General features: G+C 44.0%; 9 protein-coding genes, 4 long non-coding RNA genes and 1 other non-coding gene across 35 annotated transcripts; 5 read left to right on the plus strand and 9 right to left on the minus strand.

Annotated features, from left to right (window-relative positions):
* Positions 1-12,494: 12,494 nt before the first annotated feature.
* LOC138747924 (uncharacterized protein C1orf94-like) lies at positions 12,495-14,589 on the minus strand. Its single transcript, XM_069907573.1, has one exon. It carries the CDS (start codon positions 14,473-14,475, stop codon positions 12,739-12,741), a length of 1,737 nt encoding a protein of 578 aa, XP_069763674.1. The 5' UTR covers positions 14,476-14,589; the 3' UTR covers positions 12,495-12,738.
* Positions 14,590-41,428: 26,839 nt separating this feature from the next.
* On the plus strand, positions 41,429-83,878 carry ruvbl2 (RuvB-like AAA ATPase 2). 2 transcript variants are annotated; one of them, XM_069909147.1, is made up of 15 exons: positions 41,429-41,489; positions 54,260-54,314; positions 54,796-54,851; positions 57,154-57,295; positions 58,775-58,904; positions 61,850-61,916; positions 66,089-66,195; positions 66,655-66,748; positions 68,468-68,591; positions 70,850-70,944; positions 71,050-71,168; positions 72,096-72,215; positions 80,386-80,515; positions 81,326-81,440; positions 83,724-83,878. In XM_069909147.1, exons 1-15 carry the CDS (start codon positions 41,481-41,483, stop codon positions 83,744-83,746), a joined length of 1,386 nt encoding a protein of 461 aa, XP_069765248.1. In that variant the 5' UTR covers positions 41,429-41,480; the 3' UTR covers positions 83,747-83,878. The 2 variants fall into 2 exon arrangements, with proteins under 2 accessions (XP_069765248.1, XP_069765247.1); XM_069909146.1 differs by having other exon boundaries at positions 41,430-41,489; positions 83,721-83,878.
* Positions 83,879-85,296: 1,418 nt separating this feature from the next.
* LOC138748627 (stabilizer of axonemal microtubules 3-like) lies at positions 85,297-110,848 on the minus strand. 3 transcript variants are annotated; one of them, XM_069909143.1, is made up of 7 exons: positions 110,532-110,848; positions 109,023-109,223; positions 107,726-107,887; positions 105,012-105,139; positions 102,203-102,598; positions 87,062-87,227; positions 85,379-85,705 (listed from the first exon to the last, which is right to left on the minus strand). In XM_069909143.1, exons 1-7 carry the CDS (start codon positions 110,823-110,825, stop codon positions 85,478-85,480), a joined length of 1,575 nt encoding a protein of 524 aa, XP_069765244.1. In that variant the 5' UTR covers positions 110,826-110,848; the 3' UTR covers positions 85,379-85,477. The 3 variants fall into 3 exon arrangements, with proteins under 3 accessions (XP_069765245.1, XP_069765244.1, XP_069765246.1); XM_069909144.1 differs by lacking the exon at positions 87,062-87,227 and having other exon boundaries at positions 85,297-85,705; positions 110,532-110,842; XM_069909145.1 differs by lacking the exons at positions 85,379-85,705; positions 87,062-87,227 and having other exon boundaries at positions 101,713-102,598; positions 110,532-110,840.
* A 709-nt stretch (positions 110,849-111,557) lies between these two features.
* On the plus strand, positions 111,558-153,421 carry LOC138747960 (uncharacterized). 5 transcript variants are annotated; one of them, XR_011347753.1, is made up of 5 exons: positions 111,558-111,665; positions 122,913-123,025; positions 130,548-130,711; positions 133,357-133,454; positions 152,936-153,421. It is a non-coding gene; the product is annotated as an uncharacterized lncRNA (long non-coding RNA). The 5 variants fall into 5 exon arrangements; XR_011347751.1 differs by having other exon boundaries at positions 130,548-130,641; positions 152,936-153,420; XR_011347752.1 differs by lacking the exons at positions 133,357-133,454; positions 152,936-153,421 and adding an exon at positions 131,789-131,948.
* snrnp70 (small nuclear ribonucleoprotein 70 (U1)) lies at positions 115,858-139,244 on the minus strand. Of its 2 annotated transcripts, XM_069907616.1 has the most exons (11): positions 138,938-139,244; positions 134,514-134,576; positions 132,900-132,954; positions 131,861-131,925; positions 130,321-130,383; positions 129,111-129,192; positions 125,990-126,062; positions 119,592-119,686; positions 119,190-119,291; positions 118,223-118,310; positions 115,858-117,118 (listed from the first exon to the last, which is right to left on the minus strand). In XM_069907616.1, exons 1-11 carry the CDS (start codon positions 139,082-139,084, stop codon positions 116,398-116,400), a joined length of 1,554 nt encoding a protein of 517 aa, XP_069763717.1. In that variant the 5' UTR covers positions 139,085-139,244; the 3' UTR covers positions 115,858-116,397. The 2 variants fall into 2 exon arrangements, with proteins under 2 accessions (XP_069763717.1, XP_069763718.1); XM_069907617.1 differs by lacking the exons at positions 119,592-119,686; positions 125,990-126,062.
* LOC138747956 (protein phosphatase 1 regulatory subunit 12C-like) lies at positions 142,484-212,433 on the minus strand. 2 transcript variants are annotated; one of them, XM_069907614.1, is made up of 23 exons: positions 212,095-212,433; positions 202,356-202,486; positions 200,103-200,221; positions 197,654-197,813; positions 196,063-196,207; positions 194,527-194,601; positions 191,569-191,654; positions 188,205-188,374; positions 187,800-187,897; positions 184,022-184,153; positions 183,083-183,262; positions 176,242-176,339; positions 175,000-175,107; positions 170,268-170,358; positions 169,566-169,682; positions 166,936-167,050; positions 164,917-165,050; positions 162,901-162,947; positions 153,212-153,323; positions 151,943-152,047; positions 149,633-149,683; positions 148,467-148,517; positions 142,484-148,232 (listed from the first exon to the last, which is right to left on the minus strand). In XM_069907614.1, the coding sequence occupies exons 1-23, from the start codon at positions 212,407-212,409 to the stop codon at positions 148,146-148,148; spliced, it is 2,727 nt and encodes a 908-aa protein (XP_069763715.1). In that variant the 5' UTR covers positions 212,410-212,433; the 3' UTR covers positions 142,484-148,145. The 2 variants fall into 2 exon arrangements, with proteins under 2 accessions (XP_069763715.1, XP_069763716.1); XM_069907615.1 differs by lacking the exon at positions 184,022-184,153.
* LOC138749070 (U1 spliceosomal RNA) lies at positions 199,907-200,065 on the minus strand. The gene has a single exon (XR_011348392.1). It is a non-coding gene; the product is annotated as a U1 spliceosomal RNA (small nuclear RNA).
* A 6,042-nt stretch (positions 212,434-218,475) lies between the features above and the next one.
* On the minus strand, positions 218,476-241,411 carry tnnt1 (troponin T type 1 (skeletal, slow)). Its single transcript, XM_069909010.1, has 9 exons — positions 241,345-241,411; positions 239,396-239,456; positions 236,797-236,913; positions 232,771-232,848; positions 232,563-232,676; positions 231,976-232,085; positions 228,583-228,673; positions 224,336-224,376; positions 218,476-218,709 (listed from the first exon to the last, which is right to left on the minus strand). Exons 3-9 carry the CDS (start codon positions 236,893-236,895, stop codon positions 218,664-218,666), a joined length of 579 nt encoding a protein of 192 aa, XP_069765111.1. The 5' UTR covers positions 236,896-236,913; positions 239,396-239,456; positions 241,345-241,411; the 3' UTR covers positions 218,476-218,663.
* A 7,754-nt stretch (positions 241,412-249,165) lies between these two features.
* Positions 249,166-266,304, minus strand: LOC138747959 (uncharacterized). The gene is made up of 4 exons (XR_011347749.1): positions 266,290-266,304; positions 255,460-255,477; positions 252,170-252,193; positions 249,166-249,200 (listed from the first exon to the last, which is right to left on the minus strand). It is a non-coding gene; the product is annotated as an uncharacterized lncRNA (long non-coding RNA).
* Positions 266,305-268,857: 2,553 nt separating this feature from the next.
* Positions 268,858-303,270, minus strand: LOC138747958 (dynein axonemal assembly factor 3-like). Of its 4 annotated transcripts, none has more exons than XM_069907621.1 (13): positions 303,148-303,270; positions 301,619-301,718; positions 299,109-299,176; positions 297,965-298,058; positions 297,693-297,850; positions 296,363-296,539; positions 294,524-294,646; positions 292,997-293,119; positions 289,063-289,345; positions 288,271-288,385; positions 287,944-288,018; positions 286,396-286,735; positions 268,858-268,910 (listed from the first exon to the last, which is right to left on the minus strand). In XM_069907621.1, exons 2-12 carry the CDS (start codon positions 301,698-301,700, stop codon positions 286,588-286,590), a joined length of 1,446 nt encoding a protein of 481 aa, XP_069763722.1. In that variant the 5' UTR covers positions 301,701-301,718; positions 303,148-303,270; the 3' UTR covers positions 268,858-268,910; positions 286,396-286,587. The 4 variants fall into 4 exon arrangements, with proteins under 4 accessions (XP_069763722.1, XP_069763719.1, XP_069763721.1 ...); XM_069907618.1 differs by having other exon boundaries at positions 299,034-299,176; XM_069907620.1 differs by having other exon boundaries at positions 299,034-299,176; positions 303,088-303,270.
* Positions 271,371-282,606, plus strand: LOC138747961 (uncharacterized). Of its 2 annotated transcripts, none has more exons than XR_011347755.1 (3): positions 271,371-271,605; positions 276,368-276,546; positions 280,767-282,606. It is a non-coding gene; the product is annotated as an uncharacterized lncRNA (long non-coding RNA). The 2 variants fall into 2 exon arrangements; XR_011347756.1 differs by having other exon boundaries at positions 276,368-276,501.
* A 9,959-nt stretch (positions 303,271-313,229) lies between the features above and the next one.
* On the minus strand, positions 313,230-477,755 carry LOC138748889 (synaptotagmin-1-like). Of its 9 annotated transcripts, none has more exons than XM_069909762.1 (15): positions 477,512-477,755; positions 447,000-447,228; positions 444,740-444,834; positions 429,921-430,016; positions 427,838-428,311; positions 426,842-427,200; positions 375,849-375,882; positions 356,498-356,726; positions 350,479-350,660; positions 345,768-345,881; positions 343,730-343,897; positions 332,769-332,936; positions 330,813-330,930; positions 323,387-323,520; positions 313,230-313,965 (listed from the first exon to the last, which is right to left on the minus strand). In XM_069909762.1, exons 8-15 carry the CDS (start codon positions 356,646-356,648, stop codon positions 313,756-313,758), a joined length of 1,245 nt encoding a protein of 414 aa, XP_069765863.1. In that variant the 5' UTR covers positions 356,649-356,726; positions 375,849-375,882; positions 426,842-427,200; positions 427,838-428,311; positions 429,921-430,016; positions 444,740-444,834; positions 447,000-447,228; positions 477,512-477,755; the 3' UTR covers positions 313,230-313,755. The 9 variants fall into 9 exon arrangements, with proteins under 9 accessions (XP_069765863.1, XP_069765861.1, XP_069765864.1 ...); XM_069909760.1 differs by having other exon boundaries at positions 375,784-375,882; positions 477,512-477,754; XM_069909763.1 differs by lacking the exon at positions 477,512-477,755 and adding an exon at positions 448,866-448,980 and having other exon boundaries at positions 375,784-375,882.
* Positions 477,756-480,243: 2,488 nt separating this feature from the next.
* On the plus strand, positions 480,244-484,102 carry LOC138747858 (uncharacterized). Its single transcript, XR_011347692.1, has 3 exons — positions 480,244-480,491; positions 481,688-482,025; positions 483,510-484,102. It is a non-coding gene; the product is annotated as an uncharacterized lncRNA (long non-coding RNA).
* Positions 484,103-487,842: 3,740 nt separating this feature from the next.
* LOC138748948 (potassium voltage-gated channel subfamily A member 2-like) lies at positions 487,843-490,525 on the plus strand. Its single transcript, XM_069909902.1, has one exon. The coding sequence runs from the start codon at positions 488,662-488,664 to the stop codon at positions 490,096-490,098; it is 1,437 nt and encodes a 478-aa protein (XP_069766003.1). The 5' UTR covers positions 487,843-488,661; the 3' UTR covers positions 490,099-490,525.
* Positions 490,526-576,716: the final 86,191 nt, after the last annotated feature.

A 576,716-nucleotide genomic window follows, 5' to 3' on the forward strand; every position in this document is an offset into this window, starting at 1 on the left:
AAACAACTTCCTGACCTCTATCTTGTCTATGCCTTTCATAATTTTATATGTTTCTAAAAGATCGCAACTCATTCTTCTAAATTTCAGTGAGTACAGTCCCAGTCTCTTCTCATTAGGCTAACCCCCTCATTTCTTGAATCAACCTGGTGAACCTCCTCTGCGCTGCCTTCAAAGCCAGTCCATCCTCCCTCAAGTAAGGAGGCCAGAACTGCACTCAGTGCTCCAGATGCGGCCTCACCAAGACCTTGTACAGTTGTAGCACAACCTCCCTGCTAGCAATGAAGGCCAATGTTCCTTCATTGGATCAAGGGAAGTCTATACATGATGAATGAATGGGAAGTCTTTCATCCATAGGGATTATTTCCGGGAGAAGGGAGCAAGAAATGATTTCATGCATTGGGATTCTATAAAGGCTTTCATCTAGGAAAAGAACTGGGGGATTCAATCCATGGGTCTTCCACAAAAGGGGAGAATGGGAAGGGCTTTAGTCTATTTGATACACAGAGGTCGACAAGGTTCAAGAGAATCATTTGTGATAAAATTTGAAAATTAACAGTGTTGCTTTGAAGACTGACCACAAAACAAACGTCGTCTGTACTCGTAACTCTCTGACGTGCTCTTCAAACTGAAGCTTTAAAGCAACTAAAGACAGGAGTCTTCTCGCTGCATAGGCTTTCCTCAAGGCTGGTGAGAGAGTGTAGGGTGGAGGGAGAGACAGGGCGACAGCCAAGGACTCTGGAATGCTACTTATAAAAAAAAGATTTAGGAGGGCATTGATAAATAAATAATTCAATCAGTCTGTGCTGGGAGAAGATAATTTAATGTCATTTTCACATGCTACAAGCCCCGAAGTCGACGCATGCCATAAATTTTGATGAGCTTCCCTTTGTTCTTTGCTGATTGAGGATGAAGGTTGAGGCAAACTGGTGTTCCCAAGAGGCCCATCGAGACTGTGATTACATCCACAATTGATGTGGAGAAATGACCCACATTCACATGATTTATTGACTGAATCCCAAGCACAGCCCTTGCTACAATCCTGATGAAACACTACCAGCCCTAACTGCCGTCCTTGGGATTCCCGTTACAGATAGTGACCCTGGGCTCTTGGGGAGAGGGGTCACTGAGGGATGGTGCGAGGGAGGGGGATTAATGTCAGTGGGGGTCCAGTCAGTGACCCTGGGCTCTGGGGGAGAGGGGTCTCTGAGGGGAGGGGATTAATGTTAGTGGGGGTACAATCAGTGACGCCAGGCACTGGGGGAGAGGGGGCTCTAAGAGATGGTGTGATGGAAGGGATTAACGCCAGTGGGGATACAGTCAGTGACCACAGGTGCTGGGGGGAGAGGGGTCTCTGAGAGATGGTGTGAGGGGTGGGGGAGTAATGTCAGTGATACTCAGGGGGGAGGCTGGGGAAGAGGGGAATAAACTGATAGACAGAAAGATGAATGAGATTATACAGACCAGCAAAGAAAAGGCAGCAATGGTTAAAGGTAGGTTAATGATATAAATAAACAGAGAAAGGAAGGAAACTAGGTCACCGACCTAGAAAGGGAACAGATATTTGGTAGTCCGTCCCCAAACCATCTCCAGATTTCAGTCAGGTTGTCCAATTAAAATTCCCTAAACACGATTGGCTTGCCCTGATATGACATAACGATCTTGTTTCGATGAAAGTATAAGCTAGACAGGGTTTGTAAATGAGGTATTTGCATCAGATGCCAGTGTGATGGGAACAATGTTGCCCCAGAGTCGGATGAACTTAGGATCTCATCGGATGGCGTGTTGTTTTTAAAAAAAAAAAGCTGCGAACTCAGTCTTCTAATCCTCTGCCTCGGAGCTGAGGGGATACCGCTCAAACTCCAAACGTTGCTGAGACACGTCAAAATTATGGAGAAGGCTGAATTTGTGTCGACACAGCTTTCACCGTGAAAAGGAAGTCGTCAGATTTCTAACCGTTACACCCTGGAGTTTCATTTAACTCAAAGATTCAGTAGGATAAAAATAAACGGCAGGTGTGTAAGAACAGATTTTATTTTGCACATTCTTTAATTTTTAAATGGTCTAATAATTTTTATAATGGGGGTTCTCAGCTGCCCCAAAGTAGAATTCCTGCTCTACTTCCTGGAAATCAGCCAATAAGGATTGGACCTTTCTTGTACAAGTCAACAAATTCCCTGATGATCTGCAAGATCAACTCATTGATGATTCTGGATGCAGAGAAGTGTTTGAAAGTGCACTGTCCGGCTGTGGGACGGGGACGCCAATGCCCCTGAGCAGAAAGCCCTGCCAAAGGTAGTGGACCTTGCAGGCAAAGCCCTCCCCACTATCGAGAGCATCTGCGGGGAGCACTGCCATCTGTGAGCAATCTTCAAGGATCCACACCACCCAGCACTCGCTGCTGCCGTCAGGAAAGAGGTATCGGTGCCACAAGACTCACGCCACCAGGTTCAGGAACAGCTGCTCCCCCTCCACCATCAGACTCCTCAACAACAAACTCAATCAGGACTCTTTTGCACTTTATTGATTTTTTTTTGTTCTCTCTGTTTTGCACAGTCAGTTTGTTTACATTCCTTATCTATTTACAGTTCTTTATGAGTTTACATGTTTTTATGGTGTAAACAGTTTTTTTTTGCACTACCAATAAGTGGTAATTCTGTCGTCCCTGCAAGAAAAGGAATCTCAGGGTTGTACGTGATGTCATGTATGTACTCTGACAATAAATCTGAACTCTGAGACTTTGTCTACCTCCTGAGTTTTGGCTAAAAATGATGCATAAGCTGCTTTCAGGTGGAATCTCTGGGAGAATGCAGCTCCGGAGCCAGCTGTGGGTGTCTGCGAAGGGATGTTCAGGTGACAGCACTGAAGGCGGTGTTCTGCCACCTGAAAGGTCCGAAGCGTGGAGAGGTGCCACACAGCAAACACCGGCTCCTGAGTCAGGGCAGGGACAGCCAGCTGACAGCCCCCCTCCCCGCTGCCTGACATTTCCCCTCCTCGCTGCCGACAGCCCCCTCCTCGCTGCCTGACAGCCCCCCGGCACGGGACTACTGGGCTGGAGTGGTGCAGCCCTGATGCCCCAGCCCTGTAGTCCCATGCCAGGACAGCGGCGAGTTGGATGGCCAGCTGACTGTTACCAGCCCGCCCCCTGCTAGGCACCTTTGCTTTGCTGCTTTCAGGTGCCTAGAGGGAGCGCGCAGAAACAGAGATTATACCTCTCTTTCAGGTGGCCTCCCAACAGCCGCATTTGGGTATTTTAGGCAGCTTTACATTCGGATATTCTGGCCACCTGAAAGCGGCTGTAGTTACCCTAGCATTGTGAAGAAGTGGCTCCAGAAGATCCTTCCTTTACGACCACTTATCTTTGTGAATCAGGCTATTTGATGTTGCTGCAGTTGTAGGCCAAGGCGAGGCACTGCATTGAAGTGGAGGCAGATCTCGGGGTTGCATTATTCACAGAAAAACCAAGGATGTGGAAACTAGTTAAGAAACATCAGGAAGAGGTCTCATGAAAGTGCCTAGTGTCTTGATTGGGAGTTTTTAATGTTCAGTTTATGCTTGCAGCGCTTTTTGTTCTTTAAAATGTTAAGTAAAATACTTTAAATTAGATAAAGATGTGTTTCTTACCGAGCTGCCCTTTGACTATATTGCTCAGTCATTGCTACTAGTGGGCCATGTTAGGGTGGAGGCAAGGTGGACCTTAGACTGTAAAAGGTCAAGAACCAGTGGTAGAAGATAAAAAGTTTTTCAACGTAGCACCAGCTTTTTCCAACGATGCACGACTTGGCCATTTTTTTGTACACTATTGATAGAATGAGAGTTGATGGGAGCGCGACACGGCTGCAATGCCTTCCCCAGACCGTGATGCTACCGAAACAGTCTAAGCGGAGAGCCGTGCTCAATTTTTAAAGGATGAGGATCAGATGGTCGTGCTGAGGAGACGGGAAGCTGAGAAGAACCGCAAAGTAAGGTGGATGGAAAAAGGGGTGCAGCCCGGTCTGCTGCAGTCGGTCTTCTGCTGTGGCGGCGAGGCTTCTAGACGTCGGGTGCCTCCAGTGGCCGAGGAAGGGATGCCGTGATGGGTCGGTGGAGCTGCGTCGGGGTGTCCGGAACGGCCGCTGTGAGCCTGGCTGGCGGTTCTGCGGAGGAGGGGTCCGGGAGCCTGGAGTGGCGATGTCATGTGCCTGGCCTGGAGGTTCGGGTGTCTGTGCCATATTGGAGTGCAGATGGTGGGGTCAGAGAGGAGGCCATGGGGGTCTCTCTACCGCAGTGTTTCTCAACCATTTTCTTTCCACTCACGTACCACCTTAAGTATTCCCTAGGCCATTGGTGCTCTGTGATTAGTAAGGGATTGCTTAAGAGAGAATTTGCGAGTGGGAAGGGAAGGTTGAGAATCACTGCTCTAGACCCAATTGTTACTGAAATTTTTTGCATGGGATAAATTGTCATTGGCCCATTTCCTTTGGAGTTATGAAACCGTGCACATAACGAGTCAATGAGGGTTGATTAAAACTGTGGTTCTCAACCTTTTTTTTTCTACTCATCTCACCTTAAGCAATCCCTTACTAATCACAGAGCACCGATGGCAGAGGGATTACTTAAAGTGGGATGTGAATGGAAAGATAAAGGTTGAGAACCACTGGGCTACCATTACTGCTGAAGCTGACGGGCCTGTATGGATTTCTGAACTATGTGGTGGTTCTTCTTTTCAAGCCACTGGACTTGTTAAAACATAAGTCTCTGAAATGTGATTGCTTTCACTGAGCCTACCTATTGTCTTATTTTTTTCATCTTTTACTATATCGTTAGTACTTTGTTTTGCTCATTATATAGTTTAGTGTTAGGTGTGTTTTAGTCTTGTGTAGTTTTTATCTTTTGTCTGGAGCAGAAATGGCGTCTTGAGTTGTCTGATGTGTAATCGAGGTTATGTAGGTAGCTTTGTGGCTTCTGGAGGATGTAATTTTGTTTTTAACTGTGTACCGGTTTTAAATGACAATAAAGGCTACAACTACTCTTTCTCCAAGAACAGCATAGCCTCTGGATATTATGGGGTGAACCTTCTTCGTAGCTGAAGTCCCTCGCTCTGCAGCCACTGCACCTTCCACAAGATCTCAATATTGTAGCATCACATTAGACTGAGAGTTGTGATTAATAGGCTTTAATTACCATAAGACATCAGCACATCTCACCTGTGGCTGGGCCAGTTCCAAGGAGGCAGGTACTGAAGGAGGGGCTTGGGCACAACAGTCTGTATAGGGATTCTGAGACACAGGAGCAGGGGCGGGCCAGCCCATACAGTACATTCATACAGACAGTGATAATAGCTGTACAGTGGTTCCACCACAAATATCATTGCAAAAGTGCCCAAATATTTCTTGCAGTTTTCCAGATAATCTATGATATTGTTTGTTGGGAGACAGACACTTTAGTAGCAGTCAAATCCAGACCTTTATGATGTAAATCACAGCAATTCATTCATGGCCCCGACATAAAATAACATTTAAAAATGTAAGGCCTCCAGCACGGTATCTCAGCCCACAAGCCTGTGCCACCCAATTTATCTACAATCCCCCATACACTTAACTGTGGGAGGAAACCGGAGCTCTTGGAGGAAACTCGCACAGACATGGGGAGAATATACAAACTCCTTACAGGAAACGCCGTATTCGATCCCCGGTCCCGGTCTCCAACCCATCTCCAGGGATTGATCTGTTTGATCACACTAATCTGGGAAAAATAGCTCCCACTTTCTTTACAATTGCACTAAAAATAGCTGAGATTAGCAGCGTCATTTCATCAAAAGTTTAAGGATTGTTCCCTTCTGGTAGTAGGACAATGAGATGAGGGGAAACTCCCACGGAGACGAGCTGGGTTGGGACCTCCCGCAGTGCTCCATGTTCTGGGGAGAGGATGAAGGGGTGCTGGCCATTTCCAGGGGCATGCTGGGATTGTCGGCCTGCTTAGCAACCAGGTTCTAAAATGGCCTCCCTAACTCAAGTTAAAACTTGATCAAGTTCAAACCAAGTTGATACCTTGATGAAGGGCTCAAGTTTAAAACGTTGCTCATGTACCCGTATCTTTGCTACCTAACACTGTTTGACCTGCTGAGTTTCTCCAGCAAGTTAAAACTAATTGTTTGGAGGAAATGGTGTTCATTTAGAAACAGGAAAAAGCAGTCTTTGCTTTGCTAAAATAATTGATTTTAATTATTTTGTTGAACTCGAACATAAAACAGTCAGTCATTTAGAGTTCTGCTTGATATATATTCTGCAAGAAGTTTCCCTTCTGTTTCAACCAGGCTCGTGGTTCATTAGTTGTCAAGAATCGAGGGAGAACAGCTGAGTCCTGATGTTGACACCAGAAGTCAGTGTTATCCTCCCTGATATGCCAGGCCAGACTGACACCAGCTCGGTTCGTGCCCTTGTTAGAAGAGAGAGGAGGATCTGCAGGTCGTGCAGAGACCATCTGTCTGATGTCAGCAGGAAACGGAGCCTGGCTCTCTGACGCCGCCCTTCTCCTGCAGGCATTGTGAATCATCCTGCAGAACCACGTCAAGGTGACTTGGAGCAAAACACGAGAGTCTGCAGACACTGGGGTTGAAGTAAAAACACTGCGCTGGAGAAACTCAGCTGGTCACAAAGAATGTAGCAAAGGTAAAGCTACATAACCAACGATTTAGGGTATGGAAAAACATCGGAGAGACTGGAGGCAGACTGAGTTAGAGGGTGATGAGGTAGGAAGGGTTTAGAACCTTTTATTGGTTGAAATATAGGTCGGCACAACATTGAGGGCTGAAGGGCCTGCACTGTGCTGTGATCTATGTTTATTTGTATCGGTTTGTTGAGCACCTCAGCTCTGTCCGCTGCAATAGTGTGAATCTCCCAGTGGCCACCCATTTCAATTCTCTGTCCCATTCCCATGTGTAGTGCCAGACTGAGACAGCCATAAATTGGAGGAACAACACCTCATCTTCCAACTAGCCATCCAATCGGATTGCATTAACATAGACTTCTCTGACTTTTGTTTAAAACCCCCGCCCCCCCCAACCCCTACTTCCCCCTTTGTCTCTCCATTCCCTTTCACACAGACATGATGAATAAGTCCCTCATCACATCCAATTACCTTTTGTGGGTCTGGAATCCTCCCCCATTGTTGGACTTGCTGACATTTCCTGCTTCTACCTTTTCTGACCCTTCCTTGAAGGGCTCAGGCCCGAAATGTTGGCGATATATCTTTGTCTCTGAATTAACCAGCTGAGTTCCTCCAACATTTCTGTATGTTTATATGTTTATTATGGAATGACGTTGAAAGGTACTGGGGGTGGGGGGGGGGGGGTTAGGGGAGGAGCACAGTCCCAAAGGCAGGAGGTAATAGATGGATAAGGGAGGGAGGGCAGAGCACCAGCAAACAGGGCGAGGAGGAATGTCTATGTGAGTGGAGAGGGAAGGGGGTGGAGAGCTGGAGGAAAGAAGAGGGAAAGGGAAGGGAGAGAGAGAGAGAGAAAACGGGCTAACAGAAACCAGAGAAGTCAAGGTTAATGCCATCCGGCAGGAGAGTGCCCAGATGGAAAATCAAGTGTGTTTCCTCCAATTTTAAGGTAGTCTTGGTGGGATAGTACATGTGGCCGTGGACAGGCATGAGAGTATGGGAGGTCCCTGTCACTGGGAGGTTCCCATCACTGATGCGGGTAGAATGAAGGTGCTGAGCGAAGCGATCTCCCAGTCTGCGCCCGGTCTCGCCCATGTAGAGAAGGCCACCACTGGAGTACCGTTTACAGTCGATGGCCCGCCGTGGATTCACAAGTGTTGCTTCACTGGAAAGGTCTGTTTAGGGCCCCAACTTGTGATGAGGGAGGAGGTGTGGGTGTGAAAGTGTGGCATCTCCTGTGGACACAGGGGGTAGGGGGGAATGAGTGGACAAGGAGAAAGTGGTCTTACGGAAGGCAAAGAGGGGACCTTGGCCAGAGCTGAGCGAAAGTCGGGTTGTTACAGGTCAAAACAGAGGATGCTGGATCATTCAGCAGGCCAGCCAGCTTCCAGGGAATGGGAAGCACTCGTGGCTTCAGGTTAACGAGGTAGCAGCTCAGGGGAAGAGGCACACTGTTTGACCTGCTGAGTTTCTCCAGCGTTGTGTTTTTACTGCAACCTCCCACAGCTCGTCCCCATTACAGCTACCCACACTGCTCACTGATTTTCCTCTTGCTGCTCTCGACCAGCACCTCAAACTTCTTCGGGGCTGCCTCCAACTGCCCAATTAGTGCCGAAGTATGCACAGATGGGAAATAAATGATTCGATAATAAGCTGCGAATATTGTAGGTAACAGATTGAGCAGATCTCCTCAGGCAGTGCCCTGTGTTACCGTGACTGTAGATTTATCAAAAGAAAATATGTCAGGGATTCCATAAAGACTGTTAATTGAGTTACGAAAGCAGTGCAAGTCTCTTCCATGCACACAGACAGAACATTAATTACAAATCAACTGCCAAGGATGCGGTTCTTCACTCTCACCCTCTGCAGAGCTCAGGAAGCAGGCTCCCAATGGGATCAGGGGACAGGCCATTGGGGTTTCTGGACAATGGGGTGGCAGGTTCTTGGAGTTTTCTGGTGAAGTTTGGAACCATGGTTGAGTGTGGAGTGACTTTTCCCTTGCCAATCTATCAGTGAGACTTAATCATCACAGGTGGGTGGAAGGCCCCCCAACCTGAAAAGTATGAGAGGTGCGTGTGCTCTCCAAAATGGGCTTTGGGGAGGGAATCCAGAATTGGATCCAACTGCTCGACACAGACATTTGTACTGCAGTCCAAATCAGTGGGTGGGAGACCGATGGCTTCCCCAATATGTTTAGAATTAGGCAAGGCTGCCCTCTGTCTCCAGTCTTATTTGTGTGTTGTATAGAGCCCTTTGACGAAGCCATCTGGAAGAACAAGGGAATAAGAGGAGTAACGTTGCCAGGCAGCAGAGGTGCCCAGGTCAAGGCCTCCCTGTGCATGGACAATGTCATGGTCTTCTGTTCGGACACATGATCAGTCTGGAGACTGACCAGCATATGTGGCTAATTTGAGTCCGCATCGGGCACCAGGGTCAACCAAAAGAAGAGCCAGGCAAGTCTCTTCGGTAATTGGCCCGACTGGTCCACCATTCCCTTCACAGTCACAATGGACAACCTGAAGATACTGAGGATCTGGTTCAGAGGGGCTGAGGGGTGCATTAAGGATTGGGTGGAGCAAATCGCTAAGATCCACCAAAAACGGGGACTGTGGGCTCAGTGCTCCCTCTCAATTACAGGTAAAAAAAACTTGGTGTGAGGTGCTCTCGGCACTGCTGAACATGGTGCAGATTTGGCCTATCCCCTGCATCTACGCCCGGACAGTCACCAAGGCAGTGTTCAGATTCATTTGGGGCTCCAAAATGGACAAGGTGAGAAGGAGCACCATGTACAAGTCACCGGAAAATGGGGGCAAGGGTTTAACCATCGTGGTGCTCATCCTAATGACCACCTTTGTGTGTGGCTGCATCAAGCTGTGCATGAAACCAAAGTACGAGGGCACCAAGTGCCGCTACGTGCTGAGGTTCTACCTGTCCCAGGGGTTGTGAAGGACAGGCCTGGCCACCGTCCTCTGTTAGATGGACTGTGCTGCACCACCTATCCTTCATGGAAAAGTTCTTCCAGGATAACACCTTTGACCACAGGGCCATTAGGCAGTGGTCAGCACGGGATGCCCTGCAGGAACTGAGAGAGGACTCAGCGCATCCGGTGGGATGGTTCCCGGAGCAGACTGTCTGGGACATCTAGCAGAATGCCTCATCACCAGGCCTCACTAACAAGCACCAGAACTTGGCCTGGCTGGCAGTGAGAGGGGCCCTCCCAGTCAAATCATTTCTACACATCCAGAACATCACCACCCCCCCCGGACGGCTGCGGTGGAGTTGAGATCGTGGCCCACCTCTTTGCCGAATGTGGATTTGTGAACAGAGTGTGGTGAAGGATACAAGGGTCTTTGTCATGGTTCATCCCCAGGGCCAGCATGACAGCAGACTCACTGATTTACAGACTGTTCCCGGGAATGAACTCAAACATCCGGAACTGCTGGAAGACCATCAACTTGGTGAAAGACACCCTTCGGTCGGCCTGAAACCTGGTGGTCTTTCAGCACACTGAGGTGTCGGCCCGGGAATGCTGCCAACTGGCAACGTGAGGAAGTCTAGAGTCCATTACCAGGCTCAGACTGAGGGGGAAGTCCCTCAACCAACAGAGTAGGGACAGTCGACAGAGGCCCTCAGTGGCAGTAACAGGGTATTGAGAGAATGAATATAACAATGTACAATGGAGATATGGCTGACATTATGGGCATAAAAAGACACAGTGCTCTGTTTTGTAAATAATTTATTGTGAATAAAGTATAAACAAAAGTATGAGAGATTCCCCCCACCCCCCAACCCCCCAGTGTCCCAGCCGAGCTTTCTTAACCAAGGCATGGAGGAACAAACAGATGGCCAGGCTTTGCACAGATTCCCTGCTACACTTGACGACTGTAATTCATAAAGACAAAGGGGGGAAGTAAATACCTCAATCTTTTTGGCACATTTGTTTGTCAGCACCGTTGGCCTGCAATGTGGGTGATAGAAAAGTATTTGTGCATAGTTCCAAAACTCAGGCCTGTTCTCTGTGAAGGTGTCGTGAGGTCGGGCGCCTTTCAGCTTTGAATCGCTTGACCAGAAAGCTTTCAGCCACAGTGCGCAGGCCTCATCCTCATTGAATAGACCCACGCCTGTGATCCACAATCTATAACTCAGGAGCAAATTAAAGTACTAACCAGCTAGTGGCAAACCCCACCACCCAGAAACCATCTGACTGGCAGAAATCACCTAGAGGCTCGATCTCTAGTTGGGTAAGGATCAAAGAGGTTGTGGAAGATATCGGATGGTGCGCACTTTGTGTCCGTGATTAAAATCGAGACACCTTAGATTGAGGGTGAGGGGGGGGGGAATCTGCTTTCGCCAGCTCAAGGGATGTATGTACCCCATATGGGGATCCATGTATGCTATCAATAGGCTAGAGACATCAATAGAATTACATTAGTTAAACCATGAAAGAAACATCTACATCCCAGAGGTGCTGCCAACACATTTCTGAAACTCCTTTAAAACCAGGGGGAAAAGAGAGACTTTAACAACATAGAACAGAAAATTAGTGTAGGGCAGGGGTTCTCAACCTTTCTTTTCCCCACTCGCACACCACCCAAAACACTGGCGTCATTAGGTGTGGGGGGGGAGGGGTGTAGACTGCAGCGGGTGACACCATCAAAGGGGGTGACAGCAAAATGACTGTCTATAATTTTTGTGCAGTGTTTCAGCAGAAATGTATTATTTTTTTATAAAAATACCTGTCATTAGTTATAACAACAGAAACATTTTTTCATAAGACCAGCTTACACATATCAATATCCGTACGAGGCTAAAACTCGATGCTCATTTACCTTTTGAAACTTCTAACGCGCCATCGTTACAATGACAACGACGCTTCGAAACACATGGTTTCGTCAGCACGCGCTGTTGTTTTTGTTGCTGCTAGTGTTTTTATAGTCACTGCTTTTGTCGAATTTTCTGGTGTTTTAGCTACAATCTTGTGGTCATTAGTATTTATGATTTATTAGTAACATTAGTATAAAACATTACTAAGGTTTCTGTATGATCTGGTACGGGAGGAGGTCCTTGGGGGTGGGGTGGGTGACACCAATCCTAGTGACGCCACTGACCCTAAGTAATCCCTTATGAACCACAGAACACCGATGGCGTGCTGATAGAGTTGTTCCTCCCACAAAATAGCCCCTAGAAATTATGGGACGACCCTTCCTCACTGGAACCCTTCTTCGTAACTGAAGTCCCTCACCCTGCAGCCACTCTGCATCGTTCTCAAGATCTTAATATTCATTGCGAAAGTGCCCATCTATGGCACTCTCTGTCGGGGGAACAGGCACTTTATTAGTAGCCCAATCCAGACCTTTATGATTTAAATCCCAGAAATACATTCATGGCCCTATGTGGTGACGCCCACATCTCCAGGGACTGAACTGTATGGTCACTGTTTTGGGAGAAACAGCTCCCATTTTCTTTACAATGGCATTAAAAATAGCTGCAAATTGACTGTAAGGTCAGTGGTTTTCAAACTGCCCCCCTATATTCACATTCCACCTGAAGGTGTCCCTATACCATGGGGGCTCTGTGATTGGTAAGGGATTACTTAAGATGGGATGTGGGTGGGAGGGGAAGGTTGAGAATCACTGCTCCAGACCCAATTGTTACAGAAATATTTGGCTTGAGAAAAATTGTCATTGGCCCCATTTCCTTTGGAGTTGTGAAACCGCGCACATAATGAGACCAAGATGGACGTTGAAACAGTGGTTTTCAACCTTTTATTCCCTCCCCCCCCCCCCCCCACACTTTAAGTAATCCCTTACTAATCACAGAATATAAGGATTTCTTCAGATGGGATGTGAGTTGGGGGGTGGGGGGGGTGGGGGGGGTGGGGGGGGTGGGCAGTTTGAAAACCACCGGCATAGGTGTTCTATGCTCAGTAAGGGATTCCTTCAGGTGGGATACGAGTGGAAACAATAAGGTTGGGAACCACTGGGGCAGGGAATGCAGTGAACCAGGATACTTTCTGAAAAAGGTCATTGTTTTTTTTGTATAAATGAATGGCTCTGTCGGGGAAGACGGCGGTGCACTCCCCACTCTGCCTCTGTTCTACCAATAGCTGAAACCGCTTCCATCGGCCTGGAAGTACATTTGGAAACTGCCGTTGTTGTACAAGGGTCCGGAGCGACCACAGGTGAACCTTGTCGCCGGCACGCTCGAGTCCAAGTAGCCGTAAGCCGGCTGGAAGAGGCACTGAGGTCCGTCGCCGGCCATGGGCGGGGAGGCTGTGCTGCCGCCGCCCACCGTGCCCAGGGGCTTGGGGATGCTCCGTGCGGTGTAGGGGTACTCCGGCACCAAGGACCAGTAGCCCACCATGGGGGCATAGGCGGCCCTGACGTACGGCTGGCGCGGCCCGTAGTCTTGCACCAGCTGGCTCGAGTTATATGGGTTGGCGGAGCGCACGAAGCAGCCAGCCGGGGGCGGGTCCAGGGGCTGCTGGGGAGGCAGGCGCACAGTGCGCGCCTGGTAGAACGGGGGCGGCTGCTGGGCGTAGCCAGGGTTGGAGGAGGCGGAGGGAGGGCCGGGGGCCACCGGGACGTAGTTGATGAGGCGTGGCCGGGTGGGCAGGGTGAGGGTGCCGAGGCGGGCCGGGTGCGCGCCGTTGGAAGTCTTGGCGCTGCAGTCGGACACGGCGCCCGGCTCGGCCTCGGGGGAGAAGAGACAGCCTCTGCGCCTGCCCTTGCCTTCCTTCCCGCCGCCGACCTTCTCCGCCCCGACCGGGGGCACCGCCCCACCGCGGCCAGCCCCGCGCTCTCCGCCCGGCGGCTCCAGCGGCGCGCCCCCTCTCTCGGACGGGGCCACCTCCTCGCCGAGTGCCGACTCCTCCCCGGCGGGCGGTGGGAGATCCTCCTGGCGCTTGGCAGCCGCTCGGCGCACGGACCCTTTCAGCGAGGGTCGGGTAGTACTGTAGCTGTGCTCGGATTTCCCGGGCGCCCCGCCCGGGCTCTTCTCCTTGGCCCGGGGGGAGCCCTCGAGTCCACACGGGTGGGACCCCTTGGGCACCCGGGCCGACTCCGGTACCCTGGCTTCCAGGGCAGAAGCCAAGCTCGGGGACCCCTGGAAGCTACCCGCCGCAGGGCCGAGGAGGGGCTTGGAGGCCGGGTCCTCGCACAACTTGGCAAAGACGGGCAGTTGCCCCCGAGTCTCCTCGTCCTGCCATTCCCGCGGGCGCGGAGAGCGCGCCCCCGCTTTCTTGTCGCTGAACATGCTGGTCTGCAGAAAGTCCTTGATGATGCGAGCTTTCTCCAGCACCACCGTGTTGTCGGGGGCTTCCGACTCGTTGATGCGTTTCAGGGGGAACTGGGCGAGCAGCAGGCAGATCTCCTTGTTGGAAGCCACGGGGGCGACGTCCGAGCTGGGCTCCGGCGCCCCCTCCTCTTTGCCCAGCTCCGCCCCTTGTCCACCGTTTAGAAGCTCGTCCTTCCCAGGAGCGTCAGGCCCGCGGCCGGGCCACTCCTCCCCGGCCTGGCTGGGCTGCTGACGGTCGTCGCCGCCGCGGTCGCCCACGATGCTCAGGTACTCCAACTGCACCAGCAGCGAGACGTCGTCCCTGCCGCAGCTCTCGGCCGGGCGACCCGGCTTCGCCCCCTCCGTCTCAGCCTGCTTCGGCTCGCCGTCCAGCTGAGCCGAGAGCTGCTGGACGCGTCTCCAGATCTCGTAGCAGGCTTTGTCCAGGCCGTCCTCCGGAGTGTCCTCGTGGATCCAGGCGTTTCGTGGGTACGGCCCCAGGGGGAAGGAGCACTTGGCATCTTTCTGCGGGTGGACGAGTTCCACCTTTGCCAGCATGGTGCCCGGGCAAAGGGAGGAGGGGGACGCAGAGTATCCGGGCTAATTCTCCCTTTGATTAGCAAGTTGGGCAACAGTTGGGAAAACTGTTAAAAGAATTAGTTGCGACCTCACAATATTAATGTTCCACTCGGGAGAGTTGGCCCTTTGTGACGTGCGGTCATCTTGTCACAACCAAGTTTAAATGGATACAGTCGCCCGAGGTCACAGTGCGGGGCAAGAGAGAGAGAGAATGTTGTCCCCTTTAAGAACGTGGTCGTGACTATGGGAAGATATTGAAAGGGCAGCTTCATGGAGAGGGTTAAAGGTTATGGGCCGAACACCGGCAAATAGGGATGAGTGGGCTGGAGGGCATGGCTGCTCAGAAGCCACTGTTTGTTAATGGATGGATGCTTCATACACGCTTCACGATGGAAGACACGATAAATGGAAGCAGCTCCTTGGTAGATTGTCTCCCTGCTCTGATGCATTGAATAATCACACACAAACACACACAGACAGACACACATACAAACACACAGAGACACACATGCATGTAAACACTCGGTGAACACATATTCACACACTTTTATTTACAATGCAAGAGAACCCTATTCTGGCCATTTAAACCTGTGCCACCCAATTACAGCCAAATTAACCTACCATGAATGGAGGGTGCAAGGGTAAAGGTAAAGGTTCCATTGTTGTCACCTAATACTACATTTAGAATGTAACATACTTGAAATTCTTTAAATTTTATTCACTGAAAGGCAGACAGAGAGTCGCCACTTTGTCCAACGCCCCTCACAGGAACCCACAGCCCCTGGTTAATATCTCCATCACCATGTTCGACGGTCTCAGGTACGAAGAGACAAGTCTTGGCCGGATCTGCCTGGCTCCAGCGTCAGCGTGCGGCTTAATGAGGTTGCTGGCCTGCGTTTCCGCGCTCCCCTCCCCTCCTCCTCCACTCTGAGTGAGTCCAATGCAGCAGCCGGGAGCCGTGTTCACATTTCACTGCTCATCCCTCACCTGCCATGTTCCCATTGGTAAGCGGCGAAGCCATCTGTCAGCACCCTGCCGGCTACCTCCCTCCCCCGCGGCTTCTGCTCTGTGAAGGGCTGAAGCATCCAAGCAGAAGGAACTGAGTTGGCGCCTTCATCCCAGTAATTCCATCAGTCGTAAAACACAAAAGTCTACAGAAACCATGGTTGAAGTAAAAGCACAAGGCTGGTGAAACTGGGTAGTTTCAGGCCTGAAACATAGGTCGTGTACCTTTTCCTATACACAGCATCCTGGTTAACCAGCTGAGTTTCTCCAGCTTTCTGTTTTATGTGTAATTCCATCAGTCTCATTGCTTCTCTTCCTAGTTCCCTGTTCCCCGTCACCTTTCCTTTGGTTCTTTTTGTCATTACCCTACATGGCATTCCATTAACACAGCAGATTAAAAGGCCATTCAACCCATCCAATACATCCAAGCTCTTCCTCTACCTCCCATCATCATCAACTGATGGAAAGACTGCCTCAGAACCAGTATCAACCTCTGGTGCACCTGTGACCAGCGTCATACAGCGTGGAAACAGGCCGTTCAGCCCAAAGTTGCCATGCTAACCAAAAAACCCAACCCAGACTGGTCCCTCCTTCCTGCGTCTAGCCCATATCCCTCCAAACCCTATCCACGGCTACCAGGTGGCACGGTTAGCGCCACACCTTTACAGCGCCAGCAATTGGGACCTGGGTTCGAATCCCGCGCGGTCTGATAGGAGTTGGTTCGCTCTCCCGTGTCTGCGTGGGTTTTCCTAGGGACTCTGGTTTCCTCCCACCGTTCAAAACATACCAGGGGTGTAGGTTAACGGGGTATAAATTGGGCGGCATGGACTTGTGGGCTGAAATGACCCGTTACCGTGTTGTATGTACCAGGATAACCCGCAGCTGTTCACTTTCTACAAGGCTGCGGTCAGTACCTCCGACTAACTAGATGGGAGCCGTTTCAACGACATTCGAGAACTCCCTCGTGTTCTGCCTGGGGAAACTCGTGCGGTCACAGGGAGAACGTGCAAGCTCCACGCAGAGAGCGCCCGAGGTTGGGACTGAACCGGGTTAGGGCCCCTGGGGCTGCGAGGCAGTGGCACTACCTGCTGCAACACTGGGCCGCTCCTGCTTTAGAGTGGGACAGTTAAGCTCCGGAAGAAAACGGATGTTGCCTGGCATTTAGTTGCCTGAATGCGATAGATACAGCACGGACCAGACCAAATGTCGCCTGGATCCTGCCGGCAGAGACCGTCTCGACCTCCGGGGAACTGCAAATGAACACTTGTCCATTGTCGTCATTGATCTCCCGATGGAAGGTCATTGATAAGAGCAGATGAGATGGTTGGGACAGGACCCAAGACGCAGAGAACCCCTGGGGCTGTCCTAACCAGGTCCATCTGCATGAGGTGTTGATTGCAGAGAACGCTCAGCCAGTGAGAGCCTGAAGTGTTTGGGACATCAAGGACGGTATTCCACAGCCTGGATTCCTTGCATTTGGTCCTCAACCTTTTTCTTTCCATTCACACCCCATTTTAAGTAATCCCTGTGCTGTCGGTGCTCTGTCAGGGATCGCTTAAGGTGGGAAGGGAAGGTTGAGAATCGCTGCTCCAGACCCAATTGTTACTGAAATGTTTGGCTTGAGAAAAATTGTCATCGGCCCGTTCCCTTTGGAGTTCTGAAACGAGCCAATGAGGGACGATTAAAACAGGGGTTTTCAAACCTCACTCATATACCACCTTAACCAATCCCTTACTAAGCACAGAACACCGACGTCTCTTTACCTTCGCTACATAAAGGACCCTGTTTGACCTGCTGAACTTCTCCAGCGTTTTGAGCTTTTACTGCATTATTGTCATTAGTTCACCTTGTGCAAAGGGGTTTCGTTAAACTCAATAAGACTATTTTTAAAAATAGGAGTCGGCCATTCGGCCCGTCGAGCCTACTCCGCCATTCAATGAGATCATGGCTGATCTGATGACAAGCTCATCTCCACCGACCGGCCTTTTCCTCATATCCTTTAATTCCCTGACTCTATAGAAATCGATCCAACCTTGTTATAAATATATCCACTGAGGTCGCCTCCACTGCTTCAATAGGCAGCAAATTCCACCCTCATCTCCGTCTTAAATCTACTACCCTGAATCTTGAGGCTGCGTCCCCTCGCTCTGGTCTCCCCCACCAATTGGAACAACTTACCTGCCTCCTAGGCCTTTCATAATTTTATACGTTTAATATAAAATTCATGAGTGTCTGATGTGCCTTTCAATGTCAGGGATATTTATTTTCCCGGCTCTGGCGTTCGTTATGCAGAAAGTAAAACTCAGGGTTTGCTGAATGAAAAGATCAATGATTTGGCAATTCACAGAGGAATCCTGACTGATACTGCATCAACAATTAATCGTTCACCTTCACCTTGACCTCAAATCCACGACCTGCACCTTCAGCTGTATTGATCATCGAGTATAATCTGAACTGCTGTCTTTCAACACACAAATTTAAACAAGAGGGAAGGGTAAGACTGTCAAGATCAATCCAAATGCTGCTGTGCTCTTCCTTCCAAACAGGTAATGACAGATTTCACAGATAAAGACCAAGTTCCCCTCATTTTTCCTACAATCGCAAGCCATGTTCCTTGCCTTCCCCGCGGCTTTGCCATTAGGAGTCCCCGTTGAATCTGCTGCTCCGTCCAGCCCACCACAGGGCGGTCCCAAACGTCTTCCATCTGCCCTTGGACTTGGTCCTGGGCCAAGAGCACGGAGAACTAAACCAGGAGAGGGTAGAGAGTGGCGCGTCGGCAACACACGCAAAGACATGCCAACTGCTGGATATCACTTCAGATCAATCGGGAACTCAATTATTCATCATGTTCCTGACCAAACGCCCTGATTCATGTTCTTTCACAACCCCTTTCCTTCCCTGGTTTTGGCTCGAAGTTGTTTTCCTTTCAAAGGGAGACAAGTGGCAGCATCTTGTGGCCAATTAGACTCAGCCCCTCTCCACTATTTGCCTGGCCCCCATTTCTCTTTGCTGTCCCATCCTCGTCCCTCCCTGAATGACTTTGCCCCTAAATGTGCAATTTGGATTCCCCCCCTCCCAGCCCTCCTCATTACAGGATATCATCTCGTCTCTTCTCCCTCTCCCCGTCCCATTCATTTTCATCATCCTCTCTTCCCACGGGCAGTGAGAACGCTGAGCGACCGAAGGAACTGCTCATACTGACCACCCGAGACTCTCAGTTATACAAAGGAATATTTATTTTTATAGATATATTACTTGTCCTGCATGTATATTGTTTATCTGCGCGTCTTTGCACCGAGGAGCGGAGGACGTTGTTTCATCGGGTTGATCAGACAACAGTAAACTTGACTTAAAAGATTAAATCACGACAATCTGCGGGCACCGTAGTTGAAGTAATAGCACAAAACGCTGGAGAAACTCAGCAGGTACCAAGCAGTGTCTTTTATGGACCAAAGGACCACCGTTTCGGGCTTGAGCCCTTCATCAAGGGTCGGCAGGCGTCCGAACCAAAGGGAAGGAGAAGGAAGGCTTGGCAAAAGGGGCAGGTCCAAAACGTCGGTCCTTTGCTCCATAAAAGACACTGCTTGGCGAGGAGTCACGTGATGGAGTAGTGGCCGGTCGGGGAACTCCAGCCCTCTCAGGAAAAGTTTTTTAAAACTACACAAAACACAAAGGCACAAGAATAAAAATTAAAACAAAGTAAAAGTAACGGTGGGAAGAAAATGGCAGCGAAGAAAGAAAAGTCGAAAGCAACGGGAAGAAGAGAAGAAGAAAGAACGTCGGAAGAAGAAGGTGAAGGCCTTACCTGTCCGAGGAGGCCCGCCGCGGAGAGAGAAGCCCGCTCCCTCGGGTCAGTTGAAGTCCTGAGCTCGGAACTACAAAAATGGCTTGCGGAGCCAAGTAAAAGTGTGCAACCACACATGCGCAACTCCTCGCGCATGCGCGATGCGCATGAAAAAAAACACTGACGGGAGGGGGGACCAGCTGAGGAGTCGATCTCCACAGCTGAGAATGACAGCTACAACACAACAACAGGAAGAGAACATAGAAAACAACGAGAACAAGAAAGAAGAGAGTAAAAAGAAAACAAGGAAACAACAGATGACCAACCCAGAGGAAGAAGAACACAGAAAAATGGAAGAAGAAGGGAAAGGCAAGACAATGGATATATTTTTTTTTAAAGAATATATGGAATCTTTTCTGTACGTGAATTACTTACTTTCTTCATATGTTAAAATTAATAAATAAAGTTTCGAGAAAATAAAAAGAATATATGGAATCAGTAAAAGAATGGCAATCACAAGAATTTAGTGAAATAAAAAGAAGAATTAAAAGTACAGAAGAAAAAATGAATAGATTAGAGATGGTCATGTCAGATATAGGAAAAAGAGTGGACAAGGTGGAAGAACGAGAAACAGCCGTAGAAATGGAAGTAGAGGACTTAAAAAAGAAATTAGAAGAATCTAATAAAAAAGTTAAAGAGACACAAGAGCTGTTAGCTCAGAAGATAGATATAATGGAAAATTATAATAGAAGAAACAATATAAAGATAGTGGGCCTTAAGGAAGATGAAGAAGGCAAGAATTTGAGAGAATTTATAAAAGATTGGATCCCCAGGGTCCTAGGAAGACCAGAATTACAGGAAGAAATGGAAATAGAGAGGCCACATAGAACTTTAGCCCCGAAACCACAGCCACAACAAAAACCAAGATCCATTTTAGTAAAATTCCTAAGATATACAACAAGAGAAAATATATTGGAGAAAGCAATGAAGAAAATAAGAGAAGACAAAAAGCCACTGGAATACAAAGGTCAAAAAATTTTTTTCTATCCAGATATAAGTTTTGAACTCCTGAAGAAGAGAAAGGAGTTTAATACAACAAAAGCGATCCTATGGAAAGAAGGATATAAATTTATGCTAAAGTACCCAGCGGTACTTAAAATAATTATTCCAGGGCAGCAAAACAGACTATTCTCGGATCCGGAGGAAGCACGAAAATTTGCAGAACAACTATAAAACAGACAGAGAAATGAAGACATGTAATGAGAGTAAAAATGACCACGAACTATATGTATGTGTGTATATGGGTATATATATATATATATATATGTGTGTGTGTTTGTATGTATATATGTGTGTACATGTGTGTATGTGTATTTAAAAGAAAATATATAGAGTATAGATAAGAATTAATAAGGGAAAGAAAGGGAAGAGAAGAAGTAAGGAGGGAATTAAGAGAGTGACCTTTGTTATATATGAAAATTAAAATCTTTTCTGCGGGAGGGCTGGGTGGGGAGGAGGTACGGTCACTGCGAAATCAGTTGACGCTTGCGAGTGAATTCGCAAATCCAAATGGAGAGGGGAGATGTGGTTGCCCAACAAGGGATAAAGGGCAACTCAGGAAGGGGAGGGGATAGTGGGGTTAAAGAATTTTAGATAGGAGAATAAGGGAAATGTTTGATGTTTTAGAAATGTTGTCTTATAAAATGTTCAAAACAAGAAAGCAGAAATGGATAAGAAGGAAAGGTGATGATGAGGAAACGGAAAGGAAAGATAAACAAAGTATGAAATGGCTACGTTGAGCTATATGACTTTAAATATTAACGGAATACATAACCAAATCAAAAGGAAGAAACTGCTAAATTTACTGAAAAAAGAAAAAATTGACATAGCATTCGTGCAAGAAACACATTTAACTGAAATGGAGCATAAGAAATTAAAGAGAGATTGGGTAGGACACGTAACAGCAGCGTCATATAATTCAAAAGGTAGAGCAGCAGCTATATTAATCAGTAAAAATGTACCAATTAAAATAGAAGAGGAAATAATAGATCCAGCAGGGAGATATGTAATGATAAAATGTCAGATATATTCGGAGTTTTGGAATTTACTCAATGTATATTCACCTAACGAAGAAGATCAAAAGTTTATGCAAGATATTTTTTTGAAGATAGCAGACACGCAAGGGAACATACTAATAGGAGGGGATTTCAACCTTAATTTGGATTCAAACATGGATAAAACTGGGAAAAAAATTAACAGAAAGAACAAAGTAACCAAATTTATAATTAAATTAATGCAAGAAATGCAACTTTTGGATATATGGAGGAAACAACACTCAAAGGAAAAGGAATATTCATATTATTCAGGTAGACATAAAACATACTCAAGAATAGACCTATTCCTGTTATCAGCTCGCATGCAAGACAGAGTAAGAAAAACAGAATATAAAGCTGGAATATTATCGGACCACTCACCCCTGATATTGACAATAGAGTTAGAGGTCATCCCTCCAAGAATGTATAGATGGAGATTAAACTCCATGCTTCTTAAAAGGCAGGATTTTAGAGAATTCATTGAAAGACAAATTAAAAAGTACTTTGAAATAAATACAGAATCAGTGAAAGATAAGTTTATACTATGGGACGCAATGAAAGCGTTCATCAGAGGGCAAATAATAAGTTATGTAACCAAGATGAAGAAGGACTACAATCAGGAAACAGAGCAGTTGGAAAGGGAAATAGTAAATATAGAAAAAGAATTAGCAATGAAGGAAGATACAACTAAAAGAAGAGAATTGGCAGATAAAAAAATAAAATATGAAACACTACAAACATATAAGGTGGAGAAGAACATAATGAAGACAAAACAGAAATATTATGAACTAGGAGGAAAAACACACAAAATTCTAGCATGGCAGCTTAAGACAGAACAAACTAAGAGAATGGTATTGGCATCAAGGAAAAAAGACAAACAAATCACATATAATCCAACGGAGATTAATAAAAACTTCAGAGAATTCTACGAACAATTATACCAAACTGAAAACGAAGGGAAAGAAGACAAAATAGATGAATTTTTAACTAAAATTGAACTACCAAAATTACAAATAGAGGAACAAAATAAATTAACAGAACCATTTGAAATAGTAGAAATACAAGAGATAATAAAAAAAACTACTGAATAATAAAACACCAGGAGAGGATGGATTCCCAAGAGAATTCTATAAAACATTTAAAGATTTATTAATTCCTCCCCTCCTGGAAATAATCAACCAGATTGATAAAACACAAAGCTTACCAGATTCATGCAAAACAGCAATAATTACAGTAATACCAAAGACAGGGAAAGATCCACTCGCACCAGCGTCATATAGACCAATATCTTTACTTAACACAGATTATAAGATAATAGCTAAACTATTAGCAAACAGATTAGCCGACTAGGTACCAAAAATAGTAAATCTAGACCAAACTGGATTTATTAAAAAAAGACGAACAACAGACAATATTTGTAAATTTATTAACTTAATTCATGCAGTAGAAGGAAATAAACCTCCAACAGTAGCTGTTGCTTTAGATGCAGAGAAGGCCTTTGACAGAGTAGAATGGAATTATTTATTCAAAGTACTACAAAAATTCAGTTTACCAGAGAAATATATTAATTGGATTAAAGCATTATATAAGGGGCCATTGGCGAAAGTGACAGTAAATGGATATATTTCAAAGCAATTTAACTTTAGCGGATCAACAAGGCAGGGATGCCCACTATCGCCCTTATTGTTCGTGTTAGCTTTAGAACCACTAGCAGAATTGATAAGAACAGAAAATAAAATTAAAGGGATCAAAATAAAAGACAAGGAATATAAAATCAGTTTATTTGCAGATGACGTTATAGTATACTTAACAGAACCAGAAATATCAATAAAAGAATTACATAAGAAATTGAAGGAATATGGAGAAGTGTCGGGATACAAGATTAATGCAAATAAAAGTGAAGCAATGTCAATGAATAATGCGGATTTCTCAAAATTTAAGAAAGAATCACCATTCAGATGGCAAATGCAAGCAATGCGATACCTAGGTATACAAATAAATAAAAACCTCGGCCATCTATATAAACTGATTTATTATCCACTAATGAAAAAATTACAGGACAACTTAGAGCATTGGAAAGACTTACCACTAACACTAATAGGAAGGATAAACTGTATTAAAATGAACATTTTCCCAAGGATACAATACCTATTTAAGGCATTGCCAATACACTTGACAGAGAAATTCAAGGAGTTAAAGAAAATAATAAGGAAATTTTTATGGAAAGGGGGGAAACCGAGGATAGCACTAGATAAATTAACAGAATGGTATAAACAAGGAGGCTTACAACTGCCAAATTTTAAAAATTATTATAGAGCCACACAATTAAGATACCTATCAGATTTTTATCAAACAAGGGAAAAGCCAGATTGGATTAGATTAGAACTAGATAAAATAGGGGTGAAGATACCTGAACATATATTATATAAATGGGATGAAAAATTGGTACAACGTAGGAATTCTCCAGTATTACATCATCTGCTCAATATTTGGAACAAGATTCATGTAGAAAGGAATAAAACAAATTACCAATTACCAAAACTAATACTAACGCAAAATCAGCTAATCCCTTTTACAATAGATAACCTTTCCTTTAGAGAATGGGAGAAAAAAGGGATCAAAAGAATAGAAAATTGCTTTTCAGGAAATAAATTATTATCCTTTGAATAAATGAAGGATAAATATAATATAACTCACGATACAGTGTTGGCATACTACCAACTGAAATCCTACTTGAAGGACAAATTGGGAAGCAGTCTGAGGTTACCAGAGGGAAGTAACTTTGAATATGTGATTACAGACACAATGATAATCAAAAAATTTATAACAAACATGTATATTAAACTACAAGAAAAGGAGAATGAGGAAACAAATGGTAAAACTAAACAAAAATGGGAACAAGATTTAAACATAAAGATAAAGAAGGAAACATGGGAGAAGTTATGCTCTGGAACTATGAGAAATACAATAAATACGAGGTTGCGTATGATACAATATAACTGTATACACAGGCTATACATTACATCTCAAAAGTTAAATAAATGGGACCCAACAGTATCTGACAGATGTTTTTGCTGTAAAAATGAAATGGGAACAACAATTCATGCAATCTGGACATGTGAGAAAGTGAAAAATTTTTGGGAAGATCTAAACCAGATATTAAATAAAATCACAGAAAGCAATGTACCAAAAAACCCAGAGATCTTCCTCCTAAGTAACATAAAAAACAAAGAATTTGGACTTGATTTGGATGGTGCACAAAAAAGATTTGTTAGGATAGCCCTAGCTGTAGCAAAAAAATGTATTATGTCAGCCTGGAAATTAGAAGATAACTTGAGAATATAACAATGGTATATAGAAATGAATAAATGTATTCCATTAGAAAAAATAACATATAATTTAAGAAATAATATTACAATATTTGAACAAATATGGGAGCCATACATGAAACACAATAGAGAAAACCTACCGAGGACATCTACCACCTAAAATGACAGAAGAAGGAAATGAAAAGAATTGACTCAGTGGAATTTCTTGTTTATTTTTATTGAGTGACAACATTGTTTGATGGGTTTAATGTATCTTAGATTCTGTACTTTAAATGAATGGGAGGGGAGGTAGGGAGGGTGGGATGGGAAAAGGGAGGGGGAGAAAACGACACTGTATATATTTGAAAAGAAAAATGTATGCATCTTGATCAATGTGGTTTATAGTGTGAAAAATAAAAAATTTTAAAAAAAGACACTGCTTGACCTGCTGAGTTTCTCCAGCGCTGCTGTGGAAGAACTTGCTTGGACCCAGACCCCACTACTAATTAACAGCCGGTGTTTGCCAATTAGGCAGCAAACAGCAGACAACACCTGCCAACCAGGAGCACTGCTGAGGGCAGAGGCAGGCTGAGGCCAGCTGTTTCCTTTTCAATAGCAGAGTTGGGGGGTGGGGGGGGTGGGGGGGGGGTGTTTGCACCACCTGGTGTCAGCGCTGAGTCACTGCAGGTCAAGGAAGGTTGACCTTCACAACATCCCAGAACCCTAGGTCGTACCTCAGTGTGAGATACTGGGTGGAAATTATGTGCACAGAGCCTCATCCTCTCCTTGCAGCTCTTTGAACCAGCCGGCCACCATCACGTCAACCTTCTACAGGAGCTCTATCGGGAGCGTCCTGGCCGGCTGCATTGCAGTGCGGGATGGTGGCTGCAGAGAAATGGATCGGAGGCCAGTCCAGAGGAGACCATCAGAGTGGTGGAGAGGATCCCTCTACCTCCCCCCCCCCCCCCCCCCCCATCAACGTGATCTACCCAGGATCATTGCCTGAAGAGGGCGCGCACAGCATCTTCCAGGCAGGGAAGAGATACAGGAGGATCAGAGCCAGCCCCACCAGGTGGAGGAACAGCTTCTTCCCACGGGCAGTGAGGACGCTGAACGACCCAAGGACCTGCTCACACTCAGTATTTATTTATTTGTATACATGAATACTTGTCCTGCATGTGTATTGTTTGTCTGTATGTATGTGTGTTATGTCTGGTTATGGGTCTGTGTGTTTTGCACTGAGGACCAGAGAATGCCATTATGTCAGGTTGTACTTGTGCAATAAACTTGGCTTGACTTTGATCTTTTGTCCATAATTCTGTCCCTGGTCTCTGAAGCATCTGTGAATAGTTAGATTTTTCTTAGCTAATCCATTTTTTAATAATTCTTACCACCTCCCTCAAAGCTGCCTCCAGACCTTCCTTGCTCCAAGAACAACTTTCAGTCCAACTGTGCAGCTGATACATGTTCAAGTAAGTCACCTCAAGCCTGCACCTTCCAAACGTAAGGCCACTAGCATCTTCAGAGCCACAACCACCGTGTACCCACCACTTGGCGCACTACCTGGCAGGGAGCACATCTCCTCTGACCCTGCAGCAGTCCCTCAGCACCGCCCTGGGATATTTCCGTGCTCTCCGACTTGACCCCACAAGCTATGGGATGCTGGGCTTAATTAATAGGGGAAATTAGTTCAAGAGTAGAGAGGTGATATTGACAAACTACAAATCTTCGGTGAGACCGCACTTAAGAGTATTGTGTTCAATTCTGGTCACCTCATTACAGGAAGGATGTGGAGAGGGTGCAGAGGAAATTTGCCAGGATGATGCCTGGATTGAATAACAAGTCTTATGAGGCAAGGCTAGCAGAGCTGGGACCTCTCTTTGGAGTGTAGAAGGATAAGAGGAGACTTAATAGAGAGGTCTACAAGATTATGAGAAGCATAGATAAGGTGGATGCCCAGCGTCTGTTTCCCAGGGCGGGTACAAAGTGAAGTGAGGGGGCCTGGAATGAATGCCTTGCCTGGGATGGTGGTGGAGGCTGAAACATTAGGGGCATTTAAGAGAAACAGACACATGGATGAAGGAAAAATATAGGGTAGGGAGGGTTTAGTATTTTTTTTTAAGGAATATATGGGTTGGCACAACATCAAAGGGTCTGTACTGTGCTGTCGTGCTCTAAGCTGCCACCCCCAGGCTGGAGAACAGAGGGAGAGAAACTGGAGGTCATTCAACCCCTCAAGCCAGCTCCACCTACCAATGGGATCCTGACCGACCTGACATTCCTGAGGTCCTTCCCTGCCTTTTGCTGGTTACCCTGCCTTCCTGACCACAAAAAAAAAATCGATCCAAGCCACAAATACCCCCGAGGTTCCACCTCCTCTGTTCCCCGGGAAACCCAACCATCTGGGAAAATCCTTCCTCACCTCAGCTTGAACTGGCTGCATCCCAGAGCGGACATCTTGCCCTCTGGTTTTATCCACTCCTGTCAGGAGAAAGATTCTCTTGACCCTAACTCTGTGTCAGCCCTAAAGAATGTTATATATTTTAATGAAACCACCTCTCAAGAGCAGGAAGGAAAGTGTGATATGATGTTCTTCCAAAATGACACTCCAGGAACCTTTAGTGTCATATTTATTTGCATATTATTTTGAAATGGATTCAGAGGAAGACCTTAACTGAGCTTTCAGATAAGGGTTTGAGCTGAATCTCACCGCCGGCTTGTGGTCTGGAATCTGGCTCTCCAGTTTCCCCTGAAACCTGGTTCAAGGCCCACTGCGATGTCGGATGGTCACCCCGAGCTTCGCTGGTAAACGCAGGGCCCAAACTGCCGTAGAATTGATCCACAGGCTCCAATGTGATGTCGAGGCTGAGGACTGGGAGAAAAGCACAGAGGTGAATGAAGGGTGGAGAGACCAGACGAAAGAGCCCATCCTCCCGGGCAAGCGCTGTTCCTGAGATACCACGAGACATAGGTCAAGTCACCACCATCCTCGAGGGAGGGGTGGTGGAAGCTGAGATTAAATGGGGGGTATTGACGGTCAGCTTTCCCACGCTCTGTAACACCCACCCCTGCCCCCTGATCTTCAGCCATAAATTTTATTTTTTTATAAATTGGACCTACAGGATGGTAACAGGCCTTTCCGGCACATGAGCCAAAATACACCAACTCCCCCACGATGTCAGAGGGTGGGAGGAAACCCGCGTAGACACAGAGAGAGTGTACAAACCCCTTACAAACCCAGGTCGCATGTGCTGTAATGGGATCACGCTAACCGCTGCACCAGCTGTGCTGCCCGGCCCCCTGCACCCCAAGGTGCAACAAGGACAGGATTCCCCTTGTGCTCACTGACCACCTCACCAGCCTCAGCATCCAACGTATCATCCTCCGCAATTCCCGCCACCTACAACGTGCCTGATCAATAACTCAAATAACTATAGGCTTTTAGTTACAGTGAACTTGAAGGCCATCCTGTGCTGTGACCCAGGCTTTCTGGGGTGGAGTTATAGTGTTGGAACCTTTATACAGAGTCAAGAATGTGTTCACCACAATGCCTATCCTTGTCTCCTTCCCTCCAACTCCCCACACCCATTCACTCTCCAGTCAGATTGATAACCCATCCCCCAATCATTTCCAGCCTTATTCTTCTTTGACCCTCACCAATGTCCTTTAACCCATTAGCCTGTACTCCTCAGGCCCCATTCTGCCTCCTGCCCTCTTCTCTCCCCCCCTACCTTTTAATTCAGGCGCCTGCCAGCTTTTGACCCATCAACCCTCAGGAGGTAAGCCTTGACCAATAGAATCCAACCTTAGGAATCAATCTGTGACCTGCTCCCTGTCCTGGATCATTATCTGACCCGCTGTAATCTCAGGGGTCTGGTTTCACCCTATGGCCCTTGATTCGACGCCCCCCTTGTTCGCCGCCCATTATCCCCACCCCTACAATGGTAACCATGGGAAATGGTTCCAACCTCCCGTGAGGCGAATAATGGCATCAGCTGCTGAACCAAGCCTGAGGGCCGTGGGTGCAGTTTGGAGAAGGATCGAAGGGCTCAGCTCCATTTTCCCAATCCCCCCACCAATCCATTGTCTGCTGCTCCTGGGTTGGGGATCATAGTTCCAGCAAAAAAAAACAAGGGATTCCCCTCCTTTCCACTGCTGGTCACCTGGTAACGTCGACAATTTTACATTCAGGAGTAAAACGCAAAAGTCTGCATTCACCGTGATTGAAGTGAAATACAAATGCTGGAGAACCTCAGCAGGTCAAACACAAAACTTCATACAGCAAAGATGAAGACTGTGTTCAGTTCTAGTCACCTCATTTATAGGAAGGATGTGGAAGCTATGGAGAGGGTGCAAAGGAGATTTACCAGGATGTTGCCTTGATTGGGAAACAAGTCTTAATGAGGCAAGGTTAGTAGAGCTGGGAATTTTCTTTTTGGAGCGAAGAAGGATGAGAGGAGACAATCTACAAGAATCAATAGAGATCTACAAGATTCTGGGTGGCATGGATGAATTGGACGTCCAGCACCTTTTTCCCAGGACAAGAATAGCAAACACCAGAGGACATCTGTACAAAGCAAGGGGTGGAAAGTTTAGGGGTAAGTATTTTTTCCACAGAGAGTTGTGGGTGCCTGCAATGCCTTGCCAGGGATGGAGGTGGAGGCTGAAACATTAGGGGCATTTAAGAAACTTTTAGACAGGCACAAGGATGGAAGGAAAACAGAGAGTAATGAGGTACAAAGGGTTTCATATTTTTATGGTAGGAATATAGGTCGGCGCAACATCGAGGGCCGAATAGCTTATTTTAATGGTATGAATCCCCCACTGCAATGTTCTATGTTCTAGACATAATCAACGTTTTGGGCTCGAGCCCTTCATCAATGTATGAGCAAGGTGTAGGCAGGTGCTTGAACCAGGTTTGGGTGCCAGCCGACATTTTCTTCATATCCTGATGAAGGGCTCAAGCCCGAAATGTTGGTTTTTGTATCTTTATCTTTGCTACATAATGGACACTGTTTGACCTGCTGAGTTTTTCCAGCATTGGGCTTTTACCTTTACATTCAGAGTGTTTTAGTTGGCAGGGGCCATTGAGGGGTGGGTTGGATGGGAAAGAGGGGGGGTTATGAGGTGAGGAAGAGAGTTTCTCCTTCTCTGAGCCAGATATAAGAAGAGCCCCTTCTTTTCACCACTGTGATTACAAGATCACGATGTCGGAGCAGAAGTCGGCCCATTGGCCCATCGAGTCCGTCCTGCCATTCCAATCATGAGCTGATGCATCCTCCCACTCAGCCCCAGTCCCCGGCCCTTTCCCCGTAACCCTTGATGCCCTAACAGTTCAATCCCTGTCAATCTCTGCCTTAGATAGCCCCCAACGACCTCACTTCCACAGCCGCCTGTGGCAACAATTTCCACAGACTCACGACCCTCTGGCTAAATAAATGTTTCTACATTTCTGGTTTAAATTGATGCCTTTTTATCCTGAAGTTATGCCCTCTTGTCCAAAAATCCTCAACCGTGGGAAACACCCTTGCCACATCTACTCTGTTCAGGCATTCAAAATGCCTCCATGATTTTCCCCCCAATCCTTCTGGAGTACAGAAGGATGCTTCCCAAGACAGCAGAAATCTAGGACAAGAGGGCACAATTTTAAACAGATATGTAGAAAAATATCTTTAGTCAGAGGGTTGTGATTCTGTGGAACTTGCTGCCGTGGAAGCAAAGTAATTGGATGCATATTTAAAGCAGAGTTGATTAGTCAGGACATCAGAGGTTACAGGGAGTGGAGTTGAGAGGGAGGATGGATCAGCTCAGGATTGGAATGGTGGAGCAGACTCGATAGGCCCACTTCTGCTCCGATATCTTGTGACTCCGACTCCCAACACTGACATCCCACAAGGTACACAGTGAAGGTGAGCTGGAGACGTGACCAGGAAAGGAGAATTTTTTTTTCTTCCCCCCAAATGCTGTTTCTCAGATAGCTTGAACACAAATGTCCAAACCCCTTCTGTATGATAATTTCCACAATCTTTTGGAAAGACGATGGTGTTTTGTTATCCTCAGGCCATGGGTCATCACTCAAATGATCTCTTTGATCCACATGACAAAGTAAAATCTACAAAGAAACTCCTCCAGTTCTGAATTTTCCTAAACTCCTGTCGGTCTATTCTTTTTATCTTTGGGCGTTTTCTCTCCGGCATTCCCCAGACACTATCATTAATTCCTGTCCACTGAAGCCAAACCACAGTAGACAATCTGTGGGATATCATGCCTCGCACCTGGGTCGCTGCTGTAGAGCCTTTGGTGTGAGAAGGGATCAACCTTGTGAGACCTGTTGTAGATGAGGTAGGCCATTCCAAGCACCAGGATCAGGACCACCACCATGCCAATGAAGACCCCCAGGGCTTTCCCTCGCGATGACCTCCTCTCAGAGTCGAAATGTCTCTGACCTGAAAGAACCACAAAACGGGGTGAGTAACCTGCATCAGTCTCCCCCACTCTCATGCTCATCCACTCCAGAGAAGTTCTCCAGGTTGAAGTCAACACTGAAGCAGCTGCTTAACAAGGAAAAGTCAAGCAGGTTGAAGATCTGGACCAGGTGTAAAATGGCAGATGAAATTTAAAGCAGACAAGAATGAGGTGTTGAATTTAGGAAGGACAAACCAAGAAAGGACGTACACGGTAAATGGTCGGGCACTGAGGAGTGTAGTAGAATAGAGGGATCTGGGAATACAGATACATAATTCCCTGAAAGTGGCATCACAGGTAGATAGGGTTGTTAAGAGAGCTTTTGGCATCTTGGCCTTCATAAATCATAGTATTGAGTACAGGAGTTGGGATGTCATGGTAAAGTTGAATAAGATATTGGTGAAGGCAAATTTGGAGAATTGTGTCCAGTTTTGGTCACCCAACTACAAGAAAGATATCAATAAGATTGAAAGAGTACAGAAAAGATTGACTAGGAGGTTGACCGGACTTCAGGAACTGAGTTACAGGGAAAGGTTAGACAGGTTCGGACTTTATTCCTTGTAGAAGAATGAGGGGGGATTTTATAGAGGTATTTCAAATGATGAGGGGGACAAACAGTGTAAATGTAGAAAGGTGTTTTTCCACTGAGGGTGGGCGAGTTACAAACCAGAGGACATGGGTTAAGGGTGAAAAGGAAAAGTTTAGGGGAAACATTAGGGGAACTTCTTCACATAGAGAGTGGTGGGGGTGTGGAATGAAGTTGAAATGGTGAATGTGGACTCAATATTTGCACAAGAAGCATTTGGACAGGTACGTGGATGGGAGGGGTATGGAACTAGGTGCAGGTCAGTGGGACTAGGCAGAAAAATGGTTCAGCGCAGACTAGAAGGGCCGAAAGGCCTGTTTCTGTGTTTTAATGCTCTATGATTCTAAGTCTAGACAGGGAAAGGTCGAGAAGTTTGAAGTCTAGATAGGGAAAGGTCAAGCAGATTGGTCTAGACAGGGAAAGGTTGAGTGGGTTGAAGTCGAGACAGGGAATGGATGGCCACACTGAAGTCTAGACAAGTGAAAGTTATCTGATCAGAAGGTGCACAATTCCAAGAGAGCTCAACAGGGTAGATTAGAACAGGCTGCCTGCTCCACCCTGATGGGACCTAGGTGTGTGTGGGCTTTAGAGTGGTGGAGATGGGTTCCAGGAAGGTATTAGTTTTGTGCCTGAGTAGATTCCTCCAGGGGCCACAGAGAGGACTTGTCTCCCTGGTGGGAGGATCTGGGGCTGGGGCCTGGAGAGATCTCTTCTCTCACTGGGCGTTAAGATCTCTGTCCCTGACCTCAATGGTAGGATCGCCCAGGCGGTTGTGACAGGGTAGTAACAAGAAGATTTCTCCCTGAATCGTGGTGAGATCCACCTCTCTTGCTCGCCAATACAGCATCTTTTCCCTGAGCTTCTGGCCTCCCGCCTCAGACAAACCAGTGAAACACATCTGTCCGTTCGAGCAATTACACTTGCAAAGGCATGCATTGTGAAGTCACAGAGCTGTCTCTATGTTACCTCACCTCAGCAGACCACTGCTCCAAACTCAAACCTTCACACGCACCACATTCCCAACGCATCAGCACCCCCATCTCGCCCATTCCCTCTTCCTCAGCACCCTCCAATTCCCCCATTCCCTCCTCCTCAGTACCTTCCCAATCACCCCCATACCCACCTCCTCAGCAACCCAATCCCCCCATTTCCACCTCTTCAGCACCCTCAATAACCCCATTCCCACCTCATAACCCCATCCAATTACCTTCATTCTCATCTCCTCAGTACACACCCCCCAATCTCCCCATACCCAGCTCCTTAGGAATGGACAGTAAATGAAGTTCCTGTCGGTGTGGGGGGGGGGGGCAATGGGGCAGTGGGATCAGTGTAGGGACTGGTGGAGAGCTGTCGGGGGGGAGCGGGGTGGTGTGGGGACTGGTGGTGTGATCAGCCCCCTCCAATCCCCCATTCCCACCTCTTCAGTACCCCCAATCCTACCTCCTCAGCCCCCTCCAATATGCCCGCTACCAGTCCCCACACTGATCCCACCACCCCACTCCCCCCTCGAAAGCCCACCATCAATCCCCACACTGATCCTACTGCCCCGCTCCCCCCCTGAAAGCCCACTACCAGTCCCCACACCTGAGGGAGGTAAAAGTTGACCACAACAGTGGGTCTGGGGTCAAAGGCCTGACCAGACCAGGTCAGGAAGGCAGGTTTCCTCCTCCGTAGGACATTTAGTGAACCAGCGAGAGATTTCCAGCAGCAGAGGAGCACAAGAACTAGGAGCAGGAGTCAGCCATTTGGCCCATCGAGCCTGCCCCGCTATTCAGTGAGATCACGGCTGATCTGATGATCAGCCCATCTCCACCGACCAGCCTTTTCCCCATATCCTCAAGCACAATCACCATTAGCTTTCCATTACTTAAATTCCAACTCCCATTTGCCTCAGTGGGATTTGAAGACGTACACAAAATCACAACAGGACCATAACAAGAACAAGGCCCTTTTGTCCCACAACGTTGTGCCGACCCATATGCCTGCCAAAAAAAAGCCAAAACCCTCCCTACTTCGTAACCCTCTATAATCCATTTCCCAGTCTAAGAGTCTCTTAAATGCCCCTAATGTTCCAGCCTCCACCACCACCCCTGGCAATGCATTCCGGGCACCCACAACTCTGTGTAAAAAATCTTCTCTAAACTTCCCTCCCTTCACTTTGCACAGATCGGGTGAATTACTCAGTCTTTTAACCAGAGTAGGGGAAACTGTAACCAGAGAAGATAGACCTAAGGCAATGGTTCCCAACCATTTTTTGCCCCACTTACATACCCTTATTAACCATAGAGCACTTATGCTAACCTTAGCATCAGTTCTCACCTATTGTTAATGCAAATGTAAAAAATAATGGGATCTGTTTCACCCAGATGCCATGGGTGCTCTGTGATTAGTAAGGGGTTGCTTAAGGTGGGATGATGAGTGGAAAGAAAAAGTTTGAAAACCACTGTTTTATCGTCCCTAATTGACTCATTATGTGCACGGTTTCAGAACTCCAAAGGAAATGGACCAATGACAATTTTTCTCAAGCAAAATATTTCAGTAACAATTGGGTCTAGAGCAGTGATTCTTAACCTTCCCTTCCCACCTACATCCCTTACTAATCACAGAGCACCGATGGCACAGGGATTGTTTAAAGTGGGATGTGAGTGGAAAGAAAAACCACTGCTCTAAACCAATGGATCTCAACCCTTTTTTTTGCTGACATAGGGATTACTTAAGGTGATGTGTGAGTGGGAAAGATAAAGTTTGGAAACCATTGGTTTAGAGGGATACGGACCAAATGGAAGCAGGTGGGATTGATGTGGGTGGGACATTTTGGTCAGGGTGGACAGGTTGGGGTGAATGGCCTGCTTCCGTGCATGATCTTCCATCTTCACAGTGACATCCTCTGGATACTGGACGAATAACTTATCCTCTGAGATACCCTGGTGTGAAAGTCAGCCTGCACTGAAATAAAACCAACAGCAGAACCAACTAAGCATACAACAGCTTCTTTATGCCTTGTTAATGCTAGCGGGAGTGAGGGGCACAAAGAAAGGGTTCAGTAACTCGTTCTCTGCACTGAGACCCACTCAAAGCATACAGAGTGTTCATCGCACTTTCAGACACCTTTGGGCATGAGATCCTACAAGTTTCAGACGAGTTTCACACAACTGGCGATTCTTGTTCTTATAACAATATGTTCCCCTGTGGTGTCTGAAGATAAGTGGGCAAAAATAGCAAAGGGAAGACCATGTTAGAAGGCAGTCACATTCTCATTTATGTCACAAGGCAACTGTATTCTTTTCCAATTCATTAACCTTTTGTTAAGCATGTTCGTTAAATCTATTCTTTCACACTGGGTGATCGTGGACATGAAAGGTCTATTCCTTAAACCCAAAATGGTTTATCTTTACCTAGACTAGTGGGGAGGTCTCCAGAACTGTTCCATGTTGCAGTGGCTGTATCCATCAGTGGAGTCATCGAGACAAGGGGTTCCTCCGACACAGAGGTCATGATGGAGGGGGGGGCAGTGGAAGACTGTGAATCGTTGGGCCCACGTTGATCGAGGCCAGGCTGAGTGTCCACGGTCAGATCCTCTGCCTCCAAAGAATTGGTCAATCCCGCTTCCACCATCCCTGCTCCTTTCACTGGGCGATAAGGTTGCCCTTCGCCCCCAGCTGTGCTTGGATCGGTGGCAGAACTGTTGAGAGAGATGGTCGTGTCAGAGAAGGCATCCAGTTCAGAACCGCCTTCCAGACTGCGGCCTAATGTAGCACCTTTGTCCTCCAGGCTTCCTGAGGCAGAATGGTTGGTGCCACAGGTGGTGTAGGATGTAGTGAGGACAGGTTGATCAGTGGGCAGGGTGCTCGATGGACAGGAAAGGCCACACAATACAAAGGCAGGAAGGCAGACCAGTGGAATCATTGGATTCCCACCACTCTGAGACCTCTTCTTCCTGGGTGCCTTGGGATTAAAAGGAAGCAGAGAGTTATTAGTCCATCTCCAGTCAATGCTGAATTCTACTGAGGATATGACTTCCTACCCAGAGGCAGCACAGGTAGAGCCCACTGGTTCAATCCTGACCTCCGGCACTGTCCGTGTGGAGTTTGCACATCCTCCCTGTGGCCGCCTGAATTTCCTCCCACTCTTCCTGACCCATTTAGCTAATGAGGGTCTACCCTGCAGCCTCCATGTCGATGCAGTCACAAAGAAGGCTTGCCAGGCAGCTGTACTTGGTGAGGTGTTTGAGGAGGTTCATGAGGTTGACCAGAAAAAAGCTATTTGGCCTTTCAACATCACGGGCACCAGTCTTCACTCAATGAGGGCATCTACAGGAGTCTTAAAAAGGCAGCCTCTATCCTCAAGGACCCACCACCACCCAGGCCATGCTCCCTTCACTCTGCTACCATTGGGAGAAAGGTACAGGAGCCTGAAGACAGCGGTACAAGGACGGCTTCTTCCCCTCCGCCATCAGATTCCTGAATGAACATGAACCACGGACACTAGTTTGTCTTTTTCTTGCACTATTTTTATTTATTTTGTACCGTGGTTTATTTAATGTTTGCCCTGTGACACAAAACAACAAATTTTGTTACATACTCATGACAATAAATTCTGATTCTAAATTGCCCCAAGAGTGTGAATCTGGAGGGGGGGAGTTTAGCTGTGTATTAGTTGCACAGGGATACAGTAAAAAGCTCTGTTTTGCGTGCTATCCAGGCAGGTCACAAAAAAAGTTGCTGGGAATGTGGGAAAAATAAGTTCAGCTCAGTAAAAATTTGGTGCTTGATGGTTAGTACAGATGCAGTGGCTGAAGGAAGTCCTCGTGCAGGATACCCCAAAGCAGGGGATGGCCAAGCGAGTCACACGCGGCTCTTTGACATATAATGTGCGGCTCGCAGAGATCCTGGTGCCTCCACTGTGGGACTCTCGCCTAGGCCCAGACAAGCCGCCCATCTAAGCTTCCGACACCCCAGCCACCCACCTGTCTGAGCTCTTGGCACCCCAAAAGCGGTCTTCTCACCGCTTGCCCGCCCATCCGAGCTCCTAATGGTCCAAGCAACGCAGGCACTTACCATGGTCAAAAGTAGTATGCGTGTAATAGTCGACCCCTTAAATTTTACCCCAAAAAATTGGTCCATAAAACCCAACTATATACTGTATGTGTCCTTTTTGATTTTCGAAACTAATATAAGTTAGCATTTAAAAACTTCATACATGAATAAATATTATTACGTACCTGAACGTCTCAATATTTACATAAAATGTTTGTAACAATAAGAGTGAAAATGTGTTGTAATATTTTTTTCATGTCTTGTGGCTCTTATACGTCTGAAGTTCTTCGTATGAGGCTCTTACGTTAAGAAAGTTTGGCCGCCCCCTGCCCTAAAGGTTGACCTCCAGGTTAGTGAAGAAGGCAAATGCAGTGTTGGCGATCGTTTCGAGAGGGATAGCATACAAGAGCAGGAATGTGATGTTGAGACTCTGTAATACCCTGGTGAGAGGAGTCCTGTGTACAGTTTTCGGCACCTTATTTGAGAACCCTGGAGAGGGTTCAGAGAAGATTTATGAGAATTATACCAGGAATGAAAGGGTTAGTAAATGAGGAACATTTGTTGGCTCTTGGACTGTATGTTGGGGTACAGAAGGATGAAGGGGGGGAATCTTTTAGAGGCATTTTGAACAAAGTAGATGTGGCAAGGATGTTTCCCATGGGAGGGGAGTTGAGGACAAGAGGGCACAACTTCAGGATAAAAGGGCATCAATTTAAAACAGATGCAGATTTATTTAGCCAGAGGGTCGTGAGCCTGTGGAACTTGTTGCCACAGGCAGCCATGGAAGTGAAGTCATTGGGTGGATTTAAGGCAGAGATTGACAGGTATTTGATAAGTCAGGGTATCGAGGGTTATGGGGAGTGGGGCTGAGTGGGGAGGATGCATCAGCTCATGATTAGAATGGCAGAGCAGACTTGTTGGGCCAATGGGTCGACTTCTGCTCCTATATCTTGTGATCTTGCAAAGGGCTTAACCACACTGGCCATCTCCAGCACTGATCTGCAAAGGGAGATCTGCATTTGCATAGCACCTTTGTTAGAAACCTCATCTCTCACACCTTCATCACCCCAGGAAATCCCCACTCATGGCACTGCCTTTTGTATTTGTTCATCGCCAGTGACCTGGGTGACGCCGACAAGGCCAGCATTACCTATCTGCTCCAACTTGTCCTTGAGGAGATGTAGGTGGACCTGTGAATGGACCCTTCAGTTCCCAGAATGGCCCTTTGGCCCATTGGCTATTTGAAACTGCTTCATTTGGTCCCACGATCCTGTTCCTCCCTCAGTGGGCAGCGAGTGGTCATCCTGTTGATAATTGCTGCTGCTTCTTTTGGACATTTTAATCCATTTACAATTAGTCACTGAGTAAAAACATTCTTCTTGTCCACAGTTCTTGTGCACTTACGATAAATTTCGGCCAATGGTAACAGTGCCTCATCAAGAAATGTCAGGTAGCCAGCCTTGAACAAAAGACTACAACTTGAACTGTTTATACTCTCTCTCTCTCTCTCTCTCTCGCTCTACCCCTTTCCCTCTCCCGCTCCTTCCTCTCCTTTCTCTTACCATCTCCCTTTTTCTATCACTTTCCTTTTCCCTCTTTTTCTCAACTTCCTCTGTCACTTTCTCTCTCCCTCCCGTCTCTCTCTCTCTCAGTCTTTTTCTCTCATTTTCTCTATTTCCCATCTTTCTCTCTCTCTCCATTTCTCTCTCCGTGTCTCTTTCTCTCACACCATCTCTCTTTCTCTCTCAGCCCTCTCTCTTGCTTTCTCCTCTCTCTTTCTCTCTCTCTCTCTCTGTTCCTGTGATTTCACTCTCTCTCTCTCTCCTCCCTCTTTGTGTTTTCATTCTCCCCCCTCTCTCTCTCTCCCTCCCTCCTCCTCCTCTCTCTCTCTCTCTCTCTCTCTCTCTCTCTCTCTCTCTCCCTCTCCCCCTCCCTCCCTCCCTCTCTCTGCCCACAGAGGCTTACAGGACTTCTAAAGATTTGGTATCATTTTTTGCCTGGATCAGCGGTTTGAAATGATTTCCTCAGCCACACAACTGTCTGTACTTACAGGGCAGGGTCGCGGGACTGCTGCAGTTGTCGTGTTGCGGGTCATACCTGGTAAACAGAGATGTTCTTCCTCAGGTACCTCAAGCCCCTCCCTGCATCCTGGGACCATATGAGATCATGAGATCGTACAAAACCTGGCATTTGCCTAATGATCTCAAATGACACGTGTCAGGAGAGGAGAGATATCAGGAAACATACACCAGCAGTACTCACTGAACAGGGGCAACTCGTGTGTGTGTGTGTGTGTGTGTGTGTGTGTGTGTGTGTGTGTGTGTGTGTGTGTGTGTGTGTGTGTGTGTGTGTGTGTGTGTGTGAGTGTGTGTGTATGTGTGCTTACATGTGTGTGTATGGGTGTGTGTGTGTCTGTGTGGGGGTGTGATTGTGTGCGTGCATATGAATATGCGAGTGTGTCTGTGCATGTGAGTGCGCACATGCACTTGCACTTGTGTACGTGTGTGCGTAATTGGGTGTTTATGAATGAGCGTGTGTGCGTATGACTGTGTGCATGTGTGTATGTGTGTGCGTGTGTGTGGGTGTGCACGTATGGCTCCATTCTAAAGATCCCTCAAAGTAATTGACATTTGAACAAGCCTAACATTTTGCTGTTTAACACTTATCCACTTTGGGGTGGTCCCTCAATCTTTGGACAGATCCATTGCACTGGACAACAAAGATTTTGCACTTTTTGGGTGTATTTTATGGCTGCTGATCGTGAAAATCAGCTTAAAATTTTCCTATCACGTTCTGTTTTTTTTTAGATTTAACTTATTTTGTGATTTCCTGCCACATTTTAAGTCGACTTGTATATTGGCCAAAAAGCAAGCTGTTTTGGTCAGTCCAAGCATGCACTCAGTGCTGGTGCTACACAAATGTTGTCTGAGGCTTGGGCATGCTTAGTCAGGATAGATACAGACAGGCTATAAAAGCAGCTCACATCTACAGATGCTGTGCATTAACATTGATATAGATTGAACACGTTGATGCCCATGTTCTTCAGGCACAGTGAGTGTACTTATCAATAGCATTTATTGTCTTCAGGAAGATTCAACACACCAGAAACATCACACCAATGTGGCCACAGCTGTGATACATTCTGTTACATTTGTGGTGAGTATACGCTTAAGGCTCAAAGATGCAGCCTGACTGCACTTATTAAGAAAGCATATGAGCTCTATTTCAGTTGTAAAACAGGTGACCAAGACAAACCCTGGGCTCCTCACATTCGTTGTGCAACACGTGCAGTCAAGCTGCGAGCTCGGCTCAGAGGTATGTTATGTGATTAAACATGCTAAATTCAATGTAATGTTAATTTAATATTTCCCCAACTTCCTATGTGAAACAACAAATCTGGAATGATCTTTGTGTTCAGCTTGAAGTTGTCTAGATAAATCCTCAATTTTATTTCAGAAGCAAACCTTTTGAAAAAAAACCTGTTATCCAGTGTTTGACACAGGAGGAAGGGGAAACACAAGCCCATGTGTCAACTCATGGGACCCAGCGCCTGTGGGGGAAGGAGGATATCTCCTCACAAAATACCCATCCATTTGTCCCATCCTGCTCACTGATGAATACAACTGGCTCACCGATATTATTCGAGTGCCTTCACCAGGTCTGCTATGTTGAAAAAGGTGGCTCTCCACCACCGAGTGAAGGGCAATAACAGATGAGCAAGAAATAATTGTCTAGTCAGTAGGCACTTTCAAGTTGCCTTGTAAAATGGGGTTAACTGGCCAATTGGTCCAGTTAGCACCTCTCTCACAAGGCAGCTTGAAAGGGTCCGACCGGGTCAGCAGACTCCAAAATCAACTGGGTCCCTGCCCTACCTCGGAGGTTCTCAGGGAACCTACCCAGGACGCTTGAAAACAAAAATGGCCGACCCGGTTACCCCGCCTGAAGTGTCTGCTGTGATCAGGGGGAATAAGAGAGGGGTCGCTGCCATGGGGATGGGGGGGGGGGCGGGGGTCACAACTGGGGGGAGTGAGGTGGCTGGCACGAGGGGAGAGATCACTGACGTGGGGGAGGTTGGCGGGGGCAGAGGGGTTGGCTGACTTGGGGTGGGGGGGTAGCGTGGTTGATGCTGGGGCGGGTGACTGAGAATGGGTGGGAGGGGACGAGGAGACCGACCACCGATAGTTTGCATGACACGTCATCGCGGGGGGGGGGGGTGGAGTCCCCCTTAAATCACCATGTTGGCAATTTACTGGGTCAGTTCCCCCCCCCCCCCCCCCTCCCGCTGGTAGAACCTTTTGCCCACTAATCGCACCTGGGTCCCTGGACGGCTACCCCAGAGATGCAGCATAAAAATGCCTAATGGCATGGTACTTGCTGCAAACCAACAAGGGGGAGGGAAGGTTGAACAATCTCAGGGTGGGCAAACTGTCCTTGGGAATGTAATGAACCCATCACATTGCACACAGCAAGTTCCCATCATCTGCAAAACGCCGTAGATTGGTGAAGGTTGGTCCCTGGGTAGAGGGAAGAGACCCTGGTGTTTTCCAGCAACTGAACGACCCGCTCTGGTGGGGGGTGGGGGAGGGGGCCTCTTCACCCCAAGGAGGAACCTGGGTGCGGGCCGGCGGATCCGGTCGGAACGGTTTGTTCGGACGGACCGGAAGTGAGTCTGGAGCCGACCTGCCGTTGGAAACCAGCGACAGCAGCATGGCAACGGTGAGAGGGAGCGGGGAGAAGGAGGTGGAAAGGGAGAGGGAGGTAAAGAGAGAGGGAGGGAGGGAAAGAGAGAGGGAAAGGAGAGGAAGGGGGAAAAGAGAGAGAGAGAGGGGGAGAGGGAGAGAGGGGGGAAAGGGAGAGGGGGAAGGGAGAGGGGGAGGGGGAAGGGAGAGGGGGAGGGGGAAGGGGGGGAGGGGGAAGGGAGAGGGGAAGGGGGAGAGGGAGAGTGGGAAGGGGAGAGGGAGAGAGAGGGAGAGGGAGGTAGAGTGAGAGGGAGGGAGGTAAAGAGGGGGAAGGGAGAGTGGGAGGGGGGAAGGGAGAGTGGGAGGGGGGAAGGGAGAGTGGGAGGGGAGAGAGGGAAGGAAAATGGAAAGAGAGAGAGGGAGGGAGAAAATGGAAGGAGGGAGGGGATAAAGGGAGAGAGGTGTCACATTTGTGGCCCGAAATGTGAAGTTAATAAAACATTAAACACAAGTTTTATCAGGTAAACTTCTCAGTGGCTTAATTCTCCCGTTTCCTTTGTTCTCATGCTTATGTTCTTATCTCTCTTTCATACCACGTGATTTCCGGTACATCTCATACATATTCATTATCATGACATCCCTCCTTTAATCAGAAATAAACTTTACCTTCACTTACCAATATCCCTCGGAAACATACAAACATCGTAACTAATGGTAATACTATAACTCAACTACATAAAATTTACTTCCTACAGCACTCATACATGCACTTTATGATATAAGATTAAAATACTGTCCCAAAGTTCTTACTAAAACTATGGCACAAAGTCTTCGTATCGTTTGGGCACTTTCCGGTTTCGTTTCGGCCTGCCTGCGATATTGTCGTCGCTTCTCGGTTGTTCACTCTCGGCGTCGGCAATACTGCTCGCCACGGCTTCCGGTGTTTCTGGCGCTCTAGTCACTTCATCAGGAGTGCTGGTAACTGCCTCTGGAACATCATCAGGTCTCTCAGTTTCAACATCTCGTATTGGCCTTTCAACCTCTTCGCTCGATGTATCTCTGGACTGGTACCTTTTTACACCTGAGACATTTCTCTTATACAGGACTCCAGTCGGAGACTTGACTGTCACCATACTGCCACTTCTGGATACAACAGTATAGGGTTGATGGTAATAAGGTGTGTCTAGCTTACCACCAGTTTCATGCCTCACTAGAACATTATCTCCTGGCATGATGTCTGAGTACTTGGCTCCACGTTTCGAATCTGTGTACAGCTTTGCTGCACCTTTCTTTTCAGCATCGTGGTCCCTCATCTCCTGGTCGTCTCGGATTTCCTTTATTTCTGGCATTTTTGTGCGGATTTTTCTCCCAAAAAATGCTTCTGCAGGACTTTTTCCAGTGGTTGCATGAGGCGTTGCTCGATAGACAGCCACATAAGATAGCAATGCTTCTCGCCAATTTTGTCCCTCTGCGTGTGCAATCCTCAATCGTTTTTCAATGGACTGATTTTGTCTCTCTACTTCTCCGTTGGCTTGCGGCCATTTCGGAGTTACTTTATGATGGTGGATACCTGTGGTCCTCATGTATTCCGCAAATGTCTCTGAAATGAATTGTGGACCATTGTCAGAGTATTCTTCTTTGGCTTGGCTTCGCGGACGAAGATTTATGGAGGGGGTAAAAAGTCCACGTCAGCTGCAGGCTCGTTTGTGGCTGACAAGTAATCCATATCTTGCGAATATCTCTGCTAATGCTTGTATTGTTTTTTCAGTGGTTGTGGACTTCAACACCACGTACTCATAGTATCTGCTGTAGTAATCTATCACTACCATAATTGATTCACCCGTCGGTAAAGGTCCAAGAAAATCAACAGCTACGTCGATCCATGGTCCTGTCGGGAGTTGCGTACTCCAGATCGGTTCTGGCGGATTACTCCTACTTGTGATTTGACATCCATGACAAGTTTTAACAAATCTCTCTGCGTCTTTATCACAACCTGGCCACCATACCTTGGTCCTGAGGTTTTGCTTGGTACCAGCAATACCTAGGTGTCCTTCATGTGCTAAGGATACGATCTTCGGTCTCAATCTTTGCGGAATCACCAATCTGCAACCTCTGAATACACACTGTCCGATGCAACAAAGTTCATCTCTAATGGGAATGTAAGCCTTGTGAGTACACTTGTCCCATTGTCCACTCTGTATGCATTCTCTTACTTCCTTGAGTTCTGGATCACGTTCGGATTCTCTCTCGACTTCCTTCGTAGTCACAGCTTTCAGTGTCGACTGAATAGCTACGAAGCGTACAAAGCTCTCTGTTTCTGTTCCCAATTCTGACTTGGATTGTGGACCACCATCCTTCACCGATCTGGACAGTGGATCTGCAATGTTTGTTTTCCCTGCAATGTGGATTACTTTATATTTGTAGGGTTGTAGTCTGAGTACCCATCTCTCTATTCTGGCACATGGTTTGGATCTAGGTGCATAGATCACCTCTAATGGCTTATAATCTGTGAATGAGTTCAAATTCAATGCCGTATAAATATGCATGGAACCTCTCACAGGCCCATACAAGTCCGAGTGCTTCTTTCTCTGTCTGAGAGTATCTTCTTTCCACATCTGATAACGATCTGCTGGCATAGGCAATGATTCTTGGTCCTCCATCATGCATCTGGACCAACACGGTTCCTAAACCAACCGGGCTGGCATCCGCTATGACTTTGGTTGATGCCGCCGGATCGTAATATCCAAGAGTTTTTGCATCTGTCAGGCTTTGCTTCAGCGCTGTGAATGCTTTCTTCTGCTCAGATCCAAAATGAAAAGGTACACCTTTCCTGGTTAGTTTCCTTAGTGGTTCTGCCACTGTAGCGAAATTAGGAATGAACTTTGCACAAAAATTGACCAATCCCAGGAAACTCCTCACCTCTGTTGCGTTCTGAGGTGCACGTGCCTCTGCAATAGCTTTCACCTTGGCCTCTGCAGGGTTTAGTCCTTCCCGTGTAAGTCTGTGTCCCATGAAGTCCATTTCTGACACACCGAACTGGCACTTGTTTCCATTCACGGTAAGGCCTGCCTCCTGTAGTCTAGATAGTACACGACTCAACCGTTTGTCATGCTCTTCCTTCGTTGGTGCATGGACTATGATGTCGTCAGAAATGTTGGCAACTCCAGGAATGCCTTGAATCACTCAATGGATTTCATACTGGTAGATCTCAGAAGCTGCATTAATTCCAAATGATAGTCTCTTGTAACGATACAATCCACAGTGAGTCACAAATGTTGTTACATCTCGGGAACCTGGATCCAGCTCTAATTGATGATAGCCCCATTTCAGATCAATTTTTGAGAATACCTTGCTGGTAGTTAGTTCTTGAAGTATTTCATCCACTGTTGGTATAGGGTGTCGTTCTCTAATTATAGCTTCATTGGCCATTCTCATGTCAACACATAGTCTTATGTCACCCTTTGGTTTGGGCACAATCACTACTGGGCTGACCCATTGCGTCGAATGTTCCACAGGTTCAATAATGTCTTGTTCGATCAATTCTTTAATTTTGGCTTCGACTTTCCCACGAAGTCCAAACGGAGTTCGGCGCATTGGTTGTGCCTTGGGTTTGACTGTTTCATCTACCGCTAGCTTCAATTGTCGACCTTTCAGCTTTCCTACTCCTTGGAAGACTGCGGGGAATTCTTGCTTCATATCCTCGTATGACTGAATTGAATTGACACAAGCTCCAATATGAAGTATTGCCAGGTCTTGCGCTGTGCTTCTACTCAGCAATGGTTCTCCCCTCTCTTCTATGACCATAAACTCTGCTTCGATGTACTTATCTCCAGCTTCAACAGTTGCAGTAAAACATCCAATGGTCTGCAATGGCTTGGTTGCTGTGTATGGATACAGTTTCTTGGAACACTTCTTTGAGGTACAGATGATCTTTTTCCTTTTCAGCTTCTCCCATAAATGTCGATCAATCACATTACTGTCACTGCCTGAGTCTACAATGACCTGCACTGTCACTCCACCAATGATCACTGGGACCTTCTCATGATGTACTTCATTCAACGTAAATTGGTAACAACTCTGTTCCTCCTGGGTATCATCATCGTCACCGTCTATCTGGCAAATGGTATCTTTCTTTCCAGGATACTTTCCTTTCCCCCAGGCTTTGCCTTTGGAAGTTGTACTCTTCCTCTTCTGGTCTGCATTGGACTTGCTTTTGCACTTGTTTGCAAAATGGTCCTTACCTCCACACTTTCTGCAAACGGGCAATATGGGTCTTTTCCAAAGTGACCTCGGTTTCCACATCGATAACACTCCACGTCCTGTGTCAACGTACATCTTGGCTGGTTTTTTTTTTTTTTTTTTAAATTTTTTATTTTTCACACCATAAATCACAATAGCCATGATATACACTTTTTCTTTTTCACACATTTACAGTGATTTTTTCTCCCCCCCCCCCCCCCCCCCCTCCCTCCCAAGCCACCCCCCCACCCCCCCCTCATCCATTTTAGGTATACAATCTAGGTTGCATTAATTCAGTCAGACAATGTTGTCATTCAACAAAAATACACCAGAAATTCTACTGAGTCCATTCTTTTCTTTTCTTCTCCTGCCATCAACTTAGGTAATGTTTGTTCCCGGTAGGTTTTCGCTATTGTATTTAATGTAAGGCTCCCATACTTGTTCGAATATTTCAATATTATTTCTTAAACTATATGTTATTTTTTCTAATGGAATACATTTATTCATTTCTATATACCATTGTTGTATTTTCAAATTATCTTCCAATTTCCAGGTTGACATAATACATTTTTTTGCTACGGCTAGGGCTATCTTGACAAATCTTTTTTGTGCATCTTCCAAGTCAATTCCAAATTCTTTATTTTTTATGTTACTTAGGAGAAAGATCTCTGGATTCTTTGGTATATTGTTTTCTGTTATTTTATTTAATATCTGATTGAGATCATCCCAAAATTTTTCTACTCTCTCACATGTCCAGATTGCATGAATTGTTGTTCCCCTTTCTTTTTTACATCGAAAACATCTATCAGATACTGTTGGGTCCCATTTATTTAACTTTTGCGGTGTAATGTATAGTCTGTGTAACCAATTATATTGTATCATACGCAGCCTCGTATTTATTGTATTTCTCATCGTTCCAGAACATAATTTCTCCCATGTTTCCTTTTTTATCTTTATATTTAAATCTTGTTCCCATTTTTGTTTAGTTTTACCATTTGTTTCCTCATTCTTCTTTTCTTGCAGTTTGATATACATATTTGTTATAAATCTTTTGATTAACATTGTATCTGTAATCACATATTCAAGGTTACTTCCCTCTGGTAAACTCAAATTGCTTCCTAATTTATCTTTCAAGTAGGATCTCAGTTGGTAATATGCCAGCGCTGTATCTCCAGTTATATTGTACTTATCTCTCATTTGTTCAAAGGATAAGAATCTACTTCCTGAAAAACAATTTTCTATTCTTTTAATCCCTTTTTTTTCCCATTTTCTAAAGGAAAGGTTGTCTATTGTAAAAGGGAGTAGCTTATTTTGCGTCAATATTAGTTTTGGTATTTGATAATTTATTTTATTTCTTTCTACATGAATCTTCTTCCATATATTGAGGAGATGGTGTAATACTGGAGAAGTTCTATGTTGTACCAATTTTTCGTCCCATTTATATAATATGTGTTCAGGTATCTTTTCCCCTATTTTATCTAATTCTAGTCTCGTCCAGTCTGGTTTTTCCCTTGTTTGATAAAAATCTGATAGGTACCTTAATTGTGCGGCTCTATAATAATTTTTGAAGTTTGGCAATTGTAAGCCTCCTTGTTTATACCATTCTGTTAATTTATCTAGTGCTATCCTCGGTTTCCCCCCTCTTCATAAAAATCTCCTTATTATTTTCTTTAACTCTTTGAAGAATTTTTCTGTCAGTTGTATTGGCAATGCCTGAAATAAGTATAGTATCCTTGGAAAAATGTTCATTTTAATACAGTTTATCCTTCCTATCAGTGTTAGTGGTAGCTCTTTCCAATGCTCTAAATCGTCCTGTAATTTTTTCATTAGTGGATTGTAATTGAGTTTATATAATTGGCCTAGATTTTTGTTTATTTGCACACCTAGGTATCTTATTGCCTGCATTTGCCATCTGAATGGGGATTCCTCCTTAAATTTTGAGAAATCCGCGTTATTCATAGGCATTGCTTCACTTTTATTTACGTTTATCTTGTATCCCGACACTTCTCCATATTCCTTCAATTTCTTATATAGTTCTTTTATTGATAGTTCTGGTTCTGTTAAGTACACTATCACATCATCCGCAAATAGACTGATTTTATATTCCCTGTCTTTTATTTTTATTCCTTTTATATTATTATCTATTCCTATCGATTCTGCTAGTGGTTCTATAGCTAGCGCAAACAATAATGGTGATAGTGGGCATCCCTGCCGCGTTGACCTGCTTAAGTTAAATTGCTTTGATACATGTCCATTTACTGTCACTTTCGCTAACGGTCCCTCATATAATGCTTTAATCCAATTAATATACTTCTCCGGTAAACTGAATTTTTGCAATACTTTGAACAAGTAATTCCATTCTACTCTGTCGAAGGCCTTCTCTGCGTCTAAAGCAACTGCTACTGCCGGTGCTTTATTTCCTTCTACTGCATGAATTAAGTTAATAAATTTACAAATATTGTCTGTTGTGCGTCTTTTTTTGATAAATCCAGTTTGGTCTAAATTTACCATTTTCGGTACCTGTTCTGCTAATCTGTTTGCTAATAGTTTAGCTATTATCTTATAATCTGTGTTTAGCAGAGATATTGGTCTATATGACGCTGGTGAGAGTGGATCTTTCCCTTGTTTTAGTATCACTGTAATTATTGCTGTTTTACATGAATCTGGTAAGTTTTGTGTCTCATCAATCTGGTTGATTACATCCAGGAGGGGCGGTATTATTAGATCTTTAAATGTTTTGTAGAATTCTATTGGGAGTCCATCCTCTCCTGGTGTCTTATTATTTGGTAAATTTTTTATTATCTCTTGTATTTCTACTGTTCCAAATGGTTCTGTTAATTTATTTTGTTCCTCTATTTGTAGTTTTGGTAGTTCAATTTTAGTCAAAAATTCATCTATTTTCCCTTCTTTCCCTTCGTTTTCAGTTCGGTATAATTGTTCATAGAATTCTCTGAAGTTTTCCTTAATTTCTTTTGGATTATATGTAATTTGTTTGTCTTTTTTCCTTGTTGCCAATACCATTTTCTTAGTTTGCTCTGTCTTAAGCTGCCATGCTAAGATTTTGTGTGTTTTTTCACCTAGTTCATAATATTTCTGTTTTGTCTTCATTATATTCTTCTCCACCTTATATGTTTGTAATGTTTCATATTTTATTTTTTTATCCGCCAATTCTCTTCTTTTGGTTGTATCTTCCTTTATTGCTAATTTTTTCTCTATGTTTATTATTTCCCTTTCCAACTGCTCTGTTTCCTGATTATAGTCCTTCTTCATCTTGGTTGCATAACTTATTATTTGTCCTCTAATGAATGCTTTCATTGCGTCCCATAGTATAAACTTATCTTCCACTGATTCCGTATTTACTTCAAAGTACATTTTTAATTGTTTTTCAATAAATTCTCTAAAATCCTGTCTTTTAAGTAGCATGGGGTTTAATCTCCATCTATACATTCTTGGAGGGATGTCCTCTAACTCTATTGTCAATATCAGGGGTGAGTGGTCCGATAATAGTCTAGCTTTATATTCCGTTTTCCTAACTCTCCCTTGAATGTGGGCTGATAACAGGAATAGGTCTATCCTTGAGTATGTTTTATGTCTAGTCGAGTAGTATGAGTATTCCTTTTCTTTTGGGTTTTGTTTCCTCCATATGTCCACAAGTTTCATTTCTTGCATTGATTTAATTATAAATTTGGTTACTTTGTTCTTCCTGTTAATTTTTTTCCCCGTTTTATCCATATTTGGATTCAAATTCAGATTGAAATCCCCTCCTATTAGTATGTTCCCTTGCGTATTAGCTACCTTCAAAAAGATATCTTGCATAAACTTTTGATCTTCTTCGTTAGGTGAATATATATTAAGTAGATTCCAAAGCTCCGAATATATCTGACATTTTATCATAACATATCTCCCTGCTGGATCTATTATTTCCTCTTCTATTTTAAATGGCACATTTTTGCTAATTAATATAGCCACTCCTCTTGCTTTTGAATTATACGATGCTGCTGTTACATGTCCTACCCAATCTCTCTTTAATTTCTTGTGCTCCAATTCAGTTAAGTGTGTTTCTTGGACAAATGCTATATCTATTTTTTCCTTTTTCAGTAAATTTAGTAGTTTCTTCCTTTTAATTTGGTTATGTATTCCATTAATATTTAAAGTCATATAGTTCAGCGTAGCCATTTTATATTTTGTTTATCTTCTCTTTCCGTTTTTTCATCATTACCTTTCCTCCTTTTCCATTTCTGTTTTCTTATTTTCAACTCTTTACCAGACAACATTCCTACAACATCCCACATTTTCCTTATTCTCCTATTTCTATCTTCTTTATCCCCAATCTCCCCTTCCCCTCCTGAGTTGTCCTTTATCCCTTGTCGGACAACCACATCTCCCCTCTCCATTTGGATTTGCGAATCCACTCGCAAGCGTCAACTGATTTTGCAGTGACCGCTCTTTTCCCCCACCCAGCCCCCCCCAGAAAAGATTTCACTTTTTATATGTCACAAAGGTCACTCTTTTAATTCCCTCCTTATTCTCTCTATTCCATTACCTTCCCTTATTACTTCTTGTCTATACTATCTATGTTTTCCTCTAATTACAGATACTTTCACGTATGCCCATTGTCTCTATTCACTCTTATACCTCTTTACCCGCATACATATCAATCGTAGTCGTTTTTACCCTCATTACCCTTCTTCATCCCTCAGTCTATTTTTGTCTTTACCCACATACATATCAATCGTGATCATTTTTGCTCTCATTACCCGTCTTCATCCCTCAGTCTATTTTTGTAATTGTTCTGCAAATTTTCGTGCTTCTTCTGGATCCGAGAACAGTCTGTTTTGTTGTCCTGGAATAAATATTTTCAATACCGCAGGATGCTTCAGTGTAAATTTATATCCTTTCTTCCATAAAATCGCTTTTGCTGTATTGAACTCTTTTCTCTTCTTTAGGAGTTCAAAGCTTATATCTGGATAAATGAAGATTTTTTGCCCTTTATACTCCAGTGGTTTGTTGCCCTCTCTTACTTTTTCCATTGTCTTCTCCAGTACCTTTTCTCTTGTAGTATATCTTAGGAATTTTACTACAATAGATCTTGGTTTTTGTTGTGGTTGTGGTTTAGGGGCCAATGCTCTATGTGCCCTTTCTATTTCCATTTCTTGCTGTAGTTCTGGACATCCTAGGGCCTTAGGGATCCATTCTTTTATAAACTCCCTCATATTCTTGCCTTCTTCATCTTCCTTAAGGCCCACTATCTTTATGTTATTTCTTCTGTTATAATTTTCCATTATATCTATTTTTTGGGCTAGTAATTCTTGTGTCTCTTTAGTTTTTTTATTAGATTCCTCCAATTTCTTTTTTAAGTCTTCTACCTCCATTTCTGCTGCTATTGCCCGTTCTTCCATCTTGTCCATTTTTTTCCCCATTTCTGTTAAGGTCATCTCCATTTTATTTATTTTCTTTTCTGTGTTGTTTATTCTTCTTCTTAAATCATTGAATTCCTGTGTTTGCCATTCTTTAAATGACTCCATGTATCCTCTAACAAGAGCAAGTATATCCTTTACCTTGCCTTTCCCTTTATCTATTTCACTGTATTCTTCCTCTTCTTCTTCCTCTGGGTTGGCCATCTGTTGTTTCTTTGATGCCCTTTCCTCCTCTTCTTTCTTGTTTCCATTGTCTTCTGTGGTCTCTTCTTGCTGCAGGTGTTCTGCAGCTGTCGTTGCCGGCTGTGGAGATCGACTCCCCAGCTGGTCCCCCCTCCCGTCGGTGTGTTTTTATTTTCATGCGCATCGCGCATGCGCGGTTGCGCACTTTTACTCGGCTCTGTGAGCCATTGTTGTAGTTCTTTTTCTACCGACCTGAGGTAGTGGGGTCCTCTCTCCACAGCGGGCCTCTTCGGACAGGTAAGGCCTTCACCTTTTTCCTCCGTTGTCTTCTCTTCCTCTCTTCTTTCCGTTGATTTTGATTTTTCTCCTTTTGTCTCCATCTTCTTTCCACCTTTATACTCACTTTTCTTTAACTTGTATTTCTGTGCCTTTGTATTTTCTCTTGTTTTTCCTGACTTTTCTGGAGAGGGCTGGAGTTCACCGTCCGGCCACTACTCCATCACGTGACTCCTCCCTATCTTGGCTGGTTATGGCGATGTGAGAGCCTCTTAATTTGCTGGCTTGAGTTGTCTTTCAGGGTCATGGTATGAAATTGCCCTTCAACAGCCTCTAATGCAGCAGCAATAGCTAAAGCATCGGTGAGTTCCAACTCACTCCCTCTTTCCAGTAGACGTCTTCTGAGTTTATCTGATCTGCAGTGCTGTACGACTTGATCCAATAATTGGTTGTCCAAATCAGCTGGCATTTAATTGCATCCAACAGCTAGCTGGCGTAGTCTCGTCACGTACTGAGCAATTGTCTGGTCATCTTCTTGTCTCGTTCTACGAAACAAATGGCGTTGAAATGTAGCATTCGGTGTCACTACTTAGTGTGCATTTAATGCATCTACCGCTTTCCGGTACTCATCCTTTCTTCCAGTATTCAAAAGTGTCTTAAATGTTTCCCGAACTGAGGGTCCCGCAGTGAAAAGAAGTAACGCCCTTCTCTGCGCTTTTTGTTCAACTGTACCGGTATCTAGAAATAGGCCACGACTGTCGGCGTAGGATTCAAATTCTTCCAGCCATGCCTTCCACTTCACACTTACAGTACTTGCATCACCCGTTGGGTCAAAATGAGCAATTCCACTATGTGTTAGAAAGTCACCGTCTGCACCAGCCATGAGGAAATATTCCAGCCCCAAAAGTACTGAGACACAGAGAAAATTCTTATCACCTTGAAGTTGTCTGTAATCCTCTGTAATCTTGTTTAGTCTTTAATTTTCTTCAAGCTTATCCCATCCTCGTCGCCAATGTCACATTTGTGGCCCGAAATGTGAAGTTAACATAACATAATAACATAACATAACAATTACAGCACGGAAACAGGCCATTAGGCCCTTCTAGTCCGCACCGAACCAAACACCCCTTTCTAATCCCACCTCCCTGCACAATGCCCATAACCCTCCATCTTCCTCTCATCCATATACCTGTCCAACCTTTTCTTAAATAATACAATTGACTCCGCCGCTACTATTTCTCCCGGAAGATCATTCCACACAGCTACCACTCTCTGAGTAAAGAAGTTCCCCCTCATGTTACCTCTAAACCTCTGCCCCTTAATTCTTAACTTATGTCCTCTTGTTTTAAACTTTCCTCCCCTTAACGGAAATAGTCTATCCACATCCATTCTGTCTATCCCTTTCATAATCTTAAATACTTCTATCAAATCCCCTCTCAACCTTCTACGCTCCAAAGAATAAAGACCCAATCTGTCCAATCTCTCCCCATACTCCAGATGCTTAAACCCAGGCAACATTCTGGTAAACCTTCTCTGCACTCTCTCCACTCTGTTTATATCCTTCCTATAATTAGGCGACCAGAACTGCACACAGAACTCCAAATTAGGCCGCACCATCGTCTTATACAATCTCAACATCACCTCCCAACTCCTATATTCCATGCAATGATTGATAAAGGCCAGCATACTAAAAGCCTTCTTCACCACCCTGTTCACGTGAGTTTCTACCTTCAGGGAAAGATGTACCGTCACTCCTAAATCTTTCTGCTCTTCTGTATTCCTCAATGCTCTCCCATTTACCACATATGTCCTATTCTGATTCTTCTTACCAAAATGAAGCACCTCACACTTATCAGCATTAAATTCCATCTGCCATTTTTCAGCCCACTTTTCTAAGCAGCCCAAATCCCTCTGCACTCCTTGAAAACCTTCTTCATTATCCACTATTCCACCTATCTTAGTATCGTCTGCATATTTACTAATCCAATTCACCACCCCATCATCTAGATCATTAATGTATATAACAAACAACAATGGGCCCAATACAGATCCTTGAGGCACACCACCGGTCACCGGCCTCCAACCTGACAGACAATTATCCACTACCACTCTCTGGCCTCTCCCTTTCAGCCAATGTTCAATCCATTTGACTATCTCAAAATTTATACCTAAAGACTGCACCTTCCTAACTAACCTTCCATGTGGTACCTTATCGAAGGTAAAACATTAAACACAAGTTTTATCAGGTAAACTTCTCAGTGGTTTTATTCTCCCGTTTCCTTTGTTCTCCTGCTTATGTTCTTATCTCTCTCTCATACCACGTGATTTCCGGTACATCTCATACATATTCATTATCATGACAAGAGGGGGAAAAGGGAGAGAGCTGGGGAGGGGGAACATGGAGAGGGAGGGGGAGGAAAAGGGGGAAAGGAGGGAAAGATGAGGGAGGGGAGAGAGGGGAGGGGAAGATGAGGGAGGAGGGGAGGGGAAGATGAGGGAGATGGGGAGGGAGGAGGGTGGGGAGAGGAGGGGAGGGAGGAGGGTGGGGAGAAAAGGGGAAGAGGGGAGGGGAGGAGGGTGGGAAGAGAAGGGGAAGAGGGGACGGGAGGGGAGCGGGGTGCATAATTTACCTGTAGCAGCGGAACAGTTGCTTTGAAAAATATTACATGCTTTTTTGTGTTTCCATTTTCAGACCACGACCACAAAGGTTCCTGAAGTGAGGGATGTCACCAGGATAGAGAGAATTGGTACGTTTAAAGGGTTAGGGTTATGTTTATTCTTTATTTCTTATTTCAAGTTCAAGCCACTTGTCCCTCTACCATATTCCGACTGTCATGGTTTGCGATCCAGCCTATGGAGCTGGTGTGATCGTGAATTATGGATGTAGTTGGAGCAGTGTTATCGCCACGTGCTCAGATGCAATAAGAAGGTTTGTTTTGCGAGCAGTCCAGCTAGGCAACCCATGCCCAGTACAGTTACTGAAATGTGGTGCAAGGTTATATAGAGAGAGATGAATTGGTACAGACCAAAAACAACTTTATTTTGAACACGATATCATTTAGCTGTCTGAGTAAGTCAGGAAAGAAACTGTCCTTGAATTTATTGATTCATGTTCTTACACTCTTGTGAATTGTGAAGCTAAAGAAATTGTGGACGTGGTTTAAAATGAACTCTGGGACATAGTTAAACCCAAGGAGCAGAACTAACTGGAATGTCTACTGCCCACAGGTGCCCACTCACATATCCGTGGTTTGGGACTTGATGATGCTTTGGAACCCCGACAGGTACAGATTTGGGCAGCGCTGATGCAATAGAGCGTTTGGGACTGTTGAGGGCTCTCTGCCAGTAGGAACTTTGACCAATTGATTTGCTTTTCACTTGTTTCTTCACATCCAAGCATGTACACTGTCAACCTGCATGTTTACCCATTGAGTGGGCAGGCGTTATCCTTTAAAGTCCCAAGAATGTGGGATTATCACAGTTCGGAGTTAGAAGGGATCCTTTAACATTGAATCTTGATGGTTCTGGACAAGCAGATTTCCCCAACAATTGGATGTTATGTCTATTAATACTCAACCCATATAAGTTGCTTATTTGTCACACACCAGTGTCACAAACATTTCAGTCAAGTATATTGTCATCTAATTGTACAAGTACAACCCGATGAAACAATGTTCTCTGGTCCTCAGAGCAAAAACACGCAGACACACCACCAGACATAATGCACATACAGACAAACAATACCAATGCAGGACAAGTATTTCATCTATCAAAATAAAAAAATATTATTTCATGAATATGAGAGTCTCGGATGGTTAGAGGGAGCAGATCCTTTGATCGTTCAGCAGTCTCTCTGTCTGTGGGTAGAATCTGTTCCTCCGCCTGGTGGTGCTGGCTCTGATACTCCCTGTTGGGAGCAACTAAAAGATGCTGTGTGGAGGTAGACAGGGTCCTCAATGATTCTGTGCGCCCCCTTCAAACAACAAACTAGGTGAGGTTATAGAGAATGCGGGAATCAAAAACCGGTGAGTTTAATGGAAGTGCAGGAACGGGACTTGTGAGTTTAAAGAGAACGAGGAAAACATCACCTAGAGAGTTCCAGCTTCTGGAACTCCCAACAATCCGACAGTGGTTCCCTAACCAAGAAAGCCCAGCAGCGCCCCCACTTCCTGCGCAGGCTGATGAAAGTTCACCTCCCACTCCCACCCTCCCCCATCCTCACTACCTTCTACCAAGGGTGTATCAAGAGCATCCTGCGCAACTGCATCACCATCTGGTTTGGTAGTTGCACCTTATCGGACTGCAAGACCCTGCAGAGGATAGTGAGGTCAGCAGAAAAGATCATTGGGGGCTCTCTTCCTTCCAAGAAGGATGTCTACAACACACGATGGAGGCGAAAGGCAATAAACATTGTGAGGGTCTCCATACAGCCCACACGTGAACTGTTCTCCCTTCTGCCATCTGGTAGGAGGTACCGTAGCCCTTGGGCCCTTACAACCAGATTGGGCAACAGTTTTTTTTTCCCCAAGCCTGAATTCCCAGAACATATGTGGATCGTAAACCTTGGACATATTGTATATATATTAATATTAATAATTTATTGTGTTTGACATCTATTCTAACTTATATTTATATAAATGCACTCCATGGTCCTGGAGTAACACTACCTCGTCTTTACCGTGCAAGCATGGTATGAATGATAAATAAAGGTGACGACTTGGATTGTCAGAGTTTTTAATTTATTCATACAGCACGGAAACAAGTCATTTTGGCCCACGAGTCCGTGCCACCCAATTTACACCCCATTAACCTACACCCTACCCCCCCCCCCCCCCCCGGTACCTTTTTTTAATTGGTGGGAGGAAACCAAGAAAACCCACACAGACACAGGGAGAAAGTTACAAATTCCTTACAGACAGCGCGGGTTTTGAACCCTGGTCCAATCCTGTATCACTGGCGATGTAAAGGCGTTGCCGCCATAGGACACTCTCTGTAGACCACTACTCCTCCCCTTAATGAGTTGGGATTCTGATGTGCACGTACGGCTCAAGAGACAGAGTTAGTGCTCAGTAGTTCTATATTTCTGAAACACCGATCTTGCCATTTTGTTTCTGTGCTTCTGACGTCTCCTGCTACAAAAAGGTAATGGGCACAGCCCAGGACATCACAAGCAAAACCTTCCCCACCTTCGAGAATGTCTACAGGGAACTCTGCCGTCAGCAAGCATCAACAATCATCCAAGACCCTAACCCAGCACCCGCTCTGTTCTCACTGCTGCCATCAGGAAAGAGGTACAGGGGCCGCAAGACTCGCACCACCAGGTTCAGGAACAGCTGCTCCTCCTCCACCATCAGACTCCTCGACCAAAATCTCAATCAGGGACTTGTTTAAGGATTCTCACTTTTTTCTCTCTCTCAGTGTATTTACATTTCTTTATTTGTTTACATGTGCACGTTGAGTACAGTATTTCTTTGCACTACCAATAAATGCCTTGCCCGCAAGAAAAAGAATCTTTGGGTTCTAGTGATGTCAAGTATGTACTCTGATAATGAATCTAAAATCTGAGCAATGGCCATTGTGCTGCAGGTGTCCCAGGGCATGGTGGGGCAGCTCAGTGCACGGCGGGCTGCTGGAGTCATCCTTGAGATGATCAAGGAGGGGAAGATCGCTGGGAGAGCCATCCTGATCGCTGGCCAGCCGGGAACAGGGAAAACTGCCATTGCCATGGGTATGAAATGCTTTTCCAATTTCACTGATGGACAGCGATGATGTAGGAATTTAAAGAATATTGACAATGCATGAGAAGCATTTTTTAAATCTTTTACGTCTATAATAATTTTCAAAGCCATGAACATGCAATAAATTTAATTGAAATGAAATATTCATTGGAAATATAAATAGTAAAGGGGATTTAATATTTACAGATAGAAATGGAAATTGTTCTATCTGATTGGCTGTTTTCCATAAATTGACCTACAAACCCCGGTATTTTTTTTGAATGATGGGAGAAAACTAGAACACCCGGAGGAAACACACAGGCACGGGGAGAACATACAAACTCCTTACAGATTCAAACCCCAGCCGCTAGCACTGTAAAAGCATCGTCGCTAACCGTGTTGCCCCAACCCTTGAAGGCAGAAGTCGACACAAGGCTAGCACGTAATCTGGGACTTTCTCATTTTCAGTTCAAGTGATCTCCTTACCCACCAGGACACTGGGGAGAGATGCTTCATCCATCCTGATTTAGGAATTAAGGTCAACAGGACTCACCTAATGATTGCCCTTGAATTTAGCAACTATTTTAGCTTTTCAGAAGGCATTTAAAAACTGCATCAGCCAGACCGGCAGAGGAGAGTGGCAGACTCGATCCCCCTGGAGGACATTTGCAAACCATATCGTTATTAGAGGCAATGATTTACCAGCAGATACAAACCCATTATCTAATTAAAGTAAAAACATAAAGCTGGAGAAACTCAGCAGGTCAAACTGCATTCTTTATATAGCGAGGGTAAAGATACATAACCAATGTTTCGGGCTTGAGCCCTTAATGAGGTATGATAAAATGTCGGCAGGTGCCTGAACAAAATGGTGGGAGGGAGCTTGAGAGCTACAGGTGAGGAGCAGTGAGAGAGAATGCTGCAGAACTCCCTTTGGAGAGCAAAGGAGAACTTATTCAGGGTGGGCAGAGCTTTGCAATAGGCAGGAGTAAAACATGAAAGTCTGCTAACACCGTGTTTGAAGTAAAAACGCAGCTGGTCAACCCGAACCTGAAATGTCGGTTCTGTATCTTATCTTTGCTATATAAAGGACACCGTCTGGCCTGCTGAGTTTCTCCAGCGTTGTGCTTTTACTTCAACCATGGCGTCTGCAGACTTTCACGTTTTAGGTCCACTATCCAATTAACTGAATTCAAATTTCACAGTTGACATGTTACAGTTTGAACTTTACTCTCAAGAGACTCAGGGTCTCCAGCCTACTGGCCCAACGCTTAACTACCCCACTACCATTTCTCAAATAAAATTCGTATTTGTGATGGCCCTGAAGTGAAATCATTCCCAGCCTGTGCAAATGAATACCTTGGCCGTTCTGTGCCTCAGAATCAGTCTTCCCAGGTCTGTGTTCCATGTAGCTTTGATCTCCAACCTGACCCGTGACAGGGCTTCCAATCCTTGCTGTTTTTAATCGAAATGCATTTGTGCTTCTACAGGGATGGCTCAGGCCCTAGGCCAGGACACTCCATTCACAGCCATTGCTGGCAGTGAGATCTTCTCTCTGGAAATGAGCAAAACAGAAGCGCTGACCCAGGCTTTCCGTCGCTCCATTGGGGTCCGCATCAAGTAAGCGTTTAGCTGGTGGTGGTTGCAAGCTAAGACATAGCAGATTTAATCTTTTCACCCCAGAGGCTGCTCTGCTGTTCAAATCGTGGCTGATGTATTTTTTCTTCAACCCAATTCACCTGCCTCCTCCCTATAATCTTTGACACTTTTACTGTACTTATTTCGTACTGAGGTGCAGCAGCCAACCAGCCCCGTCTCTCTTGCAACCGGTCTCACCAAACTGGCCGAGAGCCATGACTTGTGCAGGTCGAGTCCAGCAGGGGGCATTGCTGGAGCAGCGGTCCCACCAGAAATGGACTGCAAGCAGCTGGCCGGCCTCTTGTGGGGGGATACTGACCACAGCTCCTCAGCAACCTATTGACCTCAATAGACACCTTTGATAACACTGGACAAGAAAAAGTGTGCTTTTGGTGTATTTTATAGATTTGGAGCTGCTGATCATGAAGATCACCTTAAACTTTTCCTATCGTGAACTGTTTTTTTTAGCTATAACCTATTTTTGTGATTTTTCTGTCATGTTTTAACACGCTTCAAACATACATGAGGTGCAACATGTCATTGAAAGTTCATTTTCTGCATCCTCACTGGACATCTTCCCTGCTGATCCTGGTGCAGTCGGTGACAAACACGGTAAAAGGTTTCACCAGGACACTGCGACCATGGAAAAGCGCAGTCAGGGCAACTGGAATCCATCAGTGCTGGCCGACTATTGTTGGACACTGACATGAGAGGCATCAGATGCTGAGTACAAATGAAAATCAGCAGCAAAACGTTATTAGGTCAGTTGAATGAAGGCCATGTGATTAAGCAGGCTAAATTCAATAAAAGTTAATTTAATGTTTCTCCAACTTCCTACGTGAGACACCAAATCTGAAATGATCTTTGCGTTCATCATAAAGTTGTCTATCAAAATCCCCAATTTGCTTTCAAGAAGCAAACCTTTTGGAAAAAATTTATTGCCTGTGTGAAAACCTGTTCAAAACAATTTAAATAAAATTTTTTAAGAAGTTGAAAAATAAATTACCTTAAAAGCTAGTAGAAATTAATTATCAACACTAAAATTAAGTAAAAGAAAAAAAATTAAATCTCTTCTGGGGCCCACCAGCCATTTCTGTCTTTACTGTTTCAATTGAGATTAGTGATGGTGTAGTGGGACTCTGTTCTGGCTTAGTGAAGCAGCCAGATGCTAGATGCATCCAGATCCTCGGCAGCAGGGGGGTGGTCAGATGCACTGGCATGAGACCGCAGGCCATCCCCATCTTTACCGTTGCAATTCGCAGACACGGAAGAGTACACCTCGGTGGAACTGCTGGCTGGTTGTCACCCAGGATGATTGTTCTCTGGCCTTTTATCCAGCTTGTTCCCAGACTGCACTTGCCTTGAAGGCGAATGCAATATTGGTGTTCATTTCAAGAGGAATAGCATACAAGTGCAGCGATGTAATGTTGAGACTCGATAAGGCACTGGTGTGACCTAACTTAGAGTACATTGTACAGTTTTGGGTGCATTATTTGAGAAAAAAGTGCTAGCATTTTAAAGGGTTCAGAGAAGAATGACTAGAATGATGCCAGGAATGAAAGGGTTAGCAGATGAGAATTGTACTCATTGGAGTACAGAAAAATGGGGGGTGGAGCTCATAGAGATATTTTAAATACACGTATTTCCCCCTTCCCCCCCCGTTATCCAAAAGTAGAGCGTTCCTATGAAACGTTTTGTAAGCTGAAATGATGTAAAGTGAAGAAGCAATTACCATTATAAGGGAAAAGTTTTTGAGTGTTCTCAGACCCACTGCCCCACGCTCTCTCAACACCCCGGTCTCAGACTCCACACCGATCCCACTGCCCCGCATTCTCCTGACAGCCTGCTCTCAGTCCCCACTGCCCCGTTCTCTCCCGACAGCCTGCTGTCAGTCCCCACTGCCCTATGCTCTCCCGACAGCCTGCTACAAATTCCCACACTGATCCCACTACCCCTTGCTCTCCCGACAGCCAGCTGCAAGTCCCCACAGCCCCACGTTCTTCTGACAGCCTGCTCTCAGACCCCACACTGATCCCACCACCCATGCTCTCTCAACAGCCCGCTACAAGTTCCCCACACTGTTCCCACAGCCCCACGTTCTTTTGACAGCCTGCTGAATGCTATTTTTGCTAATGTAGATCTTTCGTAAAAGCAAAGTGGCGTAAAGTGAACTTTCGAAAAGTGGGGGCTACCTGTACCTGAAAGGTCTGGGCAGAATAAATCTGGCAAGGATATTTCCCTTGATCGGGGAGTCTAGGACAAGAGAGCACAAAGGGCTTCAATTTAAAACAAAGATGCGGAAAAATGTATTTAGTCAGAGGGTGGTGAGTGGTGGTGAGTCTGTGGAACTTGTTGCCACGGGCGAGTGTGGAAGCGAGGATGTTGGGTGTATTTAAGACAGAGATTGACAGGGATTTGATTAGTCGGGACATCAAGAGTTATGGGGAGAAAGCCGGGGAGTGGGGCTGTGAGTGGATGGATCAGCTCACGATAGAATGGCGGGGCAGACTCAAAGGGCCGATGGGCCGACATCTGCCCCTACACCTTGTGAGAACCCCTGCTCCCTTTTCCCATATTGTGTCGCTGAGACCTCAAGACTACGGCATTCCTTGTTACCTGCTCCCCTTTTAACCTTACTGATTCTGGTAAGCTGCTCTGCAATCTTTGCTTTTCTTTCTCGAGAGCAAGTATTTAATAATTCAGTAATACAAGAACGTAACGCACACTGCAGCAGTTTCAAGCTGACTGCAGAATATCATGTGGTGATGTTTGGGCATCTGAAAGCAATCACTTCCACTCAAAAATGCACTCGTGAGGCACTTGGTCAGCCTTGGAAATCTGAAGCTTGTGGAAGTTGTTGTGCGACAGGATACTTTATCTTGGTCCTTTCTGTTGAGCTAAGATTTTTCTTTTCCCTCCCCAAACAGAGAGGAAACTGAGATTATAGAAGGTGAAGTGGTGGAAATTCAGATTGATCGGCCAGCTACTGGCACGGTGAGTTCAAAGTCTGAATCGGAGAAATGGCTTGGTGCCGATTGATGCGGTGCACGTAAACCAAAGTTGATTCAACCATTCTTGTGTTTTTGCCTTCTCTGTTTCTCGCCAATCTTCCTGGTTGGATAGATTACTTTTGTGCCTCTGTGTGAGAAAATAAGATGGGATCTTGACCCCCCCCCCCTCAAGCCTGTCCTGCTGTTCATTATGATCTACTCTGGCCTCAAATCTTCAGGCCAATTCCTCTCATAGTCCTCAATAGAGTAAAAAAAAATCCTGGTATTCGGCATCTAAGTGGATGCCGGATAAGCGAGGTTTTTTGATGCTTGAGACTCGCTATTACAATGCCTAACTAATACAGTTGCATTAGGAATAAACAGAATAAATAACAGGGATAGGGAGGCACTTTAAGAGAGTCACCCCAACGACGAGCGACATCAACCAGCTCTTCATCCTGGGCAACACCATTGCTGTTTCACACAACTTTATTCAAACAGCTGCTATGAACAAAGTCCGACTAAGGCCCTCCGCTGGCTGAATATTGGCTCCCATCGTCTCTGAGGAGTTAGTTCAAAGAACGTTTACTTTTACAATTAAATTCTATCTATTTATTTATTTATTAATAATTTTTTTGCCGGTTGCTTGAATTCTGGTTAACAGGATTTCACTGAAAAATTTATCTACTCCACCATGAATTCTTCTAATGGCCTGGCCTCAAATGCCCTCAAGTCCTGAGTGTGCAAGCTAATTGCTGCCCACCTCTATTTTAAAAGGTGGGCCCTTTACCTTTGTCACCCAAAGGGAGGAGGAAGTCGTTTGTTGGCTATTGCCTACCAGTGGTGCTTATTAGAAGTACCCGTGCCCAAGGTTCCTAACACGGTTGAAAAGCTGACAGTCTCCCACTGTTGTAGTTGTGTGTAGGTGAGTAAAGACCCCATTATTCAAAAAAGAAAGAGGAAGTAAATAGGTAGATAGGAATAAATAGAAGTTTAATACTGTAAAAGTAAACGTTCTCCGAAGCAACACACAGCCCCTTGGTGAAGATGGGAGCAAGCACTCAGCCAGCGGAGCGCCGCCCACAGCAGCCGTTTGAATGAAGTGGCAGTGCCCAGAATGAAGAGCTGGCCGATGTCGCTCGCCACTGGGGCAACTCTCTCAAAGGCTCCTAGTCAGACTCTTTATCTTAGTATATTAGTGTGGCTTTCTCTGTAAACCTGAGGGAGCGGGGGTTAATGGTTATTGTAATGGTCAGTGCAACGGTGTTATAGCACCAGCAACTGGGGGTTTGAATTAAGACGACCCTGATTTTTGAGGCGACATTTTTAAGCTTTGAGGATTGTCCTACAGGACAGGATGTACAGTGGACCTTTTACCCTTAACATATCTACACTGCTGTGTGTAACCCTTACAGATGCTTGTGGCTCCCTTTGTTATTAAAGATAGAAAGTTTCAATTTATGAAATTATGGGGCCCATTCTTAGAATTTTTTTTATAATTTGAAGAATTAATAATTTACTGTAGGATTCTTTGCCTGTTCTCTGGTGGTCGCCAGTTATTCCACATGATTGATATATTTTTAATTACTCAGCATGTATGGTAATCTTGATTAGAGGGAGGGGTTAGATTAGTTTATCTTAGGTTTTTAGTTGTTTTTTTCCCCTTTATTTTATCAGATTTGTCACGATTGCTTGCATTATTTCTATTAATAGTTCGATTTATTTTTTCATTTTCTTTCTCTGTGTTTCTTGTGTACAAATGTCCATTTTTTAATGTATATGTTAAACTCAATGAAAATATTTTTTTAAAGTTTGCAAATTTTGACAGTGACATTGAAGTTCAAATCAAGCAATTTGATTAAATAGAAAATGGTGCAATGGGATTATTTCTGGGAACCCATTCAAAATGTATGTAAGCAAACCTCTAGTATGTCTCTCTTGTCAAGGAGGCAGATCAACCTACTCCCTGTAGAGCAGTCCGTCAGACTCTTCCTCTTCCCTGTACCCCTGCTACTTATTCTCTTGAGTCGATCAATTTCCCTTTGATTCTTTTACTACTTTTTTGCGTTTAAAAAGCAGCCAACAAATGTACTGGGTCTGGTCTTCATGTTTCAGTCAGCTGAAGTGTGACAGAGGACTCTCTGCTTTATGGGCTGCTCCCGGGGACGCACACAGTCAGACATCCGGAACCGCTGGGGGACCATCAACTCGATGAAAGGGATGAAAAATTGGTGCAACATAGAAGTTCTCCAGTATTACATCATCTACTCAATATTTGGAAGAAGATTCATGTAGAAAGAAATAAAACAAATTATCAATTACCAAAACTAATATTGACGCAAAATAAGTTACTCCCTTTTACAATAGATAACCTTTCCTTTAGAGAATGGGAGAAAAAAGGGATCAAAAGAATAGAAAATTGTTTTTCAGGAAATAGATTATTATCCTTTGAACAAATGAAAGAAAAATACAATATAACTCAAGATACAGTGCTGGCATATTACCAATTGAGATCCTACTTGAAGGACAAATTAGGAAGCAGTCTGAGGTTACCAGAGGGAAGTAACTTTGAATATGTGATTACAGATACAATGATAATCAAAAGATTTATAACAAATATGTATATTAAACTGCAAGAAAAGGAGAATGAGGAAACAAATGGTAAAACTAAACAAAAATGGGAACAAGATTTAAATATAAAGATAAAAAAGGAAACATGGGAGAAGTTATGTTCTGGAACGATGAGAAATACAATAAATACGAGGTTACGTATGATACAATATAACTGGATATACAGGCTATACATTACACCTCAAAAGTTAAATAAATGGGACCCAACAGTATCTGATAGATGTTTTCGATGTAAAAAAGAAATGGGAACAACAATTCATGCAATCTGGACATGTGAGAAAGTAGAAAAATTTTGGGAAGATCTAAACCAAATATTAAATAAAATTACAGAAAACAATATACCAAAGAATCCAGAGATCTTCCTCCTAAGTAACATAAAAAACAAAGAATTTGGAATTGATTTGGATGATGCACAGAAAAGATTTGTTAAGATAGCTCTAGCCGTAGCAAAAAAATGTATTATATCAACCTGGAAATCGGAAGATAATTTGAAAATACAACAATGGTATATAGAAATGAATAAATGTATTCCATTAGAAAAAATAACATATAGTTTAAGAAATAATATTGAAATATTTGAACAAATATGGGAGCCTTACATGAAACATAATAGCGAAAACCTACCGGGGACATTCACTACCTAAATTAACGAAAGGAGAAGGAAATAAAAAGAATTGACTCAGTGGAATTTCTTGTTTATTTTTATTGAATGACAACATTGTTTGACTGGTTTAATGTATCCTAGATTTTGTACTTTAAATGGACGGGAGGGGGGAGGTAGGGAGGGTGGGATGGGAGGAGGGAGAGGGGGGGGAGAAAATGGCACTGTATATATTTGAAAAGGAAAAAGTATGTATCATGGTTAATGTGGTTTATGGTGTGAAAAATAAAAAATTTTTTTTTAAAAACTCGATGAAAGGCGCACTTTGGTCTGCCCAAAACCTGGTCTTTCAGCACACGGTGATGGATTGCTGCCGACTGGCACATTCCAGGCTGGAGGTGTACTAAAGGACCCGCTGAGGCTTGGTGCAACCAACGCAATGTGGGGAAGGACCACAGTCGAGAGTCCTCCCATTACTGGGCATTGGGGGGCTGAGACCGAGGGGTGTCCCTCAAACAACAGGGGGTGGGAGAAGTGACAAGGTGCCACAGGGGTGGTAGTGGAGTATTGAGAGAACTAATGTAACAATGTACGTTGATGGGAGGGTACAGATATGATTGACACTATGGGAGTGAAAAGACTTTGAATGTTTTTCTTTTTGGCAAATAATTTATTGTGAATAAAGTCTATTTTGGGGGGAAAAAAATGACTGCAGCTGGAGTCCAAGTGGATATGAATCTATTATAGATTGCACACCTATTTGGAGGGATCAGTAGAAAAGGAAGGTCAGGGAACTACAACAAGGATTGTTTTTGAAGTCTGGGGTGAAGACAAAGTCTGACATTGCTCCCTGCCTGCATACACTGGAGCAGTTCCCAGCTTGGGCGCTCGCCAGCTAAACACGCACTAATAATAAAATGTGCACGTATGTTTCCCTTCTTTAGGGTGCAAAGGTTGGAAAGCTGACCCTGAAAACAACTGAGATGGAGACCATTTACGACTTGGGATCAAAAATGATTGAGTGCTTAACAAAAGAGAAAGTTCAGGCTGGGTGAGTACACCCCCCTCCCATCCATCTTCAACATGTTTCCTCCAGTTCTTGATATTTTATCCTGGAAAAACCTGTCTCTCATTACTTTATAAACTTCTAAAGGGTCTCCTCCCCACCTTCTGAAGCACCGCAGTAAACACCATGTTTATCCAGCCTCTCCTGGTATGTCACATCTTCTAACCCAGGCAGCATCTGCCAATTCTCCAGCCAGTCTCCCATGTGATCTACATCTTGCCTCAGCTAGCCTTTGTTAACCCTCCACCCCAATTTTCACGTCGTCCACAATCTTGCACACCAGAAGAATCAGAATCATTCTCATGGAAATCGTCACAGGTGCAAAATTCAAACTGCCAGATAGCGTTTAGGGTAGGGAAGGGAGGCCATGCACTTCATTGAGAGAAATCTGTCAAATGGAAGAAGAATGCAAGAGAGTGAAGTCCTGTGTGTGCTTTTTTGCAGAGATGTCATTACCATTGATAAAGCAACAGGAAAAATTAGCAAACTGGGACGATCTTTCACACGAGCTCGTGATTACGATGCTATGGGGGCCCAGGTATGTTGGATTTTTAAGTGTTGATGTTTAATCTAGATTAAGTACCAGCCCTTACACCAGCAAATTGAGGTCTGAGAGGGATCCTGAAGGCTTTAGGTGATTACTGCTGTGGGAGAGAGAGAGAGAGAGAGAAAGTGCCAGTCATTATATACCACATGTCGTCAGGTCTGGAAACAAGGGTGAATTTCATGGTGGTCAACATTGGAAGGCAGGTCTTGTCCCCTCTGTGTCTGTCCTCCCATGAAGGGCATTGTCATGTTAAATGAAACATCACGCTCAGCTGCAATTCTGCCTATGTTTCTCTCATTCATGTTGGGAATGGAGATCAGAGCTATACATCTGGGTGGGCACACAGCTTTGCTCTCTGTACCCCCTAGTCAAGTTTATGGTCATATGATTGCACAAGTCCTTGATGCAAAACATGCAGACACACAACTAGACGTGACACACACATAGAGATAAACAATACAAATCCAGGACAAGTATTGGGCATAGCGGTTAGCGCAACATCTTTACTGAGCTAGCGATCGGGGCAGGGTTTCTGCATGGAGTTGGTACGTTCTCCCTGCGTTTTCCCCGGGGACTCTGGTTTCCTCCCACCATTTGAAACATACCAGGAGTTAAATTAATGGGGTATAAATTGGACAGCACGAACTGAAATGACCTGTTACTGTGCTGTATGTCTGAATTTAAAATTTAAATTTATTCATATGTACAACTACATAAATAAATATTGTTTTGTGAATCTGAAAGTCTCGGAGGGTCAGTGTGAGCAGTTTCTCTGGTCGTTCAGCAGTATTACTGCCCGTTAAAAGAAGCTGGTCCTCAACCTGGTGGTGTTGCCTCTAATACCTGATGGGAGCAGCTGAAGGATGCTGGGTGGAAGGGGTCTTCTCCACATATTTGATGAGGATGAGCTTACCACATTTGATGCACTTGGATGATTCGCCTTTGATCACTAGAGTTTTGTGAACGGTAAATTCCTTGTGAAAAGGACAGGGAGGCTGGACCTGGTCTAGGAGCCTGGATCTCTCAAGGCAGAGAGTCTCAGGATAAGGCTTGCTCATTCAACCAGGATATGGATTTGGTTTAGAATCCTGTCCTCCAAAGAGCAACGTCAGTGGATATCAAGGGCATGAGAATTGGGGAGGAACGTGGATTTGAACAGTAGGGTCAGCAGTGACATCGAACTCAAACTTGAGAGTCTGTGTGGGTTACTTCTACCTCAGGTGGCATGATTCACGTAACGGTTAACATAACGCTGTTACAGTGCCAGCGCTCGGGACTAGGGTTCAAATCCCACACTGTCAGTAAGGAGATTGTACGTTCTCCCTGTGTCTGTGTGGGCATCCTCCAGGTGCTCCGGTTTCCTCCCACCATTCAAAGCGCACTGGAGTTGTTGGTCAATTGGATGGCACGGACTCATGGGCTGAAAGGCCTCGATACCGTTCTGTATGCCTGTTTCATGCTTTCCTGTGTTTGGAGTTCTGTGATGACAGAAAGTGCTTACTTACTGAAAGACTGAAAAACCACTGTAGGAAATAGAGAAAAAGGGAATATTTGAGGGATAAATATATTAAGCTAGTTCTTGCCCAATGTGCTCCATCTTGAGGATTTCCCACTCCAATGCCTGCCTTGGACACACCAATAACTTGTGTTCCTTTTCCTCAAAGACATCATTTTATTTTTGTTTGAAATAGAGTCATTTTCTTCTTGCAGACAAAATTTGTGCAGTGCCCAGATGGCGAACTTCAGAAACGGAAGGAGGTGGTTCACACAGTGACGTTGCACGAGATTGATGTGATCAATAGCAGGACACAGGGATTCCTCGCCTTGTTCTCAGGTAAGACCAAGTCACTTCCAGTAAACGGTGACTGGGAAAGGTTAAGTTTGAATATCTGCCATTTCCCACCTCTCCCCACGAAGCGCTGAGGGTTCCTGCCTCCTGGTATTACATTCCAATATTGGAACCTTTACCTTTAACCTTTACAGCAGGCCAGGCCCGGAGAACACATGTTCCCTCTTTTCTTTCCACTCACATACCACCTTAAGTAATTCCTATATCATAGGTGCTCTGTGATTAGTAAGGAATTACTTAAGGTGATGTGTGAGTGGGGGTGGGTAGGGGGAGAAAAGATTGAGAACCACTGCTCTTGAGCCAAGTGAATCACGAAAATCTGTGGTTGAAGTAAAAACACAAAAAGCTGGAGAAACTCAGCAGGTCATACTCCTCTACTGGTCACAGATTGAGAGATTGCTTCGCTCAGCACTTCTACTCCGTCCGCCACAGCAGAGACCTCCCAGTAGCCAAACATTTCAATTCTGAGTCACACTCCCACACTCACATGTCTGGCCGTGGCCTTGTGTACTGACTCACACACAGATTGGAGGAGCAACGCCTTATTTTCCGTCTGGGCACTCTCCAACCTGCTCACCTTTTCTTTCCCAGTTCTACCCTCCCTACCCAGCCATCCCTCTGCCCCCCTGATCGCTGCTGTCCCCTCCCTCCCTTCTCCACCTATCATCTGCCTTTGCCACCCCTCCCCTCCATTTTTTGTTCGGACGCCTGCCGACATTCTCTCATACCGTGATGAAGGGCTCAAGGCTGAAACGGTGATTCTGTATTCTTACTTTTCCTGCATAAAGGACACTGCTTGACCTGCTGAGTTTTTCCAGCATTTTGTGTTTTTACTGCTCTAGACCCAATTGTTCCTGAAATATTTGGCTTGAGAAAAATTGTCATTGGCCCATTTCCTTTGGAGTCCTGAAACTGTGCACATAACGAGTCCATGAGGGACGATTAAACCACCTTAAGCAATCCTTTACTAGTCACAGAGCACCTATGACATAGGGAATACTTAAGGTGGTATGTGAGTGGGAAGAAAAAGGTCGAGAACCACTGGTTTAGAGTAAAGTGTCTCCTTAATGTTCTGCCTTGAGAGCTCACACAAGGAGTAAAACTCGCGCGTGACGAAATGATTCCATTTTCCAAATGTGAGCTTTTTATCTAAGAGCAGTAAAGAGCTCATAGTAACAGGGACCGCAATATTTCTTGGGCGCCGCTAGAAGAGTCTTAAATGCTTCTGCTTGATCAAAGTTACACAACACTGGCGCCAGAGTTAGGGAAAAAGGGAGATGGCCAGGGACCAGCCTGATCACTGGCTGAGATTAAAGTCAGAGCACAGATTAGAACAGTGGTTGTCAACCTTTTCCACTCACATCCCACTTTAAGTCATCCCTCTGCCATCGGGGCTCTGTGATGAGTAAGGGATGGCTTATGGTGGGACGTGAGTGGGAAGGGAAGGTTGAGAATCACTGCTCTGGACCCAATTGTTTCTGAAATAGTTGGCTTGGGGGGGAAAATGGTCATTGGCCCATTTCCTTTGGGGTTCTGAAACTGTGCACATCACGTCAATGAAGGACGATTAAAACAATGGTTTTCAAAATTTTTCTTCCCACCCACATCCCAACTTAAGCGATCCCTTACTAATCACAGAGCACCAACAGCAAAGGGATGACTTAAAGTGGGATGTGAATGGAAAGAAAAAGGTTGAGAACCATTGGGATAGAAGCAGAAGATTTTGAGCAGTTAGCAGGCTCGCTTACTGCAGAATCAGCTGAACAGTGACATTGCACCCTGTAATAACCAAGTTCTCAAGTTTTGCAAAACAAATAAAGTGTGGCTTTTAACATGGATCTGGGCCTGAAATCTGTTGGGAAGGAAACTTTTTAACAGCATCCAGTCAATCTGATGGGAGCACCTGTATGGCCCAAGACCTCCCGCCTGTTTAGTCTCTGGATGGAAAGGCGCCCTCAGCTTCACAGAACATTACAGCACTGTACAGCAATTTCGGCCCACGATGTTGTGCTGACTTACGTAAACCTACTCAACACTCTCTATCTCACTCCCATAATCCTCTTTTTTTCTTGCATCCATGTGTTTAAGAGTCTTAAATGTCCCTATTGTACCAGCCTCCAACACCACCCTTGGCAATGCATTCCAGGCACCCATTGTTTTTTTTAAATCCCTGACATCTCTCCAAAACTTTCCTCCCCTCACCTTGTACAGATTGTACAGCTTTCTTGTGGTCAACTTTGCAGGTGACACTGGGGAAATCAAGTCTGAAGTGCGTGAGCAGATCAACGCCAAGGTAGCAGAGTGGAGGGAAGAGGGGAAGGCAGAGATCATCCCGGGGGTAAGTGAGCAAACTCGCCCACTCTGTGCTCGCTCTCAGTGGAGATAATTGCGTATGAGAGCATGCTAAAAGGTGACCCTCTTCCCTTGTGTTGGCCTTCTCCAGGTGCTGTTCATCGACGAGGTTCACATGCTGGACATTGAGTGCTTCTCCTTCCTAAACCGTGGCTTAGAGAGTGACATGGCTCCAGTTCTGATCATGGCAACAAACCGAGGGATAACCAGGTACAGAGACCCCTCTGTAGACTCTCTCCACGTTTCATTCACGATGCCTGTTGTGCATCCAAATATTCATGTTTTGATTTGGCCTTTGTACTGCGGTATACAACAATGGGTTGAATAAGTAGTCTGTGGTTGAATTCTCACTTGACTTGCCTACTTGAGCTCATGACTGTAACATTGCAGAGTTAGAGCATTTGGGTGGGATGAGATCATGGGAAATAGGAGCTGGAGTCAGCCATCCGGCCCATCGAGTCTGCTCCGCCATTCAATGAGATCATGGCTGATCTGATCATCTCCACCTACCTGCCCTTTCCCTATATCCCTTACTATGTAAAAATCTATCCAACTTGGTCTTAAATATATTACTGAGGTCACCTCCACTGCTTCAACTGGCAGTGAATTCCACAGATTCACCTCCCTCTGGGAAAAGCAGTTCCCCCTCATCTCAGTCATAAATTAACTACCCTGAATCTTCAGGCTACATCCCCTAGTTCTGGTCTCCCCCCACCAATGGGAACATATTACCTACCTCTATCTTATCTATCCCATTCATCATTTTATACATTTCTGTAAGATCCACACTCATTTTTCCAAATTCCAGTGAGTACAGTCCCAATCTCCCCTCATTGGCCAACCCCCTCATTGCTGGAATCAACCTGGTGAACCTCCTCTGCTCTGCCTCCAAAGCCAGTCTACCCTTCCTCGAGTCAGGAGACCAGAACTACACGCAGTGCTCCGGATGTGGCCTCACCAGGACCTCGTACAGTTGCAGCACAACCTCCCTGCTCCTAAACTCAATCCCTCTAGTAATGATGGGTAGGTTGCGGTTCACTAAAAAAAGAAAAAAAACGCCCATCAGTACCCAAATTGCTTGATCTTGTGAAATTTAAGGAGGGGAGAAAAAGCATCCACTAACTATTTCTTCCTCAGGATCCGTGGTACAAGCTACAAAAGCCCTCATGGGATTCCGATTGACTTGCTGGATCGACTGGTTATTATCTCAACATCTCCTTACAATGAGAAGGAAACAAAACAGATTCTGAAGATCAGGTGAGTCGCTGGCAATGAAATTTTTGTGTGGGATTATTGTTAGCATTTGGTAACCATTGAACATTACAGCACCAAACTATTCTTCTGCCTAGTCCTACAGACAAGCACCCAGTCCATCCCCCTCCCGTGTACCTGTCCAAGTTCTTCTTAAATGCTAAAATTGAGCCTGTGTTCACCACTTTAACTGCCAACTCATTCTATGCTCCCACCACTCTCTGTCTGAAATTCCTCTAAACATTTCCCCTTTAACCATTGTCCTCTGGTTTGTAACTCACCTTCCCTTGGTGGGAAAAGCTGACCTACATTTCCTCTGTCTATACACTTCATAATTTTGAATACCGCTATCAAATCTCCCCTCATTCTTCTACAAGGAATAACCTGTTTAACCTTTCTCTGTAACTCAGTTCCTAAAGTCTGAGCAACATCTTAGTAAATATTCTCTGCACTCTTTCAAGCTTATTGACATCTTTCCTGGCCAAAACCCTACCTAAAAGGGCAAGGACAGACCTCTGTCTCGTGTGTTAAAAGGCAGGCCATGTGCAGGGGCGTAGTGTCGGAAATGAACCCCATTCCAAGATTGGACAAGAACTATTCCACATCACGAGGCACTTTTTTAAAAAAAATTTTTTATTTTTCACACTATAAACCACATTGATCAAGATACATACATTTTCCCTCTTGAACATATACAGTGTTGTTTTCTCCCCCCTCTCCCTCCTCCCTTCCCTCCCTCCGATTCATCCAAAGTTCAGAAAATAGGATACACTAATCCCGTCAAACAATGTTGTCACTCAATAAAAACAAACAAGAAATTCCACTAAGTCAGTTCTTTTCATTCTCTTCTCCTCTGTCATTTTAGGTGGTAGATGTCCCCGGTAGGTTTTCTCTATTATGTTTCATGTATGGCTCCCATATTTGTTCAAATATTGTAATATTATTTCTTAAATTATATGTTATTTTTTCTAATGGAATACATTTATTCATTTCTATATACCATTGTTGTATTCTCAAGTTATCTTCTAATTTCCAGGCTGACATAATACATTTTTTTGCTACAGCTAGGGCTATCCTAACAAATCTTTTTTGTGCTCCATCCAAATCAAGTCCAAATTCTTTGTTTTTTATGTTACTTAGGAGGAAGATCTCTGGGCTTTTTGGTATATTGCTTTTTGTGATTTTATTTAATATCTGGTTTAGATCTTCCCAAAATTTTTTCACTTTCTCACATGTCCATGTTGCATGAATTGTTGTTCCCATTTCCTTTTTACAGCAAAAACATCTGTCAGATACTGTTGGATCCCATTTATTTAACTTTTGAGGTGTAATATATAGCCTGTGTATCCAGTTATATTGTATCATATGTAACCTCGTATTTATTGTATTTCTCATAGTTCCTGAGCATAACTTCTCCCATGTTTCCTTCTTTATCTTTATGTTTAAATCTTGTTCCCATTTTTGTTTAGTTTTACCATTTGTTTCCTCATTCTCTTTTTCTTGTAGTTTAATATACATATTTGTTATAAATTTTTTGATTATCATTGTATCTGTAATCACATATTCAAAATTACTTCTCTCTGGTAACCTCAGACTGTTTCCCAATTTGTCCTTCAAGTAGGATTTCAGTTGGTAGTATGCCAACACTGTATCGTGAGTTATATTATATTTATCCTTCATTTGTTCAAAGGATAATAATTTATTTCCCAAGAAGCAATTTTCTATTCTTTTGATCCCTTTTTTCTCCCATTCTCTAAAGGAAAAGTTATCTATTGTAAAAGGGATTAGCTGATTTTGCGTCAGTATTAGTTTTGGTAGTTGGTCATTTGTTTTATTCCTTTCTACATGAATCTTCTTCCAAATATTGAGCAAATGATGTAATACTGGAGAATTCCTACGTTGTACCAATTTTTCATCCCATTTATATAATATATGTTCAGGTATCTTCTCCCCTATTTTATCTAGTTCTAATCTAGTCCAATCTGGCTTTTCCCTTGTTTGATAAAAATCTGATAGGTATCTTAATTTTGCGGCTCTATAATAATTTTTAAAGTTTGGCAGTTGTAAGCCTTCTTGTTTATACCATTCTGTTAATTTATCTAGTGCTATCCTCGGTTTCCCCCTTTTCCATAAAAATTTCCTTATTATTTTCTTTAACTCCTTGAAGAATTTCTCTGTCAAGTGTATTGGCAATGCCTGAAATAGGTATTGTATTGGGAAAATGTACATTTTAATACAGTTTACCCTTCCTATTAGTGTTAGTGGTAAGTCTTTCCAATGCTCTAAGTCGTCCTGTAATTTTTTCATTAGTGGATAATAATTGAGTTTATATAGATGGCCGAGGTTTTTATTTATTTGTATATCTAGGTATCGTATTGCTTGCATTTGCCATCTGAATGGTGATTCTTTCTTAAATTTTGAGAAATCCGCATTATTCATTGGCATTGCTTCACTTTTATTTGCGTTAATCTTGTATCCCGACACTTCTCCATATTCCTTCAATTTCTTATGTAATTCTTTTATTGATATTTCTGGTTCTGTTAAGTATACTATAATGTCATCTGCAAATAAACTGATTTTATATTCCTTGTCTTTTATTCTTATCCCTTTTATTTTGTTTTCTGTTCTTATCAGTTCTGCTAGTGGTTCTATGGCTAACGCGAACAATAAGGGCGATTGTGGGCATCCCTGCCTTGTTGATCTGCTTAAGTTAAATTGTTTTGATATATATCCATTTACTGTCACTTTCGCCGATGGCCCCTTATATAATGCTTTAATCCAATTAATATATTTCTCTGGTAAACTGAATTTTTGTAGCACTTTGAATAAATAATTCCATTCTACTCTGTCAAAGGCCTTCTCTGCGTCTAAAGCAACCGCTACTGTTGGAGCTTTATTTCCTTCTACTGCATGAATTAGGTTAATAAATTTACAAATATTGTCTGTTGTTCGTCTTTTTTTAATAAATCCAGTTTGGTCTAGATTTACTATTTTTGGTAAATAGTCGGCTAATCTGTTTGCTAATAGTTTAGCTATTATCTTATAATCTGTGTTAAGTAAAGATATTGGTCTATATGACGCTGGTGCGAGTGGATCTTTCCCTGTCTTTGGTATTACTGTAATTATTGCTGTTTTGCATGAATCTGGTAAGCTTTGTGTTTTATCAATCTGGTTGATTACTTCCAGGAGGGGAGGAATTAATAAATCTTTAAATGTTTTATAGAATTCTATTGGGAATCCATCCTCTCCTGGAGTTTTATTATTCGGTAGTTTTTATATTATCTCTTGTATTTCTACTATTCTAAATGGTTCTGTTAATTTATTTTATTCCTCTATTTGTAGTTTTGGTAGTTCAATTTTAGTCAGAAATTCATCTATTTTCCCTTCTTTCCCTTCGTTTTCAGTTCGGTATAATTGTTCATAGAATTCTCTAAAGTTTTCCTTAATTTCTTTTGGATTATATGTAATTTGTTTGTCTTTTTTCCTTGATGCCAATACCATTTTCTTAGCTTGTTCTGTCTTAAGCTGCCATGCTAGGATTTTGTGCGTTTTTTCACCCAGTTCATAATATTTCTGTTTTGTCTTCGTTATGTTCTTCTCCACCTTATATGTTTGTAGTGTTTCATATTTTATTTTTTTATTTGCCAATTCTCTTCTTTTAGTTGTGTCTTCCTTCATTGCTAATTCTTTTTCTATATTTGCTATATCCCTTTCCAACTGCTCTGTTTCCTGATTGTAGTCCTTCTTCATCTTGGTTACATAACTTATTATTTGCCCTCTGATGAACGCTTTCATTGCGTCCCATAGTATAAACTTATCTTTCACTGATTCCGTATTTATTTCAAATAACATTTTAATTTGTCGTTCAATGAATTCTCTAAAATCCTGCCTTTTAAGTAGTATGGAGTTTAATCTCCATCTATACATTCTTGGAGGGATGTCCTCTAACTCTATTGTCAATATCAGAGGTGAGTGGTCCGATAATATTCCAGCTTTATATTCTGTTTTCCTAACTTTGTCTTGCATGCAAGCTGATAACAGGAATAGGTCTATTCTTGAATATGTTTTATGTCTACCCGAATAATATGAATATTCCTTTTCCTTTGGGTGTTGTTTCCTCCATATATCCAAAAGTTGCATTTCTTGCATTGATTTAATTATAAATTTGGTTACTTTGTTCTTTCTGTTAATTTTTTTCCCAGTTTTATCCATGTTTGAATCCAAATTAAGGTTGAAATCCCCTCCTATTAGTATGTTCCCTTGCGTGTCTGCTATCTTCAAAAAAATATCTTGCATAAATTTTTGATCTTCTTCGTTAGGTGAATATACATTGAGTAAATTCCAAAACTCCGAATATATCTGACATTTTATCATTACATATCTCCCTGCTGGATCTATTATTTCCTCTTCTATTTTAATTGGTGTATTTTTACTGATTAATATAGCTACTCCTCTAGCTTTTGAATTATATGACGCTGCTGTTACATGTCCTATCCAATCTCTCTTTAATTTCTTGTGCTCCACTTCAGTTAAGTGTGTTTCTTGCATGAATGCTATATCAATTTTTTCTTTTTTCTTTTTTCAGTAAATTTAGCAGTTTCTTCCTTTTGATTTGGTTATGTATTCCATTAATATAGTTCAACATAGCCATTTCATACTTTGTTTATCTTTCCTTTCCGTTTCCGCATCATCACCTTTCCTTCTTATCCATTTCAGCTTTCTTTTTTTGAACACTTTATCAGACAACAATTCTAAAACATAAAACATTTCCCTTATTCTCCTATCTAAAATTTCTTTAACCCCACTATCCCGTCCCCTTCCTGAGTTGCCCTTTATCCCTTGTCGGGCAACCACATCTCCCCTCTCCATTTGGATTTGCGAATTCACTCGCAAGCGTCAACTGATTTTGCAGTGACCGTAACTCCTCCCCATCCAGCCCCCCCAGATTTTAATTTTCATATATAACAAAGGCCACTCTCTTAATTCCCTTCTTACTTCCTCTCTTCCCTTTCTTTCCCTTATTAATTCTTATCTATATTTTATATATTTTCCTTTAAATACAGATGCACTCATGTACACACATATATACATACACACACATATATAAATATATATCTATATATATATACACACATACATATTGTTCGTGGTCATTTTTGCTCTCGTTACATATCTTCCTCTCTCTGTCTGTTTTGTAGTTGTTCTGCAAATTTTCGTGCTTCCTCCGGATCCAAGAATAGTCTGTTTTGGTGCCCTGGAATAACTATTTTAAGTACCGCTGGATACTTTAGCATAAATTTATATCCTTTTTTCCCTAGGATCGTTTTTGCTGCATTAAACTCCTTCCTCTTCTTCAGGAGTTCAAAACTTATATCTGGATAGAAAAATTTTCTTTGACCTTTGTATTCCAGTGGTTTTTTGACTTCTCTTATTTTCCTCATTGCTTTCTCCAATATATTTTCTCTTGTTTTATATCTTAAGAATTTTACTAGAATGGATCTTGGTTTTTGTTGTGGTTGTGGTTTAATGTTCTGTGTGCCCTTTCTATTTCCATTTCTTCCTGTAATTCTGGTCTTCCTAGGACCCTGGGGATCCATTCTTTTATAAATTCTCTCATATTCTTGCCTTCTTCATCTTCCTTAAGGCCCACTATCTTTATATTGTTTCTTCTATTATAATTTTCCATTATATCTATCTTCTGAGCTAACAGCTCTTGTGTCTCTTTAACTTTTTTATTAGATTCTTCTAATTGCTTTTTTAAGTCCTCTACTTCCATTTCTACAGCTGTTTCTCGTTCTTCCACCTTGTCCACTCTTTTTCCTATATCTGACATGATCATCTCTAATCTATTCATTTTTTCTTCTGTACTTTTTACTCTTCTTTTTATTTCACTGAATTCTTGTGATTGCCATTCTTTTACTGATTCCATGTATTCTTTAAAAAAAATATCCATTGTCTTGCCCTTCCCTTCATCTTCCATTTCTCTGTGTTCTTCCTCCTCTTCATCTGAGTCCACTCCAGGATCTGTGTCCTTTACCTCTGTCTCTTCTGGTTTTCTTGTTGGGTTGTTTGTTTTATCTTGTTGGGTATTTTTGGTCTTCTTATTTTTATTAGAAGTGTCTTGCTGCTGGTCTTCTTCCTCTGGGTTGGTCATCTGTTGTTTCTTTGATTTCTTTTTACTCTCTTCTTTCTTGGTCTCGTTATTTTCTGTGTCTTCCTCTTGCTGCTTTGTTGTGGCTGTCATTCTCAGCTGTGGAGATCGACTCCTCAGTTGGTCCCCCCTCCCATCAGTGTTATTTTTGTCTTGCGCGGTTGCACACTTTTGCTTGGCTCCGTGTGCCATTTTTGTAGTCCCGAGTTCGGGGCTTCAACTGACCTTAGGGAGCGGGCTTTTCTCTCCGCGGCGGGCCTCCTCGGACAGGTAAGGCCTTCACCTTCTTCTTCTGACGTCCTTTCTTCTTCTCTTCTTCCCGTTGCTTTTGACTTTTCTTTTTTCGCTGCCATTTTCTCCACACCTTTATTTTCATTTTATTTTGGTTTTTGTGTTTTTTCAGTGTCTTTATTTTACTTTTCTGGAGAGGGCTGGAGTTCCCTGACCAGCCACTACTCCATCACGTGACTCCTCCCATCACGAGGCACTTAAAGTGAGCTGAATTGTCAGAGAAAACTGCGTTGCCTGTGGAGCAATCCAAGATTAATGTTTTCTCTCGAGCTCTGAAATCGATGAGTGCAGAACATTTCCTTCTCCACTTCAACTTGATTCAGCCACTTGAGCTTATCCCAAAGTTCACCAAATCCTCGACGCTACTTCCCCAACCTGGCTGCCTACCCGTGATCCCAGATTTCAAACGAGCTCTGCCTCCAAAAGATGCTGATTTTTCACAAAGTTGGGTAAAGCACCAAAGTCTGTAGACACCGTAAAATGAAAAGTTGGGGGAACTCAGCAGATTAGTGCAAAAGAAGTCCAAAACTGGACTGCTCGGGGATTGGATGAGTGCAGATTCTCTGCTCGTACTTTTGAAATTCAGAGTTGAGGAGGAGTGAAGCTTCACTGCCTGCGGATGGAAGACTTGCAGCTTCGACTGCATCTGCTGCATTGCTTAACGTCTCTTTTGCTTTCTTTAATTACTTTTGTACATTACCTTGTTTACGACTTTGTAATTTCCTTGTGATAAGATTATTCTGCACCATGTCAACTTGAAGTCTGAAGCTATGGTTCTGTTCCACAGATGTAATGTCTGTTTCCATGGACTTTAGTCTTTTTTAAATTGCGAATTGTAGACTTTCCAATGTCATATGTTCGCGTTTCTTAATTAGTTCATTTGTCACTAAATTTCAACAAGTTCTTCTTTCTCTTCACACCAAAATTTATCTACTTCAGGATCCATTTTAGGGGTGTGTGAAAATAAAATGTGTGCTATGTACGGTTGCCGCTGGGCATCTGTGGTGCTTACTCATGCATACACGCACACAAATGACCGCTAAATTTAAAAAGTTGAGAGTTTTTGAAAAATCCAGATTCTCGGGTGGTGCAGATTTAGGGCATCTGGACTTTTTGACTTTTTCTGCAAAGGTAACGATACATAACCAACATTTCAGGCTTGATAAAGGGCTCAAACCCAAAACTTTGGGTATTTTTAATTTAAATTTAGACACAGCATGGTAACAGGGTCAGGCTGCCCAATTAACCTACAACCCCCGCTTAATGTCATCCACTTCCACCTCTATCCCCTGGTACAATTCTGAAGTGTGGGAGGAAACTGGAACTCCCCGGAGGAAACCCACGCCGACAGCGTACAAACTCCTTACAGACAGTCATGCTGGATTCGAACCCCGGTCCCGGTCACTGGTGCCCTTGTTATATATCTTTGCTATATGAAGTATGATGTGGACCTGACGAGTTTCCCCAGCTTCGTGTCTTTTTTTTTAATCTTCAATCAGTTATCTGGACAGGTTAGCTGCAAAAACAATAAGCTTTCATTGCAGACTGTAATCTCCCAAGGGCTCACCAGTGCTGCTCATGTATAGATCCTGTTTGTAATGCAGTAAACTGATTATCTGTTTGAGGGAGTGTTTTCGATATAAACAGCCACTTTCGTTTCGTAAAGTGAAATTTGTGGACTTGAGAGTTTTCAATGGTAAAGCAGTCTTTCCATTCTCACCCTCCCGTGTCCAGGTGTGAAGAGGAAGATGTGGAGATGAGTGAGGATGCGTACACAGTCCTCACCAGGATCGGTTTGGAAACTTCACTGCGCTACTCTATCCAGCTGATCACTGCTGCGAACCTTGTCTGTAAGAAACGCAAGGTAGACTGAACATTTCCTACAAGTCTGCTTCCCCACTTTTTGTTCTTCATCCTCTTGCGTGTTCCTTCCTGAGACAAAAAAACCTCAGTGCGTCCTCTTCCTTATCGGGATAGAGCCGTGTAACGTCACCTCCAGATGCAGCATGAAGCTCCTGTGCTTTCCCTCCAGTTGTACCTCTCCATGGAAGTAAAGTTCTCTCCATTCAAAGTTTGCATTGTCATCCCTTAATGGGGAATATTTGATAGAGGTATTTAAAATTATGAAGGGGTGGGGGTTGGGGTGGGGGAATAGGTAGAGTAAATGTAGGTCGGCTTTTTCCATTGAGGGCAAGTGAGATACAAACCAGAGGACATGGGTTAAAGGTGAAAGGGGAAAAGTTTAGGGGGAACTTCTTCACACAGAGAGGAATGGGGGTGTGGAACAAGCTGACAACTGAACTGGTAAATGCATGCTCAATTTGAACATTTAAGAAGAATTTGGACAGGTACATGGATGGGAGGGCTGGGTACGGGTCAGTGGGACTAGGCAACAAAAAAAATGGTTTGGCACAGACTAGAAGGGCTGTAATGTTCTCCGGTTCTAATGCAGAATGATGGGTGATTGGTGCTGATCTTACAAAGCTCAGGAAGGCCAACTAGCCTGCAGAGGTTAGAACTTCGCCTCATGCATGTGGAAAAGTTTGACATCAGAATGAAACACCTTCATCGCTAATCCTGCATGATCTGATTGGTTTCCCCCCACCCCCCCATTCCTTCCAGTTTGCTCTCTTACTTCAACCCTAACCACAGTTTTATCCTGTGTTTATACCAGGGGACAGAGGTGCAAGTGGATGACATTAAGCGAGTTTACTCCCTCTTCCTGGACGAGTCACGATCAACACAGTACATGAAAGAGTACCAGGATGCCTTCATGTTCAATGAAATAAGTGAGTCTGTCCTTGCAGCAGCTGAGGTTATTTAAGAGTGAGAGCATAGTCAATGTATTCAATGTATTATCATGTAATAAAGACAGTGTAATATTACACAGAATTTGTTTTCGTCTGCCAGAAGACAAACAGATTCGCCATCAGCAGAAATTGCCTGAAGTGCCTTTTACAGTCAGAGAAAGAGAAGCAAAAGAGAGTCCCAAGCGTCCATGGATTTGAATCCAGGGCTCCCACAGCCCCTGCGGCTGCAGTCCAGTCCAAACCGTCAGCAACTCAAGCTTCACATCCGTGAATTTGAATCCAGCGCTCCCTCAGCCCCTGCGGCTGCAGAGACCAGTCCAAACCGTCAGCCAACTCAAGCTCCACATCCGAACCTCCGAGCACCCTCGGCCCCCTCTCACATCCCAGTTCCGATTCCTGGTTCCCCTTCAGCCAATGTCGAGCCAGTCTCCAGCAGCCTGCCACCCAGGGTGAATCCTTCGACCACAGTTGCCAGCAGCATGCGTGGGTTCCCTGCCTCTAATCGTCAACAGCCCGCCCTCCGCCTGTCTGTTTCTTCAGCCTCAGGGCCCCTCACTGGTCCGCCGCCATGGTCACCGTCCTGTTGGTCATCTCCTCTGCTTCTCCTTCTCAGACGGGGGAGGGGGAGGTGGTCCTCCCTGTTTTGTACAGTTGCCAAGATTGTGGATGTCACGGTAATTGTTGGCATAATCGAAAATGAGAAAGGTTACAACGGGATTGTGATCGACTGAGAAAGGAGGGGCCAGTGTTGTGTTTTGATAGGTGAAGCCAGGGCAGGGAGTGAAATATGATGTGATTGTAGTAAAAGCCTAAGATTTCAGTAGATGCCCTCCATAGGAATGGGGGGGTGCTGAAGGGTTTTTTGATATTTGTGCTGCAGCAGTAATGGTACAAGAGACACATTTGATTCTGTCCTCCCTGGACCGTAACTGGGTTTGGGAGCTTTGACCAAATTGTCCTGGAAATACTTTCGGCCAGTGACCGCAAACATCTCACTGCCTCCGGAGGTTGAGGTTTGCAAATATTCCAGTTGGCATAGAGTGGTACATTTAATTTAATTTGGTGTTAACTGTGGTTGGTGTGTCGAGCATGCCCATATGGCTGCAGCAAGTAAGAATTTCAGTGCATCTGTACAGTGAAAAAAAACCCGATATCCGGCATATACAGGGATTGGTAGGTACTGGATATGTGCATTTTCTGGTTGCTTGAGACTCAGTTGTAGAATGCCTAACTAATACACCTGCATTTAGAATAAACAGTTTAAAAAGACAAAAAATTTACACTGTACAAACTTCATTTGCAAGAATATATAAACATTAAATATTTTTACTTTATTTTCAGTCACATTCTTTGAAAACATTTAACATTGAAACGTATTTCTTGTCGCTGCATCTCCACAGAGCCACCTGACAGATGAACAATTATATTATAGATAATTAACCCCCCCCACCTCGAGTTTACAGATAAAGCTTTACTAATAAACTTAATAATATACTAATGAAGATGAACTTTTTAAGCAAGGACAGGGAGACATTTAGAGAGTCACCCCAACGGCAAGCAGCATCAACCTGGGCAACGCCGTTTTATTCAAACACAACTTTATTCAAACTTTGTTGAAACTGCCACAACCAAGGCCCTCCCTCCGCTGGCTGAATATTTGCTCCCATCTTCACTAAAGGTTCATGTGTGACTTCTGAGAACATTTACTTTCACAGTATTCAACGTTTTTAAATTTTTATTTATTCTTGTTAATTTCCTCTTTTTTTGTTGTTGGTGCTTGAATTCTGGATACCTGGGGTTTTACTGTATTCATAAAACATGCTTAACTGTAATTTGTGTGTATGACAGCAAACTCCTCGTTAGTCATAACTTGGGTGAAGACAGGAGCTCTGTTTGCCTCCGCACTATGTGGGGATTGATGGAGTCCTCTTTCCAACAGGATTGAGACTAAATTACACTTAAATTTAAATTTAGACATACAACATGGTAACGGGCCCTTCGGCCCCCGAGCCCGTGCTGTCCAATTACATCCAATTCACCTACAACTCACAGTATGTTTTGAAGGGTGGGAGAAAACTGGAGCCCCCAGGGAAACCCACACGGAGACGGGGAGAACGTCCAAGCTCCCTACAGTCGGCGCAGGATTCGAACCCGGGCCCTGATTGCAGGTGCTGTAACAGAGTTACACTAACCACCATGGCACCCCGTTCGTTTACTTTGATCTGCCAGCCTTCATTTACTTTCTCCTCTGTTTTGCAGAAGGTGAGGCAATGGACACCAACTAATCTCCCAGGGTGCTGCAAATGTTTCCCACCAATTGTTACAATTGACATCTCATCGTTTACTGACTTGAACAAAATCTTTCCTGTTGTTTTTATGGTTTGTGTTTTTTTTAATAAATTGTGAAAGTCTTGGCATCTGCTGTGAGTTTTTCTCTCTCGAGTTGCTGAGTTTGAGTGTGCCTGATGTTAGTAGTGGCTAGGCTTTAGTGCACTCATCTGTCTTCTGCCTCGTTCGCGGGGTTTCTTCCCTCCCATCCTTGATGGGTGTGGAATTGTACAAAGTCAGGATGGCCAAGGGTAGCAGGTCTCCTTCCCTGGGGAGCGGGAGGCAGCAGGAGGTGTGATCTCTGGCTCACGGTAATGATTTTTGATGCAGTTTGGAAAGACAACCAAATGTAGGACATGCACAGTAAAGGGTTGGCCACTGAGGAGTGCGGTAGAACAGAGGGATCTGGGAATACAGAGACATAATTCCCTGAAAGTGGTGTCACGGTAATGAGAGCCTTCGTAAGTTGAAGTATTAAGTATAGGAGTTGGGATGTTGTGGTAAAGTTGTATAAGGCCGTGTTCAGTTTTGGTCACCTAACTAGAGGAAAGATGAAAATAAGATTGAAAGAGTGCAGAGAAGATTAACTAGGATGTTGCCTGGACTTCAGGAACTGAGTTAGAGGGAAAAGTTAGGGCTTTATTCCCTGGAGCGTAGAAAAATGAGAGGAGATTTGACGGTGTGGAGGAACCAAGGGACCTTGGCATCTCTCAAGGTTGTCGGGCAGGTTGATAGGATAGCAAAAGAGGCCTATGTGATGCTGGGCTTCATTAGTTGAATTGAGTTCAAGAGATCATGTTGCAACTCTACAAATCTCTGGTGAGACTACATTTAGAATATTGTGTTCAGTTCTGGTCACCTCATTACAGGAAGGATGTGGAGAGGGTGCAGAGGAGATTTACCAGGATGTTGCCTGGATTGGAAAATGAGTCTTGTGCAGCAAGGTTAGCAGAGCTGGGTCTTTTTTCTTTGGAGCGAAGAGGACGAGAAGAGACTTAGTAGTGGTCTAAAAGATTGAGAGGCATAGATCAGGTGGACGGCCAGAGCCTTTTGCCAAGGGAAGGAGTAGCAAACGCCAGGGGACATCTGTGCAAAGTGAAGGGAGAAAGGTTAGGGGCAAGTCTTTTACACAGAGAGATGTGGGTGCCTGGAATCCCTTGTCAAGGGTGGTGGTAGAGGCTGAAGCATTAAGGGCATTTAAGAGAAAGAAAAATAGAGGGTTAAGGGGCAGGAGGGCTTTTTTTTTGGTAGGAATATATAGGTCAGCACGGCATCGAGGGCCAAAGGGCTTGTGCCGTGCTGTAGTGTCCTATGTTCTAATCTTTTAAACTGGAGTGATTTGCCGTTCCCTCCCTTCGCTCATCTTCCATTCTGAAAGCAAATCGAAGTTATTAACCCCTTCAGTGACTGTCAGAACCAGTCCCTACCCCTTGCCTGTAACATCAGTGGCCAGTCAGATCTACAAAACAATTACTTTATTAAAACTACTTGAGTAGAACATTTTTTTTGTTTACACAGGCAGAGATTCAAATTTTAAATAGATGTGTTAAACACGGCCGAAGCTCGTTGTCGGCAACAGAGAGAACCCTGCCCTGACATCACTGGTTTCTAGTCATAAACAAGTAGAGTGGAGGAGACCTGACAGTGGCACAAAGGAAGCTGGCGGACACTGGTGAAGAGGGGCAGAGTCACAGCAGCACTCTCCTGGTGCAGAAGTCGGGCTTGATGCTCTGCCGCGTGCAGTCAGTGTAACCCATTTTGCAAAGGTTGCATTGGCAGCTGACTGCCACAGGATAGGTGTAGGTGGAGTCTGTGCCCGCAGCGCAGCCTGGTAACCTGATGGTCTGGTATCGGATCTCCTTGTACGTGCACACATGCTGGTAAACCGGCAGGAGAGGGCTCTTGTACACTGATTCCTGCAATCAAAGTACATGTTCTGGTCAATTGTGTGCACTTAAGACATTTCAACTTCATATAATTATTGTTGAAAACATTTTGTTTCAGGGTATTGTAAACTCCTAACTACAGATATCAGTCAGTTTATGTTTCTTGGGGACCAGTTAACCATTAACATGCCAAACAAAACTTCAGTACGCACGACATTGGAGCATGACAAGTGGTACAGCAGAAAGCACGATTGGAGGCACAGCAAGAGTCCACAGAGTAAAGAGTTAATGGACGGATAATTCGATGAGTATCGAGTGGGATAGAAGGCAAATGATGGGTGTAGGGGATCTCTTAGAAGAATGGCACATGCCAAAAGGGGATCAGGTGTATCGAGGATTGTTACAAGCGAACGCAGCTTGCGTCTTTCAAGCAGTTGAACAAATACGATTTGTCTAGTAGTACATTGTTCTGCTATCTGCAAATAAGATCTTTCTTAAGGGAAGAATTGGGACCATCCCTCGATGTAGTAACATAGAGATTCTACTTCAACAGGGCAATATGTATAAATTTATCTCTAAGATGCATTACGTATTCCAAAGTGAGGGCCCCGAAGCCGGGTTTACACTGATGGAGGGAGAGATGGGAGTTGGACCGCCCACAAATTGGAGGAATTTCCGACTGGGCACCCTCCATCAACATGGACTTCTATGGTTTCTGTTAAACACCCCACTCCACCTTCGTCCCTGTCATCTTTCCTCTAGTTCTTTCTCTCTCTCTCTCTCTCTCCTCCATTTTCCCTGTCTCCTTTCAAAATCAATTCCCACCTTTCCTCACCATATCCAATTATTGCCTTTTATTTGTTGGTCTGGACCCCTCCCATTCTCCCACTTTCTCTCTTCAGACCTTTTTCCCCATTCACATACCGCCATAAGTAATCCCTTACTAATCACAGAGCACCTATAGCACAGGGCTTATTTATGGCAGTATGTGAGGGGAAAGATAAAGTTGGAGAACCACTGGCTTAAATAGAAAAGCAAGAAGGAGTAGGTACAGAGATGGAAACAGTGGGGCGAGAGAGACAGTCACCTAACACGAGAAAAAATCGATGTTCATGCTGTTGGGTTTAAGGCTGTCTGGGTGGAATGTGATGTGCTGTACCTCAGGATTGAGTGCAGCCTCGCCCTGGACAGACATGTCAGAGGGAAGGGGAACTGCAAGGTCGGCGACTGGGGTTTCACTATTAGACCTTGCACCCCACCCCCCCACACCTTGTTCTGATGAAAGGCTCGGGACCTGAAAAGGGCAACCTTCTCTACACCTCCCTGACCTACTGTGCCCAAGATGGAGCCGGAACTCCGAGAGCCGCACTGAAGGTGCCCTGTTACCTGTGTTGGACAGTAGCCGCTGCAGGCAGTGGTGATTAGAGTCATGCAGAAGGGGCAGTTTTCCTTCTCTGCAGAGATGGTGCTGTTGGTTGGGTGACAGATGTGGAGGCTCTGGGTCCAGGAGCCACAGAGAACGAGGAGGAGGAGGAGCTGTGTCAAGTCCATCCTGGAAAAGAGAAGAGTTGCCTCCCTCAGCTTCAATATCATGGTTTGGTTAATTAAAAGTGAATTCAGAGATTCAGTGGGTAGTGCGGCTCTGCAGGGACACGGGTTCGGTCCTGACCTCCAGTCCTGGATCAGTGCAGGGTTAGTGTAGGAATCAGTGAGGGTTAGTGTAGGGGGATCAGTGCAGGGTTAGTGTAGGGGGATCAATGCAAGGTTAGTGTAGGGGATCAGTGCAGGGTTAGTGTAGGGGATCAGTGCAGGGTTAGTGTGAGGGGATCAGTGCAGGGTTACTGCGGGGGGGGGGATCAGTGCTGGGTTAGTGTAGAGAGATCAGTGGAGGGTTAGTGTAGGGGGATCAGTGCTAGGTTAGTGTAGGGGGATCAGTGCAGGGTTAATGTAGGGGGATCAGTGCAGGGTTAGCATGGGGGCATCTGAGCTGGGTTTAACATATGGGATCAATGTAGGGTTTGTGTAGATGGTTGGCAATGTTCTGCCCTCCCCAGCTTTGAAACACCTTGAGTAGGTTTTGACGGAGAAACAGGTGACCCCTGAGAATAGGAAAAAAGAACCCTAGGTTATAATCTATTTACAGACTCCTCTGTAAGAAACATTGCTGTGTGATATGATCCAGCCACACTTGATTCAAATAACAAGACTGTCACTTGGTGTGTTTAATCTGGCTAACATCACAGGACCACGCAGCAGCTGCCCCTGTTCAACTGGCCTCCAGTCCCTGCAATGTGGAAGAATATTGGCAACAGAACCAAAAATTGGCCACACAGCCAAGTCTTCAGCCATTCAGCAGGGAACCGCTGATCAATTCTTTGTCTCCGATTCACTCTCCGGCCTGTTTCCATCCCCTTGACTGTTTCAGAAGGACCTCAAGCCACGAATATATTCAATGAGTTACCCTCTCCCAATCTTAGCAATACAGAATACAAACTGCTCCGCTCTCGAAAGAGGAATCGGTCTTCACTGTTCCGGCACTTATTCTGAAGCAAGTTCTTGATATCTTTCTTCATTCAACAGTACAGCACAGCAAACAGGCCATTAGGCCCTTCTAGTCTACACCAAAAACATCATACTGTGAGTCCCACTGACCTGCATCCATTCCATAACCCTCCAGACCTCCCCCATCCATGAAGGCCAAGATGCCAAAAGCTTTCTTCACAACCCTGTCTACCTGCGACGCCACTTTCAGGGAATTAAGCATCAGAATTCCCAGATCCCTTTGTTCTTCAGCCCTGGATCACCTCGAACGCAGCAATTCATATAATTCAGCAGCTCTTCCTCGACCACAGCTCAGCATGGTTTTTTAAATTGTTTTTTACTTTTCACACTGTGAACCATATCAATCAAAATACATACAAACATTTCCCTCTTAAATATACACAGTGGCATTTTCTCCCCCCTACCTTCCCTCCCTCCTCCAAAACTACACTTTGGCTTGGCTTCGCGGACGAAGATTTATGGAGGGGGTAAAAAGTCCACGTCAGCTGCAGGCTCGTTTGTGGCTGACCAGTCCAATGCGGGACAGGCAGACACGATTGCAGCGGTTGCAGGGGAAAATTGGTTGGTTGGGGATGGGTGTTGGGTTTTTCCTCCTTTGCCTTTTGTCAGTGAGGTAGGCTCTGCGGTCTTCTTCAAAGGAGGTTGCTGCCCGCCAAACTGTGAGGCGCCAAGATGCACGGTTTGAGGCGATATCAGCCCACTGGCGGTGGTCAATGTGGCAGGCACCAAGAGATTTCTTTAGGCAGTCCTTGTACCTTTTCTTTGGTGCACCTCTGTCACGGTGGCCAGTGGAGAGCTCACCATATAATACGATCTTGGGAAGGCGATGGTCCTCCATTCTGGAGACAACTCGATGCTGTCGACCTCTGCCATCTCGAGTACCTCGACGTTAGGGGTGTGAGCGCTCCAATGGATGTTGAGGATGGAGCGGAGACAACGCTGGTGGAAGCGTTCTAGGAGCCGTAGGTGGTGCCGGTAGAGGACCCATGATTCGGAGCCGAACAGGAGTGTGGGTATGACAACGGCTCTGTATACGCTTATCTTTGTGAGGTTTTTCAGTTGGTTGTTTTTCCAGACTCTTTTGTGTAGTCTTCCAAAGGCGCTATTTGCCTTGGCGAGTCTGTTGTCTATCTCGTTGTCGATCCTTGCATCTGATGAAATGGTGCAGCCGAGATAGGTAAACTGGTTGACCGTTTTGAGTTTTGTGTGCCCGATGGAGATGTGGGGGGGCTGGTAGTCATGGTGGGGAGCTGGCTGATGGAGGACCTCAGTTTTCTTCAGGCTGACTTCCAGGCCAAACATTTTGGCAGTTTCCGCAAAGCAGGACGTCAAGCGCTGAAGAGCTGGCTCTGAATGGGCAACTAAAGCGGCATCATCTGCAAAGAGTAGTTCACGGACAAGTTTCTCTTGTGTCTGAGTGGTGGACTAGCCTCGCCAAACGAACACAGCTCAGCGCGGACATTGGCGACTTCAGGGGTTTCTACGAGGCTCTAAAGGCTGTGTACGGCCCCTCACCCCAAGTCCAAAGCCCGCTGCGCAGCTCAGACGGCAAAGTCCTCCTCAGCGACAAGATCTCCATCCTCAACCGATGGTCAGAACACTTCCAATCTCTTTTCAGTACCAACCGCTCAGTCCAAGATTCCGCCCTGCTCCAGCTCCCTCAACAGCCCCTAAGGCTAGAGCTGGATGAGGTTCCCACCCTGGATGAGACATATAAGGCAATCGAACAACTGAAAAGTGGCAAAGCAGCAGGTATGGATGGAATCCCCCCAGAAGTCTGGAAGGCTGGCGGCAAAACTCTGCATGCCAAACTGCATGAGTTTTTCAAGCTTTGTTGGGACCAAGGTAAACTGCCTCAGGATCTTCGTGATGCCACCATCATCACCCTGTACAAAAACAAAGGCGAGAAATCAGACTGCTCAAACTACAGGGGAATCACGTTGCTCTCCATTGCAGGCAAAATCTTCGCTAGGATTCTACTAAATAGAATAATACCAAAACTAATAAACATTCAACATATATAATACATTAAACCCATTAAACAATGAAAAATAAACAAGAAAATTGTGTCCTCTACTTTTACACACTGGGTCAGTTCATTTCATCTTCTTCTCATTCTATCTTTTTAGGGGGTGGAGGTCCGCGGTAATCCTCTCTGTTGTGTTCCATGTACGGTTCCCAAATTTTTTCATATAATGTGACTTTATTTTTTAAATTATATGTTATTTTTTCCAATGGAATACATTTATTTATTTCTATGTACCATTGCTGTACTCTCAGGCTCTCTTCTGATTTCTAAGTTGACATTATACATTTTTTTGCTACAGCTAAGGCTATCATAATAAATCTTTTTTGTGCTTCATCCAGTTTGAGGTCTAATTCCTTACTTCTTATATTACTTAGAAGAACGATCTCTGGATTTTTTGGTATGTTGCTTTTTGTGATTTTATTTGATTTAGATCTTCCCAAAACTTTTTCACTTTCTCACATGTCCAAATTGCATGTACTGTTGTTCCCGTTTCCTTCTTACAGCGAAAACATCTGTCTGACAATGTTGGATCCCATTTTTTTTTAACTTTTGGGGCGTGATATAGCCTGTGTAACCAATTATATTGCATCATACATAACCTTGTGTTTATTATATTCTTCATAGTTCCAGAACATAACTTTTCCCATGTTTCATTTTTTATATTTATGTTTAGATCTTGTTCCCACTTTTGTTTGGGTTTATAGCTTATTTCATCATTTTCCTTCTCTTGCAGCTTGATGTACATGTTTGTTATAAATCTTTTAATTATCATTGTGTCTGTAATCACATATTCAAAGCTGCTTCCTTCAGGTATTCTCAGTCTGTTTCCCAATTTATCCTTTAAGTAGGTTTTCAGTTGATGGTATGCAAACATTGTACCATGAGATATTCCATATTTGTACTTCAACTGTTCAAATGTTTTTGAAAACAATTTTCTATTTTTCTATTTTTTTAATTCCTTTTCTCTCCCATTCTCTAAAAGAAAGGTTATCTATTGTAAAAGGGATTTGCTGATTTTGCATCAATAATAATTTTGGTAGTTGGTCATTTGTTTTTTTCCTTTCTAAGTGAATTGTCTTCCATATATTGATTAAATGATGCAATACTGGTGAGCTTTTATATCGTATCAGCTTTTCATCCCACTTATAAAGTATATGTTCCGGTACCTTCTCCCCTATTTTATCTAGCTCTATCTTAGTCCAATCTGGTTTTTCCCTTGTCTGAATAAAATCTGATAAATACCTTAATTGTGCAGCTCTATAATAATTTTTAAAGTTTGGTAACTGCAAACCACTTTGGTTGTATCTCTCTGTTAATTTATCTAACACTATCCTCGTTTTCCCCCCTTTCCATAAAAATTTCCTTATTATTCTCTTTAGTTCATTAAAGAATTTCTCTGTTAAGGGAATTGGTAACAATTGAAATAAGTATTGTATCTTTGGGAAGACATTCATTTTAATGCAATTTACCCTCCCTATCAATGTTAGTGGTAATTCTTTCCAATGTTCTAAGTCTTCCTGCAATTTCTTTATTAGTGGCTGATAATTTAATTTGTACAGGTGGCTTAAATTATTATCTAACCTAATACCTAGGTATCGGATTGCTTGTGTTTGCCATTTAAATGGTGATTCTTTTTTAAATTCTGTATAATCCGCATTACTCATTGGCATCGCTTCACTTTTATTTGCGTTGATCTTATACCCCGACATTTCTCCACATTCCTTCAATTTCTTATGTAGTTCTTTTATTGATATTTCTGGTTCTGTTAAGTATACTATGATGTCATCTGCAAAAAAACTGATTTTATACTCCTCCTTTATTTTTATCCCTTAACTGTTCTTATCAGTTCTGCCTATGGTTTTATTGCTAAAGTGAACAGTGAGGGAGATAGTGGACATCCCTGCCCAGTTGACCTGCTTAATTTAAATTGGTTCGATACATATCCATTTACTGTTACCTTCACCAGTGGTCCATTATATAATGCTTTAATCCAATTAATATATTTTTCTGATAGATTGAACCTCTGTAATACTTTGAATAAATAATTCCATTCTACCCTGTCAAAGGCTTTTTCTGCGTCTAAAGCAACAGCCACTGTTGGCTTCTTATTTCCTTGAACTGCATGAATTAGATTAATAAATTTACAGACATTATCCGCCGTTCGTCTTTTCTTAATAAATCCAGTTTGATCTTGTTTTACTACTTTTGGTACACAGTCGGCCAATCTGTTTGCTAATAATTTTGCTATTATCTTATAATATATTGAGTTAAGTAGAGATATTGGTCTATACGAAGCTGGTGTTAGTGGATCCTTTCCTGTCTTTGGTATTACTGTAATTATAGCTGTCTTACATGAATCTGGCAAGTTTTGTGTTTCTTCTATCTGGTTCATTACTTCCAGGAGAGGAGGAATTAATAACTCTTTAAATGTTTTATAGTATTCTATTGGGAATCCATTCTCTCCAGGCGTTTTATTGTTCGGCAGCTTTTTTAATATATCCTGTACTTCCTCTATTTCAAATGGTTTTATCAGTTTGTTTTGCTCCTCTTCCTGCAATTTCGACAGTTCAATTTTAGCTAAAAACTCTTCTATTTTATCATCTTTCCCCTTGTTCTTAGTTTGGTATAATTGTTCATAAAATTCCTTAAAGTTCTCATTAATCTCCATTGGATTATATGTAATTTGTTTGTCCTTTTTCATTGATGCCAATACAGTTCTTTTAGCTTGTTCTGTTTTAAGTTGCCAGGCTAATATTTTGTGTATTTTTTTTCTCCTAGCTCGTAATACTTTTGCTTCATTTTCATTATGTCCTTCTCCACCTTATACGTTTGTAATGTTTCGTATTTTATTTTTTTGTCTCCCAATTCTCTTTTTGTTATATCATCCCTTGTTACTAGTTCTTTTTCTGTACTTACTATTTCCCTTTCCAGCTGTTCTATTTCCTGATTGTAGTCCTTTTTCATCTTAGTTACATAACTTATTATCTGTCCGCTGATTCTGTATTTATTTCAAATTACATTTTAATTTGGCATTCAATAAATTCTCTAAATTCCTGTCTTTTAAGTAGCATGGAGTTTAATCTCCATCTATATGTTCTTGGTGGGATGTCCTCCAGTTCCATTGCTAATAACAGGGGTGAGTGATCAGATAGCAATCTAGCTTTATATTCGGTTTTCCTAACTCTCCCTTGGATATGGGCCGACAACAAAAACATATCAATCCTTGAGTATGTTTTATGCCTACTCGAATAATATGAGTATTCCTTCTCCCTTGGGTGCTGCCTTCTCCATATATCTATAAGTTTAATTTCCTGCATTGATTTAACCATACATTTGGCCACTTTATTCTTTTTGCTAGTCTTTTGCCCAGTTTTATCTAACATTGGATCCAAATTCAGGTTAAAATCCCCTCCTATCAATATATTCCCCTGCGTATCTACAATCTTCAAAAAAAATCTTGCATAAACTTTTGATCCTTTTCATTAGGGGCATATATATTGATCAAATTCCAAAATTCTGAATTTATCTGACACTTTATCGTTACATATCTCCCTGCTGGATCTATTATTTCCTTCTCTATTTTGATTGGTACATTTTTATTTATTAATATAGCTACACCTCTGGCTTTTGAATTATATGATGCTGCCGCTACTACCCAGTTTCTCCTTAATTTATTATGTCCCACTTCAGTTAGATGAGTTTCCTGCACAAATGCTATATCTATTTTTTCTTTTTTCAGGAAATTTAATAGCCTCTTCCATTTAATTTGGTTATGTATTCCATTAATATTTATAGTCATATAATTCAACATGGCCATCTCATACCCTGTTTACACCTCATTTTCGCTTCCTCACCACCACCATCCCCCTTTTCCCCATTTTCATCTCTCAGTTTTCCCTTTTTGAACTCAATGTATGACAACACCTTTAAAACATAAAATACTTCAACAACTCCCACATCTAATATTCCCTTAACCTCAAATGTCCCCCCCACCCCCTCCGAGTTGCCCCTTATCCCTTGCTGGGCAACCACAACTCCCCTCTCCATTTGGATTGCGAACCCGCTCGCAAGCGTCAACTGATTTCACAGTGACGGTTATTCTCTCCCACCCAACCCCCTCCAGAAAAGACTTTTATCTTCTCATATAACAAAGCTCACCCTCTTCCCCCCCCTTACTTCCTTTCTTCCCTTTTCTTTCCCTTCTTTATTCCTTACTTATACATTATTTTTACATCTTTATATGTAGTTTGTCGTCGTTCTTCGTTCTTGTTACATCTCTTCATCTCTCCTTCTGTCCTGCAGGCATTCTGCAAATTCTCGTGCTTTCTCTGGATCCGAGAACAGTCTGTTTTGCTCTCGCGGGATAAATATTTTAAGCACAGCTGGATGTCTAAACATAAATTTATAGCCTTTTTTCCATAGGATTGATTTTGCTGTGTTAAACTCCTTCCTCTTTAAGAGTTCAAAACTTATGTTGGGTAAAAAAATATTTTTTGACCCTTGTATTCCAATGGTTTTTTGTCTTCTCTCATTTTATTCCTTGCCCTCTCCACTATATTTTCTCTTGTCGTGTATCTCAGAAATTTTACTAAAACGGATCTTGGTTTTTGTTGTGACCGTGGTTTTGGGGCTAGTGTTCTGTGTGCCCTTTCTATTTCCATTCCTTCCTGTATTTCTTTCATTCCCAGGACCTTTGGGATCCATCCTTTTATAAATTCTTTCATATTTGTGCCTTCTTCATCTTCCTTTAGGCCCACTATCTTTATGTTGTTTCGCCTACTATAATTTTCCATCATATCAATTTTCTGAGCTAACAACTCCTGTGACTTTAACTTTTTTGTCACTTTCTTCCAATTTTCTTCTTAAGTCATTCACTTCCATTTCTACAGCCGTTTCTCGTTCTTCCACATTTTCTAATCTTTTCCGTTTCTGTTATGTCCAGCACTATTCCACTCACTTTTTCTTCTGTACTTTTCATTTCACTAAATTCTAATGTCAACCATTCTTTTAACGCTCTCATTTGATCTTGAAATTTTAAAAAATCTATATACTGTCCATCTATTTTACCTTCTATTTCTCTGTGCAGAGCTTGGTCTTCTTCTTCCTCTTCTTCTGTGTCTGCACCTGTGTTTGTGTCTTCTATTTCTCTTCTTTGTATCTGTGTCTCTTCTGACTTTCTTGTTGAGCTCCTTGCCTCACTTCGCTGGGCTTCTTCTTGCATGGCTTCTTGCTGTTGGTCCTCTTCTTCTGGGCTAGTTATCTGTTGGGCCTCCTTTTGCTGTTCTTCTTTCCTATCACTCCCTTTCCTGTTACTTTCCTCTTCCAGCTGAGAGCCCCGGTGTCGGTCATCCCTCAGCTGGTCACGCAGTGTTTGCTCGCTCCTCAGCTGGGCCCCCCTCCCTTTTTTTCCTTAGTGAGCGCACTGTGCGCTTCTGTTTGGCTCAGAGAGCCATTTTTGCAGTGCAGCGGTCGGGAGGTTGCGACTCTGCGAGGTTATCACCAACCTTGGGGAGCGGGCTCTCTTCTCCACGATGGCTCCCTGTTTCTTCATGCAGGTAAGGCCTTCTCCTTTCTCCTCCAGCGTCTTTTCTTCTTTTTTTCCCGTTGTTTTTACTTTTTCCTTCTTGGGTGCCATTTTCTTTCTTTTCTCCACAACTTTATCTTTTATTGTTATGTTTTGTGTTTCTTGAACTTTGTATTTTCTTCACTTTATTTCTTCTTTCCTGGAGATGGCTGGTATTCTCCTACCGGCCACTACTCCATCATGTGACTCCCCCTGACCACAGCTCAGCCTTGAGTACCATTATTCCCTCAGTGCTGGTTAAGAAGCTACAAACCCTCGGCCTCTATACCCCCCTCTGCAACTGGATCCTTGACTTTCTCATTAGAAGATCACAGTCCGTACAAATTGGAATCAATGTCTCTTCCTCACTGATGATCAACACAGGTGCACCCCGAGGATGCATGCTTAGCCCACTGCTCTACTCATTATACACCCATGACTGTGGCCAGGCACAATTCTAATTCCATCTACAAGTTTGCCGGTGACACCACAACTGTCGGCTGAATAACAAACAGCAATGAGGAAGTGAACAGGAGAGAGATCGATCAGCTTGTTGAACAGTATAACGACAACAACCTTGCGCTCAACGTCAGCAAAACCATGGAGATGATTGTGGACTTCAGGAGGAAGTCAGGGGAACACGACCCAGTCCTCATCGAGGGCTCAATAGTGGAGAGGGTCAAGGACTTCAAATTCCTGGGTGTCAACACCTCCGAGGATCTGTCCTGGAGCCTTTAGTTGATGCAGTCACGAAGTATAGCCAGCGGCTATACTTGATGAGGTGTCTGAGGAGATTCAGTACGTTACCAAAGACTCTCATAAACTTCTACAGGTGTACCTTGGAGAGCATTCTGGCTGACCTGGCGCCAACTCTCAGGACAAGAATAAACTCCAGAGGGTTGTTAACTCGGCCTGTGTGACTTCACAAGCATCAGGCTTCACTCCATTGAGGACATCTACAAGAGGAGGTGTCTTAAAAAATCAGCCTCTCTCCTCAAGGATCCCCCCCACCACCCAAGCCATGCCCTCTTCACTCTGCTACCATCAGGAAAAATGTACAGGAGCCTAAATACGAGCACTCAGCGGCACAAGGACAGCTTCTTCCCGGCTGCCATCAGGTTCCTGAATGATCAATAAACCAAAGACACTGCCTGACTTTGTGTGCATTTTTTTATATAGTAATGTCATAAGATGGTTATAATATGAATGTTTGCTCTACGACGCTGCCGCAAAACACCGAATTTCATGACTTGTTCATGACAATAAATTGATTCCTCCACACTCCTCAGGGCCCCACCAATAACTGAGTTCATCCTTCCAAAATGCAACTCCTCAGAATCTTAAGGTTTCAGAAAGATCACTCCTAAACTCTGACAAGTACCAGCCCAGCCACTCAGTTGAGGTGAAAAGGATTGCACTGTCTCAATGGGCTGAATAGCCTCATGCAGAGCCATGAAGAAAGGCAAAAGGCAGCGTGTCCAACCCACAAGCATCCTTCCAGAGTGATGTGATCTCTCGCTCTCCCCTCTGGAACTACCCCAGTCCCCACCCTCCATGTCCCCACACTCTGTTTCCAGCTCAACTCTTAGTTTCAGCTATTTGCTTTTATTTTCCACCAAAGAACTATATTTGTCAAACCGTAAGACCAACCGTTTCCCTGCTATCTCAGCAACGAGGAAGTATTTCTGTACATCACTTTTACCTGGTTTTAGCTCTCCTGCCCCTGACGACCGGTCGACCTTGTCCCGTGAACAGCCGGAGAAAAAATCTTGCTCCCCTCCTTTTATATGCGCACGCTGAAGCAGATATCTGTGGATCTCAGTTGTGATGACCATCTTCCCGGGATTAGCCACAAGGTTGTCAGATTGCCTTCATCTAATGGCTATAATGAGATCAGATACCTATGACCATTCATTCTTGAATATGCATTAAAAGGTTTGAATTTGCAAATCCCGACAGGAACCTGAAGACGACCTCAAGAAATAATTAGAAATAAAAGTGAGGTTTGTGCAGGAGATTAAAAAGGTCGATCCAAGATAGGAGCTTTAAGGAACAACAAAAGGGCTGGAAAAACTCATGCAGAGTCCGTAGGAAGCAAAGGGATAGGACCAAGGTTATGGGTCTGAACCCTTCATCAGGTTTTTCCGGAACTTTTGTCAATATCGACCTAGACCCTCCATGTTGATGGAATCACGAAGAAGGCTCGCCAACGGCTACACTTTGTGAGGAGTTTGAGGAGATTCGGCCCTTCACTGAAGACTCTTGGAATCTTCTCCAGGTGGAGAACATTCTGTCTGGTCGCTTCACCATCTGGAACGGAGGTGCCAATGCCAAGGGCAGGAGAGGGTTGTTAACTCGGCATCATGGATCCACCCTACCCATCACGCGCTCTGTTCTCGCTGCTACCATCAGGAAAGGGGTATCGGTGCCACAAGACTCGCGCCACCAGGTTCAGGAACAGCTGCTCCCCCTCCACCATCAGACTCCTCAACAACAAACTCAATCGGGGACTCATTTAAGGGCTCTCACTTTTGCACTTTCTTGCTTCTTTTCCTCTCTGCGTTGCACAGTCAGTTTGTTTACTTTTCTTGATTTCAAGATTGCCACCATGTCGTAGTGGAGAAGCTGGTGTGGTCCTGTAATCCCAAGAGTGATGCCAACAGGAGTGATGCTCCTGGTAGGGTTACCTCGGCGTTACCGCCGAGGTGAAGACTCTCAAAAATTTCCCCAGTGGACCGTGGAGAGCATTCTGTCTGGTCGCTTCACCATCTGGAATGGAGGTACCAATGCCAAGGACAGGAGAGGGTTGTTAACTTGGCCTGTGACGACATGGCCCCCAGTCTCCACTCCACCGAGGACTGCTACGAGAGGTGGAGTCTTAAGTAGCCTCTATCCTCAAGGACCCCCCACCACCCAGGCCACGCCCTCTTCGCTCTGCTACCACTGGGAAGGAGAAATTCAACCAAGACCTCAGTGGTGGAACAGGCAGACAGAGTTTCTCAGGGCTGTGAAGGCTGCGACAAATCCATCAGCGCCAATCGCCGTGGTTTCCGTGCCATTGGAACTAGCTGGTTGATTTGTGAAGTATCGTGCACTTCTTGGAGTCCAACATCAAGTCCACGTCAAATACACACACGGGCGTCTTCGCTCCGTGGATTTCAAGGGATAGCCAGGACGAAGACGACCACGACATTTCTTTATTCGTTTACATGTGCGCATTGAGTACAATTTTTTTTTCCACTGCCAATAAATAGGAATTGTGCCTCACCCACAGGGAAATTATGTATGTATGTTAACAGTTCGAAAATGTCTAACTGTTGCTAAACATTGAGTTGTAATCAATGATGTAGGTGTTCTTGTAATCCAGGTGATCTAATGCAGTGTCGAGGGCCAGCGACATGGCAATGGCTCAAGACCTGTTGTGGGGAGGGGGTGGGGTGGGGGGTTGGTGTGTGTAGCTGGGTGTGTGGGTGTGGGGGGATGTGATGTGGGGGAGTGTGTATTTCCACGTGCATAGATGCAGGAATTTGTAAGTGTGTGCATTTGTGTTTGTATGTGTTAATCTGTGTGTCAAATGCATGAATTTGTGTATGTGGGCATTTAATCGTGAGCATTTGTATCCATACCTGAGTATGCACATGAACGTGTATGTGGACACGGTATGCATGCATTTGTGTGCATGTCTGTGTGCACGTGCCTGTGCATTTGTCGCTGTGTGTGTGTGTGTGTGTGTGTGTGTGTGTGTGCGCGCGCATGTTTGCGAGACCTACACCCTTTGCCGTGTGACCACCTCTGCCCTGACGGATCAGGGAGATGAAACCCACGGCTCCAGGCCGCTGCAAGTTTCAGGGTCTTTAACTTTAATCCTGGACTATTTCTGCAATTAAACTGCCTGGTTTTAGCAATCTATCAAATGCCACGTTTCCGGCGAATTTATACAAATAAAACATTGCTCTCAGAAAGAAATTAATGAAAATCTACTGGGATCAGTAGCATTTCCGAAACTATTGGTTTCTTCGGTAACAACCTTGGATTGTTTATTCATGTCTGTGATCTCAGCTGCATAGCAAAAGGATGCTGAAGATTAGCGGTTGGCCAGAGGATTGGGGATATTTTCAAAACCAACGGAGGATGAGGATTTTACAAAAAGGGAGGGGGGAGATAATGCGTTAAAGAACAAAACAGATAAAGCGGACAGGGCCACCTTCTACGCGTGTTCAAGAAAGAATGTTCAGATGTACATGATTTTTAAAGTTCCGATGGTAAGCAGCCTCATGGCCTGGGATTGTCCGATCTCGGAAGCTAAGCAGGCACAGGACTGGAGGGGAGACCGCCTCGGACCACCAGGCACCGTGGGTTGCTGTGAGGGGCTCTGGACAAAGTGGCGAATCTCTGCCTGCCTTCCGGTGGAGAGAATTTTACACACGTTACCTTCTAAACATAGTATTACGGGGCAATAATGGAACCTTTATCTTTAAAAGCGATGCGTAGAATCCGTACTTCGAATTTTGAATTTCGATCCCGCGCACGTGATATGCGGTACGATACTCCCTCGCGATACTGTGTGGGAAAGCGGGGGGGGGGGGGGTTGGTGTTTTTTTGCATCCCACCATGTCTACTAAACGCCCACGTGTGTCTCCTGTTTCTGGTGTGTAGAAACAGCGAAAAGAACCAAGAACCTATATTCCTTTCTAGACTTACATTGCCACTTACGATGGGTTTGGCGGAACGCGGGTAGAGGAGTGCCCGTAATTGAGATTGTCACCTGACAGCAGCCATTCTCAACCTGCCTTTTGGCTATGGACCCCGCCCCCCGCCCCCCCCCTTAGGATTCTGCTCAAAGTTTATGGGCCCCTTTCCCTGTAAAGTAGTCACGTTCAGTTTTCTGCTGCCAACGACATTTAAAAAAAATACATTATGATTTCAGACCATTTCCCTTCCCCCTCCCTTAAATGTGCCTTACAGGTACATCCCCCCCCCCCACCCCCGAGAATGGCTGCCTTAGAGGATGAGATTGGGGAGTTAACAATGGGATAAGCAGAGCCTTTCAATGGATACTTTGTATCTTTCTTATGGAAGATACGAAAAACAACTCAAATGTCAAAATATTGGGACCCCTGAGCGTAAAGGGAGTGGGCACACCCCAGGACCTTACAGGCAGTACCCTCCCCACCGTCAAGAACATCTACAGGGAACGCTGCCGTCTAAGAGCAGCCTGCATACTGACTTCAGGTGTGGGCACCACTCCCCATGCGGGTCTAACTCAGTTAAACTTTCACAATTCAAAACCATAATAAACCCCTTCTCATTCAAGATTGTTTTATTGTAGTGAAAGAAGAGAAAAGATGTGACATGACACAAAATTTCCTTTAGTCTCCAAAGATTTGCTGTCAGCAGGAATTGCCTGGCACCCCTTACAGTCGGAGAACAAGCAGCAACCGAGAGCTCCCATCTCCCCCCCCCCCCCCCCCCCCAAACTAGAGTCATTGACGTCCAGCTCCTGCAGCCTCCGCAGTCACACCGCCTTCGGTCCAAACCATCTAGGTGCACACCTCCAGCATGTTCAGGTAACCTCCAGCACCCTCATGCACCCTGGTACTGCTTTCAGCCAGTCTCCAGCAGTCCGCCCCTCGGGTCGAGACCCTCGACTGCAGTCGCTGGCAGCCCACCGCCTGGGTGCTCCTCAGCCTATTCCTGGCTCCTATCACAGGCCGTTTAAAGCCTATTCGGAGCCGAGGGCAGTCGAACCCCAAGGGAGCACTGTGTTTCCACTCCCCGCACACCCCGGGTCTACGCCATCAATTCCCCATCAACTCCAGCAGCACGGCTTCCCATCCCAACATTCAAAAAGAGGTTTAAAAACTCAGAGAAACAGTTAAAAAATTAAAGGGTTGATGTAATGACAAAGATTTGTGCTATTTATTTCTTAATTTTCATTTGGTGAAACCTTGTGTCTTTTGTTGGAATAAAGATTGTCTGTGGCGGCTATTTACAGTATTTGGGATGAATCTAGGCAGCAATTCTCCCTTTGAACTTTGGGCCACGAAGGTTCAGGGAGATTTGGTAGAGATGTTCAAAATAATGGTGAGGGTGGGGGGCTCATTGATCGATCGACTGTGCCCATTGGTGGGAGGATCAGAATATCAAGGAGAACCTTAAGATAGCTAGCGGAATCCATAATTCTTGAAAGGGAATGAAAACAGATTCAATCGTTGGGTTAATATTTGAAAAGGAAAAGTGTGGAGGTGTTCAAGGGATTGGATTAAATGGAAACAGGGATAACATCGATGGGGTGAATGACCTCTGTGTCCTGTAGGCTCCGATACATGACTTGTTAACCCAGGTTGGCAATCTTCTTCCCTGAACCTCTTACATGATCACAGGCTGCTTGCTCCCGTACATCATGTTCCCCGTCTTGTACATTTGGGGGACGGACAAGATCTCTGCGATGGGAGCCTCCTTGGTCCCCTCCCAGGGCACCCTCAGAGGGCAGAAGACATCTTGCGTCCACTTGACATTGCTGGGGGGCTGGTAGGACTCTTGGAACAGGGTCTTCAGCCCCCGGTTCGGGACAGGCGGGAGACGTTTAGGCAGGCGAGGGATTCTTGTTGAGACGGAGAACACGGTGGGGTCAGTCATTGGCCTGGAGTCACGGAAGATCTGCTGGCCTCCCTTGGGTAGAAGATTTTCCTTCAGTCCATGGCCCTGTGCCTTCAGGTTGTCTTCTGTCTGCCAATAGGTGGCAAAGTCCTTCTTTGGAAACTCTTCCCTGAAACAGAGAAGACAGGATGAGTTCCTCCTACCCTTTTTGGAGGGAGGGGGGTGCAGGGAGGGCCCAGCACCAGAACCCCACCGTGCATCTAGTACTGATGAGATGACACAGTTCGAATCCCGCACTGTCTGCGTGAGTTTCCTCTGGGTGCTCTGGTTTACGTCCACCCATCAAAAACATACAGAGGTGGTAGAGCAATTGGGCAGCACAAGTTTGTGGGCCAAAGGGTGTGTTACCGTGCTGTATGTCTGAATTTAATTTAAAAATCACTGTAATAATGACACATTCAACCTCATTGCTGTGCCAACCTACCCCTAAAAAAATGAAACCCTCCCTCCCTCATAACTAAGTGCCTCTTAAATGCCCTGATTGTTTCGGCCTCCACCACCACCCCCGGCAATGCATTCCAGGCCCCCAAAACTCTCCACGTAAAATAACACTCCTAAACTTACCTCCCAGATCTCAAAGATGTGCGGGGTGGGTGGGTGGTTGGGGAGGTGATTGGCCCCAGTGTGTGGGTGAGGGGGAGTTCGTTGGAGTGTGGGGAGAATCAGAGTTGGTGGGTGATTGATGTTGGTGGTGGGCTGTGTTTCTAGAGGTCTGGAGTAGTCAGGTTATCAAAGGTTACAGGGAGAAGGCAGGGGAGTGGGAGAACGGATCAGCTGGTGATGGAATGGCGGGACAGACTTGCCGTGCTGAATGGCCTACCTCTGCTTCTATATCTATGGTCTTCTGGTCTATTGAAAGCCCCCTGAGGGGCAGAGCAACGCAGTTAGAACCCAGATTTAGGGGCTTATTGGTCCTTGCATTTGAAGGCACTCTGGAAACTGAATTTAATCCCATAAAAATCCAACCATCTTCAGGGCAGGGAGACGGCCTCCTTCAACTGGCTAATCTCCAAGTGATCCCATCCTCCGGAGTGGGCAGCTGACCCCGCAATAACACTAGACAAAAAATTACTTTTCAAAAGGTCTCCTTCCCAAAAACCCATTGGGGATTACGATGGAGAACTGCAATCTGAGCACGAAGATCATTTCAGATTTGCTGTATCACATAGGAGGATGGAGAAACATTAAATTAACTTTTATTGAATTTAGCCTGTTGAATGCTGAGCCGAGCTCTCAGGTTGCCTGCGCCACAAAGTTGAGGAGCCCAGGGTTCACCACTTTTACAACCAAGGCAGAGCTTTCGTAATAAGTGCAGTCAGGCTGCGTCTTTGAGCCTTAAGCCTAAACCCGCCACAAATGTAACACGATGTATCGCAACTGATGGGACATTGACCAGACATTTCTGCTGTATTGAATCTTCCTGAAGACAATAAATGCTACTGATAAGAACTTGTGGATCAGCATGTATTCAATCTATAATCAACGTAATGCACAGCGTCTGTAGATGTGAGCTGCTTTTATAGCCTGTCTGCGTCTATCCTGACTAAGCATGCCCAAGGCAAAGACAGCATTTGCATAGCACCTCCACTGATTGCCTGCCCCAGCCATGCCTGGACTGACCAAAACAGCTTGATTTTGTAGGCAATATATGGAGTAAACTTAAAAAATGACAGGAAATCAAAATCAAAATCCAGACACCCACCCCTCTTCTGCTCTACATCTACCAGATATCCCTCTGTATATCTGGAACCTCTACAACTCCCAGGGAGCCTTTTTCAATATTTTTATTATATGTTACAGAAAGAATACATGTAAAAGTCATTAATGAAAAGGTAATACGTAAAAAGGAATATACAGAAAAAAATGTTATATGTCCTAACAGTCAAACCGAAAAAAGTAGCAAACACTTAAACAATTGCAACATGTGGCTAATTGAAAAAGGTTTAAAAAATAACTTAGACGATACTACATATTCTACCCCCTTCCCTTCTGAAGTTATCTGCTAAGTACGTAAAATTTTACTACCATTAAAAGAACACACAAATTCACAAAACAAGATCCAATGTGATCTTATAAATTGTGAAAATAATTGATAAAAGGACCCCATAAACTTAGAAAATTTAAATCCATTACAGTAGAACATCTGATCTTTTCCAAAGCTAGGCACGCCTTCATACTGATAGGCATTGAGTATAAGTAGGGGGGACAGCAAACTGCCAGATATCCCTCCATGGGATCCCTCCCTCGATCCAGAACTCCCAAGAGATCTTGGTGCTCTTGTAATTCTGGCCCCTCGCCAAGGCCCCTGGCACGAGATCCGAACACACATCAGACAAGGAGATCCTCGACACACAGACCTTTCCGAAACATCTGAACCTTTAATTGCTGACAACACCCAGCCAACGATACTCCACAACGGTTTTATGGACTGTTCCCCCACATTGACAGAGCTCGGTCATCATCAGCTGAACCCTGACTAAAACATGTTAGAGGAGGTAAAAGTACAATGAAAGTGGACCTACTTTTTAAAGGATCGGAAATCTTTGCTGGTGGTTGATAAGTAGATGTCATTGAGGGGTAGAGTATCCTTATCTCGAAGGTAATACTCCCTCCCAGCCAGGGCCGTGTACTCTGTGCTGGCAACAATATTCTGGAGAGATGATTGAAAGACATTCATTCAGTTTTACGAGCAGCTCGGTTTGATGCCACTTAAATTAATCTCATTTTCCGATCTAATGTGCTGTGGGCTACAGAAGAACATTAAAAAAAAAGCTATGGTTTCCTCCCACCATTCAGGTTAATTGGGGATAAATTGGGCGGCACAGACTCATGGGCTGAAATGGCCTGTTACCGTGCTGCATGTCTAAATAAATAGGGGCAAGAGTGGTCCATTCGGCCTGTCCAGCCTGTTCCTCCACTCAATGAGATTATGGCTGATCTGATGATGGGCTCCTCTCCACCCACCTGCCTTTTCCCCATATCCCTTAATTCCCCGATTATGTAAAATTCTATTCAACATTTACTGAGGTGCATAGATTCACCCCCCCCTGGGAAAAACAGTTCTACTCCCCTGTTTCTCCCTGAGTTCTGGTCTCCCACCTCCCCCCCCCCCCGACCAATGGGAACAACTTACCCACCTCCATCTTATCTCTGCCTTTCGTAATTTTACATGTTTCTCTAAGGTCCCCTCTCATTCTTCTAAATTCCAGCGAGTACAGTCCCAGACGACTCGGTCTCTCCTCATCAGCCGACCCCCTCACCCCTGGAATAAACCTGGTGAATCTGGATGCAGCGCAGTAACAGGCCACTTTGGCCCACGAGCCCGTGCCACCCAATTTACACCCAACTAACCTACACCCCCGGTATCTTTCCAGATGTGGCCTCACCAGTCCCTTGTACTGTTGCAACAGAACCTCCCTGCTCCTAAACTCAATCCCTCTGGCGATGAAGGCCAACGTTCCTGCTGCACCTGCAAACCGGTCTTTTGTGATTCATGCACAAAGCCCTCCCAAGTCCTTCTGCCCGGCAGCACGCTGCAATCGCTTGCCATTTAAATAATTATCTCCACAAATTCTCCTCCCTTTCAGACCGTGAGTTCCAGACTCCCACCACTTTGTGCGATCTTCTTTCTGTCACTCCCTTTTCAATTCGGTTCAACAAAGCCCATGGCCTTCTCTCCTCCCCACTCCATCCAGTCCTTTGTCATTTTCATTAAATCTCATTCTCTGGTAGCAAAGAAAGTCATCCCGTTGTTCTAATGCTACGTGCTGAGACAGGCCACTCGAGTCCCAAACTCATCTGGACCGGTTCCCCCCAGCCCCAATCATTCAAACATTTATCTAGCATTCATTAAACACCTTCGGTGACCCAGGCTGCACAACCCTTGGAGACAGAGGGTTCCAGAGGCTCATTAGGCCTCTGTGAGAAGCTCTGGCGGCAGTCTTGTACATCATCTCTGTACCGATCTCAAGTCCTTCCATGGATGTGAGGACCAGGACTGTACACAGTGTGTGTATATACACACAGGTCAGCTAGCTTCCGACAGCATTCCCTCCCTGATCTCTTAGCGCAACCTGTCAGAGTGCCAGCAATCAGGACCAGGGTTCACTGTCAGCAAGGAGTTCTGCCCTTGTCTGCATAGGTTTTCCCTGGGGAAGGGTGGGGGGAGGGGGGGGGCTCAGGTTTCCTCCCACCATTCAAAACGTACTTGGGGTTGTAGGTCAATCAGGCGACATGGGCTCGCGGACCGAAAGGCCCTATTACCGTTCAGTATTTCTAAATTTAAAAAAATACCTTAGCCACTTAACCCAAGTTCTCTGCAATTTGCTTGAAGAATATCATCCAGGAGGCAAGCCAAACTTCTACTAAAAAGACTGGAGAGTGCACTTGGGGGCTGTTGACAGTGTGCCCATGTCTAGGATTCTACGTCAGCAGGTAAACAAGAAGTCTGCAGATGCTGGGGAACTAATACGATGCAAGGGTGCTGGAGGAACTCAGCAGGCCATGCGGTGTCCTTGTTCCCACCCCTTCACCAGCATCTGGAAATGTTGGTTATGAAATAAAGTTCTGTTCACCGGTTGGCTCTGCTGATTTTCTCCAGCCTTGCATTTTCACTTGTCTGGATGGTTCCACATTAGCATATGGAATTATCACATTGTATATATAAACGTATTTGCTTATTTCTACACATACATGTTCTTGGCAAGAGGAATCCTTAAATTTGGAGATCTTAATATGCTCCCCATTATGGTCATCTGTGTGTCCCTACATACACACACACACACACTTATGGTATGTGTCTCTAGGCATGTGTGTATCTGTATGTCTGTGTGCAGTGTCTCTGGGTGTGCATGTGCCTGTGTGTAGTATGTGTGACTGTGCGTACATATGTTCGTGTGTGTGTCTGAGTCTGTATGTTGTGTCTATGTATGTGCATGTGTCTGTGTGGTGGGTCTTTGTGTGTTGTGTCTGTATGTCTGTGTGTACTGAGTCTATGTATGTGTTCATCTGTGTCTGTGTATAAATGTGCACCCACATCATACATGTGCATGCATCTGTTTTACATGCATGAGGATGCATTGTTCATGGAGCCACGTCGACGTGTGAGCCTGCGTTGTGTGCACACTGCCCATACTCTTGTTTGCTTGCAACGTGTAAGTGGGCGAGTGTTCTACTTCGACCACTCTGGATCAGCCACTGGGCTCCTGTCGCTGTTGATGTTCTTTCCCAGCCTTACTTTGGAGGGGCCATTGTTGAGATGATTGGCCAGAGGAAATGGCTGTGGCCCGGCCTTAAACGCAGTGTCCATGGAGGGTGGAAGTCTCCCGGTGTACTTATCCTTCATCTCGCTCGTCTGGTTGGCCATATTCAGAGGAGTCTTCCAGTCTCGCCGACTCAGCTGTAAAATAGACAACAGAAGCACGGACTCAAAGAGAAATTAGTCACAACTGATGGGAGGACATTTGATCTCCTTGTTTCCAAGGGTGTGTCACCATGGGAGTTCTTGATGGGACAGTGAAGAGTGATTTACTCCACACCTAGACCTTAGAATATAGAACCCTACGCACAGATCAGGCCTTTCAGCCCTTGATGTGGTGATGACCTATATACCTACCAAAAAAAAATACTATCTCGTAACCCTCTATTTTTCTTCCATCCATTTGGCTGTCTAAGAGTCTCTTAAAAGCCCCTAATGTTTCAGCCTCCACCACCATCCCCTGGCAAGGCATTCCAGGTCCCCACAACTCTCACTTACTCCTTAAACTTTCCTCCCCTCACTCCGAACAGATGTCCCTGGTGCTTGTGTGAGCACTGCTGTGCGAATAATTCTGAGGCTGTCCACAGGCTGTACGACAGGCTTTAATTAGCTTAAACTGGCGCACACCAGGTCTCTGTCTCTTTGCTGGCTCCACGTACCTAACTGTCCTCGAAGGGGCCGGCTCAAGTCTTTCTACGAGCCAGTGATTGACAGCCGGCCAGGTGGGGGCAGCCTCCCAGGTTGCCTACCTGCAGGTACAGTGGTTGCCCCCTGCAGTCAGCTGGTAGGAGTGCGGCCAATGTTGTGGTTGTATCGCCACAGCTTGCTACTCCTGCCCTGGGAAGAAGGCACTAGCATCCACCTTGTTCATGCCTCTCAGAATCTTGTAGACCTCTATCAAGTCTCCTCTCATCCTTCTTCACTCCGAAGAGAAAAGTCCCAGCTCTGCTCACCTTCCCTCTTATTTTCCAGTCCCAGCAACATTCTGGTAAATTTCCTCCGCACCCGCTCCAGGGCTGTTGTATGTGCCCTGAGAATTTAATCAGACATTACAGACAGGGCTCTACACTCCATCAAACCTGTCCTAAGAGTGTTTATTGAGACAGGACAGAGAAATGTTGGATCTAACCTGCATTCTAGTTGTTCTGGGAACTTTCTGTGTTGAAACAGGATATGCGCCATATCCCATTCTTTTTGACATCATTCCCTAACGCATTATTGCTGCTCTGGGAATATTTGATCGGACAGAGCAACAGACGGAATGTGTGGTTCTCACCTTTTCCATCACATCTTTCATGTAATGGACATTTCTGAGGCTTGGAACCTTTACGTGGCGAGGGTGGCTAAGGATACCACCAATGGTCTTGAGGTTGTGTGCGGATCCTGATGTGGTCTCATAGCAGTTAAACACCTCATCGTATGGATGGTTGGCAGACAGTTCTCGCAGCTTCGGGGGAAGAGGGTCCTTCAAAAGTGACTGAAATGATCAACATAACGTTAGAAATAGAAACAGGAGTTGGCCATCCAGCCTGTCGAGCCTGCTCCACCATTGAATGGCTGATTTGATGAGGCCCATCTCCATTCACCTGCCTTTTCCCCATATCCCTTAATTCCCCCACTATGTAAAAATCTATCCAACGTTGTCTTAAATATATTTACTGAGGTCTCCTCCACTGCTTCAACGGGCAGTGAATTCCACAGATTCACCTCCCTCAGGGAAAAGCAGTTCCTCCTCATCTCCATTCTGGATCTTGAGGCTACGTCCCCGAGTTCTGCTCTCCCCCACCAATGGAATTAACTTGCCTACCTCTACCTTATTGATGCCTTTCATACTTTTATGTTCTATAAGATCCCCTCTCATTCTTTCTAAATTTCAGCGACTAGTGCCCCAGTCGACCCAATTCCTCCCCATAGACTAACCTCTCATTTCTGGAATCAACCTGTGATTCCTCTTTAATACAAAAACTTCCTCTGACAGGACTCGGTTGTACCAGCACTGTATTTATGAGAACCTCAGGTTGTCTAAAGTGTAAACCAACAGGTCACTTGTTACACCCTGTGTTAACACAGCAAGCACTCAAGACATTAATGCAACAGTGAGCAGGGGGATTCAGCACCTAACAGTCTGAATACCCCTGGGATTGTCTGATCTCAGGAATTAAGCAGGCACAGGAATGGTCAGTCCATGGAGGGGAGACCGTCTAAGAACACCAGGTTTCTGTGAGGGGCGCTGGATAAAGTGGCAATTCTTACGGGAGACAAAAGTTAAAGAATTTCATGTAAGTTACATTCTAAATGTAGTATTACATTCCAATATTGGAACCTTTACAGCAGGTCAGGCCCGGAGAACACATGTTCCCTCTAAACTAGTGGTTTTCAAACCTTTTTCTTTCCACTCACACGCCACCTTAAGTAATCCCTATGCCGTAAGTGCTCCATGATTAGTCAGGGATTACTTAAAGTGGGATGTGGGTGGAAAGTTTTAATCGTCCCTCATTGACTCGTTATGTGCACGGTTTCAGATCTCCAAAGGAAATGGGCCAATGACAATTTTTATCAAGCAAAATATTTCAGGAACAATCGGGTCTGGAGCACCGATTCTGAACCTTCCCTTCCCACCTGAAGCAATCCCTGACTAATCACAGAGCGCCCTTGGCAGGGGGATTATTTCGAGTGGGATGTGAGTGCGAGCTGCTGGAGAGGCTCCAGAATGCCGGCAAGTCCCTGATCCTGGTCTCCCATCGCGCAGTGGACAATGTCGGGGCAGAGGTAGGCACCGACTTACTGCGAAGCGGGCCGGTGGGAAGTATCGGCGCGGGGTGTAATGCAACCCGACGCCCGAGCTTGTGAGATGCAGGTCGTGCCTTCTGCCCTGGGGCGCCATGGCGTTTCCGGGTCCAATGCATCGCTGCCTTGTTTGTGTCGTTTCCATGGGAGCGACGCGGCGCTGACGTCGGGCGCGTTGGATACATTGGGCGTAGGCCACGTGACGAGGGCGGCGTGGAGCAGAAGCAGTTCCCCGGGGCCGCAGTCCTTCGTCCCTCCGCACCCTCTCCCAGCTGGCCCCCGCTGACACCATAGTGCCGGCTCCCCGCTTGGTATTGATGATCTACATCATCAACCATAGAGCAGAGGTGGCCAAACTTGCTCAACTTAAGAGCCACATTCAGATTCATTGTCAGAGAACATACAACCCTGAGATGCTGTTCCTGCGGGAGAGGCAGAATTGGTAGTGCAAAAACTGTACTCAAAGTCCACGTGTAAACAGATGAAGAAATGGGAACAAATTGTGCAGTGCAGAGAGAGAGGAAAAAAAATCAAAGTGCAAGAGTCCTTAAATGAGTCCCTGATTGAGTTTGTCGTTGAGGAGTCTGATGGTGGAGGGGGAGCAGCTGTTCCTGAACCTGGTGGGTGCCAGTCTTGTGGCACCGATACCTCTTTCCTGATGGCAGCGGCGAGAACAGAGCGTGCGCTGGGTGGCAGCGTTCCCTGCAGATGTTCTCAGTCCTGTGGGCTACCTTTTGCAGGAGCTCGGGGGCATGGGTGTCCCCATACCCAGACCGTGATGTAGAGATCTGCCAGGGTTTCTGATGTCGTACCAAACCTCCGCAAACTCCTGAGGAAGTCGAGGCACTGACATGTTTCAGATGTTTAAGAGCTGCAAGACATGGAAAAATATAACATACACACTTTTACTCTTCCTTATACTTTTTGTCACAAAAATTGTATATAAATATTAATACATGTATGTAATAAATATTTATTCATGATGACGTTTTTAAACTGCTAATTTGCATTTGTTTCAATAATCAAAAAGTACACGTACCATATTTGTGTGTGTAATAGTTGAATTTTGTGGATTAATATTTAGAGTGAAATTTAAGGGTCAACTATTACACACGTACTACTTTTGACCGTGGTAAGTATCTGCATCATTCCAGGTATTGTGAGTTCTGATGGACAGGCGTACAACTGGGAGGTAAGTCTGAGTTTAGGGCACTAGAAGCTTGGATGGGCAAGCATCGTGCATACCAGATATTTCAATTGCAGGCCATGCCCAGTAAAACTACCACCGTGAGCACCTCCGCAAGCCACACACTTTATGTCAGAATCACATGTCACCCCTGTCATAGAGCGTGGAGGGGGGGGGGGTGGCGGAAGAGGAGAAGAGAGGGATAATGTTCTCCCAACTTCTGGTGCAGTTCACTGCTTCCCTGAACTCTGTGACCCTTCATGGTACATTGCCCAGCACAGGTGCAACAATCTTGGGCACAGACCCTGGTTAATGAAGGATTTTTTTAAAAAGCACCATTGGGTCTTTAACAGGCTGTTTAAAGCCTCTATGGAATCACTGACATCACAAATGGATGCTAGGACCTTGCGGAGCAGTGCTGTGTCTCCCCTCCCCTGGGCCCACACCAGCATTTCCTGCAATGCTGCAATTTGTTTTTGTTCCACCTCAAAATTTTACTCTCACATTTCTCTATTACATTCCATCAGCAATTCCTCTGCCCAAATGATCTTTGGGCTGGAATCTTTGGTAATGGTCTTCACTCTCTGCAATACTGGACACTTTAGAGGATTCTACAAACTTGCTAATCATGACGTATGTTTTCATCCAAATCAATGGCATAGATGACAAACAGCAATTGGTCCAGCACCAAACCTTGTGGCACCCCATCGACCACAGGCCTGCAATACAACCTTGCAGCATCACCCTCTGCTTCCACGTGGCTCGGTACACCACCATCATTTACAAATTTTCTGACGATACCACAGTAGTGGGTTGTATAAAAAAGATGATGAGTCAGCCTACAGGAGGGAGACTGAAAATGTGGCCGGATGGTGCACCAACAACCATCTCGCACTCAATGTCACCAAAACCAAGGAGCTGACCGTTGACGTCAGGAAGAGGTATATGATCCAGTAATCGTTGGTGGATCAGATTAAGTTCTTGAGAGTCACTTCCTTGGTGGATCTTTCTTGGACCCTAATGGCATCAAGAAGAAAACACATCAGTGCCTCTACTTCACCTGGAGATTTGGTGTGACATCAGAAACCCTGGCAAATTCCTGCAGATGTGTGGAGGAAAGTGTGTTAACTCAGCTGCATCACCATCTGTTATGGGGTCATCAATAGCCCTGAGTGTAAACTGCCCTGGACATCACAGGCAAAACCCTCCCCACCACCAAGAACATCTAGTGTCACAGGAACCATCAAAGATCCACACCACCCAGCACACACTGTTCTCGCTGCTACCATTAGGAAAGACTCACACCTCCAGGTTCAGGAACAGCTGCTACCTGCCACCATCAGACTCCTCAACAACAAACTCAACATGGGACCCATTTAAGGACTCTGACTTTTCCACTTTTTCTTTTTATCCTCTCCGTACTGCAGTCAGGTTGGGGTTTTTTTGCACAGTAAGTGGCAATTCTGCCTCGCCCACAGGAAAGATTAGTGTGTGTTAATTTTAAATTTAGGATATACAGCATGGTAAAGGGCTATTTCAGCCCTCAAGACTGCTACCCAATCAACCTACAACAGGACCATGGCCCTCAGCTTCCTTCCTAAAACCAACAATAGACTACTTGGTCTTGGTGGCATCGAGAACAGGATTGTTATTCTGCCATCACCAGGTTGGCAAATTTGGATAGTTTAAATACATTTTGAACCATTGATAAAGACCCCAATGAATGCAGCGTTATACCTTAAGTTTAAGAGTGTAAACATCTGCAAGGATAGGTCCTGGAACCTCTATTTGAATGCAATCAGGAAGAAGGCTCGCCAGCAGCTATACTCTGTGTGGAGTTTGAGGAGATTCAGTATGTAACCAAACTCAAAAATTTCTATGGGTGTACGATGGAGAGCATTCTGGCTGGTTGCCAAAGCCTGCGACATCATAGGCACTGGTCTTCACTCGATTAAGGACATCTACAATAGGCAGCGTCTTAACAAAGCAGCCTCTATCCTCAGATCCACACCACCCAGGCCCTGCCCCCTTCACTCCACTACCATCAGGGAAAAAGATACAGGAGCCTGAAGATGAGCACTCAGCAGACAGCTGCCACCCAATTCCTAAATGAACAATGAACCAGACACCACCTTTGACATTTTCTTGCCTTTTTAAAAAAATTATGCAAGGTGGTTTATGGACACATTCTGGTCCTGCTGCCAAAACAGCCATGTTCATGACAAATTCTGATGAGCATCTAGATCAGAAAGGTGGACCATTGAGTGGTGAATAGGATTCAACTCTTGATAAGAGTAAAATATTGCACCTTATTACATCAGAGCAGGTAAATCTTGCACAAAGCTGATCTGTGGATCAGAAAGACATACTTTTTAGTTGCAACTCAGGTGGATAAGGCAGTGAAGACAACACCTGGGATCACTGAGGTAATGAGCAAAGGTTGTGGACTCTTCATTCAGCTGTACAGTGTAAAGAATTGATGAGACCACACTGTGAACAGTTGTGGTTGCCCAGCTGTAAGGGCATTCACCAGGACCAGAGGGGTTGAGTTAAGGAATTCAGATAGCCTGGCCCTTTGTTTTGACACATATACAGATAGGGGCCAAGAGGGACAATTAGGACTAGGTCAGAATGCCAAATTGGTCAGCAAGGAGGACTGATGGGGTTGTTCCAAGCTCTAGGACAGCCTGGCATACATATATCTGACATACAGGAGGTACAAAGTAGATAACCTGGAATTTATTTGCAGGGCATGCTAATGGAAAACTAAGAAAAACATAGCCAGTGTTTCTAAAGGTCCATTAACAAAAGGAATCACCCCAAGGGACTTCATTGATCAGTATCAAAAAAAATATTAGACCGAGATGTTCTAGGAGAGCTTCACAAGTTTAAAGTTATGGGGAAATTACGGACAAGATTAGAGAGGTGATGCAAAAATGAAATTCTGCGTGCAAAAGGCCAGAATGCATGGATGGTAGCAATGGAATGTTAAGGGGGAAAAATGCAATGGAATTCAGCGTTGGCTTGTGGGCATGGATAATATGAATGGAATTATGGCAGGTCGATGAAGTAGCCATTTCAATGAACAGAGAAGTTGGACCATGTTAACGGAAGCTTTTTTCCACATCAAGTATATAAAATCATGGGAGGTGTAGATGAGAGGCCAATCACCTGCCTCAAATAGGGATGTCTAAAACTCGACAGCGTAGAGGATTTAAAGCAGATCTGTGGGGTAATTCACTCCACACAACTGGCATCTGACAGAGGAACAAAAGGGCCCATTTCTTTGCACAACTATGCGTTCTCCAGTTTCTGGCCGCCCACTCCCTGTTCTCCCTTCCCTCTCCATTCAGAGCCATGTCTCCTCGTTTGCTGGTGTGCCCTCCCTCCCACTATTTTGTTCATACTTCTACCTGTTTTGCCCATCCCTGAAGGGCTCAAGCCCAAAACATTAGTTCTGCATCTTTATCTTTGCTATACAAGACAGTTTGACCAGCTGTTTCTCCAGCGTTGTCTTTTTACTTCAACCAGTGTCTGCAGATTTTCACGTTTTACTTGACAATAAATTTGCTACGTTTCTTTTGGATAACAGACAAGGATCAAAAATTCTGAATACAAGTCACCTGCTACAGGTTATTTAACCTGTGACACATTGAAGCTATACTTAGCCATGTCATTAACAAGGATTTGAGTGAAAAATGGTAGGTGTGATTGTAGGAAATGCACCGAAATGCAGTTCAGCCAGAATCTAGAGGAGACAGATACATTGCCAACATTACAGCCCTCCTTCTCACCTGGAAATTTTGTTGAATGTTGGTGCCTTGGTTATCACCTGCAACATGTCAAGTAATGTTTGTTAAGCATAGTACAGGATTGCTGCAGAGAGCGCCAAGCTTGGTTATCTGATGAGCTGTGAATACAAGACTCGAGGAGGACTGGTTCCCACATGCCACACTTGGCAAAAGAGCACACTGTCAAGTTCAGTCAGTGGAATATTCCACTTTTTTTAACGTTTGGACTAAGGCTTGAAGTCCCAGAGTCCTTTCCTGATGGAAGTTCTTCAAGTCAATAAAATGTCAAAGTGCAAGTTGCAGAGTCGTTGGCAGAAATGCAAAACCAAAGAAACAGCAAACACCAGTGATACGCAAAAGTTTATTGACAAATTTTAATCAGACTATTTAAGGGGTAATGTAGAGGTCTCAATAACTGCCCATTTTCTCCTCTAACCAATTTACCTTTAAGTCTGCAATGCAGAATTATTACAGCAGCAGGAGCCCCTTCACTGTGAAGGTCTTATACTCACTAGAAGCAACTCAATACCTGATGTATTCATAGGTCCACAATACGGCAAATGTTCACCCAAGCCAAGACCTCACTGGTGGACACCTGTCCATAAAAGTGCACAAATGAATCGCGCAGCTTTAGAATTGGGTTTATTGTGCATTACACCGTAAAAAGGAATTTAACATTCACCAACCAAGTTTCACAAAGCTTGAGAAGTATTCCAAACCATTTGCTAAGATCGTCACTAAAACTTACCCATCTTAAAAAAACGAGAACTTCGTGCTGAAAACTTCCTTCACTACAGCATAAAACAAAAAAAAAACTGAGGATTTCTGTTAAATGGGAAACTGAAAATGTTGGTCCACTTTGAAAAGTTCACTTTGAAGAGGCCTTTTCAATAACCCTCTGCAGGTGGCTCCATTTGATAGCCATTTTCAGGTAACATGTATCCTTCTGCAGGCTGTGACCCCAGGTCAATATACAAGTCCATGCTGCTTTCCTCAAATTGCTCTGGAGCCCCATTATTATCTTGCAACTTGTCAGATTCCTTGTTCCTCTCTCTGTCCCTGTCCCGCTTGTGATCCCTATCCCGGTCCCGGTCCCGCTCTCTCCTCCTGTCCCGGTCCCTCTCCTTGTCCCGGTCCCTGTGACTTCGCCTACGGTCCCGATCTCGGTCTCTGTCCCTGTCCTTATCTCTATCCCGGTCTCGATCCCTGTCTCCCCTTTCCCTATTCTTCTCTTCTGATTCTGATTTCGGTTCAACTGGTTCACCAGGTGCATCAACCTGTGGTGCGTCATGGTGAGGCCCGTCGCTTGTCTCAGGCTGTTCTACATCTGTACGCTCTTCTTTCTTATCCTTATCCCTGTCCCGTTCTCGCTCTCTCTTACGGTCACGACTACGGCTGCGCCTCTTGCGGTCTCTATCTTTATCCTTATCTTTCTCTCTGCTTCGCTCACGGCTACTACGGGCTTTCCTCTCTTCCTTATCTCGACTGCGTGATCGAGGGCGCCTCCGTTCTCTGGAACGGCTTCTACGCCGCTCCCGCTCCTTATCCCTTTCACGGCTACGCTCATTGATCTCACGACGATCCCGTTCTCGTTCTCGCTCACGGTCTCTGTAGGAAGAAAATGAAGTTAATTCAAACTATTCAAAGATCCCCAGGGCATTGCTTCAGACCAATCCTCCTGTCGAGCACTCGTTTGGAATGGGACAGACCAGTGAGGTGACACCAGTTGCAAAAATTCAAATGGTTCAAAAACCAGACCATGTTTTATTGATTTTTATTATTTTCACTAAGTGCTCAAATTGTCTGCCGTGTTTCAAAAATTGGAATCATTCTTTTGGACAGTGCAGAAATGCACAACTTTATTTGGCATTGTTACCCTGTGTTTAACATAGTACAATAATTGGAACACGGCTCTACAGCAGTGATCTGCATAGGGCAGTAAAGCCAAACTCTGGCAATCTAGCATCTTAGAAAGCACGGACAAATTAGGTCAAAGGGCTTGCCAGAAATTCTAACAATCTGGCATCAGGCTCACTCCTTCATCCAGAAACCAGATTCTGTATGTCGCCTTGTGTGCTTTTATATTTCCCATCTTTAAACTCACCAGATTTACAGAAAAAAACTTGTTATACCTGCTATATATGGAATAGTGGCATTATTACATTAACAGAAGTAAGATTTAACAGCCTGGTCCAGTACTACCAAAGTCCTTTGGGCTCTGTACTTGTAAGAGTTTTACTACATAAACATTCTCACAATGAACCCAGCTGCCACAAGCAGCGGGCTGCAAAGGGATCAACAATGACATGTTATACTTCACAGCATTAGGAAGTAATTATCCAAATTAGTTTCCATTATAGTTTTTAGTTCCCTGCAGCCCCTCCACTCCAAACTGCAATCGCACACCAGGAAAATCCAAGCCTCTCTTCCACAGTGCAATCACTTGTAGCAAGCTACAAAAATAAACAAGTTTCAACTACATGAGCAATGGTCAGACTTTCTGGAGATGGGTCTTAAAGCAGCAAAATAGACCCAGTTAAGCTTGTTTGTTCACTGGCTCTGGTAGACAAGAGGTTACTTGCCTTTTCAACCAAGTTAGCATTCCAACAATGTTGCTAAACCAGGAGTGGACTGTAGCCTAGTGCAAAGTCTTCCAATGAATGTTTAACAAGATCTGACAAAAGGCTGCTCACTTTCTACATCACATCTTACCTCTCGTCATATCGTGGTGCATCATCACGACCTGAATGCTTGATATTAACATCTGCACCACCTCTGCGAGTTCCCCCAAGCCCACCACCTGCAGAAAGAAACCAATAATCAACCATAGGAAATTTAGAGTGCGGTTGCCCTTTCACCTCGATGGGAACAATCAAACATCAGCATTTGGCTCAGGGCTCCACACTACATTCCTTAAAATTACAAAGCAATTATTTTATTCATTTTAATAAACAAAAGATTATAGAGCAGTGGTGGGAGCAAAGGAAGCATACTATTACAAATGCTTTAACTTAAAAACAGAAGAGAGCAAATTAAAAGTCACTTTGAAGTACAGTAAAGATTTTACCCATGGACTAGTACAGGAGTATCTGGTCACCTTTCCAACTCAATGCTCTGAAGAGCTATGCATGATGCTAACAATTAAAACAACCCAAATGAACAGGAGTGACCTTAACAAAAGGGGTCTGATATACTGAATCAAAGCGCAAGAACTCAGAACACTTTCAGCTTCAAGTGCTCTGTTCAATGTAGATAATTCAAGGGTGTGTGGACCAGTCCGAAGTTCCAAGCAAACCGATTAGATAGCGTAGATTCAAGCTTTTGAGAATTTAAATGCTTGCATTCTTTTCCTTAAAACAGCAATAATCACAACTAGCTACAGAAAGCAGAGAAGCACATTCTGACTAGATTACCAATGGTTTCCAATTTCTGCAGGAGTTGCTACATATCCAGCCACTTTTACAAGTTATGCAGTTCTAAGCACTCACCAGGTAAATGCTGCCATGAAATGATCACAGCTCGCCTGCAGCGACACAAATCTACAGATTTGCAGCAAAGGGCTCCATGTGGCCCTGAACCTCTAATGGCCAGTTTCAAAAGTCAATTTCTTGAGATTGGACAGGAGTGTGGACACCACACCAATCTATCAGGCAACTGTAACAATGGCTTTTAAACTTACCAAGCCTCCTCGGGCGCCATCCTTTGACAGTACGGCCTCTCTCCACATCAACCAGAACTCTCCTCCCATCAATCTTCTTGCCATCTGCGTGTTTGTATGCAGCTGTAATAGATCGTGCCCAGCACAGCAACTAAAAGTCAGTGGGATTCAACACGTCAACCCCCCACCCAAACCCTCCCCTTATCAAAAAGGAATATTAACTATCCATGCAGAAACAAAACCTTTTAGGGAAGAGTTCTGTTTCGTAAACCACCCCCCCCACCCCCCTCCCCCCATTCCTTCTTCAACACTTGGAACCGGGCTGTTAAATTAAAAGCAAGATCCAGGGCTGGCTCCTCTCTTTCTCAATACAACACTGGATGCAAATAAACTGGTTTGTCTTATGACAATTAGGTTTGATACCTTTAGGATACTTAACTTGCGTTGTAAGAGTCAGTTTCATTGAGAAAATAGAAGAGCCAACCCTAGTGTATAACAATGAACCATGAAATCTAATCCTGGAAGGGAAAAAAAATTAGAACCATTAATTGAATCCATCACTCAAACACACTTATTCACTCAAACAATACTGTCTCGATTCTCAGGGAATTTAAACCCCACAACTAAAAACCAGGTAAAAAAAACACTGGTTGTTTTGCAACAGAAAATGGAAACAAACCAATTCTGTAAAAGCAACAAAACAGGAAAGATTTTGAATGGTTGAAAGCTCTTGTACAGTTATCAACTGTCACTTTATTCAACCACAAGTAGCAGTACAGCCCACTCAAAATTATTAAGAGAGTACTTTAATTCAGGAATGACCCAAGAGTGTCTTGGATCCCAAATTGACTATTTTCAGCCAGACCTAAATAAAGAGGGAATGGGAGTTTTGTTACACAAATATAGCAAGGTGCACCTATGGTCTTAAAACTGGAAATAACCAGAGTGGCAAAGCAAATCAGCAAGATGGGAAGGAAGGAGTCAAATTTGAAAATTCTTTCTACTCCACCCCCCCCCAAGAGTTGGAAAATTCTTTTTGGATGGTGGTGGGGAGTCTTCAGGTATTCTTAATATACTACCAAAGTAGAATATTATTTCCCCAACTCCAGTCCTTCCTCAGAGCCATTATAATTGACATTACCTTGACACACTTGACAAGGAAAAAAAATTCACAATGCAACATCTTTGATTTTTTTTTCTGGCTGACCACAGCTCTGCCACTTGAGCTTGGAAAGCTTTAATCTCTAACCAGTCCCTTACCCTTCAGGGCTACGTTACCATTTCATTGCTGAATTCATTTTGAAGCCCAAGATTTTTCTGAAAGAGGAGAAACCGCTCCTCCTTCAAAATTAGCATAAATTCAGGAAAAAAAAACTGCAACATGTATTTTTGCAACCTAGTTCATTATTTTCATTCACTGCTTTAGTCACACCTAAAGAAACTATAGAATTATGCTGTCAATCATACTAAAACTGGGCCATTGACCCGGGTTGCAAGATCCTGTGTTAATTTGGGTTCCATCTGCTATATACCACCAGGGAGAAAGAAAAATGGATAAAAACAGGAACTAGAGGGATAAAGAGAAAAAATAAAATTGATATAAGCACTACACAGCACCACTAACAAAAGAAAAGAGATTTTACCTGTACGTTTACTTACAAAAACTGCACTTTAGCCCCCTGCACTCATGAAAACCGGGGTGCGCTATCTCGCCAACAGATGGTACAATGTTCAGTGTATCGACTTCCACTGTTTGTAACTTTCTGCTGCTGAGGATTTATCCTTTACTTACTGCATCTTACCTGCTTTCAGCAGCGATTAGGTTTTTAAAGAATTTTCTACATCGGGCGTTTGATTACTTTAACAAGCATAATCAAAGGATAATATATTTACTTATTTTTTTTAAAAAAAACGGCATCAGCGAAAAATGTCTGACTTGTGATTTTTTTTCTCCTTCCAAATTTACTTCGATGTCAATGCAATTCGAATGTCCAAAGAACACCATCTACAAAACTTGATCCACAGAACACATTTGTTTTTCTTACCATTGATTGCTTTGTGTACTAATAAACTAAAACTCTGATCCTAGCTTTTACTTCAATGTCCCAATGACATTGTTCTCATTTGACACAAAACCATTGCACTTGGATGTGGGAAAAAAACTTGGCTCAAGATTTGAGGTGGCATATTTCAAACTGGCTTAGAGCAAACAAAATCATTTGCGCAGCAATATTTAACTCCATTCTCAAAATGTAACCAGGCCTCAGTCAAGAGACTTCAATTGTAAAGATGCCAAATACCACCTTACCATGATTTGTTGGATTTTCACAATTTTTGATCAACACTGTATTTATGAGACAAGAACAGGATAAACTCTCCCCCAAAATAGTAATTTTGCATATTTGAAGTACGTGCTGCATAATTTTCAACTTGCAACAGGTCAAAGGACATAAAACATAACATTCCCACTAGTTAAAAGTCAAGGATTTATTTCCCTCTTTCACCAGGACACAAAATTACACTATTTCCTATAGCTAGCCAATCTTATTAAAAGGTACCAAGTCATGGTAACAGCAAAATGAAAAACTGAGGATACTTAACCTCTGGGATATTATTCCGAGACTGCTCCAAGAAACAATTCTACTCATTCTAAAAGTTTCAATCAAAACTGCTCCTTTGTGTATCCATGTTTAAAGCTGGAAGGAACCATGGAGTACAAGAAGTCTGCACAATGACTGGAGCTGCCTAATTTCATGCGCGAGACCCATAAATATCCAGAGTGCAATGCAGTCACAAGACTGGCAATTGTTTATCCAAAACACATTGCATGTGCCAGTAGCAGATCAAATAAGGTAGTTCTTCCAGTGGTTAAAAGCTTCAACAAAATGTGAGCAATTAGACAAATACACTGAATTTTCTGGGGATTTGCTCAGATCAAAAAGAGAGTGGGTAGGGGAAAACACAAGATACATATGAACCATTAACACAAAACTTTTTGCCAAAATAAAAATATCTTTAAAAAGTATGAAGGGGTTAAAAAAATGAAAAAGCTATGGTGGGGGGGGGGGGGGGGGGGAAGAAATGATCAGAACCTACTCAACAGCCTAAGTGCAGCAGGGAGATTTATTTGCTCACTTGTTTTCTTATCTACATGTCAAGGTAATTAGATTCATTAACAGAAATAGATAACCTCAATTAATGGAAATTAGATCCAGACAATTTCAAGGATCTAGATTAACATATGGCAGCCTAAACCAGGTGATACAAAATTTATGTAGCATTTCCACAATACATCTCAGCTTACCATTGACCAAAGAATGTAGATGCAAATTACACTTGCAGGTCCCAGTTATTACACAAAAAAATACATTTTTCAAATGCAGTTTCTTGCCAAACCAAGGAGAAGAGATAGCAAATCTCCCTGTTTAATACCAGGTATTCTTTGAACATTCGATCTATAATGAAAAACTCACACAAGCCAGACAATCTATTCTGTATTAAAAAAAACGTTTACCGTGTTTTACCAATGTAGTTAAAATACCGTTTTACCAATCCAGCATTGCTTCTGTGTTCTCGCAAGCTTCCATTTGCTTGGAGTATCAAAGGCCTCCGCGATGTAGACAGGGAATCCCTTCACACATCTTACCTGAGCACTTGGCTCAAATTTACTTGACGTGCATTTTTTTTTTGAACAATGTTTTTAAAATGGCTCTTTATGTTAAAAAATATTTGTTAATGTTTTAGGTACACATGAATGGGAACTGAGGTGCAGAATCCCCTTTTGTAGGCCTACAATCTTGTGTTTGGAGATTTATAGAATTTAAATGGAAGATATCAGGGCAAAATGGAGAAAACAGGTAAAAAATATGGATTCTATTAAAAATGTTTTCACTTGCATTACATTGTCAATAGGCATATTATTCCCAGTGCACAATGTTTATTTAATGTTTCCCAAAATTATGGTCATCAAGCATTTTCTTTCATAGTGGAGCAAATGTCCGGAAAGAGAGAGGAGAAAAACAAAGCACACAAAAGAAAGCATTTTATACCCAGACAGAAATCAAGGTATCACTCAGGGAGCAAGTTTCCATCTCAAACCAACCTGGGAGCATTATTCGAGAGAACGTTAAAGGATGGCATTTTTTTTTTAAAAAAAAAAGAAAGACCAGCCCAGCTAAGGAAGATGTTGCAGCTCCAAAATCTATGAAATTGTTGTCATATTATGAATGCTGCGCTTATTTTACAAGGCCATTTTAACTGTTAGATTAAATTTCAAATATTTTTCAGAACTTCACCTGAGAAATGGATAGTTTTCTTGAAGACCAATTGGATAAGATCACGTTTAAAAATTCTGATAATCAAGATTTCAAGAAATATTGCATACGATTTACTTTCAAATAATTTTAAAGATCAACCTATGTGATTTTTTAAAAATAAATCTAACCATTTTTTAAATGCATGCATGTGATTTTAATCCTAATTAAATAAAACTGGAAGCATCATTACTGTTAACAATCTAACCTCGATTTACTGCACCCAAAATACCCACTTTCCTAAATTACTATTTACAAAGCTATGCAGGTGTTACATACACCCCTTTTGCTGTGTTATCAACAAATTTAACCACAAAGAAATCTTTCCTCCTTTAAGAACTGTAGTTGACAAAAGCCCCTTTAAATTCCTAAGGAAAGTGTAGAGTTCACTTGAGCTGAAAACTCTAACTATTTTTGCCTAATTAAAATAAATGGGACCCTAAGTGTTCTGGGACAGCTGGTGCTTAAAGTCAAATTCTAATCCAGCCTCATTCTGCACAGTACCACAGAGTGTCAAGAAAACTCTCAGTATCAGAAAGGGAAAGAATATTCAATCAAATGGTAACTCTGCCAAGGTATCACCTATATTTTAAACTGGGACTGCCTCTACCCTAATACTGGGAAAAGGACATTACACATTTTAGTTCTGTATCTAATTGGGGACAACATTAGGGGAAATTAAACCAACAATGCAGATACCAAACATGAAGTTCAAACCTGAACTATTGTCTCGCCATACAAATCAACTCATGCAATTACATTCTAAGTAGAATCAAAGAATGATGAATTACAGACAGCTGCAATCGGCACACCAAGTCTGCTTTAGTATTGGGTCGCAAAAGCCAGCTAAAACTAGACAAAAGGTATACTGAAATTCACATGAAGAATTAAGGAAATAGCTACTTCATTTACAGTGGCAAGGAAGCCAAAATCATCTCTAGATGCACTTATGTTACAATTGACAATCTCCCATAAAAACACGGCAACAAGCCCAACACACAGATGATAGTGACACCTGATGCCAGATTAGGAATTAGTGCCAAAATCAGAAATTAAGATAGTTAACTTTAAAGAGAGTAAGAACTGTAAGGTTTGGTCATACTTCACGTCTGCAATTCAAACTGACAGATTGCAATGCTATAGCTAGGTTGACAACCTACATACATTGCAAACTCTCTAGACTTTCAGCTCAGGAAGTTAGAGGGGCCAATTCCTATAAACCAGCATTAAAAAAGAAAATCAAATGGATATCTGCACAACTACTTTTGCAACATTGAGTCCTACTCAGTCTTCAGTGGTCAAAATGTGCTACAATGCTGTCAAACTCAGCAATGTCTAAATTTCTCAGTGGGAAAATTTTAAATGATCTGTGTATGTATGCATACGAGTTTGTGTTGAATGGTTAGGTCCACAAGATAGGAATGAAAAATTTAAAAATATTGATGAAATAATTAAACTGAGTTTCAAATCTATTTTCCTAAATCTAGATCAAGTACAACCCATACTCAAAAGTATCACCCACCAACCACAGAAAATGCATTAAACAAAGCTACTCTAGCAGTGTGCAGAAGCACAGTGACCCAATCATGGCTGCCTCTAGGGTCTGCAAAATTTATTACAAGAACTAAACTCACTCTCCTGTGGTAAAACTTTCTTGGCAACTTATAACTTAAGCCTGGGATAAAGCTAATAAGCCATCTCCAAAGCCTTGCATGAGGAACTAAGTAACAATATTGGAATTTTTTTTTCAAATCTCCCACTTTCAAAAGTAAACACAGGATTATCAAATCTAGTATTGGGTAAATGGTTCACAATTTTCTGGATTGGCATGCAGTCTAAAATGCTAATACACAATGGGATAGAGATATACACACACAGGTATATGGAATATGTGGAAAAAGTTCTTTGTGTAGAGAAAGATTCTCCTTGCAAATTGAGAAAAATTCTAACCTACACTAAGCATTTTTTCGTGTCAGTATAGATTTCTCCAAATAATGCTCCATGGCTTGCCAACAAGTAGCAAAATGTCTTAATTGGTCAAAATCTTCACATCTCCTATTCCCTGCCAAAAGTCTACTAATAGCAGCACTTGGCTAAAATAATCCAACTTGACTAGCACATAGCTCACTAAAAAACCTGCAGCAATCCCGGCCACTTTGAAACAGAATCTAAATTTTCTCACTCCCCTGTGCTATTCTTTTCAACAGTATCACAAAGCAACTGCTCAGAAGTTTTTAAAAAGGTGCAGATCCTAAAGACAGAAGAGACAAGGCACCGAGTTCCTTTCCCCCAAACAGACCAAGTCCTAACAAGCAGCAAAAGAGCCAATATCCCCCTCTCCAAGAGTTGTGCTTAGTTTTCTGAACCGCCTCGTGTAATATGTGTATCCTCACCCAAACTGCCCAGTGAAAGTTAGATCTATTTATTGGTTTTTTTTAAATCTCTCTTTCCTCTCACTGTGGTGATGTATTGCGAGTTCTTACCCATCATACAAACCCATATACCAACCATACAATGAGATGTAAGGGGAGCATTAGCATCAGCTGCAAGCCAGCAGTGGCATTTGCCATCAGAATGGTGGCTGCAGTGACAATAGAAATAACACAGAATTAATATACCCCTGCTTGCAAACAATACACAATTCACAAACAAACTTTTATTAAAGAAAAATATAAGCATCAAGACCCCTTTCACAAGATAGTTTTTGTTCTTGGTAAAAGCTGAAAAGAATTTAAGTAAAATTTATGATGCAAATTTTCACCAAATCAAAACTTGTGCTATGCAGACAGTTATGAACGAAGTTAAGGCAGAATTTTGGGGTTTGAAGATGATGCATGCAGGCAAAGCAATAGAAATACTGCATGGTCAGAACAGACTTTAAAATCCATTTCAAAATGTAGCACGAACAGCTACTGGTAATTAATATAAACAGCAACCTGGTGACCATATTGAACTGTTGCCTGCTTAACCCAAGTCCTACTGAATTGAGCCCAAATTAAAATTTTCATCAGTCCAGCTTGACACATGAAAGGTCAGTTTTTCAAAACCTTTAAAAGTGAAAGGGGCCTAATGATGCAAACTAGGAGGAAAAAAAACCCTCCCCACCCCACACACACACAGTGAATAACTCAAAATATCAAATGGCAACATGCCTTCATTAGTTTTTTTTGTTCTTCACACAAATAATTTCCAATGGTGTGAATACTTGGGACAGATTCTCGAGGACATGTACATCTTCAATTCAATGAAGGGGAAAATGTCCTTAAATCCTGCGGTTTGAACCATTAGGATCGCAACTCACTTGAGGCCTTCCCATGGAAGGAGGGAAGCAGCAACGATGCACAAAGGATTAAAAAAAATCCCCCAAATGTTAATACAACTTTAAATTCTATATTTTAGGGTAGCCAGGTAGCATCATCATTTCAGTTTGAAGTTGTGCCCTGGCACAGATCAGGAATCAGTTCAACAACTGGAAATCATTGGGACAGAAATCCAAGTGCACTCAGCAGCACCTGGTACCAATCATTTTCCCCTATTAATAAGAGGACATGTTTCCATCTGCACAATATAAAGAAATTAAACAGGAGCTCCAAAGCAAGTTCTCAGTACAAGGTAATAATCAAATATAAATTAATATGGATGGCACTACTATACAACTTCCAATACACTGGAAGAAAAAGCATACTTACCACACCCTTTTATCATAAAGTATCCTTACTGAACAGCCTCTACAGACTATCAGCAAATTATGCTGGAACAAATACAGTCAAGTCTTGATAAACATACCAGGCCCAAGTACTGGTGACAGGAATAATTTACTTTTAATGCACATTATTAAATTAGGGACAATTGTATGGTTTCGTTCTCGTCTTTATTGGCATGTGTGCATCTCTCAAGACTCAGCTGTACTTATCCAATTTTGAAATCTGTTCCTAACATTTGAGGTTGACCTTTCCATCTTTATTCTATGGGGAGGCTTTGCACTGTGTATATATAGCTTGTGAAATGCTGTCAGAAAATGCAGCTGCAGACTTGATTTATAACCTTTTAAGCGGTTATAAATTTCCTATACCTCAGCAAAAGAAAAACAAGTGCTGAACAGATACCCCAGTGAGCATGTGCTCCAATTCATTTACAGTGGGCGGTACAATTAGCATAGCTGTTAGAGCCTCACTACTGGTGCTGGCAACTCTCCACTACAAGGAGTTTTGTAGGTTTTCCCCTTGGGATACCTCCAGGTGCTTTAGTTCCCTCTCACATTCCAAAGATGTACAGAGTTTGTAGGTTAATTGGTGACTTGGGCTTATGGGCCTGAAATGCCCGTTTACTATTTCATGGAATTTATATTTAGCGTTTTGAAATCAAATGCTTTTTTTCCTCTAATAGGCTACTTTTTAAGAAAGGCTCAATCGACACAAAATAATGATACCCCACATTGGATAAAAAGGGAGGTTTTTTTTTAAACATTCCTGTGCTAAGAATATAATGCTTTTCAAATAGCTCCACTAAACACTGGACAACACCCACAAAGCCACTCCCACATGCATAATTATCAATATACTAACTGGCTAACAAGGGCTGAATTGATAGTCAAGAAGATGAGCTTGGACACTAAATCTACATTAATTGATGAAATTAGAATCCTTCAATTAATGCAGTCAAAGCATTAGAGATATTACATCCTTGTTAGGTAAAAGTATGAACTCCCCTAGAACAATGCCAAGACACCAGTGAACCTCATTGCTCAAACTCACTTGCTAAAAAAAATCAGCCTCGCATCTTGGCCCCAACAACATACAGTAATCTAATTTTGAGGGAAGTGAGGCTCACTCACTTAAACCCGCTTAGACCACAGGCGAAGGAGCAGAATTAGGCCATTCAGTCCATCAATTTGAATCATGGCTGATGCAATTTTCCTCTCCACCCCATTCTCTTGCCTTCCTCCCATGACTTGCAATACACAATAATCAAGAACCAATCAACCTCCACTTTGTGTGTGTGTGTGTGTATATATATATATATATCTCTCCAATGAGGTGGCCTCCACAGCTGACACCACCTGGCTGAAGAAATTTCTCATTTCCGTTCCAACCTAATGAGCAAGCAATTCTGCCTCACGCTATTGATGACCAGGATTCAGTTGTACTTGTAGACGTTTTAAAATCTGGCTTGAATTCTAGGGTCAACCAGAGGACTGAATTTATACACCAAGAAACCCAGCACCATTTTTAAAATGGGAAATTACATATCCAAACATACTTAAATGGTGTAAACTTTCTGCACACCAAACGTTTTCATCTACTTGATTCTAGGCACACCTTGCAAGATCCACAGTGCATTTTGATGTGCAAAAATAAAATCAACTTTCAAGAAGCTGTTGAACACTACAACGAAATGTTTCCAACGTAATTTTTCTCTTAATTCCAACCTGGAACAGATCCCAGCAAATGCATCATTTGACCAAATCAGGGAAAATAGTTAAGATACCAAAGAAACCAGAGGCTCAAGTCTGCACTCAGCAAGCAGCCTAATGTTGTACAACCAGAGTGAGTACCACATATGGCTGCAGCTGAACTGAAACTGAGCTATCCAACTCCCTCCCCACCCCAGAAACACACAAAATACTTACAATGCATATCTCGCTCGTGTTCATATTCAATAAAAGCGTAACCTCGGGGCTTGCCAGTCCGTTTATTATATACCATGTAGATCTTAAAAATAAAGGAACCAAAACAGTATGTCAAGAACTGAATGAGATGCAATATTAAATTACAGTAAAACCCCTAGCATCCGGCACCTCCAGGGATTGGTAGATTCCCGATAAGCATATTTTCCAGTTGCTTGAGACTGTTGTGTGAAAGGAGAAATAATGGCAAGGCGTGCCAATTTTAAATGCATATTTTTACCCATTTATTTTCCACAATTTTTTTTGCCAGTTGCTTGAATTACAGAAAGCAGGGTTTATACTGTACTTAGAAAAGCAAAATTCCCTCATCTGATTATCCCAGTGCCAATTTAAATGCTTTCACAGCCTACTTTACTCCTTGATAATTAGGACATTTAATTACGTAATATTGGTTAGGATTTAGATTTCTAAAGGATATTGCACAGCAAAAGTTAAAAATTTACTTTAATAACAAGATTCACACGTTAGCATTTGGTGATTTGTGTATTTTAATTATTGGTCCTATTTTTCTGGGTTTGCTGAAAGCTACATGATATCACAAATGTCATGGTACATCAAATTCACACCATCCTTCATCCTCGCGCTACACATCAATTTCACATCCTTAAAACAGCCTTTTCGATACTGAGGCATCTTGGAGTCGGCAGCACATTACACAATGCTGAAGTTTTTAAATTCAACTGTTAAAATTGCCTCAAAATGATGGGTGTCCCTTAAATAAGGATGGGAGAGGTGGAGAAGAAAATTAAATGGTGAAGGTGAAAACTGAAATTAAGCAACACAATAGATAAATCAGCAATCTCAAAAGATCACATTTCTGACCACAGGCCTTTTAACTAAATTTCCAGAGTTGGTGAATAGCTCAGGCTTGCATTCCAGTCTAAAACAGAATCTCGTTTAAAAACTAATTGCTGCCTATTAACTACGTCAAGCAATGACGACTTATTTAATATATACCACTGTCACAAGCAAGTATGCAGTTTGTTGTAGCAAAAATAATTTGTTTACTTATTCGTCATGGTCCTATCCTGTTCAGGGGTCTTGTCGCACTCTCATGGCTCTCAGCCACATGCAGATTTAGAAACCACAGTTAGAATATTTTTATTCAGTTTAGTGCCATGGTTTAAAGCATTCTTATATAACAAGTACATACTCTTTTAATGGGACCATAGACTTCAAATTCACGTCTTAGCTTTGACTCTGTTGTATCGTAGTTCTAAAATAAAGAGAAAATGTGAAGAGCCACATATCGTTATGATACATCTTCAGACTCAGCAGTACTTTTCTCAATGTTCATATTAGCTAAATAAGACATTGATCACTCCGGAGTAATTACACTTTTACTCTAATACCTTCAATATGGCATTTTTTTCTTCACAGAACAATCCATGCTTGTGTTACTTAAAATGAGGAGTTTCCAAACATTAGTGCTAAGAATTCGATTACTACTCCATCTAACAAGACAGGAATAAAGGCAAGGCTTTTGAAAAAAAATTGACAAAGTAAATTTGAGACTGCATTTTTGCTCATCAATGACCATGGAGGTATTTAGCATCATGTTCCTTTTGAACTTGTCCAATTTGAAGGACAGTTAAGTCACTGATGAGGGAATAGTCACCTGCACACCATTATTGTGTATTTCCTTTTCAGGTGACACTTGGAACCAGATCTTTCATAATGTTGCAGCTTCATGATATTAGCAACTTAATTGATACTGCTGACTTGTGATATAAACTATAAAATCCAAATCTATGTAATTACATTAATTTAAATGTATCAGCTCCCTCAAGGGGAATAAAACTTGTGCCCCAATCAACAGTCTAGTTATTATTCATGCCATAACATCACCTCTAATATTACAACACCTTGTCCCTAAAGTTATCCACTAAATTCTTACATGATATGCTATTTACACCTGGTCTCCTAATACTTGCTGTAATTAAGTATAAAACAAGATTATTTTGTACACATGAAAAAGTTCCTGGAAGAAACCACCTTCTTGACATTTTAAACAAAATAAATTTAAAGTGCACAACACATCACACTGCAGAATTGGAACTTGTGATGGAGTCATTAGCCTGTAATCACCTGTGAAAGTAAAATGACAGCATTCTACCAATAACAAAGGACATCGAAGATTTCGCTTCCTGAACACTCGTGGGTGTATTTTACAGATTTGGAGCTGCTGATCACGAAAATCACTGTAACATTTTCCTATCATAAGCCATTTTTTTAGATATAACCAATTTTTGTGATTTCCTGTCATATTTTTAAATATGCTTCTAGCATAAAGGGCAACATATTCATTTTCTGCATTTGCACTTGGACTTCTTCCTTGCTGATCTTGGTGAAGTCAGTGATGAACGTGGTTAAAGATTTCACCAGGACATTGTACCATGGAAAAGTGGTATCAGGGCAACAGGAGCCCATCAATGCTGGCCGACTACTCTTGGAAACCAAAACCAGAGCCATTAGGTGCCGTATCATTATGCGATTAAACATGCTAAATTCAATAAAAATTGATTTAATGTTTCTCCAACTTCCTATGTGATACGGCAAATGTTAAATTATCTTTGTGTTCAACTTGAAGTTGTCTATCAAAATCCTCTTTTTTTTCCCAGGAAGCAAACCTCTTGAAAAAATTTGTTGTCCAGTGATACCTTCTCCCTAACCCCCACAAGTTGAAAACTTACCACTCTGGCAACAAACAGAGTCTTGAAAGCATCACCCTGTGCATTTGGATCATTGTGAGGATCCCCTGTCAATAAAAATGTGAGCTTAGTTGATGCCATCTTGTCATATTTCATATGCTCTTAACTGCACCTCCTCCCCCAAATTTCCTCATTTGAAATCCAGTTTATAATCTACATCTTCAAATGGATATTTGGTCATCTGGTCAAACATTTGTGACTTGGTCCAATAAATTCCTGCAAAGTACCTTGGGACATTTTACCACATTAAAAGCTTTATATAAAAACCACCTAAAAGCAATCAAGTTTAAATGGCCCCATATTAAATTTATCTTTAGAACAATGAAGTTACAGGTGCAGAATACACATCATAAACCAGAGGTAGTTTTGATTTTTTTCCACCGGTAAAGTATATGCAAATACAGCATAATTTTGATGCAGCATGTAAAATGAATGCAGCCCTGCAACATGTAAACCTATTTCACAAAATAAAGGGACAGAAATAGGCCATCGACCCATCGAGTCGACTCCGCAAATCCTCCGAGCTAAACTTTTTTTTTCATCTAGTTCCAAGTTCTGGCTTTCTCCCCCATATCCCTTGATACCTTGACTAATTAGATACTTATCAATCTCCCTCTTTAGCTCCTCCAACGATCTGGCCTCCACCGCTGTATGTGGCAATGAATTCCACAAATCAATGACCCCCTGGCCAAAGAAATTTCTCCTCATCTCGGTTTTAAATGGGTACCTTTTAATTCCAAAAATGTGCCCTCTTGTCCTGGATCACCCAGCAATGGAAAATATTATTCACATATACTCTCCAATCCTTTCAGCATTTGAAATGTTTCTGAGATCACCTCTCATTCTTCTATACTCCAATGAATAGAGTCCACTAAGCACTCCTCATATGTTAACCCTTATATTCCTGGAATCATCCTGGTATTTCTGAATGACCCCTTAAAGTGTTGAGGACAAAATCAGTTTAGACAAAAAAGCACAGTGAATGATTAGCAGAAAGGAAAATGACATTCAGAATACTTACACATCTTAAGTTCATTTTCAACTTCCTGTTGTCTTCTCTCAATCTTCTCACGTCTCTGCAGAAGGAAGATCCTAACATTCAGTATTAAGAAATTACTGGGCAACACCCAGGAATGGAAAATGCCATAAAGAAACAAGGTATCATTCCTGGAAATGAGTAGGAACTCTGAATTAAAATACATCAACAGCTCCTCTACCTTGTAGCAATTCTAAATTCAAGAGTTTGTCCTATCTGTATATAATCTGAAATTACTTAATCATAGCTTGTTCAGTTATGTTGGACCGCAGCTACACTAAGTGGTAATTCTGCCTTGTCTGCAGGATAAATCTCAGAATTGCATATGATGTCAGTCATGTACTCTACAATAAATATGAAATTCTATGTCTCTGGCTGATAAGCAATGATTGGCAGAAGGACTTTGTACCAACAACTGGAACCACTGTCCATGTATTTGCAGAAATCAAGAATTCGATCTGGCTCAGTTATGATGTCTGAATAAAATGGAATGTCTTAAAAGGCCCTCACAAAAATGCTGCTTGAACAAAGTGTCTTCAGGTTTGCTTCTTAAATATGAGGAAATAGTAAACACACTGAAATGCTGTATGAACTCAGCCTGCCTCGCAGAGTCCATAGAAAGTAAAGACATATTACTGATGTTTGGGACTGAGCCCTACAAGGTACAAGCAAAAAGACAGGTGTCTGAATTAAAGAGGAAGAATGGGAGAGGGAGGAGTCCAGACTGAGCAGCATTAATTGGATAAGAGAGAAGGTAAGAGTTGATTGTAGTTGATTCACAGGAAAGGAGCGTGCATGAGGGAAGGAGGGGCTGGGGGAAGAGAGAACTGGAGAAGCCTATGTAAATGCCATCCGCTTGGAGGGTGCCCAGATGGAAGATGAGGTATTGTTCCTCCAATTTGTGGATGGTCTCAGTATGGCAGTGCATGAGACCATGGACACAATGGAACAGGAAAGTGAAATGGGTGGTTACGAGGTGTTCCAGCTATTGAGGAGACAGACCTGAGGTACTCAACAAAGCAATCTCCAAGTCTGCACCCAGTATCTCTGATGTAGAAGAGACCACAACAGGAGTGGAAAACCCCTGCAGATTCACAAGTAAAATGCTTCAATTGGAAGGACTGTTTGTGGCCCCAAATAGTGGTATTGGAGGAGATATGGGTGCAAGTGGAGCATCTCTTCCACCCACAGGGGAAGGTGCCGAGGACGATTAGTGGAGCAAGAGTGAACAAGGAAGGCAGGGGGAGCAATGCCTGCAGAAGGCAGAGAGGGGAATAGGTGTCTGGTGATGAGATCATACAGTAGGTGATGGAAATGCTGGAAGAGGATATGTTGGACATGGAAGCTGGTAGAAGAGGACAAGGGCAATCCTGACCTTGTCTGTGGGGGTGGATGGGGCCAGCACAGATGCGTGGGAAATGGATGATATTTGTGCGAGGGCAGAGTTGATGGTGGTAGACAGAAAGCTACATTGTTTGAAATAGGACATCTGATGATCTGGCATAGAAATGTGGAAAATAGGAAGACACAGCTCCGATTAAATAAAAGAATTATAGCAGAAATATTTTCATTCCCGAATGAAGAACACAAACTTCTCACCTTTCTTTCCATGCGTTCCTCACGCGTCTCAGCTCTCGTTGGAGGTGGGGCATCTCTGGGGTCCTAAAAGTAAATGAGCGGTTAAGACTGCAAACTAAAAGAAATTGACCACTTGATCCATCAGTCTGCACTGCTTTTGACTGCGACTTTAACTCCACCTTCAATAACCTATCACCCACTTAGTTTGTTCTGAATCTTCCTCCACTTTAAAATTATTAATTCACCAAATAACAGGCCTGTTGCCCCAACACATTCATGTTGAGCATTCTGGGCTAATCTCACTTGTCTGCATTTAGTCCATACCCAATATAAATTTGTCCTAATGTCTTTTCAAAGTTGTTAGTGTGATAAAAGACCGAGCATTGCCCCCATCTTTATAAACATAAAAGCATCCCTCAGCTTATCCAATCTCCCCCTATAACACAACCCCCTCCAATCTTGGCAACATCCTTGTGTATCTCCTCTGCATCTCCACCAACTTATTAATGTCCTTCCTATAGCTGTGTACACAAAGTGTTAAACATAACCTTACACACCAGAATCATGAGACTGCAACCTTTCTACGACGTACACTGTCCAAAAAAGTCCAGCAGACAGATCACCATTTTCATCTAGTCCAGTGATACTACTTTCAAGGGACTATGCACTTTTATCTGAGACTCTGATTTACAATAGTCCCCAAAACCCTACCATTAACCTTACAAATCCTGCCCTGTTCTCCTCATACTTGAAAGACTCACAACACACCCTACAAGGTAGTCCACTCCTCAAAACAGCAATAAACCAACCCCCTCTCCCCGCATCCTGCTTCCACCATCCAAACACAAGTTGTCCCACTCTGCCTTCCCCTTATCTGCCAGCTCCTCTGCCCCCAAAAGACTTGGCCCAGATCCATATCAAATTCGCGAACAAAACAAGCAATGCTGGAGTATGCCTGGCTTTGCCCCACCCCAGGTCAATCCCCAGGCCCACCCGAAACCCCCAGATGAAACCAGAGTACGGTTGGCTGTGCTTATCCCAACTCCCCAAGCCAACTCCCCAAGCCAACCCCCCCAGCCTTTGGCTCACCTCGAACTCCTGAACAAAGCCAGCAATGCTGGAGCGTGACTAGCTGTGCCCCCACACCACCAACACCAGCCCCAGCCCCGGGCCCACCCCCCGGCCCCAGCCCCGGACGCCCATCCCCCGGCCCCAGCCCCGGACGCCCATCCCCCGGCCCCAGCCCCGGACGCCCATCCCCCGGCCCCAGCCCCGGATGCCCATCCCCCGGCCCCACCCCCCAGCCCCAGCCCCAGCCCCGGCCCCACTCCCAGCCCCAGCCCCGGGCCCACCCCCACCCCCACCCCCGGGCCCAGCCCCAGCCCCGGGCCCAGCCCCAGCCCCGGGCCCCAGCCCCACTCCCGGGCCCACTCCCAGCCCCAGCCCCGGGCCCAGCCCCAGCCCCAGCCCCGGGCCCAGCCCCAGCCCCGGGCCCAGCCCCAGCCCCGGGCCCAGCCCCAGCCCCGGGCCCAGCCCCAGCCCCGGGCCCAGCCCCAGCCCCGGGCCCAGCCCCAGCCCCGGGCCCAGCCCCAGCCCCAGCCCCAGCCCCAGCCCCAGCCCCAGCCCCGGGCCCACTCCCAGCCCCAGCCCCAGCCCCGGGCCCACTCCCAGCCCCAGCCCCGGGCCCACTCCCAGCCCCGGGCCCACTCCCAGCCCCAGCCCCGGGCCCACTCCCAGCCCCAGCCCCGGGCCCACTCCCAGCCCCAGCCCCGGGCCCACTCCCAGCCCCAGCCCCGGGCCCAGCCCCAGCCCCGGGCCCACTCCCAGCCCCAGCCCCGGGCCCAGCCCCAGCCCCGGGCCCACTCCCAGCCCCAGCCCCGGGCCCAGCCCCAGCCCCGGGCCCACTCCCAGCCCCAGCCCCGGGCCCACTCCCGGCCCCAGCCCCGGGCCCACTCCCGGCCCCACTCCCGGCCCCAGCCCCGGGCCCACTCCCGGCCCCAGCCCCGGGCCCAGCCCCAGCCCCGGGCCCACTCCCAGCCCCAGCCCCGGGCCCACTCCCAGCCCCAGCCCCGGGCCCAGCCCCAGCCCCGGGCCCACTCCCAGCCCCAGCCCCGGGCCCAGCCCCAGCCCCGGGCCCACTCCCAGCCCCAGCCCCGGGCCCACTCCCGGCCCCAGCCCCGGGCCCACTCCCGGCCCCAGCCCCGGGCCCACTCCCGGCCCCAGCCCCGGGCCCACTCCCGGCCCCAGCCCCGGGCCCACTCCCGGCCCCAGCCCCGGGCCCACTCCCGGCCCCAGCCCCGGGCCCACTCCCGGCCCCAGCCCCGGGCCCACTCCCGGCCCCAGCCCCGGGCCCACTCCCGGCCCCAGCCCCGGGCCCACTCCCGGCCCCAGCCCCGGGCCCAGCCCCGGCCCCGGCCCCAGCCCCGGGCCCAGCCCCGGGCCCAGCCCCAGCCCCGGGCCCAGCCCCGGGCCCAGCCCCAGCCCCAGGCCCACCCCCGGGCCCAACCCCAGCCCCGGGCCCACTCCCAGCCCCACCCCCGGGCCCAACCCCAGCCCCAGCCCCGGGCCCAACCCCAACCCCGGCCCCAGCCCCAGCCCCGGGCCCAGCCCCAGCCCCAGCCCCGGGCCCAGCCCCAGCCCCAACCCCAGCCCCGGCCCCAGCCCCGGGCCCAGCCCCAGCCCCGGGCCCACTCCCAGCCCCACCCCCGGGCCCACTCCCAGCCCCACCCCCGGGCCCAACCCCAGCCCCAGCCCCAGCCCCAGCCCCGGGCCCACTCCCAGCCCCACCCCCGGGCCCACTCCCAGCCCCACCCCCGGGCCCAACCCCAGCCCCAGCCCCAGCCCCAGCCCCGGGCCCACTCCCAGCCCCAGCCCCGGGCCCACTCCCAGCCCCAGCCCCGGGCCCACTCCCAGCCCCAGCCCCGGGCCCACTCCCAGCCCCAGCCCCGGGCCCACTCCCAGCCCCAGCCCCGGGCCCAGCCCCAGCCCCAACCCCAGCCCCAGCCCCGGGCCCAACCCCAGCCCCAGCCCCGGGCCCAACCCCAGCCCCAGCCCCGGGCCCAACCCCAGCCCCAGCCCCGGGCCCAACCCCAGCCCCGGGCCCAACCCCAGCCCCAGCCCCGGGCCCAACCCCAGCCCCAGCCCCGGGCCCAGCCCCAGCCCCGGGCCCACTCCCAGCCCCAGCCCCGGGCCCACTCCCAGCCCCAGCCCCGGGCCCACTCCCAGCCCCAGCCCCGGGCCCACTCCCAGCCCCAGCCCCGGGCCCACTCCCAGCCCCAGCCCCGGGCCCACTCCCAGCCCCAGCCCCGGGCCCAGCCCCAGCCCCGGGCCCAACCCCAGCCCCAGCCCCGGGCCCGGGCCCACTCCCAGCCCCAGCCCCGGGCCCAACCCCAGCCCCGGGCCCACTCCCAGCCCCAGCCCCAGCCCCAGCCCCGGGCCCACTCCCAGCCCCAGCCCCGGGCCCACTCCCAGCCCCAGCCCCGGGCCCAGCCCCAGCCCCGGGCCCAACCCCAGCCCCAGCCCCGGGCCCGGGCCCACTCCCAGCCCCAGCCCCGGGCCCAACCCCAGCCCCGGGCCCACTCCCAGCCCCAGCCCCAGCCCCAGCCCCAGCCCCGGGCCCACTCCCAGCCTCACCCCCGGGCCCAACCCCAGCCCCAGCCCCGGGCCCAGCCCCAGCCCCGAGCCCAACCCCAGCCCCAGCCCCGGGCCCAACCCCAGCCCCAGCCCCAGCCCCGGGCCCACTCCCAGCCTCACCCCCGGGCCCACTCCCAGCCCCAGCCCCGGGCCCACTCCCAGCCCCAGCCCCGGGCCCACTCCCAGCCCCAGCCCCGGGCCCACTCCCAGCCCCAGCCCCGGGCCCACTCCCAGCCCCAGCCCCGGGCCCACTCCCAGCCCCAGCCCCGGGCCCACTCCCAGCCCCAGCCCCGGGCCCAGCCCCAGCCCCGGGCCCAACCCCAGCCCCAGCCCCGGGCCCGGGCCCACTCCCAGCCCCAGCCCCGGGCCCAACCCCAGCCCCAGCCCCGGGCCCACTCCCAGCCCCAGCCCCAGCCCCAGCCCCGGGCCCACTCCCAGCCCCACCCCCGGGCCCAACCCCAGCCCCACCCCCGGGCCCAACCCCAGCCCCAGCCCCAGCCCCGGGCCCACTCCCAGCCTCACCCCCGGGCCCAACCCCAGCCCCAGCCCCGGGCCCAGCCCCAGCCCCGAGCCCAACCCCAGCCCCAGCCCCAACCCCGGGCCCCAGCCCCAGCCCCGGGCCCACTCCCAGCCCCAGCCCCGGGCCCAACCCCAGCCCCAACCCCGGGCCCCAGCCCCAGCCCCAGCCCCGGGCCCACTCCCAGCCCCACCCCCGGGCCCACTCCCAGCCCCACCCCCGGGCCCAGCCCCAGCCCCACCCCCGGGCCCAGCCCCAGCCCCAGCCCCGGGCCCAGCCCCAGCCCCGGGCCCACCTCGAACTCGCGGACGAAGCCGGCGATGCCCGAGTACGGCTGGCTGTGCTGCTTCTCGTGCGGCAGCTTCTCGAGCGGCGGCAGGTAGGGCACGGGGTCGCGCGGCGCGAACAGCGCCAGCAAGTTGGGCGGCAGGAACTGGGTCATGGCGCCGCTTCCTCACCACGGCCGGCGGCCTGAAGAGGGGGTGGGGGAACGCCGGGGCGGCAGCGGCCTACCACCGCTGGCTAGTACAACGAGGAGAATCTGGCCGAGCCGCCGCTAACCCGCGCTACCTTGCGCCTGACCTCAACGAAACAAAATGGAGGCGCTCCCCTTCACTCCCGCTGCCGCCGCGTATCAATCCGCGGCCCGGGAGAGGCAGTAGATCGATCACACGACAATGACATCCTCCATTTATTAACTTTATTTAATGCATTGTCAATAGTTTCGCTCTCACTTGATTCAGTTCCTCACTTTCCTGTCCCTTAATTCATGAGGAACTACATTCTCCGTCCTGGCTTGCGGAAGGATATCGGCTCGCTTGATTTCAAAATAACTCGCTTGCACGGCGACGGGCGCGCGCGTGATCCGACCGGAAGCCTCGCCTTCCCCGTGCCGAGAGGCCCGCCCTCCTCATTTGGCCATTGGACAAAGCGCAGGCCAGTCTGGTGTGATCGGTTCCTTTATCCGTCCTTCACCTTCAAATCTCCGCAGCCTGGGATTGGTCTGTAGAGTTGATTGACAGGCTGTCACACACACACCCTTTGTCCCATTTACAGTAGATGACAGCAAAAGTGGTTTGGGATTTTTGGAGTCATTATTTTGCAGACAATGTTAGTAAATGTAAAAAAATAGAAGAGCAGATTATTATTTAAATGGTGAAAACCTGCAGCATGCAGGACTTGGGAGTGCTTGTGCATGAATCATCAAAAGTTGGGTTGCAGGTAAATGAAATATTGGCCTTCATTGCCAGAGGAATTAAATTCAAGAGCAGGGAGGTCATGCTGCAACTGTACAAGGTACTGGTGAGGCCACATCTGGAGCACTGGGTGCAGTTCTATTCTCCTTACTTGAGGATGGACTGGCCTTGGAGGCAGCACAGAGGAGGTTCACCAGGTTGGTGAGGGGGAGACTACATCGCCTGGGATTATACTCACTCAAATTCAGAAGAATGAGAGGAGATCGTATAGAAACATATAAAATTATGAAAGGGAGAGACAGGAAAATTGTTTTCACTGGGAGGTGAGACCAGAACTAGGGGACACAGCTTCAAGATTCAGGGGAGTCAATTTAAGACTGAGATGAGGAAAAACCGTTTTTCCCCCAGAGAGTCGTGAATTTGAGTAATTCTCTGCCCAGGGAAGCATTTGAGATATTAAACATATTTAAGGTTCAGTTAGATAGATTTTTACATAAAAAAGGAATTAAGGGATATGGGAAAAAGGCAAGTAGGTGGAGTTCAGTCAATGATCAGATCAGCCATGATCTTATTTGAATGGCGGATCAGGCTTGACGGGTCGGATGGCTGACTCCTGCTCCTGATTCTTATGTTCTTTTTAAGAAAATTACCTCATTTAAATCAGTCCAAAGTGCTCAATAGACAATGAGGTTCGATGTGTCGTCATTGCTGTAACATGGGAGAAATTAGCCAGATTCCTCATTTCTATGTCAAAGACTAGGAATCTGAGGCAAAAAATTTGAAGCAGAAGGGAGGCAGTATCTATGGAGAGAAATGGTCAGTCAATGTTTGGGGCTGGGACCTTCAATCAAGACTAAGGTGGGAAGAGGACCAAGAGGTACCTCAAGGATGAGTGCTTAGCCCAATGCTCAACTCACTCTATACCCACGACTATGTGGCCAGGCACAATTCCAATGTCATCTACAAATTTGCCAAATGGCACCATGGTTGTCAGCAGAATCACAGACGGTACAAAAAACCATACAGGAGGTAGATTAGTAGGTTGAGTGGTGTCACAACAACGCACCCAACATTAGCAAAACCAAAAATGATTGTGGAGGAAATCAGAACATGACCCTGTCCTCACTGAGGGGTCAGCAGTGGAGAGGGTCAAGAACTTCAAATTCCTGGGTGTCCACATCTCTGGGGATCTGTCCTGGAGCCGCCACGTCAATGCAATCACAAAGAAGGCTCGCCAGCGACTCCTCTTCGTGAGAAGATTTGGTATGTCACCAAAAACTCTTAACTTTCTACAGGTGTACCATGGAGACCATTCTTTCTAGATGCATCACCGTCTGGTACAGAGGTGCCAACACTCGGGACAAGAAAAAACTCCAGAGGGTTGTTAATTTGGCCCATTTTAAAAAATTTTTACATTTAAATTTTTTAATTAGACATACAGCAATGGTGACAGGCTGTTTCGGCCCATGAGCCCATGCCACCCAATTAACCTACAACCTCTGGTATGTTTTGACAGTGGACAGAAACCAGAGCACTAGGAGGAAACCTACGCAGATACAGTAAGAAGGTACAAACTCCTTAGACATTGCAGGATTTGAACCCTGGTCCCGATGGCTGGCATTGTAACAGCACTGTGGTAACCATTTCGTACTAACCATAGTTTTCCAATGGGAAAATCAAGGATCCAGTTGGAGAGAGGGGTGCAGATGCCCTTGTTGACCAGCACCGAGGATATGAGTGTTGAAAGCTGAGCTGTAGTCGATGAAGAGTGGCCTGATATATACGTGGCTGTAATCTTGCTGATCCAGAGCTGGGGCAGAGACAGGGAGGAGACCACTGGCGGTGGGCTGTGTAAAATCAAATACTTTAACAGGAGCAGGCAATTAGCAGATTGAAACACTGGAACTGGATCGTGGTGGGAGATGGTGCCCTTGTTGCTGGGTTGTGGGCCGCTCAGACAGGATGTAATTTGCTATTCCTCAAAGGTCAGGGTTGCACCCAGGCAGTGGATGAGGTTTTTATGGGAATGGATATAAAAGGGCAAATCCTTAAAGTGGTTTGTCACTTTATATGATTCAGTAAGAACCTTATTTTTGCATTCCAACCCATTCATAGAAACAATCAAAATGAAGTTTGCCGCCTTAACTCCCTTTTGGACTTGTGCGCCAACTTCCAGTGAATGAATCATGAAAATAAAAGATTTTTTTTGGAAACTGCTCATCTGGAGTAAACTCTTGATTCTGACAACAATTCATATTTTGACTTTCTTAGTGAGAGGTGTGAACTCCTGCTTCTCAACGTTAAATTTCCTTGATTTTGAGTCCATTGTTCTCTACCCTGTTGTAGAATCACAATACTCTCTTTTTCAGTTTTTTTTTTTAAAATTGGTTTTTATAACACCTAGAGCACTGCTCACAACCTTGATCTCGTTACCTGAAAGGAACGACGTGGTAGAATTGGAGTCAAACACCAGACGTTCCTGGGTGAAAGGATTTCCTAGGAGAAAGTCTGGATGTATTCCTTGGTGTTCAGAAGGTAGTAAAGGGGGCTTGAATGTTTCTACTAGTCGCCCAGATATTATCCTCGTCACCCAGAATTAAAGAGGTAAATTGTGTGTACACAGAAAAAGGATCACATACCCAAAGTTAAAATGCAATTATAGTTTAATAAACATTTGAATGCTGCCTTTTAATTACACATTAAGTTATACAAGGCATCAACAGCATTTTTGTGCTTACAATACAGCTTAGCCTGCTGTAACAAATAACGTACTTTGTGTACGAGTCCTGTGTATTGCACATTTGCAAGAATGCATATTTTGATTTAAAAAAGATTCGATATACATATATTTGGATCACCATTCATGGCACAGTATTCAAACACCACAGCTTCGTGTGGCTGTTTTGAGAGTCTTGGGGGAAAAAAAACAGTTTCATATCCTGGTTGGAGTGGTGAGAAATGAAAGATTTTTTTAAACTGACAAACCTGGCGATCAACATAATTAATACCAAGTGGCATTCATGCCAAACATACTTCACATTTTAGATTGATACAAAAATATTTAACACGACTACTTCAATATTAGCCAAGGCACTCCTTCAAATGTGATGAAACCATCCTTTTGGGTTAAAGCAAAAAAGTTGCAGATGCTGGGGTCGAGTGCAATCCTTTTCTGGGATGCTCAATGCCAGCCCTCTCCACTCCATCGATACAAGTCTTTGTCAATGGCTCAATTGGCAATGGAACTGAAATCAGGATGACGTCCTCTCAATCACCTCCCAACATTCTCCACTAAAGCAGCATCACTGAATGCGTTTGAGAGGTGCAGTGGAAAACTGAGCTGATCACCTGGGATAAGGAGTTTCGGGGCGGACTTAAGTGCTGCGATTCTGTGACTGGACTTAACAAGAACACATTTGCAGGAGAGCATGCCCAATAACGTTCGAAGAGTACTGCAGGTGATTCTTCATGCTCAAAGTGGAACTTTATTTTAATGCACCTGAGGTGCAAAGATAATATAAATCCCTTTGGGAGTTTAGAGTTCCAGAACTTTACTGCCATAATTCAGGAGTAATTGCTAAGACAGCACATCAACAATTTGTGTCACTGAGAAGTTACATATTACAGCAAAGAATTTCAAATTCTCAGGCTTTTCAAAACTGTCTTGCATCAATAATTTTGGCATTGCCCCAGGCCAGGCAAGGTTTCACTAGTCATATTCGGAGACCAGCAACTCTGCCAACAGAAAATACTATACTATTCATACAGGTACTTATAGTAGGTGCAGTTTATGGCAATTAATCTCTGATGACACACCTAAGCCACTGGAAATGTCACACTGTGTAATCTCACCTGGTTAGTATCTCCAGTTCATTTTGAGCAGTTATATTTTAATAGTGCATACCGTACAAACATTAATCATGGTGTGATTACAAGAACTTTTGGAAATTTTGTGAAGGTTCTTGCTATATTTGGGGATCATTACCTGTGTAATAGAACAGAGGAGAGGAGATTCTGATTCTCTGTCCAACATAGCATGCTCAGACATTAGCACTGAAGGCAAATGCTCAACCTTTGCCTGTTTTAACCTTCAATGTAAAAAAAGTTTGAGAATGCAGGGGAAATGAAGAAAAGGCAAGCAAATGGGATCATTTAGTGGAACACCAGGGATATCAAAAGCTGCTCCAGAAATTTTAAAAGCTAGCTTGAGAAGTTTGCTGTGCGAAACAGTAAGATGGAGAGAGCTTGCACCAGGTTTTTCACATGCTGGGTCCAGCCCCTGATTCCTCACGGTGTGCCCCCACACTGCACCCTGTGCAGAGCTCCAGAATGGGACATTACAAACTATTCTCACCCAAAAACCTGGCAACAAACAGGGCAACTCATACATCAACCACAACGTTGCTCTGAAAATTCCAGTTTCAAGGGGGTGCTGTATTTAAAAACATGAAATGAATTGTTGAGTGAAAAAGTTCACAGAGGGCCGCAGAGTAAGGGAAGTTAGCATGGAATGAAAATTGTGTACTTGGTTGGACCCCGAATGCAAAATGCTGATCGGATACTGATCAGAAGCTGGTGACTAAATCATCTTGGTTGTTAAAAGTTCAGACAACTCAATCAGTTGGAAGCAGAAGGCAACAGTGCCAGCAGGATGGAAGAAATTTAAAAAGAGATCACGGTACATGCAAGACTAAATAAATCTGTCCATGAACAGTGCTTCTCCACTAGATGGCGCAATAAGGCCACTGGCATTTAACACAACATTCAGGATACAATTACTCTCCTGCTACCAACAATGTGGCTCCAACCAGAACCATTCATTACTTGCCAGTCTCATAGCCCATTGAAGTTAGCAAGGAAGGTGGAAATGAAATGTGGAGAGGGCAGGATCAGAGTTTTAGCATCTGATGCTGAAATGTTCACTTTCTGTCATCAACACCCAGCTCCATGAATAGAGAAAACCTCAAGTGCTCAAAATAAGGGGAAAAGGCGCATGAAAAGTGAATACAGACTTCAAAGGAAGGTGCGCTCACTGATAACTTTGCCATGATCCTTGATTGAACATTTAATTTCTTTAAATTTTAGATCTACGGCACAGTAACAAACCCTTTTGGCCCTCAAGCGCTTGCCACCAAATTGATTTACAGTCAATGTTTTGAACGGTGGGGGGAGGAAACTGGAGCCCCTGGGGAAAACCCATGCAGACACAGGGAGAATGAAAACTCCTTACAGACAGCGCGGGATTCGAACCCCCATGCTGATCGCTGTAACAGTGTTGCACTAACTGCTACACCAACTGTGCATGAAACCCAATTAGAAAAAAATATGACCTTGATGCCCCTCGCTGTTTGCAGCCCCCACCCCATTTATACTGATGAAGCTTCATAAGAAAATATTACATTCACATTTGTAAACAATGGTTCAAGTAAGAAGAATCCATAACATTGGCAAAATTTGATTTGAAAAAGCCATTACATTGTAGCCTTCGCAACGGACTTGTGGTATACAGTGACCAAGCCAAAACATCTGAACCAGGTTAACTCATTATGCCGTGAAACAAGAAAGTCTGCAGACACTGTGACTGCAGTAAAAACATAGAAATGCTGGAGGGAATGAGCCCTTCTTCAACACCCTTAACATCAATAATACATCATTACCTCCTGGGGATGCTGCAAGACCTAACTAGTTCCTTCAGCATTTCTGTGCTTTAACTTATTATGCTAGCCAGTGGTTCTCAACAACCACCCCACCCCCCACCTCTCACATACCACCTTAAGTAATCCCTTACTAACCACAGAGCACCTATGGCACAGGAGCTCTGTAGCTAGTAATGGATTATTTAAGGTGGTAAGCAAGTGGAAAAAAAATGTTGAGAACCACTGTGCTCGATAGTACAATGATCCTTTGGACCTCTTGCAAGGTGTGGCATGGGATGGTATCAGATCTGTCTGTCATCGGTAGAACGGACCATCCATTTTGTGCTTGCTCTCATCCCATTTTTGCCACACTGGTAAACCTGGGCTGAACACTTGGGCACCTTTTCTGAGTATAAGCGTCCCACGTGGGATAGAGTTTCAGAAGTGTGAAAAACTAAAGTGAACCACTAGTACGAAACAGAACACTACTTCCAGAAACTGGCACCAATTCCATGGTACAGACCATGCAACAAGCTAATGGAGGGAAAATAAGTTGTTTCATCTGCAGTAATGAATTCAAAGATCAGGCAGGAACATCGAGGAAGTCGCAGCCAAAATTAAAACAATGGAGATGAAATTTGTAGTGAAGTCGTCCTTGAATTCATTGAGCCAAATAAAACAGAAGTATTTTCATATAAAATGGAAACCCCCCCCCCACCGAGTATCCAACACCTCTGGGGATTGGTAGATGGCAGTTAAGTGAATTTTCTGGTTGCTTGAGATTGTGTGATTGGAAAACTAACTTCTCAGGTGTCCAATTTTAAACTTTCCATCAGCACCAAAACAGGCCCTAGTCTCACTGACCCGCACCCAGTCCATAGCCCTCCATACCCCTCCCATCCATGTACATGTCCAAATTCCTTTTAAATTAAAAAAATTGTACTTTTTACCTATTTATTGTTTTGCCGGTTGCTTGAATTCAGATAACAGGAATTTGACTGTAATCTCACCCAGTCGATGGTCCTGGATTCATGATGCAGACAGAAATTGAATCTAAAAATCAGAAGATTTTAAAAAATGACAAAGGTGGTAATCACTTTTGGGTTGGACTGTGGGATCAAGGCCGGAGGTTGGAGCCTCACCACAGACCATCCCATTATTTTCTGATTTTGTGCTCAGTTCCAGCAGTGTCATTTCTCTGGGTTTGGAGACCTGTGCCCATGATTCATTTTTAATTGTTTGCTTCTTTACTCGCCTTCCCGGTTTGTTTGGGGCCCGGAACAGAAGGGCTGGAGCCTTCCTTCTGCGAGCGGGTTGTGACTAGGGGGTCTGAGATCTTTGTCGCCAACTGTTTGTTCGTTACAACGCCTACCCAGCAAAACATCATCACCAAAGTTTCATTCGGATTCTCAAACCGCCGTACACCACTTTGCAATGAGGTCTTGTAGCTCTTATATGTTACAATCAACAGTAAAAATATCTCTAACGTTGTGACAATGGAACAGTCAGCATCCTGCCAATTGGTTTGGCACCTGAGGCTTGCTGAAATGATTCCTGCATGGTTATGGTGTGCCCATAGAGAAATAGAGAAAGATTAAAAAAAAAAATCAAAACATTGAGCTAATTGCTTTTACTTGCAAGCACTTACAATCCTCAAAACCGAGGCATGCTGGTCTGGATTCCCACTCGATCAGCACGTTCACATCAGAAATAAAACGTTCCTGGGCATAGCATTATCTCTGCTGCAGAGGCTGATGTCTTACCAGACCTGCAAGCAGCAGAGCTGCAGCCCTGCCACAATGAAGTGTGCGCACTGTTTCCACAGAAGTACAAATTGTTTTAAGTTCATCAATTCAGAAGGAGAGTGATGCACTAATACAACGATTTTGAATTTAAAAAGTAAGGAACTGAATGATCCTTCAAAAAAAAAGATGGAGAGCAAACGGATTGGAACAAAATCAATCAACATTTCCTCCCCCTGATGTCACATGGAAAGACATTCTCCTGAACAAGGATCATATCATTGAAGTTTGACATTAAAATGTAAAAATATATCCTCAGTTCAAATTGAAATTAACATTCACATCTCAGTTTTAATACTGCATTAACATCTTTGAAAAGGTTTTGCACACAGGCAATCGAAATCTTTTACATTCTGTACAGCGATTGTTAGAAATGCAACGTAGGAATGTTCACGGAAGGAGGAACGATAGTTTAAGATGGTGAGAATGTTTGAGGTGCAGGAAGGGGGCAGTGGTAATCTTCCAAAGGCCACAGTACTGTTAGTGAAAGGGGAAAGAAACATCGATATTCAGGTGACCAGTACACAGTCCACACGAAACAGTAAAGGAAGTACAATTGACCTTTGCCAGAACATAAATATATGTAGGCCCGATAATGGCATGATAGTTAAGTAACAGGGGTGGAGGAGAGGTGGTGTGGCACTTTCATTCTGTGTAACAGTAGTTCGTCACTTCGTCCGCCTGAGCCATCTGGCTTTTGGCTTGGTTCAACTTTTCTCCTTGGCTGTTCACCATTCCCTTTCTCTCTACCCCCCCCCACCCCCCAACCCCAAACAACCGTTATGTGCATTTTCTGTGGAAAAAAATACTTGGCATTGAAGATCTTCCCCTTGGAGCGAGACAGCAAGTGCTGGACGATGCCATCTTCACTATTTTGACAGTCTGCTGATGACACGGATCAGCGCTGAGTTCTCATCCTTAAGTCTCTGATTGTCTGCTTTTAAATCTGTTAAAATCTGTGGGTACAGGGAAAGACAAGCATTTAGAGAATTTAGTTTTAGTCAGTGGACACTGGCTCAGAATTGACCAAAGATTAGACCAGCCTGGATCAGCAGATCCGATGACGGCTTCTGGCCTCTTCAATTACTTAAACATTCATTAAAGTCTCTGACAAGGCTAGAATATAACCCTCATTCTTCAGACACTCAGAATATCTAGGCTGTGAGAATGCAGTCTTCATCTCCAATTACCTTTAGCCTCTCCTCCAGTTCAGCTGTCTTTCTCTCAGACGCCATTCGCTCCTGTTTTATGAAGACAAACACGAGAGGAAATCAGAATCAAAATTCATTGTTTTGACGCAGCATCACAGTACAAACCACCTGATAAAATAGAAATGCTACAAGAAAAAGTAAGGCAGTGCCTAGGGTTCATTGTTCATTCAGGAATATGATGGCAGAGGGGAAGAAGCTGTCCTTGTGCCACTGAGTGCTCGTCTTCAGGCTCCTGAACCTTTTTCCTGATGGTAGCAGAGTGAAGAGGGCATGGCCTGGGTGCCGGGGGTCCTTGAGGATAAAGGCTGCTTTTTTAAGACAATCTTAATTCTTAAGATAGAAAAGGAATCAGTGACAATAACAAATAATGCAAACCAAACCTGATGGTTGTGATCCACTCTCTTCCCATTGAAAATCAAATCAAATGAAACTGGACCATTTGAGCCACTCTGTGAATGACAGCTCCTTCACGTTGCATCTTCAAATTTCCTTCTGCAACGTTTTATACCTCACTCAATTTTACTTAAAATCCACTGGAAACACAACTAAATCCAATATAGCATGGAAACAGATCCTTCAACTCCCTTGTCCATGCTGACTATGGACCAACCTAGCATTACGCAGCTCAATAATTGCAACCTACAAAGGCAAAAATATTCACGGAAGCTTTGCAATAACGGGGAAAAATTAACCTCTGTTCCTTCATAATGTTTGACTGTTACCATCCAACTGTGCTGATTAAAGAATGAGTATATATTCCATCTTTAGACAGATTAAAAACATGTACAGTAAAACCCCCAGTATCCGGCACCTATGGGGGTTGGATAAGTACTGGATAAGTGAATCTGCTGATTGCTTGAGATTGCATGATTTGCGAATTAACCACCAGGGCGTACCAATATTAAACATGTATTTTTAACCTATTTATTTTCCACTTTTTTTTTGCTGGTTGTTTGAGGCTGCCAGTTGCTTGAGTTCCAGATAACGGGGGTTTTACTGTATGCTTTTATCATTATCGTTTCTAGATTTGTAGGCTTATAAACTGTTTCCCTACGTTTTCAAGGCCAGTTTTGTTGTAATTTTGTGATGAGATTAGATAGATTGCCTCACCAAAGTTTACAGAGAAGTGGAATATGTGAACTTACAAATCTCTCCAGTTCCAGCTGTGCAGGCTGCTCTCCATGCTGCCCTTGTCTCTATAAAAAAAATGGACAGTGTTCACACCAATTTGAAATAACAAGCCAAATTGCTGTACATAACATCAAAATGACTCTAGAACTAGAGGAAAAAGGAGCGAGGGGAGAGATTCAAGAGGCTGCAGAGGACCACATGTAGAGTGGTTGATATCTAGAATGAGCTGCCAAAGGAACCTATAGAATGGACATAATTTCAACATTCAGAAGACACTTGGACAGATACACAAATGGAAAGGTCTTGGAAGGATATGGACCAAATACAGGAAAATGGGACTGTATGGACGAGTTTGGTCAAAGGCCTGCTCGTGCTGTAAAACTGATTCTCGTTGCCTCTTTTCATCCAAATGCTTTGATGTACAACATACTGTGTCACTATTAGAATGGAACGCGCCAAAACCTCTTTGCACAAGGTTCTTTAAGCATCAACAAGAGTTAGTTGAGGGAAGTTGGGGGTATCAGAGAAACACTCTGTTAGAATATAAGAAATAGAAGCAGGAATCGGCCATGTGGCTCATTGAGCCTGCCCCGCCATTCAATAAGATCATGGCTGATCTGATCAAAGACCTACTGGCCTTTTCACTATATTCCTTAATTCCCCAACTATGTAAAAATCTATCCAACCTGGTCTTAAATACATTACTGAGGTAGTCTCCACTGCTTCTGTGGGCAGCAAATTCCATAGATTCAGATTGTTATTCTTGCACCATAACACAAAATTTTCCTTCTCTGTTGTGCGACTCACCATTGTCGTCCCATCTGCAAACTCGATGACACCGTTGGAGCTGGATCTGGCTTTGCAGTCATGGCTCAGTAGCATGAACAGGAGTGGGCTGAGCACATGGCCCTGAGGTGCGCCAGTCCTTCTGCTACTAACCCAGACAGACTTGGTCATGGGCCATGGCACATTTCAAGGGAGCCATGGACTGAAATCACGAATTATTTTTTGGTTTTTTTTTGTTAATGAAGTCGGTAGGCGAGAAGTGCAAGAGAAACCAACAAAACTGGACTGCTTCACAGGGAAGGAGCCCCATAAAATTTGACCAGAGTCATAAAGGGGCCATGTAGAGAATAGCTGATGTAAAGATCATTTTTAAATCTGCAAGAGTAAAAGAATATGGGAGGAGTGGCTGTAAAATCAGTGAAAATAGCAAGGCGGGTTGAGAAAGCGGTTAATGGGACATCAACAATAAATTTATGTAGCATAAAAAGGATCCTGCTCAACCCTTAGGAAAACAGTGGCCTGGCCTGGGTTGGAGTCCTGGTTGTCTATTATAGGAAGGATGTGAAATAATTTACACCAATGGTTCCTAGGATGAGCTCCAAGGATTGATTAAAGAGGCTGTAAATGGTTTCTTTAGAGACTGAAGGGACACCCAATTAAAATATATAAAATGTCAAAGCGTTTGACAGAGTAGATGGTGGGAAGACGTTCATATTGGTGGAGGGGTTGCAAACTAGAGGCACAGGTATTATTAATTAAAAAAGGGGAGAGAATTGAGAATCCATGTGTTGTGGCATGGCCTGTAGAAGTAGCTTCCATTGTGGCCATCTGCAGGAAAGATTTGTGAGGATATGGAGAATTAGAATCAGAATCTATTGAAAATGCCACAAAATTTGTTGTTTTTGTGACAGCATCAGTGTTAAAACATTTTGATAAACTACATTTCAGAATAAAAAAGCGCAAGAAAAAGAAAGTGAGGCAGTGTTTGTGGTTCATTGTTCATTAAGAAATCTGACGGCAGAGGGGAAGAAGCTGTCCTTGTGCCACTGAGTGCTCGTCTTCAGGCTCCTGTATCTTCTTCCTGATGGTAGCAGAGTGGTGGTGGGGGGGGGGGTCTTTGAGTATAGAGGCTGTTATCTTAAGATACCGCCTCTTCTCCTCGATGAAGTGAAGACTGGTGCCAGTGATGTCGCAGGACGAGTTTGTTCCTGCCCTGAACATTAGTACCTCCACACCAGACAGTGATGTAACCAGCCAGAATGTTTTCAAGAGACTTTGGAGAAGGGACAAGGGGTGGAACATAGTGGATTGTTTTGCTCGAAAGCAGACACAATGGGCTGTGTGCCATCCTCCCCCAATCTATGAAAACCTGAGGCAGTGGTCACCTGAGCGATATGCTCTACTTTGTTGGCCTTTGTGGAAAGCTATCTTTTTTTTAAGGCTTGTTCGTTGTCAAAAGTGGCAAATTAACTGCAAGAAATGCAGCAATAAACCAAATGGCCTATTTCAACCTAACATCAGCAAACTTTGCTTCTTACCTTCATTACCCTCTCCAACTCGTGATTCGCTTGAGAAAGGTAACACTGTGCATCTTGTAACTGTTCCTTAAGTCTCGCATTTTCTGACAAGACCATCTCGTACATCTGAAGGGAGCAATGGAATAGAACATTTCACGTGGGGTGCAGCTTAGTTACGGCTGTTTAGCTGGCAAAGTAATCATGAAAAGGCCTTGCAATGATACAGAACGTTATCTGAACAGTGCCTTAATGGAATATCTCAAAGCTCTTGATAAAATCTACCAACCTTTAATAACTCTTACTGATTTTGGCTGTGTTGCACTTAGCAAGTTTTCTGGACTACTGAATATTACGCAATCTTTTTCTTTAAGATTACACACTGGCTCTAGTACACTCAGAGGGAGTGTGGGAATCAAATGCTAAACTGCCAGGACTTCTGAACAACGAGATCGCAGATTATAGGAGAACTACTGAATTCTTGAAATGAAGAGGAATTGTGGCTTGAGAAAAAAGTTACAAAACTGGTGAACTTCAGAAATCTGCCCTGAATGAAATGATGTTTACTTCACTCTAGCACTGACTGAGCTCCTAACTGTAGCCACTATCAGAATCAGGTTTATTGTCACAAAATTTGTTGTTTTGCAGCATTATGGGTGTAAAATTACTATGAATTATAGTTCTGTAAGTACAAGATTTAAAAAAAATAAATACAGAATATACTCTTGTAATAGTAGAGTTTTGGGGACTAATTTTTCGTCAAATTTGGGAGATTGACTTTAACCCAGTTAAAAGTAGTAAGGACCTGCGTTGTTTAAGGCGCTGGAGGCTCGGATGGCCAGGTGTTAAGTCTGCGATCGGGGTGTTGGGAGCACCGGTAGATAGGCAGCCGGGGTCATTGGGTGCTTGGATGGGCGGATGGCCGAGGGTTCGCGGTTGGGGGCATCGGATGAATCAAAATTTACCAACGGTGGGAGCCTGAAGAGTAAGTTATTTTTCAATTTGTTCAATTTGCAGTTCTAAAAGTCCGCATGACACAGGCCATCGAGGAACCTCAACCTGGTTGTCTGATCAGTTTTCTACGTGAACATCATACTGGCTGGCAAGGAGCAGCAACTCTGGACACAGCTTTATTTCTTTCCCCCCAACTTTCATTTTAAAAAATGAGGTCTTCACTAGTTCATGTTCCACTCTTCAGTTTGTGATGGATTAACAGTGTGATTTGTGAGAAACCCAAATCAGGTTTGTCAATGGGATAATGATTGAATGACTTGATTTAACCCAGATCATTACCTTCCTGAAATCACCATTATTGCCCGCCATTACCCCTGTGCTGTTGTGGGGGTGAATTCCAATGCTGTTTTGAATCCAATCACTCATCTGATCATTTGGACTCGAGCTACACCTGCCAATAATCCGAAAGAAGATCATTTTAGTTTTTACTGCCAGCATCATTGCAAATGAGGGATTACAGGTAATCAAGACCAAGTCCTTCAGTCAAATACAAATAGATACAAAACTGGCATCGTAGCATTTTTGTTCTGGGCTAGAACTTTAGCAATGATTGAAAGTTTAGAAAGTTGATTTAAATGTAAAACAGTTTTCAATGCAATTCTGGGCATGTCAGTCAGTTAATGTGTAATGTTAACTCTACAGAACAGCTGCTGAAGTTAGCATTGAACAGTCACCAGTCACTCAGCGACGACCATCCTAGTGTGCATGTCCCTGCTGCTCAATGCATATACCCTACGAGTCCTTGTCAGCTCATTACCTGCATAATCATAGGAAAAACCAGGCTATTCGGCCCCTCAAACCTACTGCTCATTCAAGTACACCCTATCTCTCAATACACATAACCAATAGAAATCAGAGTTTGGGGAGTTCCAGTTGTCCAAGTATTTAAAGCATTTTGAAGATTTCTTCATCATAATTTAGACAAACTATGTTAGAACTACAATGCACAATGCCTGTCAGATAAAATCTGGTTAATTTTAGAGTCTTGCACCAACTGCTGTGGACTTGTCAGGTGAAACTGCAGAGACATTGATTAAAAAAAACTTGTTCAACAGAAACTGTAATAGAAAAGAGTGGAGACTATGGAATGATCAGGAGGTCAATTCGCTGCTTGTTCGGAATCACACCTCTATCCCTTCATAGTTACCCTCAAATATTCTCCTCTCCTTGTTTATCCAATTCTCTTCCTTTTTAAAGATCTCTCAGCCAATTACTTCAATTTAACAAAAAACATTTGTGCAGATTGGCCTCAGTTCAAGCTCCGTAGGATTATCATCAAAGATCCACCCCACCCAGCACACGCTCTGATCTCGCTGCTGCCACCAGGAAAGAGGTATCGGGGCCACAAGACTCGCACCCACCAGGTACAGGAACAGTTGCCTCCTCCTCCACCATCAGACTCCTCAACGACAAACTCAATCAGGGACTCATTTAAAGACTCTTACATTTTCACTTCCTTGATTTTTTTTCCCCCCTCTCTGTATTGCAGTTTATTTACATTTCTTTACATGTATTTGCATCTTCTCAAGCACAGCTTTGCACTATTAACAAGTGGTGATTCTGCTTTGTCCACAGGGAAAATGCATCTCAGGATTGTATGTTATAAATCTGAACTTTGTAGATCCTTACACTAGTAAGATGACTACTTTTGCATTGTATCCACTTGTTGTAGTATGCATGAGACTTCTATGGTCTGTGGGCAAAACAACTTTGATTGCTGCAGTTCAGTACATGTGTCACGTTGCTGTCACATGCAATTCTCAGTAATTGGCCCCTAAAACGTAACTACTCAGCAATTCTCTCCTGCACCCTCTTCGATGCTGCAACATTAGTGGTAAAGGACAGAACTAGAAATGCCCACATCTGGATCCATACTAGTGGCTTATGAAAGATTAAAGCAAATTTTTTGATCTAAATTCTGATGAACTAGTCGGATTAACTCGTGAGTACAAATAATTCAGCTATAGTACTTCACCATTTCATACAAACCTCCAGCATTATAATTTAAGTCTTGCTAATTAATTCAAGTACAACACTGGAGTGTGTAAGCAAATTATAAAGCTGGGTTAAACTAAATTCCCACCATTGCAATGAAATCTGACAGAACTGCAATCTAGTCACATCAGAAATGAAGCCATAACTTCGACCCATCAAGTCTGCTCCGCCACTCTATCATGAGCTGATCCATTCTCCCAATCAACTCAACTCCCCAGCTTCCCCGTAACCCTTGATACCCTGACTAATCAAGTACCTGCCAATCTCTGCCTTAAATGCATCCAACGACCTTGCTGCCACAGCCGCCTGCGGCTACAAGTTCCACAGACTCAAGATCCTTTGACTATTGAAATGTTTAAAATTTGTGTCCTTTTATTCAGAAGTTGTGCCCTCTAGTCCTAGATTCCCCTATCATGGGGAACATCCTTGCCACATCTATCTACCCTGTCTGGGCCTTTCAGCATTTAAAATGCCTCTATGAGGTCCCCTGTCATCCAACAAGTACAGTCCAAGAGTTGACGAACATTCCTCATATGCTAACCCTTTCATTCCTGTTAAAATTCCTTTCATTTACTCTGTTTCTGGTGTCCGGTCACCATGTCTGCAATTCAAAGCTGATCCCCAATGGTGCTCTTTCACTTAAAGTGGATTCGTGAGCTCATCAAAGCTGCAGAACCCTGCATCGACCTTCTTTGTCCTCTTTGCCCTTTCATTTCTGGTAACATTCTACTAAATCTTCTTTGAAACCTCTCTAAACCTGATTCTCTAATAAAGCACCAAAAATTGTACACAGTTTTCAAAGTGAGGCTCACCAGTGCCCTATAGAGTCTCAACATTACACCTCTGCTTCTACTATATATGCTATTCTCATTTGCCTTCTTCACAACTGACCCAACCTGGAGGTTAACCTTAAGGGTATCCTGCACTAAGGACTCCCAAATCCCTTTGCGCCTCCAAATTTTGAATTTTCTTGTCATCTAGTCAAAGGATCTGGAGTCTGTGGAACTTGTTGCCGCAGGCGGCTGTGGCAGCAAGGTCATTGGATGCATTTAAGGCAGGGATTGGCAAGTACTTAAAAATTTTTATTTTTTATTTTTCACACTATAAACCACATTGATCAAGATACATACATTTTCCTTTTCAAATATATACAGTGTCGTTTTCTATCCCCCCCCCCCCTTCCCCTCCCACCCTCCCTACCTACCTCCATTTAAAGTTCAGAATCTAAGATACATTAAACTCGTCAAACAATGTTGTCACTCAATAAAAATAAACAAGAAATTCCACTGAGTCAGTTCTTTTCATTCTCTTCTCCTTCTGTCATTTTACGTGGTAGATGTCCCCGGTAGGTTTTCTCTATTATGTTTCATGTATGGCTCCCATATTTGTTCAAATATTGTAATATTATTTCTTAAATTATATGTTATTTTTTCTAATGGAATACATTTATTCATTTCTATATACCATTGTTGTATTCTCATCTTCTAATTTCCAGGCTGACATAATACACTTTTTTGCTACAGCTAGGGCTATCCTAACAAATCTTTTTTGTGCACCATCCAAATTAAGTCCAAATTCTTCATTTTTTATGTTACTTAGGAGGAAGATCTCTGGGTTTTTTGGTATATTGCTTTTTGTGATTTTATTTAATATATGGCTTAGATCTTCCCAAAATTTTTTCACTTTCTCACATGTCCAGATTGCATGAATTGTTGTTCCCATTTCCTTTTTACAGCAAAAACATCTGTCAGATACTGTTGGGTCCCATTTATTTAACTTTTGAGGTGTAATATATAGCCTGAGTATCCAGTTATATTGTATCATACGTAACCTCGTATTTATTGTATTTCTCATGGTTCCTGAGCATAACTTCTCCCATGTTTCCTTCTTTATCTTTATGTTTAGATCTTGTTCCCATTTTTGTTTAGTTTTATCATTTGTTTCCTCATTCTCCTTTTCTTGTAGTTTAATATACATGTTTGTTATAAATTTTTTGATTATCATTGTGTCTGTAATCACATATTCAAAATTACTTCTCTCTGGTAACCTCAGACTGCTTCCCAATTTGTCCTTCAAGTAGGATTTCAGTTGGTAGTATGCCAACACTGTATCGTGAGTTATATTATATTTATCCTTCATTTGTTCAAAGGATAATAATTTATTTCCTGAAAAGCAATTTTCTATTCTTTTGATCCCTTTTTTCTCCCATTCTCTAAAGGAAAGGTTATCTATTGTAAAAGGGATTAGCTGATTTTGCGTCAGTATTAGTTTTGGTAGTTGGTAATTTGTTTAATTCCTTTCTACATGAATCTTGTTCCAAATATTGAGCAGATGATGTAATACTGGAGAATTCCTACGTTGTACCAATTTTTCATCCCATTTATATAATATATGTTCAGGTATCTTCTCCCCTATTTTATCTAGTTCTAATCTAGTCCAATCTGGCTTTTCCCTTGTTTGATAAAAATCTGATAGGTATCATAATTGTGCGGCTCTATAATAATTTTTAAAGTTTGGCAGTTGTAAGCCTCCTTGTTTATACCATTCTGTTAATTTATCTAGTGCTATCCTCGGTTTCCCCCCCTTTCCATAAAAATTTCCTTATTATTTTCTTTAACTCCTTGAAGAATTTTCCGTCAAGTGTATTGGCAATGCCTGAAATAGGTATTGTATCCTTGGGAAAATGTTCATTTTAATACAGTTTATCCTTCCTATTAGTGTTAGTGGTAAGTCTTTCCAATGCTCTTAATAATTGAGTTTATATAGATGGCAGAGGTTTTTATTTATTTGTATACCTAGGTATCGTATTGCTTGCATTTGCCATCTGAATGGTGATTCTTTCTTAAATTTTGAAAAATCCGCATTATTCATTGGCATTGCCTCACTTTTATTTGCGTTAATCTTGTATCCCGACACTTCTCCATATTCCTTCAATTTCTTATGTAATTCTTTTATTGATATTTCTGGTTCTGTTAAGTATACTATAACGTCATCTACAAATAAACTGATTTTATATTCCTTGTCTTTTATTTTTATCCCTTTTATTTTATTTTCTGTTCTTATCAATTCTGCTAGTGGTTCTATAGCTAACGCGAACAATAAGGGCTATAGTGGGCATCCCTGCCTTGTTGATCTGCTTAATTTAAATTGTTTTGATATATATCCATTTAGTGTCACTTTCGCCGATGGCCCCTTATATAATGCTTTAATCCAATTAATATATTTCTCTGGTAAGATGAATTTTTGTAGCACTTTGAATAAATAATTCCATTCTACTCTGTCAAAGGCCTTCTCTGCATCTAAAGCAACAGCTACTGTTGGAGGTTTATTTCCTTCTACTGCATGAATTAAGTTAATAAATTTACAAATATTGTCTGTTGTTCGTCTTTTTTTAATAAATCCAGTTTGGTCTAGATTTACTATTTTTGGTACATAGTCGGCTAATCTGTTTGCTAATAGTTTAGCTATTATCTTATAATCTGTGTTAAGTAAAGATATTGGTCTATATGACGCTGGTGCGAGTGGATCTTTCCCTGTCTTTGGTATTACTGTAATTATTGCTGTTTTGCATGAATCTGGTAAGCTTTGTGTTTTATCAATCTGGTTGATTACTTCCAGGAGGGGAGGAATTAATAAATCTTTAAATGTTTTATAGAATTCTATTGGGAATCCATCCTCTCCTGGTGTTTTATTATTCGGTAATTTTTTTTATTATCTCTTGTATTTCTACTATTTCAAATGGTTCTGTTAATTTATTTTGTTCCTCTATTTGTAATTTCGGAAGTTCAATTTTAGTTAAAAATTCATCTATTTTGTCTTCATTTTCAGTTTGGTATAATTGTTCGTAGAATTCTCTGAAGTTTTCATTAATCTCCGTTGGATTATATGTGATTTGTTTGTCTTTTTTCCTTGATGCCAATACCATTCTCTTAGTTTGTTCTGTCTTAAGCTGCCATGCTAGAATTTTGTGCGTTTTTTTCTCCTAGTTCATAATATCTCTGCTTTGTCTTCATTATGTTCTTCTCCACCTTATATGTTTGTAGTGTTTCATATTTTATTTTTTTATCTGCCAATTCTCTTCTTTTAGTTGTGTCTTCCTTCATTGCTAATTCTTTTTCTATATTTGCTGTTTCCCTTTCCAACTGCTCTGTTTCCTGATTGTAGTCCTTCTTCATCTTGGTTACATAACTTATTATTTGCCCTCTGATGAACGCTTTCATTGCATCCCATAGTATAAACTTATCTTTCACTGATTCCATATTTATTTCAAAGTACATTTTAATTTGTCTTTCAATTAATTCTCTAAAATCCTGCCTTTTAAGTAGCATGGAGTTTAATCTCCATCTATACATTCTTGGAGGGATGTCCTCTAACTCTATTGTCAATATCAGGGGTGAGTGGTCCGATAAGATTCTAGCTTTATATTCTGTTTTTCTAACTCTGTCTTGCATGCGAGCTGATAACAGGAATAGGTCTATTCTTGAGTATGTTTTATGTCTACCCAAATAATATGAATATTCCTTTTCCTTTGGGTGTTGTTTCCTCCATATATCCAAAAGTTGCATTTCTTGCATCGATTTAATTATAAATTTGGTTACTTTGTTCTTTCTGTTAATTTTTTTTTCCAGTTTTATCCATGTTTTAATCCAAATTAAGGTTGAAATCCCCTCCTATTAGTATGTTCCCTTGCGTGTCTGCTATCTTCAAAAAAATATCTTGCATAAATTTTTGATCTTCTTCGTTAGGTGAATATACATTGAGTAAATTCCAAAACTTTGAATATATCTGACATTTTATCATTACATATCTCCCTGCTGGATCTATTATTTCCTCTTCTATTTTAATTGGTACATTTTTACTGATTAATATAGCTACTCCTCTAGCTTTTGAATTATATGACGCTGCTGTTACATGTCCTATCCAATCTCTCTTTAATTTCTTGTGCTCCATTTCAGTTAAGTGTGTTTCTTGCACAAATGCTATATCAATTTTTTCTTTTTTCAGTAAATTTAGCAGTTTCTTCCTTTTGATTTGGTTATGTATTCTGTTAATATTTAAAGTCATATAGTTCAACATAGCCATTTCATACTTTGTTTATCTTTCCTTTCTGTTTCCTCATCATCACCTTTCCTTCTTATCCATTTCTGCTTTCTTGTTTTGAACACTTTATAAGACAACATTTCTAAAACATCAAACATTTCCCTTATTCTCCGATCTAAAATTTCTTTAACCCCACTATCCCCTCCCCTTCCTGAGTTGCCCTTTATCCCTTGTCGGGCAACCACATCTCCCCTCTCCATATGGATTTGCGAATTCACTCACAAGCGTCAACTGATTTCGCAGTGACCGTAACTCCTCCCCATCCAGCCCCCCCAGAAAAGATTTTAATTTTCATATATAACAAAGGCCACTCTCTTAATTCCCTCCTTACTTCCTCTCTTCCCTTTTCTTTCCCTTATGAATTCTTATCTATATTTTATATATTTTCCTTTGAATAGATACACTCACGTACACACACACACACACATATACATACACACACACACATATACATACACACACACACATATACATACACACACACACACACACACACACACACACACACACACACACACACACACACACACACACACATAGTTCGTGGTCATTTTTGCTCTCGTTACATGTCTTCATCTCTCTGTCTGTTTTGTAGTTGTTCTGCAAATTTTCGTGCTTCCTCCGGATCCAAGAATAGTCTGTTTTGCTGCCCTAGAATAACTATTTTAAATACCGCTGGGTACTTTAGCATAAATTTATATCCTTTTTTCCATAGGATCGCTTTTGCTGTATTAAACTCCTTTCTCTTCTTCAGGAGTTCAAAACTTATGTCTGGATAGAAAAAAATTTTTTGACCTTTGTATTCCAGTGGCTTTTTGTCTTCTCTTCTTTTCTTCATTGCTTTCTCCAATATATTTTCTCTTGTTGTATATCTAAGGAATTTTACTAAAATGGATCTTGGTTTTTGTTGTGGCTGTGGTTTCGGGGCTAATGTTCTATGTGCCCTTTCTATTTCCATTTCTTCCTGTAATTCTGGTCTTCCTAGGACCATGGGGATCCAATCTTTTATAAATTCTCTCATATTCTTGCCTTCTTCATCTTCCTTAAGGCCCACTATCTTTATATTATTTCTTCTATTATAATTTTCCATTGTATCTATCTTCTGAGCTAACAGCTCTTGTGTCTCTTTAACTTTTTTATTAGATTCTTCTAATTTCTTTTTTAAGTCCTCTATTCTTTTTTAAGTCCTCTACTTCCATTTCTACAGCTGTTTCTCGTTCTTCCACCTTGTCCACTCTTTTTCCTATATCTGACATGACCATCTCTAATCTATTCATTTTTTCTTCTGTACTTTTAATTCTTCTTTTTATTTCACTAAATTCTTGTGATTGCCATTCTTTTACTGATTCCATATATTCTTTAAAAAAAAGTATATCCATTGTCTTGCCCTTCCCTTCTTCTTCCATTTTTCTGTGTTCTTCTTCCTCTGGGTTGGTCATCTGTTGTTTCCTTGATTTCTTTTTACTCTCTTCTTTCTTGTTCTCATTATTTTCTATGTTCTCCTCTTGTTGTTGTGTTGTAGCTGTCATTCTCAGCTGTGGAGATCGACTCCTCAGCTGGTCCCCCCCTCCCATCAGTGTTTTTTTTGTCATGCGCGGTTGCGCACTTTTGCTTGGCTCCGCGAGCCATTTTTGTAGTCCCGAGCTCGGGACTTCAACTGACCTGAGGGAGCGGGCTTCTCTCTCCACAGTGGGCCTCCTCGGACAGGTAAGGCTTTCACCTTCTTCTTCCGATGTCTTTTCTTCTTCTCTTCTTCCCGTTGCTTTCGACTTTTCTTTCTCTTCGCTGCCATTTTCTTCCCACCTTTACTTTCACTTTATTTTAATTTTTGTGCTTCTGCCTTTGTGTTTTCTGTGTTTTTTTTAAACTTTTCCGGAGAGGGCTGGAGTTCCCCGACCGGCCACTACTCCATCACGTGACTCCTGATTGGCAGGTACTTGATTGGTCAGGGCATCAAGGGTTACGGGGAAGCTGGGGAGTTGAGTTGACTGGGAGGATGGATCAGCTCACGATAGAGTGGTGGAGCAGACTCGATGGGCCGAAGTTATGGCTTCATTTCTGATGTGACTAGATTGCAGTTCTGTCTGTTTCTTCTGCCAAAGTGCATGATTGCACACTTTCCAACATTGTATTTCAACTGCCACCTTTGCCCATTCTCCTATCTATCCAAGTCTCTCTGCAGCCTTTCCATATCCTCAGCACCACCAGCTCTACCACCTCTTTTGGTACAATTTTAGTACAATGCCATCTATTCAAATAATTTATATACGTACAACATAATAAGAAGTGGATCCAACAGCGACTCCTGTGGTACATCACTGGTAAACAGTAGCCAACCAGAATAGGATCCTTTTATTCCCACTTTCTGTTTACTGCCAACCAGCCAATGCTCTACCCATGCTAGTACCCTTCAGTAATTCCATGGGCTCTCATCTTGTTCAGCAGCCTTGTGTGTGGCATCTCATTGAAGGCTTTTGAAAGTCCAAATACACAACATCCATTGAATCTCCCCTGTCTGTCCTACTTGTGATCTTCAAAAAAATTGCAGTACCATCTACCCCTGCAACATCTCAGAGTGCTTTTTAACATCTTGGGAAAATGAGTGTGGGAGGGCGAGTGGGCCAACTACCGAACGGCGCATATCAAGAGTTCAAGGGCAAGGACACAATAAGAAACAGGCTGGTGCTGGAGAACCAGAGGGTAAATGCACGAACACAGCAAGTTTGCATCAGATTGAAGAGCTTATTTGGGTCAGGTGAACTACTTTGGAATGTCCAGCACAAATGTACTGCTCACATGGAACCTTACATTTTATTAAGGTGTGAGAATCATTTAAATATGCTATGCAATGAAGATTTATTAAATCCTCTTGCCTGTGGGTTGGAGCGTCCACACTGTTCATCTGTTCTGTGCCGTCTTCCTGAAACGAAGCAACACCAAAGACATTAAAGAGACAAATCCAGCTCTGTTGCAGAGTGAATGCTATCAAGCATTGGCAAAGCCTTCTTCACACGTTTCAACATGTTCATTTACATGGGGGAGGCCAGGCAAGGGCCACTTTAACAAGTGTCAAATAGATATAAAATAACCATCCCCGCATCCTTGAGAAGTGGTGATGCAGTTAGAAATCCAGCAATCAAGATAAAAACATCAATACACATCACATCAAAACCAAAATGTAGGGAAACTGAAGGCTGAAGGAATGAGCAGTCTTATAGTAAAGATACAAATGTTCCCATACTAAACATTACATGAAATCTACATAGAACGAAGTGGCAACTTAAACAATTGTGGTGTAACTAAGTACATCCTGGTAGAAAATAATCTGAAGCAGACATCTGTTAAACTTTGAAATTTAATCCAGTGCTTTCTTTAATTTGCATAATACCGTATATACTGGTGTAATAATAGTTATTGGACCAATTTTTCGGGTCACATGGGGGGGGGGGTCGACTTTTACACAGGTCGTACTTTTGACCGCAGCACATACCTGTATCATTCAAGGCAACAGGACTTGGACGGCAAGTTGGCGTTCGGGGCATCACGAGTTTGGATGGGTGGAAGGCTGGGCCAAGGGTCCACGGTCAGGGTATTGGGAGCTCAGCAGGTGGGCGGGTGGCCGGGGAGAGGGTCCGCAGTCCAGGCGTAGAGAGCTCAGCTGGACAGGCAGCCAGGGCAAGGGTCCGCAGTTGGAGCGTGGGGAGCTTCGGTGGGTGAGCGGCCGGGACCTGGTAGAGTCTATGACTCGAGAGTTAAGAGCCTCAGTGGGCAGGCGGCTGGGGCAAGAATCCGTGTTCAGGGCATCAGGAGCTCTGTTGGGCAGGCTGCCAGGGCTTAGGAGAGCCTGTGGCTGGGGGTCAAGAGCCCTAGTGGGAGGATGGCTGGGGTTAAAAATTGGGGGGGGGGGGGGGGGGGGATTTTTTTTTTTTTTTTTTTTTTTTTTTACATGGGTCATATTGTAAACATGATTTTTTTGGGCGACAATTAAAAAAAGGGGGGGTTGGTGTCGACTATTACACTGTACCGACTATTCTCCTCTGTACCCTCTCCCTAGCTTCCACATTCTTCCTGTAATGACGTGACCAGAACTGAACACAATACAGTCATCTCACTGGAGATTTGTTGAGTTGCAACATGACCTCTCGACTCGTGAACTCAATATCCTGACTAATGAAGCCCAGCATTCATAGGCCTTCTTAATTAACTTATCAATCTGTGTGGCAACATTGAGAGCTGTATGGATTTGAACCCAGAGGCCCCTCTATCCCTCCACATCTAATTATTAACCCTGTATTATGCCTTCTGGTTTGACCTTCCAAAATGCACCACCTCACACTTATCAGGAATGAATGCCATCTGCTATTTTTCCACACAACTCTGCATCCTGTCTATATTCTTTCGTAACCTACAACAGCCTTCAGCTCTATCCACATCTCAGCATTATCCACAACATGGAATTTTAAAACATACTTTGACTTTTGAGATCAATGCCATTGGCATTCTGTGGTTTTCTCCATGCAAGGGCGTTAATCCAACTGGGAACTTTTATCTTTGAAGGATGGAATGGTGGAGTTACGATTTAAGATTGGAGAAAGATCCACTTCAAAGGATGGACCTGTTGGGTCAAATGATTATAAAACCTTGGCCAGAAAAACTTTTAAAAACAACTCACATGTGAATCTACTTCCACGGTTTCTCCCTCTAAACAGAGGAATGCAATTTGAATACCATAGACCATTCAGGACCAAGAATTACAGATAAGTAGGAGACAAAGGTTTTGAAAGTAGCTTCTAATTGTTGTACATAAGCAAACCCTAGCCCCTAAGCTAGTTCTGCCCAGACAGAAATTTAGCCTTTTCTCAGATTAGCTGTTTACACTCATTACACACCTCTTCTGTGGAATCTGGTTTGCCAGTGAACCTGCGCTCTTTTCTGGCTTTCCGGCGATCTCGCACAGACAGCCGATTCCGATTGCTATAGTCTGAATCCCCTTCTTCTCTTTTAATACTTTCCAGTTCTGTGCCTGGAATTTAAAAGAAAATAATTTTTATTGCACACAGGAAATACATGGTCCAACCCATCTTCAAAACAAAACCAGAAAAACTGATGATTCATAAACCTTTTATATTGTTGTTCTTTTAAATGCAATGGTGTACAAGGAGCAAAAAGGTAAATATTAAAATCAAAGTGTTAAACCGCGCTGTCTGTTTGTACGTTCTTCCCGTGTCTGCATGGGGTTCCCTCGGGGGAATCCAGTTTCCACTAATCTTTAAAAACATACCGGGAATTGAAGGTTAATTGGGTGCAATTGGGTGGCATGGGGTCGTGGGCCAGAAGGGCCTGTTGCCATGCTGTATGACTAAATTAAAAATAAAATATAGAAACGGCCATTCAACCCACTGGCTCCAAATGGGCTACCATGCATACCAAGCACATTTCTATTCTGGGTGATTCAAGTGCTCATCTAGACATTTAAATGCTATCAGTGACACCCCCCCCACCCCCCCAAAACCCTCCAGATCTCTAATGAATCTCTTCCCTCTTACCCTACACCTATCTCCTCAGTTTACCCAACTCTGACAAAGGGAAAGTTTCCTGCAGTCTATCTTGTCTATGACCCTCAATTTTATATCCTTCAGAATGAAGGCTCTCTCTGATATCTGTTAACATATCTATAGTTAAGAACACATATTATTACAGCGCAGTGCAAGCCCTTCAACCCATGATGTTGTACCTATCTACTCCAGCAGCAATCTATCCCTTCCTAACACTGCAGCCCTTAACCCTCCATTTTTCTTACATCCATGTACCTACCTAAATGCCCCCATTGTACCAGACTCCACCATTAAAGCATCAAGGTGCAAAATGCAGCAACACCTCCCATGTGGAAAATTTTTATATCAGGTATTAGCATCATAATTTAAAGATTCAGCTTTAAAAATTTGATGCAACAAAGATGATTGATTACTACAGTCAAACCCTGGTATCCAGCACCCATGGGGATTGGTAGATGTCGGAAAAATGTACTTTCTGGTTGCATGAGACTTGCTCTTACAATGCCTAACTAACACACCTGCATTAAGAATAAACAGTTTAAAAATACAAAACATTTTTCTTTACTTACACTGAACAAATTTCATTTGCATGAATATATAAAGCTTAAAGCATTTTACTTTATTTTCAGTCAGATTCTTTGAAAACATTTAACCGTTGCTACATCTGCAAGTTCCTCTCCCTACAAGGAGCCACCCGAAAGACAAACAATATTATAAATAATTAGCCCCTCCCTCCCCCAAGTTTACAGATAAAGCCCCTGACCAGAGTGACTCTTACTCAGCAGGGATGAGGAGACACTTTAAGAGAGTCGCCCCAACAGCGACCGGCATCAACCTGGGAAACGCCATTGTTGTTTCACTCAACTTTATTCAAACAGCTGCTACAAGCAAAGCCCAACCAAGGCTCCTGCCGGCTGAATGTTTGCTCCCATCTTCACCAAATGTTCATGTGTTACTTGACAGAACATGTCCTTCTACAATTTTAAACTGGTGTATTTTTTTACCCATTATTTTATTCTTTAATTTTTTTATAATGTATTTGATATTTTTGCTGATGGCTTGAATTCTGGACACGAGTTTTTCTGTACTTTGGCAATATGCACTCAATTTTCCCCAATGTCTACCTTTTTCTACAACATATGCTCTGTCACACCCTGGAAACTATTAGTAATTCATCACAAACTAATTTCACCCCCACCCCCCAGTGATATCTATGCAACCCAATTATAATTAGATGCTCGCATTGAAACACTGGGAAAACCACAGAGCTTGTGGTCTATACCTGGGCTTATTTCATAGGAGGTGGAATTAGAACATTTCTTTAGACGCTCTACCAACCTAATTCCAGTTTACCTTTAGAGTGTTCGATTGAAAGTGCAGGAACAGAATATCTGGAGTGTGCAGGAGCAAGACACAAGCCTGAGTCAGAAACTTCCACGGCCACAGGTCTCAGTCGACTACCCACATCCTGCAAAGGGAGCAGAAACTGTTGGGTTTTGTTTGAGATTACAGCGAGGAAAAAAAGTAATCCTCCGTGTTTCTGATAACATGAAGGAATTGGAATTGTCAGAGCACAAATAATCAGCAGATGAAAAACCCAACAATAAAAAATAAATCTTAAGAATATTTTAATGTATTTATCGGAAATTATGGCAATTTTTTAAAAATCAGAAATTAACCGTCAAACATGCAAATACAGGAGCAGGTTCAAACCTGAACTTGTTCTACCAGTTGATGGCCGATTCCTAAATTAACCTCAAACATCTGCTTTATATATTTTGTCACCAGCATAAGAATCTGTCAATCTCGATCTGCAAATGTTCAATTAACTACCATCTCATCACGTTTCAGTGTGACTGTGTGACCATTTCCCATTACTACTGGTTATAACAAATGCTTCCAGCAAGCACCCTTTAATTTTAGACTTGTGCCGCTTATTTTGGTCCTCCTGCAGAGGCAATGGTTTGATCTTTCCTGCAGATTCTTTTAATTATCTGAACTACTCCAATCTTGGCATTTCAAACTTAGTGAATTATCCCAAAGCAAACTAAAATGAACTAAAGGAGCACAAAAGGTGTCTCGCAAATCTGATGGTAAAGCAGGAGAGTAACACACCGTGTATGGCCGTAGCAGATAAATAGCAGATGAATTAAAAAATAAAGAGATTAGGAAGGGTGTAAAGCTAGGTTTATTCAACAGATCAAATCTCAGCTCATGCGTGCAATTATTTTGAACTGGCAAAGGAATTGCTGATGCAATTTACTTCTGACAAATGTGAAGCAATGTAATTAGGCAAGTTAAAGTAGGGCAGAATTTAAACAGTAAATGGCAGGTCCTGAAAGGTGATGCAGATATTCAAGTACATAGTCCCCTGAAAGTAGTGATACAGGTGGACAGTGAGAGAAGAGTTTGGCATGGTTGCTTGCATCGGTCAGGACATCGAGAAAAGGGAGCTGGGAAGCCATGTTCTAACTGTAGAAGACGGTGGTGGGACCACACGGAGTATTGTGCGACAGCCTATTAGGAAGGATGTCATTTTGCTAGAAAAGGTCCAGAAAAGATTCACAAGGTTATTACTGGGACTGGAGAACTTGAGTAACGAAGAGAGACTGGATTTGCTAAGGCTTTTCCCCTCAAGGGTAGTAAATTGAGAGGAGACCTTATAATCATGCCAAACATAGATAATGTCACTTGCCAAGGGTACGGGAATCTAAAATGAAATGGTATAGGTTTAAGAGAGGGAAGATTTAAAAGGGACACGAGAACTAACCTGTTCCACAGAAGTTGGTGGGTGTTTGGAACGAGTTGCCAAAGAGGTATACTACAAAACAAAGGGAAGGTGCCAAAGTCTCTCGGGCAACAGAGACAATTTGTAAAATATCTATGATCGGATTGATAATTCACAATGGAATCCTTCATGTGGGCTCCCAAGGAGCTTTGGGTGCTGAAGGCTTCTTGTTCACGTCAGAGGTTTGGATCTGAGCCTCAAGTTACTAATGGTTTGGACTGAACTCTGTGTGGCTGCCGGGGCTATGAATCGCTGGAGGTGAATCCACAGACACTCAGTGACTCTGAATGGACTCTCGTTTTGCTTCTCTTTCTCGGATTGTAAGAGGCGGCGGGCAATTTCTGCTGATGGCAAATCATTGACTAAATGCAATTCTGTGTAACATTATATCTGCTTTATTACATGACAATATAAAATAATCTTGCCAATCACCTTATCAGCGTTCAGCTAATCTCTGTAGGACCAAAAAGCTTACTTAGGTGCAGGCAGCTTGGTTAGCGCAAATCTGGTGCTGTCTGTAAGGAGTTTGTACGTTCTTCCCATGCCTGCGTGGGTTTCCTCCCACCCTTCAAAACGTACGGGTTGTAGGTCATTTGGGTGCTATAGGGTGGAATGGGCTCAAAGGCCAAAAGGGTTTGTAACTGTGCTGTATGTCTAAATAAAAATAAGGAAGGTTTGAAATATGATCGGAAATATGCAAATATCTGTCTACAGAGGTAAGGAAAGAAACAAAATTTCATCCTTAATTTTCCAATTTTTAACAATGTGGATAATCTCGTGCCTGACAGACGGCCAGAACTTCAATGTAGGTGGATGAATATCAGACAAAAGGAGCAGCTCCATGTGAAGAACAAGGATTGCTGAACTGGGGAAATAAGATTAATGGAACTTTACTTGACAGAATACATCTGGGAATTCCAGAGTTAGCATTAAAAAAAGGTTTAAAGGAAACCCAGTTGCTTAGGATGCAATATCCTACTGTGACTGTTTTGTTAAAGCATCAATAACTTCCTCAATTCTGGCACTGGCCTTCAATGCCTGCGTAAAAACACAGAAATCCTGGTCGAAATCTACGGGTCTTGCAGCGTCCATAGGAGGTTAAGATGTATTACTGACGATTTGGGCCTGAGCTCTTTCTTCAAGGCATGGAAAGAGCAGGACTGCATACCTTGCCCTCGCTGACTGAACTCCTTACTTTTTTGTCATTATTCTCGCTCGCTTCTTCCCTCCTTTCCAGGTGGTCTTGGGTTTTCTTCTCAGTAGAAATACCGAGGGTCTTCTCTGCCTCCTTTAGGTCTGTGAGAGTAACACCCTATGAAGGGAATAGAGGGATGAAGAATAAATGCTTCTTTCCAGAAGTTCACACACTAACACCTTTGCCTTGCACTTGATCTACAACAAATATAATTCCAAATCCCTCTGAAGAGTAGGGATGAGGCCAGCAGGTTGTATTTTATTGGAGAATTTGTTTTTTTTTGCACCCTTTAGTTCTGGACAACTTGCCACTCCCCACAGCATTTGGCTGATCAAATGCTATTCATGAAGCATTTCTATCAGATTATCAGCCTTTCCTTTCAAAAGTCTACAAGCTAAGATTGATTTCACTGGAATTTAGTGTAAGGGCAGGTTTCATTTTAGGGTTTTTGAGAATTGAAAGAGTTTCTGCTGTTCAGGGAGTCTTGGGCTAGGTGCAAAACCCTCAGGCCATTTATGATACTAATAAAAGACTACTAATTAATTCTCCATTCAAATACGATCAGATCAAGAATGAAGACAGTGACTCAGGAGAGGAAAGCGACTAGTGGCAGATTTCACTATAGCATTATGCTGTGCTCATCAATCATATTTCGATTCAAATAAAAATGGTCACACCTCTTTAAAACATGTTATCACTGACCTGTGTGGACCGCCTGGACTGTCGAGCATGTCGCGATCGTGCCTTTCTTTGGGACTCGGACTCATCATCACGAACTGGGGTAAGGTACAATCTGCAAAAAAGAGATGGAGATTTAAACCAAATAAATAGACACATCTTGAGTAAATCGTAAGATACTCCTTGACAGTTTCATAACTCAGGGGCACAAGGGAATGAAGGCAGGCCTAAGAGGGGCACTGGCCCATTCTGCGTCAACAAGACGGGCAATGATTTATAAAACCTCCTTCATGGAGATAACTTCATTAGAGGGGGCTAGTAACTCCAGGACAATTTCTTAGCCTAAATGCACACTTTAAAAATCATTTCATTATTAAAATGCTGCAGCTGTATTTGATTTAACTACTACAACCCTTAGACACGTTTTATAAACCACTTTATCGTCAAATGTGCTGCAAAATTGGATTCTGTCTAACCAGCAGCAAGGATGTTGCAACGGATTGCATGTGATGTGCAAATTCTATTCCCCAGCTAATACCATTCTCTGTTTGGTTGCTCTGCTGAACCAGTGTCACCCCAGCAACCTTCCTGATCCCAAAAAACTTCTGACTAAACATTTTCCCAATCAACCAGCTCGTATCATCAAAACACAAGCTATATTCACACCTGTTCCCTTTTTACGTCTATGTAAAAACATAGGCATATGGCAGCTAGGGCACGTGCCCTGGGTACCACTTGAAGGGGGTGCCGCTGACCTCTCCTCATTCAATATCGGACAGAGTGGGTGCATTTCACTCCTTGTCACGGTCTCACCCCCTCTCCCCACTCGTTGCTTTTATCACTGTGAAGGACAGGTGGGGGTTGCTCAGGCCCACTTGGAGAATGTTCCCAACGAAGGAGAAACTCCAGGGCCCTGGAAGGCAGTTCTCACACTTCTTCCGCTTCTTCACGAAGTCAAAGAGCAGGGCAGACGTTGCAGAAGGTGGCCGGCACCACGAAACTGTCGAAACCTTTCAGCAGGAGCCTGGGCAGAGTTGTGAGCTCCATGTTCTCAGTAAACTGAGTTGAGTTCACTCAGTCCGTGTCGGGACGGTGAGGATTGGTAGCTGGACAACTTCACTGGCAGATGCCCACACTCAGCCTCCAGACATCCAATACATGACACTGTATACGCTCTTTTGTCTCCCCATCCTGCGGGTTAGTTTGTGTCGGGCTACAGATTGTCAAACTTCAATCATTGCTTTTAAATGTCTTCATAAATATTCACACACTGATTAAATGAATATTTGTGCTTAAATCACAAGTGAATCCTTTCTTCAGGAGGGAGATCACACTTGTGCAATTTATTCCAGAGGCAGTTTTGCAAAGGCCTGACTCTTGATTCACACCTAAAGCCCACCAACTGTTTTCATTGCACATCAGTTGCTGTCATGGCTTGTTAGCTCTGGCATTTGTGCTGGGACACCAAGGCTCCTTCCTCCACCGACACTATTCACTCTGTTAGCCCTCAAAGAGGATAGGCAGGTTTCAGGAGTGGGTGAGGGGTGCGGGGAGAGAGCTATGGGAATGTTATGAATTGCTTCAATTAGCTGCTACAGGCAGTCCTGGTCACTTGCCACACTTTGAGAGGCATCTCAATAAAAACGCAACATTACATGGACTGGAGAGTGTCTGGCTTCATTTTGGGACCCCCACCGCCCCTTCGCTGTGACGAGAGTGAAGAAAGCTGCGCTCCACTGGCCCGCCCTCAAAGCACGCGTCCTGCTCCCGGGCCTTGCCGCTGCAGACTTTCGTGTTTCGCACTATTATTCCATAAAGAGAATTTTTCAGTTGAAAATTCAACCAAAGGTTTTTGCACATTTCCACACTCTGTTTCCACCTACTGTCGCACCTGTTAAATGGGTACTCGTCATTCGCATCATTATGAACTCTGCTGTGGTTCTGTGGCTGGCAATACCCACACAGATTATTTCAAATCAAATCAAATGTGGACTTTGTTCTCTACACAGTGATTCACCCTTCATTTGTGTTTGAAATGAGATTTATTCTAACTAGGACTATCGGCACCTCACGATCGTGTTTTCTGTATCTCAAGATATCCAACACAATGTTGGATAGGACTATTTTAGGGTTCTACAGCAGTGAGGACAGGTAGGGAAGGTGAGGTGGATGGTGTGGCAGCAGCGAGGGATGGTTGCGGGGTTGAAGTTCTAACTGGGAGGAGGGCAGCACAATTTCAGTGCTTGCCATAGGCGCTATATTTTCCCTAGATACATCACTGTGTAAAAGTAAGCCCTTTGCTTGAACGCATAAGAAACAAGAGCAGGAGTCGGCCATTCGGCCCATCAAGCCTGCTCTGCCATTCAAAGAGTTCATGGCTGATCTGAGGAGAGGCACATCTCCATCTACCTGCCTTTTCCCTGTATCCCTTAATTCCCCTACTATGTAAAAATGGATCCAACCTGGCCTTAAATATAGTCACTGGTGTTTAAACAGGGTAACAAGTCCTTTATGCAAAGATTATTATAAACAGCAGTTTATAATAAACAGTATACAACAGTATAAAAAATGTAGTTAAACTATATCACACAATCAATGATAATGAATCAAGTTGGCCAAATACTCCTTCAAGCCATTCATGAAATCACAACTTAGAATCCAAATAGCTCATCTTTCAAAAGTTAATAAAACAAATTAAACCAGAGATTGAAAGACAACATTATTAACTGCAAAAGCAAAACACTGCTGATATTAGAAATCTTGACTCAAAATAAATCTTAAAGGTCATTGACCCAAATTGTTAAATCTTTGTCTTTCTTCACAGAGGTTTCCTGACCCGATGATCAATAATTAGTTTGCTGGAGAATGTTTCAAATTTCTTCCACAACATGCAAGATTCTCAATAGTATATTGAACAGCCTGAGGGTTTTGTACCTAGCCTGAGACTCCCTAAACAGCAGGACTGTTTTGACTGTTTCGGTTCTCAAATACTCTGAAATCAAACCTGCCCTTAAATTCCAGTGAAATCAATCTTAGCTGTAGAAATGCTTTATGATGCCTGGGTACCATTTATAGGAAAAAAATAAGCTAAACTCTCCTCAATGTTGACACATCTTCTCTTGAGACAGATAATCAGCCATGATCACACTGAAAAGTAGGGCAGACTTGAAGGGCTGAATAGTCCTTTCTATGTTGGTCTCGGGAATATGATACCCAGTATTCCAACAGATCTCTGAATGACTGTTCCGGAGGATAACAAAGGTATCTCTTCTACATAACAAGGGGAGCCTCTTTCATCTACTAATGATACATAATGATTATGTACAACGACAAAACCTCCCCACTAATAGACACAAAACAGAACCATCCACTTTAGGATATTCGTTTTTGAAAGACAAACTTCAGGAACTCAGTAGTTCTAACATTCTTCTTCTTTCTTTGGCTTGGCTTCGCGGATGAAGATTTATGGAGGGGGTAAATGTCCACATCAGCTGTAGGCTCGTTTGTGGCTGACAAGTCCGATGCGGGACAGGCAGACATGGTTGCAGCGGTTGGAGGGGAAAATTGGTTGGTTGGGGTTGGGTGTTTCCTCCTTTGCCTTTTGTCAGTGAGGTGGGCTCTGCGGTCTTCTTCAAAGGAGGTTGCTGCCCGCCAAACTGTGAGGCGCCAAGATGCACGGTTTGAGGCGAGATCAGCCTACTGGCGGTGGTCAATGGGGCAGGCACCAAGAGATTTCTTTAGGCAGTCCTTGTACCTTTTCTTTGGTGCACCTCTGTCACGGTGGCCAGTGGAGAGCTCGCCATATAACACGATCTTGGGAAGGCGATGGTCCTCCATTCTGGAGACATGACCCACCCAGCGCAGCTGGATCTTCAGCAGCGTGGACTCAATGCTGTCGACCTCTGCCATCTCGAGTACTTCGACATTAGGGATGAAAGTGCTCCAATGAACGTTGAGGATGGAGCGGAGACAACGCTGGTGGAAGCGTTCTAGGAGCCGTAGGTGATGCCGGTAGAGGACCCATGATTCGGAGCCGAACAGGAGTGTGGGTATGACAACGGCTCTGTATACGCTTATCTTTGTGAGGTTTTTCAGTTGGTTGTTTTTCCAGACTCTTTTGTGTAGTCTTCCACTCACAAAGGAAAACACACATGTACCGTTACACAGCAATCCAAGTTACGTGTGTACAAGTTTGGGCATCTGCCTACGTTTTGTTCACACCTTGAGGAAGGGATCAAGCCTGAAACATTGGTTATGTGTCTTTATCTTTGCTATATGAAATACACTGTTTGACCTGCTGTGATTTCTAGCAACGTGATTTTACTTAAATCAAAGTGACTGCAGACTTTTGTGTTTTACTCCCAACTTGTGTTCCTTTGACAACTTCAAAAGTTGCTTCCATTTTCTCTGGAATATCCTGTAGCCATTTTACACTTCCTCTGGATAATGTTTATTTTCATACTTTACCCTGCATTACCTCAAATTCTCTCACACCTTGATGCTTGACACCCCTACCTTTTTTTTTGGTCCTGACCACCAAGCACTCTGCTAAACCTCTGCTTTGGTCTTGGTGAAAAGCCATAAACCTCCAAATATCAGTTCCAAAGGAAGGCCGTCAATCTCAAACCACCCCCCCCCCCTCCCTCTTCATAGGCGCCACCTGATTGGTTATGTCATGCAAATTGTTTTCAAGTACCCGGCATCCATCAGTTTAGCTTTAACGTGAATCTGATGATAGTGTTATAGGTATCCTTACCTGCGCCTCTCTTTAAAGTCTATATTGCTAGTTGGAACAGTGGTTTCCCCTTGGTGGGCATTTACCAGATCCTTTGGGATCTGGGAACATGGTTCTTTACCTGTAGAGCTGGAAGTAAACAATGAATTATTTTAGAAAACAAATGTATTAACTATATAAAAAAATGCTGGGGGGGGAGGTGGGTGGGTTGGGGCAGGCATTGGAGGAGATGGAAAATTAAATGGGACTTACTGAGCCACCAGATTTTCTGATATTTGGATTTTCTCAATTTAAATATTTTCAAATTTCAGGTCTTTTGAATGAGTACATGATTTCTAGCCACTGTTGCCCATTTTAAATATTGTACAAGACATGTGTATTTAATGGACAACTTGCAGGAAAAACCCTCCCCACCATTGAGGACATCTACTGGGAACGCTGCCGTCAGAGAACAGCAGCAATCAACAAAGATCCACCCCACCAGCATGCACTCCGTTCTCGCTGCTACCATCAGGAAAGGGTTATAGATGCCAGAAAACTCACACCACCAGGTTCAGGAATGGCTGCTCCCCCTCCACCATCAGACTCCTCAACAACAAACACAATCAGGGACTCATTTAAGGACTCTTAGTTGTGCACTTTATTGATTTTTTTTAGTATCCTCTCTGCATTACAGTTTGTTTACAGTTCTTTATTTGTTTACACAGGTATATTGAGTACTGTTTTCTTTTGCACTATCAGTAAGTGGTAATTCTGCCTCACCCACAGGAACAAGAATCTCAGGGTTGTATGTGATGTCATGTATGTACTCTGACAAAAAAAATCTGAACTCTCCAAACTTAAAAGGACATGCACATTGGATAGGAAATTTATTCTGACAGAGATAAAAAGTTCTGTGAACAAGACACCAATGTAACGTGGTGGTAATAACACAGGATTCTGTCCTCAAGTCAATTACCACCATGGGATACCTCAGAAACAAACTGAATTTAAAAGAACCACTAACTGATAAATATGTTACACAAGATGTACTGGATACAATCACCAATATACAAAAGAACCATATATGCACATGTATTGTATGCCAAAATGGTTTTTAAAAAGTGATGCAAATTTTTCGATCGCAATATATTTAACTCACAATTTTGAGTTACTTTTCATTTTAAAATAAACCTATGCTTCTTTTAGCATCAGATGTTGCTGGGACTGGAAGGCTTGAGTTATAGGAAGAAGACAGCTGATTTGGTTCAGCTCCTTACTCACCTCACTGAATGTTCAGTGCAAGTCTCGGGCACACTGAATGACCTTCCAATTGGAGTTGGAGGCACTCTGGCCAGCCGAGTTTCAAGCACGTCTTTGCCCTGTGGAGTTGTATTTAATACATCAGATCATTAAAAATTCATACTTCATAACAGTCAGGTATAGGGACACCAATACCTCTGAGCGCAAAACTCTGCAAAAGATAATGGACACAGCCCAGGACATCACAGGCAAAACCCTCCCCACCATTGAGAACATCTACAGGAAACGCTGCTGTCAGAGAGCAGCAGCGATCATCAAGGATCCACCCCACCTGGCACTGTTCTCGCCGCTGCCATCAGGAAAGAGGTGTCGGTGCTTCAAGACTTGCACTGCCAGGTTGAGGAACAGCTGCTCCTCCTCCCCATCAGACTCCTCAATGACAAACTCAATCAGAGACTTGTTTAAGGACTCCTACTTCTGCACTTTGTTGATCCCACACCCCCTCCCCCCCACATAGCACAATTTGTTTGCATTTCTTTATTTGTTTACACAGGTATATTGAGTACCATTTTCTTTTGCACTATCAGTAAGTGGTAATTCTGCCTCACCCACAGGAACAAGAATCTCAGGGTTGTATGTGATGTCACATATATACTCTGACAATAAATCTGAACGCAAACAAGGAAGGGAAGAAAGCTGCTCACAAGGGGTTCTCCTGACAAACGTGCAAGTATAAATGACAGAGATCCATCTCCAAGTAACCTGGATAAGCCATTCATGTAACTTCCTTATAAAGGAAGCAAGAGAGCAGGAGTTTAAAAAAGATTGTCCAAGATTGACACCTAAACAATGGAGTGGTATTTTGATCTCAGAATAAGATGCAGGCAATTGCTGAGGTGGGGAGGATTACATAAATATACACATCAAATGTTAGGTGCTAACAATAGAAAAGAAGAGCTACAGAAAATGCAAGGACAAATTAATATTTAATGTACACTTAGATTTAACAACAAACATCATATAAAGTTCAGAAATCCTGTGAAGTGTAAAGATACTGTAGAACCCATTATTCAGAATTCAAGCAACTGGCAGCATAAAGCAGCCAGCAAAAATAAAATCGTGGAAATTAAAAAGGAAGTTTAAAATTGGCTCGACTCACCTCGCCCTTAGTATGCCAATCATGCAACACGTAATCTCAAGCAACAGAAAATACATTTATCCAGCATCTACTAATCCCCAAAGGTTCTGAATACCCACCAGGGGTTCTACTGGGATTCTGGAACTAAGAGCAGAGGACAGTGAAAGAACTCTCACCAATGGTGATGTTATGAAAGTCAGCAATGCACAAGATTGGACTGGAAGTGAGATAGAGTTAGGCAGAGGATTTTTTTTTTTTACAGATAGAAAAGGACAAGACCATGGTGGAATCTGAAAACAAGGCTGAGATGTTTAACATTGAAGTGGTCATGGTCAAACCAGGAGACAGCACAGGAGTAACTGGATAAATTGGAATTAAAAACCAAAGCCAACCTGATGAAAGCTATTTACCTGAAACGTTCATACTCATTCTCTCTCTCTTCCCCCCCACCTCTCCCTCTCTCCTCCTCTCACCCCACCCTCCCCTTCTCCTCCCTGCCCCACCCTAACTCCCCTCTCTCCTCCCACCATCCCCCTCCTCCCTGCACCCCTATCCTTCCATTCCCCCTCCCAATCTTCTCTTGCCCCCCTCTCCTCCCTCCCCTTCTGTCCTCCCACACCCCCTTCTCCTCCCGCCCTCATCTCCCCCACCCTCTCCCCTCACCTTCCCCTTCCCCTTGCTGCTCAACTTGCTCCTGTTTTGCCAGCATCTTCGGTTTTTATTTCCAATGTCCAACATATGCAAAGTTTTACTTCTGGATGAGTGATTGGACCTGGTGGTGCAAAGGCACCAACAGCAAATTTCTACATTGAGTAGAAAGTAAAAGGAAATAACAGGCAACAGTCTATAATCCGATTTCGCATTCAGACACTTTTTCAAAGATAGGTAGAAAATCTGCATATTTTATGACACTGTAACAGATAAAAGTCCTAAAAATCAGGGGTATCTCAAGAGACTGACAAAGTATCCATTCTCTTGTGGTGCTCTACAATCCTCTTTGTTCCCCACACTCCGGCCCATCTCATCCCCGACAGTTTCTCCTGGGGTTTGCTTTCATAGAATTACATACAATTTTACAGCATTAAAATCAGACATTTACCTGCTCATTTTACTTCATCTCGCCTTCTATTCTTTCCTTTCATAGAATTACATACAATTTTACAGCATTAAAATTTTACTCATTTTACTTCATCTCACCTTCTATTCTTTCCTTTCATAGAAAATGCAAGGACAAATTAATATTTAATGTACACTTAGATTTAACAACAAACATCATATAAAGTTCAGAAATCCTGTGAAGTGTAAAGATACTGTAGAACCCATTATTCAGAATTCAAGCAATTGGCAGCATAAAGCAGCCAGCAAAAATAAAATCGTGGAAATTAAAAAAGTTTAAAATTGGCTCGACTCACCTCGCCCTTAGTATGCCAATCATGCAACACGTTATCTCAAGCAACAGAAAATACATTTATCCAGCATCTACTAATCCCCAAAGGTTCTGAATACCCACCAGGGGTTCTACTGGGATTCTGGAACTAAGAGCAGAGGACAGTGAAAGAACTCCCACCAATGGTGATGTTATGAAAGTCAGCAATGCACAAGATTGGACTGGAAGTGAGATAGAGTTAGGCAGAGGATTTTTACATACAATTTTACAGCATTAAAATCTGACATTTACCTGCTCATTTTACTTCATCTCACCTTCTATTCTTCCCTTATAATAGTCATGCGTCGTTTAACGTCCACGAGACGTTCTGTGAACTAGGACGTTATGGGATTTGCAAACAACATATGATTGGGCCCTCTGGTCGGAGAAGGGGACGTTGTGGGCGTGACGTGATAAATTGCTTTGCTTTGATTTGATTTAATCATTCACTCCTACCCATTTTAATTTGCAACATTAAAATATACACACCGTAGCTCCAGAAATAGGCCATGGCTAATCTATTATAACCTTATGTGACCACAGACCTACATGCAGTCGGACGTTGCCCGAATCGGCATTATCTGGTGCGTGCTGTTCTTACTCCCCTCATTTATTACACACTGTTACCATCAGCAGCCAGTAAAACATTCACTGTTGATTCATTAAGAACATTTCTCAGAAACTCTTCATCAGTTTTCTTAGCAGCCAGAAACATCTCAGAGCAGATTTAGATGTTCGCTCTAGCTACCAATCAAGACTCTACATGATGTAGTGATACTTTGTCCACTGTACAAACACCAAACGCAGAATGGGAAGACAGAGCTCCTTTCTACTTATCTGAACCAGTCAACAGCTTGCACTTCCTCTTTCTTGAGGATCCTTCGATGGCCTGCAGCCCAGGAACCACCCCCCCCCCACCCACCCACTTCCTCCCTTTCGAATGGATTTTCCAACAACCAACACCTAGAATACGCCACTATCAGATTTTTTTAAATTGCCGTCCAACAGTCCACATGGGGAAAGGAAGCCATTGACTGTTAAGTTCCCTTTTAAGTAAACTAACACCCTTGTGCACGGGGAATCTTGCCATTTCAAGCAGGTTTTCACATAGTGAGCTCATAACATTCACTCAACACCTCTCGTCTCTTTTCTCTCTTTGGCTTGGCTTCGCGGACGAAGATTTATGGAGGGGTATGTCCACATCTGCTGCAGGCTCGTTGGTGACTGACAAGTCCGATGCTGGACAGGCAGGCACGGTTGCAAGGGAAAATTGGTGGGTTGGGGTTGGGTGTTGGGTTTTTCCTCCTTTGTCTTTTGTCAGTGAGGTGGGCTCTGCGGTCTTCTTCAAAGGAGGTTGCCGCCCGCCGAACTGTGAGGCGCCAAGATGCACGGTTGGAGGCGATATCAGCCCACTGGCGGTGGTCAATGGGGCAGGCACCAAGAGATTTCTTTAAACAGTCCTTGTACCTCTTCTTTGGTGCACCTCTGTCTCAGTGGCCAGTGGAGAGCTCGCCATGTAACACGATCTTGGGAATGTCCCCTAATCATTTTCTTTTGTAGCCTTATAAAACATGGCATTCCTCTATTTTCCTTCATTCTCTAAACCACCAGATCTCTTTTTAGCTTTTGTGATGTTGTGGCAGTGCACTACATCATTTAACAGCAACCCACGACTGCAGCGCCAGATCCAGCTCCAACACGGACATCAAGTTGCAGATGACACCACAGTCGTCGGCCTCATCAGTAACAAAGATGAGTCGCACTACAGAGAAGAGGTGGAAAATCTCGTGATATGGTGTGAGAACAGCAACCCAAGTCATTGACCATATGAAGGAGATGATCGTGGACTTCAGGAGGTCCAGGGATGACCATCCTCCACTACACATCAATAACTCTGTAGTGGAGAGAGTGGAAAGCACCATGTTTCTTGGGGTTCACTTAACTAATGACCTATCATGCACATTTAACACCTCACTAGTCAGGAAGGCACAACAGCGACTGCACTTCCTGAAAAGTCTAAAGCAGGCAAGGCTACTTCTGCAATCGGATCATTAACTTGAACTTAAACTCATACACATGAACAATCCCAACACATTTGCAAGTCCTTAAAAATTTTCACCGAGTAGTCTGCAGAATTGTCTTCACTATGCTGGAGGCCTGAGTTTAATTTCGGGTGCTGTGTGGAATGCATCCCAGGATACTGATAGAAATAGCAGAAGTTATTGTTGATGAGTTTGTGGTAAGCTACTATATCTCTCTGGACTCTGGGCAGGTCCCAGCAGTTTAGAAGACAGCCTACATCCTTTTTTAAACAGTGTCATGACGCGTGCTAAGATCCAGTTAGTTTAATATTATTGACGAAGAAAGAGTGAGAAACCTGGTTAGCGCGACACTGTCACAGCGCTAGCGATCGGGTCTGGGGTTTGAATCCCCCACTGTACGGAGTTTGTACATTCTCCTCATGTCTGCATGGGTTTCCTCCGGGTGCTCTGATTTCCTCCCTCCCTTCAAAACATAGAGATTAATTGGGGGTATTTGGCTGTTACTGTGCTGTGTGTCCAAATTTTAAAATGGCTTCATCAGACGCATCATGGATTCAGGAAGGGCAGGTTATATTTTACAAATTTACTGGAGTTATTTGAGAATACAACGAGCGCAGTGGATGGAGGGGAACAGTTGAGTGTTGTGTACATGGATTTCCAGAAACTGCTTGTTAAAGTCGCGCATTAAAGACTTATCCACAAGGATGCATGGAGCTGGAGATAATGATTAGCATGGATGAAGGGTTGGTCAACCAATAAAAGGCAGAGCTTGGATAAATGGATATTTCTCTGGTTGGCGCAGTGAGCAGAGTGCCTGCAACTGTTCACGATACATGTAAATTATTTGGAAGAGGGGACCATGTGTAGCATATCTAAGTTTGCTAAACTGAGTAAAGAAACATATTCAGAGGATGCTGTGGGGCTTTGGGGGGGGGGGGGGGGAGAGAGAGAGAGAGAAAGAGTAATAGGTTAAAAGTAAAACACAAAAATCTGCAGGCACCATGGATGAAGTAAAAACACAAAGCTGGAGCAACTCAGCAGGTCAAGCAGTGCCCTTTATATAGTAAAGGGTTAAAAATACATAACTGACGTTTCGGGCTAGAGCCCTTCATCAAGGTATGGAAAATAAATGCTCAGTTGCTCCAGCTTTGTGTTTTTACTAATGAAGAGGTTAAATGTGTGGGCAAGGGTCTGGCAGATGGAGTACAAAATATTGGTAAATGTGAGGTCATCCACTTGGAATAATAGTCAATCTCATAACTATTTAAATGGTGAAGTTTTCAGCATTGCTGTGGTGCCAAAGGACTTGTGCATGAATTACAAAAGGTCGGTTTGCTGGTGCAACAAGTAATCCAGAAGGCTGTGGCTGGACAGATCGAATTTCAGAGCTGGGAGGTTCCTCGGCAACTGAACAGCGTGCTGATAATTTGATTCCAGAGATGAGGGGGTTAATACAGGGAGAGATCGAGTCCCCTGAGACTTACATTCGCTGGAATTCAGAACTAAGAGGGAATTTTATGGAAACATGTAAAATTGTGAAAGAGATAGATGTTTCCACAGGGCGACACTAGAACTAGGGGATGTAGCCTCAAGATTTGGGGAGTGGATTTGAGACTGAATTGATCAGGAACAGCTTTTTGCCAGAGAGAAGTGAATCTGTGCTATTCTCTGGCCAAGGAAGCAGCAGGGACTGCCTCATTAAATATATTTAAGACACAGTAGATTTTTTTCAACGTTGGGGAATTAAGGGCGATGGGTAAAAAGGCAGATGTGAAAAGCCAGATTACACATGATCCTATTGAACGGCTGAGCAGGCTCAATGGGCCAAATGGGCTTGTTTCTCTTATGTTCTTATGTCAAAGTCCTGAAGATACCAGATATTTGACTTCTCTGAACAGTGATGAGAAAAATTCATGTTTAATTCTCTCCATTGTGGGATAATTTTTGAAGAAATGCAGAGCCATACATTGGCTTCATTATATCAAGCCAATCAGACTTAAAATCAATCTAAGCAGCAAAAAAAAAAAACACGATTAGGTTTGGGGCCGATGAAGCAACTTCCTTTGAAATTTCAGATATAAAAATTTATTACTGTTGGAACAGACCAGCTCAATGACCCTTTTAATAATCAATAAGTTTTTATTCTAACTTAAAAGGTCCAGTCACACATCGACCACTCTTGTAAAGCAAGGAGAGCACGACATTTATACAATCCCAATGACGTTCCCACACTTCAGCACAAATGAACAAACTTGCCTTTTTATCTGAACTTAGCCGTGGAGAGGAAGCAGAGCGTTTGATGCTGCTCAATGGGGTCTTCTCGGAGATGATTTGTGCATCCTGTAATGTGACGTAACTACTAGTTTTCCGAAGTTCTGTGTGCCAAGCAGGAGGGGCTTCCTGTTTGACAGTTGGCTTTACTGACGGACCAATGTACTGCAGAGGATGAAGGAGAGAACAGAAAGCTTTTATAGAACATAGTTCAACACTGAATTCTCCAATTTCAAGTAATTCACTTTCCCTCAGTCCCTTCTCTCCCAATTCCTCACCCACCTTCTTTCCAAATTCTCCCTCCAGCCCTGTAACCCTATATCTATCACCCATGAGGCCCCCTCACCGAATCCCTCCTCCCAATTAACCCATCAGGCCACCAGCCCTCTCTCCCAAGGTTCCACCAATCTCCTTCAGTAGCTATCTCCACCTTCAACTCCCCTTCCTCCTCCAAGCTTATCTACCCTACATTTTATTTCCTGTTTCCACCTCCCCAATTCCACCCACCTAGTCCATCTGCCCGTCATCCTTCATCACCCTCCCTACATCCCATCTGTGTCCACCTATCACCCACGAATCCTCCCCCTTCAATCGTTTATACTGCACATCTTCCCTCTTCTGCTTCATTCTTGATGCTGGGTCTCAAGTTGACTTTCCAGTTCACTCCATGGATGCTGCCTGACCAGCTGAGTTCCCCTGCAGTTTGTTTCCCGCCCTAGATTCCAATACCTATAGTCTCTTGTGACTTCAGCAACAAGTTAACTTCTCAAAGTTTGCTCAAACATTATGGAGAGTATAACTATAAAGAAATGTACACGATTCAAGCTCGATGAAAAGAAGACATGTCCTCAGGCTGGGAATTCTAAGAACCAGGGATGTAGATTAGGTGGTTAGCCATTTAAAAGTGAAGGAGAAATTTCTTACTTCAGAGTATTGGGAATCATTCAAATTCTTCATCACAGGATCTTCAAGGCTGGGTTTGACAGATTTATGCATCTTAAGGTGGCTCAGGAAAGCAAAGCCAAGGTAGGCAATTGGCCATGCTCTTATGGAATGCTGCAACACAAGTTTGCACAAGGCTGAAGTCTAATGTTCTCATCCCAACAGTGCAGTGGGATTGAATATAAGAGAAGGGAAGTTATGCTGCAATTACACAAGGTACTGGTAAGACTGCATCTGGAGTACTCGTGCAGTTCTGATCTCCTCACTTAAGGAAGGATTCAAAGGCTTTGGAGATGGTGCAGATGAGGTTCACCAGGTTGATTCCAGAGATGAAGGGGTTGGCCTATGGGGAGAAATTGAGTTAACTGGATTTCGATTTCATAGGAATTTAGAAGAATGAAAGGCTATCTTATAGAAGCATAAATTATAAAAGGCATAGAAGATTGAGGGAGGTAAATTGTTTCCATCGGTGGGGAAGACCAGAACTAGCCTCAAGATTCAGGGTAGTAAATTTAGGAGAGAGATGAGGAGGAACTGCTTTTCCCAGAGGGTGGTAAATCTGTGGAATTCGCTGTCCACTGAAGCAATGGAGGCGACCTCAGTCAATATATTTAAGATAAAGTTGGATAGATTTCTACATAGTTAGGGGATTAAAGGGATATGGGGAAAAGGTAGGTAAGTAGGTGGAGATGAGCCCATCATCAGATCAGCTATGATCACGTTGAATGGCGGAGCAGGCTCAACAGGCCGGGTAGCCGACTCCTGCTCCTATTTCTGATGTTCTTGAACATCCGTTTGAAGGGGAAGATGAGACTTTAATTTAATGCCTTAACTAAAGAAAGATGAAGGCCAGCATATATTTTTCACCCTCTCGCTGCCTTTGAACTGAGAGCTTTTCTAAGCAATTAAGAATCAGTCACTATGTTAAGGTTCAAAGGTTACATGGATTCCAGAGCAGGCAGATTTGCTTCTCTGTAGATATTGTGACCACATCTGTGCTTATAATAATCTGATTGTTTAAAGGTCATTGTTATCAGGTTTCTAATTTGAAATTTAATATACTATTATTAAGTTATGAAGATTATTAAGTTAACATTAAACAAAAGCCGAGAATGACTTGTCGCTTTTCAGATCAACACCACTCCTGTGGCAGTATTTCTCACCAAGTTGTGCTCTAACTTCGAGGTAGTGAGGCAAAAAAATTGTTCAAATACTTTCCTAAGCATTAACTCGAATGAAAATCAATTCAAATTGAACAGGGCGATGCCAAAATCAAAACACAGTGAATTTTGGCATCGGCCAGTTAACAATGGGTGAAAGACACATCCCACGAAGCATCTTTCAGCCTCCCTTGTTGGGAAAGAGATACAGGAGGATCAGAGCCAGCACCACCAGATTGAGAAACAGCTTCTTCCCACAGGCAGAGAGACTGCTGAACGAACTGGTGATACTAACCATTCGAGAGTCTACTATATATTTTCATGCATGCAAATACATACTGCATATGTATCGTTTGTCTCGGTGTGTTATGTCTGCATATGTATTTGCTGCTTTTTTTTTGCACTAAAGCCAGAAAACACTCTTTCGTCAGAATGTACTTGTACAATTGAATGACAATGAACGTGAACAACTGAAAATTGCACAAAGATGTGGTGACTGAAACCATCTTCCAATCAAGCATGGTTGCAAAATTTAAATTACCAGTACTGCAAAACAGTTACTTTTCAAAATATTTCTTAGTTAATTAGTTACATACAAGTTTGCAAGTAGTCGACACCCACCACCTGAACAGCAGAAGTACTAATATTTTCACTGATATTCACGAATTGTTCCTGCTTTCTCAACTGCAGACCATGCAGATGCTAATTGAGCTTAGTTTGAAGATCAGAGCTGCCAATAAACACTGGTACTTCCTGCAATGTTTCCTGTTCCTTACACAAATCTTTTTTTTTTACAGAAATGCATTTTAAAACACTCCTTTCTCAATTATACTTCCACCACTTAATAAAGAAACTGAAAAAGACTTGCAAACACAACTGGTCAACTTCTGACTGTCACTATAAGATGACCAAATAGCTTTCTACGATCTGTCAAAATACAGGATATGTTGTTGCAGAGGGGAAAAAAAAAAGCCAGATATGACTCGTTTGTTATTCCATTTCAACTACTACCTCAAGCATATTAAACCAACTTTCTCACTAGACAGTAGAAGTCTGAAAATCTAGACTGCTCTGGGATTGGGTAGGTCAAGATTTTCGGATTTTCCGGATTCTCAGGCAGTAGTTTTAAAATTTAAATTAAAGGAGGAATAAAGAAGAGATGAACAGGTAAATTTTGCTAGTTTGTTGATTAGCAAATACAGCGTGCTTCATTTATCAAAACGAGCAGTTTTAAAGAAAAATAAAGTGGCCGCTTGTTGCCGCTGTACATCTGTGGCACTAATGCATGAACGCAAAAGTCCATTCAATTTTAAAAGTTTTTTGAAAAGTCTGGGTGGTCTTAATCTCTGGCATCCATATTTTTGGACTTCTACTGTATTGTTTATACTGCAAATGCGTGCTCATTACCACAACTTGCAAAACTAGGCACACAAGATAGTATGGATGCTAGAATCTGGAGCAATAAAAACCCAGGCTGCTAGAGAAACTCAGCAAGTCGAGCAGCATCCACGGAGGTTGGGGACAGTCAAAGTTTCAGGTTGAGACCCTGAATCAAGACAGGTGCTGGGTCACAATCTGAAACTGTGACTATTCCGTCACCTCCACAAATGCTGTCTGACCCGCTATTCCTCCAGGAGTTTGCTTTTTGCTCCACTTTGAGAAACATCTGTGCTCTCGATGTCATTTCTAATGAAATCCTTACACTCAGCCACTCCTCTGCCTTTGCACCCCAGAGTCCCTGAGGTGTGCGTGGAACTGTGGCTGGCTCACAGGGAGCTCATTATTCTTCATCACACCAAGCACCACCTTTGATGCCAATTTCCCCACTGCTCTCACTCGCACTTGGTCCATCTCAGAATCCTTCCTTTCCATTTCAAAGAATGAGGTAATGACCATAGCCACTGAAAAATACCCTGAAAACCCTGCACTGTGAGGAGATCCAACTGAGCTTTAAGTGGGTGCTAAGCCATATTTACCCCTGAAAAAAAAAAATTGGCTCTGAACCACTCCTCGTCAGTGTAATTTCCCCACCCAAATATGGTACTTTCAAATTCCAAAAGTACTTCAGAATGTTTCAGATTCTCTCTTGATTATGTGCTCCAATTTTTGACTTTTAAAAAAAAATGTAAATACAAGTCAAATTATATTTTAATATCCACTTTTAAATTTAAGATATACAGCACAGTAACAGGCCCTTCCGGCCCACGAGCTCGTGCCACCCAAATGCCCCAATTAACCAACAACCCCCGTATGTTTTGAAGGGTGGGAGGAAACTGGAGCACCCGGAGGAAACCTGGGAGAATGTACAAATTCCTTACAGACACCGCCAGATACTAGCAATGTGCTAACCGTGTCGCCTAATCATACGTTCACGTTCTTGGGGTGTTGCGTGCCCAAAGTCTTTTCAGATCAATGGATGCTCAGTCGGTTTATCAACATAAGTGCTGCTGGATGTCTGGGATCACATCAAACCGATCTGATGGTAACAGTTAAGAGAAAGTTCCTGCCACAGTGATCTTTCTGTGGGATCATCGAGAGCAGCTGCCCACAAACTGCAGTTTTGTGTGATTGCTGAAACCAATACAACTGAATATTCTTACCTTTAGGCTTGATGGTGCAAGTGTAACAGGAGGAATGAGTGGTAAAGCTTCAGTGCCATTTACATTTTTGCCATGATTGAGGGCAGGTTTCTTTTTGTCTGCAGAGAATGAAAAGAAGCAGAATTGACACCACAAAAGGAATTGGCAGAGGATTTCAAGACATGGATTAAATCTCGCTTACAGAAACTAGTCGAGTTGGCTCCCTCCAATTCTCATTTAGATCAGACTGCAGATCAAAGAGCGAGAATACAAATGGAAGACTCATGCACCCTGATGCACAAACATGGAACTTTACACACTTCCAATTACATCCAGTGTATTACAGCACTTAGGCTTTAATCCTCATCTTTATGCAAAGAGAAAATACAAGATATCTTATTATTAATTTAAACAATCGTAGTTTACCGGTTTCACATTCTGAGTCAGATTCGGAGGCTTCGTCAGTCTCTGAACTTGAACTGCTGGATTCTTCTTTCTTATGTTCATCCAGAGGCAACGAATCCAAGGTTTTACGCTCCTTTGACAGATCTTGCACCGAGATCTTCTCCCTACTGCTCATCCGGCATACCGAACTCCTAATTAAACAAAGAGGAAAGTCGCAGAAGGATCAAAACAAAACAACAAAAAATCCCTGTCAGTATTATGAATCCCACGAATCAAAATGAAACAATGCATAAAAATGTTTAATTTGAGATTAATATTTTGCTGCTCGCACAGAGGAAATATCATCTATCCAATCAGCTGGGTTTTTTTAAATAATAGGTATATGTATCAGACAGTACCTGCTATTATCATTAAATCAGGAATGATAGGTTCAGGTTTCACATACATGTCTGTAGGACAGATGCACTGTCAGGGCTACCGCCCTTTGGACAAGGTGCTAAACACAGTTCCTTTCCTCCCTCAGATGCATGCAAAGGATCCCTTAGTTGATGTTCCATTAATAGCAGGGGAATTCACATCCTATTCAACAATTTTCCCCTCAACCAATATTTCCAAGCAATGATATGATTATTTGTCCACCAATCCTTCCACAAGTTTGCTTCCTAAATGACAACAATGGCTATGCTTCAAAAGGATTTCATTTTGGCTATAAAATATTGGACAACTCCGAAAGTGACTTGATTGTTACCAGTGAAACACAAGGCTGCAAGTCTGGACTTAACGCTAGCTGCCAACGAAAATCTACACAATTTTGCTTTAAACTCTGCCACTTGCCAGGACCAGGACCCATGCTAACATGAATGCAATTTTCCCTGTTACACAGAATATAGTAGCACCATTATAATACCATAATAGTTGAATTTTGTGGACAGATTTTTAGGGTAAAATTTAGGGGGTCAACTGTTACCCAGATATTACTTCTGATTGCAGTAAGTACACAGGTCATTTGGGGCCTTGGGAGCATGGATGGGACAGGGTGTTAAGTCAAACCTTGGGGCTTCAGGAGCTACGATGGCGGGCAGCTGAGGCAAAGATCTGCAGTTGGGGCTTTGGAAGCTCCGATGGTCGGTGGGGGGGGGGGGGGGCGGCTGGGGCCAAGGCGAGAGTTGATCGATGCAACCGGGGCATCAGGAGCTTGAGTGGGGCCAAAAATAACATGGGGGGGGGGGGGGGGATCTCAACTTTTACACATTGACTATGACATCAAAAAACTCTAAGGATTGCCAAAGATACCAAACAGCGTTAGCTTTATTAAAATAGCATTCATGTTTACCAGGAACTATAATTGGACACCACTCAAAAGCAACCATAAAGGCTCAGTCACACAAAGGCTAATTGAACATTAACAAGGTTATTTACTCTGTTTCTTCATCCATTATTGCTTTGGGCTGTCATGTGCATTCACAACAGTTTGTCTCCAAAATAAATGCAGCAACTCAAGCTACAAGTTTGGAAGAAAAAATCAAATGCTTAGCCTGATAAAATGACCACCTTTTCAGTCAATGTACAATTTTTTTAAAACCCTGTTATCCGGAATTCAAGCAACTGGCAGTCTGAAGTGACTGGCCAAAAAAATTGTGGAAAATAAATAGATTTAAAAAATGGAAGTTTAAAATTGGTACACCTCGCCGTTAGTTCACCAATCATTTAACACGCAATCTCAAGCAACCACAAAATTCACTCATCCAACATCTACCAATGCCCATAGGTACCAGATACCGGGGGTTTTACAGTGCATAACATTTCAAATAAGTTCAAAAAAACACTAAACTTTAAATACTGTACTATTTTTGCTATTCTCACTACATTCCGAATTCACAAATTTAATTCTTGTCCTCTATTCTCCAACTTTCCTGGATCCTAATACTCCAGCCGAGCAAAAATTAAATCTAATCCTGTTCAACATTAGGCTTCAAAATTTGCTTGTAGCATTCTCATCTCCAACTTGGAAAGTGCCAGCTTTTGGTGAGGTAGTTTGATAGATCCCAGCCAGCCAAACTCATCCAGTGGAGGTTTGCAACAACAATTGCACTCATTCCTCCTGTTACCGGAATGCAGCATGCTGCCATGCAGGACTTGGGACTGATTAGGCATGAATCATGAAAAGTTGGTTTGCAGGTGCAGCAGGCAATGAAGAAGGCAAATGGAATGTTGGCATTCATTGCTAGAGGGACTGAATTTAGGAGCAGGGAGGTTATGAGGTACTGGCGAGACCATATCTGAAGCACTGCGTGCATTTCTGGCCTCCTTACTTAAGGTAGGGTGTACTGACTTTGGAGCTGGTGCAGAGGAGGTTCACCAGGTTGTTTTCAGAGGTGAGCCTTTGAGGAAAGATTGTGTTATCTGGGGCTGGACTTGCTGGAATTTAGAAGAATAAGAGGTGATCTTAGAGAAACATACAAAATTTAAAGGCAAAGATAGTGGTACACAAATAGTTTCCATTGGTGCGGGAGACTAGGACTAGGGGGGGGGGTCACAGCCTCAAGGGGGAGTAGATTTAGGATGGAGATGAGGAGTAACTGCTTTTTCCAGCGGGTGGTGAATCTGTGGAATTCACTGCCCATTGAAGCAGAGGAGGCGACCTCAGTAAATGGATAGATTTTTATAAGGTTAGGAAATTAAAGGATATGGAGAAAAGGCAGGAGATGAGGCTGTCATCAGATCAGGCGTGATGTCAATGAACAGCACCACAGGCTCGATGGGCCGGATGGCCGACTCCTGCTCCCGTTTCGTATGTTCTTAACAGGCTGGAGGAAAGGAGATGAAAGATCACCTTCATCTTATTTATGAGATAGTTTCCAACGCAAACTCACCCCGGCCCTTTCACCAACTGACAAGGAAACAAACCTTTCCACACAAATTGCTTAACCACCCGAGTCACTTTTGAAGTAATATTGTAGCTGACCTTCAAAAGCATCAGCCACACCCTTCAATTGGACTAATTTTATAATGTACAAACTGTTGATGACGGGAAAATGAGTCCAATTCAAGGCAAGTTACTGCCTGTACTGGAGAGCCCTCCATGCCACAATATATTAGCAAACCAAGCATAGGATCACCTCAAATAAGAATATTTTAAAAACTGTACCTGTCCTACTGTTAATCAAAACTGGCTTTCAGCAATATTTTACTTATCTTGTTTTTGGTTAGTGATTTGTTCAGATTGGAAAGCAAAAAGGTTCCTTCTGAAATATGCCCTTTAAAATAGTAGTCCAAGGATTAATTAAAGTAACAAATTACCAATTTTTAAACTGTAGCCTGGAGCTTTACGATTACACATTAGACTGTATCAAATTAGACTGTATCAAACTAGACTGTATCTTACTTCCTTGGTCTGGTTGACTGTTGCTGCTGTTGTGTAGTTGTTTCAATTACGGCACGCTTCATCTTTTCCTCTTTCTCAGTCCTCAGCTGTGTGAACACAAGAATATCGACTAAACATGCATCTGAAATTAGTCGCGATCCCAGCTCCCATCAAAAGGCTATATTGATCAGAAAAGCTCATCGTATTTTGTCCATAGATGCTTCCCAATCTTTCCTAGCTTGTCAAGTGCCATCCTGCACAGCTGCAGGGGTTGGCCTTGATGGGCATCAGTCCTAATCTTGGTCTCCTATTTCCGTGCAATTTTATTCCAACAGGACAGAAGTGGAAATGTGATGATACCCTCCGATTCCACCACTGCAAAGTAGACATTGACATTTTGTAGAAAATTTTAAATTAGAATTAAATTTAGATATACAGTACAGTAACAGGCCCTTCTAGCCCATGAGCTCATGCCCCTCCAATACACCCAATTAACCTACAACATTTTGGAGAATGGGAGAAAACTGGAGCACCTGGGGAAAACTCCATACACGTACAATGTACAAACTGCTGACAGACAGCACTGGATTCAAACCGGGGACACTGGTGCTGTAATAACGTTATATTAATCGTGCCGCCCAATGGTTGTTGGTTTCGAATAGTTAACCTCCTATTTCTCTGGTTGTTGAGGAGAAAGACCAAGCATAATTTTCAGATGAAACATTTTCAAGAGACTGGCAGACAGACAAAATAAAGTCCTCATTTAAAAAATGTCCCCATATTTATAAATGGGGAATCTGAGAGGATTTAATCAAAACTCTGATAATCCATATCTATTTGTTCAGAAATTTTGATGGCTCAGGATCCGGCTTTCTCATCAGTTTGGAGTGTAGGCTGGGAGTGCAGCCAGAGGAGCAGGCCAGGCACTGCAGGGGTCAGAAATGTAGGTAGGTTTACTGCTGCAGTGGTTGCATTTTTCAGCCCACGTGGACAAGAGGAAACACACAAGTTGGAACTCACTATGTCCTAGTTCCTAAACCCTTTAAACTCAACGGGTTTACTGAAAAATATTCACCATACTATGGTATTATCTCCATTTTCCAGAATTCAATCAACTGGAAACCCAAACAACTGGCCAAGAATTAATATATCAAGGAAATAAATGCATTTAAAAACAAAAAAACATTTAAAATTGTAAAAGTAAATGTTCTCCAATGCAACACACAACCCCTTGGTGAAGATGGGGCAAACATTCAGCCAGTTGAAGAACTTACCGCAGGGGCGACTCTCCCAAAGTGTCTCTTTGTCACTGCCTAATAAGAATCTTTATTTGTATTAGCTATATTAGTAAGGCTTTATCTGTAAACTTGTTGGGGGAGTGGGAGAAGAGAGGCGGGGGTTAATTATGAAAGCGGCACAGATAGTGTGGCAGTTAGCTCATAACTGTTTCAGTGCCAGCGACTGGGGGTCAAATTTAAATTTTGTAAGTTACGGGAATTACCTGATTAAAGTGAACTTTACATAATTAAATAATGATTTTTTTTTTCAAATTACTTTGCATTTTGCAGTCTTTTATAATATCACAGGGCCTTAAGGTGTGGCAGCAAACACCACCAGGAACTGCTTAAGGCAGGCTCCCTAGGCCAGGACACAACCATAGAGCATAATGCCACCCTTACCCAGATTTACCTTAACCTAAAAAAACCCCAAATAACCAAAGATTAATCTAACAGGGACATTAAGGCTTTACAGAAAGCTACACCAGACATTGCTTAAGGGAGACTCCCCAGTCTAGGTCACAATCACAGTTCACAGGGTTTTTTTTTTAAACCCAGATTTAACCCAATGATAACCACCCAAATAACCAAAAATTGATCCCACAGGGGGCTTAAGTCCATTCAGCTAACTTTGCCAGGGACTGATCAGGACAGACCCCCCATGCTAGGACACAATCAGGAATCACAGAGGCAACCTTAACCAGACTTCAACTTATCCTAAATACCCAACAACACAAAATCAATCCCACAAGGGCCTTAAGGCCTGACAGCAAACTCCACCAGGTACTGCTTAAGGCAAACTCCCTAGGCCAGGACACATCCAGAAGGGCATAAATGCATCCTACCCAGATCTAACCTTAACCAAAAAAAAACCCAAATAACCAAAAGCTAATCTCACAGGGACACTAAGGCCCTACAGTAAGCTATACCAGACACTGTTTAAGGCAGACTCCCCAGTCCAGGACACAATCTACAATCATATATCACAGGGGCATTTCCACTCAGACTGGGGCCCCAGAGAGGCCTTTCAAGAGAAGCTTGATTGACTTACTGCCTCTGGTGCTCCATTTGTGGCCTTCTCTACATCAGAGAGACTGGACGCAGATTGGGAGATTGGTTCGCGGAGCACCTTTGCTCTGTTTGCTCCAGTGACAGGGACATCCTAGTGGCCCACCACTTCATTTCTGCGACACACTCCCATACTGTTCATGGCCCTGTGTACTATCCCACCAAATCCATCCGTAACGCGGAGGAACACACCCGATTTTCTGTCTGGGCCCCTCTCCAGCCAGATGACATTTTTCCAGTTTCTCCTTTCCCCCCTCCCTTCCCTTCCCCCTGTCAGCTCTCCACCCCCCTCCCTCTCTATTCACCTAACCATCCCTCCTCCCCTTGCTTACTGCTGTCCCCTCCCTCCCTTCTCCACCTACTACCTCTGCCTTCCCCGCTTACCCTTTTGTTCAGACGCCTGCCGATATTTTTTTTTATACCTCGATGAAAGGCTCAAGCCTGAAATGTAGGTTATGTTTTTTTCTAGTCTTTACGATATAAAGTGCACTGTTTGACCTGCTGAATTTCTCAGCGTTGTGTTTTTACTTCAACCATGGGGTCTGCAGATTTTCATTTTTTTCTACTAAAGTCCTTACATAAAATAGCTTGTGAACACTTGAACAAATAGAGATTAGTCAAATTGATGTCTTACATCATTTTGTTTCTTCTGCAGGTCCTCAAGTAATCCCAAAATATCTTCATCTGCAACATCAAATGGCGTCTGACCCTACAATTTAAAAAAAAAGCATTTAATGTTCATAACGAATGACAAATTTGCGGCCTACCATAATCTCAGTGTCTTCTTGGCCACCCATTCATTTCTGACATTCAGCAGTGTGAAAATGATCAGTCGACAGGCTTTGGATAAATTGATATTTGCTTGCAGATACTTGAAGACACACTGTAACTTGCTATTATGTCTGGATGTTACTTTCTGCCAGCTGAAATTCAATTTCATCAACCTGGATTGAGCAGAATTTCAAGGAAGAGTGAAACATGCAGCAGGAACGTGCGCAGCCGGGTAATCAGGATCAAGACCAAACACCAAACTGGCTTCCAATGACAACTTTTCATTTTGAAAAGCAATGAATCGAGTGCAAGAAGAAGCCTCAAAATTTGACCAAGGTGAGGCGAGGAGAAACTGAACCAATGTAGTTAATCAAGTCCAGAATTCACAATTCTTTGATGTGGAATGTTTGAGCTTTGAGAGTTTTCAGCAAGTCCAAGATACTCAAAATCTCACAAATGAGTTCTGTGCAGGGCGTTTAGTCGTTGGACAGGAAGAGCAGCCTGTAGCCCTCTATCTCAACACCAGAATGACAGAAATCTACTTCCCTCCCCCCCCCAAACAAAAATTTCCACCCTCCAAGTGCATCAGCTGGATGTGCCCCAATTCCATCTGCTTAGTTGTAGACCTCTTGGTCCTGGGATCACAAACCAATCAGAAAACCAAGTGAGCATTTCAGTAGTTTCATTACTAAAGCAGCCAAGTCAAACTTTGATGACTTTTACAGGCTGGTGGCAAATTCTGATTAGTCCAAGGTTATATTGCAAGTAAATGATAGGACTACAAGCAATCCTGAATCAATGGAGATCTGCAAGCAACAAATATTCCCTCACACCAAGTTCATTTTAAAATGTAAAGTTAAAAGCCTCTAAACTTGGATACCTAAAAACAGATGGCTCCGTGTAAAATAATCTATGCACACCCAACATCTCTTGTACCCCAGAGACATTCAGCATGACAACAGGCCCTTCTGGCCCACGAGCCCGTGCCACCCAAATACACTCAACTGACTTACACCCTTGGTACATTTTGAACAGTAGGAGGAAACCAGAGCACCTGGAGGAAACTCATGCAGACATGGGGAGAATGTACAAACTTCTTACAGACAGTGCCGGATTCTAACCCAAATCGCTGGCACTGTAACAGTGTCGTTCTAACCATTACTCTAACTGCACCACCCTACGCTAACCATACCCCCATAGAAAATGGCTATGGATACTTCCAAGTACCCAGGCACTGAAGGTGATGGATTAAATTGAATTCAAACCCAATGAAGCAATGTATAAGAGATACTTCTGAAGATCATACTTTAAAAAATGGCTTCTTTTAGGTAAAAATTCAATATGATAAGCTACAGTTGAAAAAAAAATTAAAATAACCCAGTTGTATATGTAAATGTACCGAATTATTTAGTGCTTCCATGTCACAGAAATGCTCCACGAGAAGCTTGCAAGAATCCTCCATTCCCCAGTGTGCAGCAGCATGTAGTGGGGTCCAGCCATCCTTGTCCTGTGCAACGACACTGAACCCTGCCTGAAGGAGTAACCTGCAAGTCAATTCCATTGGTTAATAAGGAAAGTATGGCAAATCAATTCCACTGGCTAACAAAAAAAAAATCATGAGTGGCTATTCCAAACTTTTTCCAAGAAGACAGTGAGGAAAGAACAATGTTCTTCAGTCATTAAATGGAGCATCAGAGAAGGCACCGGGTCGGCTACTGGACTGTCCAAATTCAAAGGCTTAACACTGTTTTATTCCCCCTCTTCTTTAGCTCTAGCATCTCCCTGCATCTGCTATTAAAACAATTTAAAACAGGATCTATAGTGGAAGTCCAAAAATCCAAGCCGCTTGGGGATTGGGTCCATACGGATTTTCTGAATTCTCGGGAAGTACTTTTAAAATACAAATTTAAGTAGAAATCAGAGATGAACAGTAAATTTTGATAGTTTTTCCATTAGAGCAAATGCTGTATGCATCATTTATCAAAACAAGTAGTTTTGAAGAATATAAAGTCAATGCTTGATAAAAATGTAAACACTTTTTGTCTCTAAAAATGTAATGCTTGAAATTATACTTCAAAATGAACATTGTAAAAGAAAAATACAGTACACAAATGAATTTCTTTGTGATAAGATTACCTGTATTAAGCATGGTTGTTTGTTGCTGCTATGATCTGAGGTGTTTACACACACGCCTGCTAAATTTAAAAAGTTTGAGAGTCCGGATTATCAGATGGTCCATAATTCTGGACTTTTATTGAACCAGGAAAAATGTCCTGCTCCTGAAGCAGCTCATGTCTCATTAAAGGGGAGTTCCAGCACAAGTGTCTGCTTTACAAAACTAGAGCATTCCTATGAAACCTTCCATAAGCTGAAATGGCTTAAAGCAAAGATCACTGATTTCCAGGGGAAGAATTTTTGATCATTCCCGGACCCATAAAATAACCGACCAACTCATACTAAATAACACGAAAAAACCCAAAATAACACCAACATTTATTAAAAGCAGGAATGATCTGATAAATTTACAGCTTAGAAAGTGGAAATACAGTATAGTCATGCTGAACCTTCAGAGGTTGGGGTGATGGGAGGTACAGGAGACTGGGATGGCTCACTGTTTTGTAAAAGTCCTTTCATAAAAGCAAACACAGGTTTGTAAAAGTGAATTTGCGTAAAGCGAGTATTCGTGAAGCAGAGTATACTGGTATTGCCAACTGTGACAAAGTATGGCAAACTGCCCCAAATCTTGCAAAGTCTGCTAGAAAGGATTGATACACTTAATGCATAAAGTGATCCTGCAGTTTTCATTCACAAAGTTGCTTTTGGCAAAAATAATCAGAAAATTCATTTAATACAGAAAGGTAGGAACCACAAGGCATTCTCTCTAACTTTTTCCATACCAAAGAGCATGGAGGACAGCACGTACCCCTGCTATTGAATGAGCTGGCTGTATGTTGTGCACAACATACGGGATGGATGGGAATTTTACTTGCCTCATCACCTCCATGTAGCCTTTGGCTGCAGCGACGTGGAGAGCATTAGCACCAGTTTTTGGGTGAGACAAGTCTTCGATCTTGTTACTATTGAGCCACTGCCTGGCATGCTGCAGCATCAGGTCCTCCTCCTCATGTCTTGCAGATTCCACATCAATCCCTGGCGAAACAGGAACAGGCACTTTCTGTACAAGGAGGTTTAATATAGCAGAACCACATTATATTGTCCCAGAATTCTCAATCAAAGAAACACATTTCCAACTAATCAAAATCAGCAAAGAGCAAACGTCTTAAAACATAATCATGGGGCATTTCCAACACAAAAATAGCAGCTGCTCCAAAAGAAAAATTGCAACTCAGATTGGAGGTATGTGACCAGTGTTGTGCTGCAGGGGACAGCACTGGGGCCCGCTGTTATTTGTCGTCTTTATTAACAACTGGATGACAATGTAGTTCTCGTGGTTAGTAAGTAATGTAAATGACACCAAAGTCTTTTGTATGGTAGATAGTATGAAAATAGAGATTATCTATGATTTCAACAGGATCGAGACCAGCAGTTCTCAACCAGTGGGCCACGGCACATTTCGGTGGCCTAAGAATGAAAAAGGTTGAGAACCAGATGCACTGGGAAAATGGGCCAAGTTATGGCGGATGGAATTTAATATGGATAAGTGTGAGGTGTGGAACTTTGGGAAGTTAACCAGGGCAGGAATCACATGGTGAATGGTAGGATCCTGGAGTGTTGTAGAGCGCAGAGACACGAGCATAGAGGTACATAACGCCAGGAAAGCAGCAATGCAAGTAGACAGCATTTGGTGTGTTTGCCTTCATTGGTCAGGGCATTGAGTACAGGAGCTGGTGGATAATTTTTACACTAATTACAAGAAGGTGGTGAGACCACCTTTGGAGTATTGTGTCCAGTTTTGCTCACCCAGCCACAAAACATAATTACAGCTGGAAAAAATGCAGAGGAGGCTCATGAGAGTGTTACCAGGCTTGAATGAGAAGGAGAGGATGGAACTTCTCTGCTGGAGTGCAAGAGGCCAAGAATGACCATTTAGAGGTTTATAAAATCATGAGGGATATAGACAAGGTAGACAGTCAAAGCCTTTAATTCCCCCATAATCCCGCCCCCCTCCCCAGCAGAGGAATCTAAAGCTGGACATAAAATAAGAGGGGTAGTTTTAAAAGGGACCCAAAGGATATCTTCATACAGCTGTCAAAGTAAGTGGTAAATACAGGGACAATTGTGATACTCAAAATACATTTAAACAAGTACCTGAATAAGAGAGAATGTAGAGGGATATGGGTCAAATGCAAGCAAATGGATGCAGCATGGCCAAAATGGACAATTTGGGCCAATGGCCTGTTTTAGGGCAAGGAACTCTGACCCTATGATTCTATCTCCAGCACTTTCTCACAGACAGTAGACACTGCTCTTCACTAAGAAGTCAATCCTCAGGACCACAAGAGAAGGAGGATGACTAGAGCCTTCCTCCCCCCCCACCCCCCCCACCCCCACCAATTAACCTAATCTCCCTGGATCATTGTCTGACAAGGGCGCGCAAAGTCATTGAGGACCTCTTCCACACCATGCACAGCATCTTTCAGCTGCTCCCATGAGTATCAGAGCCAGAACCACCAGTCTGAGAAAAAGCTTCTTCCCACGGACAGCGAGAACGCTGAACGACCAAAGGGACCACTCACACTAACCATCTGAGACTCTCATATTCAAAAAACAATATTTAGTTATTTATTTCTATATTTGAATACTTGTCCTGCATATGTATTGCTTGTCTGTATGTGTGTTATGTCTGGTTGTGTGTCTGCGTGTTTTGCGGATCAGAGAACGCTGTATCATTGGGTTGACTTGTGCAATCAGAAGGCAATAAATTTGATTTGACTACAGTTTGTTAATGTTAATCTCAATGATGGTTGTTGGCCAGGCTGCAGGAAGAATTGCCCTACTCTCCAAAATGGTCCCAAATGATCTTACAGATGCCATTTGAAAGAGTGGATAGGGATTTATTTCAAAACCTCCTGCTCAGGATGATACCCTCAGAATGCAGTACACCTTCGAGGACCATCAACCTAGATAGCTACGCTCAAGCCTCTGGTTGGACTTAACCCAAAGCCATCCAAATCGAGAGATGAACCTTTACTGACACAATGCATCAGCAATTTACACACTGCCGTCTCAGCTATGATATTTTTTATTTCTATTTATTTATTTATTTATTTTCTCTTTTTTTTTAAAGCGCGAACGCAGTCCCCCACTACCACAAATTTTGCAGCCGAGTATCCCACATTTGGGGACATCGCAGGCGTCAGCACACCCGAAGTGCAATGGGATAGCCTCGTCCTGGGAGATCGGCCATCATGACCACCTATTCTCCCCTGCCAGGTAAGTATATCGTCTCAGCTATGATAGCCTAGCTCTTGAACGTACCCTGCTTTGTAATCTCAGCCTGCAACAGGTTTTCCATATAGTCCTCCTCTGCAAGATCAATTGGCAACTGACCATCACTGTTCACAGCAGCAATGTTGGCACCATGGTTGATTAAACATCTGCAAAGTATTAAAAGAATTAGAAACAGCGTGGCTTCAATTGGAAATAAATCATTATTGAGAAACAAAGATAATGGAGATGCTGGATATAGTCAAGATTTCAAACAGAAGCCAAAACAATGTAAAAGAAGCAAGGATTAGAATTTAACATCTGTGCAATTTACGTCACCCAAAATGGACACAATGGGAGGCAGGTAAAGAGAAAGCACGGTTGAATAATTCCCCCTCTTCATCTTGTCATTGTGTCTGCTTCACAGAATAGTTAGCTGGCCACAACCTCTTCAGTTGTGCCTAGTCTGCACCATCCGGCTCTCTACCCTCTTCCACTACTAAATCTCCTCTTGAACTTGAAGCAGTTTCCCCATTTCATTCCAGGAGCATCAGTGATAATAATGGCACTCTGCAAACCATCTGAAAGCAACTTAATTTCACCATTTAAAAAAAAAGATTGATCAGAGCATAAAATGCAGAAACAAAATAGATTTACTATCATCTCCTTCCTGGTCTTATTATTGGCATGTTTTACAGAAATACAATGAATAAAAGTTTAAACATTTATAGGTATTAAGCCACAAGTTGCTGAGAAGGGGTGTAAAATACTATAATGCAAGGAGTTTGTACTTTCTCCCCATGTCTGCATGGGTTTTCTCCAAGGGCTCTGGTTTCCTTCCACCCTTCAAAACGTATGGGTGTCGCAGGTCAATTGGGCAACACAGGCCCGTGGCCCAAAAAGGCCTATTACCTACCGTGCTGTATGTCTAAATTGAAATGCAACATTTAGGCCCGACTGAGATCACCAATTGCTGCTTGAGGCCACGTGCTTGCATCAGACAAAGCTCTGCTTCCCAAACAGTAATTTAAAAGTGGAAAAGTACTGAAAAAACACTATGCATTTACAATCCTTCATTCAGAGGTACTTGCTGCTCAGAACAGCTTGCATTAATACCAAATATCTTTCATATTCCTTTCAGCAGATCCCAAAACATTTAATAGCCATAAAAGTCTGTATTTTTGGATATATTGCAACGTTTGCAACCAGCAGGAATGTCGCGATAAACTGCATTTGACCTGCAAGTTAAAGGGAAGCAGATGGAGGGATAAATAGAAGCTAGAAATTAAGGAAATCTCTTAAAGCTACTCTTCGAAATAGAGCTGTGGATCTTTTTACATTCTCCTGAGTAGGGAGATTTGATCTCAACTTAACATTTAATCAGAAAGGTGTTAAACTAAAACATGTGATGGCATCACTCCCACTGTACTGCACAGAACTTCGTGTTTCCACTTTAAATTGTTACCATCGGTAGCGTATGTAGTAAGGCATTTCAAGGAGTGCTGTCCAGCAACACGAGAACAGATGATCAGAAGCAATTTGCTTGTCACAATCTTTAGTCATGATCAACAACAATGTTGTCATAATCTATATTACATGAAAATTCTAGACATATAGCACAGTAGCAGGCCCTTCCAGCCCACAAACACATGCCGCCCAAATACATCAATCAACTTACAAACCCCATACGTTTTTGGAGAGAGGGAGGAGACTGGAGCACTTGGAAGAAACCCACACAGACCTGAGAATGCACAAACTCCAGACAGTGCCAGATTCGAACCCGGGTTGCTGGCACCATAATAAGCGTTGCGCTGACCGCTACACTAACCATGCCGATCAAATAAATAATATAATGACCTCAAAGGAAAAAAAAATAATTTGAGCTCAAAACATTCCACAAAGTTCTTAATTTGCTGGTGGAAAATGTACAACCTTCAGCTATATCTGAATCTATATACACACACGCATATATAACATATGCAGATATCACAGGACAAAAAGCTGCTTCAGGCATTGCCTCAAGACTGCAGTGTTGATTTCCTACTTGCACCAAGAAAACTTTTCGCAATTCATATAAACACAGTAGCATTTCACCCCCAGCATTTGAACTAAAATAAAAGCAGACTGCACTCACGAAACTTCTCGCCATACGTCACCCAACAGGAAACAAAGATGTTAGTCACAGATAAAAGGGATCCAGAGGATTGAATCATACAGTTATGTACCCTTGTACTTGGAGCAAAAGTCTTTTACACCTGACAATTGCCAAGTCCTCTCCGAAGTCTGTCTGAGCAGAAAACTTACTCAACGATTTCAGAGTATCCGCAAGATACAGCCACATGGAGCGGTGTCCACCCCTCATTATCCGACTGGTCAACATTGGCGTTCTGTGCCAGCAGGAACTCCACCATTTCCAAGTTTTCATCAATGCACGCCTGGAAAAGAAAACATGCTGGCTCAGATGCATCACTGTGTTTACCCATTCCACCCAAGCTTTCCGCAACTTTCTCCAGTGGGCATCAATTTAGGCAGAGGTGATTTTGTGGACCTTGAACTTTCAGTAGCTGGCCTCCTTCAGAAAACTACATCCAGGTCCAGAGTGTTGTGCCATTTATTTGAATCCTTAAAAAAAATTGCCTAATACCTTTGAATTTATTTCTTTTTTTGAATATTTTATTGATTTTTTTTTACTCAAAGTAATTTCAACAATCATAATCCCCCCTCCATTGCCCCGAAACACATAGCCATACCGATTATACATTATACAAATACGTGGTGTTCAGAGCCCCCACCGAAGACCTAAAAAAAAGAAACAACCTAATTAATTAATTAACCCAAGGGGGGGGGGGGGGGGGAAAGGAAAATACACAAGTTGCCTGTGCCATGTTCTATTTTCCTCACTCTAATCCTTTCTCTATTAAGACAGGTTTTTAATTATATCCATACTTCACAGGGAGTGGGAGCTAGTCAATCTACATACCCATGTACTTCAGGTATGGCTGCCACATTTTAACGAATGTGTCATGTTTCTTCCCCCCCCACCCCCCCCCTTAGATTGTAAGTGATTTTCTCCGGGGAATGCAATTCTCCATTTCCACATTCCATCGTGTGGTTATTCAATTGGGAGTTGGACTTCCACGTATCTGTTATACACTTCATAGCTACCACCAAAGCAACCTTCACGAATTTAATTGGATATTTGGACAGTCAAAAACTCACATTTCCAATTTCTCCCTAATATCTCCAGATCTTGTGGAAAATCCACTTTTGTAATTTTATTTTGAAAATGCCCCCCAGTTCTTCCCAGAAAGGTCTCCCCTTTGTACATAGCCAGGTGGAGTAGACAAAGGTTCCAACCTCCACACCAGATTTAAAGCACATTTCTGACATTTCCAGCTTTGATTTATGTAATTTTTGTGGTGTGAGGTACAGCTGGTGCAAAAACCTATATTGCAACATCCTGTATCTGGTGTTAATGACTCCAGTCACACTGTCCAGACACAGGTCCTGCCATCACTCTTCACTGATAGTTGTGCGCGTCCGACTCCAATCTCTCCCTTGACCTGTGTAAGCCTGGCTCTGGCCCTCACTTTGGAATATGTAATACATTCGAGAAATAAATTTACACACATTCCCCTGTTGAATTAGAATCTCTACACTAGACCTAGGTAGGGTCATAGATGGTCCTAATTTTTCACTTTAAAAAAAAGATCTTATTTGCAGATATCAGAAGAATGTTCTGTAGAAAGACCGTATTTGTTTCTCAACTATTCGAATGACACAAGCTGCCTTTGTTTGTAACAGTCCTCGATACACCTGATCCCCTTCTGGTACCAGGTGTCCAGGATCTTATTACCCAGAGTCAAGGGTATCAACTTCTTCTGGGTCAAAGGCGTTTTAGGAGATATCCCCATCTTCCATCCAATAGACTGATTTATTTTTTTGCCACATTTGAAGAATATGCTTTAGTATAGGGTTATCTGTTTCCTTTAAAGTTAACTGATGTCCTATTTGTATATAAATTCTCCCACCATCTTTTCACCTATTGCATATAGTCCAATTTGTGCCCAGGAGGTGGGGGAGGTAGTCCCCCCCCCCCACCACCTCAAAAAGTGAGGCAATAAACCTTGCCTGGCCCACTAATATTTTTTTTAATCTAGTAATTTTAATACCACTAAATTTTGATTCCACATCAACTTTTCCATGGAGATTCTAGCCACCTTACCACTCCACAGGAACCTTCTGATACATTCGCCATGCGTCTTAAAGAAAACCCATGGCAATGAAATGGGTGATGACGGAAAAAGATACTGGAGTCTTGGCATCATCCCTTGATTTTATTTCTTATAGTCATACATTTTTGCCTTTCCCCCACCCTCCACCCCCGTGCAATCTTTTGCTTTTTCAGGGAGTGCATCCCAGTTATAATTTACTTCTTATCCCAACACGTGCCAATCTGCTGTCAGCCAACATCTGATTTATCAACTTACTCTGGCTTCCAAAAAGGAAATGATTTTGAAACTCCTTTCCTCATCTTTAAATCTTCCACTCCCCATAACTTTTGGCATTCTAGAATTGTCTCAAACCTCAGTTGTTCCAATTCCATCATATTGCATATGTCCAAATGTCAGTGATTGCCATCAGTAACTGTCCAGATCCATGTTATGAAAATGCCCTCCAAATTTACCACCTCTCTCTTTTTTGACCTTTTATAAACATGCTACCTAACCTAAATTTTCCCTCTACAGCTGTGAGTATTTTGATGTGGAGGGTTTTGCAAAGGTTCGTGGGTTGTTTCAGTATTTAATAGATATGCAAAAATATGTGGGCATTCAGTTAGGCTAGATAGAGAGAAGCCACTCTCATTGGCGGATAATTGATGGAACAGGTGTGACAAACACTGACTGAGAAAGTAAGTCCAAGAAAGATCGAGACAAGCACTTGAACTGACAAGGTACAGAAGAACATGAGCAAATAAATAAATAAGTACATTGGCTGTCATGGACCAGATTAGGCAAGACAAAGCACCAAACTGTGCACATACGATGGTTGTTGTTACATCACATCATTAGTCCTTCTCGGAGACAGTTTACAGTGACCAACAGGCCGCACATTGTAGAACTCCATTTCTCTAATTTATACAGATAGCACGATAACAGGTCCTTTCGACCCACAATCCGTCCAGCCCAATAACACCTGAATGACCTATAACTCCAGTACATTTTGAACAGTGGGAGGAAACTGGTGCACCCGGAGGAACCCTAAGCAGACATGGGGAGAACGTACAAATGCCTTACAGACAGTGCCGGATTTGAATCAAGATCGCTTGCGCTGTAACAGTGTTGCGTTACCTGCTATGCTAACTGTGCTATCCTTTTCACACAAAAAAATCTTGATCCAAGTCGGTTCTCAAACTAATACACAAACCATAGCAACAGGTCACAGAAACATGTACATATTCCAGCAACTGATAGTGGGGCAAAAATTTATTTCAACCCCACACCACCACTCCACAGATAACATCCAAGCAACGCAATCTGCTCTATACAATATTGTATGCAAAAATGTTTTTGGGTCAAACTCTAGGAATTAGAGTCTACACAGTGAATTGTGTCATTCAGTCTAAACTAATGCTTACACTCGACACAAAGCTCCATGAGCCACTCTTCAGTTGAATCTGTTCCTTTACCATCATGTCGTTGCCCATCTTTGGTCAGATTTATGTTTCTAACCACTGGATTCATAAGCTAACCACTCAACTGGTAACTAAGCTTCACCTTAACTTCCTACTGGATTTCACACAAAGCCTGAATTTAGACCCTCCAAAGGAAATATTTTCTTCCATCTAATGAAAACCAATTCTTAATTTTAAAGACCTACATTAAAGGATGATGGTGTAGTGGTTTAATTATTGGATTATTTTTCTGGTATATGGATCTCCACAACAAACCTTGAACTGATCAGAATTTTAAAAATCTAAATTCCATACTTAACGATAGTCCAAACACCCACTTGTCTCACTAATTTCTTATAGGTCAGAAATCTGGCAGTCCCTCACTTGTCAGGAAGGCAAGCAAGGTTACCAGTCACCAGCATGTCAACCTTCTACAAGAGCTCTACTGAAAGCATCCCGGCCAGCTGCATCACAATGTGGTATGGTCGCTGCAGAAAAATGGATAGTCAATCCACAGCATCAGAAAGGATCAATGAAGTCTCCCTCACCCACCCTCCAGGACAGTCGTCTAAAGAGAGCGTACAAAATCATTGAGGACGACCCCTTTCACCCCACACACAGCAGCTTTCAGTCGCTCCCGTCGGGAAAGAGATACAGGAGGATCAGAGCCAGCATCACGAGGCTGAGGAACAGCTTCTTCCTACAGGCAGTGAGAACGCTGAACGACCCAAGGAACTGTTCACACTAACCATCCAAGACTCTCACATTCACAAAACTATATTTATTTATTTGTATATCTGAATATTTGTCCTGCATATGTATTGTTTGTCTTGTATGTGTGCTACGTCTGCACGTTTTTCACCACGGACCAGAGAACACTGTTTCCTCAGGTTGTACTTGTGCAATGAAATGACAATAAACTTGTCTTGAAAGATGTCACGCCAGAAGAACGGTTAGGATAGCTTTGAAGTATCCTGGCAAGCTAGCCTGATCAGAGGTCATTTGGGATGGGCAATAAATGCTGGTCCATCTAGCAAATGAACAAGTAAACACATCGCTCAATAATTTTTCTCTGGAAATAAATCCAAGCTGATATTTACTGTCAGGTGAAACATCTGCTTTGATATCTTGCTATTTTGCTATTTTCATTTCTGCGAAAAGGATGACAGCAGAACTGTGCAAGGTGCTTCTTATGCAGACTTCACAAGGTTCCGTACAAGGTGGAAGCCCCATTTGCAGAAATGAGGTAACAGTGCAGAGCCATTCATTGCACTGGGAACTAAACTGAATGCAGGGTTCTCATTACAGTGTGCAGCTTACCACTCATTAAGCCACAGAGAGAAACTAGAACTGCATTCAAACCACTGAAAAAAAGATCAAGTAGAAGAGGCAAAAAAAAACAAATTACCTGATGCTATTCGAAGATAACACTAAGACTTCTGGTCTAATAGCTGAGAAAGACAGGGTGTTTTAGTTTACTGGATTGATACCCAAAGTGAGCAGGGAGCCTTATGAGTAAAGGTTAATTAGAGTGAACTAGCAGAACATTGGTGATAATAGTTCAACAACAATTGAAGGGTGGTTGGAGAAGACACTTCCTTGATAATCACAGGGGTAAAAGATTGCTGTGGATAGATGGGAAGGTGGAGCTACCTAGTCTTATATTCTTACCTGAAAATATAAAAATTAAATCACATTTGGGCTGAATAAAAATGACAAATCCAATACATATATTCACTTCAAGCATGGATAGATAATTCATTCAATGTATCAAAAATTGCTCATATGCACAAGTGGACACAACATCTCCAGCAGATCAACTGTTTGCTCAGTTTCTGCCAAGGGTTCCTGCTAGTGGTTGGGATCAAACAGCTCTGCACCAAAAAAAAACATTTAAATGACAATGAAACAACTGTTGTTATCTGGAATACAAGCAATTGGCAGCCTCAAGCAACCAGCAAAAAAAATGTGGAAAATAAAAAGGTAAAAAAATACGTATGTTTAAAATTGACGAGCTTCACCGTGAAGCAACACAGTCTCAAGCAACCGGCAAATTCACTTACCCAGCATCTACCAATCCCCATAGGTGCTGGATAACAGTACTTTGATGTAATAACTTTAACTTGATAAAGTCTCCCAAAGCACTTCACGGGGAAAATTTTAAAAATTGACAGAAACACAGTCTTATAGGTCAATTATGAACACACAAATCAGAACCAGGAGTAGACCACCAGGCCTCACTATTTAAAAAGATCACGGCTGATCTGATTACAATCTCATTCTACATTCCCTTCTACTTACAGAAATATTTTACATTTTGCTAAACAAGGACCTGATTACCTGAAAGATATTCAAACAATTCTTCCAAACTTTAAACAAAGATTCTTAGGATTATAGGATTAAACTGGAGCCGTGCCCTTTTACTGCTTTGTTTGGTTATACTCCAAAGGAGAATATTTCCTTGAACTTAATTCAACAGAGAATAGTAGCCAGACAAGCAAATGGAAAGAAAGCTTATTAGCAGCAAATCATTATGCAATGGGTACAGGATATTATGTCTTGCTTGAGTTTGGAGAAAATTAGATATACAGTACAACTCCAATTATCTGAAATCAGATTCTCCAAAATTCTCATTTATCTTTTAACTTTAAACAATTTTTTTGGATAAATTAAGATATCGAAACAAATCAGAGGCCAAATTGACCTCACAGGTTGAAAAAAAATTCACCCGACGTGAAATTAGAACAACGATGGTCCTCGATTCAGGTAACTCCCTTCCCATCTCTTCTTTATCTTCCCCTATTGACTTCTCTCTCCAATTCTCCCTCTCAAACTATATGCCATTGTCTCGCAGAACAAAGTGGGCCGAAGAATCCCTTGTCCCGGCATCATCAAGGATAGCAGACTCCCGGACAGAAGCACGACCTCAGACTCAGTGGCATTCCCTCCCCTCCCATCATCTTCCCTTCCTCCTCAGCACACCAAACGCCGATCCCAAATCCTCCCCTTGGATTACTTCCCTGGTGTGCATGTATGGTAGGCCTCGGGGAGTATTTGTTATATGGTTATATAGGTGCAGGTAGGTGGGACTAGAAGAGAGTACTTGGTTCGGTGTGGACTAGAAGGGCCGAGATGGCCTGTTTCCGTGCTGTAATACAAATATGTTATATTATATGATTCAGAATTGGGACTAGCATCAGGAGCTCTGGTGACTGGGGAGAGAGGAGCCCGCTGACTTGCCAGTGAGTGTTCCACTAACCTGGGAAGCCTCCCCAGAGATCAGCGGCAGTAGTGGGTTTGTATTGGAGATTGGCAGCGGTAGTTACGTGGTCTCGGTGATCGGCAGCAACCAACACTTTTTTGATGAGAATGAAACATTAATGCTTTAAAAACAAAATATGAATAGATGGCCACTGGCAAATCCCATGTTGTAAATTATTGATTACTTCATCTAAAAGGGAACATTAATGTATTGAGAATAGTTCTATCTCGACTAATACAAGCAGATTAGATTAGGTCTTAAAAGGGTGGAGAGGGTTATGTTTCTTTAGGTAGGTGAATTTTGTTTGTTTGTTGTTTAAAGATTGATATAAATGATTTGCTGTTGCTACTGGGCTGTATTTAAAAAATTATCCGTTCTCCGAAAAAATGTTTATCTGACATAAACCCAATCCCGACCATTTTGGATAATAGGAATTGTACTGTAACATTAAAGAGATCAAGATTGAATATGACAAGATACGGGGCCCATTTATGGACTACTATCATAATTTGAATACATAGGTCGGGGTGATCTGGGGGTTGCGACATCCAGGAGCCGAGACTCGATTCTTTACATATTATTTGCTGGTCACCGTGTTTAGTGGGAGGGGTCAGATTAGAATGAGGGGATGGGGTTCTTTTTCTTTTTTTTATATTTTCCTTTATAAGTAGTAGTCCAATTAGATAACTAACAATGAATGCAGTAATATTAGAATGAGGTAAGTTTTCATTTTATCCGAGCATTGTGTACAAGGCAATGTATAATTCACTTCTGAGTCATATTCTATATTGTATTATAAAAGTTACATAACTAATAAGTAGAAAATATATATTTTAAAAAGAAAGATATTCAAAGACTTCACCTACTTTTGAGAAAAAGTTCCAAAGAATTAAAACCCTCAGGAGGAAAAGCAATTCACCTGCATTTTTTGCCTTAAATGGATGGGGCCTTATTTTTAAGCATTGATAAACTAATTGGAAATTCACCTACCTAAAGAAACATCTCCCTCTCCACCCTTTTAAGACCTAATCTAATCTGCGTGTATTAGTCGAAATAGAACTATTCTCAATACATTAATGTTCCCTTTTAGATGAAGTAACCAATAATTTACAACATGGGATTTGCCAGTGGCCATCTATTCATATTTTGCTCCCCACTTCCACATTGACATATCTGTCCGTGGCCTCATGTACGGTCAAGCCAAAGTCAACTGTAAACTGAAGGAGCAACACCTAATATTTCATTTGGGTACTTTCCAACTGATGACATTAACATCGATTTCTCTGGTTTCTGCTAACCTGCTCTCCATTCTCCCTCTCTTCCCCCTTCCCTCTGCCTTCTTTCCTCCAGGTCTCCACCCCCCCTTCCCTCTTTATTCACAGAGTCACTCCCCCCCACCTCGCTTGTATGACTGTGCTCCTCCCATTACCATTTTGTTTGGGGTGCTTGCTTATATTTTGCTCATACGTAAAACATGACAGTCTGCAGACACCATGGTTGAAGTAAAAACGCAATGCTGGAGAAACTCAGTTGGTCAAACAGTGTAATTTTATAATAGCAAAGATAAAAATACATAACCAATGTTTTGGGCTTGAGGCCTTCATCAAGGAATGAAAAAATGTAAGCAGGCATCAGAACAAAATGCTGTCAAAAGTTCAGATATCAACTTCTTTAGTTTCCGTTAAACTCCTCCCCTTCTTCCCCCAGCTCTCTGTCTCTTCCCTTTTCCCTGCAACAGGGGATTCTTGGAGCAAGATATTATACCTACAGGAGAAGGATGAGGTAGGTAAACCTCCTGGCCGGTTCTCCACTTTCAGGTGGCCACCCGACAGCTACATAGGAGTACAATAGGCTGCTTTATAGTCAGGTACTGTGGCCACCTGAAAGTGGCTTCAATGTCCTGCCACAGAGTCAAAAACCAATTCTCACCTTTCCTCTTGTATCCAATTAACATCTTTAATTGGTCTGGACTCCTCCCCCAGCCAGTCTTCAGTGTTTATTCTAATACCTCCTGTTCTTTGCTTATACCCTGAAGGAGAACTTAGGCCCGACTTAGGTTGGTACCGCTATGGGCGGTGCAAGATGGGCTAAGTTCTTCCAGCATTTCTGTGTTTTGACTACAATCACAGATTTTCGTATTTCACTCTATAGAGTTAAGGATTAGGCTAGGAATAGCATTGGAACCAAAGTGAACATTTTTTTTAAAAAAAATGGAGGTATTTGTGGAACGGGAATCAATACAAGCCACCACATGGCAGATGGGCCAGTAAGATGATGCAAGCCAGGGCTCGGGTCACAAAAAGCTGAAAATCTAGTCAGGAATCAGCTGGAGGCAAAAAGGATAATGGTTTCAGCACCAGGTGTGCCACAACAAGGTCATAAATGAAGTCTCATAAGTAAAAATCCTTTTTTTTAAGCTTATGAAGTCATACTATGCAGAGCAGGATTCCAGAAATATGAAGTTAGCTCAATAGGACTTTTGTTTACAGACCAAATAACAAAAATAGACACAACACTCCTCATCAAATGAATTAACTTGAATAGTTCAATCACTAAAACCCTGGCTCCTTAAAAATAGGACAAAGGAAAAGCAACCCATGGTTCAGGAAACAGACAACAGGTCAGGTGTAGAAAGAGAAAACTTGGGTAACATTTCAGGTCGAAATGCTTCACAACCTGCTATTTCAGTGGGTTTTTAAACATTTCAAATTTGCCTTTTATTTTCCAAGCAATCGCCGTTTTTTTTTGGGGGGGGGGCGGCTCATGCCCATCTTGCCACGTTATAAACTGCTCATGCGAGACTGGTGTTGACATCTCACAACCACCTCCCCAAGTTTCAACGTTACAGTGCTATTAATCAGCAACATTAGCACAGTTCTAAATAAACCTCGGCTTTGGACATTCCCAAATGCAACCTGTAGCAAAACATCCTTCACATCGCAATGCACACAGGGAGATGGTGTTTAAACCCCACAGATACGACCACCAACTACAATTCCAAGGCACCATTGCCCAAGCCCATACCTCGCATGCGCACGTCGGCACCGCCGGCATTCTGAAGCATGCGCAGAAAGAAGCGGCGATGAGGGCGCAGGCGCGGTTCCCACCTGGTGAAGCGCGCTGATGCCGTCCGTGTTGGCGCAGTTGACGTCGGCGCCTCCCCTCAGCATCTCCTCCGCCTCCTGCGCGTCGCCGCTCGCGCAGGCCGCCAGGAACTCCGCCGCCGCCTCGAACCTCACCCGCCGCGGGCTCCAGCCGCTCGGCGCCGCTCTGCCGCCCGCCCCGGGCCGCGCCCGCCACCGCGGCTCGCCCGCTTCCAGATCGGTACACGAGCCCTTCCAACGCTGGAGCTGCTGCTTTCGCTTCTCGCTGGCGGCCACGGCGGCTGCGGCAGCGACCCCGGTTCCCGCCCGTTCCGACATCTTGAATTGCAGCCGCCCTCTTTCTGCTGTCATGCCCGACGCTATGACGTATTTCCGGTGCTTGGTTCACACGGTGCGTCTGGGAAATGTAGTTTGAGTGGGGAATGCTGGCCGCAAGGAATGTGAGATCTGTAGTCTGTGTTGAGGGAATGATGGGAGTTGCAGTCCAGAGGGGGCTTAACAAGAAAGGGAAGATCCTCAATGACCTTTTAATCACAGTAAAGTGAAAGACTGCAATGTTTGTAAATGTTAAATAAAAGCAAAATGCAGGAATGACACTGCTGGCCAGAAACATCTGTGAGAGAGACTGTAGCGGCGTGCAAGTGTGCCTTGCCGAACCGGCCCCGCTTGTTACGCAGTCGCGACCAAGATGGTGTATGTGCTTGCATCAGGGTGATCGACTGCTGACCGGATAAGCAAGCGCGCCAAGTTTGAATAAACACTCTGCTGAGATACTCGAGCAAACAGCCTGCGTCTCCGGTCTGTTCAACCTCGCGTTCACGGCTCACTACAAGACAGTGCTTCAGGTCATTGACCTTTCAGTAGAATCAACATCTGCTCAAGTCAAGTCACCTTCATTTGTCGTTCGTACCATGGTAAAGGGAAGATAGCCTTTCTCCAAGACCACGGAGCAGATTTACATAAATAGAAGTTAAAATATCAAGACATATACAATAAAACTCCACAGTACACTATTCACCTATGTTCAAGGAATCCAGGAGCCTGATGGCTTGGAAAATGCTGTTGCCCAATCTGGACATGAGGGCCCGAGTGCTGGGGTACCACCTACCAGATTGGAGAAGGGAGAACAGTTTACATGAAGGGTGGAGGCCTTCACAATGTTTATTACTTTCTGGGTGCATCGTGTGTTGTACATGTCCGTCATGGTAGGAAGAGAGCCCCCATTGATCTTTTCCACTGACTTCACTCTCCTCTGTAGGGTCTGAGGTGGTACAGCTTCCAAACCAGGTGGTGATACAGTTGCTCCGAATGCTCTCAGTACAACCTCTGTAGAATCCATATTTTCTTCGAGCATCTGTCATAAGGCAATGAACAGACTGGGTCACTTTTCTCTTGAGAAAAGGACTGAAGGATGATCTAAGAGAGGTCTTTGAAACTACAAAGTGTTTTTAAATAATTTTTATTGATACTTTACAATTTTTTAAATATTAATACAATTATGAAGTGTGCTATAAGATCAAGAAAAAAGTTATAATAATGATCCTAAGTACAGGTCCAAATGTAGACTCAAGACATTAAAATAATGCATAATAAAAAAGGAAAGAAATTTCAAAACCCCTTCCCCTAAGCAAGGTTGAAGATTAACATTAATAAATCCAGGTGGCACAGTCTTTGAGAGGGACAACACAAAGCCCAGATTCCAGTTTAACACAAGGTTATAGTTGTCATCCAAGAATGAGCCGCATATCATTTTAAATTTAATATTTGGGTTATTAATCACATAATCTAAATTTTTTCCAAGTTTAAGCAAGGTATAATATCCCTTCTCCATTGTGTATGTGTAAGTGGGGTATTATCTTTCCATTTAATCAAAATTGCACATCCGGCCGTCAATGAAGTAAAAGGTAAAATGCAGCGTTGAATTGAAGTTAGTAACATGTCATCTTCTTGGAATGTTCCAGAAAGAGCAATTAGGGGGCTAGGTTCCAATTTTAAATTTAAAATCTCCGATAATGTTAAAAAAACTCCCTTCCAAAATGTTTCTAATCCAGGGCAGGTCCAAAACATATGAATTAAGGAAGCTTCACCGGCTTTACATTTACCTCGTTGGGGATTTATGCCCAAATAAAAACAAGACAATTTTTGTTTCAACATATGTGCCCTATGAACTACATTAAATTTCAGCAGACACAACCATGCCCAAAATGTTTTAATAGGCTTTACACAGGGAAAAGATGCAACACTGAAGGAGGCATTTCTGTCCATGCTTGTGTGACAGAGTATATAGAAATGTTTTTAGGAGATAAATAGGGAAAGGTTTGTTAGTGTAGGCCACATACAAACACTTTAAAACAGATGTTATTTAAAATACTGGAGCTCTGCCCCATGTTCGTCATAATGGCTCCATAGCTTTTGCAAGAGCTTTGAAGAGTGCTCAAGAGACTTCACTAATGGATTGTTGTTTACAAAAGACAACAGATGAAAGATCTTGTCAGAACCGCAGAGAGTCTGGAGGGGAACTTGCTGTTCTAAGAGGGCCATGTGGTTTTGCAAGCAGAGAAAGTCAAACAGGCTTTCTCTCAGAGAGAGAGAGAGAGACAGACAGAGATCACTTGTACAGTGTTACAGCCATTAGAAGCAGCTGGGACTGCAACAGGACAAGCTGGCAAGCTTATGGAAACCTCCATTTTGGAAGACAGCCTGGTCAATGCCCTTGTGGTTCATGCAAGAGGAGAGGACTGGCTGTCTAATGTTTCACTTGGAATAAGAGAAACAAAACGGGACTCTGTGATAATCTGAAAGAAAGGTTATCATCTGGAGAACCCTGAAGGGACAAGTTTCTTCGGCAAGACACTTAAGTGTCTGACGGAAGTAAATGTACAACAAATCTCTCTCTGAAAACCAACAAGAACCTTCCTGAATGGTAACCATTTACCTTTCAAGCACCAAAGCCTGGTGAACTTTATAAATGTTAAATTCAGTGCACAGTATAAGAATTGCTTGCAACCAGCGAACTTGGAGGAATGAGAAGTGAGATTGGACTGTGAACCAAAGAACTTTTCTGAACTTATACACACATTACATACACGTGCGCTTAGAATTAGAAGGGGGTTAAGTTAGGTTAAATAAGTCAATAGAGATAAGTTAAAGTTTGATTCTATTTTCATGTTTAAAGAAAATTAAAAGCAACTTTTGTTTAAGTAACCATTTGTCTTGGTGAATATCTATTACTGCTGGGTTTTGGGGTCCTCTGGGCTCGTAACACGTAGTAGTAGAGGTTCAGGTTATTGACTGATCACATACATCACTTAGAGTGCTGAGATTCTTTTTCCTGTGGGTGAGGCAGAATTACCACTTATTGGCAGTGCGAACAAACCTGTCTCAATGTACACGTAAAAAAAATGAAGAAATGTAAACAAACTGACTGCAATACTGAGAGAAAAATATCGATAAAATGCCAAAGTAAGAGTTGGAAAAATAATTTTGTGTTAATGTCAGATTTCTAACATCCGCAAGTGGTTCTAAAATCTCATTCCACTCTGAATCAGAATTTATTGTTATGAGCGCATGTCACGAAATTTGTTGTTTTGCGGCACCATCGCAGCTACAAAGCATTTAAAAACAAATAAATAAATGAGTTCAAAAGAAGAGAAAGTGAGTGGTTCATTGTCCATTCAGGAATCTGAGGGCGGAGGGGTGCTCATCCTCAGTCTCCAGGACCTCCTTCCCGGTGGTAGCAGTGGCCTGGGTGCTGGGGGTCCTTGAGGATAGAGGCTGCTTTCTTGAGGCGTTCTTCCTCTGATGCCATTTTACAGAAAAACCTCTGGTGTCCGGAATAAAGTAAAATACTTTATATATTCATGCAAATGAGGTTTGTTCAGTGAAGGTACAGTCTAGTATTTTTGTCTTAATGCAGGTGTTATTAGTTAGTAATTGTAAGAGCAAGTCTTAAGCAACCAGAAAATACATTTACCCAGCATCTACCAATCTCCATGGACAAACTCCTCAACGACAAACTCAATCAGAGGCTCACTTAAGGATTCTCGTGATTTTATTCTCTCTGCACTTGTTTCCATTCGTTATTTGTTTAAGTGTTCACTGAGTATAGTTTTATTTAGCACTACCAATAAGTGGTAATTCTACCTGGCCTGCAGGAAAAAGAATCATGTATGATTCATGACGTCATGTATGTAAATCTGAAATGAATGAAGCATTGTAAGAGTAAGTCTCAAGCAACCGGCAAACACACTTATCCGGCATCTACCAATCCCTACTGATGCTGGATACCAGGGGCTTTGCTGTATGAATAAATCTCATTACTGACAGTTTATTATTGTACACCAGCCTTAGAATAACATTCTATCGAATAACATTCCACCCCAGGCTGTAATTTTATATCCTCTGTAAAAGCACGGCAAAAGAAACAAAAATACTCTGGGGTCTCAAACCCAGAATTGCTGTAGTTGAATATTTGTCGTTTGCACCAGTCTGTTTGTCCAGCCGCCTCTCAATCTCTGGATGAACCCAGTATGTACTTTAGAACAATTAGACAGTTGGATGGAGACCTGTGCTGCAGCATGGGGATAATTCTTTAGAATATGATGTAATTGGCTTGAAAACTCCACACCCCTTCACATGGCAGTTACATGAGAAATTTGTACTCCTCAACAAAAAAATGTATCCTTGCTGCTGGATCCATTGTATCTGCCAAACAATAGCTTCTCTCTGAAGCAGACATAAAGTGATTTAATCCCTACTGTTTTAACCCCTCTGCTTTCCATGGTGTTGGTGCAGTGGTTAAATTGTTCAAACAGCAATCGAGAGCTTTGGACTGCAGTATATGCTGGCGGAACGGGCGAGACTCGAAACTTAAAAATGTCACCCCAAAACCAGGGATCAACTTATATGCCTTGTCAGCGATGTCTCAGCGCTTCCCTGCGGCAAGTATACAATCTGAACCTTGACCGCCAAGTCTCAGCACTCCCACGCGGGGTCCATCCGCCCAGTCCGACCGCTGGAGGCTCTGTGCAGGCTTTAGTTGGCCTGTTAAAGGAGCCAGCAGTGGTTTATTTTAAAATATGCTCATAAAATTTAAATCTTTCCTGAATAGTTTGCCTTTGAAATATTGCAACAGCATCACTGCACTGGTCAGCGGCAAGTGCCAGACTTGAGGTAGGTTTATACAACGTGTAGCTCAAAATCCTCATTTTAGGTGGAAATTCAGGGGTCGTCTTGTACAGCTGGGTAATGGGGTTTGGTATTGGTGAGGGATAAACATTGGCCCAGGATGCAAGGCAGGATTCTCGAACCCTTCTTCAAAGTGGTGCAGAGGGTGCCTGCGAGCATCATTCCAAATAAAAGGCCATAGCTCCACACTGCAGCTCTCCCTCGGTATGGACACTGCAGTATCACCTCCACATAGCTCCGAATGGATGTGATCCCAGAGCCTGCGGCTCAGAAGCAAGACTTCCACTTTCCTTTTACTTCTGAGGTGGACAAAATCTGATTTCTCCTTCTTATCAGATTACACTGGGCAACAATTTTTTTCAAAAGGTTTGCTTCCTGAAAAATATTGGGGATTATGGTAGACAACTTCAAGCTGAACACAAAGATCATTTCAGATTTGCTGTATCATGTAAAAAGTTGGAGAAACATTAAATTAACTTTTATTGAATTTAGCCTGCTTAATCACATGGCCTTCATTCAACTGCCCTAATAATGTTTTGCTGCTGATTTTCATTTGTACTCAGCATCTGATGCCTCTCATGTCAGTGTCCAACAATAGTCAGGCAGCCCTGATGAATTCCAGTTGCCTGATGTTGGTTTTCCATGGTCGCAATGTCCTGGTGAAACCTTTTACCGTGTTCGTCACTGATGGCACCGAGATTGGCCGGGAAGACGTCCAAGTGCAGAAAATGAATTTTCAGCGACACTTTGTTTTGTAGGTTTGAAGTAGACTTAAAATATGACAGGAAATCAAAACAAAAGGTTATATCTAAAAGATGGTTTCAAGGTGATTTTTGTGATCAACAATGCAAAATCCATAACATACACCCAAAAGTGTTGAGGAAGCAAAATCTTTGTTGCCCAGTGCAGTTTGTTCTGCAGTATAAGGTACAGCGCAGATATTCTCAGTTTGCCCACCAATAATTTTAAATTGACGACCTGTGATCACCCATCCACTTGATCGAAGAAACAGACGTGACCCCCCCCCCAACCCTTCCGAGCAGTATATTCACTGGCATTATGCAAGAAAGGAGGGACTTTAAAGTCTTTTTGAAAGGACAAGGGGAGGGTGGAGAGATTTAGAGAAGAAAGCTTAGAACTCAGTGCTTCCCCACAAGTACAGGTACCACAAAAATAACCAGAATGACATACTGGAGATGCAACTTAGTCACTGATTTATTGAAGCTTTGAAGGGAAAGAAATGGATTGAGAACATTTCATTTCATGAGAGAATTGAAAGACCATTTTGACACATAAGCATGGAAGAAGCACAGGGGCCACGTCAGGAGGCATCTCTTTATCTTTAGCTTCACACCGTCTAACCTCTGAATCTAATCTCCTGCCATTTATTTCCAACGGCCGCCAACCTTGCCTTTTCCCGCCGCTTTCTTGCTGTTGGAGGAAGATGCAAAGATGTGCTGAGAACTGTGAAGCCCAAACCGCCTTCTGAATGAAGCCCTGTGTGACATTCACCCCGTCTGTAAATACTGGCCCACCAATAGAGTGGGAAAGGCCAAATTCCACCCTTGAAAGCATGGGCGGCCCAACCCCAGGAGGAGGCCTCATTGGGTCTGGACTGGCTTATTACTGAAATGCCACTTGGATCCGGCTGGCCTCGGATGAGGGAGTAAGGAACTCATGGAAGATGAAACAGAACCCAGTGAGCTGAGACTGACCCTGTAGATTTTACAAAGGTGACCACAACTGAAAAAAATATACTTAAACTAACAATATTGTAATTAAGCTATCAGATTTAGTTGGTGAGTGCTAATCAAAGAAAGGGGCCTGTTACTTTAAAACAAGCATCTTTCCAAAGATGGTAGATAATGCTGTTCCTGGGAATTCTAGCCACAATGTCTTTGGAGGATTGGATTTTAATTCAAAGGGCCAAGGTTTAAAGAATGCTGTTCCAAAGCATTGAAACAGAAAGGATGCATTTGTTTAATGGTATATTTGCATTTGACATCTAATTAAGGGAGGTTGTATTCTTTCAAAGGAACCAATGGCAAGGTGTGTACTCACATACCTTGATTACCAGCTCTTGGAGAGGTTCATGTTAACTCAACAGTGCTGGAGATGATGTGGCTCCATCATATTTCCACAACTTGCTCTCAGTGTCTTAGGGCTTTATAACCAGCCATGGACAATGCAAACCAATGGATTCTACTGTGACCCGACTGGGAACCTAGTTGGAAGCCATCACATCAGCCGATCAAGGTCAAGCCCACCCACAGGTGAGCACACACCTTGCCATCGGCTCCTTTGAAAGAATATACACCTCCCTTAATCACCTGCCCCATTTTGGGCATACCCGAGACAGGCCGGCTGTGGTATAAAGCCCAACGTATGGAGCAGCTGGGCCAGCACGGTTGGTGTAGCGGTTGGCACAACGCCTTTACGGGGCCAGCGATTAGGACTGAGGTTCGAATCCCGCGCTGTCTGTAAGGAGTTTGTGCGTTCTCCTCATGTCTGTGTGGGTTTTCCCCGAGGGGTCCGGTTTCCTCCCACCATTCAAACTGTAGCAGGGGTTGTGTTAAATGGGCAGCACGGGCTCATGGGCTGAAATGGCCTGTTACTGTGCTGTATGTCTAAATTTTAAAAATCTTTTCCACTGAGAACCAACCCAAGTTCCACTCCAGATTGCGAGCCACTGGAGAGTCATTTGCAAGGTGTATACTGGTAAAGGGCTGGGCCCTTAATGAGTTGCCTGCCCAGAACCACTACCGTTGCCAACATCACTATGAATAGTTTTCCGAACTAATCAGGGTGCCATATCTGCACCAGATCGAGGGGTAAAAAAACACAAAGCTGGAAATCTTGATGAAGGATCAAGCCCGAAATGTCGGTTCTGTATTTTTATCTTTGCTATATAAAGGGCACTGCTTGACCAGCTGAGTTTCTCCAGCAGTGTGTTTTACTTCAACCACGGTAACTGCAGATTTTCATGTTTTACTCCACATTGAGGGGTGGTGGGTACCGTTAGTTGCGTCTTTTTACTGTACTTAATTGTCAGCAATTAGTAGCGAGTGCTGGTTGTTAGCTGCATCCGATGTATGTATTGTGTGTACCTTGTTTGACTTTGTGTTTGTGTGTGTTTCCTCATGTTTTTGTGTGTGTGCACATGCGTTTGTGTGTATGTGTGCGGGCATGATTGTGCATGTGTGTCTAAGTGTGCGCGCGCGCGAGTTTGTGTGTGCATGTGTGCGATCCCTTTGGCGACTTTCCCCTGCGGGTAAACAAAGATCTTTGCTGTGATCAAATTGTGTTCAGATTTGTTGTTTCTCAGACCCGGTGAACTTGCCCCTCATTATTACATATACCTTGTAGAATGGACCAACCTAGTCTGTGTCCATGTGATGCCAGTTGGATTTCTCTGTTAATGTAGGGCACGTAGACAGATGATCCAACCAAGAACCAAGCACCGCCCCCAAAACTGTAGTGATCATGTCATTTCAAGGTGCATTGGAAATGTCAGTGCGATGGAATGAAACTTCATTTATTCCTGAGTGAACTGTAAGAATGTCCATTTCTGATCTTTACTGAGCCAACCTCATGGTGGTGACTCCCACCGCATATCCTGCACCCAGTCACCCAGTGCAAAGTGTTGATCTTTCCCCATCCCCTCCTTAGCCCTTTACTGGTGTCTTCTCCCCTTCTCCACACCCCCACCAATTCCCTCCACGAGCTCCAGCCACTAGCTTCCGATCCCCACCATCAAACTCCCCAGCTGGCCAGGAACCAGAGCTAATGCAGCTGCTGTCACAAGTCTGGGGCCGGAAGGCAAGTCTTCAACTCTGGTTTAGTGGCCAGTGGCGTGGTGGTGACCGCAAAGAGCCAGTTTCAGCACAGGGGTTGAATGGCCTCCTGTGCTGATAATATAATGCTGTAACAGGATAGCACAGTATAAAATTACACTCTGCCCTTTGGATATATCCAAACAGCGGTCATACAAAAGGCTGCAGTATCTCACAGGACAGGGGAAGGCTGTTTATGAAAGTGTCTTTCTGAACGAACTCTGCAATGAATCTCATTCCCTGTTCTTTCACTACAGCACCGCTATTGTTTGATTGTAAATTTACATCCAAAACTACTTGAAAGTTGGTTCCCCTTTAATCGCTGGAACAATTGTTGGAACGGTGGTTGGAACGGAAAAACAGTAAAAACCTCTGTAAGTGGCATAGCTAGGAGGGTGCGGGGGGAGTGAGCACATTTTTCAAAAGTGGCATCTTTCACCAATCCCCCCCCCCCCCCACCAGTCCGCCACCACTGCCACCACATCCTCAGTCCGGCGCCGCCGCCATCCCGGTCCAACACTGCTGGCCATCCCCCTATAACGCTGCCACCAAACCCCTCCCTTTCCCAGTCGGCCGCCGCCACCACCCCCTGCCCCACCTGTGGCCCGCCATTCAACCATTGACTCACCATCTGGTATATGTCGTGGCGCCTTTTTTTATATGCTCACTCCCCCTAATGTTAGAACCTGGCTACTTCCCTGCCTCTGGTATCCAGAATTCAAACAACCGGAGTTCGTATGTTCTCCCTGTGTCTGCATGGGTTTTCCCCAAGGGGGGTTCCGGTTTTCTCCCACCCTTCAAAACATACCAGGGGATGTAGGTCAATTGGGCAGCATGGATAGATACCCAAGTTTAAACTATAATGTTCTCTTGTATAATGGCCCATGAGTCTGTGCCATCCAATTAATCTATACCCTTGGTATGTTTCGAACAGTGAGAGGAAACCAGAGCCCCCAGAGAAAACCCATGCAGACGTGGGGAGAACATGCAAATTCCTTACAGACAGTGCAGGGTTCGAACACCTGATCGCTGGCGCTGAAATGGTGTTGCACTAACCACTACGCCAACCATGTCACCCTCAGAAGTTACACATGAACCTTTGGTGAAGTTGAGAGCAAATATTCAGCCAGCGGAGGGCCTTGGTCAAGCTTTGCTCGTAGCAGCTGTTTGAATAAAGTTGTGTGAAACAGCGATGGCGTCGCCCAGGATGAAGAGCTGGTTGATGCCGCTCGCCGTTGGGGTGACTCTCTTAAAATGTCTCCTTATCCCTGCTTAGTAAAAAATTCACCCTGGACAGAGGATTTATCTGTAAACTTGAGGGGGGGATTAATTATCTATAACATTATTCTTCATCTTTCAAGAGGCTCCGTGGAGGGGGGAGGAACCTGCAGATGCAGAAATGGTTAAATGTTTTCAAAGGATGTGACTGAAAATAAAGTAAAATGCTTTAAGGTTTATATATTCATGCAAGTGAAGTTTGTTCAGTGTAAGTAATGTAGAATTTTTGACTTTTGAACTGTTTATTCTGAATGCAGATGGTGGAAAAGTGAGTCTCAAGCAACTTATCTGGCATCTATCAGCCTGAGGTGCCGGATACCAGGGGGTTTACTATAATATCAACATGTGGCTATTGGTGTTTGAGGAACAAGTTAAAAGAAACAGCATGTTTCAAACACCCTACTGCATGTTCATGTTTTGGCCGGGGAAGGTCATGTTTATGGTTGTTGCTGTGAATTTGAACCCATTTGATGGGAATAATTCAAGTTTTCCTCATTAGGCGTTTGGTCAGTGACCTGACCTGCGTTGAATGTTGTGTCAACACAGGAGCACAATGAACCTCAGCGACGGAGAACGTGAAAAGAAATAGGTCAGGCCTTTCGGGCACCGGAGCTCAAAGGCAAATATCTGGCACAGAGTCGATGCCTTGCATGGGCAAAGAGCTCAAAACAGTCCCATTGAAGAATGATAGAAACAATGGGCACTCAGAAGGTCCCGAATCAGTGTCCCAAAATCAATTCTGGAAAGGGTAGAAATATAAAAGAGAGGTTTACTTTAATACATGGATGGGAGAGGTCTGGAGGGTTATGGAATGGGAAGCAGGTCAATGGGACTAGCGGAATGATGGTCAGCGCCGACTAGAAGGGCCGAAGGGCCTGTTTTCTGTGCTGTCACATTCTATGGTTCTACACAGTTCCCATTCAAAACACTCGAGCGTCTTGTTGTGGATGAAACACTGTGTTGTCATCATTGCACACAAACACGAGTGCGCTAATGACCTGATCTTCACTGCTGATATTTTTGAAATTAAAAAATTATACATACAGACGCACAGCACGATAACAGGCCAGTTTGGCCCATAAGCCCGTGCCGCCCAATTACAACCATTTAACCTACAACCCTAGTACATTCTGAGGAAATTGCAGAACCCGGGGTAAACCCATGCAGACACAAGGAGAACATACAAACTTCTAGCCGGATTTGAACCCCGGTCACTGGCGCTGTAACCACTACATTAACCGTGCCACCCAGTTGGCCAGTGCCTGAAGAAAGTGGTCATGCCCTTCTTTTAAAATGCCCACCTGGTTTAATGTTTCAATCAAAGACACTCTCGGAGATGTGGCGCTCTCTCAGTGCTACAGAAGCCTAGATCTCTGTGCTGAATGTCTCCAGGACGGAGTGCAGATCCTGCACTCCAACACCATTATCCTGCTGGATCACTTTCCTCTTGTGGTGAAGGCCTTTCGGAACATATCCCACATAGCCTGCGATATCACCTTCAGTTTTTGCCACAATTACTGAGGGGTGGCACGGTTAGAGTAGCGGTCAGTGCAACACTGTTATAGCGCCAGTGACTCAGGTTCAGATCCAGTGCTGTCTGTAAGGAGTTTGTACGTTCTTCCTGTGTCTGTGAGGGTTTCCTCGGGTGCTCCAGTTTCCTCCCAACCTTCAAAAGCCACGTGGGGGTTCAGAATCAGAATTTATTGTCATGAAATTTTGTGGCAGCAACGTAATGCAAACATAGTAGGTCAACTGGGCATAATTGGGAGGCACGGGCTCAAGAGCCAGAAGGGCCTGTTAACCTGCTATATATCTAAATTCCCACACTGCCAGCCAGATCATGTTATCCAGAGGTGTCCAAAGTGGTAGCGCAAGGAGGGAGCATGCAAGCAGGAATCAGGGTGGTGGACTGAGGAAAGAATCAAGGGTGCTCCTGATATACTCACAATTTCTGGTGCTCATTGATTCGGTTATGCAGGAGATTGATCTAAAAGTACAAATACCGGAAAATAATGCATCAGCAAGAGCATAGTGACCCTCCACATTCTTCCCCCATTCATCCAGCACAGAGCAGCAGAGACCCCTGTGTCCTGTAACAAGCGAGTCCCATTTTGGAGGGATTTTTCATGAATTGTATACTGCTCCCCATAGATGCTGTTAATTTGTGTCTCGTTGAGGACATCACTGGAACTACTTCAATTCTGTTTAAAGGAAGTCACAGAATTATACAGTTATATGGCCTAGAAAGGCCATTCTGACCCTCACATACATGCAGGCCACCACTGCACATCAGATTCACCCAGTTCTCAGTCCAGAACCTTGCAGGTTATGACTGTTCAAGTGTTCACTCAGGTCCTGTTTCAACATAATGCGGGTTTTCTTCTGCTCACCCACTTTCGAGCAAATAAATCACGGACCCCGCCTAGCTCTGAAGTGAAGTGATTAAACTGTCCTTTAATCCTTTTCTCTCATCCTGATCAACGTAACCCAATGCGGAAAGTTAAGAAAATAACACTGGGCAATGAAGATTTTTCTTCCTGAACACTTTTGGGTGTATTTTATGGATTTTGGGCTGCTGGTCACAAAATCACCTTAAAATATTCCCATCACAAGCATATACTCAAAGTATGGAATGGAGTACATGTAGAGGGAGGAATGAAGACTTATCAGTTGGCTAAATTCAAAATCCTTTAATTTCTTTTATGGTTAATAATCGTTATTTCGTGTTTGGTATAATTGTGTCATAAAAAAATAAGGGATTGCTTTTTGGGATTTTTTTGACTTTTGATCAATTGAAAAGTAAGTGTAATATACCACATAACACTATTTTTTCTTATTATCAACTTAAATCATATTTAAAAAGAAAATTAGGGAGGAATTTTAAATTACCAGAACAAAGTCCATTTGAATATCTCTTTCTTTCTTTGGCTTGGCTTCGCGGACGAAGATTTATGGAGGGGGTAAAAAGTCCACGTCAGCTGCAGGCTCGTTTGTGGCTGACCAGTCCGATGCGGGACAGGCAGACACGATTGCAGCGGTTGCAAGGGAAAATTGGTTGGTTGGGGTTGGGTGTTGGGTTTTTCCTCCTTTGCCTTTTGTCAGTGAGGTGGGCTCTGCGGTCTTCTTCAAAGGAGGCTGCTGCCCGCCAAACTGTGAGGCGCCAAGATGCACGGTTTGAGGCGTTATCAGCCCACTGGCGGTGGTCAATGTGGCAGGCACCAAGAGATTTCTTTAGGCAGTCCTTGTACCTTTTCTTTGGTGCACCTCTGTCACGGTGGCCAGTGGAGAGCTCGCCATATAATACGATCTTGGGAAGGCGATGGTCCTCCATTCTGGAGACGTGACCCATCCAGCGCAGCTGGATCTTCAGCAGCGTGGACTCGATGCTGTCGACCTCTGCCATCTCGAGTACCTCGACGTTAGGGGTGTGAGCGCTCCAATGGATGTTGAGGATGGAGCGGAGACAACGCTGGTGGAAGCGTTCTAGGAGCCGTAGGTGGTGCCGGTAGAGGACCCATGATTCGGAGCCGAACAGGAGTGTGGGTATGACAACGGCTCTGTATACGCTTATCTTTGTGAGGTTTTTCAGTTGGTTGTTTTTCCAGACTCTTTTGTGTAGTCTTCCAAAGGCGCTATTTGCCTTGGCGAGTCTGTTGTCTATCTCATTGTCGATCCTTGCATCTGATGAAATGGTGCAGCCGAGATAGGTAAACTGGTTGACCGTTTTGAGTTTTGTGTGCCCGATGGAGATGTGGGGGGGCTGGTAGTCATGGTGGGGAGCTGGCTGATGGAGGACCTCAGTTTTCTTCAGGCTGACTTCCAGGCCAAACATTTTGGCAGTTTCCGCAAAGCAGGACGTCAAGCGCTGAAGAGCTGGCTCTGAATGGGCAACTAAAGCGGCATCATCTGCAAAGAGTAGTTCACGGACAAGTTTCTCTTGTGTCTTGGTGTGAGCTTGCAGGCGCCTCAGATTGAAGAGACTGCCATCCGTGCGGTACCGGATGTAAACAGCGTCTTCATTGTTGGGGTCTTTCATGGCTTGGTTCAGCATCATGCTGAAGAAGATTGAAAAGAGGGTTGGTGCGAGAACACAGCCTTGCTTCACGCCATTGTTAATGGAGAAGGGTTCAGAGAGCTCATTGCTGTATCTGACCCGACCTTGTTGGTTTTAAAATTTTAAATTACCAGAACAAAGTCCATTTGAATATCTAATAATATGTTTATTGCAAGATTTATTACTAATATGAATATCAAATTACAAGAGACTATTCAGAAAAAGGATTTATTCAAATCCAAATCCAGATGGGAAAAAGATTTAAATATACAGATTCAAGAAGAAGTCGGGTCAAAATTATGCTATGAGAGTGTAACTTATACAATTAATGTCAGATATCAAATGGTACAATTTAATTTTTTACATCTATTATATTATACATACAAATTACATGGACTTCATTTGAATTGTTCTGATCATGTTTTAGATGTAATAAAGAAGTAGGATCTTTCCTGCATGCAGTCTGGCAATGTGAAAAGGTAGATAAGTTTTGGAAGGATATAAGTATTTTATTGGGACAAGTTTTGAAGACGCAAATTTTGAAGGATCCCAGAGTATTTCTATTGGGAGATATTTCCCAATTGAAGTTAGATATTTATCAAAAGAAGTGTAGCAATAGCAAAGAAATCTATGGCTGTAACATGGAAATCTGGTGATATTGGGGGTTAAATAGATGGCGAACAAAATTATTAAATCATATACCATTAGAGAGAATAACGTATAATTTACAAAATCAACCAGAAAATTTTAATAAGATTTATTAAACCCTACATGGATTTTATTTACTACGGCTTTACCTCCAGTGTCCACCACATCCCCATCCAACCCACCCTAATTAGTTATGGTTTAAGATTGCTATGTAAACTGCAATTAATTAATTAAAAGATATTAGTTCATTAGACAGGCTTTTTTCTTTCTACTTTTTTGGGGAGGGGGAGAGAAAATATATAAAAACTATTATTTTTGTGATACATTTTTTATTATTTTTATGCTATGGATAAATACTGTATATGTTTTGATACAAATGGAAAATAAAATTAAAAAAATTCCTATCACTTGTCATTTTTTATAGATATAACCTATTCTTGTGATTTCCTGTCATATATTGTTCGGGAATAATTTGAAGAACCCATATAAATATGACTCAATGGATTTGGATCCTGAGCCAAGGGTGGGGCACTGAGTTCAGTCATTAACTCAACAGGGGAATGAAAGTTCTTTGGCTGCATTGCATTCAGACGTTCTCATTTGTTTTTTTTCTTCTCTCCTAATGCTGCCATTTGACCCCCCACCACCCACCCCACCTCCCACCCTCCCCCAACGATTGTTTCAGCTCAGAGAGGACTTGTTTCCACTGCTTTTGTTTCCTGGAACATTCCACTGGCCGAATGCCAGATACATTGATGGGCAATAGACAGTGGGGATTGGAGGATGATACAATCACTGACCAGGAAGGGAGCGACGTTCTTTGAGATGAATCACTGTCTATGGCTTCAGTCAACCAGTATATTCACTGCCATATGTTCACCTCTGTGTTTTTCGACCGGAATTGACACAATTTTAAAATTCCCACCTTGTTTACCACCTCCTCTTGGATTTGCCCTTCACAGACTCTTTCATTTTTACCTTCCCTTGACGATCAAATTCAGGCTTCTTGGTCATCCCTGATTAAAAGTGAATACGACCTGGCAGAAATACCTTTTGCTGTCAAGGCCAGAGTGTCTTGCATTCCCATTTTGAATCTTCCTTCCTACCAATCCACCATGACCCCCCTTTTCTTATCCTTTGAAGGAGGGCTTAGACCCAAAACGCCAGTAATGCGTCCTTACCTCCTATTGACACTGCAAGACTGGCTGAGTTCCTCCAGCATTTCTGTGTGTTCCGGCCACCCTCTGTCCTATCACACTCACACACTCGCCAAATAACATGAACCTCAGACAGACAGCACTGTGTGTAATTTCCTTCGATATTCACCCTCCTAAAATCTTTCATCCTCTACGATTCGAGAGGATCCAGACCTCAGTGGATGAAGTCAGTGATGATGCCTCTGCTCCAACCCACCCCTTCTGGTTTCGGACATCAGGATGGAGATGTTAGTACCCTGTTCCACTCTGAAAGCTTTGATCCTCACCCACGTACCTCGTACTTCTGTCGTTTCAGTTTGTCCATCAGGTCAAACTTCTCAGATTCCAGCTGGTACATCCATTCCCACAACTCATTGGCTTTCTCTCTGTACAAAAACAGAAAAAGTTTTCATAGAGACATCAGCCAGCATCATGGAAACATGCGGCGTCCGTGCCAACCATCCGACCCCATTCACGGAAACATGCTGTGTCCGTGCCAACCATCCAACCCTATCCATGGAAACTTGCGGTGTCCATGCCAACCATCCAAGCCCATTCACAGAAACATGCGATGTCCGTGCCAACCATCCAACCCCATTTACATGAATCCCAAAACTCATTCCATTCCTCCTCTCACTCCCCATCAGTTCTCCATCATACCCTCTCTACTCCCTTCTCCTGCGACCCATCTACGTCGATGCATTTTACAGGAACCCATTTATCTGCTTTTTGCTCATACCTTGATAAAAGGCTCAGGCCCGAAATGTAGGTTATACATATTTGCTTCCTACGACCCTGCATGAAGATCTGCCCTGAACCCTCCATGTCAATGCATTCAAGAAGAAGGCTCGCCTGCAGCGACTCTTAGTGAGGAGTTTGAGGGGATTTGGTAATGTCATCAAAGACGCTAGAAAATTTCTACAGGTGTACAGTCTGGTATGGAGGTGCCAATGCACAGGAGAGGAGAAACACCAGAGAGTTCTGAACTCAGCCAGCGACATCACAGACACCAGCCTTCACTCCATTGAGGACATCTACAAGAGGCGGAATCTTAAGAAAGCAGCCTCTATCATCAAGGATCCCCACCGTTCAGTCAACACCCTCTTTACTCTGCTACCATCAGGTTAAAGGTGCAGGAGCCTGAAGACGAGCACTGGGTGGCACAAGGACAGCTTCTTCCTCTCCGCCATCAGATTCCTGAATGGACAATGAACCACAGACACGGCCTCACTGTCTCCTATTTTCTTGCCCTATTTGAACTGTAATTTATAGCAATATTTGCCCTGTGTTGCTGCCATAAATCAAGGAATTTCATGACATGTTCATGACAATAAACTCTGATTCTGATATGCTGAGTTTCTCCAGCTCTTTTGTGTATTAACCTACAACTTCAATTGGGGTGGCACAGATAGTATAGCGGTTAGTGCAACGCAATTACAATGCCAGCGATCAGGACCATGGTTTGAATCCTGCGCTGCATATAAGGAGTTTGCACATTCTCCCTGTGTCTGCATGGGTTTTTCCAGGGAACTCCAGTTTCCTCCCACCGTTCGAAACATACCGGGGGTTGTAGGTCAATTGGGTGTAATTGGACAGCATGGGCTCGTGGATCGAAAGGGCCCGTTACCGTGCTGTATGTCTAAATTAAAAAAAATTTGAACTTCAGCCTTGTTGGGAAGTGATCTTCTTACTGTCCTTGTATCTGTGGAATGCAGCACAGATTCACTAGATTGATTTGTATCAGAATCAGAATTTACTGTCGTGAACATGGGACGAAATTCGTTGTTTTGTGGCAGTGTCACAATGCAAACATTTATATAAACCAGCTTCCAAAATAAATAAAAATAGGGCAAGAAAAAGAACAAGTCAAAGTGAGGCAGTGTCTGTGGTTCATTGTCCATTCAGGAATCTGATGGCGGAGGGGAAGAAGCCGTCCTTGTGCAGCTGAGGGCTCGTTTTCAGGCTGCTGTACGTTTTTCCCAATGGTAGCTGAGTGAAGAGGACATTGTCTGGGTGGTGGGGGTCTTTGAGGATAGAGGCTGCTTCCTTAAGATACCGCCTCTTGCAGATGTCCTCGATGGAGGGAAGTCTGGTGCCTCAGTCGCAGACTGAGTTAACAACCCTCTGGAGTTTTTCTTTCTTGAGCGTAGGCACCTCTGTGCCAGACAGTGATGCAACAAGCCAGTATGCTCTCCACACAGTACACCTGTAGAAGCTTCCGAGAGTATTCAGTGACATACTGAATCTCCTCAAACTCCTTACAAAGTGTAGGTGCTGGCGAGCCTTCTTCATGATTGCATCGACATGAGGCTTCTTGATATGAGATGGTAGGGGGTATATCCAGGAAGGGATTAAGCAGCCCGGTCCTGTGCTGACCAGAGTTTAGAAGAATGAAAGGTGATCTTTGAGAAACGTACAAGAATTTTGGGTGTCTCATCTGGATAGATGTAGGGCCTGGTTAGAACCAGGTGTCACAAACTCAAATATGGGGTTATCCATTTAGGACTGAGAAGAAACTGTCATCCAGAGGTAAGTGATCTGTAAAATGCTCGATCCAAAAGGATTGTGGAGACACATTTGCTAAACATCTCTCCTGTCCTCCTTAGAACTGATCTTTCTGTCACACGTCCTCTTTCCAGACCACTCTAGCAATGCCTCTACTACCCAGAAATGAATAGATTTTTAAATATTAAAGGAACCAAGAGGGAATTAGCAAGGGAAAATGACCAAACTAACTCAAAAATATGAACTGGCAGATAACAAGCTCATCCTCAGAAGACAAGCTGCTCATTGTAGTTCTCTGAATTGGTTCCAATTCTTTGTTAAATAACGAGACTATGCTATACCCCCCAGGGGGCTCTGAGGCTGAAGAACACAGGCGACAGACTTTTGGTGAGGAATCCACAGTGGATAACCCGAGAGACTGAGACTGAGTCACTGATCTACAGGCTTTTATTCACAATGGGCCGTGACCTGGGCTTTCTGGGAAAGAGTCAGGGTGATGGAGGCTTTATACAAGGTCAGAAGAGGGAGGGGCCTTAGGTGCAGTCACAGGATGGGGCGGAGTCAGGTAATCAGGAAATCGGGAGTACCATACAGCTCAGCAGTTCACCACATTGGGTGCAAGCAATTTGCAGTCAAAGGACTCGGGAGCCTCTCACTGGTCTGCTGCCATGGTTACCATCCCATGGGTCATCTCCTCTCCTTCTCTAAAGTGGGGGAGGGGGGGCCTCATCATTTTTTGGCGCTCTGCTTTCCCGGAATCTGAAACACCCTCGAGGCTGCTGCCGTACACAGGCTCCGCCATCTTGGGCCCAAACCCCGTGGTCACAGGATTTTAAAATAAACACTCTGCTATTACAACTTCAATAATAGCTTCTGATGTTTCCCCATCACATGTGAAGCAATCGTGCAAGTGTTTCGCTGTTCTATTATCGACACTGGGTCTAAATCTCCTGTGATGAGCCACTACGATCCATCCCTGCAATATCCTGGTAGTTAATTTCCGATTTCCAGGGACTTCATGTAGCTCTTGAAAGGAACCCTTCATCTCCACAGAAACTACTGCAGTCTCACAAGAGAAGGGAAAGCAGGGGAGAATAGTTTTTAAAAAAAAATCGAGTGCCCATCTTGATCCGAGATGGAGATGAATGGATTTAATAGTCTTTTGACCCTGGAGTCACTCTACCTCATCCTCTCGTCATTTAGATGCTCGATGTTGAGGGGCCGCCGCCTCTCTGCCAGTATCTTCTTCTTCATTTCACGCCCCGTCTGCTTTTTGCCTCGTCTTTGCTCTGCCTGCGGAGAGGGACACCACCTATCAAGTCAAGTTTATTGCCATCTAATTGCAAAAGTACATCCTGACTAAACAGCGTGCTCCGGTGCATAAGAAACGTGTTAAATTCAATGAAAGTGAATTTAATGTTTCTCCTATGTGATCTAGTAAATCTGAAATGATCTTTTGTGTTCAGCTTGAAATTGTCTATCGTGATCCTCATTTATGTTTTCGGAAGCAAACCTTTTGAAAAAAAATTGTTGTCCTGTAGTATTGAACACAATGCCAGTTAGGGGATATAATGATTAGGTGTGAATGTGGGCCTGATGCAGAGGCTTCGCAATGATCATATTGGAAAGGTGCAACAATTTATCCTTACATTAATTTCATGTTCTTTGTTACTGTAAAAGTTCCCATGTTCAAGATACGGTCGTTTTCAAGGAATATCTGCAGCGGAGTCTGGGATGCTCATTATTACACAGGCATCGCCTAGGCCCTACCTTTACAAGGTAGCCACCGTAATGCGCGCCCATGTTAGACAGAACTTTCTTCTTCTTGGCATCATCGTCTGCTCGCTTCTTGGCCTCTTCCTCCTCCTTGCGAGTTTTTTCCTCCTGTAATGAGGGGGAGGCAAAGATGTTGGTGAACATGAGACTGGCGCTGAGGGAAGAGGAGAAGAGGGAATGGGGGGGGGGTAATAAAACTCACTAGAAGCCTGGTCTGACGGTCTCGCTCCTTCTCTGCACGGAACCTCTGCTGTTCGGCTCGCTCTGCCCTCCGATTTTCCTGTCGACAGAACAAATGAAGCCTGACATTTCAAGAACCACGTTTGGTTCCGGGTTCATTGACCAGGAGTGACAACCTGATCATGCAGGGTCTTCCTGAGAGATAAATGTTCAACATTGATGAAACCTGGATGAATATCACGAAAGCCAAAGCAGCTAAAGACAGGGCGTTCAGACCTAGGGAATTGCAGCTTGGTGGGTGTGGGGGGGGGGGGGGTGGGTGTGGGGGGAGTACAGTTCTTGGGAAGCACTGACACATTGGCATGGAAGCATCTCCATCAGTTCCACGCCATTCGGGGATGCTGCCGCAACAGACCAAAGTCAATGGGTGGAAAGCACCATTCTTCAACACACCCTGAACATCAGCAATGAATTGGGGGCGGCCATTGAAGAAAGAATGTTTCTCTTCCAAAGAGTTGAGAGTCTTTCCAACCCTCTTTCACAAAGAGTGGCTGAATATTTTTGATTCCGGGGTAGTTTTTTGATCTAAGCAAATGCACCAAAATGCTGGAGGAACTCAGCTGTCTTTTTTGCATCTCAAGGAGACAAAGATATATTGCTGATGTTTCGGGCGTGAGAAGGTGGTTTAGGGTACAAGATCATGGCCGAGCTGTACCCTGAAGCTCAGCTATGATCTTGTTGAGCTTGTCAAGGGCCAAGTGAACCCACTCCTTCTCCAATTTGTGTGTCTGTATTTTGAAGCCTATTTAGAACTGGTCTCAATCTCACCCAAGAAAGAGGGACTCTCGAGTTGCAGCAACTTCTACATTGTCAGAATCCTTTTTTTTCCAAGAGCAGTCATTGTTACATGGCTAGCTGGCCAGAGCCCAATGCATCCTGGTGACAAAGGTTACACAAGATTTGGTTCAGAACTCCCAGGATATTTTTCTATCAAGACCCTAATGTCCAGAAAATCAGCCCTAGATGTTGGCGCTTACACTAACCAGAATATTTTCTTTTACATGCCGATGCAGATGGTATTATGGGCAAATCAATTGTGATCAGATCAGGTTGAGGTTCACACAATGGCTTTGCCCAGTACTCCATCCAGCCCAGGGAAGACCTCCCAGCAGTACCACAGGCAAACACAGGATCCAGGACTGCCACTCTCACCATAAAATGTAAAACATTACAGCACAGCCTAGTCCCATTGACCAGCATTCAGTCCATATCCCTCCATACGCCTCCCATCCAAATGTATTTAAATGTTAAAATTGAGCCTGCATTCAGCATTTCAACTGGCAGCTTGTTCTAAACTCCCACCACTCTTTGTGTGAAGAAGCTCCCCCTAAACTTTTCCCCTTTCACTCTTAACCCATGTCCACTGGTTTGCATCTCACCTTTGACTTGGAGTGCCCTTGGTAGAGAATCTCACCTGGCCCCTTAACACCAGTTCCATAGCCAAGGAAGCCCAGCAGCACCTCTACTTTCTGCGAAGGCTGAGGAAAGTTTATCTACCACCATCCATCCTCACCACATTCTACAGAGGATGTAACCAGAGCATCCTGTACAACTTGGTTTGGAACCTGGACCTCCTCGGGCCACAAGACCCTCCAGAGGATAGTGAAGTCAGCGGGAAAGATCATTTGGGGGCTCCCTTCCTACCATGAGGGACATCTACAACTCTCGCTGCAGGCGAAAGGCAATAAACATTGTGAAGGACTCCACACACCCCTCACGTAAACTGTTCTACCTTCTGCCATCTGGTAGGAGGTACCGTAGCACTCATGCCCTTGCGTCCAGATTGGGCAAATGCTTTTCCCCTCAAGCCATCAGGCTCCTGAATTCCCAGAACATATGTGGATAGTGAACTGTGGACTTTTACTGTATACGTCTTAATAGTTTAACTTTTATTTTAACTTACATTTATGTAAATCTGCTCCATGGTCCTGGAGAAACGTGATCTCGACTATATTGTGTATGAATGACAAATAAAGATGACTTGACTTGAACCTCAGTGGAAAAAGCCTATTTGCATTTACTCTATCTAATTTTAAATACCTCTATGAAATCTCCCCTCAGTCTTCTTTGCTTCAGGGAATAATGTCCTAACCTGTTTAACCTTTCCCAGTTCTTGAAGTCCTGGCAACATCCTAGTAAATCTCTGCATTCTTTCAATCTTATTGATATCGTTCCAGTAACTCAGTGACCAAAATTGCACACAATACTCCAAATTTATACAACTTTACCATAACATCCCAACTCCTGGATTCAACACTTTGATTTATGGAGGCCAATATGCCAAAAGCTCTCTTTACAACCAATATAAATATGGGAATTGTGTGTCATTGAAAAAGTTCACGATGATGGAGTTAAACTGTAGGCATTTTCACATTGGTAAATTGGCAGTTGAATGAAGTGGTTTAAAATCGCGTTTTTGCCATTAACTGGTTCTCTGCGCTCTTTCACACTCACCACCCAGCATCACAGGGCAAAGGATGCCTATCCTCCAGTGGTGACATCCTGCATTCCACTGGTCCCATTCACACTGGGATAACCAGTACACTGATTCAAAATGAATCGGCGATGATACATCCTCCCTAGGCGGTTCATCCTTGGGGCGATCAGACACCTGTGTGCCTGTCCGTGAGGGTTCACACTGGCACGTTAACCAGTAGGTTGCCAGTTAATTATTGGGTTAATGTGCCAGTGTGAATGAGGTGTGTGATTCTAAATGCAATACACAAAACTGCTGGAGAAACAGGTCACAAAGCATCCAACCTTATTGATATCTTCTGAGGTTACTGTCAGGTTAATGTGCAAAGAAACCTTGATCACCTGCTTGGCCAGGTGGTCAGGTCAGCCCTGTATCCTAAACCCTCTTCAGGCATGATCTTAATGAATGGCAGGACAGGCTCCAGGGTCTGAGTGGCCCGCTCCTGGTCCTATTTTCTGTTTTCAACTGATCTACATGCTATAAGGTCAGTGGAACCACCAGACGGTTTTCATTTGACAGCTGCAAAGGATAATGAATTGATCAGGTCCAACTCTATCAATGTTTATAACAGAAAGGATGATGTACAAGGGTGGGGTTGCTAAGTATGAGCATGTGTGTGTCTCTGCAAGAGATGAGGGTTAGATAATACAGCGGATCAGCTGCAGCATCGTTCCACCTCCCACCCTGAAAGCATTATCTGGAATGCACGAGCTCAGGGTTAGCCCACAGCACCAGCACCTTATACCCGTACAATGGCTTTGGGAGCAAGTGTCACTGGAAATCCCATCCTTCCCCCAATTCATTCATAGAACATAGAATAATACAGCACAGTTAAGGCCCTTCGGCCCTCGATGTTGTGCCGACCCTTATTCATTCCAACTCTCGGCAGGGATCGATGGTCAATATCAATGGACAAAAAGATTTTGCTTTCTGAACACGTTTGGGCGCACGCGATGCAGCAAATCTGAAATTATCTTTGTGTTCAGCTCAAATAATCCCCAATTATTTTTTCAGGAAGCAAACCTCTTAAAAAAAAATTTGTTGTCCAGTGTTTTGTCACTCCCCTGGAGGAAGGAATGCAGTATCTACTGATTTCCGACCCCACCTCCCCCCTTCCCCCTTGGTAACCTCAACTAATTTACCATTGACTGGGGAAATGAACGGGGCAAACAGACTCTGCTTGGTTGAGTGGCGGGGAAATAAAAACAGAAAATGCTGCAACATTCAGAGGCACCGGCTGAAAAGAGAAATAACTGCAATGTTGAACATCTTTTATCTCTGACCTGAAGGGTTAGATCCGTCTCTCCTTTTGCAGATGCTGCCTGGCCTGCTGAGAGTTCCCAGAACTTGTTGACATTATTTCCGCTTTCCTGTAATTTTGTTTACTGTCCTGAAGTGCAGGGTTATACATTGTATATGAATATACATTGTGCCTTAATTATAGGAGAAATAGGATAGATTTCCACAATTGGCCTTTGAGTGGACAGTGGAGGGATCCCGAAGAATACCTACAATCCTCTCTTTCAGGCAAATCAGTTCCTCTTCCTCCTTTTTCCTCTGTTCGAAATGAGCATCGATCAGTGTCTGGAGTTCCAGAAGGTCCTTCTCCATGCGTTTCCGATGGATGTCCTGTATAGGTCAGGGTAGGAAGACAGGAAGAGAACCAAGACATTAACCTTCATCTAAATGAAGGCAATCGGCCTGTCAGGTCTAGATCACAAGATATAGGAGCAGAAGTCGGCCCATTGAGTCTGCTCCGCCATTTCAATCCTGAGCTGATCACTCCCACTCAGCCCCACTCATCGGCTTTCTCCCCGTAACCCTCGATGCCCTGACTAATCAAATACCCGGCAATCTCTGCCTTCAATACCCCCAATGACCTCACTTTCACACCCACCTGTGGCAACAAGTTCCACAGACTCCCAACCCTCCCACTAAAGAAATTTTCCACATCTCGGTTCTAAACTGACACACTTTTATCCTGAAATTATGCCCTCTTGTCCTAGAATCCCCAACCATGGGAAACATCCTTGCCACATCTACTCTGTCCAGGCCTTTCAATATTCAAAATGCCACTACGAGGTCCCCCCTCATCCTTTTGTACTCCAGCGAGTACAGTCCAAGAGCCGACAATGGTTCCTCATTTGCTAACCCTGTCATTCCTGGTACCATTCTGGTAAATCTGGTAAAGCCTCTCCAACTCCAACACATCTTTTCTCAAACAAGGCGCCCAAAACTGTACACTGTTCTCTAAATGAGTTCTCACCAGTGCTTTATAGAGTCTCAATATCACATCCCAGCTATTTCCCTAGAAATGAATGCCAACATTGGATTTGCCTTCTTCACCACCAAAGGTTGACCTCAAGGTGACTTTCAGATCAATCCCATCAATGTCGTTCTCCACTTTCCTTGTTACCCATTTTCCCATGCATTTGGGTAAGATGTCATTCATCCATTCAAGGTGTGGATGGTTTTAAGTTGGTTTACCTCTGGAATGCTCAGCTTTGGCCTTCTTCCTTTGCCTCTTGCAGAGACCAGAAACCCAGAAACTCTCTGCTAACTACATGTAACTTACATCATTGAAGCAGGCCATTCAGCCCAGCTGGTGTGTACTCATGCCAGCCTCCTCCTGTCATCTCCCCCACCTTTCCACCTTTACTCCCCACTGATCTAACTTCCCCTGAAATATACCTCCTTGTGTTAAAGTGTCCCACATTCCCACTGAGATTTCTGAGGACATTCCTTTTCCCATTGATCAGTCTTTGCCCTTGACTTATGGCCATTCAGGATTCCCACGTGACCAGAAACATCTCTCCTATGGAGCAGCACAGTTGGCATAGCGGATAGTGCAACGCTGTTACAGCGCCAGTGACTGGAACCAGAGTTCAAGTCCTGCACTGTCTGTAGGACTGTATATTTTCCCCATGGCTGCATGGGTTTTTCCTGGGGGGCTTGTTGTAGGTTAATTGGGTGTAATTGGGCAGCATGGGCTTATGGCCTGAAGTAGCCTGATAACGTGCTGTATGTCTAATTTTTTTAAAAATTACAAATTTATCTCCAAGTACTGATCTTCCATATGGTACATTCTTGCCCAATCACTTAACATGTCCACACCCCCATGATGCCCCTCTGCACCCTCTTCAGAGGGCTCTATGCAGCACCACTGTGGATCTTCAGCAAACCTGCAGGTATTACACTTGAAGTAAAACACGAAAGTCGGCAGACACCGTCATTGAAGTAAAAACACAATTCTGGAGGAACTCAGCAGGTCAAACACATACTTTATCTTTTCTTTCTTTGGCTTGGCTTCGCGGACGAAGATTTATGGAGGGGGTAAATGTCCACGTCAGCTGCAGGCTCGTTTGTGGCTGACAAGTCCGATGCGGGACAGGCAGACACGGTTGCAGCGGTTGCAGGGGAAAATTGGTTGGTTGGGGTTGGGTGTTGGGTTTTTCCTCCTTTGTCTTTTGTCAGTGAGGTGGGCTCTGCGGTCTTCTTCAAAGGAGGTTGCTGCCCGCCGAACTGTTTATATAGCAAAGATAAAGACACATAACCAATATTTCGGGCTTGAGCCCTTCATGAAAGTCTGAAAAAAATGTAACCAAGTGCCCGAACAAAATGGTGGGGGGGGTGGTTGTGGGTGAGAAACACAGTCCCACAGGCAATAGGTGGATAAGGGTGGGAGGGCACATCAAACGGGGTGGGGGGTGTGGCTCTGTGATTGGAGAGAGAAGGGGATGAAGAGCTGGAGGGAAGATAGGGAAGAGATGGAGAACAGGGAGTGGGCTGGCAAAAACCGGAAAAGTCAGCGTTAAAGCCATGCGGTTGGGGAGTGGCTAGACGGAAAATTAGGTGTTACACCTGATGTTCTTCTTCAGGTCTTTGATTGTGCAATATGAGCTCGGGCTCTGGCATTGATCTCTGCAGCACCCCGCAGGTTATTACAGGTGACCCCCCAGTAAGGGGACAGAAGCGGTTTACCAGGATGTTGCCCGGTCTGAGGAAATATATCTTTGAGGGGAGTGTGTCAACCTCATTATCTTTAAAATCATGGCACTTCCCACCTCTAATAAGACCAAACACCCAGTGAGAATTACCAGAGAGAACATACATCAAAATCAACCCTTTCTCCATCTGGAATTTTGGGACCAGAGATCTGGGGAACAACCAACCTGTGAGAGACAGAATAAAGAATTACCTTTGGCACGGTAATCACAGTAAACCACTTCCAGTAGCGCAGGGTTACAAGACTGCTGGGCTTTTCCCATGGCTGGGGTCAATTCTGATCCAATCCAACCACAGGTGAGTAATGAGACCAGGCTTACATTGCCTTAAATCAATCAATAAATCTAGAGTCGACCTGCTCACCCAGGGCTTTTCCACTGGGAGATTTATATTAAAATTATCCTCCACATCTCCACTCATCCCTCTCTCTCTGATTGCATTTACATTGGCCGAGTCAAAATGTTTTTAAAAAATAATAAACTTCTGCGTTTTACTATCCCTGTGGATGGATGGATTGTGGAGAACCACTCTAGTGCAAAGGTAAGAGTTAGGAACGGGAGATCGATAGGATCACAACGTAATGTCAGCTCTGCAGACTGCTCTATTCCTGATAACTCCACCCCTCGCCTATCAAGGATCTTAAAATAGTTAAAGTCATTGCTTCCACTGCCCTTTGAGAAATAGTGTTCCAATGGATTCTCAACCTTTCAGGGCAAATATTTCACATAATCTCTGCTGTAAATGGAAGCAGCTGCTCATTCTCAATTCTCCCACATCCTCTCCACACATCCACCCTGTTTTAACCACTCTGCATTGTTTCCAGACGCCATCCGCAGTGGCCTTACACCCACATCAACCTGTTCCATCTGCAGAGCTTGAGCCAGACCAAGAGGGGAGCAGGCTCAATCAAATACCCCACTCTGGGTTCGGGTTAAGTTCACTTGATGCCTGCTGACATTTACCCTTCGGGGGTGGGGGGGGGAGGTTATCTGACAGTCATGCCTCAAGGTGTCACTTGTCACCTGAGAATGACACACCATGGGCTGAATAATAGACAAAGTGCATCGAGGGCAAAATAAAAAGCAAATAGACTCCCACCCACACTTAATACGTAAATGCAGGTAAACCCTTGTTATCTGGCACCTGAAGGGATTGGTAGATGCTGGATAAGTGAATTTTCTGTTTGCTTGAGATTGCCTGTTGCGAACTAATGGTAAGGCCCGCCAATTTTAAACTTTTGTATTTATTATTTTCCACAAATTTTTTTGCCGGTTGCTTGAGGCTGCCGGTTTCTTGTATTCTGGATAACAGGATTTTTTACTGGACCGATAAATTATTAACATAATGGGAATATGGAGTATTTTGCCTCATTCACTTCAAGAGGCAACTTAAAGACTTTTTTCAGTTTAGTTCTCTTCAGTTTGATGATACTTCTGGATATTAAAAACAAATTTCAGTGAAGAGAAGGATCAACTTTCAATATCCATAAGCTGCAAATGAAGTAAAATTAGTAAATAATGACGACACCTGCAGTTTTAACGATATATCAAACCAAAATTTCCTGCTGTCTGCTTGGTCACAGCCAGAAGACAGATGAGCTGAGTATCCCACATTCCAATGGGCTTAGTCAATGGTCCTAACAAGTGTTCTGTGCGGTTTGTAAATCCTTGGTTGACACAAATTAGAAAACATATTTCCCAGATAAGCTTTTAGGGTTGTTTTCTCATTCTTTAATTGGCTAGAACTGAGAAATTTATGTCACACATATTTCCCGAGGTTCATATCAAAGCCAGAGCTTCTCAAAGAATTAGTGTAGTGGTTAGTGCAACTCTGTTACAGTGCCAGTGTCCAGGGTTCGAATCTGGTGCTGGGTGTAAGGAGTTTGTATGCTCTCCCCCTGTTTGCGTGGGTTTCCTCCAACCATTCAAAACCATACCAGGGGTTGTAGGTTCATTGGGTGGCACAGGTTCCCGGGCCAAAAGGGCCTGTTTACTGCGCAGTAAGTCAAATTTTATTTAAAATGTAAACTATGCAGAGTAAATTCAAAAACCTTACTTTGGTCTGGGACGCTCCTCTTCTGTGGTCAGGAGAGAAAGAGAAGAAATGTTAATTTCTGCAGAATATGACCTCAAAATTCTGTTAAAAAATATAGCCATTCAAAGCATGAAAAGTTCACACGGGGGGCTGGTACGTGAAGGTTACCTGAAGTTCCAGCATGTAAATTCAGATCCCTTGGCCACCAACTGGGCTGGAAGCAAAGGATCTCTAAAGCACTTTACAAAGCAAGATCGCACCATTGGTTTAGCAATCAAGGAAATGAGGTTTAAGAACAGTGAGAACAGAGTGGGAGTTCAATGGAAAATTAAAGTGATGCCAGCCTTCTCCACTGACGGGCTGCATCACGGCCTGATACAGGAACACCAATAGCCCTGATCATAAAGCCCTGCAAAAGGTAGTGGACACAGCCCAGGACATCACAGACAAAACCCTTCCCACCATCGAGAACATCTATGGGGAACGCTGCCGTCGGAGAGCAGCAGCAATCCTCAAGGATCCACCCCACCCAGCACACGCTCTGTTCTCGCTGCTGCCATCAGGAAAGAGGTACAGGTTCAGGAATGGCTGCTCCCCCTCCACCATCAGACTTCTCAACGCCAAACTCAATCAGGGACTCATTTATGGATTCTGACCTTCGCACGTTAATTTTTTTCTCTCTGTATTGCAGACTGTTTACATTTCTTTATTTGTTTACATGTGTACATTGAGCGCAGATTTTATCCACTACCAATTAGTGGTAATCCTGTCTCACCTGCAGGAAAAAGAATCTCAGGGTTGTATGTGATGTCATATATGTACTCTGACAATAAATCTGAAATCTGAACAATTATATTTCTAACAAGCAGCTAGAGTTCTGGGCCAGTGTTGCCAAGAAATGAGTTCATGGCAGCTGGGGAGTTGAAATCCTATTAAATGTAGTGATGATGAATTTATTGTCATGCACATTATATGATGCACATGTGCATCAGAATTCTTCCTTGCTGCAGCCGAACAGGACTTTGTAAAAAAAGTATGAAGTGAGTAAATCTGGGATGAAAGTGTTTTGGTAGTCAGGGCATCAGCAATGTGATTGGTGACCCTGAAGTCCAAGTTGGCATTTTGGTTCATTCCATTTACTAGCATTGGGGCCCATTTTCTTGTTCAAATGGCAAGCAATTGCAACGTGCGGAAGGACTTGGGAGTGCTTGTGCGTGAGTGGCAAAAGGCTGGTTTGCAGGTGCAGAGTGGGTTATCAAGGAGGCAAATTGGAATGTTGGCCTTCATCGCTGGAGGGATTGAATTTAGGAGCTGGGAGGTTTACAAGGTCCTGGTGAGGCCACATCTGGAGCACCGTGTGCACTTCTGGTCTCCTTACTTGTGGAAAGATGCACCAGCTTTGGAGGCGCTGCAGAGGAGGTTCACCAGGTTGACTCCAGAGATGAAGGGGTTGGCCTGTGAGGAGAGCACAGTCTGGGACTGTACTCGCTGGAATTGAGAAGAATGAGTGTGCATCTTCTAGAAATGTTTAAAATTATGAAGAGCATAGATAAGATAGAGGTAGGTAATGTGTTCCCATAGCCTTAAGTTTTGGATAATAGATTTAGGACAGAGATGAGGAGGAACTGCTTTTCCCAGCAGATGGTGAATCTGTGAAGCAGTGGAGGCGACCTCAGTAAATATATTTAAAACAAGGGTGGATGATTTTGACATAGTTGGGGAATTAAGAGATATGTGGAAAAAGCAGCCATGATCTCATTGAATGGTGGAGCACGCTCGATGGGCCAGATGGCCGACTCCTTACTATGCTCTAAACCACTCTTATCCCTATCTCTTTTGAACATTATAATTGTGCCTGCTTCTATAACTTCCCTGGCACCTTAAACCATTGCCCTTTAGTCCTACCCTGGGAAAAAGACTCAGCATCTAGTTTATTCATTCCCCTCATGATTTTATACACCTCAGGAATATCACCTCTCAGCCTCCTGCATTCTAAAGAATAAAGAGTGTGTTGTCCAGTGAGGACTCTACCGTCCTTCAGGAAACTGCAGGTGTATCCTGCACTCAGATTCATGAATCATATATCAAAGAAGCAAGTTGTTTCACTGCCATGTCCACAGCACCTTCACACACACCCATTTACACTAATCCCATTTTAATTCTGCCAACATTCCCTTCAAATCCCCAGACACCATCCCTCACCAATGCACTAGGGCATTCTTTACAGGCTTATTAATCTACCATATATAATCATGTAATAGTCAAGTTTTTTTGGACCAATTTTTCAGGTCAAATTTGGGGGTGTTGACTTTTACACAGTCATACTTTTGACCGCGCTAAGTACCTGCGTCATTCAAGGTGACAGGAGCTTGGATGGGTGGTAGTTCCGTGTTCAGGGCATCGGGACACTGGTGGGCAGGCGGCGGGAGCTTAGGAAAGAGTCTGTGGCTGGGGCGTCATGAGCTCTGGCGGGCAGGCGGCCAGGGCGAAGATCTGCAGTCAGGATATCGGGAGCTCGGATGGGTGCCTGGGGCCTAGGAGAGAGTCTGTGGTTGGGGCCTCATGGGCTATAGTGGGTGGCAGCCGAGGTGAGGGTCCACATTTGGGATGTCGGGAGCTCAAATGGGCAGGCTATTGGGACCAAATAGAGGGAGGTTCACTTTTACACGGGTTATATGGAAACCACACGATTTTTGAGCCAAAAAAGAGGGAGTCGACTATTAAACATGATCAACTATTACACGTGATCGACTGTTACACGAGTATATATGGTATATGTCACTGGAAGTCCTTCAGTGTTTTTTATGGCTGTCCAAAATATGTCAGGAACCACCAAGAAATGGATTAATTTCCCATTCTTCATCTAGAGTAGATGCAGTTGGACAATTTGTTTGCATTTGGCCTCATGCAACACCTGTGCCCGTGCATCTTCGAGGAGGTCCTCCTGATTAACAGGAGGACACACCAGAGGCCACTCTGTGACCGGGGATCCACTTACAGTTCAAGCAGCAGATTCAGTTCAGACGGGATCGTCCTTCTGATTCTAGGTGCGGTTTCAAATGGCACATTCACAAGAGAATTGGCTGGAACTAGAAAGTGAAAGATCTTGCAGGGCAATGTGGGGGAGTGGGGCACTGGATTGCCCAGATGTTGAACCATTGGAAGGGTTGAATGGGGTCATTCCATGTAGTAATATTTTAATGATTCCATGATTTCACAAAGTTTAAAGTAAACACAACTCATGAAGTGGTGAATTGGCTGTGGCAGATATAAAGGCTCCTGGAACCAGCAGATGTTCTGTTTACAAAGTTGGTGCAGCTTATAATAAACCTGGGTAGATTTTTAAATGGTTGCAAGTAGTTCATTCAAAACATACCGGGGTTGTAGGTTAATTGGGTATAATTGGGCAACACGGGCTCGTGGGCTGAAAGGGCCTGTTACCGTACTGAACATCCAACAAAAAGAAGTAACCAGCAAGGTAATTGAGTGAAAAAACATATAGAAATGCTGGAGGTCTCAGCCAGTCTCACAGTGTCCATTGGAGGGAAAGATATATTACCGACATTTCAAGCCTGAGCCTTTCTTCAAGGTCAATGAGTGAACCACTTGGCAACCATTTAAAGATCTTCCCAGGTTTATTATAAGCTGCACCCACTTTGTAAACAGAACATCTGCTGGTTCCAGGAGCCTTTATATCTGCCACAGCCAATTCACCACTTCATGAGTTGTGTTTACTTTAAACTTTGTGAAATCATAGAATCATTAAAATATCACCACATGGAATGACCCCATTCAACCCTTCCAGTTGTTCAACATCTGGGCAATCCAGTGCCCCACTCCCCCACATTGCCCTGCAAGATCTTTCGCTTTCTAGTTCCAGCCAATTCTCTTGTGAATGTGCCATTTGAAACCGCACCTAGAATCAGAAGGACGATCCCGTCTGAACTGAATCTGCTGCTTGAACTGTAAGTGGATCCCCGGTCACAGAGTGGCCTCTGGTGTGTCCTCCTGTTAATCAGGAGGACCTCCTCGAAGATGCACGGGCACAGGTGTTGCATGAGGCCAAATGCAAACAAATTGTCCAACTGCATCTACTCTAGATGAAGAATGGGAAATTAATCCATTTCTTGGTGGTTCCTGACACCTTTAGGACATAAAGAACACTGAAGGACTTCCAGAGACATGTACAATATATACTTGTGTAATAGTTGATCATGTGTAATAATTGATCGCATGTAATAGTCAATCATGTGTGATAATAGATCACATGTAATAGTCAATCATGTGTAATAATAGATCACATGTAATAGTCAAACACGTGTAATAGTTGATCACGTCAAATGACCTCCTTCAGAACTGTGACAACACCAGTATTACAATGAAGTGGTTGCACTTACCTTGTTGAGCTGATCCAGAGTTCCATGATAGAAGAGAACCAAGGATGAGAAATGGGAACAATTTGGAGAGATGGAGGAAGTGTGGGAAGGTGAGAGAGGAAACAGATATAATTAGTAGTTAAACAGGAAAATGTGCAGACTCTGATTGTAGTCCACACAAAAATGCTGGAGAAATTCAGTAAACTGCGCAGCATTCTTTATGTAGAAAAATAAAGATACATAACCCATGGTTCGGACCTGAGCCGTTCATCTAGATATTACGAAAGGCAGAGATAAGATAGAGCAATGGTTTTCAAATGTTATCTTCCCACTCACACATCTTAAGCAATCCCTTGCTAATCACAGAGCACCTTTGGGATAGGGATTGCTTAAGTTGGTAAGTAAGTGGAAAGAAAAAGTTTTAAAACCACTGAGATAGAGGTTGGTAAGATGTTCCCATTGGTGGGGGAGAACATAATTAGGAAACATAGCCTCAAGATCCAGGCGAATAGATTTAGGATGGAGATGAGGAGGAACTGTTTTTCCCAGAGGATGGTGAATCTGTGGAATTCACTGCCCATTGAAGCAGTGGAGGTGAATATCATTAAGATAAAGTTGGATAGATTTTTACATAGTAAGGGATATGAAGAAAAGGCAGGTCGGTGGAGATGAGCCGATCATCAGATCAACCATGATATTGAATGGCGGGGCAGGCTCGACAGGCCGGATAGCCGACTCCGGTTCCTATTTCTGATGTAAAAGGCAGGCAGGCACCTGATTGAAATGGCGGGCAGAGGGACAGGGGAGGAGCATGGGCCCACAGGCGAGTGGATATAGGTTGGAGGGCCCAAAAGATGAGAAGAGATAGGGGAGGGGGCAGTTCTCTGAATGGAGAGGGAAGGGGGTGGAGAGCTAGAGGAAAGGAGACAGAGAGATGGGGAAGGAGACAGGGGAAGGGGACTAACGGGAACTGGCAGTCGATGTTAATTCCATCTGGTTGGAGGGAGCCCAGATGGAATATGAGGTGTTGCTTCTCCAGTTTGTGGGAGGCCTCAGTTTGGCAGTGTACAAGGTCAGGTACAGACATGTCAGTCCAGGAATCGTTTGCGGAATTGAAGTGGTTGGTCACTGGGAGGTCTTGGCTATTGCTGCGGATAGAGTCAAGGTGCTCTACGAATCGATCTCCATGTTCAATCTTTCCAATGTAGAGGAGACCACAGGATGCAATAGATGACCCCCGCAGATCTATATTGGAAGGACTGTTTGGGACCCCAAATGGTGGTGAGGGAGGTAGCATGGAAACAAGTGAAGCATCTCCTGCGGTCACAGGTGTAGGTCCCAAGTGGTTGATTAGTTGGAAGGGAGGAGAGGGCAAGGGTGTCATGGAAGTAGCGACCCTTGGGGAAGGCGGAGGTGGGAGGAGAGGGGAAGATGTGTCTGGGGTGGGATCATGTTGTGGAGGAAAATTTGCAGAGGCCACTGAGTAGTAGGTGAGGACAAAGGGAATCCTGTCCTTGTTGCATCTGGGACAGAGGGGGCCAGGGCAGATGTGCAGGAAATGGAGGAGATGCAGGCAAGGGCTGAGTTGATGGTGGTGGTGAGGAAGCCACATTTTTTGAAGAAGGAGGACATCTCGGATGATCTAGACTGAAGACCTCATCCTGGGAGCAGGGTTTTATTTTGTATTAGATAAAAGTACTTGACTCTTTAACAGCCAGTTCCAGAATTCAACAGTCGCGGTCGTGTACTTCCCATCGTCCGGAGGAGAGTCAGAGCATCAGGATCACCCATGTGGCAGTGAGCCAATGAGAAGGACAGAAGTATTTATCTGGCTGGTGTTTGGGGAGTTGAAGAATGCAATGGTGTGTCGAGTGAACAGTTTCCTGTCCCCTGTTTACCACCAGCCTGTGCCGTTAGAATTAGAGCCAGTCTTTCAGCTATAGATTTTTCACCAGAATACCTATTTTACATTTTTACTTTTAAATTTTACTTTAATTTCTCTCCACAGACACGAGCAAACTTCATTTCTGTTTATACCCTTATGTCACTGCATTTGAAGCTCGGAGACATACCTTGAACTCTAGGGGCCCAGGGGATGGAACCTTCTCCAGGAACCTGCTTCCTATGGCTCTGAGTTCCTACTGAATGCATGATTTACCCATCTCCCACCACACGGCTGAAATTGACTCTGCCTCTTAACACCACGCGTGCCACGGCATCTGTGAGTAAGCAGCTGAGAAGCCAATGACAAATCAGCTAACGCTGGGGTCTAGGGCAGCGCCCAAAGGAGCTGGACAAACTCAGCAGGTCACGCACCATCCACAGAAAACAAAGGCAGAGGACATTTCAGCCCCACTACCTGCTGAGAAGAGGCTCCCAAGCATCTCTGTTTTAAATGACTGCAAAATGAAAAGGCAATGAGAGAGAATGCTTCCCATAACAGACAAGTTGGTTACAGCAGTGGTTCCCAACCTTTTTCTTTCCACTCACATTCCACCTTAAGTAATCCCTATGCCATCGGTGCTCTGTGATCAGTAAGGGGATGCTTAAGGTGGTCTGTGGGTGGGAAGGGAAGGTTGAGAACCACTACCCTGGACCCAATTGTTACTGAAATATTTGGCTTGAGAAAAATTGTCATTGGCCCATTTCCTTTGGAGTTCTGAATCCGTGCACATAACGAGTCAATTAGGGGCGATTAAAACAGTGGTTTTCAAACTTTTTCTTTCCACCCACATCCCACCTTAAGCAATCCCTTACTAATCACAGAGCACCGATGGCATAGGGAATACTTAAAGTGGAATGTGAGAGGAAAGAAAAAAGTTTAGAACCACTGGATTACAGTTTAAAAGTGATGAGAAATTTACAATCCCAATTTTTAAAAAATTTACAAATTTATTTTCTGTGATCTGGAATATGCTGAAAAGGTCACAGAAAATGATTCAATATAAAAACTGAAAATGAGATTCGATAAACAAAATTGTAGGGAAAAACATTTAGAGAGAGAGCCTGCAAGTCTGTGGAACTTGTTGCCACGGGCGGCTGTGGAAGCGAGATCGCTGGGTGGATTTAAGGCAGAGATTGACAGGTATTTGATCAGTTGACATCAAGGATTACGCCTGAGTGGGAGGATGGATCAGCTCATGATTAGAATGGCAGAGCAGACGTGATGGGTCAACTTCTGCTCCTAGATCTGGTGAAGTGGAACAGGTCTACACATGAGCCTGCAAAGGTACCATGGTCATGCTTTTTGAACAATATCAAAATTGGTGGGTTATTGTGTAAAGTCTTTCAGGGAAGGAAATCCACTGTCCTTACCCAATCTAACCTAGTTGTGAATCCAGAGCCAGCAATACAATGATTTTTCCCTCCCTTCTCAGTTCTTGTAAAGTGGGGGACAATTAAAAATGATCATGGGCAGTGATCCAGTCACTGAGTGGTTAAAAAAAATCTATAATTCCAAGCTCCATCTACCTTGCTCCTCTCGCTCCTGATATTCATCTTCTGAATGGGTGGAAGCAAGACAGCAGAAATTAGACCAGTGTCAGTAGCAAAGCACACGGTAAAGAGGATGCAAGGCCAGATGCAGAGACCGTGGGAACCCACCCCCTCCCCACCCCCGTCATCTCTGGCCACAGATCTACACCAAACTAATGTACACTTCAATCAAATGCAACATAAATTATACAACTCAAGCAACCGGCAAAACAAAAATCGAGAAAATATATTTAAAAAAAATGTAAATAAAAATTTAAAACTGTAAAAGTAAATGTTCTCCGAAGCGACACACAGCCCCTCGGTGAAGTTGGGAGCAAACATTCGGCCTGCGGAGCGCCGCCTGCAGCAGGCATTTGAATAAAGTTGTGTTTGAATAAAATGGTGGTGCCCAGCTGGCCGATAGGCTACTCTCCCAAAGTTTCTCACTATCCCTGTCTAATAGAGTCTTTATTAGCATATTATTAAGTTTATGAGTAAACAAGGGGTGACACGGTTAGTGTAACAGTTACCGCAACCCAGCGTCATTTGGGGTTCAAATTTAAATTTAATTTTGTAAATTACAGGAATCATCTCATTAAAGTTCACATAATTAAGGACAAGAATACTGATTTTTTTTTCCATTTACTTTACATTTTGCACTGTCTTTTAAACAGTTCACTCTCCATGCAGGTGTATTAGTTAGGCATTATAAGAGTGTGCCTCAGGCAACCGGAAAATTTGCATATCCGGCATCCGCAATCCCTGTAGGTGTCGGATACCAGGGATTTTATTATATTGAGGTTTCAAAATACACCAACGTTCCTTAATATGGATTTTTAGAGAGTGAGCACATGCTTTGGATCTAAAGGCCTGCTTCACAGGCACATGCTGTGAAAGACTGATGTGGGGAGAGGGCATCTCCACTTCTCCCAAACTCTGGGTGGGCAGCTCTTAGGCACTTTATTGAAATATCCAGGCTGCTCAGTGAATTTTGGGAACAGGTTGTGTGGCCACACTTCACCACATGCACGTAAGCAGACCTGTACAAATACTGTTTGTGCACTTGCACATATACACACCTTCACATGTACACTTCCACATGCGCACACCTACTCAAACCATTATACACAAACCTGTACCTGCACATACACAGAGTGAAACACGAAATTCTGCAGATGCTGTGATGGCAGTAAAAACGTACAGAAAAGCTGGAGGATCTCAGCCGGTCTCGCAGCATCCATAGGAGATAAAGTACTGACGTTTCGGGCCTGAGCCCTTCTTCAAGGTTTAAGCAAAGAACAGGAAGGTGCCAGGATAAAGAAGACTGGCGGGGAGAAATCCAGGCCAACAAAGCAGATTCCCCTTGTCCTCTTCTACCACCCCACCAGCTTCCATGTCCAACATATTCTCCTCCGCCATTTCCACCACTAGACACATATTCCTCTCTCCGTCTTCCACAGGAACCACTCCCTTCATAACTCCCTTGTCCATGCCTCCCTCCTCACCAATCGTCCTCTTCACCCACTCACGCCCACACCTCCTCCGTCAACGCCATTCAGGGTCCCAAACTGTCCTTCCAAGTGAAGCAACATTTTACTTGTGAATCTGCAGGGGCCATCTACTACATCTGGGGCTCCTGTTGTGATCTCCCCTCTATCGGAGAGACTGGGCACAGACTGTGAGATCACTTTGTTGAGCACCTCGGCTGTCCGCAACAATATCAATTTCAATTCCCCATCCCATTCCCTCACTTTCACATCTGTCCACAGTCTCGTGCACTGCCAGGCGGAGACCACCTACAAATGGGAGGAACAGCACCTCCTCTTCCATCTGGGCACCCTCCAACCAGATGGCATTAACATCGACCTCCGATTTCTGTTAAACACCCCCCCTTACCCCTGTCACTTTCTCCCCAGCGCTCTCTCTCTCCCTCATTTTCCCTCTGTCTCCTTTCGCCAGACCAAATTCAATTCTCAGCTCCTCTCTTATCACTGAACACCTTTTGTTGGTCTGGACTCCTCCCTCGGACAGTCTACCGATGCATTCCTGTTCTTTGCTTATTCCTTGAGGAAGGGCTCAAGCCCGAAACTTCGGTAGTACATCTTTAACATATATGGATGCTGCAAGACCAGCTGAGTTCCTCCACCATTTTGGTGTGCTTTCATTATCATATACATTCATACACCTCCACATGGACACAAGTGCACGTGCATGGAGTTTTCCCTTCTCCAGCTGACATATCTCGCAAACCTGGAGACACTGAGGTTGAAGAGTCCAGCAGGATATGGCCGTGCGGCCAGAGTGTTAGCAGATGGGACAGTCCTTCAATAAGTCAGTAAAGCAACTGCAGCAAAGAGTTATTTTAGAACTAAACATACCATATAATCTCAGCACATAGGGTAACTTGGTGTATAAAATGACCCCTGAATTTCCTCCTAAAATGTAGATTTTGAGCTATACTCTCTGTATAAGATGACTCCAAGTCTGGCACCTACCACTGACCAGTGGAATGACGCTGCTGATTTAATATAATAATTCACAATATTTTAAAAGCAAATTATCTAGTAAAGGTTTACATTTTATTAGTATGTTTTAAAATAAACCGTCGGCGGCTCCTTGAACAGGCCGTTTAAAGGCTGTTCAGAGCCAGCTGTTAAGGTACAGATTTTAAACTTGGTATATAAGACGACCCCTAGTTTTGGGTGACATTTTAAATTTAATATTCAAGGACTGTCTTATATGCCGGCATGTATAGACAAAACTCCAGTAAAATTGGAGCTGTTCTCAGTTCTTTCCGTGCCATTGATTCTCAGCTTGGATGAGATTTTTGGTGTTGATGTTGAAAACACCATTTATATGTGCAACCTTTTCAAACGTCAGGTCTTTTGCAAGCGTTGCACATTAAACTGTGTACTCTTTTTCTAAATGCTATTGAGGAAAGGAATTGTTGAGCACTTCCCCATTAGCTGAAATTGTGCAACAGGGAATATTCCTACCTTCGACTTCAGGCTGTTCGACATCTGTTAAGGAAAGAGGGTGAAGGAAAAGCAGGGATTGATGAGTTGCAAAATACAAGATCACTTTCAACCAGTTAGATCAACTTGCATAATGTTCATGCTTTAGTTAAAGAACTGAGGATAACTTGTTTATGATCCTGAATTTCCATAGCAATCTCCACATGCACACAGATATAACGTGTATAGACGCCTACATATTTTTAGAAATCTCTTAGCAGTACGGGCAGTCCCTGGGTTACGAATGAGTTCCGTTCCTAAGTCTGTCTTTAAGTCGAATTTGTAGGCAAGTCAGAACAGGTACATACATTTCTTATTTACCGTCAGTTAGTCAAATGCTTGTCTTGGTATATAGTATATATTTAACCTTTCTATGCATAGAGAACTACTGGAGTCAAAGTTACACACTCAACACAGTGTTAATGGCAACATCATCCAACTTAAAATGGGTCCTTCCTCAAGCTGACAAACTGATGAAGACGTGCGTAGTCCATTCATAAACATGAGTCGTCCGCAAGTCAGACATTCTTAACCCAGGGACTTACTGTATAAATTCGTGTCTGGCCAAACTAGAGTCTGGAGACACGTGTCAACTAGATAGAGAAGGGAATTACTGACACCAGGGAACCAGTTTTTCAGACGATGCAATAATTTATAGAGTCATAGATTTATACTGTGTGGAAACAGGCCCTTCAGCCCAACATTCCCATGCTGATCACACTAGTCCCTCTGGCTTCTCAATCCATTCTATCTATGTATCCGTCCAAATGTTTCTCAAATAGTGCCTGCATCAGTTGCTTCCTCAGGCAGCCTGTTCCATGCACCCAGCACCCTCTGTGCAAATAAATCATTAACCCTAAGGTTCCTATTAAACCTCTTCACCCTCACCTTAAAATATGTCCTCTGGTCACAGATTCCCCTACTCTGGGCAGGAGGCTCTGAGCATTCACCGGCCGGCTCTGTTCCTTCCCTCATTTTTTATTCCGGACATTTAATTAATGGAATTTAAAGCTCCCAGCTGATCCGGTGCGATTTGAACTCGAGTCGAATCAAAAGATCGGTAACTTATTATTTTGCAACTGTGTACTAACATATTTATAATTTCTGTATCTGCAATTTTTTATACATATAGTAGGATCCCCATTATCCAGATTCCATGCTGCTACGAGGAAATAAATAAATAAATTTAAAAATGATTAAGAATAAATGAAATGTTAAATAAAAGTTTAAAACTGTAAAAAGGTAAACGTTCTCCGAAGCAACACACAAGCCCTTGGTGAAGATGGGAGCAAACACTCAGCCAGCGGAGCGCCCCGGTCGTGCCCCGCCTGCAGCAGCTGTTTGAATAAAGTTGTATTTGAATAAAATTGGCGGTGCCCAGGATGAAGAGCCGCTCGTTGTTGGGGCGACTCTCCCAAAGTGTTCTCCCGTCACTGCCTAGTAACAATCTTAAGTTTTTTATTTGTAAACTATGGGGAGGAGGTGGTTAATTATGACGGCAGCACGGTTATGTACCAGTTAGCGCAATGCTGTTACAGAGCCAGCGACCGGGGTTCGAATTTGAATTTAAATTTTGTAAGTTACGGGAATTATCCAATTAAAGTGAACTTTACATAATTAAATACTACAATACAAATTTTTTTCAAATTACTTTACATTTTGCACTGTCTTTTTGTCTTTTAAACTGTTTATTCTAATGCAGGTAAGGGTCAGTCTTAATGAGGATTTAATGAAGTATGTTTGTAGGACGCTTAAGTGGTGCACAAACCAGAATAGACCTGCGACAGCGTCAGTTCTTGTCAATCTTGTGGCTATCACTCCTATTTAAGATATCTAGACAGAGCACAGTATATACAGGTAGGACGAAGAGAATATATGATTCTATCTGGGTAATCAATGTCCCAAATCTCTATCAATATAAAGAATTAATCCTAGACAGAGCACAGTGTATACAGGGAGGACAAAGAGAATATATGATTCTATCTGGGTAATCAATGTCCCAAATCTCTATCAATATAAAGGATTAATCCTAGACAGAGCACAGTATATACAGGTAGGACAAAGAGAATATATGATTCTATCTGGGTAATCAATGTCCCAAATCTCTATCAATATAAAGAATTAATCCTAGACAGAGCACAGTGTATACAGGGAGGACAAAGAGAATATATGATTCTATCTGGGTAATCAATGTCCCAAATCTCTATCAATATAAAGGATTAATCCTAGACAGAGCACAGTATATACAGGTAGGACAAAGAGAATATATGATTCTATCTGGGTAATCAATGTCCCAAATCTCTATCAATATAAAGAATTAATCCTAGACAGAGCACAGTGTATACAGGGAGGACAAAGAGAATATATGATTCTATCTGGGTAATCAATGTCCCAAATCTCTATCAATATAAAGGATTAATCCTAGACAGAGCACAGTATATACAGGTAGGACAAAGAGAATATATGATTCTATCTGGGTAATCAATGTCCCAAATCTCTATCAATATAAAGAATTAATCCAAAGTTTAATGCAGCAACACTGGATAAATTTGGGTCGACACTGGACAACAATTTTTTTCAAAAGGTTTGCTTCCTTAAAAAAAAGGGGAATTACAATAGACAACTTTAAGATGAACACAAGGATGTTTTCAGATTCGTTGTACCACATAGGAAGTTGGAGAAACGTTAAATTAAATTTGATTGAATTCAGCAAGTTTAATCGCACAATGACGCTGACTGAACTAAAAACGTTTTGCTGCTGATTTTCATTTGTACTCAGCATCTGATGCCTCTCATATCAGTGTCCAAGAATGGTCGGCCGGCACTGATCGATTCCAGTTGCTCTTATACCATTTTATAATGGTCGCAATGACCTGGTGAAACCTTTCTACCGTGTCCATCACCGATGGCACAGAGACCAGACGGGAAGTCGTCCAAGTGCGAGTTTTCAACAGCATGTTGCACTTCGTGGTTTTAGATGCTTGAAGCATTCAAAATATGACGGGAAATCACAAAAATAGGCTATATCTAAAAACAAACGCGAGGTGATAGAAAAATGTTACGGCGGTTTTCGTGATCAGCAGCCCAAAATCCATAAAATACACCCAGGATGCAAACTCTTTGTTGTCCAGTGTTATCAGCATGCAAAACCAAGCATAAACACAGTTCCCTAAATGCAATGTAAAAGGTTGCCTGGGTTAGAGTAAGAAGGAAGAAGCAAGATTGTCTATCACCCGAACTGGGAACTGGCATGGAAACACTCAATGGCGCACCTTCCGCGGGCTCATCCTCTGTGAAAGCAAATAGGAACTTTGTTATTCATGCAAGGCAGCAAGAGGTTAAGTACGTCTAATAATTTCCATAGCTATGGAAATGCGGCGGCATTTTGCAGAACCAAGGAGTTGCTGTGATGCACATTGTAGAGTGGATCATGGAGGGGCATGTGTCTTCTCCATCTGGAACCCGGTGGGACTGTGGATTGCAGAGTGGTATGTGACCCCCCACTCTCGTCTGGAACCTTGTCAGAAGTCTGCCCTTGCTCGCAGATCAGTACACTCCTGGTCATTGGCCCCTTTAATCACCTCCTCGATACCTGGGCTGGACTCTCCACACCCACCACGTATGAGCCATCCGCCTCTTTCCTTCCCCTGGGACAAACCCAAGCTTTTTAAAAAATTTTTTTATTTTTCACACTATAAACCACATTGATCAAGATACATACATTTTCCTTTTCAAATATATACAGTGTCGTTTTCTCCCCCCCTTCCCCTCCCACCCTCCATACCTACCTCCCCTCCCATTCATTTAAAGTTCAGAATCTAAGATACATTAAACCGTCAAACAATGTTGTCACTCAATAAAAATAAACAAGAAATTCCACTGAGTCAGTTCTTTTCATTCTCTTCTCCTTCTGTCATTTTAGGTGGGAGATGTCCCCGGTAGGTTTTCTCTATTATGTTTCATGTATGGCTCCCATATTTGTTCAAATATTGTAATATTATTTCTTAAATTATATGTTATTTTTTCTAATGGAATACATTTATTCATTTCTAAATACCATTGTTGTATTCTCAAGTTATCTTCTAATTTTCAGGCTGACATAATACATTTTTTTGCTACAGCTAGAGCTATCATAACAAATCTTTTTTGTGCACCATCCAAATCAAGTCCAAATTCTTTGTTTTTTATGTTACTTAGGAGGAAGATCTCTGGGCTTTTTGGTATCTTGCTTTTTGTGATTTTATTTAATATCTGGTTTAGATCTTCCCAAAATTTTTTCACTTTCCTCATGTCCAGATTGCATGAATTGTTGTTCCCATTTCCTTTTTACAGCAAAAACATCTGTCAGATACTGTTAGGTCCCATTTATTTAACTTTTGAGGTGTAATATATAGCCTGAGTATCCAGTTATATTGTATCATACGTAACCTCGTATTTATTGTATTTCTCATAGTTCCTGAGCATAACTTCTCCAATGTTTCCTTCTTTATCTTTATGTTTAAATCTTGTTCCCATTTTTGTTTAGTTTTACCATTTGTTTCCTCATTCTCTTTTTCTTGTAGTTTAATATACATGTTTGTTATAAATTTTTTGATTATCATTGTGTCTGTAATCACATATTCAAAATTACTTCCCTCTGGTAACCTCAGACTGCTTCCCAATTTGTCCTTCAAGTAGGATTTCAGTTGGTAATATGCCAACACTGTATCGTGAGTTATATTATATTTATCCTTCATTTGTTCAAAGGATAATAATTTATTTCCCGAAAAGCAATTTTCTATTCTTTTGATCCCTTTTTTCTCCCATTCTCTAAAGGAAAGGTTATCTATTGTAAAAGGGATTAGCTGATTTTGCGTCAGTATTAGTTTTGGTAGTTGGTAATTTGTTTTATTCCTTTCTACATGAATCTTCTTCCAAATATTGAGCAGATGATGTAATACTGGAGAATTCCTACGTTGTACCAATTTTTCATCCCATTTATATAATATATGTTCGGGTATCTTCTCCCCTATTTTATCTAGTTCTAATCTAATCCAATCTGGCTTTTCCCTTGTTTGATAAAAATCTGATAGGTATCTTAATTGTGCGGTTCTATAATAATTTTTAAAGTTTGGCAGGTTGTAAGCCTCCTTGTTTATACCATTCTGTTAATTTATCTAGTGCTATCCTCGGTTTCCCCCCTTTCCATAAAAATTTCCTTATTATTTTCTTTAACTCCTTGAAGAATTTCTCTGTCAAGTGTATTGGCAATGCCTGAAATAGGTATTGTATCCTTGGGAAAATGTTCATTTTAATACAGTTTATCCTTCCTATTAGTGTTAGTGGTAAGTCTTTCCAATGCTCTAAGTTGTCCTGTAATTTTTTCATTAGTGGATAATAATTGAGTTTATATAGATGGCAGAGGTTTTTATTTATTTGTATACCTAGGTATCGCATTGCTTCCATTTGTCATCTGAATGGTGATTCTTTCTTAAATTTTGAGAAATCCGCATTATTCATTGGCATTGCTTCACTTTTATTTGCATTAATCTTGTATCCCGACACTTCTCCATATTCCTTTAATTTCTTATTTAATTCTTTTATTGATATTTCTGGTTCTGTTAAGTATACTATAATGTCATCTGCAAATAAACTGATTTTATATTCCCTGTCTTTTATTCTTATCCCTTTTATTTTATTTTCTGTTCTTATCAGTTCTGCTAGTGGTTCTATGGCTAACACGAACAATAAGGGCGATAGTGGGCATCCCTGCCTTGTTGATCTGCTTAAGTTAAATTGTTTTGAAATATATCCATTTACTGTCACTTTCGCCAATGGCCCCTTATATAATGCTTTAATCCAATTAATATACTTCTCTGGTAAACTGAATTTTTGTAGTACTTTGAATAAATAATTCTATTCTACTCTCTCAAAGGCCTTCTCTACGTCTAAAGCAACCGCTACTGTTGGAGCTTTATTTCCTTCTACTGCATGAATTAAGTTAATAAATTTACAAATATTGTCTGTTGTTCATCTTTTTTTAATAAATCCAGTTTGGTCTAGATTTACTATTTTTGGTACATAGTCGGCTAATCTGTTTGCTAATAGTTTAGCTATTATCTTATAATCTGTGTTAAGTAAAGATATTGGTCTATATGACGCTGGTGCGAGTGGATCTTTCCCTGTCTTTGGTATTACTGTAATTATTGCTGTTTTGCATGAATCTGGTAAGCTTTGTGTTTTATCAATCTGGTTGATTAATTTATTTTGTTCCTCTGTTTGTAATTTCAGTAGTTCAATTTTAGTTAAAAATTCATCTATTTTGTCTTCTTTCCCTTCGTTTTCAGATTGGTATAATTGTTCGTAGAATTCTCTGAAGTTTTCATTAATCTCCGTTGGATTATATGTGATTTGTTTGTCTTTTTTCCTTGATGCCAATACCATTCTCTTAGTTTGTTCTGTCTTAAGCTGCCATGCTAGAATTTTGTGCGTTTTTTCCCCTAGTTCATAATATTTCTGTTTTGTCTTCATTATGTTCTTCTCCACCTTATATGTTTGTAGTGTTTCATATTTTATTTTTTTATCTGCCAATTCTCTTCTTTTAGTTGTGTCTTCCTTCATTGCTAATTCTTTTTCTATATTTGCTATTTCCCTTTCCAACTGCTCTGTTTCCTGATTGTAGTCCTTCTTCATCTTGGTTACATAACTTATTATTTCCCCTCTGATGAACGCTTTCATTGTGTCCCATAGTATAAACTTATCTTTCACTGATTCCGTATTTATTTCAAAGTACATTTTAATTTGTTATTCAATTAATTCTCTAAAATCCTGCCTTTTAAGTAGCATGGAGTTTAATCTCCATCTATACATTCTTGGAGGGATGTCCTCTAACTCTATTGTCAATATCAGGGGTGAGTGGTCCGATAAGATTCTAGCTTTATATTCTGTTTTTCTAACTCTGTCTTGCATGCGAGCTGATAACAGGAATAGGTCTATTCTTGAGTATGTTTTATGTCTACCCAAATAATATGAATATTCCTTTTCCTTTGGGTGTTGTTTCCTCCATATATCCAAAAGTTGCATTTCTTGCATCGATTTAATTATAAATTTGGTTACTTTGTTCTTTCTGTTAATTTTTTTTTCCAGTTTTATCCATGTTTTAATCCAAATTAAGGTTGAAATCCCCTCCTATTAGTATGTTCCCTTGCGTGTCTGCTATCTTCAAAAAAATATCTTGCATAAATTTTTGATCTTCTTCGTTAGGTGAATATACATTGAGTAAATTCCAAAACTCTGAATATATCTGACATTTTATCATTACATATCTCCCTGCTGGATCTATTATTTTCTGTTCTATTTTAATTGGTACATTTTTACTGATTAATATAGCTACTCCTCTAGCTTTTGAATTATATGACGCTGCTGTTACATGTCCTATCCAATCTCTCTTTAATTTCTTGTGCTCCACTTCAGTTAAGTGTGTTTCTTGCACGAATGCTATATCATTTTTTTCTTTTTTCAGTAAATTTAGCAGTTTCTTCCTTTTGATTTGGTTATGTATTCCATTAATATAGTTCAACATAGCCATTTCATACTTTGTTTATCTTTCCTTTCCATTTCCTCATCATCACCTTTCCTTCTTATCCATTTCTGCTTTCTTTTTTTGAACACTTTATAAGACAACATTTCTAAAACATCAAACATTTCCCTTATTCTCCTATCTAAAATTTCTTTAACCCCACTATCCCCTCCCTTTCCTGAGTTGCCCTTTATCCCTTGTCGGGCAACCACATCTCCCCTCTCCATTTGGATATGCGAATTCACTCGCAAGCGTCAACTGATTTCGCAGTGACTGTAACTCCTCCCCATCCAGCCCCTCCCCAGAAAAGATTTTAATTTTCATATAAAACAAAGGTCACTCTCTTAATTCCCTCCTTACTTCCTCTCTTCCCTTTCTTTCCCTTATTAATTCTTATCTATACTCTATATATTTTCTTTTAAATACACATACACACATGTACACACATATATACATACAAACACACACATATATATATATATATATATATATATATACCCATATACACACATACATATAGTTCGTGGTCATTTTTGCTCTCGTTACATGTCTTCATGTCTCTGTCTGTTTTGTAGTTGTTCTGCAAATTTTCGTGCTTCCTCCGGATCCGAGAATAGTTTGTTTTGCTGCCCTGGAATAACTATTTTAAGTACCGCTGGGTACTTTAGCATAAATTTATATCCTTTTTTCCATAGGATCACTTTTTCTGCATTAAACTCCTTCCTCTTCTTCAGGAGTTCAAAACTTATATCTGGATAGAAAAAATTTTTTTAACCTTTGTATTCCAGTGGCTTTTTGTCTTCTCTTATTTTCTTCATTGCTTTCTCCAATATATTTTCTCTTGTTGTATATCTTAGGAATTTTACTAGAATGGATCTTGGTTTTTGTTGTGCTTGTGGTTTCGGGGCTAAAGTTCTATGTGGCCTCTCTATTTCCATTTCTTCCTGTAATTCTGGTCTTCCTAGGACCCTGGGGATCCAATCTTTTATAAATTCTCTCATATTCTTGCCTTCTTCATCTTCCTTAAGGCCCACTATCTTTATATTATTTCTTCTGTTATAATTTTCCATTATATCTATCTTCTGAGCTAACAGCTCTTGTGTCTCTTTAACTTTTTTATTAGATTCTTCTAATTGCTTTTTTAAGTCCTCTACTTCCATTTCTACGGCTGTTTCTCATTCTTCCACCTTGTCCATTCTTTTTCCTATATCTGACATGATCATCTCTAATCTATTCATTTTTTCTTCTGTACTTTTTACTCTTCTTTTTATTTCACTGAATTCTTGTGATTGCCATTCTTTTACTGATTCCATGTATTCTTTAAAAAAAAATATCCATTGTCTTGCCCTTCTCTTCATCTTCCATTTCTCTGTGTTCTCCCTCCTCTTCATCTGAGTCCACTCCAGGATCTGTGTCCTTTACCTCTGTCTCTTCTGGTTTTCTTGTTGGTTTGTTTGTTTTATTTTGTTGGGTATTTTTGGTCTTCTTATTTTTATTAGAAGTGTCTTGCTGCTGGTCTTCTTCCTCTGGGTTGGTCATCTGTTGTTTCTTTGATTTCTTTTTACTCTCTTCTTTCTTGGTCTCGTTATTTTCTGTGTCTTCCTCTTGCTGCTTTGTTGTGGCTGTCATTCTCAGCTGTGGAGATCGACTCCTCAGCTGGTCCCCCCTCCCGTCAGTGTTTTTTTTGTCTTGCACATGCGCGCTGCGCACTTTTGCTTGGCTCCGTGAGCCATTTTTGTAGTCCCGAGCTCGGGACTTCGACTGACCTGAGGGAGCGGGCTTCTCTCTCCACAGCGGGCTTCCTCGGACAGGTAAGGCCTTCCCTTTCTTCTTCCGATGTCTTTTCTTCTTCTCTTCTTCCCATTGCTTTCAACTTTTCTTTCTTCGTTGCCATTTTCTTCCCACCTTTACTTTCACTTTATTTTAATTTTCGTGTTTGTGCCTTTGCGTTTTCTCTGTTTTTTTTAAACTTTTCCAGAGAGGGCTGGAGTTCCCCGACCGGCCACTACTCCATCATGTGACTCCTCCCCTGGACAAACCCAAGCTTCACACCAGGTTGACAATCGTGGGCAACACTGGAGAGTCGTTGGTAACATGGGTGCAGAAAAAGGTTTGGGAGCTGGAGTGTTGTGTGTTTAGAAATCACTATCCTGAGTTTAGATAAGAGCTGTGCCTGCTAGAGATATCAAGAGGTGACGGGTGTCATATGTTGTGACTAGATTTCTATCTGTGAGGGTGTTGTTTAACCTGGCGGGTGTGTGTATCTTTTACCCCTGTAGTGACTCCCATGCACGTGTAAATAAAACACTACTGTTCAACCAGCCCGTGTTCAGATTCATTGCCCTTTGGACATCGAACTGGTTTCACACACACAACACACATGCATTCCTTTTAATCAAGGATGGAGGACGACATGCAGTCATAAGTAAATCATCTGGACCTGGATGAAGTGGCTACTGAGCTGGACTGGCACTGACCTGACCCCAAACCTCAATGCTTTATCAGTGTTTGCAGTGGACCAGAGTCAGCATCAGAAGAGATTTAATTGAGGGCATTAGGGTAACAGTGGGGAGGGGCAAAAACTGCCATTTGAGAGCTCACTCAGTGGGGGGGGGGGGTGGGAGCAGGTGCCATTCCTGCCATGGACCTCCTCTGTCCTCCGCGATGTCACACTTCCCCCTCCCTTCGGCGTTTGAGGCAAACGTGGAGATGAAGCCACGTGATTCATTTTCGTGACACCCCCTCTGATGGGGATACCTGGTGTGGTCCTCAAGCCCCTAGCGACGCAACGCAGTCAAAAGTATGCCCCATGTAAAAGTCGACCTCCCCAAATTTAACACCAAAAAATTTGGTCAAAAGAATGTGACTGTTACATGAGTATATAGGGTATATCAGTGGCTATTGGGTTTTGTTGTGAAATGAGAAAGTCTGCAGGCGCTGTGATTATAGTAAAAAAAACAGTAATATTGGAGGACCTCAGCAGGACTTGCAGCGTCTATTGTAGACGTTTCAGTCCTGAGCTTTTCTTTATGACTTGAAGGTCTCAGGCCTGAAATGTCAGTAATATATTTTTATCTCCTGTGGACGCTGGCAGACTAGCTGAGTTCCTCCAGCATTTACTGTGCCTTTACTATTGTGTTACTACCTCACTGACAAAAGGCAAAGGAGGAAAAACCCAACACCCAACCCCAACCAACCAATTTTCCCTTGCAACCGCTGCAATCGTGTCTGCCTGTCCCGCATCGGACTGGTCAGCCACAAACGAGCCTGCAGCTGACGTGGACTTTTTACCCCCTCCATAAATCTTCGTCCGCGAAGCCAAGCCAAAGAAGACTATTGTGTTTTATAGGCTATGTTTGTGTGTTAAGTTCTGTCATTGATAGAGGTCTTGATTTTCTGGTTATTTCACTGCAATGCTGGAAGTTTGCCTGTTTTGTTTGTGAGCGTCGGCTTTCTTCACAGTAATCGTGACTGGCACGCTCCTCTCAGAAAACTATCAGTTGGAGAATATCGGATGCAAGTGACACTTAGCGTCTAATGGTGTTAGCAGACCCAAGCCTTGGGTGATGACTTTGGGAGGCACATGTTCAATCTGCAAGGGTCGGCCAAGCTTCTTGCTATCTGCCACTTGAGTTCTCCACCCTTTCCATTTCTCCTCCCTCCCTTCACCGCGCCATCCCTCCTCCCCTTGATCGCTGCTGTCCCCTCCCTCCCTTCTCCACCTATCTATCACCTCCTGCCTTTGCAACCTCATCGCCTACTCTTTTGTCCGACGCCTGCCGACATTTTCCCACACCTTGATGAAGGGCTCAAGCCCAAAACGTCGGTTATGTGTTTTTACCTTTACTTTTGCTACGTAAAGGATACTGCTTGACCTGCTGAGTTCCTCCAGCTTTGTGCTTTCACCTCCACTCCCGCTCTTGTCCCGTCAGCCTGTGGCTTACTTCGCTGTTTCCAAGGACGTCCTGGGCAAGGCACTGGCCAGTTGCCAGCACCTGACCAATGAACAGGGAAGAAGCAGGCCAAGGGTCTCATTACTGCTTGCTCCACCATCAGCTTGTTTCATGTGGCATGAGGTACGGTTAACGTTGAGTGCTTTGTGTGATTTGCCAGCAGCTGGTGGTCCTGCTTGTTTCCATTTCTCCTCAATAAACACGTTCAAGACAGGAGTTTGCAATATAATTGCAGTGTGGTTCATTGACCACCCTTTGTACATTGGGAGTAAACATTTAGGATGATGCATTTTCACTGAGAAAATCGGTTGAGTTACTTCTGATTTCTAACCTGTCAGCATTTCCCACCAAATGCTATCTTGTGCCAAGCAGTGATTCCTGACCCTATTCAGATTTCCATCCTCTGTGGGTATAGTAGTTCATCCCACTCACCATAGTCTTTCACCCAACAAGGAAATGGAAACTTCACATTTTAATTTCAATAAAGATTAAAATTGGTCAAGGTGACATCTAATATTGGGAGCTCTCTCTTCTCCCCACCTTTGGCTCCTGTCTCCCACACCTCTGCAAATTGCTATTAGTGGGCAAGGCTACCGGCCACCATTAGGCCAACATTCTATAGGACCCCCATCGAGAGCGACCTGGCCAGCTGCATCACCGTGTGGTACGGTTGCTTCACAGAAATGGATCGGAGGTCAATCCACAGGACCATAAAATTGGCAGAAAGGATCACTGGTGTCTCCCCCCCACCCCCCCCACCCCACCCCCCCCACCTCCCCGCACCCCCCCCAACCCCCCCACCTATCTATGCAATTAACCAGGATCGTTGTCTGAAGAAGATGCATAAAATCATTGAGGACCCCACTACCCTGCACACAGCATCTTTGAGCTGCTCCCCTCGGGGAAGAGATACAGGAGGATCAGAGCCAGCACCACCAGGCTGAGGAACAGCTTCTTCCCACGGGCAGTGAGAACACAGAACAACCAAAGGAACTGCTCACACTGACCACCTGAGACTTTCATATTCACGAAATAATATTTATTTATTTATATCGATGAAATACCAGTCCTGCATATGTATTGTTTGTCTGTATGTGGGCTATGTCTGGTTGTGAGTCTGCGGGTTTTGTGGAGGATGCTGTTTCGTCAGGTTGTACTTGTGCACTCAGACGGCAATAAACTTAACTTGTACATCATGTTCCAGAAAAGAACTTTCTGAAGTAAAGTGCTTGGTGCCCAGAATGCCTTAATCTGAAATATTGCAAATTGAATTCAGTGACTCGAGGCTAAAACTGAAAAGCGAAAAGATTTTTCAGCCTTGTTCTAAAATTGAAATTAATCGGCAGTTTTGATCAAGAGTTGTAGAACTGAAATGTTAAGCCTGTTTCTCTATTCACAGACGCTGCTTGACCTGTGGAGCATTTTCAATAAACTTAACTTGTACATCATGTTCCAGAAAAGAACTTTCTGAAGTAAAAATTAAAGTGCTTGGTGCCCAGAATGCCTTAATCTGAAATGTTTCAAATTGAATTCAGTGACTCGAGGCTAAAACTGAAAAGCGAAAAGATTTTTCAGCCTTGTTCTAAAATTGAAATTAATCGGCAGTTTTGATCAAGAGTTGTAGAACTGAAATGTTAAGCCTGTTTCTCTATTCACAGACGCTGCTTGACCTGTGGAGCATTTTCAATAAACTTAACTTGTACATCATGTTCCAGAAAAGAACTTTCTGAAGTAAAAATTAAAGTGCTTGGTGCCCAGAATGCCTTAATCTGAAATGTTTCAAATTGAATTCAGTGACTCGAGGCTAAAACTGAAAAGCGAAAAGATTTTTCAGCCTTGTTCCAAAGTTGAAATTAATCGGCAGTTTTGATTAAGAGTTGTAGAACTGAAATGTTAAGCCTGTTTCTCTATTCACAGACGCTGCTTGACCTGTGGAGCATTTTCAATAAACTTAACTTGTACATCATGTTCCAGAAAAGAACTTTCTGAAGTAAAAATTAAAGTGCTTGGTGCCCAGAATGCCTTAATCTGAAATGTTTCAAATTGAATTCAGTGACTCGAGGCTAAAACTGAAAAGCGAAAAGATTTTTCAGCCTTGTTCCAAAGTTGAAATTAATCGGCAGTTTTGATTAAGAGTTGTAGAACTGAAATGTTAAGCCTGTTTCTCTATTCACAGACGCTGCTTGACCTGTGGAGCATTTTCAATAAACTTAACTTGTACATCATGTTCCAGAAAAGAACTTTCTGAAGTAAAAATTAAAGTGCTTGGTGCCCAGAATGCCTTAATCTGAAATGTTTCAAATTGAATTCAGTGACTCGAGGCTAAAACTGAAAAGCGAAAAGATTTTTCAGCCTTGTTCCAAAGTTGAAATTAATCGGCAGTTTTGATTAAGAGTTGTAGAACTGAAATGTTAAGCCTGTTTCTCTATTCACAGACGCTGCTTGACCTGTGGAGCATTTTCAGCATTCCATTCAATTTTCTATTCTCTGTAGGTTTAGAAGTACATCCCATTTATTGTAGCCTTTCACAAGTCAATAGAAACTTCATATTTTAATACAATGAAGTGCAGAATAGGTCAAATGACACCTACCTTCCTGCTGTCCCCTGGCAGAAAGAAGGAAAAAGAAATTGGTTAAATTTTATAACAGGTCACTTCGATCCATGAGCCCGTGCCACCCAGTTACACCCAATTAACCTACAACCCCCCCCCCCACCGGTACATTTTGAACGATGGGAGGAAACTGGAGCCCTCAGGGAAAACCCATGCAGAATGTACGAGGTCCTTAAAGACAGCACAGAATTCGAACCCTACTGGTGCTGACACAGACCAGCACCATGGTTACGCTAACCATGCCACCAAAATAAATACATATGGTTTTAAAAATCATGCAAGGTTTGGTAGTTTAATAGGAACGATTTAACCCAGCTTAACTAAAAATATCTCTCACAATAGTGAAGCACAAAAGGTATGGATAAAGGAAGTTTTTTTCCTTTGGTTGGGGTGGAAGGAAAGGCTGTGGATGTTCAGTAAGGCCTTTGTCAAAGTCTCACATGGGAGGTTAGTCAGGAAGGTTCAGACACTCAGTATTCATGGGGAAGTAGTGATTTGGCATTGGCTATACGGGAGAAGCCAGAGAGTAGTGGTGAGTCATTGCTTCTCAGACTGGAGGCCTGTGACCAATGGTGTGCCTCAGAGATCCGTGCTGGGGCCATTGTTGTTTGTTGCCTCTATCTTTTTTATTTTTATTTTAATTTTTTATTTTTCACACCATAAATCACATTAGCCATGATACACACTTTTTCCTTTTCACACATATACAGTGACATTTTCTCTCCCCCCCCTCCCTCCTCCCAACCCACCCCCCCCCCCCACTCCCCCCCTCCCATCCATTTAAGGTATACAATCTAGGATACATTAAACCAGTCAGACAATGTTGTCACTCAACAAAAATACACCAGAAATTCTACTGAGTCCATTCTTTTCTTTCCTTCTCCTTCTATCAACTTAGGTAATGATTGTCCCCAGTAGGTTTTCGCTATTGTGTTTAATGTAAGGCTCCCATATTTGTTCGAATATTTCAATATTATTTCTTAAATTAGATGTTATTTTTTCTAATGGAATACATTTATTCATTTCTATATACCATTGTTGTATTTTCAAATTATCTTCCAATTTCCAGGTTGACATAATACATTTTTTTGCTACAGCTAGAGCTATCTTAACAAATCTTTTTTGTGCATCCTCCAAATCAATTCCAAATTCTTTGTTTTTTATGTTACTTAGGAGAAAGATCTCTGGATTCTTTGGTATATTGTTTTCTGTTATTTTATTTAATATCTGATTGAGATCTTCCCAAAATTTTTCTACTTTCTCACATGTCCAGATTGCATGAATTGTTGTTCCCATTTCTTTTTTACATCGAAAACATCTATCAGATACGTTTGTTGCCTCTATCGATGATCTGGATGATAATGTGGGCGATTGGATCATCAAGTTTGCAGGTGACACTAAGATTGGAGGTGTGGTGGACAGAGAATGTTTTCAAAGCTTGCAAAGAGATCTGGACCAGTTGGAAAAATAGGCTGAAAAATGTCAGATAAAATTTAATGCTGACAAATGTGAGGTGTTACATTTTGGAAGGACAAACCAAGAAAGGACATACATGGTAAATGGTCGGGCACTGAGGAGTGTAGTAGAACAGAGGATCTGGGAATACAGATACATAATTCCCTGAAAGTGGTGTCACAGGGGGAAAGAGAGTTGGAAAGAGAGCTTTTGGCATATCGGCCTTCATAAATCAAAGTATTGAGTGCAGGAATTGGGGTGTTATGGTCAAGTTGGTGAGGCCAAATTTAGAGTATTGTGTGCAGTTTTGGTCACCTAACTAAAGGAAAGATATCAATAAGATGGAAAGAGTGCAGAGAGGATTTAATGGCACGTTCCCTGGACTTCAGAAACTGAGCTACAGGGAAAGGTTAAACAAGTTAGGTCTTTATTCCCTGGATCATAGAAGAATGAGAGGAGATTTGATAGAGTATTTAAAATGATGAGAGGAATGGACAGAGTAAATGTAGGTAGCCTTTTTCCACTGAGGGTAGATGTGATACACACCAGAGGACATGAGTTAAGGCTGAAAGGGGAAATGTTTAGGGGGAACATTTAGGGAACCTCTTCACACAGAGTGGTGGGAGTGTGCAACGAGCTGCCAGCTTAAGTAGTGAATGCAGGCTTAATTTTAATATTTAACTAGACAGGTACATGGATGTGAGGGATATTGCCTGGCTACAGGTCAGAGGGACTAGACAGAATAATAGTTCGGCACACAGAGGACTAAATCTAATCCTGAACTCCGATACTGCCTCTGTGCAGCTTGAACAAAGTTTCTGTGACCACGTGGGTTTCATTTGGGGATTCCACTTTCCTTCCCAATCCCAAAGACGTGCTTGAAATTGGCTGCTATTATGGGTGGGTAGCAGGAGGATTGGCGAGTGCATATCGGTGTTGGAATGAATAACTCACTGGGACCTCGTTAGAGATGGAACGGATTGAAATGCTCTAGGAACTGACATAGACTCAGATGAATAAATGTCTTCCTTCTATGAATGCAAAAATGTTGGGTGGGGAGATGGAAGCGATAAAGAAACATCCAAGAAACATACTCGTAATCCGAAACATCCTCATTGTCAGACATCTTGCAGTCTGGGATCTACCTGTTGACAAAGAACAAAGCTTCAGTGTCTTATCTGCTGAAGACCAGCATGTTTAAACATTTTCTTTCACGATTCCATGCAAGAGTAACACCCAATATGGAATTAGGCACAAGTTTAGATCAAATCAGCGCACAATGCGTGGCACAAGATCCGTTGGAAACAGTTCCATAAGGCTGGTATGGTGGGTAATGTCGCTGCCTCACAGCACCAGAGACCTGGGTTCAATCCTGACCTCGAGTGCTGCCTGTGTGGCATTTGCACGTTCTCCCTGACTCTGCATAGGTTTCCTCCAGGAACTCCAGTTTCCTGAAGGAGGTGAAAGGCACTGTATACACACGTCTAATTGCCGATACCGTGCAAAAGTTGACCCCCGCCCCTATTTTTGGCCCATTTGAGCTCCCGACACCCTGATTGTCGTCTCTTGCCCAGGCCTTGACCGCCTGTCCTCCAGTGCTCCCGACGGCCTGACCACAGGATCTAGGTCTAGTTCTCCCGCCCACTGGTGCTCCTGATGCCCTGACCACGGACTCTTGCCCAGGCCTCGGGCACCCACCCACCAGAGCTCCCGAAGCCCAGAATGTGGAGTCTCGCCTAGGTCCCCCCTGCCTGCCCATCTGAGCTCCCGACATGCTGCGGTCAAAAGTAGTATGTGTGTAATAGTCGACCCCCAAATTTTACCCCAAACATCGGTCCACAACATTTGACTATTACATGCTTATATACGGTAATTGATTGCTGTAAATTGCCCCTGGACTGTAATTGGATGTAAAATCTGGTGGAGATGAGAATGTGGATGGAATAAACAATGGAATTAGGTAGGATTAGTGTCAAGAGGTTTCCGATGGTCAGCATGAACTTGAACTGAAGGTCCTGGTTCTACCCTGCATCTCTTTGACAATACACAGTATGGCCAAGGTATAGCCTGTTACTGTAAAAATGCAGAAGTGTTGGAAGAACTCAGCAGGTCTCGCAAGTTCCATAAGAGGTAAAGATATATAACTGACTTTTCAGGACTGAGCCCTTCTACAAGGTGTACCTTGAAGAAGGGCTTCAGGCCCAAAATGTCAGTAATACCTCTTTACCTCCTATGGAAGTTCCGAGACCTGCTGCGGTCTTCCAGCACTTCTGCATTTTTACTACAACCAGAGCATCTGCAGGTTTTCATGTTTCACTATCATCTGTCACTGATCAGGTACTAGTTAGGCACACATCAGGTCACTAGTTAGGCACACATCAGGTCACTAGTTAGGCACACATCAGGTCACTAGTTAGGCACACATCAGGTCACTAGTTAGGCACACATCAGGTCACTAGTTAGGCACACATCAGGTCACTAGTTAGGCACACATCAGGTCACTAGTTAGGCACACATCAGGTCACTAGTTAGGCACACATCAGGTCACTAGTTAGGCACACATCAGGTCACTAGTTAGGCACACATCAGGTCACTAGTTAGGCACACATCAGGTCACTAGTTAGGCACACATCAGGTCACTAGTTAGGCACACATCAGGTCACTAGTTAGGCACACATCAGGTCACTAGTTAGGCACACATCAGGTCACTAGTTAGGCACACATCAGGTCACTAGTTAGGCACACATCAGGTCACTAGTTAGGCACACATCAGGTCACTAGTTAGGCACACATCAGCAACGTCAGAAAGTTTCAAAATTTGTAGGATGGATCATCAGCTGAGGATCAACGCAAAGTCACTGACCATGGCATGAGGTGCAATGTATGTGATTCAGCAGTTGCCATAGAACAGCCATTAAATAGATCCCAACTGATTCATAAGAGCGTAATAAATAGAAGCAGGAGTAGACCATCTGACCCATCAAGCCTGCTCCGCCATTCAATGGCTGATCTGATGATCGGCTCATCTTCATTGACCTGCCTTTTCTTCCCCATATCCCTTTATTCCCCTACTATGTAAAAGTCTATCCATCTGCTTGCTCTCGCTGCACAATGGTTCTTTGCAATGTCTCCAGTCTGTCTCTGGGGTGGGTGGGGGTGGGGGGGGGGGGGCTGCAAAGACTGCTCTATTGAATTCGGAGACTGTTGTTGCAGAAACTGAGAGCAAGGGGAACCCCACCATGGTTCTGGGAGGAAAGGGTGAGAGAGAGAGAAGTGAGGTAGCTGTGTTGGACACAGTATGGCCAGCACATGGGACCAGAATGCAGTGTGTCACTAAGTCCTAAAGCCTTGGATAGAATATCAATGTCTTTGTGTAACTTTGAACCCATTTGAAAAGGTTACATTACTGCACAATGACCTAGGATTTAATATAAAAGTCAGATTGCATTTCAGAACACATTTGGTTTATTTTCAAGCTTCCCCAAGTCTCGGTTAGCTGTCCGTGACCTCAACAATCGAGCAACAACTCCATGAAAGGAGTAGCTATGATACTTTTCTCAACACTCCATTGACAGCTGGGCATTCTAAAACTCCTATCAGATTGCTCATCCATGAAGAACACAATACCCCCTTGGCTGGGAATGGTTGACATAATCCTTTTGCTCCATTCGACATTTGGTCAGAAATACAATAGGGAAGAGAAAAGCTCCTCTTGTAACCCTCACTGCTGCCTGGGGCTATTCTGAGAAGTCCGTGTGGTTTTGAATGAACAGCTTAATCTCACAAGAATGCGCTTGAAATGTTTTCCAATTTACCAGGGAACACTAGTGGAGTTTAAAGGTCAGTCAACAACCTTGCCATTTTTATGCAGCTGGTAAAGTGAGTCTGGTGTTCATTTGAAAGAAATACAACGCTCATATTATCCTTCCGCACAAAGTAACTAGGGATTTTATGAGGGTATTTCTTTCAAGATTTCTTCACTTCCTCAGAATTAGAGGCTGATCTCCAGAATAATTTGGCAAGCAATCCAGGAAGATGCCACTGGACCACAAAGATTTTGCTTCCTGAACAGTTTTTGGGTGTTTATCATGGATTTGGGGCTGCTGATCACAAAGATCACCTTCAAAATTTCCTGTCACGTTTTTTAAATATAACCTACTTTTGTGATTTCCTATCATATTTTTTAACGTGCTTCAAACACGAAGTGCAACATGTCGTCGAAAATTCATTTTCAGCATTTGCCCTTGGGCGTCTTCCCTGCTGATCTCGGAGACGACCACGGTGAAAGGTTTCACCTGGACACTGCGACTGTGGAAAAGCAGTATCAGGGCAACTGGATTCCATCAATGCCGGCCGACTATTGTTGGACACTGACATGAGGGGCATCAGATCACAAACAAAAATCAGCGGCAAAACATTTTTAGACCAGCTGAACTCACGCAATGTGTCAGCATCAATAAAAAGTTCATTTCAATGTTTCTCCAACTTCCTACGTGATACTGCAAATCTGCAATTGCCTGTGCATTCGCCATGAAGTTGCCGATCATAGTCCCCAATTTCTTTCCAGGAAGCAAACTGTTGTCCAGTGTATTAGTTTGGGGACAGAGGGGTAGGAATGAGAGCACGGCGTGGGTAATACTGAGATACTTCCAGTAGCAGTAGAGGGGAATCCTGAGGTAATGAAAGACATAAAGGAGAGCAGCAGCACATCATTTAGGGGTGAATTGTGCCTTTAATCATTGAGATACTCATACAGGAATAAGTTACCTATTTCAGCTTGTTTTCTCTATTTCTTTAGCCCTCTAACTCCATCTCCTTTGTTGTGACCTTGTTGCACCATCCACAACAGTGATGGTCATCGATCTCCATAATGACCTAGGAGGTCATTGAGCCCATCGAGTCCAAGATCGATCCTATTCACTCATCCATTTTCCCTATATTCTACTTGCCCTGCATTCATAAGAAATAGGAGCCGGAGTCGTCCATCCGGCCAGTCGAGCCTGCTCCGCCATTCAAATGCGATCACTGCTGATCTGGTGATAGGCTCACCTCCACCCACCTGCCTTTTCCCCATATGCCTTAATTCCCCTACTATCTATCCAACCTTGACTTAAATTCTCATCAACTCCCCTCCCAGACTTCACCATTGACCAATGTACAACAGCCAATGAACCTACAAACCTGCTCTGGGATGTGAGTGGAAAGAGGAGCACCCACAGAACACCCATGAAGTCAAGGCGAGAACATGCCAACTCCAATCAGGCACGGAGGTTGGCATTGAACCTGGGCGTCCAGCGCCGTGAGGCAGCTCATCTAACCACTGCCCCGCTGTGCACCCATCTTTCATCAGCTGTGGATTGGACTGCACAGCAACCTTCGATCTATTTATCCCCATTCTGCCTTCACCTCTCCAACCCCACTCTCCTGGAACCAAGACAAGATCTCTCAATTTTCCATCGGGCCTTCTCCGATTTTTGCTATCCCGCTCCCTGATCTCCCTCCCTTCCCATTCCCTTTGTCTTCTTTGTCTTAGCTCTCCTCCCCCTTCCCTCTCTATTCACCGAGCCATTCTTCCTTCCCATTATTCTTCACCATATCTGCCACTTGCAGTGTGATCCTCTCCATTTTGACTTCCCATAAGGGACATTGCCCCCACTCTCTCTCCCTCCATTTGCTACTCTTCACATTCCAGTTAGAATCTCACCCATAGCTAAGCAAATAGCTCTGAATAAACCCAATGGGCTGAAGGGCCATTTCCATGCTGTACAACCCGATGTCTCCTCTAACATGTGGCTCCTTAATCCAAATCCAGCCCAACTGTGTCCCAAGGTGAGCTTATTCAGATCCTTATGACTTGGGCAATAGTCCTTGGATTCTCGGCAGTCACAGGCCCAGTTACAACATTAGAACATGAAATAGCTGCATCTGGAGGTCTTTCAAGCCTGCTCTGCCCCAAATCTCGCCTCCTCTTCACCTGTTCCCCATTGCCCCAGGTTCTCTCAGCTTCTTTAATCAGCCCCAATGACCCAGCCTCCACAGACCTCTGGGGAAGAGAATTCCAGACATTAACAACCCTCGGTAAAATGTCCCTGCCCACTTTACTTTTCAATGACGATGCCCAATCTTGTAACATTCTTCTTTCTTTCTTTGGCTTGGCTTCACGGACGAAGATTTATGGAGGGGGTAAAAAGTCCACGTCAGCTGCAGGCTCGTTTGTGGCTGACAAGTCCGATGCGGGACAGGCAGACACGATTGGAGCGGTTGCAGGGGAAAATTGGTTGGTTGGGGTTGGGTGTTGGGTTTTTCCTCCTTTGCCTTTTGTCAGTGAGGAGGGCTCTGCGGTCTTCTTCAAAGGAGGTAGCCGCCCGCCAAACTGTGAGGCGCCAAGATGCACGGTTTGAGGCGTTATCAGCCCACTGGCAGTGGTCAATGTGGCAGGCACCAAGAGATTTCTTTAGGCAGTCCTTGTACCTTTTCTTTGGTGCACCTCTGTCACGGTGGCCAGTGGAGAGCTCGCCATATAACACGATCTTGGGAAGGTGATGTAACATTAATATTTACCTATCAGTCATATAGACACAAAAACAGGCAGAGGCAAAAGGTACAGTCAGCATCAGTCCACAAAGTAAAATTCTGGTCAAGGCAATTTGAGCCTTTTGTAAGTAACACATAAATTACAAACTAGAACCCCTAATATAGTCTAAAGCAATGGTTCTCATCCTTTATTTTCCACTCACATACTACCTTAGTAATCCCTTTAAGTGCTCTGTAATTAGTAAGGGATTACTTAAGTTGGTATGTGAGTGGAAAGAGGTTGAGAACCACTGGTCTAAAAGGATTATGCAGTGATCTTCCATTGTAGACTCTCCTTGCCGATATCTTAAATGGATTGCACCTCTTTTCAAAGAAGTCCTTGATCTTATAGAATAATGGACAGCAACACTCAGTCTGGGATAGTTCCTTCGGCTTGGTGGCCCACATCTTGCACCGTGTATATGGTGTTCCTGCAGCATCTGATGGCCATCTCTATGGGCATCCCCTGGAAAAGAGCCTGTCATGGTAGTAAGGTGCTGGGTCGGAAACACCTCCCTCTACATCCAGCAGAAGGCGACGGTCTAGTCTAGTGGTTCTCAATCCTTTTTTTTCCCCACATACATACCACCTGAAGTAATCTTTATGACACCCTATGCCACAGGTGCTCTGTGGTTAGTAAGGGATTACTTCAGGTGGTATGTGAGTTGGGAGGGGGTGGGGAATAAAGGTTGAGAACCACTGATCTAACCAGTCCTTCCCTCAGGACAAAATTTATTCCAGCTCCTGAATTCACACAGCTCAGCTTAGATCTTGTAGAAAGATATTAAAATTCTGAAAAGATAGGTACAGGAAAGTAGGCTCAAAAGCCAGAAGAGTAGGTTTAGGACAGCGATGGAGAGGAACTGCTTTCTACCGAGTGATGTGATTCAGAAGAATTCTCTGTTCAGTGGCAGAGCAGCGGTTCTCGGCCTTTTTCTTTCCACTTACGTACCACCTAAAGTAATCCCTTACTAATCACAGGATAGGATGCCAAAGGTTAGTAAGGTGGCATGGGAGTGGGGAAAAAAATGTAAAGAATCACTGGTTTAGTCATAGGACAGTCCTGAGAATGCTGATGCTTTGAGCTGACAAGAGACACCCCGTCCTTCTTCACTCCATCCGGCGTGCCTGCTGTGCAGTCCCGGTGAGGTGATTTTTTTTAAATTAAAAGGCATTGCCCTTGTTAAGCTATTACTGCCCTACAAGATGCAAACCACTCACACAGCAATGACAACCCATCACAGCCGTTGCTTCCTTGACGCATTGTGATTCAAAGAAAACAGAGTCTCACGTCTGAAAACAAAACAAATCAACAGATCCCCAAGCAAACACCCATGGTTATAGAATCTAGTTGCTCCAGGCTACATGCTGTTACCCAGGAATGGTGCTCTCACAATCACTATATGGGTTCCACTCAGTCTCTAAGTGGAAGAGACAGGGGAGGAGGGTGAAAAGGCATCAAGGTACCTGCATCCAGTACAGTAGATGGCTTGGGTTAGCTCTATTAAACAAAATCCTCCAGCTTACCTTTGAAAACTGCGAAAGAAGAGAAACAAAGAGCGAGAGAGAGATCAAGAGAGAGTTGTGTATGTCTCCTGGGTCTGTGAGAGACTGAGGAGGTGACAGGGAACACAGGGCATAACGAGGGGTGGAAACCTGATACTCTTTATTTGGCCGAGCTTTATTTGTGGGGAAGAATGTAAAGGAAACTGAGGGTGTTTCTTTAAATAGGATTTCAAAAATAATGTGGGGATGGAGTCAAAAGAGAAGCCTTATTGCTGTCAGGAAAGTTAAAAATAAAACTCTTAAACACACAAGAGACAGCAAATGCTGGAATCCAGAGAAAGATAAAGGCCCAGCTAGAGGAAGTCAATGGGCCGAGCAGCATCAGTGGGCGCAAAAGAAGGGTCGAAGTTTTGGGCTGGAACTCTTCGTCAAGCCTGGTGGAGTTCCTCCACTAGATAATATCTTCAAACAAAAGTTTAAATCTGTAACTTCCTTGTCATTTCTCGGTTTCGTTTCTCTACAGAGCTTGCCTGAGATGCCGACGCAGGAAGAACCCCGGGTCTGCACGGTCAGCGTTGAGAACTGAGGAAACAATGAGCAAAGGAAGAAAGTGAAAGCACAGACGCTGGAGAAGCTAGCAGGTCAAAAGGTGCACAGGTACTCCCCGACTTGTGGCCCACGCGACTCGCCCATCTGCCGAAGGTTTGCTAAAAGAAAAAGAGAAAAAAATAACTCTTGCACGGTTTATGTTGCATTTTACAAACTATAACAGGGATGCAGGGCACGTAAGAGCCAAAACGAGTGTACTTACATTGCTAGTCGACATCCCAGGGTCGTAGGTTGGGAGCGGCCATCTTGATTCCTATGCGCATGCATGGTTCGCGTAGTGGAGTTCGGTTGGCACACACGTGAGAGTTAAGGGCGCAAATTCAATATTGTCAGGGCGCTTAACTCTTGTGCATGCGCCAACCAAACCCCACTACACGAACCCACTGCTCATGCGCCAACCGAAGACTCATGCATGCAAACAGGAATCAAAATGACTGCGCCCAGCCTACCGATCCTGGGACACCAACTAACAAGGTAAATACGCACATTTTGGCTCTTACATGCCCTGTAGCCCTATTATAGTTTGTCAAATACAACATAAATCACATAAATTTTATATTTATATTTTTCTAACCAATATATGCAATTCCGACATATGTCCATTCAGAGATCCTTTGGTCCAAATTATGGTTGCAAGTCAGAGAATTGCCTGTATTTTAACAGCAAAGATAAATATATAACCAACAAGGTTGAAACATTGGTTATGTATCTTATCTCTGCTATCCACACTGTTTGGCCTGCTGAGTTTCTCCAGCGTTGTGTTTTTACTTCAGCCACGGTGTCCGCAGACTTTCATGTTTTACAAAGGAAGAAAGTTTTCCCTACATGCATGGAAAGAACATTGACACCAAGGCATTTTATTGATCAGGAGAAGGAGAGTGGATCCTTTGCATTCACACAAGAACATAGGACAAAGCAGCTATTTCACCCCATTCTGATGATCCTTTGTGTCAGTTTCCTGCACCTTCTCCAATTCCCTCGATTGCCTTATTATCCAGAAATGCAGCCACTTCTATTTTGAAGGACTGAGCCTCAACAACCCTCTGGTGTACAGAATTCCAAAAGCTCATCGTCCTCAGCAGAAAGGAATTTCTCCTCAGCTTAGTCTGAAATGATCATCCCCAGATTCTGAAATGATCGCACTGGTCCAGGACGCCTTACCGAAGGAAACACCTTGCTTGTCCCTCCCTTTCAGCCCTTTCCCCTCGTTCTCCATCTCCCCAACAGCCCTCCCATCATATCCCTTCTCCCACTGTAACTATAACCAACTGGCAACCACCTTAAACAATCTGTTTACTTCATCACCTCTCCTTACTGGTTCCATCTATCCTTGTGTGTGCACCAGTGTGCAGATCTCTGGTGTTTGTGTGTGTGTGTAAGACACTTCCTCTTGTAGACGTCCTCGATGGAGTGAAGACTGGTGCCCATGATGTCGCAGGCTGATGCATCCAGACAGAATAATCTCCATGGTACATCTGCAGAGGTTTCTGTGAGTCTTTGGTGGCACACTGAATCTCCTCCAACTCCTCACAAGCCTTCTTCATGATTACATCACCATGAAGGCTCCAGGATAAATCCTCAAGAGATTTTGACCCCCAGGAATTTACAGTTCTTGACCCTCTCCATTACTAAGGTCTGATGAGGGCTGGTTTGTGTTCTCCTTTCTCCTTGTGTGATCAAATGTTCAATTCCGCCAAAGATGTGGGGGTTAATTGGGCTGCTACAAATTCCCCTAGTATGAAAGTGAGTGGTAGAATTTGGGGGAATTGATGTGAATGTTGTGACTAAAAATAGGGTCTGTGTTGGGGGGGTGGGGCTACGGGAGTAGAGCAGAGGGATGGAACTGACTAGAGTGCCAACAGGAACTAGATGGGCCAAATGGCAGCCTTCTGCAATGATTCTACAGCACAGAAATAGCAAAATGTAGCAGCTACCGTTCCCTCTTTCCTCATCAGTCGGTTGAATGTGTGATGACATCATTTTCACATTTGTCTGATAGAAATAGATACCCTCCAAGGTTTCAACTTAAAAAGGCATCAATTTTGCTTCTTTGTTAAGACAATAAGATTTTATTTTTGGCCAATGAGCAGACCGTGGAGACTTTAAACAGGTGCGTGGTATTTTTATATTGAGACAACAAGCAGATTAACTTGGAACGAGAGAATAGAGCCAAGACTGCATGAAAAAAGATACACGATGGATTAAGAAGGATTTGATGCTGTGGGTGAGAGAAGTGTGCGATGAGTGGGGATTTATCTTCAGCGGGTGATTTCTGTTCTAAATGTTCCTGTATATCTTTGTCAACTTGCCTTCACACCAATTAATTGAGGTGATGTGCAAATTAACTGCTTTTAGTGACAGATATCTTCCTACCAGTTTTCTTCCCTACTCCCTTGCAGTCAGCAGCTGTCCATTGAGGTGCTCTCACTGTGTATTTTTAGTGTCAGTCAAGACGGTGCCTGTTTACTGGCTGCTGAACACTTGAAGGCATAAAGAAAACCACAAAGTCATTCCCTGAAGAAGGGCTTAGGCCCAAAATGATGGTTATATATCTTTACCGCCTATGGGAGCTGCAAGACCTGCTGAGTTCCTCCAGCATTTCTGTTTTTACTACAGAAAAAAAATTTATCCTCATGAATACATCATGAGATTCGTTGTTTTGTGGCAGCATCACAGGGCAGTCATTGATGTAAAATGCCTTACAAAATAAATAAAAGTAGTGCAAGAAAAATTCAAAATGAGGTAGTGTCTATGGTTCATTGTTCATTCAGGAATCTGATGGCGGAGGGGAAGAAGCTGTCTTTGTGCCGCTGAGTGCTCATCTTCAAGCTCCTGTACCTTTTTCTCAATGGTAGCAGAGTGAAGAGGGCATGGCCTGGATGGTGGGGGTCCTTGAGGATAGGGGTTGCTTTCTTAAGACACCGCCTCTTGCAGATGTCCTCGATGGAATGAACTCTGGTGCCAGGGATGACGCAGGTTGAGTTAACAACCCTCTGGAGTTTTCTCTTGTCCTGAGCGTTGGCGCCTCTGTACCAGGCAGTGATGCAACCAGCGAGAATGCTCTCCACTTCTGTAGTGTTTGAAAGTCTTCGGTGACATGCCGAATCTCCTCAAACCTTTCACAAAGTATAGCCGTTGGTGAGCCTTTTTTGTGTTTGCATGAACAATCACAGCATCTGCAGACTTTCATGTTTCATTCATCACAAAAGCCATCAATGTATTTGCAGACACCTTTAAAAGTATTGAATTGTTTCTTGTCACGCACTGAAATTCAGTGAAACACTTTGATTTGCGTGCTATCCAGGCAAGTCAACCAACACTGCCTTACTTTTCGTGCACTATTATTTTAATTTTTTTTATTATTGTTGGAAGATGGTTCATAATATGAACGTTTTCACTATATAATGCTGCCACAAAACACCGAATTTTGTGACGTTCATAACAAAATTCTTATTCTGACCTAATTACAGCAAGTAATGCATCATTAAAATGTGCATGGTTTAGTATTATTGGATCAAAGTACTAGAGAAAAGGACAGTAAAACAGTACAGGGCATCACCTTTCATTGATGACATTTTAAAAATCCATTTTAGGGATCCAGTCCCAATGTTAAAGTGGAAGAGAATCAAGGGATGTGTGATCACAAGATATAGAAGCAGAAGTCGGCCATTCGATCCATCTGCCATTCTAATCAGGAGATGATTCATCCTCCCACTCAGACCCACTCCCCGGCCTTCTTCCCATAACCCTCGATGCCCTGACTAATTAAATACATGTCAATGTCTGCCTTAAATGCACCCAACGACCTCGCTTCCACAGCACCCTGTGGCAACAAGTTCCACAGACTCACGGCCCTCTATTCAACTCTCTGACAATGGATTCCCAGTGGCACATTGGAAAATATGGGTCACTTTTCATAAAGACAGACATTGATGATGAAATGCATAGTTGTTCTCCAAGTATCAACAGATTGAAGAACAATGTTTTAAGATCAAGATCTCAGACCTTTTGTGCCAGAAGTGAAGCAGTTCTGAGTTATATCATAACCTAGATTAATGCTATTCCCTCAAGTCCTTGGAGTGGATGTTAATCTACAACTCCTGATATAGTCAAGTCTGATACCTGCTGATGGTTAGTAGAAGCCAAACAAATGTACACCAAATTCTCAGAAATCTGAGACAGGTATCTGATTTTCAAGATCTAATTGGCTGCTCCTGGGGTCTTGCCAATGTCATCTTTGACCTGCTATTAGATGCTCATGTAGTCTGTCCCGGAATGAATCTCTTCATAATTGATCTATCTTTTCTCTGCAGAGAAAGGCAGCTGCCCAAACAGGAAAGAGGTAGAGGTGCACTCGATCCCATTTACTGTTGAACTAAGTAATTTACTCCATCTATAGTGACATTCACCTTGTCTTGTTCAATGGAACTGTTTACATATAGATCGTAGTATAAAGGTTTAGCCACCGAAACTCTATTGTTCTACATTCAATATCACACTGCTGCCCTTCATAAAAAGAGAATCATACAGCTGTGTGGGAGCACCACTGGAAGGTATAATGAGGTACTATCCTCTGATCCAGAAAGTACTGAGTGACTCAGAAACTCACCTCTCAGCATTTTTTTCTATAGTTGAAAGTTGTTCTCACTTTTTTTCTATAGTTTGTCTTTTGTGGAATGTCACCTGATACTCTACAAGAAATAAAATTACACAGAAATGCTGGAGGAACTCAGCCGGTCTCGCAGGGTCCATAGGAGGAGCCCAAATCGTCAGTCTATCTTTACCTCTAATGGACCCTGTGAGGCCGCCTGAGCTCCCCCAGGATTTCTGTGCATTCTTACTACAATCACAGCATCTGCAGATTTTCATGTTTCACTCCACAAGAAATGTAACTGGATGGTAATGTGGCAGACTGGGCGTCAGCACAACATGGCACCATTGTGTTATAGCAGTAGTACCATCTGATCCAGGGGTGTGGTCCCTTTGGAAGAATACAAAGAATGGTGAAGAAATATGAACACAAAACTGGTCCCTAAATCTGTTGATTTACATGGAATCAGCTGACATTTACATCCAGAGACTGTGATGAACTTTAGGATTAGATGTTGTATAGAATCCACCTATTGTCACTCCCCAAATCATACTTCTCCTTAAAGAGTCTATATTATGAATTTGTACTTCTCTTTCCATAAATCAGCAATATTTATTCTACAGGGCAGATTTCTTAAATTTGGATAAGAAAGGGAAGAAGCAAAGGATCACAGATACATCCTTTAGGGGGATGAGGTAAAGCAGGTGCATGGAATAAGGTCATGGGTCAGATGAGATTGCATATACCAGCAGAATAGTCTGGGGTAAAATAGCCAACTCCTGTTCCCATGTACTGTAAAACCCCATGGTATCCGGCACCTATGGGGATTGGTAGATGCTGGATGAGTGTATTTCCCAGTTGCATGAGACTTAGTCTTACAATGGTTAACTAATGCACCTGGCATTAAGAATAAACGGTTTCAAAGACAAAAATACTAGACTGTTCTTACACTGAACAAACTTCGCCTGCATGAATATTCAAATCTTAAAGCATTTTACTTTATTTTCAGTCACATTCTTTGAAAACACTTAACCGTCGCTGCATCTGCAGGTTCCTCCCCCTCCACGGAGCCGCCCGAAAGACAAACAATAACATAATAGGTAATTAATCCCTCATCCCCCAAGTTTAAAGGTAAAGCCTCTGACTGGAGTGACTCTGACAAAGCAGGGATAGGGAGACACTTTAAGAGAATTGCCCCAAGAGTGAGCGGCATCAACCAGCTGCTATGGGTAAAACCCAACCAAGGCACTCCGCTGGCTGGATATTTGCTCCCATCTTCACCAAAGGTTACTTCAAAGAACATTTACTTTTACAATTTTAAACCTTTTTGTTACCTAACATTTTATTCAGATTTATTTTAAATTTTGAAATGTATTTTTCTCAATTGTTTTACCAGTTGCTTGTCACTGTACGTATTCTGGATTCTGTACATTCAAAGGTTTCTAGGATTAAATTCTGGTTCATTGGTTGAACATCAGCAGCTCAATTTCTCCAAAAGGAGGTAGCACACCCTAAATTATCTGACAAAACTTTGTCATAGAATTTCCATTTATTAGTCAGATTGCCCTGTATAATTTGATAAATGAGAAAAAAACAATCTCTTGAAAAAATAAAACATTTTCAGTATAAAACCGCCTTTGAAACCAATGTTTACTGTTGATAAAGGTGCATAAAAATGAAAAAGAAAAAGGTACAAAGAGGATATGCAGGTGGTCAATACCCTCCATCATAAAGAAAACAGGACTATGTACAAGTAAGAATGGGGTCATCCCTGGAACAGTGACTTGCATTTCTTAAGAGGAAGATAGCCAAGAACCTCTCAGGGCAGTGAGGAACAGATAACAAAAACAGGAGGGGATTGGGAGGATTCACGTGATGGAGTAGTGGCCAATAGGGTAAAACCAGTCCTCTCCAGAAAAAAAGAAAAAAAAGACAAAGCTTAACAAATATAAAGTATAAGAAATAGAAGATAAAGTTGCAGAATAGAGAAAGAAGATGGCACCCAAGAAGGAAAAAGTAAAAACACCGGGGAAAAAAGAAGAAAAGTCGCCAGAAAAGAAAGAAGAAGGCCTTACCTGCATGAAGGAACAGGGAGCCGTGGTGGCGAAGAGCGCCCAATCTCCGAAGTTGGTGCTGGCCCACGGAGTCGTGACCCCCCCCGACCAGTGGACTGTAAAAATGGCTCTCTAAGCCGAACAAAAGTACACAGTGCGCAATCAAAGGTAAAAGAAAAAACCGATGGGAGGGGGGCTCAGCTGAGGAGCGGGCAACCATGGCACGACCAGCTGAGGGACACCCGACACCAGGGCTCTCAGCTGGAAGATGAAAAAGGCGGCAGGAGAGGGAGTGAGGAACCAGGAGAGGAAGAAAGTCGATGGGGTGAACGGCAAGAGGAGCAGCAGCAGGAGGCCCGACAGATGAGCAGCCCAGGAGGGGAGGATCAACAACAAGAGGCCCAGCAAGAAGAGCTCCGACAAAGTGATACAAACAACTCATCAGGAGAATCAGAAGAGACACAGATACAAAGAAGGGAAGAAGAAGACACAAACAAAGGTACAAAAGAGATAGAAGTTAAAACAGATGGACAGAATATAGATAAAGTCTTTTTTGAAGAACAAATGAGAGCTTTAAAAGAATGGTTGTTATTAGAATTTAGTGCAATTAAAAGAAAAATGAAAAGTTTAGAACGGGTCATGACAGAAATAGGGAAAAGAGTAGAAATGTGGAGGAACGAGAAACAGCTGTAGAAATGGAAGTAAACGACTTAAGAGGAAAATTAGAAGAAACTGACAAAAAAATTAGAGACACAAGAGTTGTTATCTCAGAAAATTGATATGTTGGAAAATTATAGTAGGCGAAACAACATAAAAATAGTGGCCCTGAAGGAGGGTGATGAAAGCACAGACATGAAGGAATTAATAAAAGGATGGATCCCGAAGGTCCTGGGAATGACAGAAATGGAGGAAGAAATGGAAATAGAAATGGCACACAGAGCATTAGCTCCGAAATCCCAGACACATCAAAAACCAAGATCCATCTTAGTAAAATTTTTGAGATATACGACAAGAGAAAATATACTGGAGTGGGCAAGCAATAAAGTTAGAGAAGATAATAAGCCATTGGAATACAAGGGTCAAAAGTATTTTTTTACTCAGACATAAGTTTTGAACTCTTAAAGAAGAGGAAGGAGTTTAATACAGCAAAATTGATTCTATGGGAAAATGGTTATAAATTAATGTTAAGACATCCAGTCGTGCTTAAAATATTTATACCCGGGGAGCAAAACAGACTGTTCTCAGATCCGGAGGAAGCACAAGAATTCGCAGAGCATTTGCAGGATAGAAGGAGAGATGAAGAGATGTAATAAGAATGAAGAAAGGTGATAAAGTATATATAAAGATGTAAAAACAATGTATATGTAAAGAACTAAAGAGGGAAAAGAGAGGGGGAAGGAAGGAAGTAAGGGGATAAAAAAAGGGAGAGCTTTGTTATATATGTAAAAAAGTGTTTTCTGGGGGGGGCGGGGGGGAGAGAATAACCATCACTGCGAAATCAGTTGACGCTTGTGAGCAAGATCACAACCCAAATGGAAAGGGAAGTTGTGGTTGCCTGGCAAGGGATAAGGGGCAACTCAGAGAGGGGATGGCATTTGGAGTTAAGGTAATATTGGGTGTGGGAATTGATGGAGTATTTTATGTTTTAAATGTGTTGTCATATATTGAGTTTAAAAAGGGAAAAGTGAGAGATGAAAATGGGAAAAAGGGGGATGGAGGTGGTGAGGAAGCGGAAAAGAGGTGTAAACAAGATATAAGATGGCCATGTTGAACTATATGACTATAAACATTAATGGAATACATAACTAAATTAAAAGGAAGAGGCTATTAAATTTACTGAAAAAAGAAAAAATAGATGTAGCATTTGTGCAGGAAACGCATCTAATTGAAGTGGAACATAACAAATTAAAGAGCGACTGGGTAGGACACGTAGCGGCAGCATCATATAATTCAAAAGCTAGAGGTGTAGCCATATTAGTTAACAATAAACACAAGGTTACGCATGATACAGTATAATTGGTTACACAGTTATATATCACTCAAAAATTAAAAGAATGGGATCCAACATTATCAGATGGATGTTTTCGCTGTAAGAAGGAAATGGGAACAACAATACATACAATTTGGGCATGTACAAAAGTGAATACGTTTTGGGAAGATCTAAATCAGATATTAAATAAAATCACAAAATATAACATACCAAAAAATCCAGACATCTTTCTTTTAAGTAATATAAGAATTAATGAATTAGGCCTCAAATTGAATAAAGTGCAAAAAAGATTCATTATGATAGCCTTAGCAGTAGCAAAAAAGTGTATAATGTTAACTTGGAAAATGGAAGAGAGAGTGAGAATACAGCAATGGTACATGGAAATGAATAAATGAATTCCATTGGAAAAAATAACATATAATTTAAAAAATAAAGTCACATTATTTGAACAAATTTGGGAACCATACATGGAACATAAAAGAGAGAGCTTGCCTCCGTCCTCCACCCCCTAAAATGATAAGAAAACAAAATGATTTGATTCAGTGTAAAAGCAGATGACACATTTTTCTTGTTTATTTTTCATTTTGTGAAGACATTGTTTTATGGTTTTATTGTATTGTATATGTTGAATATTTATTGGTTTTGGAGGGGGGGAGGGAGGGTAGGGGTGAAAAAAGGGAGAAAATGCTACTGTGTATATTTAATGAGAAACGTTTGTATATATTTTGGTTGATATGGCTTACAGTGTGAAAAATAAAAAATTATAAAAAAAAACGAGGGGATTAAAAAGTTTTAGGTAAAAGAGAAGAGGTTTAGGTGTTTATCTGGAGTAATTGTGAAGCTGAAATTTGAACCTCAGGATGGAAGTTGTGGAGGAAATGTTCATATATTTGTTGGGGTGCTTACACATATCTAATTTATTCACAATTATTTCTTGTGGGGAAACTTTTAACTGAAATTAAATGTTCACCAACTGCTATGTCAAACTTTGTCCATTTTTATTCAATACAGTAATCTAAATCAGCCATTCTCAATGGGGATCATATGCCCCCCCCTCACTCTGGGGGCCACAGTACAGTTCGGGGAGGGGGCCTCGGACTGCCATTCAAAAGTATTTTATGTTTTGTATGTAGTCAGTATGAGCAAAGCATGTGACTGCTTCACAGGGAAAGGGGGCCATAAACTTTAAACATAGTCCTAAGGGGGGGGGGGGAAATAGCGAATAAAAAGGTTGAGAATGGTTGAGAATGCTCCAGATTAAAATGCTAATCTTTGATTCAAAAATTATTATTATTTACATTACATACTTGAAATGATCATCTATTCAGTGGCTACTTTCCAATGTTATCCCAGCCTTTGGACCTTCTTCTCCTTATGACAAATCACATTGCAGCCAGCACCATTTCTAAAAGCATCAGAATAATCAGTCCTGGCCACTGAAGATATTTGATGCCTCTGGACTGTTTAGTTAATCTCCGCCTCACATTTCACGATCAGAGTTATGGACCATCTTTTAGTTCAAATCGAGCAAACGAGTTTTTCTCGTCATCTGCACTCCTAAAAGGCACGAAGCCGGCTTCCTCTGCCATTTCAGCCGCTCGTCTGGCAAACTTAGTCATCGTTTCATTTCGCAGATCTAACATGAACCTAAAACATAATACTTTATTTCAAACCTTCACTCTCAAACCCATTCTGAGCAGCCAAAATAATTCAAGTCTTACTCACACCGGTCTCGTATAAGTTGTTTAAAATCAGTAACAATAAAATAATGTCCATTTTTATAATACAGTAAAACCCCAGGTATCCAGTACCCATGGGGATTGGTAGATGTTGGATAAGTGCATTTTCTGGTTCTTTGAAAACATTTATCTGTCACTGCATCTGCAGGTTCCTCCCCCTCCACTGAGCTGCCCAAAAGTAGAACAATAACATTATAGATAATTAACCCCCCTCCCCCAAGTTTACAGATAAAGCCTCTGACTGAGGCGACTCTTACTAAGCAGGGATAAAGAGCCACTTTAAGAGAGCTACCCCAACGGTGAGCGGCATCAACTAGCTCTTCATCCTGGGTGTCGCTATTTTATTCAATCACAACTTTATTCAAACAGCTACTATGAGCAAAGCCCAACCAAGGCTCTCCGCTGGCTGAGTATTTGCTCCCATCTTCACCAAAGGTTCATGTGTTACTTCAGAGAACATTTATTTTAAACTTGTATATTTTTCACCTATTATTTTATTCTTATTTATTTTAATGTTAACTATCTATTTATTTATCCATCTATTTATCTATCATCTATTTATTCATTCATTCTATTTATCTATTTATTTTTCTTTTGGGTTTTTTTGCCAGTTGCTTGAGGCTGCCGGTTGCTTGAATTCCAAATACCAGTGGTTTTACTGCATTCATGAGTACGGTATCTTGGTTTGCTTCACTAAACACACGAGTCCATTGTTCCATTCCCTGTTAATTGCATGTATGTCGGAGTAAACCTGTTGGACTGCTGTTGTTAAACTAACAGTGGAAACAGCAACATTCAATGTTGGAAGTAGACTTGTAAGTGCTGTTTAAAATTCCCAAAAAGAGCTTCATTTAAGCCTTGATTCTGTCAATCTATCCTCAAGATCTCTGGATTTAAGTAAATTGGGTGCGTTCCCCTGGGCTGACATTCTCCACAACTCAACAAAAAATTGATGCTCTGCCTCTTTGCAGTTAAATGTGATCTGGTTTACCTTGTATCAAATACTGACAAAAAAATAGATTTATTCATTTAAAAGCTTGTAAAGGAAATGGATAAGGACTTCAAATCATATCGGTAATCCATTTATGTGAAATATCAAAGTCATAAAAAACTTACTTGGGTAATTCCACAATTAGAGTTGCTTGAGGTGCAGCAATCTGCTTCAACTCTGGTTGCAACAGGTGAACCATACTGGTGAAAATCAAAACAGAACAATCAAGTGAATCAAACACAGGAATGGCTTCTGAAATATGAAATGGAGTAAGCAGGAAGCAAGAGACATTGAAGGACATCATTAGAAAGCAAGTCAAAGTAGAAGCCAGATGAGAAGAAATAGTGAAAGAAGCTGGCACAAGAGAAAAGAAGCACGACAAAACATGTAAATAAAATGCTGATTGAAATAAAGGTGTTGGCAATATTAAACACAGAAAAAGAATTGTTCACCTGCAGGAGAAGTACATCACATTAAATAGGTTTCTGTAATTGTTCTTTTTATGAAGCTCTGTCACAGAGTTCAATGGTAGGAAATGAATTTTTACATCAGGTAGGGGGAGGTAATCTGAAGGAAAAAAGGAAAAAGTAATGACATTATTGAATTTACACAATTTTTCAAGCTAATACAGGAAACCAGAGTGAAACACAAAAGTCTGCAGATGCTATGGTTGTAGTAAAAACACACAGAAATACTGGAGAAACTCAGCAGAGGAGGTAAATATATACATATTACCAACATTTCGGGCTTGAGCCCTGAGAAGAGCTCAGGCCCAAAATGTCATTAATATATCTTTATCTCTTAGGGACGCCATAAGACTGGGTGAGTTCCTCCAGCATTTCTGTGCGTTTTTACAGGAAACCCGAAACCCAGTGTTAAAATAATCACAAACAAAAAACTTTGCTGCATGTTTCACATAGATTATAAACACAAGGCAAATGTTTATGAATAGAGAAACATGATTTAACTACTGTATGTTCAAAGAGGGGTTTGATCCCGAGTCAGAATCACAAAATTGATAAATTAGCCAGAACCTTTTTGGTACCGTTTGCTGATATTTTGCATTAACCCAGATATATATTACAGTTAAACTATAATACATGCGTGTCTTCCTCTAATTTAATGGCATATGTTCAATATACTACATATAAATCCAAACACAGGATTAAATTATTGACGAGAACAAGATACTGTAGGAATGTTCTGTGTTATGTCATCTTCCCCATTTTGTCTGTGAACTGTACCATATTTAGCTGTACAGCGGCTTCCATCGGGCCCCGTGCCATCTATCTTTTTGCATGGTTTCAGTGTTTGTTCTTCTATTACAATCCCTGGCTGTTCACTTTTAAGAGCTGATTTATTATGTGCATGAGAAGCCTCATTCAGCATCTCAGCTTTATCTTCCTCTTCTTCCGTAATCTCACTCAAAGTGCTCCGTTCCATTGATGGCAGAGGTACATATTTTTCCTTCGTAACTAGCTCATGGAGCAAGGCTATTACATTATATTCAGAAATATCTTGTGCTGTCTGGAAGAAAGAAATATGAACAATTTTCTACATTTTCATTACATAAATATGCATGTAAATTCAAGTTTGCACAAATAGCTTCATCCTACAGTACTTAGATGAATTCATTAAACTGTCTTAAATTCGATAAAAAGGCCCTCTGCACACAATCTCATGCAGCATTCTGAACAGCATTCTCATTCAGGGAACAGAATAACTTCTGCAGTAGGAGCTGAGGCTCCTATTGTCTGTAACACAAATCCTGAATCAATTCCATATATACTCGTGTAATAGTCAAATTTTTTGGACCAATTCTTTGGGTCAAATTTGGTGGGGGAAATCAACTTTTACACAGATCATACTTTTGACTGCGGAGAGTACCTGCATTGTTCAAGGCATTCAGGAGCTCAGACGACTGGGACCAGGTGTCAGGAGCTCGGAAGGGCAGATGGCTGGGGCATCAGGAGCTCTAGTGGGTGGGCAGTTGGGGCTTTGGGAGCTTGAATGGGCAGATGATCGTGGCGTTGGGAGCTCAGATTGGTGGGCATTGGAGGTGGAGGTTTGTGGGGAGGGCATCAGGATATCAGATGGGTGGGTTGTGTTAGGTCTGCTTTGTTCATGAATGAGTGAGACAAACACCAGGCTGAGTCGAAATCAGGGTTCTTTGTTCTTTATTACCGGATTGTAACACTTGCGACCAACCATGTTAGTCGGAGAATGCATTCTGCCGTTATCAGCAAAATGGTGATTTTTTATACCCTTGGATACATGCTTAGAACATCATCATATCATTACTTGTCCAATGACTAAAACTGTTGCTATCCTTTCCCTGCTAGCTTCCTGCCTCTCAATCCATCAATGTCTCTCTTATCTTGTAAGTACAAGGATGCATTCACATCTTGTTACTGCCCCGTACATTCCCATCTCATGATGTTTTACCTAACAGGAGTACAAGGACACCTCCCCTTCTTGTTACAGCCTTGTACAGGGTAACTCCCTACACATTCCCATCTCATGATGTTTTACCTTACAGTTGTCAGGACCAAAAATGGGTCATTTGGCCAAATGTCTATTACACTATTTCACAGGATCAAAAATGGGACATTTGGCCAAATGTCTATTACACTATTTCACAGGATCAACTATTTCATGAGTATATATGATATTTAAATAGCATTATGATCTGAGGATCCTTTATCAGGACCAAACCTTCGTAAATTTGTCATAGAAAACAATGACTTGTCAGTCATAGCTCTGTAGTGCACTGAAACAGGCCCTTTGGTTTACCTCATCAATATCAACCATGATGTCTATTGACACTAATCCCACTTGCCTGTATCCCTCTGCTCCTTTTCTATCCAAGTACCTGTCCAAATGCCTTAAAGTGTTATCGTTGGTTCTGCCTCTACCACTTCTTCTGGCAGTTTGTTCTGCATTCTCGCCGAAGTCTGCATCCTCTTATGAGAGATTTGGTTAATACATCTCGCAAATTGCAAAGCTGATTGTTGTTCGTGATCAGCTATCTAAGCAATCAAACTCCTGACATGTACCTCGGAGATAGATGCATTATAATGGAAAGTTTTCTACAGCAAGTGTTTAGTATTAGGCCCATTATCTCACACATTCCAATCCTTGAAGAATTTTGTATATTTCAATGAGATTGCCTCTCATTTCTTCTGTACTGTCAAGTCATATCACCACATCACCATTGACGGAGCGGAAACAGGCCATGTTGGCCTTTCGAGTCCGTACCGGTTCACTGATTTTGTGCGCCCTCTTCAGGCATTGGTCCCGGTAGATCTTCATTCAATAACGATGGGCGAATTGAATGCAGGTGGAATCAGTCGTGGAAATGTTTGTGAAACATGCAGTTCAATACTTCATAGCTACTCTTCGAAAATTGAATATTCTGGTCCTTCCACCATTTCACCCGCCACCTGGCCCCCAACCCTGACATACTTTTTCCCCTCACCTGGAACCTGCACTCTCTAGCTCTAGACTCATCCGCCTCGGGAGATAAGACTCTATCAACCACATCATTATCTTGTAAACCCTGGCCCCACTCTCCTACACTCCAGTGGGAACAAACCCAGCTTATCCAATCTCGCCTTTAGCTTACATGGCCTGGGTGGCAGTTAATATTAGCGGTTACACACCGCTGTGACAGTGCCAACAACCCAGGTTTGAATCCGCGTCCTCCCTGTGCCTCCTAGGTGCTCCAGTGTCTTCCTACACTTCAAGAAATGTACAGGGGGTGTAGTTCATTGGGTGGGATGGGCTCATGGGCTGGACACCCTGGTGAATCTCTTCTGCATTCTTTCTAAGGCTGGACACCCTGGTGAATCTCTTCTGCATTCTTTCTAAACCTGTCACATTTTTCCTCTAATTTGGTGCTCTAACTTGTATACAGGGTACCCAAACCAATGTTTTTTACAACTGCAACACATAGTCCCAATTCTTCCAGTTATTACTTTGGTCTATGAAGGCACACTACCATATCCACCTGTGACACCACTTCCAGCGAATTCTGTGCACAACAATACTTTGGGGGTCCTTGGCATTTACTGTATATGTCTTTGAAGTCCCAAGATGCATTACCCCATATTGGACAGGATTGTGTTCTATCTTCCACCACTCTACCCACATTTTGAGCCAATCTATGTCCTGCTGTTTCCTTATGTAACAATTACAGCACGGAAACAGGCCATCTTGGCCTTTCTAGTCCGCACTGAACCAAGCACTCTCCTCTAGTCCCACCTACCTACACCCTGCCCATAATCCTCCATTCACCTCCCATCCCTATACCTATCCAAGTTTTCATTAAATGACAAAATGGACCCTGCCACCACTACTTCTCCCAGAAGCTTATTCCATACAGCCACCACTCTCTGAGTGAAGAAGATCCCCCTCATGTTACTTCTAAACTTTTGCCCTTTAACTCATACCTCTTGTTTCAATCTCTCCTACCCTCATGGGAAAAAGCCTATCCGCATCAACTCCATAAACTTAAATACTTCTATAAAATCCGCCCCCCCCCCCCAATATGCTCCAAGGAATAAAGACCACTCCCCTGCCTTTTGAAGTGAACATAATCCTGAACCTTAGAATTATTTTCAATAAGGTTCATAGTATTGATAAAATGCTCCTGCCTTATCCCAAGTGTCTTTTCCGAATAAGGGAACATTTTCTATGCTCCAGTCTTCTGGTACATCACCCAAGGCTAACAAAGCCCCACCAATCTTCTCCCTTGCTTCCCATAGCATCCTGGAATAGATCCCATCAGGCCCTGAGGATATATCACCATTGTGTGTGCCAATTTCTTCAACATTTTCTCCTTGAGACAAACATGGTCCAGAATAATAGTGTACCACTCCCCGAACTCTGAAGCCTCCACTTCCTTCTCCCTAGTGAATACCAATAAGAAATATTCATTTTGGGTAACACTCACATGGCTCCACACACAGATTTGCCCCATGACACTTGAGGAGACCGACTCTTTTACTAGCCACCCTCTCACTTCTAAAATATTTATAAAGGAGTTTGGGATTCTCCTTAATCCTGCTTGTCAAGGATATTTTTTCCCCTTTTGGCTTTCCTTTTTAAAATAATCTCCTATACTTCATTTAAAGATCTCATTTGATACTTCTCACCAGCATATTTTTCCTTCTTTACCTTAACATGCATGCCATTTGCTTTCTTCAGAAGAGATTCTTCCTCACTAACAATTCCAAATGCAATGTATGGACTTGTGACAATATCTCCCCAGTAACCACGGGCAGGAATTTTTTCCCCTTTCTGCAAAGAAAACATGAAATCTTTTTTATAAAAAATAGAGGAACTAATTAATCTTCACTAACAATGTTCATTTAAAATTAACATTTTTTTTTGCCTACTTCTGGAAAGCTGCTTAGAAACTTGACATGGGTAAATACTGTAACTTGTTGAACAAACACTAAACAGATAGTGAAATTGGCAAAAATATAACAAAGGTACAATAGTATTATGTAGTAAAACTTGAAAGTCTGCAGACAACGTGATGTGGTAAAAACACAACGCTGGCGAAACTCAGCAGGTGAAACAGTGTCCTTTATTCAGCAAAAATAAAGATACAGAACCAACGTTTTGGGTTTGAGATACGTTATCTTATCTTTACTATATAAAGTGCAGAGTTTGACCTGCTGAGTTTCTCCAGCATTGTGTTTTTACTTATAGTATTAAGTGGTTTCCACTTATTATTTTGTACATAACACATGAAATTTGTTAACTTTTGTTTGTTGCCATTTTACTTAAGAAATGTACTGAATCACAACCTGTGCATTTCCGATTGAAGTGGCAAAGGAGGAAAAACCCAACACCCAACCCCAACCAACCAATTTTCCCTTGCAACCGCTGCAATCGTGTCTGCCTGTCCCGCATCGGACTTGTCAGCCACAAACGAGCCTGCAGCTGACGTGGACTTTTTACCCCCTCCATAAATCTTCGTCCGCGAAGCCAAGCCAAAGAGAAAAGGTATTGTTACCAGCTTTTCTCACTTTGCTGCACTGCACATAAAAAAAAATACTGCCAGCGCCTCCTCAAAGACACAATCCTCATGTTAGTTAGACACTGGCACCACACAGGCTCCCATGGAGAAACTGGAGGCTGCAGGATGAAGGTTTTCACATTTGGTGTCTCTACTCTACCCTTCCAACTACATTTTAAACTCGGGTTTGATTTTTGTCCTGTATTGACTTTCACTCCCTCCTTTTCTTCTGATCGGCTTTGGACATTCTACAGCAAGATAAACAAATAGCAGGTTGATTTTCTTGATGAGCACCTTTTCCTAATTTCCTCTAATTCCCTTCATCACCCACCGCATCAGCGTATATACTCAAATCTAATATTAACAAGGAAATCATCTCGTTTCAAAGGGTTGCATATGAAGGAAACAATAAAAATATGAACAGGTAAAAATAAGTGCCCCTCATAGGGCATAGATAGTAAATGCCATCTTCTTCAGGTCAATCTACTTGAATTGCTCTCTTTTTGTTCAAATTCAATGGTAAAGATTCAAGAACACTGCTTCACATTCTTATTGCCAGGGAAAAGTTCATCATTTAAAATTTAATGAAGCATCCCTTCATTTTCCCTATAAATGAAAAATAGTTTCAACATTATGCAAAATGTACAAAACACATATTTGATTTAATAACTACATACATAATTCATAAGAAGTCCTGAAGCCAGGGATTTGTTAGGAACATCATATAATCCTTCACGAATCTCAAATGCCAAGCCTTTATCTCTCCACTGGTAATATTGCCAGTTGTTTATGACACAAGCCTGCAACAGAAAAAAAAATATCAAGATCAGAATTAGAATTTATTATCATGAACAAGTCAGGAAATGTGTTGTTTTGTGACAGCATCACAGGGCAAACAATCATTTAAATCACAACAATAAATAATAACAGTGCTTAAAAAGTCCAAGTGAGGCAGAGTCTGTGGTTCATGGATGAACTTTCCGTTCTCCTGACATCACAGTGATCTCCTTGGTTTTACTTGTGAAATTACAGCAAAAGCACAATAATGGTTATTTAAAACTCCATCCCAGTACAATTTGTTAAAAATGTCTTAGTGTTTATTGAACGCAGTGACTCATCTCATTACACAAAGTGAAAATATAAATACAGTAAAATTCCCAGTAACCGGAATTCAAGCATCTATCAAAAAAAAGAGGAAATAAATAAATAGGTAAATAGGAATAAATAAAAGTTTAAAATTGTAAAAGTAAATTTTCTTCGAAGCAACAAACAATCCCTTGGTGAAGATGAGAGCAAACGCTCAGCCAGCAGATCGCCCCAGTTATGCCCTGCCACAGCAGCTGTTTGAATAAAGTTGTGTTTCAATAAAATGGTGGCGCCCAGGATGAAATCTGGCCGATATTGCTCGCAGTTGGGGAGACTCTCCCAAACTGTCTTCCTGTCACTGCCTAGTAAGAACCTTTATCTTTATTAGTATATTATTAGGTATATTAGTAAGGCTTTGTCTGTAAACTTGGAGGTGCGGGGGTTATTAATTATGACAGTGGTACAGTTAGCGAGGTGGTTAGTGCGATGTTGTTAGTGCCAGCGATTGGAGTTCGAATTTAAATTTAATAATTAAGGATTATTTTATTAATTTAATAATTAAGGATTGATTTAATAATTAATAATTAATGCTGATTTTTTTTCAAATTACTTTATATTTTGCACTGCATTTTGTCTTTTAATTCTCAATGCAGGTGTATTAGTTAGGCATTGTTGTCTCAGGCAGCCAGAAAAATTGCATATCCGCCATCTACAATCCCTGTAGGTGACGGATTACGGGAATTAACTATATAAAATACAGATATAAAACGCTATTTTACATGAGATATTCAAATTTATTTGCATTCCCTACCCCGATCGTTCAGTTTCTAACAACGTATCACCTAAGAACTACACTTGATTCTACCCTCTCAGATAAATCCAACAAGGGTTCTCTAATAAGAAATTAAAACTTTTAGGTCAACAAATATTTTTTGCATTTTTCACTTGAATATTTCTCATGTCCAAATGTATAATGGAAATTGCCCTGTAAATTGTTACTTTTCCAGCAGTGGTATGGGTTAATGATTTTGTTTTATGTCTCCGAAATCTTTTGACTGAATAGCAGAATTTGTGCAGTCTCACCAAATTTTCCTTTCTGCCTTTCAAAATGCCCCAAAATGACAACTCTTGCTGATTGGCCAGTTTAGGAACATGTGGTACACTTGAAACAATAGTATTTAAACAATACTTTGGTTAAGGAAAGTGGCTTCATTCAAAAGACTTCTATTATTTGAAGAATCCTAGAGTGCTTTGAGATCTTGCATTCAAAATCTAATGATGTATTCTTGTTTTTAACACCCTCAAAAACTCAGTGAAAAGGATCGTCTGTTGAGTTCATAAATCTCAGAGGAAGATTTGTCTGCCTTCTCATCATCAAACATATGGTTTTAATTCAAGACAAATGGAGTCCAATGAGCTCTGATACTTACTCCTCTATCGTACAATTTCATATGCAAATCCCAGTCATAGACTCCTTGCTTAGAATCATATCGATTGCCCAGGTATTGCCTGTTTCGTAAATCCCACAATTTATTGATCTGAAACATCTTTGGGTCCGGATTCCTCCAGAATTTAAAAATAGCTTCTAATTGATCTCTCTCTTTAAACTGAAAGCAAGGTGCAAAGAAGATATGAAAACTGGAAATAAAACTCTCAAACATTCACATATTTTAGAAAAAAGTTGTTAAACAATGTTTGTATAACAGTAACAAACTTCAAAGATATTATCCTAAGTTTCATGTAGCCCGTTGCAGCAAGTCTGTCACAAGCAGCTAGGATAGTGTGCAATCTGAGACTTCCCAGATGACTTCTTGTTTCCTGTGATGCACAACCCTCAGGTTTTTAAGAATCAAAAGAACATACATTTAATGGTAAAGAGAAGCTATTACTGCACTCCACTCCAAACAAAGCAAGATCTTTAATTGTGTGACTTCTCGCAGGAGGTACTGCAGGAAAGATAGTCACAGGCAATGACAACCAGACTGGCAGCCTATCAAAGCTCATAGCCATCCAGAGGTGGGTGGAGGTAATAAATTAACAGCTGCATCCACCCATAGAAACTTGTGGAACAGAGGCATGTGATAAGAAAAGGAAAAAAAATGTTCAGCAACAATAAAAGAAACCTCCATTGGTTTGTGAGAAACATCAACATAATGCTCGATTCGGATTTTGCTTCCAGATAGAGTACATTAGGGACATGAAGACAGACAGTAATTTTATCAAGAGATAATTAAATAATTAACCCAAGCCCAAACTGATTAATCATTATCTGGGCAAAAAATATGAAAGTTTGCAGACACCTGTGATAGTAAAAACACACAGAGATGCTGAAGGAACTCAGCTGGTCTCACAGTGTCAGCCCTTCTTCAAGGTATAAGCAAACATTATCTGGAAATGTATTATGTTTCAATGACCTTAATTTACATACATAATTAATCTATCATATTTAAATGATATGAAATCAGGGTTTTTATTAGAAAAAGTGCTGAAAATGTTCCATTTTTATCACACATCAATGAATAAGAGATGAAGGATAAATTCCTGTCACTATAATTAAATAATGTTGTTCCCTTAGCGAAGACTTCAATCTGCATCAAAACAAGGCACCACCAGAAGTTAAAAACAAACAATGCTGAAAAAACTCATTATGTCAGGTAGTATTTGTAGGAGAAACAGGGTCAAAATTTCATGTCCAAGATCTGTCCTGCATTTTGTGATTTTTTTTCCCCCCCACTATTAGAAGCTATAGCTTTCTCCTACCTTCAGGTTATACATGTCAACCATTGGCAGCTTCTTGTGAAGGTAATCAAGGTCTGTGATGTAGTGGATAAAATTATTGGCATTCTCCTGCAGATAGATTGCAGTCTGACTCCTTATCAGGCTATTACCAAACAATTCAAGCAATAGCTCAGACTTTTCTATCAAAGAGAACAACAGATGAATTGACCATTGTTAATCTGATAAAGCACCACATCTATCGAACCAGTTAGTGTGCAGTGCAGACATTTTACTGGAAGAACATATGCATATACCTTGTAAACCCATTGTCCTTGGGGGTTCCAGAGCAATGGAGAGAAAAAGAAGATGACGGCCTATCAGCTCCAAGTTATTCTCCACAATGTAGAACTGGTATAAGGAAGTAATGTCATTTTACACAAAATAGGATTGTAAAATGCAAGTTCATTACAATTTGTAGTTAAATAGCATCTCAAATACACATGGATTTAAATACAGTGTCATTACTCGTGTAATAGTCGTTCCTTTGTCATAGTCAGCTCCTCCCTTTCTTGGCCCAAAAATTGTGCGTTTTCCACATAACCCATATAAAAGTCAATCACCATATTTTTGGCCCTCACTGATTCAACCTCCATAGTTATCGGGGTGGGGGGGAGAGAATTCCACCAATGACATCATTTTCTGCATTTAGAAATTTCTCTTCCCTTCAGTCTTAAATTCTCTATTCTTTTAATATGAGATTAAAGCCTGGCTCTAGCCTCCTTTGCTTTTAGTGACATGCATCCACAGGAACCATGGTACCTTTGAACGTCAACGTTACCCATTCTCTTATCATTTCCAAAAATACTTTGCTTTCCTCTTTGTGCTCAAAGTGAGTATAATTGCATTTTCACATAATATTGCACCTCCCAAGATCTTGCCCACTTGTCTATATCTACATAAAGCCTCTTTATGTTCTCCTCCCAAATCACAATCCCACATGGTTTTGTGTCATCAGCAAGCTTAGAAAACTAAAATTTGGTTGCCTCAGTCAAATCATCGGGGATGATCACGGTAGCTGGGGCCAAGCATCAAGTTGACAGCCAACTGCATTCTTTCACATCAATACCGACAGCACTTGAGACTGGAAAGGGGGGGGGGGGGGGAGAAAAAAAGTAACCGGTGGTGCTCATTTCCCTGCTTATTGAGAACTGAAGCCTCACTGGAAAATAGACGGGCTGCTAATTGAGGAGGACGTTATTGCTTTGAACAGACTGCTGCTGCACTGACATTTAGCAGACTAATATTTCAGCATGAATTGATGGCCTTGGGAAAGGAGAGATATAAAGTCAAGAGGGATTCATTCCACTGTGTCATGGTCCATACGTGAATCTTTCTCCGTGGCCAGCGATGCGCTTGGCAGATAGTTGTTAGGAGATGTCGACTGTCACCAGCACCAACCATGAGGATATTTAGTTCAGGGACATCATCTTCATTTGAGCACAGCGCCTTCATCGATGCAGATAAGCCTGAGAATAAAGAAAGTGAAGATTACATTAAATATTGTTAAAAGCAAACGCAGAGAACTGTATATTAAGCAGGAGTTACTTTATATCAATTCTGATGAGAAACTCTCAGCTTTATTCCAATCTCATCTGCAAAAGGGAATGTGGTGCAATCAGCACATTCTCTTTTCAGTTGGTGTGGTTCCAAATTGCTTTAAAAAGTGTCCATGTCTACTCATTTTTAGTATAATCATATGATGTATATATTAATCCAAACTACAGTGATTCTCCTGCATTGTTTCTGCTCCAACATGACACACACCTGAGATAGGGGGAACATCCTTCTTTCTTCTGTACTGTCACCATATCACCATTTACGGAGCGGAAACAGGCCATGTTGGCCTTTCGAGTCCGCACTGGTTCACTGATTTTGTGCGCCCTCTTCAGGCATTGGTCCTGGTAGATCTTCATTCAATAACGACGGGCGAATTGAATGCAGGTGGAATCAGTCATGGAAATATTTGTGAAACGTGCAGTTCAATACTTCATAGCTACTCTTCGAAAATTGAATATTCTGGTCCTTCCACCATTTCACCTGCCACCTGGCCCCCAACCCTGACATACCTCTAGAAGTCTGCATCCTCTTATGAGAGATTTGGTTAATACATCTCACAAAATTGCAAAGCTGATTGTTGTTCGTGATCAGCTATCTAAGCAATCAAACTCCTGGCATGTACCTCGGAGATAGATGCATTATAATGGAAAGTTTTCTACAGCAAGTGTTTAGTATTAGGCCCATTATCTCACACATTCCAATCCTTGAAGAATTTTGTATATTTCAATGAGATTGCCTCTCATTCTTCTAAGTTCTGGAGAATACAGTTCCATTCATTGCAAACCTGCTGTCCCTGGAGTCAGTTCAGTCAACCTTTACACCACTATGGATTAGGTAAGGTTACCAAAGACTCTTGCAAATTTCTACAGGTGTACTTTGGAGAGCATTCTGATGAATTGCATGGCGGTGCCAATGCATAGCCTAGGAAAAGGCGACAGAGGGCTGTAAACTCAGCTAGCGCCATCATGGGCACCAGTTGACTCTATTAAGGACATATTTAAGAGGTGGTACCTCAAGAAAGCTGCCTCTATCCTCAAGGACCCTCACCACCCAGGCCATGCCCTTTTCTCACTGCTACCATCAGGAAGGAGGTACAGGAACCTGAAGATGAACACCCAATGTTATGAAAAGAGCTTCTTTCCCTCCGCCATCAGATTTCTGAACAGACAATGAACCACTGACACTACCTCACTTTTTCCTCTTCTTTTGCACTAATTATTTATTTTTAAATAGTGTATTTAAGGAAATGTAATTTATAGTAATTTTTGCACAGTATGCTGCCGCAAAACAACAAATATCATGAGACGTGTTCATGACAATAAAGCGGATTCTGATCTGACAATGCTGCAGCTATAACAGGGCTTACTTACTCTGCTATTCAAACGTTGGAATTGCATACAAGCAGTCCTGCTTCTCTTTAGCCGCTTTCAGGTGGCCAGAATACCCGACTGCAAAACCACTTATTCTACACCAATGCGGCTGTTGGGTGGCCATCTGAAAGTGGAGAACCTGGGCAGGAGGAGCACTTACCTAACCCTTCTTCGGTAGGTATATTCTCCGGCTTGGAGGACCCCCTGTTGCACCTGAAAGCAGCAGTGGGACTATTGCCACAATCCACAAGAGCCGGCGTTCGCTCGGACGCCACAGTATCTGCGACGGAGCACCTGAAAGCGGCTTTTGAATATCAATACCACCATCTTCAGAACCATTTCACAAGTACTCTGCTTTTTTGCTTTACATCCATTGCCTTTTGAAGATGTCTTGCGTCTTGCTCTATATCCCAGGCAATTTAGTATATTGCTTTAAACAATGTGTTTTTAATCTCTCTGACTCAAATAACAACTGCTCCAACTGAGTTTTCAATAGTTTCAGGGTCAGAGATGTTTCTAATTTATTTTTTTCTATCCTAGATTCTCATAACTACATTTTTGTGTTACTTCATTATCTGAGATAGATTTATTTTTAAATATAAATATTCTGAGCCTGGTTCAGTTACTTAATCTTCATTGCCATTTGCTAAAGTTTCTGAGCATCATCTGGGATAAACGGGTTTTAAAAAACTCCTAAGCATACTTTTTCCTTCCTGTTCCACCCACACACACCTCCTTAAACGCAATTACATTACTTAATCAAGAGAGTTTAAATAATTAAATGACAATAATCTAATGGGGGTATTGAAATTCTTACTTGGTATGTTGAAAACAAAAATTAACTCCAGTAGTATACACTAAATTAATGTACAGAAAGAAGTAATAAATATAAGTGGTAGATAAATAATAAATGTTCACAAGTGCAGACAGGTCTTTTTTATGTTTAATTTTATTTTACTCAAGTTTTTCCAAGACCCTTACCTTTTTTTTGGAAATCCAATGCCGGGCTGAACCCCCACCAGGTAACTGCTCCAAATCCCTCCCCAGTTCCACAGGCAGTCATTTCTTAGGACCAGCCAGTCTGAGGGACAGATAAACCATTACTTGAGACATTGCGCAACAGTTCATCAAGCTGGAAAGAATCAGGTTTCTTAATCTGCTTTCCGTTTTTAACACTGAAGCTTTTCCTTCCTATATAACTATTTTCAATTTCTTCTGATAAGAACATAAGAAATAAGAGGGGAAGAGGGGGAGTTGGTCACCTGGTCTGTCGAGCCTGTTTCATCATTCAATAAGAATGAATGGCACTAGCCATGGACTCAACTCCACTTATCCACCCGTTCCCAATTACCCAATCCCTGTTCACGACTCCCAATCCCAGTTCACGACTCCCAATCCCAGTTCACGACTCCCAATCCCAGTTCACGACTCCCAATCCCAGTTCACGACTCCCAATCCCAGTTCACGACTCCCAATCCCAGTTCACGACTCCCAATCCCAGTTCAGGGACCCCAATTCCAGTTCAGGGACCCCAATTCCAGTTCAGGACCCCCAATTCCAGTTCAGGACCCCCAATCCCAGTTCAGGACCCCAATTCAAGTTCACGACCCCTAATCCCAGTTCACGACCCCTAATCCCAGTTCACGACCCCAATCCCAGTTCACGACCCCAATCCCAGTTCAGGATCCCCAATCCCAGTTCAGGACCCCAATCCCAGTTCAGGTCCCCAATCCCAGTTCACGACCCCAATCCAAGTTCACGACCCCAATCCCAGTTCACGACCCAAATCCCAGTTCACGACCCCAATCCCAGTTCACGACCCCAATCCCAGTTCACGACCCCAATCCCAGTTCACGATCCCAATCCCAGTTCACAACCCCAATCCCAGTTCAGGTCCCCCAATCCCAGTTCAGGGACCCCAATTCCAGTTCAGGACCCCCAATCCCAGTTCAGGACCCCAATTCAAGTTCATGACCCCTAATCCCAGTTAACGACCCCTAATCCCAGTTCACGACCCCTAATCCCAGTTCACGACCCCTAATCCCAGTTCACGACCCCTAATCCCAGTTCACGACCCAAATCCCAGTTCACGACCTCAATCCCAGTTCAGGACCCCAATCCCAGTTCAGGAACCCCAATCCCAGTTCAGGACCCCAATTCCAGTTCACGACCCCAATCCAAGTTCACGACCCCTAATCCCAGTTCACGACCCCTAATCCCAGTTCATGACCCCAATCCCAGTTCACGATCCCAATCCCAGTTCACGACCCCAATCCCAGTTCAGGTCCCCCAATCCCAGTTCAGGGACCCAATCCCAGTTCACGTCCCCATCCCAGTTCAGGATCCCCTATCCCAGTTCACGACCCCAATCCCAGTTCACGATCCCAATCCCAGTTCATGACCCCAATCCCAGTTCAGGACCTTCAACCCAGCCCAGCAGCCTCACCTACCCCTCCCTGCAGTCCCCCCCGGGACCCTGACCGCTAATTGGCCGCCTTTTGGTGACAAACCTTCGCACAATAAATTGGCCGGGACGAGACAAGACGCGGGGGAACGTCCCCCGCTCAGCCAAAAGGGAACGCCAAGCAACGCCTCGTTAACGGACACCTCCCTCCGCCAATCAAATCCCGTTCTGTCCGTCTTTAAAAAGACGAACGCGCCGCAGAGCCAATCGCGAAGCCAGAAGGACGGGACTATCCGTCTCCAGGGCAACGACAGCAGCGGTGGCGGCGCGGGCGGCCGTTTTGAAGGCGAGCGCGCGCCCGCTTGAGGGCCTCGGTCCGCCATGAACGGCGCCCCCGCGAGGAGACGACGCGCACTGCAGCGAGAGCCAATGGATGGCTGACCCTCTTATTCAAGGAGTTTCGAGTTCAAGCTCCAGGATTTCCCTGTTTTCAGGATCTCCTCACTTGTCAGAAAGGCACAGCAGTGACTGCACTTCCTGGGAAGACTGAAGAGGGCCACTAGGATCTGAGGCTGCTTTTTTAAATGTTTATGAGCTCTTAAAGAGCTGGAGGCTGACTGGGAGACCGCTTCGCTGAGCACCTTCGCTCTGTCCCCATCAGTGATGGGGATCTCTGGTGTCCTGCTCCAATGACTTCACTTCTGTAAATTCACCTGTTTCTGCGGCCACACAGAGTCCAGTCCAAACCACGGGCAACATGAGCTCTGGATCTGAACCACTTACATGGCCAGGAACCCTTCAGCGCCCTCAGCAACTCCTCGCATCCCAGTTCTAATACCTGCCAGTCCGCGCCAGTCTCCAGCAGTCCGCAGCGAGTCTCCCAACAGCAGCCTTCAGCTTCTGCGGGTTCCTTGCCTCGAGCCGCCAGCAGCCCGCCGTGGCCACTGTCCCCACGGACTGTCTCCTCCGCTTCTCCTTCTCAGATGGTGTGCCATCTTCCCGTCCTCCAGTGTCCTGCTCCAGTCTCCAGCAAGACCACCCCCCGCCATTGGCTGCTACCAATTAATAGGTGCTGCCATCTTGGGTGCAGACCCACGGTTGCGGGATTTCAACTAAAACCACTGCCAGCCCCCTCAATGGGCCGATTTAAGTCCGCGTGGGACCGACGGCAGTCAACAGGCTAGCTGGACCCCACAGGAGCGCTGCATCTCCGCTCCATGGCAGCGCCGCCATCTTGCTCACCATCAAGATCACCCATAAATCGGAGGAACAACACTTGAGTTTCCACCCGGACACTCTTTGGCCAGACGGCATCGACTTCTCTGGTTTTAAGGTATGAGCAAAATGTAGGCAGGTGGGTGAACAAAATGTGGGGAAAGAGGGGCGGGGGGAGGAGCACAGTCCCAAAGGCAGATGGTAATATATAGATAAGGGAGGGAGGGAACACCAGCCAACAAGGGGGGAGGGTGGCTCTGTGAATGGAGAGGGAAAGGATGGAGAGCTGGACGAAAGAAGACAGAGACGGAGAATCGGGGATAGGGTAGGGTAGCATAAACCAGAGAAGGCCGATGTTAATGCCATGCTATTGGAAAGCGCCCAGATGGAAAATTAAGAGTTGCCCCTCCAATTTGTGGGTGGTCTTGGTTGGACAGTACATGTCAGTGGGGCGCAGAATTGAAATGGTTGGTCACTGGGTCTGACAGAACGAAGGTGCTCAGCGAAGCGATCTCCCAATCTGCGCCCAGTCTCTCCGAAGTAGAGGAGGCTACAATGGGAGCGCCGAATGCAGTCGGCGACCCCTGTAGATTCACAAGTGGAGAGTTGCTTCACTTGGAAGGACTGTTTAGGGCCCCAAATTGTGGTGGGGGAGGAGGTGTTGGCACAAGTGTGGCACCTTCTGCGGCCGTGTGGGAAGACGCGAAGGGGGCAATTGATGGGAAGGGACGAGGGAGTCAGGGACGGTAGAGAGGGGAGGAGATGGGTGGTGGTGGGATCACGTTGTTGGTGGTGGAAATTAGGGAGAATAAATTATGTTGGATGCAGGAGGTGGTAGGTAAAGACAAGGAGAATCCTGAAGTTGTATATTTTGTCTTATTAGGTGGTCAAGAATTTACGGTAACACATCAGCCATGAATTGTGTAGCCCAGTGGTTCTCAAACTTTTCCTTTCCGCTCACATCCCACTTTAAGTATTCCATTAGTGCTCTGTGATTAGTAAGGGATTACTTAAGGTGGGATGTGGGTGGAAAGAAAAAGTTTGAAAAACCACTGTTTTAATCATCCCTAATTGACTCGTTATGTGCACGGTTTCAGAACTTCAAAGGAAATGGGCCAATGGCAATTTTTCTCAGGCAAAATATTTCAGTTATAATTGGGTCCAGAGCAGTGATTCTCAACCTTCCCTTCCCACTCACATACCACCTTAAGCAATTCCTTTTAAATCACAGAGCACCGATGGCAGAGGGGTTACTTAAAGTGGGGTGTGAGTGGAAAGAAAAAGGTTGAAAACTTCTGGTGTAGTCCAATGCCACTCCTACATGTTAGAACCAGGTGTTCCTTATAACCCACTGTCTAGACCTCTGCTGGAGATTTCTATGCAATTCTGATGGCTACACTCAAGGAAGATCCTAAAAAAATGGACAAACAATACAGATACTGGACAAGTATTCATTTATACTCTTTGGCTTGGCTTCGTGGACGAAGATTTATGGAGGGGTAATGTCCACGTCAGCTGCAGGCTCGTTTGTGGCTGACAAGTCCGATGCGGGACAGGCAGACACGGTTGCAGCGGTTGCAAGGTAAAATTGGTTGGTTGGGGTTGGGTTTTTCCTCCTTTGTCTTTTGTCAGTGAGGTGGGCTCTGCGGTCTTCTTCAAAGGAGGTTGCTGCCCGCCGAACTGTGAGACGCCAAGATGCATGGTTTGAGGCGATATCATCCCACTGGCGGTGGTCAATGTGGCAGGCACCAAGAGATTTCTTTAGGCAGTCCTTGTACCTCTTCTTTGGTGCACCTCTGTCTCGGTGGCCAGTGGAGAGCTGGCCATATAACACGATCTTGGGGAGTCGATGGTCCTCCATTCTGGAAACGTGACCTACCCAGCGGAGTTGGATCTTCAGCAGCTTGGATTCGATGCTGTCAGCCTCTGCCATCTCGAGTACTTCGATGTTGGTGATGAAGTCGCTCTAATGAATGTTGAGGATGGAACGGAGACAACGCTGGTGGAAGCGTTCTAGGAGCTGTAGGTGATGCCGGTAGAGGACCCATGATTCGGAGCCGAACAGGAGTGTGGGTATGACAACGGCTCTGTATATGCTAATCTTTGTGAGGATTTTCAGTTGGTTGTTTTTCCAGACTCTTTTGTGTAGTCTTCCAAAGGCGCTATTTGCCTTGGCGAGTCTGTTGTCTATCTTGTTGTTGATCCTTTCATCCGATGAAATGGTGCAGCCGAGATAGGTAAACTGGTTAACCGTTTTGAGTTTTGTGTGCCCGATGGAGATGTGGGGAGCTGGCTGATAGAGGACCTCAGTTTTCTTCAGGCTGACTTCCAGGCCAAACATTTTGGCAGTTCCCGCAAAACAGGACGTCAAGCGCTGAAGAGCTGGCTCTGAATGGGCAACTAAAGCGGCATCGTCTGCAAAGAGTAGTTCACGGACAAGTTGCTCTTGTGTCTTGGTGTGAGCTTGCAGGCGCCTCAGATTAATTTATACTAATAAATAAAGAAGTGTCCTTTCATGAATATAGGAGTCTTGGAGGGTTAGTGTGAGCAGTTCCTTGGTCGTTCACCATTCTCACTACCCATGGGAAGAAGCTGTTCCTCAGCCTGGTGGTGTTGGCTCTGATCCTCCTGTATCTCTCCCCTGAGGGGAGCAGCTGGAAGGTGCTGTGTGGGGTCCTCAATGATTTTGCTCTTTAGATAACGATCCCAGTAGATCAGGGGTGTCAAACTCAAATTCACAGAGGGCTAAAATTAAAAACTTGGACTAAGTCGTGGGCCAAATTAAATATTTATTGAAAATTTTCAACAACATCTGCATGTTTTCTCTTCTTTCAACGTATGTAATGTTAAACTTTTTCTTATTAAAATAAATGTTTAATAATAGTTTTGGTTAAACTCTTTCCTGAAGAAGTATTAACAAATGAGAAATAAAATATTCAATAAATAATATTTCTCTATAGCCTTTAAGCTCCTTTTAAATGTATTTTTTTTCACAAGCCAACAAGTCAAAGAAATAACAACTTGCTTCAATGACAAACTGGTTTGTCTTTTGAAATGATGAACATATAGTCTGTCTCCCACCTGTCTTGAAAGGTCCTGTTTTCTGTCTTTCGTTTGGCCATTTTTCGTAAGGTGTTTATTACATGTGAGTTAGGCGACAGGTCGCAGAAGCTAATGAAAGTAAAGAGAGGAGGTGGGGGCGATTAGCGGGCTGACGCCAATGCATTTGCAAAGCATTCTGGGATTTGTAGTATTAGCTGTGGATGCGCTATACTGGCGCGGCGGCCAGCGGGCCAGCTCTAATACATATTTGATATGATCTTGCGGGCCAAATATAATTATATCACGGGCCAAATTTGGCCCGTGGGCCTAAGTTTGACATGTGTGCAGTAGATCATGTCGGTGGGGGGGTGAGGGGGATGGACCCTCTGTGACACTCTTATGGTCCTGTGGATTGACCTCCGATCCATTTCCCTGATGCAAGCGGCCTGGATGCACTCGACCGAGCTTCTGTAGAAGGTTGATATCATGTGGCCCTCTTCAGTCTTCCCAGGAAGTGCAGTCACTGCTGTGCCTTTCTGACAAGTGAAGAGATCCTGAAAACAGGGAAATCCTGGGCTCAGTGAGACTTTAAATGGGTAAATGCTGGAGAATAAGATACGTCGTAAATATCCAGACTGATACAAGATCAAAGCTGAGGCTGCAGTATTCCACATTCTCCTGAAGAGGGTGGTCTGGAACAGTTCCACAATGCCTTTGCAAAGTGGTTCATCAAAATACCCCAAAGTCTGAAAAGCCCAACAAGAGAAAGAAGTTTTTGACTTTTCCACCTTAAACTCTGCAACTATTCCCCGACGCATTTTTTGTGCAAGGTGCCTTCTGCTTTGAAGTGAAATTGTGGATCTAGCTCATGCAAATGGTTTGATATTTTGCCATGGATCAATTTAATCAATGGTTTTTTTGTGATATTACAAGCATTTTTGATGTAGTTTATCTGCTTTTTTTAAATTGGCTTTTTTGTGTGCGTGTTTACCTGTGTACAAATGAATTATTATGTAATTGTCAATTTTATATTTATGTTATATGTTAAACTCAATAAAGATATTTTAAAAAGAAAGATACTTTGCATATTTTAACAAGATCCCCTAGAGTGAAACTACGAAAGTCTGCAGATGCCGTGATTGTAGTTAAAACACACAGGAATGATGGAGGAGCTCAGCCGGTCTTGCAGGTAAAGATATATTACTGACGTTTTGGACCTGAGCCCTTCTTCAGGGTTCAAGCAAAGAACAGGAAAGGCATCTTACTTAAAGTCTAGAGATTAAGAGGGAAGAATGGGAGGGGAGGGGTCCAGACCTAACAGCCAAAACGTGGTAATTGGATATGATAAGCAGAAAAGTGAGAATTGAGAGAGAGAGAGAGAGAGAGAGAGAGAGAGAGAGAGAGAGAGAGAGAGAGAGAGAGAGAGAGAGCGAGCTAGGGTGCCATTGTTATGTCTTTATTCAGATGCCTTCCTGTTATTTGCTTATAGAAGGGCTCAGGCCCGAAACGTCGGTAATGTATCTTTACCTCCTATAGACGCCGCGAGAACGGCTGAGTTCCTCCAGCATCTCTGTGTGGTTTATTAGCTACTTCTATCCAAGCTTTTTTTCCTTTAAATTTGTAACTGCACTTAAATTATTTAAATTACACTGATTTCTACTTTGAAACTTTTCTTGGCCAGAGTAGTAAAGAAAGGATATAGGAACAGCCACCAAGTCTGCCTTTGTACCATCCAATACACCAAAGTGCTAGAGAAACTCTGTAGGTCATGCTGCGAAAGAATAAGTTGAACAAATATGCTTAAACAAATGGTTAATCAGTTGTGTGAGAATATAGTTGCTTTGTAACATAGGTAGGAATGTGACTGCCTTCTAACAAGACCTTCCCTGTAACTAACACCACAAAGAATGTAGCAAGACCTGGCCTGAGAGAGTCTTCCCATAACAGGTCAGAGCATGGGGGATTTCAACTGGAGGGGCAGTGGTTTTTCTCCTTGAAGCAAAGAAGGTGGAGAGGAGATTTGATGGAGGTGTGCAAGCTCATAATGGGTTTAGATAGTGTAACTAAAAGGTAACTGACCCCATTAGCGGAGGGTCAAGGATCAGAGGACACGTACTCAAAACGATGGGTAAAAGACACAAGATGGAGGTAAGCAAATTTCTTTGCCATGGTTAGATTATGGAACATGGAATTATGGGCGTGCAAAATCATTAAGGACCCCTTCCACCCCGCACACAGCATCTTTGAGCTGCTCCCATCGGGAAAGTGATACAGGAGGATCAGAGCCAGCACCACCAGGCTGGGAAACAGCTTCTTCCCACAGGCAGTGAGACTGTTGAGCAATCCTAGAAACCCATAAATTATTTTTATGTTCATTTGCTTAGGATCTCTGTGTATTTATGTCTTTTGTGTGTAGGGTGTACCGTGTGCCTGTGTGTGCACTATGGTCCGGAGATGCACTGTTTCGTCAGGTGACAGGGGAAAGAAGAAGGTTGGGGGAGGGGGGGGAGTTGTTGTTTAAGTTAAACCTGAGAAGTTGATGTTCATGCCACCTGGTTGGCCCAGACGGAAGATGAAGTGTTGTTGCTCCAATTTGCAGTCTGGCAGTGCACGAGACCAGGTCAGCAAATTGAAAGGGGCGGCCACTGGGAGATCCATGCTGTAATAGTGGACAGAGCTGAGGTGCTCAACGAAGTGATCTCCCAGTCTGCGCAGGAGAGGAGTCCGGCTGAGTTCCTCCAGCATTTCTGCGTGTTTTTATCATGAGACTTCAACGTAAGATCTTTTTGAGCTGGAGTGCGTTGACTAGTTGGAGAGGAAGCCATTGGTGTTTTCTTGCTTCTGGGAATGTCCTAGATTTACTTGGGCATGTTGTAATCTTGGGATGAGATGACTGAGGTAGTGCACCCCCCCCCCCCCCCCCCCCCCACATTTCTGCCATTGGACCAATTCAACAGGAAATAGCTGGGATCATGAGTAAGTCTGGTGCAGACCTGTGTGGAGTGGAGATGCAGCAATTTCCTGTGGGGTCCAACCACCCAGTCCGAACTGTCGGCTCCAGACAGGCCTTGCATGGCCCGTTAAAGGAGCCAATGGTAGTTTATATTAAAATCTTGCAACCATTGGGTCTGGGCCCAAGATGGTGGCGCCCGTGTTCGGAAGCGGGCACAAGGTGTTGCAGACTCTGGGAATCAGAGGACTGACACAAGACACCAGAAAATGAGGAGAGCCGAGGGGATGGCCCTATGGATTGACCTCAACAGCAGACTAATGAGGGGCTCTGAGGCTGAAGAACAAACAGACGGGGGTGGAGGGGGGAACTATTATCAAGGCGAGGAACCCACGCAGGCAGCGGGCTGGTGGAGACCAGCGGTCAAGGGACTCACACCAGGCTGTGCATTGCTGGAGACTGGGTTGAGACTGGCTGAAGGGGTACCAAGGATCGGAACCGGGATGCAAGAAGGTGCTGGAGGTTTCCAGATCATGTCGGAGGTGTGCATCTGGAGTTTGGGCTGTGGAAGCTGTGAGAGCCCTGAAGAAACTCAGTGACATGGGGGGATCTCTCTGAAGGGTACTTGGCAATTTAAATTTAAATTTAGACATACAGCATGGTAACAGGCCATTTCGGCCCAATTTACACCCAATTAACTTACACCCCGGTACGTTTTGAATAGTGCGGGGGAAAACCGGAGCCCCTGGGGAAAACCCACGCAGATACAGGGAGAACCTACAAACTCCTTATAGACAGTGCGGGATTCGAACTCCAGTCCCGATCACTGGCGCTGTCAAGACATTGCACTAACTGCTACACCAACTGTGCCCAATCTTTGTCTGGCTTACTATAGACTAAAGGAAACTTCATGTCATATCACAGCTTCTGTTTTATTTACTTAATCTTGAATAATCCTGAAAGATGCAACCCGACACCTACTCCAAACACCCTACCTGTCAGGCAGTATGAGTGGAAAGAGCTAATGTTTCTGATCCAAAAGTGCCTTGATCATGAAATATTAACTGTTCTACTTCCCACAGATGTTGCCTGACCTGCTGTGTGTTTCCAGCATTTTCTACTTTTATTTCAGATTTCCAGCATCTGCAGCAATTTTTTTTATTTTTCCACATCTGCCAGAAACTGTTCATTTCAATTGGGATTCCTGGAGATAAGGGGGAGAAGAAGGACAATTCTTTTTTCCTTGTTTTATTGTAAATTACTTTAATTATTTTCTTGTAGCTGGCTGCTACAAGCTATGGCTCTGCGGTGCCTAGAGCACAGGAGAGGTTATAGCTGTATGCAGGTTAGCTCAGAAAGAACACGCTGTTCCCAGAAAGAGTGACACAAACCCCAGTTGAGTGTAGTTAACACTGAGCTTTATTGAGCTCGCAGCCCTGCTTTTATTCTCAAGATGAGGGGCGTGGTCAAAGGCCCCTCAGCACTGATTGGTGCACTTGCGATCCGCTTTCCTTGATAGGTCAGTTAGGCTCCTTTAGTTGTGGCCAATTGGAGGGCAGCACTCTGGATCGTCACGCTCGTCCCTCATTTCGTGAGGTGCCCCGAGGGGGTTGCGAGGGGCTGCCACATCCTAGTATTTAAATATGCTTTCAATCAACATAGTAAAAGCCCTGTTATCTGGAATTCAAGCAACTGGCCATATACTTTGATAAAGGGCTCAAGCCTGAAACGTTGGTCGTGCATCTTTATCGAAAGGACATCAACAGTGTGTTTTCACTTCAATCACAATGTCTGCAGACTTTTGTGTTTTATAACCTCAAGCAACCTTAGAAATTAAATAATTGCAGAGAATAAATAGGTTAAAAAAAACTGGTTTAAAATTGGGACGCCTCAACGTTATTTCGCCAATCTACGCAGCACACAATCTCAAGCAACCGGAAAATTCACTTACCTGGCATCTACCAGTCCCCTTAGATGCCGGATACCAGGGTTTTACTGAATTATTGTTATTTATTTCTTTTTAAATATTTGTATTGATTTTCATAAATATGCATGTACATTCAAGACATTTATGGAATGCATAATATTAATGACAAATTAGATAACTCACCAAATTATAAAGCACATATAACACAACCAAATTTCAGTTACATCAGGAAGAAAACATTTTTTCATGTACAGCGTGATTCTAAACCTATCCCTTAACCCAAGATGTATGACTAAAGAAAGTATGTACTTCGTTCATGAAATAGAATGGCAAATATTAAAATTTGAAAATAATATTATGCCTAGAGGCTATGAAAGTAAAACAGGAAAGGTCCCCACAACATTTGAAACCTTGTATTTGAATAATGAATCTTTCGAGGTTTAAACAGGAAGTAATGTCCCTCAGCCACTGAGTGGCGGGGCAGCATCCTTCCATCGAAACACTATCGCACGTCTAGCCAAGAGAGATGCAAAAGATAGAGTATGACACTTAATCGGAGTCAAGTCTACACCAATTTTTATTCCCAAATCGTTTTTTGATTCACTTGATTCAATTATATCATCTTATATATAGAGGGGTAAGCGCCCCCGTCTAAACAAAGTTTAAAAACCTAAAGGGAGCGGAGGCATAGCATACTTAGAGCAATTTCTCTTCAGCCAGGGGCCCGGTGAGAGCTGCTGGCTGCAGGCAGTCTTGCTCCAGAAGGATGGTTGGGTGTGCAGGCTAAAGCCCGAAAGTCTGCAGACACTATGACTGAAGTAAAAACACGATGCCAGAGAAACTCAGCAGGTCAAACACTTTCTATAGCAGGGATACATATCCGACGTTTCGGGCTTGAGGCCTTCATCGACAGAATGCCGGCAGGCTATGGTCGAGCGTGTGGTCAGCTCCAGTGGACGAGTGCAGGAGGGCAAGACTGGCTGGTGGGAATCCAATGTGTCTTGGTCCAAGAGGTAGAAGCAGCTCCCCAATAACTACCACCAGACACAATGCATGAGGAACAATCACTGAGGTTTTATTCAACAGATCAAACTTCTGTTCACAAAATAGAATTCTGCCTGCCCACCCTCATCTCTGTCAGGTTTCTTGACTCGTTGTACAGCCTCTTTTTCCTACTTCGACACTTCCGTACTTTTTATGTTACCTGCATTTTTTTTCCCAATTCTCCTTCCCTTTCTATGGATCTATGGTTACTTTTTCTTCACACACATTCCAATTTCCTCCTTACAATACAGGCACAATGCTACACAATCATATAACAAAAAGATAATAACAATACAACGAGATCTGGAATAAAAAGTTTCCTTGAATATAGTCACTGAGCACCGGCTGCCTGAAGAGTTGAGAACACCTGGGCTCATTCAAGGTTATTCAGAACACATCGTGACATCCTGAAACAGGTACATGTGTAGGCTCATCAACAACTGGTTTGTGATATATTTTACAAATAGCCACAGAATAACAAACAGCTGTTCAAAGCTTATTCAACTACTGCGACTCCTAATGGCCCACGTGTGATATCAGGATGTCTTGATTCCCAGGGCGATGTCGACCTCCTCCTCAGGCTGAAGGGTGTGCCACTGTGCAATAGGCCGCCTGGGATTGGCCAGCATGTCCGACCAGTGTCGAAGCTCAGCGCCCGTGGCATTGCAGCCCACAAAACACTTGCCAATCGCTTCATTCTTTCCCAGTTTGTCATAATCCAGCACAGTGATGACCACTTGGACTTTCTGGAAGGTAAAGGTAAAAAAACCCAATAGATTTCAGATTTATTGTCAGAGAACATGCACGACATGGCATGGGGGTAGAGGTGCCCGTCACTGATGGGGCAGTGGGGGAGAGGTGCCGGTCACCAATGGGGCATTTGGGGAGAAGTGCCGGTCACTAATGGGGCAGTGACGGAGAGGGACTGGTCCCTGATGTGACGGAAAGGTGTCCTGTGGTTATTATCCCCTTAGTTGTTTGTGAGGCTTCCACACTGATCTCAGCCCCTCCAGGCCCGGTTGCAGAAGGACCCTAGGCTGTAGTCCTTCCCCACAAACACCAAGCGTTAGTGTGCCCCTGCAGCTTGTAATGTGCCGGTCAGCAGCAGTCCCTAATGGAAAACTCACTGTCCTGGAAGACCAGCAAGTTTCAGGCAGACAAAGTTGATGATCTTCTGGCTGCACTGGATGCCTGTCTCTGCATCCCTCCCCAGGGAACAGCCCGTAGACCTGTAACGCTGCTGCCAGGGATGAACAGCAATCAAGATCCTTCCATCCCTCTCCACACACTCTGAGCAGGGTTGGCGCAGCTTTTAGTGAGTCATATTTACTGTTGCAGAGTTACTCAAGGAGTCATGGCATGGCCCTTCTGCGGGCCTGAGGATGCAGAATTCTGGGTTAAGGGTTACTCCATAATGATTGTGCAACTGAAGAGTTTGAATCTACTCAGTGGGATCACACACTATAACCAAACGGAACTTTTATTTATTCAGCAGCAAAAGGTATTCCTGTTTATTCAATAGGCCAGGAGTTATGCAACTATAATCCATGGGATGGCATATCCATTAATTGTAGAGTGTAACTGTTTACTCAGGAGTAGAATTCATTTTCATTCAACGGGACAAAGGTCGCACAGTGCATTACCGTACGGAGTTAATCTTAATTCAACCAGTGAGAATGATGGCATGAGTCTTTGCAGAAAAGGCCTACACTAGTTGAGAAAGCAATCTTTTCCTGTTACTTGAGAATTACAGGCTATCATTCAGCAGAGTACCTGATGCAAATGATAACTCCAGTCAACTCAACGAGATAAACGTTCACTGCACAAAAACAAGAGGAAGGATTTCTCTTACACTGCCGATTATTGCACTTGCAGTGAAGGTCTCTGACGGGCAAGCGACTAACTTTCGCGGGCACCAGGGGTTCAAATCCCGCGCTGTGTGTAAGGAGTTTGTTCTCCCTGTGTCTGCGTGGGCTTCCTCCGTGGGCTCTGGTTTCCTCCACCGTTCAAGACGTACCGGGAATGTAGGTTAATTGGGTGTAATATAGCAGCATGGACACGTGGGCCGAAAGGGCCTGTTTACCATGCTGTATGTGTGTAGGTAGGCGGCGGCGGCCCCGATACGGGCAGGAGCAAGGGGGAGACGGCGGCCCCGGCCTCGGTCAAGTGAGGCAGGCGGAGGCCCCGATCCGGGCAGGGAGTGGGAGGCGGCGGCCCCAGTCCAGGCACAGGGAGAGCAGCAGCGGCCCCGGTCCGGGCGAAGGGTAGACGGCGGCGGCCCCGATACGGGCAGGAGCAAGGGGGAGACAGCGGCCCCGGCCTCGGTCGAGTGGGGCAGGCGGAGGCCCCGATCCGGGCAGAGAGTGGGAGGCGGCGGCCCCAGTCCAGGCACAGGGTGAGCTGCGGCGGCCTCGGCCCCGGTCCGGGCAGTATGGACCGACCTAGGAGGGGAGGCAGGCCCCTCCAGCCCGGGTAAGAAACCTGCATAGGAGAAGGCCACTCTGATATAAAACCTACGACCCAAGGACCTCGCTGCCACGTCCCAGCTTGCTTGGCCACGGCACACGAACCATGGGTGTAAAGGGTGGGGCCAGTACTGCGCGCACTGCACTCCACCTAAAAGCTCCTTTGCGCAGGCCCGAGGACAGGTCCACGTCCTCCCCCTCCACGTCCTCCCCCTCCACGTCCTCCCCCTCCACGTCCTCCCCCTCCACGTCCTCCCCCTCCACGTCCTCCCCCTCCACGTCCTCCCCCTCCACGTCCTCCCCCTCAAAAGATGCTCACAAACTCAAGCTAGCATGCTGGAACATCAGAACCATGCTAGACAAGGCTGACAGCCACCGACCTGAACGTCGGTCTGCCCTCATTGCACATGAACTCCTCAGACTTGACATCGACATAGCCGCTCTCAGTGAAGTCCGCCTGGCAGATGTAGGCAGCCTCCAAGAACGCGGCGCGGGCTACACACTCTACTGGTCTGGCAAGCCTTCGGATGAACGACGCCTATCTGGTGTAGGCTTCATGGTCAAGAGCTTCATTGCCTCCAAACTCGAAAACCCTCCTTCAGGCCTCTCGGACCGAATCATGTCCATGCGACTCCCCCTTCAAAACAAGCGTCACATCACCCTCATCAGTGTCTATGCTCCAACCCTCCAGGCGGAACCAGCAGAAAAGGACAAGTTCTACACCGACCTGCGCAACCTCATCCAACGCACCCATACAGCCGACAAGGTTGTCATCCTGGGCGACTTCAACGCTCGTGTCGGCAAAGACTCAGAAACCTGGCCAGGAATCCTGGGCAAGCATGGCGTCGGCAAGTGCAACGACAATGGGCGCCTCCTGTTGGAGCTCTGCGCAGAACAGCGGCTTGTCATTACAAACACCCTTTTTCAGCAGAGGGACAGCCTTAAGACCACCTGGATGCATCCCCGATCCAAACACTGGCACCTCCTGGACTACATCCTGGTGCGAGAAAGTGACAAACGAGATGTGCTCCACACCAGGGTCATGCCTAGCGCGGAATGCCACACTGACCACCGGCTGGTTCGCTGCAAGCTCAACCTTCACTTCAAGCCAAAGCCCAGGAACAATAAAGCCCCCAGAAAGAGGTTCAATGTTGGAAACCTGCAGTCAGACGAAGCGAGAGGAAACTTCCAGGCAAACCTCAAAGCAAAGCTCGACGATGCAACCCGCCTCACGGACCCGTCCCCTGAAACCCTCTGGGATCAGTTGAAGACTACCATACTGCAATCCACTGAAGAGGTACTGGGCTTCTCCTCCAGGAAAAACAAGGACTGGTTTGACGAAAACAGCCAGGAAATCCAGGAGCTGCTGGCAAAGAAGCGAGCTGCCCACCAGGCTCACCTTACAAAGCCGTCCTGTCCAGAGAAGAAACAAGCCTTCCGTCGCGCATGCAGCCATCTTCAGCGCAAACTCCGGGAGATCCAAAATGAGTGGTGGACTAGCCTCGCCAAACGAACACAGCTCAGTGCGGACATTGGCGACTTCAGGGGTTTCTACGAGGCTCTAAAGGCTGTGTACGGCCCCTCACCCCAAGTCCAAAGCCCGCTGCGCAGCTCAGACGGCAAAGTCCTCCTCAGCGACAAGATCTCCATCCTCAACCGATGGTCAGAACACTTCCAATCTCTTTTCAGTGCCAACCGCTCAGTCCAAGATTCCGCCCTGCTCCAGCTCCCTCAACAGCCCCTAAGGCTAGAGCTGGATGAGGTTCCCACCCTGGATGAGACATATAAGGCAATCGAACAACTGAAAAGTGGCAAAGCAGCAGGTATGGATGGAATCCCCCCAGAAGTCTGGAAGGCTGGCGGCAAAACTCTGCATGCCAAACTGCATGAGTTTTTCAAGCTTTGTTGGGACCAAGGTAAACTGCCTCAGGATCTTCGTGATGCCACCATCATCACCCTGTACAAAAACAAAGGCGAGAAATCAGACTGCTCAAACTACAGGGGAATCACGTTGCTCTCCATTGCAGGCAAAATCTTCGCTAGGATTCTACTAAATAGAATAATACCTAGTGTCGCCGAGAATATTCTCCCAGAATCACAGTGCGGCTTTCGCGCAAACAGAGGAACTACTGACATGGTCTTTGCCCTCAGACAGCTCCAAGAAAAGTGCAGAGAACAAAACAAAGGACTCTACATCACCTTTGTTGACCTCACCAAAGCCTTCGACACCGTGAGCAGGAAAGGGCTTTGGCAAATACTAGAGCGCATCGGATGTCCCCCAAAGTTCCTCAACATGATTATCCAACTGCACGAAAACCAACAAGGTCGGGTCAGATACAGCAATGAGCTCTCTGAACCCTTCTCCATTAACAATGGCGTGAAGCAAGGCTGTGTTCTCGCACCAACCCTCTTTTCAATCTTCTTCAGCATGATGCTGAACCAAGCCATGAAAGACCCCAACAATGAAGACGCTGTTTACATCCGGTACCGCACGGATGGCAGTCTCTTCAATCTGAGGCGCCTGCAAGCTCACACCAAGATACAAGAGAAACTTGTCCGTGAACTACTCTTTGCAGACGATGCCGCTTTAGTTGCCCATTCAGAGCCAGCTCTTCAGTGCTTGACGTCCTGCTTTGCGGAAACTGCCAAAATGTTTGGCCTGGAAGTCAGCCTGAAGAAAACTGAGGTCCTCCATCAGCCAGCTCCCCACCATGACTACCAGCCCCCCCACATCTCCATCGGGCACACAAAACTCAAAACGGTCAACCAGTTTACCTATCTCGGCTGCACCATTTCATCAGATGCAAGGATCGACAATGAGATAGACAACAGACTCGCCAAGGCAAATAGCGCCTTTGGAAGACTACACAAAAGAGTCTGGAAAAACAACCAACTGAAAAACCTCACAAAGATAAGCGTATACAGAGCCGTTGTCATACCCACACTCCTGTTCGGCTCCGAATCATGGGTCCTCTACCGGCACCACCTACGGCTCCTAGAATGCTTCCACCAGCGTTGTCTCCGCTCCATCCTCAACATCCATTGGAGCGCTTACATCCCTAACGTCGAAGTACTCGAGATGGCAGAGGTCGACAGCATCGAGTCCACGCTGCTGAAGATCCAGCTGCGCTGGATGGGTCACGTCTCCAGAATGGAGGACCATCGCCTTCCCAAGATCGTGTTATATGGCGAGCTCTCCACTGGCCACCGTGACAGAGGTGCACCAAAGAAAAGGTACAAGGACTGCCTAAAGAAATCTCTTGGTGCCTGCCACATTGACCACCGCCAGTGGGCTGATAACGCCTCAAACCGTGCATCTTGGCACCTCACAGTTTGGCGGGCAGCAACCTCCTTTGAAGAAGACCGCAGAGCCCACCTCACTGACAAAAGGCAAAGGAGGAAAAACCCAACACCCAGCCCCAACCAACCAATTTTCCCCTGCAACCGCTGCAATCGTGTCTGCCTGTCCCGCATCGGACTTGTCAGCCACAAACGAGCCTGCAGCTGACGTGGACTTTTTACCCCCTCCATAAATCTTCGTCCGCGAAGCCAAGCCAAAGAAAGAATGTGTGTAGGTATGTCTACATGTGGACAAATGCAACCCAAAGCTCCTTCCTTCTTTGACTGGGTTGTCAAAGACCAGTGAACCGTTTGCCAGCAACTACTAACTGGAAACAGCTTAGAAAAATGAGATGACAACAGAAATATCAGGAATCTGTACAACTGAGACATAGTTGGAGAATTTCAAAATAGATCGATATAAAAGATTTTTATAAATTAAAGGCTTTTGCACAGCAGTTACCATGGAAACTCAGGGTAAGATGAAAACATTGGATTTAAAGATCTGGTTTTGCACAAGGGACATTGCAGGTGTATACTTTGTCTCAAAGCCTCTCCAGGAAGATTATACTTGTCAAAGTTTCAAGAATTATTTGAATCCTTCATTTTTTATAATTCAATCATGGGGTAAGGATATTACTGGCAAGAGCAGCATATATCCCTAAATTTACTTGTCAGCAGAATCAGAGATGGCAATGAGGAAGCGATCGATCAGCTCGTCGAGTGGTGTCACAACAACAACCTTGCACTCAACGTTAGCAAAACCAAGGAGATGATTGTGGACTTCAGGAGGAAATCAGGAGAACGTGACCCAATCTTCATCAAGGGCTCAGCAGTGGAGGGGCTCACAAACTTCCAATTCCTGGGTGTCCACATCTCCGAGGGTCTGTTATGGAGCCTCCACACTGATGTAGTCAGTGGCTATAATTTGTGAGGGGTTTGAGGAGGTTCAGTATGTCAGCAAAAACTCCTGAGGACTTCTACAGATGTACCATGGAGAGCATTTTGGCTCATTGCAGCTGGCACAGAGGTACCAACACTCAGGGCGAGAAAAAACACTCCAGGGGTTTGCTAACTCAGCCTGCGTCATCACAGGCATGAGGCTTCACTCCATCAAGTACATCTACAGGATGCGGCGTCTTAAGATAGCAGCCTCTATTCTCCAGGAGCCCCACCACCCAGGCCAGGCCCTCTTCACTCTGCTACCATTGGGAAGGAGGTACAGGAGCCTGAAGACGAGCACGCAGCGGCACAGGGACAGCTTCTTCTTCACGGCCATCAGATTCCTGAATAAACAATGGACCACAGACACCACCTTACTTTGTCTTTTCTTGCACTATTTATTTATTTTCTAAGGTGGTTTATATAAATGTTTGCACTGTGATACTGCTGCAAAACAAAAAAAAAGACGTTCATGACAATAAATTCTACTGTTTATGAAGGTGAAAGCAAGTGGCCATCAGGAATGTCCCCATTCCTTCTGAGACTTGCTCCTACAGTACTCTTAGATTTAGATTCTTCTTTGGCTTGGCTTCGCGGACGAAGATTTATGGAGAGGTAACATCCACGTCAGCTTCAGGCTCGTTTGTGGCTGACAAGTCCGATGCGGGACAGGCAGACACGGTTGCAGCGGTTGCAAGGGAAAATTGGTTGGTTGGGGTTGGGTGTTGGGTTCTTCCTCCTTTGTCTTATGTCAGTGAGGTGGGCTCTGTGGTCTTCTTCAAAGGAGGTTGCTGCCCGCCGAACTGTGAGGCGCCAAGATGCACGGTTTGAGGCGATATCAGCCCACTGGCAGTGGTCAATGTGGCAGGCACCAAGAGATTTCTTCAGGCAGTCCTTGTACCTCTTCTTTGGTGCACCTCTGTCTCGGTGGCCAGTGGAGAGCTGGCCATATAACACGATCTTGGTAAGGCGATGGTCCTCCATTCTGGAGACGTGACCTACCCAGCGCAGTTTGATCTTCAGCAGTGTGGATTCGATGCTGTCGGCCTCTGCCATCTCGAGTACTTCGATGTTGGAGATGAAGTCGCTCCAATGAATGTTAAGGATGGAGCGGAGACAATGCTGGTGGAAGCGTTCTAGGAGCCGTAGGTGATGCCGGTAGAGGACCCATGATTCGGAGCCGAACAGGAGTGTGGGTATGACAACGGCTCTGTATATGCGCATAAATTGGTGATAGATCTGTACTATCACATTCACCCCTTCTTGGAGAACTGACCCTGGAAAAAAAAAACAAAAAAACGAGGGAGAGAATGAAAGGAAGGGGTAGGTTAAGGACTGTAGCGGTCAGGGGGTCTGACCATCCGGCATGACCGCCGTGGTGCCGGGATTGGGGTCGCTGGAGTGGTGTCGCCAGCGGACTCGTCGGGTGCGACTGCTCCTTCGCTCAATTCCCCAGTCGTGTTGTCGGCAGGGTGGCCCAGGTCGTTGGGGTGATGTTGGTCCTTCTGTTGCGGCACGGGGCCTGGGGAATAAAGAGTTGGGGAAGGTTGGGTTGGGGGGTTTGCTGGGTCTACCGCGTCCTGAGCTAGGTCCTGCACCGAAACAGTGTCCTCCAGCCCGTCTGGGAACTCAACGTAGGCGTAATGCGGGTTCGCGTGGAGTAGAGTCACTCGGTCGACCAAGGGGTCGTTCTTTGAGTGCCGGACGTGGCGTCGCAAAAGGACGGGGCCATGGACGGTGAGCCATGCCAGTACAGTGGTTCCTGATTCGGATTTCCTCGGGAAAAGGAACATCCTTTCGTTGGGGGTGGCATATGTGGTACATAGGAGGGAGCGGATGGAGTGTAAGGCACTATATGCGCAAACAGAGGAACTACTGACATTGTCTTTGCTCTCAGACAGCTCCAAGAAAAGTGCAGAGAACAAAACAAAGGACTCTACATCACCTTTGTTGACCTCACCAAAGCCTTCGACACCGTGAGTAGGAAAGGGCTTTGGCAAATACTAGAGCGCCTCGGATGCCCCCCAAAGTTACTCAACATGGTTATCCAACTGCACGAAAACCAACAAGGTCGGGTCAGATACAGCAATGAGCTCTCTGAACCCTTCTCCATTAACAATGGCGTAAAGCAAGGCTGTGTTCTCGCACCAACCCTCTTTTCAATCTTCTTCAGCATGATGCTGAACCAAGCCATGAAAGACCTCAACAATGAAGACGCTGTTTATATCCGGTACCGCATGGATGGCAGTCTCTTCAATCTGAGGCGCCTGCAAGCTCACACCAAGACACAAGAGCAACTTGTCCGTGAACTACTCTTTGCAGACGATGCCACTTTAGTTGCCCATTCAGAGCCAGCTCTTCAGCACTTGACGTCCTGTTTTGCGGAAACTGCCAAAATGTTTGGCCTGGAAGTCAGCCTGAAGAAAACTGAGGTCCTCCATCAGCCAGCTCCCCACCATGACTACCAACCCCCCCCACATCTCCATCGGGCACACAAAACTCAAAACGGTCAACCAGTTTACCTATCTCGGCTGCACCATTTCATCGGATGCAAGGAACGACAACGAGATAGACAACAGACTTGCCAAGGCAAATAGCGCCTTTGGAAGACTACACAAAAGAGTCTGGAAAAACAACCACCTGAAGAAACACACAAATATCAGCGTGTACAGAGCCGTTGTCATACCCTTAGGTTTAGATACATGGATCATAAAGGAAGAGGCCTGCACTTGGATATTCCCATGGGTTGGTGGACAAGGTCTCTGGTTCAAGAGCTGCTGATGGAATAGCCCAATCAAAAGAAAATGTACAGAATCCATCATGCATTTTGCAATCACTGATGCTAATCAAACATAGTCTGCAACGGCACTGCGGTTTATGTGTCTCAGACAAATGGGGAACATTCCACCACACTCCAGAGTTCTGCCTTGTAGTCGAAGGAAGGAGCTTTAGGAATTATGAAAAATTCTCAACTGGTCATATAGCCCATTACAGGTGTAAATCTCTAGTTGGGCACCTTTGGAAAGTGACTGGAGCCAGGCCATGGAAAATCCAGAACAGCAAAAATCTAGACCAGCAAAATTCCAGTCCACCAAAAATCTGGGCCAGAGAAAATTTGGACCACGGAAAATCCAGACTCCAGAAATTTTCCCTGATCATCGTCCTCGAAGCAGGACACTCTTGGGTCACGTAAGGGTTTCTAGAACTATCCAGCGCCCCAAATCTCTGTGTCAACTGAGTTCACCGAAGTTAAATTAGCTGCAGATTAGTTCTTGAGGCTGGTCAAAACTTCCTGTCGGCGGTGACCCTGCCTCCCTCTCGAATGTTGATAGTGGGGAGGTTGGCAACAAATATCAAGAAATTCTTGCTTGTTACAGTTAATAAAAATAGAACTTACAAATTAATAAATGTCTGGCTGTACCTGAATCTGCTCAAAGGGGACTTCAAAGCTGAACGACTCATTGTAGTATGGATTCAAAGTGTTCTTTTTGATGGTAGTCTTCTTTTTCTTCAGTCTTTTAGCATTCTGCAATAGATGGATCTTCACATATGGATCTAGGACGTTAATTATAGAATAATCAGGAAATCCATACAGTTTCTATTGGAATTATAAAATTCAACAGGTTATACAGATTGCACACAACCGCAGCATCTGCAGTGTTTCCTGTTTAACTATACCCGATACCTTACCTTGAGGAAGGACATCAGGCCAGAAACGCCGATAATATATCTACCTCCTGGACACTGCGAGACCAGCTGAGTTCCTCAAGCATTTCTGTGATTTTGCAACCCTGCACCATTCAGCTTCAGTGTAAAACAGTAGCTGAGATTGTCCTCTGTGAAATCAAAGGAATTGAGAGGGGATGGCAGAGGTATTTAAAGTAATGAATGACCCATTGATGGGAGGGTCAAGACCCTGCTAATGTTGAATGATAGTGATGTAATATTTGTGGCTTCAGATTTCAGATATCTCAGTGGTTGTCAAACTTTTTCTTTCTACTCATGTTCCACCTTATGTGAGTGGGAAGGGAAGGTTGAGAACCACGGCTCTCGACCCAATTGTTACTGAAATATTTGGCATGAGATAAATGGTCATTGGCCCATTTCCTTTGGAGTTCTGAAACCGTGCACATAACAAGTCAACGAGGGACTATTAAAACAGTGCTTTTCAAACCTTTTCTTTCCACTCACATCCCACTTTAAGTAATCCCTTACTAATCACGGAGCACCTATGGCATAGGGATTACTTAAGATGGGATGTGAGTGGAAAGAAAAAGTTTGAAAACCACCGAGATATATTGTCAGAGTGCACCAAAGAAAAGGTACAAGGACTGCCTAAAGAAATCTCTTGGTGCCTGCCACATTGACCACCGCCAGTGGGCTGATAACGCCTCAAACCGTGCATCTTGGCGCCTCACAGTTTGGCGGGCAGCAGCCTCCTTTGAAGAAGACCGCAGAACCCACCTCACTGACAAAAGGCAAAGGAGGAAAAACCCAACACCCAACCCCAACCAACCAATTTTCCCTTGCAACCGCTGCAACCGTGTCTGCCTGTCCCGCATCGGACTGGTCAGCCACAAACGAGCCTGCAGCTGACGTGGACTTTTTACCCCCTCCATAAATCTTCGTCCGCGAAGCCAAGCCAAAGAAGACATATACGACTTCACATACAACCCTGAGATTCTTTCCATTCGTAGAGAGGAATTGACACTCTCCATCCAGTCTGACCTGTTTGTGACCATGCGTGCAAGGTGTAGCAGCTGAAGATGCACTGTCTTCACTCATTACTTCCACTGTAACCAGGGCCAGAAATGAAGAAAAAGTACCTCACAATCTGCAATGTATTTCCAAACAAAGGCTAAGCAGAGGTGAATTCAGTCGTTCAGGTCAAAGAGAATCTAGAAACCCACTTCCATTAGAATGAGCAGGGAAGTGGGATAGGGCTTTTGTGGGACTGGATGGGCCAAAAGGCCACATAATGCTGTCCCCTCCTGGTGATTCTCCTCCCACAGGAAGTCCAGTGAGGTTCTACTTCCTCAAGACTACATTTTTTAGCTTTGTCAGCGTCTGAATAAACCGTCACCCATCTTGAACACTGCAGCACCCAAACAGGCCCTTCTGCCCATCTAGTCCATGCCAAACCACAGCCTCGAGAACCTTGCTATGTTGTCATTGCAAAATCTTCTTCCAAACACAGCATTTTGACCATGTGGTGATAATTTCCATTCAACCATTATTTAACATCTGTTCTCTTCTACCTCGGGATATTTTATTATGTAAACACCATGATACAAAAGCAAATTAATATAATAGCAACATAAATTATACATCAGAATGAGATGAATCCTAAGCTGCCTTGGTTAAGCAATGACAGATGCACAAATCAACCAGCTTGGATTGAATCATAAATGTCTGGGGACATAAGGCATTCTGCAATTTTGTTTCATTACCTTTGGGAACTTGTTAGGATTTATACAAACCATATGCTTCACAGGTTAAATAGGCAAAATAGGGTCTTTAGAACATTTTGAGGATATAATGTGGTTGAATGCTATTTCTTGTCCAACCTTTAATAATCGTAATATTTTGAAAGTGGCATCACAGGTGGATAGGGTTATTAAGAGAGCTTTTAGCATATTGGCCTTCATAAATCAAAGTATGGTAAAGGAATGGTAAAGTTGTATAAGGCATTGGTGAGGCCAAATTTGGAGTATTGTGTGTTGTTTTAGTGTCCTATCGACAAATAGCAATAAGAGTGCAGAGAAGATTTACTAGGATGTTGCCCAGGGTTCAGGAACTGAGTTCCAGGGAAAAGTTAAACATGTTAGGAGTTTATTCGCTGCAGCATAGATGAGGGGAGATTTGACAGAGGTATTTAAAATTATGAGGGGGAAAGGGGAAATGTTTAGGGGGAACATTCGGGGCAACTTCTTCACCCAGAGAGTGGTGAGGGTGTGGAACGAGCTGCCAGTTGAAGTGGTGAATGTGGGCTCAATTTTAACATTTAAGAAGAATTTGGACAGGTACGTAGATGGGAGGGGTATGGAGTGCGATGGACTAGGTGCAGGTTAGTGGGACAAGGCAGAAAAATAGCCTGTTTCTGTGCTGTCATGTTTTATGGCTTAGCTTTACATCATAATTTACACATGCCAGGCTAACATAACAACGAATTGGATCACGCTGGACATTTTGGAAAAAAATGGATCAATGTTCCTGCCAGACATGTGGCTGTCTGTGGGAAAAACTACCTCTTGGGGCACCCTTACTTGCAGTGTTCCATTCCCACGTTTCTTTCTTCCCACACATCTACCTTCTACTGTGAACCTCACCCTCACTTTCCAGTCTTCAGCAAGTCTCTACTCAGTCATTCACATTCACCCACTCACCTCTTCGCTCACAGCTGGAATCCACCATCAGTGAAAAACTCTGGAAATTGTCCACACTGATGGCTCATCTCAGTTCCTTTGTTAATTTAAATTAAATTAAAATTTTTAATTTAGACATACAACACATTAACAGACCCTTCCAGTCCAAGAGCCTGTGCCGTCCAATTACACGCAATTGACCTACAAACCCTGTACATTTTTGAAGGGGAGGAAACTGAAGTACCCGGAGGAAACCCACACAGACACGGGAAGAACATTCAAACTCCCTAAAGTCAGCGCGGAATTCAAACCCCATTCCCGGTCGCTGGCGCTGTAACAGCGTTGTGCTAACTGCTACACTAACCGTGCTGCCCCAAATTGATGTGGGAATGTCGGTACACTGACTGTGGCAGCAGGCAGCTAATCTCAGAGCTGGGAACCCAGATCCTGCTTTGGGTATAATTTGTGAAATTGAGTTTAATATTGAGGGCAATCTGATTTTGAAAGTTATTTCCTGAACTTTCATGAAAACCCATGATGCGGCAATGTCCATCAACAGTAGATTCTCTTCAAGGAGGAGAATTTGTACTCTCTTAATGGACCTATTTATGGTCTTGGCTGCAGTGTGGTCTAAGGGTGTACTTGGGAATGCGGGGGTTAATGTAAGATTATGTAAATACAGCACAGGATTGATGGACCGAAGGGCCTATTTCCATGATGTACATTTCTAAGACTCTAGTGGTTTTTCAAACTGCCTCCCCTATACTCACATCCCACCTTAAGCAATCCCTCTGTCATAAGTGATCTGTGATTAGTAAGGGATGACTTAAGGTAGGATGTGGATGGAAAGAACAAGTTTGAAAACCACTGTTTTAATCGCCCCTCATTGACTCGTTATGTGCACGGTTTCAGAACTCCAAAGGAAATGGACCAATGACAATTTTTCTCAAGCCAAATATTTCAATAACAATTGGGTCTTCCCACTCACATCCCACCTGAAGCAATCCCACACTAATCACAGAGCCCCGATGGCAGAGGGATTACTTCAGGTGGGATGTGAGTTTAGGGGGGCAGTTTGAAACCACTGCTCTATAACTGTTACTGTGATACAAATCACCAGGAAGATAGAGAAAATACTTCATATTCCAACACCTACATTCCTCCTGGCTCCAAACCACACATATTGGAGGGGGATAAAGCACGAAAGTCCGCAGACTCCGAGATTGAAGTGGAAAACAAGGCTGGAGAAACTCAGCAGCTTACACATTGTACATCACCAATGTTTCAGGCTTGAGCCCTTCATCAAGGTATGAGCAAAATGTAGGCAGGAGGGGGACAGGCCCATAGGCAGGAGGTAATAGGTGGATAAGGGTCGGAGGGCCCACCAGCCAACAAGGGGAGGAGGATGGCTGTGTGAATGGAGAGGGAAGGGGCTGGAGAGCTGGAGGAGGGGAAGGGAGGGAGAACATGGAGTAGAAACTGAAGAAGTCGATGTTAACGCCATCCAGCTGGAGAGTGCCCAGGCGGAAAATTACGAAAGCACTTCAGAAGGTGCCGAGTAATTTCAATCTCTTCAGTGACACCAAATAGACACCAAAGAGAGGACAGAGGCTTACATTGTTTAAGCAACCACAGCAGAGTCTGCATATCTCATGAGCACATCAGGACTCAAAGAACTTCCAAAAAATAATGACTCTGAACTGGAGGAAGACTGAATTACCTTTGGACAAAATGGTGGGATCGAGGTGAATCCAGGAGGCCTCCCTCTCTTTATCCTACTTTCACACCCTGTCTGTAACTATTGCACACACCGCCATACTTTCATTCCTTTCTCATTTATTTCCTGAAATGAGGTTTATAAACAAGTCTTGATTTTATTTTGTGTACCTTCTTCTGAAATGGCACGTGCAGATTTGAAAATGTAGCTGATAATATTTTGGGTAAGGCGTTAATTAAGTTTGTATGTCAGTTGCCTGTAAACGTATGCCTGTAAACAATGCATGCGTGCAGTTAATAAGAAAACTCTTAAATATATGCTGTCTGTTGTGAAGCAATTAGATATGATCAGTGAAAGTGTAGGAGAGAAGCAAAAATGTAGTCAGAAAGCAAGACAAAATAATGGGACATGATACACATTATATCACATAAAATATCACAGGCATGACCAAGCTTTATTCCTAACTTCTCAGGGATGAGGAAGCAACTTCTCTCCAGCTTCTTCTCTTGCTTTAACAGTGACAAAAAAGTGCATGAAATTCTCATTAAAAGCAACATGTTCACAAAATGATGAACAAAACCTCCCACTTGAAAAATGAGAGACTTATTCCAAATTATTTCCAGAAATAGTTTCCTTTGCGCCCCAAGGAGCTGGTGCTTGGAAATGGAATAGTTTCTGTTTGTGTTGTTGTCAAACCTTCCTGTTTGATACTCCATGTGGTTGCGATGTAAATCTTCTTGTTACGAGGGTGTCAGTCCTTACACAGGCCCACATTGCCAGCATTGAGGTGGGTCGCACAGACTGGGTGCCCAATGTCAGACTCCCTGGTTCCAGCAAGGCAGAGAGGGCTCAAAACCTCCTTGAGAAAAAAAATTACAATGTCCCACCCCGAGGAGCCTCCATGTCAATCGCAATCCCAAAGAAGGCTCATCAGCAGCTATAACGTTGTGAGGGATTTGAAGAGATTTGGTGAAAACCTTTACAGGTGGACTGTGGAGAGCATTCTAGCTGATTGTATTATTGTTTGGTACCGAGGTGCCTATGTTCTGGACAAGAAAAAACCCCGGAGAGTTGTTAACTTGGTCATCACGGGCACCAGTCTTCACTCCATCGAGGACATCTACAAGAGATGGTGTCTTCATAAAGCAGCCTCTGTCCTCAAGGACCCCCCACCACCCAGGCCATGTTCCTTTCACTCTGCTACCACCAGGAAAAAGGTACAGGAACCTGAAGACGAGCACAAGGTCAGCTTCTTCCCCTCTGCCATCAGATTCCTGAATAACAATGAACCACAGACACGCTTCTCTTTGACTTTGTGTGCACTATTTTTATTTACCTTTGTAAGATGGTTTATATAAATGTTTGCACCGTGTAGAGCGCGTCGAAAGAACCAAAGACTTGTTGATCCAGACCAAGGCTTTTATTAATTAAAAGACAGGAGCAGATCACATGTAGGTCGACCTGGTCTGGCTAGGAGCAATCCTTTAGGCGTGGCTACGCTCTCAGCTAATCACAGACATCCTACACTACTATCTGTACATAGACGCATTGGTGATAGAATCTGTCCTATCACACCCTGTGACGCTGCTGCAAAACAACAAATTTTGTGACTTGTTCATGACCATAAATTCTGATTCTGGCCGCTGGAAATCCCTGGTCCATAGCTGCCCAGACCTGAGAAGGAATGTTCAGTGTGGCACAGGGGACAGGGTCCTCAGGTAACAGGAGCACCCGGTAGCCCAGTGAAGGTGGTGGGCCTCTGTGCCTGCTTGATGGCAGAGAATGTCTGTTGGGAAATCAGCTCATGAAAAAGCCCTTCTTCCATGAATGGGGTCGCCACAGTAAACTGATGATGGAGGGAGCGGCGCGCAGATGCTTCCAAGTGGACCTCTATACCCTGGACAGCGTTAAAGCCCCCTCCGCTTTGCTGCATCTGTACTGAACAGACCCAATGAAGAAGGTTTCACCATGCCATTGACTTGTCTTTCTCAGGTGGTAAGTCAAGAGAAGAACCAATTCACTACAGGCTACCCAGGCAGGCTCTGTGCTGGTCTAATGGCTATAGTTTTATATAGTTTACCAGCTGTGCTTCCAAGCTGGTACTGGAGAGACTCTCTAAAGCACTGGTGAGACCTCACTTGGAGTACTATGCACAGGGCTCCGTATTTGAGAAAGGACGAGCTGGTGTTGGAGAGGGTTCAGAGAATATTTACTGGACTGTTACCAGGAATGAAAGGGTTAGTATACGAGGAACGACTGTCGGCTCTTGGACTGTACTCGTTGGAGTACAGAACGATGAGGAGGCCTTCTGAACGCTGAAAGGCCTGGACAGAGTAGATGGGGCGAGGATGTTTCCCATTGTTGGGGATTCGAGGACATAATTTCAGGATAAAAACGAGTTGGTTTAAAACAGGGATGCAGAAAAAATTCTTTAGCCAGAGGGTCATGTGTCTGTGGAACTTGTAGCCACAGGCGGCTGTGGAATTGAGGTCATTGGGTATGTTTAAGGCAGAGATTGACACGTATTTAATTAGTCAGGGCATCAAGGGTCACGGGGAGAAAGCTGAGGAGTGGGGCTGAGTGGGAGGATGGATCAGCTCGTGATTAGAATGGGGGAGTAGATTTGATGGGCCAATGGGTTGATTTCTGGTCCTATATCGTGTGATTTTGTCCCGGGGAGGCTATTCGATTCTCACCAGCCTCTTTAATCCCCTGCCACCTTTTCTTTCAAGAGGGAATCCAATTTCAGCTCAACCAGGTCTTACCTGACAGTCCTCCAACGTCCATCTTCTTGAGGTTTTTGGCCTCCAGCACGATGACCGTGAGTTTGCCTGCAGTTGGAACGTAGCGAAGAGAGAAGCAAATGTCGCCCAGTTTCTCTTGCTTTAACAGTGACAAAAATGTGCATGAAATTCTCATCAAAAGCAGAACAAAACAGCATGTTCTCAAAATGATGAATAAATTCTGCCACTTGAAAAATGACAGACTTATTCCAATTTATTTACAAAAACAATCGATCTCTGATTTTGCTGCTTTTTCATAATCAAAATCGCTTCCTTTATATGTATGGAAATGGAATAATTTCAGTTTGCATTATTGTCAAACACTCCTGATTGATATGTGCTTTGCATGTGAAACTTCCCACTATGAGCATGTCAGTTCTTGCCCAGGCCTTACCCCCTCACTGAGGCCCTAATTACACCCACTCAGATGGGTCACAGGGATTACGTCGGACTACCTGGCTCCCTCAAGGCAGAAAGTGCTCAAAAACTCCTTGAAAAAATACCAAATCCTCACTACTCCCCTGAAAATCTCTGGCAACGTGGCTGCTCAAACTTGAGAAGGAATATTCAGCGTGGTACAGGGAACAGGGTCTTGTGAATGAGGAGCACCCAAGCAGGGAGGTTATGCTGCCACTGTACAAGGGATGTACTGGTTTTGGAGATAGTGCAGAGGAGATTCACCAGGTTGATTCCAGGGATGAGGGGGTTGGCCCGTGAGGAGAGATTGAGTTCTCTGGGATCTTATATAGAATTATGAAAAGCACAGATAAGATTGAGATAGATAAGTTGTTTACAAGGGGACATAACCTCAAGATTCAGGGTGTGGTGATACACCACTAGCCGACTGCAGGGGGTGACCTGTGTACCTGCAGGAAGATCACTGGTGGACAGACCACACCTGGCCGGCTGTCAATCAGCCGACCTGAATGGATCAAGCCCCATCCGGTCGGCTGCCAATCATCCGCCGGGATATAAGCCACATCTGGCCCCTCGAGGTCAGTCACACGGAGTTGCAGCTAACTACAGCAGAAGACTTTAAGTAGAATAAAGCCTGTTGTTCAGTCTTTCGAATCTTGTGTCTGCTTACTGTTACCACAGGGCATTACACAGGGTAGTAGATTTAGGTCAGAGATGGGGAAGAACTGCTTTTCCCAAAGGCTGGTGAATCTGTGGAATTCACTGCCCATTGAAGCAGTGGAGGCGACTTCAGTAAATATATTTAAGACAAGGTTGGATAGATTTTTACATAGTAGGGGAATTAAGGGATATGGGGAAAAGGCAGGTAGGTGGACATGAGCCCATCATCAGATCAGCCTTGATCACGTCGAATGGCGGAGCAGAGTCAACAGGCCGGATGGCCGACTCCTGCTTTGATTTCTTATGTTCTTCCGTTCACCTTGATAAACGACCAACTCCCACCCATCAGACATCTCCAGGGTCAACCCAATGACCTTATTTTCTCCGTAGGAGCTGGGATCAAAGGAAGCATTGATCAGAGACTCGTCTACAACCATATAACACAAGAATATCGACAAGGGAGAGGAAGTGCAGAAAAGATTCACATGAATATTACTGGGACTGGAGGACTTGTGTACAGTCTGGGATTGATTTACTGTTTCCCCTGCAGGGAAAGGGACTGAGGGCCTTAAACAGGTTTCTAAAATCAGGAGGTGTCACACTCAGAGTAGGGGAGTCTAAAACTAGAGGCAGAGATTTCAGGTGAGAGGGGAGAGATTTAAAAGTGACCTTCAGGGCAACCAGAGGGGGGTGGGTGGGTGTGTGGAGTGAGCTGCCAGAGGAAGTGGTTTAGGTGTGCACATTTACATTTGGACAGGTACATAGAGAGGAAACATTTGAGTATTTTATGCTGTCTGTTTCTTGCATTTCACACTGACGAATACAAGATCATGTCTTTATGGGAGCACATTATCTTCATACCTCCTCTTTCTCAGCTGATTCTAGATCTCGCCACTCCTCAATCACGTGAGCTAGGTCAATGCTGCTCATTGGAATCCGAATCTCACCAATGGCATCGTGCTTTGAAAACCGGTCAAAGTCGTACACTGACATCACGAGGACTTTACCTCCAAGCTCTGAGTACGGAACCTAGAACAGGAAGTTAGGTGTAAACCAAAAGTAGAAGGCACAGGAGTTACTGGAAAAGCTCAGCTCTCTATCAGAATTCACTATAAATTCAAGACGATCTTCCTTTCCTTTGAGCAACCACCACGTGTACACAGTGGACCACATCAGGCTGAGTTGCGGCTAATAGTTCCATGGAGATTCTCCAGTAATATCCTCTGCATAAGGCGTAGTGGTTAGCGCAATGCCTGTACAGCACCAGCGACTGGGACTTAAATCTCGCACCGTCTGTAAGGAGTTTGTATGTTCTCCTTGTGTCTGCATGGATTTTCCCCAGGGTCTCCGGTTTTGTCCCAATGTTGTCAGTCGATTGGGTGTAAATTGGGCAGCATGGGCCAAAATGGCCTGTAATCATGCTGTATGCCTAAATTTAAATTTGAAAGATATACAAACAAAAATAGGCTATTTAGCCCATCGAGTCTGCCTCCCACTTAATTATCCACTCAGCCTGTGGTGTGCTGTCAGACAGAGTCAGACACACACAAGGTAAAGACTGTACAACAGGCTTTAATCCACAAAGACTTCCACAGAGCCAGGCTGGCTGCGGCTGCAGCAACTCTGAGTGAAGCCTTGGGAGGCCGGCGCAGGCTTATATTCCGGAAGGTGATTGACACCCGACCGGGTGAGGCTTGATCCATTCCAGCCAGGTGTTGTCCTGTCCCCTTACACTCCTGCAGGTACAGAGGTTGCCCCCTGCAGTAGGCCAGTGGTATACCACCACACAGCCCCACTTCCCGGCCTTTCCCCCATAACCTTTGATGCCCTGGCTAATCAAGAACCTGTCAATCTCTGCCTTAAATACACCCAATGACCTGGCCTCCACAACTGCCGGTGGCCACAAATTCTATAGATTTACCACCCTCTGCACCTGTGTTTTAAGCACACGTCCTTCGATCCCAAAGATACGCACTCTTGTCCTGGACTATCCCACCATGGAAAAGAACCTTTCTACATCTACTCTGTCCATATCTTTCAACGTTCAGAATACTTCAATGAGATTTCCTTCCCCCACTCCCCCGCCTCCATATTCTCCTAAATTCCAATGAATACAGGCCAAGAGCTGTCAAACGCTCCACATATGATACCCCTTTCATTTCCGGAATCATTCTTGTGAACCTACTCTGCACCCCTCCAATGTTCGCACATCCTTTCTTAAACGAGGACCCAGTGATGCACCATCAGTTACTCAAAGACTGAGGTTGAGAAACCAATAGGCTTTTATTCACTAAAGAACAAAGGCATGTCCATGCTGCTCAACTTTTCTGCACTGAAGAGGGGGCTGTGGAACAGTCACCTTTATACAGGAGCCTGGGGGAGGGGCTTGGCTTCGCGGACGAAGATTTATGGAGGGGGTAAAAAGTCCACGTCATGGGATTAGAAAGTCATTAATGACCCCATGACACCCAACACCCAATGGTACAAAAGCAGTAAAAACAAGATGCTGGAGAAACTCAGCAGGTCAAGCAGCGTCCTTTATAAAACAAATAACTGACATTTCGGGCTTGATTCCTTCATCGGCAGGAGTCTGATAAAAGAGTTGGGGGGGGGGGGAGGGCTGGTTACAAAGGCAGGTGGTGATGGCTGGAGAAGGTAGAGAGGGGGCAGCAGAGATCAAGAGGAAGAGCGATGGCTGGGTGAAGGAAGGGAAGAGAACTGGGAAGGGAAGGGGGAGGGGGAGGGGGAAAAGAAGAGCAAGTTCACAGAAACCGGAGAAGTCGATGTTAATGCCATCCGGCTGGAGAATTCCCAGACAGAAAAATCAGGCATTGTTCCTACAATTTGCAGGTGGTCTTGCTGTCACCTCCCAGTAGCCAACCGTTTCAGTTCTGTGTCAGATCGTAGGTACAAAAGCAGCGTCTACCCCAACATCATCAGATTTCTGAATGGACAATGAGCCACAGACTCTCTCTCTCTTTTTCTCTTCTTTTGCTCTCATTTATTTTAAAAAAATGTAATTTGTTGAAATGTTTGCATCTGTAACACTGCCACAAAACAACAAATTTTGTGTCACGTGTTCATGACAAAGAATTCCAATTCTGAGATATTAATGTTGATTTGGACATCATATTTGGCACAGACACATGGGCTGGACAACGTGTTCCTGCATTGTACTGTACGGTTCTGTTTCATGTAATGCATTGTCTTCAATTGTCTAAACCAGTGGCTTTCAAACTTTTTCTTTTCACTCACATACCATCTTAAGTAATCCATTACTAACCACAGAGCACCTATGGTATAGGGAATACTTAAGGTGGAGTGTGAGTGGGAAAATAATGTTGAGAACCACTGTAATGTAAATGTAAAAGGCAGAGAGTTAAGGGGACAAGGGAAAGATTTGAAGGGGACCTGAGGTGTATGTTTTTCACACAGAACGTTATGGATATATGGAACAAATTGAGGCCGGGAAAATCACGGGTCAAGGAAAGGAAAAGTTCAAGGGAAATGGGCCAAACGCAGGCAAATGAGATTAGCGTTGAGAGGCATCTTGGTTAGCATGGAGGAGTTTCTGTGCTGATTAATCCGTCCTTTCCCATAACTTTCCAGCTTATCATTAACATTCTTTTTATCAATTATTATTATTTAAATTTAAATTAAAAAAAAATTTAGACATACAGCACGGAAACAGGCCATTTTTTCCCATGAGCTGTGGCACCCAATTTACATCCAATTAACCAACAACTCCCAGTACATTTCGAACCGTGGGAGGAAACCAGAGCCCCTGGAGAAAACCCATGCAGACACGGAGAATGTACAAACTCTTTATAGACAGCGTGGGATTTGAATCTCAGTCCTGATTGCTGCGATAAAGGTAAAGATGTTGCAATAACCACTACACTAACCGCACCGTTGGCCTAGCGGGTAGTACAAAGTACTCAAAGCTACGTACATATAAGAAAAGTAAACAAACTGACTGTGCAATGCAGAGATAAAAAGATTAATAAAGTGCAAAAGTATGTCCTTAAATGAGTCTCTGATGGAGTTTGTCATTGAGGAGTCTGATGGTGGAGGGGGAGCAGCTGTTCCTGAACCTGGTGGTGCGAGTCTTGTGACACTTCTATTCATCTGTATACTGTATTTTTCTTTGACAATGTTCATTTTAAAACATAATTTCAAGCATGACATGCTGTTTATTGTAGTGAATTTTTTTTGTCGTTGATTTTATTTTTCTTTGAAGCTGCTCGTTTTGATAAATGAAGCACGTTGTATTTACTGATGAATAAACTTATCAAATTTTACCTGTTCATCTCTTCTTTATTCCTCCTTAAAAATTTGTGTGTTAAAAGTATTGCCCAAGAATCTAGAAAATCTGGACCATCCCAATCCATGAGCAGTCCAGATTTTAGGACTTTTACTGTGTGACTATTATGAAAACATGTGCGAACTGGATATGCATAAGCAAACAGAAAATTCATCAATACCCATAGGTGCTGGATACCAGGTGTTTTACTGCACTTTGTCACATGTACCACAAAGCTTATAGTGATTGCTTCATCCCAGGAATAGGTTGGTTTCAGGGCCATGTGCTGGAACAAACCTGGTGCCCCACCTGGCCTGCACAGAGTGATCACCACAGGGGCTTCAGTCCCCAGAGAGGAGGGAGGAAGGAGATTCCCCTCACTCCCACATCCCTGGTGCAGATATTTCCAGCCAAACAAAGGCGGGTTGGTGTGGGGGCCAGGGCGCGGAAACATTTCCTCTCCTGTGGTGTCAGACAAGTAAGAAGCAGCCCTCAGCCTTTTCCTGGCAGAGATGCTCTGATGGGCAGGCCAGGGTAAAAGAATAGTGACGGGATCTTCCCCTCCAGTGTAGTGGAAGCGAGTTCTCAGCCTCAAGGGTCTGTCTAAGAGGAAGAACAGATGGAGAGCAAATCCTTACTCAGACTGAAGGTGGAGGCAGAACAATATTATTTCCATGTTATAAGGGAGATAATTTTAACATTTTAAAATAATTTCAATCTCCTTCTGGACAGATCATTTCCTTTTTTGGATTGACAGACAGAAAACCAGGGTAATTGTAATGGCCTAAAAAATTCTTTGATTCAAACAGGAAAGGCTCTTACCTTGACGAAGGGCTCAAGCCTGAAACGATGGTTCTGTATTTTTATCTTTGCTATATAAAGCACGCTGTTTGACCTGCTGAGTTTCTCCAGGATTGTTTTTACTTCAATCACTCATCTGCAGGCTTTCGTTTTTCATGGGAATTTCTGAACGTCAGTCATGCAATGAAGTTGAGGCACAGTTTAAAAATAAGGTTGGGGGGGGGGGGGGGGTTCCATTTGAAAGGTGGCGTGGCCACAAGGACCTGTCTAGCCTACTCCCTGTTTCTTGTCTGCAAGGCCCTGCACACAGCTTGTTATTGGATCCACGGAATACAGCATTAGATTTTAGCTGCAGGGTTCTGTCGATCGAACACAACAACATCTCTCTCCTGAGTTATGGTCTCAGCCAAAGAATGTATGCAACTAAAACTGAAGATATTGGTGTCAGGTCTCAAACTGGTAATGGGAGTTTAAATGCTGGCACAACTAACCTTAGTTTTAAGTTTCTGTTACATGAGCTGTTTGGAGCTTTAATGTCACAGAGCAAGCAAATGCTGTGCTTGTGACTTGGATTAAGTTTACTACTGAACAAACTACAATCAGTAAAAATAACATATGGAATGGTGTCCATGGGAACATTTTCATTCCAGATGTAACCTCCAAATTACACCATCTCAGCCAGCTCATGTGCTTCATATCGTGAATGGTGTCTGGTGTAGCTGGACTGAGGCCTTAGGCATATCTAGGGCATGGCAGCCTGGGCACCACTTGAAGGGGGGTCTCCACTGCCCTCGCCTCGACCGCCCAAGATTGAACTCCTGAGTCCCAAGCCCAATAAAGAATCTTCATCTGGATAAGGGGGAAGTCTTTTAGGACTGAGATGAGAAAAAAACTTCTCTCAGAGAATGGTGCATCTGTGGAATTCTTTGCCATGGGAAGTAGCTGAGGCCGGTTCCTTGTCAATATTTAACAGTAGGTTAGATTTGGCCCTTGTAGCTAAGGGGATCAGGGGGTATGGGGAGAAGGCAGGAACTGGGTACTGATCAGCCATGATCATAATGAATGGCGGTGTCAGCTTGAAGGGCCAAATGGCCAACTTCTACACCTATTTTTCTAGTTTCTATCTGACAAAAGAAATTTGGGGTATGGGCGACAGTCTGAGGTTCTTTAATGACACTGTCACATTTTGCTTTCCGATGGAAATTCCTGCCGGGTGCTCGAGGTCCCTGCTCCTGCCGGGAGCCTGACGTCTCCCCTACGGCTGGGAGCCCGACGTCTTCGCTCCTGCCAGGAGCACATCGTCCCCACTGTGGTCAGGAGCCTAACGTCCCCACTGCTGCTGGGTATTTCCTGCAGCCAATCACCCAACTAGCAACGTTATTTGTGATTTTTTTTTTAATGGGGGGCACAATTTCAGTGCTTGCCATAGACACTATTTTACCTAGATATGCCACTGTCTGAGCTCCCCTCTTGCCTTGTTCGCGTTTACAAGTTGGAGTGCTCCTGCTTGCAATTCCCTATTGCTCCGGACCTGCACAATAAAAGTGTGCGCTTTCTGACTCACACTCCCATCGACTTTGTCAGCCTCAGCTCTTTCCTTTCCCATTTGGGCGGCCATTTTAGTGAACATGCCTCTGTGGACTCCTTGTCTTTGGTGGACTATACTGTGCAGATCAACATGTACACAAACATTGAGAAGGCGAGCCTCGTTTGTTCACGCTTCCTTTCATCCGTGTGCACAAGATGCACACATGATCATGTGGTGACTCTACAAATTTACATGCATAGCACCTTCCTGCTGTCAGGCACAATTGGCACTGCCTTCCAATCTAGTCTCTGCAACCCTGACCCTTACCTCTTTCTGGTAATACACAAATGCGTTGGAGAAACACAGCAGGTCGCACAGCATTGAAAGGAAGTAAAGGGTAACTAATGGTTTGGGCCTGGGCCCTTCATCAGGTATCGAGCCCTGAACTGCACCTCTTTCTGAAGGTCTGGACAATTCTGATCTCCTTACTTGAGGAGGGATGGACTGGCTTTGGAGGCGGTGCAGAGAAGGATCACCATGCTGATTCCAGAGATGAGGGGGTTAGCTTATGGGGAAAGATTGAGATGTCTGGGATAAGCAAACACCAGAGGACATATGTACAAAGTTAAGGGAGGGAGGTTGAGGGGAGACATCAGAGGTAAGTTCTTTTTACAGAGAGTTGTGGACATTGGGGGCATTTAAGAGACTCTGAGACGGATATATGGATGAGAGAAAAATAGAGGGTTATGGGGTAGGGAGGGTTTAGTACTTTTTTTTACAGGAAGGGACATACTGGTCGGCACAACATTGAGGGCTGAAGGGCCTATACTGTGCTGTATTATTCTATGTACTCACTGGAATTTAGAAGAATGAGAGGGAATCTTATAGAAACATATAAAATTATGAAAGGGGTAGATAAGATAGTAAGCTGTTCCCATTGGTGGGGGAGACTAGAACTAGAGGGCATAGCTTCAAGATTCAGGGGAGTAGATTTAGGACAGAGATGAGGAGGAACTGCTTTTCCCAGAGGGGGGTGAGTCTGGAATTCACTGCCCATTGAAGCAGTGGAGGCGACCTCAGTAAATAAATTTAAGACATGGTTGGACAGATTTTTACATAGTTGTGGAAATTAAGGGATATGGGGAAAAGGTGGGTGGGTGGAGATGAGCCCATCATCAGATCAGCCATGATCTAATTGAATGGCGGAGCAGGCTCGACAGGCCGACTCCTGCTCCTGTTCCTGTCTTTCTCCTGTGATTCAGTTTGATCAAGTTTCCAGTCACCCCAATTACTTTTTCTTTCTGTTTTCCTGACTCTGAAATGCTTTTTCCATTCACGTCGCTTAATGAAAAGCCAGATGTGGGTAGAATGGAAATTGGGTTTATTTTTTAATCTTGCTCCTTGTACTTAAGGCATTCATGAAATAGGCAGAGAAAAGGTGCTGCAAGGATTAGAGTTGGATAAATAAAAATGTCGTTTATTACTCATTATTCAAAGCTGTGAGTTATCGTTCCAATGTGAGAGTGAATGTAGAAGTTTCGGCAGAATGTGGACAGAAGTACTTGTTTAAAACGTACACGTTCCCAACATGAGGCCACCTCTGGCAATGCCAGCATTTATTCCCAGTCTATTAGCGGGTCTGGAGTCACATGCAGCCAGACTGGTAGCAGTCAGCAGATTTCCTTATCTTGCACAATAATCCAACAGTTTCTGCATTTTCTTTGTTCCAGATTTATTTCATTGGATGGATTTTATTCTCCTGAGGTAAGGCCAGGATTCTCACTCACAACGGTGGACAAACAGAGCAGAGCTCTGGATAATGCAGAAACATAACCATGAACATCCCAGAGTGGGGCAGGGAAGGGGTGGGGGTGGTCAGAGAGTAGCTGCAGTTCCTATCCCATAGGTGCCCTGTGGTTACTGAGGGATTACTTAAGGTGGTGTTTGAGTGGAAAGAAAATGGCTGAGAACCACTGCTCTAACCAGTAGCCCAAATCAATGCTTTTGACAGTGAATCAGCCAGCTATTTTAAATGTGTAATTATTTTTAAATTTAAATTTATATTTAGACGTACAGCACGGTAACAGGCCCTTTTGGCCCACAAGCTTGTGCTACCCAATTGATCTGCATCCTAGTACGTTTTGAATGGCGCAAGGAAACTGGAGTAGATGGAGGAAGCCCACGCAGACATGGGGAGAACATACAAACTTCTTACAGTCAGCCCTGGATTTGAACCCCAGTTGCTGGCGCTGTGATAGTGTTGTGCTCACTGCTACACTAACCGTGCCGCAGTCTGTGCCCGTGCTACATGTTTCCCACATGTCTATTTACCTTTAGAAGAAAAACAAAAAGACACAAAAATCCATCTTTCTCTCTGCAAATTTGGATGCAATAACGACAGGAGGGAGTTAGAATCTGGAATATGTCATTGGAAAAAGATTAAAGAGCATTTTCCAGAGGAGAAATTGAATAAATCTGCAGAGCTGAAGATTTTCAAGGACACCAAGGGCCAAACAGCTTCTTTCCATGGCAGATGTTTCAATGTTTTTAGATCCAAATTTCCTCTGTTGAGGACTTTCCCAGCAGATGTGACCTGACTGTTCACAGGAGACACGGAGCAGGCGAATTTGACTGAACATCAGGAGCAAAGTCATCCTGTCTGATTCTGGAGACATGAAAGCTGGAAACAGGCCCTTTGGCCCATCCATTCTGCTGCAATCATCAGCTACCCACAAAAATCCCATTTTTTAATCCTCTCCATCGACAACTACCCCACAATTTCATGGTGATCTTCCCCATCCAAGACAATTTACATCAATAGTCGATGGGCATCTGCTCTCTTTCTTTCTCTCACACTCTCTCTCCATCTCTCGTACTCTCTCTCTCTCTAACTCTTTCTCTAAGTCATTCTGTCTACATTAACAATGGATGAACCATATGCTCTCTCTCCCTCCTCTTTCTCTCTATCCCCTCTCTCTTTCTCTCCTGTCCCTGAATGTCTCTCTCTCTCTCTCTCTCCGTTCCTCTGCCTGTCTCTCTCATCCTGTCTGTGTCTCCCTGCCTCTATCTCTGACTCTCTCTCTCTCTCTCCCATCTCCCTGCCCCACATCTGAACAAGTAAACAAGCAACTCTTCCAAAATATCTTCCTCTGGGACAACCCCAGTTAAACAATGGAAATTTGCTTGTGTTCACTCGTTGCAACTGCAGCTCTGTTTTTCATTTGCAACTCCCAAGTTGCAATGTTTCACCTGACGGGAAGATGCGGCCAACAAGGCAAGGCACTCAACACTGGGGCCTGCGATGATGTGCGCTCAGATGATGAGTGGGATTTGAAGCTACTGCTGTGAGAGTAAGTGACTCAGTAGGTAGTATTCTCTGCAGGAAACCCCTCAGTGTCCCAAAATATAATGATGCAGTGAAAAGGGAATGTGAGATCATTGACCTTGCCTTATGATTTTAAAAAAGAGGTATCAGAGCATATTAAATAAACCGTCGATCATACATTTGTAAACTTCAGGTCTAATATTCCTGTTGAGGTCATTGTCGACCAAATTTTGTTTATTTGATGGCGTTCCGTGCTTATCACACAGAAGGATATTATTGTACAAAACAATTCTTCTGCACCATTTGGCCCCAACATCAGCCTTCCAATAAAACCCCTGGTATCCAGAATTCAAGCAACCAGCAAAATAAATGGGTTAAAGATACGAAAGTTTAAAATTGGCGCACCCCACCCTTAGTTCGCCAAGACTCCAGCATCTGCCAATCCCCAAAGGTGCCGGATACTGGGGGTACTACTGTACTAGAAAAAGCAAGGATTCACAGCACCTTCCGCGGGGTATCAAAAGGACTTCGAAGATAATGTGTTTTTTTTTCAAATACTGTTCTTTCTATATTTTGTATTCTTTCCAAACAGCCAATTAGAGCAGAGTAGGAAGAAACATTTTGTCATAAAATAATGTGGCTTCTGCTCCATTCTATTTTCTATACTGTGGATGGGTTAACTTGCTGGATTGCTTGAAAAATAAACTTTCTCACTGTACCTCAGTACACGTCACAATAAACTTGGGACAAATTTATAACCAGATTTTTAAAAAAAAATCATGCTGAACAATAATTAATGTTAGGCAAAGAATCACAATTCTCCAGGGGATGGATTCCATCCAACTGAGAGGACAGAGCAAGACATCACCTCGGACTGTGCTCCCTGCAGTTTCAATGCTAAAGCCTGTAAAATGGGACTTGAGTCTCTGGTCTCAGAGGCCAATGTGAGCCAAATTGAGCACTGATTGTAACATTACAGTGAGGAGGTTGCATGGCCAAATGTGTGGCAGTCACTTTCTCAGAGGATCTTTCCTGGACCCAACAGATTAAAGTCATCGTGAAGAAAGCACATCAGTGAGGTTTGATCTGACATTGGAAATGTCTACAGATCTGAAGTGGAAAGTGGGCTGATTGGGCGCAGCACGGTCTGGTATGCCCATGAGTGTAAAGCCCTGCAAAAGGTAGTGGACACAGCCCAGGGCATCACAGGTAAAACATCTACAGGGAACCCCACTGTCAAAGAGCAGGAGCAGCCATCAAGGATCCACACCACCCGAAAACGCTCTGTTCTCGCTGCTGCCATCAGGAAAGATTTATGGGTGCCAGCAGCCAGGTTCAGGAACAGTTGCAACCCCTCCACCATCAGACTCCTCAACAACAAACTAATTATAAGTGATCTTACTTTGCACATTATTTATTTATTCCGTATTGCAGCCAGTTTTCTTTACATATCTTTTCTTGAGTACAGTTGTTTTTGTACTACCGACAAGTAGAAATTCTGCTTGGCCCACAGGAAAAAGAATCTCCGGGTTGTATGTGATGTCGTGTATGGACTCTGACAATAGACTTAAAATTAACTGAATATTCTTTACCGTTTCTCCACTGATACTGCCTGTGTTACAGAGCTGAACATATTCTCTTTCATGAAAACATCCCAAGTTTGGAAAGATAGAATGTGTAATTTTCACATTTGTAAACATAGTATGATCACTTCACATGCCTATCATTACACTTCAGTTGCAAACCTGGTGTAAACCCACTTCCATTGTAACAAGTTAATTGTGCCATCAGATTTTATGCTTAGACCCTCAATAACAACAGCTCGATAAGAATGCATAAGTTAACTGTTCTGTTTAGCATCCTACCTTAAAGGTAAACGATTCATTAAAGGTCGGGTTGAGAGTCTTGCGGTGAACTTTGGTCTCAAATTTTTTCTTCTTATCCGGTAAGAGGAAGACTTTCACATAGGGATCGGATGTCCCACCAATGTCCAAAGCAGCCAACTCTGCTGCCTGGATTATCCCAACAATGAGCTGGAATCACACATAGCAAAAACAGTGAGAATTCTGAGAGGCGCGGATTGCCAATGAGAACATCCTTTGCCTTGGCCATGCACTCCCAGCTGTCCCCTAGCATTGGTCTTTTTGGGGAGGTTTTGGTTAATCATGGATGCAACTGCATGGAGCTGGGTTACCCAGACCGGTTGTTGGCTTTTATTCTCGTTGTAGGGCGTTACGGATAATGGAGCAGTTAGTGTAATGGTGTTACTGTGCCAGCGACTGCGGTTCGAATCCTGCGCTGTCTGTAAAGAGCCTGTACATTCTCCTTATGCCTGCGTGGGTTTCCTCTGGATACTCCAGTTTCCATTCTCTGTTCAATATGTACGGGATTGTAAGGTACTTGGGTGTAATTGGGTGGCACAGGCTCATGGGCAAGAGGAGCCTGATACCAAGCTGTAGGTTTAAAATTTTAAACATATAAAAAAATTGAAAATTAAAAAAAAAATTGATCTTGACCATGGTGGCAGCAGGAAGATTGTAACAGGGCAAGGCTGCAATCACTTCTGATGGTAGGCAACGGTTTGGCTACAGGCCTTGTCCAATTGATTAGTTGGTTATCAACTGTAGGAAATGGGAGTAGGAAGCCATTCAGCCCCTCACCACCACTGGGTAAGTCTGTGATTTTGGCCTCAGTTCCATTTTCCTGACATTTCCCATGATCTTTGACGAGGTGACTGACCAATACTCTTGTCAACCCTGGCCTTGTACTGGCTCAGTGGGTCTGGAGAATAACAGTGGCATGCCAGAGGCCTTCAGGATGGATTAGAAATCAAAGACATGGGGAACTTTAGCCCACAGCATGGCTGAGTTCACAGCAGAGAGATGATAAAATGTTGAACTTGAAATTACCCTATCTCACTGGATTGGGCAGGAGGTGTGTGTATCACTCAGAGAGAGGTTTGTAAATGATCATTGCAACATTTTTAAGAGCTTTAAAACCATTAAGAAGTTAGTTTCTGGTTTTTTGAGATGCTAGATGCCCAACAAAGGCCTCCTCACTCAATTTGATGGGAAAATTGATGGGATGTCCACCTGGACTATTGAAGAACGACCAGTTACCCATTTCTTACAAAATCCACTGTTTTAAACTCATGTCAGTTCTGTGTACATGTGTATCTTCCATTTTACAGCACCTGGGTGTGTGTCTGTGGATGCGTGTGTGCACACTTGTGTGTGTGTGTGTGTGTGTGTGTGTGTGTGCGCGCCCCACCATTTTATGATGTACATAGTCCCTGCCGTTTTACTGTGTGTGAGCTCTGTGTGGAGTCTGCACCTATTTCTGTATCTTGAATTCCCAGGTCACAGAATTTCTTGTTTACTTTGCTACAGGGCCACCACCACCAGGCTGAGGAGCAGCTTCTTCCCACGGGCAGTGAGAACATTGAACGACCAAAGGAACTGCTCACATTCACCCTCCGAGACTCTCATATTCACGAAACAATGTTTAAATATTTATTTGTATGTATGAATACTTGTCCTGCATGTGTATTATTTTGTCTGTATGTGAGTTGTGTCTTGTTGTGTGTCTGTGTTCTGTACCAAGGACTGGAGAACGCTGTTTCGTCAGGTTGTACTTGTGCAATCAGATGACAGTAAACTTGACTACTCCTCTGCAATGAGAGCTCTGAGAGCAGCTCTCTGACCTGGTCTCCCTCCAGTCAAGTTCAACATGACTAGGAATGGGCTTCTGGATTCAGGAGGCAACAAAGCTGAATTCTCCAGATGCAGTGGTCACTCTGGGTTTGGCATAGTTCTCGTGTGCATTGTGGTTGTATCTGGGTATATGTACACATCACCATACCTAGAGACAAATGACATATCGGCTTTCAATGGAGGCACATACCTGCCCACTCTGAAAATCATAATCCAGGGAATATTGCAGCTTCCCGAGTTTCTCTTCCTCTTTCTTTTCATCTCCAAGTAAACTTGGATCCAGATCTTCCACATTTGGTTGTACCTTAAATCCCAAAGTGGAAGGCAGATTAAAATCCTTTAATACCATTTTGCTTCATACAGCTTCACACAGATACTAGGACTGGAGGACTTAAGTTGCAAGGAGAGGCTGGAACTTTACTCCCTGGAGTTTTGGAAACTGAGGGATGAACCCAGAGATTTACAAAATTATGGGGGGCATGGTCTTTTTCCCAGGGTAGAGGAATCCAAAATTATAGGAAAGGAATATGGGGGGCACAGCACAGTACAGGCCCTTCGGCCCTCGATGTTGTGCTGACCCATATATTCCTATCCAAAAAAAGTACTAAACCCTTCCTACCTCGTAACCCTCTATTTTTCTTCCATCCAGTGCCTGTCTCTTGAATGCCCCCAATGTTCCAGCCTCCACCACCACCCCCGGCAAGGCATTCCAGGCATCCACAACTCTGTGTAGAAAAACTTACCTTCTGATGTCTCTCCTAAACTTCCCTCCCATCACCTTGTACATTATGCCCTCTGATGTTTCCTATTCCTACCCTGGGGAAAAAAGGTGCTCCATGCCTCTCAGAATCTTGTAGATCTCTATTAAGTCTCCTCTCATCTTTCTTTGCTCCAGAGAGAAAAGTCCCAGCTTTGCTAACCTTGCCTCATAAGACTTATTTTCTAATCCAGACAAAATCCTGGCAAATCTCCTCTGCACCCTCTCCATAGCTTCCTATAATGAGGTGACCATTCTGAACACAATACTCTAAGTGTGGTTCATCAGCATATACGTAATTGGTAATTCTGCCTCGAATCTCAGGATTGTATGTGATGTCATGTATGTACTCTGACATTGAGGCAGGGACAAGACAACTTTTAAGAGGCATTTAGATAAGCACATGGGCAGGAAAGGTCTAGAGCAGTGGTTCTCAACCAGGAGGAAGTCAGGAGGACGCAGCCCAGTCCTCATCGAGGGCTCAACAGTGGAGAGGGTCAAGAATTTCAAATTCCTGGGTGTCCATATCTCCAAGGATCTGTCCTGGAGCCTCCATGCCGATGCAATCCCAAAGAAGGCTCACCAGCAGCTATACTTTTTGATGAGTTTGAGGAGATTCGGTATGTCACCAAAGACTCAAAAACTTTGACAGGTGTACTGTGGAGAGCATTCTGGCTGGTTGCATCGCCATCTGGTACAGAGGTGCCAATGCCAATATTCAGATGGTTGTTAACTTGGCCAGCAACATCACAGGCACCAGTCTTCACTCCATCGAGGACATCTACAAGAGGCGGTGTCTTAAGATAGCAGCCTCTATCCTCAAGGACCCATCCACCATCCAGGCCATGCCCTCTTCACTCTGCTCCCATCAGGGAAAAAGGTACAGGAGTCTGAAGACGAGCTCTCAGCGGCACAAGGACAGCTTCTTCCCCTCTGCCATCAGATTCCTGAATGGACAATGACACGGCCTCACTTTGAATTTTGCTTGCACAATTTTTATTTCTTTTGTAAGGTGATTTATATAAATGTTTGGACGGTGATGGTGTCACAAAGCAACAAATTTCATGACATGTTCACGACAATAAATTCTGACTCTAGATTCTAGGAACTGCCAGAATGACTGTTTAGTGTTGGTTTTCATGGTGAGGGCATGGCTACCATGGCAAAGACAGAAGTTATGCATGCGATGGGAAGTGAGGACCTGGATACAATAGTGATCACTAAAGAAGGGGCGCTGAGGGAACTTGTGGGCCTAAAGAGGAGGAGGCCCACAAGATAGATTCCAGGGATGGCGGGGTTAGGAGAGATTGAGTTGTCTGGGACTGTACTCAATAGAATTCAGAAGCATGAGAGGGGATATTAAAGAAATGTATAAAATTCTGAAAGAAATAAATAAGATAGAGGCAGGTAAGTTGTTTCCAATGGTTGGTGAGATGAGAACTAGGGGCCATAACCTCAAGATTCAGGGTGGTAGATTTAGGACAGAGATGAGGAGGAACTGCTTTTCCCAAAAGATGGTGAATCTGTGGAATTCACTGCCCATTGAAGCAGAGGCGACCTCAGTAAATATATTTAAGAGGTTGGACAGATTTTTGCATAGTAGCAGAACTGAGGGATATGGGGAAAAGGCAGGTCGGTGGAGCCTATCATCAGATCAGCCATGATCTCATTGGATAGCGGAGCGAACTTGATGGGCTGAATGGCCCACTCCTGCTCCTGTTTCTTATGTCAAATCTCCTTTATGCCAGGACACAGGCTTACGATTACCAAGGTCGAAATAAGGAGGAAATATCTCTTCACTGACAGTGAACAACAGCTGAGAGGGTTTCCAGGAAGAGTGTCCAAGGTTAGGACACTGAACTCAGAGAAGAGGCAGATGGTGTGAAGGAGAAGACATTCAGAGATGTATCAAGTGAATCACTTCAAAGAAGCTGAGAGTGTCTTCTTCCTTTCGAGCTAGCTTATGATCTTGTGGGTGTTCTGTAGCTAGTCAGAGCATATAATTCCAGTGCCCACGAGTAGAGTTTCAAGGCAACTCTCCAAAATGCGATTAAAATTCTTGGCAAATAAGTTAATATAAAATCCAGAGTATGGCTTACAGCAGCAGGGTGGATGATACGACTTGTATAGATGAGGTATTATTTATACAGGGCTATAAATTGATCAGCTTTATCAAATGACAAAGGGAAAAAGTTCAGGCTGTATGTTTTCATTCAGACCGAACCATACTACCATGCCCTGTAAGTGTGATCTGTGTTTACCCACCTCCTCGCTGAAGAGCTTGACATGTGCAGCATGGTATCAATGTGCAAGCAGCGCAGAGAGGTTCTGGGGTGAATGGTAGCAGTGGAAGGTAGGATCTATCGAAAGGTACTGGATGTGAGAGGACGTTTCACATGGGGGAATCTGGAACTGGGGGCACAGCCTCAGAATAAGGGATCACTCGTTCAAAGAGGAAGAATTTCCAGATATGAAGTTTTTACAAATTCTATTTCATTTTATCTACAATATTTTTTATGTCAAGGATTCTAATTTGAGACATCAAAGTTGTAATTCATTTTAGTTACAAAATAAAAGCTGTCTATTTAAAATTGAGCTGTGTAGGAATTTCTTCTAATTGTTAGAAAACACTGGACAATGATTTTTATCAAAATGTTTGCTTCCTGAAAATAAATTATGGATTATAATATGCAATCTCAAGGTGAATACTAAGATAATTTCAGGTTTGCTATATCATGTAGGAAGTTGGAGAAACATTAAATTAACTTTGATTGAATTTAGCATTAATCGTATATTTGCCAGCTGTTGTGACTTTGACCAGACATTTCTGCTGTGTTGAATCTTCCTGAAGACAATAAATGATACTGATAAGTACACTCACTATGATATTGCCTGAAGAACATGGGCATCAACATGCATTCAATCTATATATGTAATGCACAGCATCTGTATATGTGACCTGCTTTTATAGCCTGTCTGCATCTATCCCGACTAAGCATTCCCAGGCCTAAGACAACATTTGCATAACACCAGCACTGAGTGCATGCCCAGGTATTCTTGGACTGACCAAAACAGCTTGTCTTGTGGGCAATATATTTGTAGACTTAAAATATGACAAAATCACAAAATAGGTTAATTCTAAATCACGGTGCATGATAGGAAAGATTTAAGGCGATTTTCATGATGTGTAATTTGTGGAAGACCCAGGAATTGAACTTGAACTGAAGGAAGAGATCAGAGGAACATCAGCCATGATTATGTTGAAGGACAGTGGTTTGAGGGGCTGTTCCTTCTGTCAGAATGTTCAGGCACTGGAATCACTACTTGGGTGCGAGGGGTGGGGTGAGGGTGCGGACTGCTGCAGGTGACATCATCAGAGGGGGTGACATGAAAATGACAGTCTATAAAATTTTTGTGCAGCGTTTCAGCAGAAATTTATTAATTTTTATAAAAATATCCCTGTCTTTAGTTATAACATCAGAACCATTTTCCGTAAGCCCATCTTACACCTACAAGGCTAAAACTCGATGATCATTTACTTTTGGAACCTTGTAACGTGCTCTGGTCAGAGCTGTCGTAATTCCCCAATGACAACAACGCTTCGAATCACACGGTTTCGTCTGCACCCGCTACCAGCTCGCGCTGTTGTTCTCGCTGCTGGTGGTGTTTTTACAGTCGCTGTTTATGGGATTATTTCATTTGTGAGTTATATTTCCATGTGCATTTGTCGACGTTCTACATTATTTGGGTCATTATTGATTATGCAAACCTAATCCATTAACGCATCTCATGTAACAATAAAATTTAATAAACATAATTTTGATATATTCCTTAAACATTTTTATCCTGAATTCTACAGTTTACTGAATTTTCACTTTAACCCCATGAAATGATGTAAATGTAAATACACTGAGGCCATGCATATGATGCGATTTTAATTTTGCTGGTGGTTTATCTCACTACACTCAGTGATCTATGGGAATTACGATTCGCCAGTTGCATTAGGACAAAAAACATTGCTGAAGATTCTTTGTGGTCTGGTACGGGAGGAGGTCCCCGGGGGGAGTGACACCATGATTTGCCGCTCTGGGTAACACCAACCCTAGTGCTGCCACAGTGCTCAGGCTCTCTCTCTCCCACTCACCTTGTCAATGTAACTCTTCCCCAGATCCTTCACCTCCTTCATGTTGATCTGTGCTTTACACTTCTCCTTTCCTTTCTTCTGCTTTTTCTTCTTGGAGCAGCATTTCTTGCAAATACAGAAACAGCAGCAAAATAGCAGCAGGCAGACCACGATGATGATGGCAGCCAGGGCCCAAGGTGGTACTACACGAAGGGTTGGGGGGGGCACAGGTGTGGAGAGAGAAAACACACTTCATCAACGCTGCCTCCTTCACACAAGGCAATGACAGCAAGGAAGGCTAGCAAGGGAATGGGGGGGTAATGGGCTAATATCAGGCAAGAACATTACAGCACTGAAAACAGGCCCTTTGGCCCTTCTAGACTGTACCTAACATTCTTCTGCCTACTTCCTCGGACCTGCACCCAGTCCGTGCCCCTCCCATCCGCGGACCTGTCCATATACCTCTCAAATGTTACAATTGAGCCCGCATTCACCATTTCAGCTCGCAGCTCATCCCACGCTCTCTGGATGAAGAAATTCCCCCCAAACATTTCTCCTTTCTGTCCTCTGATTTGTATCTCACCTACCCTCAGTGGAAAATTCTTACTTGCATTTACTGTATCAGTATCCCAAATAATTTTAAATACCTCTATCAAATCACCCCTCATTCTTCTATATTCCAGCGAATAAAGTCCTAACTTGTTTAACCTTTCCCTGTAACTCAGTTCCTGAAGTCCCAGCAACTTTCTAGTAAATCTTCTCTGCACTCTTTCAACCTGACGTTAGGTGACTAAAACTGCACACAATACTCCAAATTTGGCCTCACCGATGTTCTATATAACTTTGCCATAACATCCCAACTCCTGTACTCAAAACTTTTGATTCATGAAGGCCAATCTGCCAAAAACTCTCTTTACAACCCTATCCACCTGTGATACCACTTCCATGGAATTATGTATCTTTATTCCCAGATGCTGCTGTTCAACCACACTCCTCAGATTCCTACATTGATCCTGTTTGTCCTTTCTTGGTTTGTCCTTCCAAAATGCCACACCTCACACACCTTGCCTGCATTAAATTCCATCTTCCATTTTTCAGCCCATTTTTTCCAGCTGGTTCAGACCCCTCTGCAAGCTTTGAAAACCTTCCTTGCTGTCCACGACACCTACGATCTTCATGTCATCTTAAATTAAAATGTAATGGAAGGATGGGACTCGAGGGTCATCCTATGAATAAAGTTCCATTTGTTAAAGCTTTCATAATCCCGAAGATTTAAAAGCTGCCTATGTAGTTGTGGTAAATCAGCAAATTTGGTTTCTTTGCTATTTTATTGCAAATCTCTCTTAATAAGTCCTCCTCCTCTGAAGACGTTAACGTCTTGGGTCTGTTCCATCAGCATCAACTGTGGCTCATTCTAAAACAGCTCAGCAATGCTGTTTAGGGTCCTGGTGTTGTGGACGACGACATTTTTATTCAGGGTGCCCAATGGTTTACTGTTGTCTGTAACTTTGTGTCTGATCCCCAGACTTTCCCCAGCAGCTTAGAGTCGGTGGAGCCCAGGCATGTGAAACTATGTTGACAGACAACAAAAGGAAGTACAGTAAAACCCCGCAGTATCTGGCACCCACTAGGATGAACCCCTCCCCCAAGTTTACAGATAAAGCCTCACTAATATACTTAATAATATATTTTAAAAGATAAAGATAATTAGACAGGGATAGGGAGACACTTTGGAAGAGTCGTCCCAGCCGCACATCGCCATTTTATTCAAACAGCTGCTGTGGATGGGTCACGACCGGGGCGCTCCATTGGCTGAATGTTTGCTCCCATCTTCACCAAGGGGTTGTGTGTTGCTTCAGAGAACATTTACTTTCACAATTTTAAACTTTTATTTAAGTTTTTATTTATTCAGGAAGGGAAATCCAGAGCTATACAACCCAGTGATCATTGGGGGATCAGAGGTGGAAAGGGAGAGCAAATTTAAGTTCTTGGGAGTCACTATCTCAGAAGATCTTTCCTGACCCAACACATCAATGGCATCATTAAGAAAGCATGTCAGCGCCTCTACTTCCTCAGGAGTTTGAGGAGGTTTGGTATGACACCAGAAACCCTTGCAAATTTCTACAGATGTGTGGTGGAAAGTGTGCTGACCAGTCTGGTACGGGGACACCAATACCCTGAGCGTAAAGCCCTGTAAAAGGTAGTGGGCACAGCTCAGGGCATGACAGGAAAAACCCTTCCCACCATCGAGAACATCTTTCGGGACCGCTGCCATCGGAGACCAGCAGCGATCATCAAGGATCCACACCACCCGGCACATGCTCTGTTCTCACTGCTGCCATCAGGAAAGAGGTGTAGATGCCACAAGACTCACACCACTAGGTTCAGGAAGAGCTGCTTCCCCTCCACCATCAGACTCCTCAACAACAAACTCAATCAGGGGCTCACTTTTACTTGTGCACTTTATTGATCTTTAAAATCCTCTCTCTATTGCATAGTCGGTTTGTTTACATTTGTTATCCGTTTACTGTTCCTTAGTTGTTTACCTGTATATGCTGAGTAGTTATTTTTTGCACTACCAATAAGTGGTAATTCTTTCTTGCCTGCAGGAAAAGGAATCTCAGGGTTGTATGTGATGTCATGTATGTACTCTGACAATAAATTTGAAAATTAATCTAAATCTTATTTTAATTTTTAAAAATATATTTATTTCCTGTGTATTTTTTGCCAGTTGCTTGAATTCCAGATAACAGGGATGTTACTGTATCTAGCAGAAGGGATGGCCAACTTTAAGTGGTGGGTCACACACGTGACCTTCTTCCTTAACCACTCTACTTCCCCTGCTAGCCAGCAGACCTAATGTGACAGCCAAATTTCATATTAAATTGATCACAAACTTGAGTTAATTTAGTGATTATATTTTTGACAGTGGTCCATTTTGTCCCCATTTACAATATTTTCAGAACTCAGGCATTACAGTTTTGAAAGAAAAGGACAACATCTGTGAACTCTCTATGATTTTGTTACACCTGAGACATTTATCCTTAATTCAAGGAGGAGCCACAGCTTTGCTGCTAGATGGAACAGGTGTAATTGGGTATAACTTTGCTATCCCAGAGGGGAGGGCTGAAGGTCCTTTACTGGAATTCACTGTGACCCTGATCCCATCAATCATCAATAGCCATGGAGAATGAGACATCAGAGGGGGAAGTAACACTTCCAACCTTTTCCTTTCCACTCATGTATCATTTTAAGTAACCCCTTACGAACCTCAGACCATCCATGGCACCCTACGCCACGTCACGAGCTGCTCTCTGCTTGACCGCGCCCACAGTCGTACGTAGTGGTATGTGCACAACTATGCCGTAGGTGCTCTGTGGTTGGTAAGGGATTACTTAAGGCAGTATGAGTGGTAAGAAAAGAAGTTGAGAACCACTGCTTTAGACAGATTTCAAAAGATATGCCATCAGGATAATAGAACAGATGTAATTATTCTGAAGACATTTTGATCATTTGAATAAGACTGTGTGTTGCATTGGTGAGTCTTTCTGCACCATATAACAATGACAGCACGGAAACAGGCTAATTTGGCCCTTCTAGTCCACACTGATCCAAGTACCCTCCTCTAATCCCACTTACCAATTCCCTTAGAGTAGTCAGGATCAGGTAATAGATCCCTCATTTCCCCTCAAGAAAACCAAATAGCCTTCACTCCCTTTCCCATCTGCACTTACATGGCCAGTTCAATCTCTTTTTGTGGATGTTGCCAGAAGTGGACCTTTCATTCCCCGTGACTCACTGTCCTCTTGGCCAATTCAGGGAGCCAGAGACGTCAGTAATTTCCCAAGCCTCACGTGGGCCAGACCAGGTTAAAGATGGCAGAAAGACATGGAAGGACAGCCTGCTTTGAATAACAGACCAGTCATTTCTTTACTGCCATTACTAATTGGGGCTTTAGTGACGTGCTCGAATTTAAATTCCCTAGAATCAGTTCCGTATTTATAAATCCTAGTACAGAAGCTTCACTGCACTCAGGCAATACATTTCCTTCCTCATTCTCAAACTGTGCAATCATTTCCCTCTCATTATTCTTCCACAGTGAAATTTATCACAGCTAAAACCTTGTCAGTCATTTTCCACGTTCTACTTACATTTTCTTGCATGCACTGAAAAGGGAAAGAAAAATAAAGAGTGAGAAATAGAGGAAGGAACAAAAACAATCTAAAGTTTCAAATGCACCCCTGGATGCTGCAGGAATTATAACCAAACGGGCTGAGGAATCTGAATTATGCTTTTTCAAACAAGCCCCTGTGCTACCTGTGCTGGAGAAACTCAGCAGGTCACGCAGCATTCACAGGAAGCAAAGGCCTGAGCCCTTCATTAAGGAATGAGCGTTTGCCCTCAGGAAAGAGGTGTAGGTGCTACAAGGCTCGCACCGCCAGGTTCAGGAACAGCTGCTCCCCCTCCACTATCAGACTCCTCAACCGTAAACTCAATCAGGGACTCATTTAAGGACTCTTGTTTTTGCTTTTCATTGATATTTTTCTCTCTGTATTGCACAGTCAGTTTGTTTCCATTTCTTTATTTGTTTACATGTGCAAGTACAGTTTAGTTTTTGCACTACCAATCAGTGGTAATTCTGAGTACTCTGACGATAAATCTGAGTTTTTCCAGGACTTTGTGTATTAAACTGCATCACAGCGTCTGCTTCCCTGTTTATTTCTATGCTATCAGTTCGCTTGTAAATTTAACCCCACAGATTCTGTGAACAGGCTGGGGGCACTTAGGTTGAATACCAATAAAGGAGATAAGAGAGCAATTAAACAAGAAAACAGTTAAAAAGATAAATTCCCAAGTAATATCAGCTGCAATGATCAGTGAACACTGAAATAATACAGTTGGCAAAGCGGTTAGCGCAACGCCTTTACAGCGCCAGCGGTTCGAATCCCACGCTGTCTGTAAGGAGGTTGTACCTTCTCCCTGTGTCTGCGGGGCTTTCCCTGGGGGGGCTCTGGTTTCCTCCCACCCTTCAAAACCTACCGGGATTTAGGTTAATGGGGTGTAATTGAGCGGCACAGACTCGTGGGCCGAAATGGCCTGTTACCGTGCTGCGTGTCTTAAATTTTTTTAAAAAATGAAATGAACAATCCTCAATGTAACCCACATTCTTCACTGCTACACAAAGACATCCACCTCCCTCACTGGAATCAGCTTTTCAGACTGTCACATTCAGCACCGTAATCATCTCTACTGCAGCCCACACCATGAAATTGCTTGCGTTTGTACTGAGTGTCTTGGTAACATTCACGATATAACAATCTTCATGTGGTTTTGCCCATTGTCAGATTAGCCCACAGTTACCACATTCTTTAATCTAAACTATTAATTTCTTCTTCTACCTCATTTAATCAGGCTAGTCCATTCTCCAAAGGCCCCCAAATCTCCCAACTTATCTCCATCCCTCACACTGAATTTTTGCAGAGAATGTTGTATCCTGTCAAAATACCAATGCCATGGGGTGTGGCAGGTCAGGGGGCAGTTGTGAGGATGGGCCTGGCACGGGGCAGGTGTTGAGTGTCATGACACCCCCCCTCACCCACTCCTGCTCTGAGCTCACTTTAACATCTGTCTGTTTTGAGACGGAGTTCTCTCTCTGAAGCAACCATTCCACCCCCTTAAGTGAAACATGAAAGTCTGCATTCACAACCTCTTTTATTGGCTATGGATCACTTAGGACTCTGCCCGAAGTTTATGCCCGCCCCCGCCCCCCCCCCCCCCCCCAAGTGAAGCAGTCCAGTTTACTTGGTTCCTTTTGTACTTCTCTCCTACTGACTACATAAATATTTCAGGATTTCAGCCCGTGGACCCCCTTAAATGACACCAGGGAGGGTCTGTATGGCTCACATGGAGAATGGCCTGCTCCTGAATTGGGAAGAGTTTGCACGAGCACCTTAGAACATAGACCACGACAGCACAGTGCAGGCCCTTTGGCCCTCGATGTTGTGCCCATCTATATGTTTCTACCAAAAGAAAAACTTACTTGGTATTTTGCTGAGTTCATTCATGAATTTGTTCTTCATGTGCGAGAACACATCGTGCTTGCTTGGCGTCTCAGTGACGTTAGGCTCCGGCTGTGGTTGTGGGATGGTCACCGTGGAGACCACTGCGGCCTCCCGGCGTGCTGCATTCATTTTCAGGCTTCAGCCAGCGAGAGGATGCCGCCCCAACGGATGTTGGAATAAATAATTATTTGTGAACCCAATAGATGTCTGAAAAGAAAATGCAGAATACATCCAAAACTAGCCAATAAATGAGCAGGAATAGAATTTCGGAGAAAAGAATGGAGTTCTGTCTAAATTCGTGATGGTCAAATTTTTTGGACCACTTTATGGGGCCAAAGATTTGTGGGTGGGGGGGGTCAACTTTTACACGGGTCAAAGCTTTGACCTCATAAGTACCTGCGACGTTCAAGGTGTCGGGATTTTGGATGGGTGGGACAAGGTGGTTGGGTGGGGTTGGGAGCTCAGGCGGCCGGGGTGAGGATCCGTGGTTGGCAGCTTGAACTTGTGGGTGGCTAAGATGTCGGGAGCTCTGGTGAGCAAGCGGCTGGGGGAGGGTCTACTGTTGTGGTGTCAGGAGCTCTGGTGGGCTGGCAGCTGGGGCCAAAAATAGGGGGGTGGTGGTGGGGTCAACTTTTACATAGGTCATAGAAAAATACTCCATTTTTAAGTTAAAAAAAAGAGGGGTTGACTATTACAAGAGTATACACGGTAATAATCAGGGTTCTGAGTAAGACGCTTGCTTCGAGTCTTAATTCTACTCCTAATTCTGATCTTCTTCCACAAACCCCCTCCTCAGGAGCCTATTGTAAAATTTATACGTTGCCCGGAGGCTAAGGGGCAGAATCCGTCCTCCATTCTCTGGCCGGAATCATTGACCGTTCAATGGACTGTCAAACATTCGGGCCAGAGAGCAGAGGATGGATTTCTGCCCCTTAGCCTCTGAGCTCACAAGATGTAGCCCCACACATCTGAGGTCTCTCTTCAAACGTGTGAAATGCGACAGTCTGCAGACGTTGTGATTGTAGTAAAAACACACACAGTAAATGCTGGAGGAGCTCAGCCAGTCTTGCAGCATATATTACTGACATTTCAGGCCCGAGCCCTACTTCAGGGAATAAGCAAAGAACAGGAAGGTGTCAGAATAAAGACTGAAGACTGGCCGGGGAAGGAGATACCATTGATCCCAGTAGCTCACAGGCAAAACTCTCCCTACCATTGAGGACATCTACAGGGAACTCTGCCGTCGGAGAGCAATGGCAATAATTTTGGATTTCAAATTTACTGTCAGAGTACATACATGACATCACATACAACCCTGAGATTCTTCTTTCCTGCGGGCCGGGTAGAATTACCACTAATGGGTAGTGCAAAAAAAAAAATCTTCATGGATCCACACTGCCCAGAACATGCTCTGCTCTCGCTGCTGCCATCAGGAAGGAGGGACAGATGCCATAACCTCCAGATTCAGGAATGTAGCTACCCCTGACCATTAGGGTTCCTGAACAACAGACTCATTCAGAGACTTGATTAAGGACTCGAACTTGGCACATTATTTATTAATGAATATTTATATTTCTGAATTTGCAGTCAGTTTACTTTACATTTCTTTCTTCATGAGTACGGTTTAGAAATTCCGCCCGGCCCAAAGGAAAAAGAATCTCAGGGTTGTATGTGGTTTCATGTGTGCACACTGACAATAAATCCAAACTTTATGATTCTCTTCGGTCTTGGCAAACTGTGGTGATTTAATTTATAGTACTGTAGATGTTTTTTAACCTGCAGCAATGAAAAATTTCATTACATCTCTCCATTGTACTTACGCATATGACTATAAACTCTCATCTCCTCTATTTGGGAAGACCACAACTTGTCACTTTGCACCCATTCCCACATCTACCTTGATTTGCATAGCACCAAATTCTAACGCCCTTTGTCGTGATAGTCTCGCCACCTGAGTCTTCTTGGTGATCTTGAATTCCAAAGGCAATTCTTCTCATCCCACTCCTGAATGGTCAACTCCTTACTTTGAGACGGTGACCTCTGATGTCAGTCATCCCAGTCATCCACCTCTACCTTGTCAAGACTCACAAGAACACTGTACATGTCATTTTTAATCTCAGGGAAATATAGCCCTGGTCTGCTCAAACCCTGCTCATGCAGCCATCGATTGGCTTTCTCTAGTGTGCGCATATACTCAATACTCCAGCTGCAAGTTCAGCAAATGCCTTCAATCTTGCTCTCGGGAATAATGGAAAGCACCAAGTTCCTTTGGAGTTCACTTAACTAGTGACCTATTGTGAACACACAACATCTCGCTTGTCAGGAAGGAGCAACAGTGACTGCACTTCCTGAGAAGACTGAAGTGGGCAAGGCTACTGGCCACCATCATGTCAATCTTCTACAGGAGCTCTATCGAGAGCATCCTGACCGGCTGCATCGCAATGCGGTACAGTTGCTGCAGAGAAATGGATCGGAGGACAATCCACAGGACCTTAAGAGTGGCAGAGAGGATCACTGGGGTCTCCTTATCACCTCCCCATTGACATGATCTACCTGGATCATCGTCTGAAGAGGGCGTACAAACACATTGAGGACACCTTCCATCTTTCAGGTGCTCCTGTTGGGCAAGAGATACAGGAGGATCAGAGCCAGCACCACCAGGCTGAGGAACAGCTTCTTCTAATGGGCAGTGAGAACGCTGAACGTCCAAAGGAACTGCTCATACTGACAATCCGAGACTCTCATATTCATGAAACAATATTTATTTGTATATCTGAATACTTGTCCTGGATATGTATGTTTACTTGTATGTGTGTTATGTCTGGTTTTGCACTGAGGACCGGAGAATGCGGTTTTGTCAGGTTGTACTTGTGCAATCAGATGACAATAAACTTGACATAACCTGACTTCTCTGGTGTAAACTGTTTTAGGATATTATAAGGGATCACTTCTTGGCACTTATAATTCAGATGAACCTAAACTAACATCTGTGTATCTGGTTAGATCATCAGAAGTATTTAAGGTTGAGGCAGATGCATTTTTATGAGATGAGGGAACCGATAGCAATAAGGAACTGGCTGTCGAGAGGAGTTTTATCCTGGGGTCAATTAGTCCTGATCATTGAATGACGAGGGGATGAAGCCCTTTATCCGTGCCCCCTCTAAGCTGTGCGCGTGATGTGAGCACGTGCATACAGAACGTTTGTGTGTGCGGGCATGCGCACAGCTGAGGGAACGCTGTTCCTGCTTCCTTGTCTTCTGTGCCTTACCTAACTAGCCGGACAGGAGGAGAGGCTGAAGGTCACAGCCTACCCTCCCCCCCCCACCAACCCAGTGGTCATTGAATGTCAGACCCACCCACAGCCGATACTACTTTACCTGAAGCCACCTGACAATTGGTCACCTGGAATCACATGATCCAGCTCCTGGGTCAGCCCCAGGGGCCAGGCATAAAACCTGACCGAGTGGTCCAGCCACCCTCTTTCTTCTGCGTCTTCTTGCCACTCCAGAATGGAGGGGGTTCCTCACGAAAAGTGCTGGAGAACTCATGGTGGGGCATGCAGATGGGTCAGGGAACCTCAATGGGAACCATCGTGGGTCGTCTGATCTAACTCATAAATAGCCTCTTTTTTAAGTTGAGTGCCATGACTGTTTGTTGGGGGAAGGTGGCAGTATTGTTCGATTTGACTTTCTGTAGATGTCATTAAGATAACTTGCACGATAACAACATTGGCTTTGTGTGTATCTCCTGTTGCGCATTTGCTCCCTATTGTAAATAAAGTTTGCAGTTCAATACAACCACACGTCCAGGATTGTCAAGGTTTGAACTTGTTCCCAAACATACTTGGCTAATTCCCCAACCAATCTATGATTGTGTACACGTCTTTCCTGTAGAAAGAAGAAAGATATCATGGCTGTATTTGGTATTGTTTTGAAAATCACTATTTTTTAGAGCCAATCTATTTAACCACACCTTGATGAAGGGCTTAAGCCCGAAACGTCTTTAGCTTTGCTATATAAAGGACACGGTATGACCTGCTGAGTTTCTCCAGCACTGTGTTTTACTTCTATTTAACCAGGACCCATTTCCAGCCAACAGTAAAGAGACTTGATTTTTCTTTTCTGTGTCACCTGCTGGAGGCCTGTCTTCAGGGATGGAGCATCTTTCTTTCCATCACCTGCCATCACTCGGCACTCCCTCCTCCCCAGCTCAGAGCGTTTCCCAGGCAACCGTCTGATCCCTGGAGTCCCTCCGTGCACCTCGACTGGGAGCAGAAGGGCAGGCAGGAAGAAGTCAAAGAGAAATGAAAAGGTCACCTCTGAATAACCTTTCCATTCATATTTATACTTCAAATGGAAATGTTCATAATCAGCTGGCTGTTGTGCAGGTTCCATGGTAACTGCTGCACTGATGGGTCACCTGATAACCGTGACATCAAGCATTTAACTGGCACTCTGGTTGCGTGCAACGATGCGGCCCCCTTGACAGTCGTCACAGTGTCTGCCATCGCCGCGGTGGGGAGGGGGTGCTAACTCAACAATCCCCTCTCTCCTGAGCAGCCAGAGTTTCCTGGAAAGCCCGCGTTGGGTTTCCCTGGCAGCAGCTGAAGGTCCCTCAAGTCTTCCTCTGCTACATCGACAACTACTTCGGTGCATGATGAGCTCTCCGGCTTTCTCGTCTTTGCTGTTAAATTCCACCCTGACCTCGAATTCACTTGGTCCATCTCTAGCAATGCTTTCTCCTATCTCAATCTATGTCTCCATCTCGGGAGAGAAACTCTCGACAGTTATTTGCAAACCCACCACAGCTTCAACTACACCTCTTCGCTCCCTGTCCCCTGTAAGAATTCCATTCTTTTCTTTCAAATCCTCAGTCTCTGCCCCATCTGTCCCCTGCCTTTATTCAGACGCCTGCCTGCCTTTCATTCGCACCTTGAAGCAGGGCTCAGGCCCAAAACGTTGGTAAAATATCTTTCCCTCCCATGTTCACTGTGAGTTCCTCCAGGATTTACTGTGTGTTTTTACTACAATCACAGTGTCTGCAGGTGAAGATGCCACATCCCGGACAGGGTACACAGCGCACTGTAGGCCTGTGAGCATCACGATACAAGGATGTTGCTGAAATAAGGGCGGGAGAAGGCCATTCAGCCCTTTGTTCAGCCAATCATTGATATCACAGAGAAGCTGATTGGTGCCCTCAACATTTTCCTGCCCATAACCTATAACAACTGATTTGCCAATAGGCCAACTACCCCTGTTATCTGGAGTTCAAGCAACTGGCACAAAAAAAAATCACACAAAATAAATATGCAAAAAGTACGGGTTTAAAATTGGTGCACCTCGCCATTAGTTCGCGAACACACAATCTCAAGCAACCAGAAAATACACTTTTCCGGCAACAACCAATCCCCACAGGTGCCAGATACCAGGGTTTTTCTTACTGTATTTAGCCATCTTAACCTCTAGAGTAGAGATAAACAATCCTCCTGATCTTCGCCCGAATAAGATGATGCATGATTCTGAGTTGATGAGCCCTCATTCTAGGGCCTCCCTCATTCTGGAAATCACCCTCTCGGTATCAACCCCTCAGAAGCAAAGAGGTCACCACTCATCCTTGACAACTCCACAGAATAGAGTCCCATTCTGCATAAGAAGAACAAACTCAACCCAACCTTTCCCCTTGAACTTGCTTTAACTGAGCAAAAGTTAGAGGCTGCATCCCAAATATGGTCTCACCAAAGTCGTGCAGGATTTCATCGCTATATTCCAACCCTCCCTCCTTGCAATTGACCTTCAGAGTTGGAGGATAACAGGAAACAAGTCAGTCGTAAGAACACAAGGCTGGAAAAACTCAGCGGGTCAAACAGTGTTCTTTCTATAGCAAAGATAAAGGTACACAAGCAACGCTTTGGGTTTGAGCCCATTCCTTGATGAATGGCAGATGGGATGAGGTGTTAGATTTTGGAAGGACAAACCAAGAAAGGACGTACATGGTCAATAGTAGGGCACTGAGGAGTGTGGTAGAACAGGGGGATCTGGGAATACAGATGCATAATTCCCTGAAAGTGGCACCACACTTGGATAGGCTTGTAAAGAGAGCTTTTGACATATTCATAAATCAAAGTATTGAGTTCAGGAGTTGGGATCTTATGTTAAAATTGTATAAGACATCGGTGAGGGCAAATTTGGAGTATTAGGTGCAGTTTTGGTCCCCGAACTGCAGGAAAGAAATCAACAAGATGGAAAGAGTGCAGAGAGGATGGACTAGGACAGGGGTGTCAAACTCAAATTCACGGAGGGCCAAAATTAAAAACTTGGACTAAGTCGAGGGCCGAACTAAATATTTATTGAAAATTTTCAACAACATCTGCATGTTTTCTCTTCTTTCAACATATATAATGTTAAACTTTTTCTTATTAAAATAAATGTTTAATAATAGTTTTGGATAAACTCTTTCCAGAAGCATTAACAAATGAGAAATAAAATATTCAATAAATAATATTTCTCTATAGAGGATTTGTCAAATGTTGCTAGTGTGCTGTCGAATCGTAAAATCTGAGGGCTATTGAGAATGTGGGAGAATAACATGATTCCTGAAACAATCAAATGGGTGACTGATTGTGGGCATGAACTCTAGCAGCGTTATTTGCCATGCCCTTTTTCCATTGGTACAGATATCCTTTGATTTACACACTTTTCAAGTTTTATGCCTAATGAGCCTGTATCCAGGTGCAGGACCATTTTTAACCAGGAATATATTTATCACTGTGACATGAAACTATTGGAAGATCGTTTTATCCTGAGATTAAAGTTCATAATACTTACTCAGGCCTGTGTGCGGGAGGGCGGGGTTTGCGGGCGATCAGGTTGGACAACGTCAGTGCGGGGGCATCGGCTCTCACTGCAGGGCGGCATCTCGGCGGATCAGCAGCCCTGTCACCGTGAGTCGCGGGTCGGCCTGGAGCAGGGAGGGGGAGTGGGCAATGGTCCTGGCGAGGTCAGGCCCCCCCCGAGTTTCTGCCGGACCCCCCTTGACCTGCTGAGTTTCTCCCGGACCCCCCTTGACTTGCTGAGTTTCTGCCGGACCCCCCTTGACCTGCTGAGTTTCTCCCGGACCCCCCTTGACCAGCTGAGTTTCTCCCAGACCCCCTCCCCTTGACCTTCTGAGTTTCTCCTGGACCCCTCCCCCTTGACCTGCTGAGTTTCTCTCGGACCCCCCTTTGACCTGCTGAGTTTCTCCCGGATCCCCCTTTGACCTGCTGAGTTTCTCCCGGACCCCCTTTGACCTGCTGAGTTTCTCCCTTCTGGTGTTTTTACGAGAACCACAGACTTTCGCTCATACATTGATGAGGGGGATCAAGGGCCAAACATTGTCAGGTACCTCTCTGCTGGATAAAGGATACGGTTTAACCCGCTGAGTTTCTCCAGTGTTGGGTTTTCACGAGGTAGAGTCAAAGGGCCGAAGGGCCTGTTTCTGATCTGTAATGTTCTACGGACCCTGCTCTTCTTTCCGTGCCGGTGTCCCAGGACCTTTCCAGGGCAGTCTCCGCACTCAGGACCGCGCTGGGATCCCGGTCAGCGGTGGAGGAGCAGGTGAGCGCGGCTAATCCCGATCCAGCCCACGCCACCTCCGAGATTGGCGGGGGGTTCCACCCTACCTGCCCGACCAGCCTCGCTCTCCACGTGTACTCCGGGCACCCGCCGCTGGTCTGGTGGGAAGGCGCAGGATGGCCGGTGGCCGGCGCCCCCATCGCCCAGCGTGGAGCCCCAATCTTCCCTCCGGCGTCCCGACTCCATCTGCAGCTCCAAGAAACGCTGTGCCACTGGGGTTCCGGGCGCTGGGAAGCCGCCTTGGCTTCCCCTGACACCGGCCAGGCCGCGCTGCGGTGGGGGGGTGGGCGGGGGGACACGACAGCGTGTTTATAAAACCACCCACCACTACTTTTCAAGGACCAGGATTTTTCTCTCTCTCTCTCACCCTGGGACACAGCGGTTACTGTGCATGCGCTATACTGGCGCGGCGGCCAGCGGGCCACCTCTAATACATTTTTGATATGATCTTGCGGGCCAAATATAATTATATCGCAGGATGTTGCCCGCACTTCAGGAACTTTGTAAATATGAGAGTTACAGGGAAAGGTTAAACAGGTTAGGACTTTATCCCCCTGGAGTGTAGGAGAATGAGGGGAGATTTGATAGAGGTATTTAAAATTATGAGGGGTGTAGACAGAGTTAATGTAGGTAGGCTTTTCCCACCAAGGGTAGGCGAAGTACAAACCAGAGGACATGGGTTAAGAGTGAAAGGGGTAAAGCCTAGGGGCACATTAGGGGAATTTCTTCACACAGAACATGGTGGGAGTGTGGAACAAGCTGCCAGCTGAATTGGTGATGCGGGCTCAATTTTAACATGGACAGGTCCATGGATGGGAGGGGTATGGAAGGATATTAACTGGGAGCAGGTCAATGGGACTAGGAAATTAAAATGGTCAGCACAGACAAGAAGGGCCTAAGAGGCCTATTTCAGTGTTGTAGTGTTCAATGGTTCTATGCATCTTTATCTTTGCTATATAATGGACACTGTTTGATCTGCTGAGTTTCTCCATTGCTCATTTACTTCAACCAAGGTGTCTGCAGACTTTCTCCACTGATCACTTGATTCACCATAGGTGCACCATTAGGATTTAAAATGTCATAATTGGTCGAGCTCCCAGCAGATGCAGCTTGAATTTCACAAGAAGCCTCCTTAGAGATGTGATTCTAGAGTGTTAATGTGTACGTTTCTCAGATGAAAGAACTAGCAGTAAGTGGGATGATAAGAAGTTCTATTTAGAAAGTTGCAGCCTGGGTCCAGAATGCCCCTTAGAGCTGGCAGACCGCAAGGCAGTTTGTGGGGGTTGGCACGGGGTTACAGCACCAGCCACCGGTGTTCGAATCCTGCGCTGTCTGGAAGGAGTTTGTACATTTTTCCTGTGCCTGCGTGGGTTTTCCCCCAGGGTCTGGTTTCCTCCCATTTTTCTAAATCTTACTGGGGGTTGTAGGTTAATTGGGCAGCGCAGGTTTGTGGACCGAAAGGGCCCTGTTACTCTGTTGAACGTCTAAATTTAAAGAAAAATTAGAATTTGAATATTTTCACTGCCACTGATCATTTACAAGAAATAAATTTATTCCCAACCAAGAAGGAATTATAAGGTTGCCAATAAACATGGAATACATCCCATAAATCATGTAGCTTGTTTTTACTGCGGTATTTAGACAGCAAACTTCAATGTTGGTTCTAATGGAATGTCACCAGCCAGAAACCCAAGCTCTGCTCCTTGTCCCACAGGAGATGCCCGCCCGCTGAGAATTTATAGTCGTCAAGTTTATTGTCACCGGGGGGGAGTCACGTGATGGAGTAAGTGGCCGGACGGTGAACTCCAGCCCTCTCCAGAAAAGTCGGAAAAAACAAAGGAAAACACAAAGGCACAGAAATAAAAGTTAAAGAAAAGTGAGTATAAAGGTGGAAAGAAGATGGCGACAAAAAAAGAAAAATCGAAATCAACGGTAAGAAGAGAGGAAGAGAAGACAACGGAGGAAGAAGGAGAAGGCCTTACCTGTTCGAAGAGGCCCGCGGTGGAGAGAGAAACCCGCTCCCTCAGGTCGGTAGAAAGTGGACTACAAAAATGGCTCGTTGAGCCGAGTAAAAGTGCGCAACCGCGCATGAAAAAAAACACACCGATGGGAGGGGGGACCAGCTGGGGAGTCGATCTCCACAGCCAGCAATGACAGCTGCAGAACACCTGCAGCAAGAAGAGAACACAGAAGACAATGAAAACAAGAAAGAAGAGAAGGAAAGGGCAACAAAGAAACAACAGATGGCCAACCCAGAGGAAGAAGAAGAGGAAGAGGAAGAGTACAGTGAAATGGAAGAAGAAGGGAAAGGCAAGATAAAGAAGGTACTTTCACTTATTAAAGAATACATGGAGTCATTTAAAGAATGGCAAACACAGGAATTTAATGATTTAAGAAGAAGAATAAACAACACAGAAGAGAAAATGAATAAAATAGATATGACCTTAACAGAAATGGGAAAGAAAATGGACAAGATGGAAGAGCGGGAAGCAGCAGTAGAAATGGAGGTAGAGGACTTAAAAAAGAAATTAGAGGAATCTAATAAAAAAGTTATAGAGACACAAGAACTGTTAGCTCAGAAAATAGATATAATGGAAAATTATAACAGAAGAAATAACATAAAGATAGTGGGCCTTAAGGAAGATGAAGAAGGCAAGAATATGAGAGAGTTTATAAAAGATTGGATCCCTAGGATCCTAGGATGTCCAGAACTACAGCAAGAAATGGAAATAGAAAGGGCGCATAGAGCATTGGCCTTTAAACCACAACCACAACAAAAACCAAGATCTATTTTAGTAAAATTCCTAAGATATACTACAAGAGAAAAGGTACTAGAGAAGACAATGGAAAAAGTAAGAGAGGGCAACAAGCCACTGGAGTACAAAGGGCAAAAAATCTTCATTTATCCAGATATAAGTTTTGAACTCCTAAAGAAGAGAAAGGAGTTCAATACAGCAAAGGCGATTTTATGGAAGAAAGGGTATAAATTTATACTAAAGCATCCAGCGGTATTGAAAATATTTATTCCAGGACAACAAAACAGACTATTCTCGGATCCAGAAGAAGAACGAAAATTTGCAGAACAATTACAAAATAGACTGAGGGATGAAGACGTGTAATGAGAGTAAAAATGATCACGATTTATATGTATGTGGGTAAAGAGGTATAAGTGTGTATATGTATAATGTGCATACGTGAATGTATCCGTATTTAGAGGAAAATATAGATAGTATAAACAAGAATTAATAAGGGAAGGAAATGGAATAGAGGGAATAAGGAGGGAACTAAAAGAGTGACCTTTGTTACATATGAAAAGTGAAATCTTTTCTGGGGGGGGCGCTGGGTGGGGAGGAGTTGCGGTCACTGCAAAATCAGCTGACGCTTGCGAGTGAATTCGCAAACCCAAATGGAGAGGGGAGATGTGGTTGTCCGACAAGGGATAAAGGACAACTCAGGAGGGGAAGGGGAGATTGGGGCTAAAGAAGTTTTAAATAGGAGAATAAGGAAAATGTTTGATGTTTTAGGAATGTTGTCTTATAAAGGGTTTAAAACAAGAAAGCAGAAATGGAAAAGGAGGAAAGGTAATGATGGAAAAATGGAAAGGGAAGATAAACAAAGTATAAAATGGCTACGTTGAACTATATGACTTTAAATATTAATGGAATACATAACCAAATTAAAAGGAAGAAACTGCTAAATTTACTGAAAAAAGAAAAAATTGATATAGCATTTGTGCAAGAAACACACTTAACTGAATTGGAGCACAAGAAATTAAAGAGAGATTGGGTAGGACATGTAACAGCAGCATCGTATAATTCAAAAGCAAGAGGAGTGGCTATATTAATTAGTAAAAATGTGCCATTTAAAATAGAAGAGGAAATAATAGATCCAGCAGGGAGATATGTAATGATAAAATGTCAGATATATTCGGAGTTTTGGAATCTACTCAATGTATATTCACCTAACGAAGAAGATCAAAAGTTTATGCAAGATATCTTTTTGAAGGTAGCAAATACGCAAGGGTACATATTAATAGGAGGGGATTTCAACCTGAATTTGGATTCAAATATGGATAAAACTGGGAAAAAAATTAACAGAAAGAACAAAGTAACCAAATTTATAATTAAATCAATGGAAGAAATGCAACTTTTGGATATATGGAGGAAACAACACCCAAAGGAAAAGGAATATTCATATTACTCGGCTAGACATAAAACACACTCAAGAATAGACCTATTTTTGTTATCAGCTAGTATGCAAGATAGAGTAAGAAAAACAGAATATAAAGCTAGAATACTATCGGACCATTCACCCTTAATATTGACAGTAAAGCTAGAGGACATCCCTCCAAGAATGTATAGATGGAGATTAAACCCCATGTTACTTAAAAGGCAGGATTTTAGAGAATTTATTGAAAAACAAATAAAAATGTATTTTGAAATAAATACAGAATCCGTGGAAGATAAGTTTATACTATGGGATGCAATGAAAGCATTCATTAGAGGGCAAATAATAAGTTATGTAACCAAGATGAAGAAGGACTATAATCAGGAAACAGAGCAGTTGGAAAGGGAAATAGTAAATATAGAAAAAAAATTAGCAATGAAGGAAGATACAACTAAAAGAAGAGAATTGGCGGATAAAAAAATAAAATATGAAACACTACAAACATATAAGGTGGAGAAGAATATAATGAAGACAAAACAGAAATATTATGAACTGGGTGAAAAAACGCACAAAATCCTAGCATGGCAGCTTAAGACAGAACAAGCTAAGAGAATGGTATTGGCATCAAGGAAAAAAGACAAACAAATTACATATAATCCAAAAGAAATTAAGGAAAACTTTAGAGAATTCTATGAACAATTATACCGAACTGAAAACAAAGGGAAAGAAGGGAAAATAGATGAATTTCTGACTAAAATTGAACTACCAAAACTACAAATAGAGGAACAAAATAAATTAACAGAACCATTTGGAATAATAGAAATACAAGAGATAATAAAAAAATTACCAAATAATAAGACACCAGGAGAGGATGGATTCCCAATAGAATTCTACAAAACATTTAAAGACTTATTAATTCCGCCCCTCCTGGATGTAATCAACCAGATTGATGAAACACAAAGCTTATCAGATTCATGTAAAACAGCAATAATTACAGTAATACTAAAGCAAGGGAAAGATCCACTCTCACCAGCGTCATATAGACCAATATCTTTACTAAACACAGATTATAAGATAATAGCTAAACTATTAGCAAACAGATTAGCAGAGCATGTACCGAAAATGGTAAATTTAGACCAAACTGGATTTATCAAAAAAAGACGCACAACAGACAATATTTGTAAATTTATTAACTTAATTCATGCAGTAGAAGGAAATAAAGCACCTACAGCAGCAGTTGCTTTAGACGCAGAGAAGGCCTTTGACAGAGTAGAATGGAATTATTTGTTCAAAGTATTGCAAAAATTCAGTTTACCGGAGAAGTATATTAATTGGATTAAAGCATTATATAAGGGACCGTTAGCGAAAGTGACAGTAAATGGACATGTATCAAAGCAATTTAACTTAAGTAGGTCAACGCGGCAGGGATGCCCACTATCACCTTTATTGTTTGCGTTAGCTATAGAACCACTAGCAGAATTGATAAGAATAGATAATAATATAAAAGGAATAAAAATAAAAGACAAGGAATATAAAATCAGTCTATTTGCGGATGATGTGATAGTGTACTTAACAGAACCAGAACTATCAATAAAAGAATTATATAAGAAATTGAAGGAATATGGAGAAGTGTCGGGTTACAAGATAAACGTAAATAAAAGTGAAGCAATGCCTATGAATAATGCGGATTTCTCAAAATTTAAGAAGGAATCTCCATTTAGATGGCAAATGCAGGCAATAAGATACCTAGGTGTACAAATAAACAAAAATCTCGGCCAACTATATAAACTCAATTATTATCCACTAATGAAAAAATTACAGGACGATTTAGAGCATTGGAAATATTTACCACTAACACTAATAGGAAGGATAAACTGTATTAAAATGAACATTTTCCCAAGGATATTATACTTATTTCAGGCATTGCCAATACAACTGACAGAAAAATTCTTCAAGGAGTTAAAGAAAATAATAAGGAAATTTTTATGGAGAGGGGGGAAACCGAGGATAGCACTAGATAAATTAACAGAATGGTATAAACACAGAGGCTTATAACTGCCAAACTTTAAAAATTATTATAGAGCCGCACAATTAAGATACCTATCAGATTTTTATCAAACAAGGGAAAAACCAGACTGGACAAGATTAGAAATAGATAAAATAGGGGAAAAGATACCTGAACACATATTATATAAATGGGATGAAAAATTGGTACAACATAGAAGTTCTCCAGTATTACATCATCTCCTCAATATTTGGAAGAAGATTCATGTAGAAAGAAATAAAACAAATTATCAATTACCAAAACTAATATTGACGCAAAACAAGTTACTCCCTTTTACAATAGATAACCTTTCCTTTAGAGAATGGGAAAAAAAAGGATTAAAAGAATAGAAAATTGTTTTTCAGGAAATAGATTCTTATCCTTTGAACAAATGAAAGATAAGTACAATATAACTCAAGATACAGCGCTGGCATATTACCAATTGAGATCCTACTTGAAGGATAAATTAGGAAGCAGTTTGAGTTTGCCAGAGGCAAGTAACCTTGAATATGTGATTACAGATACAATGATAATCAAAAGATTTATAACAAATATGTATATTAAACTGCAAGAAAAGGAGAATGAGGAAACAAATGGTAAAACTAAACAAAAATGGGAACAAGATTTAAATATAAAGATAAAAAAGGAAACATGGGAGAAATTATGTTCTGGAACGATGAGAAATACAATAAATACGAGGCTACGTATGATACAATATAACTGGATACACAGACTATACATTACACCTCAAAAGTTAAATATCACTATCTGATAGATGTTTTCGATGTAAAAAAGAAATGGGAACAACAATTCATGCAATCTGGACATGTGAGAAAGTAGAAAAATTTTGGGAAGATCTCAATCAGATATTAAATAAAATAACAGAAAACAATATACCAAAGAATCCAGAGATCTTTCTCCTAAGTAACATAAAAACAAAGAATTTGGAATTGATTTGGAGGATGCACAAAAAAGATTTGTTAAGATAGCTCTAGCCGTAGCAAAAAAATGTATTATGTCAACCTGGAAATTGGAAGATAATTTGAAAATACAACAATGGTATATAGAAATTAATAAATGTATTCCATTAGAAAAAATAACATATAGTTTAAGAAATAATATTGAAATATTTGAGCAAATATGGGAGCCTTACATTAAATACAATAGCGAAAACCTACCGGGGACAATCATTACCTAAGTTGATGGAAGGAGAAGGAAAGAAAAGAATGGACTCAGTAGAATTTCTGGTGTATTTTTGTTGAGTGACAACATTGTCTGACTGGTTTAATGTATCCTAGATTGTATACCTTAAATGGATGGGAGGGGGGGGTGGAGGGGGTGGCTTGGGAAGAGGGAGTGGGGGGGAGAAAATGTCACTGTATATGTGTGAAAAGGAAAAAGTGTGTATCATGGCTAATGTGATTTATGGTGTGAAAAATAAAAAAAATTTTAAAAAAAAGTTTATTGTCACCCGATTACACAAGCACAACCCGATGAAACTGCGTTCTCCGGTCCTCGGTGCAAAACACACAGACACACAACCAGACATTACACATGTACTTCCAGTGTATCTGCACCTGGTGCTTCGCCACACCCCCATTGCCACAGGACTTTAAGTGTTGTGCATTGGGTCCAAGTCATGACTTGTGCTTGGCTTGGATTAAAGTGAGGGAGAGTTGCGTAGGTCATCAGCCTCACTCTCTTGCCCCGGCCTACCTGGACCCAGTGGCAAGACAAAGTCAAGACGGCTGGAGACAGGTCAGGATGCAGTGGACGGCCACAGTGTTCTCTTAGCGCTCCACGACGCATTGTTGGGAATCGTCTCTCTGCCCGTTGAACCAGTGATGGTGTCTACCACACAGTCCACCGAATCCAGGGTTCATACACTAGGTAGACAAGCCCTGAGTGTTGTGGGTCTACAGCAGTTCTTGCGGCGTGCTCGCAAGCCTTCCCTACCCATGGTCGGGGCAGCCTCATCCGCCTTTGCATCCATTGGGAAATGTCTCCTCTTCCACCTGCTCCGCTGTTGGAATGATCACCTCATGGTGTAGCAATGACACCACCCCCTCTCTTGTTTTTGCCCGCTAGCTGAACACACATACAAGTATTGTATACACACAGGACAAGTATTCATATATACAAATAAATAAATAAATATTGCTTTGTAAATATGAGAGTCTCAGAAATGTGCACTTTTCCCTTGATTTTTTGCAATTATTTTTTCCATTCAAGTAAATTTTCTCCACCTTCCCTGAGAATGGTTATGGTTGTATCGCTTGCCTGAGGTTACATAGAAACAGGGATTTAGAACTTCAAGTCAAGTTGCATTTATTGTCATCTGATTGTACAAGTACAACCCGACAAAACAGCGTTCTCCGGTCCTCGCTGCAAAAACGTGCAGACACACAACCAGGCATAACACACATACAGACACACAATACACATGCAGGATGTATTCATATTTATAAATAAATAGATATTGTTTCATGAATATGGCCGTCTTGGGTGGTCAGTGTGAGCAGTTCCTTGGGTCGTCCAGCATTCTCGCTGCCCGTGGGAAGAAGCTGTTCCTCAGCCTGGTGGCGCTGGCTCTGACCCTCCTGCATCTCTGAAAGATGCTGTGTGGCGGGGTGGAAGGGGTCCTCTTCAGACAACGATCTCAGTAGATTACGTTGATGGTGGAGGAGACAGACTCCAGTGATCCTCTCTGCCCCTCTAATGGTCCTGTGGATTGACATCCGATCCATTTCTCTGCTGCATCGGTACCACACTGTGATGCAGCCGGCCAGGACATTCTCGATAAGAGCTGCTGTAGAAAGTTCAGCTGGAGAAAGCTTTGTATGTCTGCATACATGAAGTCTAGTGCTTGGACTGTTAAGAAATGAAATCAACCTTACCAGTCCAGTTTTAAAACTAAATGCATATTTTATGGCTGGATGTAAGTACTGGGAATTAGGAGGATCAACATTTTCCCATTGTTGTTATCCTCTGACTTTGTCAGTCTCAGAGCAAAGCCTCCACCAGAGCACGAGCAACAGTATTCACAAACCACAATGGGAAATCTATCTGCCCCAGAGGTCTGAACTTCCTTGTGTTTCTGGCTTCTAGAAGCTAGGTTTGTTGGCAGGCCCTTCCTGCAACTTTATTCCGTCTCAGAAAGACAGTGTTTGAAGACCAGGACTTCAAATTGCTACAGACAGGAGTGATTCGCATCCTCTTGTCTCCTTGTGTAAGAGACTTGGGTAACTCTTGACATAGACCCTCTGGCAGGATGTCAGCATTAGAAGAACGGCCAGAGAGTCATATTGGATGGAACAGGGTCTTCAGTCCAACGACTCCATGCCGACCAAGGTGGAGTTCTGGGCCAGACCTGTATTTCATATAGTTCCATTTTTCTGTCTAAATCCCTTTTGAATATTAGAACTGCACTCACTTTGACAATTTTCTCTGGCAGCTTATTCCAGATATAGATTCATACTTCAGAGTTATTGTTAGAGAACATCACATACAACCCTGAGATTCTTTCTCTTGCGGGCGAGGCAGAATTACCACGGCGGCGGACCAGGGAGGGGCTCTGCATCTGAAGGACACACATAAGTGGCGTCCTTGGGCTCATTTCCTCTGCTTCCTCTTCTCAAGGGTGGGGGGATGTTTTTCCATTTCTGGAACCCCGCACCTGCCTGCTGCTCCCCCGGAGTCTGCAAACCTACGAGGCCGCTGCCCAGCAGTTGGCAGAATTTTAAATAAAATACCACTGGCTCCTTTATCAGGCTGTTTAAAGCTGTATGGAGCTGACGGCAGTCAGACTGGGCACACTGTTCCCTCTAAGCTGAGCGTGTATGCGCGCACTCACACGCTTTGCAACCAACACCCCAAGGAAATTTATGTGTGCACAAAAGGTTACCGAATATAACGTAGTAATTAATCATTTCAGGTTTACATTTGCACGAGCATTCAGTGTCACAGGAAAAAAAATGTGCACTAGATTTTTGCGCCCACTGACGACTAAAAATGAGAAGGAACACTGAGTGGGCGGTAGGACCCCGCGAGGGAGCGCCGTGTGTCCGCTCCCCGCTCTCCCTGGGTCTGCACCAATGGCAGCTCTGCCTTTTTTCAGGCTTTTTCCATTTCAGCTTTTGCCATCCTCTGCCCAATACAAGCTTAAACCAAGTTATTCTCAAACTCCTGTGGTAGAAACTTGGAGAGTACATTTCCTCCAATTATAACACTCACCTGAGCTCCCGAAAGGGACAGGGCAGAGAATGCTGCAATCTGGAAAACCCTTGCAATCCTCAAAGATCAGGCATATAAAATTGCTCCCCATTCTACCTTCAATCCAAATCTTTTCTTTGGCTTGGCTTCGCGGTCGAAGATTTATGGAGGGGGTAAAAAGTCCACGTCAGCTGCAGGCTCGTTTGTGGCTGACAAGTCCGATGCGGGACAGGCAGACACGATTGCAGCGGTTGCAAGGGAAAATTGGTTGGTTGGGGTTGGGTGTTGGGTTTTTCCTCCTTTGCCTTTTGTCAGTGAGGTGGGCTCTGCGGTCTTCTTCAAAGGAGGTTGCTGCCCGCCAAACTGTGAGGCGCCAAGATGCACGGTTTGAGGCGTTACCTTCAATCCAAATACAATCTAATTATTCACATTTTTGCTTCTTATTTTATCAGAATTTTACTTCCTTCTGCATTGGGAATTTTTATATTATCTAGGAGCTCATATAAATATATTAATTTACTCCAGTGCAACATTTTTTTGAGTTGTCACGCGTCACACCACTCTGTGATGAGCACCCTCAAAGAGTTTATACTCAATATTAATCATTACGAAGCAATATTCCGATTTCAGTCTCTGTCCAGCTGCAAATCAACCAGATGTGGATAAGTTCCTTCCCTTATTACATTAGAAATAGGAGCAGGAGTCGGCCATCCGGCCCGTCGAACCTGCTTCGCCATTCAATGTGATCACAGCTGATCTAATGATGGGCTCATCTCCATTGACCTGCCTTTTCCCCATATTCCCTTACTACGTAAAAATCTATCCAACCTGGCCTTAAGTATATTTACTGAGGTTACCTCCACTGATTCAATGGGCAGCGAATTCCACAGATTCACCACCCTCAGGGAAAAGCAGTTCCTCCTCATCTCCATCCTAAATCTACTCCCCTGGATCTTGAGGCCATGTCTCCTAGTTCTAGACTCCCCCACCAACAGGAATAACTTAACTACCTCTATCTTATCTATGCCTCTCTTAACTTCATACACTTTGATAAGGCCCCCTCTCATTCTTCTAAATTTCACCGAGTACAGCCCCAGACGACTCAATCTCTCCTCCTCTCTGGAATCAACCCGGTGAACCTCCTCTGCACCGCCTCCAAATCCAGTCCATCCTTCCTCAAGTAAGGAGGCCAGAACTGCACGCAGTGCTCCAGATGCAGCCTCACCAGTACCTTGTACAGTCGCAGCAGAACCTCAAGGTGATAAGGAGTGACCAGGGTATGTTTGTGTTTCCCACCTTACTCGCAGAGCCGTACAAACTTGCTGAATTCCTGGAAGAAAAGAAACAGTCCATGGGATTATTTAAAAAATATCAATATGTTGAGCCTTGTAACAACAATACTAAGAGATCTGGATTCATGTACCTGGTGCGAAGGTGCCTTGATGGATAGAATAAACGGTTCTGGGCTCTTTAATAAGCCCTGAATATACTTGTACAGCGTGCTATGAATTATACAGGAGATGACTCACGACCATGTCAGAGCCTGCAAATGTCATGGAAATCCAGAAAGTGAAAACATCACGAGAAAGCAGTGTGCCGTCCTCCTGAAAGCAATTACTTTCAGCATTTCAGCCCAAGGACCCCTGTTACCATGCTAATCATAATGGACAACAATTCATTTTGTAACACTGCAGACTCCTGGATGATATAACAATTCCCAGGGCAGAATGAGCTGAAATATTTGATAAATGGGAAGTGAAATACAGTATCACTTACACAGTCTTGTAAATTAGAAGCAAGAGGAGGCCATTCAGCCCCACCTTTTACTGAGGTCAGCGTTTCATTCACTTTCTTCCTGATTCCCCATTTCCTAAATGCTTCAGTACACATCATTGGTGAGTGGGTAAACACTGCCTCAGTTCCTCTGGCTCTCGGGCAACGCTATTCTCTCAAGGTGGCTTAAACATCGCTTCCTGATCATTAATAAATGCTAACGAATGATGGGGCTGAGAGTCTGTGCACATTGAATAGACGGTGAATGAGATGCTCACGTGTCTTCTACTGTTTGTCCGCCCAGGTATGAGTGTGATTGACCATCTAAACGTCTATCTGTAAAAGTGTGTGTTCAAATGTGCGTAAAATTGCACGACTGTCTGCATGGGTGTGTTTATACAACTTTGTTTCTCAGGGAGTATTGGGGTGCGTGTGTGCGTGCGTATCTGAATATGTATGTGTGTGTCTGTGAGTGAACATAAGTGTGAATGTATATGTGTGTATGTATATACATATGTTTGTGTATATGTGTGTGTGTGGGTGGTTCTGAAAACACAAGTGGGTGTATCTGAACACGTGTGTGTCTGTGAGTGTACATGAATGTGAATGTATGTGTGTGTGTGTGTGTGTGTGTGTGTGTGTGTGTGTGGGTGAGAGAGAGAGAGAGAGAGAGAGAGAGAGAGATTGTCAACTCATCAAAGTGCCTCACACCAGCCACCTCATACTCCACCAGTGAACTCTCTGCGGGACTCTTCAATCCCCACACTGGCCTCATCGATGTTCAAAACCCGCTGAACTGAAATCAAGAAAAGTCATCCTCAGTCCCAAGAGATTGTCTCAGAAGGAGATGTTGACATTTGCTGGATTTGAAGATAAATGGAACAAAGGCGGGTTTCCTGGGAAGTGGTAACACCCGGATTTCACTTCCACAGGGTCCACACATTCAACAGAAAACTCATTGTGTCGCCCATGGTGCCAGACCTTACCGACAAACCTCCACAAATGCTTTACTTGGGAAATGATTAACCCTTCCCCGAGGCAGTTATTTAGTTTATTAAATGTCTGTCTGCTCCAGCCAGCTCGATCTTCCTGATTTGGAGAACAGATCTGTGCCACTGGAGTGGAACTAGACCGTTTACTGACCTGATTGTCAGCTAATGAGGCTCGTTAATTCATGGGGACAGTTCACAATAACACAGAAGGGGCTCTGGCGGTTCACAGATGGAGGCATTACCAATCTGTCACATTGATTTGATTACGCCTGTCCTCTCCAATCAGTGCATGACACAGTCGTTCACAGTGGCAGATGCAACAAGCAACTTGGCTGTGATACAAAAATTACCAGGCTGATGATAAAAGTTGCTAGTTGGAACAGCAGCAGAATAAACATCTTGGGGTGCTACCATTCCAATAATGTTCAACATGGTAACGGACTAACGGGGGAGGAGTGAGACGCATCATTCCGAAGCCGAGCGGCTTGCGTCATGTCCAGTAATTGCCGTGTCCTGCTGACTGTTCGCTCCACTGTGTCTCAGATTCCTGAGCACCCTTGGACCGACTCTTCGTAGAAATAGGGCGTGAGACATCTTACTTGTTCATCTGCACTCCTCATGTGCATGGGGTCTGACCCACCCACACCCAATGAAAAGAGTCACCACAGATTTGGAAGTAAAAACACAACGCTGGAGAAACTCGGCAGGTCAAACAGTGTCCTTTATATAGAATAGATGGCTCGGACTCAATGGCAAATCTTGTATATAACAGATAAATGTAATTTGTGACTGATCACTGGAAATTGCTTGAGTTTGAGTTGGAAAATCTATAACATATTTTTTTAAAGTTCACATTATTTGTCAATTAGGGATTTTAGACTGCAGGCCCGAAATGGCACAATCAACGAAATTTGCCACTACACGGACCGTCTAAAAATGAAAGTGCAGGAATTTTGAGTGACTTCCTGCCCTGCGATTTATCCTGGAGGACCCCTATTACTTTTCGGGGGAAGCCTGCCATGCAAATCGCACCTCAAAACTCACCTCATTCGGCGTCCAGCTGATGTCCACCTGCACAGGAACGTAAGGGGTGCAGTGTAAATGACCACAAGGTAAGTAATTATGTTACTTTATGTTAAACTTTTCACACATTTTTCCAACATTGCTGTCTGGGAAAAAAACACGATCAACTCGGTTTCCTCCGACGCAGGTTGGGTCCGATCACCCTTAACATGTCCAATTAACACCTTTTGTTGGTTTGGATTCCACCCCCAGTCTAAATTCTGAGATTCTGGCTAATCCTGTTTATTCCTTGCAGAAGGGCTCAGGCCTGAATGTTGGTAATATACCTTTGACCACCATGGATGACAAAAAGGCCGACTGAGTTCCTCCAGCAGTTTGGTCATTTTTACTGCAATCACCACATCAGCAGACTTTCATGTCTCACTCAGCCCAATGATTTCCAGCACTTTCTTGTTTTTAACTTCAGAACTGGTAACAGGCTTGCAAGGATAGGGGGACCAAAAAGATAGTGTCAATTTCATACTTGTGTTTAGATGTTGAAGGTCCACTGTAGAACAGCTCACCGAGCCTGCTCTGAAGCTGAACTATGAATGAAGAGGCAGGAGCTGGAGGACCATGAGAAGGCAAATGGCATCAGTTGGATTGGTCAGCAGACATATGGTGAGTTGAAGGGCCTGTTCCTGACCTGTGCTGTTTTACGACCTACATTGGTACGATCTGCCATCACCCCCTTTCACATCCTGGTCCCAATACCTGGTATACCTTCAGCCAGTCTCGAGTTCCTAATATCTATTGCCCTCTGCCTGAAAAATAGTCATCTCCATTCTAATGCTGGAAAATATTTTAAATCCTTCTTCCCTTCAGACCCTTCCGACTTACTGATTGGGTGTAGAAATGAACTGAGAAGCACTTTGAATGTGAAATGTACCGAGCATTCACAGAGTGTAACATTTCACACTGACCCATGTGTCCTGTCAAAGTGAACACAAAATAGGGCAGGGGCGGCCAAACTTGCTTCAGATGTTTGAGAGCCGCAAGACATGACAAGTTATTACATACTCGCTTTTACTCTTCAATGCACATGTTATTACAAACATTTTCTGTAAATATTGAGAAAGTACATGTTAATATTTATTCATGTATGTAGTTTTTAAACTGCTCATTTCTATTAGTTTCAATAAAACCATATATACGCGTGTAACAGTCGAATTTTGTGGACCAATTTAGGGGGTCAACTATTACGCGCATACTACTTTTGATCATGGTAAGTACCTGCGTCGTTCATGGCATTGGGAGCTCAGATGGGCGGGCGCCCAGGGCAGAATGATAATTCCGCAGTTGGGATGGCAGGAGCCGGGAATAAAAATAGGGTTGACTTTTACAGGGAATCAACTATTGCACACGCACATACGGGAAACATACCACATATTTTCAATCGCAAGCCACACGCACTAAGACCGCCAACGTGAGCACCGGCTTGTATGGTTCCTGTTTCGGCAAACGTACTTCCACGAGCCACATATGTCAAAGCGCCGCATGCAGCACGCGAGCCACGGTTTGCCCACGTCTATGCTAGGTCAAAGAGGCAAGATGCAGAGGGTGGGATAATTTGCACATGAATTAAGGGCATGAGACATGGAGAAAATGTAATCACTAGCCTACTGCAGGAGGCTACCTGGCTGTCTGTCAATCAGCCGACCTGAATTTTAGCCTGAGCCGGCCCCTCCTGAGCCAGTCACTCGGAAGCCACCACAGCTGAAACTGGTGTGTACAGACTTTTAGCAGAATAAAGCCTGTAGTACAGTCTTTTGTGTTTTGTGTCTGCTTGGCTGCTACCACAGCGTGTCACAGAAACCTGAAGCTTGGGGAGATGGAGCTGGGTAAGTCTGAAGTCGTCTTGAGGGAAAAGCAGATAAGGGTTTTGAAAACGTGGACGAGAATGTTAAAACCACAAGTTTGCTCATGTGGGAGCCATGTGGGAGCTTGAGGGATTGAAGATTCAAGATTATTTTGTTATCATGTAATAAAAAAGTGTGATTTTACACGAAATTTCTTTGAGTCTACCATATGGCAAAGATTTGCCATTAGCAGAAATTGCCTGGCACCCCATACAGAAAGAGAAACAAAAGAGAGCACCCCCCACCCCCACCCAGAGTCACTGAGTGTCCATGGATTCACCTCCGCAGCCTCACAGCCATCAGTCCAAACCATCGGCAACCTGAACCCCAGATCTAAACCTCTGACCCGAACATGAAGCCTCCAGCACCCTCAGCACCCTCTCGCGTCCCGGTTCCAATACCTGGTACCCCTTCAGCCAATCTCCAACAGTCCATGGCCTGCTGCGAGTCCCTGGACCGCAATTGCCAGCGGCCCACAGCTTACGTGCGTGCCTCACCTCGAGCCACCAGCAGTCCGCCGTCTGAGTGTTGTTCAGCCTCAGGGCCCCTCGCTGGCCAGTCGATTCCTTGTGACTTCCCCTCGTTCTTCAGCCAATCAGAAACCTTGGCGATCAACCAAGGGCAAGGCAAGGACTCCTAAGGAGGCCCGGGCCCGAAACGTCGTCAGCTTTATATCTTCTCTAGATGCTGCGTGACTGGCCTTTTGTGTCCTGCCTGCTGTTGTCATGCAGGGGGGATGCGGACCACACCAGGTGACACCATCGGTGGGGGTGACACCAAAATTTCTATAAAATTTTTGTGCGGTATTTCAGCAGAAATTGATTACTTTTTATTAAAATACCCCTGTCATTGGTTATAACAACAAAAATATTTTTTGTAAGCCAAGATTACATCTAACAATATCCCAACAAGACTAAAACTCAATGCTCATATACTTTTTGAGCCTTCTAACACGATCTGGTCAGAGCCGTCGTTATTCCCCCATGACAACGACGCTTCGAATCATATGGTTACGTCTGCACGCGCTACCAGCTCACGCTGGTGTTTCCATCGCTGCTGGTGTTTTTACAGTTGCTGCTTCTATCAAATTTTCAGGTGTTTTAGTGACAATATTATTGCGGTCATTAGTATTCGTGATTTATGAGTTAACATTTAGTTCAAAAAACATTACAAAGGATTCTGTACGGCCTGGTACGGGAAGGAGGCGGGAGGCGGGGAGGCACCCGAGTTTCTGCACCGGGTAACACCAAGCCTAGTTACACCACCGGTCCTGCCCCAGCATCAGCAGGTTCTCTTGTTTATGGACGATGACATGCTTGACTTTCTGACTAACAAGTGGTGACAAGCAACACTAAACAGAAGAGATGCAACCTGGCTTTGCCTCATTGCTGTCAGAGTTTGCTTTAGCTATGTCAGCAACAGATTAATTGTAAGATTTCCTGGTCCCCAAAGATTTGGGGAAAGGTTTCACGAAAAGAAACATCAACGGTTTTCACAAGAATGAGGAACAAGCCGGCTGTACTGGAACGAGCATGGGTCAAACAGGGGCGTTCGGTCAGGTGATGCTGCCACCACTGAGAAACTGCCCTGCGCACCTGAGGGCCTCCCGATTTCCAGCCGATCTTGGGGAAAATCTGAAAGCGCCAAGAACAACAGACAATGGAATCTGGAGCAAAAAAATCGAACTGCTGGAGGAACTCAGTTAGCCAGGCAGCAATTGTGCGGTGGGAGGAAGTGGGGGTGGGGGGGGGAATGAGGGTGGGGGGAATCGGGGTTTGAAACCCTGCATCAGATTATCCAGCACTTTGTATTTTGCTTGGGGAAAACCATCACTGTTCACTTGCAGAGAAACCAGGAGCATAAGCTGGAATGAGAACATCTGCATGTTTTTACACCGAGGACCGGAGAACGCTTTTGTTCAGGTGGTACTTGTACAATTAGATGACAATAAACTTGTCTTGATTCACTTACAGAGTCTCTATATCCTGCTCGCAATACCTACCAAACTCACTCTGTGACCAATCTCTCCCCATGACCCTCACCCCATGACCTCTCACCCCGTAACCATTCTCTCCCCGTGACCCCTCTCTCTCTCCCTATGACCACTCTCCCCGTGACCCCTCTCCCTGTGACCTCTCTCCCTGTGACCTCTCTCCCTGTGACCTCTCTCCCTGCGAGTGAGGGCAAAGGGCAGAATCAGTCAGGAGGTTCCGGATGAGCTGCTGAATGTCAGGGGCAGAGAATTGCGTGCTACAATCAACAGTTGGGGGAGGTCACTATGGGGTTGGGGGGGGGGCTATCAGAGAGCTGGCCCATCATATTGCCAGCAGGGACATATCTACAGAAAAGAGCGCTATGGAAGGGGTGGACAACCTTTAACATTCATGCGTCAAAATAAACGGTGACAAGGTGGTCTCGCAAGAGCAGGCCTCGGTGGCCCCCATGTTGTATTTGGCTTCGGCCTTTTAATAAGCTGAGAGCTAATGGGAAGTCAAAACGGAGAAGAGGTGTGTGCTCTTTGGAATGTCGGGTGGGGGGGTTGGCGCTGGCCGGGGGGGGGGGGGGGGAAGGGGTGACAGCATTGGCGAGGGGAGAGGGGATATCAGACACCATCTTGCTAATCGTGTCTCCTTCCATGCGCCACTTCTAGTCATCGGGGGAGGGGTGAGGACCACCGAGAGCCCCCCGATGGCTTGCCCGACTTTAATAGAAACTACTCAGTGGTGTCCCCTCCCTTCAAGTGGTGCACAGGGCACCTGCCACGCCTTAGATACGCCATTTTCCAGAAGGCAGGTTCCCTTGCAAATGTACACCAGAGCTACAGTTTAAATTTTCAATTAAAAATTTTTTTTAGACATACTGCGCAATAACAAGCCCTTTTGGCCCACAAGTCTGTGCTGCCCAATTGACCTCCAACCCCACACGTTTTGGTGGGAGGAAACCAGAGAATCTGGGCCACGTGAATTCTCACTGACAAGGATGAAGTTTAATGTAATCTTATTGAATTATTACCACTGTCTGTGCAGTTGCTAATAGAATTATTCTAATCCTACCCTTGGCATCTGCCCTGCCATTTTAAAACAAACAACCTCAATGAAAGATTCATGTGGATTTTAAACCTCCGAAGTAGGGTTGAAATAATTGGAGACCGCATTGAGTTGTTGGAAGATTCATGGTGATATCAAACAGTGGACAGTGGGTGATCACCCGCCCATGGGCCATTGCTTAAGGACTCAGTCCCATCAACCTTTGGCAGGGTGCTCCTTATAGCTCTGCGCCACATGCACCCGGAATTCTGCCCATAAAGAAGTCAGCAGAACGACTAGAAGGTCTTACCTCACACCGCTTGCTTGCTCCTTCGATCGCTGCGCAGATTAAGGCAGGAATGTCCTGAAGCTTCCTGGTTACAGTTTCCTGGATACACAGGATTCCTTCCAGTTCGAGTTGAAAAGCTCAAAAACTGGCCTGTGTGCACTGGGCAAACCAGCTTCCAACTGTAATATCCTTTGCCGTCGATGTGTGCACCTATGTTCCACAGCAATAGAAGGAGGGGAGTTTAGGGGAGACGTCAGGGGCATATTTTTCATGCAGAGAGCTGTGGGGGCCTGGAATGCCTTGCCAGGGGATGGTGGTGGAGGCTGGAACATGAGAGGCATTTCAGAGACCCTGAGACAGGCACATGGACGATGGGAGAATAGAGGGTTGTGAGGTAGGAAGGATTTAATTTTTTTTAGCGGCACAGGTTAGTGCCACGCCGTTACAGCGCCAGCGATCGGGGTTCGAATCCCGCGCTGTCTGTAAGGAGTTTGCACGCTGTAGTGCGCGTCGAAAGAACCAAAGACTTGTTGATCCAAACCAAGGCTTTTATTAACTAAAAGACTGGAGCAGATCACATGTAGGTTGACCAGTCCACAATGACCTTATCTGGCTAGGAGCAACCCTTTAAGTCCTAGCAGACTTGGCTACGCTCTCAGCCAATCACAATCATCCTACACTACCATCTGTACATAGATACATTGGTGATAGAATCTGTACTATCTCACACACGCTTTCCCCATTTCCTCTGAGAGCTCCGGTTTGCTCCCACCCTTCAAAATGTACTGGGGGGTTGTAAGCCAACTGGGTGCAGTTGGGCAGCACGGGCTTGTGGGCCGAAATGGCCTGTTACCGTGCTGCGTGTCTAAATGTAAAAATTTTAAATTTAAATAATGTACAGGGCAGCACAACATCAAGGGCCAAAGGGCCTGGGCTGCGCTGCAATTTCTAACTGTCGAGCCATTCACAGGAAAATGTCCCAAGCAGCTTTGTGGGAAAGAAAATTTGTATCCAAACCATATCAGAATTACAAAAGCTTTCTCAGAGAGTCAGATTTAAAGAGAGAGATGATTGTAGAACTAGCAGCTAAAGGCTTAAGGTGAGAGGGAAGGGGATTGGAGGATCAACTTTTTCACTCAGATGGTAGTCCATATCTGGAATGCGTTGCAAGAGGGAATGGTAGATGTGGGTACAATTACTGCATTCAAGACACATTGGACAGGTTTATGGATAGATGTGGATTAAATGCAGGCAGATGGGACCAGCCCAGAAAGTCAACTGGGTCAGCATGGATGAAATGGGCTGAAGGGCCTGTTCTGACTTGCACGGAGAAAGAGCAGTAGATTTTAGGAAAGGACTAAGGGCAACACATTAGTGCTATTGCCTCAGAGTGCAAGGACCTGGGTCCTGACCTCGGATGCTGTCAGTGTGGAGTTTCCACCTTCTCCCTGCTCTAACTTCCTCCCAACATCCAAAAGATGTGTTCAGTTCATTGGTTATTTGGCTGTTCCAAATTACCCTGAGTGCAGGTGGCTTCCAAGAGAATTGGGAGAGAGTTGATGGGCACCTGAGGAGGGAGATGGCAGTGAGGTCACACAAGAACTTGAACTGAGCCGTGCTGACAATGTGGGGGAGTGGTGGAGGTTGTGGGGGGGGGGGGGTGCGGGGAGATATCTGAATAGTCCGAGAGATGTACGGAAACAGGCCTTTTGGCCCTTCTGGTCCATGGTAACCTCCAAGCACCCATTTCCAATAATTGTGCACTCACATTCTAATCAACTTTTTTAAAGTCCCACCAGGAACAAGTTTTACAGTGGCTGGCAACCCCACCAATCTACTTGTCCTTAAGTGTGGGAGGATACTGGAACACCTCAGCTCAGCCTTCAGCACCAGTAATCCCTCAGTGATGGTCAACAAGCTCCAAACCCTGGATGTCAGCAACCCCCTCTATAACTGGATCCATGACTTCCTCATCGGAAGACCACAGTCAGTATGAATTGGAAAGAACAACTCCTCATCTCTGATGATCAATATAGGTGCACCTCAAGAATGTGTGCTTAGCCCACTGCTCTACTCACTCTACACCCATGACTGTGTGGCCGGGCACAATTCCAATGCTCTCTACAAATTTGCCGATGACACCACAGTTGGAAGCAGAATCAAGATGCTAATGAAGATGTGTACAGGAGGGAGACAGATTAGCTCGTTGACATGTATCCCACCAACAACCGTGCTTCAAAACCAAGGAGATGATTGTGGACTTCAGGAGGAAGTCAGGAGGACACGTCCTAGTCCTCATTGAGGGGTCAACAGTGGAGAGGGTCAAGAATTTCAAATTCCTGGTGTCAGCATCTCTGAAGATCTGTCCTGGAGCCTCCATGTTGAAGGCTTGCCAGCGATTATACTTTAGGAAGAGTTAGAGGAGATTCAGTAAATCACTGAAGACGCTTGAAAACTTCAACAGGTGTACTGTGGAGAGCGTTCTGACTAGTTGTATCACTCTCTGGTATGAAGGTACCATTGCTCGGGACAAGAAAAATGTCCAGAGGATTGTTAACTCGGCCTGCAAAATCACGGGCACCAGACTTCACTCTATCGAGGATATCTACATGAGGCGGTGTCTTTAGAAAGCAGCCTCTATTCTCATGGACCCCCCACGACCCAGACCATGCCCTCTTCACTCTGTTACCATTGGGAAGGAGGTACAGGAGCCTAAAGACAAGCATCCAGCGACACCAGAACAGCTTCTTCCCTTCCGCCATCGGATTCCTGAATGAACAATGAACCAAAGACAACCTCACTTTGTCTTTTTCTTTTCCTTGCACTATTCGTATTTATTTTCCAAGGGTGTTTATATCAATGTTTGCACGGTGATGCTGCCACAAAACAAGGAATTTTGTGATGCGTTAACAGCACGGTAACAGGCCATTTTGGCCCACGAGTCAATGCTGCCCAATTTATACCCCATTAACCTACACCCCCCAGTACGTTTTGAATGGTGGGAGGAAACTGGAGCCCCTGAAGTAAACCCATGCAGACACAGGGAAACTTACAAACTGCTTACAGACAGCACGGGATTCAAACCCTGGTCTGGTCCCAATCTCCGGCGCTGCAAAGGCGTTGCACTAACCACTACGCCAACACGTTCATGACAATAAATTCTGATACGGACACTGGGAGAACGGGTAGCACCCTCAGTCGGGAGTGAACCAGATTCTCTGGAGCTGTGAGGGACTGACTCCATCTGTGCTTGCTGTGTCACGGGGCACTGAATGAAATGCCATGTGACAATAGCAGTGGCCCCTTGGAACTGGAACGAACTGGGTGCCAACTTCACGACATGGATTGAAACACAACATCGTCAAATGTGATGACTCGGTTCCAAATCATGTTTCCATTCTTGTGCACAGGGGAGAATAAAGGCTCTCAGATGTTAATCTATTTATAGCTAATGGAATGGAACATACTTGTGTATGATGGAAACTAGGCTGCCTGGAAATGCAGATTATTGTGTGATCACTTAAACTCTAAAATCATTAGTAGGAAACCGTAACCACCATTTTGGGTGGAAGGAGGGGATTGAAAAGGAGGGCAAGGCAGGAAGGAGAGTGGCTTTGATGGAGAATGTCTGAAGGCCAATCATTCCACGCACGTGGATGGTTGCACAGGAATTACTTCAACCAGAGAACAATGATCACTGCAGTCCTTGGGGAGCAAACCTCTGGTCGATGTTTTTCCGACCCGTGTGGCAGCATCAAGGGATCAACGGCAAAGTTTCCATGTTCAATAACTGTTCCAGGTTGCGTGACTGCAGGAAGGCACTCTGCTTACGAGGTGGTGATCATTAAAAAGGTTTTAGAATGGATAAAAGGAATCAAGGGGAAGTTTTTAATGAGACGGTGGAAGAGAACGGAGCACTAATCAAAGGAGACATCAAAGCAAGCAAAGGATCATATTGATTTGTAGCATTCTCAACTCTGTATGGAACCATTATATGAGCCATTAAGTCATATACCAGCTCTATGGTTTTCACACTTTTTCTTTCCACTCACGTCCCGCCTTAAGTATTCCCTATGCCAGAGGTGCTCTGTCATTAGTAAGGGATTACTTAAATTGGGATGTGAGTGGGAAGAAAAGGTTTGAAAACCACTGATGTAGAGTAATCCATCAGTCCCATTCCCTGATACTTTCACTGCGGCACGGTTAGCATCGTAGCAGTAAGTGTGTGCAGTGCTAATTTTTTTTAGGCGCCGGAGCTCACCGAAAATGGTGACAAGGAGGTGCCGGAGTGGGCCCCCCCCCCACCCCCATGAGGTGCCTGGAGCGGCGCTCCAGTGAGCTCCCGCAACACTACACCCTTTACAGCCCCCGTGACCCAGGCATGAATCCGGTGCTGACCGTAAGTACGCTCTCCTCATATCAGCGTGTGTTTCCTCCCGTCTCGTGGGCAGGAAGGGCCTGTTACTGTGCTGGATGTCTAAATTAAATTAAACAATATTCCATCCAGTGATTATTCTTTGGAAAACCCTGATGGAATTTGTTTCCAGTCAGTAGGTCTTTTCATTGAACATTCTCTGCCTGAAATGGTTTATCCATACATTTATCTTTTGGCCATGACTTCTGATCTGCTTCACATATTCCTCAAACCACGTGGCAAGGGGAATAACTCCCTCTGTATTGAAACTGGTCGTGTCCTTGCTTCCTCCATCACATTTCATTTCTTTATCCTATGAAGAAAATGCCAGCTTCTCCGATCCAATCCTGTGGGGCCATTCCTGAAACCATTCCAGTGAATCACCTCAAGGTCCCTCTTACACTTTGCATCATTCCTAATGAATATGGATGGCAGCTATTATAAAGAAATGTGGAAACCCCTCAGGTTAGTCTTCTTCATTTGCAATCTTCACCAGTCATTGTGTTCACTCTCATCCTGGTGCAGATCCAGAGAGGAGTCTCAGCACTCTGCCACGGGGTCCAACTGACACCAGCTCTCCACGGGCTTGAAAGGGCCTGTTAAAGGAGCCAACGGTGGTTTTATTTTAAAATCCCGCCTGTGCTTGGCAGCGGCCATGTGGGGATCGCAGACTCCGGGGAAACAGAGGACCGGGAAACCACCTCCTGTTTGAGAAGGAAATGCGGAGGAGATGACCCAATGGTACAGTGGATCACAGCGGACCAGCGAGGGGCTCCGAGGCTGAAGGACTTATGACAAGGAACCCATGCAGGCTGCGGGGGCCGCTGGTGATTGCAGTCAAAGGACTCGCACCAGGCTGTGGACTGCTGGAGCCTGGCTGAAGGGGTACCAGGTATTGGGACCGGGATGCAAGGTGGTGCTGGAGGCTTCCTGATTGTGTCAGAATGTACATCAGGAGTTTGGGTTGTGCAACTGCGGAGACTATGGGAGCGCTGGGGGAGGGAAGCCATGGACATTCAATGACATTGGGGGCCCCTCCTTCTCGGACTAAGGGGCACTGGACAATTTATGCTAATAGTTTATCTTTTTCTATTTTCCGATAAAGGAAATTTCATGTAATATCACATTTTCTGTTTTATTACATAAGCATAAAATATTCTTGATCTCTTTCTCTGATGCCACACCTAATTCTTTCTCTCCTTCTCTCTCTTGCATGCCAGACTTTTGACATCCAAGCTCCATCTGCCCTTTCCAACACACTATTGGATTTCAGTCCCAATTTAAAAAAAATGATCATGATCATAGCTCTCTCCAAATAAAGTTACCTGAAGTAAAAGGAAGGCCAGGGTGTGCGCAGGAAGATCCTACAAAGGTCATTCGGTGTTTCCCCAGCCCCCTTTAGTGTACCAAGAGGAATGGATTAGCTCGGGGTGGCCAAACTTGCTTAACGTCAGATGTCTGAGAGGCGCAAGACATGAAAAGAATACATACACGTTTTTGTTACAAAAAAATTATATATTAGGAAATGAATGTACATATTAATATTTATTCACGTATGTAGTTTTTAAACTGCTAATTATACTCATGCTATAGTTAAATATTGTGGGCCAATTTTTAGGGTAAAAGTTAGTGGGTCAACTATACCACTTTTGACCACGCTAAGTACCTGCATCATTCGGTGCGTCAGGAGCAGGGATGGGCAGGGATGTCCACAGTCGGGACATCAGAAGCTCGGGTGGGATGGCATCCGGAGCGGGAATGGGCGGGCAACTGGGGCCTAGGTGAGAGCCTGCAGTCGAAGCACTTGAGGGAGGGCTCTGGTGGGCGGGAAGCCAGAGCCTTGGTGAGAGTCAAGTGAAACAAGAAACTTTGCAGATGCTGTGATTGTTGTAAAAACACATCAAGATGCTGATGGAACTCAGTCGGTCTCACAGCGTCACAGGAGACAAAGATATATTACCGACGTTTTGGAAATGCAAAGAATAAACAAAAAAAACCCTGGAAATCTCAGAATACAGACAGTGCTGGGTGGGGGAGAAGTCCACACCTACAAAGGGAGAGGCGAGAATTGATTTTGGCTGTTTGAGAGGAGACAGAGGGAAAAGGGAGAGAGACTGAATTGGGGGAAGGTGTGAGGGAAGAAGTGGTGGGGAGGGGGGGGGGTTAACAAAAGCCAGAGAAATCTATCTTAATGCTCTCTGTTGGAAGGCACCCAGATGGAAGGTGAAGGGTGGCTCCTCCAATTTGCGGGTGGATGAGACCACGGACAGACATTTCGGCAAGGGAATGGAGAATTGAAATGGGAGAGCCATGCTATTGCAGCAGACGGAGCCGAGGTGTTCAACAAAGCGAACGCCTAGTCTGCGCCAGTCTCTCCGATGTAGAGGAGGCCACAACAGGAGCACCGGATGCAGTAGGTGACCCTGCAGATTCACAAGTGAAAAGCTACTTCCGTTTGAAGGACTGTTTGGGGCCCTGAATGGTGGTGAGGAAGAGTCAACAGTGGGGGTGTCGGAAGCTCTGGTGGGTGGGTGAGAGTCCACGGCCGAAGCATCAGCAACTCAGGTGGGTAGGCGGCTGGACCCAAGATGGGAGTCCACAGACGGGGTGTCAGGAGCCTCGGTGGCCTGGCAGCCAGGGCCTAGGTGAGAATCTGCGGTCAGAGCATTGGGAACTTCGGTGAGTGGGCGACTGGGGCCTAGGTAAAAGTCGGCAGTTGGAGCATCGGGAGCTCCGGTGGGCGGGCGGCTGGAGCCTAGCTGGGAGTACGCAGTCAGGATGTTGGGAGCTCCAGAGGGAGGGCTCCCGGGGATTAGGTGAAAATTCAAGAATGAAGCGTCAGGAGCTCCAGAGGGAGGGCTCCCGGGGATTAGGTGAAAGTCCGAGGATGGGGCGTCAGGAGCTCCGGTGGGTGGGCAGCAGGGGCCTAGGTGAGAGTCTGTGGTCAAGGCGTTAGGAGCTCCAAAGGAAGGACGGCCTGGATCACACAAACACTCCTAATTTCACTGCCCGCAGCAAAACCACAATCATTCGATCGCGAGCCATGCCCAGTACTATTCGTATGATTCCTCTTTCAGCCAACACATTTCTGCGAGCCGCACATTATATGCCGAAGAGCTTCTTGTGCCTTGCGAGCCGTGGTTTGACCACCCCTGAATTAGGTAAACTGGACATTGGCTAAACATTGTTGATCCCTTCTTACATCTACAGGTGGTTTGAAATCAGAAAGGAGAGGGTTAACAGGATTTCGTCTTTCGCTTTCTCCATCTCCACACGTGCCAGCTTTCTGGAGTGCAAATCATCATGACTGCATTGAATAAATTTTGATTTCAATCTTCCTTAGGCAGACCAGTGAAAATTGCTGTCATGTTGTAGTGCTCTGAAGACACTTTTGAGATTCAATTTATTTTTATTCTTCAACAATCTGACTCAAGATTACTTATTTCTGCCCAGCTTCCCTGTTGCATATTCCAACACTTCATCATTTTTAAACCAAGGCAATCTATCCCATCCAGGACATTTAAATTGAGCAAGCGCTTGTGTTATAACAAACTCCTTGTGACAATCCCCTCAGTCATATCGCACCATGCAAATTGACAACCACCAGACAAGACAATCGTCACCTTCGGAAAGATTCAAGTCATTATTATGTCCCATTCACCCCCCGTTGTTGTCTCTACAATGTCAATGCTTGTGATCTGAATGAAATGTATATCTTCACCCACTTCAGGTCCAGGTCAAAAATCCTTCAAAGTTTGGCAGCCGGGTGCAAGTTCTGAGTGTGGGGCAGTCGTTTTTTTGTTTTGTCTGAATATCCGAACACTTCAGCAACAGAAATGCAGTTTGTTTCACTCCTGTGGTTTTGCTCTTTCACCAAGAAACTTCTGATGTTTAATGCTTTCCCACCTAGTTGGTAAAAACGCGCAGAAATGGAGGGGGATCTCAGCTGGTCTCGCAGCATCCACAAGAGGTAAAGAGATTTTTTTAACCTAAAATAGACTTTATTCAAAATAAATTATTTCTAAAAGAGAAAACTGCTCAAAATCCTTTCCTGCCCATAATGTCAGTCAAATCTATACCTTTCCATCAATCTACATTGTTCTCTCAATACCCCGTCACCACCCCTGAGGTCGTTTCTCCACCCCCCCACCCCTCTATTGTTTGAGGGATTTCCCCTCAGTCTCAGCCCCTCCAATGCCCGGTAATGGGAGGATTCTAGTCGGTGGTCCTTCCCCACAGCGACCTCGCAATGGGCGCACCAAGCCTCAGCGCGTCCTCCTACAGCCTGGAATGTGCCAGTCAGACTCTGGGCCGACCAAAGTGTGACTTTCTCCAAGTCTAAGGTCTTGCAGCAATTCTAGATGTCCTTCTCTATCGTTTTCTAAATGCTCTAATATTTCAGTATGGGCTGGAGGGGGCTATTTGTCTAATTTTCTCTTGAAGGTTGTAAGTGTATTCACTTTGATTTCCCTTTCATCCATGTTATCTGCCTACAGGGTAAAAACAAATAACCGCTCTCCTTATCTCTTGGTCGCTTTTAAAAGAATTGGTGGGTGCTGGTGGGGAGGCCACTTTATTCCATGAAGAACTGTTGTCAGTACCTCAGAGCTTTCAGTATCACAGGAGTTAACTCACGGACATATAACCCAATTGATTTCTGTGACGGTTGCCGATGCATCATTGCAAACAAGGAGTCGGAGTTTCCTAGCAACAAATTTCCCACAATTCCTTGTGTATTGGCATAGATGAAACAGTTCAGAACGTGGACAGCAACTTCAGAAGAGACCTTGGAAATACTCTCCTAGAGCCGTAGTTTTGAATCTGGAAGGGAAACACGGAAAGAGAAAGACTGAGGGACAGTGAGTAGGAATTCTGGAACATGGAGGAGAGGGAGATTGAAGACAAACAAAAGGGAGGATCGGAGAGAAGGAAAAAAGACAAAGAGAAAGATGGGAGTCAGATGAAAGGAAGAGAGAAAAGATCTGAAGGATCAAAGCCAGGTCACGAAAAGACAGCACATTAAAATATAAGATGAAAAATTTGCAGACGCTAGAATAGAATACACAAATGCTGAAAGAGAAAAATGTTATTATCCAAAGAAAAAGACATTAAAATATCATCTGGCCGGCTGTTGGGAAGCAGCATCTTTGCAGGTAACAGAGATTGGACCATATCTGAGGCAATGTGAGGACAACTCACTTTTTCTGATGAACTGTGACAGTGGATTCTTCCCACAGTGGAAGAGTAACCCATGAACGTCTGCGGACTCCGTGGTTGAAGTAAGAACACGAGACTCGAGGAACTCAGCTGGTCAGATAGCGTACTTAAAATAGCAGAGATAAAGATGCATGACCAACATTTCTGGCTTGAGCCCTACATTAATGCATGGACAAAATGTAAGCAGATGCCCGAACAAAATGATGGAGGGAGAGGCAGGGAGAGGACACCCAGATGGCATTAACATCAACTTCTCCCGTCCCTGCTAACCCACTCCCTGTGCGCCCTCTCTTCCCCATCGTCTTTCCTCCAGCTCTACACCCCTTTCCTCGCCATTCACAGAGCCATCCCCCCCCCCCCCCCACTGCTTGCTGCTGTGCCCTTTCTCCCCTCTCCACCCATTATCTCCAGCCTGTGGGACCATCCTGCCCCTCCCCTACCACCATTCTGGTTGGGTGCCTGCCTGCTCATAACTTGATGAAGGGCTCAAGCTTGTGTATGTAAATACCTTGACCTGTATGTTCGACCCTGCTCTCACTGGCCGGCTCGTGACTCCTCCCCTTTATTTCCCATAAAGGCTGTCATGCCACAACCCTGCCCCCAGTTCGAGCCCAGGTCAGTGTGAGCCAGCAACACCAGGGATGCTGTTTATCTCCAGCTAATAAAAGCCTTCAGTTCCAAGAACATCAGTCTTTTGGGTTAATTGATCATGTATCACAGAACGTTGGTGATGCATCTTTATCTTTGCGATATAAAGCACACTGTCTGATCTGCTGAGTTTCTCCAGCGTTGTGTTTTCACCCGAATGAAGACCAGTCAAAGGAATGAACCTGATCCAGCCATACAATGACACGGCCAATGAGAATACGCACAAATAGACAGACCAGGAACCAGGCCACTCAGTTTTCAACCTGCCCCACTACACAGTAAGGTGCTAGGATCAGATTACATTCTCCAGTTTACAATTCCAGCTCGTTTACTGGATCCAGTGCACCCTTTGTGGCCTTCTCTACGTCGGAGAGACTGGTCGCAGAATAGGAGATCGCTTCGCCCAGCACCTCCTCTCCTTCTGCAACAAAAGCGACCTCCCCGTAGCCAACCATTTCAATTCTGAGTCACACTCTCAAGCTCACACGTCCGTCCACGGCCTTTCACACGACCCCACCCTGACCACCCGCAGATTGGAGGAACATCTCATTTTCCGTCTGGGCCCCCTCCAACCCCAGGGCATGAACAGTGAGTTCACTGCATTCCACTAATCAGCTTGCCTTTTCCCCCCCTCCCCCCTTTAACTAGTCATTCCAATCCCTACTTCCTTTCTCTCTCTACCTAGCCTAGATTCCTCCCCCCCCCCCCCCACCTCACCACCTATAATCTCCCACCCTCACCTCCCCCCCCCTTTTGTTCAGACATCTCTCATGTTCCCCCACACCTTGATGAAGGGCTCAGGCCCAAAACGTTGGTGATGTATCTTCACCTTTGCTACATAAAGGCACTGTTTGCCCTGCTGAGTTTCTCCAGCATTTGGGTGTATTTTCACTTAACCACAGAATCCTGTGTTTTACCCCTTTATTAATGCAGGTGATTCAGTGCAGAACAGTTCGCATAGTGGTTAGCACAACGCTGTTACTCCACCAGTGATTGGGACTGGGGTTCGAATCCCACGCTGTCTGTAAGGAGTTTGTATGATCTACATGTGTCTGGGTGGGATTCCTCCGGGGGGCTCCGATTTCCTCCCAGTGTGGGTGGGCTGAAAGGACCTGTTACCATGCTGTATGTCTAAATTTAAAAATCTAAAAATTCACTGCTGTCAGCCTTAATGATATCACCAGAGCTTGGATGCTTGATGTAGATTGGTTCCCTGTTTTTGGAACCATGCTTACCCTGGTCCTGTGCCCTGGAAAAAAAATCAGGATCAACACCATTCCTTCACCACAATGAAAATGTGAATAACTTTAGCTGTTCATTACATTATTATCTCTCCCCCACTGAAAATTCACAGATACCCACAAATAAAGAATGACCAGGTGTCTCCAGTGGCGAAGAGGGCAAACAAGGAGTCGGAGTTTCCTAGCAACAAATTTCCCACAATTCCTTGTGTATTGGCATAGATGAAACAGTTCAGAACATGGACAGCAACTTCAAAAGAGATCTTGGAAATACTCTCCTAGAGTTGTATTTTTGTATCTGGAAGGGAAACACGAAAAGAGAAAGACTGAGGGACAGTGAGTAGGAATTCTGGAACACGGAGGAGAGGGAGATTGAAGACAAACAAAAGGGGAAAGGGAGAAACAGAGAGAAGAAAAAAGACAGAAATAAAGAGAAAGATGGGCAAACCGAGGGGAGGAGATGTGAAATGAATTCAAACCACGCTACCTGGAATAACACTGGACAACAAAGATTTTGCTTCCTGAACACTTTTGGGTATATTTTGTATTTTACGGATTTGGGGCAGCTGATCATGGAAATCACTGTAACATTTTCCTATCACTGTCTTTTAGATATAATCGATTTTTGTGATTTCCTGCCATATTTTAAGTCAACTTCAAGCGCACCAGGATGTGCAACGTGCCGTTGAAAATTCATTTTCTGCATTCGCACTTGGACTTCTTCACTGCTGATCTTGGTGACGTCCATGATGAACATGAGGAAGGGTTTCACCAGGATGTTGTGACCATGAAAAAGCATCATCAGGGCATACATTGAGAGATACATTAGTAGGGTAACAGGCCCTTTCGGCTCACGAGCCTGTGCCGCCCAATTACATCCAATTGACCCACAACCCCCAGTACGTTTTGAAGGGTGGGAGGAAACCAGAACACTCGGAGGAAATCCACGCAGGTACAGGGAGAACATACAAACTCCTTACAGACAGTGCAGGATTCAAACCATGGCCCTAATCAACATCGTTGTGCCAACTGCTATATTAACCGCACTGTCCTCTAACTGGAACCCATTAATACCCGCCGACTATTGTTGGTCACTGACAGGAGAAGCATCAGATGCTGGGTTTCCTCTGAGTGCTCTGGTTTTCTCCCACTGTTCAAAAACACACAGGGGGTTGTAGGTTAATTGGAGCATTTGGATTGCACGGGCTCATGGGCCAGAAAGGCCTGTTACCGTGCTGTATGCCTAAATTAAAAAAAATATATATTTAAAATTTAAAAATTACATGTAGAAAACATAGCAACCACTTTGTGTACAACAGGCTGCCACATTTAGCAACGTGGTCATATTATTTTGGTTAAACATTGACCCAGGACGTCGGGCAGAACTCTCGTCCACCACCTTAAAGCCTGCGCACCCTCTTCAGATGACAAATGGGAGCTGAGGAAGGGCATTGTCTCTTCAGTAAACACCAAGTGGTCATAGGATGGTGCTCAGTTATAGAAAATAGATCATGAATGTTCTGAGAGGTGCAGCAACCTGAGGAATCCTGCAAACTAGCCCTCCGGCCGCTGTAACCTGTGTCTCTACTGAAATCCTGGTTGTGACTTCAGCTTCAATCAATCCCAGAGCCACAGGAAAACATCCCACTGCTTTCTTCTGGTGTGTGAGCCGCAGGGATAAGCAAGATGCGCGGGGTAGGGATTGTAGGTCGCGATACATAGAACAGAAAAAAGATCGGACGCAGTTCAACAAGAACATTCTTTCTTTCTTTGGCTTGGCTTCGCGGACGAAGATTTATGGAGGGGGTAAAAAGTCCACGTCAGCTGCAGGCTCGTTTGTGGCTGACCAGTCCGATGCGGGACAGGCAGACATGATTGCAGCGGTTGCAAGGGAAAATTGGTTGGTTGGGGTTGGGTGTTGGGTTTTTCCTCCTTTGCCTTTTGTCAGTGAGGTGGGCTCTGCGGTCTTCTTCAAAGGAGGCTGCTGCCCGCCAAACTGTGAGGCGCCAAGATGCACGGTTTGAGGCGTTATCAGCCCACTGGCGGTGGTCAATGTGGCAGGCACCAAGAGATTTCTTTAGGCAGTCCTTGTACCTTTTCTTTGGTGCACCTCTGTCACGGTGGCCAGTGGAGAGCTCGCCATATAATACGATCTTGGGAAGGCGATGGTCCTCCATTCTGGAGACGTGACCCATCCAGCGCAGCTGGATCTTCAGCAGCGTGGACTCGATGCTGTCGACCTCTGCCATCTCGAGTACCTCGACGTTAGGGGTGTGAGCGCTCCAATGGATGTTGAGGATGGAGCGGAGACAACGCTGGTGGAAGCGTTCTAGGAGCCGTAGAACATTCAGAAGGAAGGTAATGGACATAGCTTAGGACATCATAGGCAAAACCCTCCCCACTATTGAGCATATCGGCGGGGAACGCTGCCATAGGAGAACAGCAGCAAACAACAAAGGTCCTCACCACCCAGCACACGCTCTGTTCTCGCTGTTGTCATCAGGGAAGAGGTTTAGGTGCCACAAGACTCACACCACTAGGTTCGGGAACAGCTGCTCCCCCTCTACCCTCAGACTCCTCAACGACAAACTCCATCAGGAACTCTTAATTTTGCACTTTATTGATTTTTTTCCCTCTCTGTATTGCTCAGTTTGTTTAGATTTCTTTATTTGTTTCCATGGGTTCATTACATACCTTCCTTTTGCACTGCCAAATAGTGGTAATTCTGCTTGCCTGCAGGAATAAGAACCTCAGGGTTGTATGTGATGTCATGTATGTACTCTGACAATAAATCTGAAATCTGAATCTGAAATCTGATAACAGAGGTGTCTGGTGACAGATGTGAACTAAGGTTATCCTGCATCTGGGTTCTAGGAGGCAAGAGAAACAAATCTAGAATTACAAGCTCAGAGACCCTTGAGTTTCTCCTAATTATTCTTGATTGACTACTCAGGAGTTAATCCTGTTAATCATAGGCTGATGTGGTACCTTAGAGGTTAATCTTGCCACTTGCTGAGAATGCAAAATCAATTCAGCTGCCCATTAAATATCTCTTTTAATTTTTAGTTCCACTGAAGTCATGGAAACCAATTTAAATCTGCCACACACACAAAGAACAACTTCCCACACAGTTATGCAAATAAGAGACTCCCACGCAGAGGTGAAGAAGGGGCCCCACACCCATCTTAAAGGAGCCCTCTACCCAAATGTCAGTACTGAAGACAGAAAGACTCGACAGATCAGTCAACATCTGTGAAGACATAGAGCAGTGGTTCTCAACCTTTTCTTTCCACTCACACCCCACTTTAAGTAATCCCTATGCCATCAGTGCTTACGGTGGGATATGAGTGGGAAGGGAAGGTTGAGAATCACTGCTGTAGACCCAATTGTTACTGAAATATTTTGCTTGAGAAAAATTGCCATTGGCTCATTTCCTTTGGAGTTATGAAACCGTGCACATAAAGAGTCAATGAGGTACGATTAAAACAGAGGTTTTCAACCTTTTTCTTTCCACTCACATCCCACCTTAATCAATCCCTTACTAATATCAGAGCACCAATGGCATAGGGATTACTTAAAGTGGAATAGGAGTGGAAAGAAAAAGGTTGAGAACCACTGAGTAGAGCCAATACTTCAGCGACAAAGATACTACAATGCAGAGCATAAGACCTGAAACATTATCTCTGCTTCTCTCTTCAGAGATGCTGCCTGGCTTGTGGGCTATTTTTTTTACCATTGGTGGCTTTTATTTCATAGTTCTGCAGTTTTTGCTTTTCACCCAATGTGTAACAGGTAAAGTCCTTGTCCAATATGTCCCTCCAACAAACTGTGTATAATACAAAACTAAATTTGGACCTTTGGTGCTGAGTGAAAGCCTGCCCTCCCACCCTCATGCACTGACCCCTTCCCTCAAGCACCAACCCTCCCCCTCCCTCACAGAGACTCCCTCCCTCACACACAATCTCTCACACACAGATTCTCTCCCTCACACACCGACCCTCTCCCCTTCACACACCGTCCCAACTCCTCTCTCACACACTGACCCTTCCCCCCTCACACACCTCCCCCTCCCTCACACACAATCTCTCACACACAGATTCTCTCCCTCACACACCGACCCTCTCCCCTTCACACACCGTCCCAACTCCTCTCTCACACACTGACCCTTCCCCCCTCACACACCTCCCCCTCCCTCACACACTGACTTCATTCTACCTCACACCTCCCTTCCTGACACACTCTCTCTCCCCCCCTCGTAAGATCATAAGATAAAAGAACAGAAGTAGTCCATTCAGCCCATCGAGTCTGCTCCTACATTCTGCCCCCCCCCCCCCTCTCTCTCTCTCTCTCTGTTTTCTCAGTTGTTCAGGTCTATTGCAGACTCCCTTACCTGTCTCTGTTTCTCTCCCCACAGATGCTGGCAGTTTCTGTGTTTGTTTCAGATTTCTCGTATCCAAAGGCAGATGAAGCTGATGGGTTCTCGACAGGGCTTGGACCGTTTTCACCATGTCCTTGGTGTAAATGAGCAGCTCCACTTTCCCTCCTCACTTTGGCTTCCACATTACTCACAACTTCTGCACCAGCCTCCCAAGGTGCTGCTTTTTTTGTTCAAAACCTCAAATTTAGACAAAATAATTGTCCGATTATTTGTTCAGCAACCCAAGATGGACCTATTGCATAGGGAGAAATGTTTTCTTTAATAAATTGTCATAATCTGAAATGTCCAACCAGAAAGGGTGTAATAAGTACTACTTCTCCAGTCACGGTGGTTAAAAGAAGTCAGCACAAACATGAACCATAAAAGCTTACAGCAAGGAAACAGGCCTGTCAGCCCTTCTAGTCTGTGCCGAACTATCTTTCTGCCTAGTCCCACCAACCTGCACCCAGTCCATACCCCTCCCATCCACGTACCTGTCCAAATTCTTCTTAAATGGTAAAATTGAGTCCACATTCACCACTTCAGCTGGCAGCTGTGTGAAGAAATTCCCCCTCACGTTCCCACTAAACTTTTCCCCTTTCACCCATAGCCCATGTCCTCTGGTTTATATCTCACCTACCCTCAGTGGAAAAAGGCTACCTACATTTATTTTGTCTGTCCCCCTCATAATTTTAAACACATCTATCAAATCTCCCCTCATTCTTCGACACTCCAGGTAATAAAGCCCTAACTTGTTTAACCTCTTCCTGTAACTCAATTCTTGAAATCTGGGGAACATCTTAATAAATCTTCTCTGCACTTTTTCAATCTTATTGATATTTGGTCTCACCAATGTTTTATACAACTTTAAAATAACATCCCAACTCCTATACTCAATATTTATGAAGGCCAATATGCCAAGAAGCTCTCTTTACCATCCCATCCACTAGTGACACCAGTTTCAGGGAACCATGTATGTGTATACCCATATCCCCCTGTTCTACTGCACTCCTCAACGCCCTACCATTTACCGTGCATGAGGGGCCAAATGGCCTCTGCTATGGACTACACAATTCTGTGGCTGACTGGCTCTGTCTAAACAACATTGGCATTTGGTGGGTGCCTCCACTGCCTGACAACTTCACCTCTCTTACCCTTGCCTTTACTGGTAGATTCAGCCTCCCTGTACATGGACGACGTCACTGTCTTCTGCTCAGACACACGATCAGTCCACAGACGGATCAATATCTGCAGCCAATTTGAGTCCGTATCAGGCGCTGGGGTTAACCAGAAGAAGAGTGAGGCAAAACTCTTCGGTAACTGGCCTGACTGGTCCGCCATCCCCCTTCATGATCCGATATGACCACCTGAAGGTCCTAGAGATCAGGTTTGGAAGGGCCAAGGCTTGCAACAAAAGTTGATCGGATCAGACCTTAAAGGTTCACCATAGATTGGGTCTGTGGGAGCGGCACTCCCTCTCAATAACGGGGAAAGGCCTGGCCAACAGGTGGGAGGTGTTCTTGGTGCTGCTGAATGCAGCACAAGTGTGGCCCATCCCCACACCTCCACAATAATTGCAGTCACTAGAGCTGTCTTCCAGTTCATCTGGGTTGCAGGAATGAAATGCAAGTAGGAATATGACAGTGAGAATGTAAAATGACTTTACACTGTTTTCCCTTGGTATATGTTTATTTTTTTAATTGTAAATAAAGTTTATTTTTGGGGATAAAGGTCTGCATCGAAGTTGGGTTAGAATTAAGGATTTTGGCATCACGGTTCATGGTTCCACTCAGGTCGATTGGACCTGCCGTTGAGTATTTGTATGGGAACATACAGAGAATGTGGACTTTCACAATGTAATTTGGTACAGTTTTACTGAGAGTGATGTTGTGAAAGGGAAGCAGCTGTTATTCCAGAGAAGTCCCTGCCTGCACGCCATAAACACCCTGTAGACAGACATGTGGAAACATTTAAATGTCATGCAGTTCAGCCTGGTGATCAACTCCTTGCCTGTCCTGTGTCTGTGGGCCAGTTGAGCTGGTATGCACCAAACCGATCATTTATCTTTCAGCACAAGGGCAAAGTATCTGATGGTTGTGTGTGGATTCAGGCACAAGGGGCACCAAGTCAATGTGGCCTAGATCAGATTTGCTTATACACAGAGATACACGTGCACTCTGTCTCGTGCACTCTCCCGCGCGCACTCTCACACACAGCCTCTCGCGCACATTCACGCACGCACGCACGCACGCACGCACGCACGCACGCACGCACGCACGCACGCACGCACGCACGCACGCACGCACGCACGCACGCACGCACGCACGCATACACTTTCAAACTTAGGATCACAAGGATGTTAATATTCTAAGCATCACCAAACCACCACTCCCACCAGTCTCCATTCACAGACCCAGTTAAGGTTAAACTTGGAATCTCGCAGTCTGCTACTCATTGGAACACGATGAATCAGTAGGGTCACAGGCTGTATTGTTCTACAACATCATTGCTAACCTGCAGGTGAACCTCATTGAGAACAAATTAATACATTTGTGAAAGTACGTTCTATGCAGTGATATACCTGTGTGGAAATATCTCCCGAACCAGCTCAGGAACACATCGCAACCATTACCACTCTCAACCACTGCTGGCCCCATAGCCTCACGTCAACGGTGCATGGAAAACAAATCTATCTTCTTGCATGTAATGATGTTAGTCCAGCTGTCAGTGAGACTGATCCCGCTAATTCATTTATAATCTAACCTAGAGCCAAGAAGGCCAACCACTGTCTCCTCATAACACAGATAAGGCTTCAGGAAATGGCAGCATTAGCAAATTAAAGCCTACAATCTTCAGATTATTGTATTTATATAAAACAAAGTCCATTAACTATTACTTGGATAAGATTTCACAAAATCAATTTAACCCCCTTATTGTAAAAGCAGAATCTGTAGTCACAGATCACAACTTGGACAAAACCATCTCAGAATCAGAATTTATTGTCACGAACATCACAAAATTCATGGTCTTGAAGCAGCAGCACAAGTGCAAACATTTTAATAACCCACATTGCAAAATAAATAAAAGTAGCGCAAGAAAAAGACAAAGTGAGGCTGTGGCCATGGTTCATTGATCATTCAGGAATCCGATGGCGGAGGGGGAGAAGCTGTCCCCTGTGCTGCTGGGTGCTCATCTTCGGGCTCCTGTGCCCCCTCCCGATGGGAGCAGGGTGAAGAGGGCATGGCCTGGGTGGTGGGGGGGAGAGAGGTCCTTAAGGATAGAGGCTGCTTTCTTAAGACACCGCCTCTTGTAGACATCCTTGATGGAATAATGACAGATGCCCATGGGTTTGCAAACTGAATTCACAACCCTCTGTAGCCTTTTCCTGTCCTGAGCGTTGGCTCCTCTGTAGCAGACATTGATGCAGCCAGGCAGAATGCTCTCCTCTAGATGTTTTCTAGAGTCTTTGGTACCGAATCTCCTTAAACCCCTCACAAAGTGTGTTTCTTTGTGATTGCATCAACATAGAGGTTACTTATTAATGTCCAAAAAATACTATGGTTCACATTATGCTTTTCAGTTTGCCTATACTATGCCTTTCACGTGAAGCAACACTTCACTTGTGAACCCGCAGGACTGATTTACTACATCTGGTGTTCCCTTTGAGGTCTTCTCTACATCGGAGAGACTGGGCGCAGATTGGGAGATCGCTTCGTTGAGCTCCTTCCCTCCGTCCGCACCGGTGACCATCCAGTGGTCACATGCCCACATGTCTGTCCATGGCCTCATGTACTATCTCACCAAGGCCACCTGTAAATTGGAGGGACAACACCTCATTTTCTGTCTGGGCCCTCTCCAGCCAGATGGCATTAACATGGATTTTTCCAGCGGCTGCTGACCTGCTCTCCGTTCTCCCTCCCTTCTCCTTCTTTACTCCAGCTCTCTGCCCCCTTCCCTCTCTATTCACCTCACCATCTCTCTCTCCCCATTTGCTGATGTGCCCTCCTTCCCTCCTCCACCTATTACCTCCTGCCTTTAGGACCGTGCTCCTCCACCCCCTGCCTCCCCCTGACCTTTTTATTCAGACACCTGTTGACATCCTTCAGAACCCTGATGAAGCCCGAAATGTCGGTTATGTATTTTTATCTTTGCTATATAAAAGACAACTGTTTGACTTGCTGAGTTTCTCCAGCATTGTGTTTCACAGGACTCAGTTAACATTTAACACATCATTTAGTCATGTAAGACTTACATGTACGTAATGAGGTGGTAGATGAAGTTAGTGCGGAAAATGCACTCTTTTCCAGAGATGGGCAGGAGGTGGCAGGTAGGTGTAGATTTGGTGAGGCAGCGGGCTCCTCTTGCAGGCTCCAGACCCATTCCAATCCTCTTCCGTGCTTCTCACCTTGAGAGACACTGGCAGGGAAGTCGCTATTTTATGAAGGCTGTCTTTAAGCTGCTCAAATGTGACAGACATCCACTCTTCTGAGGTCCCTTGGGCTCTCTGGATGCAAGACCCTTAGATTGATAGCGAAGAAAGAGATGATATATGTCATGTTGAAGATTTACAGACAATGTCACACCAAGTGGCTCCACAGTGAAATCAAGACATCAATAACATTGAGGAGAGTTGCACCATCTGGATGGATGCACTCTGAAAGGGCAAGCGAAACCTGGATTGATGGGATCAGGGCACCATGAGGGACCAGCGCACTTCTTCAACTCTCGCACGATCCCCATTTCATTAAGTCATCTAATCACCCCACTTTGACGAGGGGCACAGGTAGCCTCTGATCCCCAAAGAGTGATAGCGATCAGCTCCGGGATCTGATGGAAATGTGTTCCAAAATACACAAATCCTTTCTCTTTCAAGAAAATTATTTCATTAACACTTCAGCGCAAGTATGTTATATATAACCAGGGCTGACAACACGGAACTAAAACGCATCAGGTTTCAGGTTTATTGCCAGAGAACTTACATGACATCACATACAACCCTGAGATTCCTTTTACTGTGGGCCAGGCAGAATTACCACTTATAGGAAGTGCCAAGAAAACTACTCAACGTACCCATGTAAACAAATAAAAAAATTTAACAAATTGACTGTGCATACAAAGTTTTGAAAAAAATCAATGAAGTGCAAGAGTAGGAATCCTGAAATGAGTCCCTGATTGAGTTTGTTGTTGAGGAGTCTGATGGTGGAGGGGGAGCAGCTGTTCCTGAACCTGGTGGTGCAAGTCTTGAGGCACCGATACCTCTTTCCTTTTTTTTAAACTTCATTTAAAAGATTTTTGAACAGTATACAATCAATTAACAAAAAACCCTTCCCCCTCTTCAGCCAGCTCCCTTAAGGGGAGCCAAATATAAAATCAGAAGAGAATATCTACAATATTTCAAAGTATTTCCAAATTCATATATTCCAAATAAGAAGACCACATTTGAACAAAAAAGGAATAATTATCATGGAAGTTATACGTAATTTTTTCCATAGTAATACAAGCTCTCAATTCATTATGCCAAATGCTATATTAATCTCTACGTTATCTTTCCAAGTACTAGCTGCACATTTTCGTGCAACAACCAACACTAAACGTACAAATACAATCTGAAATTTATCCAACCCCAATCCCTTCAAAGAGACCATATAACCCAACAAAAAAATCGATGAGTCAAATGGTAATTTAATTTTGAGTAGTTTTTCCAGAACCAACCTAATGCCTTCCCAAAATAGTTGTACTTTAACACAAGACCAAACGGTATGTAAGAAAGTTCCAGTACATAATCCACATCTAAAACAAGAATCCGAATTACTAAACCCATATTTTTTCAGTTTCTCTGGAGTCAAATATAACTGATGTAAAAAATTATAGTTAACCATTCCATATCTTACATTCGTCAGTTTAGTTATGCTTACATAACACATAACTTCCCAATTCTCTTGAGGGTTAATACAAGTTAAATCACTTTCCCATTTAGTCCTAGATTTCTCCCATTCTGGTTTATCCATACCTTCTTGTAACAATTGATACGTATCCGAAATATAACCTTTCTTTGGTATAGAGGAAATCAAAGATACAAATTTTGTCAACATAGGTAAATTCATCTCTTTACCATAATTATCTTTTATCAGAGCTCTGAATTGATAATACACAAATAAAGAATTTACAGATATATCAAATTTCTCCCTCAATTTGTTAAAAGAAAGAAACTTCTTCAAAACAATCCTGAACTATCATTATACCCTTAGAATTCCATGTCTTTAAATTATTATTGAACATTGAAAAAGGAATAAGCGGATTGTGATATAGCGGGGTTTGAATTGATAATTTACCCTTTGATCCTAAAGCCATATTTCTTTTAATCTATATTTTTAGCAAATGTTTTAATACCAGCATATTACATTCTCACAATAAGTTCATATTCCACTTAAATATAAACTGGTGAACCTCAACTTCAGAAATATAAGCCATTTCCACCTTCGCCCAACTCGGGGGTTGGTCCTTATCCATCAATCTACTAACAAATTTCAACTGAATTGCTTCATAATAATTTTGAAAATGAGGTAACTGAAGTCCACCTAATGCACATTTCCATGCAAGTTTGTGCAAAGCTACTCGTGCTAATTTTCCCTTCCATAAAGATTCCCGCACCGCTCTATTCAGACCCTGAAAAAACCCTTTGAAAGTAAACATGATATTGACTGAAACAAATATTGGATGCGAGGGAAAATATTCATTTTAATGCAATTTACTCGGCCAATTAATGTTAACAGAAGATCTTTCCATTTAATCAAATCCATTTTAATCCTTTCATTTAATTTACATAATTTAATTTTTATAAAGATTGATAATCTGCATTTACTATTATTCCTAAGTATTTAATTCTATCTGACCATTTTAATTTTATCATATTTTTATATTCTGAATAATCTCCTTCCCCAACTGGCAATATTTCACTCTTATCCCAGTTTATTTTATATCTAGATAACTCTTCAAATTTCAACAAACAATCTTGCAAATATTTCAAAGACTGCTCTGGTTCTGTCAAATACACCAACACCACATCCAATGCAATGGTTGGGTTGCTGTCTAAATGCATTGACCAATGTTATCAATCTAAGGATGTTATCAGACGTATTTCTATTCTTAATAAAGCCTGTTTGATCTATATGTATCAAATGAGTAAATGTTTGGCAAGTCTATTCGCTAACACTTTCGCTATAATTTTATAATCTACATTTAATAAAGAAATAGGTGTATATGAAGATACTTTCAACGGGTCCCTATCTTTCTTTGGAATCACAGTAATTATAGCACTCAAACAAGATTCCGGTAACAACTCAGTTATTTGCTGCATTACCTCTCCCAATACAGAGGATAAATCTTCATAACATACTTTATAAAATTCAACTGAAAATCTGTCATCCCCTGGCGACTTTCCATTCGGCATCTCCTGTATAGCTTCTTTAATCTCAAAATCTGTAAATGGAACTTCCAATTCCTTAACCTCCTCCTCCTCTAAAACAGGTAATTTTAATTTGGATAAATAAGATTCAATAGAAACAACGTCCTGCTTTCCCTCAGAAGAATATAATTTTTGCTAAAATGAATAAAAATGATCATAATTTCCTGAGGTTTATAGGTAACTATTGAATTCTTTTTAACAGCATTAATAATTCGCAATGTCTGTTCCGTTTTTAATTGCTATACTAATATCTTATGAGCTCTCTCAGCCAGTTCGTAATAATGTTGCTTAGATCGGTGAATTAAACGCTCATACTGGTAAGTTTGTAATGTATTATAACATAATTTCAACTTCATTAAAGCAGCTTTTTTAAAATCTTCTGTAACATCCTTCTGAAATTCCTTTTCCAACTCAGTAATTTGCTTCTCCAATGTTACTTTCCGCCACATATCGTTTTTTAACTTTCATAGTATAACTAATAAGTTGTCCACGCAAATATGCTTTCAAAGCATCCCACAATACAAAATTACTACTTACTGAATTAGTATTCTCAGTCAGGAATAAAGCAATCTGTTTCTTAACAGAAGTAATAAACTCTGGTTTCTTCAGTAGTATTGTATTAAACCTCCATCTATAAAACAATTGCACCACTTCTGGACTTACACAGGAGAAGAACAACATATCCGATATAACCCGGCTTTTATATTCAGCCTGTAATACTCTACCTGGTCAGTGTGCCAATACCAAAAAAAAATCTATTCTAGAAAATGAATCATGTCTAGATGAATGAAAAGAAAAATCTTTCAGAATCCAGTCCAGGTTCCATCACTTCCCCTTGAGGCCTACCTTCTCTGGTCCCAGTCCCCATATATTCTTCCTGTGTTAGTTCCAGTAATGCTGTACTTTCTTCCTCTTCTGATATAGTGGTTCCTCTTCCTGTGCGGCTGCGGATCTGGATACCCGTCAACAGCGTGCCGACCTCGTCAGCCCGCCGTCTTTTTGGCTCCCCCACAGCCCACACCTTTTCTAATAGTTCTCATACTCGCGACGCACCGCGCATACCTGGAAGACTCACCGACCGCACAGGTGCATCTTCTGACACTACACTGCACGCCCCTAGACCACCAGGCATGACTGCGGGCTCACGAGTCTGTCCCTGCTCGGCCAGTCCGCCCGCGCACCCGGACTCACGGGGGCGCGTGTCAGGGCCAGCCGAGCTCATCACAGAACTGGCGCCATCTTGCGGACGTGCGATCGGCGCTGGCGTAATACTCAGCCGAGCAGGGGTCCTTTGAGGCTTGGGAACTCCAGTCAATGACTCCATGGCTTCAACTTGTTAGGTAGGCCTCAATTCTTCAACACTTTTATAACGTAATTTCTTTTGTAACTGAGTCTTTGATTTTTTCACATTTGTAACCATTGCAATCTTCCACTATTCCAAAGTCTGTAAGTACTATTTTTAATCACTTTTAAATTGGGTATTTATGTCTAACTGGGGAAAGGTGGAACTGCACGTCTTCCCTCTATGCCATCTTGACACCCCCCCCCCACCGATACCTCTTTCCTGATGGCAGCAGCGAGAACGGAGCGTGTGCTGGTTGGTATGGGTCCTTGACGATCGCTGCTGCACTCTGATGGCAGAGTTCCCCGTAGATGTTCTCAATGGTGTAGAAGGTTTTTGCCTGTGATATTGTGGGCTGTTCTTGACTTTCTGCAGGGCTTTACGCTCAGGGGCTTGGGTGTCCCCATCCTAGGCTGGGACGCAGCCGGTCAGCACACACGAGTATTAAATTAATAAACGGTGGAGAAAGCCGATGATTTTGGATCTTTTAACTTCGCAGAAGCTTTTCATGAGAAACTATACTCTCAAATTAATGCAGTGTCTACACTGCTTAATACCTTTGAATAGAGTTAGATTAATGATTGGTTGAGAACAGGATGTTGGGTGAGAAAAATAAGTGCAAATAAGTAATCAAAAACTATGCAGAACAGATGGTTCAACTGTTGCGGAAACCCTGAAAATGTCATGCCAAACAAGCAATAAGTTACAAATGAATGATGTCAGTTATATTATGAGAGGAATGGTCAGGTTATACAGTATTTAAATTTGAATTTAGACATACAGCACGGTAGCAGGCCCTTTCAACCCACAAGCCTGTTCCACCAATTTACACCCAATTAACCTACAACACCCCGGTATGTATTTTGAATGGTGGGAGGAAACTGGAGCGCCCAGAGGAAACCTGTGCAGACACAAGGAGAACATACAAACTCCTTACAGACAGTGCAGGATTTGAAACCCGGTTGCTGGCGCTGTAACAGCATGGCGCTGACCACTACTTCCAGACCGAAGAACCAACCAGAGTTAAACAGGGTACTGATATTGGCGCGCAGCAAATAATTCGAGAGGCACTGATCTTCAGGCTTCTATTCACAATGGATTGGGACCTGGTCTGGTGCTGCGGCCCAGGCTTTTCTGGGGAAGGTGTTAGAGGCTTTATACAAGGTCAGGGAGGAGCCACAGGCACAGTCACAGAACGGGGCAGGGCCAGGTAATCAGGAGTTCAGCAGTTTACCACAAGTGTGTATAAAATGGATACATGGTCACCAGGGTGGGATGGGCAGGAAAGATGGTGGCACTGTCTGTGACTGCTTGAGCTTGTCTGCATTCCCACCTGCCGACTGCAGGGGGCGACCCACTGTACCTGCAGGGATGTCATCTGGAAGGCTGGCTCCACCTACTCCCTACCAATCATCGACCCCACACCGGCCCTTGGGTAGACAGTAGAGCAAGTTTCAAGCTAATTAAAGCCGTTGTAGTTTGTGCTTGTTTGTTCGCAGCGCATCACAGGCACAGAGGAGGACAGAGGCCAGTTGAATGTAGAAAAATCCTATCACCCCCATTTCCCCTGTTCGTTGCCCACAGCCATGCCAATTATTTTCCCTGGTGCCTTTCCATTTTCATACCAAGAGCTCACATTGATGTTTTTTACTCTACACCCTGACTGGCAGCCAATCCAAGGTTCTCTGCATAAGAAAGCTTTTCTTCAGATCCTCCACTGCATCTATTACCCATCACTTTAACTCTGTGCCCCCTGGTCTATGCATCCTCTGCAACCCTGTCATGTCCTGGATGGGAGGCAAACTCAACCCCAGGCAGCAAGGTCACTCAATGGCTTCACAGTCTGGCAGTCTCCCAAGAGAGAGAGAGAAACCCAGTAATTGCAGCAATTATCTTTGTCTGTGTGGAAGGAAGGAGCTTTAATCTCATTTGTACTCAATCTTCAATAAGTAAATAACAATGTGCATAAATGGGCTTTTAACACAGGAAAGTATTTCAGTATTCTCCACAGTTGTGCTGAACGGATCAAGTCAAGTTTATTGTCCTCTGATTCTACAAGTCTTTCTTTGGCTTGGCTTCGCGGACGAAGATTAATGGAGGGGTAATGTCCACGTCAGCTGCAGGCTTGTTTGTAGCTGACAAGTCCAATGCGGGACAGGCAGACATGGTTGCAGGGTTGCAAGGGAAAATTGGTTGGTTGGGGTTGGGTGTTGGGTTTTTCCTCCTTTGTCTTTTTTGTCTTTCTACAAGTACAACCCGACAAAACAGTGTTCTCCAGTCCTTGGTACAAAACACACAGACATAACACACATACATACAAACAAACAATACATATACAAGACAAGTATTTCACCCATATAAATATATGCTGTTTCAAGAATATAAGAGTCTCGGATGGTTTGTGAGAGCAGTTCCTTTGGTCGTTCAGCATTCTCACTCCCCGTGGGAAGAAGCTGTTCCTCAGCCTGGTGGTTCTGGCTCTGATCCTCTCATACCTCTTACCCAACAGGAGCAGCTAAAAGATGCTGCGTGCGGGGTGAAAAGGGGTCCTCAATGATTTTGTGCGCCCTCTTCAGACAATGATCCCAACAGATCATGTCGATGGGAGGAGGGGGAAGGGAGACTCCAATGATCCTCTCTGTCACTTTTATGGTCCTGTGGATTGACTCCGATCCATTTCTCTGCAGCAACCGAACCTCACTGTGGTGCAGCCGGCCAGGATGCTCTCGAAAGATGTCTAGTCTTCTCAGGAAGTGCAGTCGCTGTTGCGCCTTCCTGACAAGTGAGAGATGTTGAGCTTCCACGATAGGTCACTAGTTAAGTGGACTTCAAGGAAGTTGGTGTTCTCCACACACTCTACTACAGATCTGTTGATGTGTAATGGAAGGTGGTCATTCCTGGTCCTCCTGGATGCATAAGACAATACAATGGATGACCTCAACCTCAGTCAAAGATGAAGACCTGAGATGAGGGCAAGTGGGTTTAAGGAGATTTATAGCCTTCGGAAGGTTAAAATTAGAGGACACAAAAGGTCCTAGAAGATATTATACCTGGAGGAGGTTACTAAGAGAGAGAACAGGTTAGGTTGTAATTAGATTGAATGAGGTAAACAAGAGAGATGGTATAAAACTGGAAAAAAAAAACTCACATTTTGGAGAAACTTCCCAGCGAAGGGTTTCAGCCTGAAATGTTAACTGTCTGTTGCCTTCCATGGATGCTGCTGACCCACTGAGTTCCTCCAGCATCTTGGGCACTTCTCCTGGACTTGAACACCAGTTCAGGTCGGCAACGGCAGGGCGGCAGATGAAAGGGAACCTGGGGCAAGTCCAGGTGAAGGCAGCATAGATCCTGGGTTTTGGACAATGGAAGCCGATATAGATAGGTTAAGTGAGTGGGCAAGGATCTGGCAGATGGAGTTCAATGTTGGCAAATGTGAGGTTATCCACTTTGGAAGGAAAAATGGAAGATCAGAATATTTTATTTAAATGGTTCTGTGCAGAAGGACTTGGGAGGGCTTGTGCATGAATCATAAAAGGTTGGTTTTGGAGGTGCAGCAGCAGGTTATCAAGAAGGCAAATGAAATGTTGGCCTTCATTGCTGGAGGGATTGAATTTAGGAGCAGGGAGGTTCTGCAGCGACTCTACGAGGTACTGGTGAGACTGCATGGAGTTCTGGTCTCCTGAATTTAGGAAGGATATACTGGCTTTGGAGGTGGCGCAGAAGAGGTTCACCAGGGTGATTCCAGGGCTGACAGGGTTAGCCTATGAGGAGAGATTGAGGTGCCTGGGTCTGTACTCACTGGAATTTAGAAGAATGAGAAGAGATCTTAAAGAAACATATAAAATTATGAAAGCCATAGATAAGCTAGAGCTTGGTAAGTTGTTTCCATTGGAGGAGACCAGAACAAGGGGATATAGATTCAGGGTGGTAGATTTAGGATGGAGATGAGGAGGAACTGCTTTTCCCAGAGGGTGGAGAATCTGTGCAGTGGAGATTACCTCAGTAAATATATTTAAGACAAGGTTGGATAGAATTTTACATTGTAGTGGAATTAAGGGATATGGGGAAAAGGCAGATAGGTGATGAGCCAATCATCAGATCAGCCACGATCTCATTGAATGGCGGAGCAGGCTCGATGGGCCAGATGGCCGACTCCTGCTCCTATTTCTTATGGAACTAAAGTCCAGTGAAAGACCAGGCCTGTTGAAGGAGAGGCGAGCGAGTCTCATATACCTTTGCAGCAGCAGGAAGAAGCTTTTCACGACCCAAAGCCAAGCAAATATCCTAACATTTTAATCGAGTTAGCACTGAAACAACAAGAAAATAATTTGGTCACTGATGAACGTGATGGTGGGGAGAAAGTACAGAAGTTGCACATGATCCCCTCAGATCGGCTAGGAGTGTTCTACACACAACAATGTTCTCATTGATGTTTCTGTTACTCATTGCAGAACCACTCTGCAACCTGCCCACTATCTGCCACTCAATACTTTCCTGTCAATGCCCTGCTCCCCAACAAAACATCCACACAGGGAGCAGTCATCTGCTGTATCCTCAATGACACATCAAGCCCGTGCAGAGCTGGCGTTCAGAGTTCTAGAACTATGGAGTTCAGAAACAGTCTGATGATTGCAGCCTGATGGCCCTTGAGCATTCCCAAAGGAACTGCGCTTTCACACTTAATGCTGGGGCTTGCCAAAGCTCATCTGACAGTGATGTGGATTCATGCTCAGCGGGCGAGCATCATAACAGGCTTTGATTACGCCCACATGTTGGCTGCTCAGATATTACCATGGCAACAATGTGGGGAGAGGTTGGAGGCTGCAGAGCAATGGAACTTGGCTGGCCTTCAACCTCACCCTCACCACAGACTCTGATCAGTGGGAGCCCTTCCTCTATGAGGGCCCCATTTCCAAGAGTTAATTGGTCCTCACAGTGATTTAGACATTGGAAGCTAATGGTAAATGTTCCTTTATTTTTAAATAAAGGAAGCAGATTTCTCTGACAATCGCACATGAGTCAACGCCAATATGCTTGAGATGGGAAATGATTTCATTCTGATGTGATCTTTATCTTTTCCTTTGACAGTTTCTCTACCGTGGAGATGGCGAGAAATAGAGCAACTCTCCCTTGGTACATGGTTCATGAGGCCATGGAGTGATGAACCTGCCTATTGCCTCAGTCACTCAAGTCCTGAGATGTCACCACCTCTCCTCACAGACCTTAACATGACCCATTGGTACTTTCTTAAGATGGTCACAAGGCCATTGACTGTGCATTCTGTTTGGTTGCATCGCTGCCTGGTAATGGAGGTGCCAATGCACAGGATAGGAAAAAAGTTCCAGAGAGATGTTAACTCAGCCCCTGCCATCAGGGGCACCTGTCTTCACTCCATCGAGGACATCTACAAGAGGTGGTGTCTTAAGAAAGCAGCCTCTATCCTCAAGGAGCCCAACCATGCTCCCTTCACCGCTACCATTAGGAAGGAGGTCCAGGAGCCTGAAGACGAGCACCCAGCAGCACAAGAGCAGCTTCTTCCCCTCCGCCATCAGATTCCTGAATGGACAATGAACCCCAGACCCTGCCTCACTTTCTTCTACTTTCTTTAATTATTTTTGAAATGTGGTTTATAGAAATGTTTGCCCTGTGTCGTTGCTGCAAAACAACGAATTTCGTGACGTGTTCATGACAATAAATTCTGATTCTTGAGCTTATTACATTCAAGATCTCAGATTTCTTGTCAGGGCACGTACATGTCATCACATACAACCCTGAGATCCTTTTTCCTGTGGGCCTGGCAGAATCACCACTTATTGGCAGTGCAAAAAAAAAACTGACTCGGAAACAAATAAAGAAATGTAAACAAACTGATCAAACAAATAACTGATCTTACCTGTGGTCGCCGCCCACAAAATGCTTTCCCCCCCACCCTGCGCCCGCCCCATTCTTGAGCTCCCAAACTCCACCACAACCCTCTGGCGTGGGAATATCCACTCAAAGTTTCTCCCCTCACTTTTCCAGAGCTCTATGGAAGACGTCCAGATTCTCTTTTATAACATCCATGTCCTAATTTTCCATTCTCCCTGCCTCGTGTTTAATTGCCTCTGAAGTGAAACATTTGCAGACCAAAGAGAAAACAATTGCTGCAAATCCAAAGTCTCTTCCGCTGCTACAGGATTTAACAAGCATGAGAAGGTTTACCATTATACCACAAATATCACACATCAATATATACGATACAAGTAAGATATGGATAAATAAATTGAGTAGATAAAGATCTGGAGGCACGGTTAGTGCAGTGGTTAGCCCAATGCTGTTACAGCGCCAGTTTGCTCCCACCATTCAAAACATACAAGGCGGGGGGAGGAGGGGGTTAATTGGACAGGACGGGCTCATGGGCCAAAATGGCCTGTTACCATGCTGAATGTCTAATTTTTTTTTTTAATTTAAATTTAAATATAGGAACATTCAAATTTATTTATTTTGGCCAAGAAAATAAACCATTCTAAATAAAGACTGCAGAGATTGGAGAGTCAAGAGGATCTGGGTTCAGTTAAACCCCTGTTATCCATAATTCAACCAACCTGCAGCCTCAATAAACTGGCAAAGAAAATTGCAGAACATAAATAAACATAGAAGTTTAAAATTTGTGAAACTCACTGTTAGTTCACCAATCTTGCGACATCCAATCTCAAGCAACCGAAAAATTCACTAATCCGGCATCTACCTATCCCCCATAGGTGCTGGATACAAGGGTTTTTTTTGACATGCGATTCAGAAAAAGTTAGTGCCCGGGTTTGGCAAATAATTAGGAAGAGAAGCTGAATTATGAAATTCATTGAGAGATGTAGCATGGAAACAGGCCTTTCAGCCCACCAAGTTCCTCCCAGCCCATTAACACCAATCCCATATTTAATATTTTTAAAATTTTGACATAAGGCACAGTAACAGGCCCTTTCGGTCAATAAGACCATGGGACCCAATTATACCCAATAAACTTCCAATCCCGTTATGAGGAAATCAGAGCACCCAGAGGAAACCTATGCAGAGACGGGGAGAATGTACTAACTCCTTACGGACAGCGCTGGATTCAAACCCAGGTCACTGGCGTTGCACTAACTTCTCCCCTAACCATGCCGTCCATTTTTATTCCACCCCATTTTATGCCCCATTGCCGCTCATTCCCCATATCCCCCATCAATTTTCTCTACAATGCGCAAGTGGCCACTTACAGGCCCCCATAAACCTATTGACCCATGTATCTTTGGCAGGAGAAAACTGGAACACCTGGAGGAAATCCACTGGGAGAATGTGCAAACTCAGCATAGACAGAACCCAAGGCCTCCACTGAACCTTGGTCTCTGGAGTCGTGAGAAAGCAGATGGAGGACAATGTCGGTAAACGTGAGGTCATCTACTATGGAAGGAAATATAGATCAGACGATTTACAGAGTGAAAAGCCACGGCATGCTGTTGTGCAGGAGGACTTGGGAAGGCTTGTCCATGAATCACAAAAGGTTGGTTTGCAGGTGCAACAGATCATCATGAAGGCAAATGGAACATTGGCCTTCGTTGTAAAGGGAGGTTCTGCAACTGTACAGGGCACTGGTGAGGCCATGCCTGAGGTAATGCGTGCAGTTCCAGTCTCCTCACTTGAGAAAGGATATATTAGCCATAGAGTGAAACACAAAGGTCTGCAGACACAGTGATTGAAGTAAAAACACAAGGCTGGAGAAACTCAGCAGGTCAAACGGTGTACTTTATACAGCAAAGATAGAGAGACATAACCAACGTTTCGGGCTTGAGCCCTTCTTCAAGGTAGGAGCAAAATGTAGGGAGGTGCCTGCTGACGTTTTTCAACACCTTTATGAAGGGATCATGTCCAAAATGTTGTTATGTATCTTTATCTTTGCTGTATAAAGTACACTGTTGACCTGCTGAGTTTCTCCAGCCTTGGGTTTTTAATGGCCTGGCTGCAGTGCAGAGGAGTTTCACCAGTGGAATGCTTTTTTTTATTTTAAATGATCTAAAAAATCAATTTTAGTTGATTTGACTTAATTTAAGCTGATTTAAAGTGCCTCTGACCATGAGAGATGTTAATAAGGGGCAAGGGTCATTGCCAGTGGCAAGTGACCAGGGCAGAGTAGAGGGCTCCCCTGTCCTCTCCTTGCCTATAGTTGGCCAAAGGGCAGCAGGGGCAATGGCCTTCAGTGTAAAGGGGACCATAAGATAAGTGCTGGGGCTGAGTGCAGGCAATCTGCCAGAATAATTTCCCCGCGACAACCAGGGGATCTCAATGAACATTTTATCTGCACTTTCTCCCTTACAGAAGCAACAAAAATAAATACAAACTGGTCAAATGTGATAATCCATAATTGAACGAGAATTAAGCATCTGAAGAGGAAAATCCTTTACAAATCCTTTTTTCACGTCTCCTGACCTACAGGGCGGATTTGAGGGGGGATGGGGTGGGGAGGTGGAAGAGAGAGAGAGAGAGAGAGAGAGAGAGAGAGAGAGAGAGAGAGAGAGAGAGAGAGAGAGAGAGAGAGAGAGAGAGATCTGATGAGCATAATCACAAGCCACTGAAGGGAATCCAGCTCCATTTACTTGCAGAATGCATAGCCATTAAAATGATTTGGAGTTCCTTTTACATAATTTACACAGCTGTAAGAATATTAAAAATTAAAAGGAAATTACTGATAAATGTACTAAGAAGCAACGATGTGGATTGGTGCTTGGGTAATTGCAGACAGTGCAAAGTGAATAGAGAAGCTATTAATTAGATTGCCGTCTCTGTCATCAACCAGGCTGTAGTTATTTTTTAAAATCTACAGCACGGTAACAGGCCATTTCATCCCTTGAGTCCATTCACACCCAATTAACCCGGTAAGTTTCAAACGGTGGGAGGAAACCGGAGCGCTGGGGGAAACCCACACAGACACGGGGAGAACGAACAAACTCCTCACAGACAGCGCAGGAGTCAAACCCCAGTCCCGATCACTGGCGCTGTCAAGGTATTACACGAACCCCTACGTCAACCATGCTGAATCTTGCTTGACTCTGTACACTTCATCCACACAAATTGGTTTCCATAATCTTCCATCGCTACACTTAATTTCTGTTCCGAAGCAAGGTCATTGACCTGAAACATTTCTGTTTCTATTTCCACAGATGCTGCCCGACTTGCTGAGCCCTGCCTGCTTTTAACCCTTCCTCAGCCTGCAGGCTCAGCACATTGATGTTCACTTGACTGCACACAGCAGCAGCGATGTTGACTGGCCAAGCATCCTCAAAGGCTCTTCCTTCTTAACTGCTTGAGTTCCAATGTCAGAGGAAAGTTCAGAGAAACTGACATCAAAGCTAAGTGCCAACCAGATGCTTCATGAATTAAAAAGATAAGATTGGAAGGGGCATTCTCTCTTCTATTGCAAAAGGCACCTGGCAGGCAAACATTAGTCCATCATGTATATTTTTAACGTACAGTAGAAGTCTGATAATCTGGACTGCTTGGGGATTGGATCTTCGGATTTTCAGGATTCTTGGGGAGGACTTTTTAAAATTCAAATTTAAGGAGGAATAAAGAAGAGGTCAAATTTGATTAGCAAATACAGCATGCTTTATTAATTAAAATGAGCAGTTTCAAAGAAAAATAAAGTGGTTGCCTGTTGCCCTTGTGCATCTGTGGCGCTTATGCATGCAAGCACGCAGACAAAAGCCCGCTAAGTTTTAAAAGTTGGAGAGTTTCTGGATTCTCAGATGGTCCAGATTTCTGGCATCTGGATTGTTGGACTTTTACCCTATTATTACGTTTGGCCTGGAAGCCAGCCTAAAGAAAACTGAGGTCCTCCATCAGCCAGCTCCCCACCATGATTACCAGCCCCCCCACATCTCCATCGGGCACACAAAACTCAAAACGGTCAACCAGTTTACCTATCTCGGCTGCACCAGTTCATCAGATGCAAGGATCGACAATGAGATAGACAACAGACTCGCCAAGGCAAATAGCGCCTTTGGAAGACTACACAAAAGAGTCTGGAAAAACAACCAACTGAAAAACCTCACAAAGATAAGCGTATACAGAGCCGTTGTCATACCCACACTCCTGTTCGGCTCCGAATCATGGGTCCTCTACCGGCACCACCTACGGCTCCTAGAACGCTACCACCAGCGTTGTCTCCGCTCCATCCTCAACATCCATTGGAGCGCTTACATCCCTAACGTCGAAGTACTCGAGATGGCAGAGGTCGACAGCATCGAGTCCACACTGCTGAAGATCCAGCTGCGCTGGATGGGTCATGTCTCCAGAATGGAGGACCATCGCCTTCCCAAGATCGTGTTATATGGCGAGCTCTCCACTGGCCACCGTGACAGAGGTGCACCAAAGAAAAGGTACAAGGACTGCCTAAAGAAATCTCTTGGTGCCTGCCACATTGACCACCGCCAGTGGGCTGATATCGCCTCAAACCGTGCATCTTGGCGCCTCACAGTTTGGCGGGCAGCAACCTCCTTTGAAGAAGACCGCAGAGCCTACCTCACTGACAAAAGGCAAAGGAGGAAAAACCCAACACCCAACCCCAACCCACCAATTTTCCCCTGCAACCGCTGCAATCGTGTCTGCCTGTCCCGCATCGGACTTGTCAGCCACAAACGAGCCTGCAGCTGACGTGGACTTTTTACCCCCTCCATAAATCTTCGTCCGCGAAGCCAAGCCAAAGAAGAAAGACATGACAGTAAAAGGAACCTTGAACCTTTGAAATTCTGCCTCGCACAAGTGGGTAGACCTTTCATGGAGAGATATTCCAGGTTGATTCATCGGAGTCCAGGAATTCAACTGGGCACATCCAGGGTGAGTTGGACCTGTGTACCTTTCATGATTCCTGCTTCTGGTGCCTACTGAGAGACAACATTCCAGCGACAAAGCTCTGTTTGCTGGTGGAGGTAGTTCACCCAGCTCTCAGGAATTGCTATCAATAACGTCTCTCATGGGGTAGCACCAAGTTGTATTCTGATCTCACTTCACCAGCATTGCTTTAGTCATCTCTTCCACCTTCCCAGATTGCTGACAGCCTGAACCCATCAATGCCAGCCTCCGATTTCATGAGAAATAGGAGCAGGAGTCGGACATTTGGCCCATCGAGCCTGCTCCACCATTCAGTGAGATGATGGCTGATCCGATGATTGGCTCATCTCCACCTACCTGGCTTTTCCCCATATCCCAAACAATGTAAAATTCTATCCAAATGTATTCACTGAGGTCGCCTCCATTGCTTCAATGGGCGGTGAATTCCACAGATTCACCACCCTTTGGGAAATGCATCTCCGTCCTAAATCTACTATCCTGGATCTGGAAGCTATGCCCCCTAGTTCTAGTTTCCCCCCCCCCCACCACAACCCAACCAATGGGAACAACTTTCCTATCTCTATCTTATCTCTGCCTTTCATAATTATATAAGATCCCTTCTCATCCTTCTAAATTCAAGCGAGTACAGACCCAGATGACGCAATCTTACCTCAGGCTGACCCCCTCATCACTGGAATCAACCTTGTGAATCTCCACCAAAGCCAGTACATCCCACCTCAAGTGAGGAGACCAGAACCGCACGCAGTTCTCCAGATGCAACTTCACCAGTACCTCGTACAATTACAGCATAACCTCCCTGCTCCTAAATTCAATCCCTTCAGCAATGCCCAACATTCCATTTGCCTTCCTGATCGCCTGCTTCACCTGAAAACCAACCTTTTGCAATTCATGCACAAGAGGTTCTCCCAAGTCCTTCTGCGTGGCAGCACGTTGCAATCACTTGCAATTTAAATAATACCCTGATCTTCCATTTTTCTTTCCAAAGAGGATAACCTCACATTTAACAGTATTGTCCTCCATCTACTGGACCCTTGCTCATTAATCTAACCTCTCCATTTAAAACTCTCTGCCCAACAACCCGGAAGACCTAACCTCAACAATCCCCCAACCCATCCACACACCCTAGCTGTGATCATCTGATACGCCAAACTACAGAGGCTGGTCTTTTCACAGACATGACTCAACCCAACCGAACATTGGCCGAACAGGGCTCGCAGTACCTTTGAGCCCAACCCTGTCCCCAGATCTGTTCCAGGCCCCACTTGGCCTGCCTCTCTTCGTGTGCTGAAAAACGCATGCAGGAAAACATGTCCCACCGATGCAGTGGCATAATCATTCCCTCCAGCCTTAGCTCAAATTTTGAACCCTCAGAGCCTGTAGCAGGAAATAACAGGTGCTAGACACTGATCCTTTGAGCATTTTATTTGCAACCACCTTTTACTTGGAGAGCCTCCAGTTTAACTGATCCTGTTTCCTAATGCAGACGCTGACCCAATTACTTTAAATGGATTAGTGTCTTCTCCAAATAAAGAATGTCTTATGAATCTTTTAAATGTTTGATCGATAAAGACACCAATAGCTTTGGTTAGGATTCCATCAATATTTCTGATGTCAAAGTGATTGTTTTAATCTGACGATTGCAAGAGCATCCAGCAATTTTCCTTTCTTCACTGTGATGTTCTCAAAGTCAGGTTTTAAACAAAGCTCGGGTGTACAGCCTGCTCTCTAAGCTGTGCACCTGGCGATGGATTATCCAGTTTACAGGTTACCATCCACTCCTCGTTCCCATCACCTAAAATATCATCACAAGACCCAACACGCCAATCGACAAACCAGTTTACCCCAGGTGGATTTCAGATTTATTCTCAGAGTATATGTCTTCTTTGGCTTGGCTTCGCGGACGAAGATTTATGGAGGGGGTAAAAAGTCCACGTCAGCTGCAGGCTCGTTTGTGGCTGACCAGTCCGATGCGGGACAGGCAGACACGATTGCAGCGGTTGCAAGGGAAAATTGGTTGGTTGGGGTTGGGTGTTGGGTTTTTCCTCCTTTGCCTTTTGTCAGTGAGGTGGGCTCTGCGGTCTTCTTCAAAGGAGGCTGCTGCCCGCCAAACTGTGAGGCGCCAAGATGCACGGTTTGAGGCGTTATCAGCCCACTGGCGGTGGTCAATGTGGCAGGCACCAAGAGATTTCTTTAGGCAGTCCTTGTACCTTTTCTTTGGTGCACCTCTGTCACGGTGGCCAGTGGAGAGCTCGCCATATAATACGATCTTGGGAAGGCGATGGTCCTCCATTCTGGAGACGTGACCCATCCAGCGCAGCTGGATCTTCAGCAGCGTGGACTCGATGCTGTCGACCTCTGCCATCTCGAGTACCTCGACGTTAGGGGTGTGAGCGCTCCAATGGATGTTGAGGATGGAGCGGAGACAACGCTGGTGGAAGCGTTCTAGGAGCCGTAGGTGGTGCCGGTAGAGGACCCATGATTCGGAGCCGAACAGGAGTGTGGGTATGACAACGGCTCTGTATACGCTTATCTTTGTGAGGTTTTTCAGTTGGTTGTTTTTCCAGACTCTTTTGTGTAGTCTTCCAAAGGCGCTATTTGCCTTGGCGAGTCTGTTGTCTATCTCATTGTCGATCCTTGCATCTGATGAAATGGTGCAGCCGAGATAGGTAAACTGGTTGACCGTTTTGAGTTTTGTGTGCCCGATGGAGATGTGGGGGGGCTGGTAGTCATGGTGGGGAGCTGGCTGATGGAGGACCTCAGTTTTCTTCAGGCTGACTTCCAGGCCAAACATTTTGGCAGTTTCCGCAAAGCAGGACGTCAAGCGCTGAAGAGCTGGCTCTGAATGGGCAACTAAAGCGGCATCATCTGCAAAGAGTAGTTCACGGACAAGTTTCTCTTGTGTCTTGGTGTGAGCTTGCAGGCGCCTCAGATTGAAGAGACTGCCATCCGTGCGGTACCGGATGTAAACAGCGTCTTCATTGTTGGGGTCTTTCATGGCTTGGTTCAGCATCATGCTGAAGAAGATTGAAAAGAGGGTTGGTGCGAGAACACAGCCTTGCTTCACGCCATTGTTAATGGAGAAGGGTTCAGAGAGCTCATTGCTGTATCTGACCCGACCTTGTTGGTTTTCGTGCAGTTGGATAATCATGTTGAGGAACTTTGGGGGACATCCGATGCGCTCTAGTATTTGCCAAAGCCCTTTCCTGCTCACGGTGTCGAAGGCTTTGGTGAGGTCAACAAAGGTGATGTAGAGTCCTTTGTTTTGTTCTCTACACTTTTCTTGGAGCTGTCTGAGGGCAAAGACCATGTCAGTGGTTCCTCTGTTAGCGCGAAAACCGCACTGTGATTCTGGGAGAATATTCTCAGCGACACTAGGTATTATTCTATTTAGTAGAATCCTAGCGAAGATTTTGCCTGCAATGGAGAGCAACGTGATTCCCCTGTAGTTTGAGCAGTCTGATTTCTCGCCTTTGTTTTTGTACAGGGTGATGATGGTGGCATCACGAAGATCCTGAGGCAGTTTACCTTGGTCCCAACAAAGCTTGAAAAACTCATGCAGTTTGGCATGCAGAGTTTTGCCGCCAGCCTTCCAGACTTCTGGGGGGATTCCATCCATACCTGCTGCTTTGCCACTTTTCAGTTGTTCGATTGCCTTATATGTCTCATCCAGGGTGGGAACCTCATCCAGCTCTAGCCTTAGGGGCTGTTGAGGGAGCTGGAGCAGGGCGGAATCTTGGACTGAGCGGTTGGTACTGAAAAGAGATTGGAAGTGTTCTGACCATCGGTTGAGGATGGAGATCTTGTCGCTGAGGAGGACTTTGCCGTCTGAGCTGCGCAGCGGGCTTTGGACTTGGGGTGAGGGGCCGTACACAGCCTTTAGAGCCTCGTAGAAACCCCTGAAGTCGCCAATGTCCGCGCTGAGCTGTGTTCGTTTGGCGAGGCTAGTCCACCACTCATTTTGGATCTCCCGGAGTATGTATGACATCACATACAACCCCGAGATTCATTTTCCTGCAGGCACAGCAGAATTACCACTTATTAGCAGTGCAAAAGAAATTGTGCTCAAATGTACACATGTAAGCAAATAAAGAAATGTAAACAAACTGTGTGCAATACAGAGAGAAAATAAAATCAATAAAGTGCAAAAGTCTTTAAATGATTGAGTTTGTGGTTGAGGAGCAGCTGTTTCTGAACCTGGTGGGTGCGAGTCTTGTGTCACCGAGACCTCTTTCCTGATGGCAGCAGCGAGAACAGAGCGTGTGCTGAGTGGGGTGGATCCTTGATAATCGCTGCAGCTCTCCGATGGCAACTTTCCCTGTAGATTTTCTTGATGGTGGGGAGGGTTTTGTCTGTGATGTCCCAGGCTGTGTCCACTAACTGTTGCAGGTAGTCTGGACCGACGATCACCCTTCTGGCTGTAGAAGCTGGAGGAACACCACCAGAATGTTCCAAAGCACATTACAGGACTTCCCCCCCTCAGTGCGGTCAGGGTTGAAAAGCAGGAAAGTTAGCAATCATTGTCCTCTGCAACTCCCACTAGCAGCGAGGTGGTAATGACAAGACATCTTTACATTGATGATGAAGGGACACTTCATTCAGACCAGGAGGATTAAAACTGTTTATTATGCAACTGCACAGCGTTGGTATTTAATCAATGGGCTGTATTGGTGGCCAGCAGATCTGTTGATCAAACGGAATAGAGAACCCAGCTGCACAAGGACGGCTTCTTCCCCGCCGCCATCGGATTTCCGAGTGGTCAATGAACCACAGCCACTGCCTCACTTCCTCTTCTTTTCGCACTAATTTATTTAAATGTAATTTATAGCAATAATTGCACGGTAATACTTCCGCAAAAACAACACATTTCACAACAATAAATTCGGACTCTGATTCCGAGTATTTTCAGATTTGTACTCCTGAAAGGGCTGAATTTCCGTTTTGCAAACCTTCTTCCACCTCTCACTTGAATTTCATCGACGTGGGACCTCTGCCTGGATTAATCTAAAGAAACCATCTCCTGGGATGTGTTGATCTGAATTGGGAATGAGTATCCCTGTTCTGTTCAGTACCTCTGGAACATCTGTGTCATAAAGCCTCACTTTAAACAAGGCAACTTTATCCCAAATTACAACACAGAATACTGTAACGGTTGATGAGCAATTAGGTGGAATTGCACCTGGAATAAGGATCCCACACCAGGCTTGCCTGGTGCGGAGGGTGGCAGATGAAAAAGAGCTGTCAAAGGGCGGACCCTCTTGTAGGGCCTACGGCCATCTGGCAAACATGTGCCGCGAAGCGTGGAAAGGGCATCTCTTACATCAAAGCTTGGTCCAGCCATTCACTACCACAGAACTTCCCCCAGCCATCTTGGACCTCACTTTGCTGCTGGATCCAGGGAAGGGATGTCGAGAGGGTGGGTCTGGACCTGTGCAACCCCCTACTCACCTAAAATCCATTCATGCACATGCTGTTCCTTTCTGAGGAAAGGGTATAAACCCCACAAACTGACAAAGGAACGATCATCATCCTACGGGATGGAGAGCCACAAGAAGGAGGATAAGGTACAATGTTAATATCTGGAACTTGGTACAATATCTAAAGTCACTGCACCAATGTTATTTAATAAGCATTCACTCAGCCACAATATGAGATACTGGATTAGATGACCAACAGCTTGGTCAAAGGCAGAGGTATTAAGGAGAATTAGAGGAGAGACAGGCAGATATATTTTGAGAAGGAACAATATTTAGTTGCCGATATGGTGCCAATGGCAGAACAATGACAATGAGGCTAAAGTTACAGGATCACAGAGACTGATCTGGTAGAGGTTACGGATGGAGTTGAACACAAGGTTTAGGACAGTGGTTCTCAAACCTTGCCCCCCCCCCCCCCCACTCACATGCCTCCTCACATAATCCCTTACTAACCACAGAGCCCTTATGTCATCCTATGTAGTACGTGAATGTAAAAAAAACGGTTGAGAACTACTGGTTTAGGATATTCATGCCATCCCTTGAGGGTTGTCAAGAATGACTCCTTGAACAATAATAATTGCCCAGAATTTTAGTTCTGGTGAATAGGAAGAGTTAAGCTTCAGGAGTGTGGACGCAAAACATTCTTCGATGGATGATCAATGAAAATTCCTTCAGAGAAGACATTTTCCCATGGCATTGTAGTTGACTTAAGACACTGTGATAACTGGCCTCTGAAGATAACAGTCTTGGGGGTTATGTTACGTCGTGCTCTTTCAGTACCTTGGCCACATCCTTGTGTGTCGACAAGGTGTGTGCCAGCTCAGCAGTTACACAATGAAATGCATCACAACGTGATTTGGTGCTATTTTCTCTGATATTCACTGGAAAACAAATGAGATCAACCTTGTCTGATTCCTTCTGAAGTAAAACACGAAATTCAGCAGACACCGTAGTTGAAGTAAAGGCACAAGGCTGGAGAAACTCAGCAGGTCAAACAGTTTCCTTTACATATCAAAGATGAAGATATAGAACCAATGTTTTGGACTTGAGCTCTTAATCAAGGGCTCATGATACCTTGATGAAGGGCTCAAGCCAGAAACACTGGGTTTGTACCTTTATCTTTGCCTCGTAAAGTGCACTGTTTGACCTGCTGAGTTTCTCCAGCCTTGTGGTTTTACTGATTACTTCTGAACCCTTGGCGGGTCACCAAGTTGGGCTCCAGCTGAGATACCTCAGTTTTGAGCTGACGTCAGAACTATTTGAACTTAGTCAAAGTGCACAAGAGCTTTTGGCAGTGAACGAGTTAACCGGTCTCTGGAAACAGAATCACAAAAACTCAATGTTCTCCATGAAGTGCGGTCGAGGACTGTTGAGGAGTCAAGCTGAGGTAGATTAACAACCTGCCTCCGATAATTCTGTCACTTATCTCCCAACAGATATTGTCAGAGCCTTGTTCCAATTCTTCGTACTGTGCTCAAAGTTCACAGATAGCAGATTCTGCAATCTAGCAAACACTGAATTATTTAATGAGGGATTCAATTTTTTTTAAAATTAGCTATATAAGTGAAATTAAAAGCTCTTCTGAACTGGTGACATCCTGCATTGAATGAATACAGTGTACGATGCCCGTCAGCGCATCTCCATGCCAACAGCGCTGCCCACACCAACACCACCATCCCCAAATGCCTTCGGGTATCATGCTATACAAATTAAAACCGTTGGTGCCCTATCCCAGTAAACCTTAGGCAGAGAGCACTTTACCTGACTCCATCCAACACCTCTCTCCATGCTATTCAATTTGGCTTGAGTAAATTGAACAATGCCCAGGTTATATGCAAGAGCTCCGCCTCTGCGGTAGGACGCAAATCTGAACAGAATTGCACTCCGCACCTCTTTCCTAACCTGCTTGTCTCCGTCCCTGGGACTGCAGATCATTATCATGAGGAGAGGGTTGCGTTAAATCACAGTGTTAATAACAACCGTATAATTTTGCCAACACTCCCACAAAGGACTCTTGACTGGAGGGTGTGGTCGATTCAACTGTACATTCTACAGCTTTCCAATTTAAATCCATGATAAAAACCAACAAGCATTGCATCCCTGGCTGCCTTCTCCAGAATAAAATAAAAGCTGTTTGCTTAACAACAAACTGCTGTTAATAATTTGGTTGCTAGGCAGCCACATCATACAAAAGGGCCCATCTCTCTTACCTTGTGGAGTTTTGAAATTCGCCTTTCCACAGATTCTTCCCCAAGTGCAGCTGGTGCTACAGGTAGGATGGTGCTGGCTTCTCTCGAGGAGCTGGGCTGACACCAGTTGGGGGTACCAGTGCTGCAAATCTTGCCTGGTGGAGGTTCTATAGCATCCAGAGTAACATCTGCTTCGAGGGTGGAGGGAGAGACTGGGAGGAGGCAGCTCATCCTTTGGACTGCACCATCCTCCCAAGGGCAGAAAAGGGAGGAGAGCTGAACTCCGGATTGCTGGCAGCAGAGAACTGATGAGCCGACCACCCCCCTCTTTCTATTGGGAGATGTTCCAGTCCTCTTCGCAGCTTACAGATGGCAGCAACCTGTTTTGTAAAGCACATCAACTTCCTGAACAAAAATGGCATATCAACAGTAATGCAAGGATTATTCCGAGAGCCACACTTAAGTACGGTAAACTTCTTAACAGAGATTACATGATCACATTAATTGCTGCTCACGGGTATAGAGCATTGCTTTCAGAATTATTCCCATAATGGATGCAAACCTGAAGCTCGTTCCTGCTACAAGAAAATCCGACTGTCAAAAGATAAAAACACTTAGATAATCAGAAGGAGTCGCAGGAGAGATTCGACTCCAAAAGACAAATTGTGCAGCATATCTGAACAGAGGGCTTGCCCTTTTGTTGGAAAACCTTCGCCACTGATAAATATCCCCCATCTCTGTACAGACGCTGATACTTCTGCTGGTTATTTCCAGCAACGCTTTCCCCTTTCAGATTTATTGCACTTGCAATTTTTCACTTTTGAAGCTAAATGGAGAATCATGCACTGATTAATCAAGTCAAGTTCACTGTCATCTGATGGCACAAGTACAACTCGATGAAACTGCGTTCTCCGCTCCTCGGTGCAAAACCCGCAGACACACAACCAGACATAACTCACATGCAGATACACACTACATATGCAGGACAAGCAGTCATCTCTATAAATAAATAAATACCTTTTGTTTCATAAATATGAGATGGTCAGTGTGAGCAGTTCCTTTGCTCGTTCAGCGTTCTCACTGCCCGTGAGAAGAAGCTGTTCCTCAGCCTGGTGGTGCTGGCTCTGATCCTCCTGGATCTTTTCTCCAAAGGGAGCAGCTGAAAGACGCTGTGTGTAGGGTGGAGGAGGTCCTCAATGATTAAGCGGGCCCTCTTCAGACAATGATCCCAGTAGATCACAATGATGGCGAGGTGGGGGGGGTGGGGGAGAGGGGGAGGAGAGCAGTGATCCTCTCTGCCATTCTTACGGTCCTGTGGATTGACCTCCGATCCATATCTCGACAGCAACCATACCACATTGTGATGCAATCGGCCAGGATGCTCTCGATAGAGATCCTGTAGAAGGTTGACATGATGGTGGCCAGTGGCCTTGCCCGCTTCAGTCTTCTCAAGTGCAGTCACTATTGCGCCTTCCTGACAAGTGAGGACATCTTGAGAAATGAAAGAAAGCCATTTGGCCCATCAATAGCGGAGCAACCCATCATTCCTCCTGTCCCTCCAATCCTGCCAGTTACTTTCACTCGTGCCCACTCTATTCCCCTTTGGAAGCCCTGAATGGCAACTTTGACAGGCTGTAATCATAGTAAAAACACACTGAAATGCTGGAGGAGCTCAGCCGGTCTCACACAACGTCCATTGGAGGTAAAGATATATGACTGACATTTCGGGCCCGAGCCCTTCTTCAAGGAATAAGTAAAGAACAGGAAGGTATCAGAATAAAGACTGAAGACTGGCTGGGGGAGGAAACCAGACCAACAAAAGGATATGACAAGGTGAGAATTGATTTTGGCTCTGTGAAAGGAGACAGAGGGAAAATGGGAGCGAGAGAGACACACAGATAGACAAAGCTAGGAAAAGGTAAAAGGGGGAGTGGGTTTAACAAAAGCCAGAGATGTTGATGTTAATGCCATCCACTTGGAGGGTACCCAGTCGGAAGATGAGGTGTCGCTCCTCCAATTTGCAGATGGTCTCTGTCGGACATTGCATGAAATAATGAATAACTGAGATCTGTCCCCCTTGTGGATCTAAAACACTCATGATCTTGTACAATTGTACAAATCCATAGTTCAACCTGAGGTGTGTGAGGTTAAAGAGAGGGAAGGGAAGATGCCTCACCATCCTTACACCTCCTGAATTGAAATGAATTGTTTATTGTCACTAGGTAGTGAGAAACAGTGAAAAACTTTGATTTGCATGCTTTCCAGGCAAGTCAACCTATTTTGTGACCCAACAGATAATGCAAGAATAAAAAAACAAAAGTGTTTGTAAGAAAAGTACAATTAAACAGAGCATTCTTTTGCCAGAGAGTGGCCCCAATGAGTAGCCACCAGAAATTATTTAAGTCCCTCTTAAGATGCTCCCAGGATTCTGACAGAGGGGCAGACCCAGCATTTAGACTCAGTGATGATGAAGTCAGGATCACGTGGAGCAGAAGGGAAGCTCCCAGCCACTCACTGCCCGGTACCCTTCAGCTTCTTTCTGATAGAGATTGCAAATGTGAAATGTGTTGTTGAAGGAGGCTGGGTGAGTAACTGTGTCCATTTTATGGACGGGATTCACTGAAGCCATGGTGCCCTGGTGATGGAGAGAGTGATTTGGCATTTGGAGTACCAATGCAGCGATAGCTTTGTACTGCATGGTGAAGAGTGTCTCGAGTGCTGTTGGAGTTACACTTATCCATTCACATGGAGAGCATTTTAGTGTGATCCAGCCCACTGCCTTGTAGATGGTGAAAAAGCTGTGGAGAGTCCCAGGGTGTGCATCATAAACTTGAATGTAAACCCCGGCAAAAGGTAGTGGACACAGCCCAGGACATCACAGGCAAAGCCCTTCCCACCATCAAGAACATCTACAGGGAACGCTGCCATCGGAGAGCAGCAGCAATCATCAAGGATCCACACAACCCAGCTCTGTTCTCGCTGCTGCCATCAGGAAAGAGGTATCGGTGCCACAAGACTCACACCCCCAGATTCAGGAACAGCTGCTCCCCATCAGACTCCTCAACGACAAACTCAATCAGGGACTCATTTAAGGACTTACTTTTGCACTTTATTTTTTCCTCTCTGTATTGCACAGCCAGTTGTTTACATGTGTAGATTGAGTACAAATTTTTTTTGCACTACTTTCTTGCCTCACCTGCAGGAGAAAAGAACACATTTTAAGTTTTAAATTTTAGACATACAGCACGGTAACAGGCTCTTTCGGCCTATGAGCCCGTGCCACCCAACTTATACCCAATTAACCTACAACCTCTGGTAGGTTTTTGAATGGTGGGAAGAAATCAGGGCCCCTGTGAAAACACGCGCAGACACAGAGAAGGTGCAAGCTCCTTACAGACAGCGTTCCGCTAACCGCTAAGCTGCATTGTTCCGGATTTGGAAGGTGGAGAGGACCATTGTTGTATTGTCAGGAGGCTCCATTATCTTGCTGTTGCCCAGGACAAGTACTACAAATGGAGCTTCCAATAAGCATTCCTTATTGAAGGATTACAAATACTAACTAACAGCAGTGCCTGGCACAACAAGGTATCAAGCTACATGTTCTAATAGGTGTCGATAATGAAATTCTCTCTTAATAGAATCCTTGGTCATTGGCAACAAATTTCCACAGTCCAATCCAAACTACAGTGGTTTCTCCACTGCTGTGATGTGGATAATTACCCTAGCTGTCCCACATCAGGGCCGTGGTGAATTTTAGGTTGAAACCTGGTTCTTGTGTTCTCCCTCCTTTGGAGTGAGGCACGGAAGTCTGCAGATGCTGTGATTGTAGTAAAAATGCTGGAGGAGCCCAGCCGGCCTCGCAGCACCCATAAGATACAAGGCTAGAGCACATCGGATGCCCCCCAAAGTTCCTCAACATGATTATCCAACTGCTCGTAAACCAACAAGGTTGGGTCAGATACAGCAATGAGCTCTCTGAACTCTTCTCCATTAACAATGGCGTGAAGCAAGGCTGTGTTCTCGCACCAACCCTCTTTTCAATCTTCTTCAGCATGATGCTGAAACAAGCCATGAAAGACCCCAACAATGAAGACGTTGTTTACATCCGGTACCGCACGGATGGCAGTCTCTTCAATCTGAGGCGCCTGCAAGCTCACACCAAGAGACAAGAGAAACTTGTCCGTGAACTACTCTTTGCAGACGATGCCGCTTTAGTTGCCCATTCAGAGCCAGCTCTTCGGCGCTTGACGTCCTGTTTTGCGGAAACTGCCAAAATGTTTGGCCTGGAAGTCAGCCTGAAGAAAACGGAGGTCCTCCATCAGCCAGCTCCCCACCATGACTACCAGCCCCCCCACATCTCCATCGGGCACACAAAACTCAAAACGGTCAACCAGTTTACCTATCTCGGCTGTACCATTTCATCGGATGCAAGGATCGACAACGAGATAGACAACAGACTCGCCAAGGCAAATAGCGCCTTTGGAAGACTACACAAAAGAGTCTGGAAAAACAACCAACTGAAAAACCTCACAAAGATTAGCATATACAGAGCCGTTGTCATACCCACACTCCTGTTCGGTTCCGAATCATGGGTCCTCTACTGGCATCACCTACGGCTCCTAGAACGCTTCCACCAGCGTTGTCTCTGCTCCATCCTCAAAATTCATTGGAGCGACTTCATCCCTAACATCGAAGTACTCGAGATGGCAGAGGCCGACAGCATCGAGTCCACGCTGCTGAAGATCCAGCTGCGCTGGGTGGGTCACATCTCCAGAATGGAGGACCATCGCCTTCCCAAGATCGTGTTATATGGCGAGCTCTCCACTGGCCACCATGACAGAGGTGCACCAAAGAAGAGGTACAAGGACTGCCTAAAGAAATCTCTTGGTGCCTGCCACATTGACCACCGCCAGTGGGCTGATATCGCCTCAAACCGTGCATCTTGGCGCCTCACAGTTCGGCGGGCAGCAACCTCCTTTGAAGAAGACCGCAGAGCCCACCTCACTGACAAAAGACAAAGGAGGAAAAACCCAACACCCAACCCCAACCAACCAATTTTCCCCTGCAACCGTGTCTGCCTGTCCCGCATCGGACTTGTCAGCCACAATCGAGCCTGCAGCTGACGTGGACTTTTACCCCCTCCATATATCTTCGTCCGCGAAGCCAAGCCAAAGAAAAAGAAAAGAAAGAAAATATCACCGACATTTTGTGCCTGAGCTCTTCTTCAAGGAGTAAGCAAAGACCAGGAAGGCGTCAGAATTAAGACCAAAGAGCAGAGGGTGCGCAGAGAGGACCAGATGCTCTAGTTTGCGGGTGCTCTGTCTGGCAGTGTTCGAGACCAATATCTCCTCTCATTTTAGTAAGTCAGTGTGCACAAATCTTATGCTGTGCAAATTTTTTTCCTGTGACAAAAATCTGTGCACACTGAATGCTTGTGCAAATGTAAACTTGAAATTGCTTCAAGATAATTTTGGGCCAGCTGATCTCTCATGGCTAATAAAACTGTATTGGCAAGTTTTAATGTAATACACGTATGATTGCATTCTACGAAGTATTTCGTTAAGATTTTATTCTATACTTTGAACTTGGTGGCTAACATTTTGTGCGCACCTGAATTTTTTTTGTGCACTGCTTGTAAATGTTTGGACGTGCTCTCGCCTTAGAGGGAACAGTGCTCGCAACCACGGACAGATATATCATCCAACTTACACCTTTTGTTGGTCTGGACTCCTCCTACAGGCTTAATTCTGATGCCTTCCTGGTCTTTGCTTATTCCTTAAAGAAGGGCCCAGGCCCAAAACATATGTGATATATCTTTACTTCCTCTGGACGCTGAGAGACCAGCTGAGTTCCTCCAGCATTTCTGCATGCTTCCCTACTTTGGGTTCAATTAGTTCATCTTTCAGAGCCAGCAACTAATAAAGCACAATAATTAATGACAGAGCTGCATGCAGTAATCTTCCAAGCACTTGTGAGTCACATCAACACCCTGGAATTCAATCAAGTATAAAACAGTACAAGACACAAACAAAAATTAGCGGAACAATTAATTACAGCTGTGGCCTTGTCTTCAGTCGTTGTGAAAATACTTGCCCATTGAATAGAGTAAACATTCGCCCATTTAAACACCACCCCTGCAGCCAGTCACTCCCCTGCACACACATCCGTTTCGATGCGATTACGGACGCAGTTTAGAAAGGAATCTCGATTCTATATGCAGAGGATAAAAGGCAGGGAGAAGTTCAGGCCCGTTGAGGTTTTCCTTTGCTTGTTGACTTGAGCTTTCTTAATGGGTCTGAATGCTGTGAGGAGACATGTTACCATTGTGGTCTCCTCTGCCCCGGAGAGACTGGGCCGCAGACTGAGAGGTCGCTTCGTTGAGCACCTCGGCTCTGTCCGCCGCAATAGCGCGAATCGACCAGTGGCCACCCATTTCAATTCCCCGCCCCATTCCCTTGCTCTCATGCCTGTCCATGGTCTCACGCACTGCCGGACTGAGGCCACCCGCAAATTGAAGGAACAACAAAAGCTACTTGAACTTGAAGTGGTCTCCTTGTACATTTCTATCATCTCTAAAAAAAATCCCACTTCACTGATAACGAGCACATTATAACGTCAGTATGATGCTCAGAATAGCAAATGACTACATGAAACCTGCTGATTAAAAGATTCATTAAGGTTGTTTCGTAGAAATGTAGGTATCAATTAATAAAATTATTGGAATGTTAGCTTAATATGATCCTTTGGATATTACATTGATTCCCCCAGATTATCAATACTGTTGAATGATAACAGAGTAGCAGTTAACACAATGCTGTTGCAGGGCCAATGACCTGGGTTCGAATCCCGTGCTGTCTGTAAGGAGTTTCTACGCTCTCCTAGTTCCTGTGTAGGTTTCCTCCAGGTGCTCTGGTTTCTTGCCGCTGTTCAAAATGTACATGGGAGTTGTAGGATAATAGGGGCATTTTGGCAGCACAGGCTCGTGGGCCAGAAGGGCCTGTGACCGTGTTGTACCTACTTAAATGGAGAAGTACAACACGGTCACAGGCCCTTCCGGCCCACGAGCCCATGCTGCCCAATTGACCGACAAACCACCGATACATTTTGAAGGGTAGGAGGAAACCAGAGCCCCCAGAGGAAACCTGCAGACATGGGGAGAGTGTGCAAACTCCTTACAGACAGCGCAGGATTCGAACCCTGGTCCTGCAGTGTCCATCAGAGGGAAAGATATATTACCGACATTTTGGGCCTGAGCCCTTCTTGAAGGTATAAGCCGTTCTTCAGAGCTTATACCTTGAAGAAGGGCTCAGCCCCAAAACGTTGGTGATACATTTTTACATTCTATGGACACTGAGAGACCGGCTGAGTTTCTCCAACATTTCTGTGTGCTTTTATCCTCCCAGATCTGCTCTGCGCGCTTTCTATCACTGTTTCTGTTCTTGGTAGACCCTTGCTACATGCATAATTAGGAGCATAGTATCAGCACACCAAAACTTATTGGAGCTGCTGATGTGCTTTGGAGATATCCTGGGTGAGTGGACCCATTTATTGACCGTTTTCCATTTCTCTCTCATTTGATTTGTTATCCATGGGACCTTAATGGGCGTAAATGGACAATGTTTCAAAAGAAATTGATGTGCATCAGAACAAAATGTGGCAGAGAGGTGCAGCAGGTAGAGTCTGACATCCGGTGCTGTCTCTGTGGAGTCAGCATGTTCTTCACGAGAGCGCACGAGCTCCCTCTGGGACTCCAGTTTCCTACCCATATCCAATACACATGCAGATTAGCCACTTAAACTTCCCCTAGCAGGTATCCTTCACACCCAGGACATCTCCTCCCGTTGGGGTGAAGTCTCAACAGTGTGAACCAACATGTTAAAGTCAGCCCGCGCTGCAAGAAAACAGACACCCAAAAACACCACAGAACTAAGTCAACAGCTTCTTTATTAACCCTTTGTTATGCTAGCGGGAGCGAGGGGGATTCAAGAAAGAGTTCAGAGACTCGCTCTCTGCACTGAGCCCAACACTCAAAGCATCAGAGAGTTCGCCGTACATAATTTGGGCAGGGGTCTGCATGGGACCCTCACAACCTTCACACACCTTCATTTTGTGTTTACCATTACATGTTGTCTTGTAATGTCTAGAATTATCTGGGAAGGTCAGAGTGTTCCTATCCCAAGACATATTGATATTCTTGTGGGTAATACTATCTCACTTTGGCACAGATGTTAAAAACCAATTATATTCCCATATTAAGAAGCAATTATATCCCCACGTATGCACAAGTAACAGTAACTGAAAGCCTTACCTAATAGATTAACTCTTTATTAAGCATATTCATAAAACTCATTCTTCCACCAACAGGTCTCTTGTACTGTCCTTGCTTTGTGTGGATTGAGTGGAGTGGCAGAGAGGATCACTGGGGGTCTCCCTTCCCGCACCTCCCATCGACGTGGTCCACTGGGATTGTTGTCTGAAAAGGGCTCGCAGAATTGTTAAGGACCCCTTCCACCCCGCACACAGCATCTTTCAGATGCTCCCGTCGGGGAAGAGATCCAGGAGGATCAGAGCCAGCACCACCAGGCTGAGGAACAGCTTCTTCCCATGGGCAGTGAGAATGCGGAACGACCAAAGGAACTGCTCACACTAACAATTCAAGACTCTACTATGATTTAACGATATTTATTATTATATATGTACAGCCCATCAAGTCTCCTCTGCCATTCTAATCATGAGCTCATCCAACCTCCCATTCAGCCCCACTCCCTAGCTACTCTGTCCAGGCCTTTCAGCATTTGAAATGCCTCCATGAGGACCCCTTTCATCCTTCAAGTGCAGTCCAAGAGCCGACAAACGTTCCTCATATGCTAATCCTTTCATTCCTGCGTTTCAGGGCTTACTACTGGAAGGACTCACTCCCTTCCATGCTCCCCCTCCTCTAGTTGCACTCTCCTCCAAGGTGCATAATGATTTGGGGTCTCAGAACAAGGGTGGCTGTACCAAAGGAGGACATGGTCATAGGTTACCATATATTACCATATACAATATGTATATATGGTATATACACAGTGTGTTTGCATTTGTAGTTTTTGCAATACTGTTTAAGTTAAGGTGAAATGGGAAGGGTTTAGGGGGAACTTCTTCATAGAGCATTGGGAGTGTGGAATGAGCTGCCATCTGAAGAGGTAAATACGGGCTTAATTTTAACATTTAAGAAGAATTTAGACAGGTACATGGATGGGAGAGGGGTGTGACGGGCTTATGGTCCGGGTGCAGGCCAGTGTGACGAGGCAGAATAACAGTTTGGCACAGACTAGAAGGGCCAAAGGGCTGGTTTCTGTGCTGCAATGTTCTCTGGATTTTGATGTTCTTTTGCCACAAAAAGGCTGTCTCCCTCCTCAGGAACACAGACGCTGCCCCGTCAGGATTTGCTTTGTCCTTCTCCCCTCCCTTGCACCATCCTGCTGAAGAAGGAAAGGGCCCGGCCGCACTAATTGAACTGCTGCTGGAATGTGAGGATTTGATGGTGTAATTAGTCTACAGGGTTTATTACAGAGCTGGATAAAAGTGACAAGCCAGAAAATTGCTTTGATCTCTCTAATGCCGTGACATTAATTGAAGCTTTCAGCTTCATGGACTTGTGTTTCCAAGTCTCATTACTCTCTGAAAAATGATGTTGAAAACCCACACAATCTAGAGCACTCGAAACCAGCCTGCTCTTCACTGTATGAAAATCGATGTCTGTGGCAATGGCTGCTTCAGACATGCAGACCGTCTGTAATCTTGGCATTGAATCTGGAGATGGTTGCTTCCTGAGCACACAGCATGGCCTCAGCTATCTGAGACCACGCGGTTTTATCAAAATATTAACACCCTTCAGGTCATCCATCTGGATGACATCAAGTTTTGTAGATCATTTGGCTCAGCGAGTCTGCTCCACCATTCTCTAATCTGACTAGCAAAAGCACAAGGCCGGAGAGACTCAGCTAGTCAAACTGTGCACTTTATAGAGCAAAGATAAAGATAGAGAACCGACTTTTCGGGCTTGAGCCCTTCATCGAGAGTATTTCTTTTCTAGGTGAGAGCAGCAGGGATAAGTGAGGAGCAGTGAGAGAGAATCCCACAGAACTCCATTCGGAGAGCAAAGGAGAACTTCTTCAGGGCAGGCACCCCCTCGAAGAGATTTCACAGAGCTTTGCAGCAGGAAGAGGTAAAACACGAAAAATCTGCAGACACCCTGTTTGAAGTAAAAATACAAGGCTGGAGAAACTCAGCAGGTCAAACGCACTTCATACAACAAAGATAAAGCTACATAACCAACTTCATCAAGGTGCATAAAGGACACTGTCTGACCTGCTGAGTTTATGTTTTCTTACTTCAACCACCTTGTCTGCAGACTTTCATGTTTTACTGCTAATCTGACTGTTGTGACAGAATATAGATAGGTTTTCGGGAGATAAATTGGAGCAGGTTTTTTAGTGTAGGTCACATACAAAGACTTTAAAACAGATCTTATTTAAAATACTGGAGCTCTGCTCATGCTAGACATGTCGGGGCCAACAGGCTTTGCAAAAGCTTTGGAGAATGCCCAAAAGACCACTAATGGATCGTTGTTTACAAAAAGGCAACAGATGAAAGATCTTGTCAGAGCCGCAGATTTTCTGGAGGGGAACTTGCTGTTCTAAGAGGGTCAAGTGGATTTGCAAAGCAGAGAGAGCCAAACAGGCTTTCTCTCAGAGAGAGAGAGAGAGAGAGAGAGAGAGATCAGTTCTACAACTTTACAGTCAGCAGCAGCAACTGGGACTGGAACAGGACAAGCTGCCAAGCTTGTGGAAAACCCCCATTTGGAAGATAGGGTGTGAGTGCTTAGTTCAGCCTGGTCAAAGCCCTTGTGGTTTATGCAAGAGGAGAGGACTGGCTGTCTAATGTTTCACTTGAAATAAGAGAAACAAGAAGGAACTCACCAAAGCCTAGTGAACTTTATAAATGTTAAATTTTGTGCACAGTATAAGAATTGCCTGCAACCAGTGAACATGGAGGAATGAGAAGTGAGATTGGACTGTGAACCAAAGAACATTTTTGAACTTACACACACATTACATATACAGGCGCTTAGAATTAGAAGGGGGGTTAAGTTAGGTTAGTTAAGTCAACAGTGATAAGTTAAAGTGTGATTCTGTTTTCATGCTTAAAGATAATTAAAAGCAACTTTTGTTTAAGTAACTATTTGTCTTGGTGAATATCTATTGCTGCTGGGTTTTGGGGTCCTCTGGGCTCATAACACCGTAACCCGACATGCACATTCGCGCCTACTCCCAGTGACCTTTCATCTCACGGCTTATCAAGAATAAATATACCTCTGCTTTCCGATGACTAACCTTTTCTCGGCTGTACCACCCTCCCCCAGGACTTTGTTCAAAGTTTATGGCCCTTCTTCCCTGATAAGCAGTCAACTTTTGGTTTCTTTTGTATTTCTTTCTGACATTTAAAAAAAAAACATCAAAATATTTGTTACAGGAGATAAAAATAAAACAAGGCTTTTACTTACATGTGCTGTGCCCTATGACCCCCCCCCCTACCCACCGGGTCGGGGGGGGGGGGTCATAGGGCCCCCATTGAGAATTGCTGCCAATGGCAGCTACATCCTCCATTTCACACCAAACTGACATCACAAAATCACAAAATAAAGGAACAGAAATAGGCCATTCAGCCCATAAAGTCTGCTCTGCAACTCCACCCTGAGCTAGTTCCAATTTCCAGCCTTTTCCCCTTATCCCTTGATATCCTGACTAATTAGATACCTATCAATCTTCCCCATTAATCCAGCCTCCGCAGCTGGATGTGACAATGAGTTCCACAAATCCACGACTCTCTGGCTAAAGAAATTTCTCCTCATCTCTGTTTTAAATGGGTGCCTTCTCATTCTAAGATTGTGCCCTCTTGTCCTGGATTCACCCACAAAGGGAAACATCTTATTCACATCTACTCTGCTGTCCAATCCTTTCAGCATTCAAAATGTTTCTATGAGATCCCCTCTTATTCTTCTATACTCCAATGAATAGTCCAAGAGCCAATAAACATCCCTTGCATTCCAGGAGTCATCCTGTACCTTCTCCAACATCATTACATCCCTTCTAGAGTAAGGGGCCCAAAACTGCACACAGTTCTCCAAATGAGGTCTCACCAGTGCCCCATGGAGCCTCATCAACACCTCTTTACTCTTGTACACGATTCCCCTTGAAATGAATGGCAACATGGCATTCGCTTACTTTACTGCCAAACCAACCTGGTGGTCAACCTCTAGGTTATCCTGCACGAGGACCCCCAAGTCCCTTTGCACTTCCAAATTTTGAATTTTCTCCCCATCCAAATAATAATCTGCCTGATTATTTCCTTTTCCAAAATGTACAACCGAACGTTTCTCAACGTTGGATCTCATTTGCCATTTTGTTGCCCACTCTCCTAAGCCATCCAAGTCTCTCTGTGACCTTTTGATTTCTTCAACATTTCCTGCTCCACCACTGATCTTGGTGTCATCTGCAAACTTTGCCACAAAACCATTCAATCCATAATCTAACTCATCAATATACATTGAAAAAAATTACTCCCAATACCAGATACTATATATCAATGTGGTCTCCCCTTCATTGGAAACTGGGAGATCGCTTGGTTGAGCACCTTGGCTCCGTCCGCCGCGATAGCGTGGATCTCCCAGGAGGTCAGCCATTTTAATTCCTCATCCCATTCCCTTGCTGACATGCCTGTCCATGGTCTCATGCACTGCCAGACTGAGACCATCTGCAAATTGGAGGAACAACACCTCATCTTCTGTCTGGGTGCCCTCCTAACGAATGACATGAAAATAGACCTCCAGTTTCTGTTAAACCCCCGCTCCTTTTTCTATACCCTACGCCTTTCCTCCAGCCCCTTTTCTTTCACAGATAATTCTCACCTCTCCTCTTATTATATCCAATTAACACCTTTTATGGCCTGGACTCCTCCCCGGCCAGTCTTCAGGCTTTACTCTGACGTCTACCTTGAAGAAGGGCTCAGGCCTGAAATGTGCGTAGTATATCATTACATCCTATGGACGCTGTGAGATGGGCTGAGTTCCTCATTCACAGCATCCGTAGACTTTTCTGTTTCACCCCATATACCCAATGGTTAGAATCTCAAGACCCTTGATTGACAATCCAGAAAATCCCACCACAGTGAAGAGTTTAAATCAGTGTTCTATTCCAACATTATGTTAGCTGATGATTAAGTAGTGCGGCACGAGATTTCAACACTAGTTCAGATAGACTACAGCTAAACAGTTGAATGCAAAGCCAAAAAGTCAATTTACTTGGTTCTTTGTAGAGCAAACTGCAGAAACCCATCTTAGTAACAGCAGGGGTGATTTCTACACACAAATTCAGTAAATGGAGACGACATATTATGTGTGTAGAATTACCCAAACTTGACTAACTAGGAAATTATCCAATCATCTCTCTGGCTGTGGCATTTTCACCTTCGGAAGATTTTAATACATTTCAGAATAAATTAAGTCTAGATTCAGCAACAGTTCATATATAGCTACCCGAGCGGAGCAGAAGTAAGGCGTGCAGCTGATAAACCTGCTCCAGCGTTCATTTATGCGGATTTGCTTCAGGCCATTTTCTGGCACTAAGCCCTTACCCTTTGATTCCCTTAATGGCTGTACATCTCTTGAAATTATATTTTGTATGAACTCAACAATTGAGCAGCCATAGACCTCTCCAGGGTAGCGAATTCCAAAGGTTCTCCAGTCCCTCTGAGTGAAGGAGTTTCTATTCCTCCTTGCCCAAAACAGATTTCACTTAGCATGAATCCGTGACACCAGCCCTGGACTCCTTGGCCAATAGAAGCATCTCTCTTGAATCCAACCTGTCAAGCCTGTGAAGCATTACATAACATTCACTCAGATCTTCTCCCATTCTTCGTGACTCTAAAGAAGAGGAGCAGTTGACTTAACCTCTTGTAAAATCGCATCTGATTCATTGTTTTTATTCTCTCTGTGTTGCACAGTCAGTTTGATTGTATTCATTGTCTGTTTACAGTTCTTTGTTTGTTTACATGTTTACACTGTGCACAGTTATTTTTCACTATCAATTAGCAGTAATTCTGCCTCGTCCACGGGAGAAACAATCTCAGGATTGCTACGTGATGTACTCTGACAATAAATCTGAAATCTACATCACAGTCTGGAATGGAGACACCAATGTCCATGCAAAAGGTAGTGGACACAGCCCAGGACATCACAGGTAAAACCCTCGCCACCATTGAGAACATCTACAGGGAGCGCTGCCGTCGGAGAGCAGCAGCGATCATCAAGGATCCACCCTGCCCAGTACAAGCTCTGTTCTCACTCCTGCCATCAGGAAAGAGGTATCAGGGCACAAGACTCACACCACCAGGTTCAGGAACAGCTGCTCCCCCTCCACTATCAGACTCAACAATAAACTCAATCAGGGACTTATTTAAGGACTCTGAGTTTTACACTTTATTGATTTTTTAAAAATTCTCTCTGTACTATACGGTATTTTACACTTCTTTATCTTTGCATTTATTTATTTGTTTACAAGTGTACAGTAGTTTCTTTTAGCACAACCAATTAGTGGTAATCCTGCCTCACCTGCAGGAAAAAGAATCTCAGGGTATGTACTCTGACAATAAATCAGAAATCCTTCAGAGAAGGAAGTTTGAATTTACATGCTCTGGGCATCAAACTCTTAATTCCTCTGTGAGCAGTCTAACAATCCAAGGATGAACTGATCAGTGATACCTAAATCTTAATTTTTAAAAAGTAGCCTGTCACTGTCCACCATCTACCTCAGCTCCAAGTTTTGAAATTCCCACCTATCGTTTTTTATGTTTTTTTCTGCCACAAACATTTTTCTCGTTCTGTCATTGCCGAATGCCTCTTCACAGCCCTCTGGGTCTGATTTCCCCTTGCATGAAGCACCTTGGAATTTTTTTTACATTGAACTGACCATATTGTTGTTCCTGCATCAGTAAGTTTGATCTGTTCCTTTGAACAATCTGTTTCATTCTAATGTAGCAAGCAACTCTCCATGTAAAGGATCAGTTTAAATATTTTCCTGTTCAGTATACCCCAAAGGACTAGAAATGGACAATGTATCAAGTAATGGCATTAATGGATCAACAGCCAGAGTTCCAAAGACCTGAACTAATCAACAGGTTGTAATGAAATCCCATGGGGTTGATTACTGTCTTCGAACAGGTGGGGGGTGGGGAATCTACCTTTCTTAGACTGGACCACCTGACTCCAGACCCAACAACGTTGTAGATTTTTATCTGTTATTAGATCAGGATCAATTCATTCCAGGACTCCTTATTGTCATGTAATAAAGACAGTGCAATATTACATGGAATTTTCTTTCATCTGCCTTAGGGCAGACAGATTCACTCTTGGCAGAAATTGCCTGAAGTGCTTCTTACAGTCAGAGAGAGAGAAGAAAAAGAGAGTTCCCCCAGAGTGACCGAGTGTCCATGGATTCACTTCCAACATTCCCGCAGCCTCACAGACTTCAGTCCAAACCACCGGCAGCCCGGGCTCCAGATCCGAACCTCCGACACGATCGGGGACCCTTCAGCGCCCTCTCGCATCCTGGATCCAATACCCCGTACCCCTTCCGCCAGGCTCCAGCCAGTCTCCAGCAGTCCGCTGCCTGTCAATGAATCAACGAAATCAGGTTGCCCATAAGTGATCGCATCAGTACGATTGTTGCTGCTTACACTCGGTGTTGGACGGTACAAAGGAAGCTCATGAATTGAAAACGAGTTACCTGAGGGATTCAGCGGGTCATTGACACCAGCAGGCTTTTGTCTCTCCAGATTTTGTACGTAACCTTGCAAAGCCAAGCAAGGGAACTCTCACACTATCCATCCAAGACTCACATATCCACAGAGCAATATTTATTTGGATCAATGAATACTTGTCCTGGATATGTCTCTATGTGTGGTACATCCGGTTGTCTGTCTGCGAGTTTTGCACCGAGGACCAGAGAGCGCTGTTTCGTCAGGTTGAACTTGTGCAATCAGATGACAATGAACTTGACTTGTCTCAATAACCTAGGGGAAGGGTTCCTTCATTTCTCATGACTGAATTTTATCAAATTCATGAACATAACAGAATATATATTTAACAAGCCATAAAGGTGTCCTTCGATTGCAGTGCAAGGATTTTTGCAATTTAATTGGGCACAGTAATTGCCACTTTTGCTGGACCCGGGGTCAGATACCAATGATACCGACTATGAGAAGGGATAAGAAGCACATCGCCCTGCAGTCAGCCTGTGACACTTCAACCCAAAGCTACATGCTGATACAAGTCTCACTGTGCTCCTTTGAGTGCAAAATTCTACGTTTTCTCTCTGATGCAGTGTGAAAGGGTGCTGGTGTGTCAGAGGTGCTGTCTGTTGGCCGGGTGCTCAACCTGCTGTCCTCCCACGTGGAGGAGAAGGACTGTTTCAAAGCAGAGGGGTAAATCCTGGAGTCCAAGTCTATGTTTATCTCTAGTAAAACATAAAAGTCTGCCTAGGTTGTGACTGAAGTTAGAACACAGCGCTGCAGAAACACAGCAGACCAAACAGCGTCCATCATGCAGCAAAGATAAAGATAGATAACCTACTTTTAGGGTTTGAGCCCTTCATCAAGGAAAAAGCAAAATGTAGGCAGGTGTCCAAACAAAATGGTGGGGGGGGGCAAGGGGAGGAGTACGGTCCCACAGTCAAGAGGAGGATAAGGGAGGGAAGGCACAGCAGCAAACAGGGGGAGGGGGGGGGATGGCTCTGTGAATGGAGACTGAAAGGGGTGGAGAGCTGGAAGATAGAAAACCGAGGGATGGGGAAGAGAAGGCGAACGGGGAGTGGGCCAGTAGAAACGAGAAAAGTCGATGTTAATGCCATCTGGTTAGAGAGGGCTCAGACAAAAAATTAGTTTTCCATCAAACTAAGACCACCAGCAAATTGGAGAAGTAACACCTAATTTTCTGTCCGCGCATTCTCCAAACAGGTGGTATTAACATCGACTTCTCCGGTTTCTGCTGGTCTACTCCCCGTTCTACTTAACAATATTCAAAAGACATTTTGGCAAGCTGATGTCAGACAAATAGGTGTAGCCTGGACTCACGACTTGGATGAGTTGGACCAAAGGGTCTGTCTGTCCTGTATGACCCTGTGATCCTGTTGTCCTGTTCAGTCTTAGAGTGAAGCACGTTGTTGACTGTAGTGAAAGTACACAGAAATGCAGGAGGAGCTCAGTCAGTCTCACAGAGTTCATAGGAGGTAAAGATATATTACCAACTTTTCGGGCCTGAGCTCTTCTGCGAGGTATTAGCTAAAAGCAGGCAGGCATTTGACACTCAGGGCGAAACAACAGTAACACAGTAAAACCCCTGATATCCGGAATTCAAGCAACCAGCAGCCTCAAGCAACCGGCAAAAAAAAGCATAAAATACATAGGTGAAAAACATGGGTTTAAAATTGGCGCGTCTCACTGCTAATTCGCTAATCACGCAACACATGGTCTCAAACAACCGGAAAATTCACTTATCCGGTATCTTCCAATCTCAATAGATGCCAGATATTGGGGTTTTTTTAACTGTGTATCTTTGCTGCTGTGAGACTGGATGAGTTCCTCCAGCATTTCTGTGTTAGTCTTATAATGGCACAGTCCAGAGGTTCACAGGGGTGAGGAAAACATTATTCTCGAGCAGGAGAATGAATTACTGAGGGGTTTAATGGCAAAACTGTGATGATAGTTCCTACTGTAACCATTAAGACTCCGTGATTCCTATCAGGTGACTGGAATAAAATGGGGAAAATTTCACAACAGTGGACAAGTCATGACTGACTGTAAGCTGTAGCCTTGCCCCACCTGCTGGCTGCGAGCTGCACAGTCACTCCAGGTACACCGTCCAAGAGAATTCCTAACAGTGGACATCTTTCGTGCAGTTTCTGTTCTCCAGGAACCTGAAATCAGGAAAGGTGAAAATCAGGAAATCTGCAGTGATTCTGAAAAGTTTAGTTATTATTTGAAAGGCTATTATTTAAATCTCTCTACTCCAAATACTTGAAAGGGAAATAAAGAATTGATTGGATGACATGAAACACAGTCTGTAAGGCTGCAGAGGTGAGACTGAGTTTGAGGACATTGTTAGAAAGTTGCAAGAGAAGACTCAATGGTACAATTTCTGTTGGTTTAATGACAGCACGATACAGTCAATCCAATCACATCGCGATCCAGCAGGTCCATTCACAGACAGCATGATACAGTCTGCACCAATCACATCACGATATAGTCGGTCCAATCACAGACAGCACAATACAGTCGGTCCAATCACATTGCGATCCAGCAGGTCCATTCACAGACAGCACAATACAGTCCGCACCAATCACATCACGATATAGTCGGTCCAATCACAGACAGCATGATACAATCCATCAAATCACATCACGATATAGTTGGCCCAATCACATCATGATACAGACAGCACAATACAGTCGGACAATCACATTGCGATCCAGCAGGTCCATTCACAGACAGCACGATACAGTCCGCACCAATCACATCACGATATAGTCGGTCCAATCACAGACAGCATGATATAATCCATCAAATCATATCACGATATAGTTGGTCCAATCACATCATGATACAGTCAGTCCAATCACAGACAGCACGATACAGTCGATCCAATCACATTGCGATCCAGCAGGTCCATTCACAGGCAGCATGATACAGTCTGCACCAATCACATCATGATACAGTCAGTCCAATCACAAATAGCATGATACAGTTGGTCCAATCACATCGCGATCCAGCAGGTCCATTCACAGACAGCACGATACAGTTGATCCAAACAGACTCCGATACAGTGGGTCCGGTTACAGCACGATACGGTCAGTCCAATTACAGACAGTCAGCACAGCACAGTTGGCCTGACTACAGTCAGTAGTGTACATTGAGAGCCATACAACAACTGCAGATGCTGAATTCTAGAGTGAACAGAGAAGCTGGAGGGTGCCAGTGGGACAGGCAGTATCCGTGGAGACAAATGGTCAGCCAATATTTGGTGTTGGGATACTTTATCAAAATGAAAGTAGGAGGGGTGATATCAAGTCTATCAAGAGTAGGAGGATGGTTGGGGAGGTGCGATGAGGTGAAAGGGTCTTGGACAGATGGTAGGACAGGTAGAGGAACAACCCACTGGGAAGGGGGAAACAGAGAAAAGTAAGAACAGAAGCAGAGAAGGAAGAAAGGGTAACAGTGGAGGTGGGATTGCCCAAAGTTGGAATAGTTGTGTACAACACATCTAGTTATAGACATAGTCACTCTTGCCCAGTTACATATACAGTCAGGCCAGTTACAGAGATACTGGACAGTCAATTAATAATTTCAGATTCTATATTTGAAGCCTTTTCAAAGTCAAAGCTGAAAAGTCCAGAGTCGAGGTGTGAAGGCAGAAATACTAAAGAGCTTTTTCCACAGGGGTTGATGTTGGCACTGATGTACTTGGGTGCGGTGTGCCAGGGATTTCCCATTTCTATTCCGCATCCCACTCCTGTGCCGACATGCCTGTCCATGGCTTCATGCACTGTCAAACCAAGGCCACCTGTAAACTGGAGGAGCAACACTTTATTTTCTATCCAGGTCCTCTCCAACTGAACGGAATTAACATCAACGTCTCCAGCTTCTGTTGGTCCACTCCCCATTCTCCTCCTTTTCCCCGTCCCTCTGTCTCCTTTCCTTCAGCTCTCCAACCCCTTCCCTCTCCACTCACAGAGCCATCCCCACTCCTCATTTGCTATTGTGTCCTCCCTCCCTTATCTACCTATTCCCCCCTGCCCGTGGGACCGTGCTCCTCCCCCTCCCCCCCACCATTTTGTTCTGGCGCCTGCCTACATTTTGTCCAAACCTTGATGAAGTGCTCAAGCCTGAAATGTTGGTACGTTTTGAAGGGTGGGAGGAAATCGGAGCACCCAGAGGAAACCCACGCAGACACGGAAGAATGTACAAACTCCGTACAGCATGGGATTCAAACCCTGGCCCTGATCGCTGGTGCTGTAACAGTGTTGCGCTAACCACCATGCTAACTGAGCCGCCCCAAAAAATATGTATTTACTTTTATCCTTACCTTAAATATTTTACCAGTGCCCCCAAATGCTCTGCAGCCTTGCACTCTTCATTCAGGTGATGGCCACAGAGAGCACGAAGTTTCCATCCTGGCCAGTTTCGCTGGTGTCTCTGCAACTCAGCCAAAGGTCGACAGTGGAGGAAGAGTTGGCCACTCCTCTTGCATGCTGGCAGCCAGGTTGGGCTCATAGATTCAGGGTGGGTGTGGAATAAAGTGCACAGAGGAAAACCTAGAGATTGGGACAAATTACACTGGACAATGAAGATTTTGTTTCCTGAATATTTTTGGGTGCATTTTATGGATTTTGGGTTGCTGATCACAAAAATCACCTTAAAATATTCCCATCACATACTATTTTTTAGATATAACCTAATTTTGTGATTTCCTGTCATAATTTAAGTCCAAGAATACAAAACCACAAAGTGCAACGTGTCATTGAAAATTCATGTTCTGCATTCTCACTTGGACATCTTCCCTGCTGATCTCGGTCTCATCAGTGATGAACAAGGGGAAAGGTTTCACCAGGACATTGTGACCATGGAAAAGGTATCAGAGCAACTAGAATCCATCACTGCCGGCCGACTATTGTTGGACACTGACATGAGAGGCATCAGATGCTGAGTACAAATGAAAATCAGCAGCAAAACATTTTTAGGTCCACCGAACTGACGCAATGTGTCAGGTGATTAAACATGTTAAATTCAATTAAAGTTAATTTAATGTTTCTACAATGTGATAGAGCATATCAGAAATTATCTTTGTGTTCTTCTTGAAGTTATCATAATCCCCCTTTTTTCAGGAAACAAACTGAATATATATGCTGTTCGCTGATGTAAAAAGTGATGTGAGCACAAGAGTTCAAGGATTAGCTGTGAGGAAGATCTAAAACAATCAAACAATGCCTCTTCCCACTCTGATTCCTCAAGAATTCCATTCCATTTTCCCCACTTTGTCTGACTCCACTGGGCCTATTCTGATGTGGGTGAGGGGTAGACGCTGGGGGAATGTGGGAAGTCAATGCAAATTAAACATATGGAATGAATGTAGGAGAAGTGCAATTGGGTGGTTGATAATCAGTTTGGACTCAGTGGGCTAAATGGCCTGTTTTCCTGCTTTACCTCTCTGTGACTATTTGCATTCTGGTTGTGAAAATGGAAGGTACAAGGAAAACTCATCACCAATCAGGTTAGTTTATGCAAGTAAAAGAGTGTGGTTCAGTCTTAGTGTTTTAGTGATCGAGATGGTCTGAGTCATACATCGACTCCATCCATGGCAGGTCAGCCTTCAACGCCATTATTCCCTCAGTGTCGGTCAACAAGCTCCAAATCCTATTGGTCTGCATCCCACCTCCCCCCTCTGCAACTGGATCCTTGACTTCCTCATCAGAAGACCACAGTCAGTATGAAGTGGAAACAACATCTCTTCCTCACTGACGATCAGCATAGGTGCACTTCAAGGATGGGTGCTCTACTCACTCTACACCCGTGACTGTGCGGCCGGGCACAATTCAAATGCTGTCTACAAATTTGCTGATGGCACCACATTTTCAGGAGAATCAAAGACTGCAACGAGGAAGCGTACAGGAGGGAGACAGATCAGCAGGTTGAGTGGTGTCACAACAACCACCTTGCATTCAGCATTAGCAAAACCAAGGAGATGGTTGTAGACTTCAGGAGAACATAAACCAGTCCTCATCGAGGGCTCAGCAGTGGAGAGGGTCTAGAACTTCAAATTCCTGGATGTCAACATCTCCGAGGTTCTGTCCTGGAGCCTCTGCGTCGAAGCAACCACAAAGAAGGTTTGCCATCGGTGGAATATGAAGAAATTTGGTATGTCACCAAAGACTCTAGAAAACTACAGGGGTACCTTGGAGAGCATTCTGGCTGGCTGCATCACTGTCTGGTATGGAGGTGCCAACGTTCAGGACAATAAAAAACTCCAGAGGGTTGTTAACTCAGCATAACGGGCACCAGTCTTCACTCCATCGAGGACATCTACAAGAGACGGTGTCTTAAGAAAGCAGCTTCTATCCTCAAAGACCCCCACCACCCAGGCCAGGCCCTCTTCACTCTGCTACCAAGGACGGCTTCTTCCCCTCCGCCATCAGATTCCTGAATGAACCACAGACACTGCCTTACTTTGGATTTTTCTTTTTTTTGTACTGTTTTCTATTTATTTTGTACAGTGGTTTCTATAAACGTTTGGTCCGTGACGCTGCCGCAAAACAATGAATTTTGTAACATGTTCATGACAATAAATTCTGAATCTGATTCATCCATGATACGTCTCTGCAGAGGAAGATGTGTTCACTCAAAGATAGGAAAAATGATCCAATTCACTACGAGCTCAAGCTTGACAGTACTACTGAAGTAAAAACCTGTGTTAACATCTCTTTCAAACAGTGCAATGTCTCAAAGCAGTGAATATTATGTAAAATTTAACACCCAGGCATCAGCAGAGGAGACGGATGAGGAAAAGAGAAGAGAAATGTGGAGGGAGGGAGGGAAGTGCCGAGGTAGCTGAAGCTCTGGGGCCGTGGTTCTCAACCTTTTTCTTATCACTCACATCCCACTTTAAGTAATCCCTCTGCCATTCGGTGCTCTGTGATTAGTAAGGGATTGCTTAAGGTGGGAAGGGAAGGTTGAGAATCATTGCTCAAGACCCAATTGTTTCTGAAATATTTTGCTTGAGAAAAACTGTTATTGGCCCATTTCCTTTGGAGTTGTGAAACCATGCACATAACGAGTTCATGAGGGACGATTAAAACAGGGGTTTTCAAACTTTTTTTTCCATTCCCCCACCCCCACTTACTTCCTCCCGCAAAAGAAACCCCAAATAAAGAAAAGAACTAAATTAGTTTAACAATATCACTGGATAGCATGATATAACTATATATGTTAATAGAAATCTAACAATAAAAGGTATAATACATAAAAATTCTAAAAATTATAATAAATTCAGTTAGTTGTACCTAAAATATAAACATATTACATCATAGGATGACACTAGGGAGTGACAAATTGCCCCAAATTTAATCATACAGATCAGTTTACTGAGACCTTACTTTTTCCTTCCCCCCCCATCTATCCCTATTCCCCCATCTACCCCTATTCCCCCATCTATCCCTATTCCCCCATCTATCTCTACTCCTCCCCATCCCAAACCCCCAACTATCCCTACTCTCCCCATTACCCCCCCCCCCACATCATTCACCCTCCCTCCCATTCAACCCAGGCAAAAAACATAAATAACACTTATTATAAAAGATAAAGTGTATACAAGGGAAAAGAGAAAAAAAAAGGGGCGGGGAAGCCGGCAGGATTTCCAAGTTGTCTCCTTCTTCTCAATGTTTCAGGGCTTGCAAAATCCTGTTGATAAAGGCTCCGGGGAGGCCAAATCACACCTGCGCTCCGACGTGCCGCAGGAATGGCTGCCTCACCTCAACGACTGTGCCGCATCTCCCCCTAAAGTAATTTTCTCCGGGGAACACGGCTCTGCGTCACCACGCTCCACCTTGCTGTGCTTAGCTAAGAGTCAGATTTCTGGGTAACCATTATGCACGTCCTGGCCACTGCCAAGGCGACCTTCACAAATTGAATTTGGGGTTTAGACAGTTTTAGACACAGGTCCGTAATGCCACGCAGCAGGAACAGGCCAGGGTCCTGCAGATGTTCCACCTCAGTGACTCTTTTCCCCCCAAAATGTCTCCTAAATTCTTCTCTTTTTTTAACTTTTATTCCCCCTTTTTTCTTCATTAGGGTTTTTGTTCAGGGGTAGGGGGGGTATAGGGGTCATATTTGGAACATTATTATTGATTCACATTTAATTAAACATAGAAACATAGAAGATAGGAGCAGGAGTAGGTCATTCAACCCTTCGAACCTGCTCTGCCATTCATCGAGATCATGGCTGATCTTAAAGTTCAGTACCCTGTCCCCGCCTTCTCTCCGTAACCTTTAATACCCTTATACTGAAGAAATAGATCTAATTCCCGCTTAAATATATTTAATGAACCTGCCTCTACTGCCCTCTGTGGCAATGAATTCCCCAGATTCACCACCCTCTGGGTAAAGAAATTCCTCCTCATCTCGGTCCTAAATGGTTTGCCTATTATCCTCAAACCATGGCCCCGGGTTCTGGATTTTCCCATCATTGGAAACATCCCATCTGCATCCACTCTGTCCAGTCCTGCCAGAATTTTATAGGTCTCTATGAGACCCCCTCTCAATCTTCTGAACTCCAGCGAGTGCAATCCCAATTTGTGCAATCTTTCCTCATAAGTCATTCCTGCCATTCCAGGTATCAGCCTGGTGAATCGCCTCTGCACTCCCTCCATTGCAAGAACATCCTTCCTTAGATAAGGTGACCAAAACTGCACACAATACTCCAGGTGGGGTCTCACCAAGACCCTGCACAGCTGCAGTAAGGTATCCTTGTTCCTATACTCAAACCCTCTTGATATGAAGGCCAACATACCATTTGCCTTTTTCACCGCCTGCTGTACCTGCATGCTCGCCTTCAGAGACTGGTGTACAAGTACCCCTAGGTCTCTCTGCACTTCCCCATCTCTTAATCTATTGTCATTCAAATAGTAATCTGCCCTCCGGTTTGTATTACCAAAGTGGATAATCTCACATTTATCCACATTGTAGTGCATTTGCCATGTATCTGCCCAGTCCCTCAATTTATCCAAATCACACTGGAGCTTCCTGACCCCCTCTTCCGTGCACACAACTCCTCCTAGCTTAGTGTCATCTGCAAATTTGGAGATATTACATCCAATCCCCTCATCCAGATCATTAATGTAAATTGTGAACAGCTGGGGTCCCAGTACAGATCCCTGTGGTACCCCACTGGTCACCACCTGCCACTCAGAAAATGAGCCATTTATCCCAACTCTCTGTCTTCTACCTGCCAGCCAGTTCTCAATCCACATCAATACTTTGCCCCCAATCCCATGAGCCTTGATTTTGGAAGCCAGTCATTTATGCGGGACCTTATCGAAGGCCTTTTGGAAGTCCAGGTACACCACATCCACTGGCTCTCCCCCATCTATTTTACCTGTCACCATCTCAAAGAATTCCAATAGATTTGTCAAGCACGATTTACCTTTTGTAAATCCATGTTGACTCCGACCGATCCCTTCTCTGCTAGTCATATGCTCCACTATTACATCCTTAATAATGGATTCCATCATTTTGCCCACTACTGATGTAAGGCTCACCGGCCTATAATTCCCCACTTTTTCTCTACCCCCCTTTTTAAATAGTGGGGTAACATTAACTACCCTCCAATCCATGGGTACTGAGTCTATCTAGTTCTGGAAAATAATTCTTAAAGCATCTACTCTCTGAATGGCCACTTCCTTAAGTACCCTAGGATGTAGATTATCAGGCCCTTGGGATTTATCTGCCTTCAATCCCATCAATTTCCCCAAGACCATCTCCTTAGAGATACTGATTTCTTTCAGTTCCTCCCTTGCATTAGTCTCTATGTTTCCCAACATCCTTGGGGTTATTTGTATCCTCTCTTGTAAAAACAGAACTAAAGTAAGAATTTAATTGGTCTGCCATTTCCTTATTCCCCATTAAATATTCCCCTGATTCCGACTGCAAAGGACCTACTCTGGATTTCACCAATCTTTTTCTCGACATATTTATAAAAGCTTTTGCAGTCGGTTTTTATATTTGCCGCAAGCTTACTTTCATAATTTATTTTTGCTCTCTTGATTAATCCCTTTGTCCTCCTTTGGTGCATCTTGAACTGCTCCCAGTCTTCGGTTGTGGTACTTTTTTGGGCCAATTGATATGCTCTCTCTTTGGACCTAATGCTGTCTCTAATTTCTCTTGTTATCCACGGTTGAGTCACCTTTTTTGGTTTATTTTTATGCCAAACGATCAGTAAACTGATCTGTATGATTAAATTTGGGGCAATTTGTCACTCCCTAGTGTCATCCTATGATGTAATATGTTTATATTTTAGGTACAACTAACTGAATTTATTATAATTTTTAACGATTTTTGCAATTTCTCCATTAGATCTGTGAATGCTTTCCATTGTCTATCCACAGTCAACTCCCCCATAAACACCACCCAATCAATCTTACTCAACTCCCGTCTCATACCATCATAATTCCCTTTATTTAAATTCAGGACCTTAGTCTCGGTTTTAATTTCATCACTCTCCATGTCGAGTGAGAATTCGATCATATTTTGATCGCTCCTACCCAAAGGGCCTCGTACAACAAGATTACTTATCTGTGATGATAATATGGTTTTGTTTGTGGATAAAATCAAACATAAAATATTCCAAAAGAAAACCTGGTTCTGAATTATTAAGTTTGTTGGGGTTTTCTTCTCTTCTCTTGAATTTTATAAAGTATATAACTGTTCTGTTCAATTGTGCATTATGTAAACATCAATAAAAATATTCTAAAAAAGAGATATTATTTCATACAACTTTGAAGACCAAGAGGGTTTGTTCATCTCTGCCAGGTTATGTGCCAATTCTTCAGCTGTCTTCAACAAGCGCCTGAGGATGGCAGCAAAGGCTTTTAGCAGAATGAAGCAAGACTCGTCTAAAATCAAGTGGGAGTGGAAGCACAATGTGGATACCAAGGCGTCATACATCTGTGCCCGACACCTGCACTGACCTGAGAATGCCTGCACAAGTCCTATTTGCAGAGCTGATGTTGTAGAGAGCCTCCTCCTTCGTGCTCATTCACTGTCCACTGCTCCCAAGCTGAGCCAGTGGTTCTCTAACAATCCATGGCTCCTGAACTGAATAAGTGGTTTCTCATGGAGTCAAGTCAAATCAAGTTTAATGGTCATCTGATTGCACAAGTAAAACCAGACGAAACAGCGTTCTCCAGTGCAAAACATGCAAACACACAACCAGACATAACACACAATCAAACAAACATTACATATGGAGGACAAATATTCAAATGTACAATAAATGAATGTGAGAGTCTCAGCTAGTCAGTGTGAGCAGTTCCTTTGGTCGTTCACCATTCTCGCTGCCCGTGGGAAGAAGCTGTTCCTCAGCCTGGTGGTGCTGGCTCTGGTACTCCCGGATCTCTTCCCCGACGAGAGCAGCTGAAAGATGCTGAGTGCAGGGCGGAAGGGGTCCTCGATGATTTTGCGTGCCCTCTTCAGATGACGATCCTGGTAGATCACGTCGATGAGGGTGGGGGAGGGAGATTCCAGTGATTGTCTGCTGCAGTGGTTCTCAATCTTTTTCTTTCCACTTTAAGCAATCCCTTACTAATCATGGAATACCTATGGCTTAGGGAAACACAAAATGGTACGTGAATGGAAAGAAAAAGGTTGTGAACCACTGGTCTATGGTGCACTGGCCTCCCAGCTTCCAACCAGTTCTGATGAAAAACTCTCTCTCTCTCTCTCTCCCTTCCTCCCTCCCTCCCTCCAGGCAACAAGATCAACTGGGGAAGTGGGCCAAGCAATAGTAGATGGAATTTGGACAAGTATGAGGTGTCATAAGTTAAACCAGGGTAGGATCTGTGCAGTAAATAGCAGGGCCTGGAGAGTGTTGTTGATCTGGGAAATTAGAGGGTACAGATACATATTTCTATGAAAGTGCAAGGCAGGTATATAGGGTGATGATGGTGGTGTCTGGCACACTTCCTCAGTCAGGAGCTGAGTCATCATATTACAACTTTACTTGTTGCTGGTGAGACCAGTCTTGGGGCACTGTGGGCAGAGTACTGGTTGCTTCGTAACAGACACACAGGAAAAAATGCACGAGCTCTCTCCCCACCAAATAACAGTCACTTGCATCTTTTTCCCAGAAGGGCAGAACATGTGATTTGACCAACAACTGTAACTAAGTCAACTAATCCCAGAAATGTAGCTGGCAGGTCTTCCACAATCCTGTGGTCTTTACCTCAATCGCGTGTGAAAGATTATACACACCAGGAACTTGGAAGGTTAAGGGGTGATTGTTTGAAGTTTTCGAGATAATCAGGAAAAGGATAAGCGTTGAGAAAATCCAACACGTCCTATAGTTCTTGTGTGCCTGATGCGATATATGATGGGTTGCTCGGAGAGGGAGTGGGGAACCGAGCAGTTTGGGAAAAGAGGGTTAGATGGAGTGAAGCATAAAAGTCTGTGGGATTGTAGCAAAATCCTGGAGGAACTCAGCTGGTCTCAGTGTCCATCGGAGGTAAAGATATATCACTGACGTTTTGGGCCTGAGCCCTTCAAGGAATCAGGAAAGAACAGGAAGGTGTGAAAATAAAGACAAGGCTGGCTGTGGGAGGAGTCCAGGCTCAGAGAGAGAAGATGGGGGCTTTAATGGAAACTGGAGAAGTTGATGTTAATACCATCCAGTTGGAGGGAGCCCAGACACAAGATGTGTTGTTCCTCCAACTTGTAGGTGGTCTAAGTCTAGCCATTCATGAGACCACGGCCGACATGCCAGCAAGTGAATGGTATGGGGAATTGAAATGGGTGGCCCCCAGGAGATCCACGCTATTGCAGCGAACAGTGCCGAGGTGTTCAACCAAGCGATCTCCCAGTCTCTCCACTGTACAGGAGACCACAACTGGAGCACTGTACACAGTGGACAACCCCTGCAGATTCACAAGAGCAGTGTTTCTTCACTTGGAAGGACTGTTTGGGGTCCTGAATGGTGGGGAGGGAGGAGGTGGGAGGTGGGAGGACATGAGATGGAGAATCAGCTGGCCCAGTGATGAGGAGGAAGGAAGAAGAAACACGCAGACAAATGGGAGTGTGATGATATTGAAGCTGGAAAATACAACAGATACATCAAGGGGTTAAAGGAGGACAGACAAAAGCAGGAGGATAGGGGAATGACAGATCCAAATGATGGTGGGGGAATTAATCAAGGATCAAGAGTTACAATGGTCAGGATCTTGGGAGTCACCATCTCAGAGGATCTTTCCTGGACTCAACACACCAATGGAATCGTGAAGAAAACATGTCAGTGCCTCTACTTCCTCAGGAGTTTGCGGAGGTTTGGTATGACATCAGAAACCCTGGCAAATTTCTACAGAGGTCTGGTGGAAAGTGTGCTGACCAGCTGCATCACGGTCTGGTATGGGAACACCAATACCCCAGAGCATAAAGCCCCGCAAAAGGTATTGGACACAACCCAGGACATCACAGGCAAAACCCTCCCCACTATTGAGCACATCTTCAGAGAACACTGCCGACGGAGAGCAGCAGCAATTATCAAAGACCCTCATCGCCCAGCACACGCTCTGTTCTCATTGCTGCCATCAGGGAAGAGGTATCGGTACCGCAAGACTCATTCCACCAGGTTCAGGAACAGCTGCTAACCCTCCATCATCAAGACTCCTCAACGACAAACTCAGAGACTCATTTATGAACTCTTACTTTTGCACTTTATTGATTTTCTTTTTGTTCTCTCTGTATTACAGTTTGTTTACATTTTTTATTGATTAACAGTTCATTATTTGTTTACATATTAACACTGTGTAGTTTTGTTTACACTACCAATAAGTGGTAATTCTGCCACGCCTGCAGGAAAAAGAATCTCAGGGTTGTATGTGACATCGTGTGTGAACTCTAACAATAAATCTGAATTTTGAATCAATGGATTGGAGGTTGCAGATCAGGACATGTGGCTATGAGTTTGGAGAGCATGAGTAGGATGGATAATTGGAAGAGTACAACACAGGAACATGTCTCTAAATAAAGTGTTTGTTCTAATGCCTCCTAATCACAGTAATTGTATCTGATTCTGCCACCTTCTCTGGCAGTGAGCTGCATTTATCAACCACCCTGTGGAACAAATTTACCGCTCGCATCACCTGTAAAAATTATTTAGGGCAACATCACCATCCCCCTCAAAGAGGCACATGGCAACCCACCACTGTTAACTATTTGTTGGCCCATGCTGTGACTGCATTCACCCGATAATTTTGAACCGATTGATCTCTCTGAAGCAGTAACAGACCATTTCAGCTTGTTTTCTTTCTGTATGACAGTTTGTACATTAATTATTTACTTTCAGTTCTTTATTTACATTTTTACCGTGTAGTTTATTTTTTGCACTACTAATTAGTGGTAATTCTGCTTGGCCACAGGAAAAGGAATCTCAGGCTTTTACGTGATGTCATGTATGTTCTCTGACAATGAATCTGAAATCTGTCAGTTCTGTAACCTTGGGTTTTTCCTGATCTCCGTTTCTGCAGATTTGGCCTCTCGTACACCCACAACACCCACTGGTCTGCGATTGGCCACCATCCCTTTAGTTTTGGAATGCCCTCTGTAAGCCTTTCTGACTGCCATCCTCCTCCTTTTAGATGTTCCTTAATGACTCTTCATGCTAATCGGTGTCGAGCATCGTCTGGCAGTGCGGTGCAGAAAGGCCAGGGACATTCCCGTTGCATTAGTAGAGTTATACAAATGCCGTTCCTCGTCCAAGCCGCCCTCAGAATCTTGCACCTTGCTCCTCACCCACAAGGATTTTGCAATGATTACCAAGCCAATGAATTTCATCAGGGCCAAGGGATTTTAAAGCCAGATCAGTGGCTGTGGTGTGCGAGCAGATTCCTGTAGCAGAAGGGGACATGTGATCCCCTTCTGCTAAGAGACGCTGCTGGCTGCTGGGATACAGCCCTATACAGTTACATCTTTTCAACTTTTTGCATGGCCTAATTTAGTAACAGCATGAATCAGAAAAGATAAACTATACATCACCTCAAGATGTTTGATGTAAGAGTCTCACAAATATAGACTTGGCTTGGAGTCCTCTGGTAACCCTTCAAGTTCCAAGCTAGGGATTTCCAGTACAATTTGGAGAAAACGTGAGTTAATCTGCCACCCCCCACCCCCCCCCCCCCCTTCTCTTGATGCAGGTCTTTCAGTTTATTACTATACACCAACTCACACCAGACTAACCTGGGGAGCAGAGGCCCGAATACAGCATGGAAACTATCCATCACTTTGGGACATCACAAGTCCCGGTCCCACTGCGTACATGGAAACTGCAGCTGGACAAATTGTTTGGCATAAAACAGCCATGGAAAGTGATGAGCAAATGTTATCTGAGGAGGAAAGGCAAGTGGCCTACACAATGGCACACCAAAGGAGGCACCGCCAACTTCCCCACCACCTCCAGGTAGGACTTCCTCCCTCCCTACTGGCAATGAGAAGGGGACATTTGGAGGGCATAAACCACCCAATTAACCTACACCCCCAGTACGTACAGGTGGACCAAAATGGTCTATTACCGTGCTGTATGTCTAAATTAAAAAGTTGGCCACCTCTGGACCATAAATCGACAATGCCAGTGGCTGCAGCTTGAAGTTTCACTGAGACAACAACCAGATAGCAAGAGGCAAATTTCTGCCACTTCCAAACACAACTTTCCAATTATGGGCAGCACAGTTACTGCACTGGTGTTACAGGGCCAGCAACTTGGGTTCTAATCCTGTGCTGTCTGTAAGGAGTTTGTACGTTCTACCCATGTCTGCGTGGGTTTCCTCCTACCCTTCAAAATGTACTGGGGATTTGGTGTAATTGGGCAGCACGGGCTCGTAGGCAGAAAGGGCCTGTTACCGTGCTGTATGTCTAAATTTAACTTAGAAGAGGATCCTTAAACTATTTCATCTGAGAGGAAGGAGTTTTCATTTAGAAGAGTGTACAATTTGCACAGCATCAGACACACACAGCACAGAAACAGAGCCATGCTCATCACCAATCCCATTTACCAATCCCATTTACCAGCACTCACTCCACAACTTTCTATACTTCAGCAATTCAAGAGCTCGTTTAAATACTTTTAAATGTGAAACTCCCTACCTCCACCTCTCCGATTCCAATCATCCTCCTCACATCCCCTTTGAAAGTCCTACCCTCACCTATTTGCTCTATTTTCAGACACCAGCAGGGGGAAGAACTTTCTGACTTTTCTGATAGATATTTACTGTATTGTCATGCTAACCTCAGCTTTTTAAGCACAGCAAATACTGGTTGCTGAATACTTTCTACTTCCAACTTTGACCATTCTCTTCACGTGGGTAAAAGAATGACGATACCCATTGTCCTGGTGAAGTCTAGAGTTTCTGTGGTTGCAAAATATTCCACATAGATGGATAACTAATAAAGACAAATTCAAAAAGCATACGTGTTGGAAGGCACCACCGGCTATTGTGAGCCACGTCCTCATCTCTGTAGCTCTCAATAACCCTTACCGTCTTCAACTCCCTCGTCCTCATCTCTCTCCATCAATTGCTCTATACGGCACCTTCCCCTGTGGCCATAGGTAGCACCCACACCACCATTTTGGGCCCCAAACAGGCCTTTCAAGTGAAGCCACATCTCATGTGAATCTGCGGGAGTCATCTGCTGCATCCCTTTGTGGCCTTCTCTATGCCGGAGAGACTGGGAGATCGCTTCGCTGAGCACCTTCACTCTGTCAGCATCAGTGACGGGGTTCTCCCACTGGCCAACCACTTCAATTCCCGTGCTCGCGTCTGCCCATGGTAAATTGGAGGAAGAGCACTTAATTTTCCATCTGGGCACTCTCCAGCTAAATGGCATCATCATCGACCTCCAGTTTCTGCTACCCTCCTCTCCATTCTCCCTCCCTTCCCCTTTCCTCCAGCTCTCCACCCCCTTCCCCCCTCCATTTGCTGCTGTGCCCTCCCTCCCTTATCCATCCATTACTTCCTGTCTGTGGGATCGTCCTCCTCCCTCTGTCCCTTACTTCCCCTGCCATTTTGTTCAGGCACCTGTCCACATTTTGATGAAAGGTTCAAGCCTGAAACGTTGGTTATGTACCTTTGGTACATAAAGTTCACTGCCTGACTTGCTGAGTTTCTGCAGCCTTGTGTGCTTACTTCAACCACGGTGTCTGCAAACTTTCATGATTTACTACCTTCTAACTCTTTTACATATCCATCAAAACGGCTTTAAAACACCAGGAAAAGATTAACTGTAATTAAGTTAACTTAATTATCCCTTGAAAGCGTAAATGACATGAAACTTACCTCTCTGCCCTGCAGCCATCCCTCTCCTTTGAAATGTGTGCAGTCAGTGAATCCACAGCTGATAATGGCACCTGTTAAACTCTGTCTTCTTCTGAGTGAAATGCAGCAAGGATGTCCACATCACCCACGCCTTGACAGATATCGATGACCATTGAGCCACGTGTAATCTGCTCTATTATCCATTCAATTGGTTCCCAAAAAAAATCCCCAATGTTACAGAAGAGCTGGCCTCAAAAAATAAAATCTATGTTCAATTTGTCACATGCTCAGCAAAGGTAGTTCTTCTCAGACGGTGCCTCTCAGCTAACCTGTTGGCTCGTGGTCAATGGGAGCCAAAAATGTCCACAGTTGCCCGAAGGTTCACAATAACTGGGTGGCACAGTTGGTGTGGCAGTTAGTGCAACGGCTTTAAGGCGCCAGCAATCAGGATCAGGCTTCAAATCCCGCGCTGTCTGTAAGGAGTTTGTACGTTCTCTCAGTGTCTGCGTGGGTTTTCTCCAGGGACTTCGGTTTCCTCCCACCGTCCAAAACGTATCGGGGGTGTAGGTTAATGGAGTGTAAATTGGGTGGCATGGACTCGTGGGCCAAAATGGCCTTTATCTACTTTTTTTTTAAAACTGATACTTGTGCTGAGACTCTTGGGTTCTCTACCAAGAATATCCAGGGTAGGTTTAACGACCCAGACTTCCAGGAGCCGATTATCTGCCAACTTCATAATGGAGGATCCATCAGTTTCAAGGGGAAAGAGAGTGCTCTCTGGACACCCAAAACCAGGTAGCCTATGGACTAAAGGACAGATGATGGGTGAGGAGGCCCAGCAACTCACTTGCATCCACATTGCATGCATGCTCCTCAGTGTTGAATCATGGATCCAAATGAACCTTTCAGAGATTGAACCACTGGAAGGAAACTCCCGAATCACAAATCTGCCCCTGACACGAAAACCTTGATTCCGCAGTGGCTTATTCTACTTGATCCTGCTACTGCTCCTGACAAATGTGATCTAAACTGGCAAATGATGGGAAGTGGCCAACAGGAGCAGACCAACATCACACCACATGGAGTGAGTGTGACAATGACCTCAAAGGAGTTTGTGACATCTATGTCTGAGTGGCCCTCTTAACTCTGCAAAAATACTTGTGTACACCTGGATTCAAGGGGAACAGAAGTGGAGAGGGTGAGCAAGTTTAAGTTCTTGGGAGCCACTATCTCAAAGGATCTTTCCCCAACCCAACCCACCAAAGGCATCGTGAAGAAAGCACGTCAATGGATTTACTTCAAGTGTTTGCGGAGGTTTGGTACAACATCAAAAACTTTGGCAAATTTCTACGTGTGGTGGAAAGTGTACGCACTGGTTGCATCACGATCTGATATGGGGACACCAATAACCACCCCCCCACCACCGAGCACAAAGCCCTGCAAAAGGTTGTGGACACAGCCCAGGAGGGTAAAACCCTCCTCACCACTGAGGACATCTACAGGGAACTCTGCTGTCAGAGAGCAGCTGCAATCATCAAAGACCCACACCACCCAACACACACTCTGCTCTTGCCATCAGGAAAGGAATGTAGGTGCCACAACACTCACACCCACCAGGTTAAGGAACAGCTGCTACCCCTCCACCATCAGACCCAGGGGCTCACCCAGGGACTCACCCAGGGACTCACCCAGGGACTCACCCAGGGACTCACCCAGGGACTCACCCAGGGACTCACCCAGGGACTCACCCAGGGACTCACCCAGGGACTCACCCAGGGACTCACCCAGGGACTCACCCAGGGACTCACCCAGGGACTCACCCAGGGACTCACCCAGGGACTCACCCAGGGACTCACCCAGGGACTCACCCAGGGACTCACCCAGGGACTCACCCAGGGACTCACCCAGGGACTCACCCAGGGACTCACCCAGGGACTCACCCAGGGACTCACCCAGGGACTCACCCAGGGACTCACCCAGGGACTCACCCAGGGACTCACCCAGGGACTCACCCAGGGACTCACCCAGGGACTCACCCAGGGACTCACCCAGGGACTCACCCAGGGACTCACCCAGGGACTCACCCAGGGACTCACCCAGGGACTCACCCAGGGACTCACCCAGGGACTCACCCAGGGACTCACCCAGGGACTCACCCAGGGACTTTTTTGCACTGCCAATCAGTGGTAATTCCGGGTAAAAATCTCAGGTTTGCATATGACGGAATGTATGTACTCTGACAATATACTGTATCTGAATCGGAAAATGATGGATACAACAGGATCCTGAAGAGCAAATAATAGCAGGGTCAGAAAAAGGTTTCCGAGGAAGGATGGATAAATGAGTGAACAGCGGAAGTAAATTTCATCTGATGACATGGTGGGCAAGTAATTCTAGTGATGTTAACCCTCTTGTATTTAACTCTAGTTGCCCTTATATTTAAGCTGAAGTCTGACATGTATTTATTTAAAATAGGTGAATGGTTCTATTAAAATAGTGGAGATGAATTTGATCCAAGCATATTAACATTTTCATCATAACACCATGAGCTACTTCCGCTCGATCAGACATTCTCCAAAGATATGTCCTTTAAGCCATTTGAAGGCCTGATATTAACGATGATGGATGATGCAAAGGCTATTAACAGAGGCACTGGAATGGCAGAGACAACTGGAGGTTGATAACAATGACAGATATTAGACCGGAAAAGTGACTTTTCCCAACAAAAGACAGCTCCCAGATGGACAGGTGGATGAATGCGAAACCCCGCATTCAGGTCATTTACTACACATTGTACTACATTGTATTCCAACATGGTGAGAAGGAGGAAGGGAATGAGACGCGAGCCGCACCATGAATTGAACTGATGCTTCTTCAGAAGACGGTCACACATCATTTGCCACTTACCAACATTAAGGGTAATTTACAGTTACTCATTTATCTACCAGTGCATCGTGGAGTGCAGGGGGAACATCTTGAGGAAACCCACAGGAAGAAAGGGAGAAGTTACAAACTCACACTGACAGTAGAGGTCAGGACTGAACTCAAGTCACAGGGGCTGCAAGCAGTAATGCTGATGGCTGTGAACAGCAGCACCAAGTACATGAAGGTAAAGGTTCTGTTATTGTCACACAATATTACATTTAGAATGTAGCGTGTATGAAATTCTTTAACTTAAGGCAGACAGAGAGTCGCCACTTTGTCCAGTGCCCCTCACAGAAATGAGGCCCCAGCGAGGAACAAAACTCACGACCCCTGGTTTACAAGGCCAGTGCTCGAACCACCGAGATATCAGAACCTTGGTATGGCAGATATTGAACACAGGGGACGTTACTGCAGTCTCCAGAATTTAAAAAAGTAGAAAAGAAGGTTTAGTAAAGGAAAAGAATTTAGATTCAGGGAACATGTGGGAAGAAAGATGGTAAGTGAAGGACTGAAGGTGGTGTTTTTAATTTTTTTTTTTAAATTGAATTTAGACATACAGCACAGTAATGAGCCGTTTCATGCCACCCAATTACAACCCCGGTACATTTTGAAGGGTGGGAGGAAACCGGAGACCAGAGGGAAAACCCACACAGACACGGGGGAGAAAGTAAACTCCTTACAGACAGCATGGGATTCAAACCCTGATCCCGATTGCTGGCGCTGTAATAGCATGGAGCTAACCACTATACCAACCGTGCTGCCCTTAAATGTGCAAGGTGTACGAAGTAAGGCGTGGGATGCAAAAGTGCAGTTCGAAATTGGAAGGTGCTACGTTGTGGGCATAATGGAGGCGAGGCTGAAGGAGGATCGCAGCTGGGAGCTGAACACCCAAGGATACACATTGTATTGAAAAGACAGGTAGATGGGCAGAGAGGGTGGGTGACTTGGTGAAAAAATGAACCCAAATCCTTAGCAAGAAACATAGGATCAGAAAATTTAGAATAACTGGGTGGAGTTGATAAACTGCAAGTGTAAAAGACTCTGATGGGCCTTACATACAGGCCTCTGAATACTGGCCAGGATGTGGGACACAAATTACAACACGTTAGAGAAGGCATGCAAGAAAAGCATGGTGATGGGGGTGGAGCGCTTCAATGTGCCAGTAGACTGGGAAAATCAGGTTGGCGCTGCATCCCAAGAGAAGGATTTTGTGAAATGACAATAATATAGCTTTTTAAAACAGCTTGTGGTTGAACCCATTTGGGAAAATTCAATACTGGATTTGATTCCACTTACCACTCCCCTCTCTCATTGCAATTTCACTCCCCCCCCCCCCCCCCCTTGGAATGCCTGGCCCTCCACTCTCTCCACAGTAGTCCCAACCTCACCTTGAAAGCTGCAGACAATGGTGGCACCATTGTAGTTTAGCGCATTAACCTCTATTAGGCCAAAGCCAGGCAACAACTCTGACACCTCCACTTACTTGCTCCTCCAGCAGGACCCCACCAAACCTCCCATGTTTATCAATCACTTCTGATCATCGCCCTTGTTTCCCAATCCTGTACTGCCCAGTTCTACCTCCTACCCAAGATCCACAAACCCAATTGACCTGGCAGACATTTCTAGGTGCTCATGCCCCACCAAACTGGTATCCACCTACCTCAACTCTGTTCAGTCCCTCCCCACCTACGCCCAGGATACTTCTTATGCCCTCTATCACTTCAACTTCGAGTACCCTGAACTCGACTGCCTTATCTTTACCATGGACATCAATTCACTCTGAACTGCCATCCCCCATACCGAAGGCTTCAAAGCCTTCTTTCTCAACAAGAGACTCATCCAGTCCCCCTCCACCCTATTCTGCCTGGCTGATGTTCTCATCTTCAGTAACTTTTTCAGCAGTCATTAATTTCTCACCCCATAAAGTCTTTTGCTTTTCTCTCTCATATTTTATCTAATTCTATTTTTACCAAGGAGATTTTCCCCCTCTTCAAAGAGGTAATAAATTTAATTTGGGCTGGTCTATAGGAATTTGTAAAGTTAGGGAGCTATAAACCTCCCATTTCATTTCCTTGTTAATTTTTCTAGAGAAACTGGACATTTTACTTTTCCATAAAAATGTTCTAATATATTTTATTAATTCTTGAAAGAATTTTTGAGGTATTAATGTAGGCAATGATTGAAAAAGATACTGAATTCTGGGAAATTTTTATACAATCAACTCTTCTTACTCATGTTATGGGCAATATTGCCCATCTACTCAAATCCTCTTCAACCTTTTTTTAAATAATGGCAAATAATTCAGTTTATACAAATTTTGCAAGTTATTATCTGTACGAACTCCTAAATATTTTATCCCATTTATCGGCCATTTAAACTGAGTGTTTCTTTGGCATAATTTCACTCTTGTCCCAATTTATTTTATAACCTGAAACTGTACCAGATTCTTTTAACTTTAAATGTAGCTTTTGTAATGAATTTACTGGTTCTGTCAAAAATATCAACCCATCAGCAAATAAGCTAATCCTTGTGTCCCTCTTGATGAATTCTAAAACCCTTAATATCAAGATCCCTACCAATTGCTTCTGCTAAGGGCTCGACAGCCAAAACAGATAATAGTAATGACAATGGACATCCTTGTCCACTAGATCTTGTTAATCAAAATGGGGCAGGAATTGGACCATTTGTTACCTTGGCTTTAGGTTCATTATCCAACATAAAAATTTGTCCTACTCCAAATGCTCCCAATATTTAAAAAATCCCATTCTAATCTATCAAATGCTACACTGATCACCTTTTTTTGTGCTAGATGAATTATACTCAATATTTGAGCTATATTATCAGCTGATCATCTCTTTTTCACAAAGCCAGTTTGATTCATATTTATCAATTTATGTAAGTATTTTGTCAGTCTATTTGAGAGAACTTTAGCAATCATCTTACAGCCTGAATTTAATAACTTTAAGATGATGGCTTTAAAGGATCTCTACATTTTTTGGGTCCCACGGTAATTATTACCGTTGAAAAAGATTCAGAGGTTTGCCACCCCCGATTTAAAACATCCATAAACAAAGGCATCACTAATACAGCAATGGTACATAGAAATTAATAAATGTATTCCATTGGAAAAAATAACATACAATTTAAGAAATAACATCACAGTATTCGAACAAATTTGGGAACCGTACATGGAACACAACAGAGAAGTCCTACCGCGGACCTCCACCGCCTAAAATGACAGAAGGAGTACATGACGAAATGCACTCACCCAGTATGTAAGAGTAGATGACACAAATTTCTTGTTTATTTTCATTGTGCGATTACATTGTTTAATGGGTTTAATGTATCATATATGTTGAACGTTGAGTGGGTGGGGAGGGGGTGAAGGAGGGAGGGAAGGGTAGAAGGGGAGAAAATGACACTGTGTATATTCAAGAGGGAAATGTTTCAGTGTATTTTGGTCAGTATGGTTCATAGTGTGAAAAATAAAAAAAATAAAAAATACAAAAAAAACAAAGGCATCACTAAATCTTTAAACACTTTATAAAATCCAGGCAGAAATCCATCTTATCCAGGAGATTTAATACTTTGTAAAGAAATCCTCCATTGATACATTTGATTAAAATTTGGCATAATACAAAAAGTCATTGGAATAAAGACAAATGTATCTCTTAAAACTCCTTTGATTCATAACAGATTTATACTTCGTACATTAGATAATCAAATTTTTGAAATTTGGTCTCATAAAGGGATCAGATATATTGAAGACTTATGAGCAAGAACAATTGATGTCATTTGAATAATTTAGAATAACTATATGTTGCTATTTTCAAATCAGAGCATATTTAAGGGATAAGCTGGGTCCAAAGTGTAGTGATATAGAGACTTTAATAAGAAAGGGAAATACAAAGAAATTTATCATTTACTCCAAATGGGGGGGCCTTAAACCTAAATCTAGATAAAGATGGGAATCAGACTCAAATGTGATAATGGATGAGAAGAATTGGGCTGATTATGTTGAGACTGATTGACTAATACAGTAAATACAAGATACAGACTGGTACATTTTTTTTTAAATCTGATACCTCATGCCACAAAAATAAAATGAAATCAGATTTATCAGATCAGTGTTTTAAATGTAGCGAAGAGGTGGGAATGCTTTTTTTAAAAACATTCAACATGGTCTTGTGTTGAAGTAAGACCCTCTGGTTGGAATTAGGAATATTACAAGTTACAGGAGTCTAATTTCCATAAAATCCAGAATTATTTTTATTAGGTAACATTACAAGGATAAGACCCAAGTTGAAATTGACTAAATACCAGAAAGTATTTGTTAAAATTGAATTAGCAGTGGCCAAAATAAGTGTATCACAGTTGCTTAGAAATCTGACTCACACCCGAGTTTGGGAAATGGAATAAGTGTTTTCAAATTAGTACCCATATTTATAAAAAAAGGATTAAATTTTTAATATTTCTAAATGTTCTTCTTAGCCTTCAAAACCTGCATGGAAATAAGTATGAATTTTATACCAGATGGAATTTAAACACATTCAGCAGTTCATTCTCATTTTTATTCTCTCTTCCCCACCACCGTCTTAACACTTAATTCTATGTATTTAAAAAAAATCTTTTCTTGAGACTGTAGGGGCAGGGAGGGGGCTGTCGGGATATTGTCATCATGTATTTGATATGGAATAATTACATCTGTATTTTAAAATATTTGAATGCTTGAATGGTTAAAAATATTAAATAAACTATTCAAAGAACTTCTTTCTCCAGGTCAAAGGGGTAGCTATGGGTACCCACAAAGACCCCAGCTATGCCTGCCTTTTTGTTGGCCAAGTGGAACAATCCATGCTGCAAGCATAACAGGGAACTCCTCCCCGGATACACTGACAACTAAATCAGTACTGCCTCACAAACCATGAACAGAAGGTAACAACACATCAGCTCTTTTCCACCCCCCCCCCCCCCCCCCACCATGGATGCTGCGAGACCTGCCGAGTTCTTCCAACATGTGTTCTTACCCATGATGAGCTTGTCGGCTTTATCCATTTTGCTGCCATCTTCCAGCCCAATCTCATAGAAACATAGAAGATAGGAGCAGGAGTAGGTCATTCGACCCTTTGAGCCTGCTCCGCCATTCAACGAGATCATGGCTGATCTCAAAGTTCAGTACCCCGTACCCGCCTTCTCTCCGTAACCTTTAATACCCTTATACTGAAGAGATATATCTAATTCCCTCTCAAATATATTTAATGAACCTGCCTCTACTGCCCTCTGTGGCAATGAATTCCACAGATTCACCACCCTCTGGGTAAAGAAATTCCTCCTCATCTCGGTCCTAAATGGTTTGCCTATTATCCTCAAACCATGGCCCCGGGTTCTGGATTTTCCCATCATTGGAAACATCCCATCTGCATCCACTCTGTCCAGTCCTGCCAGAATTTTATATGTCTCTATGAGACCCCCTCTCAATCTTCTGAACTCCAGCGAGTGCAATCCCAATTTGCGCAATCTTTCCTCATAAGTCATTCCTGCCATTCCAGGTATCAGCCTGGTGAATCGCCTCTGCACTCCCTCCATTGCAAGAACATCCTTCCTTAGATAAGGTGACCAAAACTGCACACAATACTCCAGGTGGGGTCTCACCAAGGCCCTGTACAGCTGCAGTAAGGTATCCTTGTTCCTCTACTCAAACCCTCTTGATATGAAGGCCAACATACCATTTGCCTTTTTCACCGCCTGCAGTACCTGCATGCTCGCCTTCAGAGACTGGTGTACAAGTACTCCTAGGTCTCTCTGCACTTCCCCATCTCTTAATCTATTGCCATTCAAATAGTAATCTGCCCTCCGGTTTGTATTACCAAAGTGGATAACCTCACATTTATCCACATTGTAGTGCATTTGCCATGTATCTGCCCAGTCCCTCAATTTATCCAAATCACACTGGAGCTTCCTGACCCTCCTCTTCCGTGCACATAACCCCTCCTAGCTTAGTGTCATCTGCAAATTTGGAGATATTACATCCAATCCCCTCATCCAGATCATTAATGTAAATTGTGAACAGCTGGGGTCCCAGTACAGATCCCTGTGGCACCCCACTGGTCACTGCCTGCCACTCAGAAAATGAGCCATTTATCCCAACTCTCTGTCTTCTACCTGCCAGCCAGTTCTCAATCCACATCAATACTTTGCCCCCAATCCCATGAGCCTTTATTTTGGAAGCCAGTCGTTTATGCGGGACCTTATCGAAGGCCTTTTGGAAGTCCAGGTACACCACATCCACTGGCTCTCCCCCGTCTATTTTACCTGTCACCATCTCAAAGAATTCCAATAGATTTGTCAAGCACGATTTACCTTTTGTAAATCATGTTGACTCCGTCCGATCCCTTCTCTGTTAGACAAATGCTCCACTATTATATCCTTAATAATGGATTCCATCATTTTGCCCACTACTGATGTAAGGCTCACTGGCCTATAATTCCCCGCTTTTTATCTACCCCCCTTTTTAAATAGTGGGGTAACATTAGCTACCCTCCAATCCATGGGTACTGATCCTGAGTCTATCGAGTTCTGGAAAATAATTCTTAAAGCATCTGCTATCTGAATGGCCACTTCCTTAAGTACCCTAGGATGTAGATTATCAGGCCCTTGGGATTTATCTGCCTTCAATCCCATCAATTTCCCCAAGACCATCTCCTTAGAGATACTGATTTCTTTCAGTTCCTCCCTTGCATTAGTCTCTATGTTTCCCAACATCCTTGGGAGGTTATTTGTATCCTCTCTTGTAAAAACAGAACTAAAGTAAGAATTTAATTGGTCTGCCATTTCCTTATTCCCCATTAAATATTCCCCTGATTCCGACTGCAAAGGACCTACTCTGGATTTCACCAATCTTCTCCTCTTGACATATTTATAAAGGCTTTTGCAGTCGGTTTTTATATTTGCCGCAAGCTTACTTTCGTAATTTATTTTTGCTCTCTTGATTAATCCCTTTGTCCTCCTTTGGTGCATCTTGAACTGCTCCCAGTCTTCGGTTGTGGTACTTTTTTGGGCCAATTGATATGCTCTCTCTTTGGACCTAATGCTGTCTCTAATTTCCCTTGTTATCCACGGTTGAGTCACCTTTTTTGGTTTATTTTTATGCCAAACCAGTATAAACGATCTCAACTTCTCTTCCAACTTCCAGCCCGATCCCTAGCAGAACTCACACATTTCTCCACTGGGACCTACCACAAACCCACCATCTTTCTCAGCTATCTCCACTACACCTCTTCACACCCTGTCCCCTGTAAGGATTCCCTTCTCTCAAAACCTCTGTCTCAATCGCATCATGCCAGATCGACCAAGGTGGCCTCCTTCAAAAAAAAACATGGCTTTCCCTGTACCACCATCAATTCAGCTCTCACCCACATATCTTCCATCACCATACATATGCTCCCCTGTGCAACAAGGGCAGGATTCCCCTGGTCCTCACCTACCACCCCACTCATCCAATGCATCATCCCCCATCATTTCTGCCATCTACTACATGATTCCATCACCAAACACATTTTCCCTTCTCCTCCCCTCTCCACCATACACAGGGACTGCTCCCATCACCGACTCCTCCCTCCCCACCAGCTATTTCTACTACACCTCTTCACACCCTGACATTGGGCCAGCAGACATGATAACAGTAGTTCAAAAAGATCCTTTAAGACAGTGCAGAACTGTTAGCCTGGCTCTTGGCACATGTAAATGGTTGCTTCCCCAGCAATCTCCATATTCATTTATCTTTAACAGGGCTAGATAAATTCTAAATACTGAATCAAAACCTTTGTAGACCTATCGTTCTGCAGACTTTTAATGTTTCCGCATTCTGCTTGACAAACTTGTAGTGCGCAGAGGATCAGGAGATAGCTTTGTGGAGGAGGTGATAATGGATAGTGGTGGAGGACAGTGGATGATCATGCACTTTGGTGGAAGGAAGCAAAATATAGACTTTTTTCCTAAATGGGCAAAGAGTTCAGAAATCAGATGGGCAGTGGGACTTGGAGAGCCCTCGTGCAAGACTCCCCAAATGTCAATTTGCAAGTAGAGTTGCTGGTAAAGAAGGCAAAGGGAATATCAACATTCCTTTTGAGAGGGATAGAATACATTGGTCAGACCACACAGAATTATTGTGAGCTGCTTTAAGGTCCATATTCTAAGGAAGGCAGTGTTGGCATTGGAGAGTTTACAAGGATGATCCCCAGAGTGAAAAGGTCTTCATGAGGAGCTTTTAAAGGCTTCGAGGTTGTACTCACTGGAGTTCAGAAGAATGAGAGGGGATCTCATTGAAATATTGCAGTTCTGTAAAACTCTGGTTGCACCACACTTGGTATATTGTGCTCAGTTCTGGTTACTTCATTAAAGGAAGGATGTGGAAACTCTGGAGAGGGTGCAGAAGAGATTTACTAGGATTGGAGGACATGTCTTATGAGGCAAGGTTTACAGAGCTAGGTCTTTTCGCTTTGGGGAGAAGGTACTTGAGAAGTGACTTAACAGAAATCTACAAGATCATGAGAGGTGAAGATAGAGTGGACAGCCAGCACCTTTATTCCACCCCCCCTCCCCCCAGGGTGAGAGTAGCAAATTCTAGAGGACATCTGTACAAAGTGGGGGGAGGAAAGTTTTGGGGAGATGTTACGAGTAAGTTTTTTTTTAAAATACAGAGAGCAGTGGGCACTTGGAATGCATTGCCAGGGGTGGTGGTGAAGGCTGGTACAATAGAGCAATAGAGGCATTTAAAAGACTGTTGGAAAAGCACATAGATTCAAGAAAAACAGAGGGCTAACAGTGTTAGGTAAGCAAGGTTCAGCTGTTGAGGTTTATAATGGGTCAGCACAGCATCATGGACCAAAGCTGTAATATTCTCTGAAACCTATCAAATACTGAAAGACCTGAATAAAGTTGATATGGGGAGGATGTTTCCTGTGGTTGGGGGGGGGGGGAAGGTTGGGATGTGGGATCTGGGACCAGGATAAAGCCTCAGAATACAAAAACGTCCCTTTAAAACAGAGATGAGAAGGAATTTCTTTACCCAGAGGGTGGTGAATCTGTGGAATTCATTGCTGCGGGCAGCTGGGGAGGCCAAGCATTGGGGATTTTCAAGACAGAGGTTGATAGCCTCTTGATCAGGAAGGAAATCAAGGGGGTACAAGGCAAAGGCAAGAGAGCGCGGTTGAAAAGGATAGTAAATCAGCTATGACGGAAATGGCAGGGAAGGCTTGATGGACTGGATGGCCTAATTCCACTCCTGTCTTAAGGTGTTAAAGATTCAGGGAGAAGGCAAGGGAATGGGGTTAAGAGAAAAAAAAATACATCAGCCATGGTTTGAAAGGGCAGTGCATACAAGATGGGCTGAATAGCATAATTCTGCTCCTATGTCTCATGGTCTTGTGTAGTACCAACTGTTACAGCAGAACCACCAATTTGCCATTGTTATCATTGTCTTTCTGAGGCTCTTACTTCATTATTCTCCATTCAAAAGCAAAATGGAAAGTACACTGCCCACTTCCATTCCATAAACTTGTTTAAACTATCGTTCAAGGTTCCTTTTCTTTATGGTTCACGTTTCTTTTTATTGTCACGCAAATAATACACAACATTGCTTCAAATCCCATCTGCCTCAAGGGAAACAAAGATGCCAAGAGTGTCGCCCGGCACCCCTAACAATTCAGGAAAAGAGCCCCTTCAGACTGAATGCCCACGGATTCGCCTCCAGTGATCCCGCAGCCACACATCTTGGACCTTCTTCACAAGTGCTGCCTTCTTACAAAATTTTTAAAGCCCACTCAATTTGACCAAAGACATCCTCTGCAAAGATGTTAATTCACCAAATTTTAATCCAGCTAATAGCCCTGCTCTCTAAAGGGATTCGAGTGCATGAAGCCAGAAGGAGGATGCTCCTTCATAAATTTGGGATACAAACTTCTTTTAATAGACGGAGGGTTTGACGAAAATATTCGTTGAAATGATTAATATGATCAACTCTAATTTGGGATTCGTCATCAAAGAGATTCCATTTTGTCAAATGTGGAAGTTTGCAGAGCAAAACACAAAAAGGTACTGGAGAAACTCAGCACTGTCTATAGGAAGACAAAGGGTCACATGACCAACATTCCTGGTTCGAGCCTTTCATCAAGGTATGAGCAAACAGCAGACAGGTGTGTGAACAAAGAGTTGGGGAGGAGAGGAGGGAAGTCGGGGCAGGAGGAGGAGGAGAACGGGCTAACACGTAAGAGGTGGATATGGAAATTGGAGGAACAGCTAATATTCTATCTGTGCTCGGTCCAACCAGATGGCATTAACATCGACTTCTCCAGTTTCCATTAGCATCTCTCTCTCTCTCTCTCTCTCTCCTCAGTCTCCTTTCCTCCAGCTCTCTACCCCCTTTCCTCTCCAAGCCCCCTCCTACCACTTCAGCTTTTTCTCCTCTACAATCCCATCCATATCCACCTGTTGGCCTATGCACCTCCTCTCCTCCTTCTGGGCTTTTACATCCATTAACCTATTGGCTCGCCACTTTTTCTTTCCACTCATAATCCCTCTGCCATCGGTGCTCTGTGATTAGTAAGGGATTGGTTAAGGTGGGATGTAGGTGGGAAGGGAAGGTTGAGAACCACTGCTCTGGACCCAATTGTTACTGAAATATTTGACTTGAGAAAAATTGTCATTGGAGTTCTGAAACCATGCACATAAGTCAATGAGGGGGGGGGGGGGCGATTAAAACAGGGTTTTCAAACATTTTCTTTCCACCCATGTTCCACCTTAAGCAATCCCTTACTAATCACAGAGCACCGATGGCATAGGGAATACTTAAAAAGGTCGAGAACCACTGATTAACCTATTAAAAGTGACTGATACACAACTATCACAGGATCTTGAGATGTATGCTGCCTGTATTCAGGATTGCTTGAGAGAAGTTATAACCAATGGGTTTTTTTTAAATCACAGTCCAATTTTTAATTACAAACTCCTTACAGACGCTAACCATGCCAGCCTATCAAATTATCAAGACATCATAAAGAAAAGCTTCAGATTCGGTAAAAGGTCACTGACCATTTTACCAAAACTTATCAATGTACATCTATAAACCACAAAGAGTAACTCAGCACTTTTTAAAAACTGATGTCTCAGATATTAATTTGAGTGAAACCTCTACTGTACAATTAATTCATTACTCCCTGCAATAGATCTTAAATGGCCATGATATTAATGCCAACCAATCAGGAAATTGGCCTGGCTGCAGACAACAAAACTGATGAAAATTGAAATGGAGTAAAAGTCTGCAAATGCTGTCATTGTAGTAAAAGCCCCAAAGCACTGGAGGAACTCAGGCAGGTCTCACAGCAGCTACAGGAGGTAAAGATATATCATCACCGCTGTGGGACTAAGCCCCTCAGGGCATGAGCAAACAGCAGGCAGGCACCTGAATGGAAGCTGGGAGAAGGAGGAAAGACAGGGCAGAGGGACAAGCACAGGTCAATAGCCAAGAGGCCAAATGACTAGGACATGAGAGGAAAGGTAAGAATTGATTGACAGAAGGGGGTGGCTGTGAATGCAGAGCTGGGGGAAAGAGGAGAAATGGGATTGTGGCTAACAGCAATCACAGAAGCTGATGTTAACACCATCTGATTGGAGGGCACCCAGAGGTTTTGTTGCTCCACTTTGCAGGTGGTCTGTCTGGCAATGCAGAAGATCATGGACAGACATGTCATCATGGGAATGGGGCAGGGAATTGAAATGGGGGGGGGGGGGGGGCCCCCACTGGGAGATCCACTTTATTGCAGCAGACAGAGCCAAGGGGCTCAACAAAGTGATCTCCCAGAGTGTGTCCAGTCAGTCCAATGTAGAGGAGATCACAATGGGAGTACCAGAGATGGTGTAGAAGTGACACGTTCAGGACTCAACATTGACACTGGCTGTGAATGATGTGTAAAGGTAGTAATGTTCTCAGATTTGTTGCTGATACAAGTGCATTTTAAAGATACAAGCCTTGATTTAGTTACAAAATAAAGTCAGGATCATGAATAAATTATTGCTCACACAAAGAACCATGTGTTCTAATTGACCCAGATAGGGAGATCGCTTCGCTGAGCACCTTCACTCTGTCACATTAATGACAGGGATCTCCCAGTGGCCAACCACTTCAATTCTGCACTCCCACGTTGACTTGTCTGTCCATGGCCTCATGCCCATTAAGACCAAACTGGAGGAGCAACACGCAGTTTTCTGACTGGGCGCTCTCTAACTGGATGACATTAACGTCGACTTCTCCAGTTTCTACTGGACCTCTCCCCATTCTCCCCTTGTCTTAGAACCATAAAAGATTACAGTAAATAGGCTATTAGACCCTTCTGGTCTGTGCCAACCAATGAAACTAGTTAGTCCCACTGACCTGCTCTCATTCCATAACCTTCCAGACCATTCCCATTCATGCATTTTTCCAATTTATTTTCAAAAACTCAAGATTGAATCTGCATTCACTACATCAGATGGCAGCTCATTCCACACTCCCACCACAGAGTAGAAAACATTCCCTTTATACCTCTCCCCTTTCAGCCTAAAGCTAAGACCTCTCATATTTATCGCCCCCAATCGAAGTGGAAACATCCTAAAGGAACTTACCGCCCTTACCTTATGAGCAGAAAGCTCTTCCTCAGCCACTAGACAAATTCAATGCAACCCAACTCTGCTACCGGCCACTCCAATAGCTGTCCCTCCTTTTATTACTCTCTACCTGTTAATTTGTTCCGGCATGCACTAGTAGGGCCAAACTGGCCTGTTCTGTGCTGTATATGGTTATAACTCAATTGCTTTGTAGCTCTAATCATTTGTCTCAATTGAACATGCCTTGATCAACTAATCTCTCACTGCCTCCCCCCCACAACAATTAAACCTGGCGCCTGAACCCTGCTGACATCACTCGTGCCTTCTCTCCTCCCTGAGCTCACAGCTTACAACTACCCCACCCCCCCCTTCCTTCTCAATTCATAGAGCCATCCCTCCTCCCCACTTGCTGGTGTGTCCCCCTCCTCATCCACCTATTACCCCATGCTCCTCCCCACTTGCTGGTGTGCCCCCCCTTCTCATCCACCTATTGCCCCGTGCTCCTCCCCACTTGCTGGTGTTCCCTCCCCCCTTCTCATCCACCTATTGCCCCGTGCCCCTCCCCACTTGCTGGTGCTCCCCCCCTTCTCATCCACCTATTGCCCCGTGCTCCTCCCCTCTTGCTGGTGTTCCCTCCCCCCTTCTCATCCACCTATTGCCCCGTGCCCCTCCCCACTTGCTGGTGCTCCCCCCCCTTCTCATCCACCTATTGCCCCGTGCTCCTCCCCACTTGCTGGTGTTCCCTCCCCCCTTCTCATCCACCTATTGCCCCGTGCCCCTCCCCACTTGCTGGTGCTCCCCCCCCTTCTCATCCACCTATTGCCCCGTGCTCCTCCCCTCTTGCTGGTGTTCCCTCCCCCCTTCTCATCCACCTATTGCCCCGTGCCCCTCCCCACTTGCTGATGCTCCCCCCCCTTCTCATCCACCTATTGCCCCGTGCTCCTCCCCACTTGCTGGTGTTCCCTCCCCCCTTCTCATCCACCTATTGCCCCGTGCCCCTCCCCACTTGCTGGTGCTCCCCCCCCTTCTCATCCACCTATTGCCCCGTGCTCCTCCCCACTTGCTGGTGTTCCCTCCCCCCTTCTCATCCACCTATTGCCCCGTGCCCCTCCCCACTTGCTGGTGTTCCCTCCCCCCTTCTCATCCACCTATTGCCCCGTGCCCCTCCCCACTTGCTGGTGCTCCCCCCCTTCTCATCCACCTATTGCCCCGTGCTCCTCCCCTCTACCGTTTTGTTCGGACGCCTGCTGACATTTGTCCGTAACTGGACGAAAGGCTCAAGCCTGAAACGTTGGGTCGGTATCTTTTCCCCTTGCTACGTAAAAGGGCACAGTTTGACCAGCTGAGTTTCTCCAGCCTCGTTTTCCTCCTGTGGTCATTAGTTCATGTACTAGTTTCGTTATTTAACGAACAGCCTGTGGCGACGCACATTCTCGTGGCGGGATGCCGCCGTCGGGGGGGGGGGAAGCCCAGCACGTGCCTCGGGCAGGCGTTATGACGTCACCGGCGGCGCGGGGGGCGGAGCTCGCACCGCCCCGAAAGGGGCACGCGCGGAATTTGAAATAAACGGTCGCTGGGCACCTCCCACGTGGTGGTCGTGCAGCTGCCGCGACGAGCCCTCGCTCCATCCATGAAGTGGAGGAGAACGGTCTTTTTTGGGGGGATCCACTGACGAGGGTAAAAACCTCGCTGGAGTTTCAGAATTTCGTCCCCGTGATGTCGAACGGAGGCATTCGGCCCGCGTTACTTATGCCACCCGTTTCACCTGGGAGTGCCTTGGCCAAGCTCTTCCAAATTCCACCCTCTGTCCTGAAACGGACACTCCCAGCTTCTCTGCTCTCTCCCACTCTTCCTCCCGCCAAGCCGGTGATCAGTTTTTAACAAAACGCTTTCGACCTCAGTTCTCGCCTGGGCCAGTGCCTCAACACCAAGTGAGAAGCCCGTCTCTATCCGGAACAAAGCCTACTTGTGATTGGCGCCTCGTTCACCAGCTTAAACCTTCGGTGCAGAGTTGAAAGTTCCCTGCAGTGAGTCGCCTGGCCTTTCAAAATGGTCACCTCTCATAGCGCTCAACGGCACATAGACATGGTCGCGTGGACTGCAGAGGGTCATGTGACCTCTCCGCCTTGATGGTCGCGTGGACTGCAGAGGGTCATGTGACCTCTCCACCTGATGGTCGTGCGGACTGCAGAGGGTCATGTGACCTCTCCACCTGATGGTCGTGCGGACTGCAGAGGGTCATGTGACCTCTCCGCCTGATGGTCGCGTGGACTGCAGAGGGTCATGTGACCTCTCCGCCTTGATGGTCGCGGAGACTACAGAGGGTCACGCGACCTCTCCGCCCGGACGCTGGCCATAGGTCAGCGCGCAGCTGGTCATTAGCCCCCTCCAATCGCCTCCTGGAAACTTGGGCCGGACAGCCCTCCACATCTGAGAGGTAGCTCTTTTCTTCTGGGGCGAACCTCGGCTCCACTCCCGGTTGGGGTCCATGGGCAACGCTGCAGCGATGTTGTCAAGTGTGCGCAGACACAAAGGGTTGTGCGTCTTGAAATGATGCTCCTAAGTTGAGTTGAGATGAAGAGCCATGACTGGGAGAGGGATCAGGGGTTGGTGGGTATCGTTTGTTGTATCTTGACTGTTTAGCTCTCTATCCGCGAGTGGCTGTGACTCAATGGGCCAGTTTCTGTGCTGTAACTCTTAGGGTTTACACATTGGATTGTTACATGAATGTAACCTGCTGTTTAATCTGGCCAATGTGTGTATGTGTGCGTCTTTTACCCCTGTTGCAACTTCCCTACGTGTGTAAATAAAAACTACTGTTCAACCAGCCTGTGTTCAGATTCACTGCCCTTGGGACTCATCGAACCAGTTTCACACATACCCTTCATTTGTCCATCTCGACTCTGAAGCCTATCTAAATTCTTTTCATCTGTCTGCATCAGGTCCATAATCTTCTATTCCACTGCTGTCCAAATGCCTTTTAAATTTTGGAATTATACCTGCTTCTATGAGGCAGAACCACCCTGTGTGACAAAAACACCCCTTCATTCGCCTTTAGATTTTCCCTGCTCTCCTTAAACCTGTCCCCCTGATTTCTTGCCCTGCATATGCCCCTCAAACAAAGTGTCCTACACTCTAATTTCTCCTTGTCGCTATGGCTCTTCATTCTGAGAAACATCCTTGTGAATCTCTTCTGCACTCTCTCCACTGTCATAACATAAATAACATAACAATTACAGCACTGAAACAGGCCATTAGGGCCTTCTAGTCCGCACCGAACCAAACACCCCTATCTTGTCCCACCTCCCTGCACATCTTTCCTGTGGTGAATCAGGACTGTACTCGGTACTCCAAGTGGAACCTAACCAATGCTTTGCAGAACTGACACTGAATGGCTCAGCCTGTGAAGGCAAGCATGCCAAATGTCTCCACCTTATAACCTGTACCACCACTCAGAGAACTTGAATTTGTCACCAAGATCTTCACGCAGGCTGAAAGCTTCTGGCAACTGCAGTCAAGGGACTCACACACTGCTACGGACTGCGGAAATTGGCTCAGGACAAGGGGCTACCTGGCAGTGTTCCCATGCATGCGTGCACACAAACGGCCTGTGTGTGTATGCACAAAGGGAATGACTGTGTGCCCGTCTGTGCGCGTGAGCAGGCACACGCGGCTCATTTTGTGCGGATGCGCACACTGCCTGTGCGTGGGCCACACATGCGTGCCCACTGCTTAGCGGGAACGCCAGTGCAGGTATCGGAGCCAGGATGTAAGAAGGTGCTGGGGGCTTCCTAATTGTGTCAGGGGAGTGCGTCTGGAGCTCAGGTTGATGATGGTTTGGACTGAAGGCTGTGTGGAGGCACACTGGAGGAAAAGCCATGGATGGTTGGTGACTCTGGAGGGACTTCCTTTTACTTCTCCTTCTCTGGCTATAAGGCGGGGGGCTGGGCAATTTCTGCTGATAGCTAAGTTCGTCTGCCTTATGTTAGACTAAAGGAAATTTTGTGTAATATCACATTTTCTGTTTTAGTACATGATAATAAAAATCTTAAGTACATTGATTCTCCTAATGTCCATGCCATTTACTGTACATAGTTGATGTATCAAATCCCATTACATCACACTTGTCTGAATTAAATTCCATCTGCCACCACTCTGCCCAACTTCCCAGACTATGTCCTGCTGTACCCTCAAACTATTATTCCACTAATTTTCATGTCATTAGCAAACGTATGTATCTGATGTCTGTTCTTATCCATTGCATTAGAAACATCAAAGGTCCCAGCATCGATTCCTGCAACACCACTGTTTACTGACTTCCAGTCAGAAACACAACCTTCCACCATTACCCTCAGATTTCAGATTTATTGTCAGAGTACTGTACATACATGACACCACATACAATCCTGTGATTCTTTTTCCTGCAGGCGAGGCAGAATTCGTATTTATTGACAGTGCAAAAAAAAATAACTACACAATGTGCACATGTAAACAAATAAAGAAATGTAAACAACTGACTGGGCAATACAGAGAGGATTCGCATAAAAATGACTTCTTGGACTTTGGAATTGATTCACTGGGCCAGTTTCTGTGCTGTAACTCTTAGGGTTTTATCATTGGATTGTAACATGAGTGTAACCAGCGTCAGGTGGATTGCCGACCTGTATAGACATACTGTAGCTGCTGCTGGACAATTTGTAATCGATAGATGGCTGCCTGGGTGGAAGATGGCATCAGTAGGTGTTTACAAACTGGGCCTGCTAGGGATCTGTGTACCTGACCTGTGTAGCAGGCTCCTGGAGCCCCTTACATACTGGACCCAGAGACAAGGCAATTGAAGGGCTTTCCCGCCTCTTCTGTGATGCGGTGAGTGATATGCCACTCACTCACCGCGTTGCTGGCGGCCCCGCAGGGTATCCTCTGTTCCCTGTGTTGGCCTCCAAAAGGTAAGTGGTCAGGGCAGGCGTGGAATTGGGGCAGGGGGCGTGGGGCAGAGGGGGTGTTGTTGGGACCGGGATGAGCGTGGAGTTGGAGCCAGGGAGAACCCTGTCAGGGTTGGGGGGGGGGGGGGGAAATGCTGTTGGGCCGGCAGGGAGTTGAGTGGGCTGTCGGGGGAGTGGAGGGGGCCAGCAGGGAGCAGAATGGACTGGCATGGAGCTGAGCTTGGGCAGGAGCAATGGCCGTCCTCTGGCGTTCCAGCGGCATAGGAGATTATGGGTAAGGAAGGCAGCCATTGCATGCAAGAGCTGATACCATTTTCTACCTGGACAGCCATTGATTCCTTACAAATTGACCAGCAGCAGCTACATGGTGCATGTACACAGGCCGACAATCCATCTCCGAGGTGGTTTTCCTACCCGTGCATTTTTTTTTAAATTCTTTCCATCAATTGGCCTGTACACGAGTTGACAGGTCAAACTCATGTTACAATCCAATTTGTTAACCCCTAGTGTGTGCCCTTGCATCGTCAGGGACACCTTGGTGGGAGGTCTGAATGTGGCGAGTGAGCAGTTCAGGTTAGGTCACTGTTATAATCAGCACGTGTCCATAAAGTGAATATAGATCCATTTTGGCGACTTACGGCGGGGATAGTGGTGGCTTCCGGTAGGTGCGTAACTCAGTTTAGAGCTCAGTGTTTAAGGGGCTGCAGAGGCCTGCAACACGGGTAGGAAACACGGACCCCGAGCAGCCCCCGTTTGTAAACCCCGTCCCTTTATTCCAGGACAGCGTAAATCTCTGCTCATTAGCTCATGGATTAATTCCAGCCTTTGTTCTGAACACACTGGCCGCATTGACATTTATATCTCTTTCTGTAGTCAAATTCTCTTGGTGTTGTTTCTCCAGTCTTGTTGAATCTGTCTCTGTGAAAACGACGATGGATGTTTCTGGCTGATAACTTCAAGTTATCCAATCGAGGTGTCAATTCATCTATTTTAAAGCAGATATTAGCCTGCTGCAAAACACCTTTTGAATGAATCCCTTAAACTCATAACCTAGTAAAATCCATTTGGGGCACAGATGTTTCTTAATACAGTGATCACAGCTTGATCTGAAGCCCTGTATGGATTCTAATTTAGGTTCAAAGATCTAACAAGAGTTTCCTTTCTGGAAAATGGTCTTTGACCCGTTTCTCTTTCTACAGATGCTGCCCTGCCTGCCCAGAGTTTCCAGCATTTTTTAGGTTCATTTCTGATTCCCACCATCTGCTTTTTTTAAATTTAAGTTCCATTTCAAACTATGTTAAATGCGAAATTTAGACATACTGCACGGTCACAGGCCCTTTGGCCCACGAGCCCGTGCTGCCCAATTGACCGATGCACCTGATACGTTTTTGAAAGAAACCAGAGCACCCGGAGGGAAGCCACACGGGCAAGGGGAGAGCGTACAAACTCCTGACAGACAGCTCCGGACTCGAGCACCGTGGTAACCGCTATGCTGACTGTGCCGCCCTGACATAAACAAGGAAAAATGAAACACAAGGTATGTTCCAAAGCATCTATGAAAATGAAGAATATGTGGCTTTGTGTTTGGGTAAAGCACATGTTAATGCGCTTTCACTTTCGCAGCCGGAATTCAACATTCCTCCACTTGTGCTGCAGAGTTAAAGAATGCTAAATTGTCTACAGCCACTGCAATTTCAAAGCAGCCTGTTCAGTATTTTTTTATTTCCTGCAGCTAATGCTGGTACATGGTCCACTCTTAACGTCCAAACATCTCCCCATTCAATTGGCTGTCTGGTCTAATCTAAGAGAAGAATCAGATGCATTTTGTGATCTACATTGCCCTCCACAATGTTGGGGAAAGACACTTTTTTTCCCCCCTTATTTGCCCATGTTCTCCACAGTTATTAAATTATCATATGTAATTAAAGTGCACATTCCAGATTTTATTCCAGGTTATTTGTATACATTTTGGTTTGACCATTTAGAAATTACAGCACTTATTATCATCCCCTCATTTCAGGGCACCATAATACATATTTGGGATATAGCAATGGTATGTATATTAGTCATGTTCAGTACTTTGTTTGATATCCCTTGCACACAATGCCTGCTTGAGGTCTGTGATTCATTGACACCACCAGGTGCTGAGTATCTTCTGTGGTGATGCTCTGCCAGGCCTCTGCTGCAGCTCCTGCTTGTTTCGGGGGCTTGTCCTATTGTTTTCTCTTTAGTGTACGGAAGCCCGTGCTCAATTGGATTTAGACTGACTAATTCAAGAATTGTCCGGTTTTTAGCTGTGAAAATCTCTTCTGTGGCTTTAGCAGTATTTTTGGGATCACTGTCTTGCCGTGGGATGATGTGTCGTTTGATGAATTTGGAGAAATTTGCTCGAACTTAAGCGGGTGTTTTTATACGCCTCAGAATTAATTTTGCTACAGCCATCAGCAGTTACATCATCAATAAAGATCAGCCTTACATGCCTTACATGCCCAGGCCATAACACCACCACCATGTTCCACCATGAGGTGGGATGCTTTGGATCTTGGGCAGTTCCTTTACGCCTCCACAATTTGCTCCTGCCATCACTCTTATACAAGTTAATCTTGGTCTCAACTATCCACAAGACCATTTTTCAGAATTCTTCAGGCGCTTCTAAATACTTTCTGGCGAACTGTCACATGCCCATCCTGTTTCTGTGGCTAATTAGTGGTTTACATCTTGCAGTGTACCCTCTGTATTTCTGCTCATGATATCTTCTGCGGACAGTATTCATTGACACGTCAACACCTACCTCCTGAAGAATTATTCTGATCTGTCGGACAGACATTAAGGGATTTTTCTTCATTATGATGAGAATTCTTCTGCCAACAGCAGTAGTGGATTCTTCCTTGGCCTCCCAGTCCCCTTGCGATTACTGAGCTCACCAGGCCGCTCTTTCTTCTTAATGATGTTCCAACCTGTTGATTTTGGTAATCCTAAGATTTGGGCGATATCTCTTCTTACTTTATTCTTGTTTTTCAGCCTCATAACGGCTTCTTTGACTTACATTGGCACAAATCTGGTCCTCCCATGTTGAAAAAATGGCATCTACAGACTCCAAAGGTAATCAAAAGCTTAGAAGCAAGCCTAGCTCTCTTATACCTGCACCAGTGAAACAATTAAACATACAGAGAGACCCCCGACTTAACAATAATTTCAACTTACGATGCGAGTCCCAGAACTGAATCAGGGTCTAAATGTTACCTGATGACTCAAAAACACCTGTGAAGCCAAATGCCCAAACCGTAATGGTGTCCAGAAAAGGGGTAACTATGAATAAAAAGTGCTGTAATTTCTACATGGTCAAACCAAAAAATGTATGCAAATATCCTTGAATAAAATCTGGAATGTGCACTTTAAATCACATGCGAATTGTTTGATTACAAATTTAAAACTGTGGAACACGGGGCAAATAAAGGGAAAAAAATATCTTTGTCCCAAACATTATTGAAGGTACTGTGTATTTTTAAAACTTTTCTGTGGAAATAAATTTGGTTGAAGTGGTAGAAGTAGTTTCTTTAAAGTCCGTCTTTTCTGGTATAAGGAAAAAAGCTAACTGCTGCATTGGGAATGCTTGCTTGACGAACAAGGCTGGTGCTGTGTCATTTATAGAGTATCACACGTTATCCTCATCATCCTTGAAATGGAGGTCATCCAAATTTCTGCTGCCCATGTCATAACCCACACTGTCCTGCAGACCCATCCTCCTTTGAGCTTTCTAATCCTTGTTGCCTGTACATCGAACAATTGGTACCCTTATTAACAACCGTTTTAAACTCCACCAACTACCTCTATACATCCCCAAAAGCCTTCTATGCTCCTGCAGTTCTAGGTTTGAGATCCCTGAGCTGAATATCAGTGGAGTTACTTTTTTACTGGATCCTTAGCTTTGGAATTTCCTTCCGACACTTCATCTGGTCTGGGAACACAATGTCCCTGAGCGGAAAGCCCTCCAAAAGGTAGTGGACACAGCCCAGGACATCACAGGCAAAACCCTTCCCACTATTGAGCACATCTATGGGGAACCCTGCCATCGGAGAGCAGCAGCAAACAACAAAGGCCTTCACCACCCGGCACATACTCTGTTCTCAACGGGAAAAGGTCTAGGTGCCACAAGGCTTGCATCACCAGGTTCAGGAACAGCTGCTACCCCTCCACCATCAGACTCCTCATCGACAAACTTTATCAGGCACTCATTTAAGGATTCTTGTGCACTTTATTGAATTTCTTTTTGTTCTCTCTGAGTTGCATCGTCAGTTTGTTTACATGTTTTATACTGCATACAGTTTGTTTTTTTTGCACTACCAATTAGCAGTAATTCTGCCACGACCGCAGGATAAAGAAATCTCAGGGTTGTATGTGGTGTCATGTATGTACAGTACTCTGACAATAAATCTGAAATCTGATCTCTCTATTTTTCATCTTTAAGACATTCTTTAAATGCTTCTTTACTGGCCAAATTTTTGATCATTTCTTCTGGACCTAGAATCAAATTTTCTTTGACTACATTTGAGTGAAGCTTGGCGGCACATTTAGTGCTGTTACAGTGCCAACAACAGGGGTTCGAATCTGGCACTCTCTGTAAGGAGTTTGTACATTCTCCCCGTGTCTACCTGGGTTTCCTCCTACATTTCCAAGACACACAGGGTGTATTTGGGTAGTGGGGGTGCCTGAAGAACGTGTTACTGTTCTGTACCTTTAAACTTTTTTTAAATCAATGACGCTCTGGGGTATTTAATTTTTTTAAAATACTACATTGATAATAGTTATTGTTTTAACTGGATTAGACTCATGAATTGGAAACAAATGCATGTTTAGAAAACACTGTAATGAAGCAATACTCATAGTTTTGTTGTTGACAGCATTTTACTTTTCAAACTTTTCTATAGGGCAGCAGGGTTGACGTAGCAGTTAGCACAACACCTCTACAGCGCGAACAATCGGGTCCTGGGTTCGAATCCCGGGCTGTCTGTAAGGTGTTTGTACGTTCCCCCGGGGGGGGGGGGGGGGGCGGCTCCGGTTTCTTCTTCCCACCCTTCAAAGCGTACCAGGGTGTAAATTTGGCAGCACAGGTTCATGGGCCAAAATGACCTGTTACCGTGCTGTAAGTAAAAAAAACCAGGTGTAGCCTGGTACAATACTGGGTCAATTTGTGTACATTTAATGGGCAATAATTGGTAACTGGCAATGGTAACTATATATAAATCACCAACTCCAAGAGCCTACAGTTGTACTGGCCCTCAAGCAAATCGTTGGTTGCTCTGTCAAGGGTTGAAGGGAAAGGATGGCAACACCAGTCTTCCTCCGTGAGACACCTAAGCAAAATCACACCAGGAACCTGTGTATGGCCCAATGCAAAGAGCAGACTCTGAAAATAACATATAAACAGGAATATGCTTGAGATACACAGCAGGTGGCGCAATGTCTGTGGAGACAGGAACAGAACCATGACCTTCCCTCAGAACTGCAAGTTGCTAGAGATTAGGATTCGCAGAAAAGTGGTGTGTGTATTTAGGGTATGGGTGTGTGTATATAGTGTGTGTGCATGTGTATAGTGTATGGGTGTGTATATAGGACTGTGTGCATGTGTATATAGAGTGTGTGTATAGTGTATGGGTGTGTATATAGGAGTGTGTGCATGTGTATATAGAGTGTGTATATAGTGTATGGGTGTGTGTATATAGGAGTGTGTGCATGTGTGTGTGCATGTGTGTGTGTATAGTGCATGAGTGTGTGTGTGTGCACACGCACGCCTGTAGGATGGCAGGGTACAATGTGCAATAGAGAGGACACATGAAGGTGGGAGCAGGAACTGTTGAGCATGCCAGTTAGAAGAGGGTGTTAAATGCTGGTGAATGCCAAATAGTGAGTTTTAAACAGAAAGAGTTAAATTAGGTTAGAAATTACAAGAGGAAAGAGAATGAACAGAATGCTAATTGTCTGAAACTGTTCAATTGAATGGAGATCGTATCCCAAATCAATGATGATTTTTCATCAAATTAAAAGTGATTGACCTGATGCATTTAAGGATTCTTGTGCACTTTATTGATTTTCTTTTTGTTCTCTAAACACTCAACGTGTTTAGCAAGGCTTGGAGAATGGATCAAATGACCTGTTCTGAACTTTGTGACTTGGCATTTTCTATGAAGAGCTGAGATACATTTATGCAGTTCTAAAATGGAGATATATGAAACATAAAGTTTTGGGTTGAATGGCCTCTTCGGCTCCTGTGCCCTGTTGATAAGTGTGTAAATGTTAAAAAAAAATGTTTGGATCTTGCTATTACTAATTGGCCCACCTCCTTGACCTGCTGCCGTCCTCCTGATGAATCTGCTCCTACAGGACTGATAGGAGAGAGCTCCAGGGTTTAGATTCTGGGAGGATGATGGAATGATAATATATTCCCACGTCAGGGTCGTGCTGAAATTCTTGAACGGTGTTAGAGCAGCACTTATCATGGAAGAGCACGAGGGGCAGGGCGATGTGAGTCAGCCCTTGTACCTGGTCTGCCACTCACAACTAATTGACCTCAGCACCTCCTTAAGATGTCTATCCAACACCGTCTTCAACGACTGAGCCTGCACAGCTGTCCTGAGGAGAGAATTTCATGGATTCCCCCCTCCCCCCCACCTCCGGGTGTACCTTCCTCCTCTCCCATGAACGACCACCCCATTACTTTGAGACAGTGTCCATGGCCTCATGCATTATCCCACCAAGACCACCCGTAAATTGGAGGAACAGCACATGATTTTCCGTGCGGGATCCGGACGGCATTAACATGGACTTCTCTGGTTTCTGCTAGCCCATTCCCCGTTCTCCTTCCCTCTCCTCCAGCTCTCCATCCCCAGAGTCATCCCCTTCCCCCTCCTTGCTGGTGTGCCCTTCCTCCCCTGCCTGTGGGACCTTGCTTTTCCTCCTGACCCTCCCCCCTTACCTTTTTGTTCAGGCGCCTGCCCACATGAAGGGCTCAAGCCCGAATTTTTGCTGATGTATCTTTGCTACATCGTTGACCAGCTGAGTTTCTCCAGCTTCGTGTTTTTACCTCAATCACGGTGTCTGCAGACCTATTTTGATGAAGAATCCCGACTTGCCTGATCCTCCCGAGTCCCTCCACCTTCTCAGTTGTGCCTCGTTTCTGGGCAACTGAGCCTGGGGAAAGCCTGTCAAGGCCACCAGTCAGAATGATGTGGGTTTCAATGAACTCATCAAGGCAAGTGGAAAGTATTCCATCATACTTCTGGCGTGCGCCTTGTAAGATAGGGAGACCACGTGAGTAACTGGCTGAGTATCACATATAACATCTAAGCCGTCACTGGAATGGGGCTGTGACAATCACTGCGTCGGGCAGACTTTCCCCTCTTAACTCGAACAGGGCTAAAGCGAGAGGGTGGACTAGGCAGAGGTCCTAGTGGTCGCGGAACCGCGTGCAGACACACGAGCAGGATTAACTGAGAGGTGCAAGACTTGCACAGATCTGAAAAAAAAAGCCAGAAACTGATACAAACGTTGCCTGTCACATAGCGGAGAGGTAATCGCACAGGAGGGAGAGGAAAACGACTGGAAAATAAGAGCTTTGGGAAAGGGGAGGTGGGGGGTCAATCGAGCGGAGCAAGGAAGTTCGACCGGGACTCGGAACTGGCGAAAGTGAAAGGGAAAGTGTGCGTTACCTCGAGTGGGGGTTCTCGGCTGGCTCCCGGATCACAGTGGGATCAAGCATCGACAGTGTTAAAAGAGGCGGCTCCTGACCAGTTTATTTCTGTGTCGAGTTGGCTGAAGACTTGAACTTGATCCCGAGGAGGGGCCGGTCGTATAGCCACACTGTTTAATATTGCGATTAAAAAAAAATCCGGACCGCTGGCATTCCCCCACCCCGACCCCCCCCCCCCCCCGCTCTCTCTCTCTCCCCCCCTCTCTCACCCCCTCTCTCTCTCCCCCCCCCCCTCTCTCTCTCTCCTCCCCCCCCCCCCCCTCCTTTCTCACACTCTCTGTGGAAGCATGCAGAGTTTGGTGCTCGTCAGTGAAGGCTCCGGCTCCGACCATGCCCAGTCCGACCTCCCTTAACCTGTGATCGGTGGAGGAAAGGTTCTCTCCCCCACCCCCCACCCCCCACCCCCCTTTCCCTGTGAGCGGAATCATGGATAAACCTCTGTGTAATTATGACAAGGACTACGAGCCGGGCAATCACCACGAGTGCTGCGAGAGAGTGGTGATCAACGTGTCGGGCTTGCGCTTCGAGACGCAGATCAAGACCCTCCGCCAGTTCCCCGACACCCTGCTGGGAGACCCGCAGCGGAGAATCCGCTACTTCGACCCGCTCAGGAACGAGTACTTCTTCGACAGGAATCGCCCGAGTTTCGACGCCATCCTTTACTATTACCAATCCGGCGGCAGGTTGAAGCGACCGAACAGCGTGTCTCTGGAGGTTTTCATGGAAGAGGTGAGATTCTACGAGTTGGGAGACGAGGCCGTGACCAGGTTCCGTGAGGATGAAGGCTTCATCAAGGAGGAGGAACGGCCGATGCCCAGCAATGAGTTCCAGCGGCAGCTGTGGCTGCTCTTCGAGTACCCGGAGAGCTCTTCGCCGGCCAAGGTGGTCGCCATCATCTCGGTGCTGGTCATTCTCATCTCCATTGTGGTCTTCTGCCTGGAGACCCTGCCGGAATTCAGGAATGAGCTGGACCCTACCCTGCCGGTGCACTCGCCCCGGGGGAACAGCTCGCACCTGGATGCTTTGAGCAACCCCTTCCAGGACCCTTTCTTCGTGGTGGAGACCATGTGCATTTGTTGGTTCTCCTTTGAGCTCTTCCTGAGGTTCATCGTCTGCCCCAGCAAGCCAGCCTTTTTCAAGAACATCATGAATATCATTGATTTTGTGGCTATCATCCCCTACTTCGTGGCCCTGGGCACGGAATTTGCCAGGCAGCGGGGGGTGGCACAGCCTGCTATGTCCCTGGCCATCCTCAGAGTCATTCGTCTGGTCAGGGTCTTCAGAATCTTCAAACTCTCCAGGCACTCTAAAGGCTTGCAGATCCTCGGGCAAACTCTGAAAGCAAGCATGAGGGAACTGGGCCTCTTGATCTTCTTCCTCTTCATTGGGGTCATCCTCTTCTCCAGCGCTGTCTACTTCGCTGAATCAGAGGACGAGAACACCATCTTCACCAGTATCCCCGAGGCTTTTTGGTGGGCTGTTGTCACAATGACCACGGTGGGATATGGAGACATGTACCCCATGACCCTTGGGGGAAAGATTGTGGGATCCCTCTGCGCCATTGCTGGCGTGCTCACCATCTCGTTACCTGTACCTGTGATAGTCTCAAATTTCAGCTACTTCTACCACAGGGAGATCGAAAGCGAGGATCAGACCCAATACTCACATGTGACCACATGCCCTTACCTGCCTCCAAGCCCGAAAGCCCAATCAGTGACAGGGAAAAGTGCAGAAATGGAAGACGACCTCATTGACAATTTCTGCTCTCCCCTTCAAAACGATATGTTGGATGGTTTCTGCCCCATTGGAGACCGGGACTCCGCCAGCTCACCGAGCAAGAAAGCTATGGTCACCCAAGTCTGACTTGGCTCCCCTTTCAAAGTTGCTTAAATGTCACTGCAGGAGAGAACAAACTTAAACTACACTTAACTTGGAGTTGGTCATTTCCCTCCAGCATTGCACTGGGATTTGGGGTGGGTGCTGACAGCCGGAGGGGGTGGGGTGGGTTGTGTATTAAACCTGAAGCCAGATAATCTGTGCTTAAGGAAAGATGGAACAAGCTTGTAAAAATTCAAAGGAGAACCTTCGAGTTATTGACTCGTTTTGGGAAGGGAGTGTTGGTGTCAATATTTCTCTTCAAGGTAGGAAGATTATCCCTGTGGAAGTTAGCAACAGTTCTCGCTCACACTCGATTGTCCTATTTATTAATTTTTTTTAAAGCATGCAAAATGCATGGGTATTTGCTCATATTTGTTAACTGAGAATAAAAGATGGCTTGGCAGGTTGAAAATGTGGTAGTATTTCTAACTTCCAATAATCTTCAGTGTGGTCTGTTTGTGGTGGCTACACTCCTGCATATCATTCTGATGTTACTCAGTCAAAAGACAGATTTTAATGTGAGACCAGCTCTTGGCCAAGGTTATGTGGCAGCTTTATAGTACAGTTGTGTCAGACAGATCTTGTGGTGGAGGGGGGTCCTCTCCTCAGACCTCACTCCAAAAATCGCGAGAACTCGTATCCAGTACTAAAGGTTCACCGAATTGCCTTTTGAGTGAGATATTAACTTGAGGCTGTGTCTGCACCCAGGCCGCTGTAAAAGATCCCATGGTTCTATTCCATGAGAGAGATGGAATTTTATTCTGGTGTTCAGACCACTCTTTAATTCCCACCCTCCCCTGCCCATTAATGATATCTGGTTCCATCTATCCTCCCTCCTGCCTCTGTCTCCAAACTGCTCCCCCCCCCCTCTCTCATCTGGCTCCATCTATCCATCATTTCCCCCTCACGTGGTGCCATCCATGCCTGCCCCTGCCACACCTTTTTATTGGCTATCTTCCCTCCACATTCTCAGTCCTGATGCAGATTATCAAAATGAAGCATCAATCTTCCCTTTGGCTTCATCGATGCTGGTGAATCCGCCAAACTCCTGAGTTTGTTTTCGTTCCAGGTTTCAGTCACCAGAGTCTCCTGTGTCTCTATGCCTGATCAATCTCTTATTGCGGACTCAGACACCTCGCTAGGCATCAAGTTGCCAGACGAGTCTCCATACAACTTCAGAAACACTCATTTGGGGTATCATGATGGGTGCTGCACAGATTCAAGAATTTTGCGTCTACACTAATCTTTTGTTTTATCTGGATAATATTTTTCTTTCCATCTGAAGATCCCAATGAAAACTATCTTTTTGAACAAGACCAGTGTTTTACTCCCAACCTCACACCCATTTTGCTAGCAAGCCCCGCAGCCTCCAAACCCATTCCTTTTGGAAGGCTGGAAGAAAACAAGCAAATGCCAAACAGAGGGCTTTCCATCCATCCATTCTCAATCACTTCTTTACAATAATGGTCCTCGCTCCTTGTGCTTTACAGCGGGAGGTTTTAGTTCTGTTCTGGGATGTGGGACTCAATGGCAAAGCTAGAATCGATCACCGTCCTTTAGTTCCCTTGTATTAGGTAACCTGCTGTGCTACATCAGAGAGTAGTTAAGAGTCAACATTGCTGGGGATCTAGAGGCTCTGTAGGCCAGGCTTTGTACAGTAGGAAGGGTGAGACTCAAAGGCACTTCGTAAAGCGAACGTGTTTGGAGACAACTTGATAGTACTGTGATCACTGTTCGTGATGTTGCTTTTCACTCCAGATTATTAGCAAACTACATTTAAGTTTTCCCCAGTAGAATTTGAGTGTTAGTCTTTAGACATATCTGGATGTCCTTGCTCAACAAAACCAAATTTTAGCAGTATTTAAATTTAGGCACACATGCCGCCCAATTAACCTACACCCTCGGTACATTTTGAATGATGAGAGGAAACTGGAGCCAACAGAGACGTGGGGAAAATGTACCAACTCTTTACAGACAATGCGGGATTTGAACCCCAGTCCTGATTGCTAGCGTTCTGCTAATTGCTATTCCAACTGTGCTGCCCGTTATCACAACAGAAATTAGGAAGTTATGTGGAATGTTATCCAAATTCTATCATGCCCTAAAAGGTGGCACTTTGGACCATCAAGTCTATGCTAGCTCACCAAGCAATACCATTCCCTATTCATTTTCCCTTAACCTACTCTCCACACATTCTCATCCACTCCACCATTTCCCACCCCCACCCCCCATTCATCCACACACCAGGGGCAATTTGCAGAAGCCAGTTAACCGGCCACCCTGCATGACTTTGGCATACGGCAAAAACAGAAAACCGGGGAAAACCCACACACTCAAGGATAGCAGTGGGCAAACTCCACACTGCGCCAGTGTCGACGTTGAAACCAGGACTCTAGAGCTGTGAGGCAGTAGCTCCACTGGTTGTGCCGTCGCTGCAAGGAGTGCAAAAGCAAAAATTGCAAAAATCTTACTGAACACTCTATCAGAGGTACTGTGCATAATTTTTAAAAGATATATTTGCCTCAAGAAGTTGTTCAAAATAGACTGCTGAGATGAAGCATTGTTGGGTGAAGTACATTTAAGTAGTGACAGGAGATTGGAAAATTATGAGATGATCTTATTGAAGCACAGATGTTCCAAGGGTTTTGACATTGTACATGTTGAGTGCATTTTTGGAGATCTCAACTGCAGAGAGTTGTATATTTTAAGTATACCCAATCCGAACTAGATTTTTGGACTGCAGAAGAATCAAAGGAAGAAAAGTGAATGATCAGGTCAACGTGACTTTGGCGAATGGTGAACTTTTGTTGAGACGATCCTGTTCCCACACCTCCTGTTCCAACTTGTTGATAATGAGAGTTTATTCTTGTATATGTAAGAACAATATACAGATGCTTAGTTGCTGCAGCCACACAGGTGAGCAAAATTCACCAACAAATTAAATTACCATGAGAGAGAAAAGATAACACTTATAAAAGGATAGATAAATATTCACAGTTGCAGTTAGTGCAAAGAAATGTGATGTTTCAATTGTGCAAACAGATGTTTGGTGGTCCCAGAGTAATGTTATAATAGAACAGGGAGGTTCAAGAACTGTCCTTGAACCTAGAGGTGCCTGACCTCACACTTCTGTACCTTCTGTCTGAAGCAGTGGCACCTGGTTGATGGGGATCCTTCACGATGTTGGCTTCCTTCTTGAGGCAGCATCTCAAATCGATATCCTTAATGGAAGGGAGGGCAGTGCCCGTCATGAACTTGGCTACATTTGCCACTTTCTTCAACCTTCGGCATTCCTGGGCACTCGAGTTTCCAAACCAGACCATGATGCAACCGGTCAGTATACTTTCCACAGAGCACCTGCAAAAGTTTGATAGGGTATTAGATGGCATATCAAATCACCTCAGGCTACTTTGAAAGTAAAGGCATTGCTTTTAAAACATTTTTTTACTTGAGTTTTAGTTTCTACCCCCCTATTATTCAGTCTAAATCCCAGCAAATTAACCATGTTCCCTGTAACCTCAATGATAACATTGGATAACATTTTTTTTCAAAAGGTTTGCTTCCTGAAAAAAAAGGGATTATGATAGAGAACTTCAAGCTGAACACAAAGATAATTTCAGATTTGCAGTATCACGTAGGAAGTTGGAGAAACATTAAATTTACTGTTATTGAATTTAGCCTGTTTAATCACATAATAATGCTGACACGTTGCGTTAGTTCCACTGTTGCTAATTTTCGTTTGTACCTAATACCTCTCGTGTCAATGTCTAACAATAGTCAGCCGGCATTGATAGATTCCAGTTGCCTTGATCGTGCTTTTCCATGGTCGCAATGTCCAGGTGAAACCTTTCACCGTGTTCATCACTGACTGCCCCTAGATCAGCAGGGAAGACGTCCATGTGTGAATGCAGAAAGTGTGAATTTTCAATGACTTCGCAATTTATGGTTTTGTAAGCTTGAAATAGACTTAAAATATAACAGGAAATCACAAATATAGGTTATATCTAAAGAAACGGTACATGATGGAAAAATGTTACAGTGATTTTCATGATTAGAAGCCCAAAATCTATTAAAAAAAACACCCAAAAAATGTTCAGGAAGCAAAGTCATCATTGCCCAATGTAATTAATATGCATTGATTTCCACAGCAAATATGTAAAGTGGGGGCAGTTGAGGGTGACCAGGAAGGCTTCCAATAGCTGCCTATGTCTCTTCGAGCCCCTGTCATGATGGGTAACATCATGACTGTTCTGCTCCTTGAAATAAGTTCTATAATGCCCGACTGGCCCCCACAACCAAAATCTATATACAAGGGTGGAGGTTGGACTTATCTTTCTACTAATTACAATCAAGAACAGCAATGACGTCAAAATTGACTACAGTTTAAAAGAAATGGCTTTTTTATTCAAAAAGTAACTTGTTGAAAGGCAGACAATGCAATTAAATGGTCCTTTCAGAAAGAAATGGATAAAACAGGCTCACAGTCTGGTTAGGAACAGGAAGGGTGCAGCGGAGATTTGTAAAGCTGATTCCAAGGGTGGAGAATTACCATTATGAGGAGAGACTGAGTGAGATGAGATTATGCTTTTTGGAACCAAGATTTAATTGAAGTGTATGAAATTATTTCTTAAAATCAGAGCAAAAATGACTTCAGTGGAGCAATCAGTAATTAAGGGGCAGAGATTTTAAATTAATTGGAAGAAGGATTTCAATCAATGAAAGATGGGGCCTTGGAACTCGTTGTTTAATAGCGTAGTCTCATTCATACATTTATAAAATACTTGGATAAGATCTTGAAGAACTGTAAACTGCAGAGTTACAGACAGAGAGATGAAGTGGGATCAAACTAAAATCCATTTTTGGCCGGTATAAACACTATGCGTCAAATTCCCATGGTTCCATGATCTTGACCCTCCTCTTTTCGTTCTCCTTTCCGTCATGAGTGAATTGTGAAAGGATTTCCCATTTCCTGAGCCCAGGCTAAATCATGAACAATGAAATCATATAGAGTAAAACTCATGGTATCTGGAACTCGAGCAACTGGCAAAAACTTCGAGGAAAATTTTTTAAAAATGTTAAAAATAAATGAGAATGAAATAAAAGGTAAAAAAAAAAAACGTATGTTTAAAATTGGTGTGCCTTCCCGTTAGTTTGCCGATCCACCACTCGTGCACCAGGTGGATTCGTCATGCTATCTGTATCTTAGATTTGTCTGGTGAGCAGAAATCAGTGGAATGACACTTATCCCGGCATCTACCAATCCCCATAGGTGTCAGATACCAGGGGTTTTACTGTAAATATAACAAATGTAAAAATTAATACTGTCCACACTGCCTGCAGCTGTAAAATGGCCAGTTTTCTACCATTATGTTCAAGAAAGCAGTCAAGGGACTTTAGCCGTAGTGTGGGCAGTAGCAACCCTTGTGGCTGACAGCACACTTGTGTCTGTGGTCAGAGCTTAGGGCTGTAACGTTTCTTGCATTTCCACAGTAAATATGCCAAAATGACCCATCAAACCTCACAGAAGTGCACTCAGACAAAAGGTCTGACACCAGGGCAAGTGAGGTGGGAGTTTTAAAAGTGTCAAAGAAATGGAGATGAAATTTCCAAGCTCTGGCACTAGACCATTGAAGGGAAAAGCCACTAATGGTAGAGTGAAGCAATTGTGGAGGGCTGTTGAACTGGAGAAGATAGCATAGTTTGGGAGGGAACAAGACTTTTACCGTGGAAATCAATGCATATTAATTATCAATAAGGATACAGTAAACAGGGTTAATTTGCTGGACTAATAATTTGGATATCTGGAGCTATTAATGGCGGGGCAGAAATTCAAACTTGTCAAAATATCAAAAAGTACTAGACTTTCAAAGAAGTCTGAGGAGTTTTGATATTGCCATCAAATATCCTATCAAATTTCTACAAGCCATATGTTGATTTGAGTACGAGGATTTGAACAGTATTTATGAGAGTATGTCAGCTATGTTTTTTTATACAGTCATTGCATTCCAGGAAATTATTCCCATTTTCCTGGAAAGCATGCTGTGTAAAAAGCTCGGAACCGGAATGTAGGTGGTGTTCCGGTTCTGACATTCTTCCTCCTAGACCCCTTTTCACTTTCCTGGAGCACCCGCGGTGTAAATTCTGGGACCAACTAGCTAATTAATACGACATTGATTAAGGTGACCAGTCGAAGCCGACGCACTGGCGCTGTATGTCCCATGTATGTTATACATCGCAGCCAATGTTAACACCATGGCATTGCACATCCTGCCTCTTTATGTACCATAATGCTGGTATGCTGACTAAAGTCGCAGACAGAAACGGAGATTTGTAGTTTTGGTCATTCCTGAGTGAACGACCAATGCCGGGACATCGGAGGCTCTTCACAACAGTAAAATCCCAAGAAGTCTGTGTAAGAATCATGTTATAGCAGCAGTGATATCAAAGATACCCTACAACTTGCATGAATTTGGGGATATGGACTGAAGCCAATGTGGAGCTGGTTTCTTTATCTAACAACTAGCTGGCGTGAAATTTGAAATATCAACATCTCAGACTGAAGAAAAGAACTTGCATTTTTTTTTTAATCACTTGCTCAACAATCAATGAGGTATGTTTGAAGTGTTGTGGCATGGTAAAAACTAGGGTGAATTTGTGCACTGAAAGCTTCCTCAATCTGACACTGACCAGATAATCTACTTCTAGAGTTAATTATGGTGTTGATAAAGATTCAGAGTTCAGATTTATTGTCAGAGAACATGCATAATATCACATACAACCCCAAGATTCTTTCTCTTATGGGTGAGGCAGTAGTACAAAGGAAAAAAAAACTGTCCACAATGTACATATGTAAACAAATAAGGAACTGTAAACAGATAATGAATGTTAACAAACTGACTATGCAATACAGAGAGAATTTTTAAAAAATCAATAAAGTGAACAAGTAAGTCCTTCAATGAGTCCCTGATTGAGTTTGTCGTTGAGGAGTCTGATGGTGGAGGAGGTAGCAGCTGATCCTGAACCTGGTGGTGTGAGTCTTGTGGCCCCGACACCTCTTTCCTGATGGCAGCAGCGAGAACAGAGTGTGTGATGGGTTGTCTGGGTCTTTGATGATTGTTGCTGCTCTCCGACGGCAGCGTTCTGCAAAATGTCAGATAGCTGTAGTTTTGAAATTCAACTCTGAAGCAAAAGTTAAAGGAAGGTTCGTTTGTACGGTTAGTTTGTATGTTTGAACACACCTGGACAACACACAAGCAGTAGAAATAGTACCAGGAAACAACAGAAGGTTGGTCCCTGAGCCAAAGAGTTAAAAGAAAGGAGTTGGGGGTGGGGGTGGTAGTTTGAGTTCTCAGAACATAATAAATAGGTGCAGGAGTCGGCCATCTGGCCTGGCGAGCCGGCTTCACCATTCAATCAGATCATGGTTGGACTCAACTCCACTTACCCTCCTTTTCCCCATCTGGAAAAAAAATCTAACTGTGTCTTAAATATATTTAATACTGCTTCCTTGGGCAGAGATTTCCACAGATTTATCCTGCTCTTCTCTGCCCTAACTCTGTTCTTCAACCTACTGAACAAAAATTGAACAAAAAAAATATAAACTGATCACCGTTGTATGGATGAGATAAAACTGGAACACTTCTTCAAGGTAAGCTAACATATTAGGGAAGTTGGCATTTGTACAATTAAAAATACATTGTATCTAACTCTTGAAATCACTCTTGTGGTCAACTCTGGGCACATCATAACGTGCAGAAAAACCAGGAAATACTAGGGAAGATTTCAGGAATAATTTTTCCAAGTCGGCCATCAGGCTGCCATTTCATTTTTTTTAAAATTTAGACATACAACACGTTAACAGGCTACTTTGGCCCATGAGTCCATACCACCCAATTAACCTACACCCCTGGTACGTTTTTGAAGGGTGGGAGGGAATCATAGTCTCCATGGAGAACCCACAGCAGACACGGGGAGAACGTACAAACTCCTGACAGACAGCTCAGGATTCAAACCTAGGTCCCAATTGCTGACGCTGTAAAGTCATTGTGCTAACCACTACGTCAACCATGCCGCCATTTTGAATTCCATTTTGTTCTCTCTTCATTCTCATCAGTTCCCACCAGAACCTCGCACTCATCCACACACTGGGGCCAATTTATTAACCCAGCAACCCACATGTGAAAGGAAACAGGAAGACCCAGAGGAAACCCACGTGGTCACAGCAAGAACATGCAAATTCCACACATAGCGCTCTGAGATAGTGGCTCTACGCAAATATCAAAACTAAAACAACTTGGGGTGGCCACTCCAGACATTACACTGGGTTACACATTTTTTTTCAAGAAGTTTGTTTCCTGAAAAAAAATGATAGACAATTTCAAGCTGAGCACATAGATAATTTCAGATTTGCCATATCACGTAGGAAGTTGGATAAACATTAAATTAACTTTTATTTTGTTTAGCATGTTTAACCGCATGATGATGCTGTCTGTTGTATTCGTTCAACTGGCCTAAAATTGTTTTGCCGCTGATTTTCGTTTGGACTCAGCATCTCGTGTCAGTGTCCAACAACAGACGGCCGGCACTGATGGATTCCAGTTGCCCTGATATCGCTTTTCCACGGTCACACTGTCCTGGTGAAACCTTTCCCCGTGTTCGTCACCGACTGCACCAAGATCAGCAGGGAAGACGTCCAAGTGCAAAGGCAGGAAATGGATTTTCAAATGACACATTCCAATTCATGGCTTTGTAGGCTTGAAGTAGACTTAAAATATGACAGGAAATCACAAAAATAGGTTATATCTAATAAAACTGTAAGTGACAGGAAAATTTTAAAGTGATTTTTGTGATCAGTAGCCCCAAATCCATAGAAGAGTTCAAGGAGCAAAATCTTTGTTGTCCGGTGTAATTTATGCTTGCACTACACAAGCCCATCCTCGTATCCTGTTATTCCTGTCTCCCTGGTGTGTTTCTCCCTCTTATCCCATTGTATTGGTCTCAATTAATCCAGTGAATTAAAAACAATTCTTTGCTTGATCTGACAATGGTTCTCTTGTACTTTTTGTATTTACACGAATCCAATTAGTTAATCTGTATCCTGACCATGAACTGAGTGACTGATGTTGATAGATATAAAGGCCTTTATTCATCATGACGAACAGCCATTCTCTTGGAGACCCCTGTTTCTCTTCTCTCCCGAATCTCAACAGTGCACTGATGTTTTATACTTTCTTTTCAAAACGCAAGTTTCACAATAAACAATTAACCACAGTTTTAATGGCCATAATTAGCCACTTTTATCATTTTCTGTGTGGGCAGGATCACATAGTTACAATGTGAGTGCCATGCTGACTGAGGAACCTCCCTGAATATTCAGAGACAAGTGGCTGATCGAAGGGGTTCTGAGCCAAAATATATGAAGTGAACAAAAAGAAGCTGGAGGGACTCAGCAGGTCAGGCAGGAGTCCTGGAGAGAAATGGACAGTCAAGCTTTCAGGTCAGGCCACTTATTGATTCTGCTTTTGTTCGTGTCGAGGGATGGCCCCCCACTTAAAACCAGTATTTTAAGTGACACTACAGACATGCCCTGCACTCTGCACGAAGTGGCAGGGATAAATTTGTCTTTGACCATGTGTTATTATGGGAGGTGGCCCTCTAATGTCTTGCCTGATCTAATGAGGGTTTTAGTCAAGTCAAATTCATTGTCATCTGATTGTACAACTACAACCTGACGAGGCAGCGTTCTCCGGTCCTCAGTGCAAATATGCAGACACACAACCGGACGTAACATACATACAGGCAAACAGTACATATGCAGGACAGGTATTCAGATATACAAATAAATATTGTTTCATCAATATGAGAACCTCAGTGCTCAGTGTGAGCAGTTCTTTTGGTCGTTCAACATTCTTAGCCTGGAGATGCTGGCTCTAATACTCCTGTATCTCTTTCAGCAGCTGAAAGATGTTGTGTGTGGGGTGGAAGGGGGTCCACAATAATTTTGTGCGCCCTCTTCAGACAATGATCACAGTAGATCATATCAAGGTTCGGGGGTGGGGTGGGGAGGGAGAATCTAGTGACCATCATTTAATATACACAGTCGCTTATCGCCTTGCCCTGCATGGGACAAATTCAGAATGTCCCACTCCCAAATGACTAGTTTAGTTAAATTATGAGCAATTTTTTTTCCCTTCTGAAGATGGGTCCTGGTGTTGCATTAATGTTTGCTATATCCAGTTAATTCCATTATCCATTCTTCCTGCATAATCCCAACAATCTGAAATAATTAAAGTAATTGTGCTTTGAAATAGTGAAGAGCAGATATTTAACTGTACTGCTTGTTATGGGCTGCTGGAGTGGGTGGTGGAGCTGAAGGCTGTCACAGGGTTTAACCAATATCGAGAAGAGGATTTAAATCACCAAAGCGTAGAGGACAGTAAACACGAAGTCAGCAGATGTTGGGCAAGCTACAGAAGGCGATAAACCAAGTGAGTTCTCAACAGGACTGGTCTAGTCAGAAACTTGATGGTCAGAAGTAAAACTCAAAAGTCTGCGGACAACGTGCTTGAAGTAAAAACACGACGCTGGAGAAACTCAGCAGGTAAAACCCTTATGTCCATTAAGTAGCAAAGATAAAGATACAGAACCAACGTTTTGGGCTTGAGCCCTTCATCGAGGTATTTTTTAAAAAGTAGGCAGGCACCTGAACAAAATAGAAGGGGGGAGGGGCAGGGAGCACAATCCTACAGGCAGGAGGTAATGGGTGCATAAGGGAGGGAGGGCCCACCAGCAAACAAGGGGAGGAGGGTGGCTCTGTGAATGGAGAGGGAAGGGGGTGGAAAGCTGGAGGAAAGAAGACAGAGGGAAAGGGAAGGGAGAGAGAATGGAGAGTAGGCTAGCAGAGACCTGCTACATGATGGTCAGGAATACAATGGTGGGCTGAATGATCAAACCACGGATGGAATGTGCTTCTGCTATGATGACTAAAATGGACCCAGTGGCTCAGCTAGTCGAGCTCCGGAGACCTGGATTCAATCCTGACCTCCGATGTTGTCTTTGTGGAATTTGTATGCTCTCTCTGTAACTGCATGGTTTTCCTCCCACCTGGATGAAGAAGTAGAGGGATGGGTCAGCAATGTTGCAGTTTATACAAAGGTTGGAGGTGTTGTGGATAATGTTGAAGGCTGTCGTAGGTTACAACAGGATATAACAGGATGCAGAGGTGGGCAGAAAGATGGCATATGGAGTTTAATCCAGATAAGTATGAGGTTATGCATTTTCGTAAGTCAACGATGAAGGCAGAGGACCTGGTTAAAGGTAGGATTCTTGACAGTGTGGAAGAAAGGAGGGACCTTTGTGTCCAAATCCATAGGTTTCTTAAGGTTGTCACACAGATTGATAAGATAGTTAAGAAGGCCTATGGGATGCTGGGCTTCATTAATTGGGGGATTGAGTTCAGGAATCGGGAGGTAATGTTGCAGCTCAGTAAATGTCTGGTGAGACCACACTTAGAGTATTGTATTCAGTTCTGGTCAGGAAGGATGTGGAGGCTTTGGAGAGGGTGCAGAGGAGATTTACCAGGATGTTTTTTCTTACAGAGGTGCCTTTGACTTGAAAATACTGCCACTAGTGGGCTATGGCACGTTAGGCCCGAAGCCAGGTGGGCCTTCGACCGATAAAGGTTGAGAACCACTGCTACAGGGGATGCTTGACCTGCTGAGTTTCTCCAGCACTTTTGTGTATTGCAGTATAATTACAGCGTCTGCAGACTTTCCTGATTAAATCTAAAGATTCATTGTTTATTTAGTGCCCCTGCTGGCTCCCCATTTCCCACTCATCCATTACTATGTTCTACACAATCCTCTGTGGGGAGTTATAAGGCAGCAGAATCATTTTGAGTTCAAAGTTGAAGTTAGCACTGAGGCCATTTGGCTAATTTGGATTATGCAGCATCTCAAAGGTTCTAAATATCACACAGGATCGATGGCTGCTTTTTAACGGTGAAGACGTGGATGAAATTTGCTGATGAAGTACAAATTTCCGATTGCAAGAGCACTTGAGGTTATGGTACACGGAGTTAAGAGTAGCGATGAGAGGACCACTTAGGTCAAATGTGGCAAAGCAGGTGCAAAAGGCCCTACGACGAATGATTGCTGAGACTCTGGTGGTGAGATACGAGCCCCTCTCACACAGCATTAGTCAGGAACTCTGCGTTCCTTATCCGGAAACCTAATACTTTTGCCACAATGGTTCCCATGTTAGTTTTCATTATGGGTGGGGAAGGCATGCGATGCAATTTCATTTTGGTCTTCATTTCTAACTGGAGGAAATTTAAGAGAAAAATAATGTTTACAGTGATAGGTTATCCAATAGTCTTTTACAATAATTCACCCTCCAAACGTGCTTCTAAATATGTGAGTGAAACACAAAAGTCTGCAGACGCTGTGACTGCAGTAAAAACACAGAAATGCTGGGAGGAACTCAGCCGGCCTTACAGCATCCATCAGTGGTAAATATATATTACTGTCGGGCCTGAGCCCTTCTTCAAGGAATAAGCAAAGATTTCAGAATAAAGAGACTGGGGAAGGAGTCCAGACCAACAGAAGGTGTTAATTGGATATAAGTGGAGAGGTGAGAATTGATTTTGGCTCTGTGAAAAGAGACAGAGGGAGACAGGGCTGGGGGAAAGGCAACAGGGGAAGAAGAATGGGGGGGTGGATTTAATGGAAACTGTAGAAGATGATGTTAATGCCATCTAGTTTGAGGGTGCCCAGATGAAAGTTGAGGTATTGTTCCTCCAATTTGCAAGTACTCAATCTGGCAGTGCCTGAACACAGCCTAGAGATCCTGAACTGTTCTACTCCTAATAAATGTCCATCTCTCCCCACCCTTGGCATGTACTGTTACCATAAATGGTAGGGAACTAAGGAATATCGATAACAAGTGGGACCTAGGTGTTCAAATGTGTTGTTCCCAGAAAATAGCCACCCTGGTCAACAAGCTGGTGAAGGTATATGGCATGATCCCTTCATTGATCCCTTCATTGATTGTGGCATCACTTACAAGAGTTGGGATATTACATTGTAACTTTACAGAAGCTGGTTAGACGGCATTTGAAGTGTTGTGTGCAGTTCTGGTCAGAAAAGAACATGATAGGCTGCAGACACTGTGATTGCAGTAAAACACCGAAATTCTGGAGGAGCTCAGCCAGTCTTTCCAGCATCTATAGGAGACAAAGATATATTGCCGACATTTCGGGCCTGAGCTCTTCTTCAAGGAAAACCAAAAAAGGCAGAAGAGGGATATATCAGAGAGTCTCAGAATTCCAACAATGTGGGAGGATTCCAGACCAACAAAAGGTGTTAATTGGATGTGATAAGGGACTAGGTAGAATTTACCATGTCTATGTGAAAAGGAGACAGGGAATGGAGAATGACAGAGGAGGTAGGGGGTTGAGGTGGAGAAAGCTAGATAAGTTGATATTAACGTCATTTGGTTGGAGGGTGCCCAGTTGGAAGATGAGGTGTTGCTCCTCCAATTTGGTCTCAGTCTGGAAGTAGATGAGCTCATGGACAGACATGTTGGCAAGAAAATGTGATGGAGAATTGAAATGGATGGCCACTGGGTGATCCATGCTATTGTGGCAGACAGAGCCGAGGCACTCAACAAAGCGATCTTTGTCTGGGTCCTCCAGTCTCTCCGATGTAGGAAGGAGAGGATGCAGACATGATTCACCAGGATGTTGCCTGGATTGAAGGGAGAGATGGATCGGCTGAGCTTGTTTTTCTGGGAGAAAAGGAACGATCTGATAGAAGTATTTAAGATTATGAAAGGCATCATTAGTCGTTTTTCTCCCATGAAAGGAGTATCAAAAACAAGAAGGCAAAGTTTAAGGTAAGCAATTTTAAAGGGCCTCCAAGGAGTCAGTTTTTCTTTAAGAGAGAGTGGTTGAAATTGTGAATTTATTGCTAGAGGAGGGAATGGAATTAGATACAACCATAATGTGGATACTTGAATAGGCATAGAAGGGTGTGGACCCACTGTTGGAAAATGGGATTAGTGTGGGTGGACCTCCCCCTTCCTCATTGCCTTCACCCCCTACCCCATGCATTTTTATAAAGGTGCCTCTGTTTTTTCATCTGTGGAGAAAGAAATAGAAAAACTTTTCAGAATGTAGATTTTTCTTTTGCCGCAGACATTTCCTGACCTGCTGCATGTTTCCAGGATTTTATGTCACTTCTCAATCTCACTTCCATTCACTCTTCCTTTTTCTATCCCCACTTCAGTTTAGCGACCAATTCCCATTGAAAACCGAAGATTACGCTCGTTAAGTTTTACTTCCATCCGCCAAGGGCTCTTTTCATTCTTCCGTCTCTGCTCTGACAACAAGACGGTTCCACCAAGTTCAAAGTTCAGATTAATTGTCATATACATGACATCACATACAATCCTAGGGTTATTTTTCCTGCGGGCAAGCCAGAATTACCTCTAATTGGCAGTGGAAAAAACTACTCAAGAAGATACGTACACATGTAAACAAATAAAGAAATGTAAACAAACTGACTGTGTAATACAGAGAGAGAAAAAGAAATCAATAAAGTGCAAAAGTAAGAGTCCTTAAATTTCAGATTCATCACATGCAAACCCTGAGATTCCTTCTACCTACCACTAAATGGTAGTGCAAAAAATAAACTGTACACAGTGTAAAACATGTAAACAAGACTGTGCAATACAGAGAGTAAAACAAAATGTGCAAAGTCAGATTCCTTAAATGAGTCCCTGGTTGAGTTTGTCATCGAGGAGTCTGACAGTCTGATGGGAGCTGTTCCTGAACCTGGCGGTGCGGGTTTTGTGACACCTCCACCTCTTTCCTGATGGCGGCAGCAGCAAGAACAGAGAGTGTGCTGGATGGTGAGAGTCTTTGATGATCGCTGCTGCTGTCCGATGGCAGTGTTCGATGGTGGAAAGGGTTTTGCCGGTGACATTCCTTTTGGAGGGCTTTCCGCTCAGGGCTATTTGTGTCCCCATACCAGTCCCTGATGCAGCTAATCAACACACTTCAATCTTAAAAGTCACAAAAGATGACTGCTGCCAGGTACAGGCAACATCCTGGTGAATCTCTTTTGCACTCTCTCCAGCACAATCACATCCTTTCTACAGCTTTATGACCATAAATGCATACAACACTTCAAATGCATCTGAACCAGTCTTTTGTGAGGTTACAATATAACATCCCAACTCTTATAATTTGATTGTTTAATACAATCATTCCCCATAGGCTGGTGAAAAAGCTGCTCTTGCTGGACTATAACACCCCTCTCTGTAACTAGATTCTGGACTTCCTAATGGAAAGAGCGCACTGTTCAGGTCAGTAGCAGAACTTCAACCAATGCCACACTGAACACTGGCGCACCTCAGGGCTGCGTGCTCAGCTGCTCCTGTTCACACTACTGACCTACGACGGCATCGTCAGCTCCAGCTCCAACAGAGTCATCAATTTGCAGATGGCACGACGGAGGTTTGCCGCAACAATGAATATGAAGAGAAGAGGTATTTGGTCTGAGTTTCAAAGGGGGCATGACGAAGGAAATGATCATGGACTTGAAGAGGGCCGAGAATGACCACCCTCAATGACACATCAACAACTCTGTAGTGGAGAGAGTAGAGAGCACCAAGATCCTTGGAGTTCACTTAACTAGTGGCCTATCGTGGACATCATCTGCAGTTCCTGAGAAGACTGAAGTGGGCGAGGCTACTGGCCACTATTACGACAACCTTCCACAGGGGCCTCTATCAAGAGCAGCCTGGCTGGCTGCATCACAGTGTGGAATGGTGGCTGCAGATTGGAGGTCAATCCACAGGACCATAAGAGAAGCAGAGAAGATCACTGGAATCTCCTGCCCTCCCCTCCCCCCATCGACATGATCTACTGGAATCGTTGTCTGAAGATTATTGAGGACCCCTTCCACCCCGCATGCACCATCTTTCAGCTGCTCCCAATGGGGAAGAGATCCAGGAGGATCAGAGCCAGCACCACCAGGATGAGGAACAGCTTCTTCCCACGGGCAGCGAGGATGCTGAACGACCCAAGGAACTGCTCGCATTCACCCTCCGAGACTCTCATATTCATGAAACAATATTTATTTGTACATATAGATATTTGTCCTGCATGGGTATTTATTGTCTGCATGTGCATTATATCTGGTTGTGTGTCTGCGCGCTTTGGACCGAGGACTGGAGAACTTGTAACAGATGACCATAATCTTGATATGATATTTGAAGCCCCAATGAATGAAGCAAACCAGACATATTCTTCTCCAGCCTGTTGACCTGGCTTAACATTTTCAGGGAACAATGCACTCTGGTCTCGATCAAGATCATGACGGTAATTTGAAGACAGCCACGGGAAGAGTCCTGCTGTATTAAAGTGGGTAATTAACAAAAGCTCGCTGATTAACAGAGAAACAAAAAAAAAATTCAGATGATGGGACCTTGAGCAAACAATGAGACGCTAAACCATATTCACTGCCTTACATTGTCTTTTTCCTTGCACTATTTTGATTTATTTTGTGTAAATGTTTCCACTGTGATGCTGCCGCAAACCTACTAACGTCGTGACCTGTTCGTGACAATAAATTCTGATTCCGGAGGGACTCGGTGGGACAGGTAGCATTCATGAAGAGAAATGGTTCGTCAATTTTGGATCAATACTATCACATCTTAATCCATCCTCTCCTCCCCCGCCACCGCCCCCCCTCCAACTTTCCTTCTTCAGATTGGACAAAGGGTCCTAACCCAAATTGTTGACTGACCATTTCTCCCCATGGATGCAGCCTGAGCCACTGATATCCTCCAACTTTCCATTGTCCACTGATTAACAGTTGTCGCTTTCCTCATTTCTTGCTTCAAGTCAAGTCAACTTTATTTATTGTTCATACCATGCTCACACAGTAGGACAAGATAGCGTTTCTCCAGGACCACAGAGCATATTTATAGAAATATAAGTTAAGAAAGTTGTTAACACATTAAAAGATTACAGTATTAAGACATATACACTGAAAGTCCACGGCGCACTATCCACATCTGAACTGGGATTGCAGGAGCCCGATGGCTTAGCGGGAAAAGCTATTTCCCACTCTGGACGTAAGTGCTTTGGTACAATTTACATGCTGGATGTATGGAGTCTTTCACGATGTTTATTGCTTTCCGCCTGCATCGAGTGTTGTAAATGTCCTCCATGCTAGGAAGAGGTTCCCTGATGGTCTTGTCCGCTGGCTTCACTATCCTCTGCAGGGTCTTGCGATCCAAGGAGGTGCAGCTTCCAAACCAGGCAGTGATGCAGTTGCACAGGATGCTCTCAATACATCCTCTGTAGAATGTAGTGAGGATGGAAGGTTGGAGATGGACTTTCCTCGGTCTTTGCAGGAAGTTGAGGCGCTGCTGGGCTTTCTTGGCTATGGAGCTGGTGTTAAGGGACCAGGTGAGATCCTCCAGCAGGTGCACTCTGAGGTACTTGATACAACTGACGACCTCAATGGTAGAGTCATCAATATCAGGGAAGCATGATCTCCCCAGGCCCTCCTCAAGTCATTCACAATCTCTTTTGTTTTTTTAAACGTTCAGATACAGGTTGCTTGCTCTGCACCAGTTTGTTAGTGTCTGCACTTGGTCTCTGTACACTACCTCCTCATTCTTACTGATGACTGTCGTGTTGTCAGCCAACTTGATGATGTGCTTCAAGCTGTGTTTGGCTGCTCAATTGTAGGTCAGCAGAGTGAACAACAGTCGACTGAGCATGCAGCCCTGGGAGGCCCCTGTGCTCAGTCAGAGTGATGGTCTTGGAAGGTACAGTTTCTGATCTGGACTGCCTGAGACCTCCCCAACAAAAAGTGAAGAATCCAATTGCAGTGGGAGGTGCTTAAAGCGAACAGGCTCAACTTCCTTATTAGGCACTGAGCTACGATCATGTTGAATGCCGAACTGAAGTCAGTAAGCAGCCTTCGAACATACGAGTCCTTATTTTCCAGGTGGGTGAGGGCTAGATGGAGGGCGGGGAGATAACATTGTTCATGGAGCAGTTGGATCTAAAATTAAAAAAAAAAATAAAAAAAAAGAGCAGTTGGATCTATATGCGAACTGCAGGGGATTCAGTGAGGGTGGGGGGGGTGGAGGTGTTGATGTGCCCCATGACGATCCTCTCAAAGCGCTTCATGATGATGGACATGGGTGGTAATCGTTGAGGCAGGACACTGATGACTTCTTTGGCACAGGGACAATGGGGGCAGCTTTGAAGCTCTTAGGGATCACAGCGCTACTCGGGGAGATGCTAAAGATCAGTGAGAGCTAGCTGAGCTGCAGAACCCCCGAGCGCTCTGCCGGGAATATTATCCGGTCCAGGAGCTTGGCCCTAGTTCTCTCTGTAAGACCCAGCACCTGATCATTTGGAGGAGGGGTGGTCTTCTCCGCTGACACATTGTTTTTCGCCTCAAATGTCACCCTTTGTAGTGAGATAAAGACCAGAATGCTCAGTCGTTTGGGCTCCCTTTGAATTTCTTTTGTAGATATCATTGCTTTTGGCAAAAATGCTGATGACACTATTGAGTAGTGCTGGCTTTGACAAACTGAATTCATTTGGGTGGGGATACTCAACTAAAGTACATAATTGGTGCTGATTCAAGGATTTAATGTTGATTAAATATCAGATATTCCCTTAGCTAATTTGGCCATCCAAAATGATTTTGCCTGTTTTTGCAACCTTGCCAGACTGAAGTAAATTTTAAAAGCTAACAAAATTAGCATCTTTTTGGAAAGTCCAGGAAATTGAGGGGAATTGGAACAGAAGAGGAGATGAGGCCTGGGTCAGATCAAGTCTTCAATATGCAGTTTTGGTTACCAAACTACAGGAAAGACATCAATAAGATAGAAAGAGGGCAGAGAAGATTGACTAGGATGTTGCCCGGGCTTCAGGAACTGAAGGGAAAGGTCAAACGGGTTAGGACTTTATTCCCTGGAGCCTAGTAGAATGAGAGGAGATTTAACAGAGTACTGAAAATTATGAGGGGGACAGACAGAGTGAATGTAGATCGGCTTTTTCCACTGAGGGTGGAACCAGAGGACATGGGTTAAGGATGAAAGGGGAAACGTTGAGGGGAACTTCTTCACACAGAGAGTGGTCGGAGTTTGAGCAAACACAATCCCCATAGATGTGGGATACAAGGGGTTTACTGGATCTGCCAACTGAAGTGGTGAATGCAGGCTCCATTTTAACATTTAAGAAAAATTGAACAGGTGCATGGATGGGAGGGGTATGGACTGAGGGGGGGGGCAGGTCAGTGGGACTAGGCAGAAAAATAGTTCAGCACAGACTGGAAGGGCCGAAGGGCCTGTTTCAGTGCTGTAATGTTCTATGGCAGGGCAGGCTTGAGGGGTGAATGGCCGACTTCTGGTCTTATTTGCTTATGTTCTAAATTTTCTCGCCATTTATTATGTCCAAACCTGTCATCATTTCATTTCTCCCATTGAGAACAAAACGTGATCAATATAACTGACAGTCCTCACCCATCGTACTACACCAAGAAATCCCTCTGTACCCTTACTGAATCCTTCTCATCTTAGAAATATACCAAACTGGAGAAGAAGAAGGCCATTCATCCCTTTGAGCCTGAACAAAGAATATAGACTAGTACAGCACAATACAGGCCCTTTGGGCCTGATGTTGTACTGACCCATATATTCCTTCCTAAAAGAGAAGTACTAAACTCTCCCTACCCCGTACCCAATAATGCTCCATCATTCAACATGCTATAAGGCTAAAGTACCATAACTGGAGCTGAAAAGTCTAATTCTGTGAGGCTTAACCCAATAGATTTAGTTGAAATCAAAGAAGATAAATGGAAAAAGTGAGTTCTTGTCTTCTGATTGCACAAAGTACAACCCGACGAAACAGCATTCTCCAGTTCTTGGTGCAAAACATGCAGACATGCAGCTGGACATAACACACATATAGACAAACAATACACATGGACAAATATTTGTATGTACAAATAAATATTGTTTCATGAATATGAGAGTCTCAGAGGGTCAGTGTGAGCAGCTCCTTTGGTCGTTCAGCGTTCTCACTGCCCATGGGAAGAAGCTGTTCCTCAGCCTGGTGGAGCTGGCTCTGATCCTCCTGTATCTCTTCCCCAATGGGAGCAGCTGAAAGATGCTATGTGTGGAGTGGAAGGGTGTCCTCAATGATTTTGCATGCCCTCTTCTTACAACAATCCCGATAGATCACGTCGATGGGCGGGGGGGAGATTTCATTGATCCTCTCTGCCACTCTTATGGTCCTGGGGATTGACCTCCAATCCATTTATCTGCAGCAATTGAACTCCACTGTGATGCAGCTAACCAGGATGCTCTGGATACAGCTGCTGTAGAAGTTGACATAATGATGACCAATACCCCTGCCGGCTTCAGACTTCTCAGGAAGTGCAGTCACTGTTGCACCTTCCTGAGAAGCCAGGAAATGTTGTGTGTCCACAATAGGTCACTAGTGAGTGAACTCCAAAGAATTGGTACTCTCTTTTTCTCTCCACTACCGAGTTATTGATGTGTAGTGGAGGATGGTCGTTCCTCATCCTCCTGAAGTCCACGAACATCTCCTTCTTCTTGTCCATTTTGAGGCTCATGTTGTCACTCTCGCACCCTACCACAAGATTTTCTACCTCTTCTCTGTAGTGCGACTCATCGTTGTTGCTGATGAGGCCGACCACTGTCGTGTCATCTGCAAACCTGATGACCCAGTTGGAGGTGGATCTGCTCGGTCACTTAGATGAACAGGAGCCAGATTAAGACATTAAATGCAGTTGTAATGAAAGTGATACAAAATTTATTAATTTTAACCAAGGAGGGCTGGACGTAGAAGAAATGTTTCGGACAATATGAATAATTATGTGATTATTTTAGCAGGGCATCAACAGTTCATTTATCAACCTCTGTAATAAAAGTGACTAATTTTAGATGAGAGATCAGAGTGCTTACTTGTTCATGTAATAATGGGAACTAAATATAACTCTGTAAACTTCTCTACCTATTTGCATCTGATTCTTCACGATACAGCTTGAAAATGACCATTTGGTCACTTGTCTTAGTGGCTTTCTTTGAGTCTGAGTGTCAGTTTAAGTCTGATCTTACTGAACTACCCTAGGATGTTCTTACATATTAAAGTCATGAAATAAATTCAAGATATTGTTGTTACTAACTGCACTTAAAAAATAATCCACTGTTTGCAAATTGTTCTGAGATTTTCTGAAGGTGCTATTTATATTTAAGTAAAACAGGAAAGTCTGCAGACGCCGTGGTTGAAGTAAAAACACGAGGCTGGAGAGAAATTCAGCAGGTCAAACAGTGTCCTTTATATAACAAAAATAAAGATACATAACCAATGTTTTTGGCTTGAGCCCTTCATCAAGGTACATTTAATTATCTTCTTTCTTGCCTTCGATCAATAGAATAAAAAGGCAAGGACTTGGTAATTTACACAACCAGAGATTAAAGAGAACACAAAGTCAAAAGCTTTTCAAAAGATGCAGTCCAACTGGAAACATCGAGATTCATTCATCACAACGCTCCCTATTAAGAGGACTTTATCGGCACTGACTGTCCCAAAGAGAAGGCTAAGGTGACACGTCACAGAGCAAAACACGTCTCCATGGCTGACAGATCAAGTGCTGCAGGAACAGCTGCAGCTCAGTGCCATCAGGAATCATACTGACCAAAGGCAAATATTAACCCTCTATTGTCAAGTTCTGCTGGACTCTGCATTGTTAAATCCTGCTTTGGCTACTTCCCAAGTACAGTAAAATGGCCATTAACTGGAATTCAAGCAACCAGCAACCCGCAAAAAAAAAGGGGGAAATAAATAAATAAAATGTACATCGACTAGAAATAAAAGTTTAAAATTGTAACAGTAAATGTACTCTGAAGCAACACATAAATCCTTGGGTGAAGAAGGGAGCAAACATTCAGCCAGTGGAGCACCCCAGTCGTGCCCCGCCTGCAGCAGCTGTTTCAATAAAGTTTTGTTTGATTAAAATGGCGGCGTCTAGGATGAGGAGCCGGTCGATGTCAAAGTAACTGCCCAGAAAACCTTTATTTGTATTAAGTATATTAGTAAGGCTTTATCTGTAAACTTGGGGAAGGGGTTAACTATGAAGGCAGCACAGTACGAGTAGCGGTTAGAGCAACGCCGTTACAGCGCCAGCGACCAGGGTTAGAATTTAAATTTTGTAAATTACAGGAATTACTAGATTAAAGTGAACTTTATATAATTATCAACCATAATACTGATTTTATTTTCAAATTACTTTACATTTTGCACTGTCTTTTGTCTTTTAAACTGTTTATTCTTGATGCAGGTATATGAGTTAGGCATTGTAAGAGTGAACCTCAGGCAACCAGAAAATTTGCATATTTGGCATACACAATCTCCATAGGTGTGGTCTACTGTATCTGTCTTCATCCAATCACCCAACTGCACCATATCATCTTAAGTTAAAGTGAAATCCATCGATATTTGATAGATAACACTCGGGACAAGAAAAAACTCCAGAGGGTTGTTAAGCTGGCCTGCGACATCACTGGCATCAGGCTTCACTCCATTGAGGACATCTACAAGAGGTGGTGTCTTAATAAAGCAGCCTCTATCCTCAAGGGCCTCACCACCATGCCCTCTTCACTTTGCCTCCGTCGGGAAAAAGGTACAAGAGCCTGAGGACGAGCACCCAGTGGCACAAGGACAGCTTCTTCCCCTCCACCATCAGATTCCTGAATGATCAATGAACCATTGACAATTACCTTACTTTGGACTATTTTTATTTATTTTGTAAAGTGGTTTATCTAAATGTTTGCACTGTAATGCCACAAAATAATGTATTTTGTGACATGTTTATGACAATAAATTCTAATGCAACATTTGTACCATACATGATAATTATCTCCAAAAATCAGAGTCTAATTGCCATGACTTTCAATGACCTAACTATTGCTAAGTTCCCTACTCCCAACACCAGAAACTCAACTGGACAAAAGCTACGTAAATACAGTGACTACAAGAAGGTCAGAGCATGGGTACCCTGCTGTGACTCTCCAGAGTCTCTTTGTCAGGAGTGAGAGAGATATTTTCCACTTGTCTGGTTCCGTACAGTTCCAACAGCCCCATTGAATCATCCAGTGCAAATCAGCCAGGCTTACTGACTGTACTAAACATTCTCTCCTTCCATCACAAGTGCACAGTAGCTTCTGTGGGTACTAGCTACAAAACACAGTTAAGTTACACTTCCACGTTACCATTACAACATCACCCTAGCCTGTGGCCTCAACGCCAAGAGGAACTGGACTGCCACCAGCTGCAAACTCTCCTCCACGCTGAAAATCACTGAGCTCACCACCAGCTTCAGAACAATTAGGGATCTGGCAGTTTCACCAGGGTCATCATCAATTCAATGGACAGCACATGCCCCACTGCCCAGCATTCTCCCCATTTCTTCTGATGCCCTGGATAATCAAGAATCTATCAATCTCTGTACACCTAATGACCTGGCATCCAAAACCACCTGTGGCAACTGATTCGCCACCTCTTTTCTAAGCTGGATAAACTCAGCAGGTCAAACAGTGTACTTTATATAGCAAAGGTAACCAACATTTTTGGCTTGAACCCTTCATCAAAGTTGTTGGCAGGTGACCGAACAAAATGGTAGGGGGAGAGGGGTAGGCGGAGAAAAAAGACCCAAGACAGGGGGTAACAGGAGCATAAGGGAGGGAGGGCACAGCAGCAAATAGGGGGAGGAGGGATGGCTCTGTGAATAGAGAGGGAAGGAAAAGGAGACAAAAGGAAAAGGGAAGTGGAGGGAGAACGGAGAGTAGGGTAGCAGAAATCGGAGAAGTCAATGTCAAGGCCATCTGGCTGGGAGGGCACATACAGAAAGTCAAGTGTGGTTCCTCCAATTTACTGGTGGTCTTGGTGGGACAGGACATGAGGCCATGAACAGACATGTGAGTATGGGAGTTAGATGCCGAATTGAAACAGTTGGCCACTGGGGGATCCCTGTCACTGTTGTGGATAGAGCAAAGGTGCCCAGCGAAGTGATCTCTCAGTCTGCACTCAGAAACTAGAGAAGGCCACAAAGGGAGCACTGAATGCAGTAGACCACTCCCCCAGTTATACAAGTGAAGTGTTGCTTCACTTGAAAGGACTGTTTTGGGCCCCAAATGGTGGTGCAGTAGGAGGCGCAAGTGTGGCACTACCTGCGGCCACAGGGGAAGGTGCTTGGGGGTGGTGGGGGGGGGGGGTGATTGGTGGGGATGGATGAGTGGACAAGCAAGTCACAGAGGGAGCAGCCCCTACAGAAGGCAGAGAGGGGAGGAGAGGAGAAAATGTGTCTAGTAATAGGATCATGCTGTATGTAGTGGAAATTATGGAGGATAATGTGGAGCCTGGTGGGGTGGTAGGTAAGGACAAGAGGAATCCTATGTTTGTTACATCTGGGGGCAGAGGGGGTCAGGGCAGATGCGCAGGAAATGGAGGAGAGACGGGTAAGGGCTGATTTGATGGTGCTGTGGGGGGAGGGGGTGATGCTACATTTGTGGAAGAAGGCAGGCATTTCAGAAGATCTAGACTGGAAAGCCTCATCTTGGAAACAGATGCGGCAGGGACGGAGAAATTGTGAGAAGGGAATAGAATCCTTGCAGGGGACAGGGAAGTGTCATTAAGGTAGTTATGAGAATTGCCAGGTTTGTAAAATATGTCTGAAAGCTTGTCTCCCAAGATGGAGAGAGATCAAGGGGAGGTGTTGCTGGAGATGGACCAGGTGAATTTGAGATCGGGGTGGAAGTTGGCAGTGAAGTAAATGAAGTTGACAAGCTCATTGCGGGTGCATGAGGCAGCCCCGATGTAGTCATCAAGATAGCGGAGGAAGACCATGGAGGCTTACAACATGGACTGCTGTACAAAGACCACAAACAGGCAGGGATAGCTGGGGTACCCATGGCTACTCCTTTGATTTGAAGAAAGTGAGATGAGTCAAAGGAGAAGTTATTAAGAGTGAAGACAAGTTCTGCCAGGCAGAGGAGAGTAGTGGTGGAGTGAGACTGCTTCTCAAGAAAGAAATGAAGTGCTTTGAGACCTTCCGTTAGGGGGAAGGAGGGATTGAATGTCCACAGTGAAAATGAGGCCGTCAAGTTCAGGGAAACTGAAGTCATTGAAGAGATGGAGGGCATGTGAGGTATTGTGGATGTAGGTGGTGAGGGATTGGACCAGGGGAGAAAAGATAGAGTCAAGATTTCACTGGTTGTAGTCTGCAGATTTTCATGTTTCATACTTGAGCAAGGAGTGGAATAGTTAAGCATCGCTGAGGAAATTCAGAGGCAGGTGAAACAGATCAACAATGGAATTAATTAAACTGAACAATTGCAAAGTTCAATAACATTAATCAGAGTGTTCTAGATCAATCCTTCCATCTGGCAACACAGCCAAACCCTATACAGCTATTCGCCTGGTAAGATGCAACCGTCAGCAACAACTGCTTCTATTACTGCACTGAGTAATGCAGTTAATCTTTTTCTCAAGAAGATTCAGAATTAAAGGGAGAGAGAACTAAGCAAAAACATGTTGTTTTTAAGTTCAGCACAGAGCCACCTCCAAAGTAGCTTGCCTCAATGGTTTTGTTGGGCACCTCGGCTCTGTCTGTCATAATAGCATGGATCTTCCAGTAGCCAAACATTTCAATTCTGCATCCCATTCCCTTGCTGACATGTCAGTCCATGGTCTCATGCACTGCCAGACTGAGGACCCCCCCCCCCCCCCGGCAAATTGGAGGAACAACATCTCATTGTCTGTCTGGGCACCCTCCAACCAGATGGCATTAACATCGACTTCTCTGGTTTATGTTAAACCCCCCCCCTTTCTTCTTCCCCCTTCACCTTTTCTCCAGCTCCTTCTCGATCTCGATCTCTCCTTCTCTGTTTCCTTTCACAGAACCAAAATCAATTCTCACCTTTCCTCTTATCATAACTAATTAACACCTTTTCCTCCCCTGGCCAGTATTTAGTCTTCATTCTGACGCCTTCCTGTTCTTTGCTTAATCTTTCAGGCCCGAAACATCAGCAATACAGGTATATCTTTACCTCCTATGGGAGCTGTGAGACCTGCTGAGTTCCTCCAGCATTTCAGTCTGTTTTTACTAACAATGCAGCAAGTGCAGACTTCCTCCATGACACCAAGAAAGTGGGTTTCGCTGTAAATCCAGCAGGGGAGCAGAGTATCTTATATAAATACCTCCTTTGACCCTATCACCGAGATTTCATCCTTTTTAAAAATCAGACACCCTGCCCTTTCTAATCTTAATGCTTCTTCTGACCTCTACCCTGGCCCAACTCACTGTTCTACAAACACTGACCTCCCTCAGCACAGGCAACCATGCCATCAGTTGCTCTGGTCCGATGCTCTGGAATTCTTTCCCCAATTCTCTTTGCCTCTGGGGTACAATGGCACAGTCAGTCAAGCTGCTGTCACACAGCATCACCAATGGGGTTCTGGGCTGTCAGTGCAAAGCCTCTTATGTAATAACAATAATTAGTTTTATTAAGATTGATAGAATGATAAAAATTGGACCATGAAAATACAAAAATCCCCCTGGTCTTTTTCAAATGACTGAGAAATCGAAACAAACAAATTGCAATGTCTTGGATCCTATAAGAACCTAAGAAATAGGAGCAGGAGTTGGCCATCCGGACCGTCGAACCCACACCTCCATTCAACGAGATCATGGATGATCTCCTTTTTCAATCTTTTTATTGGTTTTTATAATAAATCAATGAAGGGAACAAAACTGAAAATACAGTATCACCTATCAAGATAAACTTGGTCCCCTCTCCACTGCACTGGGTGAAAACAGAAAAGACATCAAAAATATATATTAAAAAAAATCCAACCAACCTACTCTATTAAAAAAAAGAAAACTAACCAAAAAAAACCTGAGAAGCTTGTCCCGAGGGTTACAGTTATTTTGTAGCTTTTGATTCATACCATGAATTAAAAAAAACAAAGCTAAGACTAGATCTCATCTGGAAGAGTGAGAACATCTAATCCACATTAAAAACATTTACATCCAATGAATCTTCAAATTTCACCAATAAATCAAATACATTATAACTATTTTTTTTCTAAACTTAAACAGGACTCAATATGAGAGAACCGTCGAAACTCTGTTGGAGGTCTAGTCTTTCCATTCTTCTAGCCAACACTGTAGAGAAGGACACAACCCATTGCACAGGTACAGAACCCCAAAAAGAACAGTTATTAGATTGGGGATAGGCTCATCTCCACCTACCTGCCTTTTCCCTATATCCCTTAATTCCCCAACTATGTAAAAATCTATCCAACTTGTCTTAATTATATTTACTGAGGTCACCTCCACTGCTTCAATGGGCAGCGAATTCCATCCTTTGAGTAAAGCAGTTCATCCTCATCTCTGTCCAAAATCTACTACCCTGAACTTTGAGGCTATGTCCCTAGTTCTCATCTCCCCCACCAATGGAAACAACTTTTATAATTTTATATGTTTCTATAAAATCTCCTCTCATTGTTCTAAATTCCAGTGAGTACAGTCCCAGCAACTCAATCACTCCTCATAGGCCGACCCCCTCATTTCTGGAATCATCCTGGTGTACAAATGACCAGGGAGGAACATTGGCTGCCTCGGTGCACATTAAAGTGCATAAATCCCCACAGCCTGTCCAAATGTATCCTCTGACCTGTGAGAAGAAATTGCAGAGGCCATTGCAGAGATATTTACATCAGTATAGGCTGCAAGTGAAGTTCCAGAAGACTGGAGGGTGGTTAATGTTGCACCATTATTTAAGAGGGTTCGCAAGGACAAGACACCTCTCCTCAAAGACAGATATCAATGACGAAGTTCACCATCGGTGACAATGCACCCTTGTCACCTGAGGAAAAGTGTTGCATCTCTATAAATGTTGCACCATTATTTAAGAGGGTTCGCAAGGACAAGACACCTCTCCTCAAAGACAGATATCAATGACGAAGTTCACCATCGGTGACAATGCACCCTTGTCACCTGAGGAAAAGTGTTGCATCTCTATAAATGTTGCACCATTATTTAAGAGGGTTCGTAAGGACAAGACACCTCTCCTCAAAGACAGACATCAATGACGAAGTTCACCATCGGTGACAATGCACCCTTGTCACCTGAGGAAAAGTGTTGTATCTCTATAAAACTATGGTTTGGCCACACTTGGAATATTGGGTTCAGTTCTGGTCACTTCATTCCAGGAAGGATGTGGAAACTTTGGAGAGGATGCAGAGGAGATTTACCAGGATGTTGCCCGGATTAGAGAAGGTACCTTATGAGGCAAGGTTAACAGAGCTAGGGCTTCTCTCATTGGAGTGAAGACGATGAGGTCCACAAGATTATGGGAACCATACTGTCGCACGGGTGGACAACCAGCAACTCCCCCCCCCGCCCCCCCCCCCCAAGGTAACAGCAGCAAATATCAAAGGACATCGATATAAGGTGAGGGGAGGAAATTTTAAGGGACAGTTCTGGGGTATTTTTATTTTTACACAGAGAATAATGGGTGTGCCTGGAATGCATTGCTAGGGTGGTGGTGTAGAGTGATACAAGAGGGAAATTTGAAAGATTCTGAGAGGCAAGAAAAATAGAAGGTAGTGGGTGGGAGATCAGGGAGGTTTAGAGTGCAGTATAGGTTTACATAGGTTGGAACCACATAGTGGGCTGAAGGGCTTGTACTATGCTACAATGTTCCTTGTTCCACAATGGCCTCAGGTCTCACAGAACTGAAAGAATTGTGTTTTCACTGTTCAGCTCAGGGACGATTCCATTTTTGAAGGGTGCCATGAATAGAAAATACTCCAAAGTGAAATGTCAGTTGTCATGAGTTTGTCATTTATAAGGATATTTATGGAAGTATCTGAAATCCACAGCCTTCCTGTGGTTCAGTGGCTCATCAGGCATCTGGCATAAGCTGGAACTACATCAGGTACAGGCTGAAGCAGTCAGCGTCCATGTGAATGCACTTTTATCTGCATCATTGAGAAGTGGTTTAAGCTGCACTCTGGAGCATGAACATCTCCACAAGCTGACACTTCAGAGCAGTATTCAAGTTAAGCTTGTTGTCGTCTGATTGTATAACTACAACCTGACGAAACAGCGTTCTCCAGTCCTTGGTGCAAAACACCCACACACCAAACCAGACATCATACACAGACTGACAAACAATACATATGAAAGACAAGATTTCATCTATACAAATAAATATTGTTTCATGAATATGAAAGTCTTGAAGGGTGAGTGTGAGCAGTTCTTGGTCATTCAACATTCTCACTGCCCGTGGGAAGAAGCTGTTCCTCAGCTTGGTGGGGCTGGTTCTGATCCTCTGTAGTGGAGAGCACCAACTCCTGTCCCTCTTACCCGATGGTAGCAGCTGAAAGATGCCGTGTGCAGAGTGGAAGGGGTCCTTTTCACACAGCTGATTACTTGGAGGTTGAACTGGGTAATTTACCGGGACTGTATCAGATAATCGCGCAGTGTGAAATGTCCAAACCTGTCAGAGTCCGGCTGAGTTAATTCACTAATTGCCTTCTGGTCATGTGAAAGCACCATCTGCTCTCTCAATGTCACCGCTGGAGGCGGGATCCCCCGCCTTAAAATGCCAGGTTGCTGATTAACCAGGTAAATCATGTTGCAGTGGGAAAGGCTTCCGAGTGCAGCATGCCTGGTGTTTGTTCGCTTCCAAGGAGGGTTGGCAGTGTAAAAGGAGCTTTCTGCACCCTCTTCAGACAACAATCCCAGTGGGTCTCATCGATGGGGGAGAGGAAGACTCCAGCGATCCTCTCTGACATTCTTAAAGTCCTGTGGATTGGCCTCTGATCCATTTCTCTGGAGCAAACATCCCACACTGAAGTAGCTGGCTAAGATGCTCTTGATAGATCTCTTGTAGAAGGTTGACATAATGGTGGCCGGTAGCCTTACCCGCTTCAGTCTCTCAGGACGTGCAGTCGATGTTGCCCCTTCCTGACAAGTGAGGAGATTTATGATAGGTCACTATTTAAGTGAACTCCGAGGAACATGGTGCTCTCCACTCTTCCTACTGCAGAGTTATTGATGTGCAGTGGAAGATGTTTGTTCCTGGTCCTCCTGAAGTCTCCATCATCTTCTTCACCTTGTCCACGTTGAGATTCAAGTTGTTACTCTCGTACCATATCAGATTTTCCAACTCTTCTCTGGAGTGCGACTCTTCGTTGTTGTTGATGAGGCCAACGACTGTTGTGTCATCTGCAAAACTGATTGAAGGGGTGCTGCAGTATCCAGTGCCGGATTAACTCAGTAGCAAAAGCAGCATATGCTACGGGCCCCGCACTAAATGCTTGCAAGCTATCAGTTCCGATTCATTACTGTTCTATTACTGTAGTACTGCACTGCCTTCAACTTTTATGAACGACTGGGTGTTTAAGGTTAACGATTTTAGCCAATTATCACCTTTAATCGGGGTTATTATTTTAACGCTAATTAATGGGAGTGTGGTATCTGTAAGATACAAATATGATGCATCAATTCGAAGGTATTTGAAACTGAAGTCCGAGCCGCTGCACAATGATGAAAACAAAAATGGAATCGCCCCTGAGCTGAACGGTGAAAACGCAACTCAGGCCCTCAGTCAGGCTGGTTTGTTTACATGTGGGGACGGAGCTGTGTGCTGCAAGGTATGTAATCATTTATGAAAGTAATCAATAACATGATACCAACTGCAGTGGAGAACGCTCATTTTCAAAACTGAACAGGATTAAAAATGAACTGAGGAGCACCATGGGTCAAAACAGATTGAACAATCTCACTCTAATGAGCATTGAACATGAACTTCTGTGTGAAACAGACATTTCCAACATCATCACGCTAAATCTAGAAAATGTAACTTTTAAATTAGTTTTGTCACTTTTGACATTTGAAATTGATACATGTAAGTAATACTGTTACTGAAATGTCAGACATATTGATACGGGCTCATATTATCTGGCTGTAAAGCAAACGAAAAAATTGAATTACTTTACCATGCAGGTAAAAAATGTATGTTTTAATATTTATGAGTATTTTTTTAAATTTAGTGCCCCTTTATAACATATGCTACAGACCCCATACAAACTTAACCTGGCCCTGGCACTATCGTGGAAGTCATTTCTCAGAGGTAATAATATCTCCAGGCCCTGGCCACCCCAGTATCCCTGTCAATTAGATGTCCAAGTCCGTGCCATTATTTCAATGAAGAGCAGATGTCACTGCCGATATCCATTAAATGACACAGATGTTGTATCAATTATTTGGCCAACATTACTGGTTGTGGGAACTTGATGAGCAAAAATTGGCAGCCATATTTTCTTTTTAGCCAGAATGGCTGAATTTAAAAAAGACTGTACTGGTTGTAAAATGGTTATCAATGCTTCTAGGATCTGAAGAGCATTTTAAAAAGGTTTCTCTTTAAAACAGTGGAGGAAGTGGTTCAGCAGCCGAGATCTCAAGGAAATAGCGGGAATCTTACCGCATCCACAGCCAGTCTCACAGTGAGGAAAGGCAACTGGCAGATACACGATGAGTGAGAGCATGATGGAGAATTTACCCTCTGACACTAAAATTAGTTCTGTTTGACGGAGGCTCAATTGAAAGCAGGGTGTAACTCTTCCCTGCCCAAAGTTCAAGAGGACCAAAAACTAGCCATGTGATTGATATTTATTATCTGTAATGCTATTGAAGAATCAAACACAGTGGACCTACATATATCCCAGATCAGGCACAGTTGTCAGATTTTCTAAGTCCAATGAATAATGGTGAACCAGATGGGTTCTTACAATTCAGGAGTTTCATCGTTACTAACACCAAATTTAGCTAGATTCAATTTGCTTGAATCCCGGAATCATCTTCCGGGAGAAATAGTGGCGGCGGAGTCAATTGTATTATTTAAGAAAAGGTTGGACAGGTATATGGATGAGAAGAAGATGGAGGGTTATGGGCATTGTGCAGGGAGGTGGGACTAGAAAGGGGTGTTTGGTTCGGTGCGGACTAGAAGGGCCTAATGGCCTGTTTCCGTGCTGTAATTGTTATGTTATGTTATGTTAATTGAATTTAAATTCTGATGAAGAGTGAAAAAACACATTCTGCTGGGGAACTCACAACATCAACCATTCTTTGGAACCTTTTGTTAGGTCATGATGAAGGTTCTAGCCTGCAGTTTTGATCATTCTTTTTCTCCCTGTTTTGTGTGTGTGAAACCAGTTCGACAGGATCTGAACACAACCTGGTTGAACAGTAGTTTTTATTTATGCGCGCAGGGGAGCCGCAACAGGGGTAAAAGACACACATATGCACACTCGTCGGGTTAAACAACACGCGCAAACAATGGTCCCTCTAATTTTTAGTAGTCAGTGTTCACAAAAATCTTATGTTGTGCAATTTTTTTTCCCCTGTGACAAAGCGGCTGCTTAAACTGGATTTGTCCCTGGTTGAGCCAGGCCCTGAGTCACCATTCCTTTAAATAAGAACATAAGAAATAGGAGCAGGAATCGACCACCCGGCCCGTCGACTTTTCTCTGCCATTCAATGAGATCATGGCTGATCTGATGATTGGCTTATCTCCACCTACCCGCCTTTTCCCCGTTTCCCTTAATTTGCCCTACTCTGTAAAAATCTATTCAACCTGGTCTTAAACATATTCACTGAGGTCACCTCCACAGCTTCAACGGGCAGTGAATTCCACAGATTCACCCCCACTCTGGGAAAAGCAGTTCCTTCTCTTTTCTGTCCTAAATCTTGAGGCTCTGTCCCCTAATTTAAATTTCCCCCACCAATGGGGACAACTTGCCCACCTCCATTGTATCTATGCCTTTCATAATTGTACAAGTTTCTTTAAGATCCCCTCTCATTCTTCTAAATTCCAGTGAGTACAGTCCCAGATGACTCAATCATTCCCCATGGGCTAAACCCTTCATCTTTAGAATCAACCTGGTGGACCTCCTCTGCACTGCCTCCAAAGCCAGTACATCCCTCCTCATGTGAGAACAGAACTGCTCGCAGTACTCCAGATGCAGCCTCACCAGTATCTCATACAGTTACAGCATAACCTCCCTGCTCTGAAATTTACTAGCAGGGACCTAATAAATTGATTGCATCGGACTGTACAATGAAAACCAAGGTGCTGTATGGTTGGGGACAGCACAGTTAGCGTATACGATTGGGATTGGGGTTCGAGTTCCGTGCTGTCTGTAAGGAGTTTAGACGTTCTCCTCGTGTCCACGTGGGTTTCCTCTGGGTCCTCTGACCCTTCAAAATGTACTGGGGTTTGTAGGTTAATTGGGCGGCACGGGCTCATGGAGTAAAAGGGCCTGCTACTGCGCTGTATGTCTAAATTAAAATAATTAAACAATTGCATTGTCTATCAAGGCCAGTTCATATTGGGTGACTCACCAGATGATTCTCTGTTCTTTTAATCGGTTATTACTGCTGAATAACTGTGCCAGGCACTACAGATTATCTTCCCACTCGATTGAAAGGAAGCACATCTCCATCTATATTTCTCAGACAATTGTCAAATCATCCACTGGAGTAATAATCATGAGTCCACTGACGAGGTATTCTTGGGACCAGGTCACTGATATGTGCTCCAAGTCTCACTATCCCACTTCCTTCACAAATATTGGGTCTCTTTATATTTAGATGGCATCCTGGTGAGAGGATTTAACTTCATGTTCTATATTTTCCCCAGAACTCCTGCAGACAAGGGACGCACCAGTGACAACTGAGGCAAGTTACCTCCGCCTCAGAGGGAAAGTGAATAAATAACATTTAGAGATTCAGCTCCTTGAAGCAGCAGAATCTCATTACAATCAGCTTAGTCTTGGTGATACAACCTGGAAACTGTTTCCTGAGTCTGTGCTAACGCTCAATTACCCAGCTACATTAATCCTACGTCAATCCAGTTTTTGTAGTCATTTATCTGAGAGATTTATTTTTTTCTTCTGCTGGACTTGCACCCCTGCTTCCAAATAACCTGACCATTCATACTTCATGTGGTTATCAGAGCCATTGAGACATTTGATGCAGTACCAGAATTAGTATCAGCACTAGATGTTAATTGGAAGTTCTCTAACTCCAGAGAGGCATTTACTGAAGAATAGGATTCTACAGTAAGAATGCAGGATAAGGACCAGGTCACACAGTCTCTCTTACTGGACGGCTTGGCACAATTCAAATGCTATTTACGAATTTGCCGATGACACCAAGGTTGTCGGCAAAATCACAGATGGCAACGAGGAAGCAGACAGATGGGAGATAGAGCAGCTAGTCTACAGCATCTAATAGCCTAAATACGTCTGGGATTGTCTGATCTTGGAAGCTAAGCAGGCACAGGCCTGGTCAGTCCTTGGAGGGGAGACCGCCAGGAACACCAGGTGCTGTAGGTTTCTGTGAGGGGCACTGGATAAAGTGATGACTCTTGGTCTGCCTTATGGTGGACAAAAGTTAAGAATTGCATGGATGTTGCATTCGAAATGTAGTATTATGTGACAATAATGGAACCTTGACCTTTTTAGTTGAGTGGTGTCACAACAACCTTGCATTCAACAGTCGTGAAACCAAGGAGATGACTGAGGACTTCAGGAGGAAACCAGAAGAGCACGAATCAGTCCTCATCGAGGGCTCAGCAGCAGAGAGGGTCCAGAATTTGTCAACATCTCTGAGGATCTGCCCTGGTGCTTTCATGTCGATGCCATCATGCAGAAGGCTCACCTGTGGCTATACTTGGTGAGGAGTTTGAGGAAATTTGGTACGTCACCAAAGGTTCTCAGAAACTTCAACAAAGTGTACTGTGGAAGGCATTCTGGCTGGTTGCATGGAAGTGCCAATGCTCAAGACAAGAAAAAAACTCCAGAGGGTTGTTAACGCAGCCAGCAACATCACGGGCACCAGGCTTCGCTCCATCGAGGACCTCTAAATGAGGTGGTGTCTTAAAAAAAGCAGCCTCTATCCTCAAGAACCCCCACCATCCAGGCCATGGCTTCTTCACTCTGCTACCATTGGGAAAAAGGTACAGGAGCCTGAAGACAAGCACTTCGCTGCACAAGAACAGCTTCTTCCCCTCCACCATCAGATTCCTGAACAAACAATAAACCAAAGACACTACCTTTTTCTTTTTCTTGCACTATTTTTTATTTATTTTGTAAGACTGCAAAACAATGAATTTAAACAATAACAACTCTGATTCTGATATATTTGCTCCCCCTACATTTAACCTCCCACATCATTTGTCTTTGGTTACACCTCCACCATTTCATTCACATCTGGATTAAAATTCAACCAGGCAGGTGGAAAACATTTCATCACATCTCAGGCCTGGGCCTAGTAGACTGGGGAAGTGTAATGAGGTGTTTGAACAGACAGAAGGTATAAGGTAACTTGGTGGGGGGCAAGGAAAGAGAAGGGGGCAGATGGAAGCTAAAACTGGAGGGCAGGGGCACACAGAGAGGAGGGAGGGAAACAAAGGAAAGTCAAAGACTGGGAGAGGAGTTCGCCGATGCAGCAGAGGATTGGGCTAACGCAGCTGAGCTTCCTGCACTGATCCTTGCTTGGCTTCTGTAACTTGCTTAAGTTACCGATGAAAGTTAAGGCATAGACAAACTGTTTATCACTTGGCAGGCGAAAATCACCCACTTATTTCACAAAAATTCTGTTTTGACACCATGCTGCAATTTAGAGGTCATGTTGCGGAAAGCAAAATTTTTAGTTCTTTATGTAGTTCATAAAGGAAAATATGTGTGTATATAGTCAGCAGATGAAACCCATTCTGGGGCTCAGTCAGGTTTCAATACAGCAAGCATGACATCTTTGGATTTCAGATTTATTGTCAGAGTACATACATACAACCCTGAGAATCTTTTTCTTATTTTCACTCACAAGATTCCACAAATTGGAAGGTGAATATGACCAAACAATTTTTTTTTTCGTGCTAAAATTGAGGAATAAAAACGTGAACCGGTTCTTCCCCACACATTTCTACACAATCTTTTATGTTCATTGAAGGGCCCAGGTTTAAGCCCTTGTTGAAGACAAACCTCTTGAGTTACTTCAGTACTTGAACATTAGCCTAGGCCAGGGGTTCTCAACCTTTTTTTGTCCACTCACATATCACCTTAAGTAACCCCTGACTAACCACAGAGCACCTCTGGCATTACATAGGGATAACTTAAGATGGTATGTGAGTGAGGGTTGGGGGGGGGCTGAAAGGTTGAGGACCACTGGTGTAGGTTGCTGCCCATTTATTGAAGGCTCCTTGTCATGAGTTTTAAGAGGTGGTACATGGTAATTTCTTCAAGTTATGAGGCAGACAGACCTTGTGAAGGACTATACATTGCCTGTGACTGCGATCGGATCATTAGGTGGAGAGACTTCATGGTTTAATTTTAACCAAGAGCATCCCTCAGTATTCTAATAAGGCAGTTTATTGCTTCAAACGAGGACAACAAATTATACCTCCTGATGAAGAGCAGTGAATATTTCTGAGCAGATTCCACAGACTCCTCTCACGTTGCAGCTAGCAAATCCCTTGCCATGCAACTGCTGTGTATATATAGACGATGAACTCACCGTCTCTCGGTCCCCTCAACAAAAGCTGCCAGGGTGCAGAACCATGGCCAAAGACCCTTTATGATCACCAGGGGCTTCCTACTAGCCCCACAGCATCAAACTCCCTTTTTTATTTTTAGTTACTGTCGGACTTCTCTCTTGGCGATGGTTCATTCACAGAGAGGAAATGTCTCTTTCCAAGTGGTGAGAGGGTGACCCACTGGTTCAGCTGAGTGTGTCAGCCTGGATTTTGTGCTCAGATCCTTTGTGTAGGGCCATAACTCCTGATATGAAGCGACTGTTAATAACTGAATCACTGCATTATACAGAGGCGAGGTTGGTTGGATAAATATTACCTGAACCCTCCCCACCATCGAGAGCATCTACAGGGAAGGCTGCTGTCGGAAAACTGGAGCAATCATCTAGGAACCACCCCACCCAGCACACGCTCTGTTCTTATTGCTACCATCAGGAAAGAGGTACAGGTGCCACAAGACTTGTAATATCAGGTTCAAGAACAGCTGCTACCCCTCCACTGTCAGACTCCTCAACAACAGTTAAACTAACGCAATGTGTCAGCATCATTATGCGATTAAACAGGCTAAATTCAAGAAAAGTTGATTTAATGTTTCTCCAGCTTCCTACGTGATACAGCAAGTATGAAAGGATCTTTGTGTTCAGCTTGAAGTTGTCTATCGTAATCTCCATATTTTTCACAAAGCAAATCTTTTGAACAAATGTGTTGTCCAGTGATTTTGGAACAAGAGCCAAAGTAGGCCAGACAGCCAGTCTACCTTTGAGACTACAGCAGAGCTGCATCTAATTCCACACCCCTTGATTGCCCCAACATCTAAATATCTATCAGCGTCTGCCCTAAAAGCACACAAATACTAAACTTCCATTGCTCTCCTGAATAGAAATCCCAAAGATTAAACACCCTCCGTGTGAACATGTTTCTTCACGTCTCTGTAAGGCTTCCTTACCTTGAGACCATATCTTGGCCATCCCAGAATCAGAATTTATTGTCCTGAACATGCCATGAAATTCATTGTTTTGTGGCAGAATCACATTTATTTAACCACATCACCAAATGAAAAGAAAAATACAAAGTGAGGCAGTGTCTATAGTTTTTTGTTCATTCAGGAATCTGGTAGCAGTGGGGAAGAAGCTGTCCCTGTGCCACTGAGTGCTCGTCTTCAGGTTCCTGTACCTTTTTCCTGATGGTAGCAGAGTGAAGAGGGCCTGGCCTGGGTGGTGGGAGTCCTTCAGGACAGAGTCTGCTTTCTTAAGACACCAGCTCTTGTAGATGTCTTGGAGTGAAATGAGGGCACCTATTCTGTCATGGTTTAAGACTGCTTTGCATCTTTCAGTGAAGTCACCTGTCATTCTTCTAAACTCAAGAATGGACAGACTTTTGTGCACTTTGGCATAGGACAAATCCTCCAATACCATGAATTAATTAGTGAATCTTTGTTGCACTCTCAGCATTGCAAATCTACCCTTTCATCGGAAACTTGTACTTATAATGAGAGAGTCCTTTCTGCCCAATGGCTCCTCATTCCATTGGTGTCATTCTCTTTCCCCTTATTTCCCTCAGATATATGCAATATTCTTTTAAAAAATTAACTTCTGGATCCCACATTACCCTTTATTAGGATCATTACATCTAATATTTTTTTTTTGTGAGGTTTTTCAGTTGGTTGTTTTTCCAGACTCTTTTGTGTAGTCTTCCAAAGGCGCTATTTGCCTTGGCGAGTCTGTTGTCTATCTCATTGTCGATCCTTGCATCTGATGAAATGGTGCAGCCGAGATAGGTAAACTGGTTGACCGTTTTGAGTTTTGTGTGCCCGATGGAGATGTGGGGGGGCTGGTAGTCATGGTGGGGAGCTGGCTGATGGAGGACCTCAGTTTTCTTCAGGCTGACTTCCAGGCCAAACATTTTGGCAGTTTCCGCAAAGCAGGATGTCAAGCGCTGAAGAGCTGGCTCTGAATGGGCAACTAAAGCGGCATCGTCTGCAAAGAGTAGTTCACGGACAAGTTTCTCTTGTGTCTTGGTGTGAGCTTGCAGGCGCCTCAGATTGAAGAGACTGCCATCCGTGCGGTACCGTATGTAAACAGCGTCTTCATTGTTGGGGTCTTTCATGGCTTGGTTCAGCATCATGCTGAAGAAGATTGAAAAGAGGATTGGTGCGAGAACACAGCCTTGCTTCACGCCATTGTTAATGGAGAAGGGTTCAGAGAGCTCATTGCTGTATCTGACCCGACCTTGTTGGTTTTCATGCAGTTGGATAATCATAGATAATCAAAGATAAGCGTATACAGAGCCGTTGTCATACCCACACTCCTGTTCGGCTCCGAATCATGGGTCCTCTACCGGCACCACCTACGGCTCCTAGAACGCTTCCACCAGCGTTGTCTCCGCTCCATCCTCAACATCCATTGGAGCGCTTACATCCCTAACGTCGAAGTACTCGAGATGGCAGAGGTCGACAGCATCGAGTCCACGCTGCTGAAGATCCAGCTGCGCTGGATGGGTCACGTCTCCAGAATGGAGGACCATCGCCTTCCCAAGATCGTGTTATATGGCGAGCTCTCCACTGGCCACCGTGACAGAGGTGCACCAAAGAAAAGGTACAAGGACTGCCTAAAGAAATCTCTTGGTGCCTGCCACATTGACCACCGCCAGTGGGCTGATAACGCCTCAAACCGTGCATCTTGGCGCCTCACAGTTTGGCGGGCAGCAACCTCCTTTGAAGAAGACCGCAGAGCCCACCTCACTGACAAAAGGCAAAGGAGGAAAAACCCAACACCCAACCCCAACCAACCAATTTTCCCCTGCAACCGCTGCAATCGTGTCTGCCTGTCCCGCATCGGACTTGTCAGCCACAAACGAGCCTGCAGCTGACGTGGACTTTTTACCCCCTCCATAAATCTTCGTCCGCGAAGCCAAGCCAAAGAAGAACATCTAATATCTAGTATCAAATCCTATATCTAAGACCTCAAATTTTGGATTCCCCTATGGAAAATGGCTGTTAAAAAGCCAAGCAGTGAGTAAATGTTATTATGATGGTCACATAATCTTTTAATCACTTTCCATTTCAGGAATACATTTTCCCTGAATTTCCTCAGGACTCCTCATGAATCTGGAGAAATCTACGAGAAAGTTTGAGGGCTGTTAAAGTGTTAGGCCTGGACAACAGGTGCAGAGCTTGTAGATCAGAGCACTCTTTAACCTTGAGGTAAACAACATGCGGGCCACACACGCTCTGCTCTAAATAGCATCTCCTGACATCTCAGAGGTCACTGGTGCCAGAGGAGTTTCACCATTTCTCAAGACCCAGGTCCCGGGAGCAGAGCGAGAAAGCAGCTAATAAACCTTCGTCACAAAGGAGGGGGTGGCTATGTGTATTCCCCAGCCAACTGCAACATGAAGCTCACAAGATCCTCTGGGAACTGGGAAACCTTTCAGACAGAGAAGCCACATACCTCCCTGTCCTGTCCCTGATGAGCATGAGTCAATGGCCTCATTAAGGATTGATGTGAGAACATGGAACAGATTCAAGGGGCAGATAGCCTTTCCTCTTCCCAGAAGCAGTTAAAACAGATGAATTAAGCCATGGCAACTAAGGGTTCGCATGTAGTTGCACAAAGTTTGCATTTCATAATTTCTGGTATTTTCAAGAGGATTCCAAAAAACATCCAGGTACAAGTACAAAATCATAATGTACGCAAGAACACAAGAAAATAAGAGCACAAGTAGGCCTGCTGGCCCCACCCTTCAATATGATCATAGCTGATCGACCCCAGGCCGTATCCTCTTCTCTGTGCCATATCCCCAAAGCTCTCAATCGCCTGACCTTTCAAAATGTATTAGATCTACACTTCAAACACTTGTAATAAGCTAGCTTCCACAATTCCCTGGGACAGAGAATTTCAGAAATTCACCATTTTCTCCACAAAGAAGTTTCAACGTTTCTCAGTTTTAAATGACCGCCCACTTGCCTTGAAACTCGTTTGTGATGAAGATATCTGTCATCTACTCCGTTGTATCCCTTAGGATCAGATATTGTCCATCATTCTGCCTCAATGTTTTTTCTGAAATTATGAACTCTTATAAAGTATTAATCTTTTTTGGCCATTTTCATACAATTTGATGGTGATACAGAATTAAACCATTGCCTATTACACGAAATAGGGGCCTCACTCTATCACATTTGCTACCTTCAGTTCCTTACCATCCTTGTCGTCAGCATGTTGTGTATGAGACTCAGTGCAGGGAAAGATCAGGAGAGCTCACGAAGATGTTCTTTGTCTATTCAAGTTTCATCTCCAACTGGACCTGTGCTCAACAATAAATACAGAATCAAATACAGTACGCAAAGATATCATATTTATTTACATATTTCTTTGGTTTGGCTTCGCGGACGAAGATTTATGGAGGGGGTAAAAAGTCCACGTCAGCTGCAGGCTCGTTTGTGGCTGACAAGTCCGATGCGGGACAGGCAGACACGATTGCAGCGGTTGCAAGGGAAAATTGGTTGGTTGGGGTTGGGTGTTGGGTTTTTCCTCCTTTGCCTTTTGTCAGTGAGGTGGGCTCTGCGGTCTTCTTCAAAGGAGGTTGCTGCCCGCCAAACTGTGAGGCGCCAAGATGCACGGTTTGAGGCGTTATCAGCCCACTGGCGGTGGTCAATGTGGCAGGCACCAAGAGATTTCTTTAGGCAGTCCTTGTACCTTTTCTTTGGTGCACCTCTGTCACGGTGGCCAGTGGAGAGCTCGCCATATAACACGATCTTGGGAAGGCGATGGTCCTCCATTCTGGAGACGTGACCCATCCAGCGCAGCTGGATCTTCAGCGAGATACTACAACGAGGAACTTACGAGTCCAGTTTCTTCCGATCACTTGAAACTCCCCATTTGCCATGTGGTTTCCAATCATTTCTTTGGAACAATGGCCCAAGGTCAGGATATTACTCCAGTAAATAACCACCTCGGGAAGCAGGGAAAGGGTCACCAGCTGGTTCTCCACTCAGGTCTGGATTACCTAGACAACAGTGACTCATACATACTCTTCATTGACTACAGCACCATTATTCCAACACCATTATTCTCTCAATGCTGGTCAACAAGCTTAAAACCTCGGGTCTCTGCAGCCCCCTCTGCAATTGGATCCTTGATTTCTTCATCAGAAGAGCAGTCAGTATAAATTGGAAACAATATCTCCTCCTCATTGACGACCAACACAGGCCCACTTCAAGGTTGCGTGCTTAGCCCGCTGCCCTACTCACTCTACACCCATGACTGTGTGGCTAGAAACAATTCAAATGCGATCTGCAAATTTTCTAGTGACACCATGGTCATCGGCAGGATCACAGTCAGCAATGAGGAAGCATACAGGAGGGAGATTGATCAGCTCGTTGAGTGGTGTCACAACAAGAACCTTTTACTCAACATTAGCAAAACTGAGGAGATGATTCTGGACTTCAGAAGGAAATCAGAACATGACCCAGTCCTCATCGAGGGGACAGCAGTGGAGAAGGTTAAGAACTTCAAGTTCCAGGGTGTTAACATCTGTGAGGTTCTGTTCTGGAGCCTCCATGTTGATGCAATCATGAAGAAGACTTGCCAGCAGCTAGACTTTATAAGGAGTTTGAGGAGATTCAGTATGTCATCACAGACTCTGGAAAACTATCGGTGAACACTCTGGCTGGTTGCATCACTGTCTGGTATGGAAGTGCCAATGCTCAGGTCAGGAAAAAACTCCAGAGGTTATTAACTTGGCCTGCCTCATTACGGGCACCAGTCTTCCCTCCATCAAGGACATCTACAGGAGGCGGTGTCTTAAGAAAGCAGGCTATCCTCAAGGGACCCCCCCCCCACCCCACCCCCACCACCCAGGCTAGGCCCTCTTCACTTTACAGGAGCCTTAAGTTGAGTACCCAACAGCACAAGGACAGCTTCTTCCCCCTCCGCCATCAGATTCCTGAATGAACAATGAACCACAATGGTCTTTTTCTTTTCCTTTTACTATTTTATTTTGAAATGCAGTTTATAGAAAATGTTTGCACTGTTGGTGCTGATGCAAAACAACAAATTTTGTGACTTATTCATGACAATAAATTCTGATTCTGAACATTCCTGGACTATGGCAGACTTCATGAGCATTTCCATCATCCTCTGCCCATCAAACCCCAGAGCCCAGGTTCCTTTTAACGTTGAAATAAAGACAGAAAATGTTCTGCTGATCGGACTGCATCTGTGGAATGAGGGAAAGAGAAACAGTACTTCATCAAACTGGGAGAGATAAAAATAAGCAATTTGAATCTGCACACATGTTTTAGATCAAACATCTCTGCAAATTAAGATGACCTTTTTTTATTTTAATTTTTAAATTTAGACATACAGCACGGTAACAGGCCCTTTCGTCCCATGAGCCCGTGCTGCTCAATTACACCCGATTGACCTACATTTTGAATGGTGGGAGGAAACTGGAGCACCTGGAGGAAACCCATGCAAACATGGGGAGAAAGGGCAAACTCCTTTTGGACAGTGCTGGATTTCAACCCCAGTCCTGGTCGCTGCTGTAACAGTGTTGCGCTAACTGCTACACCAACTGTAAAGATTTATAAATCTTTTTCTTACTCCACACAAAGGCTCACTGATCCAAAACACTAACTCGGTTTATTTTTCTATGGATAATACTCGACCTGCTGAGTTACAGGGCCTGTTTCCGGCATGTTGTTCTTACTTCAGATTTCCAGTATCTGCAGTTTTTTTTCCCTTTAACTTTAAGAAACTGTTTAACCCTCTCTGGGGCTAACATTACAAGTAATCTCAAACACCCAAGCCAAAATATGCTGCTTTAAATTGACCACACAAAGCTATTTCAATTTGCCTATTAAAAGATGTAGTTCAATCTTCTAAATTTACATCAGGACAGGAAGTCGGAGGAATTACTTTAGTGAAAGAAGTGGCTATTTTTAATTTGTTCACAGGACACTGTCATTGCCACCAATTCTGTCATTTATTACACATTCCTAATTGCACCTTGACTGAATATTGGCGAAGACTCAAATGTTTAGATAGGCCTGCATACACATGCGGACACAGAAGAGATGAGATGGAGGTGTCAACGCTCAGGACAGGAAAAAACTCCAGAGGGGTTTCCTTCCCAGAAGAACATTACATTGGAAAATGAAGATTTGGCTTCCTGAATACTTTTGGGTGTATTCTATGGATTTTGGGCTGCTGATCACAAAAATCACCTTAAAATATTCCTCACGTACCATTTTTTTAAAGATATAACCTATTTTTGTAATTTCCTGTCATATTTTAAGTCCACTTCAAGCATCTAAAACCACGAAGAGCAACTGTGATAGTACAGATCTATCACCAATGTATATAGTGTATATAGTTACTGTATCTAGACTGTGCTTACAGCGATTGGCTGAGAGCTAAGCCACGCCTATTGTTTGGGCCTTAAAGGGTTGTGTCCCTAGCCAGGTCGGATCATTCCGGACTGGTCGGCCACCTGTGAAGAGCTCCGGTCTTTTGCTAATAAAAGCCTTGGTTTGGATCAACAAGTCTTTGGTTCTTTCGACGAGCTCTACAGCAACATGTCATTGAAAGTTAATTTTCTTCATCCACACTTGGATTGCTGATCCTGGTGCGGTCAGTGACGAACATGGTGAAAGGCTTCATCGAGACATTGAGACCATGGCAGTATTATGGCAACTGGAATCCATCAATGCTGGCCGACTATTGTTGATGCTGACACGAGAGGCAAACGCTGAGAACAAATGAAAATCAGCGGCAAAATATTTTTACGCCAGTTGAACGGATGCAACGTGTCAGCATCATTATGCGATTAAACAGGCTAAATTCAAGAAAAGTTAGCCTAATGTTTCTCCAACTTCCTACGAGATGCAGATAATCTGAAATTACCTTCGTGTTCAATCTCCAATTTTCTTTCAGGAAGTAAACCTTTGGAAAAAGGTTGTTGCCCAGTGTCATTGAACCATGTGAATCTTTACCACAATTGCAGAAGCTTTCATAATCACTACTTTCAAGAACTCTTAACGGGTAGGAAAGAGCCTCCAGTTTGTTCATTATCTCTTCCCAATTCTGGAGTCACTGGTAATTTTTTTCTGTACCTCGGCATTCCCTTGGAACAATGTTAGAGTGCCAGCGACCAGGAATCTGGCATTGTCTGTAAGGAGTTTGTACGTTCTCCCTGTTTCTGTGGGTTTTCCCTGGACACTCCAGTTTCCTACCACCCTTCAAAAACGTACTGAAAGGGCCTGTAACTATGCTGTTTGTTTAAATTCTCTCCAATAAGTCCATTCTTTTCCACTTATTTGCACCAAGGGGCCACTTATAATAGATGACTGACTTCCATTACATCTTTTTGGAATGTGAGAGGACACCTTAACTGTAGAACGCTACAACACAGAAAACAGGCCATTTGGCCCTTGTAGTCTGGGCCATTATTCTGATGGTCCGATTGATCTGCTCCCATTTGATAACCCTCCGGGCCTCTCCCATCCATGTATCTATCCAATTTATTCTTAAACTTAAGATCGAGCCCGCATTCACCACATCAGATGGCAGCTTATTCCTCACTCCCACCACTCTCTGAGTGAAGAACTTCCCCCTAATGTTCCTCCTAAACCTTTCCTCTTTCAGCTTAAAGCGATGACCTCTCATATTTATCTCCCCCAATCAAAGCAGAAAACCCCTACTCGCATCCACTCTGTCTCTACCTCTCATAATCTTGTAAACCTCTATCAAATCTCCCCTCATTCTTATTCACTCCAAGGAATAAAGTCCTAACCTGTTTAATCTTTCCATGTAACTCAACTCCTGAAGACCCAGCAACATCCTAGTAATTCTTCTCTGCTCTCTTTCAATCTTATTGATATCCTTCCTGGAGTTTGGTGACCAGAAATGCACACAATATTCCAAATTTGGCCTCACCAATGTCTTAAACAACTTCAATATAACATCCCAACTCTTATACTCAATACTTTGATTTACAAAGAAACCTTTCTGAACAACCCTGTCCACCTGTGATATTACCTTCAGGGAACAATGTATCTGTATTCCAAGATCTCTTTGTTCCTCTGCACTCCTCAGTGCCCCACCATTTGCCGTGTACATCCTACCTTGCTTTACCCTTCCAAAATGCAACACCTCACACTTGTCTGCATTCAATTCCACCTGCCATTTTTTGGCTCATTCTCCCAGTTGGTCCATATTCCTCTCTGAGCTTTGAAAATCTTCCTCACTGTCCACAGCGCCTCCTATCTTTGTGTCATCAGCAAACTTGCTGATCCAATTTACCAAATTATCATCCAGATCATTGATATAAGCAACAAACAACAATGGTCCCAAAACAAATCCCTAAGGCACACCATTTGTTACAAACCTCCAGTATGAGAAGCAACCATCCACTTCCACTCTGTATTCTCCCACATAGCCAATTACGAACCTCTCCATTGATGCCTAGTATCTTACCTTTTGAACTAACCTTCCACGTAGAACCTTGTCAAAAGCTTTACTAAAGCCCATGTAGACCACATCCGGAGCTTTTCCTTCATCTACCTTCTTGGTAAGCTCCTCAAAAAACTCTACAAAATTTATTAAACACGAGGCATGCTGACTGTCCTTAATGACGGGTCAGATACCTATATATCCTATCTCTCAAAACTCCTTCCAATAATTTACCTACCACACACAGTTACATGGAGAGTGTGCAAACTCCACACAAATTGCACCCAATTTCAGAATAGAACCCAGGTCCCTCGAGCAGTGAGGAAGCAGCACTAACTGCTACATTGCTGTATCACTCCTTTGTAATAGAACAAAGATCATAAATGTATAGAATAGAATCCAAGACCAGATGAAAGCAGAAAGGTATCTCCTCAACCCAAGCAAGAGAGGGGATATTAAGCCTACACCACATAGGCCACAAGAGGCAGCAGCAAAGGTTCTGCTGGCTCCAGGAGAGACAAATGAATAGACAGGTCAAGAACTAGTTCAGTGCGTCAATCAACGTGTGTCTAAAATATTGTATCTACAGATCAGGCAGTACAGGTATACTTTGTGAAACTAGACTGTTCCTTCAGAACCTTTCGTAAGCCGAAGTGGTGTAAAGCAAAGAAGTGATCGCCACTGATTTCCATGGGAAGAATTTTTGAGCGTTCCCAGACCCAAAAGATAACCTACCAACTCATACCGAATAACACATAAAACCCAAAATAACACTCACATTTATTAAAAAGCAGGAATGATTTGATAAATCGACAACCTAGAAAGTAGAAATAATGTATGAACAGTGTAGTTAGGCTGAGTCTTTGGAGGTTGGGGTGGTGGGAGATACAGGAGACTGGGATGTCGGGGAGCGAGGAAGAGAGTCATCTATTGACATCTCATTGTGGTTCCCGGGGAAGGAGCTGCTCGGTCTGTGCACGCAGACTCTATAACGGCTCGCTGCTTTCGCCACAGTTTTTCATAAAAGCAAAAATCCTTTAGTAAAAGCGAATACAGGTTTCTTCGATAAAGCGAATTTGTGTAAAGTGAGTATTCATAAAGTGAATTTGCAGAGAGAAAAGTAGAGTTAATTCATATTTCAAGGCAAAAACCCTTCATCAGAGCTGGAAAATTCAGTTCTTCTTGCATAGATACAAAGTGGTGACCAGGCCTTGCTCATCATCTCTACTCAGGACATGGAGATTAGTACCCTATATTCTCATGTAATCACTGAAATTTTTGGATCACTTCTTCTGGCTAAAAAAGAGGGGGTCGACTTTTACACTGGTCAAACATTTGACCTCATAAGTACCTACATTGTTCAGGACATCGGGAACTTGGATGGCTAGGACCAGGTGGTAAGTCCACGGTCGGACGTCGGGGGTCCGATGGGCGTGTGGCCGGGAAGATCAGATGCGTGGGTGGCTGGAGCAAAGTTCTGCGGTTGGGAGCTTGGATGCACGGGTGGCCGGATGGGGGGGGAAGGGGTTGGGAGCTTGGATGGGTGGGCAGCCGGGGCATCAGTAGCTCTGGTGGGCGGGTGGCCCGGGTGAAGCTCCACTGTTGGGGCATCGGGAGCTCCAGTAGATGGGCGGCCGAGTTGTCGAGAGCTCCGGTGGGCAGGCAACCGAGGGTGAGGGTCTGCTATCGGGGCTTCGGGAGCTCCTATAGTTGGATGGCCAAAGCGTCGGGAGCTCTGGTGGGTGGTCGGGGTGAGGATCCGCAGTCAGGGCATCAGGAGCTCAGATGGGCAGGTGGCCAGGGCGAAGGTCCGCTGTTGGGGTGTCAGGAGTTTGAATGGGTGGCAGTTGGGGCCAAAAATAGGGGATTTGACTTTTACACAGGTTATACACCCGTGTACTGACAATAACCACACCAGCAGTGCGAGTATAAGACAGCTTTAATAAACTAATATGTACACTAAGAGGTCTTGTCTCTCTGCAAGACAAACCTGGAAGGCTAGACTGTAGCTCTGGACTGCTTTATAGACAATGTCACCGGGATGACCCCTGGTGACCTAGTGGTGTAATTACATATCACCACAACCCGATTTTTGGACAAAAAGAGGGGGGTGGGTTGATATTACACGGTATTAATAATTACACAGGTATATCTGATAATTCACACACAGAGATGTGCAAATATGACAAATTGTAATTGGATTTAATCAACCTGAAAACAGCCACATACCGAAACTGCTGGATGGTAAATAACTATTATTGCATGTGGTTAAAATGCACCGTTTACAACAGGGAGCACACACAGGTGGTGATTTGTTCCATTTGTGGCAGTAACACTCACTGCCTGATGGTGTTGCTGGGTCCCCATCCTCTGCTGGACTCAACTGTGGCGAACAGCACTACCATCGAACAGGCTGCCGTAACTGCAGCTTCAGCTCGGGCAAGAATCAGAAAACACTGCAACTTTCAGAAAGAATTCAATAAAGCTGCTACAAAGAAGATTAAATATCAGAAATTAATAGCCACTTAACTAAATAGCTCAGCAATTTAGTTTCAATTTGTGTTTGAGATGTCAGCACTGACAAGGCCAGCATTTATTATGTACTCGTAAGATGCAGAACATGACTGCATCCGGTGCTCCCTTCGTGGCCTTCTCTACATTGGAGAGACCAGACACAGGCTGGGAGATCACTTTGCTGGGCACCTTCGCTCTGTCCGCATCAGAGTCAGGGATCTCCCAACGGGCAAACCATTTCAGTCCTGTGCCCCACTCCCACGCTGACATGTCCGTCCATGGCTTCGTGCACAGTCAAACCAAGACCTTCCGTAAACTGGAGGAGTATACCTAATTTTACATCTGAGCACTCTCCAACCAGATGGCTTTAGCATCAACTTCTCCAGTTTCTGCTAGCCCATCTTGTTCTCACCTCACTCTGTCTTCTTTCCTCCAGCTCTCTACCCCACTTCCCTCTCCATTTACAAGAGTCATCCACCCTCCCCCTGGTTTGCTGCTCTGTCTTCCCACCCTTACCTACCTCTTACCTCCTGCCTGTGGGATTGTGCTCCTCCCCGTGCCCCTCCTCCACAACCATTTTGTTCAGGATCCTGACTACATTTTGCCCTAGCCTGAAACAGTGGTTATGACTGTGCCTTCACCCAATCTATTCCTCTCATGACTTTGTACATTTCTATAAGATTAGCCCACATTCCCCTACACTGAGAAGAATAAAGTCCTAGCCTGCTCAACCTCTCCCAATAGCTCAGACCCCCAAATCCTGGCAACATCCTCATAAATATTCTCTGTACCCTCTCCAGTTTGACAGCATCTTTCCTTTCGAACAGTGACTACACAATACTACAGATGGGCCCCACCAACATCTATACATCTGCAACATGACCTCCCAACTTCTCTATTCAGTGATTAATGAAGGCCTCTTTGATCACCTACTTATCTGTGATGCTACTTTCAATGTATTATGTACCTGTACTCTTTGATCTCTCTACTCTTCCACACTTTACAGATTCCTGCTATTCACTGTGTCGATCCTATTAGACCTCCCAAAATGCAACACCTCACATTTATCTATATTAAAACAAACCAAGCCTCTCCAGTCGCCTGATTCCATCCAAGGTAAAATACTGGTGAATCCCCTCTGCAACAAGTCCTTGAGAAAGGAGGGGAGCCCCTTCATGAATCAATCTGCTCCTTTCTGGAAAGAGTGTTCCCACAGTACCATTGGGTAAGGAGTTCCTTAGACATAGCCACAACATAAGAACATAAGGAACAGGAACAGGAGTCAGCCATCCGATCCGTCAAGCCTTCTGCGCCATTTAATAAGATCGTGGCTAATCTGATGATTGGCTCATCTCCACCTATTTGCCTTTTCCCCATATCCCTTAAATACCCTACTATGTAAAAATCTATCTTTTCTTTTCTTCTTTGGCTTGGCTTCGCGGACGAAGATTTATGGAGGGGGTAAAAAGTCCACGTCAGCTGCAGGCTCGTTTGTGGCTGACCAGTCCGATGCGGGACAGGCAGACACGATTGCAGCGGTTGCAAGGGAAAATTGGTTGGTTGGGGTTGGGTGTTGGGTTTTTCCTCCTTTGCCTTTTGTCAGTGAGGTGGGCTCTGCGGTCTTCTTCAAAGGAGGCTGCCGCCCGCCAAACTGTGAGGCGCCAAGATGCACGGTTTGAGGCGTTATCAGCCCACTGGCGGTGGTCAATGTGGCAGGCACCAAGAGATTTCTTTAGGCAGTCCTTGTACCTTTTCTTTGGTGCACCTCTGTCACGGTGGCCAGTGGAGAGCTCGCCATATAATACGATCTTGGGAAGGCGATGGTCCTCCATTCTGGAGACGTGACCCATCCAGCGCAGCTGGATCTTCAGCAGCGTGGACTCGATGCTGTCGACCTCTGCCATCTCGAGTACCTCGACGTTAGGGGTGTGAGCGCTCCAATGGATGTTGAGGATGGAGCGGAGACAACGCTGGTGGAAGCGTTCTAGGAGCCGTAGGTGGTGCCGGTAGAGGACCCATGATTCGGAGCCGAACAGGAGTGTGGGTATGACAACGGCTCTGTATACGCTTATCTTTGTGAGGTTTTTCAGTTGGTTGTTTTTCCAGACTCTTTTGTGAAGTCTTCCAAAGGCGCTATTTGCCTTGGCGAGTCTGTTGTCTATCTCATTGTCGATCCTTGCATCTGATGAAATGGTGCAGCCGAGATAGGTAAACTGGTTGACCGTTTTGAGTTTTGTGTGCCCGATGGAGATGTGGGGGGGCTGGTAGTCATAGTGGGGAGCTGGCTGATGGAGGACCTCAGTTTTCTTCAGGCTGACTTCCAGGCCAAACATTTTGGCAGTTTCCGCAAAGCAGGACATCAAGCGCTGAAGAGCTGGCTCTGAATGGGCAACTAAAGCGGCATCATCTGCAAACATCATCCTCAACATGATTATCCAACTGCACGAAAACCAACAAGGTCGGGTCAGATACAGCAATGAGCTCTCTGAACCCTTCTCCATTAACAATGGCGTGAAGCAAGGCTGTGTTCTCGCACCAACCCTCTTTTCAATCTTCTTCAGCATGATGCTGAACCAAGCCATGAAAGACCCCAACAATGAAGACGCTGTTTATATCCGGTACCGCACGGATGGCAGTCTCTTCAATCTGAGGCGCCTGCAAGCTCACACCAAGACACAAGAGAAACTTGTCCGTGAAAAATCTATCTAACCTTGTCTTAAATATAGTAAAAACACAATGCTGGAGAAATTCAGCAGGTCAAACAGTGCCCTTTATATAGCAAAGGTAAAAATATATATCCGATGTTTTGGACTTGTTCCCATTATCAAGGTACCTTCAGCTCAAGCCCAAAACATCAGTTATGTATCTTTATCTTTGCTACATAAAGGACACTGTTTGGACCTGCTGAGTTTCTCCAGAGTTGTGTTTTTACTTCAACCAGTGTCCACAGATTTTCGTGTTTTACTTCTTGCCTTAAATATATTTACTGAGGTACCCTCCACTGCTTCAATGGGCAGTGAATTCAATAGATTTATCACCCTCTGGGAAATGGAGTTCCTCTTCTTCTCCAACCTAAATCTACTGCCCTGAATCCTGAATCTACGTCCACTTGTTCTGATCTCCTCTTACCTAACTCTTTCTTTGCTTTTCATAATTTTATACGTTTCTATAAAATCTCCTCTCACTCTTCTAAATTCCAGTGAATACAGTCCCAGATGAATCAATAGGTGCTTTTAAATTGCCACACCTGGACTTGTTTAATGGGTCAAAGGTGCTCCCAACACCTTTTAACCTGCAGGGAGAATCGCCCCATTAAATCGCCAACCCAGCGATTTAAGGGGGATCCCGCCCCCGCAATGATGCAGTGAGTGACACGTCACCCACTCACCGGATGAAATGAAGTAAAAAATTTTAACCTTACTCTTCCTGGGAAGCACATTTAAACCATGTTATAATATCCCCTTTCCCCCTTTCCTGACCTGCACTGCTGAGTTCCTCTCCCACATTTGAACTTGGCGCCAACATGCTGCCCAGTGACGCGTGCACGCAAGCCATTTGGGTCGGCCATTTTTGTTTTCAAGCTGCCGGTGGAGATCTAAGTAAGTTTAACTGGGTTCCCTGACTACCTCCAAGGTTGATTTAGAAGCACACTGACTGGGTCTGATCCTTTCAAGCTGACTTGGGAGTGAGGCACTAAACAGATATATTGCCCATTTTACAAGGAAGCTCGAAAGCGCCTAATCTCTCCTTATAGACTAACCCCCTTCATCTCTGGATGATGGAACTTCAATAAATTGCCGAGAGGAAATGGCATGTGATTTGGAGGGTGTCCAGCAGGGGGGGGTGTTCCCCTATTGCCCATGTCCTCAGTGAAAGCGGCTGTGGGTTGGGGCGGTGCTGTCAAAGGAGCTTTGGCAAGTCACCACAGTGAGAAAATTGGCTGCTCTCCATTCAATGTTCCGTATGCACTGTGCCCTGACAATAGAAAACAGTGAGCCATCAAAACACCTAAAGGTAATCCTTGTCATATTAATCTGCTCGGTACAAAATCACAGTGTACAGAAAGGGGATTGAACATCACAGGCTTCAAAGGAACGAGAAACTCCAGCAACGATGAGCAGTTCTATCTCAGAAGTAGGGTGCAAGTTGAGGGATGTGGAATATTTGGCCATTTCGAACCTGCAGAGCTCTCGGTTTCCGTGACTTGACTGAAGGCTGTTCAGGAGCTTAATTCAGTGCAGTATTAAAGTTCATGGGATCCAAGTCAGTCAGGTTAATTGGAGTTAAAAAAAATTAAAAAGCCAATACTGGAAATTTGCTTCAGATTTCTAGGAGCTGCAATGGTTAAAGGAAACACTGGGGTGAACTTTTAAATTTAGACATACAGCACTGTAAAACGGTAAAGGTAAAGGTTCCATTATTGTCATGTAATGCAATATTTAGAATGTAACATACATGAAATTCTTTAATGTTTGTCCACTGTAAGGCAGACAGAGAGTCGCCACTTTGTCCAAAACCCCTCACAGAAACCCACGGCACCTGGTGTTCCAAGGCAGTCTCCCCTCCAAGTACTGACCAGCCCTGAGCCTACTTAGATTCCAAGATCGAACAATCCCAGATGTATTCAGGCTATTAGACGCTGTAACAGGCCTTTCGGCCCACAGGTCCGTACTGCCCAATTTACACCCAATTAATTTGCACCCCTGGTAAGTTGCCTTGATGAAGGGCTCAAGCCCTTTGCGACACAAAGAACACTGTTCGATTTGTTGAGTTTCTCCAGCACTGTGTTCTTATTTGATTCCGCTCCCCAACCCCATCTTCCCAGCCAGAGAGGTTCCTCATTTTCTAAGACATGCCTAGACCCATGGGATAAAGAAAGGCAAAAGACCACTCACTAGAGAGACCATCCTTAGCTGCCATCCTGGCTCGGGATGTTCCCGAGATACTGGAAAGACTCTCAGAGTCAGGACAATTCCAGCTTCCTTCCATGGAGGCAAACAGGAACTATCCACCGGAAAGGTCATTGCAGGAGAGATGATGCAATTCTTAAAGTGGCACCTGGGTGGTCTGATCACGGCAGCTAAAGCAGGCTCAGGCCTAGTCAGTACTTGGAGAGGAAACTGCCTAGGAACACCAGGTACTGTGGGTTTCTGTGAGGGGCACTGAACAAAGTGGCAACTCTCAGTCTGCCTTACAGAAGACAAAAGTTAAAGAATTTCATATATGTTACATTCTAAATGTATTATTACGTGACAATAATGGAACCTTAATCTTTACTTTTCACATCAATGATTGTTGACAACCAGTATTACCTGTGGCAGTGGCAGGCTGCAGGGATGCGGAGTTTAGGCATTTGCAGGCTGCAGGGATGCAGAGTTTAGGCATTTGCAGGCTGCAGGGATGCGGAGTTTAGGCATTTGCAGGCTGCAGGGATGCGGAGTTTAGGCATTTGCAGGCTGCAGGGATGCGGAGTTTAGGCATTTGCAGGCTGCAGGGATGCGGAGTTTAGGCATTTGCAGGCTGCAGGGATGTGGAGTTTAGGCATTTGCAGGCTGCAGGGATGTGGAGTTTAGCAACAGGTTCCTGAGCACTGTTCACACCTGTGAGCACTCTCCAATACCAGCAACAGGAGCATCAATTCACCAGACACCTCCTCGAGTTTGTTCCAACACTCAATCAATCATAGCTAATCTAATCCTGGCCTCAACACTTGTTTCCGAACTGTTCATCATTACCCTTCCCTGCCCCATCGACCCAAACCACACGATCTATCGTCAAGCCTTTCTCCTAAAACCAGATCAGATACAAATGGGAATGTTAAGTGCAGCAAGGAAAACTGAAAACACCTTTCAGTGAGAGCTGTGGCAGCCTGTTATTGATCTCTGAGTTGCAGAGGGGCTTGTCAAATAGACTGTCCAACCAGTGTAAAATGACCCTGTGTTTCCCTCACTCTCCCAGCTCGTCAAAGACTGGATTAAACAGGCTGGGGCAGAAGGCGCAGGGGCGGACAATACCTGTTATTTGGTTAAATCTCTTTCATCTCTTTCTTGCAGATCCGAGGGGAACAAGAAAAAAAATGCCCCATTGTGGTGATAACGTGAGAGCCCCCCCACCCCCCTCAGTGAAGTATCATTTCACTGCCCTGTCTTCTAAATATGATAAGACCTTTGTTCCTGCTAATGGACAGATTGCCATTACGTGTCTAGGAGTGAAGGACAACAGCCTCAGCAGCTGCTAAATGTGCCAGAGTTAATGCTTCCTAGTCCGGGTTAATTCCCGTGCAGTTAATGGCTCCAATCGCATGAATGAAGCTTGAGAACAAGACCATTTAACAACATCTCCCACACTCCTGCCTCTCTGAGATGTGCAATGAGGTGCTGAGATTAAAGAGTTCATTCAAAGCAGTGGTGATGGGCATATGGTAACACAGTGGTTAAATTACTGGATTACTGATCTAGCCAAACACAAGTTTAAATCTCATTGTGACAGCTGGGGAATTGAAGTTCAAATAACAAAATTAAAATCTAGAATTTAATAGATATGAAACCACTGGTCTGTTGTAAAAACTAATCTGCTTCACAAAAGTCACCCCCACCCCCTCCCCCATCCACGTGACCAACCGGGATCGTTGTCTGAAATCATTGAGAGTCCCTTCCACCCTGCACGCAGCATCTTTCAGCTGCCCCCAACGAGGAAGAGACACAGGAGGATCAGAGCCAGCACCACCAGGCTGAGGAACGGCTTCTGCCCACGGGTAGTGAGAACGCTGAACGACCCAAGGAACTGCTCACACTGACCATCTGAATACTTGTCCTGCATATCTATTATTTGTCTCTATGTGTGTTGTGTCTGGTTGTGTGTCTGCGTGTTTTGCACCGAGGACCGGAGAACGCTGTTTCATCACTTTTCCTTTCCACTCACATCCCACTTTAAGTATTCCCTATGCCATGGGTGCTCTGTGATTAGTAAGGGATTGCTTAAGGTGGGTGGAAAGAAAAAGTTTGAAACCCCTGTTTTAATCGCCCCTAATTGACTCGTTATGTTCACGGTTTCAGAACTCCAAAGGAAATGGGCCAATGACAATTTTTCTCAAGCCAAATATTTCAGTAACAATTGGGTCCAGGGCAGTGGTTCTCAACCTTCCCTTCCCATCCACAGACCACCTTAAGCAATCACACACCATTTATAGCATAGAAATTACTTAAGGTGGTATGTGAGTGGAAAGAAAAAGCTTGAAAACCACTGGTTTAGATAAAAGGGACCTGAGGGATTAATTTTCCACACAGAGAGTGGTACATTCATGGAATGAGCTGTCAGTAGAAGTGGTAGAATTGGGGAAAATTACATCATTTAGATGTTTAGAGTGACCTGGGCCAAACACAGACAAATGGGATTATCTCAGGTAGAGAATTTAGTCAACATGACGAGTTGGGCTGCAGGGCTGTTTCCATGCTAGACTAATCCAAGAGTGGTGCACCCACAGTACAACGTTGGAGTATCAGCTTGATGTTTGAGTTCAAGGCTCTGGTGTGGGACTTAACCCATGACTTAGAATTCCAGAGTAAAGAGCACCGGCACTTTCCTTCAACTGATAAAATTTCATATTTGCAAACAGACGCAGGAAACCACAGAAGGCGGCCTGTTCATGCGGGATTAACTTCCAGGCTGCACCTTGCTGTGGATTCCTCGAGGAATTATGCAACAGAGGAAATGGGCAGCACAAGTTAGCGCAACTCTGTCCAGCGCCAATGACCCCAGTTCAAATCCAGCGCTGTCCGTAATGAGTTTGTACATTCTCCCTGCGTTTTCATGGGTTTCCTCCAGGCACTCCGGTTTCCTCCCACTGTTCAAAATGTACTGTGGGCAGGGGTGGGGGAGAGGTTGTAGGTCAATTGGGTGGAGTTGGGCAGCTTGGGCTTATGGACCAAAAGGGTGCATTACTGTGCCGTATCTTTAAATTACATAGAGCTCATATGTCTAAAGATAAACTCCATCGCTTTTATTCTCATATCGATCCTATATGTGATAAATGTCAATTGGAAATAGCTTCCCTTACACATATGTTTTGGTCCTGTCCCTCTTTACAGAATTATTGGAAGGAAATTTTTTCCATTATATCTACTGTTTTGAATATTGATTTACAACCACATCCCATTACTGCAATTTTTGGATTACCTATGATAGATTTGACTTATTTATCTCTTCCTGCGGATCGTATGATTGCTTTTCTTACACTAATGGCTAGAAGATCTATACTATTGAATTGGAAAGAGGTTAATCCTCCCACTGTTTTCCAATGGTTTACCCAAACTATACTATGTTTAAATTGAGAGAAAATTAGAAACTCTGTCTCTGAATCCCCTTCTAAGTTTGAGTTAACCTGGCGACCATTTATTCAATATTTTCATTTGTGGTGAGTTGATCTGGCTCTGTTTTCTTTCTATGATTATGTATGATAATTGGGCTGTAAGATGAGATCGGAGTGATCGGCGTGGTTTAGCTATATCTGTAGGTTTTTTTTTAAGTTTTTTTTTAATTCAGATTTGTTTTTTCTTCTTTTTTGGGGTTTTTTTTTTCTCTTTTTTCATATATTGTTATTAATTATATCTTTTTTTTTAGAGATAGTTCACACCCTAAACTGATCAAAATTTTTTTTTATGATATATTTTTATTCTGTAATATTATTGTTTAATATCTCTGTATTAATTCATTACTTACTATGTATTTTTTTTATATCTCTTTGAACTGTATGTGTTTATAAATTATAATAATAATAAAAAGATTGAAAAAAAAAGAAATTACATTTGCTGAAGGCTGCTGGTGACCCCTGCATGCAGGAGCCCCTCATTCCTAGACAGAGGGGTAAACTTTCAATCGTATTGGTGTCTATGAGCCAGGGGGAGGCTGACATTGGAGACTTCCATTAGAAGGGGCACTCATATCGTAATGCAGGGTAACATTATCTTGCACCATCCTGAACAACAAGTTGAAGATAATGTTGTATTAAAAAATAGACCTTTTCAGCTGAAAACCCTTCTGAAAGACGTGCTGAAAGGAAACAAAGAAGAAAGTCACATTGAAAGGGTGTTGAAGTCCCCAAGGACTGCTCTGAGAACCAAAGTCTGCCTTGCTGCTCTGAGGGGGTTTGTTCACCCGGGAAGGACAAGGTGGAATAATACTGTGGCCTTCAGACTAGCCGGCTTCAAGGGCAGATGCATTTATGGTTCTCAAATCTCACTGAATATCCCAAAAAGATGATCACCTTTTTCTTGACTTTAAGAGCAGCAGGACATGTGGGCAGTGATGTATCTTTGGAAAATAGCACCGATGGCAAACACTGAAATTGTGCCCCTGTCCAAACATCTGACACTTTGATAACTTCACCATTAATATCAGCTCAAAAATACAAGTCAAGCTCGTTAATCTTTGGCACTATGTGAAAATTATAATGGCACCTTCCTTGCTTTTACACGATTCACTTGGCTAGCCCAAGCTGGCTTCGCTACCTGTTACACTCCTTGCTTCAGTCTGCTCTCTCTCGCAATCTATGCAACACTGGGGAATCATAACTATTAAGCTTTTGTTTTTCTTTTAATCGTGAAGCAACTTTTTTTGTTGTTTTTTTTTTAACTCACACAATTCCTGCCCAGGAATTGGCGGAAGCAAACTGGGAGGCGGTTACTCAGGAAAGTCTGCAGGTGCTGGGATTGTAGCGCCATGCACAAAGTCAGCAGGTCACGCAAATTCTGTGGGAGGGGGGAGTAAAGGGTGGCTAACGTTCCGGACCGGGGCCCTTCCTCAAGGCAGTTGCACCCCTTGGTGGGTGGGTGAGTGCCGGTCACGTGACACACCGCTTGGCACCGGAGCTGGAGCGGTTGTAAAGGAGATGTGTCTTGGGAACGTCACGTCATCACTGGTAACTCTTTGAGGGACACAGTGGCGCTCACGGCAACCACTCTGCTGCAGCATCTCTAATTTCATCAGTTGAACACTCACCTCAAGTTCGGGAAGATCACTTCCAAAGGAGATGTGAGTAAATGTACCTTTCCAAAACCTTTTAGGGTCAAAAGACTTTGACCTCCCTTCAAGTGGCGCCTAGGGCACGTGGCATGCCTGCCTCTGCATGCAGGGAAAGGCTTCAGGATTCTGAGCTGCAAAACCAGAGGTACAAAGGATAAAAGCAGAGAGTATGCGCTTTGTTAAACATCACTTACTATAACTGGAATTCTCAGGAATCATTGGAGAGTTTACTGGACTAGTTCTAGGGTTTACAGTGAATAAAAGCTCTCGCGACTGGCGGGAGAGCAATATGCTTTTATTAGCTTGTAACTGAAGGTAGGGTCTTACAGTAGTCTTCAGAAGGGCTCTGGGCTTAGGCGGGGAAACCAGGGTTATATATGGACAGAATGGGGCGGAGCCGGCCATCAGCACAACGCACCACCAGTGAATCCCACCCAGTTCACTGCAGAGGGATTGTAACGACAGGTTGGACTGAAGTAGTTGAGGTTGTTTTCCTTTGATCGAAGTTTGATAAAAGATTTGATGGAGATGGACAAGCTCATGGCAGCAGAGATCGAAGACGATGTTCCCATCGGAAAAAAGAGTAAGGGATGCAAATTTACAATTTAGGGTAAAAGATATGGGGGATGTGAGGAAAAATGTACACAAACACTGAAGGATTGTAGGAAAGACTCCTCCCCCTGCCATTCTTCAGATGCCTTCCTGTTTTCTTCGGCTCAGGCCTGAAACATCGGCAATACATTTTTCCTCCTCTGGACGCTGTGAGACCGGCTGAGTTCTTCCAGCATTTCTGTGTGTTTTTAATCAATCACAGCGTCCGCAAACTTTTGTGTTTTACTCCTCTCAAGTTTTGAAGTGGCCAACCATTGCATTTGTTTCACACCTATGCACAAGACATCAACTCTTTGATTGTGGGGGTGGGGGGGGGGGTGCGAGGTGGCCTCACACAGTCAAAGCATTTGAAAGATTGAGGGCTGTCAGTTTAACGCACAGTGACTCTGATGGCCTCTGCCATTTCTCAGAAGAAAATTGAGCCAAAGAAAGCAGGAAGCCAGTGAACTGCCTATCTGGTCAGAAGGGTGATCACGTCAGACCCATACCTATTGACTGAAAAGAAAATGATAATTTATCACCCAGTTAGCACCCCACACTGCCAGTTTCTGGAGTGCACTAGTCACTGAGACAACTGCAGCTCCACTGAGCCCACCTAGGCTTCAGCAAACATCCCTTCAAATCAGATATGCAGGAGAAAGGAGAGTCAAGATGGCTGAGACTGAGCATGTATAATTTACAAAGCCTGCATACAGCCAGCCAGCAAATGCCCAACCCAAATTGAAGTCCCAAATCTCCCCAGTACATTTACCAGGATATTGCGTGGATTGGAAAATAAGTCAAATAAGTCTTATGAGGCAAGCTTAGCAGAGCTGGGAATTTTAATTTTGGAGCGTAGAAGGATGAGAGGAGACTTGATAGAGGTCAACAAGATTATGATAGGCAGAGAGAGGGTGGACAGGGCAATAACTTCAAAATTCAGGGTAGTAGAGTTAGGATGGAGGTGAGGATGAACTACTTTTCCCAGAGGGCAGCGAATCTATGGAATTCACTCCCCATTGAAGCAGTGGAGGCTACATCAGCAAATATATTTAAGACAAGGTTGGATAGATTTTTACAAAGTGATGGAAGATATAGGGATTATATAGAGATATAGGGAAAAGGCAGGTCGGTGGAGATGAGCCGATCATCAGATCAGCCATTATCACATTGAATGGCGGGGCAGGCTCGACAGGCCGGATGATCGACTCCTGCTCCTATTTCTTATGTTCTTCTATGAAAGTTAAACATTTATAAGCAGCATAATATATTCTGCATCCAATTCCAACTGTGGAGCTGAGTTCAAAGCTTTGTTGCATCAGTATAGGGCACTTAACACTATAACCGAGGGATGAATTTGTCCATGTGATTTTTCAACAAGGGATCAACATTGGATTGGACAAAGGAAAGAATTTGCCTGATCTTTTTGCATTGATCAGCAAGGCCTTTCACCTGTACCCAAAAGGAAAGACATCTTATCTTTCTTTTACTGTTCAATTAAAAGCAGGCAGTTTTTCTCTTCCTCTGTCCTACCCTGAAATGTCAGCCTGGATATTATGGTCAAGTGGGACAGGACTGAAAGATTAAAGAGACAAATGTGCCCCATGCACTGACCTGTGGTCCTTTGTGGGCTTTGTGCAATGACCTGGACAAATCTGTGTCAGGCTATATCTGTGGGAAGAGAAGCAGAGTTTCAGGCTAAAAAGCTGATTTCTCTTCCCACACTTGTGGATGACCCGTTGATTATCTCCAGCATTTTCCGTTTTTAGTTCAGAATTTCAGCATCTGAAATTGTTATAATTTTCATGCCTGGGTCTATTACACCTTTATTTGAGTTCTTATCAGTTCACGCTCATCCAGTTGTCTTGGAACACTGCATTCATTTTTTTTCCTGGCTTGAACAGAGCTAAAATTGGCCTCAGTCAAAGGTTTTGATCAAGTTATCGCTTGAGCCACTCCTATGATCTTGCAACAGTCCCAGGCCACACAATACAATAACAATTCAGGGAGATCAGATTTGATCCCTAACCTATGCTATGTTGGACATCTCAGTTATGGCAGGGACTACACTTGATATGAAAGAGGGATAAAAATTAAACAAATAACACACTGGGGATATGGAGTCAATTTAGATCAGCTGGCTTAAACAGCAATAAGTCAACAGCAAGGATGCCAGTTACAGAATTTCTTGGTGCTCAGCTTTACATTTTTTTTTAAATTTGGATGTACAGCACCGTAATGGGCCCTTTCAACCCACAAGCCGTGCCACCCAATTGACCTACAACCCCTGGTACATTTTTGAACAGTGGGAGGAAACTGGAGCTCCCGGGGAAAACCCACACAGACACGGGGAGAATGTCCTTACAGACAGCCCAGGATTTGAACCCCGATCCCGGTCGCTGTAACAGCGTTGCACTTTATATAGGATGAAGAGAAGAGGCTGGTCAGAAATTCCCTCCGTTTGGAATAGGCAGACCAAAATAGGGAATGGAAGTGAGAGGAAGAGATACAAGGGGAGGAACTAACACTGGAGAGTGAAATGAGAATAAACGTTTACAACTTAAATCTGTTCAGAGCAACATTATAGGAAGAAAAATAGATGTTTGAATTTCACGCAGCCGAAAATGATATAATTCTTCAAGGCAGAATTGGGTTTCATTTATTCCTTGAATTAGGCAAAGTGGCAAAGACCCTTTGAAATATAAACCATTGTGACAAAAACATTTAGTATCAAGATACAGCAGGGCCAGTGAACAAAAAGAAAATACGATCCCATTCCACTTATGACTGGCAGAGGGGTCGATTCACGATCAGTCACCGCTAGGAGATAAAGAGTGATATTAGAACTAATAAAAAGGAGTGGAGTATTTAAACACAGAGGAGCACCAGACTGCAAAGGCCTTGGGTGTAACTAGTATAATGGAGCCTATTTTCACCTTGTAACTAAGGTCTGCCCTTCATGATAACACTCTTCCCAGTTTGTGTGTGTAAACAACACTGGGAGAGGGATTCAATTAGGTGGCATGAGCAATTCAAACAAATGAAGCCCTATCTCATTACACATAAACTGGAAATCTTGAATTTTTTTTAATGTATAAGTGATGCGGCAAAAGAAACCACATTTTTGATAAAATTTCAGCTGGTTGTCCGGTGCTTTTAATATTTATTTTCCTCATTGAATCGTTTATTGACGCATTATACCAAGATGCAGTGAAAAACTTTCTTTTGCATGCTATTCAGGGATGCCAACTTCTACATAGTTCATCAGGTAATGCAATAATATTATGAGAGAAGTCTGTATACAATGCGATTGTAGTAAAAACACAGTTAATGCTGGAGGACCTCAGCTGGTCTCGCAGCTTCCATAGAGGTAAAGATATATTATCCAAGCGAAGCAACACTTCACTTGTGAATCTGCGGGGGGGGTCATCTACTGCATCCGGTACTCCCGTTGTGGTCTCCTCTACATCAGAGAGACTGGGCGCAGACTGGGAGATCGCTTTGTTGAGCACCTCGGCTCTGTCCAACACAATAGCGTGATCTCCCCATCGCATTCCCTTGTTGATACGTCTGTCCGTGGATTCATGACCTTCCAGACTGAGACCACCTGCAAATTGGAGAAACAACACCTTATCTTCCCTCTGGGCATCCTCCAACCGGATGGCATTAACATCAACTTCACCAGTTTCCATTAAGCACCCTCCCCCACTCCCACCACACCACCTGTCCCCTTTCTTCTTGTTCTGTCTCTCCCATTTTCCCTCTGTCTCCTTTCACAGAATCAAAATTAATTCTCACCTTTCCTCTTATCATATCCAATTAAAATCATATCAAATTGTGCAATGTTATCCAGCAGGCAGGGGCATATCTACGCAAAATAGCGGCTATGGCGGGGGTGGCCAATGCAACAAAATAAACAGTGACAAGGAGGTCTCGCAAGAGCTGGCCTTGGTGGCCACCATGTTGTATTTGGCGTTGTGTAATTGAGAGCGAATGCTAGGATGAGGAAGGGGGGATGAGTGTTCCAAGTGTAGAAGAGACAGATGTGTGTTCCTTGTATGTCCAGGGTGGCAGCACTGCTCTGTTCAAGTGATGCCCTAGGCATATGCCATGCCCTAGATATGCAGGTCAGGCAACATCTCTGTAGGATAAAATGTGATTTGGGTTTGTTCCTGATCTCCATCAGGAGATCATCAACAAGGTGAAGAAGGGTACAATAAACCATCCAGTGCACTTGCTCATTGAGTTTAGGTTTCTCCGCACCACTTGAGCCTTGGCCACATCATACCACTGGTCTACACAAAGACAAGAGCTGAATTCCAGAGCTCTGAGAATGATTGCCCTGACATCTACAGCATTGGACTGAATGTGGTACCAATGAATAATTGATCAGTCAATTATCACCCCAAACGCAATCATCTTCAGCTGTTTCTTCGAAGACTTTGCTTCCATTTTAAAGATAAACATGGCAACATCTGCTGAGGAACACACAATCTTCAATTCTGTTTCCAGCTCTTCAGCACAGCCCATGTGGTGCAAAAATTACACAACCTGTGAACTGATGGGCAGCAATTAACATTTAGAAGACTATAAGACTTAGGATCAGAATTAGGCCATTCAGCCCATCGAGTCTGCTTTGGCATTCAAATTGTTGATGATGTATTTTACTTTTCTACCCCATGCTCCTACCTTCTTCCCAAAACCTTTGACACCCTTACAAATCTGCTTCATATACTGTTATACCCAATGACCTTGCCTCCAGATGTCCCATAAAAATGCCAGAAAATAATGACCTCCAACAAGGGAGTTCAACCCTACCCTTCAATGGTACTGTTGTCAATTGTACTTCACAACTGACAACCAAAGGGATGATTATTGACCAGAAATTTATCTGCAAAGCCACATAAATACAGTGACTACAAGAGCAGAACAAGAAATATTATCCTGTGGTGAGTGATTCACTTCCAGACATCCTAAATCACTTTCTACCATCTACTTTGCACAAAAATGATGGAACACTCTCCACTTGCCTGGATGCATGCACCTTCAACAACTCCCAAGAAACTCGATTCTATTCAGGACAAAACATCTGCTTGATTGCAAAGTTATTTGCTGCTTTAAACCCCTCCACCATCAATGCACTGTAGTTGCAATACGTACCATCGACAAAATGCATTTGAGGTTACTTGCAATTCATAGAATCTACAGGCCCTTGACCCCATCTTATCCATACTGACCAAGCTGGTCCCATTTACCTTCATTCAGCCCATATCCCTCCAAGCCTTTCTTATTCGTGTACCTTTCCAAATTCTTCAGAATTTAACAAATAACCCAAGTCAAAGGCAGCTTTGTAAGAAACATTGCTTTATCTAATTTAAAGTATTTTATTTAAAGAACTAAAAACACTGCAAGAATACAATGAACATTTAGGAACTAAGAGGTAATGTTACAGCTAGATAAAACCCTGGTCAGACCCCACTTGAAGTAATGTGCTCAGTTCTGGTCACTTCACTACCAGAAGGATGTGGAAGCTATAGAAAGGGTTGTGGTGCTATCAATTGGACCCAATAGATCAGGTCGAGATTAATAGGCTTTAATCGCTATAAACTTACAGGCACATCTTACTTGCTGTTGGCCCGATTGCAAGGCAGCACTGAGGGAGGGATTGGGCGGTACCACCTTTATTAGGAATCCTGAGGGGGAGGAGTATCAGGGGCGGGCCAACCGGTACAATGCATGTGCTACAGTGTTCCACCACAAGAGTGCAGAGGAGATTTACAAGGGTATTGCCTGGTTTAGGAAGCAGGCCTCATGAAAACAGGTTGAGTGAAATTGGCCTTTTCTCTTTGGAGCAATGGAGGATGAGAGGTGGCCTGATAGAGGTGTTTTAGATGATGAGAGGTATTAATTATGTAGATAGTCAAGGGATTTTTCCCAGGTCTGAAATGGCTGCCACAAGAGGATACAGGTTTAAGGTGCTGGGAGTAGGTACAGAGGAGATGTTAGGGGTAAGTTTTTTTTTACACAGAGAGTGGTGGGTGCATGCAATAGACTGCCGGCGACAGTAGTGGAGGTGGATACATTAGGATCCTTTAAGAGACTTTTGAATAAGTACATGAAGTTTAGAAAAAGAGAGGGCTATTGGAAAGCCTAGTAATTTCTAAGGTAGGGACATATTCAGCACAATTTTGTGGGCCGAAGGGCCTGTATTATGCTGTACCTATTGTATGTAACATAAAAACTCCAAATGAAAATCAAAGCTAAAGCCACTTTAATGAGACCCCTGTTTCTGAGGTTTTTTCAGCAGTTTCCATATCCTTGCTTCTGCTGTGGATAATGAACACCTGAGATCTGTCTCCTCTTCAATGTGGTGTCATGCCTCTGCCTACAACTGCAGACCTCGCTAACCTCAGTGGCAGATTGCTTGTCACCCTACCCAAGGTTACCCAGGAGGACTGAAACGTGACCTCAGACCCATCTTGACCTCAGAGAGTTGAGAAGTCTCTGTGGCCCACATGGAGACATGCTGCGGCCCATGGCCCACTGGTTGGGAACCACTGTTCGATGCTCTCCACTCAAACCACAGCTCCAAAATGCACGACCTCTACCACAAAAGGAAAAAGGTAGCAGGCACATGGGAACACCATCACCTTCAGCCAGGTAGAACTCCATTCCAGCCTCGCTCTTCATCATTGCTGCCTTTATATCAAGGAACTGTCTCCCCAACTACATTGAGGGAAGACCATCACCAGAATGACTGCAATTGCTCAAGGTGGCAGCTCAAAACCCCCACTTAAGGAAAATGTCAAAATGGGCAATTAATGCGGAGATCCAAAGAAATATCCAAATAAAACAAATAATAACAGGAGGCATTTCAAAGAGTGTAATTCTCGCACACACAATTTACAAATGCACTGGTATACAGATACACAAGCGTATTTTTGCAACATGAAGTGGAGCATAGTGATTTCATTTCAATCTTCATTAGGTAAGAACTTTGCATCCTCTCTAGCAAGACGGCACTGACACATTCTTAGAGACAGGACGCAGAGTTCAAGCACTGGAAGACAGATGTTGAGAAAATGAGACCCAGCTGCACTGGTTCTATAAAGCTAACAGCAGTTGCTCCCACAGCTGCCATTGCATAAGGGACTGGCAGAAATATGGGAGGTCCCTGCACCCTTAAATATTCTCTCAAGTAGAATGGTGATTAGAGGGAGATGACGGTGGGAAAACCACTGCTGTAAACTTTTCCAGCCTCAACAGAAACATTAAATTAATCCAGTCATACCAATGTCTGCTTCACATTAAGATCAAACCCCAAACCTGACTCAAATTAGAAATTTTTGGCATTTACTCCTGGTTCTTCATGGCTCCTCACCATGCAGGGAGACCTCATTTATCTTTTTGCTAAATAATGCCATGAGATCATTTATGTCCACCTGGTCATGTCATTTGGAAACGGGCTCTGTTTATATCTTTTTAATTTAATTTAGACAGACAGCACGGTAACAGGCCCTTCCCGCCCACGAGCCCATGCCACCCAAATAACCCTGTACATTTGTCACTTATACCTTCAATATTACAGATTTTTATCACGATCTTGGAAACCAGGAAGAGGTGGGATTGATGGCCCTCCAAAATAGGAAAATGTTCCTTAAAATTAAGTTAATTACACTATTTTAGAAGCTAATCATAATATTAATTTGATCCGTATGCTTGTCAAAACTATACCCCTAACCCTCAGAGCAGCTATTCAGAGCTTTAAATAGCATCCAACCTTGCACAAATCAAAAAGCAACTGTTTAACCTGCACATTAATTGCTTAATGGTCTGCACCATCACGAACATTCAGCCGAATTGGGAAGAGCTACCAACTTAAATATAAGAGGTTGTCAACTGGCAAAAGAACATGGTTAATCTCCAGGGAATCCTTAATATTCCAGTCAGTGTCTTTTTTTGATGGTAGCTCATGCAATGAGCTGCCATGGCCTGATTAGACCAATCATTCCGATATTTGTTTATAAATCTGGACAGACACATCATTATAACCAGAGAACCGGGAGCACCAGCTGTCATGTTTCCAGTGAAGGTCTTGGAGAAAGACATCAAATCATTGTGTATACCTTTTTGTTCTGCTGCCATTCATCTATGGAGAGATCACAGTCTGTCAGGGTTCACCCCGCTCCCGTTCATGCTACTGATCCATGACTACATCTCCAGATTCAGCTCCAATGGTATCATCCAGTTTGCAGATGACAAAACAGTGGTTTGGCCACATCAGCAACAACGATGAGTCATGATTCAAAGAAGGGGAAAAAAAATCTCATGATATGGTACGAGAGTAACAACCCGAGTCTCAACGTGGACAAGATGAAGAAGAAGACTGTGGATTTCAGGAGGACCAGGAGTGACCACCTTCCACTACACATAAATAACTTTGTAGAAGAGCGAGCAGAGAGAACGTGGATGGATAAATGGAGGGGAGAGGTCTGGAGGGTTATGGAATGGGAGCAGGTTAATGGGACTAGCAGAATAATGGTTGGCACAGACTAGAAGGGCAGAATGGCCTATTTTCTGTGCTGTCGCCTTCTATGGTCTATGTTTCTACCTTAGAGTCCACTTAAGGAGCGACCTATCATGGTCACACATCTCCTCACTTGTCAGGAAGGTATAAAAGCGACTGCACTCCTTGAGAAGACTGAAGCGGGTGAGGTTACCGGCCACCATCGTATCGACTTTCTACAGGAGCTCTATTGAGAGCGTCCTGGCCGGCTGCGTCACAGTGTGGTACGGTTGCTGCAGAGAAATGGATCAGAGGTCAATCTACAGGACCATACGAGCAGCAGAGAGTCTCCCTCCTCCCCACATCGACGTAATCTACTGGGATCATTGTCTGAAGGGGGCGTGCAAAGTTATTGAGGACCCCTCCCATCCTGTACACAGCATCTTTCAGCTACTCCTGTCAGGAAGAAGATACAGGAATATCAGAACCAGCTTCTTCCCACGGGCAGTGAGGACGCTGATCGACCGAAGGAACTGCTCACACTCACCATCCAAGACCCTCACATTCACGAAGCAAAATTTATTTGTTTGTACATATGAATACACGTGGTTTGTCTGTATGAGTGTTACGTCTGGTTGAGGGTCTGTACGTTTGGAACCGTGGACCACAGAACACTAGCTGATTATTGCTCAAGTACAACTTGATTTGACTTGACGTTGTGGAAATTGACTCAAGGACCAATGAAAGATGTGTGGAAAATAGAGTCCCTGGGTGTAGCTGCCCATCTCTGGCAATGCCTGCTGCAAACCAGAACAGACTCATAGATTTGTTGCTGGCAGAAGGCAGCCTCTGGGTCCATGAGATGATGCCAAAAGCAGCACCTTGCTTTTTCTCCATAGCTCTGCAATTTATTCTCTTTCATTTATGAGTGCGTACATGACATCGCATAAAATCCTGAGATTCTTTTTCCTGCGGGCGCGGCAGAATTGCCTCTTATTGGTAGTGTAAAGAAGTAAAGAACAGTAAACAGATAACAAATGTAAACAAACTAACTGTGCAATACAGAGAGAATTTAAAAAATCAATGAAGTGCACAAGTAAGGGTCCTTAGATGAGTCCCTGATTGAGTTTGTCATTGAGGAGTCTGATGGTGGAGGGGGAGCAGCTTCCTGAACCTGGTGGTGTGAGGCAGCACACTTTCCACCACACATCTGTAGAAATTTGCCAGGGTTTCTGGTGTCATACTAAACCTCTGCAAACTCCTGAGGAAGTAAAGGCGTGCTTTCTTCACGATGCCATTGGGGTGTTGGCTCCAAGATAGTGATGCCCAAGAATTTAAATGTGTTCACCCTCTCCACCTCTGATCCTCCCAATGATCACTGGGTTGTCCACCTGTGGCTTTCCCTTCCTGAAGTCAGCTCCTTAGTTTTGGTGACATTGAGTGCAAGGTTATGGTTGATACACCATTCGGCCAAGTTTTCAATATTCCCTCCTGCACGCTGACTCATCCCCTTTCTTTATACAACCCACTACACAGGTATCGTCGGCAAATTTGTAGGTGATGGTGTTGTCGAACTGAGCCACGTAGTCGTAGGTGTAAAGTGAGTAGAGCAGGGGGCTAAGAATGCAGCCCTGTGGTGCTCCCGTACTGATGGAGGTTGTAGAGAATCATTTCCATCTTTAGAGTGCAACTTATTATCGCTAGATGTAATTAAACATTCAACTCAGCCCAAAGAATTAATGAGAAAGAGACAGAAAGTTATATTAAAGAGGCTGGATTAAGAAGGAAGAATGTTTATGTGAAGAAATACTACCATGGACATGTTAACAATTAATAACCCCCGTAGACATGTTAATGATTGAATAGTCTGTTTCCGTGGTGTAAAAATGTTGTAATGCACAACGTAAGCTTGCACCTAATCTCCCACAGGATTTGTTTACTGTTCTTTCTGGAGATCACAGCCAATAAAATTTCATGTAAAACTTTCATAAGTTTCCCATTTCTAATGAACATAGAAACAGCCTCTTCCATTGCCCCAGAATCTTTTACTGGGTGTATTCTGATACAATGAGGAACAAATCATCTTAAAACTATAAAGTGGCAGTTGTTATAAATGCATTTAACCATGACCTAGATTTTTTTTTCAATGAATTTACAGAATTGTTTACAATGTTCTCATTCTTACTTCAAAAATAAAAACCTTAACATTAATGTTGTGTAAATTACAAAACACCGCAAGAGAGGCTCCTCATGTAACAGTGCCCTGTTTTAGGATTAGCAGGCATTCGGGAATGAATACCTCAATGGTCGCACCTTTCCTCACTTCAGTGACCTAAGGAAGTAGCCGTGAAAGGATCATGTCACACTACAAACACGACCATATCTGCTTTCATTGCCATTCCTGGCAGCTCAATCCAGGCACCTACCATTCTCCGTAAAAATAAAACTTACCACACACATTCCTTCAATTTACACGCATACTCTCAAGTACACGACATTTTCACCCTGGGAAAAAAATTCTAACTGTCTGCCCTATCCACGCCTCTTATAATTTTATGAACTTCTATTTGGTCTCCCCTCCATCTCCAATGTCATCTAATATCCTTGGGGGAAGATTTGCTAACGCTGTTCCAGGAAGTTTAAACAATATTTGCAGGGGGCTAGGAATCAGAGTGTGAGAGCATATAGTGAAGTCGGGGGGGGGGAGGGAGGGGGGAGGCTGGTGTAATAGGGACATTTAAAAGACTCTTCAACAGGCATTTGGATGAGGGAGAAGCAGCCCAAGGACAGATCAGATACTACTCAATGTCATATAATCAAACAGAAATATAATCCAAAATTGGATTATCCAAAGTGTTTTTTGGGCCCAGAAGTGATATTTGTTCAGCTCCGGAAAAAAACCCTGAAAATTGAGGATTTCACAAAAATCAGAAATCCTCATTTATCTGAAAAGGCTTGAAGCCAAAATGACGTAATTTTGCCTCCGAAATTTTTCAGATAAATTTTTCAGATATCCTCAACAACCAGAAATCCTCAGTTATCCAAAATTCTTTCGGAGCCAAACTGATGTCACAGATTGAAACAAATTTTGGAAAAAATTCACAGTCGAATTTAGAGTTTTTGGTGTTGGATTTACCTCATTTTGTTCAGGTTGTTTTTTTTTGGTGAGAATTAAGCATCATTTCATGCTTAAAAAGTCCTCCCCTTATAACACCTTCCTAAAAATCCGGTAGCCTTATTTAGAGCATATGGCAGCAATCTAGGGTTACGATCGCTACTGGCTGGCCAGTAGACCTCAGTAAAGATTTTAACACTGTGGTATCATCGTGTGTACATACTGACAATGGGATGCTTTTTTTGTGTTTCTTTCTCTTTGTTTCTCTGTTTAATAGGGGAGGGGTGGAGGGAGGGGTTCTCTTGATGTTTTGTATTTGGTATGATTTAAAGTGATAAATAAAATATTACCAAAAAAAAACAAAAACAAGCATTTGGATGCAAGAAATATAGAGGTTATGGGTGAGAGGTAAGAAAGTAGGTTTATATTGGTCAGCACATCATTGTGGACTGAAGGGCCAGTACTGTGCTGTAAAGTTCTATTGAGTCTAGAAGTTGGAATATAATGGTGAATTGAAATTTAGATTTAAACATACAGCATGGTATCATGGCCCATAAGCCCAAGCTGCCCAGTTACACCCAACTGAGTTACGTTTTGAAGGGTGGAAGGAAACCCATGCAGACATGGACAGAACGGACAAACTCTTTACTGATAGCACGGGATTCGAACTCTAGTCCCGGTGGCTGGCGCTGTACCAGCGTTGTGTGAACCACTACGCTTGGAGTATTGTGTGCACTTTTGGTCACCTAACTATAGGAATGATGGCAATACGACTGAAAGAGTACAGAGAAGATTTACAAGGATGTTGCCAGGACTTGAGGAACTGAGTTACAGAAAAGGTTAAACAGGTTAGGACTTTATACCTTGGACCTTAGAACAATGAGGGGAGATTTGATAGAGGCATACAAAATTATGATGGGCATGGATGAAGTAAATGCAAGCAGGCTTTTTCCATTGAGGCGAGGTAAGATAAAAACTAGAGGAGATAGATCAAAGGAGAAGTTGGAAGGGAACATCAGGGGGAGTTTCTTCATGCTGAGAGTGGTGGAGAATGTGGAATAAGCTGCAAGCTGAACTGGCTCAATTTTGACATTAAAGAAAAATTTGGACAGGTATGTGGATGGAAGGAGTATGGAGGAATATGGTCCTTCAGTGGGACAAGGAAGGAAAATAGAAGGGCTGTTTCTGTGCTGTAGGTGTCTATGTTTCGAACACTCAAGGGAAATACCTGTACCTTCTGGATCAATTCATCACTCCTGCCTTGTTAATCACAACTCAGCTGTCTGAAGGAGGGATAAACAGAACCATGATTGTGTATAAAGAACAAAAAAGAATAAAATATTATCCACTGTATATGTTGGACATTTGCATTATAACAGTCGGTCAGGCAACATCTGAGGTCTCCTTCCACATCAGAGGAGCTGTGCCTGATTGCATGATGGGCGGGCACTTCTCAGAACATCTCCATTCAGTCTAAAAGAGTGACCCTGAGCTTCAGGTGCTTGTCAGTTTGATTCTCCATCCCACCCTTTAACTCTGCCTTGAGCTTCCTGTACTGGTCCAACATATGTTTAGGGGCACACAGATACGAATACATCATTTAAAATGTGTTTGTCAGGCAAACTCATAGAGAGTTGTAGGCCCAATGTGGACAAATCAGAATTTAGTGTCATGAATGTCCTGAAATCTGTTGCTTTGTGGCAGCACAAACATTTATATATGAGTGATGAAGATTCACTTCATTGTCATTGAACCAATAAGGCCACCTTACAAAACAAATAAAAATAGGGCAAGAAAATGAAAAAGACCAAGTGAGGCCGTGTCTGTGGTTCATTGTTCATTCAGGAATCTGATGGCGGAGGGGAGGAAGCTGTCCTTGTGCTGCTGAGGGCTCGTCTTCAGGCTCCTGTACCTTTTTTCCCCGATGGTAGCAGAGTGATGGCCTGGATGATGGGGGCCTTTGAAGGGAGAGGCTGCTTTCTTAAGACAACGCCCTTTGTGAATGTCTTCGATGGAGTGAAGTCTGGTGCCCATGATGTTGCAGGCCAAGACAACGACTCTCGAGATTTTTTTCTTGTCCTGCTACACTTTGATTCTCCAATCTCATCCTCTGACGAGGCTTATTACTGCTCCTCATCTTTTTCAGGTCGTTAAACATCCAACTTCTGACGTTAACTCTCTTTTCATTCCTCCATTGATACCACTTGTCCTTTTGAGTATCTCAACATTATTTCAGATTTCTAACATTGGGAGAGTTCCAGACCTCACAGCTAATGTTGTTTAATCCCCTTCTCTTGTTCTCTCCCATCCGTCCCTCTCTATTTAATCCTCCTCAGGAAAGATCAGGTACAATTAACAGGTCTTGAGAAGCAAGACTGGTTTTCAGTCATCAGGATCTCAACGTCATAAATTTCAATTTTTTTTCCCAAAAATAAACTTTATTCACGATAAATTATTTTTAAAAATAGAAAATCATTCAGTTTTTACACATCCTTAGTGTCATATCCATACATTCCCATCAATGTACATTGTTACATTCATTCTCTATTTAGTACTATTAACACCACTGAGACACCTTGTTACTCCCCTGAAGTCTTGGCCCCTCCATTCCCAGTAATGTAAGATCTTGAGACCAGCCATTCTCAACCCTGAGGGTCACAGCACATTTAAGGTCGATGGGGGGCATAGACTGAAATCATAAAATATTTTTTCTGCAGATGGCAGGGGAGAAGTATGGAAGAAACCAACTAAACTTAATTGTTTCACAGGGAAGGGGGCCCGTAAACTTTGAGCCGAGTCCTAAGGGGGCAATAGCCAAAAAATGGTTGAGAATGGCTACTCCAGAATATGGTCCTTTCCCACAACATCTTCACACAGTGCCCCAATATCGAGGCCAATGCCTTAGGGATTGCAGCAAAAAAAACCAGGTTGTTTGCTCCTTATCACATTGCTGTTTGTGGAAGCAAAACCTGGCTACAGCAGAGACTACAGGTCTAAAGTATTTCATTAATGTTTTTTAGACTGCAATGTCAGGAAAATTGCTGGAAAAAATTAACATAATTACTGCCCGTGTGCTTGTTTACACTGGGCACCTTTTTAGACTGCAAGTACCTGAGTGCAACAGTCCCGGGGATTGGACGTGTAGTAGACAACTAATTTTTATGGTACGGTTTACACTGCAGGCTTCCTCCAAAAAGTTGTAGGGGGTCCTGCAGGATAAATCGCGGTGCAGATATTGACTCAAAATTCCTGCACGTTCCTTTTTAGACTGCCTAGATTGTGCCATTACAGGCCTGCAGTCTAAAAACCAGAAATGACTGTGAAGCAGTTTAGTACCCCCTGAGGTTGCAAGAGGGGCTCATAACTGGAAGTCTTTTTTTTAATTGACTGGAGCAGCAACATTAAAGCCACACATTTCAATAGGAAGAATAACAACTCATAGCTATTTGCTACTCGTGGTGATGCGCCAACAAAATGATCTTTTCTTTGCCAGCCAGATTGAGCCCTGCATTGATGGCTCCAGAGTTCATGAAGTGCTTGTTCATTGTATTTACATTTTACACAGAACCAGATCGCAAGTGGTCATAAAACATAAGTAGCCACATTCCCCATATTACTCCATTATGTACTGTGAACACTCTCAGAAAGATACCACACGAAACCAGGGAACAGAGAAAATATTTTGCATGTTCAGACTCTGGAACATCTATCACATAGAGTGTGCGATAAACCATTGTTGTCCAACACATTAGACTCTACTTGTGACCTCCAGAAGTGCCTATTTGCAGAACATTAAAATTACTTTTCAATCTTAAATTAGTCACTGTAGATTTACTAATGTAAAAATCTAGATTAGATGAATTCACACTAAACACATCATGATCATCAGAAAGGCATGGAAACATCTCTACTCACTTCCAGAGATTTTAATTAAATTTTAAATTTAGACATAGAGCACAGTAACAGGCCCCATGAGCCCATGCCACCCAATTACAACCAATTAACCTATGCCCCCAGTACATTTTGAAGGGTGGGAGGAAACCCACATAGACCCGGGGAGAATTTACAAACTCCTTACAGACAGCACCGGATTCGAACACTGATCGCTGGTGCTGCCACAGCGTTGCACTAACAGCTATGCTAACTGTTATTGAGAGGATTTAAATGGAACTTGAGCCACAGAGGAAATTTGATCTGTAAAGATCATGACTGAATTGCACAGGGTAAATAGAGGAGAGTTAATTTCATTAGCAGGTAGGTTAATGACCGAGGAATACAAATTCGAAATTATGGTCAAAAGTTGTAAGAGTGGAGGAGATGAGGAGAATATTTTTTAACCAGAGTATTGTTAGGATGTGGAATTCATTGCCTGGTGCACAGTGGAAATCAGGCTTTCAAAAGTGAAATGGGATAGGCAGTCAAGGAAAAATAATTCCAAGAACTCTAGAAAGTGAGCAAGCTAATGGGGGAGATTTGATTGAAGGAAAGTAGAATTGATTCAATGGGCCAAATGGCCTCCTTTGTACCATAAGAGTGGCCATAATTGGTCATCAATGGATAGCAAGGTGCATGTTGACATTTTCAAGTGAACTTGTATCACAAATGTATGTTTGAACCTTGCTGCACTCATCCCCCTATGAAACTGTGGTACCTACAGCCCTCATCATTTCAGCTGTTGAAAGGGGATTTACTACACAAACAGCCCATGACGGGAAACTCACAGGAATAAAGCAAAGTTCAAAGAACAGGTGCAAGAGGCTAGAAACTTGTAAAATGCTCTCAGTTGAAGTCAAAATTGAGTCATTAAATTGATTATGCCAGACCATAAGAAAAATCAATGCACAGTTCCCCTGCTCTGTCTGCGGTCAGGTCCTGGGAGACAGACAATAAACTGGAAAGGATATTACCACCAAAAAAAATGGTTTCCTTGCAGTTGATCATCACCACCACCCCCCCACAATAATCAAAAAGGAATTTCTGTCTCAATTAGCCTTGCAGTCCAGGTTACAAATCATTCTGTAAAACAGTTGTTTCCTCCCAGAGGATGGAATCACTTCACGATTGGCTTTAAAAAATAATTGGGCAATGATATCAGGAGCAGGTTGATTAGAAGTTTCACATTTGCTGCTTTGTTCCTTTTCCAGGATGAAGCCGGAGGAGGTCGTTTAGATTGTGAAGTGAGACAAGGTTTTTCGTGTCAGTCCGCATTTCTTTGTTGATGCCCCCTCATCGCTACAACCCAATGATTAGCAGGATGGAGATTTGCATATATGGGAAGTTCCCAACCCTGGCTAAATTTCCAAGGAATTTGAAATTAAATCTGAGCGACTAGTCAAGGCATAGAAACAGGGAACATGCCTTTGGCTAGTCTACACTATAAGATGCACAAAAAGTTTCCTGCTTTGCGGAAACTGCCAAAATGTTTGGCCTGGAAGTCAGCCTGAAGAAAACTGAGGTCCTCCATCAGCCAGCTCCCCACCATGACTACCAGCCCCCCCACATCTCCATCGGGCACACAAAACTCAAAACGGTCAACCAGTTTACCTATCTCGACTGCACCATTTCATCGGATGCAAGGAACAACAACGAGATAGACAACAGACTTGCCAAGGCAAATAGCACCTTTGGAAGACTACACAAAAGAGTCTGGAAAAACAACCAACTGAAAAACCTCACAAAGATAAGCGTATACAGAGCCGTTGTCATACCCACACTCCTGTTCGGCTCCGAATCATGGGTCCTCTACCGGCACAACCTACGGCTCCTAGAACGCTTCCACCAGCGTTGTCTCCGCTCCATCCTCAACATCCATTGGAGCGCTTACACCCCTAACGTCGAAGTACTCGAGATGGCAGAGATCGACAGCATCGAGTTCACGCTGCTGAAGATCCAGCTGCGCTGGATGGGTCACGTCTCCAGAATGGAGGACCATCGCCTTCCCAAGATCGTGTTATATGGCGAGCTCTTCACTGGCCACCGTGACAGAGGTGCACCAAAGAAAAGGTACAAGGACTGCCTAAAGAAATCTCTTGGTGCCTGCCACATTGACCACCGCCAGTGGGCTGATAACGCCTCAAACCGTGCATCCTGGCGCCTCACAGTTTGGCGGGCAGCAACCTCCTTTGAAGAAGACCGCAGAGCCCACCTCACTGACAAAAGGCAAAGGAGGAAAAACCCAACACCCAACCCCAACCAACCAATTTTCCCTTGCAACCGCTGCAATCGTGTCTGCCTGTCCCGCATCGGACTTGTCAGCCACAAACGAGCCTGCAGCTGACGTGGACTTTTTACCCCCTCCATAAATCTTCGTCCGCGAAGCCAAGCCAAAGAAAAAAAAGAGATATGCAAATATTCAACATCCACTCAGAGAAAAGGTGACGACCTTCGTCAGCCATTATGCACAATTCTACTATCCAAGATGATATCATTATTTTAAGTACATTATTGGTCACTGAGTCAAAAGGATATAAATAATCTGGCGATGATCCCATTTTTCTTGGACAGAGCGTGGGAGCATTTGTGCTACTGTGAGTCTGAGATTGACAATGGAAATTTATTGTCACTTACAATGCTTGCTTGCTGCAGCTTCCCAATTAGAATCAGAATTAATTCTCATGTTTTGTGGCAGAATCACAGAGCAAACAGTCATATAAAAACCGCCTTTCGAAATAAATCAAAATAGTGCAAGAAAAAGAAAAAGGCCGTGTCTGTGGTTCATTGATCATTCAGGAATCTGATGGCAGAAGGGAAGAAGCTGTCCTTGTGCCGCTGATTGCTCGTCTTCAGGCTCCTGTAAGAGGGGGTATGTGGGGGGGGAGGGTCAACTTTTACACAGAATCGACTATTACACGAGTATATACGGTATTCTTTCTCACGTGCCCATTAAATTCCATTTGCTTCTTTCGCCATTTGGCTGCACCAAGGGCCAATTCACCTCCCAGCAAAGCTTATGAGGCAGAGACCGAAGAGCCATTAGAACAGCATCCAAGGTCAGGATGGAACCCGGTTCCCTGAATTTGTGATGCAGCGACACTGACTCCTGAACCACCATATTGCCTTTCTAAAAGCCTCACTGACTTTGCTTCCACCATCAGCTCCACTCCTTCAATCCAAATCAAAATGTTCTTTCTTAAAAAAATGCGGTTTTTTGCCCATTTTAAAATCCATCTTTTCTGCTCCTTGAAACACCCACCCAGTGAGAAAAACTGCCTTCTATTTGCCCCATTTCCCCCTTTATTGATCTGTAAGATTGATGTACAGCATGGAGATAACGCATTTAAACAGTTCATGAGGATTGTAAACACTATTGGAAAGACATTAGTATTTTATTAATTCCTTCCTAGTGGGTGTTAATTACTCATTGATTGTGTTTCAGTGCATGGAAAAGGAGAAAGAGTAAGAAAAAAATATTTTTTGGGTGTGGAACATTTACATCAACCTCGAGGTTTTGTGGTTGACAGATATTCGCAGAGACAGAGAGAGAAACAGGTCCTTTGCCCAAACAAATGCTTGTTGACCATAAGCAACCATTTTGATATTTATCCTACTCCAACCCTCTTCCTCTCTATGCATGTTGACCATAAGCAACCATTTTGATATTTATCCTACTTCAACCCTCTTCCTCTCTATGCATGTTGACCATAAGCAACCATTTTGATATTTATCCTGCTCCAACCCTCTTCCTCTCTATGCGTGTTGACCATAAGCAACCATTTTGATATTTATCCTACTCCAACCCTCTTCCTCTCTATGCGTGTTGACCATAAGCAACCATTTTGATATTTATCCTACTCCAACCCTCTTCCTCTCTATGCGTGTTGACCATAAGCAACCATTTTGATATTTATCCTACTCCAACCCTCTTCCTCTCTATGCGTGTTGACCATAAGCAACCATTTTGATATTTATCCTACTTCAACCCTCTTCCTCTCTATGCATGTTGACCATAAGCAACCATTTTGATATTTATCCTGCTCCAACCCTCTTCCTCTCTATGCGTGTTGACCATAAGCAACCATTTTGATATTTATCCTACTCCAACCCTCTTCCTCTCTATGCATGTTGACCATAAGCAACCATTTTGATATTTATCCTGCTCCAACCCTCTTCCTCTCTATGCGTATTGACCATAAGCAACCATTTTGATCTTTATCCTACTCCAACCCTCTTCCTCTCTATGCGTGTGGACCATAAGCAACCATTCTGATATTTATCCTACTCCAACCCTTTTCCTCTCTATGTTCATATCAATTCCCACAGATTCTGCAATACAAGGAGCAATTGCAAACTTTTACAGAGGTGTAATGGAAATGTGCTGACTGGCTGAATTCTGGTTTGTTATAGGAGCACCAATACTTCTCAACAGAAATCCATGCAAAAGGTAGAGGACACAGCCCAGGACATCACAGGCAAAACTCTTCCCACCTTTGAGAAAATCTACATGGAACGCAACTGTCAGAGAACAGCAGCAATCATCAAGGATCCACCCCACCCAGCATACGCTCTGTTCTCGCTGGTGCCTTCAGGAAAGATATATAGGTGGCACAAGACTCACACCATCAGGTTCAGGAACAGTTGCTCCCCCTCCACCATCAGACTCCTCAACAATAAACTCAACTTGGTCAGCAGTTGAAAGGTAAAGTACTTCAAATTCCTGGGTATCAACATCTTTGAAGAACTATCCTGGGGCCTCTCTGTCAATGCAATCATGAAAAAGACTCCTCAATGGCTATACTTCTTGAGGAGTTTGAGGAGATTTGGTATGTCTCCAAAGACTTTTTCAATTTTCTACAGGGGTACCGTGGAGAGTATTCTGACTGGTTGCATCACTGTCTGGTATGGAAGTGCCAATGAACAGGACAGGAAAAGGCTACAGAGAGTTGTAAACTTGGCCAGCGCCATCACGGGTATTAATCTTCACTCCATCGAGGACATCTACAAGAGGCAGTGAGTCAAAAAAGCACCCTCTATCATCAAGGACCCTCACCACCCAGACCATGCCCTCTTCTTACCGCTATCATCAGGAAGGAGGTAGAGGAGCGTGAATCCGAACATCCAACGATACAGAAACAGCTTCTTCCCCTCCGCCATCAGATTTCTAAATGGACAAAGAGGAGGAAAGATTAAAACAAGAGGACATGAGTTAAGAATTAAGGAGCAGAGGTTTAGAGGTAACATGAGGGGGAACTTCTTTACTCAGAGAGTGGTAGCCGTGTGGAATGACCTTCCGGGAGAAATAGTGGCGGCGGAGTCAATTGTATTATTTAAGAAAAGGTTGGACAGGTATATGGATGAGAAGAAGATGGAGGGTTATGGGCATTGTGCAGGGAGGTGGGACTAGAAAGGGGTGTTTGGTTCGGTGCAGACTAGAAGGGCCTAATGGCCTGTTTCCATGCTGTAATTGTTATGTTATGTTATGTTATAATGAACCACAGACACGGCTTCACTTTTTCTTTTCATTGGCACTAATTTATTTATTTTTAAAAAGTAATTTGAAGCAATTTTACATCTGTAATGTTGCCACAAAACAACGTATGTGTTGACATATACTCATGACAATATATTCTGATCAGAGACTCATTTAAGGGCTCTTACTTTACACATTATTAGCTTTGAATATTTATTTTCTGTACTGCACAGACATTTTATTTGTTTACATTTCATATTTTCTTGAGTACAGTTGTTTTCCACGACCAACAAGTAGAAATTCTACCTGGTGCCCGGGAAAAAAAATCTTGGGCTGTATGTGATGTCATGTATGTCCTCTGATCAAAAATTTGAACTTTGAATTTACAAGCACCAAGGAACCCACCTACTTACACATTTTGGAGATGAGAAGGAAATCCACATAGTCGCAGGGAAAATGTGCAAACTCCACACAACACACACACACACACACACACACACACACACACACACACACACACACACACACACACACACACACACACACACACACACACACACACACACACACACACACACACAGAAGTGGAGGTATGGCTTGAACCTGGGTTGCTGAAGCTACTGGTGTGGAGTGGAATGAAGAATCATACATTGAGTTAGGTCTGATGCTGATGTCTGCCATGCCCCTTCTGGTGTATTGGTGTAACTCAGTATTGCCCTCTCCTCTTGAGAGCTTACCCTCCCCTCCTCTTGAGCTAAGATTCCAGTGCATCACCAAGAGAGTGCTGCATTGCCAGGGGTGCAATCTTTCAAATCAGGATCTTTCCTGGACTCAACACACTAATGGCCTTGTGAAGAAAGCACGTCAGTGCATCTACTTTCTCAGGAGTGTGTGGAGATTTGGTATGATATCGGAAGCCTAGCAAATTTCTGCAGATGTATGGTGGAAAGTGTGCTGACTGGCTGCATCACAGTCTGATTTGGGATTACCAATACCCCTGAGCATAAAGCCCTCCAAAAGGTAGTGGATGCAGCCCAGGACATCACAGGCAAATCCATCCCCACTATCGAAAACATCTACAGGGAGGAGCAGCAGTGATCATCAAGGATCCACACCATCCAGCACATGCTCTGTTCTCATTTCTGCCATCAGGAAAGAGGTATCGGTGCCACAAGACTCGCACCACCAGGTTCAGGAACAGCTGCTCCCCCTCCACCATCAGACTCCTCAATGACAAACTCAATCAGAGACCCATTTAAGGACTCTTACTTTTGCACTTTATTGATTTTTTTTATTCTCTCTGCATCGCACAGTCAGTGTGTTTACATTCATTATCTATTTACTGTTCTTTACTTGTTTGCATGTCTACGCTGTGTATAGTTTTTTTTGCACTACACTGTACCAATATGTGGTCATTCTGCCTCACCCACGGGAAAAAGAATCTCAGGGTGATATGTGATGTCATGTATGTACTCTGACAACAAATCTGAAATCTAATAAACTGAGTTCAACATTTCCTCTAGACCAGTGGTTCTCAACCTTTTTTTTTCCCACTCACATACCACGTTAAGTATTCCCATAGGTGCTCTGTGATTAGTAAGGGATTGCTTAAGGTGGTATGTAGGTGGAAAGAAAAAGGTTGAGAACCACTGTTCTAGACACAATAGATCACATTGCACTATTTTGATCTAAAAACAATGGAATTCTTCTCAGCATTTTTACATCTCTCAATTAACACTCTCTGTGCTTCCCCTATTAAAATAAATAGTGCACAATTACCATAGTGGGTAGCGTGACACCTAATTACAGTGCCAGCCACCCAGGTTCAAATCCAGCACTGTCTGTAAGGAGTTTGTACGTTCTCGTGACCTGTGTGGGTTTTCCCAAACTGATTTCAGAGTTCAGATTTATTGTCAGAGAACATACATGACCTCACATACAACCCTGAGCTTCCTGCGGGCGAGGCAGAATTACCAACCATTGGGAGTGCAAAAAAACTGCACTCAACATACACATGTAAACAAATAAAGAAATGTAAGCAAACTGTCTGTGCAATGCAGAAGGAAAGAAAGTGCAAAAGAAAGAGTCCTTAAATGAGTCCTTGATTGAGTTAAAGAAAATAATAAGGAAATCTTTATGGAGAGGGGGGAAACCGAGGATAGCACTAGATAAATTAACAGAATGGTATAAACAAGGAGGCTTACAACTGCCAAACTTTAAAAATTATTATAGAGCCACACAATTAAGATACCTATCAGATTTTTTCTCAAACAAGGGACTAGATTAGAACTAGATAAAATAGGGGAGAAGATACCCGAACATATATTATATAAATGGGATGAAAAATTGGTAAAACGTAGGAATTCTCCAGTATTACATCATCTGCTCAATATTTGGAAGAAGATTCATGTAGAAAGGAATAAAACAAATGACCAACTACCAAAACTAATACTGACGCAAACTCAGCTAATCCCTTTTATAATAGATAACCTTTCCTTTAGAGAATGGGAGAAAAAAGGGATCAAAAGAATAGAAAATTGCTTTTCAGGAAATAAATTATTATCCTTTGAACAAATGAAGGATAAATATAATATAACTCACGATACAGTGTTGGCATATTACCAACTGAAATCCTACTTGAAGGACAAATTGGGAAGCAGTCTGAGGTTACCAGAGGGAAGTAATTTTGAATATGTGATTACAGACACCATGATAATCAAAAAATTTATAACAAACATGTATATTAAACTACAAGAAAAGGAGAATGAGGAAACAAATGGTAAAACTAAACAAAAATGGGAACAAGATCTAAATATAAAGATAAAGAAGGAAACATGGGAGAAGTTATGCTCAGGAACTATGAGAAATACGAGGTTACGTATGATACAATATAACTGGATACACAGGCTATATATTACACCTCAAAAGTTAAATAAATGGGACCCAACAGTATCTGACAGATGTTTTCGCTGTAAAAAGGAAATGGGAACAACAATTCATGCAATCTGGACATGTGAGAAAGTGAAAAAATTTTGGGAAGATCTAAACCAGATATTAAATAAAATCACAAAAAGCAATATACCAAAAATCCCAGAGATCTTCCTCCTAAGTAACATAAAAAACGAAGAATTTGGACTTGATTTGGATGGAGCACAAAAAAGATTTGTTAGGATAGCCCTATCTGTAGCAAAAAAATGTATTATGTCAGCCTGGAAATTAGAAGATAACTTGAGAATACAACAATGGTATATAGAAATGAATAAATGTATTCCATTAGAAAAAATAACATATAATTTAAGAAATAATATTACAATATTTGAACAAATATGGGAGCCATACATGAAACACAATAGAGAAAACCTACCGGGGACATCTACCACCTAAAATGACAGAAGGAGAAGAGAATGAAAAGAATTGACTCTGTGGAATTTCTTGTTTATTTTTATTGAGTGACAACATTGTTTGACGGGTTTAATGTATCTTAGATTCTGAACTTTAAATGAATGGGAGGGGAGGTAGGGAGGGTGGGATGGGAAGAGGGAGGGGGGGAGAAAATGACTGTATATATTTGAAAAGGAAAATGTATGTATCTTGATCAATGTGGTTTACAGTGTGAAAAATAAAAAATTTAAAAAAAAATGAGTCCTTCATTGAATTTGTTGTTGAAGAGTCTGATGGTGGAGGGAGGGGTAACAGCTGAATCTGCCGGAGCAAGTCTTGTGACACCCTCACATCTTTCCTGAGGGTAGCAGTGGGAACAGAGTGTGTGCTGGGTAATAAGGATCCTGATAACCCTCCAAAACATACAGATATACCGGTTAATTGGGTGGCACAGGTCTCAATGGCCAGAATTGGCTTTTACTGTGTTGTAAATTTCATTAAAAATTCATTGATAGGCTGTAAAAACACTTTCATGAATGACACAATCTGAACGCAAGGCTTCATTTCCTCTTTTAGAACAATAAAGCTCAAACATCAATAGGTAAGAAACTCAAAGAGTGTTGTTTTTATCAATGCTGTACTTAAGAAGATTAGTCATTTTCTGGAGTGGAACACAAAGTAATCAGCTGGTTAACCGGGAATTCATCCAGGTAATAGGGGCACACGTCGCACTTGAATGGAGTGTCAGACAATGATATCATTCTCTGTCAATGGACCTGGAGAAAGTTACCAGGGACATTTTTCAGCATACTTCCAAGACATTTCTCTCATCTGGCACTCTTAGTACATCTGGGCTTTAATTACCTGTCATCGGCTTCCTGGAAGAAGTGCAGCCTGGCACTGGGTTTTGGTAGGTCTCTTTCATATCCATTTTCATCAGGCACTGCACTTTCCCCAACCCACACTCAGTGATTTCCCACCATTCCTCCCCATCCCCACCCAAAGTGATGAAGCCTTGGGCAAAACAAGACCATTAGAAATGGAATCAGAAGTAGGCCACAGTCCCTCACCCTTCAATAAGATAATTCTTTATCTCAGCTCCACATTCCTTCTCAACTAGCACATATCTTTTGACTCTCTCTCCACGGGTAAAAATCCATCCACCTTTGCCTTGAATGTAGTTTGTGATATTTTTCAAGAGAATTTTCAAGAATTATTACCCTCTGGGTAACAGCATTTCTTCTTATCTCTGTCTTTAAAGGCCTATATCTTACTTTGAGACGCTATTGAATCTCTTCTCCTAACAACCCCAACATCAAAGTGATCAATCTGGTAAAGCCTCATCACACTCCCTACACACGTATATTACCCAAGGCACAGGTTTAAGGTGAAAGGGGAGAAATTTAAAAGAGATATGAAGGGAAGGTTTTGTACACTTTTTTTTTAACAAGCATGAGCTGGCAATAGGAGGTAAAGGTGGCACAATTCAAATATAATACAATTACTATATACACCTGTAAGGTTTCAATTTATGAAACAACAACAGAACCTTAAAACATTACAGCACAGAAATAGCCCTTTTGGCCCTTCTAGTTTGCGCCAAAGTATTTTTCTGCCTAGTCCCAGTGACCTGCACCCAGTCCATAGCCCTCCTTACCCCTCCCATCCATGTACCTGCCCAAACTTTTCTTAAATATAAAATTGACCCCACATTCACCTTTTCAGCTGGCAGCTCATTCCACATCTCTGGATGAAGAAGTTCCCCCTAATTTTTCCCCCCTTTCACCTTTAACCCATGTCCTCTGCTTTGTATCTCACTTAACCTCAGTGGAAAAAGCCGACCTATAAGGCGCATCTGAAAGATATCCAGAATCACTTTCATGTCCATTGTGATCAGATGGGTCCAAGGGCAGCAAATACATTTCCATGGCATCCACTCAGATGGAACAGTCGTCAGTGGGTGTCAACTTGTCAAGTGGGATTATCTTCCAGACTTAAATCAGTTTTCTGATCTCAATACCTTCTGGACCAAAATAGATAAACTTCTTGAAATGCACATCTGATAAAATAAAAGGGCAGGCAACTGGAAGGCCTTTCAAGCAAGGAAAATGTCCGAATGTAAAGGTGGAGGTTCTCCAGCCTTATGCCTAGAGACTTACCTTTCTGAATGTGCTGTGGTTATTTCCGAGGCACTGAATCCAACCCTTCTTGGGGAAGGATAATCAGCAGAGTGGCTGCACTCTGCCACCTGGCTTGAATGTACAGCCACTGCAAGTGGCTGGTTCAGGCGGACTGATGACACCGTCAGCCTGCAGCCCATCTCCCCCCTCTCCCTCCATGACACCCTCAAGACAGGGGAGGCGGCTGGGATCAGTCAGGGCAGCAGGGGCTGGTGGAAGCCGTCAGGGGCAGCCAGTATGGGCTGTGACAGCCTCACTGGACCACTTTGGCCTTCAGGGCCACTCTCTGTGGCTCAAAACGCGGCAGAACAATGCCTGTCTTCCCTACCCATAATCCCCCACGCAACCAGAACTGTTCTGGGAAACACAGAGCGGTTCTAGAAGTCGAACAATGAGAAACAAATAGAGGTTAAACTTTCAAAACTTTCAAAGGGACAGATATTTTGAATGGAATGATTTTATAAACTTCTTTCCAAGTTATTATCATTATCAAATACCAAGATCACAAGAAATGAACATTATCAATCAACATCAGTTGCTTACATTCCACTAACAAGTTTTCCCTAGAACAAATTCGTGTCCATACTTTCTCCCAAATTGCAAACTAATGTGACACATTTCCAAGAAATTGATTGAGAATATTGTGCCAAGTTAAACAAGATTTCAAAAAATTTTGTTGCAAGCAATTACGAATAATTATGTCATAATCTGTTTG

The sequence above is a fragment of the Narcine bancroftii genome, chromosome 13, assembly GCF_036971445.1.
Source record: "Narcine bancroftii isolate sNarBan1 chromosome 13, sNarBan1.hap1, whole genome shotgun sequence".
NCBI lineage: Eukaryota > Metazoa > Chordata > Chondrichthyes > Torpediniformes > Narcinidae > Narcine > Narcine bancroftii.

Excerpts from the sequence above, each read along its gene's own strand:
- LOC138747924 (XM_069907573.1), bottom strand. The coding sequence starts at position 14,475 with ATGCTGGCAAAGGTGGAACTCGTCCACCCGCAGAAAGATGCCAAGTGC.
- ruvbl2 (XM_069909146.1), top strand. Across the intron at positions 57,296-58,774 it reads GAAAACTGCCATTGCCATGG|GGATGGCTCAGGCCCTAGGC; the intron begins GTATGAAATGCT and ends GTGCTTCTACAG. Across the intron at positions 66,749-68,467 it reads ACGATGCTATGGGGGCCCAG|ACAAAATTTGTGCAGTGCCC; the intron begins GTATGTTGGATT and ends TTCTTCTTGCAG.
- LOC138748627 (XM_069909143.1), bottom strand. The coding sequence starts at position 110,825 with ATGGTGTCAGCGGGGGCCAGCTGGGAGAGGGTGCGGAGGGACGAAGGA. Across the intron at positions 107,888-109,022 it reads TGAAAGATGTGATGGAAAAG|CTGAGTCGGCGAGACTGGAA; the intron begins GTGAGAACCACA and ends TCTATTTTACAG. Across the intron at positions 87,228-102,202 it reads AGCAAGCAGCCTGTGATCAT|GATGGACTTGACACAGCTCC; the intron begins GTAAGAGGTTCA and ends TCTCTTTTCCAG.
- snrnp70 (XM_069907616.1), bottom strand. The coding sequence starts at position 139,084 with ATGACCCAGTTCCTGCCGCCCAACTTGCTGGCGCTGTTCGCGCCGCGC. Across the intron at positions 119,292-119,591 it reads GCAAGTTAAGTATCCTAAAG|CTGCATACAAACACGCAGAT; the intron begins GTATCAAACCTA and ends GATCTATTACAG. Across the intron at positions 118,311-119,189 it reads ATGGCGCCCGAGGAGGCTTG|GTGGTGGGCTTGGGGGAACT; the intron begins GTAAGTTTAAAA and ends TTCTTTCTGCAG.
- LOC138747956 (XM_069907614.1), bottom strand. The coding sequence starts at position 212,409 with ATGTCGGAACGGGCGGGAACCGGGGTCGCTGCCGCAGCCGCCGTGGCC. Across the intron at positions 184,154-187,799 it reads TTGCACCATCAAGCCTAAAG|CATTCCATAAGAGCATGGCC; the intron begins GTAAGAATATTC and ends CTTGTGTTGCAG. Across the intron at positions 169,683-170,267 it reads AGTCCAGGCGGTCCACACAG|GGTGTTACTCTCACAGACCT; the intron begins GTCAGTGATAAC and ends TTCCCTTCATAG.
- tnnt1 (XM_069909010.1), bottom strand. The coding sequence starts at position 236,895 with ATGGAGAAGGACCTTCTGGAACTCCAGACACTGATCGATGCTCATTTC. Across the intron at positions 232,677-232,770 it reads ACCGTCAGACCAGGCTTCTA|GAGGAAAAAACTCGCAAGGA; the intron begins GTGAGTTTTATT and ends CCCTCATTACAG. Across the intron at positions 228,674-231,975 it reads CTAAATGACGAGAGGATGAG|AGAGAAAGCCAATGAGTTGT; the intron begins GTAGAGTGACTC and ends GTTTTTGTACAG.
- LOC138747958 (XM_069907618.1), bottom strand. The coding sequence starts at position 301,700 with ATGACTGCCTGTGGAACTGGGGAGGGATTTGGAGCAGTTACCTGGTGG. Across the intron at positions 299,177-301,618 it reads ATTGGATTTCCAAAAAAAAG|GCTTATCTGCATCGATGAAG; the intron begins GTAAGGGTCTTG and ends CTTTATTCTCAG. Across the intron at positions 286,736-287,943 it reads CTAATTGTGGAATTACCCAA|GTTCATGTTAGATCTGCGAA; the intron begins GTAAGTTTTTTA and ends ATTATGTTTTAG.
- LOC138748889 (XM_069909762.1), bottom strand. The coding sequence starts at position 356,648 with ATGAATGCAGCACGCCGGGAGGCCGCAGTGGTCTCCACGGTGACCATC. Across the intron at positions 332,937-343,729 it reads ATGAATCGTTTACCTTTAAG|GTTCCGTACTCAGAGCTTGG; the intron begins GTAGGATGCTAA and ends TTCCTGTTCTAG. Across the intron at positions 323,521-330,812 it reads GGACGTTGGAGGACTGTCAG|ATCCATATGTGAAGATCCAT; the intron begins GTAAGACCTGGT and ends TTAACGTCCTAG.
- LOC138748948 (XM_069909902.1), top strand. The coding sequence starts at position 488,662 with ATGGATAAACCTCTGTGTAATTATGACAAGGACTACGAGCCGGGCAAT.